Genomic DNA, 566,063 nt, shown 5'->3' with positions numbered 1-566,063 from the left:
GTAGGGAGTTGCCTGGTAGTGAGTCAGGCGGCCGTCAGGCCATCTAGCGGAGTGTTGGTTGGGCGCCTTCTGCATACCAAGCAGATGCTCTTCCGTGGAGCGGCGGCCTCCTTCCCGAGGCCCCTTACCAAACTGTTTCTACTGCTACATCACATCTCTTTGGTGCCAGCGTCCTGTGCTAGGTACGTTATGAAACCATCCTGCATTGTGAACGCCACATGCACCCTATGCAGGAGTGCCTGTGCTGAGCCAATGGCCCTGGAGCCTCTGCAGGGCCCCTTTCCCAGAAGGCCCCAGGTTCTTCTTTCCCTGGCAGCATCTCCAGGGACTTCTACTGTGACAGCAGGAAATACGGGGAGGCTTTACCACGAACTCGAAGTTGTCCCCCAAAACCGCTGCAAAGAGTGGATTTGTTTACCCTGGATATAAATCGGACTACACACTAACGTGCAGTGAAAAACCCAAATTGTGTGTGAACTGCGCCCCAGTAACTTGCAGGGAGTTCGGGGTAAATCTAGCCCATATGTGAACGCACCCCCTCCATGTGAATGAAAGGGCTTCAAAAGCCCCGTGTGAAAAGCTTCCTGGTAGGCTTGGGGAGATTCCTGCTTGAAGCCTCGGAAAAGCGGTGCTGGTCAGTATAGGTCAGGGGTGCACAGCCTTGGCCCTCCAGCTGTTGTGGGACTCCCACAGTGTCCAGTAGGGATGATGGGAGTTGTAGTCCAACAACAGCTGGAGCTGGCTCCAAGTTGTCACCTATATTGTGTTGGCAATATGGCGCTAGAAGGGCTAATGGTCTGATTCAGTATAAGGCAGTTTCCTCTGTGGTCTTCAACAACAGATGGGCAAGAATTATTTTGTGGGTAGTGCAGATTTGGCAGAGAGAGTTGGCTAGCAGAGAGGAGCAGTTAAAGTGGGGGTGGTTTGGTTCTTCGTCTTAGAAACAGACTGCCCCATAGAGTTGAGAAAAGACTAGAGTGATAAGAAGTCCCGAACCTTTGACGTGCAATTGCACACCACTGTTTGTGGATCAGGAGCACAACATGGAAGGAGAAGCCATTCTTTCTCCCCCATCTCGTCTTTGGTGCTCTACCCAGCGATTCCCAACTTGGGTTGCCCCAATATTGTTGGCATACAACTGCCACCACTCCTGCCACAATGGCCTGCTGGATTTTGGAACCCCCATGGTCTTACTCAGTTAGCCCTGTAATGTCTCTTACCACCCCCTGCACACACCCCACAGTTCTTGCAAATGGGAGGAGGTGTTTGGGTGGCACAGCTGCAGTTAACAGCTGTCGGGAGTTACGCTTTGTCCTCTGGACTTCCCGTGTTTCATAACTTATTTTGCAGCTTCTGTTTCTCCCCAAGCAAGCACAAGCAGTTGGTAGGCAAGGCATAATCCGCCGTCTCTAGCCCCTCCTATCCTAGCTGTGAAAGCAGTCTGATTGGGCCAGTAGCCAGCGTGTCTTGAATGGCTGTGTGGCATCCTGCTTAGGCTGATTGACAGACCTGAGGGACAACGGGGTGAGCTTGCTTACCTCACGCCATTCTTGTCTCTTTGATGTCCTGGGTTCTTTCCTTTAGGAGTGAAAGTTCACTGGGATTCTGCATGGCTGCTGCCCCCCTGGGCTGGGGTCTCATAAGGACCACTAGCCCTTGTATTAGATTTGGGGATGATCAAAATATTTTATTTTATTTTATTGGTCTGAGAATGCTTGCTAGCCTGTATTAAAGGAATTTATGCACCATCACTGTGCAGGGTACATTACAGAGAAGCATGAGCGAATCACATCGTTTGGTCCCCTCTGTGTGTGTGTGTGTGTGTAAATAGCAGGTGCAAGGGGGCCATTTCAGGACTGCAGCATGGGAACCCTGGTGCCATTGTCCAGATTGGGGCTGCCCCATGGATCCTGTTTTATTATTTTATTTATTTATTTTATTAACATATTTGCATACCGCCCCAAACTCACGTCTCTGGGCGGTTTACAGCAAGTTTGCTCTGGGAGAACAAGCGTCTCATGTTGTACACTGCCCAGAGCCTTTGGATGAGGCAGTACAGAAATGCAAGAAATAAACAAACTTGTGCCAGTGGAAGTTAAGCCCAAGACTTCAAGGAAATACTGTCTTTACCTGAAGCCAAGTCTAGTTCCTCCCCCCACCCTGCCCCAAGTTCATTGTTGATAGAAATCGGGGGTCATCTTAAATCCAGCGTCGTCTTCCTTTCAGGTAGATACTGTATAACCTGTATTTTTAAGGGCGGGGATCACCTTAAATTCAGAGTTGTCCTAGTAAATCAGAGTTGTCCCAGTATACCTGGAAACACAGGTATGTGTGTTTGGCAGTGGGGACTGGAGGAGAGACAGAGTTAGAACATAGATAGAACATAGGAAGCTGCCATATACTGAGTCAGACGATTGCTCTGTCTAGCTCAGTATTGTCTACACAAACCAGCAGTGGCTTCTCCAAGGTGGCAGGTAGACAGGAGTTTCTCTCAGCCCACTCTTGGAGATGCTGCCAGGGAGGGAACTTGGAACCTAGATGCTCTTCCCAGAGCGGCTCCATCCCCTTAAGGGGGAATCTTTTCCAGTGCTCACACATGTAGTCTCCCATTCATATGCAGCCAGGGTGGACCCTGCTTAGCTAAGGGGACAAGTCATGCTTGCTCCCACCAGACCAGCTCTCCTCTCCTCACAGTTGCAGCTGTGCTGGGGGAGAGGACCGGGTGGGGTTGGGACAGTGCTGCATACTAGAGAGGTAAAGGTAAGGTCAAAGAGTTTGCGCTGAACGTAGAAGGAATGGGAAGCCAACTCTTTTATCCCTGGGATCTGCTTTTAATTCTGACCTCGAGAGACTGGCTGGTGACAGAGAATTGTTTTGAAAGGGGTTTGAGAGAGGCAAGACATGCAGCCTCTTTATGCTCACTCCTTTTGTCCCACTCTTGCCTCTGGTCCAGCCGGTTTCATCTGGCTGTGAAGATCAGAGCAAAATTTCTGAAAACCCATGCGGTTGCAAAAGTGATATTCCATAATGGTTTTCAATCAGGAATTTGTTTTTTGCATTCTTTTCTAATGATATGGCCCACTGCCAAAGCAATAATAAACCGAAATTTGAATTTTCACCCCCCGCAAAAAAAAAATATTGAGTGGAGGTAATGGTAGGATGTTACTATCACAAGTAACAGCCCCTCTTCAAAACAACGTGTGTGTGTGTGTGTGTGTGTGTGTGTGTGTGTGTGTGTGTGTGTTGCCTGTCCCAGCCTGCATCTCTTGTCCTAAAAGCCCAGAATGTCCTTTATTCTTGAAAATTCCATCTGTCAGCCCTACTATGATTTATCATTTTTTTCCTTCTGTATAAACTGACCTTAATTCTTTCATGCCTGGAAATGACTGCATTAAATCCTCCAGACAAGCTTTCCCTGACCTCTAGCCTTACTGCTAGAGGGAACGGGAAGAAGCCATTGAAAAGCCTTTATGTTTTCATAGGAGTGATGGAGTATTGGACAAATTGATCTACCTGCTGCACATTTAGCATAGCCTTCTTTTTGAAGGGACAGAGGACATCTTCTCTGTCAATTTCACCATCTGCAACGTGCATAATAATCCAGAAATTTATCGGCTACACTGATCAATGGTCCATCACAAATGTATTTCAGTGAAAATATGTGGTGCATGGCTTCTCAGTTTGCACCTTTCCCCAGAAGTGCTAATGGAATAATAATCCTTTTGCATAGTACAGGGGTTCTCGGATTGGGTCCCCAGATTATATTGGACTACAATTCCCATCATCCCCAGCTACAATGGCCTATGGGAGCTGTAGCCCAACATCATCTGGGGACCCAGGTTTGCGAATCCCTGTACTAGATGATGTTGAGCAAGCCACTGTTTCTCAGCTTCTGCCCATCTATAATAGGAAAATATTGACCTACTTTATAGGGTTATTGTAAGGATTACTGAGTTTCTGCAGCTGGGCGGAGCTGAACTGGTTGTTTTTGCTTCATCCTCTCCTCGGGTACCTTCTGTGCCTAGCAAAATTCATAATTTACAGAAGGGCGGCTTCTTCGTGTGTTAGGTTCAATATTATGCCATCTGAGTTTCTTGAAGGCTGAGTTTCTTGAAGGTATTACAGTGTCCCAGAAGGTTCTGTCCATGGGGTCTGGGTGAGACTTGGGATTTGGGTTCATATTCTGTTTTTTTGTTTGTTTCTTTTGTTTTGCTAACTTGGCAAAGAGGCAGCTTTTTGACATGGTGATTCTCTTTATTTAGCAGGGGGAGAGTAACTGGCTCTGTCCATCCCCAGCACAGTGCAACAGTGACTGTTGCTGGTGTCTGTCTTATGTTTCTTCTTAGATTGTGTGTGAGCCCTTTGGGGACAGGGAGCCATCTTTATTTATTTATTTATTTATTTATTTATTTATTTTATTTATTTATTATTTCTCTATGTAAACTGCTTTGGAAACTTTTGTTGAAAAGCGGTATATAAATATTTGTAATTGTTGTTGTTTAAATTGTAGGTTTTATTTAGGTGCAAGGGAGAATGTGATGTTGCCATTGATTAGCGCATTGCCTGGGAGATTTGATGAATGTTTACCTGCTTTCTGTATAAATGCGGCTGACTCTTCTGTTAAACTGTCAGTGGCAATGTTTTTAAAATCTTGTGCTCAGCACTGGTCATCTACTAGTGTGAGCTGACTAATATCTGTTCTAGGACCGTGGTTTATTGGACTGTGGATGTGAACAGTGGATGAATAAAATCTGATGACTGACTGGTTACTGCACTAATTTGGATGAAGAGGTTTGAAATCCCCAAAGTGCTGTATAGACAGATATTGTCACTACTTCTATTAATACACCTTTTAGTTTTGAACTCTTCTTTGCATTGGTTTTTGGAGATGAGGTGCAGGATTGAAATTACTAATAGTGTAATATTTATATAACATTTTCTCTTACTATCAATGAACATGCTACTTTACAGAGTGACATAAAAATAAAGATCTCTGCCCTGAGGTGCTTACAATCTAAATTTGACCAAGGGGAGGGGAGGAAAAGGCAGCAAAGGATTAACATGAGCAAGTGCATTTGTACGAACTTAGGAGGCTTCATTTCCGTTACATGCTCTTAGGGTTTGCTGTGGAACTTCAATGGTGATGGGATAGACAAGCTTCATGATATATAAACACTAGTAGAGTCTCCACTTCCTTATGTATTCAGGGATGGCCCAAAATAGTGTGGCACTTGAGGGTATGCACTGAATGCTGCCTTGTCCCAAAACCCTGGTGGGGCCCAGCTCCCTTTCAAAAAACCAGCCTTTGCAAGCTTTTTGCAAGTGGTGTGGAGGGACAGGTTGCCAGTAGCCTCTCCTTCTCTCCTTGTGCTTCCAAGTTTTGTGAGGGCTGGGGAAATGACTTGATTATCAAGCCAGAGGTTGCTGGTTCAAATCCCTGTGGGTATGTTTCCCAGACTATGGGAAACACCTATATCGTGGAGTCACCTTAAGTGGAGCAGCAGGGAAATGCCTGACTAACAAACAGAAGGATGCCGTTCGAATCGAATCCTCGCTGGTACTATGTTGGGCAGCAGTGATATAGGAAGATGCAGAAAGGCATCATCTCATACTGCGCGGGAGGAGGCAATGGTCAACCCCTCCTGTATTCTACCAAAGACAATCATAGGGCTCTGTGGGTGCCAGCAGTTGAAACTGACTCCATGGCACACTTTACCTTTTACCTATGATGAGAGATGCTTCTTTGAAAAGCTTGTAAGGGTTGGTTTGGTCCGAAATAGGGTTGCCATATTCAAGCTTCCCAAATCCAGGTGGCCTAATCTGCATATTATGCAAATTATGCAGGGACTAATTTGCATTTTTATTTGACAGATTTGTATACTCCCCCTCCTTCTCTGCCCTCCCATGTGATCGGATCCAGAGTAAAATCAGGGCAGCGCATTTGAAATCCATGTAAATCTGGGTGGAATTTAGCAGCCAGGTGGAGGAGGCAAAATCTGGGGGCTACCCTAAATTCTGGGGGATATGGCAACCCTAGTCCGAAAGAGCGCTCCAGTATTGGCAGGGGGGCCTTTCCATCACCCTGCCGGTGGGGCCCCACTAATTTGTTGCCGGAGGGCTGCTCCTATATGTATTTATATCAATAAAAGGTTGGAAAGTTGGCCCTGGCCAAGGCAAACAGATCAGATAAAGGGTCAGAAGTTCAGGATAACTTCCTCAAGCTTTACATACAATAAGAGAGGGTTTTTTTTTTTACTTACATACAAAGGGGTGAGTGTGTGGTTTCTCTTTCCTTTCTTCTGTCCTCTTCCTTTAGCTTCCTTCTTGTTCTTTCTCTCTATTTCTCCTTTTTCTCTCTCACTTCTGCCCAGCCGGCATGGGTGGGGGGGAGCGAGAAGGCAGGTTTGGGATGGGGAGGGCTGGCAGGAAGGCTTACCGGGTGGTGGTGGAATGGAATGGCCCTGTTGTAAATCTCCTAATGTCTTGCAATAAAAACAGTGAACAAACATAGAGAAAATAAATTAAAGTTTGTAACTCATCTTTCAACTAAAATGCTCTACAGCAGCTAACAAAACATACCAATTTTTTTACTTAAGTGGTGCAGTGGGGAAATGCTTGACTGACAAGCAGAAAGTTGCTGGTTCAAATCCCCACTGGTACTAAATCGGGTAGCAGCAATGTAGGAAGATGCTGAAAGGCATCATCTCATACTGCACAGGAGGAGGCCATGGTCAACCCCTCCTGTATTCGACCCAAGACAACCACAGGGCTCTGTGGGCGCCGTGAGTCCTTGTCTGGCCATTCAGAGCTGCCTTCCGCAGTTGCTGGTCCCTTGCACGTCTAAAGACCTCCTGGAATCTCTCTCGGAGATTCTGGTCAACTGCCAAGTGCTTTATTTTTTACCCTTGCCTGGCAACTGGCTTCCTGAAGCTGCAACATGGCCCAGCTGAATTCTTTATACTATCAGCGTCCTGGACAAATGTTCCCTTTGTCCAATATATGGGCATGCCCTGTATACTTAAAGGGGGAAATTGGCTAAATTTAAGCTAAGTGTGCTGTTGAATTGTGTGGATTGATTTCTGTGACTAGCTCAAATCTATATTTTAAGAGCATCGCTTAGAGGTCTCCAAAGTTCTGACTTTGACAATATCTATAAATCCCTGGCAAACGCTGCTTATAGACCGGGCAGCTTATTGATTTTTAAGAGTGATTATAAATAAAAGGGCAGTATGGGCAGCAATTTAATGCAATTCTATTTCATAGCTATTGAGATTTCCCAGTGTTGCTGTGTCTCCCCCACCCCGCCCCCCGCTTTGGAAAATTAATCCTGGAGCGTCTGATAGGAGTAATAGCTTCGGCTCATAAAACTGAGTCAGTGAGATGCTCCCTGGATTGCTGTTTTGAGTGGAAGTGAATAGATTTTATAGCTGAGGTGCCGCTTAGACAGCGCAGGGGGGCTTCTGTGTGTGCTCACATGTTTCTGTCTGCATGTGACAATTTTTCCAGAGCACTTATGTTTCTGGACAACTCACCAGGGGTGCAGACCCCCCCAATAACTATCTTAGGAGTTCCCCCCATTTTACTGAATTCCTCCCTGCTAAACTTAAAGGCCCGTATCTTCCTGCAAAATATCTTTCCTCCTTGCTCCTCCTCCTCCTCTTAAAAAAATAAATAAATCTGTGAGTTGCTTCTTAAACCTTTCTTCTGACTGCCTCCTTGCAACCCGCTGGTTTCACTAAGTGAATAGTTGTTATATTGTTAGATGGGCCTATATAGATGCGTACGGAAACCACAAACCCCTTTGCCTAAGAAAAGGGTGACTCTCTGATCCGTGTGGATAACATTGCAGCAGTTATGGAACTGAAAAGGGAAAAGGAAGCTGCCATCTGCTGAGTCAGATCATTGGTCCATCTAGCTCAGGGCTGTCTATTTGGACTGGCAGCAACTCTCAGACAGGAATCTTTCTCAGCTCTACCTGTAGATGCTGGAAAATTGAACCTGAGACTGCATACTAAGCAGATACTCTACGGCTGTGTGCAGTGCTACAGCCCCGTCCCCCAAATTAAGTACAACAAAGTCTACTAAAAAGTGCATGTGGCTGTCTAGTTTTGCATATGAGCCACCTAATGGTGCAGCGGGGAAGTAACTTGCCTAGGGAGCAAGAGGTTGCTGGTTCGAATCCCCACTGGTCTGTTTCTCAGACTATAGGAAACATCTCTATCAGGCAGCAGCGATATAGGAAGGTGCTGAAAGGCATCATCTCATCCTGCGCAGGAGATGGCAAAGGTGGGTGAGCTAAAGGTAAAGTCTGCCATCGAGTCGATGTCAACTCCTGGTGACCACAGAGCCCGGTGGTTCTTTGCTAGAATACGGGAGGGGTTTAAACCCCTCCTGTATTCCGTGGTCGCCAGGAGTCGACACCGACTCCACGGCACACTTGCATATATTCAAGGGACCACCTTTGCTTCCCCCTCCACTGAGATCTGAAATGGCACTGCAGTTTTAAAGTTTAAACTTGCTGCCCTAGAGACATATGTAGTATATCATTCTAACTCACAGGAAGCCGTGCTTTAACACATTTTAGGTTTATGCCACTATTGCAACTAATCAGCCACTGTGGAACTATTACAGTCTAATAGTAATTATACTATTACTAAAAGTCCAAGGTTTGTGGAACTAGTACAAGTGACTGAGAGGTTGGTTCCCTACCCTGTAGGGAGAAGCGTAACCATTTGGTTGGGTTTACTCTTTCATTACATTACATCTTCCTCTATACGGCTCCAGCTCCGTTATGCCACTGGGCAGTTCAGACTTCTAAACAAGATTCATTTTTCAAGAAATAATCTCTATGACTGCAATAGTTGGGTTTATTTATGTGAGTGCCTAATTAAACTTAGTGAAATGCAGTAAGCATTTGTACCTAGTAATAAATTTAGAAACTGGGAGATAGAAGACCCTTTGACTGCATGAGAGTAACTTAAAAACTCTTTGGTTATTTTACTTGCAGAAATGTGTCGGGTGGGATGGGGATAATCTTATATTTCCTTTGATTTTTTCAATGTGCTGCTTTCATTTTGCCTAAAAATTAAAAAATCAACCCTGGCATTGAGGACATAGGGACACATAGGAAGCTGCCATATACTGAGTCAGACCATTGGTCCATCTAGCTCAGCATTGTCGTCTTAGACTGGCAGCGGCTTCTCCAAGATTGTAGTCCATAAATTTGAATAGCTCTATATGGAATAAATTGGTTGCTACCCACACCCTCTCCTCCTAAATTAGGCCTTCCCAAACTTGGGTTCCCAGCTGTTGGTGGATTATAACTCCCATCATCCCAACCACAAGGGACTTTGGCCACTGTGGGGATGATGGGAGTTGTAGTTCACCAACAGCTGAAGGGCCAAGTTGGCCCAGCCCTGTCCTAAATAGTGGTGGGAAAAGGGAAACCTTTACCAAACTTGAACCCCTTAGCCTTGTTGGCCAGAAATGCCAAGTCGTACAGAGTTTATTCATTTTTTTAAAAGTATTTGTGTACGCCCTTCTCACCAGGTAAAGATGAGAGACTTCTTCCCCTTACAAGGAAATAATTGGGACAAGAAGCTCTGATTCTAAGAGCTTCTGCCTAAAAACCTCTAAACCAGGGTGTCCAGCAGCTGTTGTACTACAACTCCCATCATCCCCAACCTCAATAAATGGGTAGCCACAGCAGAGTTATGATGTGCTGTTCTTAGTGGCCTTTCTGTGATGTTTTTGTCGAAGCCCTGACAGGCATTCAGGAGCCAGCATGGCGTAGTGGTTAGAGGGTTGGATTAGGACCGGGAAGACCCGAGTTCAAATCCCCATTCAGCCATGAAGTTCACTGGGTGACTCTGGGCCAGTCATGTCTCTCTCAGCCTAGCCTACCTCACAGGGTGTTTGTGAGGATAAACATAACCATGTTGAGCCATTTTTGGAAGGGCAGCATAGAAATCAAATAAATAAACAATAATCATAATGTATACCAAGAGTGAGAAATAAATAAAATAAAATAAAATAAAATGGTTAGGAACATAGGAAGCTGCCTGCTACTGAGTCAGACCATTGGTCTATCTAGCTCAGTATTGTCTTCACAGACCGGCAGCGGCTTCTTCAAGGTTGCAGGCAGGGATCTCTCTCAGCCCGATCTTGGAGATGCTGCCAGGGAGGGAACTGGGAACCTTCTGCTCTTCCCGGAGTGGCTCCATTCCCTGAGGGGAAGATCTTACACTGCTGCTCACACTTCTTGTCTCCCATTCAAATGCAAACCAGGGTAGACCCTGCTTAGCTAAAGGGGCGAGTCATGCCTGCTCCCACCAGACCCGCTCTCCTCTCTGGTTGGAGAGCCTTGGGTTCCACACCCCTGCCCCAAACTTTATGAGGTAAATGAACAGGAGGTCCCTGGACTTAGGTTCATGGGCTATTCCTCAATCCTCTTTGGAGTTAGAGTGGACAAGTGTGTTTTAAGAGCCTTTAAGTACTTTGAAGCAAACAAGTGTATTCTCACACAGTGGAGTGGGGGGGACACATGCATTCCCCATCCCCCCCCCCCCCGCCGCAAAGATCCTTCCGAATTTCCCTCAGAACCTGCCATGGAGGCCTCCGGGCTTCCTGACTGGCTTGGGCGAGGGCACCTGTAAGAGGAGGCTGGCCATGGCCGTCCTCCCCAGAGCGTCGTGTGGCTGTCAGGGCTCAGCTGTGGCAGGGCCCAAACCTGAGGTGAGCCCCGAGGAAAAAATGCTCCTTTGCGCAGGTGCAAAGTCCATTCCCCTCACCCCTGAGTAACACTTAGGGTTGCCAGCTTGGACTGAAGCAGAGGAGGAGAGCTGGTCTCCATTGCCCCCTCTGCTCAGCAGGGTTTGCCCTGGTTTGCATTTGCACGGGAGACTCAAGTTCCCTCCCTGGCGGCTTCTCCCGGCAGGTAGATGAGGTTTGTTTACCAGTCTGGGCAGACAATCCTGAGCTGGATGGACCAAGGGTCTGCCTCGGTGGGAGGCAGCTTCCTCGGTTCCTATTCTGGGAGATTTGCTTGGTTTTGGTTTTGTTTTTATTTATATTTAACACATTTGTATACTGCCCCAAAATGCAAGTCTCTGGGCTGTTTCCCCTCACGGGTTTCCCCTCATACTTGCCCCAATATTTTTCACAGGACTGAGTCGTTCACCTCTCCAGGGTTCCTTTCCAAAGTCAGGCGCGCAGGCAGAGAGAGAGAGAGAGACAATGAGGAGCAACCCCCCCCCCCGCTTGGTTTGTTTTCTGGAGGGAGAGGAGCATGGCAGGCAGCTGTGCATTGGGAGGCTAGGGAGCAGGAGGCTGTGGGTTCGAATCCCCACTGGTGTGTTTCCCAGACTATGGGAGGCTCCTATATCAGGCAGCCGCGATGGAGGAAGGTGCTGGAAGGCATCACCTCATGCTGCGCGGGAGGAGGCCATGGCAAACCCCTCCTGTATTCTACCAGAGACAACCACAGGGCTCTGGGGGCGCCAGGACTCGAAACTGACGTCACACTTTACCTTTCGTCTTTCATGGGCAGAAGGCTGTGCGCTCATTCCCTGGTAGCTCAAAGGCAGAGCAAGGCACCCTCTCTGAAACCCTGGAGAGCTCTTGCTAGTTGATTTTATTTATTTGTTTATTTATTATGTTTTATATCCCGCTCTTCCTCCAAGGAGCCCAGAGCGGTGTAATACAGACTTAAGTTTCTCCTCACAAGTAGGTTAGGCTGAGGGAGAAGTGACTGGCCCAGAGTCACCCAGCTAGTCTCATGGCTGAATGGGGGTTTGAACTCGGGTCTCCCCGGTCCTAGGCCAGCACTCTCACCACTACACCACGCTGGCTTGATGTCAGCAACAGACCCGTGATGGGACTCTGAATATGGCACCTTCCTGTGTTTAGGTGTCTCTCATGCAGAATAATAGCAAACTCTTTTGCTTGCAGCACAACTTTCTAGAAAGATAACCGAGGGGGGAAACGTTGCATTCTTTTAATCTGCTTTACTTGTGGGTTTTTAAAGGTTTTAAGAAATTAAACAGAAAAATACAGCATTTAAGCCTACAATGAAAAGCTGAGTGCCTGATGACTGAACAACTTATTTTGAACTAGCCGTTAGGGGTCGTGCTGGTGGTGGGGTGTGTGTGTGTGTTTGCGCGCACACACATGCAGACACACAGCTCAGTTCTGCTTTGGATTCAGAGCAACCAAAATACTTTTGGTTCAGGTTCAATATGAGTTTCCTGGAAAGTGGCTCTGAACTGATCGCTGGGTTCATTTTGGTTTCATTCTGTGGTGTTGAGACATTGGGGAAGGGGCTTCCCAATCAGAGGGTAGTATGTCCTGGACATAAGAACAGCCTTGCTGCTGGATCAGGCCCACGGAGGCCCATCTAAGTCCAGCATCCTGTTTCCCACAGTGGCCCACCAGATGCCTTTGAGAAGCCCACAGGAGGCCAGAGGGGAGGGCAGGCCCTCCTCTCTCCTGCTGCCGCCCCCCTGCAACTGGTACTCAGAGGCATCTTGCCTCTGAGGCTGGAGGTGGCTTGTAGCCACCAGACTAGTAGACAAACCTGAACCTTGAAGAAATATTATGCATTAGGAGTTAGTCATATAATCCCCAGTTATATGACTGGATTACAGCCAGTTTTAATTCTGTTAATGTTTTAATTTGTTGTGTTTTTAGATTGTGAACCATCCAGGGACTTGCATGTGGGGTGTAGAATCCAAGGGAAAGCGTTGCAGTGAGCAAGAGCAAGGCAGTGGAGTGGAATCGGGAATATGCCGAGTGCTTTTCAGGGCTCTTGCTGCGGTCTGTGTGTTAGGCCCGGCTCTACTCCAGGACTGGAATTGATTGATTAAGTGCTGTCAGACCACATAGAGAGATCGATTCTCTCCAGGATGATCTGTCTTCCACTTGGCCTTGAAGGTCTCTCAGTGGTACTTTGCTGCTGGTCGCCCTCTTCTCTTTCCTTCAACTTTCCCCAGCGTTATGGACTTCTCAAGGGAGCTGGGTCTTCGCATTTTGGACTTTGCATACGGCTTTGCATTTAGTGCTTTTACATGCAAATTGATGGCTCTGGCAAGCTCTTCAGGTACCTGGCTGCTAAACAGAGCTAGAAAGCGTTTCAAGGTTAGCAGAAGAGCGGCTAAAAGGCTGCAGGGGAAGCTGGTGGTTGGTGCTCCTCCGCAGCTGTCCCTCCAAACACAACACCAGCAGTACCAGAGATCTGGGGCACCCTTACACGCAGCCAGACCATTGGTCCATTCCGTCTAGCTCAGTATCCTCTACGCTGACTGGCAGCATTTCTCCAAGCTTTCAGGCCAGAGTCTTTCCCAGTCTTACCTAGAAATGCTTCCAGCCTGGGAGCGAACCTGGGACCTCCTGCATGCAAAGAAGGTGCTCTTCCGCTGAGCCACAGACCCATCCCCTCAGGGGAATCTCTTACAGCAGCCACCCATCCATATGCAGCCCTTAGAAAAGGATTCATGCCTGCAAGACCAGTTCTCCTCCCCAACAGATGTTGGGTTCTCAGAGCTCTGCAGCAAATTGCTTGTCTAGTGTATCATATGCTATCAGATTTTCTTGCATTCATAGTAAGACAAATGCAAGCAAATCTAATAACACATGTTTCAGGGTTTCATTTCGGGTGCAAGGACAAATACATGATTTTTAAAGCATTTGCTGTGGTATCTTTAATCAATAGCCTTATAAATGTTTGGGGAAGAAAAGCAAGGGAAAGATAAGCCACAGGCTCTATGGTAAAGACGGCTTTTGAAGAGGGATTTGTAGGCAGAGAGAGGTGGTGATACGTAAGTGAAGGCCAGACTGGGGGCGGGTGGAGGGGAAAGGAAAGATTGTGTCGTCTGTTGCTGTCGACTGCAGAAAAGCCTGGACGTCTTTGGTAGAATGCAGGAGGGATTGATCATTGCCATCTCCCACGCAGTATGAGATGATGCTTTTCAGCACCTTCCTATATCGCTGCTGCCTGATATAGGTGTTCCCCATATTCTGGGAAACACACCAGCTGGATTCAAACCAACAGCCTCCTGCTTCCTAGGCAGGTTGCTTCAGTAGAGAAACCCTATCAGTATAATCTATGCAAAATTACTTTGCCTTGTCAATGACAGGCCTTGCCTAATAGTAAAAAATAAAAATAAGATGGTTTCTTGTCCCAAAGGGCTCACAGTCTAAAAAGAATCATAAACAGCCACCAGAGAGATGCTGTGCTTGGGTTGGACAGGGTCTGTCCAACCCACAGAAGAGAATCACCACTTTAAAACTGGGCTAACTGGGCAAAGAGGCACCTCTTTAATGTGGTGGTTCTCTTTATTGAGCAGGGAGAGAGTAACTGGCCCTATCCACCCCCAGCACAGGACCTCCAGTGACTGTTGCTGGTGCTTATGTTTCTTTTTAGACTGTGAGCCCTTTGGGGACAGGGAGCCATCTTATTTATTTATTATTTCTCTATGTAAACGGCTTTGGAACCTTTTGCTGAAAAGCGGTATATACATATTTGTTGTTGTTAAAAGGCACCTCTTTACACAGTTAGTAGGGGTGAATTAAAACAAGACTTAATTAAAACAAACTAGATCTATTTCTGATTACGTTGCCGTTCATTTGCAGACTATATTACTGCCTATTTCTAGAATCTGAATCAGTAATGGGTGTGTGTGTGTGTGTGTGTGTGTGTGTGTGTGTGTGTTTTAAAGGGCATATCTGAGGAAACAATGACATTGACGCTCCCTGCTAAAATAAGAGCTTCCCCATCCCTGACAACTTTTAAAAAGTTTCTAAAGACACCATTTATTCACCCAAGCTTTTTAACTGCATTGTGGTTTTAAATTGTGTTAAGGTTTTTAATTTTAATCTCTTTTATGTTGCTGTAAACTGCCCAGAGACAGAGGTTTGGGGCAATGTACATACAAATATAATAAATAACTAAATAATGACTTTGGGTTTTAATTTTCTTTTCTTTTCTTTCTTTCTTTTTAAATCCTCCTTTGTTTATGCAGCACCTGGAACAAGAGAAACATGAACTCAGGAGAAGGTTTGAGAACAAAGAAGGGGAGTGGGAAGGAAGAGTATCTGAGCTGGAGAGTGACGTGAAACAGCTCCAGGATGAACTGGAGAAGCAACAGGTTCACCTCCGGGAAGCAGATCGAGAGAAGACGCGGGCAGTCCAGGAATTATCTGAACAGAACCAAAGACTCTTGGATCAGCTCAGCAGGGTGAGTTCTTGTGGTACACGGGGGGGTGGGGGTGGGGAGAACCAGGTGGTGGTCCAAACAGTCCCTAAGCCCTCTGAGTTTCCTCTGACACCTTTGCCCTTCTGTCTGGTGCCACATCTCTTGCTTCAGCTCAGCCGGCAACAGGGCTTAACGCTGTAAGACTGTCCTCCCAAATGTGCCCTGCTTAAACTTCGCAGAAGCCAGATCGCAGAGCTCAGTTTGGAGTTCTTCTTCACAGTACCCTGGAGGTTTTCTCTAGGCTGGGAAGGTGGCCTGTGAACACAAGAAGGTCTTGCCGATGATGACCTAGTCGTGCCTCTGAACAGAGCTGCCCGTCTGGACAAACGGCCCAAACCGGTTTGGCCTGGCAAATCCTCCTAGTGGTCTGTCTCTGCTGTCTTGTGAGGTGTTGCAGAGGGACTGAGTGTGTGGCTTGGTTTTCATAGGGCCCACTGCTGTCAGGGGAACTGAAAAGGGAGAGAGGTTGGTACTTCAATGGCCTCTTACAACTGCAGCGATCTCTAAAAGCTACATGCCACTGAAATGCCTTCTCGTTCTGTTCAGACATGATGTGGTACACAGGGACACAGATGTGAATCGCTGTATAGGGGAGGCAGGCACTGAGGCAAGCTGGTTCCCAGGCTGTTAAGGGCATTAAAGGTTAATGCTAGGACTTGGAATTGAGCTTGGAAACAAGTCGATGAAGGACCAGAGAGTAATACACTCCAGTCGTCACATACCAGCATAATGCTTCTTTCTTAGGCTTATTGCTTGCTTATATTGCTCTTATCGCCTTAAGTGGCGCAGCAGGGAAATGCTTGACTAACAAGCAGAAGGTTGACGGTTCGAATCCCCACTAGTACGATATTGGGTAGCAGCGATATAGGAAGAGGCTGAAAGGCATCATCATCTCATATTGCATGTGAGGAGGCCATGGTCAACCCCTCCTGTATTCTACCAAAGACAATCACAGGGCTCTGTGGGAGCCAGGAGATGACACCAACCTGACAGCACACTTTACTTTATTTTGCTCTTGCCTTGGACATTTTTGTTCCCCAATCTGTGCAGGCATATGTTGTATGTTGTGAGTGTTATGTACAGATGAGCCTGTTCTGTATTCCTTGCGGCATGCTGAAATAGTCTCTCATTCCTGATTTGTTATATTAAACCCTCAGCTGTACATGTACAGGAGATAATCATCTCCCCCCCCCATGTGATGCTAAAACGCAGAGGTGTCCAGCCTTTGTTCCCCAGATGCTGCTGGGCTACAACTTCCATCATCCCCATGGCCTTGACCATTGCGGCTGGGGATGATGGGAGTTGTAGTCTAGCAGCATCTGCTAGACTGCCAGAAATGGGTTTTTAGCCCTTGCTGCAGCTGTGACCTCGAGCACTTTACTCCTTCCCCATAGGGACAAATGGCAACCAAGCACACATAGAGGAGAAAGTAAATGGTGCACTAAGAAAGTAGATGAGAAAGTAGCTAATGTAACTCTGATTTTCAAAAAGGGATCCAGGAGGAATCCGGGAAACAGCGTCTGTGCTGGGTAAATTGATGAAAAGCATACTTAAAGACAAAATTGTTAAACATATAGAACAGGCTCTTGTCTTGAGTAAGCTTAGCCGTCATGGGATAAGGGGACAGGTTCATGTGCAGATTCGTAACTGGTTGAGGGACAGGAAACGGAGGGTAGGAATGAAGTGGCAGTTTCCACAATGGAGGGAAGTAAGTGGGGTCTCCCAGGGATCTGTACTGGGACCATTACTCTTTAACTTATTCATAAATGATCTAGAATTTGGGGTAAGCAGCGAAGTGGCCAAATTCGCCGATGACACTAAACTATGTAGGTTAATGGAATCCAGAACTGATTGTGAGGAGCTCCAAAAGGATCTCTCTAAACTGGGGGAGTGGGCAACAAAATGGCAAATGAGGTTCAGTGTTAGCAAGTGTAAAGTAATGCATATTGGGGCAAAAACCCTAACTTCACGTATACACTGATGGGGTTTGAACTGTCAGTGACTGCCCAGGAGAGGGATCTTGGGGTTGTGGTAGACAGCTATTCAATGCATGGCAGGTGTGAAAAAGGCAAATTCAATGCTAGGCATCATAAGGAAGGGAATTGAAAATAAAAATGCTGATATTATAATGCCCTTATACAAAACTACCACCATTAAGAAAGCAGCAGCGATGGCGGGCAGGGGAAGAAAATGGCAGCAGCAGGCGGTGAGGGAAAGAAAATGGCGGCGGTTGGGTAGGAAGGAGGGGGAGAATGGTTTGCGCCCGGCCCAGCTAGTTGTTTTTAATTCAGAAAGGAGAGTGACTTGGGGCCAGAATAGATAGGTTGTTAAAATTCACAATAAAAGACAATGACCAAGCCAGCCCTTCAAAACCAACAATGCATCACCAATCGCAACGGAAAACAACACACAGCAGACACAAAGTAAGACCGTGACTATATCCAGTTAAAAAAGCTAAGTGGTTCCGCCTGGCTTCCTCTGATGCGAAATGTGTTGGCACTGTCTGTGTTGACTTGCTGATAGACATTCTGAACACCTACAGAAAGACGACTTGGCTTTTGGAACTGTGTTCTTGACTAAATGGTGGCATTAGACATAAGAGCTGCCTGTCTGAATCTGACCAGGGCCCATCAAGTCCAGCATTTTCTTTTTAACCACATGCCTCAGGACCTCCCACTCTCCCAGCATCCTTGATACCTGAAGGGGTGAGATCGCTGTCTCGGCTAACAGAGAGCTGGCCAGACCATTTCTCCTCCTCGAATGTGTCTCTGCCGTTTTAGAAGCTAGGCGTCCGTGCCACAGCCTGTGATTGGCTCCCTGGGGCAAAGATCGTTTGATCGGCTGGGGATTGATCCTGCGTGTAGAGCTTGTGTTCTGCCACCGCCCCTTTAGCTGCTGAAAACAGACCATCACTTTTAAAAAGAGATCTGGGACTGCGCCATGATATGTGACTGTAATTTGTGCTCATGCTGCCTACTATTGCTGCATATCTGCTCATTCTAGTTATTTTTAATTTTTATTTATTTATTACATTTATATCGCGTTCTACCTCCAAGGAGCCCAGAGCGGTGTAGATTGTTATGTTTGTCCTCACAACAACCCTGTGAGGTCGGTGAGGCTGAGAGATATGCGACTGGCCCAGAGTCACCCCGTGAGTTTCATGGCTGAATGGTGTAGTAGTTAGAGTGCTGGACTAGGACCGGGGAGATCCGAGTTCAAATCCCTGTTCAGCCATGTTGTGAGGAGAAACTGAAGTATGTAGTACACCGCTCTGGGCTCCTTGGAGGAAGAGCGGGATATAAAATGTAAGTAAGTAAGTAAATAAATAAAATTAAAAATTGAACTTGGGTCTCCCCCGTCCTATTCCAACACTCTTAACCACTGGCTGGCTCCAAAATGCTCTGCTGATGTTCAGAGACATCTCTGCAGTGACATCCAGCAAATCTCATCAGGTTCACAGAGACCTAGACAAGGGCAATGAGTTTGCATGAGGCTTTGGTGAGGCGAGGCAGGTTATCGGGGACGCTAGCAAAGCAGCAAGATGCTCTCTGCTGCCACCTTTGAAGCAGCTCTCGGGGACTGACCTGACCCTGGCTGGCCTTGCAAGGAACGCGCGTAGCAAAACTTGTCAGGAGCCCAAGGAAAGACGAGGAGACTGCTGGCCACCAGCCCTCTTCATTGCCCCCAGTATGGGCCTCTGCCACAGCTTGCAAGGGTCCGTTTTGAAAGCAGTGCCACAGTTTCCAGGGGCATGGAAGAGGAGGGGGGGGGGGGGAAAGGTGCCATTGGGCACTTGGCCTCAGGCAGGGCTCTGTTGTGCTAAGCAGCCCCGCCTGGAAATGGGCTTGCTTGCAGTATCCGGCTCTGGGATTCTAGGGAAACCTGGCCTGGTCACTTGACTCTTCGCCTGGCCAGTCACCTTTTACAACGGCTAGCCTCGTACCCTGCTTGCATGCCTTGAATCTCTGGACGGCACAAGTGTTGTTTTGGAACAGAACGCCCTTATGCAGGATTCGCTCTCCCCTTTGAAATCAATGAGTTCTAGAAACACCGCCCAGCAATGTCCTCCAGTTGGGGCAGAGTAGAGTTTGGTTGCTTGTTGATCGGAATCCGGTGGTTTCCATCCGGTTGGCTCTTCCTCCCTGCTCTCGCCCGTGCCCCTTGGGGGCAGGGATGACGTACATGCTTTCCCTCACTGCCGCTGTTGTGCCAGAACTGTCAGGATGGTGCACTCAGCACAGCCGCCGCCACCACCGCTCTCCCCGTCCTTTGCCTCGGGATGATCAATCTCAAGCAGCATTGCTTATTTGCAATTTCCAGAGTGGCCGGGAGCTCCGTCACCAGTTGCTAGACTACACAGAATATTACAGTGTCCCAGTCGGCTGATGTTGCCATAGTGATAAGTTGGTGGTTCCAGGGTGGTGTTTTTGCTTTGGTTTTGTGTGTGTGTGTGTGTGTGTGTGTGTGTGTGTGTGTTCAGCTGCATTACAGTGAGGCTGCAGATACTGTGGAAGACACAGCAGTGACGTCAGAATGGTCATTTGGGGGTTATCTGATGCTCTTTTTAATGCAAAGAGTTGCACGGCAGTAAGGAAGTTATTCTCTCTCTCTCCCTCCCCCCCCCATTTTTAAAAACCATTTCATAACAAAAGCAATATACTACTATTAGGGCCTATTGCAAAGCTATCATTATCTAATATTAGTCAAACAACGATGCTGATCTAGGAACAGGCACAAACACCCAGAGCACACATGCTGGAAGAAATTCTTCACTGCTGCAACATTGAAGTAGTCACTACACAAGACACTAGCTTAAGCCAGTTATTACTGGATTACAATTCGCCTCATCCATTCCCCAGCCTTCTGCCATTGTGGATGGAGACCATGGGTTGTCCATCAGCTGCTGGGGACTCAGGTTGGAGACACACACACACACACACACACACACACACACACACACACACACACACACACACACACTGCCCTGAAGTGTGCCTCCTTCTCCCCATCTCGGTCAGATAAAGTGCAACGCCTGGCTCGTGTTCCCTCTAAGGTGTGTCCACATGCATGCCAGTTTTTGATGTCCACTCAATCCATTTTAGCTCCCGCTCCAGTTGAATCAGGGAGGCCCCACTCCGAATGCATTTGTGTGCACGCACTGCCTTGGTGCTGTTGCCCAGAACAAAACTCGTTCTGCACACAGATGAGAGAAGTTAGAGGGCCCACTGGCCAGAGCGCTGGCTCCTCATTTGGTGGTGGGACAACTAAGACTGGACCGGGGGTGGGGATGTGATATTAAAGGCTTTCCTCGGCTCTCTTGCGTCCCTGTTGCCACTGCGGCTGTCCTGTAGAGCGTGTGGCGAGCCCCAGCCAATGGCCTCATCCAGAAGTGTGCCATCATCCGGCAACACCAGCTGTGAGATCCTACCCTCCACCTGTGATGGGACTTCTGTGCCAGCCAAAGGGAAGCTGCCGTTTACTGAGTCAGACCCTTGGTCCATGTAGCTTAGTATTGCCTACTCTGCACTGACTGGCAGCAGCCCAGTATTTCAGGCATGGATCTTGCCCAGCCTTCCCAGGAGAAGGACTGAATCTGGGACCTTCTACATGGAAAGCATTGGCTCGACCCTGAGCTGCCTGTGACCCCTGCCTCGGTGGATCGCAGCTCCTGAATTCCTTGTTGGTGGGGGGACAGGTAATGGAGATGCAGGGAGTCGGTGGTGTTCTGTTCAGGTCTCTCCCCAGCTCTCTGCTGTTCCTGTCCTTTCAAATCACTGGAATCTCACTTTCACATGTGTATTAGGCTCTGATGTGTCCCTTAATCGTGCTTTGCCACAGCCCTGTTAGAATGCGATCTGAACCTCTACAGAGGCGGGGATTCTGCTCGTCCTCGCCCCCTGAACATTCAGATCACGTTTGAGCGTGACTAAGATTTGACATCACGTAATGGGCAATGCGTGAGATTTCCCAACTAATTATTGCTAGCAGGAAAAAGAAAAAAAAGTGTTTCCCATACAAGCATTCATAATGAGAGTGTCTTTATTTTAAGTGTGTGGTTCTCCTCCACTCTCTCCTTCTAAAATTATGATCAGTAGTTATGACAGGCACAAAATACATGGTTAGAATGGGCTATTCTTGGAAAATGGAACTGACACCTTAAAATAACATCTGCATGCAGTTTTCATCCCTATGCCTGTTAAAACAGGGAAGGAGAGAAGCAGATAAGCCATACCAGCAGGGAGGTGCGAATGTAACATGTGAGTAGGCAGACAGTTAAGGTGCCTCCTAGTTCCAGAAGCGATTCAGGGTTTTTCTAGGGTTGGGGTGGATGCTTGAGAACCCAAACAGGACTGCTACAGTCCAGGGTTTTAGCAGAAAACTTTATTGCAACTGTCCTTCCACGTGCGTAGCAGAAGCTGCTCATCTAGTCCTCATGCAAGGAGAGAACATGTGGGCAACCCCCTTGTCTCCACTTGACGTTTCCGTAGTGGGAGGACACTCCCAATGCCTGAAGAATTAGATTATTCACGAGTGTCTCATCCCTACCCACATGGGAGCTGGTGGGTTGCAGGCGTGCAAACGAGAGAGGAGAGCTGTCCAGCTAGGAGGAAAGACCAGCACTAGAGTCAGGATGTGATGGCTGAGGCAGCAGGGGGGCTCTCGGCAGGGGAGTCCATCATGCTGCGAAGAGTTGAAGGCAAGAGAAGAAGAGGACGGCCAGCAGCAAGGTGGATGGACTCGATAAGGACAGCCATGACTGCACCACGGAGAGGCCTTCAAGGCCAAGTGGAAGACAGATCAGCCTGGAGAGAATCGATCTCTCTAGGTGGTCGCTAAGAGTCAACACTGACTTGATGGCACTTAATCCATCAGTTAATCAGTGGAGGTGGTCGGGGTGGTGTAGCACTAGCCAGGCAGCAATGGAAGATTTTTATGGCAGGTCTTGCAAGAGAACATTTCCTGGTACAGGCGTGAAGGCTGGGTGCAGTGCAAACCTTAATCCGGCCAGTCCGGGTCTTAGACTGGAGCAATGGAGTCCTTGTGCTGCCAGGCGAGTGCCTTGCCTTCTCATGGGAGTTATTCACACATGGCTTCATGCTGCCGGGTAAAACAAAGCTACTTCGAGATAAACTCGAGGCATTGAGGGAAGCAGCCCCTCCCTTCTGGTTTTGTTTTGAGGCAGGTTCGCATGGCATGCCTCTGTGTTTTCCTTCTAGCCAAAAGAGGGGGAGAGAGATTACTAAAGAGCTACATCTGCATTTCTAAAGAGAGCATGCCTCTTATCATGCTAATGATTCTACATCAGTGCCTTTCCCATTTTCTCCGGAGTTTTCAGGGAAAGTAGCTTAAAGCCAGCATTTTTAAAACTTGGAAATACCTTGAGAAAAGCTAGAATTCTCAAGACAAAGCCCGACTTGTGTGTGGAGTGGGTCCTAGGATCTCGAAGGGACTTCGGGGTAAGTTTGGCTGGTGTGTGAACGCGCACACTCTCTCCCGAAGGAGATTCGGGGTAGAAGCCCTATCTGTCAAGCCTCCCTGGTGGCGTGGCTTCCATCCAGTTCTGCTGCTTGGAGTCCAGGGGCTGATTGTTTGTGGGGCATCCCATTCATGGAGTATCCCTGGATTCAGCAAGGTCCCAAAGATAAAGTGTCCTTCAAATTGGCTGCCCGAAACCAGCTGCTCCTCCTGATCCCAGCATGTGCTTGAATCTGTGCTTGGAACGCCTTTTCCTCTTTAAAGGGGGTTCTATTCTGGTTGGTCCTGACAGGAAGCTGAAAAGTTCTTTTGATTTTGTCGACTGAGAGGGATTTCTTCACTTGTGTTTGTCCTCCAGGTGATATCAAATTACGTAAACTAGGAGTTCTCAGGGAACTTTGGGTCCCCAGATGATGATGGACTAAAAGTGTGTCCCAAGTTGCGAATCATACTTTCCTGCTTGGTGTAAAATATGTCAGGGAACTTATTGGACAAGCCTGATATCCATGGTGTCAGAAGTGGTACTAGTAGCAACATACATATCAAGGCAGTATTTCAGTTATTTCTTGAATTTTTGGAGGGTGGGTTAAAGAGGGGAACTTTCTTCTGTCCAGTGCATTGTTTAGGATGTATAACAGTTCTGAGGGTTTTTGTGTATCTGATCTGTAAATGGTATTGAAAATCTTGCATGGTGAACTATAATGGAAAAATCTATATTGGAATGACAGCCTTCCTTCCCATAGAAATGCAAGCTTGTTTCTACATCTTGAGTTCTTGGAGTAGGCTTGAGCGGAGAGGGGCTATCAGTCATCCTTCTGTTGCAAGACAGTGCCTTTCCATTCCTCACGGAGAAGGGAAAGTTGGCTGCAGAATGCAGTCCATTTGACAGATTGTTTTGGCTTTGCTTTCACTCTGTTTGCCCTAATGTAATCAGTCAATCAATCTTTAACAAGGTCTGAGACCAGCACAGAGTACGAGGCATAAAAGGCGTGAAATGGAAAAAGTGGCAGAAACATAAAATGGCATAAAGAGCATGAATAAGAAATTAAAAGCATATTAAAAGGATATTACAATTCCTTGGTCCGGGTGTCTAAAAAGCTATAAAGCTGTAGAACTTTAAAATGTTGTAAAAAACACGGCTGTTAATGTTAAGAGATGCGCTGCAGCTGAACTATGGAGTGAAATGTCTGTTTGGCCTAATTAGGTCTTGAGACCTGTCAGGACCCAGCAGACGTTTCATGCTGCTGCGCAAAACTTGGCCACATTATGTGTGATGGCAGGCTTTGAGTCGGAGAGCAGAAGGCGGGTGTGAAATTGGTTTGAGCATCCTGGGAACTGGAGGAGTAGCAGACAGATTTGGGTGGTACAGAAGTGTCTGTAGAACGGGCAGTAGAGGAGAATGCGTGGTGTTGTTTCAACTTGGCCAGAGTCACAGGGGCACAGGCACTCCGAGAGTGGGGTCTTTCTGTATCTCCCTTCTAGCATTGCTGATGGGAGGGTGTGGCACAGGACCAGGGTTGCCCTAATATAGCTGAAGTCCCCGTTTAAAACTCTCCACAAGAGCCAGAGTCATTCAGCAGGATTCTTTGGCTTCTGAAGTAAAATCTGCCCTTTGGTTTACCATGGTGGCTTCCAGGTAGCTTGAGGGGCGTTCATATAGCAATAGCAATAGCAATAGCACTTACATTTATATACCGCTCTATAGCCGGAGCTCTCTAAGCGGTTTACAATGATTTAGCATATTGCCCCCCAACATTCTGGGTACTCATTTTACCGACCTCGGAAGGATGGAAGGCTGAGTCAACCTTGAGCCCCTGGTCAGGATCGAACTTGCAACCTTCTGGTTACAGGGCGGCAGTTTTACCACTGCGCCACCAGGGGCTCTTGGTGATCTGGGTTTGGACACCACCTTGCATAAGGTGCTGTTTGCACAGCATCAGATCATGTCTTGAGGTTCCAGGCTTGCAACGTTGTAAGCCATATGAAAAAGTAGCTGGTTTTCTGAGGATTGAGAACAGTTTGCCTGTGTGCCTGCCACCTAATGGTGCAGCGGGGAAATGACTTGATTAGCAAGCCAGAGGTTGCCGGTGGTTTGAATCCCCACTGGTATGTTTCCCAGACTATGGGAAACACCTCTATCGGGCAGCAGCGATAGAGAAAGAGGCTGAAAGGCCTCATCTCATACTGCGCAGGAGGAGGCAATGGTCAACCCCTCCTGTATTCTGCCAAAGACAACCACAAGCTCTGTGAGTGCCAGGAGTCTCCTTAAGGTTATCTTTACCTGCCTGACACAAAAGCAGGTATGCAGAAAACCCATTTACATATGAATCCCCCCTTATCCCTTCACCTCTAGAGGTGAGACTAACTTTTTACATCCTCCCTCCTCCTTTCTGCTTTCTCCCCTCAAAGCCTCAGTGGTGACATGGCTAACTCAAACTGGCTTCAAAACATTAGGGTTAACCGTAGGATTCTACACCACCTCCTCCAGCGCAGTCTGGAAAGCACCCATGTTCCAGTTTAAATGTGAATGACACATGAATGAAATGTGTCTCTTTCAAACTTAATGTTTTGCCAAAAAGGCTTGCTTCAGATAGCAGGAAATGCCTTCAGCCATCTTGGGGCATTATTGAAACCTTTCGTTTTATATGACCTATGGCCAACACAAGATTATCCATAGCACCGTAAACATTTTATCTATAAGGCACATTGCAGGTAGCTTATAAACTGTCAGCTGTCTGCCATTACCTCCTGCAATGCACATGTGGAGGTGAAATATTTCTGTACTAAAGCTCTTGCTCCAATGCAGGAATCAAAATACAACTTGTGTGTGTGTGGGCACGGGGGGTTGTGTATGTGGCCATTGCATAAGCAGTTCTTGTGGGGTTTTTTTGTATTTGTGCCATAACAGCAACCATCTTGTGCCAAAGTAACCCAAATTCTGACCTGAATAAACACATTGTGAATTGTCCTATATTTCCCCATATTTGCATAACGAAGGTTGCAATCCTATAAGCACTTACCTGGGAGTAAAGCCAATCGAATTTCATGGGACTTGCTCCTGAGTAGACAGACTTAGGACTGTGCTGAAAATTTTCTGCTTCTGGGGGTGGAGAGGCTAGAGGAGAGAGAGCTGGACTTGTGGTAGCAAGCATGACTTGTCCCCTTAGCTAAGCAGGGTCTGCCCTGGTTGCATATGACTGGGAGACTACATGGGTGAGCACTGTAAGATATTCCCCTCAGGGGATGGAGCCGCTCTGGGAAGAGCAGAAGGTTCCCTCCCTGGCAGCATCTCCAAGATAGGGCTGAGAGAGACTCAGAAATTTTATTGATGCCTGCAACTTTGGAGAAGCCGCTGCCAGTCTGTGAAGACAGTACTAAGCTAGATAGACCAATGGTCTGACTCAGTATATGGCAGCTTCCTATGTTCCTAGGGGAAAAGAATGGTATACAGAATGGAGGTACCCTTTCTGCCCCTCCTCAGGATATCCTGCTTGATGTCATCTGGAGATGTCACCAGACATTCTCCACATGTGTTCAGTCTACCATCCTAATCATAAGGGCTAGAAATGTGTATTTTTAAAATGAAAGCTGGGACTCTTCATTCTGTACCCAATTCCATGCTTCTGCAGTGCAACCTCAGAAGCACGGAATATACACTGTGCTTTTAGCGCTTATTTCATCTGGGTGATAGAAAATTAATTGAAACAACTGAATAGTAAATCACCGTTGATTAAAAGAAATGAGTAATTACTATGAACCAGAGTGCAGCTCTTGAACTGAAGCGAAAAATTAATATGGTCCACTTGAACCATCATCCGATCTGCTCCGAGCGTCTAGAATGCCTTCCACATTCTCAGCAGTTGCAGGAGGCCCTGATGATAAAGAGCTGCTCAATGAACAGCTTACATGAAAAGTAATCCTGTTTAAAAATAGCTTTAATACACAGTAGGGGGGTTATTAGAGAACTGGGAGGCTCCCCTCCCCCCACCATGTGGACTTGGTTAAACTGGGGCACGTTGGCTCTGCTAATAACTCGGATGCGGTTGGCCAACCTGCAGCATGGATGTCGCAAGTAGCACAGTGGGATTCAGGAGGGATTGTGGGCTGTGATTTGTGTGCTGCTGGGTCTCCATATGCCAAGTCACTGCTGCCTGCACCCTGGCTCAGGACACTCAAGGCAATCTTACAGCAAGGCACAGTGGAGAAAGAGGCTTCTGTACTGCAGCACACCTCTTAGGAAGATGGCACCCTTTCCTGCTTTGGACGACACGTGATCTGCTTGCCGACAGGACCATTGCCAAGTACTTAAAAGATCCAAGCTCCAGGCCCACAGCCCCCTTTTGGAAAACTCAGTCATACTCCCTCCCCAACTACAGTGATGTGTCTCTTTTTAAAGTCTCTGGTCTCTTCGCCTGTATGGAGGTGAAACCTGGATCATCAAGCAGGGGCGTAGCTAGGGGAGAAGGGGCCCATGTTCACCCCTCTCCTCAGCGGCCCCTTGGAGTGAGGGAGATAATAAAGAAAAGCTGGGGGCCCCTGGTTCTTTGAACCCATCCGCTCAATTATAGCTACACTCCTGCCATCAAGGAAGAAGCACATAAGGAACTGAAAGCCTTTGGGATGTGGTGTCTCAGAAGAAAACTCAAGATCAAGTAGACCAGCAGAACAACAAATGAAGAAGTACTTCAAAAAGCAAAAACAAAACACATAAATGATTGATTGATTGATTGATTGACTGATTGATAAAGTGCTGTCGAGTTGGTGTCGACTCTTAGCAACCACATAGAGAGATTCTCTCCAGGATGGCCTGTCTTCAAACGAATAATACGGACAATCAAAAGACACAAACTGGCGTCTTGTGGACATATCCTCAGAGTAGCAAATGATCAAAAACCATGCTAGAAGAAAGCTAGCAGGGAAAAGATCCAAGAGGGAGGGAGAAGAGATGGAAATGGATGACCTGAAGGGAATGGCAAGAATTGGACACAGAAGATGTCCTCCACGATTCTAGGGACCACGATCTATGGCTTTTGCTGGCTGCCAACCCCACCATCGGAGAAGGCACATAGAGGGGGAGGACATTATCATGCAGCCCCTATAAAGGTGCAAGCACCAGCAAGCTAGGCAGGGCTAGGAGTTCCCATCCCATGCTCGGTGCAGGTGCCCCCACCTCACTGCACTTCCTTTCTGGAAGAGGTCATGGAGGAGCTGGGTGGCTGATGGGGCTCTGAGCCATTCATTGGGGGTCTGTGCCACCCTCGAATACCATGGCTGCTTGCCAAAATAGATGGGCCACCCTGAAGTTAGAATGCTTCAAGCAAGGCCAAGGAGGTGCAGTCATTCCTCAAACTAGTTCCTGTTGTATTCTGCTTGCCTTCGTAACTTGTGTTTGGAGTTGCAGCTCTTCTATGTTAGTCTTATCAAAAGGAGAACATCAGAAGAGCCCTGCTGGATCAGGCCCAAGGGAGCCCGTCTAGTCCAGCATCCTGTTTCCCACTGTGGCCCACCAGATGCCGCTGGAAGCCCACAGGCAAGAGGTGAGGGCAGGCCCTCTCTCCTGCTTACTCCCCTGCAACTGGTACTCGGAGGCATCCTGCCTTTGAGGCTGGAGGTGGCCCACAGCCCTCCGACTAGTAGCCATTGATAGACCTCTCCTCCATGAAGTCATCCAAACTCCTCTTCAAGCCCTCCAGGTTGTTGGCTGTCACCACATCTCGTGGCAGAGAATCCCACAAGTTGATTATGCATTGTTGGTCTAACTTGGGGTTTCCCAACCTGATGGACTACAACTCTCATCATCCCCTGCCATAAAGACCTGGACTTAATCGGAGGCAGGGGGATTGGTGGCAATTCAAAAGAATGGTTGGTGACTAAGCAAAAGCCAAAACTGTTGGGCTGTTGGCCGATTCCAGTAATAAATCAGATACAATATCTTATAGGGAGTCACCTTATAGGGAAGAGCTGACCTGTCTCCCCCCCCCATACATTCTGGGAAGGGGTTTCTAGAAGGCATCCATCTGTCTCCAAGCTTCATGGAAATGGGGATAGAGATTCTTCTTTAAGGTGTCTGCACAGATGGTAGGCAGCTTAGCAGCCCTGGTATCAGGACTATAATCTTATTACCTCTGAATATCCTCAGGCATGCACACTGGCGTGCCATTTTTTCCACTACTGCTTGGTGCAAGGATGGGAGAAGCAGACGGCCATTGATCCCACCATCCTGGCACTCTCTCCCCTCCACCTGCCTGCGTTACAATGGACCCAGCAGCCTCTGAGTTCGTGCACATAAGCCACTCAGAAGCTCCCTTCCCGCCTGTCCCTGCACCCACCCTCCATGCCAGCCCTCCAACTGCCAGCGAAGCATCTTGGTGCCAGCAGGGGGAGCGCCGTCTGCCCACTCCGGAGGAGCGAAGTCCGTGCGGGTCCTTCTGATCTACACCAGGAAGGGCCAGCCATTGACCTGAGGCTCTCTGGCTGTTGTGGACTACAACTCCCATCATCTCCAGTCAAAGCTTGTTGTGGCTGGGCGTGATGGGAGCTTAGCCTAACCACTGGAGAGCCTCGGGGTGCCCCACCCTGTTCTACCCCAAGATACACCTGTGGTTGGGGAGTGGGGACTCGAGCACAGCAGTGTTATGCTAACGGAGGCCATGAGGAGCCCTTGCAGACCAGTGACTGCAGGGGATTTGGTGCTGGATTAGTGCTCGTGATGGGCAGGGATATCTAGGGTTGCCAGCATGCCATTGTCGGACTAAGGGGTGACCAGGGGCCTGAGTAGCACTGCTGTGTTTTTCTTCTTCTTACATTAATATCCCGCTCTTCCTCCAAGGAGCCAAGAGTGGTGTATAGAGTTCAGTTCCTCCTCACAACAACAACCCTGTGAAGTAGGTTAGGCTGAGAGAGAAGGGACTGGCCCAGAGTCACCCAGCAAGTCTCATGGCTGAATGGGGATTGGAACTCGGGTCTCCCCAGTTAGCCAAGTTGTTGTTAGCCAGAAATGAGAGGTTTCATACATGAGCACTATCTAGTAATCCTCATTTGCATGATTTTATTATTATTTCTTGTTTACACAGTCAGGCAGGTGTTATTGACTGGTTTGTTTTATCCAGACATCGAGTCCTTCCCAAGGACCTGGGATGGCTGAATTTTATTGTCAGTTGTTATAGATATCGTCACAGAATATAGGCTGTTCCCAGTAAAGTTTCTTTTTGTAATTGGTTGATGGTGGTTTCTGTGGCCCCGATGGTGTTGAGGTGCTCTTCAAGGTCTTTTGGAACTTTTTGGAACTTCAAGGTCTTTTGGAACTGCACCCAGGGTGCCAATTACCACTGGGATTATTTTGGTCTTCTTCTGCCACAGCCTTTCAATTTCAATCTGTAGATCTTTGTATTTTGGGATTTTTTCTATTTCTTTTTCTTCTATTCTGCTATCCCCTCAGGTATTGCTATGTCGGTTATTTTGACTTGTTTTTCTTTCTTCTCGACTACAGTTATATCTGGTGTATTGTGTGACTGTTTGTAGTCAGAAGTCCCATAATATTTTTGCATTATTATTATTTTTGTTTACACAGTCAGACAGTTGTTATTGACTGGTTTGTTTTATCCAGACATCAAGTCCTTCCCAAGGACCTGGGATGGCTGAATTTTATTATCATTGTTGTTGCTATAGATATTGTTGCATAATATAGGCTGTTCCCAGTAAAGTTGCTTTTTGTAATTGGCTGATGGTGATTTCTGTGCCCCTATGGTGTTGTGGTGCTCTTCAAGTTGTTTGGGGATTGCACCCAGGGCGCCAATTACCACTGGGATTATTTTGGTCTTCTTCTGCCACAGCCTTTCAATTTCATTTTGTAGATCTTTGTATTTTGTGATTTTTTTCTATTTCTTTCTTCTATTCTGCTATCCCCTGGTATTGCTATGTTGATTATTTTGTTTTTCTTTTTTCATAATGTTTTTGCATTGTTGTTGTTGTTATTAATAATAATAAGAATAATACAATCACTGCGAACAAATGTTATAAAAGCAAAAATTGATAAGACCCAGAAAGACAGTAAGTGTTGATTAATGCAAGGAAGCGGATGAGACGGTTGAGCGCTTTGTATGTTGTAAGAAAATCACGCAGATTGATTACAAGGAAAGGTACAACAAAGTTGCTGCAATGATCCACTGGACCACTAGAATTGGTGGAATCATCTGATTGAGAAGGTCACAGAAAATGAAGAGGCAAAACTCCTTTGGGATTCTCGAATACAAACTGAGAGGCATTTAGCGCACAATTGGCTCTGGAAGAAGAAAACAATAGTGGTGCCCATAGCTGTGGGTGCCCTTGGTGCAGTACCAAAAGAACTTGAACACCATCTCGACACTTTGGACATCAATAAAATTACAACACATCCACTGCAGAAGGCCGCACTACTCAGGACAGCACGAATACTACAACGAAATCATCTTTAATTTTTCTTTAGTTCTCCTAGACCCTTGGAAAGGGCCCGATAATTAAAGTACCAAATCCAGTCAATAACACCTGGTAGACTGGGTGTAAATAGCATAAACTTTATTTGTTAGACGCCGCATAACAAATTGTTCTTTGGGTGGCTTACAAAACAGTAAAACATGAGATAAAAACACACATTAAATCATAACAGACCCACCCTCCCAAAAAAGGTGGGGGATACAAAAGAGCATCTGCCTGCTTGCATGCAGAAGGTTCCGAGTTCCCTCCCTGGCAGCATCTCCAAAAGAGGGCTGAGAGAGACTCCTGCCTGCAACTTGGGAGAAGCCGCTGCTAGTCTGGGTAGACAATACTGAGCCAGATGGACCAAGGGTCTGACTCAGTATATGGCAGCTGCCTATGCTATGTTCCTAGTCTAACCTCCTGCTGCCCTCAGTGCAGGAAGAAGAATAAGAAGGGGGTTCGAAATGGCTTGGCTCTTCCGAGAGTGGCCCCATCCCTTAAGGGGAAGATCTTCCAGTGCTCACACTTTCTAGTCTCCCATCCATATGCAACCAGGGCGGAGCCTGCTTAGCGAAGGGGACCAGTCATGCTTGCGACCACAAGACCAGCTCTCCTCCCTTGGTGGGATGGTGGGAGTTGTAGTCAGAAAACATCTGGGGACCCAAGTTTGAGCACCCCTGTTCTAAGGAGTGTCTGAAGCTCCTTTTTGAGTTGCACAACCCTCATTGACAGTCACTGGCAGATGATGCCTTTGGCGCTAAGCAGAATCTATTTTTACACGTTGCAAAGCGGAGCTGTGATTATTTCCTAGGGGAGGATCCCAGGACATGTTACAAATAACTGGAACCAATATCTGGTCTTGCTTTTTGTGTCCTAAACATAACAAAATACCTGTAGTAAACTGTTGGATTTACTACATTGGTCTAATAATTCCTCAAATGTCATTTCCCCCCTTTTTGAGAAGAGAGTTGGTGGGTGGGGCACTAATCTCTCTGTGGGTGTTGGAGGAGTGTGTGGGTGTTAAATTGTGCAATACAGTGAATTCTAGGTGTGTCTAACATCCTCCTGAAAACTATGTGGCTTAAATGTTGTAGCTTTCAGTCAGGAAGAATGAATGATTTAATATGGATTAGATGTTCTGCTTCCAGATTGCACGCCAAGGATGCCATCCACCAGTATGTTCTTCACAGCAGTAAGGGAGCATGTTCCCCCTTGTGTCCTAAAACAATTTAGAGTTGATTATGTACAGTGGGAAAAGACAGTAGGCTTGTTCTCTCTCTCTCTCTCTCACACACACACACAACTGTTAACTGGATAGGAGAAATGTCCTTCTCAGCTTTGGGAGCTGTGCTCGCTCCTGTCCTGATCATCGGTTGTGTGCAAGTAGTAAGCAAAGTGGGAGGCAGCGAGTGTGATCACCTGCTCCACCTCAGCTGGGTAGGGCGGTTTTTCGTCCTACCCTGTTCAAAAGCTGGGCATGCAGTCTACATAGGGTGTGCCCATCCTACCCAGCTGACGCGTAGCAGACTGCCTGCCTTACTTCTTACTCGCACATGCCCGGAGCAGTGTTTGCTCTTACAGGGACTCCTAGATGTTGTTGACTACAATCCCCAGAATCCCCAGCTGCAACAGCTTTTGTTTGGGGATTGTGGGAGTTGTAATCAACAACATCTGGGAACACTGGCCTGGAGATCGGGAGCAGGCACAGCTCCTGAAACTGGATGGGACATTTGCCCTAAGCAGGGTGAACACGCCTCCTCTTTCCAACACCCATGTTAATAGCTGGCAAGACAGCAATCCTTTTGAACTAAATGAATCTAAGTATTCGTAATTTAATGCACATGACCTAATGCAGAAATGTGCTTTGGATAGCTAAGCTTCCTATCCATTATATTTCTGCTTGAGGAAAAAATGTATTGCTTTTATGCCTGCCACCCACATTTCCTCAGGAATTTAGGAAAATTAGAGAATGTTGGATCTTTAATGATACACTGGAGACCAGATGGCTGCTCTCTTCCTGCAGGGATGCCGTTCCAGATGGGAATGTATGCGTGAGAGAGTCTTAGCAAAGTTCCAAGGCCTGCTCTTTGCGATGATTACCATTTACTCTTCAAAATATTCATAGCAGGAGTTCTCAAGTTGGGGTCTCCAGAGTTTTATGGACTACAACTCCCATCGTCCTTGGCCAAAATGGCCTCCAGGGCTGAGGGAGGTGTAGTCCAGAAAAAAAAAGAGAAAAAAAAAGACAAGAGAGTTTTGCTTTTGGCATGCACTCCTAGCTCTTTGTAGACCCATTTTGCTGTTCGGGACAATAGTCACACTGTGTGTGGAATACGTGAAGTGACCAGAGAACGTCTTTCCTGAGAACGGCTTTCTTCTGGTTTGAAATGTGGTGTGGTCTGGTGGTAGCCAGCATGACTTGTCGCCTTAGCTAAGCAGGGTCTGCCCTGGTTGCATCTGCAAGGGAGACTTGATGGGTGAGCACCATCAGAACTTCCCCTCACGGGATGCAGTATGCGGGAGCTTTGAGAAAGAGGAGAGCTGGTTTCTACCTGCTCTCTGCCGCCTTATTCAGCTTCCTGCTGGGGTGGCGCTTGGCCCAAGTACCCCTGCACAGTGCCAGCGTGCATATGGCATCCGTGCACATGGTCAGCCTGGTGTTGCTGGCCAAGTGAATGGTGCCCACTGGTGCCATGCAGGTAAGGGCCTGCTCTCCTCTTTCTCAAAGCTCCCCCATGCTGCTCCCCAAAGGTGCTTGCACTGTGGTTTGGGCACATTCCTAATTTAGAGGCATCGTGCCTCTGAGGCTGGAGGTGGCCTATAGCCCTCAAACTAGTAGCCATGGATAGACCTGTCCTGCATGAATGTATCTAGGCCCTTTTTAAAGGCATCCAGGCTGGTGGCTGTCACCACATCTTGTGGCAGAGAATTCCATAAGTTTAGTTATATGCTGTGTGAAAAAGCATTTCCTTTTGTCAGTCCTAAATTTCTAGGCAATCGGTTTCATATTATTCTAGGCAATTTCTTGGCAATCCGTTTGTTTGTTTGTTTTGGTTCTAGTGTTACGAGAGAAGGAGAAAAAAATTTCCCTCTCCACACCTTGCATAATTTTATAGACCCCTATCATATCTCTGCTCAGTCGCCTCTTTTTCAAACTAAAAAGCCCCAAGTGTTGTAGCCTTGCCTTGTAAGCAAGGTGCTCTAGGCCCCAGATCATCTTGGTCGTCCTCTTCTGCATTTGCATTCTGAAATAAGAGGCACCTGATTGCGGGGGGAGTTCCCAATTTTTAGTTCCCAGATGTAGACTACAACTCCCATGATCCACAGCCACACTGGCCAAAGGTGGTTGTGTATGGATGATGGAAGTTGTAGTCCAGCAATGACTAATTGGGGGACCAGAGACTGAAAAATTGTGTTTTAAAGAGATTGATATGGTTGAAAGAGAAACCAATTGCTCTCTGATACTTTTCAGGTATTAACTTTGTGGCACCACCTTCTTCTTTGCAGGCATCGGAGGTGGAAAGACAGCTCTCCACGCAGGTTCATGTCCTCCAAGAGGACTTCAGGGAGAAGAAGTCATCTACCAACCAGCACATCGTACGACTTGAAAGTCTTCAAGCTGAGGTGAGTCCTTCACTCCCGGTGTGATCTACTAGAGTCCATTTCAAAAAAGGATCTGGAAATGAAAAGGCCACCATTGCAACTCTGGGCCAGCCTAAACGTTCTGCAGAATCCTAGTCCAGCTCTTCCAGGACTGGACCACTTCAGACTGCGGGTGGAGGATGCTTCCAGACACACAGTAGAATAGCCTGGCTGGCGCAAACAAGGCTAGGCTGGCCCTTTCTCCTTGACATGCTGGTTTGGTGTGTGCAAAGATGGTTTTAGATGGGGGAGAGTGTTCAGACATGCAGGCCCCCGCCTGAACTGGTACACTCTAGGAAAGACTGTGCTACTTGCTTCGGCTGCTTAAGCTGGGCTCTCAGAACATGGTTTTCTGGCGTCTGAGTCTGGAATTAGAATTGGAATTCTTGTCCCTTTGACACGATTCTCAAGCTATTCACTTTGGTTTATGTTTCTTTTGATCAGTGGCCTTATGATCATTGGGAAAAGATTGCCCGTAAAGGTGGTATCAAAACAACCAAACTAAAAGCTGGGTGGGTGTCCAGTGGGAATGGAAACTTCTCGACTTCCTGCTCCTGAGGGCCTGCTGATTTCCCTGGATTCTCCTGTTCTCCCAGCGTCTCCTGCTGTGTCTCCCCCTTCTGTGCCCCCTCTCCCTTCCCTTTGAGTCTTGCTGAATTTTTTTGTGAAAATCTTTGTGAACCACCTAGAGCCTTTGGGGTCAGGTGCTTAATATTAATTAATTAATTTTATTAATTAATTAATGGTTCCAAACCTTCTAGTTTTGCACCCAGGATAAACAATGTAGAGAAATAATGGATATAGTCTGCATATTTTATGCCACTTATTCTGACAACCTGGTTGGAGTTTTGCCCTTTCTGGCACAGCACTCTGTCCTCAGCATGCTCTGCTGAGGCCCATTTGGGCTGGCGAAGTACTTTGAGCTGGCCCTGTCTGCAGAGCCTTAAGGGCCAAGACAAACATCAGCCAAAAAGAAACTCAAAGCTTGGTGAATCTATTAATTTATTAAAATTCTCTTATATACCACCTCCACCAAAGACTCTAGGCAGTGAACAACAATACCAAAAACAATTAATTAAAATATTATGATAATAATTAAAGGGCAAATGCCTGGCAAAACAGGTGGGCCTTAAAAGCAGCCAGGGAGGGGGCTGAACAAATCCGGAGGGCAAGAGTGTTCCAGAGAAGAGGGGTGGCCCCAGAGAATGCTCTTTGAGGAGGTGCTGTCCCTGAAATGTCCATGGCTCGCACCAGGGTTGTGGGGCACGTTAGCATTCGGCAGCTCATCTCCGGGGCCGCAATGCCTCGGGCCACTCCTGGGTCCCAGATTCTATTTCTGGCACCTCCCCTCTGAAGGATCATGTGGATAGCAGGCCTGAGAGACCACCTGAGACCTTAAGAGGGCCACTGTCAACTGGAGGGTAGAGACTGGACTATGTAGACCAATTGTCTGACCCCATAGAAGACACTCCCATATATTTATGCAGGTCTTGCCCAGTTTTGCTTGGGTCTAGGAGCTACCCAAACATTTAGGAGCCTGGCAGTGGGCGTGTGGCAACATTTCCAGACTTAGTGATGGACACTGGGGAGGGTAAACGGGCTTCTCTGTCTCTCCTTTACAAGTAACCAACTTAGAGCAGAAGCAGGGTTGCCCGGGACCAAGGGAGACTGTATTAAATAACTCTACCTCTGAATATCCTAGTCTTGGCACCATGGTTGAATCTCCGGGTGCCATGGTTCCCTGGTATGGGGTCCAGCCCTGATTTTCTGTCAACCCCGCCTAGCACTGGTTTACAGACGGCTCTTTTGGAAAGATAACTTTCCACGGCCTGATGGGGAAAGTTCCATGGAGTTGGAGGGCTGAACCTTTCCTTGTGTTTTCGGGTTACAGAAGGTATCTCTCCATAATCCTGTCAATTTCATGTGTCCCTCCTCAACCCTGACTTCTCCCATTTTTTTCCTTCCCTGTCCCCATCTTACTCGGCTGTGGAGCAGCAAATCCTTGAAGTAAGTACAGAAGGGTTCATGGGGTCTGAAATGCATGTTGGCCATCAGCCTCCATTCTGCATGTCGTGCTTGTTCTGCTCTTCTTCATCATGCCTCTGGGTCACTGACTTCCTCGTGTGCTTTGGTCTTCTCTGCGGGTCGAAAGCGATTCATTTACCAAGTGTGCGGTGGGTTTTGATGCGTGCTGTGTTAAAAATGGAGCCTCAGTGTGAATGGCTTTGATTCTCTCTAGTAGTGTATCTTATGCTGTGCTTGGTCAGGCCAGTGACTGAGTCAACTCAGCATCCTGCCTTTTGACACTGGTCAGCTGGATGCTTCGGGATATTCCCATCATGCTCTGCTGGTGATGGCCTCCGGCATCTGGCCATCAGAGTTGTATTCCCATATCAAGCCATAGATTTCTATGACATATTGGTGGGAGTGGGCAATCCTCCTTAAATCTCAGATGACTGAAAACTAGTTTCTTTTTGGCGTATTTATGTTTAAAAAAAAAAAAAAAAGCCTCATGGGCATTTCTGATCTCAGCAGTCCACATAACTCCAATTCTTCATATGTAGCATATTGTGGAGAGGGGGTAGAACCTAAGTCCAGCCAACTGGCACACATAACACATCCCAGCACATTTCAGGTGCTGGGATAACTTTCCATGGGAGAGAACAATACGCTCATAATGGGAGAATATCGGTTCTCTAGTTACTATAAAGTAAAGTTCTCTAGTTACTATAAAGTAAAGTGTGCCGTCGAGTCGGTGTCGACTCATGGTGACCACAGAACCCTGTGGTTGTCCTTGGCAGAATACAGGAGGGGTTGACCATTGCCTCCTCCCACGCAGTATGAGATGATGCCTTTCAGCATCTTCCTAGATCACTGCTGCCTGACAGAGGTGTTTTCCATAGTCTGGGGAACATACCAGCAGGGATTTGAACTGGCAACCTCTGGCTTGCTAGTCAAGTCATTTCCCCACTGCACCATTAGATGGCTTCTCTAGTTACTATAGACTTAGTTTATATATAGGCAGGAGAACCAGTGAAGAGACTCTTGAACTCTTAGTGTTCAACGCATTTCACGTACATCATTATCTCAACAAACCAGGGTTCCCAAATTTAGGTCCTCAGATGTTGGACTACTGCTCACATCATGGAGTGTGGCCACTGTGAATGATGGGATGTATAGTCCAACAATACCTGGGGACTCAAGCATGAGAACCCCTGCCATAATCCATACAGCCCTGTAAGGCAGAGATTCAGAACAAAGGGGCACCTTTTAAAGTGACGATTCTCTTATATTTAGCAGGGAGAGAGCAACTGGCCCTATCTAGCCCCGGCACAGCATCTCTCCAGTGGCTGTTGTTGGTGTCTTTCTTATGTTTCTTTGTTAGAACGTGAGCCCTTTGGGGACAGGCAGCTATTTAATTAATGAATTAATTTCTGTATGTAAACCGTTTAGGGAACTTAAGTTGAAAAGCAGTATATAAATACTCATCGCATTTGTAAGTAGATTTAAAAGCTCAGGTGAATAAATGTGTCTTTAGAGACATTTAAAAAGTTGTCAGAGATGGGGAGGCTCTTATTTCAGCAGGGAGCGCGTTCCAGAGTCTTGGGGCAGCAGCCGAGAAGGCCTGTCCCCGAGTAGCCACCAGACAAGTCGGTGGCAACTGCAGACGGACATCTCCGGATGATCTCAATGGGTGGTGGGGCTCATCGTAAAGAAGAAGCTCTCTTAAATACCCAGGGCCTAAGCCGTTTTAGGCTTTATAGGTTATAACCAGCATGTATTTTGCCTGGAAACTTATTGGTAGCCAGTGAAATTCTTTTAATATAGGAGTAATATGGTCTCTCTAAGATGATCCAGAGACCAGCCTCAGAGTTCTTCACACAGCAGGCTTTACTGAAAGTTTTTTCTGCAAGGCCTTTCTGTGAACTCGAATTTGTCCCCAAAAATGATGCAAAAAGTGGATTTGTTTTTACCCCAGGTATAAATTGGGCTACCATCTAATGCACAGTGAAAAACCCAAATTGTGTGTGAAGCACTCCCTGATAGCTTGCAGGGACTTTGGGGTAAATCTGCCCGATACGTGAATGCACACCATCCATCCCGGAGGAGATGCAAGATAAAGGGCTTTAAAAGCCCTTTGTGAAAAATGCTCATGCTGCCGCGTTCGGAACCAACTGAAGTTTCCGAACTATGTACAAAGGCAACCCGACATAGAGTGCATTGCAGTAAAGTCTGGAGGTGACCAGCAGATGTACTACTGTTCTGAGGTTCTTTATCTCAAGAAACAAAACTGATAGAAAGCACCTCTGGTCATCACCTCAACCTGAGATACCAGGGAAAGGTTTGGATCCAGAGGTACTCCCAGATGGCATACCTGTTCCCTCTGGGGAAGTGTGACCCCATCCAGAACTGGCAGGTCAAAACTGTTTGAGTTCCAACCCCACAAAATGAATACCAAAGACAACCACAGGGCTCTGGGGTCGCCAGGAGTCGACACCGACTCGATGGCACACTTTACTTTTGCCTTTAATAATGGAAGCAGGTGGAACTCGCTGTTACAAGATGAGTTCCATGAATTAAAATCCAGGGAGGACAGCTTGTCTTGTGGTAGTGAGCATGAACCCTTTGCTAAGCAGGGTCTACCCTGATTTGCATTTGGATGGGAGACTACATGTGAGTACTGTAAGAGATTGCCCTTAAGGGATGGCACCACAGCTCTGTGGAAGAGCATCCAATGCTTGAATACAGAAGGTCCCAGGTTCAATCCCTAGTAGCATCTCTAGGTAGGCCTGGGAGAGACTCCTGCCTGAAACCTTGGAGAAGCTGCTGCCAGTTAGTGTAGACAATACTGAGCTAGATGGACCAAGGGTCTGACTCAGTATAAGGTAGCTTCCTATGTTTCTAAGATGTGGTAACAGCCACTAGCTTATGCAGTGGCATTAAAAAAAACCCCAAACCACCAGAATTTGATAAATACATGAAGGATAGTTCGCTTATTTGGGGATTATATTCTCTCTTCTCATTTTCCCTTATCAAACTCTGCAAGGTGGCTTACAATACTCTAATAGTTATTGAAAATAATAATAATAATATTTGTTAGCCACCTCATAACAAATTGTTCTCTTGGTGGCTCACAACAGGAGCAAAATCGCAGCATACCAAAAAGAAAACAAAAAAACAAAATACAAAGTACAATACAAAACAATTTGAAATCATCATAATAAACCTAGCTAGTTATTATGCTATAAAATAAAACTACGTCATTAAAAATTAAACTTACAAAATTAGATTTTAAAATAGTTAAAATGGATAGTTAGCTCAATGACTCTGAGTCATGATAGTAAAATGGAGCTTCCATGTACAGACGCAGCATAACTCTGAAGACTCCAGCGGGTGGCCGCCACCTTCAGCGCCTTATCCTGAGCTTCTAGAGAGAACTTTCTTGCTCTTACTGGAAACAGGATTAGGTGTACCTTATCCAGCAAGGGAATTACTATGTCCTTGTGTACACACACACACACACACACACACACACACACACACACACACACACACACACAGAGTTAAGCTGGGTTTTCCAGTCACCAGGGCCTGGAAGACCATCTTGGGAATCCCCCACATCTGCCTAAAAGAATCCTCCTGGGTGGGTTGCATAATAACCCCTTTCCCTGCGAGTGTGTGGCAACTGAGGCAGGGTGCTCCTTCAGCAGCCTGGAAGTGGGGCGGCCTTTCTTGGCTTATCTCTGGGGAATTTCAAAGCGCACAGCAGCCGCCTGGCTTTGCTCCTTCTCTGCCTCTCCTTTGCCTGGCAACACACATTCCAGCTCTCTAGAGTTTCCTCCCACGGCAAGTTCCCGAAGGGGGGAAGGACTTATCTCCTGCTCTCTGCGGCTGCACTCCAAGCGGTGCCAGCCTCTCTCTCTGCTACAGGTGCCTCTTTCTGCCTCTTTCTTCCTACTTGGAGCCTTGTCCTCTTCCGCCTGAGGACTCTCGCTTATTTGGGGTTCCTTTCTCCCCTCCCCGCTTTTCAGATTAAGATGCTTACAGATAGGAAGCAGGAGCTGGAGCGCCGCCTCAGTGCCATGATGGAGGAAAATAATCTCCTTCAGGGAACCGTGGAGGAGCTTCAAGACCGAGTGCTAATTCTGGAGCGGCAAAGCCACGAGAAAGACATGCAGGTGAGGAGAGCAGGAGCTGGGGAGTGGAGCCAGGCGCTTGCAGGGAAAGCAAGGAAGGGGCTGGGACAGATCGCCATTCCGGAAAGGAGAGGCCACAGGGAGCGTCCGGCATCTCCCTGATGGGGTGGTTCTGTGGAGTTGCACTGCCCCTTCCCGAGCTCTCTTCACCCATGATGGGCTTTTAGGCACAAACCTAAAAATGTGCCTGTGAAGATGAGAAATGTGTGTGCAGACCTCAGCATCATACAGGCACACTGGCTGTGGAGCTGGGCTGAGCCATACTTGCTGCTGAGTGTGAGTGCAGTGGTAAGTCCGGATTTCCTGCCACATGGTGTGTGAAATGGCCCTCCTTCAGTGGCGTGTGCTCAAGGACCAGTTGGAGTTCCTCCATGAGGTGGAGATGGGTTTCCCCGAATGACAGCTTCCCAACGGCCTCCCCTCTGACATGTGGCTGAGGGCATCCTAAGGATGTGGCCAGGATCAGGGTCCTTACAATAGGAGAGGTGGCAAGAGCACTGCACATCATGAGCAGGGCCCTAAGGGTGGCCCACCCACCCACTGAATCTTGCCTCATCAGCTGTGGGGCCGGCCTGTGCATAAAAGGAAACTGTGATGGGCCAGTTCGGTTTTCAGATATTGGCAGTTATTCTTGGCTGGAAGTCATGAGAGAGAGAGAGAGAGAGAGAGCTTAGCTGCATGCATATACTGCTCTCTTTCGCACAGCTATATACTGCTCTCTTCTGCACTGTCTGCATTTTTCCTGCACATTTCCACAGCCATAGGAACTTGTTAAAAAAATAATAATAAAGCTGAGATTCCAGGGAATGCATCTTTATTCACAATTTGGGTTGCATTTTCCAGAATAAGACTCTCAAGGAGGCATTTTCAGACAACAGGCTTTACCATGAGTTTACTGCGAGTTCAAAGTTGCCCAAAAAACCTGGTGCAAAAAGTGGATTTTTTTTTAACCCCAGATATAAATCGGGCGAGACTCTAACACACCATGAAAAACCCGAATTGTGTGTGAGGTGCTCCCCGAGAGCTCACAGGGACTTTGGGGTAAATCTGCCAATATGTGAACGCAGCCCCTCCATTCCGGAGGAGACGCGAGCTAAAAGCCGGGTGTGAAAAACTCAAGGGCTCTGCAGTCAGTAGGCCGCCTTCAGCCATGACTTCCGAAGAACTTTTAAAAAGCCACCCACCCACTCCACAGTCTCTCTTATGCTGGTGTCTAAGCTGTGGGCAGAAGCCAGTGGTTTCCATCTGCCACCAGCTGATACTCTGACTAAATTACTCAGCGGAAATCTCTTTGAAATTAATCATGACTAACTTGACCTATTAATTTCAGTGGGACTTCTATTGAGTAATTTAGTCAGCCAGCAATTGCAAAAAGCTTCTGCATCGCTCAAGCAATCCAAATTCTGTGCCAAGACTAAGCTCTTTTTGAATTATGCAAATTGCATACTTTTTCTCATTTGCATAGTTCTGCCACCCTTATTCCTAGTCCTCTCTGGCTCCTGAGATTTCATCCCTTTCAAGCATAATACTTGCAATCATAAAGATTTGCTAATTTGAAAACCAAAAACTGAGCTCCTCAGAGAGCTGGATTCTCAGAGGGAGGACGTTCTGCTTCTTTCCTGCACTTCCACTCCCTCAGAAGCAAGGCCTATCCCCAGCCCTGGTTTTGAGCTAATCCCTCCTTAAACACTTTGAACCTCAATTTTTCATTTTTCATCAAGCCATGTTTGGCAGCGTCTCCGGGTAGGGCTGGGAAAGACCCCTGTCTGAAACCGCGGAGAGCCGCTGCCAGTCAGAGCAGACTATGGGCTCAGAAGCCTAAATGGAGTAGGAGGGGCATTCAGGTGATTGTGTGAACAGAAAGCTCAAAGTAGGAGCAGGGGAGAGTGATTGTGTGGGAGCCAGCAACTAGGCAGGACAACTTTGTGTCCCCTCTGGATAAAATGCTGGGGTAAGCATGTGGTTTGGCCTACCCATCATGGGATTGTTATAGACTTATCTTGCTTCCAGGAAAGCATTTGACAAAGTCCCCCGTGACGTCCAATGATGAGATGGTAAAATGTGGGCTAGACCAGGGATTCTCAGTGTTGGGTCCCCAGATGTTATCGGACTTCAACTCCCATAATCCCCAGCCCCATTGGCCTTTGGTTGGGAATTATGGAAGTTGAAGTCCAATAACATCTAGAGACCCAGCGTTGAGAATCCCTGGGCTAGACGATGCTGCTGTTAGGGGGATTCACAGCTGGTTGAACAACCAAATCCAACGGGCTCATTAATGGCTCCGTGTCAGGCTGGAGGGAGGTATGGAGTGGAGTGCTGTAAGCCTCTGTTCCTGGCCCTGTGCTGTGCTACATTTTCATAAGTGGCTTGGAGCAGGGAATGGAGGGGATCCTTGTATCAGAGCTGCAGAGGACCTGAAGCTGGGGTGCAGCTAACGCTATAAAACAGAGTCAAGATTCAATCTGACCTGGATGGGCTCAAAACGATGAATGTAAACTGACAAAATCTTGCATTTAAGTTTGATTAAGTGCCGTCAAGTTGGTGTCGACCACATAGATAGATTCTCTCCAGGGTGATGTGTCTTCAACTTGGCCTTGAAGGTCTCTCAGTGGTGCATTCACTGCTGTCATAATTGAGTCCATCTACGTTGCTGCTGGCCATCCTCTTCTTCTCTTGCCTTCAACTTTCCGCAGCATTATGGACTTCTCAAGGGAGCTGGATCTTCGCATCATGTGTCCCAAGTAGGATAGTTTGAGCCTGGTCATTTGTGCCTTGAGTGAAAATTCTGGATTGATTTGTTCTACGATCCATTGTTTGTTTTCCTGGCTGTCCATGGTCTCCTCAAAAGTCTTCTCCAGCACCAAAGTTCAAAAGCGTCAATGCTTTTTATATCTTGCTTCTTCAAAGTCTAGCTTTTGCATCCATAGAATGTCAAGGGGAAAACCATTGTCCAAAAGATTCTAACCTTTGTAGATATAGACACGTCACAGCATCTCAATATCCTTTCCAAGCCCTTCATTGCAGCCCTACCAAGTGCTAGTCAATTTCTTGGCTGCTAGATCCTTTACTGTTGATGGTCGATCCTAAAAGGCAGAGGCGATACAACGCTTCAACGTCTTCATTGTCAATTCTGAGGCTGGTTGCTGTACCTGTTGTCATCAGTTTAGTTTTCTTTACATTTGGTCGTAGTCCCATTTTCTCACTGTGCTCCTTGACTTTCATTACTAGAGCTTGCAGATCATCTTCGTTCTCAGCTATCAGAGTGGTGACATCAGCATAGCACAGGTTATGGATGTTTCTTCCTCCAACTTTAAAGCCACGCTCGCATTTAGGTTGTGGGTAGGGGGAATCAAGTGCACAAGTGTTGTTTGCCGGGGACTTAGCTTGGTAGCAGTAGACGTGAAAAGGATCTGGACATCTTAGTGGACCTCAAGTTGAATATGAACAACGAGCTGGATGCAGCCGCCGAGAATGGCTCGTGCAGATCTAGGCTGCATTAACAGAGGCCTAGTGTCCAGGTCAGGGGAAGTAATCCTTTTACTCTATTCCACACTAGTCGGAACTTACTTGGAACTTACATTGCATTTTAAGCAGGGCGTTAATGAACTGAATTGGGTTCAGAGGCAGGCAGCAAAGATGGTGAGGGGGTCTGGAAATCCAATCCAGTGAGGAAGGGTTGAGAGAACTTGATACGTTTAGCCTGGAGCAGAGAAGAATAAGGGAAGATATGACAGCCGCCATTGCGTGCAGGATATCTCTCCGGTCTTCAAATAACTGAAGAGCTGCCACATAGAATGGGAGCGGACTTGTTCTCTGCTCCCGCGGGCAGGACTCGAAACAGTGAGTGGAAATTACAAGGAAGGCTAGGAGGAACTTCCTAACTGCAAGAACGGTTGAGCAGCAGAGTCTGCCTTTGCTGGAGAGTTTCAAATAGAGGCTGCGTGGCTATTTGTCAGGTGTGTCCCCTGCAAACTGAGCAGAGGCGTCTTTTTAAAAGTGATGGCTCTCTTGTATTGAGCAGGGGGAGAGCAACTGGCCCTTTCCGTTCCCAGCACAGCATCCCTCCCATGGCAGTCGCTGGTGTCTCTCTTACGTTTCTTTTTGAGATTGTGAGCCCTTTGGGGACAGGGGGCCATTTTATTTATATCTATGTAAACTGCTTTGGGAAAGCGGTATATAAATATTCATCGTATTCGTATATCGTATCTTCCACTGAGCAAAGGAGATCTCCAAAGTCCCTTCCAACTCTAAGCTTCTCTGATCGGTGAAACGCTGGAAGATATGGTCCCAACCCTTCCAAAAGCAAAGTAGTGACCAAGGCAGAGAGCAGGTGCTCCTGGACACAGGCCTTTCCCTCAACGCTGGGTAGCCACAACCTCTCACCTGTGTCTCGTGGGTCATAAGGCCGGCCTGCAGCCCTGTGACTTTTGCTAACTTGCTCTCTCTCCTCTTTGGCTTGTCTGATTTCCTGTGGCAGTTGCATCAGAGCCAGCTGGAACTTCAGGAGGTGAGACTCTCTTACCGGCAGCTGCAGCTAAAAGTGGAAGAGCTCAGCGAGGAAAGAAGCCTCCAGAATTTCAACTCAGCAAGCACGTCCCTGTTGTCGGAGATAGAGCAGAGCATGGAGGCCGAGGAGCTGGAGCAAGAGAGAGAACAGGTATCGGAACTCTTGGCGGTGGGGAGATGCAGGCAGGTGCAAGACAGACCGGAGTGTGTGTGGGTGTGTGGGTGTGATAGGTAGGAAATGGATCTATACTCCCAAATTCTCCTCTGCAAATGTGCCTGTTGGATATTCTCAGAGTGCTCCAGAATTTGCCAAATACTTGATATCTGTATTTGACATGTGATGATATCTGATTTCATTTACTGGTATCCAGAGCAAAGTGTATGCATGTGGAATGTGCTAAAGTAAGTAAAGTGTGCCCTCAAGTCGGTGTCGACTTGTGGCGACCACAGAAAAGCCCTGTGATTCTCTTTGGTAGAATACAGGAGGGGTTGACCATTGCCATCTCCCACGCAGTATGAGATGATGCCTTTCAGCATCTTCCTATATCACGGCTGCCCGATATCGATGTACCAGCAGAGATTTGAACTGGCAACCTTCTGCTTGCTAGTCAAGCCTTTCCCCGCTGTGCCACTTAAAGTGGATGGAGTGTGCTATCACAAGATAATTTCCCAGGGATTTGTACAAGAGCACAGCTGTGCTGTAGCACTCTTTGCAACGGTTCCCACTAACACAAATGAGGTGTGCCACAGCTGCAAGCAGGCTTTTGTTGTGCGACACTAGCCTGAAAGGCAACCTCCAGACATAGTGTAACGGAATTAGCTAGCACAAGAGCTTTGTGTGGATGTAACCTCCTCCTGCATGCAATACGCGGCTCTGGATGTCGGTTATGTCCTGTGTTTGGTTAGGCAACAATATTTAATATTCATAATTGATGTAGCTTAGTATTTAACATTTCTGACAGCTGACATGTAATGGAATGTAGAATTGACAGAGGCATGCAATGGTATGTAGGATTTGGCAGTATTTATCAAGCCGAGATTCCAAATTTACATTTAATCTTCGACACCTGCAGACAGGGTTAAGACAAGTCGACTGGGTCTGGGCCCAGCAGCCCCTTTGGGTGCCTCTGTTTGCAATCAGTGTGCTTTGGATGTGTCCAGAGAACAGCCTGGATCCCTCTCTTTGCAGCTGAGACTCCAGCTCTGGGAGGCCTATTGCCAGGTCAGGTACTTGTGCACTCACCTCAGAGGGAACGACAGCGCAGATTCTGCAGTCTCCACCGACTCTTCCATGGACGAGTCTTCAGAAACCTCGTCGGCCAAAGATGTGCCCGCCGGTAGCCTGCGAACTGCTCTCAGTGAGCTGAAGAGGCTGATTCAAAGTGCTATCGACAGCACCGACTCCTCGGTAAGTTCCGTGTCGTGTTACCAGATCTTGACTTCCCCATCAGACTTGAGTCACGTTGGTCATTGTGGCAGTGTGTGATGATGCCTGGCTTTCCGTCAATACTGCATACTAGCAGAGTCCAGTTATGCCTGCTTGTACCAGGGATTCTCAAATTTGGGTTTCCAGACATGGTTGGACTGCAACTTTGGCTTAGGGCCTTTGGCCATTGTGGCTGCGGATGATGGGAGTTGTAGTCCCAGGACATCTAGGGGCCCAAGTTGGAGAACACTTGGTTTAGATTTGGTGTAGCATCCCTACCTCTCTTCATGGACTTCTGGCTGAGAAATCAGCTGCCCAGAATCTCTTGCTGTCCTTAAAAACCTAACTCTTTCCTACAAAACCTGCATAGTATCACCACCACCTCTCCCCCACCCTTTCAAGGCCCACCTTTTCCATGAAGACTTTCGCTTAACCCCTTAATCCTCTTTCCATTTTGAAATTGAGCCCAAGTAAACATTAACTCCCTTGTTGACTTTGCTTGTTTCTTCCCTTCCCTTCCCTTCCCTTCCCTTCCCTTCCCTTCCCTTCCTTGACTCTCTCATTGTTGAATTTTAGACTGCCAGCTTCTTCAGGAAGGCTTCTCCCTCTTTCCGCCCTGCCATGTTACTCTGTGATGTGTATGGTGATGGTACCCAATAAATGGTGTCTTTTTAGACAATGAGCCCTTTGGGGACCGGGACCCATTTGCAACCTACTTTCCAAAGGCTTATGTGTGTCCCCCTCTGATAACTTTTGCATTTTGCAATCCGATAAGCAACTCTGCAGCACACGGGAGGGACTCCTAAAGATCCTAATGAGGGGTTTGTTTATTTTTTGTGTGATCCACCATTTTGTTTCAAGATGGCAACTGCTCAAATACAGGCAACACCCCTTTGTGAATCATGCTGATAGTTGGATACATACCCAATTCACATCACATGTTACGTGGCCCTAGGGGACTCTGACAGGTATTCTTTTTTTCCGATCCAGAAAGACACATGTTCTGACAGCTGGGATACAAACCAAACTGCATGTTGGAAGGGTTCCTAGCGTGATGATAAAAGGGGTGCGAAGTCGACTCGATTCATCCTGCTTAGAACTACTGGTTCATTTCTCTGCTTTGTGAACTACTTGTTAAAAGGCAATACATGGATATGCTAAATAAAGTAACCTATGCTACCGTTAAAAGGGAGGGGGGATACAAAAATAAGGCCCCCACATTTTGTCCCATGCACCCCAAGCGGAGGCTGAACAAGATGTTTCTGTCCTCCTTCCAGAGCTCTCGGAGAAGTGACGACGATGCCTTAGAAGAACAGATCAAGCAGACGAGTGAGGATTCAAGAGCCCTGAGGGAGCTGATGGAAGGGGAAAGGGGGAAACTGAGGCAAAGCCTGGAGGAGCTACAGCAACTCCACAGCCAGGTGAGCAAGTTCGGCATTTGTTTGGTCAAATCGGAAAGACAGAACTCCGTCGGGTCCGTGCACAAAGACACCGTTTGGATGCCTGCTTCCTCCTTGATGCACTAGAACATGGCCCCATGCAGGACTACATTGGCTAAGAAATATGATCGTTTTCCTGTAAGAAACCTGGGAGAGAGAAGCAGGCAGGCAGACAGGCAGAGGTCCCACCTACATATCTACTCCTGAATTTGCTCAGAGTTCTCTCTTCTGCCACCAGTGTTCAGATGAACTGATTGTTCTCGGTGTGTGGGAAGGCTCTTTTGTTGAATTCAGTTTTATTTTTAAACTGTTCTTCTACCTGTTCCCCTCTACCCACCCCCGGAGATCTTCTCTCTTCCTGAATCCATGTATGTGGTCTATTTTAATTATGAGACGTGAGCCTTCAAGGTATGGGAGGATAGAAGTCCTAAAGAATTAAAAACAGGTTGCAAAAAGCAAGCAAGGTGATGCAATTCTCAGAGCCGCATGATCACTTAAGGGTTCTCCAGAAACATGTGAGTGACGATGTGTAATCTGAAAAGGTTGAATGTTGGTCCCCACATCCTGTCATTCTGACATGGCCTCAAGCTAGCTGTTGTCAGCATGAACTTCATCCGGGTGATCTGAAGTGTCCAAAAACTACCTTGCGGTTCTTTCAGTTGATGGGAGAGGCTGAATGGCCCACCTGTCAGGGATGTATCAGCAGATTTCTGCACTGAGCTGGGGGTTGGACTGGATGCCCTCCAAGGTACCTTCCAAATCTAAAATTCTATGAAATATAAATATTCTAAACAGAGAAGAGCTGGTCTTGTGGTAGCAAGCATGACATGTCCCCTTAGCTAAGCAGGATCTACCCTGGTTGCATATGAATGGGAGACTAGAAGTGTGAGCATTGGAAGAGATTCCCCCGTCAGGGGCTGGAGCTGCTCTGGTTTCAAATTCCCTCCTTGGCTTCTCCAAGAGAGGGCTGAAAGAGATTCCTGCCTGCAACCTTGGAGAAGCCGCTGCCAGTCTGTGAAGATAACACTGAGCTAACTAGACCAATGGTCTGACTCAGTATATGGCAGCTTCCTATGTTCCTATGTAACTGTGAATTTGAAAATGGTAAATTTAAGGCCTGGCTTTTCATTGCCTCCTGGTGTATAATGCTTTACGAATTCATGATTTGAAGTTTCTTCTTCCTACCATGAGGGTTGGCTGCTGGTTCTGCTGCCCAGAACAAAACTCATTCTGCACAGAGATGAAAAATATTAGAGGGACCACTGGTGGGATATGTTGTGTGTTGAAATGTTTCTGCTGATGCATATTTGCAAAAATATACCTTTGTTTATATTCTTACATTCTTGTGAGTTCAGTTGAACTCACATGTTAAAAATACTGTGCGTGTGTGTGCGTGTGTGTGTGTATGTATGTATGTATGTAGAGGGGGATGATTCTTAACTTGTGGTGGTGCTCCGCTTTCCAGATTACACCCTGCAACGTGATCAGGACGTATCTTGGAAGTGTGCTTCCACACTTCTTGTGTTGTGACACTGCAGTCCCTATGCAGACAGCAGGATGCCGTTCACATTTCTGATGCCTTGCTGCAAATTTAATCGCTGCAATATAGAGCCTAGGACCTTGTATATCCGGCGTAAGACAGTTGCTGTTTTTTCAGGTTGTTAGTTGCTGCGAGACTGCTCCCCCTGCTGTTAATGCAACTTGCCTGAACGGAAGCAGTTTGCTGCTGTTGAGCAGCTAGGCTGGAAAGCGCCTGGCAGAGACTGCTGCTTCTTGCCAGGATTTTTTCTTTTGTAGTACCTTCTGAGTGGTCTGCATGTACCTCCTTACTGGTTCTAAACTAGTACTCATCGAACTGACTCTCCACTAATTTTTATCTTCTTTTTGGTTCTTGCCAGGTGACATTGCTGAGTGTAGAAATGACTTCCCTGAAAGAGGAAAGGGACCGACTCAGAGGAACTGTTGACGATAAAGAAACGAGTGAACAGCTCTTGAAGGCCATCAGGGATCGGGATGAAGCAATCTCCAAGTAAGCCGTGTTGCCTTCAAGGCCGGGAGGGAAGTGGGGGGGAAAGGCTGCATTGCAATAGGCGTGTGTGGAAGGGTAGCAGAAGCCCCTTTCGACTCTATGCCTGCCGCCAGAAACGGTAAGGTGGGGAAAGCCAAGCCGAGAGAGGAGGTGTTCTTGTGAACCAGTGCATGTGGTCTGGGACGTTGCTCAGAACAAATACGCTTTTGGTGTTGACAGAGTTAAAATGTCAGTACCTGAGTGCTTGGCAAATCATCTCCATGTCTTCGCACTCAGAGAGCGGAGCACTGCAAACTAGGAGCGATATAGGAAGATGAGGAAAGGCATCATGTCATACTGCACAGGAGGAGGCCATGGTCAGCCCCTCCTGTATTCTACCAAAGCAAAACCACAGGGCTCTGTGCACACCAGGAGTCAAAATCGACTGGACAGCACACTGTACCTTTTACTTTTCTGCCTGCATGCTTTTCTTTGTGCTTATGTAAGTAAAGGGGCTGGAGATTTTCACCTTTCACTTGAAACTTCAGCATGGGCAGGGACCTGGGAAACGCCTGAGGGGCGTGGGCAGAAGCAGTCTTGGATGCCCAGGGCACCTACTTGGAGGCGGCCCCAAGCTGAGCTTGCAGAAGCCGGATAACTTGGCAACGGTGATAAACTATCATGGGATTTAGGGGCCAGAGGCACTCCTAGGAACATTCGAAGCTGCCATATACTGAGTCAGACCCTTGGTCCACCTAGCTCAGGATTGTCTACCCAGACTGGCAGTGGCTTCTCCAAGCAGGCAGGAGTCTCTCCTAGCCCTATTCTGGAGATGCTGCCAGGAACTGAGCAGATGCTCTTCCACTGGTCTATGGCCACCCTTCTTGCCCTATTTATCCTAGGGCTGACCCTGGGGAGATACTTCCTAATCATTGTTGTCGTCAGAAATTCACAACAAAGATATATATAGGTAGCGACTACTTAAGGTGCACCTGTTGAATCCGTTGATGCAGATAAGAGATGAGCGCTAAGGTAGAAACTCCGTAAGAGCAGCCCTGCTGGGTCAGGCGCAAGAAGGCCCATCTAGTCCAGCATCCTGTTTCACACAGTGGCCCCCACCAGATGCCTCTGGGGAGCCCACAGGCAAGAGGTCTGTGCATGGGTGACTCTGAGCCAGTCATGTATCTCTCAGCCTAACCTACCTCACAGGGTTGTTGTGAGGATAAAAATAAGTCTGGACACCTCCCTGAGCTCCTCGGAGGAAGAGCGGGATATAAATGTAATAAATAAATAAATAAAGTAGTGGGTTACAGGGCGCAGTAGAAGTTGGAGAGACGGCCCTTTGGGGGCCTTCTGGGAGGCAGTTCCAGGCACAGGGAGCGGGAAGGGAGAACTGACCTCTCCTGTTTAGGAAGGCCCTGCTCCACGTGATCCTGGACTCTCCGCTGTGCCCCGTCCTCATTGCCAGCTTCAGGGTTCAGAGGAGGGCCCCCCAAGAGGGTGAGGGGGTCTGGAAACCAAGTCCTATGAAGGGTGGTTGTAGGGGCTGGGTTTGTTTGGCCTGGAGAAGAGACGACGCAGGGGGATATGGCAGCCGCCTTGGAATATCTGAAGGGCCGCCGTGCCGAGGAGGGGTGGGCTTGATCTCTGTGGCTCCCGAGGGCGGGACTCGAACCAAGGGGTTGAAAGGACAAGGAAGCAGATTTCGGCTAGGCCAGGGTTTCTTAACCCCAGATGTTGTTGGACTACAACTCCCATCATCCTCAGCCGCAAAGGCCGTGTCTGGGGATGATGGGAGTTGTAGTCCCACAACATCTGGGGGGCCCAAGGTTAAGAAACCCTGGGCCGGGCATTTGGAGGAAGTTCCTAACTATGAGCACTGTTGGACAGAAGAACTGTCTGCCTCATGAAGTGGTGGCCCCTGCTTCTCTAGAGGCTTTCAAGGAGAGGCTGGACCACCATCTCTCAGGGACGCTGTAGCCAATCCCTGCCCTGAGCCAGGGGCTGGACTATAGAAGACCTCAGAGGTCTCCTCCAACTCTGACATCTTAGGACATCTGAGCAGTGTTCCCTCTAACAGGGATCCCCAGATGTGGTTGACTACAACTCCCATAATCCCCAAGCAAAAGCCATTGCAGCTGGGGATGCTGGGGTTTGTCGTCAGCCACCTCTGGGAATCCCTATTAGAAGGGACACTGGTTCTGAGCCGTTTCTTCCTCTTGCTGTGCACAGGGACAGGGCGGAATTTTTATGGAGGAAGCGATGCAACCACTCCCGCCTTGTTGTTTTCAAGGACTTGGCCATCATCTCTCAAGGGGCCCTTTCCGTGCACAGGGGAAGAATGCCGAGCAGAGCTCCTGCAAACCGCTGTTGCGGTAGTGCCATCTCCTGGCTGCAGGGGGGAACCGGCTAGCAGCTGTGTTTCCATGCAAAAGGCTGCTTCTGACATTGTAGAATGTGTGTGGGTTACTGGTTCTCCTCGTATCTATGGAAACCAGATACCTTTCTGGGGATGCAAGCATCCCAATGTTTAATATTCATTTGGTGGCAGGGAATTTTTCTTGGTACAGAAATATTTGGAGGCCCTTGATATGGCGGTCTTTCCTTAGCATCTGATACAGGATCTTTCCTGGAAACTCCATTCATGATTAGTGCCTCTATATACGAATGCACATATGAACCAAGTTCCTACAGTTTGTCGCATCCGAGGGCCCCACCATGAAACAGACCCTGAGTAGGGCTATGCATGTCAATTGGCTGGATCGGTTCTTGCTCGTCGAATTCTATGGGTCAGAATTAAACTGCTGCTAACTAAGGCCCAGTTTTGACTTGCAGCAAAGGCAGACAGGCAGATTCAGTTCCCATCCCCACGATGTCCCTGATGCAAAGCTTTGCTTTCTCCGGAATGGAGGAAGGGTTGCTGTTCAACCATATTGCGGGTGTGCGTGAAGCTTTTCACTTATGGATAACACTGCAGTGAGTGGGTGGCCATCCTCCACCAAACAGAAACGGAGCGGGGAATATTTCTTCCAGTCTGGGAGGAACCCTGCAATGAGCTTTGTGGAAAGGAACCCCAGTTCAATGGTAGAGAGAACACAATTTGCATGCAGGGAGGTCCCAGGCATCTTCCGTTACCTTGAGTAGCGGATCTGACCTGTACAAGGATTGAAGCTATTTCAGGAACTACTAGAAAAGACCTCGTAGGGACATAGGAGGCTGCCGCCATCGGCCGAGTCAGACCCTTGGTCCGCCTAGCTCAGTATCGTCCACACTGACTGGCAGCAGCAACTCGCTTTGCTTCCAGGCAGGAGTCTTTCCCAGCCCTACCTGGAGATGCTGCTGGGGCTTGAGCCTGAGGCCTTTTGCATACAATGCAGATGCTCTTCCGCTGAGCCAATTCAGCCCCATCCCTGAATTGGAGGTTCAGGATGTAATCCAGCAACATCTGGTTGAGAACCCTGGATTTAGGACATCCCATAATCTCTAAATAACTGCTGCCAGTACACAGATACAGTTATTCACATGGTATGTTTGGCACCGTGTCCGGTAACGCTTGCATTTCATGGCCGTTTGGTTCCAGCGTTTGTCATTTTGCGCTCGCTGTCGCTGTGTGCATTTTATCTGCCAGTTGAGGATATCTGCAGCTCTAGCCCAGGACAGCTTCTCCTACCATCGATGCTAATCCTGAAAGTGCCGCAGGACTCTTGGTATGGTTTGCTGCAAAGAGGTGGACATGGCTTACCCCCACCCCCGGAAGCAACTCCAGCCATCCTAAGACCTTAATGCTCGACGCTTCCAGCAGACTCTCACCAGGCTTGGCCATCACTCTTAAGGAGAGGAGGGCCAGGCAGCTTAGCCTGGTCTGTGAAAGGCTGAGGGTCAAGCGGTTTAGCTTGAGGAGGTTGGACTCATGTGGGTTGTGAGCAGCTCCAGGGGCAACGGAGCCGAGCAGGCACCCAGGCAGAGAGTTCCCTGTGCCGTGGCAAAGGACTCTGGGACTCTCACTGGCGGGTAAGGAGCTTGGTCAACTGGCTGCCTCTCATCTGGCAGGTCCCCCTGTGATGTGGCAGGCAAGATGGGGCAGCCACCCTGAACCTAGCCCCGCCGGCCCCTGAAAAGAGCCACCATGTGGAGCCATAATCAGCCCTTTCTAAAAACCTTTCTGTTCATGCGAGGATTAAGCATGTTGTAAACCACCCAGAGAACTTGCGTTTGGGGCGGTATAAAAGTGTGCTAAATAAATAAGCAGTTGTGGGGAAGAAAGGATTGCCTCCATAGTATAATTATGCATTGTATTTTTAAAACTTCGGTGTGATAGCTTGTCATTAAACTTTGTGGAGATCCTCTTCTATTTAGTTATCACTCTCTTTGATGCTTGGATTGATTATTTATCCAAAAAAAGAACAACAATCCATGCAGCCGTTGCCCAGGAGGTGAAATGATACAAGCAGACCATCTTTGCTTTGCTTTCCAGGAAGAATGCCGTCGAAATGGAACTAGCAAAGTGCAAGATTGATATGATGTCTTTGAATAGTCAGCTCTTGGATGCTATTCAGCAGAAGCTTAATCTTTCGCAGCAGCTTGAGGCCTGGCAGGTAAGAGAGAGCCAAAGGCTTGTTGCGGGCGCGTGCAGTCCCTTTTGCTCTTCTTTTCCATGCTCTTGTGAACTTGAAATGCCCCTTTGCCTGCCTTGGTTTAGCGCCCAGGAGAGCAAATCCTTCCTTGGGGGAAAATCTACCTGGAGCACCTGTTAGCCAGAGTATTCCTTAAAGCCAGGAGTTCTCCAACTTGAGTCCCCAGATGTTGTTGGACTACAAACCCCAACGTCCCTATCCACAAGGGCCTTTGGCTATTTATTTAATAGACTTTGGCCATTGCGGATGTCAAAGATGAGAGTGGCTATCCAACATCCGGTGTCCCAAGTTGGAGAACCCATGCCTTTAAAGCCAAGTTAAATAAAATGACAAGCCACCTGATGGCGCCGTGGGGAAATGACTTGACTAGCAAGCCACAGGTTTGCCGGTTTGAATCCCCGCTGGTATATTTCCCATGGGAAAGTATGGGAAACGCCTATGTCGGGCAGCAGCAATATAGGAAGATGCAGAAAGGCATCATCTCATCCTGTGCAGGAGGAGGCCATGGTCAACCCCTCCTGTATTCTTCCAAAGACAACCACTGACATCCACTCGGTGTCGAGACGGTGCCAGGAGTCCACACCGACTCAGTGACACACTTTACATTACTAAGTAAAATGAAAGGACTTCTATTTGCTATTAATTTGTTTGTTATAAGATTAAATCAGATCAGCAAAGGTGAAATATTTGGCCCTGACATCATCGTGACATTTAAGGGCAAATGGCAATGCCATTTCTTCTTAATTTCTGCTATTCTTAATTATTGTAATTCTGCCTATTTCCTGTGACCTGGAGGCAGCTTATATTAAAATTGTCAAAACAAAACAATAATAAAACTGACACAGCACAGACATCTGCTAAGTAGCAGAAGACGATGGCAGACAAAATGTAACTTAGATCTTACAGATCTACAGTGGAGATCTGTAATAATAAGGAACACTGCAACTTTTGTATTTTTGAATATGAGTAATGGGGCATTCAGCACAGGAAATGATCAATTTTTCATGTGAATGAAAAGCTCTAGAAATGAATTTGAATGATCATGTGGGCGTGAATTGGACCGGAGATAGCAGGGAGAACCTTGCTAGCCATTTTAAAGCTCGTTTTCAAATCTCCAATTCTCAGAACTTCTAACCATTAAACTGTTTTAAAAATGGTTTTGAGTTTGAAGTGGAGAGAATATGATCTTCTCCTTTTGCTTTTCCAAATCCAGCTTCTGTTATTAGCTGACTCAGTTGCATGTGGTTTGTGGGCCACTGGTTCTGAAACTTGCACCCAAACCAGCTTTAAAAGTGGTGCATAAACCCCCAGCTCCTGAAGTTCCTAGCTGGGGGAAATTGTGATGGGAAGAAGGTATGTCTGTCCGCCCGCCCCCAAGAGGCAAAGCTGTGGAATACATAAATAATATTTGCAACAACATAGCATTTTTTGCGGGTGCAAAGTATTTCATATATATTATCTTGATGTTAATTCTTACAATGCCCCTGTAAGGTAAGCAAGAACGGTTCTCCTTCTTTTGCAGCTGAGGTGCACGGGTGCCTTGCCCAAGGCAACCTAGTGAGTGGACCCAGGGGTTCTCCGATGTGGGTCTCCCAATGTGCTGGGACGACAAGTCCAATCATTCCTAAGCCACAGTGGCCAAGGCTGGAGACGCATGTTTGAGACCCCCTGAGTTACTGGTAGAGAGAATATTAGGTGATCCTTTGAACTTTCGGTCTTTGAACTGCTGCACTATACTTCTACCAGTTCTGACATTGCTGGGTACATAACCTGTAAAATCCTGGCCGTTGCTGACGGACTGCATGGCACTTTCCCAAAATGTATGGCACTTTTAATCGCATCCTCCTTCAAGGAGCTCAGATCAGCATGCATTTTCCTCACACTCCCTGCCCCCCCCAACAATCTTATCCTCACAACAACCCTGTGAGGTAGTCTATGTTGAGAGATGGTGTGACAGCCCAGGCTCGCTCTGCAAGCTGCTTCAAAAGTAGGGATTTGAACCCAGGACTCCCTGGTGGAAGCCCGACACTCCAAGCACTATATCATACTGGGCCTGGTTCTACTCCTCCTATACAAATATTTATGGACCGCTTTTCAAGAAAGTGGCTTGAGACAGCAAGATAAATAAATAAGATGGCTCCCTGTCCCTGAAATGCACACAGTCTAAAAGGAAAAACTAGGTTGATTTCAGCAACAGCCCCTGGAGGGATGCTGTGCTGGGGTTGGAGAGGGCCAGTTGCTCTCCCCCTGCTAAATATCAGAGTGCCACCACTTTGGAAGCTGCCCTTTTGCTCAGGTAGCCGGTTCTCACACACAAGCAGGCCACTTGATTTCTCTGCCCTCGAAGGCCGGCAGCTGAATGTGTGAATGGACTCCACGGGGAAAAGCCACGCGTTTGAGGTGATCTGAAAATCCGATTGGTGGCGTTAGATCTGTGCTGGCCTGTTTGCAAACACGCCTGGCACTGCAGTCGCCGAGTGTAAACACGTATGTGTGTGAACTGGGTCTGGTTTCCCCCACCCCACCCACCCCCCTGCTCCCCAGATTAATCCGCAGACACCTCTCCCTGGTTTCCCTTTTCTCCTGTTCTCAACTTCTCCGTCTTCTCCTCTCTCTCTCTCTCTCCTGTGCTTACAGTTTGCTTCCTCAGGGCTTTTTACTATATGGCTCCTTTGGTTTCTGATCTAGTGGCCTTGCTCAGTTCCCGTAACAGCTTTAGTCGTACACCCCTCCTGCCTTTAAGGTGAGCTCCCACCCTCATGCCTTGCCCGCCTCATCTGTTCCCGTCATCTCTCCCCATTGAGTGTCACTTCATCCTCTGGGGGGAAGGAATCCCACACATCCGTCTCTTTGGGGCTCCTGGTGTCCATCTCTCTAACCATCTTCCACAGCCATGGAACTGCTGAAAAGGTGCCTTTCTGAATTGGCCGCACCTGTGCACCCCTCCCGGGCACATCTTCCTCTCCCAGGTGTGCACGTAGCCGTTTCACCTCTGTTAAGATCGTCTCCAGGGACAGAGACACTGCTCTGCCCCATGGCTCTGGTGTGGGGCCAGCTTACTGTGCCTTGCAAGCTTTGACGGGAGGGGAGGTTGCCAGCCCCCACCTCCTTTTGGAGAGGGGGCAAGAAGCCCGAGGAGAGGCGTGTGAAGAGAAGGACTCCTTGCAAATCCTGCAAGGGTCAGATCAGTCCTGAAGAGCTGGTCCTGTGGAGATGTGGGAGGGGCATTTTTCCACCCTGCCAGAGCCCCCCAAAATCTACCACCTGAGGTGACCACCTCGCCTCACCAAAGGGCTGCCTCTGAGCTTGCAGGTAGCAGGGCCAGGAAAGATCTCTGCCTCGGGCCCCAGACTGCTGCTGATCAAGAGTGTTGTGACACCATAAGGTTGGCCCATGGTGGCAAGAGCTTTGTGGAGCCCACTTCCTCAGATGCACGGAGTGTTTTCCTTTGTGGGTGCAGATGTGCACCTCTGGCTGAGGATCACGCTTCGTGCATTTGCCCAAGAGGATTTTAATCCATGATGATATCTTATGCCACGATAGATCTGTAGCCATTGTGACTGGGGACGATGGGAGCTGTAATCCAGCAACATCTGGGGGTCCATGTTTGAGAACCCCTGGTTGGGAGCAGTAGTCACTCCAGATGTGGACCCACTGGCCAACACCCAGAGCGAGGACGCGCCCAGGCAGTGAGAGGAGTGCACCAATGGCTCTTCCAACTGTGCAGCCCTCGGGGACATATTTTCAGGTGGGAGGTGATCAGAAATTGCCCCCCCGCCCCCATCGATGCACTGATGGAGTTACTCTAGAAGTGATGCTGGTCTTCTCCTTTTATTTCACCGGTGCTTCCTTGCTGTGGATGTCAGCCACTGAGTTAGGCAGGTGGAGCGGAGGTGCTTTTGAAGAACGACTACATCATGTCTGGAAAACAGATAGCCCCCCCACCCTCCCTAAATGGTGCCTCTGTTTCCCCTGAGTTCTGGCCTGCAGAAGGTGGCTTGGCTTGCTTTCTGGAGCCGTTCGCCCTGCATGTGCGGGTGTGCCAGCTGCCTCCCGGTCGATTGGGCTGCGTAGGTTTGGTCAGTGGGAGTGCTGGGGTGTGGACGGCCTTGCCCTCTGGCAGGGAGGGGCCCAGTATGGCCTCCTGACCTCCCACCCAGTGATTCTGTGACTGGGTAAGCGAAGAGCATCTTCTTGCTTCTTGAGCATAGGTGGCTCCATCACCTCCTCAGCCCTGGGGGTGTGGTGCTGCTGTGCACAGGAGCCATTCCAGGAACACTTTGTGGAAAGGGTCTCCATCTAGGTGCTTTTCTCCTACTGCAAAAGCAGGCCTGTCGGCTGTGCTTTGAAAGCTCCTCTGGGAACTATTTGTGAGTGGGCTGGTTCACGTGTCCATCAATGTGCAAGTTCTCTGTATGCTGTGGGGGGCTTGAGCCTGTGTGTGTGTGTGCGCACACGCCTAGCTCCAATATGCATAAAAGCTAAAGCATGAATTAGGCAGGGGGCGGACCACCAGATTTTAGTGGGGCGTTTTCAAGGCGTGTGAACGACACTCAGCCAGCTGCCAAGGCCCACCCACTGTGTAACTGGCCTCCTTGGCCAGGGCCCGTTGAGGAATACAGGAGGTTGCCTTCTGCTCTCTGCTTTTAGCCAAGCCTCAGCACTAGGCTATGAGCCATTGTTGGTTTTGTGTGTGTGTGTGTATACAGGCAAGCAAGAGCTGTGGGGATGACTCTGCACATCCCTGCAGGAAAGGCAAGGCCAGGGAGGTCCAAGCCACTGCCCGGCCTGAGATGTAAGGCAGTAGGAGCCCCCTCTTTGCGGAGGCACCAGCGGCCGCAACCCACAATGCTATCAGACTGTGCCTCAAGCCGGGGTACCTCCAGGCTCAGAGGCAAGACGCCTCTCCTTGCCAGTTGCAGGAGAGGGGGCCTGCCCTCCCCTCTGGCCTGTGTACTCCCCAGAGGCGAGGGGAGGAGAGGAGAGCTGGCCTTATGGTAGCAAGCAGGACTTGTCCCCTTAGCTAAGCAGGGTTCACCCTGGTTGCCTCCCTCAGGGGATGAAGCCGCTCTGGGAAGAGCATCTAGGTTCCAAGTTCCCTCCCTGGCAGCATCTCCAGGATAGGGCTGAGAGAGACTCCTGCCTGCCACCTTGGAGAAGCTGCTGCCAGTCTGTGAAGACAATACTGAGCTAGATAGACCAATGGTCTGACTCCGTATGTGGCAGCTTCCTATGTTCCTATGTAGTCTGAAGCAAAAGAGACCAGTTAGCTCTCATCTCTGTGCTCCCCTTCCCACAAACGGCGCCTTCTGTCACTAGGTCCCAGGGGAAGTTTCTCTCTCTCTCACCACGAGCCTGAACTTGGCCTCTTGCATTGCTCGCTTCAGCTACCCCAATTCTCAGCACTCTGAAAGAGAACCTTCCTTCCTGACATGTTTGGGGAAGCTCGGCAGCATCCCAATTGGGGGTGGGTGGGTTTAGCAGCCTGTTGTGCCTGGGAGTTGGGCCCCCAAGACTGAGTCACTGACAGTGTCTGTTGGGAGATGGTTCCAGCGCCATGTTAGAAGTAGGGTGTCTCTGTGTGTGCGCACACACACCTGCCTCATCTCTGTCCATGTGCATTTGATGCTCGTTCCTAGCAACCAGGCACTTGCTGTGATAATCTGTGTGTGGGCTGCTGAAATTCTTGTTTGTTCCCCTTCGCTTCACCAATTTCTAGTTAAGACTGAACATTTTTTACTCCCGAGTCTGCTTGTCTTGCAATGCACTTGTCATGTTACAGAATGTCCAAGGACGCAAGAAGCTTAGGTAGTTGCACGAAAACTCTTTCACCAGCTCTCTCCCATTTGATATCTAAGGCACCGGGAAACCTCAGAGCCTATTAGAATGCTACCAAAATGTCCAGCAGAATGATGGGCCTGTAGGTTGCACATACCAGGGTGTGCATGTATGATGTGCAGCTCTGAACTCTGCATCTAGAGGCAGATGGCACCATTTTGTAGGGGAAGCTCAGTAGGTGACATTTTGGAGATGTGCTGTGCCTTGTAGAGATGCATCAGGGAGGAATTCACCAGGTGCATCTCTACCAAGTGATTGGGGAAGCTCTCCTGGTTGAATTTCTGCCTGGCTGCATCCCTCCCTTGCCCAGTATAGAGCTGAAAGTGTGGATGCACAGAGTCTAATTTATAAAGCCCCCAAAGCACATGAGACTGCCCCCAAACCTTGACTGTTCAAGTGATGTGCAAGTTGGTGGCTTTCTTAACACTGCAGTAGAATGAAAATTCACAAGTCCCTTCGGTCCTCAGGTGGTGTTTGACTACAGCTCCCATCATTCTTAGCCACAATGGCTTTTGGCCATTGTGGCTGTGGATGATGGCAATTGTAGTCCAGCAAATGCCTGCCTTAACGATAAGTTTAAACCAACCTTATTTGATATTTTAATATCTTAGGAGGCGAGTGGATTTCCCGGCAGCCGTTCACGTGGGTACAGAAAGCAAAGGGGTATCCTCGGGACTCCACTGTGGGAGCTAAACGTTTCCTTCAGTGATCCCAAAGTCTGCAGTAGGGTCAGATTTTGTTCCTGAATTGTTTTGGATTTCAGCTCAGTGACATCCATAGTATGAGGGCCTCGGAAGAAGCCACTGGGTACATGGATCAAAAGTTGGGTAAGGTCTGAGTTAACCAATGGTTAGAAGAGGCCAGAGGGAACCATGATAAGGGGGTGAAGATTGCCACATGGAAGGCGAAAGGCTTTGCAAGGTCAGGCGTGATGCCAAATCCTGACCCCTAACCCTAATTAATGGCTAGTACTCTATTTACCCGAATCCAAGACTAGTCCCTGTCCCCATGTTCTTTGATGTTAGAAATCAAGGGGTTGTCTTAAATGCAGAATCCTCTTCCTTTCAGCTAAGTAGAGGTTACATATAGTAACACCTGTATTTTGCTAAAAGGAAGCTGTATTAAGGAAATGCAGGTATTACTGTATTGAATCGCTTTTTCTTTTTGATGGGATCATCTTAAATTTGGAGTCCTCCTCTATTCAGGGGAAATTTATTATTATCTATTCATTTATTCAGTTTTTATACCGCCCTTCCAAATAGCTCAAATAGTTCCAAATACAGTAGCAATAATCCCACTTGGCGTTTTGGTATAGCGCCTTTTGAGAGGGCAAAGCGCTATGTTGGTGTAATTCTTCCACCCACTTTTAAAGTATCATCTCCATATTGCAGATGAGGTGGGTGGGTGGAGACCGAAAGAGAGGGGCCAGCCTAAGGACATTTGGTGAGCTCAGGGCCGAGGCAAGAGTTGAGCCAGAGAAGCAGTGATCGCCATCCAGGAAGTCGCTCCAGCACTCTGCTGCCTCAGCTCTTGTCTTGCATCCACCAACATTTCCATCTGTCTGTAAGCTTCAGTGTAATCTTTTGAAAATCCATGCACATTTATTTCTGCATTGTAAGCATAAGGGTGAAAGGCTTGACATATCTGATTTGTAATTTTTATTTCATAGTTAATGATGATGCTGTTTTTCAGTTTCTTTGACATACTTCCTGTTTTTTTCTTCTTCTGCATGTTGATGCTTGTTAAGATCATTTAAACGTGGATTATTCACATGTGTTTATATCACATTTGGGGGTCTTGGGCATCTCCCCCCCTGCCCCTGACTTCCACCCCTGTTGCCAACTTTGTCTCTTGTGACCATCTTCTGACTTCATGCTCTCTGTTTTGGTTTAATTCTTTTCTGCCACATCGGTTCCACTCTTAGAATGTATATATTTATTTTTGAAAAGCAGGACTGTTGTATCTTTCTTCCTCTTGACCGCCATCCCTAATTTTATGAAGTTGATGTGGACTAACTATTGGACGCTTCCCCTCAGAACACTGGGCTTTGTCTGTTTTGAAATATTGTATTAGCTTCCTTCCTTCTCCCCACCACTAATAGTTTGGTGACCACTTAATGTTCTTTGTCCCCCCACCCCACCCTACAGATCTCTGCAATGGGCCTCCTTACTATATCAGCCCCCAACTTAGATTCCCCTTTCTGCTGCTTGGCTGGGTTTCCCCTCTCTTTGTCCATGAGCCTGGCCCACAAATCTTGGCCATTGGTACCATCTTGGGGGGCAAATGTTTGTTGTGATTTTTGGCAATGTTTAAACCCCAAGAGACGAGAAACAGTGCTAGTGATGATGTTGCACTTACGATGAATGCAACAAATATTTATATACTGCTTCCCCACAAACGTTCCCAAAGCACTTACAGCTTTCAGAAACAACTTACAACTTGCAGAAACAAAAGAGTTCTGCTGGGGCTGAGCAACAGTCTGTCTAACCCTGCTTGCTGGAGTGGCCCGGCAGATGCTTCTGGGATGTGTACACATGGACGTACGTATGTACACCCACCCGCTTAGCAACTCGTCCTGCCTCTATATAGGAAGTCAGTGTTTGGGAAGTGCAGATAATGGACTCTCTCCCTCCTGTCTGTAGATGAATATGCCCCAAACGCCCTGCACAGCCAAGGTTGCCTGTCCCTGCCCTAAGGGGAATATCGAACAGTGCTCACGTGGAGGGGGGGGGGTCTCCCATCCCACTGCAAGCCAAGGTGGACAACGCATGCTCGTCATCACCCACAAGGCCAGCTCTCCTCCCACCCCAAACTCCTCCTTTTGGTCCCTCCTATTAACAGCCCTCCTTCTTCTTCTAGGATGACATGCAGAGGGTCATTGACCAGCAGCTAATGGACAAACACCCCAAGGAATGGAGCCAGCCCACGTACTCCTTCTCCAGCGGCCACGGAGCCAAGCGGCGCCCCAGACCCTCCCCCTTGCTGAGGCCAGAGCAACAGGGGCCGGATCCCGTCGGGCCAGAAGGGAGTCGCCTCTTTTCCTTCTTCAAGAAAAATTAATTTGGACCGAGCAGCCCTGCTCCCGTTACGCCTCTTTATTTTATTGGGCAGGGAGGTGAAGAGAGCCGGCTTGTAGAGGAAGGCCCCCAGTTCCGATCACCGAAGAAATCCACCAAGGGCAAAGGAGATAACCGTTGTGAACCCTGCACGGCTTGCAACCCGTGTGGTCTGAACTCAATGTTTACATGCGTTGATAGTCAAATGGCTGGTCTCCAGCACGGTACCAGTGGAAAGGACTCTTCCTATACCTTAAGCAACGCAAAAAGAAAATGCAAAAACCTTCAGGGTCTCTGGTTGGGTCTGCTCTGTTACTGCTGTGAGTAACCCAGATATCTTAAGGTCCATCTCCTCTGCCAAAGAGGGAAATTTAAAGGAGGAGCCCCAGGGGTAGGCAAGGGCGGCGGGGTGTGTGTGTGTGTGATGATGGAAGAGCTCATGAGGTGGAGGGTGTGGGTGGAAGGTGCCCACAGGAAGAGGCCCCACATCCCTAACCCAGTGGGATTGTGTTGGCACTGGGTCCCATCTGTCTGTGCCCCCCATTTCGCAGATCTGTGGCCAACGTCCTGTTTAAAGACACAGGAACTTTAAATTGGCCCTGTCACGGCACGGAGCAGAGGCAGTGGTTTAACATGCGCCTTTGCCTCCAGATGCGCCGTAAGAGGCCACACGTGTCTCTTGGAGTCACTTGCGCATGATTAAGAGGGAAATAGAGTCGTCAGGCCAGGGGTGGGGTGGTTGGTCCAAGCATGCACCTGGAGGACAGCCCAGCTAGTGCTGCACATCCCGGTCAGCTCGACTGCAGCTTCAGGAGGTTCTGCACAACCCGCAGCAGCTGGACCTGGGGAACCGCCTGCAGGCAGAAGCCGCGGCCATAGTAACCGCTTCTCACACTGCTGGGTGAGTTCCCGCAGGCGCAAGTGAGCGCAAGGCCGGGAATGAGTCCTGGGGGCAGCTCAAAGCTTGGGGGAGTCTCTGGGAATCTGAGTGGGGCTGGGTTGCTCCTGCCCAAAAGCACACCTCGGCCTCCCTCCCGATCCGCTCCTGGCTGCTGTCCTGGGCTTTGCAGGAGGGTCGGCTGGGGGGTCGTGGAAGCCAAGTTAGAGGAGCGTGACGTTTTCAGCGGGGGAGGGCTACTGCCTGGCTGTAGCACAACAGTTGCATAAATGTGTGCGACAAAAGAATGGACCGGTTTCCATTGTTGTGCAACTTATGCAACTTGTGCAAATGTGCATTCCTGGGCTTGACAGACTCTTGGGCAGTAGCTCAGCCTTGGGCATCGTGTCCAGCTGGGGCCAGACAGAAGCAGCCAGCATCCCTGGCTGCCTCACCTGTAGCTGCGTGGGTGTGACACTGCACTGGGAGGGAAAGGCAGTGCTTTGCTGTTGCTCATGGATGTGCAAGGAAGGAAGGTCTCCTTTCTTAAGAGCCAGGCTCTTTGGCTGGGGGGTTCCCAGACTGGGCACAGCTGTTCTTGCCTTTCTGTTGAGGCTGCGAATGATGGGAGTTGTAGCCTGGAACCCCTTGGTAGCCATGTTTGGGAGCCCCTGGCCCCAGCTACACACTGCCTCAAGAGCACTCTCTGGTGCCTCTTGCTCTGGGGTCCATTTTCAAGCCGGTTTTTCCTCCTCTTGGCCAGCTGCAAGCCTTCGCCAAGTCAGAGCTGATGGAGAACCAGTCTGGCACCCGGCCCTTCCACCCACATCTAGCAAACAGTGAGCGACAGAAAGGGGAAACCCCCCACACACACACACCCCACACACACCCCACCCCACAGTTGCAACCCAAGGAAGAGCTTCTGGCCACTAGTGGAAGGCACCTTGCTCCTGTGGCTAATCACGAGGCCTTGGCCACTTTTTAAGTGGGGCTCGGTTTTCTGGGCCAAGCAAGCAAAGCTGTGCACATCTCTCCATGATTCCCCAGCCACAGTTCTCTCTCCGCCACCCCCACTGCAGGAAGGGTGGACGTTGGGTCATTTAGCCTCCCTACAGGCAGGAGGGTGCCGCTAAGAGCAGGCTGCTGGCCTGTACTGTACAGCCGCATGGCAGCTGTAAACACAAGAGCAGGCCCTTCCATTGCTAAAGGTTGCCGTTAGAAGGGATTGTGCATTCGTGCCCCAGGGCCCTGCACTGGCTATGGCAGCGGGCATGCTGAAAGGGGAGAGGGGAGGCCACACAGCGGCCTTCTTGGCGTGCAGTGCTGTCGAAGCTCTCTGGCAGAGGACAAAGCTTTTGGCTGAGTGGGCTGGCCATCGGAAGAGCTAGCGTAGGATGCCTCGGTTTGGGTCCCCGGATGTTGCTGGTCTACAGCTCTGACCATCCCCAGTCATAAGGGACGCAGTAGTGGTAGCCCAGTACCAGCATCCGGGGGTCCAAGCAGGGGACCCGCTGAGGCCACGGTTTATCCTGAGCCCGAAGCCCACACTGGCTGAAGATGAAATCACAGCCCCTGCTGTTTGAGGGGGTAAGCTGGAGATAGAAGGCACTGTGCGAGTAGTACTGAGGCTGCACAGTGGCTACTCCTTACATTCACCCCAGGAACGTTGATCCAGTGGCCCATTAAATTCGCCAGGTGAGTTGGGCTCGCCCTGAGACCAGTGCCTCCCTCCCACCCCTTTAAAGTAAGAGAGCGTACGACACACTTAAAAAATAAATAAATCCCCACAATTGTTATTGCATTGAGCAGCCGCCTAACTCAACGGGGTGAGGAGCAAAGCAAAGTTGTGTAAAGGGTTTGGATACAGCCTACATTGGGACTTCCTGTGGAAGTTTGAGGCCAACCACAGGGGGGGTCACTGAGGTGGGGACTCCCAGGCTAGAGCCAAGCTGTTGTGCCCAGGTCAATAACCGTCCGAGAACAGATAAAAGCAGGAAGGAACATTCCCCTGTAATGCAAGCTGGAATTGGATGGGTGCTTTCTTTGGGGGAAGCCCCCCTGAGCAGTGCAAGGTTTACTTTTAAGTAAACATGTGTGAAATGTTGAGTACCATCCATGAGAGGGAGTGGTGAAAATGTACCCTGTCATTTTACCCACCTGCTGCAGGGTTAGCCATTGCACATTGCCGTGGGAAGCAATGCAACGGAAGCAATAAAAAAAGAGAGAAATGGTCCCCCTGAGTGATCCAGAGTTCTCTCTGGCTTGCACTTTGACACCTTCTCCGGGCATTACAAGCCCCCTGCACTTGTGGCCAAGCCCTAGTGATGTCCTTGCTCCATCAACCTAGCCTTTGGGGCAGGAATCTAGCAAGCCCCACTCTCAAACTGCAGTGGCACTACAGAACCACACCCAGGCGTGCTGTTTCTGGCCTCCACTATACATTCGGGAGGAGCTGGGCTGTGAGAGCTGAGACTAAGTGTTCTAGGTCAGCCCTTTCACCCTTTAGGCAGGAGTTCTCCCGTTTGGGTCACCAGATGTTGTCGGACCACAACTTCCAGCATCACTCTGTCTAACAGGGATTCCCAGATGTTGACTACACCTCCCAGTATCCCCAGCTGCAATGGCTTTGGCTTGGGGATTATGGAAGTTGTAGTCAACAACATCTGGGAACCCCTGTTAGAGGGAACGCTGATCCCCAGCCCCAGTGATGCTGGGAGTTGTAGTCCAACATCTGGGGACCCAGGTTTGAGAACTCCTGCCTAAAGGATTTGTTGAGAAGGGAAGCAACTGCAGTGAGATCATGGGCCACTTTTCAGCAGGGGTTCCTAACTTGTGGTCCTCCAGATCTTGCTGAACTACAACTTCCATCATCCTCAGCCACAATAAATTGTAGCTGTTGATGATAGTTGTCGTTCCACAACATCTAACGCGCCACAGGTGGGAAACCTCTGAGCTAAGTGATTGCACAAAGAGGCAGTCAAATTTGTGTGTTTCTAAAAAAAAAGTTCATGATTTGCACTTAAATAGACATTGTCATGTCACCTCTCTTTATCCAAATCTGGTTCCATGTTTCAGACCATTTGAAAAGTGGCCCATGACACCTAACCAGATTTCAATCCTGAAACTTTCAAGTTCTACCTGCTAGGCATTCTGAGGTGGGCAGAGAAAGAAAGCTATAATGCTGTTGTTGGCCGCTGCTGAGTGGCAAATTGTCCCGAGGAGTTGGATCTGGAAGGAACAGCTCCTTTTCGGGTTAGGGTTAGAACAGAAGCAGAGCTAAGTAGTGAAGGGAGAACGGTTCATGCTTCCCTGGGTCTCCCCTCAACCCCTCCCTATCAGCAACTAATAGTCTCAGTTCTTAGCAGGGGGAGCTACAAGTAGCTACTTTTCAAAGGCCATTAGGACAGCGGCTGATGGGAGTTGTAGTCCAGCACCTGTGGGGGACTCAAGAAGGCTGCTGGGTGATCCGGCTCATAGACCGAAACGAGATCGGGTGGGAAGCTGCCGGTGGCAAACGTCATCTTCAGAAGATGGGAGGGCGTCAGGGCCTGTTGTACCAGTTCAGCATCTCCAACCCCTCGCCCTCAGGGGTTCTCAGATCCTTAGATGTGACTGGATTACAACTCCCATTCCCAAAGCAAGATGGGCTGCGGAGCTGTGACAAGAGGGCCCTTTGGGGGGGACAGCAAAAAAGGGGGGGAAAGCACACAGCAGGGCTGAACAGACAGAATGTATCTCTATAGGTATGTATATACCACACAGTGCAGTAATTTTTGTATGTAGCAGTCATGTAAATAAGTGTATGTTTTTTATAAGATTCTATAAAGGCATATTTTAGTAGAAAACCCCACTCTACGGCTTCTTTTGTAAATAGATCTCCTCTGAATAAAATGGGTCCATTTCTACAGGTAACGTCTTTGTGAATTGCTCGCTCCCGGGATGGTTGGCCTCACTGCTTTGCCAGCTCCGTGGAAGTTCAACTGGGACAGCTTTCCCTTGCTCGGTTTCAAACTGGTGCTAGATGTACTGTCACAGGACAAATGAGATCAACGTGGGGATGAGATTCACCCAAATCGAGAAAGGACACCAAATATAAGGGGCTGTGTGAAGTTTGCACACAGAACATCTTAATGCACATTCAGGAAACCTGTATTGCTGCTTTGTTTTTCATGGTTCCACTGATCACCACACAGGGGAAAGAGCTGTTTCCCCTCATGCAGTGGCCAGCCAGGTCATTTAACTATGCATCAAATAAAGAAGTGCTTCCTCTTACCTGTCCTGAATCTCCAATAACATCTGGGGATCCAAGGTTGGGAAGGAACCCATGTGTTAGTCAAAACTATAGAACTACTAGCTTGATCTTACCAGCAGCCTGGAAGTGTGTGTGTGTGTGGGGCGGTGGGGGGGGGGGATAGCTTTCTGCAGGCTGGTCAGCCCAAGTTCCGCCCTGCACCAGTTGGCATTATGGCTGGAATACAGGCTTTCCTTAGGGCATAATAAGACATGTCTTAAGGAGAGTCTTGTTTTGCCAAACATTGTTCTTAGGACTCCGAATTTTGTTTATTAAATTTCTATACCACCTCTCCTTAAAGCAATTTCAAGGTGGTTCACACAAAAATTAACAAGACTATAAAATTTACACAATTAAAATTATTAAGCCAGAATATAAAAATCCTGATCTTGTTTAAGATTTCACTGCATGAGGCTGGATGTTGGACTAGATCAGTGTTCTAATTTTTCCTCATCTATGTGCAGAATTAGATTTGTTCTGGGTGGCAGGATCAAGGCAGCGTGGACCCAGCAGGGCTTTTCTCATGCGCTTAGGACTACAACCCCCATCCCCTTATGGCTGTGGATGGCAGGAGTTGCAGTACACCAAGACAATCCAAGGTTCGGAAGCCTTGGCCTAATATGCAAGTGAACTGAGAGCACTCTGGTCTGATGAAGGCAGCTCAACTTGTGACACAAGATGGACTCCTAACTGAGTTGCATGCTTGGCCAGCAGCAATGCCGTCTCAATGCCTGGGGAAACAAGATTGAAATATGCCATGTCCCATTATCATCATCATCCATCACAGTCCATCTTCCTTCAGTACTTGGATGAAAGTCTCCTCACATGGCCAATTCCCTTGGCCGGCTGTATAAGTTTCCATTGGCTCTTATTCTCTTTGTAACTTGCTCTTTAAAACCCTCTTTTCCCGGCTCAGTTATACCTGCTACCCCTCCTTGGCCTATGGATCCCACCCCTCCCAATCTCTTTGGCTCGACCCCACGAGTCACATACGGCCAGTTCCACTTCCCAGTTCTCTCTTTAGGACCCCCATTTTCCAACTGTCTCCTCCAGCCCTTTCCTCTTGAATGTCCTGCTTCCCAAGCCACTGAAAAGCTGCTCTTTTTCCTGTCCTGGAGCCACCCAGCCTCTGGGCCCGTCTTCTTCAGACGCCTCTTCCGCCTCTCCTCCACAGCAGGAAGCTTAAGGCCCAGGCGGCTTCCTCGGGGCCTCCTCTCGGATCAGATGCTGGTACCATGAAAAGATGGTATAAGAACTGTGCTGATAGGCAGCACAAAACTGTAAAGTGACAATCGCCAAGGAAGGCTTTTGGGGAGGAGACAGACGCCAGGAAAGAGAAAAGGGAGGCTCTTTGAGCAGAGAGAACGGCACTGCTGCCATATGGGAAGCAGGGGATGAAGGGAGCGAGGAGAAACACGCCAAGGCGCTCAGGTGTCCGAACTCTCAGCAAGCCCCTTTGTGAGCCAGAGGCTCTTTCCGCACACCGGACATTCCCCTGGAGGCAGCCAAGGCAGAACGGTCGCACCTGGTGGCGGGGGCAGTGAAGACAAGAGGCCTCCGAGGGAGATTTGGCAGCTTGGCACCTTTATTTTTAGTTTTTTAAAATTATTTAAAAAGCATAATTAGAAAGTTTCAATATACAGAAATAATCCTAGCAAACCAGTTAGACATTCCACCGCTGGACATCAGCACCACTAGAGATGCGACCCCTCCTCCCCGCAACCGTCTTGCTTTCAAACGGTCTGCCACAAGGGCCCCCCCCACCAGGCAGCCCCTCCTTTTACAAGCAGAGGTGCTGCTGCAGGAGCAGCAGCAGCAGCGCCCAGGCACAAGGCCCGGGAAAGGCTACCCAAGGCAGCCCGGAAGAAGCACCCCACACTCCAAAACCAGACACTGGACTGGCAGAGCTCACACCCGGGATCCCCCTTCCCCCCAGAGACCACTGCACTGCGAGAGCAACCCCCACCCTGCCGCGAGGACCCACCGCCAGTTCCACACCAAGACATCACTATATATCACCACCACCACCAGCACAACTGCACACGAGCCGGTCCTTCCAAACGGGATGGCTCAGCGGACATCCCCGCTCCGGGATTAGTGAAAGTAACTTACACGAGATGCACAGAGAAGTGGGAGGCGTGAGATGTGCAGCCCACGGGGGTGGTTTCCCCAGCACTCCCTGGCTGAAGCCCATCCAGCTGACTGTATGGGCAGCCCCACAGGCACTGCCAGGCGACCTCGGATGCGACTGCACAGTCAGGGCTTGGGCAGGAGACCACAACTTGTGGGTGTGACTAAAAAGGCAAGCCAAAAATAAATAAGGGTTTTCCAATGAGCCCTTCTTGCATGATTCCAAGTCCAAAGGGTCGTTGGTGTCCAAAGAGCCTCCTGTTAACATGAGGCAGCTCCATCTTCAGGCCCCCACCGGGGGAGAGAGAGAGTTGTGTGGGGCTGAAGGGACTGTGCTCCTCCGCAGCCCAGCCATACACTGCTCCCCGCCACTGTCCTGCCCCCAATATGCTAGGAGAGGCGCTTGCTTTTGAAAAATGCTGAGGAGCAGAGCCCTGGTTCTTTCCCCACTCAAGCCCACGAGGAATCCTGCCCTCTTTTCAGCCTGGTCAAGGAGGCCATTCACCATGGCCCAACCCTCTGCTGCTCGATACCCCAAAGGCTGGCTTCCATTCTAAGGGAAGGAAGTGAGAAACAGCTGGCACCATTGAGAAGGCCTCCTACACATCTCTGCTCTTAATGCACAGGAGGACTCCCCCACCGCCTGCTGCTTCAGAAAGGTTCCTCTGAGTCCACATCTTGGAAGTGGGCAAGAGTGATGAGGCCAGAGGGGCAGCGTGGCTTTTTGGCAGATGGACGCATCTGGAGCTCCTCTAGATGTCACAGGAGAGTCATGCCATTAGGGCAGGGGTTCTCAGACTGCGTCCCCCAGCTGTTGACTACAACTCCCATCATCCACGGCCATTGCGGCTGAGGATGATGGGAGTCATCGCCCAACAGCAGTCTGGGAAAGCACAAACTTTAATCTTAACATGTATCATCCCTGATGGTTTCACTTTAAATAATCAAGAGAAATGTAATCTGGGGCACAAAGGAGCATTTCTAGTGCCCTACCAGATCATAGAGAGCAGCTGTTATGAAGCTCCAGCAAGACTGACTATTCTGGAGTCTAGGGAAGAATCTCAGAAGGCTCCCGACGCAGAGTTTAAAAGGCAGTGAAGAGCAACTCCTAGCTCGGAGGCTAACCAAGGCCGGAGAGCAGGGGACGCCAAAGGCTGCTCCATTTAAGGACATTGTCCTGCATCTTTGGAGGGTGGGGGGGGGGGGGGAGATGAATTCATGATTGTTGATATTAAGAAGGCAGAAGCCAAAGCAACATGAGGGAGGCGCAGCTGGTCAAAGCAAATATACATTATGTACAAACTCTTAGACTCAAAAGTCCACTTGGTAGGCAAAGTCATTTTTGTCTACAAGATGCTCTTGAAAGAGCAGGGAGGAGAGAGGGGTAGAACCATCCCCACCTCAGACTTGCTTGGCACTGCTGTGGGAAGGTGCCTCCTGACCGGAAACGTGGAGAGGACGACTCGTTTAAATAACGGCACAAATGGAGGAGGAGGAGGAGGAGGAGCAGGAGAGGCCTCCCACGGCCGAGCCCAGTGGAATCGCCCGAGTCTGGCTGGAAGGCTGAGCTGGCTGAGCGCGCAGTCTCTGGCACCGGGGGAAGGAGGGAAGGAAGGACACTAGCAGCAGCGCTTCTTCCGTTTGCTGTTCTTTGTGAGCTTCACCACATCATTCTGTTGCTGCTGCTGCTGCTTTGCCAAGTTGTCCTTTTTTGCTCGCAGAACCAGCTCCGTGATGCAGTTGAACATCTGCAAGAGAAAAGGCAGGAGGAGAAGGGTCAACAGCCGACTCTCCCTAGGCACCAAGAGGTGCCAGTGGAGGCAGAATGTCAGCCAACCCCTCTGCAGCGATCGCTTGGCATCACAGGTCTCTTCCCTACCCCCAACCCCTCCTCTCTCTTTACCCTCAGCTCTGCATTACGTCTGAACTTCATTCCCTGCAAACCCTAGTCCAGATGCACTTTGGAAACTAGACTGCAGAACTGCCGAGGACGAGGCACACGTTCCTGGGGAAAGGCCCAGAATAAGGGCCAGGCTGCTCCGGGTTCTAGAATCAGCTTCCGAATACAGCCTGCGTGGGTGTCAGGAGCTGGGCAGCAGTCAGGGCAATAAGGAATGCCTTGCTGAGTGGAACGTGCAGCTAGAATAGGACCGAGGAGACCCGAGTTCAAACCCCCATTCAGCCATGAGACTTGCTGGGTGACTCTGGGCCAGTCACTTCTCTCTCAGGCTCACCTACTTCGCAGGGTTGCTGTGAGAAAGAAACCTAAGTACCGTATGTAGTACACCGCTCTGGGCTCCTTGGAGGAAGAGCGGGATATAAAATGTAATCAATAAATAAAAATAAAAGAATGATCTTGCAGCTGGAGTGGGGTGGGGGGAGGTTTGGCCATAAGCAGCCACGCAAGGCCTTTGATGGTGCCCAGATCTTCTGCAGCGGCCCAACTGTGTCAATGGAAGTCAAGACGGCAGGCGGGGCAGGTTATGGCAGAGCCGGTTAAAAGGCCTCTCTGGCCCCCACCCGCAGAGGTCAAAGGAGGACAAGCGGCACAGATTGAAGGCTGGTTGTCTGCTGGAGGGATTTCAGCCCCCGGCTCCAGATTTTGATCACCTCGGCCCTAATTGAGCTGGAAGGTTGAGCTCCCTTCCCCCTGCTGCTCCTCACAGTTTCCTCCAGACCCTTTTACACCTCCACATTTTGTGTTCCTGAATCCCTGGGCTGCGTTCCGTCCAGGCTGCACCCCGCTCCCTTCTGCTCTGGCGATTCCCCTCCGGAAGCTCCAGCCCAGGCCTGCCCACCCTGCCATGGTGGGCGGTGGCTTGCCAGGCTGGCCCCGCTGCTGCCAGTAAGAACCTGCTTCGCCCGGAGACCAGCTCCACCAAGGCCGTCCCATCAGGCTTCCTGCTGCACCCCACTGGGGGCTGCCCACCACCACCACCACCACGGGCTCCTTCCCAGCCTCCCGGAGCAGCTCTGCTTCTCTTGGCCACAGGGGCCTAGGCAGCCCTGTCATCCCTGGTCCACAGCCCGGAATGCGGAGGAGTAGGCCGGGGCAGCAGCACTTCCGCCGGCCAGCAGCTGCCCCTCCAGGGGAAGAGCAGCCTCCCTGCCTCCCGCCCCCCCCAGGGGTGTCTCACCTCCTCCACATTCAGGTTCTCTTTAGCGCTGGTCTCAAACAGCTGGATGCCCATCTGCCCAGCAAACTTGTAGGCATCCTCCGTCTCCACCACTTTGCGCTCCGGATCATCATTCTTGTTGCCCACTGCAAGGGACCATTAGAAGATCAGCACAGCCCCCGAGGGGGCTCAGCACCAAGTGACCCAAGGGGGGCAGGGTGTCAAGTTGGGGATGGCTGGGCAAGGTTGGCTTAGCAGGAGAGCTAGGCTCGGAGGCCGAGCTGTGAAGCAGGATGTGCCCCTGGTTCGAATCTCGCTTCTGCCTGAGCTCCTCAGGCGATCTTGCGCACAAGCTGCTCTGCCACGGCCGAGGGGGAATCAGACTTCCGTGCAACAACCCTCGCCGGCAAGTATTGCACCAAGCAGATGCAGGCAGAGCACTTGAAGCGCTCAGAAACGTGCCTGACGGACGCTCAGCATTGCGGCCGCCTGTCCGCAAAGAGGCAGTCCGCAGCTTGAAGCCGCAGCTGACCATCAGAGCGGAAGCGGAAGAGACGGAGGAAAGAAGATGGCGGCCGTTCTGGGAGGGCAGGAGCCCAGCGGGCCCTTGCTGCCACACCCCTCCTGCTAGGGCAGCCAGGCGGGACAGCCGCACTTCTGGGAGGGGAGGGGCGCCATGGCAAGGTCCGCGGGATCTGAACTGGGCCCCCCACCTGGGGGGCTCAGAGCTCAGCTTCGGCCCCCACTGGGTCAGCACAGAAGGCTCCTCCTCGCCGCCGGCAGCTTACCCAATATCCGGCAGACATCGTCACAGTTCTGGTTTATTTCATGCAGCCACCGCTTGACGTTCACGAAGGATTCGGCACTCGTGACATCGTAGACCACAATCACTCCGTGTGTCCCTCGGTAATACCTGAGGGGAGAAAGAGGGTCACAGTTCCAACTCGAGGACCAAAGCGGCCGAAGAAGCTGCCTCCTCCTGAGCCAGCTCCAGCTAGCCAAGTCCTGTCTCCACTGACTGGCAGCAGCTGATGCAAGGTGCCAGGCAGGAGTCTTCCCCCAGCCCGACCTGGAGACGCTGCCAGGGAGTGAACCAGGGACCTTCTGCATGCAAGCAGGCAGGCGCTCTTCTCCTCAGCTACGGCCCCAGCGCTAAGGCTAAGACTCTGCTGGGCCACTTCCCCCCACCGGTGCTCTCCCAAAAAGCCTGGGTGCAGGGCTGCAGCATTCCTCCTTGCAGCCCCGAGCACTGGTGGGGGGGAAAGCAGTGGGGCAGGAACGGGCAGGTAGGAGGCACCCTCCCTGTCCCTTGAAGGAAACCGCTCCCCTGCCCTGGTTTCCAGATCGGCTCGAAGACCAGCATTTCAAGCCGATTCGGCACTCCAGAAAAGTAGCACCGAACCGGTTCTGTGCACGTCCCTACTTGCTACTACAAGACCAGCTCTCCACTGCCTCCTTTTGTAAATGCACTTGCACAGCCTCTTGGAAATTGGTTTCCAAGTCGATTCGTGCATGTTGCTCTTTCCTCCAAGGAGCTCGAGGAGACACAAGCTCTTAAATCCTGGCCCCAGGCCAGCAAGGGGGGCGAGGCCAAGAGGGCCTGGCTGGCCCAGTGAGCTTCAGATTTGAAGCTAGTCTTCCCAGGCCTAGACCAGCGCTCTCGACCTTGGCTCCCCACATCTGGAGGCACAGATCTTTGCCTGCCACCTGCCTTGCTACCTCATGGCCCTCAAAGCAGCTTATGGAAAGACAAGACAGACAGACGATGAAGCATTATCCACCAATTCCACTTAAAAGCCACAGGAGACAGAAGTGAGAGGAGCAGCAGCAATTTAGAAGTCCTACTTGGGAGGGACGCAGAGGCACTTTACATTCTTGCTTTGGTGAAATATGGATGGGCCCGCAGGGCTTCCTCCAAAATGGCTCCGGAGGGTATGCATGAGATAATGCCCCCCCCCCTGCCCTTTATCTTCACAATCACCCTACATAAGAACAGCCTTGCTGCTGGATCAGGCCCACGGAGGCCCATCTAGTCCAGCATCCTGTTTCCCACAGTGGCCCACCAGATGCCTCTGAGAAGCCCACAGGAGGCCAGAGGGGAGGGCATGCCCTCCTCTCTCCTGCTGCTGCCCCCCTGCAACTGGCATTTAGAAGCACCTTGCCTCTGCAACTGGAGGTGGCCTATAGCCAACAGACTAGCAGCCATGGATAGACCTGATCTCCATGAATTTGTCTAAGCCCCTTTTAAAGCCATCCAAGCTGGTGGCCATCACTGCATCCTGCGGCAGAGAATTCCATAGATTAATTATGGTCCTAGATTTCCCAACTTTGAGTTTCGTGCGGTGACCTCTGGTTCTAGTGCTGTGAGGGAGGGATAAAAATTTCTCTGCCCACTCTCTCCACTCCATGCCTGTTTTTATAGAACTTGATCAAGTTTCCAAAGCTGTAGACAAGAAGCAATTTAAAATGAACCACCACCCACAAATCTAACCCAATAGTAGAACCAGAATGTAGGACTTGGGAAAATAAAAAGGTCTTCACCACCTGGTGCCTGAAACTTAACCAGAGAGGTGGGTGGACCTCTCAGGAAGGGCATTCCACGAACAGGCTACCACCCCCCAAAAGGCCCTGGTCACCACTAGCTTGACCTCTGGAGTTGGGGTGCACCAAAGGGAGATCTCTGGAGAAGACCTGAAGGCCTGAGCAGACTCAGAAGGGAGAGGAGGCCTTCAAAGACCAAGGTCTCAACTTGGCCTCGAGGGCCCCGGAACGCACAGAGCTGCCCTTTGGCACTCCAAGGGGATGTATCTGAATTCGGGTAGAGGCTGAAGGGGAACAACTGGAGTATCTGGATTTGGAGGGGGGGGCAGGCTGCCTGCTCTTCCTTCTGCATTTTAGCCCTGCGGAGAAGCGCATAATGCAGGAAGTGGAGACGGGTCTGTGGGATGCAGCATTGGCAGGAAACAGCAGCAACACACATCAGATTGCCATGGAGAGGACTCTCTGAGCCTGGGGTGGCTTGTCACCACCAGCTTGAAGCAGATTAGAAATTCAGGACAGAAAGATTAATGTCATAAGGGAAAGACATTGCAGGAGGAGGGACTCTTGATTCCATAGCAGCACAGCCAGGAACCCTACAGCACAGAAATCCACAGGCAAAGTCAGCACAAAGCGCGCGCTCTCTCTCTTTCTCTGGTTAGCCTGATTGTAAACTGTTGATTGCAAGCTCCTTGGGGCTGGGACCTGGTATATTAGGAACATAGGGAGCTGCCATATACTGAGTCAGACCATTGGTCTACCTAGCTCAGTACTGTCTGCACAGACTGGCAATTTCTTTTTTTAGCTCTCATGGATCACGGTGATGAGGAAGGAACACTGGGTGTTTTTGCAATGGCTGTCAGAGACCGCTGAGCAAGTGGCAGGGTGAGTGACTCCGAAGGGACCGGTTTGGGGTGGGGAGGGTCTACTGCCCAAAAGACGATCTAGCTCTGGAAGGTTCCGAGAGGTTGCCCGCGCCGGCATCCCAGTGTGACTGGACAATTGGACCACCCCGCAGAACCAACAGAATTGCACACAACACCCCGAATGGTTTTGTATTTTTTCAGCCGTGTCCTTTAAAGGGTGTTTAGAAATGCAGCACCAGTCAGAGAGCAGCTTGTGCACATCAGCCCGTGGGAGCCAGGGCTTTTGCACACTAATGAGCTTATCAGGCATTAATCACCATCTGAACTAGTCACCTGAATGTGTCTCCGTTCCACTTAATCAGCATTTCCAGACACAAGCTTCCATCCTTCAAGAGGACGACCACACCTGTGTAATTCACCCCCCTCGCATGGCAGAAGCTCGAGAGTCCAACCGGGCAGATCCCGGAGTTCCCCTCCTCCCTAGGATGCTGAGGGCAGGGAGGAGAATGTAGACCCTCCCCAAACCCTACGCCAATGCAACAAGGTTAACGGCATAAACGGGATGATTTCTAGATTGGGGGGATGTATCCCTTGCCTGTCCGTTACAAAAAGGCTTGTGAGACTTCCCATCCCGGCAGAACACACAGAAATGTGGGAGGGAGCAAAATCACCAGGCAAAAAAGAGAGACAAAAGGAAGGGCAAATGTGTGCCTGAATACCAATTCCTGTGGGCAGCAGCAACCTGTCAAGTGGGGGTGGGGGAGACAGCTTGCACCCAGGTACCTCATTTCCTCCAACCTTGCATCATGTCATTAGGGTGTGCTAGCCATGGCGAAGGGCCAAATGGCCGCACAGGAGGCTCAAGCCCCGCTCTCGGACCTGGCCAAATCTTACTCCACAATACCCCTGGCTTCTGCAACATCGCCAGGCATTGCTCAAGCACCTCCCCACACCCAGGCGAGAGAAGCAGAATCAAAAAAGAGAGACTCTCAGGAAGCCCAGCTACCACTCGGGGGTGGCTTCTCTGCCATGGGCGTCACCCTCGATGTGCAAGGCGGGGCAGAGACGTCCTGCCGCTTATCCTGTTTGCATCAGAGGTCTTTGCTCTGGGTGTTCCCCACAGGCGACTGCTTTTCGTGCCAACGGGACCTGACGTCACCGGCACCGGAAGAGCTCTGCTGACACAGACACAGGCTGCAGCTCACCCACAGTCCCCGTCCGCAAAGCGCTCCGCTGGGCCTGACTCTCTCACCCTCATCACTGCTTCCTGCCTAAAGCGGGCCGATGCAGCGCAGCCCAGCTCTAAGAGGATATGCCTCCGGGGGACCCTCAGGAAGTCAGGGGCTGGTTCAAGCCGTGTGCTCCCGGTCTGCTTCCTGCATCCGCAGAGCAACACCAGAGCAGAGGAGGCCCAGAGCTCACACCCGGCTCCCTCCTGCTGCTGCTGCCACCACGGCCAACTGGCCAACCCTTTCCATCGGCTTTTGTGCTAGGGAGATTTTGCCTCCCCACCCCGCCCAATACGTATCTAGTAAGACTCAGCTTGGTCAAATATTTTTCATTTGTGCCCTTTCTGTAGCTTGAACCTTATCAGCAAAGCCCATTTGTAATCTAATTAACAAGCCTGCATTAACTTCTTTCTCCTGAAAGGCAGCAGGCTATGGGATCAGCCTAAAAGTGCAAAGCTGTTTGGGTTTGTTGTTTTTTTAAAAACCTCTTTTTGCTGGTGTGCTGTAGCTCCAAACACCTCATGGGTTCCGTGAGTGCCAAAGCCTTCGCCCAACATTTTAAACACCAGTCAATCTGGGGCTCCCTTGCATACATCTGAAAAGGTCATGCATTAAGGCATGATTTACACTGCCAACCTCTTTGGGGTTAGCAGGCATGGCTTCCCTCCAAGAATCTTGAGCAATGTAGTTTGGGGAAGGGACTAAGAATCCCATCCGCGAGGGCTAGGCCCTCCACTCACACCCTCTCCAGGATTCTCCTGGAGAGCAGGAAGGACGACTAAACCAGTCCATGTCTGCAGTGTGGATGTGCTCTCCCTCTCGGTCTAGGGAACGACTCACACTGGCCAATGGCCAAGGGGAGAAAACAGAAGCACTGGAACTGGCAGGCCAGTCATCTCGTGGGGGTGGGGGGGGGAGAGAAGAAAAGGAAAAAGAGCTGCAATTCGAGTCACCCAAATGGCTCTCCTTTTCCCTTCCCCTTTTCAAAAGGCCACCGAGGTGCCAGATGCCTCTCTGTTCTTCCTGAACAGGCTCTGCCAGGCAGCTCTAGGGATGGCAACATCCTCCAGGAGAGGACAAGCGCTCCACAGAGATCTTCACTGCCCCCCAGTGTGGAGCTGCTGCACCAGGACCATGGGTGGCCCTGGCACCTGTGGGCTTCTCCGAGACTGGACTAGAGGGGGGCCTTCTTGGGCAGGATCCAGCGGGGCTGCTCCTCTTAAGACCAGCAGAAAAGTGACCATCCCGCTAGGCCTTGGTCCAGCCAGCACTGGACACCCCAGGACACCTTTCCAGGTTATTAAGTTAAACACACTCCCGCATAACATCTGGCGCAAGTATAGCTACCTGTTGGCCAGCTCACAACGTACCATCACGCCACTGTGACTAAGCCACAGCACCAGGCCCAGGGTGTAGGGAAGAGAGGCCAGGCTGATATGGGGCAGCAGGGGGTGGGGGAGGCTCAGTTCTCAAGGCCTTCCATGGAGTCCCCCGAGATGAGGGAAATGGGTCGCCATCTCAGGCACAGTTACAAAGGAGCAGCCAGCCCCGGTCATGGGGCAAGTTGAAGCCCCATCCCAGCCTTTGCTTCCCCCCACAGATATCAAGGGTTGCCGCTCACTCCTGTGGGGAAAGTGCTGTGGCCGAGGGTAATGCTGCACTCCTACAACCCCTCACCCCGCCCACCACAACCAGCCTGCTAGTCACTAATGGAGTGAGTGTTGACTCTCTCAGCATACAATTGAGAACCCAGCTTCTCCACCCTCTCTCCAATGCTGCCCGTTCTGAAGTGAACCCCCCTTTCCCGTGTGGAACTTGGTCCTGTCTCCCCTCGTCAGCTTTGCGAGACGTGACTTGGTCACATCTCTTAAATCCAACGTCACTGAAAAAGCAGACAGGCCGACAGAATCGGAGGGCTTCCAGGAGAGCAGGGATCTGATGAAGGCAGAACAGTCACCAGCTGCATTAGAAGCCTTAGCAGTTAAGCGATGTTGCTCCAGGTGCACTCAAGCCAGAACTAAGAGGTGGCACAAAGAGGGTACCCCTCCCCACAGCTGTCAGCACAATGCAAGATGAAGTACAGTCAGACTAGGAACAGTATTTAAAGTAAAGTTGTGTCCTCGAGTCGGTGTCGACTCCTGGCACCCACAGAGCCCTGTGGTTTTCCTTTTGTAGAATACAGGAGGGGTTGACCATTGCCTCCTCCCGCACAGGATGAGATGATGCCTTTCAGGATCTTCTTATATCGCAGCTGCTTGATATAGGTGTTTCCCATAGTCTGGGAAACACACCAGCGGGGATTCGAACTGGCAACCTCTGGCTTGCTAATCAAGTCATTTCCCCGCTGCACCATTAGGTAGCCTTGGAACAGTATTTACTCTCTGCTAAGAAGAGTTAAGAACTTTCTACAAGAAGGTGCCTCAAATTCAACACCAAGAGCAGCTGGATCATGCAAACTTCATACAGTTGGTCTCCAGAAGGAGCACTGGTCTTGTGGAAGCAAGCATGAATTGCCCCCTTCACTAAGGCAGGGTCAAAGAGTAGCTGAATAAACTAAAACTTGCCCGAGGCCAATTTTAATAGGTGGTTCTGAGATTTAAGGACACACGTATTGCTTTCTCGAGGTTATTTTGGTCCTGAAGGGCGAGCATAAGATTGAATGAGAAAGAGCATTTGAGATACCCTTTTTAATAATGAGAAATTGTGTTTGGTTTTTGGATGTACCATATTACACTTCCCTCTGTATCTCAGAAAAGCACTTCTCTTCAGGTTTGGGAAATACGCAGATTGACTTAATCAAGCAATAGGCTAGAAGGCAGGTGAGCTCTGCTCTTGGCCCTCTTGCCTGAGGGCCCCATTTTGCAAACTCACGTTGAGGTGATGGTGCGGAAGCGCTCTTGCCCAGCAGTATCCCAGATCTGTAGCTTCACCTTTTCTCCATTGATCTCCACCGTCCGGATTTTGAAGTCTACCCCGATGGTGGTGATGTAGCTGCCTGGAGAGGGAAAAAGCACACGCAAGGAGGCAAACTCTAAGCTGTGCAGCCCACATGGAACCTCACACTCCCCCGAGACTGTGGAATGCGCTCCCTGCTGAGACACAGTCCTCTCCATCTCTGGCAGTTTTTTTTAAAAAAACACCCGGAAACCCATCTTTTCGCCCAAGCTTTAGCAGCATTTTGGAATTTTTTAGGTTTTAATCTCTGGCTTATTTTTAAATTGTTAAATTGTTTTAAGTTTTTTTGTATGTGTTTTTAACTTGTTTTGTGCTATTGTTAACTGCCCAGAGACAAAAGTCTGGGGCGGTGCACAAATTTGATAAACAAACAAACAAACATTAACCTCCAACCTAAAAAGAGCTCACGGCGGATTATTCAGTTCTGAAATATTCTGTTCAGGACTGTATAGAAAGACTTCCTGTGCATGCTGCTTTAGCAGACAGGAATGATTCAAAACCTATCACTGCTCACTTGTGTTTCCTCACCAACAAAACCCCCTGACTTTTTAAAAAGCCAAAAGCCAACGATGAGAATAAGTTCTAATAATTTCAGATGGAAGGATCATACACACACACACACACACGCACACACGCTTGAGAGGGAGGGAAGAACCGTCTCCAGCTAGTAAATATTCCTGATGATTCTCAGAGCAAGTCTATTTTATGAATGCTTCCCCACGGATAGGACATGGGAGAAACTGGAGGATTCACAATAAAATAAACGAAATGACATACCAGTGAATTCTCAGAGACCTGCAACAATTTACAAAGTGGAGGAGGCAGTGTGGTGCTTAAAATACCGTCTCCTCTACACATACATTTCACCGCAAACACAGGGGACATGCCTGTTTCTCAGTTTTCCCCACATACACCTCACTACCCACAAGTACCGCATGTGAGTTTCAAGGGGGAAAGCGTGGGTCTGCAACCAGAAAGCCCCTGTCGTTTGACAAGAGACCTATTTACTCCACAGAGCTCTATGAGAGAAAGAGCTTGGGTGGGTGGGAGGCAACCTCTTGCCCCACACGATTCTGCTGCTCCCAAGGTCTAGGGAGATGGGCAAGGGCTTTCTCCCCCACCCCACACACACTTTTCTTTGCTTGCAGACCCTTTCTCATCTCCTGGGCAACTTAAAGCAATAGCACTTACATTTATATACCGCTTTATAGCCGGAGCTCTCTAAGCGGTTTACAATGATTTAGCATATTGCCCCCAACATTCTGGGTACTCATTTTACCGACCTCGGAAGGATGGAAGGCTGAGTCAACCTTGAGCCCCTGGTCAGGATCGAACTTGCAACCTTCTGGTTACAGGGCGGCAGTTTTACCACTGCGCCACCAGGGGCCCATAAAGGAGCTTGTTTGTAGATGAGGAGAAGCTGTCTGGAGCTCCTAGGAGGAAGGTTCTACTGAAAGACCCACTGGATCCGCCGTTGGTTACTTTACCTGAGAAAGTGTTGTCTGCAAAACGTAACAGCAAACTGCTCTTGCCAACACCTGAAAGAGAAAGGGGGGGAAATGCTAAGATCCAAAATGAAGTGGAGTAGCAAAGTGTGGCACTGCATTCTTAATGGCAACCACTTTGGGACTCATGTGTGAGATGAAACACGGATGCCATCACACACGTGCACGTTGCGGGCAGCTGCACACAGCAGGCAGGGTGTCCACAAGTCAGCTTACCCGAGGCAGGTACCCTGATCTACGAGTAAACAGGATGTCCAGCTGCTCACAGATCCCTTATCTACAGTTTCATCTGTGCTGCGGTTTGGAGAAGGTAAGCGGCAAGGCACTTAAAGTCAGGACAAAGTAGTATACAACTGATTTCATTTCTATGTGACTTCTTATTTTGCATATTTATATCCTAGGCGGTATACACAATCAAATTTACAATATAAAAACACACACAATAAAAACGCTTCCACAAAACAAAAACTCAAAACAATTTGCAGAGTGAAACAAAATAATTTCACAGGATAAAAACAATTAGTTTAAAATTAATTTTAATTAAAAGCATGAGTGTCCTACTGGTCTTTTGAAAAGCAATCAGACAGGGAGTGAATTCCAAAAGCCTGGGGTAGCCACAGAGAAGGCCTGGCCTCAAGTCACCCCCAGACTAGTTAGTGGCAATTGAATATGTGGAATTGATCATAAAGAATCACAGGAGGAATTAGATAAGAACATAAGAAGAGCCCTGCTGGATCAGGCTCAAGAAGGTCCATCTAGTCCAGCATCCTGTTTCCCACAGTGGCCCACCAGATCCCCCTGGGAAACCCACAGGCAAGAGGGGAGGGGATGCCCTCTCTCCCGCTGTTGCTCCCCTGCCACTGGTATTCAGAGGCCTCTGAGGCTGGAAGTGCCTTTCAATACCAGTTGCAGGGGAGCAATGAGGCTGGAGGTGGCTTTAAGAGGCCTGAGCCATCAGGACTAGTAGTCATTGATAGACCTATTAGTGTAGTGAAAAGAACTGAGCAAAGAGCGACAGTTTATGCAAATCAATACTGAAAAGGTGTGCAAGTCAAATGGGCCACTGATGAAGGCCAGCAGGGTTGAAATGCGTCTGGCCACTCTATCACTAAAGGTAAAGTGTGTCCTTGAGTCTGGCGCCCACAGAGCCCTGTGGTTGTCTTGGTAGCATACAAGAGGGGTTGACCATGGCCTCCTCCCATGAAGTAGGCGATGATGCCTTCCAGCCTCTTCCTATATCACTGCTGCCCAATATCGATGTTTCCCACAGTCTGGGAAACATACTAGGGAGGATTCGAACCGGCAACCTCTGGCTTGCTTGTGAAGTCATTTCCCCACTACGCCATTAGGTGGCTTATCTACCTGATGTTTTATCTGTATTCTGCTTTTGAACTGTCTTCTCTGTGTTACAAGCAATCTTCAGGTCTCTGGGTACATACTGTGAAGATTACTTACTGGATGTTTCATTTTCATGTCTTCTTAATTAACTTGCTGCCTTGGTTTTTGCTAGTAACTTGTTATCCCGTGCTAACTTGGCAAAGAGGCGCCTTTTTAACATGGTGATTCTCTTTATTGGGCAGGAGGAGAGTAACTGGCCCTATCCACCCCCAGCACAGGACCTCCAGTGACTGTTGCTGGGGTCTATCTGATGTTTCTTTTTAGATTGTGAGCTCTTCGGGGACAGGGATCCATCTTATTTATTTATTATTTGTCTGTGTAAACTGCTTTGGAAACTTTTGTTGAAAAGCAGTATATAAATATTTGTTGATGATGGTGAAATTTTACTTTGTTTTATTGGTCTTAAATGTTTTACTAAATTACAACTTGAATAAATATGATTGTATATATTATTGATTTAGTTAACATATTTATATACCACCCAAAACTTATGTGTCTGGGCAGTTTATAATAAAATACAAATTAAAACATTAAAATAATAACATGTAAACACAATGTTAAAAACTGTAGTCTAATTAAAAGCCTGGGTGAACAAATGTGTCTTAATTGCCTTTTAAAAAGTTGTCAGAGTTAACATATATAAAAAATTCCATATATTATTTTGTCCTGGCTTTCAGTACTTGGTTTGTCATATTGTGCTGGGCTTATTGTGTTGTTGTTTCTGGTTTGGAGAAGAGACAGCCAAGGTTGCTTCCAAGCACCAAGACAGACTCCTGATGTTCCTTACCTTCTCCAAACCCTAGTGTCTCCCACAGTCCTCTATTTTTATTTTTATTTTTCATTTCTATATCATTTCTATGTATAACACAAGATATGGGACAAGAAGGGAGGGAATTAGTGGCAATCCCAAATAATGACTAGCTTGTAAGGCAATCAAACCCAACATGTGTTGACTAGGGTTGTGCACGAAATGGACTCTGCATTCTGTTTTGAGCTTGAAACAAAAATGCAAAATGGCTAAAACATTTAATCAAAACAGCAGCTGAGCCAGCTGTTTTGACAGAACAAACTCGAAATATTTTGAGGGTTTCAGCCATAGGGAACAATGGGGAAACTCAGAACACCCCATTGTTCCCCATGGGTAGCTCCTAGGTACCTACAAAGTAGGTTGGGTGGTAGGGCATGATGGGTGCTACCTACCACCCAGCCCACAAAAGCAATGGGCAAGCGGGCGATTTGACAAATTTGTAACCTTGCCCCAAAAGCCCATGTGTTTTGGACCCCTCCTATAGGGATTTTGGGAAAGGTTACAAATTTGGTAAAAATTGCCCGCGTGCCCATTGCTCTTGTGAGTTGGGTGGCAGGTAGCACCCATCATGCCCTACGCACTGTGGTGTCCCTAGGAATTACCCATGGGGAACAATGGGGTGTTTCGAGTTTCCCCATTGTTCCCTATGGCCGGAACAAGCTGCTCTCACAGAAACTTTGCACACAAGTTTCACATTGCAATTTGCAATGCATTTTCCTACCCTGCCTTGAAAAACACTGTAGAAGCACTCAGGACAAGATAATCTGTCCCTCCCAACACAGAACATACAGATCAAACACTGTCTAAAAATGGCCAAAAAAGAATCACTGACCCAGAATCTATTGCCAGCCACAGTGCCTGAGCTGCAGTAACATCATCAGCACAAGTTGCTCTCTCACACAGAGTTAGGACTCCTTACATTTCTAGTATTGCAACAGCTGCCACAGCAATACTCTTAGCAGCAAGCAGAGCCATACGCTCAACTAGAGCAACTTCAGCCACATTTTTTGACTGAATACACCTTGCAATGCAGATTGCAGAGCAGACTGTGAAGCACAAGTTAGTCTCAAGGCCAGACATGGAGCTCATCACAGCAATCACCAAGAAATATTACACCACACACAACTGCCACTGTCCATTTCTCGCCACAACACTATCTCACAGACAAAAACCACAACACAAGCAAGGCAGGCTTGGGTGTTCCGCCTCTGTCAATTTGAGATCCAGCAAAACCAGATAGTTATAGCAACAATAGCACAGCACATTCTACTCAGTGTTGAGGAAAGAAAACCACAAAAATCAAACGTCCCTCCCTTCTGTCCTGTCCGGATGTATCCTCTTCAAGAGAGGCACAGTATAAGGGCTCTCTCTGTCTCCTAGCCCCTTTGAATATATTTTGAATTTGAAATTCCCTCCTTCGGTGTTCCCTACCTTCTCCCAGCCAATGGGGGCACAGTTGCCCATGACAACACTTGATTTGTATAATAACAAGCCAACCAAGCAGCAACGGAATCACAAACCAATCGCAAGCCAGTGCCAGAAAACTATTTAGCGAGGGTAAAACAAGTCTCCAATATGGTGCTCGAAACGTCGTAACGTTTTGAACGAAACAGGGTTGTTCTGCTCCAAGCTCAAAACAGGCCCTTTTAAAAGAAGGAGCCCTGTTTCAAGCTCAAAAGGACCAGTTTCAAGTTGAAACGTTCCGCAGTCGAAATGTTCTGTACATCCCTAGTGTGGACCCTTGAAAGGAGGTTTTTATTTATTTAATAATTTGTAGACTGCCCACTACTGAAGTCTCTAGGCGGTTTACAGCATAAAACAAACCAAGAATAAAATAAACCAAGAACTTAAAACATATAAAAACCAGATTCAAATATCCATAAAAAGACTAGAGATGTGAAGGCCTGGGGAACACACATTCTCCCTCCCCCACCCCCCCAGAAAAAAATAAAATAAAATAAGCCTTTAAATAAGTTTCCCCCACTTATTTCCAGGCCTCCAGATCTCTAGTTAAGACACCTGCCTAGTGCACCAGTGAATAGCAGGCCTGCTTGTCACTGCAAACAAAAGCACCGGAGGGAAAAGGGACACGGTCTCCTCCTTTGCACATCAGAAGATGCATTATGTTCAAGATCAAGCATAGCAACAAGTCCCACCCTGGCTTAACCAAGGCCACTAAAACTAGGCCTTGGCACGACTTCATTTCATTTAAAAAAGCAGCACCTCGGAAGGTGCTCAGCTTGGACCTCAGAGACTTGGCGGTAAAAAGAAAAACTCCGGAGAGCATTCAACAGACGTTCAAGGCATGGTGCCTTTGGCCCCCGTTATGGGGGGTGGGGGTGCGGTGCAAGAGGAGGAGGAGGAGGAATAACCTTCAGGCAGGAGCCACAAACCAGCCTCTATTCTTCCGTGGGGCATTCTGCACATTGGCTTTCCTAGATGCAGGGAACTCAATTCACTGGGTAGCTTTGGACAAGCCATCCTCCTTATAGGACTGAAGCAAGAAGAGAATTCTAAAGGATCCTGTGGCCAAGGACAAGAAACAGGTAAATATGTGCCCCTGCCTTCATACAAGACATTTCCCACACCAACTGGGATAAAACACAATTTCTGATGAGGGCACCAAGTTAATATAGGAGGCCAGTTACAAAATGGTAGCTTACAACGGTCTCTACGTAAACAGCGCGTCTGTACTGAACTGTAGGATGGTGAGGACAGTCTCACCACTACTCTGGATTTTTGATCAGGTGCAAAAGCGGAGGGGGTGGGGGTAAGATCCCCACCACCACCATTTCGCAGAATACAGATGACCCGTTTGCCAAGTGGTTACTTGCACACCATGTTAAGTTACATTCAGTAACTGGTCATCTCTATATGCTCATTTAAAAGTCATTTCGGGACTAAAAGTGGGTTCAAGATGATTATATCATGAGTTGGGGAAGGAAGTTCCAAGGTGGAGCCAAGGGAGCAGACAAAAATTTACAGAAATTTACACTTCATAATTTATGTCTGTCTTACATGGATAGTATCTCCAAGTAGGAAAGAGTTCTACAAAGCATTTACGTAGCGCTCTCTCAGGAATCCTTATGAGAGCCCTGCAATGCAGGCCAGTGGTATTGCCTCCATATTGCAGCCGAGGCAACCAGTGGCTTGCCCAAGACCATCTTGCGAGTGGATGGGTGAAACGGGATTTGAACCAAAGGTTGCTTGGCTCAGCCTCAGCCAGTACACCAGCGCAAGGTCCTCATTTATGCTTTCTAGAGGCCTTTGTAAGTGATGCCTCCTCAGGTTTACAATCCAAGTAAGGCTAGACACTTCTAGGGACTGTGAAGCAGCTCTTCCAAGGATCACCTTGGAGGACTATTTAACAGAGGAACACTGAACTACTTTCCTGAACTCTTGTAGGACGATCTGCGCAGCTTGACACTTGCACTGCCTCTCCTCAACCACATCCTCTTGCCACCCTTAATCCTCCAACATGTGCCATTACTTAACACTACAAGCTCTATGCCAAGGCTGAGCCACTCTGGCTTTCAATTTCTTATTTACAGGACTCCCTTCCATGGAGGATCAACGTTCTAGCTGGGACACAGTTCAAAGGCAGCTCAGGACTGTCCCATTTCTCACACCAGAAGCGGCTGGAGTGCTCAGATCCCCTTACAGCTCCGAAGCCCCCTGGGCAAGCCTTTGTGTTTCAGCCCATGGAGAAACGAGGCCTAGACTTCTTGGGTTTCAGTGGATAAGCTCCTGTATTGTATCATGTATTAACGTTCCCAAACCTCTTGCAAGGAAGCCCTGATAAATGAATTGTGTTATATTATTATATTCATACAAACTCTGCAGTGTTGTAAATAGGATTTCTGTGTTGGCAAATCCCTGTGCATGGAAAAGGATGGAAGTGTGAAATGTTCATCATTCTTGGTCTTCTGTAGTTTCACTTTCGGTTTAGCATTTTGACAGTTGATTTTTGGAGGGAAAGGAGATTTCAAGAAATTGAGGGAATTTTTGTTTGTTCTAATTGGATGGCTTAAAAAACTGTTGGGCCAGAGTAACTATATATTAGGAGAGAGTCAGCTGAACAGATTCTTGGAAGTTAGAGGCAAGGCAAATCTGCTGGAGGCTGCAGAAGAAGGAATAGAAGCTGGAAGTCTGCTAGAGTGAATCCATGCAGAGAGTGAGCAGCCAGCAAGAAGAAGAGAAGCCTTCTAGCTGAAATCCCTGGAAGAAAAAGAAGAGCCCGGCTGGATTGAGCCCCAGACCTGGGCTGTAATTAGAACCACCCAGCAAGCCAGAAGACGGAAAGAAAGCACAGAGGACTTTGAGTAGGGACCAGAATAGAGCCAGGTAGAAGAAATGTTTTTCCAGTTTTTATTTTCCCTGACCTGCTCTGTTAAGAACTGTTTTGAATTTGTTCATTTTCCCTCCCAAAAGTAAGGTTTTAATTGAACCGATTAAAAAAATATATATTAAAAAAATTAGAAGCTTGTTGATTGTCTCTACCTCATGCCTATGAGCCTATCCACACTACAGAGGGTTGTGGGGGTTTTTTTGGTTTTTTTTATGAAGAGCTGTTGTTGTGGACCCAGCCATACCCAAAGTCCACTTGGTGGCATTGGTAAAAAGGTTAGGAGGAACAGAGGGCTGTTCCTCCACACATGGTGGTAGCGGCGGGATCTGTCACGCATGGTAGTGTGGTGGGATAGCTGTTCCTCCACACAGCCTATGAAGCACCTTGAGTCCCTTGAAAGGAAGGGGTGAAGGGGAAACAAGACCAAATCCAGTGATCTGTAACTGAAATGGAAGCCCAAGTACCATGGACTGCACTGCTCAGTCACTCTCACTGCTTTGCCTGTCTTCCTCCACTAAAAGGTTTGGACCACAAGCTGCCTGGGGCAAGGACCTGTCCTCAGTTATGGCACTTTACAGAGTGATACATATATTATTGCCACATACATTAATGGTGCTACAGAAACACCACCAAGTTCCTAATATTTGGATATGCATTTGACAGCCATGGAGATCAGGGGAAGGATATTTAAAACTGACTTGTTCTTTTATGTTATTTCTCAGCAACAGAAGAGGGCTTTTCAGTCTCTCCATCCATGATTAGTCATCTGAGTCATGTCCTGCCCTTTTCCTAGAGAGCTCAGGGTACCATACGTAAGAATCTCTACTCATCATATCCTCACAGCTCTGCACAGTATGTTGAGAAGGTGAACGAGTGTGACTGGCCCAAAGTACCCAGTGGATGGATTCAAACTCCTCTGTCTGTTTCAGCACTCTAGTCCCTATACCCACCCATACTCTCAGGTTACGCCTATTTAACTGCTTTGGAAACTTTTGTTGACAAGTGGTATATAAATATTTGTTGTTAACAGGGATGACTCTTGCTTGGCAATACCCAGCTCTGGTAAAACACTGTCCATGTTTTGCCTCTCCCAGGATGCCCTTTAGGGTCCAGGACGCCTCTTTTTGAACATCAGAGTTCATTAGGTTTCAGGCACCATCTGCTTAGTGCAGGGCGCAACAATTCCCAGGTGACAGCAGCACACCATGGCACCCGAACCAGGTGATGGACAGGCACAACCGGGGGCGGGGAGAAGGGAGCGATCCACCCTGACCTTGCTTGCTCACTCCTGGCTGTCCCGGTCCATTGCCTGCCTAAGCTAAACAGACAGAACCAGAAAGTGGAAAAAGGAACCTGCTTCCACCTTGCTTGCCAACTCTTCTTCGTGGTCACACCTGCCAACTGCCTGCCGGCCAAATAAACAGACAAGACCAGAAGGGCTCCTAAATTGGGGGGCTAGTTCCTAGATACAAAGAAAATGTGTGGGGGCCTGCCTTAGTTTCTGATTAAATTTCAAAAGTGGGGAGCAAATGAACCCCTGCACAGAAACATGCACACACAGAGACAAGATGCCAATGTGCTTCTGCCCTTTCTCCCCCAGCTACCAATTTTGATAGTTTGAGTTGCAAGATATACAATACTGTGAGAAATACTGTGGCTTGGCAGCCCTATTTCCATCTGTGAAACATGGGAGATCATCCAGAATGCTGGTCCAGCATGATGGATACATGATTAAGCTGTGAATCAGGAAGTCCTTCGTTCAGATCTCTCCTCCTCCATGAACCCAAAATACGATCTTTGGCAAACCTCGCTCTCTACAATATGCAGATTATAATACTGACCTACCTTACAAGGCTGTTGCAAGGATTGCAAAAAAGGATAATGCACATGGAACATTCTCCAAGTGCTGAATGCATGCCAACACTAACAGTATTTAAGACGCTAAAACAGTACTTATGACATCACTATATCACCAGGCATCTAGAAATCCAATTGCCAGGTCACCAGTGTTGAGTGCAGTGTGTTCCCTCTAAGGTGTGCACATGTGCATGGGCTCACAAGTTTTTTGGTGTCCACTCAGTAAATTTTAGATCCTGCTCAGGCTGAATCAGGAAGGCCCCACTCTGAATGCACATGGTCCACACACATTGCCTTGATACTGCCGCCCAGAACAAATCTGAGGATCTGAGGGAAGAGAGGGAATTGGCAGAGACCACAAATAATAGCCAGCTAGTGAGCAGCACCTAAGTTTGTGGATCCCTGTAGATCATGTCTTACTCCTCTACAAACTGACCATGACCCCACTTGTACCTCACCTCCAGCAAGACAAGGCAGCCCATCAGCCCCAGAAATCAATACAGGTTTCCAGAGGAATCGTGTTAGGTCTGCAGTAGTAAACACAACCTGCATCTCAGCCTCCAGCCATTGTGGCGGAGGATGATGGGAACTGTAGTCCTGGGGACCCAAGTCTGAGGACCCCTGGACCAACGAATCTATGGCAGCAGAAGCTTCAGCAACAATGGCACCTCGAAGGCCAACAAGCTCCTCGTAGCCAAAGCTTCCACTTCTGCAACAACATTTCTTCGCCTTGAAGGTGCCAGTGGACTCTTCTTCTTTTGCTGGCCATGGTAAGGAGATGCCCATTTGTGTGGGGTGCAGGGCGGGGGGGGGGAGAGAGACCGGCTCCCAGGCCTCCGTCCTCTCCTTGGCCAGATCCTCTCCCCTCTCAGCAGCTCCCAAGGAGGGGTGGCACTGGGGGTGGGAGAGATTGGAGGGGGGAACACAAAGAAGGGGCAACGTGCATTTATGGGTGGGCAAGCTGTGCCCCACATATTAGATTCCTCAGGCAGATGTAGGGCAGCAGTGGAGGGTGTGTATGCAAGCCCCTGAGTTGGGGGGGCAAGCCCCTGAGTGGGAGTGGATGGGGGGAGGGGGAGGGGGGGCAAGCCCTTGAGTGGGAGTGGATGGGTGGGGGGGGGAAGGGGGGCAGATCCCTATGCGGGAGTGGGAGGGAGACAAGGCCTTGCGTGGGAGTGGGCGCTTGCCCACCCATGCCCCCGTCTGCAGCCACCCCCTTGCACCCCCCTCGGCCCCCCCACGCCTCCCCGGGCACCTGCTGCGCCCCTCCCCGGGGGGGCCTCCTCTTCCTCCCTCCCCCCTCCCCCCGGCGGCCCCTCACCGCTGTCGCCGATGATGAGGAGCTTGAAGAGGTGGTCGTAGTCCCGGGCCATGGCCGGAGAGGCGGCGGGGGAGGAGGGGGCGCTCCTCGGAGGCTTCGCGACCAGCAGCCGGAACTGACAGCGGCGGCGGCGAAGCGGGCGGCGGCAGCGCTCCCCCCCTCCGTAGGGCGCATGCGCTCCGCGCCGCCCCGGCAGCTGGAAAAACCGCCAGCTGCTGGGCCTGCCACACTGCGCCTGCGCGGCTCCGCCCTCTCAGCCAATCAGGCCGCGGCGCTGGCTTCCTCCCCCCCCTCCCCGCTTCGAGAGGCGAGCGACGCGCTCCCTGGCCTTCCTCTTCCCCGTCGCCTCCCTTGCAGAGGCAAGAAGGTACCAGAGCCGCGCTTCTCCTGTGGGTTGCGCCCTTCCGGGGCATTCCGGGGCGTTGCTTTTTGTCTTCTAGCGGGAGACAGGCGTACCTGCCGCCGCCAGAAGTCCCACAAGGAGGGCTGGGCTCGCCGCTGTTCACGCTCCTGGGTATGTTGCCCCTTGTAATAAAGAACAGCCGTGCCAACCTGTCGAAGTGACAGAAGCCGCCTTGGGCTTAACGAAAGGCGGTATATAAATTTAACAACGAAATAAACCCAAAGCACGCTCCGTCCCGCAGTGCCAGGAGGCCGTCTCAAATGCCACCCGCCTTCGTGCAGCCAGGGAGGCTCAGCTCAGAGCGGGAGCCTCGTGCGGGGATCCCTCTCAGCTGCTGCTGAGTCGCTCCTGCACAGCGGGTGTTAATTTATTAGCTGCTTGAACGAGGCGGACAGAAGTCCAGGAAAGCTTCTGCTACAGCACAGTTATGTTACACCTCCAGGTCACGGGCGTAGCTGGGGGAGAGGGGCCCGTGTTCACCCCTCCCTCTGGCGGCCCCCCAGAGAGAGGGAGATAATGCAGAAAATAGGGGTGGGGGTGGAGCTGGAGGGCCCTCAGGAGCGGGGGGCCCGCCGTGTTCTTTGAGCCCTTTCGCTCAATTATAGCGACGCCCCTGCTCCAGGTGCTGCCACAGAACAAGACAGCGTTGTCCTTGGCTGCAGCCGAGGGGGTGCATTTGTGGGTCTGTTTCCCAGCGCCTGGAGGAAGTGAAGCAGCCCATAGAAATCCAGAGAGAAACCCATCACCGCGCCGTGCCGGGGCAGCAGCAGCAGCAGCAGCAGCGCGCCTCCCTAAACCCCAAAGGTAAAACAAAAGGCCAAGAAAGACAGAAGAGTCCCTGCTATTTCTAGCGAAGGCGGCCTTCTGTCCTGTGTGAAGCAAAAGTGAGCCTTAGTTAGTTCCATAGAGAATTGTGTCCGGTGTCTAGCCTTTTTCTATCTCTATGCACACGCGGCTTTTCTTTCTCCTCTGCCCTGCCGAAAGTGCGCGTGCGCGGAGAGAGGGCGGGGGGAAGGTCAAAGCGAAGTTAAGCATTGGAGGGGGCGTTGTGCCAGCAATGCGCATGCGCTGTCTGATTTTTTTTTAAAAGGAGGCGTTCGTACACACCTGGCAGGTTTCCCTGGGAAGGGCTGGACGTGTTTCCAGCTCCATTTGTCGCACCTGAGCGTGTGGTGGCGAGAGCAGTTGGCCCCAGTCAGCTTCCTGTGTCCCTAATGTAATATATCAAAAGCCACCCCCGCCTAGGAAGACTGGGAGTCTTAATATTAGGAACAGTTAATGTTACAGTATTACTAAGTTAACCTGAAGGATTTTGATACTAGGACCAATCACGGCGGTGCAATGTTGTGGGGAATGGAAGCTACCTTGTGCAGAGTCAGACCCCGGGTCCATCTAGCTTAGTATTGTCTGCACTGACCGGCAGTGGCTTCTGCAGGCAAGAGGAGTCCCTCCCAGATCTGCTTGGAGACACTGCCGGAGACTGAACCTAGGTAGGGTTGTGGCGCAGCAGGGAAATGCTTGACCGTTGAGCAAGAGGTTGCCAGTTCAAATCCTCACTGGTGCACCTCTGTCGGGCAGCAGCGATAGAGGAAGGTGCTGAAAGGCATCATCATCTCATGCTGTGCAGGAGGAGGCAATGGCCAACCTCTCCTGTATTCTACCAAAGACAACCACAGGGGTCTGTGGGCACCAGGAGTCAAAATCTCCTCAACAGCACACTTGACCTTTAGGGTTGCCCTGTTCTAGCTTTCCAAATCCAGGTGCCTCATTTGAATACCATGTAAATTGGCTTGAAAGTAATTTTTGAGCAGAATAGAGACTGCATGTTTTGCTCCATAACTACGCTTCCACAAAGGCTGGAGCTTAGCTTTAAATAAATAAATAAATAATAGGGGCAGAGCTGCCATTGGGCAAACGGGTTCAAAGAACCGGGGCCATGCCCAATCAGGGGAAACGCCACGCGGCCCCGACACGCACCCCCGCGTCTGACGTCAGACACGGGGGTGCTGGTTTAAATGGCCACTGCATTTGTGGCAGCCTCTTCCCTGCCTTAAAGGTGCAAATGCAGCACCTGCCTAGGTAGCTCTTGAAGGGGCTGTGCAGCCCCTTCGGGAGCTAAATGAAGTTGCAGCGTGGCCAGGAGTGGCTCTTCCCAGGGAAGAGCAGCCCCTTTGGGAGTTGGACTCCATTTGCTGCCGAACGGAGTCCTGCGGCTCCGTTTGGGAGCCAGACCACGCGTGGCTAGCCCCGGGTCTGATGTCAGACATGGGGGGGAGGAGTGAGCGGGACCGCCACCGCGGCTGCACACAGGCCGCCGGTGGTCACACTCCGCCACTGATAATAATAAAAATAAAAGCTGAAATCTGGGCAAATCTGGGTGGGCTAAGCAATCTGGGTGAAATGCTTAAAATCCAGGTGAAACCCAATATTCCGGGGAGGGGGAGGGGTGGCAACTCTAAACCTGGGGCCTCCTGCATGCTGATGTGGTACTCAGCCGCTGAACTGCAACACCTGACTTTTAAAACGGTGGTGCACTTCCGGTGCCTCTTACTCCGAGGTCAGCCCTGCCGCTTTGCAAGCAGCTGACTCCCAGGTAACCCGGCACACATAGGGACAGAGGAAGCTGCCTTCTACTGAGTCAGAAGGCATCTGACTCAGATGCCTTGGTCCTGACCCGGGTCTTGACCCTGACCCTTGGTCCACCTAGCTCAGTATTGTCTTCACGGACTGGCAGCGGCTTCTCCCAGGTTGCAGGCAGGAGTCTCTCTCCCAGCCCTATCTCGTTGGAGATGCTGCCAGGGAGGGAACTGGGAACCTCAGATGCTCTTGCCAGAGCGGCTCCATCCCCCCAGGGGAAGATCTTCCAGTGCTCACACCTGTAGTCTCCCATTCACATGCAACCAGGGCAGATCCTGCTTAGTAAAGGGGAGAGTTCATGCTTGCTGCCAGCAGACCAGCTCTCCTCCTCCTCCTCCTCCCCGGATTGCAGCAAGAGCAGAGCAAGGGAGAGGTCGAAAGTCGATGCGTGCACGGGCGTGAGGCATCCTGCCCTGTGACAGTTGCAAGCAAGCGCGGATCAAGCGCAGCCTCTCTGCCCACCTGGACCATTGTCGCCGCCTCCATGCTCACTTTTGTCTGCATTGCAAGCGAGGGGAATGACGTTGTTGTTAATTAACATAAGGCACCCAGGATCCTTTGCGGCGGCGCGCTGGAGCTGAAGGGGGTTGGAAGGGGGGGCCGCCGGCCTCCCCCTGATTGCAAACCGGGGCCCCGGTGCAGGGGGGCTGCAAGGCGCGTGGCGCTCTGGCCCTGGCCGCCCGCCCCCCCGGGCGCTCGCCGTCGCCTCACTGGACATTGGCCGGTTGGGGGCAGGAGGGCCGCGGAGCAGCGAGTCAGCTTTGCGCAGTGGCAGTATCGTAGCCAATGAGGTTAATCCGAGGCGCGATTATTGCTAATTGAAAACTTTTCCCAATACCCCGCCATGACGACTTGAAATATAGTCGGCATTGGCAATTTTTGACAGTCTCTACGGAGACTGAGCTTGGTGGTTGAAAAACAGATTAAGAAACTCCAGGGGGCTACGAAATGGTGCTTCTTGATTTTGGGGGGTTATTCCGGGGTACGTGCAGGTTTTTCATCAACGGGGCTGCTTTGTTCTTTCGTTGCGTTTTGCAATGCGGACTTGTAAGTTTCTTGTGGCAAACGCTGGAGACTGCGGAACCTTCAGTTGAGGTGGGGGTGGGAGGGTCCCAATCCCAGTCTCACACTGCAGTGACCCCCCAGATGTTGGACTGCAACACCCATCATCCCCACCCCCAAGGCCATTGTGGCTGGGGGTGATGGGATTTCTAGTCCCAGCAGGTCTGGGGACCCAAGTTTGAAAACTTCTGAATTCAGTCTTGGAGGGCTGCTGGAAGATCATTGGTTAGCAATCACTTCCAGTGAGGTCGCATTCGACTCAGCAGCACCCACCCACTCACTCACCCACCCACCCCTCAAATAGTCCCAAGGTCTCTGTTCTGGATTGCACCACTCCTTGGAACTGGCAAGTTGTGTTCGTGTCTTGCAGGGCTGCAGAACCTTGACCCTCCAGTGGTGCCTGGACTACAACTCCCATCATCCCCAGCCACAATGGCCAATAGTTGGGGGTGATGGGCTCTGTAGTCCAACAGCAGCCAGATGGTCACAGTTCTGCAGCCCTGTAAGACTTAATTTAAGGTCTCAGTGTGTTTGCTACACGTAAGCCATAGGGCTGCATTCTAAAATGTTTAATTAAAAGACATGTAAGGAAACTACCAAGATTCCCACAGTCCCCTGCCACAGTGGCCAGTAAGGATGATGGGAGCTGTAGTCCAACACCAGCTGGAGGGGCCAAATTGTGCAGCCCTGAATTAAGATATTTGTTCTAGAACCAGCTTGCTTGGACTAGAGCCTATCTTCTGCTGTCCTTGGTTGACGCATACCTCCTCCTGAGTACCCATAGAATTGTGGTGTTATTTTCTAAGGGCCAAGAACTGCAAGAAATGTGATCATTCTGTGTAAAGCTTGACTGTATCCAGCTTAATGACTGTGACCATGTCGCCCTCTCTGTCCATCAGATTTAAAATAATAAATAGAGAAAGGAAGAAGGTCCAGATAGGAAGTCATAATTTGGGTGGCTGCATTCAGTGAAACAGGGCCATTACGTTGTTATCTTTGCTGAGTCATCTACAGTCTTGCAAAATAGGGAGCTGTATGTATATAACACCCTGGGGGTGGGGGGAGAGGGGTGTGCCAGCTCAGCCAGGACCCTATTGATTTATATACTGCCCCTCCAAAATGGCTCAGGACGGGTTACAACAAATAAAAAACAACTAAAATCAAAACTAAATCAAGTAAATAATTAAAATCATTTAAACATTAAAAATGTTAACATTGCAATAGTTTAAAACCAGCATTAAAAATTTAAAGCATACAACTAATTAAAAGCCCCTGGGTGATATGCCTTATCCAAGCGGACCTTTAACTCCTCTGGTTCTTCTGAACTGGGGTCAGGCCAAGGATTGTCCAGACAGGGAAATACAGGTGAAACTCGAAAAATTAGAATATCGTGCAAAAGTTCATTAATTTCAGTAATGCAGATTAAAAGGTGAAACTGATATATGAGATAGACGCATTACATGCAAAGCGAGATGTCAAGCCTTAATTTGTTATAATTGTGATTATCATGGCGTACAGCTCATGAGAACCCCAAATCCACAATCCCAGAAAATTAGAATATTACATGAAACCAATAAAACAAGGATTGTAGAATAGAACAATATCGGACCTCTGAAAAGTATAAGCATGCATATGTATTCAGTACTTGGTTTGGGCCCCTTTTGCAGCAATTACTGCCTCAATCCTTTGCAGGTGTTATGGATTGATTAGCTGATTGGAGTGGGACACCTGGAGCCTAGACTGTTGACCCTTTTCACAGTATTCTAATTTTCTGGGATTGTGGATTTGGGGTTCTCATGAGCTGTACGCCATGATCATCACAATTATAACACATTAAGGCTTGACTTATCTCGCTTTGCATGTAATGCGTCTGTCTCATAGATCAGTTTCACCTTTTAATTTGCATGACTGAAATTAATGGACTTTTGCACGATATTCTAATTTGTCGAGTTTCGCCTGTAAACCGTGATTGAAACCCATTCAGAGAACGGCAGAATTAAAAGCCCTCCAGAACCACCGCAGGTTTGGGAGAAAGAGAGGAAGCTGCAGAGAGAGCTGCAGCCGGGTGGGGAAAGAGAGGAAGGGGAGCCCCTCGTCGCCCAGCTGCTTCCGTGCAGCAGGAATGCGCCAGCCCTCCAGGAGGGCTTGGACCTGGGGGGCCCACCAGATGCTGCCACGCATTACGGCACGGGGGGGGGATGATGGGAGTGGTAGTCCCCGTGCAGCTGAAGAGAGCCTCGGGCGGGCTCTGGCCACCCCGGCGGTGCAGACAGACTTCAGAGGCGGGAGGGCAGGCAGGCAGGCAGCGAACCAACAGGTGCTGCTGCGCTAGTTTGCCGGAGGGAGCGGGCAGACAGGCAGGCAGGCAGGCAGCGAACCAACAGGTGCTGCGCTAGTTTGCCGGAGGGAGCGGGCAGGCAGGCAGGCAGGCAGGCAGCGAACCAACAGGTGCTGCTGCGCTAGTTTGCCGGAGGGAGCGGGCAGACAGGCAGGCAGGCAGGCAGCGAACCAACAGGTGCTGCGCTAGTTTGCCGGAGGGAGCGGGCAGGCAGGCAGGCTGGCTGGCGCTGCTGCTGCTGCTGCTGCTGGGGAAGCGGGCTGGGGCGTCCCGTCCAGGCGCCGGCACCTGCCGAGGGCTGCCGCTAGGGGGCGGTGGCGGCGCCGCCCGCCCTCTCGCGCCCCCTCCCCTCGCGCGCGGCCGGGGCGGGCGGGCTTCTCCGGGCCAAGCCGAGCCCAGCAGCAGCCGCAGCCGCAGCCGCAGCAGCAGCGCCGCCCGGGGGGCCCGGAGGGGGGGCGAGGCGGCAGCCAGCAGCAGCAGCAGCAGCAGCGCACGGCGGCCCGGCCGGGGCGAGCGGCCCCAGCACCAGCACCAGCACCATGGACGACCTGGGTGAGCTCGCCAAGGGGGCGCGGGCGCCAGGGGGGAGGGCTGGGGGGGGTCGTGGTCTCCCTCCTCCCCCTCCTCCTCCTCCCCCTCCCCCCCGCTGCATGCACGCACGCCCCCTCCCCGCCTAGCCCCCTCCCCCCACAGCTGCCCCCTCCCCGCTTTTCCTTGGGGTGGGGGGAGGGCTGGAGGTCTGCCGGGCGCCCCCCGCCGCATTCAGCCAACTTCCCCTGCAACTTGTTAGCCGCCGGCCACGAGAAGAAGCCCCTCGCTCCGCCCGGCCCTGTCCCAGACCCACTGGGTGGCCATGATGCATTTCCGCTCTTTTTGCAGAGTCCCGGACCCTTCCCAGGGAGCAACTCTGCTGGACCCCAGACCCAAATTCTCTCCCCCACCCCCGGTCTTCCTACCTGAGCCTTGCTTGGTCCCTTTGCCCTGTGGCGGCTGCACACACTCCCCCCCCCCCCGCCCGCCGTGCTGCCTGCTCTCTGCTCCTGAGATGCCCCCTCCCCAACTTCTCCCCCCTCTCCTCCCTGTAATGGCTTGTCTTCTCTCCCTGACCCCCCCACTCCCAAGACACCCTACTGAGTCCAGGAGTTCCCAGGGCTCCAGGCATCTTGAGAGCCCCCCTCCCCCCGCCTTATAAAAGGTCCTTGGGAGGGTGGGATCCAGAGAGTTGGGCTTTCAGTGGCTCAGACACATTTCTGGAGGCCTGGCTGTGTCCGGCTTCTAGACAGACACATTGCACAGGTAGCCATCTGGGGTCATGAGAGAGCGAGAGGGAAGCAAGGAAGTTGGGGAACGGCCACAAACCAACCGGAGAAGTTGCCTCAAAAGTTGCACAAGACCTTTGACCAGCATCCGCGTTGCAAAGTCGTGGACAGACTCCGCAGAGAAATGTGGACGTTTTGTAGACGCTTCAGTCTGAAGAAGAGCTCTGGGGAGCTCCCAAAGGTGTGCCACGACTCTCTGACGGTTCCCTTGGCCTTCATAAAGGCATTACCCTTGTGCCTGCTTTTGCATCGAGCATATCTAGAGTCTCAACTCCCTTTGTGTACAGGGACCAAAAAGTCAAGCCAGTTGAAAACGAAACAAAAAAGTGCAAAATCTTTGTGGACAGGACGCCAAAAGTAAGGCTGAGGGAAGGTGTTAAGGCTGCACCCCCAAGCACAGTTGCTAGCGCATTAAAAATATGTTTGAAATACTGTCTTTGGGAGGGTGTGGGCCCCTCCAAATGCCTTTAGGCCCAGGATTACCTCGGTGCGCCAACAGTAAGTTCTGTGGGACTCAGTGGAACTTACTTCTGAGTAAATGTGGCAATGCCAGAACTCAGTGTTTTACAGGTCGTGTTTATACCTAAATGCTGCTTCTCGTTACTAATCTGTGGGAGTTTTTTTTGGGGGGGAGCATATATATGCTGCGTCTTGTTTTGTGGGTTCCTTCGTTTTGTATATCCCGCTACAGTACTTCTTTGGGAACGCTGGTTTAATTTCCAGACTTTAAAAATTCAGCGAATCAAAGGTATCGATTTTAAAAGGCAAGCTCCCTCGGTTCACCCCTCAGCTTTTCTCTAGGTCCCTGACCCAGAGCAGATTCACATTTCACCTCGACTCCCTTGAGAATGTCTTCATCTATTCCTAGACTGCACATGGCCTTGGTTAGCTTCTCCACCACACTTCCTTCGGTCAATTCCTAACTCCTTGGAGCGGGGGGGTCGGGGTCGGGTCCCTTCACTTGATGTGAAGGTCAAAGACCCGCCCCCCCATCCGTACCCCCCCAATCTTGGTCGGGATAACTGAAAATCTTGAAGTGCCCTGAATGCCCACTTCCTGGAAATCCCAATTAGCTTCCTGGAAACCTTTTGTGGTTTGTGCCAGCACTTAATTTATAGACCAAATTATGTGTGTGTAATTATATCCTCTATGCTCAGAGTGGTTAATAGGGTAGAAGTGTCTGATACAGTTCCCCACCCCACAGACACATCCCTCCCTCCCTCCCTCCCTCATCCTCTTTCAGCCTGCAGGTACATTTGTCATAATGCAGTTCAAAGAAAATAATCAACTACCAGACACTTTCTCTTCTTGGTGCTACTGTACTTATGGATGTTCCGTCTCCCCAACACAAAAACCCGCTTCTGACATTATGTTGGGCATTTAGACAAGTGTCTAAACTGATGCACACGTTTTTGCATGCACGACTGTACATGCCTTCACTTTAAATGTGGCAACCTACGTTCAGACCCCTTCAAATACAGGTTGCAGACAGGCAGTGTTCTCTGCTGTGGTGCACTGAACGTAATGTGTGAATAGCTGTACAGATCTGTACCTGCATGCACGGATTGTATGTCTGTTGAACATAATATATGACTAGGGCTAAAAAATTACTCTTGATTGAGCTTCCGCCCTACCTATCCTATCCCCCTCTGTTCCTGATACTAATTGCCCTATATTGGGGTTTCTCACTTGGGCCCCCAGATGTTGGACTACAACTCCCATCATCCCCAGCCACAATGGTCAAAGGCTATTGTGGCTGAGGATGATGGGAATTGTAGTCCAGCACCATCTGCAGACCAGCGTTTGCAAACCTCTGCCTTATATTGATTCTTATCTAGTAGTAGTAATAAACTTTTTTAGCTTTCCCATAACAAATTGTTCTCTGGGTGGCCTACAATAACACAACAGTAAAAAAGAATAGCAACAAACAATGAAAACACACAAAACAAGACAAACAGATTACAATATGAAATAGAAAATACAAAACATTTTAAACACTTTTAAAAAAAGTTTTGAGAAGCCTGAGTAAACAGAAAGACCTTCACTTGGCGAATAAATGGAAAAAGTAATGACGCCAGGCAAGCCTCCCTGGGAGATGGGCTGCCACCACCGAAAAGGCCCTCTTCCTAGTAGCCTCACTTTATTTGTCAAGGGCACTTGGAGCAGGGCCTCCGAAGAAGATCTAGTATTATCTAGTTCTGCTGTGGTTGAAGGCTAGCCCCACTGAATGTAACCTAACAATAATCAGACATCTGCCACTTTTATGATGGTATATATACTTGCTACCGTGTTTCCCCGAAAATAAGACGGTGTCTTATATTAATTTTAGCTCCCAAAAATGCACTAGGGGAATTAGCGGTACATCAGAAACTACTGCTAGGTCTTACTTTCGGGGAAACAGGGTACCTAATGGCGCAGCGGGGAAATGACTTGCCTAGCAAGCATGAGGTTGCTGGTTCGAATCCCCGCTGGTCTGTTTCCCAGACTGTGGGAAACACCTATATTGGGCAGCAGCGATCTAGGAAGGTGCTGAAAGGCATCATCATCTCATACTGCACGGGAGGAGGCCATGGTCAACCCCTCCTGCATTCTACTAAAGACAACTACAGGGCTCTGTGAGCTCCAGGAGTCGACACTGACTTGACGGCACACTTTATCTTTACCTTTATATACCTGCCAAGAGAAGCCCACTTATTCCCCGCTTTCCGCATGGAGTCTTGGATGTCTCATTGTTTGGAAATGGGTGTGAGCTTGTGCCACCGCTGTTGGTGTTCCAGCAGGCACCCTTTTGCTGGTGGCAGGACAGTCCTCTAGAGCAGGGATTCTCAACCTTGGGTCCCCAGGTGTTGTTGGACTTCAGCTCCCATAATCCCCAACTAAAGGCCATTGGGGCTGGGGATTGTGGGAGTTGAAGTCCAATAACATCTGGAGGCCCAAGGTTGAGAATCCCTGCTCTAGAGCCTGGTGAAGGATGCATACAGTTTAATTCTTTTTTAAAAAAAATATTATTATTATTAATTCGATTTCTATACCGCCCTTCCAAAAATGGCTCAGGGTGGTTTACACAGAGAAATAATAAATAAATAAGATGGCTCCCTGTCCCCAAAGGGCTCACAGCCTAAAAACAATGTCTTGCTTTCTGTCCCTGATTGACTAAGCTTTTGTGTTTCAATAGTGTAATACAGTGTAAAATCTACAGAACTCAGAAAGATATCACATGGGTGTGTCCCACACCACCGTCTCTCTTCTGTGGCACAAAATTCGGAACCTTTTATGCCAGGTGCTGACAAAATGTTCTCTGGAGCCAGCCAAAAATTTACCGACCAGACAGTAGACCCATGACAGAACTGCCAGACTTCACGAGGGGCATTGTGGAGGGGAAGGGTAAATGAGCTTCTCTTTATCCCCTGTACACGTTACATACTTGGAACAGAGATGGGGCTGCCTGGGACAAACCAGATCAGACTTAATAACTCTGCCTCTGAATATCCTAGTCTAGGTGCCACGGTTAAATTTCTAGGTGCCATGGCTCCCTGGCGCCTGGGATTTGGCAAGGCCTATTCTGAATGTGGTTATTTCGAAGTGGAGCGGGAAGAGCTGACTAGTCCTCGGTGGCAGCTGCTGAGGATGGTGTGTGGGGGCAGGGCGGCTAGATGTAACTTTAGAACGTCATTACCGGCGATACCGCTGGCACCTGGAAGCCGCCATGGGGAGCAGCCGTGCCCTGCATGGTGGCTTCCCTGTCCACAGCACTCACCTGGCCTCTGCACGTGCACAGAGGGCATTTGCGTGGTCAGCATGGGGTTGCTGACCATGCAAATGTCCTCTGCGCATGTGCAGAGAGGCCAGGTGCGTGCCGTGGGTGGGGAAGCTGCCACGGTACCGGCAGTGATGACTTTTAAAGGCAGCTCTCATCACCCCCTCCCAGTGCTGCCCTCCCTGGCTGCCGCTCCTAGAACATCTCTTGAGTCCATTAGAACACCCCCACGGCCCCAATTTACTCTCCTTCCCACATCTGGCTCCAGGCCTGCCACTCGATTGGCACGGTGAGACTTCTAGGCATAGACGCAGGCCGCCTATCTCTTGGCATCGGCTTCCGTTTTTAGTCTCGGTCTTGTACGTTTTGCATGGGGAAAAGGATCTCACTGAAGGCGAAACCACCACCCATCGCATTTTGCTGCCCTGCTGATGTCCAAGGCGCCGGCCTCGTTGCATCCTTCCTTCTCTGCCTATGGATTCTCGCGCTTCCGTGAGCTGCCTGCCCAGCCTCAGGCCTTGTCCCCCAAAGCAGGGGGGTCTTTGCTGAGAGGTTCTTGGAAGCGCCTCCCCCCCCCCGTTTCGCAGGAAGAACCTTCCTCACAAGTAATCCAAGATCCAGGGTGGCGTCTGCAGCGTTCCCCTAATAGCAACGAAACGTTCCGTTCAGATGTGCTTCAGAAAAGCCCCCCTTTTATTGCCAGACCTAGAGGATTCAATTACTGTGCTGATTTAGAATTGGCAAGAACGCCGACAGAAGAGGAAGTCTAAACAGAGCCTGGGATAAATGCAGCGGGGCGCTGTGTGTCTGTCAGCCGGCTGGCTACCAGAGGCCTTGCTCCGCACTCCTCCCATTTACGGGGAGTTGTAGCCCCTGCGTGACAACAGGGCGGGCTGAATGGCCCTGGCTGTGGGTCGGGGTTCCGTGGTGAGCAGGCCAGGTGTCCAGATAAATCCTTATTGGAGGAGGCTGGTGGTCTCTTTTCTCCTTCCCTTTCCAAGACGTTGTTAAAGTATATCTTAGAGCAGTGATCTTCACGGATTTCCAAGCGGGCGCCCCAAACCTTCAGCCTACGAGCTGCTCTTCCCTGTGCTGACCTCCACACAGTCGGGTGCTTTTCTCAGTGCTGGGAGGGCCCTTTAAGGGAGAGGGAGCCCTCTCTTCAGTGGACACCCCTTCCAGGATGGTGCCGGGGCCCAAGGGGGCTCCGTTTCCCCTAAAAGAGGGGGGGCCCCCCAGTACCGGGCAAAGCCCAGCACCACACGGTGAGGATGGTCATCTCTGCTTGGTGCCAGGGGGATTGCACCAGGGGGGATTCAGCTTTGGGTGAAGCTTCACACAGGCCCAGTACAGTTAGGGGGCTGCATGTGGGGTGGATGGGGGGGCCACCACTGACCCCCGGGGCTTGCAATGAAGAACACCGCCTTGGCGCATGGGGCTCTGTCTGAAGTGTCCTTGGCTGTAATTCTGGGCTCCAAATGGTTTCCCACTCTTGTGTTCCACTTAAGTGAAGCGTGTTCAGAGTCCCAAGGGGGGCCCTCCAGCAAAGCGACACCCTCCGATGACGTTTCTGAGACAGCCAGAGCAACCTTCCAGTATGCTCCGAGACCATGGGTGTCAAAACAGACAAGCTACAGCTGTTGCATTCCATACATTCACTGGCGTATTTGTGACTCTGCCATCTGGTCAGATGACGCCCGGCTCCACCAGTAGCTTTGCTGCGTCGTGGAGGGCTGGCTGAGCTGGGCTGGCTGAGCTTTTGTGGGGGGCTTTGTCATGTGCATTGTTAACTTGGGACATTGGAAAGGGTTTCCAGTTCTCTCTGGTTTTATTAGGAAGTTTGGCTTGGGTGGGTGAAGGCGCTTTCTGGGGGATAAATCGAAACCCAGAGAGGACTGTGGAATTATCCTCTCTTCGTCCTGTTAATTGCCCATGGGATTGTGTTGGTCTCTGAACTTCTGCAGTAAAAAAAAAAAAGTCTACAGTTCACAACGAGCGTTGTGCCTATTCGCAGGATGGCCTTTAGCGAGCTTCCCCGTTTCACTTTCCCATTTGTAAAATGGGATTTACAGAGATGGCAATTCAGGAGACTGTTGGGAGGATGGCGGATACCTGGACATGTAAAGCATTTTCCACACTCAAAGTAGGCAACGTTACATGTGAGCAAAGACAATGAAAAACCAAGAGCTAGACTTTCTGTCTCAAGAGGACACCATAATTCTGACTTTCCACTCGTCCTTGGTAATATTCAGGTACAGAGAATCTGAGTATCGGACGGCATACTCTCTAATTTTTTACATCTGTGTGCTGAATGAGTTTTGTTTTGGGCGGCAGTATCAATGTGCACATGTGCGTTTATAGTGGGGCCTTCCTGATTCAACCTGAGCGGGATCTAAAATGAACTGAGCGGACTTTAAAAATGTGTGTGGTGTCAGAATCATAAGCAGGAGCGAGTCTTGAAATTGACCTTGACTACGTGGCATCAATGCACTCCTGGGACATTGGGCTAATCTGCAACGGATTGTTTTGTTTTGTTTTGTTTGTTGTGTCTTGGGTACACCCGTTCAGCACACCCGTTCCCCGCAAGCCACACGACATCCACGCTAAGCCTGTGCTGGTTCGCAGTCTGTCCACACAGCAGCCGCAGTGAATCATAGGCTTTGTAGCCCGTATGGGGGAAAGTGGTGTAGGATGGGAAGAAGCACCCCGTGCTTTGACCTTTTGTTCTCATGTGAATCTAGAATGCAATGGAGCATCAAAAGCCGGGGCTGCTCCCGTGAGAAGAAACCCCCAGTGGGACGCTTCGTTAGCTGGCAAGAGAGGTCAAGAAATGTATAGATATATATTGAACTTTGAAACATGCTTACTTTTGTGGGTGTTTCTCTTCCTCTGAAGCCTCAATACTGACTGCAGGTGGAGGACATGGAAAGAAGGGTGTTGTCGACGGAGGCAAAGCACAAAGAATATTTGACCTAATTCTAAAGGAATGCTGTCTCCTGCGGGAGCTTGTCTGCTCTGCCGGATTGTCTGGGGAGGCCCCTCTGCATGTCCTGGAGCCGTCTGAAGTTGGGTCCTGTGTGTCCTCCTGCATTTAGAGCGGGGAATGCCCTGTCCTCCTGGGAGGGAACACGCCGCCCCCCCCTCCCTTGAGAAGGTTAAGATGTATTTGTACCAGTTGTGGGTCTGCAGGTCAGCAACAGAACATGAACCTGGCTGCAGCTTGTGGTCCTCTTCGGCAGGGCCTGCTGTTTCATATTATTTTTAATGGGGGTGTCGTAAGCTCCCAGAGGGGCCCTGCTTTGGGGTGAACAGGTAGAACACAAAGGTTTTGAATAATGATTCTGTGGGGGTCTGCAGGACCTTTTCCAGGGGTGGAGGGCAAAGCCGGCAATCCTTTACCCCACTCTCTGGGAGTATGGCCCATTGAATTCAATGGAAATTGGCTCAATCCTGCGGGGGCAGGGGCTGGTTCAATCTAGGGGGGCAACTGCCCCTTCTGGGCCCCCCACCCACCCTGGGCACCTATGGTGGGATCCTCCTTTGTACATGACATGGATGGTCAACCACTCAAGATGCTGGGCGTTAAGAAGACGAGCAGCGCTTCAGGCGTCTGTCAATGGCTGCCTTGTTTTACAGCTGCGTTTCAACTTTGCGACGCTTGCTGTGGGTGCGAGGGGAGGCTCCGCTGGACGGCTGTGGGTGCATGGGCTGGAGGAGGCGGTGGCGGTGGCTGCGGCAGCGGTTCAGGCTCCTGTTGCCATTGAGACGGGCAGCCCTGAGGGCATCTTGAGGCTGCGGAGGTCTTGGCGGTCTCTCCCTTCCAAGCGGGTCCCTTTGCTGCTTCCAGGGCTGCTGCTCCAACTCCTCCCTCTCTTCCAGCAGGGCTGCCGGGAGCTGGGAACTGGGGCAATCTGCCCCAGCAGCAGCAGCCCCCCCAAATCAGAGGGCCCCTGCCTCAGCCCCCCCCCCACCAGCCTTGCCAATGGAATTTTGTTGAAAGTTTCCTTAAGAATTTCCGCAGATGCCTCCCCAACTTTGCACACACAGGCATGAGTCCTCCTAGAGGGGCCCCAATGTCACACCCGCCTGCCCCAGGCCCCATAAACCCTCCGGGCAGTCCTGTCCTCCAGACTCCGTTGTTGGGCTGCCGAGGGAGAGAGCCTGGCCCATTCCCAGCCTCCGAGCCGGGCCGCTTCCTGCCTCCCCGCCTCCCTTTCCCGTCCAACGGTTCCTCCGAAGGAGAAGCAGGCTGCTCAGAGGCCTCCCCTTCCTTCCAGGAGGGCCCTGGGAAGGAAGAGGGGTGGGTGGGTGGGGGGTCCAGAGTGGGCAGCTTCAGCTTCCCCAACTGGCAACCAGCTTTGGCAGCAGCAGGAAAAAAGATGGGGTGTCCAGCGGCCTCCATTCACGAACCAAGCCCCCATGTTTAATATGGTTTGCTAGGAGAAAATGGGTCCTGAGTTCAGGTGTTTGGTCTTGGACACGGTTCTCAGGAACCAGCGGTGTCATATTACCAGCGGTTTTCACGAGGACACTGTTCTCGGTAATAGACCCCTCAGCATATTTATTAGAGTTTGTTATCTGTATTGAAACTGGAAAACTGCTTCTTGTGCCTAGCAGGAAACCCGGTACGGATTTTGGGGGAAATATTTAAACTTTTATTACTACTATATATTGCTTTTCAACAAAAGTTTGCAAAGCTGTCAACATAGAAAAAGAAGAGGAGAAAGATGGTTTTAGATGCCAGGATGAAGTTTTTAGAAGCCCCAGGACCCTAGGATTTTTCCATATCAACTAGGGGGGATGATGGGGGTTGTAGTCCAACAACATCTAGGGTCCTAAGTTTGAGAACCGGTAAAGTAAGCAAAGATCGCCAGTTGCTAAACAGAAGTCACTAAACTGCTCAGCCTTTTTGTCCCAGGGTAGGTATAATAAAACAATATTGTTGGCGTGAACTTGTCATATTGGCTTCTACTCAGATTCGTGAAACAGCACCAGAATGTGTTCTGACTTTGAGTGTCTCAGAGTTAATGGACTGTCTGAATCCAGAAAGTTGCTGTGCCTTGGGGCAGAGAGTGCTGGGCAGTATTTTGTTGACAAACTTAAGTGTGTGCAGGTCAGCGAAAACCTGGCTGTTTTTCTCCACCATTGAAGAAATATTTTATCTTAGTCTCTTCAGATCTGGTTTCCTCCTTTATACAGAACACAGGGTGTGCTGAACGAGTGTATCCAAGACACAACAAATAAAACAAAACAATCTGTTGCAGACGTGTCCTAAGACTGCATTGATGCCATGTATTCAGGGTCAATTTCAAGATTCGCTTCTGCTTAGATTCTGACCCTCAGATTTTCTGCACCTGAATATTACCATGGGTAGGGTGGCCCTATTCTGGCTTTCCAAATCTGGGTGCCTAGTTTGCATATTCTGTAAATTGGCTTGAAAATGATTTTTGAGCAGAATAGTGACTGCACGTTTTGCTCCATAACTCCACTTCTACAAGGGCTAGAGCTTAGCTTTAAAGAAAGAAAGAAAGAAAGAAATCTGGGTGGGTTAAGCAATCTGAGTGAGATGCTTAGAATCCAGGTGAAACCCAGAATTTCGGCGGGCATGGCAACTCTAACCATGGAAGAGTGAAGAATTAGAATTATTGTGTCCTCTTGAGATATAAAGTATAGCTGATAGAGCTCTTGGTTTTTCGTTGTCTTTGCTCACACATAATATCGCCTAATTTGAGTGAGGGAAATGCTTTACATGCTGTGGTACATGTGGTATCCACCATCCTCCCAACAATCTCTTGAATTGCCACCTTTATAAATCCCATTTTATAAATGGGAAACTGACCACCCAGTGAAAGAGTGCACGGGCACAAGCCACAGGACTATTAGTGTTAGGCCTTTTAAAAAAAGCAAACCGTAGTAGTTGACAATTTTAACTTAACTCAGCTCCAGTGTGGAATGAACAGGGAAAGAGGATCTGGCTATAAAGCGGGTACCTGCACCGTCCTCTTTTCTTGAGCAAAACCCGGAGTCTGGCTTGCACCTGTGAAGCCGTCCTCCGTGGCTGTTTCCTCTGTGTGTGTGAGAGCGGACCCTATCCCTGTGTGGGATTCATGACTGGAGATGCAGTGCAGCACTCGAGTGGTGAGCGAGGGCTGGACTTGTCTGACTGACGATTGTCAAAATACCTCCCTGTGGGCTACCCCGAGGAGGTCGCCTTTTGGCTGGGGGGGATCTGGGTCTCTTTGCTTTCTCCAGTTCCTGGGAGCAAGTTCCCCTTGCTTGGGCATGCACAAAGGTTGTGAATGGGGGGTGGGCTTCAACCCTGCCGTCATGAGACATGATACTCTTCCACTCCTGCCTTTCTAAAGTGTTCCAGTCCCCTAGCAAAACAGGGGTGTGATTGTCTTGCAGGATTTGGACAGAATTCTGGGCCTCAAGCAGTGCTATGCAAAGCCCTCTTTCTCCCCCACTCCCCTCCCCTCTTCTCTCTCTCTCTGCTGCATTTCCATGGAAAGTTTGGACTCTGCAGATACTTTAACTCCTTCGTGTCTCACTGGGAGAGGTCAAGGCCTGCTATCCCTACGGCTGAGGCTCAAGCCACGCTCTTCCCACTAGAAAGTCAGTCGGATAAAAGGATTCTGCTTGTTTCCCGATTCCTGATTTGCTTTCTCCACGTCCCTCCAGCTTTCCGAGGATACTCCTCTCCGTCACGCTAGGCAGAATAACCGCCCGCCGCTGGGTTCTCCTGTGGCCATTTCTGTCGCTGAGTCCGTGGACTCCCCCAGTGTTTATTATATGCCTTCTTTTCTTGCTTCAGAATATTTTTCATTCCCATCATCGCATGCTTTCACCTGTGTGTTTTTGTAGCATTGCCACTTTTTGCAAAGCTACCTTGTGCTTACAAGGTGGGATAAACATCCCTTAAACGTCCCATCCGCCCACAGATGCAAGTTTTGGGTGGTATGGAAATATTTTAAATGAATAATAAATAAATAAATTTATAAATATCTCAATATGAAATTCTTACACAATTGTGTTTTTGGAGGGCTTCTTGTTCCATTCATCCATTCTTGGTGATTTTTCTAGAGCTGTGTGGTTTGCTCTAGAGGTCTTCATTTCCAGGGGCTAGGAGTTAATCTGACCTCAAAGTACTGTAGAGCCTGAACGAAGCCTGCTGTCCTGGAAACCCTTTTCTTTTCAGAATCTCGCTTTGTCTGCTCACCTCGGTGATGTTTGTCTGCTCACCTCGGTGATGTCTGCTCACAGCGGTGATGTTCGTACCTTGGTTCTCAGTTAGGGGTTCATAATGTTGGGTCCCCAGATGTTATTGGACTACATCTCTCATCATCCCTAGCTACAGTGGATGATGGGAGCTGTAGTCCAGTGGCATTTGGGGACCCAAGGTTAAGAACCCCCCTGTTCTTAGTGTGTCCACGTAACCATGTTAATCCCACCACCCATGGAATCTCATGGATTTGGCATGCCAGAGGCCATTTTCACAGCTTTCTCTTGCTGGGATAGTTTACAGGACCTCAGTGCAGGCGCTCTGTCTGGATCACCGCTGCTGCGCTAGCAGGCATGAATTGATCCCTTTGCTAAGCTGGGTCTGCCTTGGTTTGCACTTGGATGGGAGGCTACATGTCTGTGCCTAATTTGTCCCTCTTAGGGGATGGGACCTCAGTGGAAGAGTATCTGTTTTGCTTGCATGGGAGCCAGCATAGAGTAGTGGTTAGAGTGTTGGACTAGGACCAGGAAGACCTGGGTTCAAATCCCCATTCAACCAAGAAACTCCTTGGGTGACTCTGGGCCAGCCGTGGATCTCTCGGCCTCACCTACCTCACAGGATAAAATAGGATAAAAATAACCATGCATCTGCTTCAGGCTCGCTTCTCCCCAGCCTGGCTCACTTCGACTATTAGAGCTGGACTGCAATAAAAATGCTTCAAGCAACATAGGGATGCAGAACATGCTTTATACCAAACTTGACCCTTGGTTCATCTAGTTCAATGTCGTCTGCTCTGACTGGCAGCCACTCTCCAAGGTTTCAAGCAGGAGTCTCTCAGCCCTACCTGGAAATGCTGCCAGGGACTGGACCTTAGGAGGAGAGCTGGTCTGGGGGTCGCAAGCATGACTTGCCCCCTTAGCTAAGCAGGGTCTGCCCTGGTTGCATTTGGATGGGAGACTTGATGAGTGAGCACTGGAAGAGATTCCCCTCCGCAGGGGATGGAGCCGCTCTGGGAAGAGCAGAAGGTTCCAGGTTCCCTCCCTGGCAGCATCTCCAACGAGATAGGGCTGGGAGAGAGACTCCTGCCTGCAACCTTGGAGAAGCAGCTGCCAGTCTGTGAAGACAATACTGAGCTAGGTGGACCAAGCGTCTGACTCCGTATATGGCAGCTTCCTCTATTCCCGAAGATCTTTCCTGGCTCTGTACTTGAGGTCTTTTTAGGAGAGGAGAGCTGGTCTGGTGGTAGCCAGCATGCCTTGTCCCCCTAGCTAAGCAGGGTCCACCCTGGTTGCATATGAAAGGGAGACTAGAAGTGTGAGCACTGGAAGAGATTCCCCTTAGTAGGGGATGGGGCTGCTCTGAGAAGAACATCAAGGCTCCAAGTTCCTTCCCTGGCAGCATCTCCAACGAGATAGGGCTGGCAGAGAGGCTCCTGCCTGCAACCTTGGAGAAGCCGCTGCCAGTCTGTGTAGACAGTCTTGAGCTAGATGGACCAAGGGTCTGCTTCGGTAGAAGGTAGCTTCCTACATTCAAAGGTGCTGGCTTCTTGCATTTCAAGCCTTGGCATCTCCAGCCCTGTTAAGTTCTGGCTCAGATTAAAGCCTGGTTAGGCTCGTCAGCTGAGCCTTCCTTCGAGAAAGCACACTGGGCCCCATCATCTTTCCCAGAAGGCCCTAAGGATATTCACTGGACCCCTCCTAGTGCTATGGCTCATTTCAGATCTAGCTGCCACTTCCCGTCCCATTTCATAACATCCTTCATTTAAAGGGGCGGGGGGGGGGAGGATGTTGCACAGCAGAAGCCGCTGACTCAGGGCCTTGTTTGCACGAGGAGTTGTTTTGCAGCAATAACCTGGAGCCCCGACTGGTGTGTGTTTTCCAAGGGGGACTCTGAGGTTGACCCGAGCAGGAAAGAGCCCCCCCCCCTTCCAAGGGGACCAGGGAATCCAGCTCACACCCTCCTTCATGCTGAGATCCCAGGGAGAGACAATTATACGGGCTAACAGCTCAACTCGTGTTTTCCTAGGGAAAGGCAGTGACCCAGAGGAGAGGCAGCCCAGTCAGCAGAAGGTGATGGATGAAGCCCGATGAGAGGAGATGGGCTGCCGGGTGCATTTGCACATTTTGTTGAGGGGTGGTGGTGTCCTTTACATAAAAAGGAGCAGACAGGTGTAAAGGCATCTCGTCTCCCCAACTCATTGAAGAGGAGAGCTGGTCTTGCAGGCGCTTGTCCCTGTTGCTAAGCAAGGTTTGCTCTGGTTTGCATTTGGATGGGTGCCTAAGCATGAGCACTTCCTGCTGTATGATATTCCCTGGAGGATAGGGCCATAGCTCAGAGGCAGAGAGGAAGCTGCTGTATACTGAGTCAGACCCTTGGTCCGTCTAGCTCAGGATTGTCTACACAGACTGGCAGCGGCTTCTCCAAGGTTGCAGGCAGGGGTCTCTTTCAGTCCTGCCTGGAGATGCTGTCAAGGATTGAACCTGGGTCCTTCTGCATGCCAGCAGGCAGATGTTTTACCCTTGAGTAATGACTCCATCCTGCCCCCCCAACTCTGCCAAAGCCTCTTTATTTTTATTAGATTTATATCCCACCTTTCTTCCATCATAGAACTCAAAGCAGCAGCATGTGTTTGCAGAGTAACTATTTTATAACTTCTCATAGATTTTAGTGTTATGCTCACCATCTCTAACTTCTTCATGTCTATGCATTTACTTGAGCATGTTTTAATTAACTTTATAACACTATTTTAGTTCAACACAGCAATAAGACTTGAGCTTTAACTTTACAGTTACTGTCTCCACAGGCATAGACTGTTTTTAACGCCACTGTTGCTATGTTTTATCTTATGCTGGTCAGAGACTGAAATAAAGATATTGACGGAAATAGTTTTAAGGTTTTAATTTTTGTTTTGATGTGTTTTAAAACTAAGTGTGCCATCAAGTCGATTTCGACTCCTGGCATCCCAGAGCCCTGTGGTTTTCTTTGGCAGAATACAGGAGGGGTTTACCATTGCCTCCTCCCTCGCAATTTGAGATGATGCCTTTCAGCATCTTCCTATATCGCTGCTGCCCGATATAAAGGCAGCGGGGAGTTGAACTGGCAACCTTCTGCTGGTTAGTCAAGCATTTCCCCGCTGTGCCACTTAAGGTGGACTTATGTTGCTGTAAACCACCCAGAGATGGAAGTTTGGAGTGGTGTACAGATACAAGAAATAAACAGTATAAACTAGCTGGGCTGGGTGCAGAGCATTTACACCTCTAGTTCTCCCACTGTTGCCATTTTCTTTCCCTGGCTACGCGCCACTGTTGTTTTCTTCGCCTGCCCCCACCCCACTTTCTCCCCCCCACATTTTCCCCACCTTGCCTGCAAGCCTGTTTGCTGTCACTACTGCTTTCCTCTCCCCCTGCCAGAGGCTCACTCGTGAACACTCTCTCTCTCTCTCTCTCTCTCTGCCACGCATGGGATTAGCGACGGGTACACCTTAGAGAAATATAGATGGATAGATAGATGAAGCATCTCCTGTCAACCCCGGCTTTGTGCCCGTGGGTGAGCAGCGTATCCAAAGACAAATAGGTTTTGCTCTCGTAAAATGTAAAGCGACCGATTCCATCAGTTAGACTGGTAGCAAAGTAGTTCTTGTCCGATCTGTTTAATCTAGACTCTGACCTGGGCCATTGTGGCTGGGGGGGTGATGGGGGTTGTAGTCCAGCAACATCTGGAGACCCAAGTTTGAGAACCCTTTGGATCAATGCAAAGATTTGATGTGCTCTTTAGTGGCAGCGCACCGTTTCTTCAGGGAGGGCCTCTCGGAGGGCTTTAGGAGTCGACACGTCCAGTGAGATGCCTGCCACCACAACCCCATGATCCTTTTCCTGGTCAGTGTGTCTGAATGGCTTATCTAGATGTGAGTTCACACGTATGTGCAGAAAGCAAGACTGCGTGGCCGTTGGGCAGAGCAAGGGCTTTTCCACACTCCCTGATTCCTGCCTGCGGTGCAGAAAGCTTTGTCCACAGTGGCCCACAGTCTAGATGGCGAGGGATTTGTAGGGAATCTCCCCAAGGTCAGGGCACAGGAGCATCCCCACCTCCCCTGCAAGGTCCGAACTGCCTTCAAGGGCAGGCCCCACCTTCCACGTGTTACAGCAGTCACAGCAGCGGTGCAGGAAGGAAGCGTCGTCCGGTCAGGCATACTGGCCTTCTCTAGCTTGGTGGTTTTGCATCTGTCCTGCAAGTGACCCTTCGGGGGCTTTGCTGGGTGTCCTTCAGCCTGGTTTCCGTGGAGTGGTGAGCACAGCTTGTGTGTAGTCCAGAGATAGTGCTGGAAAGCGGTAGGAAGTCTGTGGGTGGAGGCGGAGGAAAGGGGCTGGGGTGTTGCAGAGAGGAAGTTTTATGTAATTCTTGGCTGCCTCGCTGGTAATTGTTTTAATCCAATGGAATGTAGCATAGTCTAATACTTGCTTGGCAGAAAGAGTCACTTAAAAAAAAAATCAGATGTTGGATCTGGGTGAGTTCTCGGTTACTTTCCAAGTGGTGTGATTTGGATGTATATCAGGGAAGGGAGTGTGTGGTGGGGGGAATAATTTTTATTCTGTATTGGAGGACAGCTTAAGAAATCACCTCTGATGCAGAATCCCAAGGATTTACCTTTTCATGTTTTAAAAAATAGCAAGTGGCTAGCTCTTAAGTTTGTGGGGAAATGCAGGCCATGTTGGGGAAAAGGGTTTTCTATTCAAGGGCAGAACTCCTTGGGTCTTGTACAGTTCCTGACCCCTCCAGCCATTTTCCTCTTCACTTAACCCTCCGGCTGCCGGTTACACACACCCATGCTTCTCTCTCGTTCCCCCAACACTCCACCCTTAAAATAATTTGTAATTCCATAAAAGCATTCATCAAGCATTATGATTGATAAACATATATGTTGTATTTCACGGCTGGTTTTGACCACAGAATTTGAATACAGTTCTTGCTTTTCCCAGGGTTTTTGTGCATGGTTCGCGGGGACCCGTATCTCATTCAGATCTGTGCTAATGTATTATGTGCAAAGCAAAATGTAGGGGTAACTCAAGGGTAGTGCCAAGGGGTAGTGGGCACTCCACCCCCAATATTTCCTGATGCCCCAGTTGCTCCCCCATCCAGCAGACAGGGACTTCACGGCAAAGTGGCAGACAACAGAGTCACAGTATATTATGGTCCTATTGCTTGAATTAATTATTTTAAAAGGCCTCTGTTGTTTAAAGAAGCCCCATTCACAGATTCCTCTGCCCCAGAACAAGCAGCAGAAGCCAGTGCAGCCAACGAGGTAGGTAGGAGACACCTCCAGCTTCCCAGGAGGAACGACAACCCCTTCGCTTCCTTCCTGGCCATGCATTTGCTGGATGAGACCCTGTGTGCTGGGTCATCGCTGCTGCAGGTTTCAGCTGACCTGGTACTGACCTCTCTCCCTGCTATCCATAGTCTTGGACAGGAAAAAGAAACTAGCCTGGAAAGTTTGACCTAATGGAAAAATATAGTATTTAGAGGCATCTGGCCCACTTTCTGAATAAGTTTGAGAACGTCAAACAAAGCTACATTAAGGTAAATAAACTAACATGAGTTACCGTACCTCTGTAAGTATTTGGTGTACTGTCATCCCTTGCCAGTCACGGTTTTGAGTAGCCGCGTCTGGGAAATTGTGACAAGTCTCGCCAACTGCAACCCGAATATCCGCAGTTTGGCAAGACGTTTTGTGATGAGGGGGTTTCCATGATTTTTTAGGGTTCTGGGGTGATTTGTTGTGGGGGGGGTTCTGGGGTGATGGGGGTCCCCCTCTTGCTGACTTGGTGATTTCAAGGGACTCCAGGTGATTTGGGGGGGCCTTTTTCTTTATTTTTCGGTCTTTTCGCAACTGTGATTCTCCCCCCCCCCATTTCCAGCGCTCTTCAATGGCTCTCGAGCTACAAGGTTTCCCCAGAACGGAAACCTTGTGGTTGGCTATAGCAAAATCATTGCCCCCCCCAATAGTGGTCTTTGCTCCCCCAAACTAGTTGCTTTAGAGTCACCTCTGGATTAACTTCGCCTAGAGACTGGATGCTGAGAAGTGTGGATTTAATGTTTGGATCGCAGAGATGGCGCCTGACCTTCAGGTTGGTGTGGATGGTGGAGCTTGCTTTTGACCCCTTTCTGGAACTGGGATCACAAGAACGTATCCCGATTTCCGCCACACTCTGCTGGTTTATGGGAGCGAGATGGCCTTGCTGCTTCCAGGCTCCTTTGTACTGACTTTTGCTGGCACGGATTTCAGTGGCTGCAGTCTCACAATTCGTCACTCTTCAGAAGGATCGCTTCTAATGGCTCATGGAATCGTAGAGCATTAGAGTTCTTAAAAACAGCATCCATCTTCCTTAAGCAGCACCAATTCATTACCAGATTATTCTTTCCGCATTTTTATCTAACCTACTTCTTGAATAGCTTCCCACGTCTGTCTCCCTTGTAATTTTTTCCATTGCTTAACAACTCCAGCAGTTGTTAAATTGTTTTCTCTCCAAGTTTGTTTGTTGTTAGTTGGACTTCTTAGAGTACACTTTCCAATGTTCTCTGGATGTTCAGGCCATTCTGCTGGAAAGATTGTTATAAAAACATCCTAAGGGGAGAAACACGGACTTTAATTCCTTTTTAAACAAAACCAAAATCCTACCAATTGGTGTGTTAAGCAAAATCAAGCAGTGTACCTTTCTGGAACATGGATTCCTGTGTGTTGTGACTGGAACGTAACCTGTATGGCGGTTTTCCTCTTTGGTTCTGTGCTCTTCCTCTGTAATCTGGCTGGTCAATATCACTAAGTGACATTGATACTGCTTCCAAAATGATAGACCATGAATACTGTTGTCATTTGAATGGAGGTGAGTGGGTTGCATTCTTGCTGAGGAGTACTGCACTAACAGTCCCCTTTTGATTTTTCTGGAGGTTCTTTGCTAATGAACTCTGTCTGGATCTCTCTGGATGTTTGTGTGGATCAACCTATGATTTGGCTGTTTAGTATATTACCTTAGCCCTATTGCTGACCGTCTGATCTCTGAAAGCAATAGATGCTTTCTGTGTCCATATATAGATATAGATACACACACACACACACACACACACACACACACACACACACACTCCATCTTTATTTATTTATTTATTTATTTATTTATTTCTCTATGTAAAGAGAAACAAATGTTGGGCACTTTTGTTAAAAAGCAGTATATAAATATTTGTTGTTGTTGGATTTCAGTAAGTAAATATCTTATTAAGACTTCCAGTGGATTTTGGTTTAATTGATTATTTTATGCATTTATACTCTCTTTTCCCATGGTTGAGTACAAAGATAAATATAAATTAAAAATACGATCAATTTAAAACAGGAATAAATTAGATTAACATAAACATAAATCATGGCTCGATAAAATCATTTTAATTTATTTTATTTTATATATTTTTACACTTATATCCTGCTCTTCCTCCAAGGAGCTCAGAGCAGTAAACATGGTTATTTTTATCCTTACAACAACCCTGTGAAGTAGGTTAGGCTGAGATATGTGTGAATGGCCCGGAGTCACTCAGTGAGTTTCTTGGTTGAATGGGGATTCGAACTCAGGTCTCCCCAGTCCTAGTCCAGCACTCTAACCACTAAGCCACGCTGGTGCTCTTAGGGATTTCCATCTCTCTTGTTGGTGGCCTTCTGCTATGGCCAGGGGCAAACTTCGATGCTTTTTAAAATTCTCCCCATCGGTTTCTCCCCAAAAGTTAGCTCAAACTGTCCCTTCATCAAAGAAACAACACTGAAGTTTTCTTCATGTAGCATAAGTCTAATTCAGGTTTTATACTGTGCAATGTCGTGTGACATGACGAATGTGCTAATATCCCCATGCACCTTTTATCCTAACAGCATTTGAATTACATCAGGGGGTTCTCAAGCTTGGGTCCCCAGATGACGTTGGACTACAAAACCCATCACCCTCACCTGGCCATTGTGGCGGAGGATGATGGGAGTTGTAGTCCAACACCATCTGGGGACCCAAGCTTGAGAACCCCGCTGAGTTACGTCATTGCTCCCCATACTCAAGGTTAGATGCTGAGAGAATCTTCCTAAGACAAACTTGCCCAAACATAATGGAGCTATGGCCCCTATCCAAAAGGGGCCCCGAGGCTTGAGGTATCGCAACCCTAGAATGGTGAGGTGGGTTGGTTCTGCTTTAATTAGGGCTTGTTCCGAAAGTGTGACTTGAAGAACCCACCATGGAAAGTGACTTTGGGAGCTTGGAAAAGAGTGAATTCCTGGCTGAGCTGGGTTTTGCGTCCAGTCCTCTCTCAGGCTCACTGGCTTTCCCTGGGTGGGGAATTGTATTGCTCGGTTTTGTTGCAGCTTTTTGCTTGTGAGCAGCATTACATCTTCCTTTTTAATTTTATCTTTTTTGGCCACTCACCGAGTACAGCACGTGGCCCAACTTTGCCCCTAAACCTTGGCTTTTTTTGTTCTAAGGTCACCGGGCCGGTTTCTTGTGTTTGCGGAAACAAGGTCCCTTCCTTGCCTGGGGGATTGTTTTTGCTGGCTATGAAATGGCCGCGCCGTGGACATGCTGCTGAGAGAGCAACTTGGTCTGCCCAGACGTTGCGCTTTCAGGATATGACTTCGTGAACTCGGTTCCCAGGTCTGAACTCAGTGCCGCTTCTGAAGATGCAGTTCTGTGGATGTCGTCTTGACACATCTGGGGCAGCTACGTCGTCTTATATTTTGCTCATGGCGTAAGCTGAGGATTGGTGGGGAGCGCTTCCCTTTTGCCTTAGTGAGCACTGGTGGAAAGGCAAGCCTGCATGAGAGATGAGGAAGTGAGGCCTTTTGCTGGGACGCTTTCCCCTTTCTTGGCTCTCTGCACCCTGGCCTCGATTAGATCTGTATGCCTGTTTAAGGTTCACCTATTACATTGCGGTCATTTAAGAAATGGAAATGCACTTGTCTTTGCTCTTAGCCACAGGCAGCTTGCAAGTGGTTATCTGCTGCAGGCCTTGATGCATTCTCTTTGGGTCTACGAGAAAGCTCCAGAATTTAAGAGCCCGACTGGATTCAGAGGCACCAAGATGCCTCTCAGTACCAGTGGCAGGGGAGCAGCAGCAGGAGAGAGGGCCTGCCCTCCCCTCTCGCCGGTGGGCTTCTCAGGGGCATCTGGTGGGCCCCAGTGAGAAACAGGATGCTGGACTAGATAGGCCTTCTTGGGCCTGATCCAGCAGGGCTCTTATGTAAGAGCAGATTTCCAGTCAGAGAAACCAGAGGAGAGGAAATGCCCAACCATTAAAGCAGCGTGGCTCACGCTTTTTCAATGGAGCCCCCCCACTTTCTATCCTTTTGCCCCCACTAACTTGGCCCGAGCTACCTGTTCTGCAGGTGGGTGTGTGGAAATCCCTTGTATGGGGTACGATGCTGCACGGGAGAGCAGGAGCACAACGTTGGTGCTGAGAGATCTGGAACGGGACTTGCTGGCCCTTTGAGAGGGAGCCGTCATTCGGGCATTGCTGGCCAAGTCCTTTCTTTCCAAAGCAGAGAGGGTTGATGGGGCAGGGAAGGAGCAGTCACACCCACCAAGCGCATGTGGTTCAGGAGGAAGCTGCCATAGACCGAGTCAGACCCTTGGTCCATCTAGCTGAGTGTTGTCTACCCAGACTGGCAGCGGCTTCTCCAAGGTTGCAGCCAGGAGTCTCTCTCTCGGCCCGATTTTGGAGATGCTGCCAGGGAGGGAACTTGTAACATGCAGAAGGTCCCCATCCTGAGGGGAATAACTTACAGTCCTCACTTGGCTCCCATTCACATGCAAACCAGGGTAGACCCTGCTTAGCAAAGGGGAAGATCTCCTCCCATCCAGCTCTCCCTGGATGACGGTGGGGGAGGCAAGGACCCACTTGCTTCAGGGTCCTCTCCCTCCTTGGGTCTTGTCCATTGTTTAGGGCAGTGGTTCCCGAGCTGGGTTCCTCCAGATGTTGCTAGACTACAACTCCCATCAACCCCTGCCAGAATGGCCTTTGGTTATTGGATTATGGGAGTTGAAGTCCATCAACATCTGGGGACCACTGTGACAATCACCTACCTGTTAGGATTGGAAACCTCATAAAATAACCTTGCACACTGGCTTATTGGCGGGTAGGTGGGGGAACCTTACCCAAAGTTGACTTGTTGCTTGTAGCAGGCGTGAGGGGTGTTGGGAAAGACAAAATTCAATCAATCAGTCAGTCAATCAATTCCTTTATTACAGTCCCAGACCAGCACATTTTACAAACTGAAGCCCAACAAAAAGAAATCCTACGTAACCTACAGGGTTATGATACCCTAATGAAGCACATAGTTAAGCATAAAGATCAGTTAACAATGATTCTTAACAAACTCCCTGCAAATTTTACTGGCTATTAAACTTAGCCACATTGTAAGATTTCAAGTCGTTCTGGTCAAGGAAAGACAAAATTAGAAAGGTGGTTGTCCTTGTATTGGCTTGGTTTCTGATGGCGTTGGAATAGGTCTGCTTTCAGCTGAGATAGATCTCTTTTAGTAGGAATGGAAGCTGTCATCCTTGGCTATATTAAAAACTGGTTACATATGCGTAATGGTCTAAATTCAGGGGCCCCCTGCACACCCCACCACCAGTTCCATCCCAGCATGACACACGGCTTCATAATAACCCGAGAAGTCAGGCTTCTGTTATCTTCTTGCACAACTTTTCTTCACCTTATCTGAGCACAGATAGGTTTGAGATACACCGTTCAAAGTGGAACTGTCCCGCTAAAAGGATCTGGCGCAGAGAACGCGGCCTTCCTGTTGTTGAATGGTTTTTTCTGTGTCAAGTCTCTGCGGTGAGCTCTGTGAACTTTTATATCCTCTTGGTCACATCGCATCCATGTAACACATCCCGCTGAGAATGAAACTACATCTCCTGTTCCGGTTATTTCAGTGCAAGGTGGCAGAGAGGAACAGAGCAGCTAACCCGAGGAAGGAGGCGCACCGAATCGGTCCTGAGGCGCACCGAATCGGTCTCCCTGTTTGCCTGCATTTAGAAGACTGAAGACATTTGTAGCTGCTTTAATCTACTGCAAAGCTCATTTATGAGGGTTTTTATCTCAGTGATAGTGGTGGTTACTGTAGTTCAGGGGTTTCCAACCTTGGGTCCCCAGTTGATGTACTACAGTGCCTATCATCCACTCCCATGGGGATGATGGGGTTTGTAGTCCAGCAGCCCTTCTGATCTGCGCGTGTTATATTGTTTTACAACTTTGTGAGCTGCAGGGGAGGAGAGCTGGTCTGGTGGTAGCAAGCATGACTTGTCCCCTTAGCTAAGCAGGGTCTGCCCTGGCTGCATATGAAAGGGAGACTAGAAGTGTGAGCTCTGGAAGAGATTCCCCCGTCAGGGGATGGAGCCGCTCTGGGAAGGGCAGAAGGTTCTCTCCAAGAGAGGGCTGAGAGAGATTCCTGGCTGCAACCTTGGAGAAGCCGCTGCCAGTCTGTGAAGACAACACTGAGCTAGATGGACCAAGGGTCTGACTCAGTATATGGCAGCTTCCTAGGTTCCTATGCTTTTAAATTCGCTGATTGAAAAGCAGGATGTAAATCTAGGAATGAACAAATATATGTAGTATAAGTCATTCTCCGAGCCTGCCATTCAGTTAGCAGACTGGCCCCTGCTGTCTGAACCAAGAGGTGCCTTTTTAAAGTGGCGATTCTCTTGATTGAGCAGGGGGAGAGCAACTGGCCCTCTCCATCCCCGGCACAGCATCCCTCCAGTGGCTGTGGCTGGTATCTCTCTTATGTTTATTTTTTAGACTGTGAGCCCTTTGGGGACGGGGAGCCCTTTTTATTTATTTATATCTATGTAAACCGCTTTGGGAGCTTTTTGTTGAAAAGCAGTATATAAATATTCGTCGTCGTCATTTTTGTGCCTCTGGCTTTTGTAGCACTGAGGAAAGCTGGTACCAAATAAAGATGCTCACATTGTTGTGACCATCCAGCCTGCCTGCTGCTGCTGCTGCTGCTGCTTTCACAAGTCCCAGAACTGCTGACCTTGCTTGAGACGCCTGCTGCCTTGAGCCGGTTCCAAGAAAACTTTTGAAATATTTTCCACACCATCGATGAGAGTGTTGCACATTTAGTGTATAGCGTGTCATTTCCTCCTGGAAACTACGAAATAACACTGCTACTATTTGGGATTTAAGTCGCTCTCTTAAATGGCAAAGCGCCTAGAGTCTGCTCCGAATTTCTTCTGGTATTCTATTTTCGAAAAGAAAGCAGCCTTTGCTCCTCTGTGTCCCAGTTGCACTAGATGGGATCTGTTTTGTGCCTTGTATGGTCTAAACCAGGAATCCCCAACAGTGAGTACTGCTACCCCTAGGAGTGCTGGAAGGGGCTGCAGCCGTGCTCTTTGTTCCCCATCTGAGGACTGCCAGCTTGAAGCCAACACAGGCATCTTCAGCGATGTGTCTGCTGCAGAAGGGGAGGGAGGAAGCGGAGGACCCTTTTGCTCTGCTCCAGATCAGCTGGCTACCTGCTGAAGCTCTCTCCTCCTGACTGACAGGCTTCAGAAAATTAGCACTGAGGATTCCCACTGAAATGAGGAGAAATCAGCTTGTCCCTAAGTTCAGTAAGGCTGCTTATGAGCAATTCAGCATGGGTCTATGAACCAGTAATTGCAGTAGCCCATATCAAAATGGTATAATTTAAATCTGAGTGATATTGACAAATATTTTAACCTACAGTTATTTTAACGCTGTCTTATCTCCATGTAGTTTCAAGTTTGTTTACTACTACTGCTACAACAAGGATGACGAAGACAAATATTTATATACTGTTTTTCAACAAAAGTTCCCAAAGCGGTTTACAGAGGGAAATAGGGGAAGAATAAATAAATAAATATAGACACCAGGAACAGATAGACACCTCTGGAGGGATGCTGTGCTGGGGATGGAGAGGGCCAGTTGCTCTCCCCATGCTCAAGAAGGAGAATCACCCCTTTCAAAGAGGTGCCTTTTTACTCAGTTAGCAGGGGTTACTTAGTGTGGTGTTCATCTTTTAGTTCCTGTAATGCTGCTTTTGTAATTACCAATGCTCGTGGAATAAAGATGTAACCAAAACTAAATTTGTGTGTGTGAGCATGCGTGCGCACGCACACACACACATATTTACACGCATACCCCAAATCTCCATGGGGTACCTGAGCTGAAGATTTGTGACAGAAGCAGTGCCCTTATTAAAAATGGTTGGAAATCCCTGCGATAACCTAATTATATATGAGAGGGTAAAACCCCTCTTGCAGTCGCTGCACTGGTTACCCATTCGCTTCCGAATTTAATTTAAAGTCCTGGGGCTTACCATCAAAGCCTTGTGGGGCTTGGCGCCTGTCTACCTACAGAATCGCCTCTCCCATCCAGTTACATCCCGTCCTGTTAGATCATCTCAGATGGCCCTTTTGTCGGTCCCTGATTTTCGAGAGGTTCGGAGTTCTAGGACCCGCAAAAGGGCCTTTTCGGTTGCTGCCCCACTTCTTTGGAATTCTCTTCCCCTTCAGATTTGTCCGGCTCCCTCTTTGCTGGTCTTTAAATCCTTACTGAAGACCTTTCTTTTGTGCCAGGCCTTTTCCCTGTAGTAGTTTACTTTATTTCTTTTCCATTATCTATTTTAGTTTGCAATTTTTAATGTAATTTCGGAGTCTTGGGAGTGGGCGGTATATTAAATGCTTCTAATAAAAATAAATAAATATTTCCGTGATGCCTCTTGCATTCCATCCTGAGACTGCTAGAGGGCTATAATCTGCAGATCTGGAGCTTTTTATGAATAAAGCTCTGGTATGTTTTCTCTTTTCTCTACATCCCCCCCTCCACCCCCACACTTTTCCCTTTCTTTTTAAACTTGGTTTGTCACACCGACCATCAGCCTGAAGGAGATTTCTAGGGAACTTGAAAGCTTCGGAACTACTTCATGATATTTTAGTTTGTCCCAATAGAAAATATTGACTTTCTTCTCCTTGTGAAACCTCAGCCCCCGCAAGACCAAGTTAGCTGTGCAGTTAAAATCTTGGTGTAGGTCCTTGCAACCAACCGTGGGGCGGATCTTTCTTATTCTACGGATGAGGAACCGATGCTTAGTCCTTGACTTATTTCTTGTGGTCCGGCTGGTTTTCCTGTTTCTTCAGCCGCCTTCTGCCTTGATTTTTTAATTGCTCTCTGCTCTATGATTGTCATCACTTTCCCTTCCCAGATCAAGTTATTGATTTTTAAGTCTCTTCCTGTTCTCCGCTCAGCGAACTATCCTCTGCTTTCTCTCCTTCCCTCTCCTTGCTAGGTTTGCTCCTTGGCTATCTCCAAGCCATGCCATTTCACAGTTTTGTGCTTTTTAATCTTTCTCTCTTCCCCGATATTCACATGGCCCTGGCGACCAGTGGGATGGTTTGATCCATTTTTTGGAAGGTGCCTCCCTGCTGAGGTCACTGCCATGGGCCGTGTTCCCTCTAAGAGGGGTTCCCAGGTGTTGTGGACTACAACTCCCAGCACCCCCAAAGCAAAAGCCATTGCAGCTGGGGATTCTGGGAGTTGTAGTCAACAACATCTGGGGATCCCTGTCAAAGGGACCACTGGCCGTGGGTGTTGCCATGCCCTGGGTAGAAGGTGCATTTTGATAAAGATCAGCAGCAGGGGAGAGGGACAGAGCTCTCTGGCAGGCTTTCTCAGACTTGGGTCCCCAGAGGCTTCTGGACTACACCTCCCATCATCTGCTGCTGCCAGGATGGCCTTTGGCATCTGGGGTCCAAGACTGAGAAACTCAGCTCCGTGGAGATTTGCTTCTGTGCACGTAGCCTGCCAGTTGGAAGGGACAGATTGCAGCCTTTCTCTGTCTATTCTGTATTTCTTGGCCCTTTTTGCATGGGTTGGCTGCAGCCGAAGTGGGCGGCATCCTTTCGGCTCTGCTTGGCTGGGCCACGCAGCCCCAGTTTGGGCAAGCAGCCACGCTGACTGCAGCTGCAGTGAGACAGCCGGTCCTCTGAACGGTCCCCCACAATGCCCTCAGTTGTGTCCAGAAGTGAACGAGGGAGCCTCGGATGCTGACCAACAGCGCGGCCCAGCTCTGGCCTCGCCGGAGGTGGGGGAATAGGCTGAATTCAGGGGTTGGGGACTTTTAAAGTGACCTCATTCAATTAGTCTTATCCTGAGTTTCTTCTAGGCATGAAAAAATCTCCCTAGGTTGAGAGGCATGTTAATTCTCCGTTAGGTAAAGGCAAAGTGTGCTCAGTTTCATCATTTCAGTTTTTAAAGTGATGGGAGGACCGTCTTCTTATTGCTTTTCTTTTTCTTCCGTAACCAGAAGAAGAGGTTCCTCTCTTTACCGCTGCTCATGGCTAAGGAAGCAGCAGGTGTATTTTATAATGGCTTCCCTTCTAAACATGAAGCAGTCTTATGCTATTTTAACCAAAACTTCATTCAGAAACTACTCCATTTCCTCATTTTTCCTTTCTCTCCCTTTTTCTTTCTGGCCACTCTCTCTACAGGATCCCCACTGGGACAAACCTCCCAACAACAAAACACAAGAGACAACTAGAGAGAATACCACAAGGTGCACTTTCTCACTAGGGGCGTGTTAAATTTACTCTCTTAAGCTATAATCTGCCCTTGAAAAGTGTCCGGAAATATCAGCTAGTACAAATGCGACCGCCAGACTGTGATCTTGGATTCACTGGATGGAGGCTGTAACTTGGGTCTGCACTGGTTGCTTGTTGGTTTCTGGGCTAAATTCGAGGTGCTGATTTTTACCTTTAAAGCCCTAAAATGCTTGGGCCTGCCTTGAGGATGGCCTTCTCTTGCATGGATCAGTTCGATATCTCATCCCTTGCTCCGGTTTCCTTGCTGACTGAGGTTGAGTGTGGGTGGGCACAAGCAGTGAGGCCTTTTCTGTTGTGTTGCTGGAATCTCCAAATGGCCCCATCCAGGGGCCCCTCTAATTTTTTCCCATCTCTGTGCGGAATGTGTTTTATTCTGGGCAGCAGTATCAAGGCAATGTGTGTGCACCATGTGCATTAAGAGTGGGGCCTTCCTGATTCAGCCTGAGCGGGATCTAAAATGAACGGAGCGGACATCAGAAAACCTGTGAGCGTGCGAACGTGCGCATTCCGTTTCTTGGTCAGGGTTGCTTGCACTAAAATAGGGAGGGATGTTGGGTGGATGGGACTGAGTGTTGGCAGCTGGCTTTTTAAAATGTAAAGGTAAAGTTGTGCCATGGAGTCTGTGTCGACTCCTAGTGACCACAGAGCCCTGCGGTTGTCTTTCGTAGAATGCAGGAGGGGTTCCCCATGGCCTCCTCCCGCGCAGTATGAGATGATGCCTTTCAGCACCTTCTTTGATCGCTGCTGCCCGATATAGGAGTTTCCCATACTCTGGGAAACACACCAGCGGGGATTTGAACCGGCAACCTCCAGCTGTGCCATTAGGTGGTTTTAAATGTAGGTAGCTCTGTCTTGCATTTGGTGGCTTGCTTAGTTCCCCGCCCTCAAGTGAATCACGGGGCCCAGGTGAGTAGAGGCGGCTGTTGCTGCGGGTGCAGGATGCCTCTTGCATTTCTGTCCCCGGAGAGCTGGGCCCGTTTCCCTGCTGCAGGAGCCCCTTTCTGTCTTTGGAGAACTTCTCCTTTGTGGAATGAACTGCGGGAGGCAGGAAGTGTGCAGGGACTAGGCGGATTCTTGTGGTTTACTGCTGGTGCTTGGCGAAGCCAGCTCTCTCTGCATGGGGAAGGAAATGTGTGTGTGTGTGTTTGGGGGGGGAGGGGGCTGCAGACCAGATTTTCTCTGAGCTGGGAAGGAAGGGCAGGCTGCTGTGAAACTGGGCCGAGAGAGAAGCAGGCTGCGGAAGCTTCTCACCGGCCAGGCTGCTGGTGCTTGCAGACCAGGGCACATGCCCAGCTGTTGGGGCATGTATGGGTTGCAAGCCCTGCGGCTCAGGCAGAGCTTTTGTTTTTATTTATTTGTTTATTGTTAAACTTCTCTACCGCCCTTCATTAAAAACAATCCCAAGGCGGTTTACAAAAGTTAAAAAAACATATAATAAAATATAAGATCTTCTTCCTGGAGAAGCTGTCTGGCTTGCTGATTGGCTAGGGTCCCTGGCTCTGTTTTGGTGCATAGGCAGGGCGGGAGGAAAGGTGCGCACCCATCATGTTGCTCTGCGGGGCGGGTGAGGAGCATCATTTTCTCCCCAAGGGTGCCGCTTGTCAGGAACTGTCCTTGGATCCAGGGATTCTCAACGTTGGGTCCCCAGATGGTATTGGACTTCAACTCCCCTAATCCCCAACTAAAGGCCACTGGGGCTGGGGATTATGGGAGTTGAAGTCCAATAACATCTGGGGACCCAACGTTGAGAATCCCTGCTTTAATCCATGACCACCTTGGTTGCTTCTTCCAAAACCAGAGTGGGGGCTGGCAGGGGGAGAGGAGGCATTGCTTCTCAAGTACATGCCCTTCCTTCTCCTGGGGGAATTGCCCCCCCCTCCCCAGCCAGGTCCTGGATTGAGAGAGAGAGAGAGAGACTGTGCCTCCAGAACACGATGCGCCTTCTACCTCTGGCTTCTCCATCTTTGGGAGAATGTAAGGGCACGATAAAGAGAGAACGTGCTCCCATCTGCTGCAATGGAGGGCAGATTTAAGAAAAGGCCTCATTGTGAAAGATTCTGCCCTTGTGGAAGTAATGAGATGGAAAAAATAGGACATCGTGTGTTGTTATCGTGTAGGTTTTATCAGGATTGGTGGGCTTCTTTGCTGGTACTATATCGGGCAGCAGCGATATCGGAAGGAAGATGCTGAAAGGCATCATCTCAGACTGTGCGGGAGATGGCCATGGTCAACCCCTCCTGTATTCTACCAGAAGGCAACCACCGGGCTTTTCTGTGGGCGCCAGGAGTCAAAATCGACTGGATGGCACACGTTACCTTTACCTTGATCTTTCCACTTCTAAACAAGCTGTCTGGTTTCATCCTGGGGATGAAACATGTATTTTATATTTATTGTCTGTCCAGTCATTTAACCTCACGTGTAATGTAGCTAAGCTTTGCTTTGCTGCCATGCGAACCTATCAGCAAATGTTGATTAACTACTCATTAGAGAATTAATTTGGGATGGGGTTAAATACTAATGTGTAGCTACTGGTTAGGTCTGTTTACTGTGACGGTGCATGGTTTGTGGAGTATTGTGTAGAATGCATACTGGGTTAAACTGGTCAAGGACTGTAATAAAGGGATTGATGGATAAAGAGAGACCAGGTTTGGAACTGGCCACTGTACACGGAGATGCCAGAGACTCCTTTTCCAGGCAGGAACCAGGATTTATTTATCTTTATCCATTAGAAACGTTTAATATACCGCCCACTCCGAAGACTCCGGGCGGTGCACAAAAACATGCAAACAAGGCAACATAAGAAATTACATTCTAAATTAAAACTAAAGTAACTAACAAAAAACAAATAGGTAAACTACAGGGCAAAAGCCTGGCGAAAAGGAAAAGTCTTCCATAGAGATTTGAAGACCAGTAAGGAAGGGGCTAGACGAATCTGGAGGGGAAGAGAGTTCCAAAGAAGTGGGGCAGCAACCGAAAAGGCCCTTTCGCGGGTCCGAGAGCCCCGAACCTCTCCGAAATCAGGGACCGACAAAAGGGCCATCTGAGATGATCTAACTGGATGGGATGTAACTGGATGAGAGAGGTGGGTCTGTAGGTAGACAGCAGGATGGTCAGGGCAAGGACTGATGGATCTGCTGAATCTCCTCTTGGTTTTCTGTATCTCCTGAGGTTCCCGTCCACGTTCTGATCTGAGTAAACCTGCCTGGGCAGCCCTCCTCCTCCCAGGTAGGGGCAGCTCCATCGGTGCTTGCCATGCCCATTCTGCTGATACTTATGGAAGAGGCGGCGGCCACCAGTGTGCTTCCTGAACGAAGGCTGTGCGGGATAAATATACCCGTCCCCATGCTCCCCATTCCTCGGCCGTTACTCACCATGTAAAACTAGCCTGCCAGGGATTAGGTTACTGCCTGGGATTGTTCCCGTCTTAAACGAGAGCGCATCGTCAGAGCTAGGGAGGCCCACCACACTTTCAGCTCAAGGGCTGGGGCGGAGTAGGGAGGATGATGGACTCAGCCTTTCTTTAATGTGAGGGTCTATTTCGGTCTGAGGTCCTCTGCCGCTTGCATTCACAAGGACGCTGCAAAACCAATCTTCATGCAAAGTGCCCTGAGAATCGCCCCCAGACGGATCTGAATCACACTTCTGCACGGGTGTGTCTGAGCTCATTTCATATGAACTTATCGCAGGAAATTGTGTGTCCCTCCTGGAAGTTTTTCACATGGGGCTTTTAAAGCCCTTTAATGGGTGTCTCCTCCGGAACGGAAGGGGTATGTTTACATATGGCCAGATTTACCTTGAAGTCCCTGTGAGTTATCGGGAAGCGGTTCACACAGAATTCAGGTTTTTCACTGCATGTTAAGAGTGTCACCCGATTTGTATCTGGGGTAAAAAAAATCCACCATCAGTTTTTTGGTGACCTTGTAATGGATCTGCATTGCAAATGGCCAAATGTAGTTGCTTTTGGGGAGCTGCGGCTTTTGTCTTCTGTAATTAAATGCATATGTTCATCTTTCGATGCTACAGACAAGCTGGCAGAACAGGGAAGACTGTTCTGGCCACAAAGGCCATAGTGGCTGGGGATGATGGGAGTTGTAGTCCAACCACATCTGGGGACCCAAGTTTGAGAAGCCCTGATATAGGTCAAACAGCATGTCAGATTAGATCACTGCCTATTTAGTTAATTGCATATGCAATTTATTTTAAAGATGTAATATACCACCCAATCCACAGACTTAGGGCAGTGGACAAGGCAAGAGGAGCATCCAAGATTTAAAAAGAAGAGAGAGAGAGAAAGAGAGATTTAAAGGGCAAACGCCTGGCAGAAAAGAAACGTCTTCAATAAGGTTAAAAGGCTGAAAGGGAGGAGGCAGACTGAATCTGGCGGTGCGGGGGTGGGAGAATTTCAAAGTGAAGGGGCGGCAACAGAGAAATCCCTTCTACGGGCCCTAGTACTACGGACCTCTCTGAGACCAGGGACCGAAAGGAGGGCAATCTGAGAAGATCTCTCAGGACCGGACAGGGCTGGCCAGGAGAGGTGGTCCTGAAGGTAAACAGGCGCTAAGCCCGGAAGGGTTTCAAAGGTGAGAACCAGCACTTTGAATTGGACCTGGTAATTCTCGGTGCAGGTATCACCTCCCCCCTGCCCTGGCTCATAGGAACTAGGAAGCTGCCACATACTGAGTCAGACCCTTGGCCTATCTAGCTCAGTATTGTCTTCACAGACTGGCAGCAGCTTCTCCAAGGTTGCAGGCGAGAATCTCTCTCAGCCCGATCTTGAAGGGCAGAGATGAACGATATATGTGAAGCGTTCAGCCTCCATCCACGTGGTCTGCTTTCCTCTTGGTTGGGATTTGGCCTCCTCCTCCTCCTCCTCCTCCTTCCCTTCCCTCCCCAGCTGTATGCCATCTTGCATTCACCAAAGTCTTCTTGGATTGCATTGAGTTGACAGCTCGGCCTGCACCCTCCCAGAAGCCTCTCCTCTTATCAGTCGCTGTAAGATGTAGGAAGGGATGGGAGGAGGAACATGATTAGCTTGGAAGGGCAAAAATTGCATGCATTTTTGTGCGAATGGACAAAGGAGTTATGTTATGAGTCAGCTGGGTGGCTCGTAGGAGGCAAAGAGACCCTTGTCTGTGCTGGCGGAGCCTGTACCGGGCTTCGTTCTGCTTCCTCCACTGCGCTGGTATTCTCCTTTCAGCCAGGACATTCCAAGGATGCATAGCAGGCTTTTGCTGAGGGGCAGGGGTTAAAGGGCAGCCCCCCCCCACCCCGAAGGTGGAGTGAGCACAAAGGTAAATGGCCTCTTTTGCAGGCACGTGATTTCCGTTGGCCCCATGGAGGGAAACCTTTCTTGCCGGTTAAGGGTTTGGCCATAAAATACGTCGTGCATCAAGGCAGGGGACGGGGCAGCTAAATTGGGACAAATGGGCCGTGTTCGCTCCCATTTTTTTCACCTGTGTGCAGAATGAGTTTTGTTCTGGTGGGGGGAGTATCAAGGCAGTGTGCATGCACCATGTGCATTCGGAGTGGGGCCTTCCTGATCCAGCCTGAGCAGGATCTGAAATTAACTGAGCATGCTCACCCATGCACACGCCATAGAGGGAACAGTGCAAATGAGCAATTGGACAATGGCTGAAACAAGGCAAAATATGTGACCAGAAGAGTCTGGGTAAAAGGCCTGAAAAAGGGAATGATTCAAAGGGCAGTTGGGCAGAATTTGGGAAATCGCTCTTCAAGGTGGTTAGTTATTACACTAAGTACTTAGTTACCATAGTAGTTAGCTGTGCATTCACCCGTTCCACCATCCATCTGAACTTTAAGCAAGACTTTTGGGGAAGGCGGTTCCCTTCTTAAAGTCTGTTAACTCTGAGATGCGTGCAAAGAACGAGCTAAGCTAAGTCAACACCTAGCATTATTTTGTGGCATCGTCGCCCGCGGATGATCATTTGGGGATTTCTGTGTCTATGGCAGGGGATGTGCTCACAGTTGTTGTAAGACTGGCATATTCTCTGGATCCCGTTTGTGCAGTCTGTACAATTGTGCTTTATTCCTCTCTGTACCTGGGGAAGAAAAGACAAGGGAAAGATCAGCCGATTTTCTTGGCTGGTCAGGGACTGTAATAAAGGATGGGCCGCTGGTTTTCTTGTATTTGTAAATGAAAATCTTTACAACTGAGGAGAAAGGGGAGTCAGTAGGAACATAGGAAGCTGCTTTATACCGAGTCAGACCCTTGGTCCACCTGGCTCAATAATTTCTACACTGGCTGACAGGGTTGCAGGCAGGAGACTCTCCCAGTCCTCTCTCGAAGACGCCACAAGGGAACTTGGAACCTTCAGCATGCAACTGCTCTTCCTGGAGCGGCCCCACCCCCTAAGAGGAATATCTATCTATCTGTCTATCTATCTATCTATCTATCTATCTATCTATCTATCTATCTATCTATCTATCTATCTATCTATTAATCTATTACCATACAAGAAGCAGCAGCAAAAGAAACAATCATATAAAAGCCTGGGTAAAAAGCCAAGATTCCACAGGCTTTCTAAAAGCTGTGATGGAGACCGAGGAGCGAATAGCCACCGGGAGAGCATTCCAGAGTCTGGGGGCAGCCACAGAGAAGGCCCTGTCTTGCGTGCATGACAACCGAGCCTCCCTCATTGTCGGCACCCGGAGCAGAGCCCTCTCCCTCCTATGACCTCATCTAGTGCAGAGCTTGGGGGAACCCAGAGCCACCTCCGAGACCCACACCGTCAGCTCATGTAGGGAGACTGAAGTGCAGCGGGGTGGTCTTGCATGATCTGGGAACCTGGAGGACAGAGCTGAGAGAGGCCAACCCTACCCAGCTCATCCAACCAGGTCTCCGTCACACAGACCAGGTCAGCCTGCTCATCCGCCATCAAATCGTGGATGAGGGATGTTTTAGCATTGACCGACCTGGCATTCAGCAGCAACATCCTAATCTTCGAGGGAGTGTTTGCAGAGCTCCCTGGGGCGGCAGGGTTGGGAGAAGAGCTGGTGGCTGGGCCTTCCCGCCCTCGGTAACGGCCTGCCGAACGCCCACCGCCGTACCTCCCTCTGCCCGCTGCCTGTGATACCGCTGCCAGGATGGACTGTAGCTGATCCAGATTTGATCCCTAAGGGCCATTCTCTTTCTCTCTTTGAACCCCTTTGGTTCTCCCTTTTCCTCCTGACACACACCAGCTCCTCTACAGAGGCAGAAGGCTGCACCCTGACACCAGAGATGTTGGGCTGAAAATTCCCCCAATACTTTTATTTTCTGTGGACAGTTTTTCATTTTTTTAAAAATCATGGTTCCGCAAAATACATTCGAAGAGCAATGCGTGGGTGCCAATGCAGTATGACGCAGGCCTGGCCCTTTCCAAGTTGCAATTGATGTTTTCCAGGTGACTATCGTTAGGAGGAATGTGAGAGAGGATACACGTTTTGGAGGACAATATGGTGGGGTTTTAAGAACGAAATACGTAGGTTAAATATGCGAAATTGAATCTCGATGTATTCAAGGCAAAAATTTGCATAATAAAGTTTTCCGGGGGGGGAGTTTATGCAAATGAGAAAAATGTTCATGGGAATTTCCCCCATGAAAAAATAAATAAATCTGGAAATGTTTCCAGAAAACTTTCCAATGCAGTTCTCTCCCCACCCCCCCCCCACCCCGGAAAACGCACACCTCTGGCTAAGGCATGTCCCCCTAGCATGCAGTCCTGGGTCACTCCGTGGAGAAGATGGAGATGGACGTGATGTGAAGGGATGGGATGGAGCCTTAAAATCTCTGCTGGAAGGGGTGGGTGGTTGTTCTTCAGTGACTAGTGTTTTCTCTGTTTGGCTTTATTTGCTTGTATTGGCAGAATCTGGGGAATGCAGGGGAAATGCCGTTCTCTAAGGGCTCTTTCTGCCGAGAGAGTCGGCACTCGAAGGCAGCAAGTACCAACGTGCCGAGACTGGGGAAGAGCCCGCAGCAAAGTCCCTGGAATGGATGTACTCTCCCCCCCCCCGTCTGATCGGAGGAGGTGTGTACAGCAGGAGAGGAGGCCTGTGCGCTGGATCATTTGGGCTGCGTTGTGGAGAGATCCCTGCGTGCCTCGCTAGACGGATCCCACCTCAGCTGAAGTTTGTTTCACAGTTATCTGTAGCCCAGCCCCTCTTTCCTCAGTAAGGGGAGGCGTTCTGTTGGATTCTGCACCTCCTTGCACACAGCCAGGTGTGTCCTCCCAAAGGCTGCCGTGGAGTCTGCTTCGTGGCGTGAGACGTGCGGCTCCAAATCTCTTGCCCAAGTCTCACCTGGATAGCCTCCGGAGGGAACGCGGTCCCAGACAGGTGCTGATGATGGTGCAGATAAAGTACTGAGGCTTTGGGAGAGCTGGTGACCCCCCAGCTCTGGGTGGCTTGGGTTGGCCTTAGCCCCTGTCCTTCTGCAGAAAGACTTCTTTTTAGACAGACTTCTCAGAATGAATGTGCAGGCTTATGAGCTACCTGGAACTGGCGCTCCTAAGTAAATATTTCTGCAATTTCTCACCAGTGTTGTCAAAACTCATGCTGAACCTGTTGCTCGTCAACTGGAAGAAGCGACATCATGTTTTCATTACTGCACGAGTGAATGCATTACTGCAGTACCACTGCTCGTTACTGCGCATAAGCGGATTGGAGGTTGCTTGGAAGGCTTTAGCACCGGGAATTATCCATCCCAAGGGGCAAGGGGCCTTTTCCATGTCAGCTTGTCTACCTGTTCTGCCAGGTGGTTGTCCGCAGTATGATGATGTCGTTTTTGAGGCCTCATTTCAAAGGAGCTTATATAGTTCCTGTTCCTTAGTAACCCCTGCTAACTGAGCAAGAGGCACCTTTGAAAAGTGGTGATTCTCTTGATTGAGCAGGGGGAGAGCAACTGGCCCTCTCCGTCCCCAGCACAGCATCCCTCCAGGGGCTGTTGCTGGTGTCTGTCTTATGTTTCTTTTTAGATTGTGAGCCTTGTGGGATAGGGAGCCATCTGGATTAATTGACTGACTGATTGATTCTCTATATAAACCACTTTGGAAACATTTGTTGAAAAGTGGCATATAAATTAACAACAATAACAATGCTGCTGCCACCGCTGAGTCAATTTCGACTCCTGGCGCCCACAGAGCCCTGTGGTTTTCTTGGGTAGCATCCAGGAGGGGTGGACCATTGTTGCCATCTCTGGCGCAGTCTGAGATGATGATGCCTTTCAGCATCTTCCTGTATGGCTGCTGCCCAGTATAGGAGTTTCCCATCGTCTGGAAAACATTCCAGCGGGGATTTGAACCGGCAACCTCTTGCTCCCTAGGCAAGTTACTTCCCCGCTGCGCCATTAGGTGTGCAAACGGTATATTCAGACAGGGGTGGTCCAGGGATTGGGTCTGCCCCTTCAGTGCTTCTGATCCCTGTAATTTAGCTCGGAGTGGGGCAGTTTCAGTTTATGGCGCATCACCCCCACCCTTCCATAGTAGTTGTGTTTCTCCATTAAAGCAGGGGCTCTCAACCTCGGGCCCCCAGAAGTTGTTGGACTACTGCTTCCATCATCCCCTGCCACAATGGCCTTTGTCCATTGTGGCTGGAGATGAGGGAAGCAGTAGTCCAAAAACCACCACTCCCCGCCAAACCTTCATTAGGATGATGCCTTTATTAGAACCAATGGACATGTCCCAAAGCAATGAGCAAGCTTTTGAGTTCCCCAGAGCTCTTCCTCAGGCTGGCTGGTGAAGGGCTCTGTGGGCTCTTGCTGTGCAGATGGCCAAGTTGGCTTCCCACAGTGAGGGTGGGAGTGTCTGGGGAGGAGGAGGCACCTGATTTCCCCCAGGGTGCTTCTCACATTCTCAGTGGTGTGCTGTCGCACCCAGGCAAGAATCTGCTTTCCAGACATGCCCAAAGAAATATGGGTGTCTGTCGAGAGAGCCAGATTCGCTTCTGGGGGAGCCGAGATCTCATCATTCCGGGAGTTTCCTCTTGCTTCGTGTTTAGTCCTGGGATAGCGCCTGTAGTGAGCCCAAGTGGGGCTTCCTCTCCCGTGGATGCATCATCTCTCCCCTGGGCATTTGTTTCAGATGACGTGGGTGAGGTGTGCCTCTTGCATGGAAATCCTCCTCCTTCCCCTCGTAAATGCAGACCTCCTCAGGTGTGTCTTACGAGGCCCTGAAATGTAATCACTGGCAATGCTGGAACATTATTTGTCATCCGTCTCTCTGATCCAGCTGGATGTGAGCAATCGCCTCCCAGCTTCTTCGGCTTTGTTTCCTCTTCCTCAACTGCTGTGTGTTTGGCTAAACTCAGGGAGAGACAGGATGTCGGGTGGAGGAAGTTAATGAGTAAACTCCTTTTGCCACTTAACTGTTTCATAGGCTGGGTTCTCTGCACACACACACACACACACACACACACACACACACACAGACACACACGTCTAGTCTTCTCGGTGGCTCACTAGGGATCTCTCTGACCCAAGTTATTTCACTCTGGGGTAGGGGTGCGATATTCTGGCTCTCCAAATCCAGGTGCCTACTTGGCATATTGTGCAAATTGGCTTGAGAATAATTCTTGAGCAGAAGAGTGACGGCACGTTTTGCTCCATAACTCCATAGCTTAGCTCCCCCCCCCCCTTAAAATGAAAGCTGAAATCCAGGCAGATCTGGGTGGGCTAAGCAATCTGGGTGAGATGCTTAACATCCAGGTGAAACCCAGAATTCCGGGGAGCCATGGCGGCTTTCTTCTGGGGTCCCGGAGTGCCCGTACGGAAGGTAAGATGTCCGGGCTCAGGATACGGGGTCCATCGTAATCAGTGCTTCCTGGAAAAGAGTGTGTGTGTGTGTGTGTGTGTGTGTGTGTTTTCACCAGGCGTTTGCCCATAATTATTATTATGGTGGGCTTTCCAAACCCTGATACCTTGAAATGCCTGGTAGCTGGAACCCCAGAACCCTGGGGTCCTGGAAGAAGGAGGGTGGCAGTAGGTCTTAAGAATTAAGTGAATGGAAACACAGGGACGGGCTGCTTGAAACGGAGCCTAGCATGTGGTGCAAGAGAGGAGAGCGGGTCTGGTGGGAGCCAGCATGACTTGTCCCCTTAGCTAAGCAGGGTCCGCCCTGGTTGCAGATGAAAGGGAGACTTGAAGTGTGAGCACTGGAAGATATTTGCACTTGGCTTATTTGCACTTCGGAGAAGCATGTGCTCTTTAAGAAGGGAGACGGTGCGTGGCCAGGTGAAAGGTGTGCCTGGGAGGGGAGTGACTCCAGGTTGCTCTGCACAGGGACGTGGGGAGGGCAGATCATTTCCCCTGTAGCCCTGGGCTGCTTGCTTGTAAACAGCGGCGTGTGTGTGTGTGTGTGTGTGTGTGTGTGTGTGGTGTGGGAGGGAGCATGATCTGATAGTCATCTCATGGGGGAAAGTGTGTCATTCATTCGAAACCACACCTTCTCTGATGGGCCGTGGACTGCGGGCGCCGTCAAAAGAGCTGTCGAGCTTGGAGCAGCCCTGGCCGGCCCCTTCCTCTGAGGGATGTCTTTGCGCCTCCCGGACCCTTGCCAGGTACTGCAATCCTTCCAAACAAGCTCTCTTTCTAGGCGCTGGTTCAGTTGCGTGCCCTAGGGAGGCGCTTCAGGTTTTGTAGAATACCTTGGTGTGCTTCTAAATGGCTTGAGGAGCTCCCTTCAGCTCAGGTGATGTTCCGAGGCCGCCTGATTCTAGCCCATTTTCCTTAAGGAAAGTTACGTTTAGGAGGCCACCTGGCATTGTGTGTGTGTGTGTGTCAACTTCCTGGACCGATAGGAACCAAATTGGCGGCAGCTGGAGAGACACACAGGGACACCTAAGTGGCGTAGTTGGTTGTGTTGTCATCCACCTCAATTCAAAATGGTGGACATGTGACTGTTTGAGGTGGAAGTGGGCTAACTTGTGAACTACCTAACTGATTTTGGACCAAACTGAGTCCAGTGGTAGGGATGGTGAAAGGAAAGCAGGCAGATTAGATCTTTCCAGAATGACTTATTTTTACATAGGAAGCTGCCATCTACTAAGTCAGACCCTTGGTCCAACTAGCTCAGGATTGTCGACCCAGACTGGCAGCGGCTTCTCCAAGGTTTCAGGCAAGTGCCTCTCTCTGCCCTTTCTGGAGATGCTGCCAGGGAGGGAACCCGGGACGTTCTGCATGACAGCAGGCAGGGGCTCTGCCAGTGAGTGCAGCAGAATCCCAAGACCGTGTTCTTCACTGCAAGGCCTGGGGGCTGGTGGTGGCCCCCATCAACCCTAACTGTGGCCCCCTGACTAACTGGGCCTGTGTGAAGCTTGGATTGCCGCTGAATACTCTGTGCCGTCTCCCTGGCACCATGCAGAGAGGAGCCTTCTCACCGCGCAGTGCCCACGTTAATGGAGTAATGTAACGATCAGTGATCAGTGCATCACGGAGGCCTCGTGAGCCCCTGAACCTCCTTGGAAGGCACTTATTTAGTGCTGGGACAGGGGCGTATCTATAGGAGGGGCAGGGGGGGCACATGCCCCGGGTGCCACTTGAAGAGGGGGTGCAATTTCTTAAAATTAAATAATTTTAAAAAATGGCCACCAAAAACAAAATGGCCACTGGGCATTCTCAAATGGTGCGGCGGGGGGGCGCAATTTCAGTGCTTGCCCTGGGCGCCGTTTTCCCTAGTTACGCCACTGTGCTGGGAAGTGTACCCCACCCCCGGGCTTCCCTCCTAGAGCTCTGAAGAAAGGGCTCCGTCTCTCTTAAAGGGCCCTCCCAGCCCCGAGGAAAGCGCAGGACTGGGGGATGGCTCCCCCATGGAAGGATTTTGCCAAAGTGGCCCCCGCTCGAAAAATAATGAAGATCGCTGTCCTAAGAGCTCCGCATTTAGAGCAATGCCCGCCTAATAAGGCCAGTTCCATTTTCTTCCCCTGTATACACCACTGCTCTGGAGGTCCTAAAGGATGCTCTGTTCACAACACATTAACTTGTTGTAAACCACCCAGAGACGTAAGCTTTGAGCGGTATAAAAATCAGTTAAATAAATAATTAAATGAATTACCTGAATGAGCGCGAACTCCTCAGCAGGAAATCGCCAATGTCCACCCTCGCATGGGATGCCTCTGGAAACTGGCTGCCAATGTATCACAGACGGATGCTAACGGAGCAAAGAGTTCCATTTTAAAATGGTGGTTCTCTTGATTGAGCAGGGGGAGAGCAACTGGCCCTCTCCAACCCCGGCACAGCATCCCTCCCGTGGCTGTGGCTGGCATCTTTCTTATGTTTCTTTTTTAGACTGTGAGCCCTTTGGGGACAGTGAGCTGTTTAATTAATTAATTAATTAATTAATTAATTAATTTCTGTATGTAGCCACTTTGGGAACTTGAGTTGAAAAGCGGTATATAAATACTCGCCATATTCGTATTTGTATGCGCAGTTCCCAAGAGTGTCATAGTGCCCTGGCCGGGTATGTGTGATTTCCTATGAAGAAGCTAAATCCAAATAGGTGATTGTATCATGTCGGAAATCTGGCCACCCAGCCACAAGTTGTGTGTCCATCTGAACGAGTCTCTTTGCATGTTAGTCTCTCTCTCTCTCTCTCTCTCTTGGGTGGTATGGGTAACGTATGAAGTAGCAATGACAATAATAAATAGTGCCTGGAAGCTCAGTGCCGTGAAAGAGAAAGCAGGCTCTGCTCTCTGTCGGGCAAATTCTGCCTGGTTTGCACAGCACCTGCTCACGGACTTCCTTTCTTTGTTCTGCCAGGTCATGCGCTGGTTAGGTAAACATCACTCCAGCAAGGGGCTGAACACCACTCTGGCTGGCAGAAGGGTTCTGCGTAACTCCCAGATGTGCTTCTGCTGTTTGTGGGGGCGTAACAGCAGGAGAGAGGGCTTGCTCACCGCTCCTGCCTGTGGGCTTAGGAGCATAGGAAGCTGCCGTGTGCTGAATCAGACCATTGGTCTGTCTTGCTCAGTATTGTCTTCACAGACTGGCAGCGGCTTCTCCAAGGCTGCAGGCAGGAATCTCTCTCAGTCCTGTCTTGGAGAAGTTAGAGAGGGAATTTGGAGCCTTCTGCTCTTCCCAGAGTGGCGGCTTCATCCCCTACTAAGGGGTATTTCTTACAGCGCTCACCCATCTAGTCTCCCATTCAGATGCAACCAGGGCAGACCCTGCTTAGCTAAGGGGGCAAGTCATGCTGGCTACCCCAAGACCAGCTCTCCTCTCAAAAACGTCTCTCGTCATCACCTGAAGGTAATGTTTGATTGCAAACATTGAGGCGGAGGAAGTTGCCATATACTGCGTCAGGCCATCGGTCCATCTTCCCAGCAGCATCCAGTGGGCCACTGGGTGAAACAGGAGGCTGGACTTGATGGCCCTCCTTGGGCCTGATCCAGCGGGGCTGTTCTTATGGTCTTACATAAACCTGAGCTGGCCCAGTAAAAGTAAATCTTCCCCCTGGCTCGGTTTCTTTTCCTGTGCCCATGGAAATGCTAGAAGTGGTTCTCTTTTTTCCCCCTCCTCTGAAAGCAGGTCTCCTGTTCTTTCCTTGAAGTGTCTCTTTGTTGCTTGGCCTGTCATGTTCCAGGCCGTGCATTGTGCAGTTTTCAGCCTTGCCCTTCTCTCTCTCTCATGAGCAAAGACAGGCAGAGCGGGGGGGCCTTCAGCATCCCGACTTCTGTCTCCCCCCTGCCACCCCCGCCCCGCTGTGCTTATCTGAAGGTATGTGTGTGCATTCTTCTCTGGGAGAGGTTTGTCCTCTCCTTCAGGGATTTGCCGATCTGACCTGGCCCGTTGAGAGCTCTTTGCCGGAGGCGAAATCCCATCTACCTGTTCACGCTTTGCACCTGGGATGCCGCTGTGTGGGGCTGCCTTGGTGGAGTGGTGATCCTTTCCTGAGTTCCTCCGGGATGGGAGGGAGGGAGGGAGGAAGGCTGCCTCCGAGATCTCCGTCCTGCAGGAAGGCAGCACTTGGCAGCCACGTTTGGAATGACTTCATGGCACAGAACTAGCAATTAGTCCCTTCCAGACTCTGGCCGGTTCCTCTCTGAGACGGGCCTGTTGGAGTTCCTCTTTGGCCAGGCTGCAGGGGTGCCCCGGTGGGGGCTGCCGGGCCTTTCTTCTAGTTGCTTGAGAGCCTCTCTTTTCAAAATGTTTTTTGCTGTAAAGAGAAGAGAGCATTTATTCCCCCCGTTGGTGCTGGGCTGGAGCAGACAGGAGCTCTTTGCAAACCACACCGCTCATCGGAGAAGTGGGGAGAACTGACCCTCCCGGAATAACCCGGCTCTCTCCTCCCTCCTGTGCAGATGCCTTGCTAGCAGACCTGGAATCCACGACCTCCCACATCTCCAAGCGGCCAGTCTTCCTGGCAGAGGAGACGTCTTACTCGTATCCAACTGGGAACCACACATACCAGGAGATCACGGTCCCCCCTCCGGTGCCGCCCCCTCCCTCCACCGAGGCCTTGAATGGGACCGTGAGTGACCCTTTGGAGCGCTGGCCGCCCGGCCTCTCCAGGAATACTCCCCAGCAGGTAAGCTGCCGCCGCCGCTGTGTCCATGCCTGGTCGGTCTCCCTTCAGCCGGCTTCCTGACACTCGGGGTGTGTCGCAGGGGGGTGACTCTGGCCGTTCGCTCTGCCTGGGGTGGGCTATATAGCAAGGTGGATGACGATGAATAGTTGTCAGTTACTTTTCAACGAACGTTCTCCGAGTAGTTCACACAGAAAACACACACACACTCAGTAAGACGGCCCCCTGTCCCCAAAAGGATTCACAGTCCAAAAAGGAACACAAGGTAGGCACCAGCAACAGCCACTGGAGGGATGCTGTGCTGGGGTTGGGGAGGGCCAGTTGCTCCCTCGCTGTGCTAAATATAAGCAGATCGCCACTTGAAAAGCTGCCTCTTAGCTAGTGGAGAGGGGGGATTCTCTCCACGGGACTTTCCCAGGGCTGTGCTGTGGGCTTTGCTCTGTCCTGGCCACTCAACTCCCTTTCTCCCTTGGCCTCAGGGAACTGGGGAGGGCATCTGAATGGGGATGGAATGGCCCTTGAGTCTGCCTGTCCCATTCATCTTCCCCAGCCCTCCACATCTTCACTGGCGACCATCATTAGGGTTAGGGTTAGGGTGGGGGCTATTGTTACTATTATTATCATCACCCCTGCTAACTGAGTAAAGAGGCATCTTTCAAAGTGGCGATTCTCTTATATTTGGCAGGGGGAGAGCAACTGGCCCTATCCAACCCCAGTATAGCATCTCTCCAGTGGTTGTTGCTGGGTCTGCCTTATGTGTCTTTTTAGACTGTGAGCCCTTTGGGGACAGGGAGTCATCTTATTTATGTATTGTTTATTTTTCTATGTAAACCGCTTTGAGAACTTTGGTTGACAAATGGTATATAAATATTATAGTAGTAGTAGCTCTATTATTTATATACCACTTTTCAACAGAAAGTTCTCAAAGTGGTTTACATAGAAAAATAATAATTAGAAAGACATTTTTGGAAAGGCGACCTATACATCAAATGAATGGATGAATGAATACATAAATGGTTCCTTGTCCGCAATGGGCTCACAGTCGAAAGAGAAACACAAGGTAGACCCCAGCAACAGCCACTGGAGGGATGCTGTGCTGGGGATGGATAGGGCAGGTTGCTCTCCCTAATATAAAGAGGCTCAGCACTTTGAAAGGTGCTTCTTTTCTTACTTAGCAGGGCTGGGATGGATAATGCTGACCTCCTGCCGTTTCCCCCTTCAAAATATTTTCCTCTCAAATTAAACCTGATGGAGGAAAAGATGCAAGGGTTTTTCTCTTTTAAGAACATAAGCCCTTTTTAAGAACAACAGCCCTGCTGGATCAGGCCCAAGAACATAAGCACATAAGAACAGCCCTGCTGGATCAGGCACAAGGCCCATCTAGTCCAGCATCCTGTTTTGCACAATGGCCCACCAGATGCCTCTGGAAGCCACAGACAGGAGTTGAGGGTGTGCCCTCTCTCCTGCCATTACTCCCCTGCAACTGGTACTCAGAGGCATCCTGCCCTTGAGGCTGGAGGTGGCCCACAGCCCTCCGACTAGTAGCCATAGATGGACCTCTTCTCCATGGTTATCCAAGCCCCTCTTAAAGCCATCCAGGCTGTTGGCTGTCACCACATCTTGTGGCAGAGATTCCATAAGTTGGTGATGTGTTGTGTGAAAAATTACTTCCGTTTGCTGGTCCTTTTCTCTTGAAGAGGGAAAAGCAGCTGAGGAGTGACTACTTTGAGATGACCAAAAAAAGAAAGAAAAGGGGGAAAAAGGCCAGCAGGGAAATGAATAAGCATCCATCTGCTCCTTTGTGGCTTCTGATTTTCAGCCCTCAATGGTTGCTTTTTGTGTTAAAGCAAAAAGGTCTGGAGAAGGTTGCATAACTCCACTGTCTGTGCACTTGCTAGGAAGCCTTGTGTGAGGCGCTGCTTTAAAAAGACTTTGCACGTGGACCAGGAAGGCTTGTCTGGCCCCAGCTCTGAATAACAGGCCTCTTAGGAATGTGTTAGTTTTAAATCAGAGGTTTTATCGGGTGTGCTTGTCGCCCCCCCCGCCCCCCTTATTTTATTGCATTACTGTTTTACTGATGTTTAATGTTTTCATGAGCCTCTTTGGAAGGCTGCAAATCTGAAAAGTGATAAATAAATAAATCACTGTTGTTATTAGGCGAAGGTTTGGTGTCCCTTTATCCTTTGAACTACGGTAATCTCCTGGACTGCAAGGCACGTTTGCAGCAGAGAGGGCTTGATTTACGTTTAAATAAGCATGCAAATCTGTTGTCCACAGGGTCAGTCCCAACCTCTGGGGTACAGCGCCAGCCCTTCTGTTTCCAGAGAGTGTGTGGCCTCTCCTCCATGTGCTAGTGAAGAGGAGCACGTCTACAGGTATCCTCCTCGTCTTCTCACCTGCCCTCACCAGAGCTGACCTTTTATGCCAGGGCCGGAAGAGGCGTCTGCCGCTGAAACCGGAAAGAAACTGGGCACCCATATTGACACTGTGCCTGGCCCACTTCAGTGCTGGTTCTTGAGGGATCTTTTCCTATTGCATGAATGTTCCCAGAATAAAATGCATCCATAGGCTTTTGAGGTGGGGGAACTCAATTTATTCAGCATAGCAGGAAAATGACAGTAGATCAGGGTTTTATTTTGTGGTCAGCCAGTCAGTTTATTTAGCATGTTCTATTTAATTTAATTTAGAATATTTATATACTGCCTGTAACTCACATCTCTGTGTGGTTTCCACAGATTCTAAATTTAATGCTTAGATTAAATTAAAACAAACAAAAAAGCGGGAGGAGAGCTGGTCTGGTGGTGGCAAGCATGAACTGTCCCCTTTGTTAAGCAGGGTCTGCCCTGGTTTGCATTTGAACGAGAGGCTAGATGTGAGCACTGTAAGATCCCTACCACTCAGGGGACGGGGCTGCTCTGGGAAGAAGACCTACCTGTTTGCATGCAGAAGGTTCCAGGTCCCCTCCCTGGCAGCATCTCCAAGATAGGGCTGTGAGAGAGACTCCTGCCTGAAGTCTTGGAGAAGCTGCCGCCAGTCTGTGTAGGCACTACTACACTAGCTGGACCAATGGTCTGACTCAGTAGAAGGCAGCTTCCTATGTTCCTAAGTTATTTTAAAACAATGATAGATTCTGTACATCTAATTAAAAGCCTGGATGAACAAATGCCTCTTAATAACCCTTTAAAAAGCTGTCAGAGATGGAACAGCTCTTATTTCAGCAGGGACCGCATTCTACACTTTTGGGGTGCAGTGGAGAAGGCCCATCCCTGAGTAGCCACCAGATGAGCTGGTGGCAACTGCAGACGGACCTCCCCAGATGATTTCAATAGGCGGTGGGGCCTGTAATGCAGGAGGTGTTTGGGTCTACAGTCCATGGCCTGTGAGCTATGCCTCTGTATCCCTAGCTGTAAATTGGGTGTTTTGGTAGCTTCATAAGAACAGCCCTGCTGGATCAGGCCCAAGAAGGTCCATCTAGTCCAGCATCCTGTTTCACACAGTGGCCCGCCAGATGCCACTGGAAGCCACAGGCAGGTGTTGAGGGCATGCTCTCTCTCCTGCTGTTACTCCCCTGCAACTGGTACTCAGAGGCAGGCAAGAGGTGGCCTGTAGCCCTCCGACTAGTAGCCGATGATAGACCTCTCCTCCATTAAGGTATCCAAACCCCTCTTCAAGCCCTCCAGATTGTTGGCTGTCACCACATCTTGTGGCAGAGAATTCCACAAGTTGATTATGCGTTGTGTGGAAAAAGTACCTCCTTTTGTCAGTCCTAGATTTCCCGGCAATCAATTTCATGGGATGACCCCTGGTTCTAGTGTTATGTGAGAGGGAGAAGAATTCCTCTGTATTCTTCTGTATAAACTTATTCTAAGACCTACGAGGCCAAAAATAGATCTAAAGCCATTCAGGGTACACTCTGTTTTGAAAGGGAAAGGGGCCGCTGCGTATCACCTAATGTGCAGCTTCTCATTGGGGCCGTCTCTGATCCCACAAAGGAATTGGGGTGAGGAGCGTGGATTTGCCTCGCTGTACATTTCCATGCTAATTGGGCCCATGTAGCTTGGGGAAGCGGACCACGGTGCAGGAATAAGGGGCAGAAAGAGGCCCGTTCTGTGTGGATGGCCACAGTTCAGGGGCATTGCTTTACATATGCAAAGACCCCTGTCCCTTGCCCTGTTCGCGCAGGATGTTCAACACTGAGTGTACACAATATACAGGTCAGTTTTCTCGGGTAAGCTACTGCTAGGGAAACTATTGTGTGTCTGTCTTCAGCTCTTGTTTAGTCTCTCTGAAGGGGAGAGTGCAGGAGACTTCATTGATCAGTGTTGTTCTGGGCATCCTCGGGGTTCACCTACTGGGACTGCTGCTCTGCGTATGTCTCTGCTGCTTTTCCACCCTTCTCAAAGCAGTTTACATGCCGTCGTCATCAATGAGATGGCTCCCTGCCTCCAAAGAGCTCACCATCTCAAAAGAAACACAAGACAGACACCAGCAGCAGCTAGTGGAGGGACAGGGGCGTATCTAGGGTGGGGCAGGCAGGGCACGTGCCCTGGGCGCCACTTGAAGGGGGGGCCATTTTTTTAAAAAAATATTTTTTTAAAAAATGGCCACCAAAAACAAAATGGCCACCGTGCATGCTCAAATGGCCTCTGTGAGGCCCTAGGCCATGCCAGGCCTCACAGAGGCCATTTGAGCATACATGGCGGGGGCCATTTTGTTTTCAGCAGCCATTTTTAAAATACAAAATTTATTTTTAAAAATGGCCACCGCACATGCTCAAATGGTCCCTGTAAGGCCCTAGAGACCAGTGGGGGGGGGAGGGGGGACCTTTGCAGACCACCCCACAGCCTTTAGGAAGCCCCCCAAAGAGGCTACAGGTAAATTTTTTAATTTAATATAAGTCACTGTACACATATTCATTTTGGCACTATGTACAGAGAATCAGGTCTTGTGAATACTGAGCTGAAGCTTATGAGCTAGGATTGTATTCATTTGCTCTTACTTTGCTTCTTGTGATAAGTGAGTTAAACGTGATGTCTTAATAATATGGCTATTAATGGTGAGTTTGTCTTTGAATCAGTGTGAAATGCTTAGTAATAAGGCCCACTGGGAGTTTCTTGCTCTCCTTCTCTCATTTTAACTGTCTTTCTGAAAGATTAGAATATATTCCAAGCAGTGACACAGTTTACTCTGCATATCCTTTAATTATTTTCAGAGTATCTGGGAAAAGTCAAATTCTCCATTTATTTTTAAAACTTATGTAATAGTGATGCTACAATGCGTAGTAGAGAATTAGACAGGCACTTCTGTTTAGTTTTCCAAGTACACTTCCAAATAGTAATTGGGTATTGCATGAGCCCCAGCAGACTGAAATTTGTAGTTTCCCAGCATTTTTTGGTCTGGCTACGTCCACTGCTAAATAGTTTTTGAAAGACTAAAAGATTAATGAGCTTGACTTGTATTTTTGCACTGATATTATGGTAAAGTTATCTGAAAGATGCGTGTCAGATGTTTGGACAGGGGGCGCAATTTCAGTGCTTGCCCTAGGTGCTATTTCCCCTAGATACGCCTCTGGGGACGGAGAGGGCCCGCCATTTTGAAAAGTGCCTGTTTGACAAGTTAGCAGTGGTTCCGTTCAGGTTAAACGCTATAAATTGAAGCAGCGATACGTGTTTATAAGGGTCCTCAAGGCAGGGCCTTTTCGGTGTTTTACACACCTACCAAAAAGGGTTCATGCAAATAACCTTGTGACGAGAGCATCTGTGGCGAGATGCATGACCAGATTGCCATGCTTCCCCCCCGCCCCCCCTCCAGTTTCCCCAACAAGCAGAAGTCTGCAGAGCCGTCTCCCACGCTGATGAGTTCCTCCCTAGGAAACAACCTGTCAGAACTGGACCGACTGCTCCTGGAGCTGAATGCCGTTCAACACAACCCTCCTAGTGGCTACCCAGCAGGTACGACCCAGGGCTCTGGCAGCTTCGAGCAGGGGCTCCCAACCGTGGGCCCTCGGGGGTTGCTGGACTAAAACTCCCATCATCCCCAGCCACAGTGGCCTCTGGCTGGGAACCCCTGGCAGAGAGCAATAATTGGATACATTGGACTCTGAAACGTCCCGTGCCCTCGCTACACGTCTACCCAGTGGCAATGTGATGGCCGAGATTGGGATGCCTGCAGCCTCCTCTGAAGGAGGAGAGCTGATCTTGCAGTAATGAGCATGAATGGTCTTTGCTAAGCAGGGTCCATCCTGGTTTGCATTTGGATGGGAGGCCACATGTGGGCACTCTTAGGGAGCAGGACCTTAGCTACTGAGCTAAGGAAGAGCATCAGCTTGCCTTCAGAAGGTCGCAGGTTCCCTCCCTGGCAGCATCTCTGGGTAGGGCTGGGAGAGACTCCTGCCTGTAGCCTTAGAGAGTTGCTGCCAGTCAGTGTAGACAATCCGAGCTAGACGGACAAAAGTTCTGACTCGGTATGAAGAAAATGAAAAGGGTAGATACTGAATGCAGATATAGATCTAACACAAAACAAAGTATCTAATAAATAGAGACGTCTATTTCGATAAGAAAAGATAACAGAATGTATAATAGATTCCTGAATAATATAGAAAACAATTAGTAATTTCTATAATTTCTATAAAGAAAGAGGATATACAGATGACTAATAAGGGAGTATCAGGATATAGGGATGTACAAATGAAGACACGCAGAGCTATTACGAAATTTCGGATACTTCTTCAGTTCACTCTTCAAATAATTTCAGTTAGGATCTTAAAAGTGAAAATACAAAATGATATAACAACTAAAATCCTAAAAAAAAATCTTGAGAAAGCAAAAATCAAGAGAAAGCAACGTAAGGATTTTTTTGGCTTTCTCTGCATTTCCATTTGTCTCTATTTATTAGGTACTTGGTTTTGTGTTCTGTCTATATCTGACGTGGTTGTAAGGCAGCTTCCCATGTTCCCATGGGGAGCAGCATGGAAAGTTGTGAGGCCAATGGGATGGGAGAAGAGGTGGACTTGTTGCGATCCCAGGTGTTCCTTTTCCTTTGGGGATAGAGGTTTTGGAAGCATGCCCTGCCTTGGGTATGAGCAGGAGAGAATACGCCACCCCAAATCCTTGTTTTTCTCTCCCCAGCCCACTTTCTCCTCCCGTCTTCTTTTTCTTGCTGCTGCTTCTTTTGTTGTGGAAGATGCGTCACTAACTGCCTGTGTTCCTTCCCTTGAAAGACGAAGCCACCAGGAACCCCTCTCTGGCCAGTGGGACTAGCTCTCACTATGGCCTCTCGGAGGACACTACCTCTTTGAACGCGAAGCCGACACCCCTTGTGAAAGAGAAGCCCAAGCGGAACGGAGGGCCCGCCGTGGAGGATGTGTGTCCCAGCGTGGAGAGCCTCTTGGACGAACTGGAGAGCTCCGTGCCCAGCCCAGTGTGAGTAGCCACTTCTCACCGAAGCTCAGGGAGGAATGGCCTCTCCTCCATTAGAGAACACAATACTTGCTAGTTCCTGCTTCTTCAACAGTGAAAACGTGCCAAGGAATAGATGGGAAATGAGGGCATTAGGTGGCAGCTTTTAAAGCTGTGAATACTTCCATGCCTTTAATAGGGATGATTAAAGTTTTATCTATCTATCTATCTATCTATCTATCTATCTATCTATCTATCTATCTATCTATCAAATTTGTATGCCGCCCAAAACACAAGTCTCTTGCAGTTAGACAGGAATGCAACCAGAGAAATTTACATCACCTTAAAAATCTGTGCTTGTTTGGCAAGAGAAGAGGCAATTGAGATAACGAGCTTTTAAAAAACGGGGGTGCGGGGGGTGGGGAGAACCCACAGTAACATACAACACAAGTCACAGTGTAGTTTACCTCCCAAAAGTTTGGATGCGAGGAGAGAAGGGAGTAGATGGAGGAAGGAGATGGGTTTGAGAGGACCAGAGCAGAGAGAGGAGAGTTTAACAAGGACTTAAACACAGCACCGTCATGGCAAAGAGCTCTAGTGATAATCAGCAAGAGAGGGTTAGGGTGCTGTTGGAGAGCGAGGGGATGCAATTCTTCACTTGGAGAGGAGGAGGGAAGAGAGAAGGAAGACGTAGGTTTGTTTAGCCAGAGCCCTAACAAAGAGATTTGATTCAAAAATTCACTAGTTAAAACAGTGACGTAAAAACAATGCGCAAGACGCACAAAACAGAAGCATTGGCTCCGAATAATTCGGAACCATTAGGCAGATTGTACTGGCTTGCCACGTACTTTGCTGGCAGAAACAAAAACGCTAACTGTTTTTCTTGTGACATGGGACCTGGTATCAGCTAATTTTTAAAAATGCCTAGCACCCCAAACACGGGCTACAAACCTGTGCTTCTAACTGGAAGTGCCACTCTCTATCTTCATCAAAAACAGGCCCTGGCGGGGTTGGGCAGTTCACTCTCTGCTTGCATCCTGTTTTCTGCCAAAGAGCCCTCCGCCTGCATACACAGCCGTGTTCTCTGCATTGGGGCAAATTGCAGCTTCAGGGGGTCAGTTTTCAGTGGGAAGAAGGGGTCAGGGTGAAAGAATGAACCTCCCTACTACTACAAATATGTATATACCACTTTTCAACAAAAGTTATCAAAGTAGTTTACATATGAAAATAGTAATAACTATTCGCTCCCTGTCCCCAAAGAGCTCACAGTCTAAACCTGCCCCTGCCCACTTCTGTGCCCTGATCCTGACCAGGTTCACACCCCTACCATGGTTGTTTTATAACACAAAAAACCAAAGGTGTGTCTGGGTGGAGGCAAGGATCTGTCGTATATGTTTGCGTGCATGTGTAGTTGGGTCTTTAGAAGGCCATCATTTGTTTCTTTGTTTGTTAAAATTTTCTTATATACCACCTCCTCCAAAGACTCTAGGCGATGGACAACAACAATACCATGAAGGTTTTAAAAAATTAATTTAGGAAAGTTGGAACGAGTGCAGAGAAAACAAACAGAGAGAGAAAACGACTTGATTGTAATAGGGAATGGAATGGGTTAACACAGCTGGTGAATTCAAGACAGCAAAAGAGGTTTGAAAAGATAAGGTCTGAGCTCAGAAAGTGTGAGAATTGGTTGTGGGAGGAGGTAACAGCCCAGTGGCAGATATTCACAGCTCCAGCTTTGCATGATCTGTCATGGCAGTTTCCAGTGATGGGTTACATTTGGGTTCTGCGCTTCAGGCAAATGGGTTGGGTCCAGGGGTTCTCACCTTTGGGGCCCCAGATGCTGTTGGTCTACAGTTCCCACCCTCCCCAGCCACCACAATGGACAGCCTTTATATTTTTACAGCTTCCTAACTCCAGTCTAGCATTTGGGGTTTTGTAGTTCTTTACCTTATGCCTTTTATGCCTCTTACGTTTTTTGCAAGCCTCCTTGAAATCATCCTCTCCTTGTCCTGTATGCTGGCCTATAACCGTAATAAAGATTTGAGTGATTGGTGGGAGATGTCGTCCAGTGACATCTGGGGCCCCAAGTTTGCGAACCCCTGGGCTAATTATTCCCGGATGGCAAACTGTTATCATGAGATCTGAGAGCGAGAGAGAGAGAGAGAGAGAGAGAGAGAGAGAGAGAGAGAGAGAGCAATGCATTCGTTATGGCTGTCTACGTGCTTCTTTCTAACCACATAGCTGCCACCACGGTCTGTTGCCTCCAAGAAAATGAGGAGCATTTCATAATGTGCAGGAGTATGTTGTCCTGCTCGTGCATGCCTCATCGGAAGGATGCTTCTGTCTCACAAGCCATCTCTCGTGCTTTGGGGGCACTCTGAATAGCAATGGGTTGTATCCCGTCCTGTGAGGTCTTTTCAGCTGGCCCTCCCGGGCCCTGGTGTAGTGTGTGGTTCCTGGGCTTGTAGGAGGGCCTTCTCTGTGGCCGCCCCTCTTCTTTGGAACACTCCCCCCTCCCGATTCATTCATCTCCCTCTTTAATTGCCTTTAAGGCCCTTTTCAAGACCTACCTGTTCCGCCAGGCATTTGCCCTTTAATTTTTAAAAAAATTGTTATTGGTATTGTTGTTGTTCACCGCTTAGAGTCTTTAAAGGCGGCGGCATATAAGGAATTTCTAATCAATCAATCAATCTGAGCAGGGGTGTGTGGATCAGGTGCTGTGGTTGCAGGGAGGAAAGCTGGGCGTCTTGTTCTTGGGGAGGCGGGGAGGCTGCTCCTCCTCCTCCTCCTCCTCCTCCTCCTCCTCCTCCTCGGCAGCGTGCGAGAGCGTCTCCTGTCTCTTTTCTCCCCAGCCCAGCCATCACTGTGAATCAGGGCGAGATGAGCAGCCCCCAGCGGGCCACCTCCAGCCAGCAGCAGACGCGGATCTCTGCCTCGTCAGCCACAAGAGAACTGGACGAGCTGATGGCTTCGCTTTCCGACTTCAAGGTGTCCAGTTGCTGCCCTTCCAAGCTCTGTCTGTGTGTCCCGTTCGTGACCGAACCTCCCCGCCCCCCCGCTCCGTGGAGCTCCCTCCCTTTGCTTCCCTCCAGGGGGGATGCTCCTCTTGTGCTGTCTTGTGGGTTGGGTTCCTTGCGGTGGGGCCCCATCTCCGCCTTTGTGCCGCGTGCTCTGTGAACCTTGTGTGTTGTACCCTAGGAATGGGACGCAATGACCTTCTGAGCTGCCTTCTCAAGAGTCTCTCTGTGGGTGGGATCCTTGGGTCATGAAAGGGTGCTGGTGAACAGGCACCTATCTCATACCTTGCTGAGTAAGTGAAGGGGGGTACCCCCCACCCCACGATGGGGGTAGAACTTGAACAGAGGTTTCTAGAGAGACTGGCATGTGCAAAACCAGAAGAAAAAAATACAGAGAAAGGCAGTAGCTAATAACAGCACTGATAACCTCTCTCTTTCAGGGCAAAGGGCAGCGAACAGCTGTCATATGCACCTAATGCCTGTAAAGCCCAAGGAATAGGACACCTTGTTTATGCAGGTGTGGGAGGAGTCAGGGTTCTATGACTAGCCCTGAACAACCTCATCTATAGAAAATCAAGGCCCTCCTGTCCTAATTATCTGACATTTGGCAGGAAGTATCTACCTACTGAATGCTTTAAGCAGATCAGACGTCAGAAAAATCCACTACGAGGTTATTAAGATACGCCAGTTTAAAGATTTCCCCTTGAAGTGCAGTTTTTCTTTGTCTTCAACTCTTTTTTAGGCACACCCCTATCATAGCTCCAAGTTTTTCCTTTTCTTCGTTAACGATTCATCAAAAAAACAACAACCCAGAAAATTTCAAAGCTTCTCTTGTTGCCGGTTTCAGTTCTCTTGCTGCCCTTCCTAGTTTGAAAACTGGTTGTACAACCTTATGAGGTGTTAAATCCCCCTTTTAATCAGCGATGATTCAAGGGGGGCAAATATCGCCACGTGTGTCGTATCGGAAGCCTCGAGCTGGAATGTCCTCCCAAAAGGAAAGGTTGGGAGAAATTAAGCAAGAATTTTGCCTGCCAAGCCCCATGCGGAAGCAGCAGAGACCTGTTGGTTGGGGCTCTGGGGGGTCCAGAGGGGCAGAGCAGCCTGTTTGTGAGAGAGCAGGGGGCTCTGAGGACTTGACCTGTTGAATGTGATGGGCAAAGAAGCCCCCATTACTGGTCCGCTGTGCCCTCGGGGATGCCGGGCGTGTATGTGTTGGTGGCCAAACCTGCATGGCAAACCCCTTTTGCGTTTACGATACGTGGCTGGTGCGGAGACACAAGCAAATACCCCTTTTGTGTTGGCTGCCTCTGGTTAACCTGAAACAAATGAAATGCAGAGTGGAAACCAGACTGGAAACCACACTTCCACCCTGAGCGGTGAAAAATCCAGGTCCTTGATTTGCCCCAGTGGGCTAACCAACAAGAGGATGTGTGGCGAGAAAAACACCCTCCAACTCGCAGAATACTAACTCGCTCGTTTTACTGAAAAATATAAAGGTGGTTTATTCAGGCATTAAGTGTTTTGTGGAGAAATTAAGCAAGAATTAAACAAAGACACTTGGATGCATGTATGGAAAAGAAACACAAAAACAATTTCAACACTACATGATAAGCTTCATAGAAAAGGAAAGGGTGGTGAGAGAGCCTCTCAAAGCAGCTTTTATTTATTTTTATTGATTGTTAATTTTATACACTGCCTTTCATTAAAACAATCCCAAGGCAGAAGCTTCTCTTCATCCTGAGAAACTATTAGTCAAACAAAAGCCAAAAGGCCCTAAAAAGAAATCCTCCATATACCAGGCCTCCAACCTGGATTCCTCAGCCAAATTGCCCCAACTTTGCAGGCTGGCAGGCTTCTGGCCTCCTGGATTTGCGTTGTCTGCTGCTGGTTCTTGTATAGACTGACCGCTTTCTTTCTTCTTCTGCTGCTTGTTTTTATTTTATTTTATTTGTTGCCTCTTTGGTATTGGGCAGGATCCAGAATCTGTCCCACTGAAAATAATGCAATGCAAAGTTAGTCATAACTAACTTGTTTCACTTAGCAGTGCTAAGTCGTGACTAACTTTGTCTGGATTCTGTCCACTGTTATTTACAAAGGTGTTTGAGGTTTTTATAAGTTGCATTGGGTGTGTGTGTTTGAAAATTGAAAGGTGGGCCATAAATGCTTTGAATGTATGAATGAACATGCACTATTCCTTGGCTCTCTAGGGTTCACCCCAGGCATAGGTACACCTTGAAATCCCCCCCACTGCCCCCCACCCCCCCAGTTCTTTTCTGGCACAAAATTGGTGAATCTGCCAGTAATGGTTTTGCTTATGTGCCCAGCTGTTCATACCCTGCACTTAAAAAACAAAAACAAAATCCTACTCTAAAATAAACAAATTATCTGGCAAGCAAAGCTGGATTATGCAAACGAAACAAACTTGCATCACTTGTTGTTGTTGTTGCAGAAGTCTGCTTTTGCCAGTTATTTTATTGTTACATTTGTTATTGTTATGAGGATGGGCAAGCCCCACAGCCTGGCCAAGGAAAATCTCATGCACAATCTTTCTGGCTTCCGAAAGTTCATTAGGCATGACAGCAATACTTTCAAGCATACCTTGGCAACCAGAGGATCTAGAAATCTGCATCATCATCATCATCATCATCATCATCATCATCATCATCATCATCAAAAATAAAGCCAAGATTCTCAAAAAGTGGAATTAGACTCCTAAAGCCTTTTCCTGCCCTTTTGCAGAATGCATGGCCTACACAAAGCTCTAGTAATGGGAAAGTGCTATCCAGATGTCCTTCCCTGCCTAAATGGAAGGCATTTAATGGTTCTCTCCTCACTTAAGAGGTGTGTGTGTGTGTGTGTGTGTGTGTGTGTGTGTGTGTGTGTGTGTGTGTGTGTGTGGCTGGACATGTGAGCTTCCCTGGTTCAGAGCAGGTTCAGTCTCTGGCCTAGAATATTTCTCTTGGTTTCAGTTGCATGAGACTGAGTGAAGAACTGCCCTTACGTTCCCTGAACCTTCTTCTGTTTATTTTAGATTTTTGTTTTTTAAGTGCAGGGTCTGAACAGCTGGTTCATGGAGACCTTCCTTTCCTTGCTTGCTGAATGAGCAGAGCAGGAGGTGGGGTGGGGACCATGTGAGCAAACTAGTAGTGCCTTAAATGCCGCACTCACGTCAAGCGACTCTTGGGTTCTGTGCTGGTTTCAGGCGACCTCGTTCTGCAAAGAGAGACCCCAACCGACTGACCCTCTGGACTTGGGTCGTGCCCATTGCAGATTTCAGCTTGCTTCCTTACGATTCTTCCGACTTGGGCCGCTTTGGTTTAGAGCAAGGGTGCGCAACCTTGGCTCTCCAGCTCTTAGGGGGGACTACAACTCCCATCATCCCCAGCTGGGCGGGCGGTTTGCCGCTGATGGGAGTTATAGTCCAGCAAGGTTGCCTGAGCCTGGTTTAGAGCCGATTTCCTTTTCGGTGGCTGCTCCCGCCTGGCGTTTTCTCTCCCTTCAATCCCATTTCCCCTCTCCCCTCCCGCGTTCCTCTTTTCACAGACCAGTTCTACCATCTCACTGACCTCTGAGCCCTCCCTGGAGCTGCTCGCTGGCCCCCTCAGCCTGGACTCCGTGGATGTGCTTCCTAGCGCGCCTCTCCTGCCTCCCTCAAAGCAACCAGCTGCAGGCCCCGGCGGGGATGCCTCGGGCCCCCTGACCCCTCTCCCATTAGAGGTCCTCCATATTGAAGAGGAAGGGAGCAGCCCAGCTGGTGCTGGCAGCCCAGAGCCCTCCCTCCCCACTCCCCACCAGCCTTCTGGATCCTGGACTGAACCTTCTCCTCCTGTGGGGGCTTCTGCCTCTCACGTGAGCTCAGGTGGGCTCAGGAGCCGAGTGTCCCGGGCGCCGGCTCCGTCCGTCCATTCTGACGCCGGGTCTGGGGACCGGGGACTTCCAGAGCCAAAAGGACTTGAGAGGAGATATGAAACCAAGGTGGCCACCCTCTGCGTTTCAAGCTCCTGCATAAGCGGCAGGGTGAAGCCGCCCCTGCCCAAGGAGCGAGATCAAGTTGCTGTGGCTCTCAAGGAGGGCGAGGCCAGCCAAGCAGCTCCAAATGCGCGGAGCAATTCAGAAGGGTCTCCGTCCGCACCCAGTGCACGTCCATCGCTGTACAAGCCCGCTCCTTGGACGGTCGGTCACTGGGAGAGCTTCCCAGGCGCCCCCAACCGGCTGGGCCCCACGGCGCACCGAGATGCTGCTGTACCCAGAGAGGCCCCCAGGACCAACAGCTGTCCTGATGTGGCCGAGAAGCGGCACGACCCGGAGAAGGCTCCCCGGAAAAACAGTCTTCCGAACCCTCCAGCAGACCCGTGGGGAAAGCCGCCCTTGAGCTTGGCCGCTGCTGCAGGGAATGCCTGGAAGGAGGAACTGGATCTGCTCCCTGCTTGCAGGATTCCCGTGGAGAGGATTTCCACGTCAGGCCAGGCAGGCGTCCCCGTGAACGGAGTGGGGAGTGAGCGAGTGTCTAGCGAGTGTCTAGCTTCTGATGATGCATCTGGCTTGCCTGTGCATGGTGTCGGTGACTTTGGACCTTCTCTGTCGTGGTGTGGTAGCCCGAAATAAGCTTGCCTGCATGTTTCGCTGAAGTGGACGTCCCAGCAGCTGCATGAGGCTGTGATCTGGGCAGTGGCTGCTCCCGATAGGTCTCGTGGCAGCCCCTTGCAGATTGGCCTGCGCTTGGCTCTGAATGAACGCCGCTTGTGTGTTGCTTAGTAGTGGGAGAGGAACCAGAAGCAGGCCTTGGAAGCACCGACTGGGTCCAAGGTGGCCCAGAAGGACGTCTTCCCAATTCCCACTCAGTGGATTGCTCTGCTAACTCGGGATGTGGCCCTGAGGCTCCTAGTTCCAGGATTGTTCTGTGCCGCTGATAGAGTGGCTGTTGGCCACAAAAACCTGTATTGCAAAAAATGCTCACCGGGCATTTGGGCGACTCCAGTTGGAACATATGAGCAGCTGCTGAAGCTCAGCGTTGTCTAGGCTGAATGGTAGCAGGCAGGATATTTCCAGCCCCGCTACTCGCAATGTGGAGAGGAGAGGAGAGCTGGTCTGGTGGTCGCAAGCATGACTTGTCCCCTTAGCTAAGCAGGGTCTGCCCTGGCTGCATATGAAAGGGAGACTAGAAGTGTGAGCAGCACTGGAAGAGATTCCCCTCAGGGGATGGAGCCGCTCTGGGGAGGGCAGAAGGTTCCAAGTTCCCTCCCCGGCAGCATCTCCAAGACAGGGCTGAGAGAGATTCCTGCTGCCTGCAACCTTGGAGAAGCCGCTGCCAGTCTGTGAAGACAATCCTGAGCTGGGTGGACCAAGGGTCTGACTCAGTATATGGCAGCTTGCTCTGTTCCTAAATATTTTGGGGTGCGGATGGGAACAGTTGAATTCTGGGACTTCGGGCATGCAACAGCTGTGCTCGAGAATGTGATGGTTCTAAGGTTTGTCTAATCCCGGGTTGTTGGCTTCTGTTGGATTTGGCAACCTGCAGCATTTTTGCAGTGCAGTGTGTTTGGCTGACAGGACTGGCCATGGACGGCTTTTCTAAAGTGCGATTCACTGCCTGGGCTGTGCCAGAAGTGTTGCTCGTTTCTGCCCTTGAAGAGGGAGTGGCTTCTTCTGTGTCTTCTGCTCGTGGCCACTAACCCTTTTCCGTTCGGAGGCTGTGCATCCCTGCCGTGTCCGGTTATCGCTGCAGTTCTTCCATTGAAATGGTCACTTCCCCTCCCCCCCCTCAAGATAAAATCTGTCATCAAGCAAACCAAAGAGACCTCGAACGTGCACCCCATGTGCCGGGACCTCTCGCCGCGACGCAAGCTGGGCCCCGCCATCTTCCACAAGACGGTCTCCCAAGACCGCTTGATTGAAGAGCTGCAGGACAGGCTGGGGATCAGCAAGCCGGAGCAAGAGGAGTGGCGAAGCCAGGACCACTGGCTGACCGAGGGGGTCATCATCACCTCCAGGCCACAGAAGAAAGAGCAGGACGGTGGCCAGCAGGTTGAAAAGGTAGTGAGTCGCACCCGGGTGTGTCTTCTCTCTGCACCACGGAAGAGCCCAGGGCGAGGTGGTGTGTGTGTGTGTGTGTGTGTCTCCTTTTTGTGATCATGAAAAGGGCTCAGGGCGCATCTGTTTGGCACCAGCCCCTGCTCAAGTTTGGAGAGGTGATGCACACTCTGGGAAGCACAGTGGGTCAGCCACACAGCCGCCTGCCATCCCTCCAGAAAAGAGTATACAGACACCGTGGGGAGGAGAGCTGGCCTTGTGGTAGCAAGCATGAATGGTCCCCTTTGCTAAGCAGGGTCTGCCCTGGCTTGAATTGGGATGGGTGACTACATGTGAGTGCTGTAAGGGATTCCACTTAGAGGAATGGGCTATAGCTCAGTGGAACAGCGCATGCCTGCTTGCATGCCGAAGGTCTCCAGGTTCACTCCCTGGCAGCATCTCCAGGTAGGGCTGAGAGAGACTCCTCCTTGACACCTTGGAGGAGCTGCTGCCAGTCAGGGTAGACAATCCTGAGCTAGGTGGACCAAGGGTCTGACTCTGTATAAGGCAGCTTCCTGTGTTCCTAACATAATGTCCTTTTAATCCTCAGGAGTAATAGCTCTTGAAGGCTCCCTTTATGCTAGAGCTCCTCTGGCCAAACGTGCTGTTTTTCCATGTTGGTCCCAACTCTGCTCCCTCTGGGGAAAAGGGGCACTTCTAGGAACTGGGTTTTTCCAGTCCTCTAGGAATGGTGTGCCTGTAGAACCAGGACCCTGATTTCTCCAGTTGTTCCTAAACCAAGCATGGTTTGTTCAGTGTTTCCTTTGCCTCTTGGATTTCTTCCAGTGAGAGCCCATGAAGACACTGTCCTGGCCACTCTCTCTCTCTCTCTTTTTTTTTTTTTAAAAATCCGCTTTCCAGTTGATTCTTCTTGACCATTGTATTGCCGTCTTTGCTTCTGCTTGCTTTGAGGGGAACAGGAGGCGGAGTCCTAAGCAGAGCGGGGGGGTGCCTGTTGTCCCTTGTCCCACGCGGACACGAAATGTGCAGCATCAGCTGGTGCCTTTGGCCTCGCTCATGTCTCTCCCTGCTTTCCTCCTAGGTCATCATTCCTGCAGAATCGCCCCTCCCTCTGCGAAGGACGGTCTCTGTCCCGCCCTCTCCCCCGCTGCCGTATCCTAACGATGTCGCACAGGCGGCTTCTGCCCAAGCCACCGGCTCCCCTTCGCCCCTCTCTCACCCTCCGCCACCGCCTCCTCCTTTGCCGCCGCCGCCTCCTCCGCCCCCATCGCCTTACGCTCCTCAGTTGCGCTGTGTGCCCTCCGCCCTCCCTCCCCAGCCTCTGCTCCAATGGGAAATGCTCTTGGAGGAATGTTCTTCTCCCCAAGCACAGATGCTCACCCAGCCCGTTGGAACGGCCTCTCGTGCGCCCAGGACGGTGGTGTCGGTTGGCTGCCAGACGGATGAGGAGGACGCCTTCTCCCCACAAGAGCAGGCATGGCTCTCCCCACCTTTCTTTTGAATAGACTGGTCGCAGTTTATGGGCACAGCTCTAGACCCAGTTCCCAAGCTTTCCCTTTATTTGGGCCATCGCCACAGAAAGCTTTTGCAGACCACCATGTAAGCGAGTCATTTTAAACATTTCTGGCATAGCCTTTGCTGATGGAATCCATCTTGCATATCAAGGGGTATTAAAAATGCAGCTATTTCCAATTAATTAGGTCCACTCCCAAACACATTGCTTTGTTGGCAGTATATTTATCTGCAGCAGGCCTACCAGTGAAGTGCAGGTCAGAATAAACCAAGATTGGTTGGTTTCTTCGTCTGTTCTAACCTGAGTCAGAAGGAACTTTCAGAGCAAGCCGTGCAGTGCATCTACCAGCAGCAGGCTTGCCTGTTGTTGTTATATTATCTCCCCCGCCCCACCCATGAGGTGGTCCATGGACCACCTGCAGGACCCTTGTGGGCCATGGGTTGGGAACCACTGATCTAGTCATAAACTCAGCAACTAGGGTCCGCTTGTCTGTTTAGCCCAAGCCTGCTCAACTTCGGCCCTCCTGCAGATGTTAGCCTACAACTCCCATAATCCCTGGCTATTGGCCACTGTGGCTGGGGATTATTTTTATTTTATTTTATTACATTTCTATACCGCCCCATCCAAACGGCAGCGGGCGGTGCACGGCAGCAAAAACAAAACCCGCGTCCCAGTCAATACGAAACAGTTTTTAAAACAGTTTAAACCCAGTAACAATTAAAACATTTTAAAACAGTTTAAAAACCCTGGCAGGGCAGGCCAAACAGGTAGGTTTTAAGGGCTCTCTTGAAAGACAGTAATGAACTCAAGCTACGGATTTCTGCCGGGAGTGCATTCCACAGCCCAGGAGCAGCTACAGAGAAGGCCTGCCTCTGAGTCACCACCAGACAAGCTGGTGATAACTGGAGACAGACCTCCTCAGATGACCTTAACTTGTAGTCGGGATCATGCAGAAGAATGGCTTAGGTCCGGATTACCTTAGAGAGCACCTTCTTCTGCATGATCCCGACTACACGTTAAGGTCATCTGAGGAGGTCTGTCTCCAGTTATCACCAGCATGTCTGGTGGTGACTCAGAGGCGAACAAGGAGGCAAACTTGGAGGGCAGAGTTTCTACTGAGCCTAAGGGCCCCAATTCACACAGCGTGGCTTTTGCAAGCCCATTCTTGGACCCACACCCAGTTCCTGATGTGCAGTAGTCAACAGATGGGACCTTTGGTTGCAGTTGCACTGGCTGCCGATATGTTTCTGGGCAAAATACAGAGTGCTGTATTTTGCCCAGAAACATATCGGCAGCCAGTGCAACTGTTTCAAAACAGGCATAATATGGTCTCTCCGGGTTAGCCCAGAGACCAGTCTGGCTGCCGCATTTTGAACTAACTGAAGTTTCTGAACTACGTACAAAGCCCCACATAGAGTGCATTGCAGTAGTCAAGCCTGGCGGTTACGAATTCTTTAGAATTCTTTTTCGGATTGGACTACACTAAGGGGAAAGGGGTAGATAAAGTTGGGCATGATGGAAAGCTCCAAAATCTTGACAGCTTACTCACGGGTTTGTGACATTTTAGTAGGCCCAAATAAAGGCATTGCCCTGCTTTCCATGTCCTAAGAGGGCCAACACACCTACCCATGACTTTTGTGTGTCTCGCCCAAAGGTCCCATCTGTTGACTACTGCACAGCAGGAACTGGGTGTGGGTCCAAGAATGGGCTTGCAAAAGCCACGCTGTGTGAATTGGGGCCCTTAGGCTCAGTAAAAACTCTGCCCTCCAAGTTTGCCTCCTTGTTCTCATGGAGAACTACCGGGCTTGAGTGCCTTGCATTCAGAGTCGTCACCCTTAGGTTGCAGAGAGTATCCTGTTGAGCCTCGTACTCCACGGTTTTATACCGTATATTGGAAAAATGCTGCAGCAGAATCCGTACCTGAGTGTTCAACCTTTCTCCTCTCTCAGTGTGGAAATAGAAGAGAAGCTTCTGCAGCCATCCCAGTTCAGAGTAGAAAAGGCAGAGGTCATTTGATACGGGGAGGCCCTCTTTTGTGGCTAAAATAAGCCTTTCCTTCTCTTACCATCGTAAGTTGTCAATGGACCGCCCTTGTTCCCATTATTCCGGATGGGTTGTTGGTTGAGGGTCAGTGAGTGGTTTGGACTGATCTCTGTGGTTAAATTAGGATTGGAACCCAGGACTTGCCCTGCATCTCTGCCCAGGGCTCTTCCCACTGGACCTCGCTGTCTCTCTCAAGCCGATGCAGCACTGGCATGCTGGCACTCATTGTGAACTGTGCTTTCCAGGTCCTCTTCACCCCCCCTCTGGACCACCGGGGCGCTCGTGTTCTCGCTGCTCGCCCGCCCACCCCTGAGAAGGCAGGACACTCTTGCTTCCCTCCCGTGTGGCATGTGGGAAACGCTCCCCTTGGCGTGCAGGCAGTTCTGGCATGGGCAAAGCTGTGCGCTGGCCACCGAAATGCAGCCATGGCGGCTTTTCTTAGGCATGGCCTGCGCCGTTCTGGCATGTGTGTGGAAGCTTAGAAGCCGCTGGAGGCTTCCTGAAGCTGGCATGGTTTGGGAGAGCTTGTGACATGACCTCTTTCGAGGCTTGAGCTTGGTGCCTTTTGCATGGGAGAGGAGGCCACACACATTCAAGCCACTGGATGGGTAAACCAAGTGTGTTTCCAGCTGCTGTGGCTTCTGGGTCTGGGGCCTGACCTCTGAAGAGCCCCCCTCCAGCCTTGGCTGGCTGGCTTAGATGCCTGCCGTCAAGCCTTGCATTCTTGGGCTTCCTGCCCCACCTCCCTCATCATTTTTCAGTTGTCTCGGGGGCAAGCCCCATGGCAACCCGGCCATATGATTCCTCCCATGGTTCTGCCAACCTCTTCTGTTGTTGGTGGGGGGCGTGGCGGCTTTTCTGCCCGCAGCCTCTGTTCCAAGTAAGTGGCTGCTGTGTTGGATGTTGGGGGCAGGACCTTGGGCCCCCAGAAGCTAATATTGGGCTTGCCCCCCCCCCAGCACAGAAGGAAGCTAGCAGAGACTAACATAAACACCTTAACTGAGGACTCAAATGATAATATACATTTAACATTCCCAATGAGTGTACAGGTGAAACTCGGAAAATTAGAATATCGTGCAAAAGTCCATTAATTTCAGTAATGCAAATTAAAAGGTGAAACTGATATATGATACAGACGCATTACATGCAAAGCGAGATAAGTCAAGCCTTAATTTGTTATAATTGTGATGATCATGGCATACAGCTCATGAAAACCCCAAATCCACAATCCCAGAAAATTAGAACATTACATGGAACCAATAAGACAAGGATTGAAGAATAGAACAGTATCGGACCTCTGAAAGGTATAAGCATGCATATGTATTCAGTACTTGGTTTGGGCCCCTTTTGCAGCAATTACTGCCTCAATCCTTTGCAGGTGTTATGGATTGATTAGCTGATTGGAGTGGGACACCTGGAGCCTAGACTGTTGAACCTTTTCACAATATTCTAATTTTCTGGGATTGTGAATTTGGGTTCTCATGAGCTGTACGCCATGATCATCACAATTATAACAAATTAAGGCTTGACTTATCTCGCTTTGCATGTAATGCGTCTGTCTCATATATCAGTTTCACCTTTTAATTTGCATTACTGAAATTAATGAACTTTTGCATGATATTCTAATTTTTCGAGTTTCACCTGTATATGCTTGAGACATGTTAGGATTTGTTTTTTCTGCTCGGGTTAGGTTGCTTTCTGCTGCCTGACGTCTGTGCCAAAGGACTGGAAAGTAGCCAAAGAAACATCGTTTTTTTAAAAAGGGATCAGTGGGGGGATCAAGGACGTTACAGTATAGGCTGTTTCGCTTAACTCCAGTTCTGAGTAAATTGGTGGAAAGCATAATTAAAGATAAAATCATTAAATGTCTAGAAGAACAAGCCTTGCTGAAGGAGAATCGGCGTGGCTTCTGCAAAAGCACGTCTGGCTTTTCTGATCTTTTAGAGTGCCGATGGGCATGTGAGTAGAGGGGATCCAGAGAGGATACTGTATGCTTGAACTTTCAAAACGCTTTTGACGAAGTCCCTCATCACAGACTCTTGTGTAAACTTATCAGTCATGGAGTTAAAGGGGCAGGTCTTTCTATGATTTGGTAACTGGTTAAAGGGATAGGAAAGGGCCGGGGGCGGGGTGGGGGCAGTTAGGAATAAATGGACAGTTTCCACAATGGAGACATTTAAAAATCGGGGTCCCTGAGTGGTTTGTATTGGTAAAAGTAAAGTTGTGCCCTCGAGTCAGTGTCGACTCCTGGCGCCCACAGAGCCCTGTGGTTGTCTTTGGTAGAATACAGGAGGGGTTGACCATGGCCTCCTCCCGCGCAGGATGAGATGATGCCTTTCAGCATCTATTGGTACCAGTGCTTTTTAATTGGTTCATAAGTGGTCTAGAAATTGTGGGCAGTGAGATATGGGAGTCTGTACCTGGCACTTTCAGTTCTGTCTTTCAGGTGCCAGGCGGACTCCTTTAGAGAGGGAATGCCATGGCAGAAAGGGCCCTCTCTCTTGGAGCCACTTTCTGATATTTATTTTATTTTATTTATTATATTTTACACTGCCTCAAACTTCCATCTCTTGGCAGTTTACAGCAAAATAAAACAAAACAGAAATTAAAACCTTAAAACAATTTAGAACCACAAGCCTAGTTAAAAAGCTTGGGTGAATAAATGTTTCTTCTCTGTCCATGAACCTGGAGAACCACTGTGAGTCAGTGTAAATAGTACTGATCTGGATGGTCTGACTCCGTACAAGATAGTGTAATAGGACCTTGGTGCAAAGTTTAGATTAGTTTAGCACATAATTCAATGTTTTAAGCACACCCACAGCCCTGCAAGTTATATCGCCTTTGCTGTGTGACCACAAAGATGCCATGCCAAAGGTTTCCTTGGTGTAGAATTTAATTCGCCCCCCACCAAAAAGACTTAATATGAACCTTTCTGAGGAGTAGAAGGCAAAAGACTCATTTTATTTCCACAAATCTGAAGGCCAAAACAACTACATAGGTAAATTCATGTGCTAACCTTAGAAGTTTGTAGAAATGTATGTGTGCTCATTCACCTACTGAAGATGCCCATAAATGTCAAGTGGGGCTTTTAGAATGTGTAGACTCCTCCCTAGGTTTCTCACTCCCCTCCAGTCATATCTTCCCCATGCCTTTATTGGAACAGAAGCTTCTTATCCCAGTAGGTTGGCAACATGGTTATACACAATTCAACACCTCAGACTGTTATATATTACTTGGGTTTGTGTTGGACCAACTGGTGGTCATTGTGTGAATTTCTTGCTTATTGTTGGCAGTGTCCCCTCTCAGAGGGATTCCCAGATGTTGTTGACTATAACTCCCAGAATCCCCAAACAAAAGCCTTTGCAGCTGGGCATTCTGGGACTTGTAGTCAACAACATCTGGGAATCCCTGTTAGAGGGAATGCTGATGGTTGGCATTGTCTGCTTAGTAAGTCATTTATTTTGGAAATGTGTGTGTGCGTGTGGTGGTTACCTGTGCTCTTTGGGAAACGTGAATGCATGCCATGAGTTTCGTGAAACTTTCTCTTTCCCTTTTATCTGCCAGGGGCATGTCTTTCCTGGGGGATGCTCGGACCTTTGACTCCAGTGATCAAGTCTCTTGGCCTGGGGAGATTCGCTTCGATTAAGCCTTTGTCCTGGCTCTTGCCCTGACATTGCTGCCTTCAGTGTTGATTGCTGGAGTAGTGCTCAGAGGCAACAGAGCCCTTGGGGGCTCCTGTGGGGAGAAGGGCTTCCGCATGGCTCTTGCCTGATAGGAGGGCTTCTCAAACTTGGGTCCCTGGATGTTGTTGGACTTCAACTCCCACGGTCCCCAGCCTTTGGCCATTGGGACTGGGGATTGTGGGAGCTGAAGTCCAGCAACGTCCAGGGACCAAGGCTGGAGAAGCCCTGCCTTACTGTCTCTGCTTTGGTGCTCTCTCTCTTGCAGTTCATGTCCCAGGGGAAAACTGGGAGTAACTACCCATCGTTGGCAGCTCCGAAGCCTGGCAGCCAGTTGGACAGCATGCTCGGGAGCCTTCAGTCCGACTTGAACAAGCTTGGGGTAGCCACGGTTGCCAAAGGTGTATGTGGAGCCTGCAAGAAGCCCATTGCCGGGCAGGTGAGTCCAAGGGGCCGGCCCTCTGGGGGGAGAGTCTTGAGCGACACCTGGGGGGCCCTTTTCAGACATATGGACCAGAGGCCTGGCGATGCTGGAGAAACGAAAGTTCAGTGTTTATCCACTGGCCAGGTTGTCTGTAAGCTCCTCCAGTGACCTTCTCTACCCTGCTCCTGAGAAGATAGGTAATTCAATGCTCATACTCCCCCAGCCCAGGGAACCCCACCCAGTTAGCAGCAGAGTCCCCTCTCACAGGGGTTCCCAGATGTTGTGAACTACAACTCCCAGCATCCCCAGCTGCAATGGCTTTTGCGTGGGGATTCTGGGAGTTGTAGTCAAGTGTCATGGGCATCCTGGAAGACTCCGAGGAGGAGTTGGAGGCGGAGAAAGAGCTGATAGCAGAGGAGGGTGGGGCAAGGACCAGAAGTTGCAAAGGAGAGTGGGTCTGACGCACAGGGAGTCGAAGATGAGTTAGAGCCGGATGAGGCAGCTCTTGTGGAGGAGGCGTGACCAGTCTCAGCTGTGGAGAGGCGTTGGTCCAAGAGACAGCAAGAGTTAAGGAACCGCACGCGTAGAACAACAGGCAAAGCTGCTGACTCAGGAACTCTTAATTAACAGCACTAGGGGTCAGCCTATTTAAGACGCCTGTAATATAGCTACCCTGCTGACAGCAACATCGATTTCCTGTGAGCTAATTGGCTGTGTTAATGTTTTACCTTGATCGTGTTTGGACCCTGGACTGTGTTGACCTTGCTTGTGGATTTTACTTTGGACTCTGTTAGATTTATTGGATTGACTCGGACTGGACCTGGTTTGGAGAATTTATTCATGTTAGACTTTACTGTTCTGCTTCTGCCTCTGTTACACTTTGTTTGGCTAGCCTGACAGATTTACGACATCAACAACACCCGGGAATCCCTGTGAGAGGGGACCCTGGTCAGCAGCACTGTCTCTCCCCCCTTTGCGCCAACCTCTGCCCGCACTATTGCCAGGTGAGAGGCCCCCACCAGCTGGGTGGTGCACCCGCTGCAGCCAGCTCTCTCCTTTCCCCCCAGGTGGTGACGGCGATGGGGAAGACGTGGCACCCCGAGCACTTCGTTTGCACCCACTGCCAAGAGGAGATCGGCTCGCGGAACTTCTTTGAGCGCGACGGGCAGCCCTACTGCGAGAAGGACTATCACAACCTCTTCTCCCCGCGCTGCTACTACTGCAACGGCCCGATCCTGGATGTGAGTCTCTGGCGCACCAAAGCCTCTTGGGCTCAGGGCTTCTGTTGGCGGCCTGCGGGAGCCACCTTTTGGCCTACTCAGTCTCTGGGTCCAAAGTATAAGTTTGAGGCTGGTCATTTGAAATCTTTTCATTTGAAAAGGCTTCATTCCTTTTCATTTCAGGTTTCATTTGAAACCTGGTCATTTGAGCCTGAGAAAACCAGTTAATCTCTGAAAAGGTCTCAGTGCTTTTGCTGCTGAAAACTAATATGGCTGATCAGTATTGAGTGACCTCAATAGCCAACCAAGAGAGATAAACTGTAAATACGCCTTCATGAAGTTCCGGGTTCAAATCCCCATTCAGCCATGAGACTTGCTGGGTGACTCTGGGCCAGTCGCTTCTCTCTCAGCCTAAACAACTTCACAGGGTTGTTGTGAGGAGGAACTTAAGTATGTAATACACCGCTCTGGGCTCCTTGGAGGAAGAGCGCGGTATAAAATGTTAAGAAAGAAAGAAAGAAAGAAAGAAAGAAAGAAAGAAAGAAAGACGTTCTGGGCTTAATTCTTAAAACTGTAGTACTGGAAAATTCCAGAAAGCCATTAGTCCATTCTCCTGGCCCCACGGGATTCTCTGTTCACCCACCCCCTTCACTCCCATCTGAAAGGCTTTAGCGGCTCTCCCTATTCCACCCCACCTCACATGTTCCTGTGTCATTAAATTCAGGCTATTAATTTGTTCCTGATGCTTCTTTCCTATCAGAAAGTGGTGACGGCGCTGGATAGGACATGGCACCCGGAACACTTCTTCTGTGCACAGTGTGGAGCGTTCTTTGGCCCGGAAGGTATGGTCACCGAGAGCTGATGCGCAGATGGCCGCACCATGCGCATGAATGATGCTCTCTAACAGATACCATGCTCAAGGGTGTATCATGTGTGGGTTGCTTAGACTCCCAAACGCACCTTTCTCTTCACCTCCCACACACTTAAGGGTTTAGAAAATTCAGACCTGACATACCCGCTCACAGAAAGCAGCCCTTCGAGAGTTTAATGATCTCTAATTCTACTTAAAATGAGTGGCATTTTTTTCGGTGCAGGACTGGGCCTCTGGAAAGTCAAGCACACAGGAAGAGTGCTACCCCACAGAATCTGGCTTAACTGAAGCAATTCAAGTGGCAGAAAATAAAGCCCCCTTGGGAATTACTAGCTAGCTCAGGGGGCTTTCAAACTTTTAAAACAAGTGTACCCGTTTTATTTCAAAGCTTCTGCTAAGGTAGCCTCTATATAGCCAAAATGTGTGATCTCTTTCTTGTGAGCCGAGTAAATCTTGCCAAAGTTGGTGGGAAATATAATACAAGCCGATGAACCTGCCCTGGAATCCCGCAAAAGATCCATCTCGCCCTCCCAGCTCTGTGCTTTGGCTTCCTTCTTTCTTCCACACTCTGAGTCATTTTTTCCCCAAACTGAAAAGCCCCAGATGATATAGTCTTGCTTTTAAGGTGATACATGCCTATTGTGGAGTTGGCAGTCCTGGTGCTTGCCACCTGCAATTTTGATAGGTACTTGTACTACAAACAGTTTAAGAACATATTATCTGCTGCCTGACTAATCAGGGACAACTTTTTAGTCAATTAAAATAAGGTTTGATTGATCAATTAATGTTGCAGCCCACTTAATTTGGAAATAGCTTTGGCTTTTTTGTTACCATGATTCATTTGGGAGGATTATGGTTGCACATGTTCTTTAAAAAAACAAAAACAAAACTTGCTTCCGAAAAAATGTTCTATATGCCATTTTGCTTCTTGAAAAAGCGGTTTTTACAAATTCTTAGCGTAATATTCAGGCCAGGCTGGGGCTGATGTTCTTTGCTTTGTCTCTTATCTCTGTGGCAGGCTTTCATGAGAAGGATGGGAAGGCCTATTGTCGCAAGGATTACTTTGACATGTTTGCCCCGAAGTGTGGAGGCTGCGCCCGGGCCATCTTGGAAAACTATATCTCAGCCTTGAATACTCTCTGGCACCCGGAGTGTTTTGTCTGTCGGGTAAGGACCCCTGGAGATTCCTCTTTCCCCCTCGTTCTGTTGGGGCCAGACGTCCTCCCACCACTGTGGTCCCAGACTCAATGAGGCCCTGGTGGGAAAAGGAGGCATGCCGCAGCTAAGCATGCTGTAACGGTCAGTTTGGCTAGGGCAAACACCTATCACATCTGTGTGTGAGGGTGGGGTGCAAGCTGAGAGAAGAAACTACTCTTGAAGGGCTGCTCTCAAAGTCCCTGGATTGGTGCCACTAGCACTGTGCTTTTTTGGGTGTGCTACTAGCACTGTGCTCTGTGTGTGTGCGTGCGCGCCACTAGCGCTGTGCTTGTGTGTGTGTGTGCGTGTGTGCCACTAGCGCTGTGCGTGTGTGTGCCACTAGCGCTGTGCTTTTTGTGTGTGTGCCACTAGCACTGTGCTTTTTAAAATGCTGACTGCAGTTTTGCTTTCTCCCCCCCCCCCCCAAGGAATGTTTCACTCCGTTCATCAATGGCAGCTTCTTCGAACACGACGGGCAGCCCTACTGCGAGGTGCATTACCACGAGCGGCGGGGCTCGCTGTGCTCGGGCTGCCAGAAGCCAATCACTGGGCGCTGCATCACCGCCATGGCCAAGAAATTCCACCCGGAACACTTTGTCTGTGCCTTCTGCCTCAAGCAGCTCAACAAAGGAACCTTCAAGGAGCAGAACGACAAACCTTACTGTCAGAACTGCTTCTTGAAACTCTTCTGCTAGGCCCCCAGGCAGCCTCCTCGCCTGGCTGGCCCGCCTCTGTGGACATTGCCACGACCAGGCAACCAGTGGCCTTTGCGAGGGGAGGAGGGTGGGAGGGTGGGAGGGTGGGTGTGTCTGAACAGCGGGGCGGGATGGGGCGGGGTGCTCACTGCTGCTCTGGAAATGGGGTCGGTCCAGAGAAAGCTGCACAATGGGCCATGCAGCGAGAAGCTGTATTTTAGCAGGGAGATGCTGCCACACGTGCACCAACCAGCTGGACAGCTGAGCCAAGCCAAGGGGCTTCCAGTGGGAGGATGCTGGAAGACCACCTCAGCTGGCGGCGTTGCGCATTCTCGACAGGAAGGGTGCAGACAGCCAAACAGCAACCTAGTATTCGCTTGTGGGTAGGGGGTGAGAACACGGCTGCCCCAATGAACAGAGGACAGGACCCCTCCTGTACTTTTAAGGGTAGCACAGAAGAGGGTGGTTGTTGGTTGGTTTTTAGCAGGTGCAGCCTGTCAGGCAGGGGGAAGGAAATTCCCTCTTCTGTGTGTCTCCCAGAGGTACAGGAGGAAACCTGTCCTCTTGTCTAGATGGTGGACCTGCCCTGGATGGCCAGGAGAGCTGAGAGCACCAAAATGAATGAAGCTTGGGGACAAGGGCTGTGAGTTCTGTTCTCCCAAGAACATGGCAGGGGCTTAGGAGAGCTGAGAGGACAAGTTCTGGGGCAACACAACAAGAGCGCCGTCAGAAGGTGTTTTGTGGGGAGAATACTGCTCTGTGCAAGATGCGTTGTGAAGGTTGCAATGGTCTGGTCAGCCCTTGGGGCCCTCTTCCCTGTCTGTGTGTTAGTCATGCAGAGGGCCAAGGCAGAAGCGTTAAGGGAGGGTTGCTGGGTGCTCTTCTGTCATTACAGGGACCTGTGGGCTGGGTTGTTGACCCTGTGTGCGTCTCCTGCCTTGCTCAATAGGATGCCTTCCTGTTCTGGAATTCTAAGCGAGCCACTGTTGCCACCATTTGATCCCAAGAAGGCCTCAAATCCAGGACGGAACCGGTTTCCTGACTCCCCCTGAATGGCAAGAGAAACTTAAGCTGTCAGCATTGACTTTTTCTTCTTGTCTGTTTCCTCTCAACAAGCTTATCTCTTGCTCTTGTTAAACATGCCTACAGAGACAGACCTCTGAGCAATAATTCTTTTTCTACTGACTTTACTAGGTTAACCGATTCCTCAGTGTCCTCTCTCTGTTGTGGTTTTGTGTGAGAGAGACTGACTTTTGCTATCAAACCGAATACTGTGCATTGGGGCGGGTGGGGTGTTGATTTCTACACTTGAGTCTTGAATTAATAGCAGAACAGCTTTTAAATCTCTTGTATGGAAATTTTAGTTTTTTGAAATGATTTTCAACAGGTGGCTTTTCTGGGCAGGACCCCAGTCGTGTTGGTTCCTGCGTCTATTGCCCTTGATGCTTTGTTAAACTCAACTCTTAACATTATATAAATATTGTCTTTTTAAAACTGGGAGGGGGCGGGAGGGGGGGATGTGCAAGGAGTGTGTGTGGTTTTTTGTTGTGGCTTCTTAAGTAGCTTTTCTATTGATCAGAACTCAACTGGAACTGATTTACTGATTATTGTTTTTTTAAAATTTAGGTTGTAAACTGCTGTATTTGGAATTACTTGCCTTTCTCCCAAGCCCAGTGCTCCAGGATTTTAAAGCGAGTCTTAATTTACTTCTGCAGGGAGAAAGAGCTCAGATATTAATCTGTTCGATGACAAGCTTCATTCTCTGTTTCTGAAGTTGATGGCCATCCATCCGTACTATAATGTTAGCATGGTGGTGCCCACCAACTCTTTTGACCAGTGTGCCATAACTTGACTCTGCCGTGAGAGACTCTGCTTCTCTAGTCTGCAGGACAGTATGGATGTGTGTATGTGTGTATGCACACATACACACACACACACCCCTCAGTGCCTTTGTGTACTTTTGTCTCTCATCTACTGAGCCAGGGAACAGGACGGCACAGAAGGCCAGGCCTGTCTCTGCATCACAGCCAGCCCCGCCGGGCTTCATGCCACAGTCCAGGCCTGCCCCGAACCGCCTGTTGTCCCCACCTCCTGCTGCAAGTTAACCACTTGGGTATTTGCACCTACAGGCTGCCTGCAAAGATCCAACCTGCAACCAGGTGCAGGAGGCACTCCCTTCTCCACTGACGGGGCCTACCCACCTGTCTTGGCTAGGGAGCAGAACGAGGTCGTCTGCAGCAGGGTTTTTCAATAGGGGGCCCTCCAGCTGTTGACAGAGGTGCACCTAGGTCATTTTGGAGCCTGGACCTCAAGGCCTCTGGAGACCCCTCCTCCCTTGCAAATTAAGCATCCCCGTGCTTGGCCGGGTGACCACACCACCGGGGACGGACTAAAAAAGATTTGGGGGCCCCCAGGAGCTGTGGAGGCCCTGGAATTCGGCTCCGAGGGTAAGAGCGCCTCTGGCTGTTTATGAACTACAACTCCCATCACCCCCAGCTTCAGTTTGTTGTGGCTGGGGATGATGGGAGTTGTAGTTCATCAACAGCTGGAGTACTACCTGTTGAAAAACCCTGCTCTAAAGCAGTGCTCTGGGCGATCGGGGGCACTAGTTCCTTCCTCCTCTTCGTCTCAGTCCCCCTGAGCTCCTGCTTTCGTACTGTACTGAAGGCTATGGAGGGGCCATGACTTTGCTGAAGTGGAGGGAGGGTAGGATTGTGGGTGCCCTTCAGGGCTCCCCACACCTTCTTTCTCCCCCATAACCTGATCATTGGGGCAAAGAACGAGCTGCTTGGTAGCCCCCGACCCCGCCACTTCCGACATGTTGACCTCTTGTCTGTGCCATATGCTGCCTTGCGCCACGCCCCTGGTGGGGGCCAGCCCCCTTCCAGAACCAGCCTTTGCAAGCTTGGGAAGCGGCCCTGGGGACAGCGAGGAGGGGAGGTGGCCGGCAGCTGCCTCTTTCCTCCTCCTGCTTCTTGCGAGCTTTGCTAGGAGTGTGAGGAGAGGCTCTGCTTGCAAAGTGTGATGGGGCTATTCCTGAAGAGCTGCTCTGGTGGGGGCAGGGGGCGGGGAGGACTGGCAGCACTGCTGCCGCTCAGTGATCCCCCCCCCCCGAGGCTACCGCTTCACCTTGCCTCATGCAAGGGAGCGCCCCTGCTGGCTGGCCCTGTAACTGATCTGTCCCTGATGGTTCTGTCGGGTGGGGAGTTGCATCCCCAGCCTGTCTTCTCACATGTGGTGGGGAATAATGCAAGCCAGTATTGCACCAAAGTGCTGCCAGGTTTGAAAGACTTTTAAGTTGCACCTTGCAATGAAGGCGCAAAGCCTGCCTTGTGCTTGCAGGCGCTGGGTGTGTCTCCCAGGGGCTGGAACCGGGGCTCTTGGAAGTTCAGCGTGTTTCTACCCAGCCCTTAACGGGAGGAGGCCGGCCCCAGAACTGCAGGAAGTGACCTGGTCGGCACTCGGATGGGTGCCTGATGAAACGTGCCATTCTCACTCTCAAACCATGATTTCCCCTTTTCTCGGCCAGGGGCTCCCCAGAAGTGTTTGGGCTACAGCCCCCAGCTATAATGGTGGGAAGCCCTTTTCTAGGCCACCATGACTTTTAAGTTTTAGGCCTGTGTGCGCTGAATTTTATTGGTTTTTTGTTGGTTGAACTCTTGCAATGCATCTGGATGAATTGGGTCTCCAAGCATCTTCCGGGAAGAGGAGTGGGGGAGATTCTCCTGTGGAATAATGGATGTATTTTTCTCCCTCCTTCCACTTTCCCCTTGTAAACGTCTAATTACGCTCTTTTTTTCCTTTTTAAAATTCCAATGATGATGATTCTAATAAAAACTTACCATGATTTTCAGTTTCATTGGTTGTGGCTTTCTTTATATCTAGTGTCTGTGAGCCGCTATTGTGACCCTAATATTTGATGAAACCTCATTGCAGAAAAGGTCACTGCAGCGTAGCACTTCCAGGTGCTTCAGGGCTGGAGGCGGAACTCCCAGGTGTGCTTTGGGAAACTGTGAACATTGGAACAGAGGAAGCTGCCATTTACTGAGTCAGACCCTTGGTCCATCTAGCTCAGTATTGTCTGCACACACTGGCAGCAGCTTTTCCAAGGTTGCAGGCAGCTACCCCGTGGTGGGGCCATTGTCACCAAAGGGCAGAGAGGGAGCCTCAGCTTTGCCCCGCAAGCAGCATCCCCTCGGAACAGGGAATCTCAGATGGTGATGTTGACTACAACTCCCAGCATCCCCGCAGGCTTTGGAACTTGGGAATGATGGGAGTTGTAGTCAACAAACATTTGGGATTCCTTCTCTGGCGAGCAAGCCGCCGCGGAACTACAACTCCCAGACTCCTCAGCCCCAAGCCATTGCCCGGCAGAACAAACCCTCCCGCCAATGGGAGCCCGGGGCCGCCCTCCTCCCCTTCCTCTGTCGTCATCCGGCGGCCGCCCAATCTGCCGCGAGGAACGACTTGCGGCGCGCTGATTGGCTGCGGCGGCTCTGAGGCTATAAAAGCGTTGGCCGGAGGCGGGGCCGGCCTTTTGGTGCCGCGGAGGCTCGCGAGGTAGGTGGGTACGGCGGGAAGGTGCGTCTGGGCCGGGCCGCGGGTGGCAGTGGAGGCCAGGCCTCTCACCGGGCGCGCCGCTTCCTCTCTTTGTCTTCCTCCGGCAGGTGACACCGGAGTCTTTAAACCGCCGCTACAGCTGCGCGATCCTTGGGTCACCGCGATGCCCAGGGAAGACCGAGCCACGTGGAAGTCCAACTACTTCCTCAAGATCATCGTGAGTAGCCGGTCGCCTGGACCTCCTCCCCAGGCTTCCCTTGAGCATGTGCAGAGCGCCCCTTTTCTTCTTCGGGACCCAGATGGGGTAGAGTGCTTGGGAGGGAGGAGGGCTGGGCTGGTGGCAGCAAGCACGACTTGCCCCCTTTGCTAAGCAGGGTTTTGCTAAGCAGGTTGCATAGGAATGGGAGACCAGAAGTGTGAGCACTGCAAGATATTTCCTTTAGGGGATGGAGCCGCTCTTGGAAGAGCTGAAGGTTCCCAGTTCCCTCCCTGGAATCATCTCCAAGACAGGGCTGAGAGAGATTCCTGCCTGCAACCTTAGAGAAGCCACTGCCAGTTTGGGTAGACAATACTGAGCTAGGTGGACCAAGGGTCTGATTCAGTATACGGCAGTTTCCTAAGTAACTGATCAGGGTGAGCCAAGATGCAGGCTCAGCTCCCCATCCGGGCCTGAAGCTCACTGGTTGGCCTTGGGCGAGTTGCTTTTGTCCTGATTGATCCCACGGGGTTTCAGGAAGGACAGAATTGGAGATGGGGAACTGTGGATGAGGCTCTGAGCTCTGTGGAGGAAGGGCGGGATGTATTTAGCAAATTATGTTAATACCTTTATGTAAATTTCTGGGCAGTTTGCAGTTTTAATGCACAACCAGCCAATTGCAACAGTTAAAAATATGAGAATTTTAAAACGTGTATATATTGTTACCACTACTAGTATACACTAGTAGTATATAAAAGCACTACTAGAAATTTATAGTACTACTGCTATAAATTGCTACGTCTACCATAAAAGCACACGGGGTGGGGGGAGGCATGGGGAGAGTAGGGTGGCAGTCATTGGGTGGGACCCTGGAAGTTGTCCTCCCTGGCTACAGAGATGATGTAAGTTGTGAATCTGTCAATCCACTGAGTTCTCACTGCTGACAGCAACTCACTGCTGATCTGTGTCAAGGAGAGGAGGTGGGGGTGAAGTCAGGGCTCAAGCTCCTGTCCATTCTGTGTCTTCGATGCAAAATGGTAGCTAGGCAAAAGAGAGGGCTGCTTCCAATTTTCCCATGGCATGGATGAAATGGGTGACTCTGGGCCGGTCGTGTATCCCTTTGCCTAACCTATCTCACAGGGTTGGTGTGAGGAGGAAAATAAGCTTGTACACCATTCCAAGCTCCTTGGAGGACGAGTGGGATATAAATGTAAACTGGGATGTTAGAATTTACTCCTCAAAGGGGAAAAGAGTCTAGAAGTCTGGGTACTTTGCCTTTTGCCTGACTGGTTTTGCTCCTCCAAGACCCATGAAAACATTGCCATAGAAAAATGCCCTTCCTGTGGTCCAAACATGTGACTTACAGGAAATACCTAAGAGCTTTATATTTGCAAATTCTGATGGGAATTGGCATCTCTTGCAAATGTGCAATGGAAGGGTAAGGTAGAGATCAATGTTTTGTTTTTCTTTAATTGTCTGTTTTTTAAAATAGAGTGGACAATGAACGTGAGTTGTGGGGCACGAATCCATTTGGAGTGTCTTGGCACAAGCTTGCATTCTTGGTAACTGCAGCAAGGGGGCCTGCTGTTGGCAGGGTTGTCATGAATGCACGCCCCACTTTCGAAGCCCCAGACAGGACATTTTGGGAGGGAGGGCAACCAAGTGTCAACCTTCTTTTGACATTCTCCATGGGATTTCTTGTCTTTTCACAGCAACTCCTGGATGACTATCCAAAATGTTTCATTGTGGGAGCAGACAACGTTGGCTCCAAGCAGATGCAGCAGATCCGCATGTCTCTGAGGGGGAAGGCTGTCGTTCTGATGGGGAAGAATACCATGATGCGTAAGGCGATCCGGGGACATCTGGAAAACAATCCTGCCCTGGAGAAGTAAGTGGTGCAAGCTTTCCCTGTGTTTATTGGCTCTCTTGTGTTGAGAAGAATTTATTTATTGGTTTAAATCTGCCACATGGGGGTCCTACTTTAAAAGTATTGGGGGTGGTTGTAGAGTTTATCAAGATAGTATGTGTGAAATGTTTGTGCACTCTGTAGTTATGTGGCAGAGTTAATCACTGAGTTCCTTGTCTTTAAAGAAAAGCTGAGCTCTAGATAAGAGAATGTTAAGTGGCACGCTTTGTATTTTCTTTAGGCTTCTGCCTCACATCCGTGGCAACGTGGGCTTTGTGTTCACCAAGGAGGATCTGACTGAAATCAGGGATATGTTACTGGCCAACAAGGTAAAGGAGACCATACATTTAAGACAGGCCTGCTCAACTTCGGCCCTCCTGCAGATGTTGGCCTACAACTCCCATAATCCCTGGCTATTGGCCCCTGTGGCTGGGGCTTATGGGAGTAGTAGTCCAAAAACAGCTGGGGGGCCTAAATTGAGCAGGCCTGATTTAAGAGGAAGTTATCCAGTGTGTCTCGCTTGAGCAGCACACAGCAGATTGGGCAGCGTGGTGAGTTAGGGTGTAAGAGACCCCCTTCAAGTTGCTGTTCTGGCAGGGAGGGTCATTGAGTGTCTTTGTGCAAACTCCTGCTTCTCCTAGGTCACCCAAGTGGTCCAGGGAATAAGATAAACTGGAAGCCCTTTGTACGCTGAAAAGTGTGATAAAAATTATATTAACATTACATGCCATGTATAAAATGCCTTCTCAGCTGCTGTGTGAGTACATCTCCTGGGTTATCATCCTATGCTCACTCCAGGGCAGGACATATGCAAATTAGCAAAGCTATAAAAGGAGCTGGATGGTAACCCCACCCAGTTCTTTCAGCTAAGGTCTTCCCGCCTTTTAAGACGCTTGTCTGAGGTCATCCAGTGAGTTTTGTGGCTTAGGGTTTAAGGTCTCACAGTTGTACACTATGCCGACTCTCTCTGAATGATTTGTTATCAGATGACATTGTTGCATGGTGGAATTTATTGTATTGTAAAATTGTAAGCCTCCTTGAAGGCTGTATGGTGTCAAGCTGTTACGGCATACATTTCAAAAGGGAAACTTGAGGTTCCAGCCTAGGAGTCCAACCCCTGGGTTGTAGAGTTCCTAGAGCTGCCGTCTTGGCTGACCCACAAGTGCAGTGCCCCCGTTTGCTCAGAGGTTCTGCAAAGAAGAAGCTGTGCCTTTTGTGGTGCCACCAGAATGACGACTGGAGGGGTGGGTCTTTTGTGTGTTCCTTTAGGTGCCTGCTGCTGCTCGTGCCGGCGCCATTGCCCCCTGTGATGTGACTGTGCCAGCTCAGAACACAGGGCTGGGCCCCGAGAAGACCTCCTTCTTCCAGGCTTTGGGCATTACCACCAAGATCTCCAGAGGCACCATTGAAATCCTGGTGAGTGGCCAGTAGAATCCCAGTGGGCCTCCCGCGTTCCACTTCTCATCAGTTTTTGAGCCATCCACCATGCAGGCTGTTTGGTGCATAATCTTGCTCTCCTCTGCTGGTCAGTACTGGTTTCCGAGCATTATCACGGAGTGATTTCCTGGGCTACTTGAGTTTCTAAACTTTTATTTCATCAGGGTAGGTCTGAATGCCATACCTGTATGATTTCTTGAGACCACATCTGTACTGTGGTGGTAAGAGACTTTTTATCATAATAACTGCAGAGAAAACTGCCTTGGCCGCAAATGCCTCATGTGTCCTTAGCTTGTTAAAGGGTAGAGATGCAGCTGCTGCAACAAAGTTGTTGGACTACTGCAGTGGTTTTCTAACTTCAGAAGACACACACACACACACCTTGATGGCTATAGAACTTCTGTATATGGTGCGGGATTCCGAGGCATGTTCTAGGGTACACACAGTTCACTGGGCAGGCCCTTTGAGTATCACTGTTATAAGCTGAGAGCAAGAATATGACTCTGTAGACCAGGGGCAGTGTTTCCTCCAACAGGGATTCCCAGATGTTGTTGACTACAACTCCCAGAATCCCCAGCTGCCATGGCTTTTGCTTGGGGATTATGGGAGTTGTAGTCAACATCTGGGAATCCCTGTTGGAAGGAATACTGATCAAGAGCCTCAAACTATGTGCCTCCAGCTGTTGGACTACAACTCCCATCATCTCCATTCACAGTGGCCAGGGATGATGGGAGTTGTAAGCCAACAAGAGCTGCAGGCCCATAACAGCCCTGCTGGATCAGGCCCAAGGAGGCATCTCTAGCCCAGCATCCTCTTTCACACAGTGGCCCACCAGATGCCTCTGGGGAGCCCACAGGTATCAGTAGGCTTCCCAGGTTGATTGTGGAAATCTCTTATTCCTCTCCATGCTCAAGACAGTCTCTTTCTGGGTGATCAGATTTGGGTTATTTTCTGACTCTTTTTCCTCTCCCTGTTCCTCAGAGTGATGTGCAGCTGATCAAGACTGGAGACAAAGTGGGTGCCAGTGAAGCCACCTTGCTGAACATGCTGAACATCTCCCCATTCTCCTTTGGGCTCATTATCCAGCAGGTGTTTGATAACGGCAGCATTTACAATCCTGAAGTTCTGGACATCACCGAGGAGGCCCTGCACGGGCGCTTCCTGGAAGTAAGAGATGCCAGCTTGGTGGTGGTGGGGGGAGGGCGGTTGTCCTTGTGAGCTGTGGTCTTTGTGTGTGCAAGATGGGGGCATAATGGTGCATGGATGGCTTTGGTGAGCCACAATTCAGTGGTAAAGTGCACTTGCTTTGCATTTGTGAGGGTCCACGTTCAATTCCTAAACTTGCTGGTTTGGAGGGGCCTTGGGTAACCAGTCTGGGAAAGTCCCATATTTTTGGAGAACCTCTTGGCTAGGTGGAACCGTGCAAGGCAGTTCTCTCTGTAACTGAAGGTTCTAGGATGCTTGCAGATTTTAGAGTGCTGTGTGTCAGAAAATGTAAATTGGGCAAGTAAGATGCTGGCAACTGACTACAGAAAGACTGTACAGCAACTGTTCTTGGAAAGCAAACGTGTCCCTTCAATGGGGGGTCATGAATATTGGGTGGTGGGGTGAACCATCCTGTTGGAATTGGCATTGTGGAACTTGGGACTTAATGCTTTTTGTCTTTCCCAGGGTGTCCGTAATGTTGCCAGCATTTGCTTGCAAATTGGCTACCCGACGGTTGCTTCTGTGCCTCACTCCATCATCAATGGGTACAAACGAGTCCTGGCTGTCGCTGTGGAGACCGACTACACTTTCCCATTGGCTGAAAAGGTAAAAAAAAGGTTTGCCTGATGAAGTGATTCCAGTGCCTACAGGCATAGTGGAGACAGATTTCCAGCGGACTAGCTAGGCCTTTAACCTTTGGATCTGAGGCAGAGGACTGTCAGTTTTAGACACGAGGAGAGCTATGTATATTCTTGTTTAAAACCAAAAAAGTAAAAGTGACCCAAATTCTGCAGTAAGGGAAATGTATATATTATACAAATTAGCAGAGTCTTCATTTTGCACAATTCTGTCACTTTTACCATTTTTTCATAATTCTGCTCCGGGGAAAGGGAGTGATTTGTTACATGGGGAACTGGGGAAAACAAAGCAGTTTCTTAAGCTGGCTCTAGGCATGACAGCATTTTGTGGATGCGAGACTCATGATGTTCAGAACTTGTTTCTGTCCAGTTTTGAATGCAACAACCCTTTTACCTTGTGATCATTTGAGATATCCTTTAGGCAGTCTTACCCTGGAGAAACCCAATAGATTTCCAGAAAACCCCAGGCTTTTAGGTGACACACACTTTGTCTCTGGATCATTCAGAAATCTCAGGGCACTGCTTCATTTTGATTGAAAACTACTCTCTCCCCCCACCCCCCCTTTACAGGTCAAAGCCTTCCTGGCTGATCCTTCAGCTTTCACAGCTGCTGTCCCCGTGGCAGCCGAAGCTGCTGCTGCTCCAGCCGCCCCAGCTCCAGCCAAGGAAGAAGCGAAGGAAGAATCTGAAGAGTCTGATGAAGACATGGGATTTGGTCTTTTTGACTAATAGCCAATTCTTATCACCTACCAGCTAGAGTCAAATGACATTAAAAAAAGATTACTTCTTGACACACCTTTGTGTTGTGGTTATTGGATAGGCTCAGCCCACATTGATTGATTGATTTGATTGCTGTTCCACTCTTTCCCACGAGTTTACAACATTTCCCCCAAACATGTAACATGCCTATTCCCAAGAGGCTTGCAGTTCAAAACTGCCAGGGAGAAAGTTTAACTTCTCTCTTGGGAAAGTTAGTAGAGGTGGTTTTGCCCACGCTTAACGTTCTAACCTCACTTTCCTAGGTATGGATCTGGGATGAGTCATTTGTAAAAGGTGGATCTCAGAGTTGGTTCTCCCTGTCGCGTCTGCTGCAGGATGCAAATATTTTGCCTGGTAATGAAAGGGGGAGGGAATGAGCAGTGATGAGCTCTCCTCAACCAGACATGACCCTTACCACTTACCACCGTATTGGGTTCCATTGTTAGCTGCTGTCTTGTTCCTGGTCTTAAGTTGTATGCTGCTTTAGATGTTTTACCATGTAAAAGTGGCATAAAGATCGTGTTAAAGAGAGATGGTTGTGAAAAAGGGAGGGTGAGAGAAAGTGGGCACCAACCTCACTCATTCACCTGCTGCTACAGTAGCCGGAGAGAACCAAGCTCTGTTCACAAGGGTGAGCAGTTCTTGGCGTCTCCACTTTAGCTTCTTGAAGCCCAGCCTCCAGAGCAAAAGTGCAAATTAACCCCATGCTGGAACGGGTCCCCAATGGTTGCTGGACTTCCAACTCCACTAATGACACCCAGCTACAAGGGCTGGCCTCCCAGTTACGGGAGCTGAAGCCTAGCTATATCTGGGGACCAGTGTTCCCCCAACAGGGATCCCCAGACATTAATTACAACTCCCAGAATCCCCAGCTGCCATGGCCGTTGGCTGGGCATTCTGGGAGTTGTAGTCCACACCACCTGGGAATCTGCATTCAAGGGAACACTACTTGGGGACCTGGGTTGGAGAGCCTCAGGTTTCCCTCGGAGCAAGTCTGCTTCGGCTAGGCTCGTGGGAGGGCAACCCTACGCCCCCCTGGCTGGGAAGGAAATCTCCCTGTGCTCAGTGGGCACTGGTCTTTGGAATCTAAAAACCACATCTTTTCAGCCTGGCTTTTAGGGATTTTTTTATAAACGCTTTTAAACGGCGTCCACTTTAATAGTCACCCATGGATCGTTTGCATTTTGTTTTGGTCCATTTCGCTTACGTGGACCGCTGGCTTGGAAGGAAGCCTGCATGGTCTCAACTAATCTAGTAGGTCGCGCCCTCGTCCCCCAGCAATGGCAAGGGGCGCTGGGCGCAGGCGCAGCCTCGGCTCGGGGGCTTTCCTGCTCCTCCTCCCGCTTTGGCTGCGTGACACGGACACACTGCGGCCAGCGCGCCGGATGTGACGTGTCAGCGTTTCCGGGTCGGAGCCGGCAACATGGCGGCCGTCACGCAGGTGAGTGCTGCCTGGAGATCTAGTGGCGCGAGGGAAGGAACGAGCCTGTGCCGCGGAAGGCGGTCCGCCCCCCACCCCGCCCCACCCCGCGAGGGGGCTGAAGCCGGGGCCGCCTCTCTCCCCTCCTCGGCCTGCCCGAGCGGGGCGGCCGTGGGAGCGGGGCTGTGTCTGGAGCCCGCTCGGTCCCGGCGTCGGCGCCTCCGTGGGGGGTGGGGGTGCGTGGGTAGGGCCTCGCCCCCCCCGCGGCGCCCCCCCCCATACCCACCAAGGAAAAAGGTTCCTCCTCCTGTTAGATGTGCTCCCTTCTATGGACACGCCGTCTATTTCAGTCCCCTCTCGATTTGTGGCCTCTTCTTCATTACGGGAGGCGAGCGGGGCTGGCCGAGCATGGCTTGCCCCCTTCACTGAGCAGGGGCCGCCCTGGTCTGCATGCGAAGGGGAGGCTTGATGTGTGAGCCCTGGAAGAGCTTCCCCTTAGGGGATGGGGCTGTAGCTCAGAGGAAGAGCGCCTGCTGGCATGCAAGACCTTCCAAGTTCCCTCCCTGGAGGCAAATGAGATACCAAAGGCTTCATGGAAACATTAAATAGTAATGGCACCAATGTGCAGCCTTGCCTAACACTCTTCCATGTAGGAATGTAAGACGCCCTTGTGTGCTGCAATGAATTGTCAAACAGGAATTTTAATAAAGTTAGTACAATAAAAGTAATAGGTGCCTAGGGCATGTCTGATGTGGTTGGGGCGGCTGTGTCAGTAGTGGCAGGAATAGAGGGTCAGGCTTTGGCAGGCCGGCAGGCCATTACAGGGGGAAGGGAGTCCAGTATTTTAATTACTGTTTTCCCTTCCAGCTGCCCTGTCAACTCTCAGGCCTTGTGGAGTAGTTCCAACTCCCCACTGAACCTAACCATGCTCTTTTGTAATGACAGGTTGGTTCAAAATAAAAGTGAAATCATCCATGATTTGATCATGGTTGAAGTTGCTGACCTGGTTCGTAGAACTGAGACCTGGTTGGGAGAGGCTAGTAGTCCTGTCTGAGCCCAACCTTAGGAACATAGGAAGCTGTCATATACTGAGTCAGACCATTGGTCTATCTATTGGTCCATTTCTCTCCATCAAGGGAGGAGAGCTGGTCTAAGGGAGGAGAGCTGGTCTTGTGGTAACAAGCATGACTTGTCCCCTTAGCTAAGCAGGGTCCACCCTGGTTGCATATGAATGGGAGACTTGGTGTGTGAGCACTATAAGATATTCCTCTTCGGGGATGGAGCTGCTCTGGGAAGAGCATCTAGGTTCCAAGTTTCCTCCCTGGCATCTCCAAGAGAGGGCTGAGAGAGACACTCCTGCCTGTAACCTTGGAGAAGCCGCTGCCGGTCTGTGAAGACAATACTGAGCTAGATGGACCAATGGTCTGACTCAGTATATGGCAGCTTTCTATGTTCCTAGCTCAGTATTGTCTACAGAGACTGGCAGTGGCTTCTCCAAGGTTGCAGGCAGGAATCTCGCTCAGCCCTGTCTTGGAGATGCTGCCAGGGAGGGAACTTGGAACCTTCTGCTCTTCCCAGAGCAGCTCCATCCTCTCAAGAGAATATCTCACAGTGCTCACACATCAAGTCTCCCATTCATATGCAACCAGGGCAGACCCTGCTTAGCTAAGGGGACAAATCATGCTTGCTGCCACAGGACCAGCTCTCCTCTCAACCTTCCCACCACCCCACCCCCAGGGTACTTTGTTGCTGAGCAGGTATGAGAAAATGGGTGGGGAATGGAGTGGCTGTGGTCCATAAGTGGCCCATCTCCCTTACCATGATCCCTGTAAGAGAACTGACTTACATTGGTTAGGATAGATTGGAGATCGTGTTGATGTACTGCCCACGCCACTGCTGACTTAGCTGGTAGCTGAGCTGGTCTTGGAGTCGCCCAGGTGCTGGGTGAGTTCAACGCCCACTTTGGGACTGGCTTGTGTAGTGTTGCTCAGGAGTTCATAGCAGCCATGACAACTATAGGCCTATCCCAGTTAGTCCTGGGACCTACACATGTTGCTGGTCACACACTGGTTTTTTGCTCAAATAAGAGGGGGGGGTGCTCCATGGGTGGAACACCATTGTCATAGACGGACCACTTCCTGGTTAAGGTTGGTTTCACGGTCATGCCTAACCCCTGCAGGGCTGGTGGACCTATTAGAATGGTCCACTCGAGAAGGCTGTTGGATCCAGTAGGATTCCAAAGAGCATTGGAGGATTTTGGAGATTATTCTGTCGGTGATTCTGTTGATGCTCTCATGAATACTTGGAACAGAGAACTTACCAGAGTAGTAGACACAGTTGCTCCTAAGCGTCCTCTCCGACCTGCTTCAAAATTAGCTTCATAGTATAAGGAAGAGCTACGGGAGCTGAAGCAGCAAGGTGGTTGACAAACTCCGAGTGCAAATGAAGGAATTCATTTGCTTTGAATTCAATAAGACACAGCATAGAGCCCATCTGAAGGCATATGCTGTGGCAATACGTGCAGCAAGGAAGATATTCTGTGTGTATTGCATCCACAAGTTCTCATCCAGCAGAACTGTTCTGAATTGTTAGGGGTTTAACACAAATCCCTTCTATCCCAAATCTGTTTCCGGAAACAGTGTCTCACTGTGACCCATTCATTGAGTTGTTTGCAGATAAATCTTCTCGCATTCGGGCTGATCTGGACTCCAGTATTTCTGCAAGGCCAGTTAGGGCGGTGTCCAGCAATCCCTCTTGTGAGATTAGATTGTATCAGTTTCAGTTTGTGACTCCTGAGGATGTGGACAAGCTGCTTGTAGTGGTACGGCCTATGCTGTTCTTTGAATCCTTGCCCAACATGGCTGATTTCATCTTGCAGGGAGGTTGTTGGAGCTGGCCTAGTTGAGTTCATTAATACTTCACTGAGGGGAGGGCAGGCTGCCATCTTGTTTGAAAGAGGCGGTGGTTGGACCCCTTCTTAAGAAGCCCACTTTGGATCCCCTGATGATAGATAATTATAGGCCAGTCTCCAACCTCCCATGGTTGGGTAAGATGATTGAGAGGGTGGTGGCTGACCAGCTCCAAACAGTCTTGGAGGAAACTGATTATCTAGACCCATTTCAACCTGGCCTTAGAGCGGGCTATGGGGTTGAAATGGACTTGGTCGGCCTGTTAGATTACCTTCACCAGGGAATTGACAGAGTGAGTGTGACTCTGCTAGTTCTTTTGGATCTCTCAGTAGCTTTCAGTACCATCGACCATGGTATCCTCCTGGATTGCCTGAGGGATTTTGGAATAGGGGGCACTGTTTTACAGTGGTTCTGCTCCTATGTCTTGGGTAGATTTCAGATGGTGGAGCTTGGTGACAGTTGCAGAAGCTACTATATGGAGTCCCTCAGAGCTCCATTCTGTCACCAATGCTTTTTAACATCTACGTGAAATTGCTGGGTGAGGTCATCAGGGGATTTGGTGCAGGATGTTATCAATATGGTGATGACACCCACATCTATTTCTTGTCATCAATGTCAGGAAATGGCGTTAGCCCCTTAAATGCCTTTCTACAGGCAGTAATGGGCTGTATGAGGGATAATAAGCTGCTGCTGAATCCAAGCAAGACATAGGTACTAATTGTTGAAGGTCATAAACTGCAAGATGGGATAGGGCTTCCTGTTCTGGATGAGGTTACACTCCCCGCAGATGCACAGGTCCATAGCTTGGGAGTGCTCTTGGACCTGGATCTCACCCTGACGCCTCAGGTTGAGGCTGTGGCCAGGAGCACTTTTTACCAGCTGTGACTGATTCGACAACTCCACCCATTCCTTGAGGAAAATGACCTGAAAACAGTGGTACACCAGCTGATAACCTCTAGATTCGACTACTGCAATGTGCTGTACGTCGGGCTGCCTTTGCACGTAGTTCGGAAACTTTAGTTAGTCCAAAACGAGGCAGCCAGATTGGGCTTTGGCATGTCCTGGAGAGACCACATTATGCCTGTTCTTAAACAGTTGCACTGGCTGCTGAGTGCTTTTCTCTACAGTATCCCCACCCCTTTGGGGAGAGGGAGCCATCTTGTTTGTTTGTTATTTCTCCATGTAAACTGCTTTGGAAACTTCTGTTGAAAAGTGGTACCTGTATATAAATATTTGTTGTTGTTGTTTGTTAGGAAGGCCAATATATAAATTGAATTAATAATAACTAGCTGAATCCACACAGAGCATCTGTGTGCTAGGACTTCATTGCTCTCCTTGACCCCACCACAGCCCCTGCTTTATTGCTCAGTGTCAGCCACCCCCTCCCCGCCGCCCAGCCCCTACCTGCTCCTCATCCCTATCTGCATATGGAACCCCCACTGCCCAATCACCACGGTGCTTCTTCTCTGTTACCTCCGATTGGTAAAGCACTGAGTGGGCATGGCTTGCCATGTATATCCTTAGCGCGCGCGTGTGTGTATAAATATAAATATGTATGGAGAAATTCTTAGGTTTGCACCTCAGCTTAGCTCTAGAAATTGGATCAAATGCAAACCTAAAGCCGATAAAGGCAGCATACAGTGCAGAACCAGAATTAGCCCCCCCACCAAAGGCTTGGTCTAATGGGATGTGACCTGCTTATTTATTTATTTATTTATTTATTTATTATTTATTGTTACATTTCTATACTGCTTTTCGTTAAAAATCTCAAGGCAGTTCACACGAAAGTTAAAACAAGACTATAAAAATTACACAATTAAAATCTTAAGACAGAATATAAAAATACAGATCTGATTACAAAATTAAAAAACAAGCACAATATAGCCATAAAAGATACAAATATAAACAATAATATAAAAGCCAAGATTTCACATGCTTTCTGAAAACTGGGATGGAGTCTGAGAAGCGGATGGACCCCAGGAGAGCATTCCAGAGTCTGGGGGCAACAACTGAGAAGGCCCTAAAGCTCTAAAGCCAGCCTGTTCTTCCATCAAAATATGTTGAGACTCAAGCCAGTGTTAACTCTAATTTTTTTTTTGTCTGTGTGTGGAATGAGATACCGGGCGGCAGTATCAACAGTGTGAGTGCACATGCATTCAAAGTGGGACCTTCCTGATTAAATCTGAGTGGGGTCTAAAATTAACTGAGCAGACATTTAAAAAAGTGTGAGCGCACGCCTTAGAGCAGGCCTGCTCAACTTAGGCCCCCCAGGTGTTTTTGGACTACAACTCCCATAATCCCCAACCACAGTAACCAATAGCCAGGGATTATGGGAATTGTAGGCCGACATCTGCAGGAGGGCCAGAGCTGAGCAGGCCTGCCTTAGAGGGAACTGACTCAAGCCTGTCCAAAATTATTTATTTATTTATTTATTAACTTTCTGTACTGCCCAAACTTTTGTCTCTGGGCGGTTAACATAAAACAATTAAAACACATATAAAAAGTTAAAACAATGCAAGAATTTAAAAACAGCCATAAATTTAAGAGAGACACTTTTTAAAAGCTGGGAAAGCTTGGGTGAAAAGATGGGTTTTCAGATGTTTTTAAAAAATTGCCAGAGATGGGAAGGATCGTATCTCAGCAGGGAGCGCATTCCACAATCTTGGGGCAGCAACCGAGAAGGCCCGTCCCTGTGTAGCCACCAAACGAGTTGGCGGTAACTGGAGACAGCCCTCCTCAGATGAGCTCAATGGGCGGTGGGGCTCATAATGAAGAAGACGCTCTCTTAGGTACCCAGGGCCTAAGCCGTTTAGGGCTTTGTAAGTTATAACTAGCACTTTGTATTTTGTCCTGAAACCTATTGGCAGCCAGTGAAGCTCCATCAGCAGAGGAGTATGTGGGCTCTCGTTTCATTAGGTGTTCAGCATACAACTTGCTGATTATACTTAAGAGACTGATGGAGTGGTGAATGGCAGGGATATTCCTTTTGCCTGTTTAATATAGGGATTATTATAGCTACGCCCCAGACCAACGCAGGACCAATGCAGTATGAAGGTGAAAGGGAGTCTAAACCTGGAACCCCTCACTCCAACTTACTGCATATAGCTCTGGGGCAGATGTACCTTTTGCTTGTTGACTGTATCTGGAGGACAGCTGAAGCAAGAAACAGACTTTTTTCTCCTTTCCCAAATTGTCAGCTTCAGGTTTCTGAGACACTGAAGAGGTTTGCAGTGAAAGTGACTACATCCAGCGTAAAGGAACGGAGAGAGATCCTTAATGAACTTGGAAGATGCATCACAGGGAAAGGTATTTACAATCCACCCCTGGGTCAGTGGCGGGAACCAAGTGCACCCCTGCCCCCACCACCTTGGAAATGTGTAAGGAGAGAGGTGTGAGTGTGGATGGGAGCTGAAAAGGGACGTCAGGGCTGGGAGCCCATGAAGGGATTGTTGAATTCTGCCCCCCCCGCCCCTTATGATTTATTTATTAGATTTATAAACTGCCTGAAACAGATCATCTCCAGGCTTTTACATCACTCTGATAGTAATCAGCTATTCTGTAGCCGCATAAGACTGTCCTAAACAGTTGCTTATCATAGGCTAGCTGCCTTTTAGCTCTGATTCATACCTGACCCTGGGATATCGCTTGTTTCAGATCTGCCAGAAGGCACAGTGAAAGGCCTCTGTAAGCTGTTCTGCCTCACTCTGCATCGATACAGGTGAGGATGTGGGGTGGGAGAGCCCGCCTCCCTGTCCCAGTTGAATTTATCTGGGGTTGAGTTTGGAAATGAGCAGATTCTATAGAGAGATGGATGATAATAGAATCTGTTTTTTATTTATTTTTTGGTGGGGAGGGGGCAAACCTAAGAATGAAAATTCACCCACTTGGAATAGAAATCTATTAATATTTTTGCTGCCAAAGTGCCTATAGGAGACTTAAGAGAAGGCAGACAAAAAGTGGAATTTAAAAGAATGCTGGTTTCATTTAATTTGGTAATTGAAGTGAGGTTGAAAGCTTTATTTAGTAGACGAATCAGTTAAATCTTTCACTGATTAATCAGTGATGGCCAGTTTAATTGGTGGGTAGGGATGTGCACAAAACCTGTTTGTTCGGTTCAAATTCGAACCAGGTTTGAACCAGGAGGGGGTGCTTCGGTTTTGGTTTTGCTCGAACCTCCCCCTGGTTCGGTTCGAACCAGTTCAGACACCCAAAAATTGGTAGGATGGTAGCTGGCACCAGCGGTACCTGCCATCCAAACCCCAAAGCAATCGGACACTCGTATGATTTTATATGAATTTTTGAAAATTAGCAACCCATGGAGGTGGTTGGCACCCTCGCTCTGGGCCACCCCAGCACCCACCAAGTGCAGTTATGGGGCTGCTGAAACCTCCATTCTTCCCTATGGAGAAAAACCTTAAAGCCACTTGGGTGCTGGGGTGGCACCAGAGTGAGTGGTGGTCTAGTGCAAAGAGTGTGCCAACCACCCACATGGGTTGCTAACCCATGGGGTACTGGGTTTTGTTGTTTCTGAAGTGTTCTGACTGTAGATTCTTTGGTAGCATATAAGATTTTCAGTGACAAACCATAAATCCGCTCTCATTGCTAACCTTAAAGACACATAAACTTCAAAAATCACTTTAAAATCAGCCCTTTGCCCAATTCCTTTCAAATAATTCTGATAGCTTCCTTGCCCACCCTAGGAACTACCACCCACCACACTCCACTCTACGACACCCCTTTCCCCCCGACGTGAAGCTATACATTTGCTGCAATCCTAATTATTCCCTATGAGGAATTCAAAAATACTTTAACAATTCACCAGTAATTAGAGGAGTGTCCAATTGCCTTGGGATTTTGTGGGTGGTAGGCACCCCTGTCTGTCTAACACCCTTCCCGCTTTTGTGCCTCTAGGTCCTCCACAATAGGGGATATGGACTGGTTCTGGTCCCATTATACTCTATGAGAAAAATAATTGAAAATATTTCAAATATTCATAAAAAATCGTAGTCCTGTCTGATTGCTTCAGGGTTTGGGTGTTTGTTAGCACCCATGGATGCTCCACAATAAGGTATAATGGGCTGGTTGGAGTCCCATTATATCCTATGAGAAAAAAATAAAAACAATTTTCAAAAATTCATTAAAAATCGTACGAGTATCCGATTGCTTTGGGGTTTGGGTGGCAGGTACCCCTGGGTGCCAGCTACCATCCTACCAATTTTTGGATGTCCAAACCGGTTCGAACCAGTTTGAATCGAACCATCCCCTGGTTCGGTTCGAATTCGAACCTGCAGCTCAAACCTGATGGCTGGTTAGGTTCGAATTCGAACCTTCGAACCACCCTGGTTCAAATTCGAACCGGTTCGCACATCCCTATTGGTGGGTCTGGACATTATGAACGCCCACTCATGTTTAGAGGCTATTTTGTTTCCAACATGTTACAGAAGAGAGAGAGAAATATTTAAAATGGTCTTTATAACAATGAGTGGTGGGTTTTGTTGACTGAATTGTAAAGTTACCTTACCCATTCTCCACTATCTCAAAAAACCACCAGACACACGTTGGTAATATGCAGATGTATTTAAAATGAATTGGTTAACAGGTTGATCAGTTCAGATGCAGGTGATGAAAGGACTAGATTAGTGAAAAGGTGCATGGAGTCAAAACTTTATGCGCTGCTGATTTCTACCACCCCTTGGATTTTGATCCCCCTACCAGAGATGCAGCATCCCTCAGAGCCCTCCAGTCGGCCCTGCAGCAGCTTGTCGAATGCCAGCCAGAAGCCACTGCTAAGAACCTCCTGCAGTCGCTGCAGTCTTCAGGAATCAGTAGCAAGGCTGGAGGACCCAGGTGAGAGCTGAATGATGTGCCGTGGCTGCTGCGTACATAGGAACCTAGGAGGAAGCTGTCTTCTACTGAGTCAGACCCTTGCTCCATCTAGTTCAGTATTGTCTCCCCAGACTGGCAGTGGCTTCTCCCAGGTTGCAGGCAGGAGTCTCTCCCAGCCCTATCTTGGAGATGCTGCCGGGGAGGGAACCTGAGACCTTTTACATGCAAAGCAGATGCTCTAGGGAATGTAATTAAAAATGAATGACGGGAATGCCCACTGAAAAGCCCTGGTTCCTTCCAAAAGGCCATGGAATGCATGGAATTTCCAAATGGACAAGCCATTTGGAAATTCCATGCATGGCCCTTTTGAAGGAGGAACTTGGGAAGCTGCCTTCTACAGGGTCAGACCATTGGTCTGTCTAACTCAGTATTGTCCACACTGACTGGCAGTAGCTTCTCTAAGGTTGCAGGCAGGAGTCTCTCCCAGCCCTATCTGGAGGTGCTAGGGAGCAAGCATGCATCTACCCTTCCCAGGGTGGCCGCATCCCTGAAGGGCAGACCGTAGGGAGCCATTCCCTGAAAGGTTGTCTGTTTGCTTCTCTTTGTCCTTGTGAGAAAGGCTTTTTCTTTCCTCTGGCTAGTTTTTCTAGAACAGGGAAGGGCCGTTCAGCAGCAGAGCTAGAGTTTTCTCCTGAGCGTTGCTTCTGCTGTAGAAGGGGAGGGTTCAGGATGAGAATCTTTGCTAAAGTCCATGGAATAGTACGCTTATCTGCTGCCTAGAGCCGAGGCCATCTCTGAGTGGGTTATCCTTCCCACATGCTCCCAGGCAGGACTAAACTGAAAATGTTACAATGCCTTAAGAGCCCGGTTGGGATAACCCCGCCCAGTCCTTTTAGTCCTGCTTTGCTCCTAGGCAGTCAGCCTTCACGGTAAGTGAGCCAATGCTCCTTTCTCCCATCCTGCCCTTGGGAATATAGGGAGCTGCCTTTGACCGAGCCAAGCCATCAGTCCATCTAGCTCAGGATTGTCTACACTGACTCACAGTGGCTCCTCCAAGGTTTCAGGCAGGAGTTTTTCCCAGCCCTACCTGGAGATGCTGCCAGGGATTGAGCCGGGGACTTTCTGCATAGAGAGCGGATGCTCTTCCACTGACCAGCAGCCTTCTCTTGTGTGAATTAGGTATTAGGCCTGACTACAGCACCCGGTCTGATTAAGGACACCTCCTAAACAGTTCCAGATTTGGAGCCCTGTAGGAATGCTTTTGGTCAGACCAACACCAAACGGTGCTCGTATGGGTTGAGTGTGTGTGTTTGTGTGAGTGAGAGAGAGAGAGAGAGAAAGGGGAGGTATTGGGAGTGGGTGAGGAATGTGATCGGTTCCCTAACACATGGGCGTAGGAGGGCTGTGGCGGAGGGGATGAGGAAAGAAGAGAAGAGATATGAATATGGGGAAATGAGAGGAGAAATGGAGGGAGCCTGGCGAATTCGGTGGGTGGCGGCTTGTAGCTGTGAGTGTGTCGGGGGCCCCTAAGCTCATTCCTGGCTTGCCTTTCTCTGACAGTAAGAGCAATGGGTCTGCAGCCTTGCTGGCTCTCTCTTGGACTTGCCTGCTGGTCCGCATCGTCTTTGCCACACATGACAAGAGACAAGGAGAAACATGGGAGAAGCTGGTAAGGATCCTTGAACCCCAGACGCGCCACTTTCTGTAGTCACTAGCAGGGATGCACAAGGCTGACCTTCCGGCTGTTCTTGGATGACAATTCCCATCATCCCCAGCCAAGACCGATCGTTGGGGATCATGGGCATTGTAGTCCTGCCACTGCCAGAGGGCCAAAGTTGTGTAGCCCTGGTCAGTAGGTGGGATTTTTTGCCTTTGCTTTTGCCTTCGTAATGGACTGTGTGGGACTTCCAGCCCTCGAGGGGAGGAACGTCTCATAGTGGCGGCTGCATTGATGACACCGTTGTGAAGGTTTCACTGCATCTCGTCCAAAGCTGTGGGGTGTTCCTGCATGTGAGGGAGGCGGAGTCATGCTTCCCTGACCACGAAGTAGATTCTGTGCATGTTTATGGGCTTGTGCAAAGTGGACGTGATTACTTACAAGATAACATGCTGTTTCCAGGCTGTTGGATGTATTGTGGATATAGGAGAACGTTTGTGAGGCCTCCAGCTGTCCTGGCCAGCCCCCTCTCTTAGGCCTAGACTTACCCCATGGCCTCAGAGTCCCTTATAGCACCTTGTCCCCCTTCTCCCAGCTGGTCCTTGCCTTCAGACAGGCAGCCTCCGTGTTGCCCCTTTCTGGAGCTAGCCCTCATCATCGGCCAGGTGGCCCCTAAACGTCTTGGGGCATGCCACACACCCCTCCCACGGGCTGGCCACTTGCCAGGAGTGCCATGGGTTCTTCCATGGCCATCCATCCACGAGGCCAGATCTGAGAGCTGCTGCTGGTCAAGACAGGTGTGTGTCTATCAACCAGGAACGCTGGGAGACATAATTGCCTGGCTGGTTCCTGGGGTAAGTCTGGCTGCCCCCTGATCCTTCGTTTCCTGGCAGCGTTATATGGCAGTGTAAGAGGCCGGGTGTGGCTGTCGTGTTTCTCCCTTCGTATGGCAGCATTTAATTTTGCTGTTTGTTGGTTCTCTGGACCTTATTCCTGTTGTGCTTATATGCTGTCTGATAAGGGCTGTGGCTCTTAGTGCTCAAGTGAGGCATAGATCTGGATCCTTGTCTCACCTTCAGTACCAGCTCCCATGAGAAACTAGCCCTCTTTCAAACTCACTTCAACCTCTGATTCACCCTCATCATTCAAAAATGATGTCCAAAAAGCCTGATTGGGTTACCGGTGTAGTTTGCGCATGTTAGACACTATAATATTTAAGCGGTTTGTAAATAATATTTTTTTTTACAAAGGAGATGTTCTCTTGTCAGAGGCTATATATAATATAAACTTGAACATTTGCTTATGGCTGAGATATGTTTTGGTGGTGGTGTTGAGGATAAGTTTTCTTTCTTTCTTTCTTTCTTTCTTTCTTTCTTTCTTTCTTTCTTTCTTTCTCTCTCTCTCTCTCTCTCTCAGGTGGAGGTTCAGTGTTTGCTTCTGCTGGAGGTTCTGGGTGGCTCTCGTAAGCCTGCGGTGGACGGGGCTGTGAAGAAACTGAACAGAATGTGGAAAGAGGTGAAGTGCCATACCTGGCAGGGTGCACAGGATTTGGACGGGAGGGCATCCTGCATTCACTTCATGGTGTGCTGCTTGACTCTTCTCCTCAGAACCCTGGGCTGGCGGATCAGTACCTCTCCGTCATTCTGGGCCTTGAGGCCAGCCAAGGCTACGCAGCCATGCTGGGCCTGCTGGTGCAGTTCTGTACCAGCCAGAAAGAGCTTGGCGTCATCAACCGGCACAAGGCAAGTAGGGGAGGTGTCAGCCACAGGTTGCCAGCAGCCGTGTGGGCTGGCTCTTCGTCCAGCAGCTGGGAGGGCTGGGTGGGGCCCGAATGGGGAGTCTGCACAGCCCTGGGGAACGGCCTTACCAAAGGCTCGAGTGCTTGGCTCTGTGGGCCGTGTGGAAGTAACGGGAGTTTCCCTGCTTGTTCAGAGTGCCCTCCTTGGTTTTTACATCAAGACCATTCTGATGAGCAAGACCAAGCCTCAGAAGCATCTTCTGGTGAGTGAGCGACCGAGACCCTGGGACATGTCGGACTCTGCCTTTGGTTTTTGAGACAGTTTTTCTTCAGCTATATTGGACACAAAGGGGATGCCCAGGGGGAAAAAAAAAAAGGCCTTCTGATGTTGCTGGGAACCATTGTGGGCCTTAATAGGAAGGGGGGGTGTTGGTTGCCCCCAGCTGCCTCAGTCCTGGAGCTGCTTGGGCAGAGGGAAAGGGGCGGATGGGAGTTGCATGCTGTGGCCTCTTGCTTTGCCCATTTGCCCAACCACGTGTATGTCAAGAACTTGGGCTCCTTGCTACATCTCAGCCCCCAACGGCTATTGCTCTGCCCTCTCCTGTCCCCCCCCCGCCGCCCCGAGCCTGGCTCTGCGAGAAGCACCTCCCACCCCACTCCTTGCAAAACTTGCAGAACGCATGGGGAGAGAAGAGGGGGCCCGCTGGCAACCCGCCCTCCTCCTCCCTGTCGCCTTTGCACAGTCAAAGCTTGTGTGGGGGGGTGCCCCCCGGTGTCATCGTGGGGCAAGACGGCACCCGGCACCCCATTCCCTTGGGCCACCCCCTGCCTCTGTGCCCAGCTGGTGCGTGTCCCGAGGCATGGGGCTGGAAGAGAAGGCGTGGACCAGGCGAGCCTTTGGGCAGCCCATCTGTGCTGGGGTGAGCACCTCTGGGCTGGCTGGAATGTCCTCGTGAGGCTGGGTTGCTTTTGGACCCTGAAGCAATGCGTGGCGCTTTCCCTGTTACGAGCGGTGGGTTTCCTGCAGGACAACTGTGCCCCTCTCCTCCGGTACGTGTCTCATGCCGAATTCAAGGACCTCATCTTGCCAGCCTTGCAAAAATCTCTCCTGCGGAGCCCCGAGAACGCCATTGAAAGTGAGTGGCCAGTGGGAGCATGTGGGGCGGAGGGCGGCTGCTCGGAGAGGGGTCGGCAGAATCGAGGCCGGGGGCTAGAAGCTCTTCCTGGTGTGAGCTCTGGCGGACTTGTGGAGGGGGCCTTTGGCCCTTGGCGCTTGCCTGGGGACGGGTGAGTGAGCTGGGCTCGAGTCTGGTGAGTTGCAGCCCGTAGGGGCTTGGGCATCTCTACCCGACAGGAAATGGCATCTATGTAACACTGCTATAACTATCCTGGCTTCCCCCAAACAGTCCTAGGAATTGTAATTTGGCAATAGCAGTGAGAATTCCCTTCCTTAACACACCCCACCCAAGAAATTTGAAACCTGTGTGAGTGGAGGAGGAGATTCGATTACAGAAATCAAATAAATAATGAACAATAATAGTAATAATAATATCCTGCACCAGTTACTCCTTCCCCTCATTCTGGAGGGAGAGCTGTACAAATTCGTTCCTGTGACTTCTTATCTCTTCTGGGGCCCCCAGGTGAAAATATGACGACTAGTGTTTGAAACTTGTTGCATAGGATGCCCTTCATTTTTCTGGCCCAGGAGGCTGATCTCCATCCCCCGTAGGGGAAAGTGGACAGAACAAATAGGCTGTGGAATTGTGTGCCCCACTGGCTCACCTTAACATAGGGTGGGGGTTCCCAACTGTGGGTCCTCGGATGTTGTTGGACTACAACCCCCATCATGTCATCTTGATGCAAGTAGATGGGATTCCAGGGGCTTGCAGTTTCAGGTTTGTAGGTCTGGGGGCAGGGGAGGAGGGGCTGGAGGTGAGCTCAGGGAGGCGAAACCGGGAGCCGGACCATTTGCAGTCCAGCCTAGAGCAACCATCCCTCCCCTCGTCCAAGCAGAATTAACAGGTTCTGAGAAAGAGCCCCTTTAGCTCTTGGTCCCTTCTCCATTAGCAGCAGCACCTCCACCGTTCCTTGATATTGTGTCTCTTGTGCTTCATTCCTGAGTGGGATGGTGGTTGCTTTGTTCTTGGCTGTCTCCAAGGCTTGTTTCTCTTCCGTCCTCAGCAATTTCCTGTTTGTTGGCATCTGTAACCCTGGACCTCAGCCAGTATGCTCTGGACATCACAAAAGGGCTGGCCAGTAAGTTCCTTTGCTTGCCTACTGGTCCATTTTATGGTTTCTAAAATGGTTTTGAATGATTTCCCCCTGTAAGCTGCCTTAATGGCTGTTTAAACTCAAAAAGTATATGTTTCTAAGAATAATCTTCCAGGAAGAGTAAGTGGTAAATCTCCCCTCTTCCCCCAAAGCCTCTCTCCCTCCATCCCTGTTTCAAGTGGTTGTGCCTGGTGGATCTGGCATTGTTGTAACAATGTATAGCAGATACTTACTACTGTTTTCACTTTAAAAAAACACACACACCTCAAAACCAGCATCTAAATGAAACAGAATAACGAAAGCAGCAAGTATCTAAAACCAGGAGCAAAAATAATTCCGATAATATATCTAGCAGGCCAAATGCCAGATCTTAGGGCGATCCCCTGAAAAATGATCAGGGAGAGGGCTGAAGCGAGTTTCCTTGGGCAGGGCATTCCATGGGTTTGGTGTGGCCACAGGGACTTTTCTGCCTCATGGTCCCACCGACCATTCCTCACAAGGTAATGGGACATGTAGCAGGGCCTCTCCAGCTGATTTGAGCAGGCTGGTGGGCTCAGGTGAAAGGACGGGACCCTTTGTGTATCCTGATTCCAAGCTGCTTGGGGGGCTTTAAAGGTAAGGTGGGCCCGCTTTGCATTGGGCCCCGAAATGGACTGGAAACTGGTAAATGGCTCTCTCTGTGTGTGTCCGTGTCATAGGGTCCTGAAACCCAACTCGGGGTAGGTGCTGAGGGCTTCTTTTGGTGGTGATGTTACTGAGGTGGGGCTAGGGCGTGTGAATAAAAAAAAGTCTTCCCTGATGCCGAAAAGTTAACACAGTGATACCAGGCAAACTCTCCAGAAGATACTTTATCATATGGCCACAACTGAGAAAGACTTGCTCATATACACACATTTAAATTGAGTTGATCGATCAATCAGTGAAGAAGCAAATGTTTGCTCAGTGAACAGTTCTTTAATTGATCCGACCGTCCCAAGTCAACATAAAAAAAACAAACCTTGTATTTTTCAACAGCTTTCCAACAGGTTTTATTGGTGTCTTTCTTTCCTTTCTTTCCACTTCTACAAAAGAAATCTGTGAATATCCTGCAACTACAAAAATCTCAGTTTCTGCCATTTGATTTTAGGCCAGTTGAAGTCCAACAGTTCTCAGCTGATGGACGAGGCCATCGTGGCTTTGAAGAACCTGTCTCGGCAGTGCAGCGACCCATCCACAGTGGAGTCTCTGGGGAAACATCTGTTTACCATCTTGGGCGGTGAGCAGCTCTTTCTTGGGGGGAAAGGGCTTTATTGCTGCCTCCCTGTTGACGTGTCCGCTCTTCCTGCCTCTCTTCTGCCCCCTGCTTAACAAAGAGGCCCGTTTATGCTTGCTGCCACAAGGCTGGCTCTCCACACGGCCTGCATCCCTTCTCATCAGCTGCCCCTGCTCCTCCTGGGAATGTCCTGTCCTTGTTCCCACTGCATCTGTTGTTGTCGCCAGCAGTGATGGTTCAGGCTCTTTGCCTACAAAGCCTTGCCTGTGTGATCTGCTTCCTTTACTGCTATCCCCTTCCTGGTCCCTCGCCTTGTGGGTGGTGTATTGTCTTAGGTTTGAAGCCCACGGCACTAGGTGTCCCTGCAGTAGGCGCTTCTGTCACTTTTTCATACTCCTGGAGGGCTTTGAGGACCCTTTTGGTGGTGCTTCCAACTCTGGAGGCTATGATTGTCTCACACTTCTTGTTGCTAGGTGCGGAGGGGAAGCTGACAGTTGTGGCACAGAAGATAAGTGTCCTCTCAGGTAAGGAGGCTGGAAGAGAACGTCGGATTGTTTTATAGTTGGAGGCGATAGGTGTCCTGTGGAGCAGACTCTAGAATGCTGGATTTTGTTTTACTAGTGCATTTTTAGTCATGGGGGGGGTGCGAGCATGCAAAGAATGAACATGCTGAATCAGGCCCCCCAAGGATGCCGATCCAGTCCAGCATCCTGTTTCCCACAGTGGCCCACCAGATGCCTTTGGGGAGCCCACAGGCAAGAGACGAAGGCATGCCCCATCTCTCCTGCTTTTGCGCCCCTGCAACTGGGATTCAGAGGCCTTCTGCCTCCGAGCCTGGAGGTAGACTGTAGTCAACAGGACTAGTAGCCACTGATAGACCTGTCCTTCTTGAATTTATCCAAACCCTTTTTCAGGCCGTCCAAGCTGGTGGCCGTAACCACATCCTGTGGCAGAGAATTCCATAGATTAATGATGCACCATATGAAAAATCCATTTATCAGTCCTAAATGTGCTGGCTATCAGTTTCATGGGATGACCCTGGTTCTAGTGTTGTAAGAAAGGGAGAAATTAATGTTCTCCAAAACATGCATAGTTTTGTAGGCCTCTATCATGTCTCCCTCCCCTTAGTCACCTTTTTTTCTAAACTAAAAAGCCCCAGGTGTTGTTGTTGGTGGTGGTAGTAGTAATAGGAATAAAAATCAACTTTATTTGTTAGCTGCCCTGTAGCAAATTGTCTTCTAGGGGGCTCAAAATAACACAGTGGTGTAAAACATGTTGTAGCCTTGTCTCATATGGAAGGTGCTCTAAGCTCCTGATCCTCTTGGGTTGCCTTGTTAAAAATATGGAGACTGGACTTTCATGGTCTAGTTTTTAAGTAGTGTTGTTTTTATTCAAATGCAAATTAATTGACTAAATCTCATATCAATCAGGGTTTTTTTTAATTGAAAAAGTCTGGCGATAGCCCCTGCTTCCATCCCTTAATTCTGAATGAGCCAGGATTTGCAGGGCCAGGCCAATAGGTGACCCTCTCTGTGTGCTTGAGGGTTCCCTGTCGGGTTACGTTGATAGAAATCCTCAAGACGTAACTGAGAAGCAAGGAAGACTTCAATAGGATCACTAGTGTGGTAAAATGTGTTGTTGCAAAGGAAACATATTTTCTTTTGAATGCAAAGAGAGATGGAACCCTAAACTGGATGTTTGGCCTCTCTTAGGGATTGGCAGTTGTAGCCACCATGCAGTTTCTGGCCCCTCCAATCAAGCTCTCAGTGGAACCATTGCAGAACTTTTCATCCCTTTCCTACAGCAGGAAGGTAAGCCCTTTTCTGTATTAAAGCGTGTAGCCCACCTTCCTACTGAAAACCCGAGCTCAGGGTGGCTCGGAATGCATCAAAACCTTTCAACTGCTGCTGCCAGGCTGGTCTCCAGGATGGCCACATTATTCCTGTTTGAACCCCACCGCCTATTAAGATCATCAGCAGGGGAGGTTTGCCTTGGTAGCCGCCAGCCTTCTCTGTAGTTGCCCTCCCAGGGTTGTGGAGTGCACTTTCGATTGAAACTAGAGTTGCCCCATCGTTCATCCAGGCTGTTAATTGCACTTTTATCGATTTATTGTTTTAAATATTTGCTTTTCACTGTTTTGGTTGCTTTATCTAATTGTGAACTTACCTACTGTTTCCACTTCATGTAGAAATACGACCACCAGTGTTCCCTCTAACAGGGATTTCCAGATGTTGTTGACTACAACTCCCATAATCCCCAAGCAAAAGCCATTGCAGCTGGGGATTCTGGGAATTGTAGTCAAGAACATCTGGGAATCCCTGTTATACCACCCTTCTAACACTGACCACCACCTACTGTTGTAGGTGGTGTATAAATGTGTTAAATAAGAAAACAAGGAATTCTGGTGAAAAAACCCCAACCCATTCCATATGTAATGACAACACTCACAGCAGCAGAAAGATAGTGCAGCAATAATCCAAGACGAGGCTTATGTGCTGAAAAAGAGTGTTGACTGCTGAAGATGAGGAGGGATGAACACAGGCACCTTCTAAGGCACAGCTAGCCCAGACAGGACAGAGCTTTCTGTTGGAAGGCCGGTGGTGCCCTTGCAAACCCCTCTGCCGTGCTGTTATTGATGGGGTGGAGTGCACTGGGAAGGCCTTTCCGGGGGTGGGGTGTGAGTGTGCCTGCTTAGGCATCGACAGCACCCTTCTCTGTGTCCCTGCTCTGGCACCATAGTGATGATGCTAGGCAGTCTTTTCAGCGGTGGCGCTCAGGTTGTGGAACCTGCTCCCCAGGGAGGCTGGCCATGCTCCTTTTCTGTTAGCTTTCAGATACTGGATGAAGACTGTTCTATTTCAGGGTCCATTTGGGGGCCATCGAGTTATTAAACCATGTTAAGGAGTAAGGCAGCCTAGCGGGGTGGAATTGCTGTATTGAGGACAGAAATAATGATATTTGTGATCTTGCATCTGTGCAGAGTGTTGGGATGATGTCTGTTGGGTAGTTGGCAGCTGGGTACCTTTCTGAGAGCTGGAATCATCTCTGTGAAGCTGGAAAGAAAGCTAGGATCTAAAAGGCCTCAAATCGTGTGTGTGTGTGTGTGAGAGAGAGAGAGAGAGAGAGAGAGAGAGAGAGAGAGAGAGAGAGAGAGAGAGACTCATACGCAGTGGCACTGTACAACTAAGGCTGACAGTAGGTACCGAAACATGTAAGAGAGAAGAGGGGATGTGACCAGTACCAAAGAAAACCCAAAAATATCCCCATAAGAAAGATACCCTAATGTAGGGTCTCCAGGCTTGGGTCCCCAGATGTTGTTGGACTACATATTCCATCATCCACAGCCACAAGGGCATGCCCTAGTGCGTGCGTGCATGCTTACTTGCTTGTTATTTACACAATTTCTGTGCCACCCATTGCTCTGGAGGCAGCCCACAAGTTTGTTTATTTTTTACTTAAATACCCGCTTTAGTTGAAAATAGCCTCAAGGCATTTGTAAAACAACCTGAAATGAAAGCAGATAATTGATCACTGAACTGTGTTACCCTCATCTCCTTACTGAACAACCATCTTGTTCTTAGCACAACAGCTGATCATTCTTCGCTACAGTGATGACATGATTGTGGAGGATTCAGCTTGAGAATGCCTGCCTGGCCCACTGATTTTTTAAAATTTATTTTTTTGCTCCAGTCTCTTCGGAGCTGATCTTCGGAGCTGATCTTTTGTCATCACCGTTTCTTTCCTTCTCTCTCAGTCCATGAAGGGACCCTGGTGCATGCCATCTCTGTCCTTGCTCTCTGGTGCAACCGGTTCACCACTGAAGTGCCCAAGAAGCTGATCGAGTGGTTCAAGAAAGCCTTCAGCCTTAAAACGTGCACTTCTGCTGTCAGGCATGCATATCTCCAGTGCATGCTGGCATCCTTCAAAGGTAAGTGTTGCCATTCCTTATTCGCTGGAGGTATCCATAGTGAAGAAGAGCAGTTCAGCAATCGTCACATCTCAGCAGTTAAGAAACTATTTGGCTTTACTGCTGGGTGTGGATTCTGGTCCCTCTCCGTGACCCAGCTTGGATGGATGGTTGGTTTAGTGTCAGCGCTTCAAAGGTGGAATCCAGGAAGATTAGCACCCCCAGATGGTCTTCATACTCTTGCTAGGGTTTGCTCATGTGGTTACCCTCCTAACTGGGAGCAAAGGCACTTTTTAAAGTGGCAGCGCTCTTCTGTTCAGCAGAGGGAGAGCAACGCTCTCTGTCCCACCCCAGTGCAGCATCCCTCCTGCTGTGGTTGTTGCCTTGTGTGTTGTCTTTGATGGCTCCCTGTGCTGCTCTGGGGCAGGGAGCCACTTTCCTCTTTTTATTCCCTTTGAGTGTCTGAGCCAGACCCACCTATTTTGGCCACCAGTACCATCCCAGGGGGAGGAATGGTCGTGATGGTTTCTGGCAATGGCTGTCCCTCTAGGGATGGAGAAGAGGTGGTAGGATTGTTGCACTGTCAGCTTTCTCTGTGTGCTCACCCCTTCTTTATCCCTACCCAAAAACGATTCAGGTAAAATCAGCCCCACCGCCTATTGAGATCATCTGGGGAGGTCTGGTTGCGGCTGCAACCCCAAAGGGCTCACCATCTAAAAAAGAAAAACCGCCCCTGGAGGGCTGCTGTGCTGGGCTTGGATCGGGCCAGTTGCTCTCCACCTGCTCAGTGCAGAGAATTGCCACTTTAAAAAGCTGCCTCTTGGCTCAGGGAGCTGAGTCAGGCCCTTGATCCATCTAGCTCAGGATTGTCTGCATTGACTGGCAGCGGCTCTCCCAGGGTTCAGGCAGGAGCCTCCCCCAGCTGTGCCTGGAGATGCTGCCAGAGAGAGAAACGGGGACCCTCTGCATGCAAAGCAGATGCTCTTCCACTGAGCTCTAGTCCTTCTCCAAAGCTCCTGCCCTCTTTCAGTGCAATCATCTGGGAAAGGCCTCCGTGACTTGGCTTCTCCTTTCTCTTTCCGTCCCTGCAGGCAATGTACTTCTGCAGGGGGTAGAGCTGATGCCGTTGCTGCTCCAGACGGTGGAGAAAGCAGGGGCCCAGAGCACCCAGGTGCCCCTGGTCACGGAGGGCGTGGCGGCAGCTCTGCTGATCTGCAGGCTCTCCGTGGCCGATATTCAGATAGGTAAGATCTCAAGAACCGGCAGGATCCCAGGAGAGCAGAAGTGATGTTTTTCGTTGTCGGCTTCCTTTTGAGTAGGACTGAATTGTTGTCAAGAACCAGAGGCCCGTAACTTTGCCTTTCTCTTTGACTCCTCTCTCTGCTTTGGCCCCTTGATTCAGTCTGTGGTGAAATCCTGTCGCTTCTCCCTTTATTGGGAAAATGTGGCCCTCTCTGTCCACCCTGCTCTGGTCATCTCTTGTCCCGATTCCTGAAGCCGCCTCCTCCTCCTCCTCCTCCTCTGGTCCCTTTGCCTGTCTCCAGCCCTTGACTGCCACCATCCTCCTCCTCCTCCTCCTCCTCCTCCTCCTCTGGTCCCTTTGCCTGTCTCCAGCCCTTGACTGCCACCATCCTCCTCCTCCTCCTCTCAGCATTCTCATCCTGCGACTCCCCTCCTTTCATTCCTACACAGTTCTCCTGACTGCTTCCAGGCCCAGCATCAGCGTCTCACCTTCAGATCCCTTCATGGCTCTCCTTTGTATCCTGATACCTCCCTGCTGATGGCCTTGCTTCTCCAGCTCCACCAGACAACTCTGCCCTTCTCTGCCCCTTAAGCCTGGAATCCTCTCCCAGACCGGATTTCTGATGCCGCCTCCTCCCTTTCCCCCTTTAAATCTCTCCTCCCAGAATCCCCATATTAGACTTAATTACCGTATAAGTGTGCTGGAAGAATGACCCTTTTCTCCTCTAGTCTTTCCCTGCTTCCGCTGTTGTCTCCCTTTGCGTCTCTTTTGGACTGCAAGCCCTTCTCATTCCATGTACGTGCACATGGATGGCATTAGTAACAACAGGTAGAGATGGACGTATTTCACAGTTGCAAAATGACATCATTCAGAAGTCTCTCTTCTCCCTGTCCTTCATGAAATAATTACTGTCCTTGGAAAACAGCCGCGTTCATTGTATCAGCACGCAACACGGCTCTGGATGCAGAAGGTTCCAGGTGAAATCCCTGGCAGCATCTCCAGGTACAGCTGGGGAAAATCCTTGGGAAAGAGCTGCTGCCAGTCAGTGAAGACCGCACTGAGCTAGATGGATCAATGGTTGAGCTGTCTTCACTAACCGGCAGCAGCTCTCCAGGATTTCCAGACAGGGGTCTTTCCCAGCCCTACCTGGAGATGCTGCTGCCAGGGGATGAGACCTGGGGTGTTCTGCATACGTAGCCATGGGCAGGGGATTAAGAATGGCTTCAGGACTTCACGCCCCCTCCTCTTGCTGGCATGTACCTGTATGCTATATAAGAGGCTCTTGAAAGGTACGTCCTGTGTGTATTTGGGTTTTTAAAATTGCATGCATTTCAGAATCTCCTTTGCGTTGCAGAGAACAAACTGAACAGCTTCTGGCAGCTGATTCTAGATGAGAAAAAGCAGGTTTTCACTTCTGAGAAGTTTCTGCAATCTGCGTCGGAGGAAGGTGAGTTGGAAAGTGAAGTCAGACAACTTCAGCCTATGTGTTGGGTGTGGGGTGCTACATTTGCTGCTCTTCTGGGTGGAGGGAGCTGAGTCTGTCGGACAGTGCTCTAGGCCAGGCATTCTCAAGCTTAGGTCCCCAGACGTTGCTGGACTACAACTCCCATCATCCCTCACTACAGTGGCCTTTGGAAGGCTCGGCTAAGGGAGCTGTCGAACCAGCAACTGATCTCTGGGCTGCAGTGCTTAAATAGCAGCCAGCACATCTCCACCCTTCTTCTGGCTTCTCACTGCCTTATCTGATGCACCTAGACCTGTCTCTGTGTCTTCCTCTTGAAGAGATCTTCCTTCCTTGCAAGTAGCCCTTTGTGAGACGAGGCGGCTGGTTGCTGGAGGCCCACCCCTCGCTGGTTGCTGCCACTCAGCCTGAGCTCAGCGTCGGTGCTGCTCCCAGCGGTCTGCCAGGGAGGGAGGCGACTCCCCTCCAGGAGCTGAATCCGCAGCCTGCACACTGCCACTCCTCCCATGGGCTGCGAACTCGCGTGGGTCCATTGAGGAGCCTGGGGTGACATGGTGCTCCACCAAGGTCACTGGCTCAGGGTCTGCAGCGGCGCTGGCTGCAGGTTCCCTGTCGGCAGCCATCTCTCTGTCTCTGTGGAGTGTTCCTCATTCAAGGCTTTCTTTTCCTCGCTTGTCAGAGGTCTTTGTGGGGTCCCGGTTGGGGGGGATCTCCAACTAGGATGGCCGCAGTCTCAGGCTGCTGCTCTGGAGCCTCTCCAAGGCGCATGCCACTGAAAAGAACCAAGGCACTCTTGGAAGGAGCAACCAGCTGTGTCATATTTCCATTGTTCTTGGTCTGTGCTGTGTGTATTCTGGATTTGAACATCCGGTTTGCAAACCTGGATCAATAGTGCAAGTGAGGCAGATTGCGAATGATCGCTCATACTTGACTTTCCTGCAGTTTTACTTTTCCATATGAATTTGGTTTAGTAATTGACAGGGAGGAAACTCTGCACTTCCTCCTCCACCACCAGCTGCCAGTGGTGACCTCTGGGACTGCGCCAGACATGGCTCTCACACTTTCAAACTTATGTTTGCACTAATAAGGGCTAGCAACCTGTGTGCTCCCCTTTTTAAAACAAGCAAAAAAGCCGTGGTTCTCAGGAAAGCTGGTTTCTGTGATGCTGTGGGAGTGCCTGTGTACACAGGGCTGGCGATGGTGAGCCAGTGAGACTGACTCCCACTTTCTCCTCCTGCAGCCATGTGCACAGTTCTGCAGCTGACCGAGCGTCTCCTCTTGGACCACGAGCATCAACTACCTGGTGCCAAACTCCAGTAAGTGCAGCTCAGTCTGATTAAAGTCTGGTCCCTTACGGCATGGATTCTCACACTTAGATCCCCAGATGATGTTGGACTACAGCTCCCATCACTCACAGCCATAGTGGCCAAAGTCCATTATGACTGAGGAGGATGGGAGTTGTAGTCCAACATCATCTGGGGATCCAAGTGTGAGAATCCTTGCTTTAAGCTTTCAGGGTGAGGGAATCCCCAAAAGCCTGAGGTTTTTTTTTTTTTTGGTCCCCTTGCTTGATTCCTCCATTAGCTATCTTGCCTCTTCCTCACTTACTTGGCTTTCTTCTCTCAGGCAGTATCACAAAGCCCTGGCTGCAGTGCTTCTCAGCCGGTCATGGTGTGTCCGAAGGCTCGCTCAGCAGACTGTGAGAAAGCTCTTGTCTTTGCCCAGAGGGTTCGAGCTGGCTTACGGGCTCTTAGAAGAGTTGAAAGTGGTTCTCAGTTCTCATAAGGTAAAGACCCATGTAACTTGGGGGCAAGATTCCGTTGCTCTCAACACTGCTAGAATTTGCAAGATGGGCCTGTTCTCTGGAAGGAAGAATGTAATGTTGATAGGGTTGCTAAGTCATTTACTGTAGTTTTTAATCAGCAGTGTTCTCTCCTCAGGTGCTTCCCGTGGAGGCATTGGTAACTGAGTCTGGAGAACTGTCGGAACAAGGGAAAATGTACACGCCCCCTCGTGTTCTTCAGGAAATGTTGTGTGTGATCTCGTGTGTGGCAGGACTGGAGGGGGATCCAGAGGAGAAGGAAAAGCTGGCCTTGGAGATGCTACTCGTGAGCAGTCATCCGTCTCTAGGTTAGTAAAGGGGAGGTTGCTGTTGGGGTCGGGCTGGGCCAGCTTTCTTAATGTTCTGGAGAGCATCCATCAGACCTCTTGTGAATCTCTGTCTGTTTCTCCCTTTCAGTAGTGGGGCATTCTGGTCTTTGGCCAGCCCTCATGACAAAGATGAAGCTTGACCCTGTAGACTTCATCACCAAATACCTGGAGAAAGTTTTTGACCGAATTATCACCCAAAGCCCCATGACTAAGGTAAGGACATGAAGAAATGGGTTCAGTGGTGGGTACTTCTAGCTCAGTATACTTTACTCTGAGTGGCTTCAGCTTTCCAGGGTCTCAGGGAATGGTTAGAAGTGGCCGGAAGTACCGCGCGCACATGCGTGCCCACACATCCGACATGCGTGCACGACGTGCTTCCAGCCACTTCTGGCTGAAAATGAGGGCAGGGGCAACAGGGAGGTACACTGCCACCCCAAGAGGTTTTTTCAAAAAGGAGCACTGGTGGGGGGAAAGCGGCAGGAGGGGTAAGTGCACCCCCCCGCCCATAAAGGAAACCCCCCCACCCCCAGTGCTGAACCTTTGAACTGCGCCACATTTGAACCGGTTCGGAGGCCTCTGCAATGGCCTCCGGACCTGTTTGTGCACATCCCTAGCGGTATCCTGAGACTTGACGCTGCCGGTGTCCCCTTGCCCCCTCCCCCTTCTTTTGCAGTCATCGCTGAACGCAGTGGGTGTGCTCTCCACCCTCTCCCCTGGCAGAGTCCTTCCTCAGGTGATCAGCACCATCTCCACCTCTCTGGAAAACCCCGCACTGTGTCATGTGACCCAGGAGGAGTTTGCTATCATGAAAACGCCCGAAGGAGAGCTCTATGACAAATCCATTTTGCACAGGTGAGAATGAGCACTTGGCCCTTGGGCCAGAAGGCTTGGACCTTTCAGAGCCAGGAACCACAGGAGTTGGGGCAGCAGCCCAGGTGAGGAAGCCCACCCCCACAGAGGCTGAAAGCAGCTGTCCTGGTAGCCTAGGTTAGGGGAAGTGGTGCTGGTTGCCTGTGGCTGTCACTGTGGACCCGGTGAAGTGGTAACACCCACAGGGGCAGCGGGAAAGAGTCCCTCAGGTCTTCCTATCCCCCCCTCCCCAGTTTGCCTCTCTCCCACCCCAGTTTGCCTTTTTTGGTGGAGCCTTAAGGGATGGGGGCCTGTGAGACCATCCACCCAGAGTAGCAGTGGTTGCAGGGACACCTGCTGGACCACAGAGAGGACTCTGAAGAACATCTGCCTTCCACGTTTCCCCTCCTTGGCTGCCGCCACCACCACCACCACCTTTCAGGAGATTGATTGTTCCCATCAGCAGCACCCTGGTATCCCAGATCTGTTGTTCTATGGGCCAGATCATTCACCTACAGATATAGCTTCATTATTGGGAACCGCTTTGGAAACCATCATAACTGAAAAGTAATATATAACTATTGTGAAATGAATGCTAGAGGCTCTACCAAGTGCTTTTAGACCTGTTTTTGTGACTGGCTGTCATTGACTCCCTTCTCTGGGGTTACCTTGACGGTCCTGATGTCCCCTTTCTTTTCTGCCCCAGTGCCCAGCAAGACAGCCTGAAGAAGGCCAACATGAAGAGGGAGAACAAAGCTTACTCTTTCAAGGAGCAGATCATTGAGCTGGAACTGAAGGAGGTGAGGGTTTAACGGAGAGCCAGCTGTGTGGTGGTAGGCAGTCTGTGGCACTCGGATCAAGGAAGAGCCGAGTTCAAATCCTCACTCAGCTCTCTGGTTAGCCCCAGGTCAGTCCCCACATCTGAGCCTGACCTCTTTGCAGGGGGTACCATGGGAAGAATCAGGCCAGGGGTCCCCAGATGTTGCTGGACTACAACTCCCGTCATCCCTATGGCCTTTGAGCATTGTGGCTGGGGATGATGGGAATTGTAATCCAACATCTGGGGACCCAAGGTTGAGAACCCTTGGCCTAGAGCCAATATTTTGCTGCGGTCTTAGCCTTGTCTGCTTATAAACACACCTTTCGGTTAATGCTTCTTCTTCTTCTTCTTCTTCTTTTGCACTGTGTTATTCACAAACCTTGAATTGCTCAAGCTGTTTCCTCTTGAGGTAATAGCGTGCACACACACCCATTTCACAAGCAGAAGCAGCACCTGGGCCAGTGCTCAGCCTGTGAGGAGGATTGGGGCAGCCCTTCTGGTTTGACTTTGTGGTGCTGCCTCATTTTCTCACCTCTCTCCTCTCACAGCCCCTCTTCCACCTTCCCAGGGGTACTGAAAGACCACTCTGCCCTGGGAGGAAGGCAGAAGAGGCGTCCAGGCCAGGGCACTCTGGCCCCACTCGCAGCCTGAAATCGCACTGCTTTTAGATGTTCTGTAATGTGTTTATTTTCCAGCCTTGTCAACTGCCTTGGGTGGCCGTTGGTATTATTAGAAGAGGCAGATCAAGGCCGAAAGGTGGTATAGAAACACAACCAATAATTAATGAAACAAATGGCTGTCTTCTGCAGGAGATTAAGAAGAAGAAAGGAATCAAGGAAGAGATCCAGCTAACCAGCAAACAGAAGGAGATGCTGAATGCCCAGCTGGAAAAGGAGTCTCAGACCAGGAAGCAACTGCAAGAGGCAAGTTTGCATTGGGCGTTAGCCCGCCTGGACCTCGTTTCCTGGTACAGAGTACTACCCAAAGGGGCACCCTTGCGAGAAGCAGGGGTCACGTAGAAGAAGAGAGGCTTCTGCATTGCAAGGACCCTGGGTGGGGAGGGTTGTGGGGGGCGCCTGGGGCTTCCCTGCACACATGGCATCTCAGGAACACAGGCCGCTGCTGATACCAAGTCTGACCCTTGGTCCATCTAGCTCAGTCTTGTCTACCCAGACTGGCAGCGGCTTCTCCAAGGCTGCAGGCAGGAATCTCTCTCTGCCTCATCTTGGAGATGCTGCCAGGGAGGGAACTTACAACCTAGATGCTCTTCCTAGAGCGGCTCCATCCCCTGAGGGGAATAGCTGGGAGGCCATTGGATCCAATAGGATTCCAAGAAACCTTGGAGGGCTTTAATGTTGGCTCTGCCGGTAATCGTTTTGACACCCTGGTGGAAAATTGGAATGATGAGCTCACTAGGGTGATAGACTCGATCGCTCCTAAGCGTCCTCTCTGATCCGCTTCTATATTAGCCTCATGGTATATGGGAGAACCACGGGAGACAAGTCCTGGAGAAGGACTTGTCTTGATTCCGACAGTTTACAGCACAGAGCACAATTGAAGACCTATGCTCTGGCAATACGTGTGGCAAAGAAGCAATTTTTTGCTGTGGTATTGAGTCCGCAGGTTTGCCTCCAGCGGAATGGTCGAGGGTGGTGAGTGAGGCCCCTTCTGCTCTGGCTTTTGAACCATCAGTTAGTCGCTGTGAAGATTTTAATGAGTGTTTTGTGGACAAAATTTCTTGTATTCGAGCCGACCTGGATTCCATTGTTGGTGCAGAGTCTTTAGCAGGGGTAACCAGTAACTCTTCCTGTGGGACCAATAAACCCAATGTGGAGATGTGGTGGAGGGAGTGTCAAATTGCTTTAGAGGTGTCAAAAGCAGCCCTCAGTAAGAGGGAAATGGAGAATTATATTTATCTGTGTGTTGTAGTCCCAAATGTGCTTATTTTCCTATTTTGGTTACTTTTTGAAGATAACCACTGCTGTGTTCTTTTGCAGCTTGACAATGAACTGGAGTCTATGCTGGGTCTTTTGGATGCTGTTCTAAAGAGGAACCCTCCAGGACTCTCCCAGTATATCCCTTCTCTTGTAGACTCCTTCCTGCCTCTCTTAAAATCTCCACTGGCTGCTCCAAGGATTAAGGACCCCTTCCTTTCTTTGGCATCTTGCGTGATGCCTCCTTGGCTGAAGACGTTCGGTTAGTGCTTTTTGTGTTGGCCTGATATATTACATTTTTGTGTGACTTTATCCAAGAGGCTTACAGCGGCTTTCTTTCTTTATAACTCATAAAATTCATAATAAAAAGCAGCATGTATTTCTGACAGTAACAGAATAGATGGGCTCATCTTGTGTACAAATGTTCTGTTCAAAGAAGAAATGATTATGCAGAGCCCTGGTTGGCAGTTAACTTTTAACAGGCGGCGTATTGATTTAGATTATTTATATACCACTTTTCAACAAAGAAAAAAATTCTCAAGGCAGTTTAAAGGAACGCCGTGTTGGATTGAACAGGGGCCGTTGTTCTTCCCCTGATAACTCTGAGCTGGCAAGGCAGAGTGTTCTTGAGCCTCCTCCTTCGTGAGTCTCAGCAACAGGACTGGCATCTTCTTGGTGTCAGTCTAGGGCACATTACAGGCAATAACCGATTCATGTTTAGTATGAGTCTTGTTTAGTTATTGTTCATTCTTTTCTTGTAACAATATCTGGGGGTCTTTCTCTCCAGTGCTTTATTTTAGCCCTTTTTAAAAAAAACTGTTGTTTCAAGAAATCTCCAGTAAACAAAATATCTTTTTACAAAGACATTCGGGATCATTGTCTGCTGCCATTTTTAAAAGACTTTCCAAGATGGTCAGATGACTTTCATGTAAAATGCCTTTTATCGGATTTGAATGATATGTATGTCTAAATGTCACCAAATTTTGCTTAATAACGAGCAAAGTCCAACAGAACATCTCTGTTTTACCAGAATAGATATAGAATAAAATGGGAGTGGATTTTAATCTGCTGCAAATGTTATTTTGCTTGTAGTGTTTGTTGATTGGTATGGAAATATTGATTAACATTTTCCAGCTTAACTGGACAAAAAGGCACCTTTTAAACAAGGCGATTCTCTTTTTATTTAGCAGAGGGAGAGTAACTGGCCCTATCCTCCCCACCAGCACAGGGCCTCCAGTGACTGTTGCTGGTGTCTCTCTTTATGTTTCTTTTTAGAGTATGAGCCCTTTGGGGACAGGGAACCATGTTCTTATATTTATTTATTATTTCACTATGTAAACAGCTTTGGAAACTTTTGTTGAAAAGCGGTATATACATATTTGTTGTTGTTCTTATGCTTCTGATCAGTGATTCATTCATTCAAAATGCTTAAAAAACAAAACGAGATTTGTGAACATCAATTTTTGCACAACATTGTGCAATTACTCTGTTTCGTGTTCTTATTATGTCCAGTCACCACCATGCAGCCTTTTGGACCTCCTCTTCTTTTAGGGATGCTTGCCCACTCAAGTTAATTCTGGCAATTGCCTTGGCAACTAACCCCCTCCCAAAACATGTTCATTTCCCTCTCAGGTACCTTAGTGAGTCATGTGACTTTGCGGAAAATGAAACCAGAATGTGACTTGGACGAATCTTGGTGCCAAGAAGACCTGCCCACTGCTGTGAACAGAGTTATTAACCTGCTGCATGCGCACACCGTCCCTGGCCGGACGAGCAAAGGAGAGGCAGGTGAGGAACCTCTCAGCCTCCTCCCTGGAATAGTTTTGCTCTGGGCCCCTCTGCCTCTCACCTCCTGGGAGTCAGTAGATGCTTCCTGAGGCTTGCTTCACACAATTTCTTTCAGGCAGACTATAAGACATCCCACATTTGCTAGCAAAGCCCTTAGACTGATTCTGTAAATAACTGGCCTGGGTTGTTGTTGTTGTTGCTGCTGCTGCTGCTGCTGCAGCAGCAGCAGCAGCAGCAGCAGTAATAATAGTAATAAAAATAATGAATCTTATTTCTAAGCCACCCCATAACAAATTGTTCTATGGGCGGCTCAAAACAAAACATTAAGACCTCCAAGAAAATACATCCACAACACACACACACACAACACACACAAAATACAGTACAAAAACAGTTTAAAGGCTTGTTTTTTAAAGTCAACTTTTGTTGCTCTCCCTTCTGCAGGTCCTTTGCCGTTATCAGCCCCGGCATTTTCCTTGGTCTTCCCGCTCCTCAAGATGGTGCTGCTTGAGACTCCCAATGACAGTGAAGAGAAGGAAGAACTCCTGGTCAAGGCTCTGCAGACCATCATGGTTCATGCCCAGCTGAGGTCCAGCAACCAGAATCTCCTGGTGGACGAGGTCAGTGTGTGTGTGTGTGCCATCATTCTGGTTTCTAAACAGAAGAGCGGTTTCCACCTGTTTTTATAAAGCCTGCCCTTTCCCAGAGGCTCTGAGTGGCTCGCATTAATAAACACGCCAGAAGCCCAAATTAAAAATAAGCCAGAAAATTGGTGGGTCTGCAAGGCAGCTTAAAAATCTGTGTAAAAATAAATAAATAACATTACAATACATCAAAGGAGTTGTGAAGGAACAGCAGAGACCAGAAGAAGCAATCCCCCAACTAGCCCATTAGGGGGCCCCCAAAGTTCTCTGAAAGGGAGCAGCCTTAACCGGACCACGTGCCAAGGAGCAGAAGGAGCCCCGCCCGGGCCTGCTCACCACCCACCCTCCTCCCTTCAGCAGAGGAACCTGGAGTCAGGCAGACACCCAAGAGCCACATGAAATGCCCTCCTGCCAATGGAGCTCTCTTGCCTCATGCCCGGAGAGTGCTCCCTCCCGGTGTTCACATTTCCTTCCTTCCCCAACCCCTGCCTTTGGAGAGGGTGCAGAAAGTGGCAGCCGGGGCTCCTTTTTGCAGAGCCCTCTGCTTCAGGGCATGTTTCTAAGCTGCTCCAAATGCTGCTTATTGCCTTCTAAAAGCCCTCCGTAGTTTGGATCCAGGTACTAAAAGACAGCCTGCTCCCCCGTGATTGTTCCCGCCCTCTGAGATGGGTCAGGGGAGGCCCCGCACGGCATCCTTCCTCCACCAGAGAAGCGCTTTCTGGGGCTGCAGAACAGGAGCGCCTTCTTCATGGGGCCACTCTCCCTCTGCAGACCCTTCCAGCTCCTTCAACCTTTGGTGGGTTGCTGGAGAGTGCCTTGTCCAGGTGGGCTCTTGGTTTAACTCGTGGCCCTGATTGCGGGTTTTTATCCGGTTCTGTTCCAGATCTGAGTTTTTATATTGTATTTTTGTTTGTTGGTATTGTTCTGTATTTCCCTGAATCTAAGACTGGCTTTTCCCCAAGTTCCTTGATGTTAGACATCAGGGGGTCATCTTAAATCCAGAGTCCTCTTCCTTTCAGGTACCTTCAGTACAACCTGTGTTTTTTAAGGGGGGTCATTTTAAATTTAGAGTCGTCTTCTATTCGAGTAAATACGGGTATTGTTATACTGGAATTCTGTTTGGGGGTCTTTAGCCAAAGCAGGGGGGAAGAGAGAGAGAGCTGTGTATTTTTAAAAGCGAAAATCCCAGATCCCTCGGCACTTTAGCGCTTGGTTTTGGCTGTACAGTTATTATTCCCCATGGATTGTACAAGACTTCCCTGTTCACCAAAACAAGCATTTTTGCTTTCTCTTCCTTGCCTGTCTCTGGCCCCCTCCCAGAATGGTCCTGAGCTTCTGCCTCGCACAGAGATGCTGCTGCTTCTCACCAAAGTGATTGGAACTGGCTCTCCACGGTTACAGGTCAGTGGGCAGCTCACCCTCCTGATTAAGAGGTGGTCAAGCGGGGACCCGTGTGTCAGTGCAGCCCCTGCAGCCGTTCTCGTCTGGTCTCAGATGATGCCCCGATGAAAAATGCTTCCCCAGGAATAGAAATCCCACTCTTTCCGGTGACAGCACTGTCTTGGAATCCCGGCCTAGTGTCAACATGTCCCTATCTGCATGGGATGCCGTGCCGTCGGTGCCCGGCTAGTTCCCAGAGTGGGGCAGAGTTGCATCTAAGGGGAGATGTGATGGCCATCTTCAAATATTCGCTGTCACTCAGGAGGAGGAGCAGCAGATTTGTCCTCTGTTGCTCTGGAAGGCAGGATTAGAATCGATGCATTGGAGCGACATGGAAGCAGATCCAGGCTAGACAGGAGGGAGGATTTCCAAACTGTAATCGCTGTTTGACCGTGGGTGGCCAATTCGGCTTTTAAAAAGCCAAATTCTCAATGTGGACATTGTGAAGGAACTTTTTTTCATATGTGGTGGTCTTGCGGGAAGGCAAAGGCCTTTTGGGATATGATATATAATGAGTTGAAGAAAATTTTTAAAATGACATTTCCTAAGAGGCCAGAATCCTTCCTGCTGGGAATAACGCAAGGAGAGTTTTCCAGAAGAAACTTAACATTCTTTATGTATGCAACCACAGTGGCCAGAATAGTATATGCGCAGAAATGGAAGGACAATGAAATGCCCTCAAAAGAAGATTGGTTGATAAAAATTTTGGAATATGCTGAGATGGCAAAACTTACAGTATTGATAAGGGATGAAAACTTGGAATGTTTTAAAGAAGATTGGAAACCATTCTTACTATACTTAAAGAACTATTTTTCTAATATCGACTTTTCAATAGGGTTTGAAATTTAGTAATAATAGCAGGTTGGGTAGAGTAAAATCGAGTTTGCAATGTGTAGGATATATGTTTTGAATTACTATAGCAATGGTTGACTTGTATAGTTAATGAATCGTGCAGATTGGTGAGCGAGAAGTCAATATTTACTTAATTAGATGTAATGGGATTGTTAAGATATTATAAAAACCAATAAAAATTTTAAAAAGCAAAAAGAAAAAAGAAAAAAGAAAAGCCAAATTCTGGCTTACGGCCCTTTTGACCCATGAGTATACCCCTTAGGTTCTGGCAACTAAAAATTGCCTCATGCAGTGGTGGGTTCTCCTACTCTGAAGGTGTTCGGCCAAGGATGCTGTATCCATTTCCTGCACTGAGCAGGAGAAGACCTCTGGAAGACCTCCCTTCCGACACCAAGACTAGCTCAGGGTGGGAGAACCGCATGCCCAGCATCTCCTGGAAGCAGGGCTGGGAAACGTCTGCATGAGAATCAGTAGTGGCTTGTCCGGGGGGCGGGGGAGCAGCTGCCTCTGCTTCCCGGCAGCAGCTGGGGCAGGGGGGCTCCTCTCTCTCCTGCGCTGCCCACAGGCTAGCCATTGGGCAGGTAGAGCTGCACAGTTAACCGTTCAGCTCTACCAGGTGAATGGCCGGCCTGCAGGCAGCATGGCTCTTGGGCAGGAGAGAGACGAGCTGCCTGGAAGCAGATGCAGCTGTGCTTCCTCTGGCGTCCCCCTGGCTCTTTGGGATGAGCTGATGAGAATTTGGGTCTGCTTAGAGCAGGCAGCACTTGGCCCTTTGCAAGCTTTGGGAGCAGCTCATGATCCACTGCTTTGGATTTCCTTGATCCAGGGATCCCTGTGGGCTGCTTCCGAATCCCATGGGTTTGGGGGAGGAATTCATGTCAGCTCTCCTGCGAGTGGGGAGAGTAGACGGGTTTCCCCTGGCCAAAAAGAACCTGGAAGGCGAAGCCTTGAGCTAGGAGTTCGCCAGCCGGGTGCTTTGAGGCTCACCTCTTGAAGCCCTCTGCTGTTCCTCAGGTTTTGGCTTCCAATGCACTGTCCGCCTTGTGTGCAAGCAGCAGCGGAGAAGACGGCTGTGCCTATGCGGAGCAGGAGGAGATAGACGTCTTACTCCAGGCCCTTCAGTCTCCCTGCATGAATGTCCGGGATGCAGCTCTCCGGGTCAGTTGGCACTGGTTTCTCGCTCGGATGGAGGAGGAGGAGGAGGAGGAGATCCAGTGATGGGTGCCCCCAGTGGAGGCAGGAGCTGGGAGAGCTGGGGCAGGCAGATGGCAGAGCAGGATCTCCCGGGAGATTTCTGGATGGTTCACAGTAGACTGGCAAGGGCTTCCAGTCCCGAGCTGTGCATCGATAGAACTTTGCTCCGGAATTAGGGTGATGAAATGAAGAGACGTGGAGGGAAAACCAGGAGTGGATTTTTGTGTGCGAGGATTGTGAACTCAATTCTGCTACTAAAAACCAATGCATGGGCTGCCCATGTGCTCAGAGGCGCTCTGTTCCACTCCCTGCTCCTATTTTGCACCTGGCTCTGGTTGAACCTTGAGGGTTCAGGGGTGGGGGGAGGAAAGTAGATCCTGCTAGCTTGAAGTCTGCCCACGCCTGGTGTCGAGGCTTCAGGCCTCCGCCCGCGGGAGTTGCCCTTCTAGCGTTGCCTGCAAAGAGGCTGGGCTGCTGACGGGCCCCCGGAGGGTTTCTGTTCTCCTCTGTTCCCTGCCCTGCGGGTTTAGCCAATCAGGCTGAAGGGTGGGGTGGGGAGGCTGAATGGAGGCGCCGCCCTGACCCCCCTGCTTGATGTTCAGGGCTTGATGGAGCTGCAGCTGGTGCTGCCAACCCCGGACAGCGACGAGAAGAACGGGCTGAACCTCCTGCGCCGCCTCTGGGTGGTGAAGTTTGACAGGGACGAGGAAATCCGGATGTTGGCAGAGAGGTGAGAACTGCAGTTGGGCAGTAATAATAATAATAATAAGAAGAAGAAGATTTCTATACCGCCCTTCCAAAAATGGCTCAGGGCGGTTTACACAGAGAAATAACAAACAAATAAAACAAATTATAATAACAAACAAATAAAATAAAAATAAACAAATGAAACAAAATAACAAACAAATGAAACAAAGTAGCACCACAACCCTGTTCTTCCAAAGGAAGGCGCTCTTCTTAAAATTCTAGTGGCAGACAGCTCAAATGCCGGGCGCTGCATCCCAGGACGTGTCCTGAGACATGCCCATATGCAGCTGCCATCTGCTGGGTCAGGCCATGGGGCTCTCCAGCCCTGTTCCAAAGTCTCCGGCCTGCCTGGCGGAGCCTTTCCTCCCGCCTGGGCTGCCAGGACTGCAGCAAAGACTTTCTGCTTGCAAAGAATTGTACTCGTATTCCTGAGCGATTGCTCTCGTCTCCTTCACCCTGGGGAGAGAAAGTGAGGGTCTTGGGAAACCCCTTGCAATGCATGCCCAGCTTTTCCGCTCAGCTTCCCTTCCCTATTCCTATTGCAGAAGATTTGCAGTGCAGGTTATATTTCCCCTGGCACATACATGGACGGCTCATGCATCATCCTTTAATGCTCGCTAAAAAGGCAAAGCCTCTCCCAGATTCCAGACTGCCTTGTGTTGTCATTGTCTGATAAGATGCCGGGGGGACTCTTTGGTATTTGGAGGGCGACCTTTCTGCTCCCGTTCTCCCTTGCAGGCTGTGGGAGACAATGGGTTTGGAGCTGCAGCCGGATATCTGTGCAGTCCTCATCAAAGACGTCATCCACTATGAGGAAGCCGTGCGCCAGGCGGGCGCGGAGGCACTTTCCGAAGGCGTGGAACAATATAGAAGCCAGACGAAGGATGTCATGACCAAGCTGATGGAGATTTATCAGGAGAAGCTCTATGTAAGCATTTTCTGATGGGGAATGGTGGGAATAAGGCGTACGCCGAGTGTGAAGAGGCAGACATAAACGTGAGGGTTTAATGCCCAGTGTTCGTATTTCTGATCCTGTTGTCCAGACGTGTGGGGGGGCTTCAGTGTGTGAGGATCCTCTGCTGTTTTGTGTCATTTGCTGCTTTGTTGTTGTGGCTGGTTGTTCCAGAACAAGCAAAAGACAAGTCAGGCCCCTGCCTTGAGGAGCTTACAATCTCAATAGAAACACAGAGAGGATGAAAACAGGAAACCAAAGGCATGGATGCCAATGCACCCACTTGTTTTTAATGTGCACACCAGTTTTAAAGCAACCAGACTGGCTCCTGGTCTGTTTGGAGCACATTTCAAAGTGCTAGTTATGACCTTGAAAGACGCGGATTGCTTAGGATCCTGCACTGGCCTGCTTGTGCTTTAAGCTCTGCCTGTGAAAGTCTTCTTTTCCGGGCTCCCCTGCCTTTGGAGGGGAGGCAGGAGCAGAACAGAGGCAGGGCCTTCTCGGTGGTGACCCTGCACTGGAGGCAGCGTCTTCTCTGTGCTTGCATCCCAGCTCTGGCATTCCCTCTCTAGGGAGGTTTGCCTGGTGCACAGTTCGTGTTTAATGAAAATAAATAATTTTTATTTTTCTCAAGCTTTTTGGTTTTGTGGTTTGAACTTGCTTTTAGTAATTTAGCTGTTGTGTTTTGTCTGTTGATTGTAATGTGATTGACTGATGGTTGATTGATTAAGTGCCATCAAGTCGGCGTCAATTCTTAGCCACCACATGGATAGATCCTCTCCAGGATAATCTGTCTTCAACTTGGCTTTGAAGGTCTCCCAGTGGTGCTTTCATAATCGAGTCCATCTACCTTGCTGCTGGTCATCCTCTTCTCTTTCCTTCCACTTCCCCCAGCATGATGGACTTCTCAAGGGAGCTGGGTCTTCTTTGCATAATGTGTCCGAAGTAGGATAGTTTGAGCCTGGTCATTTGTGCCTCGAGTGGAAATTCTGGATCGATTTGTTCTAGGATCCATTTGTTTGTTTTCCTGGCTGCCCATGGTCTCCTCAAAAGTCTTCTCCAGCACCAACGTTCAAAAGCATCAGTGCGTACTGATTTTAAATGGTGCTGTAAGGCACACTGGGAAGTCCAAGGTTGAAGAGCAGGGCATTCCGTGTTTAAAACCATGATCTAGGCTTAGCTTCAGCTGGGGTAGTACTGAGAGGCAAAGCTCAGGGCTTCATGGAAGACGTGGGTCTGAAGGAACTGAGGGAGGTGGCTCCCCACTGGTTTTCCGGGGGGAGATGCAGGCAAAGTGGGCAGGAAGGCAGAACTGCTGAGAAAGGGCAACAGACCCTTGAGAGACTCCGGATGGCAGCCTGGGAGGAGAGGAGATGGTGGGCGAGGAGAGCAGCCGGCCGAGGGGCTGCGCTTGCTGCGGATGGTCCCCCGCAAGAGGGTCCTTGGTTGCTGACGTGTTGCTTTGGCTCCTGGCTTGGGACATGGGGAGGTGCCTTCTGGGGGCATCTGTAGGATGCTGTGGTGCTTCCCTGGCCTGTTCCAGCCCAAGATGCCAGCTGTGGGCATGGCAGGTGTAGACAAGGCAGTCTGGCTCCGTCCCCCTTAGGGGTCTTGCCTCGTCAACTATTGGTGGAAGTTTCTTTAGAAAACGAATCCCTTTTTCTTGTACTCAGACGCTGCCACGAGTTGTTCGTAAGTTCTAAATAATACCTCCCCTTGACAGAACTGGTTCTTCATCTCTGTCTCCCTGCTCGCCCAGTTGCCAAGCAAAGCGTTCCTCTCCCAGGTCTTCTCGGCTGTCTTCAGCCACAGACAGAGAGTGGGAGGCGGCTGTGATCGCAGCATCCCCCCTCCACCCCCTCCTCCTCCTCCGGCTTGTCTCAAAGTCTGTTCTTTGTTGTGTCTCCTCAGCTTTGACCTTCTCTCTCTTTCTTGCCTCTTTCTCGATCTTGACCCTTCGTCCCTCCAGGATAATGGCAAAGAAAGGTGCCTGCATTTCCCAGCCATGGCACGGCATGCTGTGCTCTTTGTGCGGGTGGGAGGCCCGAGAGAAGAATGTAGGGCAGACAAGAGAGTCTTGTGACACTTTTAATAAATAAGTAATAAAATAATAATCGGTTGCCATGTCTTTCTCTTCGTCAGAGGCCGCCTCCAGTTCTGGACGCTCTGGGACGTGTGATCTCTGAATCTCCCCCTGACCAGTGGGAAGCCAGGTATCCTCCCCTTTAAATTCCAGTGCCCTTAATCTTTTCAGTGAGGTGCTTTGGGCTGTTGCCATGACAGGACAAGGCATCACATGCTGATAGGCGGCTTCCTTTGCAGGTGTGGCATTGCCTTGGCCTTGAACAAACTCTCTCAGCACCTGGATAGTTCAGAAGTGAAGCCCCTTTTCCAGTTCTTTGTACCGGATGCCCTTAACGATCGCAATCCTGAGGTCCGGAAGTGTATGTTGGATGCAGCCCTCTCGGCACTTAACACCCATGGCAAGGTAGGTTAGCATTCAGCACGTCATATTGGCAAGTCCTAAATTAGACAATGGACAAAATGCATTATTATTAGAGCCTCATTGCTGTCCTCATTGTTTTTATGTGTATATTCTGGTGAGCCACCTCATGGCGCAGCGGGGAAATGACTTGACTAGCAAGCCAGAGGTTGCTGGTTCAAATCCCTGCTGGTATTTATTTATCTATTTTATTTCACATATTTTTATACTGCCCAAAATGCAAGTTCTCTGACTATGGGAAACACCTCTAACAGGCATCATCTCATACTGCACGGGAGATGGCAACGGTAAACCCCTGCTATATTCTACCAAAGAAAAACCACAGGGCTCTGTGGCCACCAGGAGTCAACACCGACTCCACAGAACACTTTACCTTTACCTTTACAGTTGACAAGCTGATTGATTACAAAGTGAAATGCTTGAGAATGTTCCATTTTTGTTCCTGTCTACCTGATGTAACTTGAAAATGCTGGTTGATTTTAAAATATTTTTTCTTTTGAAAATAAAAAGTAAAAAGTAATAATTCAATGTTGCTTTATGGTCCGGAATGAATGTTGAGAAGGGAGTGAGGTAATGTTGAAACCTGGGCTAGGAACGGTGATTGGACATGTTCATGGTGTGGTGGGTCATCTCGCAGCATCGTGGCGAAGACTTGAGTTCTCCTGCTTAGTTCCCCAGATGTTGCTGGACTACAGATTCCATCATCCTTTGACCAAACGTCCAACAGCATTTGGAGGGCCCTCAGGCGAAGAGAGTGTGAGGATGCTCCCAGGATGCTCCCACTTCAGAGCTTGTCTCGTCTGTTAACTTGATAGGGGGCCTTAAGCACACCCTTTGGGCCTTGCCTCTTCCCCCATCTAATAATCCTGGGATCCACATCCCGTTTTCAGGACAGTGTTAACTCCCTGCTGCCGGTGTTTGAGGAATTCTTGAAGAATGCCCCCAACGACGCCAGTTACGATGCCGTCAGGCAGAGCGTGGTGATCCTGATGGGCTCCCTTGCCAAGCACTTGGACAAGAACGACCCCAAAGTGAAACCCATTGTTGCCAAGCTGATAGCTGCGCTCTCCACGCCTTCCCAGCAGGTAAGAGGCCGCTCCCCCACCTATGGTGGAGTAAATTTGACACTCGTTCTGGCCAGAGCTGCCCCATGTGTGAGCTCCTGCTTCATGTGAAACGCAGGAGCCGAGAGACGTGGGAAACGGGCTTCCTCGCCCACCCACCCCCCGTTTGCCTTCTCATGGAGCGTCCAAAGTGGCCTTCGATTCTGTTGCTTGAGCAGTCCAAATCCAACTGACAGAACCCTTTGTGGAATCTGTGATTGCATTTGTTTGTTTGTTTGTTTGTTGGGAGTTACGATGCCTGCCTGCCTGTCAGTGATCTGCTGCCTGCCCTTTTCCTGCCTGTCCCATTAAAGGCAGCTAGCAAGTTATTTAAGACCATCTTGCAATGGTGACAAAACAAGGACACCAGCAGAGCATTCTTGCAAGTAAAGGAAATCGCCACAAGCGCAAGCAGCTCCTGCTGCTGGTCTGTTGAACCAGAGCAGGCACTTAGTTCAAAAACAAGCAGAAAATGCCCCCCAAAAGCCCAGGTAGAGAGGCCAGCTTTTGCCTCAGTTGGGTGGAGAATCCCCCCTTTGGTCCTTGGTATCAATCTCTCGCCCCACCCTTCCTTTAAGGAGCTCTGAGTGTGGCGTGCATGGTTCGCTTCCTCTCCTGCTCACAGCAACCCTATGAGGGAGGTTAGGTTGAAAAGTGGTGACTGGCCTGGGGTCATCCAGTGACCTCCAGGACTGGGGAGGATTTGAATCCAGATCTCGCTCCCCAGTCCCAGCCACTACACCATGCTGGCATTCGATGAAGCAGTCCAGATGCCAGGGATTGCAGTGAGGGACCCAAATGGCCGCAGCATTTTAAGCAGAGTGGTGTAATCTCAAGTATGCTACTCAGTGTTGCATTCATTTATGGCTCCAGAAGATCTTAAATTGAAGCAAAAAGAGCAAAATTCTGAGACCAAGTCGGTATTGGTGGGGCCAGGGTCTTCCAGCCATCTCTGTGTGGAGCTAAATTAAGTTGGAGCAATTATCACATCGTCTACTTTTCTTGCTTCTGACTAGTAAAGCGCTCCTTACAAATGTACTGGGGTTAATTCAGAAAGAGAAGTGCCAGTGGGTGGAAGCTGAGGAGGAGGTGGGTTCAGGGCGTCTTTGTGAGGCTGCCGGTGGTGGTTCCCGCAGGTCCAGGAGTCTGTGGCCAGCTGCCTCCCGCCTCTGGTGCCTGCAGTCAAAGAGGACACCGGAGGAATGATACAGAAGCTGCTGCAGCTGCTGCTGGAGTCGGATAAGTACGCCGAACGGAAAGGGGCCGCCTATGGCCTTGCTGGCTTGGTGAAGGGCCTGGGCATCCTCTCCCTCAAGCAGCAGGAAATGATGGCCACGCTGACCGATGCCATCCAGGACAAGAAGAACTTCCGGCGGCGAGAAGGTGAATGGAGGGCAGGGGGGAGCGTGAATTGTCCCCTTGGCTGAGCAGGGCCTGTCTCGCTTTGCATCCGGAGGGGAGATTCTATGTGAGCGCGGTCAGATATTCCTGTAGGGGATGATGGAGCCGCAGCTCTGTGGAAGAGCATCTGCTTGGCCTGCAGGCAGGAGGTCCCCGGTTCACTCCCTGGCAGCATCTCCAGGTAGGTTTGGGAGAGACTCCTGCCTGAAATCTCGGAGAGCTGCTGCCAGTCAGGGTAGACAACACTGAGCTAGATGGACCCTTGGTCTGACTCAGGATACGGCAGCTTCCTATGTCCCTGTGTTTGCTGCTGTTGCTCTTCCCTCCAGGGATGTGCACGAACCGGTTACGGAAGGACTGGCGGTTCGGCCAGTGCAGCGGGGGAGGGTTACCTTTAAGGAGCAGGGAGGGTACTCTTACCCCTCCCACCGCATTTCCCCTGCTGGTGGTGTTTTTAAAAATGGCCCTGCGGGGAGGCAGCTTATACCTCCTTGCCGCCCCGGGCACTTCTGGTCCGACATGCACTGAGGCGGCAAGGCGGTGCGCTGCCGCCCTTCGGGGCCGTTTTTAAAGACAGCGCCGGCAGGGCAAATGGGCCGTGGGGTGCGGGGAAGAGCACCCTCCCTACTCCTTAAAGGGAACCTCTTAAGGGGACCGCCGGTGGTTCCGTGCACATCCCTAGTTCCTTCTTGAAGGTTTTCATCCCTGACATGGTTGTGACCAAGGAGTCCTGGACCCAGTGCATGTTGACTCTCGCTTCTGGCACTCAGTTGAAAGCGCCCACTCTTGTGGGGCATCCAGGACTTGCCCCCTAAAGTTGTGGGTGTCGTGCAATTTCAGTTGCATGCTTGCCACCCCAAAATGGCATTCTGGACACAGCCCAATTTCAGAACAATTAGGCTTTAAAAAAAAATGTGTTCAGGATGTACTTCCGCCCTTGAGAAATCTAGTCAGGCTTAGGGGCAGCTCCGTTGCCCTGATCTTCTGCCGCTTTGGGTTTCCCAGTGCTTCAGGACCGGCACAGGCAGTGGCCCTGGCTCCACTGGGTTCCGCCATTGCCTGCAAACGGGCTGGTTTTCCGTCCCAAGTCCCCAGGCTGGGTGGCGAGGAAGTGGCTGAAGCAGAGCCCCGTCCCCTCGGCCCAGATCGGTTCCAGCGAGGCGTTTCCCCTCCTGCCCTGACCGCCCCTCCCTGCCTCCCCAGGGGCCCTCCTTGCCTTTGAGATGCTCTGCACCATGCTCGGGAAGCTCTTTGAGCCCTACGTGGTCCACGTGTTGCCCCACCTGCTGCTGTGCTTCGGAGACGGGAATCAGTACGTCCGGGAGGTAAGGGGCCCCTGGCACTCGCAGGTGGCAGCCTGGTTTCAACGGGGTGTGTGTGTGTGTCCACCTTGCCGCCTTCCCCATTTTACAAGTGGGAAAACCACACACACATTGGGGCTGCTTCTGCAGGTAGGGGGTTCTGGGTGGGGGTGGGGAGATGGCATTGCTCAGTGGTACAGCACATGCCTGCACCCAGAAGGTCCTCCATTCACTCCCAGGGACCTGCAGAGGGGCCCCCTGGGAAAGATGCCTGCCAGGAGATCTGGGGAGTCTCTGCTAGTTTACGTTTTCCTTCCACGGCTCCCCCCTCGAGGTAGGCAGGCGATCTGGACTGGGATTCTCCACCTCCCTTCGGCTCGAAGATGCCAGAGCTCCTCCTGGAAGCAGGGGTCCTGCTTCCTGCTGTCCAGGGCCAGCCTCTTCCCCCAGGGCCCACCTCCTGTGCCCGAGGGGTGTGGAACAGACACACACTCATTCACTCGTACATATATATGTACACTCTGTTGTGTTCTTGGTTCGCCTAGTTGTTGGTTTCGACACTTGTGGCCTTGCTTGGCTACTGATTTCTGGTGGGGGGTCCAGAACTGTGGCTGTCGGCATCCATTTTTGAGGGTGGCTCTTAACGGATGCAGTTGTGAGGGTCAGGGCCCTTAATCCGAAGCTTCAGGGAAGAAGGCAGGCCAAGAAGGGCTCATCCCTCCTGATCTGCACTGCTTTTGTGCAAGAGAGCTTGAACCCAAGCTCAGTCCAGCTCTACGGCCCAGAGGCTCCTGCAGATCCCATCAGAACCAGGGAGGGCTCCACGGAGCCGTGGGATGGAGCAGGGTCAAGCCAGCCATGAGGAGTGTGCCCACCTTAAGCCCCAGGGAAGCCAGGCTGGGTGCTGGGAGGGTCTCATGGTTGTGTGCTGGAAGCCCCCTGCCCCACACACCCAGCATCTGCTACGGTGTGGTCCCAAAACAGGCAGTGAGCTCTCCTGTGAATATAGTGTCTTCAAATGTCAAATGTTTGTTTTGAGCATTTGTAACCCGCTTTTCAATTGGAATGATATTCCTCAAGCGGTAGCAATAAAACCATATTTTAAAGCAAAATACACCCAGACAATTGAGCTGGGCCTTGCCTCCTGAAGGCAGAACCTCCCGGTCCAGGCTGCCTTGTTACTCCAGAGGAGAATGACAGTTCCTGCTTAGGACTAGCTTGGCTATCCCTTGGTGTGCCCCTCCCATACACCCTGCCCTTGATAGGCTTGGACTCCAAATCAAAGCTGTGCTTGACCGTTAGCACTTGGAGGAAGTCAAGAGAGATGCATCAGTGGGGTGTTTTTCTCTCTTTGAGGCTGCCGACGACTGTGCCAAGGCAGTGATGAGCAACCTGAGTGCCCATGGCGTGAAGCTGGTGCTGCCCTCGCTGCTGGCTGCGCTCGAGGAAGAGTCCTGGAGAACCAAGGCTGGTAAGAACATTCCTGGACTCTAGAAAGCGATCCCAACATCTTATATGTCAGGCCTCATCCAGGAAATGCTTTCATTCTGGAGGTGAAAGCTACAGCAGGCTGGAACTGGATATTCTCTGTTTTGTTTTTAAAAATAACGTTTCTCGGTTCTTGTTGCCAGGGACATCTCATGGGTTATCCCTCCCCACTAGCTCCGACACAGGACAGAAATCTGATTGGAAGAAACAGATAACACACGCCCACTCGGTGCTGAGGGGGATAACCCCGCCCCAGTTCTTTCTGTCCTCACCTTAGCTCCGGCAGCAGATTCTTACTTCTCCGTGTATTTCTCAATTCTTGTTTTTCGGTCGTGTCCACACTCTTTCTCTTCAACCTCTTTTCACTATATATATATATTTTTTAAAGTTAAATAACTCACAGCTTTATCTGTTGTCCTTTCTCCCGCCTCCCCCCCCCTTTCCCCTCCTCCTTCTTCGTGTTGCATGGAGTGGGGGCATAGAGGGAGAACAGTTTTAGTGCCCAGAGGAGCAAAACAAGCCCGCTTCGGACCGGGGTGTTCCAAAGCCCTTGGAACTTCAGCCCCGCCACGAGCCGCTTCTTTGGAAGCAGGCCCGGATGCCAACGTGACGATCTCCAACGCCCCGCTCCCAATAGCGGCCCCTGAACAGCCACCTGCTGCCGCGACAGTGACGGCTGCCTTAGAGCCGCCTGCGCCGCTCGCTCCCGGGTCCGCGCTGAGTCTCCTGCCTTTGGGCCGCGAGACCCGTTCGTCAGCGGCCTGGCATGCAGCCGATAGGAGTGCGGGTCCGCCCCACTCCCAGGAGATTGTTTTTTCGCGGCTACCGTTCACCAATCCGCCTCCCTACTCGGGTGAGATTAGGGCCATAGCGGAGACCCAGGACCGAATCAGACGCAAGATGGCGGCAGGCATGGTTTAAAAATGCAGGCAACCACCTGACCGGCAGGCATGGTTTAAAAATGCCATCATAGATACCATCTATCAAGTCAGGCCGATTAAGAGAGACAAAAAGCCCCATAAAAGGAGGAAGAGGGAACCATCCCCCTCTGACAGTGTGTCCTCTAGTGACTCCACTCCCCCCACCCTAAAAAGGCCAAGGCCAAAACAAAACATCTCAGAGTTGAAAAGACCGACCATCATAAGGGTGGGCCACATTCCTCGGATATATCTGACCAGGATTCTGGGGACCCTAAGCCACTTAATCCCAGGCCTATAGGAAAACCTGGCGGGAATCCCTTACAACCCCCGTTATCTGACGGGAAGGATGCCGGGGCTGGAATGGGCTCTTTACCACAAGACCCAGAGCTTCCAGACAGGGAAGATGGAGACTGGTCAGGGGGAGAGGATAATGACAATGCTTCTGTATCCCAAAGGCTGTTTATGGCTGAGGATTTCAATCCTCTCATGTCCAGAATTATAAAGACTATAGGGCTGCAACAGAGTACAAACCCTGAACCCGCAACCGAAAAAGGGGACTGGGTTTTTCCAAGAACAAAGCCAAAAGACATTCTTTTGCCCTTACCAGAATTATTTGCAGAGGTGGTGAAACAGGAGTCGCAGCTTCCCGCAGCAAATAGGAAGCCCCTGGCGATATCTAACCATTTTTATTCCTTTCAGGAAACAGCTGCAGAATTATTTAAGACACCCTGTACAGATGCTCTAATCGTGCAGTTGGTATCAAATTCCCTTGTGCCACCGGATGGCGAGGTAACCCTCAAAGACCCGGCTGACAAAAAAGCTGAGTCGGCTTTTAAGCGCACACATGATAATTCAGCTCAGGCGACCAGAGCGGCGGCAGCAGCCTCTATGGCCGCAAGGGCCTCCTTACTCTGGCTAGACGGCTTATTAAATGACCCACCGTCTGACAGTATTAGGTTGAGACAGCAGCTGGTTACGCTGCAAAAAGCCCAGGCTTTTATAGCCGATGCCACCCTGGACTCCATCAGGTATTGGCTTCCGACTTAGGGAGGCGCCATTTGTGGCTTAAAAATTGGACAGTGGACAACACTTTCAAGGGTAACCTTACAGCTGTCCCCTATGGTGAAGTCATATGGCGAAGCTGTCCCCTTCGCTCTTTGACGAAGAAGCATTAAAAGATGTACTGGTTGAGTCGAGCGATAAGCACAAGACCATGCTCTCAGCAGTACGCAAGCAGGAGAGACCCCCCTTTTAAGAAAAGTTTTCAGCAATTTCAGCCCTTTCGGGGTTTCCGGCCCTTTAGGGGCTGGAACAGAGATCTTGGACAACAAAGAGGGTCTTGGGGTCGCCAGCGTTTCCCTTACAGGGGCACAGGAAATTTCAGACAGCAGTCGACCCAGGCTAAACAGAAGCCCCAGCAATGACTGCCAAACAGTGCAGCTGGGAGGACATCTAACAAAATTTCTTCCTGCCTGGGAATCTTCCATAACAGATTCCTGGGTTCTGACAGTGTTACAGGCCGGCTACAGAATAGAGTTGGACACCCCTTCTCCCCGCCGGTTCCTTCCCAACCCGCGATCTCGGTCATGGCAGAAACATGCCGAGATGATGCAAGCCATCCATCATCTGCTGGAAATCGGGGCGGTGGAGCCAGTCCCTTCCCATCAGGGGGGAGGCAGCGTCTATTCTATTCTATTCACCGTCCCCAAAGAGGATGGATCAAAAAGGGCTGTCCTGGACTTAAAATTCCTGAACAAGTCGGTCAGAAGAGAGCGTTTCCGCATGGAGACATTAAGGTCAATTTCAGAAGCCCTACATCACCTGGACTTCCTATCATCCATCGACCTGAAGGAGGCGTACTTGCATGTGCCCATACACCCCGAAAGCAGGAAGCTACTTCGCTTCAAGTACACAGGGCGCCATTTTCAGTACGCAGCACTGCCCTTCGGTTTGTCCGCCGTGCCCAGGGTGTTCACAAAGGTCTTGGCGCCTCTGGTGGCGCATCTTTGGCTACACGGAGTTCGTCTTTTTGCATATCTGGACGATTTGCTTGTGCAATCGCACACTCTACAGGAAGCGCAACAAGACCTAGCGTTAACAGTGGCAGAGCTGGAATGTCATGGTTTCATCAAACCACCAGAAAAGTCAACTGAAACCGAGCCACCATCTTCGTCATCTGGGCATGGTGATAAATACAGTCGAGGATCGTCTTTTTCTTCCATGGGATCACTTCACAAGTATCACACAGGAAATAAGGGCCATCCAGACACCGCCATCAGTCCTCCTCACGTCCCTAACAAGGCTGTTGGGTCTTATGGTGGCGGCGATAGAAGTAGTCCCTTGAGCACGATTACACCTGTGCCTGCTCCAGTGGTTTCTGCTCCCACATCAGCAGAGCATAGCGAAGAAGAAAAAATTGTGGCTATTCCTTCCACCTCCGCTTCGGAAATCACTTCATTGGTGGTTGAACCCGGGCAATCTCTTTCAGGGGAGGGAGTTCCTGGACCCCCCCCCCAAGATGTTAGTAACCACGGATGCAAGAGACGAGCTGGGGGGCGCACTGCCTTCAACTTTCTGCACAAGGACGAAAACGAAAGGTGGCAACAGTATAAATTGGAGAGAGCTCAGGGCCATTCGCTTGGCACTGGAGGCTTTTCAACCCACAGTGCAGAACCAGCACGTCCTAATAAGAACAGACAATGTCACGGCAAAGGCCCATGTGAACCGTCAAGGGGGGACTCGGTCCCGGTCCCTACATCAGGAGACGATTCTACTTCTCTCTTGGGCAGAGACGAACATCAAGTCTCTATCAGTGCATCATCTCAAAGGAGAACTAAATCAGGTGGCAGATTGGCTCAGCAGAGAAGACCTCCACCCAGCAGAATGGGGCCTCAGTCCGGCGATATTCCAACAAATCACAAGACGCATGGGCGTCCCGATAATGGACTTATTTGCGACACCAAAGAACGCACAGCTAGAAAAGGTCATGTCCAGATTCCCCTGCAAGGGGGCAGCAGCAGTGGACATTCTCTCAAGTCCATGGCCAAAAGGTCTGCTGTTCGCATACCCACCGATGCCCCTGCTGGCCAGGGTACTAAGGAGAATACAACTGTTGCGGCCCCAAGTAATTCTCATAGCACCGTTTTGGCCCCGGCAGCCATGGTTTGCAGAATTGTTACATCTCGCCACAGATCCTCCGTGGGAACTTCTAGTCAGCAACGATCTCCTGTCTCAAGGGCCCGTTTTTCACCCCAACCCGAGTTGGTTAAGGCTGACCGCATGGAGACTGACTGCTGAGCCAGTTCGGATACTCACCAGGAGTTCTACGGACGATGTTAGCGTCGCATAGACTGTCAACCAACCGGATATATCAGAGTACCTGGCAGGCTTTCCTATGTTGGTCCTTCCATCACTCCGTTCCTAGAGGTACTGCTACCCTAAAACACTTACTACAGTTTCTGCAGGAGGGATTGGAGAAGGGCCTGAGACCAAACACTTTGAAGCGCCAAGTGGCCTCTCTAATAGGTCTCGTATCCGGAGTCTCACACTCTTCCCTCCAGTCGGATCCTCACCTAAGAAGATTTCTCAGAGGGGTCACCTTGATATCCCCTCCGGTCGTACACAGGTTTCCGTCATGGAATTTGCATGTAGTTTTGAGAGCCCTCCAACACCCTCCCTTCGAGCCAATTTCTACTATTCCACTGAAAAGTTTGTCTTATAAACTGGCTTTCTTGGTCGCAGTAACCTTGGCTAGATGAATTTCGGAGATAAGGGCTCTATCAATTGGTAAGTACTTCTGCATTTTTCAAAAAGAGGTGGTGCGGCTTGTTCTTGACCCCTTCGTACATCCGAAGGTATTGTCTGTTTTTCATCAGTCTCAAGACGTATTCCTGCCCTCCTTTTGTCCACATCCAGTGCATGAAGCTCTGGCACAAACTGGACGTGTGTAGGTGCTTAAAGACTTACATTCGCAGGACTGCATCTTTTCGGAAGACAGACGCGATGTTCGTGTCCTTCAATCTACGGTCTATGGGCTCTGCCGTGACTTCCTCTACGATCGCTCATTGGATTCGGTCATGTATTATGATGGCCTATGATGCTCAACGCATGACACCTCCGTCTCACGTTACAGCACATTCCACCAGGGTGGCAGCCGCTACGGCGGCCTTTTCTTCCAATGCTCCAGTGCAGGACATTTGCAGGGCTGCTACCTGGTCAACACCATCGACATTCACCAGGCACTATAAGATCGATCCACGTGCCACCATCCAGTCGGCTTTTGGCAGGAGGGTCCTTCAGCGGGTCCTTCCACAGGAATAGGTGGGGCGTCCCCGCCCAAGTTGGCCAAGCTGTGGTATGTCCCATGAGATGTCCCTGGCAACAAGAACCGAGAAAGGAGCGTTGGTTTCACTTACCGTGAAGGCTTCTTCTGGTTCTTGTTGCCAGGGTCATCTCGACCCACACAGGTGGCGCCTTCTGCCTGTTCCTGCCTAGTTGGTTCAGTTTTCTTCTGGTGCGGGTGTTATTCACAAGTACTGTTAGGAGGAGATGTGCGCAAGTACTGTTAGGAACGTTTTCAACCTTCACTGGTCTTCTATTTTATGCTATTGTTCCTCCTGTTTTTTCTGTTATCTCAAGTTCTATGGTGGATTGCTGTTATTATATATGTGTATTTGTCTCACTCACGGGTTGGGTCGGCCGAAATAACTGGAGCGGGGTTATCCCCCTCAGCACCGAGTGGGCGTGTGTTATCTGTTTCTTCCAATCAGATTTCTGTCCTGTGTCGGAGCTAGTGGGGAGGGATAACCCATGAGATGTCCCTGGCAACAAGAACCAGAAGAAGCCTTCACGGTAAGTGAAACCAACGCTCCTTTCTAGTCCTCATGGGTATGTGCAATTCAGATGTTGCAGGTGCAGTTCAAAATGCCTGTACAAGTGTCCAGAAGAGTGTGGCTGAACCTCTGCTCTGCACAGTTGAGGATTAGCTCCCTTTGCTGTTTTCCTTTGCAAATGATTCTGCATAACTCCGAACCTTGCACCACATGGCACTTAGCTTCATCAAAAGTACTTGCCCACTTAAATGTTTTAGTAGCCTGCTTTCCTCTCTCCCCCCCCCCCACCTCTGTGCCCCCAAATGGAAAAAAGAGCCAAGGATTGTAAAGATTCGCTGTCTGGTTCCTAGAGGGGATTCTTGCTCACTACCGGCAGCCAGACAAGTTGCTGTTTATTAAAAAGATATTTATTTATAATCTGCTTTCCTCCAAAACTGTACTCAAGGTGGCTCACAACATGCTTTAAGAACAAATAGCCTAGCATGTCTACATTTACAAGGCCGTTCTTTTATATCCGGATACCGATCCATGGCTCTTGCCTTGCCTGTTTAGCTTTTGTGAAGAAAAGTCAGCAGGCTTTGGTGTCCCTGGGACACCTAGTTTTTGGACTAGGACTCTTTTCCTCTTGGGTGCCGTCGGTGAATTGCTTAGGAAGCCTCAGAGAAGTGCAGACGGCTGTATTAGTCCTTGCATTGTAAAGGCCACACTCCAGCCACATTACGCATGCATTATTGTTAAGAACATACAAACAGCCCTGCTGGATCAGGCCCAAGAAGGCCTACCTCGTCCAGCATCCTGTTTCACACAGTGGCCCACCAGATGCCTCTGGGAAGCCCACAGGCAAGAGGTCCTCACCAAGCATGCCCTCTCTCCTGCTGCTGTTGCTCCCCTGCAAATGGGATTGAGAGGCATCATGCCCACAGCCTAGTCGCCATTGACAGAGCTGTCCTCCAGGAATTTATCTAAAGCCCTTATACCTTAGTAGCCATTCACTACAAGACTTGAGGACTGTCTCCAGAAGGCTTTCCTCCCATCCTGGAGGCTTCCCAACTGCATTGAACTCCGTATAAGATATTTTATCTCCATACCATAGCTTTTTTAAAAAAGCAGAATGGTCGTAGTCTGTTGGTGATTGCTTAGAAGCTCTGCTTGACTCTGCCTCGATCATATCTCTCCCCCCACCCACACACACGCTTTTGAGACGGTTTGCATGACTGAACTGACCTTGACTTCTGCCTGCGTGCGTCTCTTGCTCACTTCCGCCCTGCTTGTGCCAGGGTCTGTGGAACTGCTGGGCGCCATGGCCTACTGCGCCCCCAAGCAACTCTCTTCCTGCTTGCCAAACATTGTGCCGAAACTCACGGAGGTGCTCACCGACTCCCATGTGAAGGTCCAGAAGGCTGGGCAGCAGGCGCTCCGTCAGATTGGGTCTGTGATCAGGAACCCGGAGATCTTAGGTAGGTAAGAGGGCTTCCTCTGGGATCCTCCCTGACGCCATCCTCACCTGTGGCACGAATGCAGAATGATCTGGGCCTCGGGCTTGTCTGTGCAAGGAATCCTCTTGTATGGTAAAAAGAATTCTCCACGATGAATCGCAAGCATCACCGTGGGGCCCTAGGTTGGGGCAAATACCCGCAGGCTCTCTCAGACTGCAGGTGGGAATGGACAGGGGTGAGGGATGTGGGCATGCCCCCAGGCAGCCGTCGTGGGGGCAGAGCCCAGCTGGTGAGCCGTCTGTGTGCTGCCTCTGCCTCCGTGGGAAAGGAGGGCGTCCTGAGACCCGTCTTTCCTCCCTGTTCTTCTTCACGCCATATCAGCACTTGCAGCCTTCTCTGGGAGCAGGGCGCCACCCCCTTCTGGCCTCTCTGCTCAGCAGAAACCGGCTATGTTTGTTTTTCCTTGTGGGGATCCTGCGCCTCCTCCTCCCCCCAACCCAGGGCTTTCTACACCTTCCCCCCCTTTGAGAGTCAGGGTAGGGAGGGGTCTCCACTGTTTTCGTACCGGCCATCCTGAATTACCTGATGATTTATCTTGGGTTTCCTTTGGCCATTTGGCTTAGAGCTGGAGCCAAGTGGGGCTGCTGGTGCATTCTGTTCCCCACCCTTCCGTGGACTCTTCTTGCCGGGGGGATGCTGGTAAAGTGGCTTCTTTGATTGCTGTTGATGTTAGCAGGAGGTCTCAGGCTGGTCAAAGGAAGTGCTTCTTTGCTCTGTGCATCATCACCTTATGGCAGGGGGCCTCTATCCGGGGTCCCCAGCTGTTGTTGGACTACAACTCCCACCACCCCCAGCCACAGTGGCCTTTGGGGATGATGGGAGTTGTAGTCCAGCAAGAGCTGGATACCCAAGGTTGAGAACCCGCGATTTAGGGAATCCATTACCCAAAGATGTGATAGTGCTCACTTAGCTGAGAATGCCATAGGAAGGGGATTAGACAACATAGGAAACTGCCTTAAACTGAGTCAGACCCTTAGTCCATCTAACTCAGTATTGTCTACACAGACAGGCAGCAGCTTCTCCTAAGTTGCAGGCAGGAGTGCCTCCCAGCCCTGAAGATGCTGCCAGGGAGAGAACTTGGAACCTTCTGCATGCAAGCATGCAGAGGCTCTTTCCAGAGCGGCCCCATCCCCTAAGGGATCTTAAACAGTGCTCACATATAGTCTCCCATTGAAATGCAAACCAGGGCAGACCCTGCTTAGCAAAGGGGACAATTCGGGCTTCTAGATATGATGGTGAAATGGAGCCTCACATCTCTGGAGCAGAAGGAAGGCGAGATGGGATGGAAGCCTGGCCTGGCCCAGCAAAGTCGTTCTGGTGGGAGGGTGCCCCACACGGAGATTCACTCTTGCCCTTGGCTCAGCTGTGTCCTCTTTCCTCACCCAGCCATCGCTCCCGTTCTGTTGGATGCTCTGACGGACCCATCCAGGAAGACCCAGAAGTGCCTGCAGACCCTGCTGGACACCAAGTTTGTCCATTTCATTGACGCCCCCTCCCTGGCCCTCATCATGCCCATCGTCCAGAGAGCTTTCCAGGATCGTTCCACTGACACCAGGAAAATGGCAGCCCAGATCATTGGGAATATGTATTCCCTGACGGATCAGAAGGTAGGCTGCCAAACGGTGCTGCTGCTGAGGGTGCTTTGCTGCGGAGCAGGAGGGTGGACTGGCCCAGTGCAGGCAGGGCTGCTCAACACTTGTGTCCTCTGATGTGGGGGTGCCCCGATTCCCACTGCCCACCGCCCTTGGCCGTTGCCGTCATCTGAGGGGCCAAGCTTGAGAACCCCTGCATCAAGGCGGCCAGGACATGTGCTGGGCTGCCTGTGGAGGCAGACCGTAGGGACCTCGTAGCTGTAATGATTAAAGGTAAAGTTGCGCCGCCCAGTCGGTGTCGACTCCTGGCGCCCACAGAGAAGCCCTGCGGTTGTCTTGGGTAGAATACAGGAGGGGTTGACCATGGCCCTCTCCCATGCAGGATGAGATGATGATGCCTTTCAGCACCCTCCTATATCGCTGCTGCCCGACAGAGGTGTTTCCCACAGTCTGGGGAACAGACCAGCCTGCTTTATTTGTGTATTTGATGGGTGACTTCTCTTTAGCAAGGGGAGAGCAGCTGGCCTTACCCAACCCCAACACACCATTTTTCCAGTGGCTATTGCTGGTATCTACCTTATACTTCTTTTTAGATTGACCCCTGCTAACTCGGCAAAGAGGCACCTTTTTAACATGGTGATTCTCTTTTATTTAGCAGGGGGAGAGTAACTGGCCCTCTCCGCCCCCAGCACAGCATCCCTCCAGTGGCTGTGGCTGGTATCTATCTTACGTTTCTTTTTAGATGGTGAGCCCTTTGGGGACAGGGAGCCATCTTATTGATTTGTTTGTTATTTCTCTATGTAGACAGCTTTGGAAACTTCTGTTGAAAAGCAGTATATACATCGTGGTGCTAGTAGCACTTAGCAATAGCAATAGCAATAGCACTTACATTTATATACCGCTCTATAGCCGGAGCTCTCTAAGCGGTTTACAATGATTTAGCATATTGCCCCCCAACATTCTGGGTACTCATTTTACTGACCTCGGAAGGATGGAAGGCTGAGTCAGCCTTGAGCCCCTGGTCAGGATCGAACTTGTAACCTTCTGGTTACAGGGCGGCAGTTTTACCACTGCGCCACCAGGGGCTCAGTAGTAGTAGCAGCAGCAGCACTGCGTGGAATTACCCCCCTTCCCCCACAGCCTTGTTGTCCTCCCTCTCCAGCATCCCTTACCTCCCCCGAGGAGTTGCCACGGCTGCCTTCTCCGTAGTGTGCACAGCCCCTCTGCAGGGCCAGTCAGAGGCGGGAGCCAGGGGGCCCTTTGGCTTCAGCCTCCAGCTCAGAGGGGGCCTCAGATTCATACCCTTGTTGGTTTTGTGACATCTGATAAGTTTTTGAAAGTTGTTGTTATGCACTGCCCCGTCAGAACAAAATGTGACACACACATTCGTGGCTTGTTTTATATCATCAGCTGATCCGAGAGGACACGTTCATCACGGTCTGATCTTGTGCCATCAAGACTTATGCACGTTTTAAACTCTTGAGTAGGACAGCATCTAGATCAGTTAAAACATTGTGTGCTTTTTACCAAATCGCATATCTTCTTTGCTTAAATTTGAAACCACCTTTTGATGTGGTCAGGAATCTCTTGGTCTCTCCCTCCACTCCCCAGGCGGGGTTGGTGCTACTCGCCCCTTCTTCCTCGGAGGGCTGCCTGCTGGGCTTGTGCCGCCTCTGATTGCTCCCCTGCCCCATTGGAGAGTCTCTGGCATTTGGGGCCCGATCTTCAGCACCCCCACAATCTGGGGGACTGGGGTGCGTCTGCGGGACTTTCACATTCGGGAGGATTTGGCCTCCTTCGATTCCTTGCATGCTTCGGTAGTGGTGGCCCCACTGACGTCCAAGCCGCCTTGTCGTGTTCCATCTCCCTTTATTCCCTGCTCTGGAGCAAGATGGGGCAAAAAACTGGAGGCCGAGGGGGTAGACCCTCCCACGTGGCCACAGCAAGCCTCTCTGATTGGCCCCGTCTCAGAACAGGTGGGAGGAGCAACCCAGCCAGGATACTCTCCCAGCCACTGAGGGAGAATTCCTCATTATCATCTTCACGTGGTAGCTAAAAGAAGTGACTGGTTGGTTGGCTGGTGGAGCTCTCCCTTGGGAGCCTGGCCGTCATCCTAGGCTTTTGTAGACTGTGGAACTTCCCAGATTCCCACTGCTACCACCACATGTGGAGAAACTGCCCCTCTGTTTCTCCTAAGCTTTTTACCGGCTGCTACCAAGTGGACTTTGGGTACGGCCGGGTCCGCTACAACAGCCCTTCCAAAAATTACCACCATCCAAAACTCTAGTAGTGTGGAAAGGCTTTGTAGGCGTGGGGTGGAGACAAATCAACAAGCCTCAAACAACATTTTTTTAAAAAAATATAACCCAAAAGTTTACTTTTAGGAAAGAATTGGTACAATTAAAACATTTCTTTTACAGAAAAGAAAAAAGAAAAAACAAACTCAAAACAGTGGCTTGCAGAGCAGGGCAGGGAAAAATAAAAACAGGAGAAACACCAACCCTCCCTGACTCTCTGCTGGTCCCCACTGAGAGTCCTCTGTGCTTTCTTTCTGGCTTCTGGTTTGCTGAGGAGTCTCTTGTTGTGATTCCAGCCCAGGTCTGGGGCTCCGTCCAGCCGGGCTCTTCCTTTTCTTCCAGGGGTTTCAGTCCGGCTTCTCTTCTTCTTGCTGGCTGCTCACTCTCGGCTCTCCTGGACTCCCTCCAACAGCCTTCCAGACTCTCTTCCTTCTTCTGCAGCCTCCAGCTCTGACTGCCTAAACTCTCTCCTGATCTAGATTTCTCTGGCCCAACCGTTCCGCAGCCCAGCCAATCAGAACAAACAAAAATCCCCTCCATGTAAAAAAATAACACCCCCCCCCCAAAAAAAAACACCCCCAACTGTCAAAATGCAAAACCAAAAGTGTAACTAGAATGAACTCATGACCCTGCCAGCCTTCTCCATGCACAGGGATTTGCAGGCACAGAAATCCTATTTCCATTAATGCAGAGGTTTTAGGAATATAATATAATATACACTTCATTTTATCAGGGCTTATTTACAAGAAGAGGTTTGGGAATATTAATATACAATACAATTCAGAGATTTATTTACAGAAACCCCAGAGGGGAGTGTGGGGAGGAAGTCATTCAGGCTCACATGCACTCCGGAGAGTCCTCCTGAGCTTGGAACTGGGAAGGGGGGTGCGGGTGGGGTCATCATCACTCATCTTGTGTGCGTTGGACTAGGGGGCAGGCTTTGACCGCCAGTCATTTGGGCCAGCCGAAATGTGTGGCGCCCTTGCAATTGCCCAGTGTCCCTTTCAAGGGACAACTGCAGCCGTTCCAAATCTGATTTGTGCAAGACAACTCCTCCAACTTGCCTGCTGTCACCTTTGTTTCAGGACCTTGCTCCGTACCTGCCGAGTGTGACACCTGGCCTGAAAACCTCTCTGCTGGACCCGGTGCCTGAGGTACGTCTTCCTCCAGTTCTGTTTTAGCTCCTCGTTCTCCTCCTGCCCTTGATCTGCTCACCACGATGCCCGTCTTTGACCCCCAGGTACGCACCGTCTCGGCAAAGGCGCTGGGGGCCATGGTGAAGGGGATGGGGGAGTCCTGCTTTGAGGACCTGCTGCCCTGGCTGATGGAGACCCTGACCTACGAGCAGAGTTCGGTGGACCGGTCCGGAGCCGCACAAGGCAAGAGCAGCAGGCGCTCCGTACAGCTGGGGTGGTCTGTCTTCTCTTTCCTCTCCCTTTCCACCTCCTCACGTTCCGTGTCGGGTCCAAGGAACTGGCGGTGATTTGGGTGCCATATTTGCAGAATCCTAGATCTGGGGGTCGGAGAGCTCAGTGCCGGGCCCTGCTCAGTTCGCAAGCCTGCCCGGAGGCCTTGGGCAGGGAGTCCTCAGCATTCCGCTAGAAGTGGCTCTCCGGAGCTTTGGGCAAGTTGTCCGTAGCACTTCGGCTGCAAGAACGCAGCCTCGAGCTGGCCTTGTGGGAAAGGAAAGGAAAGGAAAGGAAAGGAAAGGAACGGTCGTGCCGTTGAGTCAGTGTCGACTCCTGGCGACCACAGAGCCATGTGGTTTCCTTGGCAGAACAGAGGAGGGGTTTGCCGTTGCTTTCCTCCCGAGCAATATGAGATGATGCCTATGCCGTTCATCCGCCTCCAGCACCTTCCTATATTGCTACTGCCCGATATAGGTGACTACAAATATATATTTACTAGGCAGTGGGCAGGAATTGTCCCTTTGCTAAGCAGGGTCTGCCTTGGTTTGCATTTGGATGGGAGACTACATGTAAGTGCGGTAAGGCCCCTTCCCTTAGGGGGTTGGGGCCGCAGCTCAGTGGAAGAACACCTGCATATAGAAGGTCCCCGGCTCAATCCCTGGCGGCATCTCCAGGTATTGTCTACATGGACTGGCAGAGGCTTCTCCAAGGCTGCAGGCAGGAGTCTTTCCCTGGAGACGCTGCCAGGGATTGAATGTGGGACCTTCTGCGTGCAAACCGATGCTCTTCCACTGAGCTGCAGCCTCGCAGCAGGGAGACGGCCCTGAGTGTGGGGAGTGAGACCTGCTTGATCACACCCTGGTTTTCCTTTCAGGTCTGGCTGAAGTCATGGCTGGTTTGGGGGTCGAAAAGCTGGAGAAGCTGATGCCAGAAATTGTGGCCACAGCCAGCAAAGTGGACATTGCCCCCCACGTCCGGGATGGCTACATCATGATGTTCAACTACCTCCCAATCACCTTTGGGGAGAAGTTCATCCCTTACGTTGGGCCCATCATCCCCTGCATCCTGAAGGTGGGACCTTGGGAGCAAAGGAGAGGGAGGCTGGTTGGCCTCCACTTTGGGGTTTTCTTCTGGGGATCTCCTCCGTGCTTGTCAGAAGCCACCAGCCAGGCGCCATTTGTCTCCCCGTAGGCACTGGCAGACGAGAATGAGTTTGTGCGGGACACTGCCCTGCGCGCCGGGCAGAGAATCATCAGCATGTATGCGGAGACGGCCATCGCCCTCCTCCTGCCGCAGCTGGAACAAGGGCTTTTCGATGACCTCTGGCGGATCAGGTGAGGCGCGTCTCAGGTGGCCTGCGGGGACAGGGGAGTGTCGGGGAACAGCCAGGGGGCCAGAGGGAGCCGGGTTCAGATCCCCACTCGGCCAGTCACCTCCTTGCAGACTAGCCTACCTGACAAAGTTTGCTGTGTTGGGGTAGAATATGGGTGGGCAGGGAGAACCCTCGAGGGCTGCCTTCAGAGCAAGGGGTCTTAAACTTGGGTCCCCAGATGTGGTGGGATTACAACTCCCATCAGCCACAGCCACAATGGCCAAAGCTTGAGAACTCTTGCTCTGTGTGTGTGTGTGAGTGTGTGTGTGTGTGTGTGTGTGTACTCTTCCTCCAAGGAGCCCAGAGCGGTGTACATGGATATATTTTATCCGCACAACAACCCTGCGATGTAGGTTAGGCTGAGAGATACATGACTGGCCCAGAGTCACCCAGTGAGTTTCATGGTTGAATGGAGATTTGAGTTCAGGTCTTCCCGGTCCTAGTCCAACACTCTAACCACTATGCCACGCTGGCTCACATTTTCTGTATCTATTTTTATAGAGGGATAAATGTGCGTGCACACAAATACCCCCTGGGATCTCTTCAAGTAACCCCTTTGGGGGACCCTTGCAGTAGGAAGAGAACGCTGTTGGCAGATGGCCCAGCACTGAACGAGCAGCAAGGCCATTCTCTGGAGGGAGACGCCACCAGCTCCGTGAGGGGTCTGGCTACAGCCCTTCCCTGTAATGATGGGCAGCTTCCTGTGCGGGCAACTTAGCCACACAGTAGATCTCAAAAGTTTTGGCAGAGCAGTATATATATATATATATTCCAGAAGTCAGGCTGTAAGGTGATAAGTAATCTTGAATTTAGGGCATTATTTTACTTTATTGCCCATTTTATAACGATCTTAGCGGTCCTTAATTACTCCCTTATTAGTAAGTTTTCTGGGACATTCAGACAAATTTTATTTAATTTGGCTCCTTTCTGATGAACATCCAGGAGCTGCATATAGTGTAGAATTCTGTGCTGCAGTCTGCCAAAGATGATGTGAGTTAATTAAGGATAAAGAATGATTGTATTGGATAAAGACTGTATGCTCTTCATTGTGTTTGGAATTTGACTGGTTTTGGTGTGCGTAAGGCTGTGACGCCCCTGTGGCTGCCCCGCTGGCTCCCTCCAGTGGCAGTGAGTTTTCTGTGGGTCCCTTCTGGGGTTGCCTTGTATAGGCACACATCTTAATCACCATGTCCCAAGCTGCCTGCAGCCCCACTAGAGAATGGCGAGAGGTCGACCTACAGAGAAAAGAGCTCCAGAACCTGTCTGCCCAGACAGGAAGTCTGTGTGTTTAAGAGTCAAGTCTTGGGTTGATCTTGTTTTCCTTTTGTGTGTCATGCTTGCCTTTGTTTCTTGTTATTAGATTCAGCTCCGTTCAGCTCCTGGGAGACCTCCTGTTCCACATTTCAGGAGTCACAGGGAAGATGACCACAGAGACCGCCTCTGAAGACGACAACTTTGGAACTGCCCAGTCCAACAAAGTGAGGGCTCCGGCCACTTCCGGGTGGGGTGGGGTGGCGGGTGCAGGGGGCCCACAGGAGGAGAGGGCAGGTTCCTGGGTAGTGAACTGTTAGGGCTAAACTGGTTGAGCTCTGGGAGTGGATCTCCCCTCTCTACTTTAAAAAAGGAAAAACTAGTCCCCGATAGGTGGCAGTCAGAGGGAAGGACTATTGCAACTGCTGTTGAGAGACATCCAGCCTCTGAGGCTGGAGGTGGCCCACAGCCACCAGACGAGCAGCCTTTGATAGACCTCTCCTCCGTGAATTTGCCTCAGGCATGTCCTCCTCTGATGCCTCTTCCCAGCAGGGACCTCCACCCCCCAGTTCTGAGAGGTTTAGGAGAGCTCCCTCCCCTTCCTTCTGACGGGGACGTTGGGGAGATGCTTGTCTGGTGCCTCTCGCATTCCTCTGTCATTAACTTCCTCCTTCGTATCCTTCCATTTCCCCAGGCAATCATCAATGCCCTTGGCGTAGAGCGGAGGAATCGGGTCCTGGCGGGGCTGTACATGGGCCGCTCAGATACCCAGCTGGTCGTCCGCCAGGCATCCTTGCACGTCTGGAAGATTGTGGTTTCGAACACACCGCGCACGCTCCGTGAGATTTTGCCAACCCTCTTTGGCCTCCTGTTGGGGTTCCTGGCCAGCACTTGTGCGGACAAGAGAACAGTTAAGTCCTTGGGCCCGTCCTCACTGGGAAGGCTGATCTGGCTCATAAGCTGGTTCTCGCGCTTTGCTCTAAGGCTCTGCAGCACAGAGCTCATTTTGCAAAGCCCGCTTTCAACTGCCCAGAACTCCTGCCATCTGAACCAACAACACAGCGTCCTTGGGTCGTCCAGAGACCAGTGTTTCTCTGGGAAGCTGTGAACTCTACCTGGGACGAGAGAGAGCGCAGCTGTGCAGTTGCCTTTTCCCCAAATGAAAGGGAAAGGAGATGAGGGGCTGAGCGACCCAGCCATGCTAACTGCTGTAGCTGCTTCCCGTCTCTGACCTTGACTATGCCAAACAACGAAGGATGTCCCGGGTTGCTATCCCAAGGTCCTGTGAACAAACGGAAGAAGAGGGCTCAGTCAGTGGGGGCAGAACTAAGGTTTCAGATGAGACTTTGGCACAGTAATTGGATGGATAGAACTGCTTTGTGCATGTTCTGTGGTAGCAGTCTCTGTTCCGAGGAACCCTGACGTCCTGTCCATATTGACGCTGCTTGGCATAGGGTAGAGCTGATTGCGTGGACAATATGTTGAAATTGGAGCATGAAGCCCAACGCACATAGGCTGGTCCTTGGGTCTTCAAGGAGGAGAGGTTATCTCTATGTTGGACTTTCAGTATAGCTTGTACGCTTCCTAGTATGATGGGGGTACTAGCATAGGAAGATGCTAGCATCCTGGTATGATGTGCTACAGTGTGGGCAGGGGAGGAGAGAGACCAAACTGGTCTTTTGTCTTCGGTTGGCTCTGTATAGGTAGAGCCATGTGTGATCAGGGCTCTTAATTCTCCCCCAGTGACCCTCACCTCCATCTTCCTGTTGAATCTTCAGAGACCTCTGGCTGTTGCTTTATGGAGCTCGGTGGACATTAGTGGTGCTAAGAACATAAGAACAGCCCTGCTGGATCAGACCCTTACTGGCCTATCTAATCCATCCAAGCTGGTGGCCATCACCCTGTCCATAGATTAATGATGTACTGTGTGGAAAAGTACTTCCTTTTGTTGGTCCTAAATTTCCTGGCCTTCGGTTTCATGGGATGATTTTAGTGCTGTGAGAGAGGGAGAGAAATTTCCCTCTGCCCACTCTCTCTGCTCCATGCATTATTTTATACACCTCAATCATGTCTCCCCATTTTTTCCAAACTATATAAATAGTGGTGAGAGTGGAAATTCTCATTTCCGTTAGATGTTCTCCAGTGTCATTTTTGGAGCTGTTCAGGTGGGCTCACTGGGTGTTTTTGGTGGCAGATTGCTGCACGGACGTTGGGGGACCTTGTCCGCAAGCTGGGCGAAAAGATCCTTCCGGAAATCATCCCCATTTTGGAAGAAGGCCTGAGGTCTGAGAAGAGCGACAAGCGGCAAGGCGTCTGCATTGGCCTGAGCGAGATCATGAAATCCACAAGCAGGGATGCTGTAAGTTCCTTTCCGCAGCAGCCGTGCCTGGAGGTCTGCTGGTGGGGTGAGAGCCTCTTCAGAACCGGCTCATTCCAGCAGGTCTCTGGGGACTGCCCCTTAAATTGGGGCTTGGTGCTGAAAGGCACCTTTTCCAGTGTGTTGTTTCTTCTCATCGTGAATTCCTGAAGAGAATCAAGCTTCCTGCAATCCTTTCTTTTGAGGATCTACAGAGTTATTCTGAGAGAAACCTCCATGCTGTCTTCGACCATGAGGGGGCAAAACTCTAGCCTTTCCGCACGCACTACTCTCCAACAAAGACTGCCCTTCTTGTTCCCAGAATTCCCTGCAACTGCTCTCTAGGTCTCACCCACCTGATGTACTGATTGGCTGCCCTGGAGTTCGCCAGCATGTCAGTCAAGATAAGGGTTCACTCCCTGTTAACTCTTTAGGGGAGGGGAGTCTGATCACTACAGCCTTGGATTGGCAACTATATGTGAGCATGGTCTGCTGTAAGATCTTCCCCTTAAAGAATGGGGCTGCAGCAGAAGCTCCCAGCTTCAGTCCCTGGCAGCGTCTCCAGGTAAGGCTGGGAAAGACTCCTGCCTGAAATCTCAGAGACATGCTACCAGTCAGTGTAGATAATACTGAGCTTGATGGACCAATGGTCTGACTCAGTTTCCTGTGTTCATGGTGAATGTTTTGCTCCAAGTAAAGAACATTTGATTCCCCCACCCTTTACAAGTCTGGGTTCCCCAAATGCTGCCAAGAGTGACAGCGAGGTGCCCTGCAGTGACCTCTGTCTGTGTTTCCAGGTGCTGTGTTTCTCTGAGTCCCTTGTCCCAACCGTGAGAAAAGCTCTGTGTGACCCTCTGGAAGAAGTCCGAGAAGCCGCCGCCAAAACCTTTGAGCAACTGCACTCGACCATCGGCTTTCAGGCTCTGGAAGACATCCTGCCCTTCTTGCTGAAGCAGCTGGTAGGTGGCTGAGCGGTTGCAGGTCAAAGCATTTTGCAGGCTCTTGTTGAAGGGCGGCTTGTAAGATTCCCAACACCAGCTGGAGAAGAATCTGGAGGCCTGGGCTGGTAGGAGCCAGGCAGTGGCCCCCAGGGAAATGTCGGCGCAACTCTAGAGGGTCCTGATGTCTATTCCATCCTTCCACTAGGAGTGCGAAGAGACTTCAGCGTTTGCTTTAGACGGCCTGAAGCAAGTGATGGCGGTGAAGAGCCGGGTGGTGCTGCCTTACCTGGTGCCAAAGGTAGGTGGCGGGACTCTTCTTCAAGCTCACGTCTCGGCTCGGCTCAGGGGCTTGCATTTCCAGCCCCGTCACAAGTTGTGTTTTCTGTAGGGTTGCAACTGGCTTTTAAGCCTACACCTCAATATGTCAAAGTTTTTGAAAACAGAGGCCTCACCACCGAGCCAGGATTGGCTGCATTTCAGTGCTGAGCACAGACTCCGTGACAGGGCCATGTGTTTGGCTCTGGGGGGTGCCCTTTGGGCCGGCCACGTTGGCTGGGGATGATGGGAGTTGTAGTTCAGCAGTAGCTGGGAGCTAAGTTTGGTTAGGTTACATCTTTCTTTCATGCCCATTGGTCAGGACAAAAGAACAGCATTACAGGAACTAAAAAAATGGAGAAAACACTAAACAAATGCAAAACCACATCAGAGTAAAATAGGGTTAAGATAACTGCAAACAGAAATATGTATCTGTCATTGTCAAATGGCCAAGAAAGTTTTCTTCACCTTTTCTTTCACCAGTTCTTCTGGTAGCTACTCAGGGGCGGGCGGGCCTTCTCCATTGCCGCCCCGAGGCTCTGGAATGCGCTCCCTGCCGAAAGAAGAGCTTCCCCATCTCTGACAGCTTTTAAAAAGCCTCTCAAGACACATTTATTCACTCGAGCTTTTTTACTAGAATTGTGGTTTTACACTGTTTTCAGTTGTTTTATGTTTGTAAACTGCCCAGAGGTGTGAGTGGGGCATGTATAAATACTGTATGCTAAATTAAATAAATATATTTTTAGCAGCATAAACAGATGCAGCTACCTGGGTAACTTTAAAAATATCATCACCCAGCAACAGACACAGTAATCTGCTAAGATCATTCTGAAACACATGGACATGTGTCCCTGTATTCGGACAAAAACTGGCAATTTAAAAGATAATGCAACTTCTCTTCCTTCTGAGAGTTAACACCCCGACATATAGTGGATTCCTCTTCCATGCTAATTCTGAGCCTCTTCAGATGCATTTTAGAGCAAACTACAGGCATTCTCGGCTTGGCATAGGCTGTTCTTAAATGAGTTAGAAAATACACCTGTAAATAAGCAGTAGAACCAATAAAGCCCTTGGAATCTGCACAGTGCACAGCATTTTAAGGAGGTTAGCTTTCTTGAATTATATGGATGCTCCCTTGGTGCCTCATTCCAAATAGTGATCTTTTACCATGATTTTTAGCCACATCCCTGGTTACTGAGAGTAGACCTTCTGGGGACTGAAGGAGCTCCTCCGGGCAAGTTTGTACAAGGGTCTCCCAGGGATTAGAGCAGGGAAATCTTTGAATTTCTTCCCAAGTTGGACCCAGTAATGAAGCATCATCTACGCTATTATACTTCAACCAGTACAGAATGGGTGTCTTTTGAACATCATGCAAGACAGAAATAGAACCAGTTTCTGCACTGAATATGCTGGAGATGCAAGGTTGCCTACTCCTGCCTTAAGGTCTAGTCTACCATTAGAAACTGGAGTCACAGTTCAGGCTTGGGGTTGGTTGTTCTGATGGCCAGAAACCGATGCTAACGTAGGTTGGGGCTGTAGAGCCAAGAGAGTTCCAATAGAATGCAACCCACTTGCTTCTCCTTGTCTCTCGTAGCTGATTTCTCCTCCTGTCAACACCCGAGTCCTGGCATTCCTCTCCTCGGTGGCTGGCGACGCTCTGACGCGGCATCTTGGCGTCATTTTGCCTGCCATGATGTCGGCACTCAAGGAGAAGCTGGGGACGAGTGAAGAGCAGCAGGTAAGTCTGTTTAGAGGGAGGCGAGACCCTTCTGGCCTTGGAACTGGGGGCCTGAGCCAGAGATTGGACGCGGGGATTTAGCCGTCCTCCGAATGACGTGTGGCCCGCAGCCTTCCCTGTCCTTGCCCCCACCCCACCCCCGAGTGAGGTCTTTGCTCCCTCTCCTCTCTCCAGCTTCCTGCAGCAATCCTTCCTTGGTTTCCCCTCAAGTCAAACTAATGTCATACTCTGCTTTCCCATAACTGAGGCTCATGAAACGGCTCGTGGTGTCAATGCCACTTGAAATTCTCCCGTGCCCTTCCGTGTGGCAAGACTTGTGTGCCCAGCTCTCAGACTCTGCACTGTGGCCAAGCGTGGCATGAACAGCACAGTGGCAATGAAGCCGGCTGACAAGTGCACAGAGTGCTTGCCAAGCAAAGAGTCTCCTTGGAGCCGAGAGCTGCTGGGAGCCGCTCTTAGGCCTTGTTGCCTATTTCCACTACGAAGGGAAAGGGAACCACCCAGGCCCTGACACAAGCCTCGGACGCCATCTCCCATTTCCTGGCCTCAGGAAAAGCAGAGAGCGACTCTCTTGCACCCCTTTTGGTCTGGCCAGCTCAGTTTCCCAAGGAAAACTCCTTGGCAGCAGCTCTGGGCAGGTCAAATCAACATCCCAAGTGAACTCTGAGGTCGCCTCTCGTTTTCTTCTCGGAGAGGCACCTGCTGGGTGAGAAGCAGCACCGGGGGAGCTGCAGGAAGGGAGGGGTGTTTGCCACCCCCAAAGTTCCCATCTGAGTCCTCCTCTAACACATTGCAAGGTGGGTAAATCCTACCTGCTGGAGGAGGACATGGCTGTTTAGGCAAATAGTGGGAGCTAATAGTGGAAGCCCTTCAGCCAGGAGGAAGGATAAAATCATGGCTGGGAATGAACCAGGGAACTGGCTGTGCTTCTTTCAGGAGATGTTGAACTGCCAGGCTGTCATTCTGTCTGTGGAGGATGAGGCCGGGCAGCGGATCATCATTGAGGACCTCCTGGAAGCGACGCGCAGCCCTCAGGTGGGGCTACGGCAGGCGGCCGCGGTCATCTTGAACATCTACTGCTCCAAGTCCAAGGCGGACTACACGGCCCACCTGCGGAACCTGGTCTCAGGCCTGATCCGACTCTTCAACGACAACAACTCTGTGGTTCTGAATGAAAGCTGGGATGCCCTCAATGCCATCACCAAGGTAGGCGTTCGAGAAGCGCTTCCGAAAAGGGCAGGCTGCATTGCCCAGCACTCTTCCTGCTTGTCACCATCCAGTGGTCCAGATGTAAGAGGCATTCCCTGAGAGAGAGTGGGGGGAATGCCTCTCCCATGCTGATGCTTGCTGCTTGTGTGCCTTCTCTAAAAACAAAACTCATCTCTTTCCGTAGGGCTGTTGTGTTTTGTCATATATTTGCACATATGAAGATTTAATTGGTTGATTACTCAACATTTGGTGGACTTTCATTGGGTGACAAATCTTACTTATAATGGCAGGCTTTGCAGTGTGTTTAACCCAATTCACATTTGCCATTCCAAGTCACACATTCTGTAACTGGAGTTTATTAAGCTGAGGAAGATTTGGCATAGATTTCCTCCTTGCTAACTGGGCAAAGTGGTACCTTTTAAAAGTGGTGATTCTCTTTATTGAGTAGGGGGAGAGCAACCGGCCCTCTCCATCCCCAGCACACCACCCCTCCAGTGCTTCTGCTGGTGTCTTATCTTTCTTTTTTGGATTGTGAGCCCTTTGTGGACAGGGAGCCATCTTATTTATTTACTTATATCTATGTAAACCGCTCTGGGGACTTTTGTTGAAAAGCGGTGTATAAATATTTGTGCTGGTGGTTGATTACAAAATGCTTGCTCTATTGGCAAAGTTTAGAATGTCCTGGTAGGGACCAAAGATGAGAAACGCCTTGGATCGCTGGTGACTGCCAAGGGCATCCATCTGTCATGACCGCCCACCCTGGAGGCACCCGGACCCTTCGGTCAACCGTAGCAGCCAGGAGGCCTGGCCAGCAAAGGGCTTAAGTGGCGCTTGAGCTTCCTGGTCAGTCAAGGCTCTCTTGGCTTTGCGTCTTTAGCAGGAGCTTCTTGTAAACGTGAGGACTGGAAGCTAAGCTTGCTCCGATTCTGACGGAACCTCTTTTCTCTCCAGGGCTAGCCTGGAGGTCTCCGGTTTATCCCCAGCATCAGGGATTTCTTCACCTGTATCTATCTATACCTAAGTTCCAGAAAGCAGTTTCCTTAGGGCAGGGGCTCTCAAATGTGGGTCCCCAGACTACCATCATCCCCTGCCACAGCGGCCAAAGGTGATGGGGATTGTAGTCTGACAACGTCTGGGGGCCCACGTTGGAGACCCCCTCCCGTAGGGCCACGTGCAAGCGCTGGGAGTCGAGTCCCCCACTGGAGGCTGTGGTTGCACTTTCAACGCGAGTCCAGAGGGCTGCTGTGGTCTGTGGGTGCTCAGGCCATGGGTCTCTGCTTCCTTCTCCAGAAACTCGATGCTGGGAACCAGCTAGCTCTCATCGAGGATCTGCACAGAGACATCCGCGTGGTGGGGAGTGAGGCCAGCGGAGGGCACGTGCCGGGGTTCTGCATTCCCAAGAAGGTAACAGCTGAGGGCAAGATCTGACAGCCGCCCTTTTTATACAGGATTTGGGCCAATGAGTAGCCCCCGATTTTTTTTTTTTTTAAGCTGTGTGTTTTTGTTTTAGCAGTTTGTGTGTGTTGAAGTTTTATTATTACTGTTTTTACCTTCTGGTCAACCGCCCTGGGGTCTTCAGATGAAGGGTGGCACAAAAATATAAATAAATGATAAGGCTGCTGGAAGGGAAACAATTCCTCTCTGGAAGAGGGAACATCTTTGTGGCCCTACCCGGCGGGGCGGGGGAAGACTTAAGCTGTGGCTGCCTGAGCAGAGAGAGGGACTTTGCCAGCGCCCCCATCTCCCCTTCTCCTTCCTGCCTGATGCCTTTTGCAGGGCGTGACCTCCATCCTGCCCGTCCTTCGGGAAGGAGTCCTGACCGGCAGCTCGGAGCAGAAGGAGGAAGCCGCCAAGGCCCTGGGGCTGGTGATCAAACTGACCTCTGCAGAGGCCCTGAAGCCTTCGGTCGTCAGCATCACGGGGCCTCTCATCCGCATCCTGGGAGACCGGTTCAGCTGGAACGTCAAGGTGGCTCTGCTGGAAACCTTGAGCCTTTTGCTGGCCAAGGTGAGCAGAAGCATGCTGGGGGCTGGGGCGGGGGGTCTGGACTTCTTGGGATACAAGCTGTGGGTCTGTGTCGGCTTATCATGCTGCCTAATGTCTCCCAGACACAAGAAGATGGAGACATTTGAGCCGATCAGATTTTGTGCGCTCCTGTGCGTGTCTAAAGTGCCCCGAGACCCAGGAAATGACTTCAGCCATGATCAGTCGTCATTGCAGCAGGGAAGACAGGCAGGCGAGGAGGAGTTTCCCTGTCTGCATCGATTAATCCCGACACCTCTATTAATCAGGCAGGCCAGGTGTGGAAGGTACAGGAAGGGCTCACCTGTTTGTCAGGTTTTGGTGAAATGGAGCCTTACAGCTGGGAAAAGGGGCAGGGTTTAAGGGGGATCCTTTTCTCCACGCTTTCATGTTACGCTGGAGATCTTAGCCGTGGAAGGTTCTGGTTACAGCACCAGTTCTCAGAATGTGTTCAGTGCAAAAGTACCTTGTGGACCCACAAAAGCCACAGGTGCCTTTTAGACTTGGGTTGCACATATTTCACTTAGCTGTATATGCCATTGTCATGAATGTGGCAGATGCCGAACTGTGGCTAGTGATCCCTTTCTGCTTGGCCAGCACTTCTGAAATGGGAATGGTCAAGAGCAAGAAACCTCAGTCTGAAAAACATCAGTATAGAAGCTGTGGACTGGAAAATCTAGTAACCTGGAGGGAAAACATTGAAAGCTGGGATTTTCTGGATTCCAAGAGGAATCCAGAGGCTGCATAAAGATTCCTTGGGGTTGGCATTCTTCTGTAGTTTGGGCATTTCTGTCCAGGAATTCCTTGCTGTGCTTGAACCAGACAGCAGAGCTTTGATGGGCAGCTGTCAGGGAGGGCTGCACATTCTGCCCTGCTGGCCTCACTCTGCTCCTGTTCTTGACGTGGCCAGGTGGGCATTGCCTTGAAGCCGTTCTTGCCTCAGCTGCAAACCACCTTCACAAAAGCACTGCAAGATCCCAACCGTGTGGTCCGCCTAAAAGCCGCAGACGCGCTGGGGAAACTGATCGCCATCCACGCCAAGGTTGACCCACTCTTCACTGAACTGTTGAATGGTGTCCGCACCAGCGAGGATTCTGGCATCAGGCAAGTGAGGCAGTCAGAGCGGGAGGAGGATAGGCTGCCAGAGTGCTGGTGGTGGGACGTGCCTCTTGCCCATTCGAGGCAGACAGTTCTGGAAGGCGGTTTCTCCCTCAGGGGTCATCAGTAACTGGTAGCTCTTTCTGCCCGTACCCAGAAGCTTCTAGCACTTTGACTGAGAGAAGCTCCTTCCCAGATTTGTCCTGCTCTGCTCCCCTGTGAAGAAGACAGCCTGCTGTGCTCTGAAGCACAGGGTTCTTTAAAAACATTCCTCTCTCCATCTTACTTGGGTTCAGGTAGTTGAGAATGTTTAGTTTTCTCACATATGAAGTTAGTGCTGACCCCAAATGGCAAGGAGCAGATGAAAAAGAATTAAAATGGTCATCAGAATAAAAAACAAAACAAAAAAACCCAATTCTCCCTGGCAGCTTTTCAAATATCAATAGAAAAGAGCTGAGAAATTCTAAAGAGTAATCCCTGACTGGCTGGGACCACCCCTCTGATCAGTGTGGGATGCGTTGTCCCCGGTGCCACGAGCTTCATTTGTCTGCTGTGACTGTAGCACGTAGCAGGCCATCCTAGTCACACATTATGTTCAACGCTCATACAGTTGGTCTCATACAGTTGGAGTACAGTGAATGCACATGCACATGTGCAGTTACTTACACATTGTGTTCATGACACACACAGCAATGTTGTTTGTTTGTTTAACATATTTTTATACTGCCCAAAATGTATGTCTCTGGGCAGCAACAAAACAAAGTAAATGACAACAGAAAAATTAAAACATTCGTTTAAAAAAATGACAGCAAAAATGTTAAAACATTACAACAATTTAAAATTTTTAAACAATGTTTTAAAGCAATGTTAAGACTATTAACTCTTACACTTCCTATCATATCAAATTCTTTATTGCAGTCACAGACTAGTGCAGTAGTGATACACACACACAGGGGCCCAACAGAGTAAACCGTAGAAGTTGTAATATAACATTAACAAGTTAAACCTCAGAGCAGAACGGTGAAATTGAATCCATAATGTGCTCCAGGCGAGTTTATCTGTACCCTGCAGTTGAGGGAGCCTGTACCCAGGTTTCCTTTTTAAATGCATGCATGCACCGTTATTCACCCCAACACATGTGCGCATGTGAAACTCAGTGCCTGAACAGGGCTTAAATCTGCTTAGTATGGTAACGTGTCCAGTCCATGATCCTGACTGCTTGGAATCCCTCTAGATGGAATGAAAGAGGAGGGGGGATGGCTATCAGAGTAGCAGTGGAGCGGGAACAGCCCACCAGTTGCTTATTCTCCTGGGCCTGGAGCAGGAGGCTTTCCACTCTCCTGCTTGGGTGGCACCCCAGCTCCACTCCCGAGGTGGCTGTGCCTCTGGCCGGGCCTGGCTCTGCTCCAGCTCCTTTTCCTTGCAAACCCCCTGACTGACTGGACTCGTGCTTCTGCTGCTGCTTTCCAGAGACACGATGCTGCAGGCGCTGCGGTTCGTCACTCAGGGCGCTGGTGCCAAAGTGGATGCTGCCATTCGGAAGAACATGCTCACGGTCCTGCTCAGCATGCTGGGACACGACGAGGTACTGCTTCCCGTGGGAGGCCAGCCCGATCTCTGTTCGCGGGGGGTTGGGGAGATGGCATTGAGCACTCACTTTACACGCAGAGGCCTCAACCCTGTCTTTCCCAGGAATCTTGGGCTGCGGAGTTGGGAAAAGACTCCTGCCCTCCTCTTTAGAGAGCCTACTGCTGTTCAGAGTAGGCTGTGTGGATCAGTGACATCAGACCATAAGAACAGCCCTGCTGGGTCAGGCCCAAGGAAGCCCGTCCATCCAGGCCAGCATCTTCTTCCCCACCGCGGCCCACCAGAGGCCTCTGAGAAGCCCATCCACAGGAGATGAGGGCATGCCCTCCTCTCTCTTGCGGTGGCTCCCCTGCAACTGGCATTGAGAGGCACCCTGCCTCTGGAGTGGCCTGTAGCCACCAGACTGATAGCCACTGGTATGACCTGAGCCGGCATAAGGCAGCCGCTTGCTGCTAACCCATCTTTCCCTCCAAGTTGCTCAGAGCAGCCTCTGTGGCCTCCCTCCCCACTCCCATCGTATTGTTACAACAACCCTGTGAGGCTGTGGCCCCAATTCACCCCTTGGGTGGGAAGCTGAGCCCATGGTTCCCTGAGCCCTGGGGTGGCCCTCCACCATGTTTCAGTGCATGTCCCAAATGTCACGGGTTTGTGTGTCAATCCCCACTCCCCCAGTCTTCATGCCGTGCTGAGGACGGCCACTTGCATGCTCACCCAAGAGCCAAATTTGCAGCCACGTCCCAAACTTCTCCAGGAGTGATTGAATCCTTCCTTAAACACCCTTTTACTGTCACCACTGCCCTTTACAGTAGGACGAGACCTAAACCCCCAAAGTAAGTGTGGGGCACTCAGCCACTTGACCAGGAGCCTCCAAAACTCTCTAAATAGCATTCATCTTAGCAGTGAGTAGGTAGTAATAAGGATAAAACCAAGCACTGTCTAGTTGCTCTATAGAAAATGTTCTCCCTCACTCACAGCACTAAAACCAGGGGCTACTCCTTGCAACATTGCCAGGAAATTTAGCACCAACAAAAGGAAGTACTTTTTCACACAATGCATAATTAACCTATGGAACTCTCGGCCATGGGAATGGCCACCAGCGTGGATGGCTTTAAGAGGGGCTTAGACCGATTCATGGAGGCCAGGTCTGTTCGTGGCTGTAGAAGAGAGTTATAGGCCACCTGCAGCCTGAAGCTAGAAACTCTCATGAGCCCTTCCTCACTGGGAAGGAACTTTTGACTCCCACCACTGTATGGAGTGAACTGAAGTTAAGCAGCGGCATGGGCTTATACTCAAAACATGGAGGGGGGAGACCTTTGCATATGAGATGATCTCATCCTGATAATTGCTCCCCTCTAAGGACAGACAGGTGTGATGATATATACATGTTTAAAAGAGTGACCTGAAACCAAGGAACTAGTTCACTCCTCCGTCTGCAAGACCTCAAGTGAAGGTCTTGCCCGCGCCCTGTGCCTTCTGGGAGGCTGGGCTGTCCGTTAAAGTGCCACTTTCCCCCTGCTAGGATGCCACACGCATGGCCTCGGCGGGCTGCCTGGCGGAGCTGTGTGCGTTCATGGCGGAAGAAGAACTCGGCAGCGTGCTCCACAACCATCTGCTAGGTAATCTTTGGCAGCCACGAGGGGGAAACCTCAGCATGAAGGAGGGTGTTCTGTGTGTCCTCAGCAGACCTGTCAAATTGGCCAGCAGGCTGGGCTGGGTTTGCTGCGAGTCTTCTGAAGTGTGTGTTTGGCTTCTTCCTCTTAACCAGCTTTGCACCAGACAAAATAGGCTGCTGCCCATGAAAGTTTCAGTTGCATTTTAAAATGATGATGTTCCTTTGAGGGTAGAAAGGTTGTTTTCTTCAAATAATAATTACCCAGCAACAACAACAACAACAAGCATCCTGAAACAGAAAAGCCCACACAGGGGTGGGGGTGGGGAAGTGATATGAACCTCTGTGAGATCGGGGAGACCGAGGGGCTTAGTTAGGAACTTGCTCTCCCTTCTCTTTTGCAGCGGATGTCTCGGGCATTGACTGGATGGTGAGGCACGGGCGCAGCCTGGCCCTCTCGGTGGTGGTCAGTGTGGCCCCTGGCCGAGTGTGCGCCCCCAAGTACTTGAACAGTGTCCATGAGATGATCTTCACCAACGCCACTGCTGACCGGGTGAGCCTCAGAGCATCCCTTAGAGACGGTTTCTTGGGCCGGCCTTGTGTCCGAGCTGCCCAATAAGCAGAATCGCCCTCTGAGCCTGGGCCACTTCAGAAGGCAGGTGGGCGGATTGCCCTCACACCTTAAAAGCCTCCTCTCTGAATCCCCTGCTCAGGGACAGGCCTTCTCCGTGGCTGCCCCGAGGCTTTGGAACACACTTGCTGCTGAAATACGAGCCTCCCCATCTCTTGCCACTTTTTAAAAGGCAGTCAAGACACTTTTGTTCACCCGGGCTTTCAATTAGATATTGTTTTAATTGTTTAAAACTATTGTTTATAGTTTTAACCTTTTACTTTTTAAATTGTTGTAATGCGTTAAACTTTTTGTTTGTTGTTTTTATTGTTTTGTTGTAAACCGCCCACAGACTTGCATTTTATTTAATACAAATGCATTAAATAAAATAAATAAACAAAACTGGCGCATCATGGGGAGCGCAAGTTGGTTTAGAGTCCTTCTCCTGCTCTGCTAGTTTTTAACATGCAGGGAGCTTTTTTATCTGCATTGAAACTACATGTATAATAATAATAATATGAATATCTTTATGGCCTGATTTTCAATGACGTAAAAAGGTTTCAGTTGTTGACATAGAAAAAGGAGTAAGATGGTTCCCTGTCCCACAAGGGCTCCCAGCCTAGCAAGAAACATGAGGTGGGCCTCAGGAACAGCCCCTGAAAAGGGCCACGCATGAAAAGTGATCCCTGGCCTGCATTCAGAGCGGCGTAGTCCTGGGATAAGGCCTCACGTGATTCTTCTGCCTGTGTGGACGGATGCTCAGATTTTGCCCAGGTGGAGGAACCGCCCTCTATTCCTCCTAACCCTTTTACCTCTGCCACCAAGTGGACTTTAGTATGGCTGGGTCCACTACAACAGCCCTTAAAAATAAAAAACACCCCTCAGTAGCGCGGAAAGGCTTATAGGCGTGAGGTGGAGACAAATCAACAAGCTTCTAATTTTTATATAACCAGAAAGTTTACTTTTAGAAAAATTGGTTGCATTAAAACATTACTTTTGCAGCAAAAAAGACCAATTCAAAACCGCTATTGGCAGGGCAGGGCAAAATAAAAACGGGAGAAACACCAACCCTCCCTGACTCTGCTGGTCCCCACCCAGAGTCCTCTGTACTTTCTTTCCGGCTTCTGGCTTGCTGAGGAGTCTCTTGTTGTGATTCCAGCCCAGGTCTGGGGCTCCATCCAGCCGGGCTCTTCCTTTTCTTCCAGGGGTTTCAGTCCGGCTTCTCTTCTTCTTGCTGGCTGCTCACTCTCGGCTCTCCTGGACTCCCTCCAGCAGCCTTCCAGACTCTCTTCCTTCTTCTGCAGCCTCCAGCTCTGACTGCCTAAACTCTCTCCAACTCTCTCCTGATAATAGATTTCTCTGGCTCAACCGTTCCGCAGCCCAGCCAATCAGAACAAACAAAAATCCCCTCCATTTTTAAATATATCCCCTTCCCTGCAAAAGCTACTGTCAAAATGCTAACCCAAATATGAAACAAGAAAGAACTTTTGACCCCACACAGAGACCAGCCAACATTCTGTACATCTTTACAATGGAGAAGAGATTTGTGCCTCATCCCTTCACAGCTGATAGCAAACAAGGCAACATTCCTCAGGGGATGACAGTACTTGTGAAAGTGAAAGCTCTCCACCATATTTGCCCCCAGCAGCAAGAGAGAGGCCTCTCCCTCACTCTGCGAGGACTCAGAGAGGCTTGGAGAGCAACAGTTCATGCACAGCCTTGGCATATTCGAGGAGTAGCCTTTCTCCAGCCCAGGGAATCACTGCCCATCCGACTAGAAGTGAAGCCCCCTCAACGGCCCTTTTCACCCTGGCACCCCAGGTGTATATCTGTTGGGCAGCCACCTGGACTTCTTTGTCTACATTCATAAGACACTACAAGATTGTAGTGACCTCCGTTGATACATTGACCTCCGCCAATGCTTCCTTGGGGAGGCGAGTGTTGTAACAGGAGGTTCCTCAATGAAGACCGGACTCCTTCCCTCCCTGTGAGACCTTAGGGGCTTTGGTAGGTCCCAGCCTAGATACACTCCCCCACTGGAGGAGAATGAATCTGAATGGACACCTCACCTGCATGGACATGGAGAGGAGAGCTGGTCTTGTGGTAGCAAGCAGGACTTGTCCCCTTAGCTAAGCAGGGTCTGCCCTGGTTGCATATGAATGGGAGACTAGAAGTGTGAGCACTGGAAGAGATTCCCCCTGAGGGGATGGAGCCGCTCTGGGTAGAGCATCTAGGTTCCCAGTTCCCTCCCTGGCAGCATCTCCAAGATAGGGCTGAGAGAGATTCCTGCCTGCAGCCTTGGAGAAGCTGCTATCAGTCTGTGAAGACAATACTGAGCTAGGTGGACCAAGGGTCTGACTCAGTCTATGGCAGCTTCCTATGACATTCTCCTCAGTGGCTGGGAGTGTATCCACCCTGCCTCTGTGTTGTCCAGTCTCCTTTTTCCACCTTTCTCTCTTTTACCGTTAGGTAGTTTCCCTCCGGGGTGGTCCATTCTCCCTGGAGTTTTGCATTAGTGATCAGAAATAGTTCGTGGGGTTTGTTCCTCCCGAGTGGTGTTGTGTGTTCTCCGTGATCCATCATTGGTGGTTAAATTTTACTTGGGTTGTCTTCTGCTGGAGCATCATTCAGGGGCCAAGTAACTGGAGGCCAAGGGGGTAGCCCCTCCCACGTGGCCGCAGCAAATCTTTCTGATTGGCCCTTTCTTGGATCAGGTGGGAGGAGCAACCCAGCCTGGAAGTGCTCCCAGCCACTGAGAATGACCTTTCAGGTGTGTGCCAACTATTTAAGTCCTGCACATGTGAATGAGCCATCCCAGGTCTGCCGCCGCAGATGGGGCTTGCAGATCATCCACTGCCTCAAGAACGTTGTTGAGCAGAGGAAGCTTGAGCACGTTCTGAGCATGCTTGTTCTGGCAGAGTCTGTTGCAAAAGCCCTGCAGTGAATGTTGTGTTGTGTTCTTGTGTGCAGATCCCAATTGCCATGAGTGGCATCCGAGGGATGGGCTTTCTGATGAAGCACCACATAGAGGCCAACGGAGGGAACTTGCCTCCCAAGCTCTCCAGCCTCTTTGTTAAGGTGAGTTTGCAGGGTGAAGCTGCTTGAGTGTAGCGCAGGTGTGTAGCCAGAGGGTGGCTCTGGCTTGCGCATGCGTCTTCCACTCCTGGGGCACATCCATTCAGTAGCTTCTTACCTCTTCATTGGAGAGCAAGAGGAAGTGCGGGCTGTCTCCAAGATGGGCAACTCTTCCCAGCTGCCAGTGGAGGCAAGGCTTTATAGAGAAGAAAGACTTCCACTGAGGGGGTTGAGTGGGCTGGTAGAGAACGGACATCTCGCAGCTCATGTGCACCCATAGAGATCCCTGAAGTAGAACCATGGATGAGACCTGAGGAGGTGGGATGTGTTTCCCTCTTACTTTATACTGCGCTCTGCAGCCTTCACATACAGCAGGCATTTTCAGACCTGGAGCCTGAGATATGGTGTTGGACTGTCACTCCCATCATCTCCTGCCACAGTGGCCGTATAATGGGAGTTGTAGTCCACCCTCATCATCTGGGAACCCAAGACTGGGATCGCCTGCGTTTGGGCATCTTACGGTGAAGGCCATTGTTGCTGGGAACGAAGGGCGTTGTGGTCCGACAACATCCGGGTCCCAAATTTGAGAGCCCCCGATGGATGGGTTGCGTTCATGCCTTCCTCTGTGGGCACCCTTGACTGGTTCTCAACAGAGAGAGCAGAGTTCATGTCATCCCTGGACATGTGCCCCTCTGAGTCCCAGGGAGGGAGGGGTAGGAATATAGTGGTCAGTAATAAATACCATTTATTTTACAAATTAAGGAGGATTAATTTTTTTAAAAAAAGAATATTCCAGATTTAGATTACAGGTTCATATTTGAGAGATTTCTTTTCTAAAGGAAGATGCCTTGTAGATCCTACTACTCTGGGCCATTCAGTTAAATTGAATGGGCATGCTCTGTTGACCATCCGAGCTATTTCAGCCCCTCCCTCCCCTCTTAAATGCCAGAGTTGCCCCTCCTGGCTCAGAACTGAAGTGCCTCTGTGTTCCTTGCAGTGTCTCCAGAATCCCTCCAGTGACATCAAATTAGTTGCAGAAAAAATGATCTGGTGGGCCAATAAAAGCCCCCTCCCTCCCCTGGACCCCCAGACCGTGAAGCCCATCCTGAAGGCTCTTCTGGACAATACAAAAGACAAGAACACCAGCGTGAGAGCCTACAGTGACCAGGCCATTGTCAATCTCCTGAAGATGAGAGACGGCGAGGAAGTGCTTCAGGTATCGACCACTTGGGTGGGTGGGTGGGTGTGCTGTGGTTTTGGGTTGGGGGGGAGAGGCCATGCTGTAGGTGTTGCCGGCTGAGTGGGTGGTCTTCAGTTAGGAGACCTTCGGGGGGGCGGCTGAAGGTGGGTAGAATTGGAGAAGCACAAGTCCCAGGTCGGAGTGGGACAGGTCATGGTGGCTTCCTCTCCTTAGCTCTGCCATGCTAGGGATTTGGGCTGCGATGTTGCATGCCCAGAATGAGAGAGAGATGGTCTCGCACGATCCATCCATGGCGGGGTGGACCTTGCCCAGCTGCCTGGCCTGTTAGCTCTCCAAACCTTACAGGATCGGAACCTTACGGAATTGGAGGAATCGGTCTGACGGATCCAGACGACCTCCTCCTCCAGCGCTCCTTCTCGTGGTGCTCTTTCTTGCAGTCTGTCTCCAGGATCCTGGATGCTGCCAGTTTGGACCTGCTGAACGAGAGCTGCCGGCGATCCCTGAAGAAACTTGCGAGTCAAGCTGACTCTGTCGAACAGGTTGACGACACAATCCTCACATGATTTAGGAGATGCGGAAGACACGTTGGCCCTTGGACCTGTCACTGCCTCACCATCACAACTCGACACCAACAGAAATGTTTTCATTTTTGAAAATGCGAAATCTGGGAGCTTATGAAAAGGGCTTCCGGAGTATTTTAATACAAGAAATATACCAGAATAGCCTTAATTAGAGTTCCACTAGCTTAAAAATCTATATAGAAAGAATTTGGCCCCCTTTTTGGGAAGACAGAGTATCCAGCAAAGAGTCTGGCAACAAGTAATTGGTGGTTGGTTCTGTGGTTCTCTTCCCTGCTGTCAAAGGAGCAGTTGCCACTCAGTGTACGTGGAAGTAGAATTATGTGAGCGTCGAGTGTTTTACTTTAATGTACTGCTGACGGTTTGCAATTCTGAAGGCTGCAAATTCTGTAAATCAAACTGTTTAAAGAGCCTTGGAGGCAAAAGGGGGGTGAAAAGCAGCTGTTTAAATGACCATTTAATAAAAAGCTTTGAACTGAATCTTGGTGCTAAAGCATTTTCCCCTCTGCCGAGCGACACAAACTGAGGCAACTAATTAGAAACTGGAATTCCTGCTTCTAGAATCCCAGACCTTAAGGGGCCCACATTGCCAGGAGTGTGGAACCCTATTCAGTAGGCCTGTGCAGTCAGGGAGTCCTGACATCTCTATATAAGCAATTCCCGTAGACGGGAAGGTGGAGATGCGTGCCAGAACCCTTGCAAGAGTAGCGGCACCACTCGTGAGAGTGCCAGGCTTTGGGCGAGGGGTGGACCCTGGGTGCAAAGGAGGTGACCAGGCGGCAGGCAAAGCCTCTGCCGGCTTGAGGGAGGTGACCGGTCAGCAGGCAGAGCCCCTGCTGGCCTGGGGGAGGCGACCGGTCAGTGGGCAACCCCCCCGCCTGCCTGCCAGCCAGAGGGAGGCGACTGGTCAGCAGGCAAAGCCCCTGCGGGCCTGGGGGAGGCAACTGGTCGGCAGGCGCGACCGGTCAGCAGGACGAAGTGGTGGAGAACTAGGGGTGCAGATGCTCTGTGCCCAGTCAACTAGTAGGAACCAATTCTGCAAATGTCAGGAGGGAGACCGGGCAGCCGGAAATCCGGCTGAGTTTTATCCTGTCATTTTGGAATTCTACCCAGTTCCAGCAGGCCTACTGGCACTTTGAGGGCCCAGCCAACTCTCAGCTGGGAGTCAGATGCGGCATGTTTTTAAATATTATGGTGACAGCTTAGGTGGCCCTGACCCACCCACCCTGTCAAGAAAGCAAGCTGTCACAATCCCCCCCCCACGCCTTTGAACTTGAAGACCACAACCTGAACTCTTGAACCTGTGAACTTGAACGGCAAGTACCAACGCTCACGTCTGAGGTCAAGGTTGTGATCAGTTCAGGTTGTGATCTTCAAGTTCAAAGGGGGGGATTTTGCCAGCTTCCTTTCTTTGGGGGCTTTCACAATGCTTCTGTTATGTTCCGTGGTGGTGGCTGATGCTTGTAGTAGTCTGGAGGTATCAAATCAATCACCTTGAGGAATGTTCAGTGATTGCCGTTTTACCCTTTCTTTAAGAACAAGGCCTCCTTGGGAAGAAAACCAATTGGCACTTCCTTAGAGAAGACTGCACCTGAATTCAAGAGACTTTTCCAATCAAGGCCGCAGAATGACAGAAAGAAGCCACCCAGAGGAAGAGAAGGCTCCAGAGCTTAGTCACTAAGATGTTCCACGTGGCTTCTCGGGGGGGGGGGGGCGGGAGGCGTCCTGCCGCCACTTGCCTGCCCATTTCAAAAAAAGCAAGCTCTCTAAATGGCCTCATCCATCTTCTATGCAGGCCAGGGAAGGACTTTCAACTCCGACGGCATGTTGGAAAATGATCAGATTCCCCTCCAGTCTGACTGGTCCAGCAGGCTTGCTTTGTTCTTGATGTGACTGACAGGTGATTGTGTCCCCCAGGGGAAGCCACACGAGACTTCTTGGGGCTAAAGCTCTGGAGCTCTGTCTTCCTCTGGGTGGCTTCTTTCTGCCATTCTGTGGCCTTGACTGGAAAAGAAAAACCCCTTGAATCCAGGTGCAGTCTCCTCTAAAGAAGGGCAAACTGATTTTCCTCCCAAGTTGTTTCCTCCTTGTTCTCAAAGGATCAAATGGCAATCACTGAACGTTGCTCAACTCAACTGAGTCTCTCCAGGCTACTCTAAGCATCTCACACCACCACGATCATATAAACACGATGTGAGGCAATGTAATAACCACCCTAACATGCCGACCAGGTCCCCTCTCTCAGCAGATGGAGCACCCTCCATTTGCCCACCTGGCCTCTTCCTTCCCAAGAGCCTGAAGAACACCCGCCTCATCTGGCAACACGGCCCAGCAGGTCCTCCAGTGGCTGCAGCGGCTCTTCCTAAGGAGCCTGGGGGTGGCCCCAGGAGGAACAGCTGCCTCGGCTTCCCAGAAGCTGCCTGAGTGCCTCCTCCCGTTCTCTCCTCCTGCCCCACCCAAGAGCCGCGTGGCCTGCAGGCTGGCCATTTGTCAGGTAGAGCTGTGCAATGAAGCACACAGCTCTACCAGATGAACAGCCAGCCTGCGGGCAGCAGGGGAGAGAGGGGCACAACCCAAGCGGACTCCCTTGGCAGCCCCCTGGCTTGTTAAGACAAGCAGCTCGTCTTCAACGGGACTCTCTTCAAAAAATGCCAGACAGTACATGATGCAAGGGGCAAACTCACAGATCGCGGGGTGGCAGCAGCTCATCTGATACTGAGCGGACTTCTAAAAAGCCTCCACAAAGGCATGGAATGCGAACAGTTTAATGAATCCAATTCAAACCCAACAACACAGAAATGCAAACAGACCATGCCAGAACTTCCGCTGGAGGGAGCCAAGCGATGCAAGCCAACGGATGGCTGGGCCAGGCAGAGGAGGCCAGGAGACCTTCCCCTCCTCCCCTCTCCTGGCTTAACGGCATCAACACAAAACCAAACAGAACTTCTCAACGTTCAAGGCAGAAGGTCCCTGTGAAGTTCCAAAGGGCTGTTCAATTCTCACTGGTGGTTTTGAAGCTGCACAAGGCAGTTCTAGACCAGCCTTGGAGAATGAGCAGTTTCGGTGCTCCGAGGCACTTCTTGGGCACACTGGCCGGGAGTCCCGGGTGGGCAGGCTGGGCCTTCCAGCTGCTGCTGAACTACAACTCCCATCATGCCCAGCCACAATTGGGGCTGGGCATGATGGGAGTTGCAGTTTAACAGCAGCTGGAGGGCCAGGTCCCGTCCCCCGGACCCACACGAGTCTCTAGGTCATCTCCCTAGAGGGTGGCCCATCCCAGCCGCTCTTCAAAGATCCAGCGCTCCGTTCACAAGCGTGCCATCTATTCCAAGAACGGGGCCGTCCTTCGGGGGCTGTGATGGATGGCTCAGTACAGTGGTGGGGCGCTGCGTGCCCGTTTAGGGATCGGCACCCGGGCCTGAAGCCACTCTCTGTAGTCCTCTTCGGGCATCTGCACAATATGTTCCCGCACAAACTGTGGAAGAGGGGGGAAGGGAAGTTGACAGGAGGCGGGCCTGCCGACAGGAAGCGCCGCTTTCAAAAAGGCCCCCGCTCTCAAACTTTGCCAGAACTGTCTCTACCACGCTGCCTGCGGTGGGGGGGGGGAGGGATGTCTTAAGGCTCCCCCTCATTGAAAAAGAAAGCCCCACACGCCCACAGGTGACGCAGAGAAATGCAGACGGGCGAGAGAGGCGTCGGCACTGCCGTGAGGCTCTCTCAAGCACATCCGCTTGGCGTGATCTGCAGGGCTCGGGCAACGGAAGGAGGGCTGTGACACCCCCCGGGAACAGGTACCAGCAGGAAGGACTTCAGGAGGGAGGGCAGAAAGATGTGACAATCGCTCCCCTCTCCCGCTTCGTGCCCAGTCCGCTGTGCGCACACATGCCGGAAGCTTCTTGCAGATCTGCAGCCCTCCTTCCATTCCCTGAAGACTGCGGGTCATGTCAGCCCCTGGAAGTGCAGCACAGTTGCGATTGCCCAGCACTTCGCAGGCCTCTGCAGCAGCACGGGCACTTCTCTGGCCCGTCGGTATTTCCCTGTGCAGCACGTGAGCAGCAGAAAACTAGAGCAAAGGACATAGGTCCTCAGCCTGATCCTGCAGGCTCTCACTGTGCCAGCGCCCTGCTCTTCCAACGAGGAAAGTCAGATGCTTCTAGGCAGCTCACAAACTGTGCCTGAAGGCAACAGCCCTCCTCGGCCTCTTGCCCCCTTGCAAAAAATTCAGAGAGCCTCTGCAGGTGGAAATTCTCCCTACTTGTTGCCTTCAGTGGTCCAATCCTCTGGGGGACTCCAGTCCGTTCACTGGGATGCCGGCTAGGAAGTGCCTCTCACTGGCTCTGAGAGCTGGCCTCGTTCCTGCCTCCTCTGACCGGATGCAGGTTCACAGCCTGGCCCGACCCTCCGAGACCCTTTGCGGTCCTGGAGGGAGCCTACTCCCTCCCTTTAAAAAGGAGTCACCAAGAAGACTCATTGACTCAGGCTGGCAGGTGACCCTCGTTTGATGCTCCACGAAGAGAGGCAGACCTGCTCTTCCAACAGGCAGAGAGGAACATCCTTTCTCTGAAGGCGCTTCACAGCAAGAGGGAGTGGAGGAGTCTCCTTGGCCACGGCAAGGAACCTGCCTCCTAGAGAAGGGACTGGAGAACACCCCGGCTATGCTGGACCATCTTATTTAAGCATTGCCTGTTTTTGAGAACTTTGGTTGAAAAACGGTATATAAATATTTGGAGGAGGAGGAGGACCACCACTGTCAGGCAAAGGAGGAGGAGGAGAATTCACAGGCAAGGAAGTTCTCCGCTTCATCTGGCTGTCATGGCTAATAGTAGCCGCTAACCTCCACAAATCTGTCTGGCCACCACCACATGCTGCGAGAATGAATTCCGTCAGTTGACCAGCCATGGTGTGCAACAATGATCATCTCTCTGGCACATGCTGGAGGCCCTGCTGATCGGCAGCAGAGGCCTCCCCTTCGCCTTGCACACACAAACATCCCGCCACCTGCCAGCACTGTTTGCCGTGTGGGGACATACAGGCAGGTGTGCTGGCCAAACTGCAGTCCGCAAACGCCACAGTATTCTGGCCAAAGCCCCACAAAGTCCCACCCTTCAAAGATCCTGACGCTGGATCCCAACACATTTTCTTTATTATGGAGCTAAAGGCATCACGTTCTGCTTGGGTCCCCTGACACCCATTTCTTTACGCTGCCCTCACCTGCACAGCAGCGCAGATGTCCGGTGAGCAGAGCTCCCAGGTGCGAAGCTCCCCCAGTATCTTCAGGAAGGTGGGCGGCCGGATCCGCAGGTCTGGATTCCTGGCAAATCTCTCCAGTTTTTTAAGGACTTTCTGGGTACGGTGGTCTCTCCTGATATCATCGGGAATCCTGGCCAGCAGAGTGGAAAACCTGGAGCAGGTGCAAGGATGGAGAAGGGATAACGGCACTGCTCTTGCGGCCGGAGACAGGCGCCCTGGGCCACCTTCCACATGCCAGGGCAGCTGCTCCTTGGAAGGACCCCACCACGGGGGCCGTCCAAAGCTCCTCTTCCATCTTGAGTGCCCCAAATCCAAGGAATATGGACGTCAGGCGACACTCCACAGATCTCTTACAAAATGGGACCACCTCTCTCTTTTGCAAAGCAAAATAGTTACGTTTAAGAAGCCCTTTTTAAAAAAAGGAACAAGTGATTTCAAATCAACAGCAGATTCAGAGGAATAAAATGTTGAGAATTCTTCAGCAATTCACTTGGTCATCAACTTCAATTGTACTCCCCAGTTAATGAAAACGTAAAAGAAACAAGGATCACAATAAGGCTCGAATAATCATGTATATTGCCCATTGTCTGATTTATTACTTGTCAATATAATTTATAAATATCAGATACCTTCTCACCAGAGGAGTACTGAACTGAATCTTTCAGCCATTGACTATGGGAGACTATTTCTATCTATGAAATCAAGGAAGAAATTTCTCTCAAGAGAATGGTCTCTTTCTATACACGGAGTTCACGGAACTTCTAATACGTGATATCTTCTCCATCAGAATATGAGCTCCCATATTCTGTCACCAGTCTTTAATGAAGGGCTGCCTCTCCCTTTTCCATGTTTTAGATATTTCAAATTTTGCTGCCATTAAAAGTAAACCAATTAATTCTCCATGAATAGCTGGTCATTGACATGAAATACAACCTCCCAAAGGATGATTACCGGATCTGGTTGTATTAATGTCCCAATTATAATTTTGATATATTGGATGTAAGCAAAACTTCAAAATCTGGGGGTATTCCCAAGTATTTATTATATTATTTATCATCATCACCATCATCAAATATTTATACCCCACCCTTTCAGTGCACTACTGCTCAGAGTGGCTTACATTAACAAAATAGATACAATATAAGATGAAAAATTAATAAAGGTTAAAAGGTTTTTAAAAAACAGGCTAAAACCCACAATTAAAACAAATTTTAAAACTGAAATTAAAAGTAATCAGTAAAAAGGTTAAAAGCTAAACACTAAGAAACATACCCGATAAAAGCAGAGGATAAGCTATTTAAAAACCTCACTAAAAAGACACGTCTTCAGTTGTTTCTTAAAAACACTGAGTTCACTGAGCGAGCATGGTGAAGCTCTTCTAGGAGGGTGCTCCAAAGTCAAGGAGCCACCACTGAAAAGGCCCTGTCCCTAATCCCCACCAACTGGATCTCTGTTAGTGGCGGGGTCATGAGCAGGGCCTGAGATGATGAGCGGAGGGCCCTGGCAGGTTCAAACCGCCCTGAGCCATTTTTGGAAGGGCGGTATAGAAATCGCATTGTTGTTGTTGTTGTTGGCAGTATAGAAATCGCATTATTGTTGTTGTTGTTATATGGGCGAATGTGGTCCAACAGGTACCCCTGCCCCAAGCCGTGTAGGGCTGGGCTGCTGGCCGGCAGATCAAATGCGGCCCATGGAGCTCGGCAGTCCGGACCCCAACAAGCCACTGCCGCCATGTTTCGCCTCCTGCCACTGCACTTCTCCCTTCTACGGCAGCAGCGGCGCTCCTAACCTCAGCCACGGCCCTCTGCACCCGCCCCTCCTCGCCGCACTTCTTCCTGCCGTGGCACTCGCTCCCCCCGCCCACCTTTGCCACGGTGCTCCTGACCACACCCCCAACGCACTCCAGAGTGGCGGCAGTCTGAGGCCTGGGCCACTCAGAAGGCGAAGCAGAGGCTGGCTTCGTTCTTCATTAGGGCTAGCAGAGGCGGTGGGGAGGGAGAGCTGATGAGCTGGCTGGCCCGGAACTGCTTAAAAAAAAAATCCCACCAACCTTTCCCTGAGCATATTCTGATGTAAAAAGAAGAGGAGGGGGGAGGAGGAAAACAGACAGCACGGAGGGGGGGGGGAAGAAGGCAGTGCAAGGTGGGTGTGGCCCCCTGGAGATGGATTGGAATCCAATGTGGCCACCAGGCGATTGGAGTTTGACACCCCTGGTGAAGGGCTTTGAAGGTTGAGCCCAGCCCCTTGAATCGAGCCCGGAAGTGGACTGGTAGCCAATGAAGCTGCCGCAGGATGGGGGTGACACTCATGGAGCGGTTTGAGCCCACGAGCATCCTTGCAGCAGCGTACTGGACGGGACATATGAGGAGAGGACCCCGTCGATCCATCCAGCGGAGGCACCGTGCAACTCTAACTGCCACCATCCCCAGACACATTTCATTGCAGCTGGGGAAGAAGGGTGTTGGCGTTTGGCCACATCTGCAGAGCCCGGCTTCAGACCAAAGTCCCTCCAGCCCCAGGTGGGGGGGGAGCAATTAGAAGCAATTAGTCATTCCATAGAGTGGCTCCATCTCTCAAAAACTGCCCATCTGCACTGAGCTCTGAGAGGACTCATCTGCATCCCACGGAAATGCTTCTGCCATGGAGAAAGGCAAACGCCACAACCTGTCGCAATTCTGCCCATCCAGCACATTCGCAGCCTTTCTCTGGATTTGGGATCATTGGTTTGGGGGCTGCTAGGCCAGGGGAGCAGGGAAACCGGGGGCACGATCTGGCCAACTGTCCCTGCACCTGGCCATGCCCACCCCCACGCCAGCGTTGATGGGATCCGGCCTCTCAGTGGAGGGCCGGCTAGTGGAGACGGTGTGGCTTGCAGAGCCCCTGCTACGGGCATGGGGGGGTGGGGGCTGCCAGAGTTACTGCACTCCCCCCCACCACATTCATGGGAACACGGGAAGCTGCCCTATGCCAAGGCCCACAACTGGTCCATCTCGCTCAGTACTGCCCATACAGATCGGCATCAGCTCTCCAGGGCCCCAGGCAAGAGTCTCTCCCTGGAGGTGCCCAAGATTGAGCCCGTGGGGCTTCCTGCGGGCAGCTCCCTCGAGAGGAAGCTTGCCTCCTCCCCAGACAGATCCGCTGCTCCACCCAGTAGTGTCTACTACCGTGACGCAGAGAGGCTGCCAGGGTGTGACTTGAAGCGGGGCCCTTCTGCAGGCAAGCGGATGCTCTTCCACGGAGCTCCAAGAGCCCCCCTGTCCAGGGGCGTAGCTATAACTGAGCGAAAGGGTTCAAAGAACACGGGCCGCCAGCTCCTGAGGGCCCTCCAGCTCCACCCCTCCCTATTTTCTTCGTTATCTCCCTCACTCTGGGGGGGCCGCCCGAGAGAGGGATGAACACGGGCCCCCTCTCCCCTAGCTACGCCCCTGCCCCTGTCCCTGAAGGGGGAGATCCGACAGCGCTCACATGTGCTCACCCAGCCAGAGGCAGGCCAGGGCAGGGCAAAATCCTGCTGAGCCCAAGGGACCAGCCCTGCTTGCTACTGCAAGACCAGCTCTCCTCCCCTCCATGTGCGGCAATGGGAGGAATACGGGGGCACTGGCTGGGCTGCTGCGACAGCTCTGCCCACGGCTCCGTCTCCTTCGCACCACGTCAGCCGATGATTCTATTCTTAAGGAAAACGGAGGGTCAAAGTAGATGTTGGGGGCAAGAGCCGGTTGGTCCAACATGCGCTTGTCCTGCCTGCCTCTAAGTGGGGGAGGGTCTCCTTTTTACCACCCCCCACCCCCACTTCTGGCCCTGCTGCACAGCCCTTGGCGGCTGTCAGCAGCTCCCCCTCGGCCCCGATCCAGCTCGGCGCCCCTCCTCACCAGTTTTCCGACTCGGCATCCTGTTCCGGTTCAGTCCCCAGGACCGACTGCCTCATCCTCTCGAGGTCTCTTCGGTACCTTGTGAGGCGCTTCAGGGACATATACTTCTGCACACTCTTTTCTTCTCGCCTCCTACCAAGTTGGTGGGCAATTAATTAATTCATTCATTAATTAAAAGTCGGGTTTCCAGAAGGGGTGTTGCTCCTCGCATCCATTCCGCTCGCCTTGCAGGGAAGCGGCCCGTGCACCTGGACGGCAGGACGTGCTGCTTGGATGGAGAGCCGACAGAAGGGGCTAGAGCAGTGGTGGTGGGTGCCGAGGGCAGCAGAAGGAAGCGGGCGGGTGGGGGGAGGCAAGGAGGAGTCGCGCAGGCCGGGTCCACACCACAGGCGCCTCTGGAGGGACCCAATCCGAAGGCGTCCGAACAGGCCGGAGCTGCTGCCTCTTGGTCTGTCTCCAGCAACAGAGCTCAAGGGCTTGGCTAATCCGGCCGGTTCCCATCTCCGACATCTTCACAGGGAGGCCCGACCGCATGGTCTACCCCCGGGATTCCTGGGAAGCTGGCTTTGGCGGCAGTTCTGCACAGACCCCCCGGCTGCCTTGCACATGCCGGCGCCCCCTTTGTGGCTGCGGGCAGCAGACCCCGACGGGGGCGGTGGGGGTGGAGTGCGGTGCGGCCACCAACGAGCAGAAGATCCCCAGGACTGCCTTGCGGTGGGGCCCGCTGGCTGAGCCCCTGGGGGCGTCGGGGGCTGGAGGGGCGGCCGCGCCACATACCGCTCCATGATGTCCAGCTGATCGTGCAGCCGGAAGGCCGACTCCTGGGCAATGTCGTAGAAGATCTCCCTCGTCTCATTGCACATCTTCTGCTTCTGTGTGATGAAACTGCTGGAGAAGGAAGCCCCACCGGAGCCCACACTCAGGCACAAGCTGCGTATGCGCCGGGGGCGGGCGGCAGGGAAGAGAAGCCCCACCTCGGCCCCGGATGCCCACCCCCAAGCAGGGCAAGCGGTGGGGAGAAGCAGGCCTGGGGCTGGTCCTCCCAAGAGAGACGGGGGCAGACTGCAGAGGAGACCCACCCACTTGCCTCTCCACGGGGCCACGGCTTGGCCCTCTGCACCCCGCCTCAGTCCAGAAAGCCCACCTCCCCTCCCCAGTGCAGACACGGAACCCCCCCCCCCCCACCCTTCCCCCAAGAGCCTGCCCCGCCCTGGGAAGATGGCAAAGGAGAGGAGCCAAGCGCTGGGCCGGGCCAAAGAGGAGTCCTGACTGCCCCCAGGCTGTGATGTCCAGACCTCGGGTGAGGGGGGGAGCCCAGAGGATGCAGGTCTGAGGAGCCTTTGAAGGAGGGGGGCAGCTTGAGCCTGGAGAAGAGGAAGAGCTCGGGGGGGGGGGGAGACGAGAGCGACCGGAAGGGCTGCCATGGAGGCAGTGGCGGCAGCAGTGGCAGCAGCGGCAGCATGGACCTGTTCTCTGTGGCTCCGGAAGGCAGGCAGGAGGAGAACCCGTGGGAGGGAAGTGCAAGGGGACAGAGTCCGGCCAGACCCCGGGAGGAGGAGCATCCTGACGGCAAGGACCGTTGGGCAGCGGAGAGGCCGGCCTCCTGCCTTGCTGGGCTCCCCTTCCCCGGAGTCTCCTCTGGGCAGCCCTCCCCCCCCCGCCCCCCCCCCACACACACAGAGACTAGACGGGGCTGGATTAGGCCACCCCTCCTGCCACCTCCTGCTGAGGTCCCTGGGGGGGGGGGAGGAGCAGAGCCCCTTGCCTATTGGCTCTGGAAGAATCCCGGAGACTCCAGGACTGGCCCAGAGGCCCCTCCCGCCTGGGGCTCCACCCACTTACAGGGTGGGCTTGCGTGAGCCCCCCCCCGCGCCACCCCAGGCAGGCACCCTTCCCAGACCTCTGGGGCTGGCCGAACTGGGCGGTGCTTTCTTCGTCCTTGTACGTTGCTGTGGTCGTCTTGTCTTCCCGCAGCGTCACGGCCAGCGGACTGCGAGAGAACAGAAGAGAGAGAGAGAGAATCAGAACCGGGAGAGACTCAGCAGCACAGTCTTCAAGGGACGCTCCACAAGACGAGGAGGCCCTGCTGCCTCCTGGCCGAGACTGAGCTGACCATCAGAGGGCTGCCGCCGCCGCCTCGTAATTCTAACTTACCCTGTCAGATTGGCTTCCCCTGAGCTACTGAGCATGCTCCACTGCAGCGGAGAATGCGCAGGAGAGCCGGAGGAAGTGGCTTGCCTTGTCTGCCCACCACTCCTGTCAGACTGGACTACCTGCTTCAAAAGGGGAACAAGACCCATCGAGATTCTGCAGAAAAGCGGCAGATCTTGTGGCTTGTCTTATTCGGCACCCAAATAACTCTGAAGGACAAAGAGGGAAAGGCTGCAGTGGTGTTTGTTAAGCCCAGTTTGGAGTGGTGTGGAATGCCTGTCATGTCCTTTGTAGCCAGGGCCTTTGCCCTGAAGACGCAGCTGTCAGAAAACCTGACCCTGGCTTGCCTGCCACCACAGTTTTGAACTCCAAGCTGCATCTGTCACATTCCTGTCTGTGCAAGCGAGGAACTGCGGCAGTGTCAGATAACAGCCAAGGGAGTCGTTTATGAACCTGCAGGTCTTGAGTTCAAGTCCTGCCTTGGCAGGAAGCTGGACCTCGGCACTGGAATCTAACAGGGTCATGAGAAATTATGGTCCAGTCCAGTGTTCCCTCTAAGGCGTGCGCATGTGTACACGCCCACAAGTTTTTGGATGTCTGCTCAGTTAATTTCAGATCTTGCTCAGGCTGAATCAGGAAGGCCCCATTCTGAGTGCATGTGTGCGCGCACTGCTTTGATACTGCCGCCCAGAACAAAACTCATTCTGCACACAGATGGGGAAAAAAATAAGACGACTGGTCCAGCCAAGCATCCAACATTCACCTTGGTAGTGAAATCTAATAGGGTAAAGGAAAATTACATTCTTGACCACCAGAAAACATTACCGGGAAAGTAACTCTGACAAAGGGAAAATCACACCACACCAACTCACTGCTGGTGAGGGTGGGGGCGGGAGGGGGGGGCTCGTTTACCCGTCCAAGGATTCCAGTGTGTCAGTTCGGGCCTCTTAGTGGGATGAAAGAGTCCTTGATGACTTGGGCAGAGCATCCCAGAGGACTTTTGCTGGGTCTGTTTGCAACACTGAGCCTGCCTTCCGGTCCAGCCATGACCCCGTGCTCCCCCCTCCCGCTTTCTGTTGGCTTTTTCAGGTCACCAAATACCCGCCGCAAGTTATCGTCAAGGGGAGAGGCTTGGGGGCAGAACACGGGCTTGGCCTGCAGATGGTCCCGGGGCCCAGTGGCAGCATCTCCTGTCCAGGGGGGGTCTGGGGAGGGGGCAGACCCTGCCCGAGAGCCCGGAGAGCCGCCTGGTCCAGCGCTGGGCTCCTCTCCCACCCCAGCGCTTCCGGAGCCCCTCTCCTCTCTAGCGAAACGGTGGCAGCAGCCCCTCTGCAGCCCCCCCCCCCCACTTGAGTGCCTACGTCTTGGGCTTCTGCTCCACTGGGGTGTCTTCCCGCATGGCCCCCGTGCTGGTTCTGTCGTCCTTGGAAGAGGAGGCCGAGCTGAAAAGCAAGAGTCATTTTGCAGGGACGGAGGCAGCAGAGGCTCTCTGAAGCACCCCCACCGCCCCGCTCTGAGCCAAGGCAAGACAGGCAGCTGCAAAGGGGACAGGCAGGCACAAATGGTGGAGGGGCTGGCAGGGGTGGGCGGGGGTGGAAGCAGAGGCTGCCGGGTGGGCAGTGCTGGCAGCAAACGGGACCGGACGGGCCGCGGAGCCCCACCGGAATATTCAGAGCGTCCCTGTGTCTTCTTCCCCCGCCTTGGTGGCTGCCCCTGCCCTGGTTCTCCCACTCCGCCCAGTTATGTGGGAAGAGGGTCAGCCCAGCCATCTCGCAACCTCCCGCTCTCCCATGTGTGGGTCCCAGAGGGGCTGGCCAGCCCCCAACCAGCTGAGTTGCCTCCTCCTCCTCCTCCTCCAAGGGCTTGTCCTCAGGACCACCATTACAAGGGGCTGCCTTGCCAGTATCATGCCCCCCCCCCTTTGGAGCCCCACAGAATGGCGCTTGCGGGGGCACAGAGGCTCACAAAGGGCTCTCGCCTGGAGAGGATCGACACGCAGCCACGCCTCGTGTGCCCCCCTTCAGACACAGCCCTGGTGCTGCTCAGGCAGCCTCGTCTCTCGGGCCCCGCGGAGGCCCCTCGTCGGCTCTTCTGGAGAGTCCCTACCTTTTGCCTTTGTGCCCAAACGAAACGTCACTGTCAGGGTCAGACCTCGTGGACAGGGAGTGAGAACTGCAAGGCAAGGGGAGGCCAGACAAACGTGAAGAATGCCGCACCCGGCTGGAGCTCAGGGTCCAAAGCGAAGGGGCCGTGAGACCCTGCACGGTGATCTTCCTACGACTGCTCATAGGGGAAGAGACGCATTCACCCGACTGGTATCATTTTGAACGGTTGTCTAATCAGGAAGCCCCTTGGGTGGAAAATGACGGTTTGGGCCCGGGATACCTGAGGGACCGCCTGCTCCCAAGGGTTGCTGCCCACTTAACAAGGTCCTCTGAAGGGGCTCTGCTCCAGGTGCCGACAATGAGGGAGGCTCGGTTGTCATGCACGCAAGACAGGGCCTTCTCTGTGGCTGCCCCCAGACTCTGGAATGCTCTCCCGGTGGCTATTCGCTCCTCCGTCTCCATCACAGCTTTTAGAAAGCGTGTGAAATCTTGGCTTTTTAAACAATTAATTAATTAATTAATTAATTAAATTTAATGGGGGAGGAGAGAAGACCCCGGGAGGAGCACACACCCTGGTTGCAGATTGGCAAGTGGACTGACCAGCATCCATTCCTTCAAAATAATTCCTTCAGCAGCCAAAGAGCAAAGGGAACCATTCTGACATTACATCATCATCTTTGTTAATATTTATATCCCACTTTTCTACCCCCCCCAAAAAGTTTTCAAAGCGGTTTGCATAGCAAAAGGGATGAGAAGATGGCTTCATGTCCCAAAGGTCACAGTCACAGCTCAGCACCCACCCACACGCAGGAAACCCCAGCAACCTTCTCTGGAAGGGACATCCTGCTGGGCTGGACAGAGACAATTGCTGCCCCTCAGGATGAGAGAGAGAGAGAGAGAGAGTCACTACTCCAAAGCCAGCCCGGCACCCAGTGAGTGGGGGAATCACGCCAGAGAGTTGAGCCAACCACAGAAATCCCCCTGGAGCTGCCTGAGCACTTGGCTGAAGCTTCGGCGGGAGCAAAGGGCCATGTCAAAGGAAGGAAGCCAGCGCTTGGGGGACACAGGGGCGCTCCGGTACTGCTGGGAACGTGAAAGGTCATCTAGCTCCTGCAGTGGAAGGAGGATGCTCTCCAGTTCCCCTGGAAACCAGCTAGGGGACGTACTAGGTAGGCTTTGTGCTCCAAAACATATTTTCTTTGCTGAAATTCTTTGCTACGTCTTCGTGGATCATCTGAAGCAAGGTCTGCAAGTCTGAAGACAAACAAGAGAAGAGAGGGAGACTTACCTCCCAGCTCGCTCTCCTGCATCCCCTCAACTCCCGGCTCCTTCACCGGCTGCTATGCGAAGCAGAGCCAAGCTGGTCTTGTAGCAACGCCCCCCCCCCACTACCTGTCAACAGCACCCCCTTTTACCTGCATGATAAAAAGGCAGGGGTTCTCAAAGCTTGGGTCCTCAGATGCTGCAGGACTACCATTCCCTTCGTCCCCAGCAGAGAGGCTGGGGAGGAGAGCCATGGCAGCTGGTGATGATGGGCGTTGTAGTCCAACAACCTCTGGGGGCCCAAGTTTCAGAGCTCCTGCCACGCCTGCCTGTCAAAACACAGCCCAGCGAGGACGACGCCAGCTCAGCAGCCCCCAAGAGCCACAGAAGGCTGGAAATGGCCACTGAGGGGGTAACAGCAAAACAGGGAACCGAGGAGAAAGGGAGGGAAGCCGGCCGCTTGAGGGGGTGGGGTGCAAGATTGTCCCTGGTCCCTCCAAGGACCAGTCCAGGGGGTCAGGGGCCCAGCAGCTTGGACGCAAAACAAGGGCCACCCACCAGTAAGGGAATGGCTTCTACGTGCCGGGAGGACTCCCTAGGTATGTAGAAGACACGTGTGTAAACTGAAAGAAAAAAGGAACACACATTATATCCCACCACAATGGACCTTCTCTTTCCTGCTACCTTCTGTTCAGGGAAAATGGACAGAACGGTTGATTTGGAGTCTTTGGTTCGGGGCACTTGAAATTACATGTCGGTGTGTCAGTTAACAGCCAGTTTTAAATGGGGATTTAAAGTCCATGGCCCAAATGTGAAACAAGCTGGCCTCCAGCTGGCGGGGGGTGTTGGGCTTGGGGGTCGCTGCAGCCAGGGGGCTCACGCCAGGACTCACAGTAGCTGAGGGGCTCCTCCTCTTCCTTGGTCTCCCGGGTCTGCCTGCTGTGCAGGGACTCCATCTCTTCGGCGTCCTTGGCACTGTCTGAAGGGGGCTGGGCCTCATCCGAGCCGGGGGTCAGGGAGCTGGTGCTGGCCAGCGTGGTCTTGCTGTGGGGGGAGGACAGCCCGCTCGTCCTGGATTCGCTCACGGCAGAGGGCTTCTTGGGCATCTTCCGGCTGCTGGGGCCGCGGAATGACTTCGGGGTGTATCTTCGGCCCTGAAAGGAGCACCACAGAAAGCCCAGGGCGGCATCGGGCGGTGAGGACGGTCCAGGTCACGGGACCCTTTTCACCCGTGAGAGCTGGGAGACCCAGACTTGGCTCCGCCAGGAATCCCACACACACCCCGGGGGCTCCAGCCGGTCATTCTCCTCCCTGCCTGAGTCCCCACCTCTTGCAAAACGGGATCATCATGCCGACTGACTTTCATTTTGTGGCTAACAGTAGCCCTGGCCATAAGAAGGGGGAACACTTTCCCCAAGAGCCACTCCGGAGCCCCCAGGCAGGCGTGCTCAGAGGTTCTGTCCCTGCCCTTTCTGCCCACCGTTCCAGCATTTGTCTGCCAAGACCAACGCTGTCCTCGTGGACGTGATCAGAACCCCAGCAGAACACCATCATTCCGGTCACGGGAACCCGCGGTCCACAAGAACAGGGTGTCTCTCTGTGTGACAGGCACACACTGCCACTGTGGACAGCGGAGGCGGCAGGTCTGAGCACGTCTGCACAGGAGGAGCAGGGATTCCCAGCAGCCTCTCGGTGACCTTGTACACAAGTGCAGGGTCTCCACTTTTTAGAACCTCTGGACAGGGCACCCTTGAGCCGTCAATTGGCACATCCCCAGTTCACATCTCACCTCCGTGGTCCCCTGGCTAAGCTGCTATTTTCTGAGGCTCAGACCCAAACTTGAAAGTTTCAGTTAGTACAAAATGCACCAGCTCCAGGAACACCAATTGCTGGTCCAGTCTGTGGAGTGTTCTGAATTATTATTCTGAGTCAATGCTTGTTTTTGAGTGTCCTGCAGTTTTTTAGTGTCACTGTTTTAACGACTTGTGGTAGCAAGCACAACTTGTCTCCTTAGCTAAGCAGGGTGCACCCTGGTTGCATATGAATGGGAGACTAGAACTGTGAGCCCTGTAAGATATTCCCCTTCAGGAATGGAGCCGCTCTGGGAAGAGCATCTATGTTCCAAGTTCCTTCCCTGGCAGCATCTCCAAGACAGGGCGGAGAGAGATTCCTGCCTGCAACCTTGGAGAAGCCGCTGCCAGTCTGCGAAGGCAATACTCAGCTAGATAGACCAATGGTCTGACTCAGTATATGGCAGCTTCCTACGTTAACAACAAATATCTTTGTCATGGTTATGGCTAAACAAATAGCCTAACTGACTGGAAAGTGGTATATATACATATTTTAGCAACAACATCTGATGGATTCAAATGGCTGGAAATGAAATCCAAGTATTGTCTGGGACTTCTTCAGTGGGGTTCTTCAGAATTTTTCAGCCCAAGCATCGCCCTCCAAATACTGAGATCTAACCTCAAGCAGCACCTCCCTACCTCTCTTCACTTGGGCAGATGACGCAGAGGCCTGCCTCCCCAGCAAGCCTCCTGTCAGTTCTGTGCCAGTTTAACGGTCATGGCTTAACCCCAGACCTTAGGAGCAGAGAACTCTCCGCTCAGGTGCCCTCTTCCTCCTCACAGTAGGACAGTTCCCAGAAGTCTCTGGGGAGAGGGATCAGCGATTCACCCAGTTGTGCCTCCCTAGTGTGGGTGCCCTGGAAGCCCCAGGTCTCCAAAGCAACTGGGAATGAAAAACCAAGGGGAAACAGGCCAGCCGTGCAAAGCGCTTTCAGGGTAAACCAGATCACCTTGGTGTGCAGGAGGAAGTGTTCCCACCGCGTCTTCACTGTCCTCTCTCTGTTAACCACTTTCATGGAGCTCCTTCCACCACCATAGTCCCTACATTTAAAAACAAAACCAAACCACAAGCCAATGAGTTCCCCATTTCCAGAGACCTGGCTTTTAGGACAAGTCCCATTTAGTACCGTAAGGGTGCATTTTACCCCTGAGGGGATTTTAAATGGATCTCAATTCAACAGCAGGGCTCAGCGGTGGAATACGAGAAGTTATGCCTCCGAGCAGGAGCTCCTCTGAGCACCTGCAGAGCGCCTTTCCTATCAGTGGCCAACATCTTGACTACTGTTGCAGAAGTGGTCCATGCAAGGTGGCTGCACCGCATTGAGGAATTCAGAGGTTGCGGGCAGGGGGGGTGATTTTAGCAATGCTCCCCCCCTTCCTGAGGAAGAACACTGTGCCACCCAGAAATGTGTCCCCGAGGGCATATTTTTGGGTGGTACAGAGCACATCCGGGGAAGGGGAGATTGGCACAAATTGCCAATTATCTGGCCATTTTTGATCCCTGCCAATTTTGTATTATGATATGGAGAACATACTTATCAGGGAGAGGAAAACATGGTTTCAAGCTGTAAGAGGGACATCACCGTTAATGTTAATGTTAATTTTGTAAACAAAGCTGAATCTATGGGGGCCGGGGGGCCCTGCTTTACACATGCAGCAGAATGAGGAGGGGACGAGACGGTCGCCTGATTTATACAGGCTGCACAACGGAACTTGTCGTTCACTCATTCTGGCCACTGGCCCCATCTCAGGGGACGGATGGATCATCGTGATCTTTGGCCACGCTCACCCCCTAGAGATGGAAAACAGATCCTCGCCTGGTTGCACTTCCAGCTCTCTCTGGGGTCTCACCCCTTCTGTGTCCCTACCCCCTCCCAAATGATATGGGGGGACTGCAGTCATTTTTGTACAGAGGAAAGCATTAGGGTCACAACGAACAAATGGTTGCACCCTCTCCACGGAGTCATCTTTGGAGGACGTTTCTGCCCGTTTCCGTTTCCATTCCTCTGACAACTTCGATAACATTTTATAGTCGTTTTGAGTGTTTCAAGCCCGAATGGTCAGGGCAACAAAAGCATGATCGCACCCTGACTGCCACACCATCGCCTCTTTTCCATCTTTAGGAATGCAGAGCTTGTCAAAGAGACAAGAGGTTACAGAAAGCGATGAAGCCCGCCCCCCCCTTGCCGGTGACCCCTCCCGTGAGATTCCTCCCACTGCCAACCACTTCCTCAGCCTCCCCCCCCGCACGTGCACACACACACACACACACAACACACACACACACACGTTACTCTGCTTACTTGGCACTCCAGCAGGTTATCACCGGCTTCATGCTGCTGCTGGGCTCAAGCGTCAAGGCCTCCAGGAGCCAATGGAGGGCACAGAGCTGCCGAAAGAGGGATTCACTGTTTTGAAAAAAGGAAACGGAAGATGGCTTGGGTGGCAGAAGAGAGGGGCACCAAGCCAGGCTCCTGCATTCAGGAGTCCAGCGGACAGGAGTCCTCCTCCTCCTCTTGGCTGGTCTGAAGCCAGAAGTTGGCCTCCCATTGGGGGAAGGGCGCTCTTCCATGGATTACGCCTTTCTCCAATGGGCAGACACCAAGGATCATGAGGCAGGGAGTCTCCTGGTCAGGTCTCCCTTCCGGCTGGTATGGCGAGGGGGTGGTTTGCCATGCTGTGGAACATACAAGTGTCCTTCGGGGTGCTTTGGGGCTGGCAGTCCATTGTGGACAGGTGTGAACGGCCGGACAATCTTCTTCTTCTTCTTCTTCTCCGTCTCTCTCATAAGGGGACATTCTGTTAGAAAGAAGCTGAAGGAAGAGGCAGAGAGACAAGGATCAGAAGCACGGCCCTGATAGTCTGCCACGGCTGATTTGGTTTCTGTCTGCTCTCCCACTCTCCATCTTTTCTGAAGGGCATCCTGACCTAAAGAAGCGAGGGGGGAGGATGGGGACCAAACTCATGGGCACTCATGTCGTTACAACAGCCTCCTGGGGCAGGCAGGCCATTAGAAGGAGGCGGAGGCGGCCGCCTGTTTGGCCTTCCACATGTACTTGATCACTAAAGATCTTTCTTGAAGAGGCACAGATGGCCAGAAGATACTTGCTTCCATGACCATGAATGGCAGGATGTTGCAGAATTACAACTCTCATCATACACTGACACATGGCAGTGGATGACGGAAGCTGTAGTCCAACGGCCTCTGGGGACTGGAGAATCCCTGGTGTGTGGCTTTTGACAATTGGGGGCTCCCAGCTCTTGGAGAAACCCCTCCTGCTTCGGTGGAACCAGGGGAGGAGCCTGGCCGTTGGCTCTGCGCAGGAGAAAGGGGTCCTTGACAGCTTTGCTGTCTGGCCTGGCCATGCCAGCTGGAGTTCCTGGCACGGCCATTGCTCCTGGGCAACAGAACTCAAGACATGCAGGCCCCATCTCCCACCCTCCCCAGCTCCACCAAAAGCCACCAAGTGGGTTGAGGAACAGCTGGCCTATTCAGGCAGTGGAACGAGGTGGTGAAGCAGACCGTACCACTTCAGGCTGCGTGCAGGTGGGGGGTGCCTGTTTTGAATGCTCCCCCATGTGGAAAGCTCCCTGCAGATCAACACAGGAAGAAAGGCACGAGGCCAAGCTCACTTCCACGTGTGCTACTTTTCCACTTGCAGGGAACTTTCATCTAGAGTCCAAAGTGGGAGCATTCATTCTGCCATCTCAGGAGACCACCACCTGCTGCACTGCAACTTCCTTCCGTGCAGACCAGGCCTTGTCAGACCAACGCGGGAGATGGTGCTGGGGTCTGGTCTGACCCCACCCCAAACCGGATGAGTCTAGCTATGGGCTACTACATGAAGCTGGTCATTGGCCATAATAAAGATGTGGTTTGATCTGAGCTACGGTCTCCATTTGGAAAAGGAAGGCTCCGTTAAGAAGCACTGGCTGAGCTCTTCCCAGCGTGCTTGCGGAAGGGCAACCCCTGGGCGCCACATACTTGCTTAGGTCTTCGTCGGAGGAGTCTTCGTCGGAGGACGACGACGACGGATATGTCGGGGGCTGGAACTCCGTCTTCTCCCTCTGCTCCTCTTTCCACTGCTCCAGCCTGAGTGCATGCTCCCTCTCCAAGGTTTCTCGTTGCAGCATGTGGAAATAGCCACGCCCAATCTTCACTGAGTGGATCAAGTGCCTGTTGAGAGAGACAGGAAGGGATGACAACGCCGCTGCGCACGGGAGCGATACGGGAGCGAGGGGCCTCAGGCACTGCACGCGCCCAGCACAAGACGGAGAGAGGCGTGTGGGTTCTCTGGCCACAGGTCACCCCCATCTAGGCCAGTTGGTTTGCAAGCACAGTTCCTGTACAGGTGGGCCCCACTATCCGCAGATTCGCTATCTGCGGTTGGGTGACTGACACTCAACTTCGGCATACACCAGAAAAACCTGGGAAGAAACAAGGGGTTAATTTCACTTACCTGTGCATTGAGATTGGCCAGAAATGAACTTGGAGGTCGTTTCTGGCAGCCATTTTAAGAAGAGGAGCCATCTTGTGGCTCCTCTGTTTATTAAAAAAACAAAAACAAAAAAACCCCACAATTTTTCATGGAAATTGGCTTAATGGTCAGCTTTGGGGGGCATTGCTGGGCACATGGGGACCTGCAGAGCATGGTATGATGCTGACTCTGTGTTATTTTGGCTGGTCCAAGAACCTAACCCCCCAATCTCCATAACCCTAATGACTCGTTACTCGAGAAACGGCGGTGAGAAACAGAACCCCCCGTGGGGGCTCATGAGGTGGTCGCCTGTATAAACTTTGGGCCAAGCTACAACTTACCTGCCACCTTACGTGACGCAGCGGGGAAATGCTTGACTAACAAGCAGAAGGTTGCCGGTTCAAATCCCCGCTGGTACTATATCGGGCAGCAGCGATATAGGAAGATGCTGAAAGGCATCATCTCCTACTGCGCGGGAGGAGGCAATGGTCAATCCCTCCTATATTCTACCAAAGACAACCACAGGGCTCTCTGGTCACCACAAGTTGACACCAACTCAAGGGCACACTTTACCTGGCTTCTGCAACCATGTTAATAATGGCATTCAAATAAATTAAGTAACATCCCATGGTGTCTGGAAAAAGGAGCAGATCATGGAAAGATCACTGGATGTGGAAGCTTCCTGGCTAGCTCTCTTAATTACCCAATGTCCCTGGATTAAGCTCCCAGCATGAGCTCCTTTCCCACATGCAAACATACTATACCGGCCAGGTAAAGTAAGGAGAGGACCTTCTCTCTAGGCTGTTGTACATCTAATAAGGTATTGGAGCCCTCAGAGTTAGCTTACTACAGATCCATTTCCAATCTTCCATGGTTGGGCAAGGTGATGGAGTGAGTGGTGGCCTCTCAGCTCCAGGCAGTTTGGGAAGATGCAGAGTATCTAGACCCGTTTCAAACCAGCTTTTGAGTGTGCTATGGGGTGGAGACTGCCTTGGTTGGCCTGATGGATGATCTCCAACTGGCTATCGACAGAGGGAGTGTGACTCTGCTGATCCTTTTGGATCTCGTGGCAGCTTTCGATACCATCGACCATGGTATTCTTCTGGACCATCTGAGAGGGGTGGGATTGGGTGGCCCTGTCTTACAGGGGTTCTGTAGCCTCTCTAAGGGCTCATGTGCGCGCGCAGAGGCCCGTTCCAGGCTGCAGCTGGCCGGACTATCATTTGGGAGGCAGGCAAGGTGGTTGGAGGAGCCCCCACTGCCACCTCCCAAGTTTACACCGCCGCAGCGGCCACCCCCACCACCAGTGGGGCTTCGTTGTAAAAGGTAAAATCCATCTCCCCCCACTGCTTTAAAATTATAGGGAAGACTTTTAAGGCTAGGAAATCCCCTGTACTTCAGTAGTATCTATTATCAAGTCAATTGGTCAACATGGTTTTAAGGGGATGAAATTGCTGCCTGGGTAATTTTATTTCAAATATGGGAAGGTATTGTTGGGTTGGATATGGTTCTACAGGTTATATGGATATACAGACTCTTAGGGCATGATTTTATTGTAGACCATCTACATCTACAACAAATTGAAGTCTTCATAATGCGCCACTGAGAAAGGACCCGCCAGGAGGGTCGGATTGTGTATAGCTGACAGGCACCACAAAAGAATTGGCATCTGCAAACCAGAATTGTACACAATCTTCTCCTCTACATAAGGGGACTACACCACACAATTGTCTTGTACCTTGAACAAATTGTTTTGGATCATTAGACCTCTATAAGAATTGTGAAAGACTTATAAGGTTGCATTTTATATGTTGAAGAAGAGAATTTATATGAGGAACATCTGTTAGATGCTATTTTAGAACTTCACTGTGTTATATTTTAGGACAATGATTCTTTATTGAAGTTACATGCGAATTTCTTCATCTATTTGGTTCTCTAGTGTAGGCAGGGGTTTCTGTTTGGGTACAGCTGGGATTGGGTGAATGGACGCTTCTAGTTTGTGCTTCTTGGCACAACAACAAAGAAGGCACTATTGCCAGGAATTCTCAAACCTGCCCCCTCTCAAATGTTGCCAGACTACAGCTCCCAAAGGCCACTGTGGCAGAGGATGATGGGAACTGTGGGAACCAGGTTTGAGTATAAGAACGTAAGAACTGCCCTGCTGGATCAGGCCCAAGGACGGAGGCCCATCTAGTCCAGCATCCGGTTCCCCACAGAGGCCCACCAGGTGCCCGCGGGCAAGAGATGAAGGCCTGCTGCCCCCTCTCCTGCTGTTGCTCCCCTGCCCCTGGGATTCAGAGGCATCAAGACTAGTGAGGACTCTGAGAACTCCCGCAGTACACAAATACATAAATATAAGGGGAATGGTGGGGGCTGACATCCGCACATTGGCTTGAAGCAGCCCTTGGGTTTCAGTTGTATCTCCTCAGCAGGAGGACTTTTATTTATTTTTTAATAAAGAGAGCCTTTTGCGGGATGACAGGAGAGGCAGACGAATGATGGCGCGCTACGGCAGCCAAATGGGTCCATCACTTTGGAAGAGTCTGCTCAGCAGCCTGGCTGTCAAAGGGGTGTGTGTGTGTGCGTGTAAAGGGTGTCACTCCCATTGGAGCCAGACAAGGGCATCCATTTGGTGGCACGCAACACGCCTCCGAAAGTAATGGCGGTGCCAGGTTCAAGCGACCTCCTGGCGCCCCGGTGATGAATGGCAAGACACTTAACAAATGGCACGGACACCTGGAGCTCAAGGTGAACCCCGAGCTCACCCGCCTGCGCAGTGTCCACTCCAGACTATTTATTGGCGTTTCAAGCTGAGAAATGGCAAGGCTCCGTCTCTGCTCCCCGCCTTGTCCTGGAAGAGGGGTTAATCCATCTCCTTGTTGGTTTTGTAGCCTGCTCTATCCTGTGGCCTCAAGCGCAGCTGCTGGCTCCCCTCCCCATAAAGAGTGGATGGTTTGGGGGATACAAGAGGCCAGATGGAATTAAAACGACCTTTTGTAGAAGTTAAAACCCATTTCTTTAAAAAACGGAGCATCCCTGCAGCCGTCTGCTTAACTGTTCAAAACAGGCTGCAGAGGGGTCATGTCTGGGCAGGGACCAGAGTCGGCTCCTCTTTCTGCTGCTGGCGGTGCTGGTGTCTCTGGAGCTCGGGCGGCTACGCGGAGGTTGTTGGACTACAACTCCCATCATCCTCAGCGCCAACTGAGGCGGAGGCTGATGGGACTCATAGTGGGGAGCCTCAGTCTGGCCGCCCCTGCTTTGGAACAGCAGCGACGAGCTCAGTGGAACGAGGCGGAGAGACGCAGTCAGGGGCTTGAATCTGGAGCCTCCTGTTCTCCAGCCGGCACACGCTGTTTAGCCAGCACCCTCCGACTGGGTGTGCTGAGGCCTCAGAGCCCTCCTCAAGCACAGGAGGGAGGGAGGCGATGTGGCCATGGAAGCGCCTGCAACGGGCAGCCTGCCAACTGCAGGGGGCTGCAGCAATTGCCAGGGGCAGGCCGGATGAAGCCTCTGGACCGGCCAAGCCTGGTACACGCACTCGGAATGCAGCCTGCTGCCCATGCCCGGCCAGCAGTCCGATGCCTTCTGCCCGCTGCCCTCCAGTCGCCAACCAAAGACAGGACTCCAGGCCCGGCGCTCAGGTCCCCTGGGTGGAAGGCGCACACTCCCGGTCAGGACTGCCCAACAGCCTGGCCCTGGTGCCCCCCCCCCCCCAATAAAGATCAAGCTTGGATCAAGCCTTGTGCTGATGCAAGGGCCTGGATGCCGAATCCCCACAATCACACCAAGCAGCATTGGGCCCCTGCACGTTACGGGGGGGGGGGCGGGGGGAACGCTGCAGGTGCACCTGCTCAACAGATTTCCACCACCACTGAAGAGGTGCCAACGGCAGATCTGCTTGACAATCGCCGTGTGTTTTTATTTACAACATTTATATACACAGCTCTGCAGCAAACACATTCTCTTAAGTTTTTATAGCAGGTGCTGGCTATTTTAATACATTTCTATCCTGCCTCTTACTCTCGTTCCCAAGATGACTTATAACAATATTTTAAAATCCACACAAGAAAGAAAACCAATAAAAAACAACAGTCGCCATCCAGCCCAGCAGTGCCTGACATCCTGACTGACTGACGCTGCACCAGCGCAAGAAACCGAGTTGTGCACACACACACACACACACACAAAACCAACAACTCCCTTACGCCGGATATACGCCGCCTTAGCTCTGTATCGTAGCGATTGAATTGGAGACAAGGCATTGGCAAAGTGAACGGCACCCTGCTGTCTGCGTAGGGACTGCGGTGTCACAATCCGCAGGAAGTGTGGAAGCCACTTCCGAGATCCGCCGTGACCCCGTTGCAGGGTCTAATCGGGAAAGCGCCCCTAGTCCTAGGCCACCTCCAGCCTCAGAGACAATATACCAGTTGCAAGGGAGCTTTGTGGGAAACAGGATGCTCAACGAGACAGGCCTTGGGCCTGATCCAGCAGGGCGGCTCTTATGTTCAACACTGGTCTGGAATGCAAGCTCCCAAGTTGCTTGGGGGTGGGCGGGTTTTTGTTTTTGTTTTTGAAACCCTCTTGCACACGTCTGCTGGCCTGGCTTCATACACTGCAGGCACAAGAGGAGTCAGACTATTTGACCACATCCCGCAGCAGGCAGGGCAGCACAGTCGTCTCCCCCTGGCAGGTCCCCTTTTGCGCCTAATGAACCAATTTGGGAGGGTTTCAAGTCGTTCAGGCCTGCCCTAAGCCCTCCCACCATGAATAAAACAACCCCCCCCAACTTCTTTAGAGGAGCACCTTCTCTGGCCAGGGGCAAAGCAAATACTTTTGCACGGAGAATTCCAGCCTCAGAGATGGGTCTCATTTATATAGCCACTTAATAAAATTAGCCCATGCTGCTGCCAACTTGACGAGGAGGTAAGAGCCATTCATTAAAATGCAAATGCTTTGGAGATGAACTTTGCAACACGCTGACGGCAGTAATTGAGCTCCAGCCGACTGTAAGTCACAACACAGCTTTGCCACCACCTCACGGGCAAAGGGCATGTCTTCCTTGTAAACTAATATCTTTGTCAGTGGGAAAATTAAGGGAGCTTTTGGAGGGCTAATAATCTGCAGCGCAGTACTCCAGCTGCTTTATAAGATTAAATTAATACAGATAAAGGTCAGCTTCATGTCTAGCCAAAACAAAAAATGTCCTGGCAGCAAAAAAGGTATACCGCAAGTTGACGGCAAGCACACAGTTAAGCGCTTAGTGTCATGTCATCTGCATTTGATTATTCCTTAAGCCCTTTACACTCCCCTGAGCTATTCTTTAATTGTAACACAGAATAACGTAGCATTTTAACTCCAAAATTAGAGTCCAGGGACAATGCTTTGTAGCAGAAGTAAATTGTGGGCAAGCCCTACAGAAAATGATGGGTCGAGGAAACGTGTATGGGGAGGGGGCTGTAGCTGGGAGAGGGTCCCCAGTTCAATCCCTGGCAGCATCTCCAGGTAGGGCTGGGAGAGATCCCCAGGTCTGAAACCGTGGAGAGCTGCTGCCAGTCAGTGTACACAATACTGCGTTCCTCTGAAGAGGAAGTATGCACAGCCCAGTGTGGCAGAGCATCTGTTTGCATGAAGGAGGTTCTGGGTTCAATTTGGGGCAGCATCTCCAGAGAGCACTGAGAAAGACTCCTGCCTGAAACCTTGAAGAACTGCTGCCGATTGGTGGCTTACATTCTGAGCAATGCCCCACTGACTGTCCCCTAAGCTAAGCAGGGTCCGCCCTGGTTGCATCTGAATGGGAGACTAGAAGTGTGAGCACTGGAAGATATTCCCCATTAGCGGGATGGAGCCGCTCTGGGAAGAGCAGAAGGTTCCCAGTTCCCTCCCTGACAGCATCTCCAAGAGAGGGCTGAGAGAGATTCCTGCCTGCAACCTTGGAGAAGCCGCTGCCAGTCTGGGTAGACCATACTGAGCTAGACAGACCAATGGTCTGACTCAGGATATGGCAGCTTCCTATGAAGGACAACCCAATAAGAAGGTCTCCTAAGCACTGTTAGGATAATACTGAAAGGCTGTCACAGATATGCTAGAAGCCTAATATTAGATGGAGTCAGCTGAACGTGTTACTCATAAGATCGTTGCAATCATCCCATGTAAACTTATCTTCTACCAGGGGATAATATTTGCATTTTTCAGAAGCAAGGGAAATCAGCAAAAAGCAAGTTCATTTACTGTATTTGCCTGAATCGAAGACTAGACTTTTTTCAAGTTCTTTGCTGTTAGAAATTGGGTGGTCATCTTAAATCCACGGTACTCTTTTTTTCAGGTAAATATAGGTATAAACTGTATTTAAACCCTATTTTTAAAAGAAGGATGTCTTAAATTCAGATTTGTCTTCTATTTGGGTAAATGCAGTCTAACAAATTTATAGTCACATGAATGGGCTCTTAAGAGGTCCAATGAATTGGTTCAGCATAAAACCAAGTTCACCTGCAGAGAGAAGAGTGAGACCTGTGGACATCTCTCCACACTTGGCTGGTTTAGACAGCCACTCCCTCTTCCAAAGGAACTCTAGGAATTGTGGTTTGGGGCAAGCATCTCCCATTGAGTAGCAGCCCCATTCTCAATTGCCTACAACAGTAGAAAACAGAGCGGTTAAGCAATACATTTCTTTCTGTCAGCCAAATTACAAGAGAATAGACGGAACAACAGGTTGCTTACCTGTAACTGAGGTTCTTCTAGTGGCCATCTGTTCATACACACAAGGGTTTCTGCACATGCACAGGACCCAGCCTCCAGAACCTTCCAAGCTCTTTCCCACAGATAGATCATTCGCGGTAGCTCTTCCCCTTCTCCAGTCTCGCTCTGAAACAGACTGCAGCAGGGAAGGAACAGTGGGAATGCGAACGAACAGATGGCCACTGGAAGAACCTCAGTTACAGGTAAGTAACCTGCTGTTCTTCCGTGTGGTCTCTGTTGGTCACACATGGGCACATCACAAGCTTACCTGGAAAGGAGGTGGGAGGCACTCACTGGAAAAACGACTTCAGCCTCGTCCTGCCAAAGACAGCGTCTTTGTGTGTGTGTGCTCGCACATCCAACGCGCAATGAAGTGGGTTGGAGATGGTTTCATCCAAGAGTCTTGAGTAATCTCCAATAAGGACTTAAACATGGGTAAGGCCACCAACACATTGGGATCACTGTGTCAATGACCACAAAGACTAGGTCCTCTTCGGGCTTAGCAGGTTGTTTAACTTTAAGGTCCAATGAAGTGGCCATGCTTAGAGTACTCTCTGAATGGGAGTGCAGGTCTTCCGATGGCGACTCCGGTTTAGGATCAGGCATATTGTTCAGTGGAGAAGAGTGAACGCTTGGAAGAGATCGATCTGAATCAGCATCAGATTCTGGGTCCGAGTCTGCATCAGGCAGCGGTGATTGTGGAGGCGCTGCAGGCTCAGAGCGCTTTGGTGCCGGTTGGGCTGGAACTGTCCCCTCCAGGATTGGGACCGAAAGGGTCGGTTCCAAGAGCTTCACGTTGTCCTCCTTGAAGTAGTCCTTCTTGGCCAAGTCGTCAGGAACCGAGCATTTTGGTTGCCTTGGACATGGGGATCGATGGGGGGACCTAGATCTTGGCCTCAAATGGTCCCTTGATTGGGTCTGAGAGTGCCTGGGGTGGTCACAGCAGTGGTGGTATGATGGGCTTTGACCCCAAGGTGGGCTTTGACCCCCAGGTCTATATGAGGGTGAACCCACCTGGTACCGATGGTAGTGACATTGCCTGTATGGGTCTTTAGAAGGAGATCTGCGATACGGCGAGCATCAATCCTTATACTCCCAGTCTCGGGAGCTATAATGACGTTGATGGTACTCCACGTATGTATCCCATTGGTTGAGCCCTCTCTTGCCATATCTATCTAGGGGGTAGTGGTAGCAGTCGTAGTCTGGTGTGAGTCTGGGAAGGTACCAGGCATCAGACTGTGGGCCATCATCCGCAATAGCTGGGTCATCTATGGGGCTCAACGGTTCGGGATCGAGAGGCATGTCAGGATCGACAGATTCCGGGTCCATGTTTATCGGTTCTCTTGAGAGCATTGGCTCCAGGGGTGTCTCCAGCTGCTTTTTCTTTTGTATTATTTATTTGACATATTTGTATACCACCCCAGACTTACATCTCAAACTTACAACCACCATTTGTTGTGGTTTACAACAAAATAATACAAAATAAAACAAAATAAAAAGGTTAAAACATTAACATTGTTTCAAATTATTGTAAAAACTATTAAAACAGTATCTAATTAAAAGCCTGGGTGAATAAATGTGTCTTGACTGCCTTTTAAAAAAGTTGTCAGAGATGGGGAGGCTCTTCTTTCAGCAGGGAGTGCATTCCAAAGCCTCAGGGCAGCAACAGAGAAGGCCCATCCCTGAGTAGCCACCAGACCAGCCAGGGGTATCTTGTGAAAGCTCCTACCTGCCAGTAGGGGAGGCCTGTTTGGCTTCTGAAGGACACAACCTTCTTCTTTCTCTTCTTCTTTGCAGGTTCCGTATCAGCGTCTGCAGGCCATTTAGGTGGCTTGATCTTTCGTGTGGTTATCTGAGACGAACTCTGGATAGCCAGGGTTGGGTGAAAAATTTGAGTAGATGTTGGAACCAAGGTTGTTGGTACTGGAGGTGGAAGAGCTGGGACCGAAGTACCCGTGGCCTTGAGGTTGGGCCCAGGGTCCCCAAAGGTAGAAGGATCCCTATCAGTAGGGCAAGCCTTGTGAGAAACTGTTGGGCTTGATGCCATGGATGGAGTCAGCACCCTTTCCCAAAGGAGAGATCATAGCCGGAGAGTCCTATTTTTCCGTGTCTGCTTAGTAAATCTGAAGCAGTGGGCACACGAATCAACCTTGTGAGATTCACCTGAGCAGAGCAGGCAACGAGAATACCCCTCCGCTGGCAGGATCTTAGTGCAACAGAACGTGCAGTGCTTAAAAGTTACTTTGCTGGCCATCCAGAGAGTTTGGGGAGAAGGCGGATGGGGCCTTAATCCTCTTTTTCTCTCAATTCAGCAAAGAGCAAGGAATGATCCAGAAGGCTGCAAGTCTTTCAGCGGATGATGAAGAACTGAGCAGGAAATTGAGAGCGAGGCTGGAGAAGGGGAGGAGCTACCACCAAAAATCTGAGCGAAAGAGGTTGGAAGGGTCCAGAGGCTGGGTCCCACACACGCACAGAAGCCCATGTGTGCACAACAGAGACAACGTAGAAGAACTTCCTTTTATTATTAGAACAGAAGGACATCTTTAATGCCACCACCACCCCCTTCCCTAAAGCTTGCAGGTCTACTGCAGCACCAAGAAAATGTGAATTCATTCTCACCTTTGCAGAAGACCACCCCCGGAACCAAAGGAGTCTCAAAATATAAATTTGCCCTTAACGTGCAACCAGCCCCACCTGTTATGGAACAGCCTCCCCAGTGAGGTTCGCTAGGCATCACCACTCGGTTCTTCTAGACACCAAGTCAAGACCTTTTGGTTCACTCGGGCCTTTTAAATTTGATTTTTAAAACTGACTTTTAAAAAGTTTTAAAATTGTTTTGTTCTGTATTTCGTGTTTGTTTCTGAGGTGTTGTGGTTCCATCCATAGAACAATTTGTTATAGGGCAGCTAACAAATAAAGTGTATTAATTTTTTATGACTACTACGACTACTTCTACTAAAACCTGTCCCCTTCAATAAGCTTTAGTTGCTTCATCTGCCTGTTAAATTGATTCAAGCTTTCAGACCTTGTTTTTAAAAAAATTGTGAGCATCTTCAGACACCGACTTCAAGGAGAAGACGCGTCAATCACCGTGTTACCCTCCACAGGATACTCGGGAGTCATGTTTACACAGACAGCAAAATCCAATAAGCAACAACCGGTGCCTAGATACAGAATGGCAACACAGATCTGCCACAGGAAGACGCATAAATTGTGTTCTGAGTGAAGAACTGGGGGGAAGCAGGGCTGCTGACAGGGACCTAAAAGAGCGGATCCCTTCCATGACTGATGATGGCCGTGCTAATGTTCCATCCATCCAGACACTCCGATCGCTGTCTGTGGTCTAATTAAGGTGAGCTGTCATTCACCGAGAAAGAAACTTTTCCTGCTTCTTGTGGAAAGGAATTTTGCAAACCTCCAACCGTGACTGTGTGGAACGCCTGCCAATTAAAGCCTCGGCTGCCGAGCGGCACAGGAGGCATCGGAGCACTTCTTGTTTCCAGGCAACTGGCAGGGCGGCCGTGCATGGGCCACAACAGGAACCCACCTGGGCAGATGATGCCCGCTCCGCCAGCAGCCGCCGGGCCTCCTTGCCTTCCCGCACTCCAGTCCTGACCCACTTCCATGGCCACCACCCAAGAGACCGATGATTCACGGGGCTGAGGATGTGCTTGAACTGAGGAGCAGGGCAGGGAAGAGCACTGGAGGGGGGTGGGCTTGGCAGCAAAGAAGACACAAAGGCAGTGGAAGGCCAAGGGGGCAGACTCCTTCCCACAGCCACTTTTCCCCCGCCGCCCCCAAGAGAGCAAAAACAGATCGATTCCGGCAGGGCAGACGGGCTGCAGTTCAACTGACCTGACATGGTAAAGCCGTCAGCAATGTGCCAGCCCAGCAATCAGGAGAGGGGGGCAGCCACAAGCATCAGGCAGAGTCTGTGCTCTGCAATGTGACTGAAGGGCTGAAGACTTCACCACGGCATCGTCTCTATGCTGTCATAGCCACTGGGTGCTCACTGCAGTGGCTGCTGGAGGGGAAATGAGGGCCTCTCCCTGCAGACCCACTCAATTGGAGGAGCCCTCCATCTGGGAAAGAGAAACACCTTCTATTTATTTATTGAACAGATTTTGATGCTGCCCCAACATCTGTGTCTCTGGGAAGTTTACAATAAAGCCAATACAAATTAAGACCTTAAGACGCTTTAAAATTTAACACCATGTTCAAAACCGTAAATCTGATTAAAATCGGATTGGTTCCTGGGTGAACAAATGTGTCTTAACTGCCTTTTTAGAAGTTGTCAGAGATGGGGAGGCTCTTCTTTCAGCAGGGAGCACATTGCAGAGTCTCGGGGCAGCAACAGAGAAGGTCCGTCCTTGCATAGCCACTAGATAAGCCAGTGGCAACTGCAGACGGACCTCTCCAGATGATCTCAAAAGCAGTGGTGAGGGCTCATGGCAAAGACATTCTCTTCAGTTCCCAGGGCCTAAGCCGTTTAGGGCTTTATGGGTTATAACCAGCACCTTGTATTTTACCTGGAAACTTATCGGCAGCCAGTGTAGCTCTTCCAACACAGGAGTAATATGGTCTCTCCGAGATGACCCAGAGACCTACCTAGCTGTTGCATTCTGTACCAACAGCAGTTTCTGGGCGACATACAAAGGCAGCCCCACATAGAGCACATAGTCAAGTCTTGAGGTTACCAGCACGTGTGCCTGAGTTCCTTGGAGGACGGGCATTACAATGACAACTGATGTCAAGTGGAGCAGTCGAGTCACTGAAATCAGTCTCTACTACCTGTGGCCTAAATGTCCCATTAATGGTCACCTATAGAAGAGAAGCCAGATAGGAGACGGTGAGAAAGGGTGACTGGCCTGTCTTCCGCTTCTCCCTGGAACAGATCAGCCCAGTTGTTACAGCCTGGCAGGACACTTTGCTTAGAAACGCCGTGTGCAGGGAGTTCACACTCTTGGTGTCAGCAACCTAGGAAGTCGAGCTGGAAGCTCTGGGCACGGATCCAATAAATGAATCAGGTAGCAGGGCGCAAAGCTGCTGGCAGATGGCTGGATTTCATCATGATGACAGCGAGGACGACGACGACGACAAACCTTTCACGTGTTGACAGAGGGCATGGGTGGACCCATGTCGCACCCTGGGACCCTTCTATACCCTGCCAATAGGGCACGTTCTTGGAGATGGGAGATCTTCACAGTCCACTGCTTATGGACAGGGACACACAGAGGGTGCCTGTGTTCCCTCTAAGGTGCACCTCCCAACTTCCAGACCCCTGCGCAGACCCCTGCCACTGCTGCCCAACTGCCTGGCACCTGGTCCCCAGCACCCCGTTTCCCCCCTCCCCGGCCGGGATGCATTACCGCACTTTCCCCCTTTCCCTGGCCAGGTTGATGCCACGCCGCCTCCTTGCTAAGCTAGGTCAGGGGTTGCCAGCCTTGGGCCCATAGATGTGGTTGGACTATCATCCCACCATCCCCAGCCACAATGGCCGAAAGCCACACCTGAGCTGGTCAAAGCTGGGGTGGGAGGGTGGGGACACCTTCTCTCAATTTGCAGGATTTGTGTATCCCATTTTTGTGTGTACTCCGGTTCACCAACTAATTTCAAGTTTTAAAACTTGGTCTACCTGATGATTTTCTGTCATTTGCAGTGTTTTAGAGGTCAAATGTAATGCATCCTGCCTTAGGCATGATCACAGGCTATGATTTTTTTCACATCTGGGAGCCCAAGGCTGAGAACCCCTGCTGTAGATTAACAGGCCTCCAGCCTGCAAACCACCAGAGATCCTGAAGTTTCAACATTTCCTCCCTGTCAGAATCAGGCCTGAGACGAAGTAGAACCATGGCTTATGAATCCAACTCAGAGGATGAAGGGCAGCCCTTCTGTCAATGGAGGGCAACAAAAGCACTGTCATATAGGAATCAACCTTCAGTCCCCGCAAAGAAGACCAGAAACAGTGCCCAGTTCTGCAACAGAGGAGTTGTCCCCACCAAGATCTGATCCCACTGCAGCTCCCCAGAAGGCCACTGCCAATGGGCCCAGTCAGAAGTGGCTCAGAGACAGACCCCCACAGGGTTCTGCCTCTTTAGGAAAGCATATCCTCCTCTGAGGTTTTGCAAGACCCGAGGCCTTTTCTTCTTTCCTTTCTTCCAAAGCTCTCATCTGAGCTCGTTGGGAACCAGCAGTTGCTGGCACAAGAAGTCTCTCAGCACAGCTACCAAGACCTTCTGCAAGGCTCCAGTCATCCAGCTGTTTCCCAGGTAGAGTTGCCACACACCCCAGAATTTCACGTCTCACCCGGATTTTAAGCATCTCACCCAGATTGCTTAGCCTACCGAGATTTGCCTGGATTTCAGCTTTCATTAAAACCGAAACCAAAAAAAGCTGAGCTCTAGCCCTTGTAGAAGTGGAGTAATGGAGCAAAACGTGCAGTCACTCAAATACTCAAAGATTATTTTCAAGCCAGTTTACATCATATACCAATTAGGCACCCGGATTTGGAAAGCGAGAATAGGGCCACCCTATTCCCAGCGCATCTTGCTTCAGAAGAATGGGCTGTTCTGTTCCTGCCCTCACTGCTTGCCCAGCATACAGACACACATCCGCCCAACCCAGCACATGCTGAGCAAAACGAATGCAAGGAGACCCCAACTGGCCAGCCCGAAGAGTTCAGCGGAGACGTCTGAGCAGCCCAAAGATCCCACTTTTCCTAAGATTAAGTAGCCCTTTCTTGTCGTTTCCCTCGGCTCTTCTCTGCTGAATGCCTTTACGCCCAGGGCTATAGATGGAAACACTTGAGATGTAATGTGCGCCCTTCGATGGTGGGTAATTTGTCAGCGTTTGTTTACAGGAGGCCGAGACGAAACACTGCCAGGAGCAAATCTTGATGTCTGTACTGGCGTTTGAGGCCTGTGCTGCGAAAGTGCTAGTCTGGTATTCAAATCAAGGAGCGAACAAGCACCAAAAGAGCCGTCCCATGCAAGAAGCCTAGAGATGGAGCTTCACGTCAGCTCCAGCTCTCTCTGCTTGACTAGCCAATTTCATCTCTGGAGCCTACTTGATACGTGGCGTTTTTTCCTAATACCAACATACCACTGGAGGAAATGAATGTTTACAAGAGTCATGTGAGAATGCAGGTGGCCGACTTTGCCATGCAGTCTGCATGTACTTAAAATGCCCCCAGGCCAATTCCCAGCATTGCCACCCGAAGCATCTCCGGTGGCCAGGCTGGGAAAGAACTCGGCCTGAAAAGTGGGTGAAGGGGGCTCCAAGATCCACTGCCTGGCCAGGCTAGGAGCAGCTTTGGTCTAATCCAGGACAAAGCAATCTACTCTAAAGCAGTTCCCCATATTGCCCTGGCAAGAGCAGCCAAGCCTCAGGAGACTCAAGAGTTGAGTCTACAAGAGAAGGAAGCTCAGGGGCTCCAGGGCTCCCCTGGAGAGCAAATGAGCTTTGCGAATAATGTCTGCTTACTTTGGGGAACTGGGCTAAGAAGTCTAAAAGTCCTAATTCCCCTGATCTGAAGGGTGAATACAGTTAGCCACTTTACCACACAGTCCGGTTTTCTACCATGTGGCTGGATCATTTTAATCCAGGGTTTCCAAGCTTGGAATCCCAGATGTCGTTGGACTGGAAAAGGTGCAGCAGAGGGCAACCCAGGTGATCAGGGTCTTGGAGCGCCTTCCTTAGGAGGCCAGGCTACAACATCTGGGGCTTTTTAGTTTGGAAAAGAGGCGACTAAGGGGAGACATGATCGAGGTGTATAAAATTGTGCATGGAGTGGAGAGAGTGGACAGAGAGAAATCCCCCCCCCACAACACTAGAACCAGGGGTCACCCCATGAAACTGAAGGTTGGGAAATTTAGGACCGACAAGAGGAAGGACTTTTTCACACAGCACATAATTATCCATGGCTGCTAGTCTAGTGGCTATAGGCCACCTCCATCCTCAGAGGCATGATGCCTCTCAATCCCAGTTGCAGGGGAGCAACAGCAGGAGAGAGGGCATGCACAGACCTCTTGCCTGTGGGCTCCCCAGAGGCATCTGGTGGGCCACTGTGTGAAGCTGGACCAGATGGGCTTTGGGCCTGACCCTGCAGTGCTGTTCTTATGCAGAACGCCCATCAACTCCAGCCACAACAGTCAGAGTCTACTGTGGCTGAGGAGGATGAGAGTTGTATTCCAGCAACATCCGGGGAGGGACTCAGGGTTGGAATTAATCTTTGGCAAAGGCTGAGGGCCTTAAGAAGTGAGATGGCTTCCCCACATTGTCCACCTGGTAAAAGGGTCACCTGTATTAGTCACCCATGGCAGATGATGTGGAGTGGGGAAGAACCCGCCCCTGCTGTGGAGTTTCGTGGCTAGAGCAGTCCTTTAAGGAATCATTGCACTTCCCGGCTCCCTCCCCCACCCACAGTTTCCAGATCTTAAATTCAGAACTCTATCCCAAATATTGTTTGTATAGCTTTAGGTATTTAAACATTTGCACTTATGAGGCTTAAAAACAACAACACTCACTTAAGTGTTGTTCTGCTTGAGGGGCTTGATTTGTTTAGTGAGAGAACAAAGTTGTTCCTCTAAAGTTAAGTGTTTTGTATTCATGGTGTGCCTATATATAGGATTACGGTCAATTTCAAGGTGTAAAGTGAATGTTATTTTAGAGGGGCGTTGCCTTGATTTTCACTATAATTGCAAGCTGCACATGTGCGTACATGCACACATTACTATGGAAAAACTTAAAGCAATGCCCGTTCCCCCGTAAGAGGACAGTCACTTTACACCTCAAAGATCAGGAGAGAGTTTTTCAGACCTGGCATTCTGACTGACATCATGTTTGTGCAAGAAAGTTGTGCACATGCAAGAAAATGGCATCGCTGGGCAAAATCCTGACATTACACTCTTGCCCTCTAGTTCCATGCAACGCTCATGGTTGGAGGCAGTGGCTGGGAACCCAGCACAGGTGGTGCACCTTGTGGCACACGCTCAGGCACCACACTAGTCTGGAACCCAATGTGCTCCAGACTTCGTGCCAGCGGCTAGCACATAGAGATGCCATGCCCCCTGGAATTTCGGGTTTCACCCAGATTTAAAGAATCTCACCCAGATTGCTTAGCCCACCCGGATTTCAGCTTTCATTTTTTTAAAAAAGCTAAGCTCTAGTCCTTGTAGAAGCTGGGTTATGGAGCAAAACGTGCAGTCCCTCTTCGGCTCAAAAGTTATTTTCAAGGCAATCTACATAATATGCAAACTAGGCACCCGGATTTGGAAAGCCAGGATATGGCAAACCTACTAGCACAGCAGCCTTGTGCACACGCAGTACGTCTGCACAGACGCTTCATCAGTCGGGATGTCAACCGTTCTCTCTCTTTCTTTTTTTTACACAGAAATGAGAAAAGATTAAGCCTCTACTTCCTGAAATAAAGAACTAACTAGGGGCAATTTAAAACAACAACACCACTGAAGCAAAGCTAAGACTAGTCTTCCTCCCAGAGCAACAGGAACACTAGCAGGTAAGTCAGGGTGGACAACCACCACAGTGGCCCAGAGAATCGACAGAGACCAGCTACGGGGCTGCAGCAATGCAGCAGCATCTAGTGAGAAGTGGGCTGACTCGCCCACATGTCTTGCCTGGCAAGCTGCTCATCCGTCCTCTGCCTAAGAAGACGTATCTTCTTTGTGGAGTCTGCTTTGACTCTTCTCTGCAGAATGCCTTTTAGAAGCTTCACACAGCAAGCGCTGCAGAGGAGGCTGCCTACATTAGGAGGCCTGGCCCTCTATGCCTGGCAGAAGCCATTGGTCAGCGTTTGTTTGCAGCCGGCCATCATCAATGGGCAACACCCCAGAACAGCAAGACGGCGCCCACCCTGGTATTACACTCTATCGCCACATCACACCGCAAACACGGATGGTGGGCTAGCAGATGAAGGAGTGGGGCTGCAGTTAGGGGCCGGCTCCATTTTCTGTCCCGTCCCCCCCCCCCGCTGCACTGAGTTCTTTGGGACCAAGAAAAGGGGCTGCAACAGGAGATTCTGCTGCGAAGAGGCCAAATCCCGAGATAATTGGGGACCCAGCAGGCACTTGAAGGATGGCCTGTTCCTATGTGTGGCTTCCTGGGCATGGTGGCCCCAACTTCCTCCTCCAGGTGGCCCCAACTTCAGGGGTGAGGCAGGTAGAACCCTCTCCTCGGGGAGAGATTTCTCCTCCTTTTCATTCTCCTAGGCATTTTAAGAACAATGGCGCTTAATGCTGCTCTAACCACCATTTTGATCTGCTGTGGCAAATCACGCTGGATTTGTTATCGTCAATATTTGTATTACTTCGTTGAAAGCCACTTTGAGTAGGTTTTTAAAAACAGGAAAGTGGCTTTTAAAACTAAATTAAAAAGTTACTACAGACATCAGGGTGACTGCACTTGAGAAGGTAAGTGCAGGGGAACGTCTGCAACGTGAAAGGGCTGAGCGAGAACTTGCATCATAAAATCGGATCGTGTCAGTCTCTCTTTGAAGAAAGAGTATGGGTCTTATGCCCATATTAGAGACACACGTAGCTGGTAATCTCTCTCCTTTGCTACCTAGTGTGCATAAAGCCATTATAAATGTCTCTTGAAATGCAGATAGAATGTTTGCCACCAGCTGCTGGCACTGATTAGCCTTCACTCTGCATCTGAAGAAGGGGGTTATTATAACCCAAGGAAGCGTCCGCATCAACACATCAGTGAGTCTAGAAGGTGCTGCCTTGTTCTTTCTTTTTTGGTCCTAAAAAAGAGTCACACCGCATCCTGGCCACTGGAGCCACCCACCAAGGTCAGCAGCCAGGTTTAGGGGCGGAATCGCCAGCAGCACACGAGCTGCATGAAGGGGAGGGAACAGCAGCCGCCAAAGCATGCGACTCGGAAGGATTATTGCAAGGCCTTCGTTTCACCTCAGAGCTGCTAGGCCTCAGCGCTTTCACCACCCTCCAACCTTGTATGGGGAAGGAGCGACCGACTTCCTTGTAAGGGCCAGAGAGTCCATAACAGTTGCATGACAGGCAGACATTCAACGGGTGCAACTCTGCCTAGCATATGGATGCTAGGTAAGATGCCTCTAAATACCAGTTGCAGGGGAGGAACAAGTATCTCTTGCCTGTGGGCTTCCCAGAGGCATCTAGTAGGCCACTGTGCAAAACAGGATGCTGGACTAGATAGGCCTTGGGCCTGATCCAACAGGGGTGTTTTTATGTTCTCTATACCAGAGGTGGACAAACCTGCCCCACCCCAGCTGTTAGGAACATAGGAAGCTGCCATACGCCAAGTCAGACCATGGGTCCATCACACTCAGTATTGTCTACACAGACTGGCAGCAGCTTCTCCAAGGTTGCAGGCAGGAATCTCTTTCAGTCCTCTCTTGGAGATACTGCCAGGGAGGGAACCTGGAACGTTAGATGCTCTTCCCAGAGCGGCCCCATTATCCCCTAAGGGGAATATCTTAGAGTGCTCACAGATAGTCTCCCATTCAAACAAAAACCAGGGCAGATGCTGCTTAGCAAAGGGGCCGATTCATGTGTGCTACCACAAGACCAGCTCTCCTCCTGCTGTTGAACTACAGTTCCCATCATTCCCAGCCTCAATAAACTGGCTCCCAATACATGATGGGAGTTGTAGGTCGACACCAGCTAGAGGGCAGAGATCAGATCCTCTTACAAAAGAGGACCTGTTCCCCCAAGAGTGGATAAAGTGCTTCCCTTTGAGATAACGATGCATGGGGACAAACCTCCACCGCTACCCCTGCAGACGACGGCAGGTTAGGCCCCCACCGCATGGGTCCCCTGGGGGTGGAGAAGCTACCATGCGCTTCTGCATACAGAGTGCAGCGATGGAACCCTCTCGCAGGAGCAGCTCTCCCTTGTCAGAATGATCGGCTCGTTCCCCATCCTGGGCTGCAGACTCAGAAGAATAGGGGAGCCCACTGTCATTCCTAACCACGTCTATCCTTGCAGGTGGAGACAACCATTTCCCCCTCTCTGGATGTTACCATCTGATGTGGCATCACCACCTCCCTCACCTTGTGTGTGCAAGGTCTCTGTGGAGGGTCTTCAGGTCCTTTTCCAAGTGCCGAAGAGGCAGGGGCTTCTTCTCCGGTTCCTGCAGAGAAACAGAAGTCATCAGATAACAGGAACTCTTTGTGCAGGAGAATAATTTCTCGGACAAATGGAGCAAATTAAATCTTCCTGAACGGTTTTCACTTTACTAACGTGCTAATACAAATCTTTGTTTTAAGCCAGAGGTGGCCTATCCATGTCTGAGGCCCCACAAGCAGAGTCCTTGCATTTCATGCAGTGCTCCCTCTAATTTTTTTCATCTCTGTGCAGAATGAGTTTTGTTCTGGGCGGCAATATCAAGGCAGTGTGTGTGCACCTGCATTCAGAGTGGGGCCTTCCTGATTCAACCTGAGCGGGATCTAAAATGAACGGAGCGGACATCCAAAAACTTGTGAGCGCACGCACATGCACACACCTTAGAGGGAACAGTGCTTTCATGGCATCTGCAATCCCAACAGCACAGCACAGTGGTTAGAGTGTTAGACTAGGACCGGGAAGACCCAAGTTCAAATCCCCATTCAACCATGAAACTCACGGGGTGACTCTGGGCCAGTCACGTATCTCTCAGCCTGACATACCTCACAGGGTTGTTGTAAGGATAAACATAACCATGTACTCTGAGCTCCTTGGAAGAAAAGCGGGATATAAATGTAAAACAAACAAACAAACAAACAGCAATGGTTCAAAGCCCCACCACGATGCCCCCTTTTGCATGAAGCCCCATTCTACCCTTCCCTTCGCAGAGGGCAGGGCTGGCCAAGCTGGGGTTTCAACGGAGGAGGCAGGGATCTGGATGGAGGCAAACGCCCAGGAGGAATCTCCACTTCAGACGGCAAGGCTCAGTCAAGGAGGCGAGGACCTTGGACAGCTCCACGCAGGGGAGGGTGAGCTGCATCTAGCTCCAGAGTTGTCCTTGTTCCAGCAAATGTGTGGCACAGGGCTGCACAACTTTGGCCCCCCAGCTGCTTTCGGACAACTCCCCTCATGACGGTCAGGGATGGTGGGAGTTGTAGGCCAACCTCTGCAGGAGGGCCCGGGTTGTGCAGCCCTGGTCCGGAGGTCACTACAAGCTTATGGAGATGGCTGGCTAGTCAGAATCCTTGGCCCCAACTCTCTCAGGAGAGGTTTAAAGGGACCTTGTCCCATTTCTCAGGTGCCGACACTGCTGGCAATGGGCGGGGGGCTCATCTTCACTGTTGAGTCTTCAGGGGAAGTTGGAGGATGAAAGCAAAGCCATATCCTTGGGCCAGGCTGAAACTGGCCCCCTGGTTCTTCTGGTGCTTGGGGCTCCAGAGGAGTGGAGACGTCTCCCTGCAACACATCCACTGAGTGTTCTACCTCATCTCCACACTGGGGGTGTATGTTGACTTTGGCAACACGACACATTCCCACGTGGCTATGGTATCATTATAAGACTGCATGCAATAAGCAAAGCTTGGCATCCGACCCCTTCTTGAGCTGGACTACTACTGACAAGCAGGCCGATTCCTCTGAGCAAGTTGCCAGATGGACCTTCTTCACCATGGAAGTAGCCAAGGCTAAAGGCCAAACACAACTGGGTAGCTGAGGATGGGGCCATAAGACAGTGGTAGAGCTTATGCTTCAACTGCAAAAGGTACCAGACTTAAACCCCAGCAGTGCCGGTCAAAGGGCAGAGCTGGGAAAGGTCTCTTGCTGCCGAAGCTTTTGGAGAGCCATCACTAAGTTGGAGCAGACAGTCATGGGCTAGATGGATCCAGGGTCTGCTGCTCAACTATGCGCGTACATATCTTTAGGTTGAGTTGCCACAGAAATGCAAGGTCAGTCAGAGAGTTCTTCTCAGAGAAAACGTCCAAGACGTGTTGAGTGAAGCCAGAAGCATTTCAGAATGCTTTCTCAGGGACATTCTGCACGTTCGCCACCAGTTTTTGCCCTAAAGTGAAACTCAGAGTGGATGTGGGGATTCCTCTTGAGAAGAAACATCTAAAGTAGTTTGAGGAACCAACAGAGCTTAGATAAAACACATAGAGGAGTTTCTCACACCCCTACTTTTAGGCCTACTTGTTGCTCTTCTCACCACTACATATATTAAAAAGGGTATCTTCAAACATTTTTCTCTCAGAATTTGTCCAAAATGGGGGGAAAGCTGAAATTCCAAAACGTAAACCTTTAATAAGCACTGGACTTACACCAATTTAATCAGTTACCTCTATCAATACATTGCAGGGCAAGTGGAAAATGTCTCCAATGCCTGGAATTCAAATTTAAAACATTAACTATTAAAACATTAAATATATAAAATATTGTGATGCGGTGAGCATGATACAATACTTTAGAACTTGAAGAGGCAAAAGCCTCCCACAGAAACCAGCAGGAGGGGGGCTTCTTTGGGAAGAGGACAGAGCAGGGCAGACCTTGGACTCGCCTCTGCCTCCATCAAGGGCTGGGTGGGGTCTGGGGTAGGGTGGGGAGTCCTAACACAGGGCAGAGCCTCAGCTCCCCATTGGTAAAATCATCACAGTGAAGTTCCAAGGTCGGGGTGGGCTCACTAAGGGTTCCATATTGCCTTGCAGATATTAAAAGCACAGATAATATAGATGGCAAATAATGGAGCTGTTCTCACAGTTATTGTAAGGGTAGAGGACGCCTCCTACCCTCCTTTGGGAGCTGTGCGCACCCCCGATATTTGTGTGCGAGATCAAAGTGAGGTTGGTGGCTGGGAGCTTCCTCGTCTGCCAAGCCCCAGTTGAGTAGCAGGAGCAGGCCCTGCTCAGATTCTGTCCCCCCAGCTTCAGAACAGTGGGGCAGGGCGGTGGGGGGTGGGGTGGGGCCTCCTACCCAGCTGGTGCTTGGCAGATGAGCACACTCCCTGTCACCGACCTCACTTTTACTTAACGCACACACAATCAAGTACTGGGAGTGCACACAACTCCTGGGTGGCTTCTCCTGCCCGAGCTCCAATCATGAGGACAGCCCTAATAATGATTTCGGTCTGAGCTTCTTGAGCTCTACGGGATTCACTATCCAACTATTCAACATGAAGCTGCTGAACAGTAGCGATGTCAGCCGATATTCACACACACACAGGAGGAACACAGGATGCCTCTGAGTCCCAGTTGCAGGGGAGTAACAGCAGGAGAGACGGCAGGCCCCTTTCAACTCCTGCCTGTGGGCTTCCAGCAGCATCTGGTGGGCCACGGTGTGAAACGGGATGCTGGACTAGATGGGCCTGATCCAGCAGGGCTATTCTTATATAATATATGTATCATATATATATATATATATATATATATATATATATATATATATATATGTCATGTTGAAAGCTTATTTAGATAAAAGCATCCAAGAAATGTATACAGGAATACATAATAAACCAAAACACCCGGGGGCCATGGGGAAATTGCCTTTTCTGGACTCAAAAGTAACTGTGTCCATTAGGGCCTATTTCACAAAGATGCAAACCCCAGTTGGCCGATGAAAGCGATTCAAAAGGGAGCTGCAACCTGTCACGGCTCCTTGATGAATGAGCCTCTGTGATCTGCCTCTACGACAGACGTTTGTTGCATTAGGCCTAGGCCTAAAAACTGTGATGTGAATGTGAAAACTGAAGAGTGTGTATGTGTGTGTAAGTAAAACCTGCAAGAAAGTCAGTCTAAGCAATGCATCAAAGAAACCCAAATCCTGCACTTTGCAGTTGAGCATCCTTGCCAAAGTTCACCGAGGCACCCTTAGAGAACTGCTCACTTCTATCCAGTGCGCATTAAGTCGTACATAGCAGATGGGTGTGCCACCTTTACCTTTTGCTTTGGTGGAGTCTTCCGTGCACTCACGGTTTCCACTTGCTCCACTACTTCTTCCACAACAGGTACATCCTCTCTGGTGACTTCCTGTAAAATGGGGCAGAAGAACATGTAATCAGTACTGCTGCTGCTGCTGCTGGAAGAAAAACCTCTGGGATTGGAGGTGCTAATCTCGAAATATCTGCCCTGTGATGTGTTCAGGGATTCTCTGGTTGCAAGGAAGCGTTGCCACACCAGTGCCCCTTGGCTGAGCTGGGGTGATGCCTGGGAATGTTTATGGACATTCCATCTTCCTGAAGGAAGTTGACAGCACTCCACAGCAGAATATTTGCATCGCTCCACTTTTGTAAGTTGATGGCAATTTTTGACCTCGCCATCAGTCTGCAGTCATGAGGGAGGAGTCCGTGACGCGGTTCAGCTCCATCTCAGTGTCATCAGAAACCGGAGCACCAATGACAAGGGAAGGAGCTGCAGGGTGGACTCCTCCCACATTACTTCTGAGGCTGCCAAAGGGCAAAGGAGGACAAGAAGAAGAAGAAGAAGAAGAAGAAGAAGAAGAAGAAGAAGAAGAAATGGCTGCTCCCCTGTCCAAAAGCCAGTGTCAAAGGAGTCCAGAGATAAAAGGTCAGAGGGTCAAAGCAGAAGTTACTTGAATCGCAACACTGGTATGCTTGCTTCCCCCAACCTCCACCCCATAAAAACAGCACACATGGTGAGACGAAACATGGAGAGGCTGGGGCTGGGGCAGAAGCTTGCAGAGCAGGACTTCCCAGCCTGAGGGGGAAGCCCAACTGTTGGACCCGGACTCCTATCATGCCCAGCCCCAGTTACCAAAGGCCTGCCCTAGAGGGCCCAAGGACAGCAGAGGCTGGGGTGGCTGGAGGGGGCAGGGTGGACAGGCAGGGGAAGCTGGAATGCCCTGCGCAGGCAGTCAAGCAGGAATAGCTTGGCTGGGCCCACCCACAGAAAGGCTCCTGTAGCTTCATGGAAGGGGAGATTTTGCTCGTGGTATGCATCTTTGGAAGTCCTTCCCCAGGAAGATTTGCAAGGCACCAACATGGAGGCATTCCCATCACTCTCAGCCAGAATGGCCAAACCACTGAGGCTGGGGATGATAGGAGTTGTAGTCCAGAGACATCTGGTGACCCAAGGTGGAGAACTCTCCATTCTCTTTCTAGTATTTCATGAATTCAGACCAAAAGAGCCACTAGCAGCCAGCCCAACTACAGTCAATCCCCACACGGAGAGCTATTCTGGAGAGAACAGGCACTAGGTGGAGCCTGAAGCCGCCTAATCATCCGCCTCTCTCCTCCTGGGCTGCAGACAGGGAAATGAGCCCTCCACAGGAGGCTGCAGTTGTGAGCTGCTGGGGGGTGGACCTGGCAGGGCAGCAGCCTGGTCAAAACGAGCTCTTCCTCCTCTGATCAAGGAATTGAATGAAGTCCCTGGAAGGCCACTTGCCTTTGGCAGCCCCATCACTCGTCTTGCCGGATTGCGTCTGAAAAGCTGTTTTTTGTAGGCAGCATTGAGATGAAACTCCAGAGCGGTCCGTGACTTTTATGCTTGCCTTTCTGTTCCCCATCACACACACACACACCCAAGTAATTGCTTAAGGACTATAGTCCTCCCTGGGATGAACAAGGTAAAAACAGGAAAGAGGATCTGCATGCCTGCCCATCAAAGCAAACACTCTAATAAGATGGCAAAGAATAGGGTCCGTGGTACTTCGTGCCGGTGTTTTAATGAGCAGAAAACACTCGTGCACATTGAAAACCCAAGACCTCAACTTTATGGGCATATTTAAGGTGCTTCCCAGGGGTGTAGCAAGATCGGAGTGGGCCGATCTGGGACAAGAAGTGAAGAGGCACCACCACCACCCGCCCTGTGACTCTGCTGCAGGAGAATGCCAAGGACATGGTGAAGAATGCAGCATTCTTGGCAAGCCCTTTCTCACACTCTAATACAAATAACATCACACAAACATTGCCTCTCACACACAATTTCCTTGGCTCAAAACATTTTTGGAACATATATACGCAATAACCTCCTACGTCAACGTCAACAGTGAAGAGCAAAGAGCAAGCTGTCCCCCTAAGCCCCTGGTGGCGCTCCCAAGATTATCTTGCCTCTGGCAAGGCTCATCCATGGAGCCACAGGTCTGAGGGATAACACCCCCGGCTTCCACTGGCCCAGGTGCAGGAGGTGGGGTGGTGGTCTGTGTTCATATCCTGCCTCTCTCCTGCTGGACCACCCCAGGCAGCACGCACCGCACAAAGCCCTACACAAAGCCCTTGGGACAAAGCAGTACACATCTGGAGCAAACACAAGGGTTGATAGGTGCAAAGAGATTCTATGTGGGAAATTGGAGAGCTGGATTGGGCTCTGTGATGCTCTCTCTCTCCCCTTCTGTCTGTACATGTCCTATGGCCACGGTTGCCAAATGTTCTGCCTTCACAGAGCCTTTTGCAACCTCCATTTCTCCACCAAGAAAACTGCAGAGGATGCTGGGGAGGGTTAGGAACATAGGAACATAAGAAACTGCCATATACTGAGTCAGACCATTGGTCTATCTAGCTCAGTATTGTCTTCACAGACTGGCAGCGGCTTCTCCAAGGTTGCAGGCAGGAATCTCTCTCAGCCCTTTCTTGGAAATGATTCCAGGGAGGGAACTGGGAACCTAGATGCTCTTCCCAGAGCGGCTTCATCCCCTGAGGGGAATATCTTGCAGTGCTCACACATCAAGTCTCCCATTCAAATGCAACCAGGAAAGACTCTGCTTAGCTAAGGAGACAAGTCATGCTTGCTGCCACAAGGCCAGCTCTCCTCTCCTCCAGCACAGTTCTCCGTGCTGTTCATGCAGGACGCTGATCTCGGCTGCAGTACCTCATCGTGACCCCTCACAAACCGAGACTGTCACTAGAAGGACACACCCACCACAACTCCACTGCACCGTATATTGCAGAGGAAGAGCACGCCACGCAACTCGGGGCGCAAAACAGAGCAGCCAGACTACTGACAATAACTTCGTGTTCATCTTGAGGGCTCAGAGCGGGGTAAACTGGGCAGGGTAGTTGATCACCAGGGTTAAAGCACCCGGCTTCCTAGTTGATTCTGGGTACAATTCAAAGGGCTGGTTTGACATTCAAAGCTCTGCATCAGTGATCTTGACTATTTTTTGAGCAGAGGCCACTTGGCGGGGGTGGGGGGACCTTCCATGGGAGTGCTGAGCTACACACAGCCCTGTGCTTTTCTCCGTGCCGGGACAGAGCCTGCTCAAGAGCTCTTTGGGGAAAGCGCTGGGAAGGGCTACACTTCCCAGCACTCTGGGGACACCTTCCACCTTTCTCCTTAAAGGAGCAACCCTCCAAGCGCTGGGCAAAGCACAGAGAACTGCACAGAGAGAACGGTTGTCTGGTGCCGGGGGAACATAGGAAGCTGCCTTATACCAAGTCCGGCCCTTGGTCCATCTGGCTCAGGATTGTCTACCCAGACTGGCAGCAGCTTCTCCAAGGTTGCAGGCAGGAGCCTCTCTCAGCCCTGTCCTGGAGAGGCTGCCAGGGAGGAACTTGGTTGCGTTTGCATGCAAGCAGGCAGGTGCTCTTCCCAGAGTGGCCGCTCATCCTCTAAGGGGAATCTCGTCCAGGGATTCCCAAGTGTTGTTGACTACAACTCCCAGAATCCCCAAGCAAAAGCCATTGCGGCTGGGGAGTCTGGGGATTGTAGTCAACAGCATCTGGGAATCCCTGTTAGAGGGAACACTGTTTTTCTATGTTAACCGCTCAGAGATCTTTTGTTGATAAGCAGTATATAAATTGCTGCAGTAGCCAGTTAGACAAACATTAAAAAGTCAAAATGGGAATGGCAAATATGATTCAGACAGCCCCAGGGTGGGCCGGCTAAGCACCAGCAGCTTGGTCCCAGGGACCTAAACTCTTGCATCCCACCTCCTTTCAGGAAGTCCTTTCCCCCAGATGTCGATGGACCCCAACTCCCAACACCCCCAGCCACAGGGGCCACAGGGCATTGCACCCCATCAATATCTGGGGGCCCGCGTTTGAGAACCCCTGCCGTAATGACTAGACACTTACTTGTTTTAAGAAGCAAAAACAGGAAGTTCAATGCTACCGCAGAGACCAATTTCATGTACAGCCTTGTTAACTGGGGGGGGCGGGGAGAGTCTTTATATTTTCCCTGTTTTAGCAAGAGGGTTTTAAGCGTAGTGCATTTTCCCAAGAGGGTTTTAATGTATGCATTATTAATGTAAACTGCTAAGGTTTCACTCCTCTCCCCCTCTGCTTGCACTTTTAACTAAACTTTTCAGCTCTGTAGAAATAAACTTTAGTTAAACTCTCGACATGTCTACACCTACAAAGATTAGAATCAATCGGACAATGGTTTTTCCCGTGACACTCTGTGGATGCGAAAGCTGGACTTGAGAAGAAGAGGACGGCCAGCAGCCAGGTGGATGGACTCGACTGTGACAGCAATGAATGCACCCCTGAGAGACCTTCAAGGCCAAGTGGAAAACAGATCATCCTGGAGAGAATCGATCTCTCTATGTGGTCGCTAAGAGTCGACACCGAATTGATGGCACTTAATCAATCAATCAAACTCTTGATCCAGTGGGAGCAAAATGAATTGGAGAACCTTGAAAAATCTGACATGTCAGGGCACGATCCAGTCAGTGTTCTTAGGCTGCAAACCGACACACACTTACTACTGACTTGGACACACTGGAACTTACTCCTGAGTAAGCACAGGATGAGGACTAGAAACCATGGATTTCACCTGTGCAACCATGTTTTGCTCAACTTCCTCAAGGAAACCACTGTTAAGTCCTAGCTGTGGTTAACTGGATTCTACCCACCATTTCTTCTATCACACGGCTCCTTTTTGGGTCTCTGTTTTCCAAACATTGACATTTCAGGAACCTGAAGGGGGGGGGGGGACTCCAGACCAACACTTCCATTATATCCTTGCTCCATCCTTGTCTCCTAAGAACATGTTACATGTCATCTTTGGCTGTAAATCCGTGACCCACCTTCTTCCAGAGCTGTCCGGGTGCATTTAACGAGACTGCTCTGCAGTAAAATTAGTTCTGGGTTGCTAACTTGTAGAACTGAAGTGCAAAATCCGTCCCCGACGTGAACCCAATTAATGCCTCTCTCCAGTCTGAACGCAGAACCCCTGTCTTGTTTCCGTCAGCGTCTTCCCAGGCAGGTCCTGTTTCCCCAGTGGCAGTCACATGAGCCAAGGCTTGCTTTGTTTTTCTCACACGGCATCTCTGTTTCTGCTTCTCAGATTGCTTTTTTGCGGTGTTTGTTTTATTTCCATGGTGGTTAGGAGGCCTGCCAAAAAAGCCTTTCGCTTCCTACAGCCCCAGTCTTCTGTTTGTTGCACGTTGCCAATGCAACTCTTCCTTTCCTTGGCTGAAGCTCTTTATCTAGTCTGGGCAGTGTTTTCCATCCATCCCCCATTCCTGAGTGGATGGGAGATTTCCTCTGCACAATCTGTTTTAGGAAGCAGCCACCCCTTGACACTGGGCTGTCAGGGGAAAAGCAGCTCCACGGGGTCAGGCATCTGTGCATGGAGTCAGTTTTGGCACCAGAATGAACCCTTGCAAGGGCTTCCTTCCAACCAGTGGTGAGCAGGGCATGGAAAACCATCTGCTTTCCCCATTATTACCCACCAATAATAATGGGGCCCAGTGGGCAGGCTGGGTGCGCCTGGTGCTGCAGCACTGCTGAAGTCCAACAGGTGTGGACTGGACTGGAACATCTGAGCGCTCAACACAGTTCACATACATCATCTCAAAAAAGTAGGAGGAGATCAGCCCTTGTCCGGCTGCAGGCACCACAGCAACACCTCACTTTACAGGGCTGTTTAGGCAACGCCCCTGCAAAGGGGTGGTCAAGGTTTGACCATTTTGATTTTTCACAGGCTGGAGGCTGGGAAGGCGGCTTGCTTAAAATGAAGTGAGATTTGAACTCGTTCATGGCCCACCTTCTCAGCCACTACACCAGCACGTTACACTGGGGTGTAGTCTTGGAACTTGGTTTAAGAGAGCAGCTCTCTTTTAAAAAGCCAAAGGGACAAACACACGGCAGCTGCACGCTGAGTCACCATCCTCTCCCCACACACATCTGCTCAACATCTTGTGTGAACAGGCCATCCCAGAACTGAAGAGCTGGAAGGGACCTTGGAGGCCTTGAGCCCAAACCCCTGCTCAGTGCTAGAATCCGGTACAGCCTCCCTGACAGATGGCCACCCAGCCTCCGACAGGGATTCCCAGATGTTGACGACTACAACTCTCATAATCCCTAGACAAAGGCCACTGCAGCTGGGGATGCTGGGAGCTGCAGTGAACAACATCTGGGAATCCCTGTTCGAGGGAACAGTGCCTCCAAAAGCCTCCTAGAGAAGGACAGCCCACCACTGCATGAGGCGGACTGTTCCACTGTCCAACAGTTCTGATAGTCAGGAAATTCTTCCCAGTATCTAGCCTAAACCTGCTTCCTTGTCATTCCAACCCATCGGTTCTAGTCCTGTCCGTGGGAGCAAGTTGGACAACAAATCCGCTCCTCTACGAGACAGGTCTTCATGCATTTGAAGATGGCAATCGGAGCTCCTCTAGTCTTCTCTCCTCCTCCAAGGTCAAATATACCCAGCAGCTCCCTCAACCTTTCCCTGTCCAATTTCCGAGAGAGTCCCCTGCTGTAGCTCTCCAGCCTGGTTCCCTTCCTGCCTCGGAATCCAGCTGCACTGCAGAGAGCAGCCAGCCAGCTGGGACCATGCAGCAGGGCCGCATGTCCAGAGGCTCCTCAGGGCCAGAATGCTGCTGCTCCACTCCCGCCTGCACCAGGGGCACAAGGAAACCCTCCTGGGCCAGCAGGGAAGGAGGGAACGCCTCCCTAAATCATCATCATCATGAGGACAGGAGGAGAGCGCTGCTGGTGGACCAGGCCAGAAACCCGCCTAGCCCAGCATCCTGTGCCCCGCCGTGGCCAGCCAGATGCCTCCAGGAAAGCCCAGAAGCAGCACACAAAGGCAAGAGGCTCCCCCCTCTGGCGACTGGCATTTGTCTGTCATTTCCACCCAATGTGCCACCTTTCATCTCACAACCTCAAGGCGGTTTGCAGATACACAATCCCATCGGATTGCCAGCATACCATCCTCAGTTCCTTGGAGGCAGGTTCGGGAATCAGGTTACAGACATGTTCTGTGATCATTTCGAGACCCGACTGCAGCAAAGGGAGGGCAGACAGACAGCACAGCCCACGCCACCATTGCCATGGCTGGAGGAGCATCCGCTGTTAGGCCGATTCCCTCCCTCCGTGGTCTCCTGGGGGGCCCATCCCACCTGGCCATTATGTAACTGGAGCATCCGAATGGCTGGTTTTCCTCTCCCCCTCCTCTTTCCCTTTGGTATCCTGCCTGTGAAGACTGTCAGCCTGCAGCCAGGGCTCGTGGTGTTGTGGACTGGGTTCAAGCTCAGCACCCAGGGCCATTGGAGCGTGCTTTAGAAATGACGAGGGCATCACCTGATCAAGGCGAAGGCCCCGGAGCTCAACAGGTTGGGGACTCCGCCCTCGCCGAGGCCTCGCTCACATTAAGCCTTTGCTGAGCGAGTTTCAAAAAGCTCTAATGAGCAAAGCGTCAGTGCAGCAGCAGCGGCCACCTTCCGCCCTACGGGGGCTTGTGCAAGGCTGTCAGAACTGAGAAGCCCCACCCTCCGCCTGGCGTCTAGCGCAGGAAATAAACACACCGTGCAACTTGACAACATGAAAAATGCCGCCTGACAGGCCTCTTGGCACCACCGACTCCTCGCACAGGAGCTGGCCCAGCCTCAGAAGAACAAAGGCATTGGCGGCGTCTCCTGGATGCTTAAAAAATGCCACATAAGCAGCCAGATCATGGCAGTTGCTTTGTGCTCATTTGCAAGTGGGCACAGGCAGGGGGACGAGAACAGCGGGAAATGTTTGGGAAACAAGCAGCCGACACTTGCCCGACGACGGGGCCGGGCTCTGGACGAGGTCCAAGAGACAGCGACTGACGGGTTTGGTGTTGTTGTTTCTAAACTCCTTTTTGGGGAGAAAAACTAATACGAAAGGAACGCATAACCAATGCAGAGCGATGAACAGACTGCTGGGCAGAAAATACAAGGAATTTAACACAGCCGAGTGGGAAGCTGGAAAGAGAAGCCAAAGGCAAGTCATGAACCAGCTAGGTGAGGGGTGCACAGCCTTGAGTTACAACTCCCGCCATATCTGGGGACCCAGGGCTGAGCACCCCCGAGGGAGGCTGAAACACTCCCGAGAAGCACCCACACACTTTGGAGCTCGGGCAATAGCCACCAACTTGAGGGACTTCCAAAAAAGCATGACGATTCGACACATTCATGGAAGGGGAGTCTATCAGCCATGACAGCTAAATGTACAGAAGCAGGATATTTCTGAAGATCAGGTGCTGGAGACAGACAGAGGCCTCTGGCTGGCTGTTGCTAACAGCTGGCTTTGGTTCAAGGAACTTCTTCTTATGCTCTTACGATGGCCAGATGTGAAATGGCCGTCTCGTCTAACTCTTACAGACACCTGAAGTTCTCCCCAGCTGACCCCTTGGATTGCCTCCACCCCCCAACCAGCAGTGCTAATGGAGTAGTCCGTCTCTCCCTGTCATCACCCCCTCCGACCCCAGAATGGGATGGCCAAAGACTCTAGCCCTGCATGCTACATGACCAAATGTCCACACGGATGAGAGTCATCAAATGCCCATGAGGCTGGCAGAGGTACCTGGCTGCAGCTATGTTCGAAACTGGAAACCAAGCGCCCTTTCTGTAGCCCAGGACAGGGACTATAGTGCCGATATAACCCTGGATCCAAAGTGGAGTCACGTTGGTACGTGACTAATGTGCTCGGCTTCTGCATGAAGGCGAAGGATCTTCTCCTTCAGAGGAGCTGCAAGGGACATGGGCGCAGAGACTTCCAGCCTCTGGATGGGAGATCGGCTGCAGCCCTTCAAAGCCTGCCAGCTGGGGAAGGCTCCCTTTCAAGCAGCACTGAGCAAGGAAGTCATGGGTGGGGGGAGACGATCCCTCCCCTGCTGTGCTAAGCTCAGGATGTGTGGATTACTGATGGGGTTGGGTGGAGAATGCCAAGAAGAACACAAGAAAAGCCCTGCTGGATGAGGCCAAAGGCCCACCCAGCCTGGCCAACCGAGTGCATCTGGGAAGCCCGCAAGAGGGGGACCGCCCGCCTCCCGTTGCTGTTCCCTAGCGCCTGGTCTATAGGGGCTTGCCCCGCTCTGATCCTAATGGAAGTACACAGCTACCAAGGCTAGTAGCCATTGAGAGCCCTTTCCTCCAGGAATTCCTCTAATCCCCTTTTAAACCCATCTACACTGGTGCCCAGCAGGAGCGAATTCCAGGGCCGAACTACCCACTGTGTAAAGGGCTTCCTTTTGCCTGTCTTGAATCTCCCAGCACTTCGCATCAACAGATGACCCCAGGTTCTAAAATTATGACCAGCGGTGGTGGTGGTGGGGGACTTCTCTTGATCCCCACTGTGCATAAATTTTATAAACAGCCCTATCATGCCCCCCCCTGCTGTGGGGCAGGAGGGCAATATCCATTTTGGTGCCCTCCACCTCTCTCCATAAAGTAAAGCTGAGCCATCGAGTTGGTGCCGACTCCTGGCGACCGCAGAGCCCTGCGGTTTTCTCACACCCTACGGTTTAAGATGGCCCACTGCGAGGCTCACCCTCAGACTCCAGAGTCCTCCTGGTGCTGGTCCGGGAAACGTGGCATCTGAAGGGCACAAACGACCCAGAACCCGTTCCGAAATGCGGCCCACGCTGTCTAGAACCTGGAGAGGCCCTGCCGGCCCGCACAGAGGAGGGTCTTTCTAAACGGTCCAAGTGCAAAGCGGCAGAGGCACACGCCTGTTCCCCGCCGTGCGTGGCCCAGTGGTATGGCTGACTATCATCCCAGCAGTGTCCTCGCCATTGTTATTTGACCTTCCGAGAGAACTAATCGCTGCTGACATTTTGCAAGTGCTCTGACGGCTGCAGGCAGAGACTGGCTCTTAATTGCTGGCTAGAAGCCTTCCACATCCCCTCCGCTTTGATTCTGAGGTTTTGTTCCATTAGGCCCAGAGCTTTCATGTCATGCAGCCATTAAATCATTGTTTCCAGTGACAGTGTCATTTTTAGCTAACCCTGCAAAAGGAGGGGCAGGGGGGATGACACAATTTCTGAAAATTCACAGCGAGGAGGGCAATTGGCCGTTCTCAGGAGGGATGCTTGAAAAAAGCACCACTCCTAGGTTGGCCCTGGGGAGTGGGCAGCTCCCCCCCCACACCCACACCCACACTCCCCATGGGCCAGAGAGTGACAAGCCAAGCCCCTGAAGGAAGACGGTTGTTTAGGAAGCCCCTGGAGAAGACACCGCCCGGCAGCTGCCCTGCTGGGTTGCCAGGGAAACCAGCCCCATCAGGGATGGAGGGAGAGAGGGAGGCTGGTCAGGCAACCGGAGGAGCCAGGGGAGTCCAGTGCCTGCTCCACTCTCCATCTCAATGGGCAGCTCTGGGCAGGTTGTGTCAGCCTAGGCAACCACAGGGGGCCGTTTGGAGGCCAATGCAAAATGGGGCAGAGCCACATTCTGAGCATCTTGGAGCAAGGGGCCGGGTGAGGGATACCCACGGGGAACACACAAAAAACCCCTTCCGTTTAAGACGAGAGTGGAGGTGCCTGGAGTCGTCACTTGGGCTCTGCGCACGGAAATGTCAAATTCAGGTAGTCCCCTCAGTTTCTTGGCATATCATGCCGGCTTGACGAGTTAGGCTGCATGCATGCACATTTTGTCTTGGTCTTTCAGCTCAACGTTGGGCTGGGGAAGGATGGAATCAGGCCGAACATCAACACGTGCAGTACCCCCCCCCCATCATCTTCTAGAAATGAGCCTAATGGCTCTGGGGAGGACAGCTGAGATTGTGGCGGCAAGCATTTGAATGGGAGACTGCAGGTAAGCACGATAAGATATTCCCTTTAGAGGATGGGGCCACTGCTCAATGGAAGAGCATCTGCATGTAGAAGGTCCCAGGTTCACTCCCTGGCAGCATCTCCGGGTAGGGCTGGGAGAGACTCCTGCCTGACACCTTCGAAAGATGCTGCTAGTCAGTGTAGATAATACAAAGCTAGATGGACCAATGGCCTGACTCAGTATAAAGCAGCTTCCCATGTTCCTAGAAAACAGGAACGATAATCTTCTAAATGACTAGCCTTGCAGCACAAACACAACACCTTCTCATAAGATGATGGCAAGGACACTGCTGGATCAGGCCCATCTAGTCCAGCATCTCTCCTGTTTCCCACAGTGGCCCACCAGATGCCTCTAGGAAGCCCACAGGCAAGAGATGAAGGCATGTCCCCTCTCCTGCAAGTGAATGAATTTGCATGAATTGGCCTAATCTGCTTTTTAAAAAGTCATTGGAGCTGGTGGCCATCACCACATCCAGTGGCACAGAGTTCCATAGATTAATGATGCACTGTGTGAAAGAGTGTCACTTTTGTCAGTCCAAGCTGCTTCTCAGACAGAATTTCAGGAGTTTTAGTTACAGACCAAGAAGAGAGAATGCCACAGAATCCCTTTGGAAGTCCAACTGGGCTATGCAGCTCGCTTTGGCTGAGGCTACCCACCTCCTGCCAGAGAGCCAGTGGAGTAACTTTGGCTGCAGAACGTGGCCAGCAACAGTGAAATGGCTCCAGCTTGCCAGGCTGTGTGTGCCTGGCATAGTGGACCTCGAGTCTTTTGTATCAGGGCAAGTTTGCAGGCACGCCAAGCTGGCAGAAATACAACAAAATGAGAAACACACTTTTCCTTCTTCAGCTGCTCTAATGTGTTGCTAAGCGGCTATACAGAAAGGGATCATTTTTGCTGGTTCACTAGGCAATCATGCTGGCCCCTACGACACAAGTCAGCCAATGGTCAAACGGCAGAACACACTGCAGAGTTGTTGAAAACAGTCAGGAAAAATAAAACAGGCGCGGGCTTTGTGAACTTGGACAAGGAGACCCCAATTTCTCATTTTTCATGGATAATGGTCATTGCTAATGGCTGTGGCTTGCTGCTTGATGACACCAGAGGACAAAGCCATCCACTAGAAACAGCTCTGGTGATGGTTTAAAAATGAGCTCATTTTCCCAGCCCACTTCGAAGCTTCACACACAGACATGAGCAGCCTTTAATCACACTGAGCAAATGACCAGACGTGTCAGAGCAGCGACCGCCAATTCCACCAAGCTCAATTGCAGAGAGCAATTGGAAGAGCCCTGATCCGGCAGAAGGTTCAGCTGCCACCAACTCCAGACAGTACTCTCCACGCATCACATCCTACAGTCCAAGAGACAGCACAACAAGCTACCCCAACAGATATTGAAATCCATGGGACTAATGGTTCTGCAGGTGAAAAATCTCCTATCCCTCTGAATTAGGGTTCAATAGTGCTAGAGACCAAGCCCTCTTTGCACTACAAACATCATGAGCTGGTTTCATTTCATAATCATCTTCTTTCTCCACCCCAAAGAACTGAAATTCTGGGTGGGGGGGGGTCTTTTCTAGGCACCTTCACCAAACTACTGTTCCTGGGTTCTCTGCAAGCAGTTCTGGCAGGCAACTCAGTCTTGCAAACAAATCCACAGAAGTCACCAGCCTGCATATATCACCATCTTTGACTAGGCTGGCCTCCCAGTGTATAGCTGTGTTAACAAGCAAGAAAGAAGGCACCCAGGCCAGGGAGCTCTTGTCTTCAGCTCCGGAAAAGACCAACAGCCTGAGACGACGTTTTATTAATCTTCTGTTATTTTCTTCTTTTAATATTGCAAACCGCTTTGGGTGCCTTTGTCAAGGCAGAAAGGCGGTATAAAAATTAGTAAATAAATAATAAATAACCACCCGAGGTACATTGGTGGCCGGACCTGAAAGAAGAACTGCAAATTACAAGAACATGCCCCCTTGATCACCTGGAGGTCATTCTTACTCGTCATAGGCGAGTGGCTATTTGCAAGCCTGAGCCAAACTGGTATAAATCCAAACTGACCCAAGTTGGTCACCCTTTGACTCTGCACCAGCCATATTTCCCACAGTACTATGACAAGAGCCAAGGATCACAAAAGCATACTTCCACATGAATCACACGTCTTCCCCTCTGCATGCATCAAGGTGCTTTACAATTCTTATTTTATTAAACTACACAAGAACCATGTGAGCGGACACATTTCTTTCCTCCTAAGAGATGCGGCACTGAGCCCAAGGAAGACTCACCCAAGCCAACTGAGGAGTTCACGGCCAAGACAGATTCTAAAGCCTTAAGTTACGGGTGAAATCCATATCCTGTTATTGAAACAGCCAAGGCGTGCAGCGCATTCCATCCCAAGGACTCTGGGTGGGCACTATAGATCTGAAAAGAGAGGTCTCCCTCTCTTGAAGGTTCACCAAGGAGAGGCGAAGGCAGAAATCCTACCTAGCTCAGTTTCTTCCTCCCAACCAACCCATCAGCACGAGCATCAATCCCAAAGTCTAAATAAGTGAGCCCACTCAATAAATCCCACTGAACATTTGAGCCACTTTCCCCCATATAAGCCGAGATGGAAGCAAAGGACTTTTGGATTCCCTGGTGATTCCACAGCAACAGAGGTGTTGGCAGAGCCCTCCATATTCTACACCGCAGCTGTGCACTGCCCTGTGGCCGAAAAGACACAGGCAGTTCAAGGGGGCCTCTGTGGAGGAGGAGGAGGAGGCGGCTAAGGAGCCCTTTGCCCTTTCCTGAGTGGGTGGGCTGAGCGTAGGCGGCCCCTCGACCCTGGATCAAAGTAAAGTGACAAGCTTCAAAGTGACCCACCAGCTTGCTGGCCAGGGCAGGGGGTCTAGAGTGAGGGGTCTGTGTGCAACCCAGAAGAGCAGGCTGAGCAGGGGTTCTCAAATTGGAGTCCCCAGATGCTGGACTACATCATCCCCAGCCAGGACCCAGGTTTGAGAGCCCCCAAACTACACCAACAGCAGTCCTGCAATCTGTCAGGAGAAATGCCTCCGTTTGCTGCTTCTGTTGCTCTCTGGATGGATTCACACACGCCGTCTTTATGCAAAGCACATGCTGCCCCAGTGGACGCTTGTTACAAGAACAGGGCAAGGCCATCCATGATGCTATTAACTGGAAAGAACAGGATTGTTTTGAGTGTGTCCAAAAAAGTCACCTCTTTTTATTTTAAAAAGTCAACAAGCCGTCCTGTGGGGGTTTTGCCAATGAATTGGCCACGGCAATTAACTCCCTGAGCAAATAAAAGAGGGACTAATATCCACCGGTGTTGGCTCACTAAGGAATCAGACCAGACCTTTTAACGCAGAGCTCGGAACACACAGGTAATCAAAAAGGCTGTCTGGGGAGCCACATTCCTTGATTTCCAATGAATCGGAGCCGCCTGCGCAGCACGTGCTCGTCTCTGGAGAGAAGGAGCTGGGATGTTAGAAGCAAACCGGGTCATTTCACAGCTCCGAAATGAATGCTAAGAGGGCCCAGCTGGGCCATCCAGAGGCAGGAAGCCGCTGCTCCAAAGAGCCCGGCAAGAGAGGGCTGGAGGAGACTTTGCTCCACTCGAAAAGCGCCCAGGCTGCTTCGTTGAGGCAAAGTGGCAAAGGGAGTTTGAGAGCCAGGCTGCGGGACAGGGGATGGCCAGAGCCCACTTCACTTTCACCCCTGGAGATGGGTGCGTTCCCCCCCCACACACACACACACCCAGGATGCCGTGGGCCTCAAGCAGACCCCCCTGCTCTCTCAAGCAGCCAAGAGCAGGTCGCTGCAGGCAGGCACGGGCCGGTTCGCGCCACCGCCTGCTGGCACACGCAGCAAGGACAGAGACGTGCCAAGAGCGCGCCCACCCCGACAGCACTGCAGGACGTCCCGACACCACGTCCTTTAATCCCGTGAGGGGGTGCTAATCTGAATCGCCCCTCTCCACATGCACTCCAAAGCCCTATTTAAACGCAGGGACATCCTCAACGCTATCCGGGTGGGCGCCCTCTTGGCGTGTCCTCTCCTCGATTGCACGTGCTGCTGGCCGGTCGTCCGAGCCAGCCCGATGCGAATTCACTGTGTACAGTCCAGCCTTCCCCACAACCTTTTTCCTTGGCCTAGGCTGCACACCTTGGGCCCTCCAGCTGTTGTGGAACTACAGCTCCCATCATCCCTGACTGTTGGCCACTGGCTGTAGATTATGGGCGTTGCAGTCCCACAAGAGCTGGAGGACCCAAGTTGTGCAGCCCTAGCCTAAGGGAACAAAGACACCATTTGTTTGTTTGGTTGGTTTGCTTGTTTGATTTCTATACCGCCCTTCCAAAAATGGCTCAGGGTGGTTTATACAGAGAAATAATAAACAAACAAAAGGGCTCACAATCTAAAAAAGGAACGTAAGATAGACCCCTGGAGGGATGCTGTGCGGGGGGTGGAGAGGGCCAGTTGCTCTCCCCCTGCTCAAAAAGGAGAATCACCACGTTAAAAAGGTCCTGCCTCTTTGCCCAGTTAGCAGGGGTTTGACAGTTCACCAGGCTAGGCCCCAGCTTAGACCAGCAGGTCTTTTGCTGCAGCCCTGGATCTCCAAGGGGTGGTTGGGTGGAGCTCTGGTTCAGGCAGTGGGATGTGGAGAAGGTGGGAAAGGTGCCTGCATGCAATTCTCCGACCTCCTAAACCTCTCCACGAATGTAACAGGCTCAGCAGTGCAGGGAAGCTGTCATACTACACAGAACTGGAGGAGTCACCTTCTGGGCAGTACAGTGAGAGCCTGCTTTGTGGTCCCAAACATGAATGGCCCCCTTTGCTAAGCACAGTCCTGCCCTGAGTTGCATTTGGATGGGAGACAGTCCCTTCTCTCTCAGCCTAGCCTACTTCGCAGGGTTGTTGTGAGGAGAAACTTAAGTATGCAGTACACTGCTCTGGGCTCCTTGGAGGAAGAGCGGGATCTAAAATGTAAAAATAATAAAATAAATAAATAATGCATGTGAGTGCTGCCGGTTATTCCCCTTAGGGGATGAGGTCGTAGCTCAGTGGAAGAGCCCCTGCCTGCCGGCATGCAAAAGGTCCCGGAGTCCCTCCCTGGCAGCCTCTCCAGGTCCGGCTGGGAGTGACTCCTGCCTGCCACCTGGGAGAAGCCGCTGCCAGTCAGTGCATTGCAGACAATCCTGAGCGAGATGGACCAAGGGCCGGACTCGGTATGAAGCTAGGCAGCCTCCTATGCTCCTATTGCAGCCCCAGTTCTCTCTCTCTCTCTCTTTCAAAACAAAACAAAACAAGCAAACACCACCTGTGGCTTCACAGAGAAAGTGACCACTACGCTTAATTAGGTCCGATATCTATGCCCAACGGAAGGAACCCCGCAATAACTGGGCAAAGAGGCACCTTTTAATGTGGTGATTCTCTTTATTTAGCAGGGGGAGTGTAACTGGCCCAATCCACCCCCAGCACAGGACCTCCAGTGACTGTTGCTGGGGTCTTTCTGATGCTGCTTTTTAGATTATGAGCCCTTCGGGGTCCAGGGTCCATCTTATTTCTTTGTTATTTCTCCATGTAAACTACCCTGAGCCATTTTTGGGAGGGCGGTATAGAAATCGAATAAATCAATAATAAATAACATAAAATAAACCGAGAGCGCGCGGCTGCACGTACCGGGGGCAGCTGTCCCAGACCGAAAAGAGTCACTTTCTTGGGCTCCAGGTAAAGAGGGTCTGCAAAATCCTGGTAGGGTTTGCAGCCGGGCGTGAAGTAGCCCTGCTGGGTGAGCTGCCTGGTCCTCCGGCGATAGTTCTGCAGGAAGACCTGCTGCCGGGTGCTGTCCCAGCAGTTGTAGACGGTGCTGCAGCGGGCCTGGACCTTCCGGCCCTGCTGGGTGGGGATGGGCAGGGGCTGGATGACCACAAAGTAGCGGGGGTCCGTCTTCGGGTTGACGGGCATCTTGGCACGGCTGCCCTGCCACTCCGTCCCCCCGCCGGGCAACGCTGCGACCACCACCGTCCCTGCGGGGAGGCCGCCTCCCCCCCCCGGCAGCTAGCCCGCCCTGGGCAGCAGGTGCCAGGGGCTAGTACGGAGTGGCTCCTCTCCTCTGGGGCAGGGGGGGGGGCTGAGTGAGGTGTGCCAAGCCTCCTCCTCCTCCTCCTCCGGCTCCCTGGCCGAGGAAGGAAGCGGGGAAGGCGAGCTTGCCCAGGTGAGAAGCAGCCTGCAAGGAACAAGAAGGGCGCCTGCAAGGAGCCAAGGACTAGTTGGAGCTGCTGCACCACAGGCGGGCGGGCACCAGGCTCCCAAATTACGGGGGCCCCTGGCTCAGCAGGAGGAGGAGGAGGCCTCCCCCCTGGCCCCTGAGTGGGGCTGCCCCACAGACAGACTCTCAGCCCCCCAGGGGGAGCACCTGCCCCCTCCTCCTCCAGGGGAGAGAGTGGAGCCCAGCCCAGTGGGGGGGGGGGGCTGGTGGGGGCTTCCCTGCGGGGATGCTCGCTCGCCTCCGGGGGGGGGGGCGTGTCTCTCTCCGCTGCCCCCCAGGCGCCTCTCTCCCCCTTGCTGCGCGCTGCCCCTTCGCGCAGCTCGCTCTGCCCGCGAAGAACTCCCGCAGCTCAAAGGGCGCCGCTGGTTGCTCCGGCAACCCCCGCAGCAGCACGCGCACGACGCCCCAGCTGTGGCGCGGAGGGAGGGCAGGCGGGGGGGGGAGAATGTCGCCGGGCGCTTTCCGTAGCTGCTGAAGCCGCTTCCGCCCTTAGCCTTTTGCCCTCAGTGGAGGGGAGGGGTGAATCATTCATTGAGCAATGCAACACCCCCCCCCCCCGCGGAGGAATCGAGGCCAAGGCTGGATCCTAGAGACCACCAGGGGATCTCAGCCTCGGGTCCCCAGATGTGGCTGGACTACCATTCCCATCATCCCTGCCTTTGGCCACTGTGGTTGAGGGTGATGGGGATGGTAGTCCAAAAACACCTCGGGACCCCAGGCTAGAGACTGTCTTGGCTCCTTTGGCTCAGCAAGAGGCTCGCTCTCCAGCAGCGGTGGTTGGACTACAACACCCATCATCCCCTGCCTGCCCCATTGTGGTGGCTGCAGTCCCACAAGAACGGAGGAGCCACTTGCATGTGGGTCACGCAGCACGCAGGGGTTGTCAGACTTGTAGTCCAGCAACATCAGGGGACCACCAGTGTCCCCTCAGATAGGGATTCCCAGAGGTGGTTGACTACAACTCCCAGAATCCCCAGCCAAAGGCCGCTGCAGCGGGGGATGCTGGGAGTTGTAGTCAACAACATCTGGGGAGGGAATCCCTGTTAGAGAGAGGACAGGGAGTGATCCCCAGCCACAATTACCTTTGGCCCTCCTTGTGGCTGGGGATGATGGGAGCTGTAGTCCAAGTTAACATAAGTTTCGCACAGTGGCCTATCAGATGCTGCTGGAAGCCACAGACAAGAGTTGACGGCATGCCCTCTCTCCTGCTGTTACTCCGAGACATCCTGCCTTTGAGGTTGGAGGTGGCCCACAGCTCTCCGACTAGTAGCCGCTGATAGACCTCTCCTCCATGAAGTGATCCAAATCCCTCTTAAAGCCCTCCAGGTTGTTGACTGTCGCCACATCTTGTGGCAGAGAATTCCACAAGTCAATTATGCATTGTGTGAAAAAGTACTTCCGTTTGCTGGTCCTAGATTTCCTGGCAATCAATTTCATGGGATGACCCCTGGTTCTAGTGTTATGTGTGAGAGAGAATTCCTCTCTAGCCACTTTCTCCACTCCATTCATGATTTCATAGACCTCTATCATGTCTCCCCGCAGTCGTCTTTTTTCTAAACTAAGAAGCCCCAGGTGTTGTAGCCTTGCCTCATCGGGCAACCCATGTCTTACAAGAAAGACTGATTTATTGATTCGACTGACTTGTGCAGATTTCCCCTCCCCATCCTTTATAGCCCGATTTGCTGGTTATTATTTTTCAGCACCTCTTGGGTAAGACCCACTTCTGAAGTTCAGTGGGATTTATTTTCCGAGGAAGCGTGTGTTTAGGATTTAATTGAAACAGCAGCAAGCAACACATGATCTTTATTAGGACCATCCTGAAGGTGCACAACAGCAAGCTCCTTTTTGAGTGCCACAGAATTCTTTCTCAAGTGGGGAAGACAAAGCAGAGGGCAGGGAAAGAAGGGGATTTTTAAAAGGCTGACAGCGGCCTATATATCGTTTTTCCAACAACAGCCAAAAAACTTTCTGAAAGTGGTTTGCATTGCAAACTGGCGGAGAAGCCAGTTGCCTGTCCCAAAGGGGCCCACAGAGTCTAAGAAGCAAACACAAGGGAGGCAGCACCAGAAATAGCCAGGGTCATGTTTGGCTGTGTTTTTGCACAGGGCTGCCGCTGTAGTGGAGAAAATCAGTAAGACTGCTGCTGAGCCGCTTAACTGGGATGATCTGAATTAAAGCACGTTTCCCAACAGAATGTACCAGCAAATCCAAGACAGAAGCTGATGCCAATACAATAGCATACCAGAGGCATGATATTGTATGTTGACATACAGATCATGTCTCGTGTGTGATGCAGGTTTCTTCTTCCAAGGGCAATTTGAGCAGCTGTCCAATGGGAGAGCTGGTCTGGCGGTAGCAGGCATGAATCGCCCTTTGCTAAGCAGGGTCTGCCCTGGTTTGCATTTGAGTGGGAGACCATGCATGAGCATGGTAAGATATTCCTCAGGGGATGGGGCTGCTTGGGGAAGAGCATCCATATGCTTGCATGCGGAAGGTTCCGCGTTCCCTCCTGAGTCCCTGGCGTCTCCATAGAGGGCCGAGAGAGACCCCTGCCTGTAACCTTGGAGAAGCCACAGCCCATCGGTCAGAGGCGCTCCTAGCCCAGGGCTTCCACACCCCCTGGGGAAGCCCCCCAACCCTCTTCCGTCTTGTCCTGGGTGGTGTGGTTTGTGCCCTCCAGAACCTCCGTGTTAATAAATGACGCCTGATTTGCGGCGGGGGCCCTCCAAAGGCCTTTAGGGGCTCCAGGCTCCCAGATCACCGCAGGTGGCCATCCTGAGCGAGAAGGACCAAGGCTCCGGCTGAGGAGGTGGCAGCTTCCTCGGTCTCTGTGCATTCAGACGCAGGGCAGCAAATGTCTGCTGAAACTGGGTGAGCCAGCTGAGTTTCCAACACGGTCATGTTTGTGCCGCTGTCTCCATGACAGCGGAGAGGCGGCTGCTGCTGGAAAAGGAGGGAGGGCTCGGCTGGTGGCCTCCGGCTGAGCCACACAGCCATTTACTTCCCGAAAGGGCTCCGTGAATCGGCGGCGGCGGCGGCGGCTTGGAGATGGGCCTTCGGCAGTCTGGCTGCCCAAAACCCGTTCTTGGCACCTCAAGGTGGACCCCACAGACATCCCTCCTCCTGCATCCATCTCTCCTCTTCTCTGCCCCTCTTAGAAGGACTCCGTGGCTTTGTTGACTGGCGCGGAGGAGGACCCGTTGCCATAGCAGACTCCCGTCCTTGAGGGCAGGCCTGGTTTAAGAGAGGGCATCTCTGCCGTCACATGGAACTGCTGCCTACTGAGCCCAGCACTTGGTCCATCTGGCTTGGTATGGTTTACTCTGGCTAGCAGCCGCTCTTGGGAGGGTAAGGCAGAGGACTGCCTTTGCCCTGCAGCTTGGCACCCTTGCGAGTGGAGATTGATCCTCCCTGGTTGCACATGCGCAAAGCTGATGTGCTCCTGAACATAGGATCCTACCTTCACATGGTGCACCTACCAGGGTCTTCCTGGGAACAAGGAGATCAGAGCATGTGATGCAGATCTGAAATCAACGCCACAACTTAGGAATTTAGTTCCAGGCTCAGTTCTTCAAGGTGCTGGCGGAGAGGGAGATCGGAAGCTCCTCCAATCTCCCATTAAAGGTTTCCCATTAGAGAGGAGAGAGCTGGTCTGGTGGTAGCAAGCAGGACTTGTCCCCTTAGCTAAGCAGGGTCTGCCCTGGTTGCCTGTGAATGGGAGACTACATGGGTGAGCACTGGAAGTTATTCCCCTCAGGGGATGATGGAGCCGCTCTGGGAAGAGCAGGAGGTTCCCAGTTCCCTCCCAGGTTTCTCCAGGATAGGGCTGAGAGAGACTCCTGCCTGCAACCTTGGAGAAGCCGCTGCAATACGGAGCTAGATAGACCAAGGGTCTGACTCAGTCTATGGCAGCTTCCCATGTCCCTGCTGAACCCCTAGAGGGGAGGGAGTGGAAGTACTGGACTGCCTCTCGGGCCCTCCCTGCCTCTGGTGAGGGTTGATTTTCAATACCCCACAGTGAGGGAGCTGTTCTGCTGTCGTGTACAAAACCCTGGCACAGACCTTCCATTCCAGCCCCACACGCTGTTGTCTGAGCACAGCGGTGTCTGCACTGTACATGTGTACCTGTCTCTGTGACCCGGTTCAGATATGTGACTTTGTCTGTGCATAGAGGTGTCTTTACCCACGTACAGACTTTTTGTGTGAATGACTGTAAAGTGTGCCGTCGACTCCTGGCGCCCCCCGAGAAGCCCCGTGGTTGTCTTGGGTAGAATCCAGGAGGGGTTGACCATGGCCACCTCCCGCGCAGTCGGAGATGATGATGCCTTTCAGCACCTTCCTACACCGCTGCTCTGGGCTCTGTGGGCACCAGGAGTCAACACCGACTGGAAGGCACAACTTTACTTTTACTTTTTGCCAGGAGGAGTAGGGCCGAGAGGTACTGAGGGGCCGCAGAGATGCAGTGCTGGTATCCCCCGCCCCCCAGCATCTCAGCAAAGCCCTTTGCTTTCTAGCTGGGAATTATAGGCTGCTCTTGCTATTCCAACAATTTGTTCCATAACTGAATATTGGATTACAACTGATCTTGATCGCCATTCTTCTTCCTGCCTTCTGTTACAAGGCGTCTCCTCCACCCTTTGTGGCTGGCAACCCAGACCACTCTTCCAAGTGAATAACTACACGAGCTTCAAGCTCCGCAAGACCAGAAAAGGGTCCTTGACTTCTTGTAACAGAACCCACCCCCAGATTATTGCATTGGGGATGGTGTGGGCCATTGGGAAGGCCTCGACCATGCTAAAGGGCTCTGGTGTGGAAGCAACCCAAGTTTGCATTTCTGACAAGGAAGAGGGGAACACGGTCTTGCTCGATGACTTTCATTGCCCGAGCAGCTGCATCCCTACTTGCAATCCACCTGCTCAAGATGCAGAATTAAAGTGACATGACAGCAGTATGGTAAAGCTCCAGTATCTTTATCTTACATTGTGATCAACCCTGTACAGCTCCCTTAGCAACACAGGAAGCTTCCTTCTACCGAGTCAGACCCTTGGTCCATCTAGCTCAGTATTGTCTTCACAGACTGGCAGCGGCTTCTCCAAGGTTGCAGGCAGGAGTCTCTCCCAGCCCTGCCTTGAAATCTAGGGATTGAACCGGAGACCTTTTGCATGCAAAGCAGATGCTCTACCCCTGAGCTTTGGCCCCATCCCCAAAGGTGTCCTAGACGGGTCTCCCCTCCACACACTGACCACACCAAGACCTGCTTAGCATCCATGCAACTGTCCATGTGTACAGCTTTGTCCGCTATGTGAGGGCAGTGTTGGTCTGGATGCCAGCCTCTAAGGGTATGCGGAAACAAACTGACAAATAAAAAGGATGTTTGCAATTGTGAGATGAAATTGAGATTTCAGTCATGTCTCTCCAGAGTTTGCACTGATTTCCCAAAGATTGCAGCATACCTACTTCTCGATGGAAATGAAAAACAAATGGCATTCTGAAACGTGGCTAATCATGCTGTTAAGGAGAGGTTAATCCTCATGGGTTAATGAAATTGCATGCATAAGAGAAGGGGAAGGGGGTGGACAAGGGAGGAAAGACGAGAGCGAAATGGGGTTTGCTTCGTTCTAAACATAGCTTTTATAACTGCTTCCCTTGTAAACACCAAGAAATATTAAGCTGGCTTAAAGAAAGGTAAGATTGTGCCGTTGGGTCAGTGTCTACTCCTGGCGACCACAGAGCCCTGTGGTTTTCTTGGTAGAATACAGGAGTGGTTTACCATTGCCTCCTCCCGTGCAGTGTGAGATGATGCCTTGACTTAACAAAGGCTTTCTTCGGAAGCAACTCCATCTTCACTCTTTCCCCTCCCTTCCCTTTCTGACTCTCACGCTCACTACAGGACAAACAACCAAACAACAAAGCACAAAAGATAACTAGTCAGCATCCAACGAGCACATGGTCTCTGGTGACACTTGGGGGGATCTTTTTGTCTGAGAAGGATCTGCTTCTTCTTGCCCAGACTGAGCCCAGGTTGGGATTTGGGAAGAGGCCAAGTGGTTGCTGGAACATGGAACGCGGATGGTTTACAGTCATCATGAAAACACCATTCGGCACAGAATATTCAACACTGTAAACAATTTCAACAGAACGGGGTGGGGGTGGGGGTGGGGGAGACACCCCCTCCCAAATATTGAATACCTCCCAATCTTGGCGGGATTGTATAAAGCATAACCTTGCTTCACAAAAGCCAGGCGAAGCAGCCATCTGCTGAGATGAGGAAGCTCCCCACAGTCTGGAGAGCCGTCAGGGGTTTGGCGGGCAGAGCGAGTCCAGCCTGTGCGTGAGTGGCTAGCCCGCCCTGGGGGGCTGGAATGGCTGCCCACACAATTGCCAGTTCCAACACGGAGACATGAGAGGGATCAGGGGGCACTTGACCCGCGGAAATCCCAGCATGCCCCGCACAAGTGGGCGAGGAGGCCTTCTGGGGAGCCCCCGTGCCCGGAGACTCCTGGGCGGGAGTCTCCTCGTGCGTCACTGCGGCACAGAGCTGCGCTGCGGTGACCCCTGACCAGGCAAACGGGGGCATTTATGGAGGTTTGTTGCGGGGAGCCGCATTGCAGCACACCAGCAGCTGTGTGTCACACAGCCTGAGCAGGCCCACCGTAATACTCTCGACCCACAAACTCGAACACTCCCATCAATGTGTGTGTCTTTCTGATGCCACAAGGCTCTTGATTGCTTCTGATGTATGTGAGAGTTCATTGGGGCCTTGGCAGAGTTGGGCGATGCTCCCATTTCCAAAGGTCTTGGAGAATTTCGAGGCCAGAAATCTCAGTGTTGGGCTACAAAGGCCATTGCAGCTGAGGGTGATGGGAGTTGTAGTCCAAGAACAACCGGGGAGCCGAGGCGGAGAATCCTGATGCAGAGAAATTGCACCGTTGGGGGTTCTTCAGATGCAAAGTCACTCCCGGGAATGTTCTGCTGCTTCCTCCTTGTTGGAGGGGAGTGACAGGTTGCGAGAGCAGAGTTGCCTGGATGACCGTCAGGGGCAACGGCCCGCCGCCATTGCCATGCCCTCCCCACCTCCATTATGTCGAGACCCACTTCCCCTTCCAAGCGGGAGCAGCTCTGCTCGTTAACATTCTGAGCATCAGCACCTCCGTATTAAAGCAGATATTAAGCCATAAAGCGTAATATGTTATGACACCATAAAATGCAGCATAATTGCGACGAAACCATAAAATGTAATGTAGTTGGCTCAGTGGCCATTATCTCCTCTCCTCTTACGGCTCTAACAGCTGGAAAGTGTTATCGAGCGGCCCAGGCGAGGGCAAACAGAACATTGCGGGAGAGTCTCTCTGTGCTCCCCCTCTCCCCAGACGGCACGCTGCGCCTTGACCTCGTATGCCCTCCTTCTGCTCCTGGAGGAGTTGACTCCGCATGCCCCAGACAGTCAAATCAAAGGTTAACAGCTGCCACTGCATATTACACATCTAGACGAATAGATCTACATCAAAATCGACGGCGGTTACCTGCAACACTCTCCCCTTCGGATCAAGCCATTGACAAGTGACGGTGCTGTCACAGAGTGACAATTAGTGCTAGGGCTGGATTGCGATATGCCAAGGCCCTACGCTGCGCCAAACCTACAAGGCCCCGTAGCACTACAAAATGTGTCGGACGACCCACCCCAGGGTGTCACTCACCCCCCTCACCGCACTGCTCACGGGTACAGCCACACTCATCGGAAGCCTCTCACTACCTGGAACTGTGATGGTCTAAACCAGGCCCTGCTCTAATCTGTATAACTTAAGAGTTATTTCTGCACAGCTTTATTTATTTTTTGTTTAACATTGATATCCCGCTGTTCCTCCGAGGAGCTCAGAAATAAGTACATGCTTATTTTTATCCTCACAACAACCCTGTGAGGTAGGTTAGGCTGAGAGAGAGAGATGGCTGGCCCAGAGTCACCCAGGGAGCTTATAAACTCAGTATTTGTCAAAGTATAGCCCAATCCAGATATTATGCTGTACGAGTGTGCAGATGTCTGTACACTGGGACCCGTGTTAGTGCCCCTGTGTTCTTTTTAAAAGTGAACCTGGATACAGGCCTTTCCAAGACATGGTGCAGGCAGGAAGTCCACCTCTGTACCTGTGTCCAGCACAACGTGTGGATGACTGTACCTGTGTACAATGCACACTCATGCGACGAGTGTTGGACATAATGTGTGAATGGGCCATATATTTTTGTCTCATCAGAATGAGCATGGCTGCTTTAGAGTCTTTCCTTTCTTTCTCCTTTACTTTTCAACCAGTTACATCAAACATGAAACTCCGTCCTTTCTTGGTCTTCCGAGACCCCTCATCACGTGAGTTCCTCATCTGCAGCTGACTTCGCTTGGGCCTGAATCTGGCAGTGATCAGTGCTCTTGGAGGCATCGTCTAGGGGTGAGGAAACTATTCCATGCAGGGCCTTGAGAAAAGAGGGAGCACCGGAGGCGTCAGGCTGTCTTGATTCGAGATGATTATGATAAGTGGGACACCTCCATAGGTTCCTGCTCTGAAGCCATCACAGATAAAACACCCCTGCAGGATGGCCACCCTACCTGGACCCAGTCCGCTCCATCTGCCAGTCACAGCAACAACTGGTATTTAGCCATGTGTTGCAGGCACAGAACCAAAAACGCAGGAAGAACTCCCAGTGCAGAGTGCAAGAAAATGGTGGCTGAAAAGGCCATTGTGCCAGGGCATGGTGGGAGGGCAGTCCGACAACATCTGAGGGCCCTGCTATAAATCTCCTGGGAAGCAGCAAAGACTTATCTGTCTGTAGTAATTGTAGTGTTACTGTCAGGCCACCGGGACACTTTCCAGACTCAGCAGCAGCAAAATGCCTCCGTTCAGGCAAGTCGCATTCAAAACGTAAACAGCAGGGGGAGCAGCAGTCTCGCAGCAACTAACAACCCGGGAAAACAGCAACTTTTTCACGCCGGATACACGACGTCCTTGCTCTATATCGCAGCAATTAAATTCGGCACTGGAAGTGTGAAGACTGCGGTGTCACAATGTAGGAAGTGTGGAAGCACACTTCCAAGATATGTCCTGACCCCGTTGTAGAGTCTCGTCTGGAAAGCGCCTGGGCTCATGGGAACCACGTGGAGCTTTTAGGAACATCAACCTTGAATTGTTGGCAAGCATGTAGCAACAGGAGCTGTGTTGGCTCCTGGACAGTGTTCTGTACGAGCCCGAAAGAAAAGGATGGCTGATTCTCTGAGACACTACGTTTGGGGGCAAATTAGGGCCATTAGCTTTCCTGCCTCAGCCACACTTCCAGAGGACAGGCTGCTTCCTTACAGAGTAAATCTATCATGGGTCACAGCTTTAAATCAAGGTGCCTGTTGTTGGCTGGGAGATGCAACTACAAGAACGGCTGACAGAATGCCCTTCTAATCCAGTCCTCTTTGTTTCCAATAGCAGCCAACTAGATTACTTAGGAAGGCTCAGGGGGCTGAGGATGAATGCAACCCACCCCCCGGCATCCGCTAACAGTTCACTGCTTCTGTGAATCAGTCTGTTTATCCATCTTGGATAACAGCATTGCCCAATCTATCCTCTGTGAATTTCTCTTTTCCTCAGCCATCCAAGATGCTCTCCCCTTCCTCAGAAAGCCTCTGTGCCAGAGATGTGTTCCCGAGAGCTGTGCAACCCTCAGGGACATATTTTTCAGGTGGCACACAGGACTTCCTGGGGAAGGGGAGGGTGTCCAAAATTGCTGCTTCCCCCCTGCACTTAGTTGGGAAGTTCTGTTAGGCTGTTCTCACGCCGCACCAGGGCATCCTTGTGCTGAATGTCAGCCAGATGAGCGGATCTGCCTCCTTGTAGGCGCTCAGCTCCACTTGTGCTCTACGAGTATGTTTGCAAATAAGACAAATACTGCCAAGACATGATTGTTCTCCAGGATTCTCTCCTCCAAAGAGAACACAACAGGGTCGCACTGCTGCCCCTAGAGCTGTTCACAGCTCAGGAAGTGAGGAATGGGCAGTAAAAGATGCACAGACACACACACACACAAATAGCTAAAAACGTCAGCTTCGGTTTATTCTCAAAATAAAAGCAAAAATCTTGTTTGGAAAACAAGAAGGAAGGGAGACAGGTCGAAACAGCTGCAGGTGTTGCATGTTTTACTATGCCTGGTTTGTCGGTGGTTTGTCGATCTACTACCACGTACTTTTCTTTTCATGGGAAGCTCACACTTTATAAGAAGCAGGAGAGTTTTGGTTTTGAAACTGGAACAGCAAAACAGAGGCTGGGACTATGGGAACTATTTCCTACCATACGACTTTCACAAAGACCAGTAGGATTGATACGCGCAATATACAGATAAACAACACGGGAGCCTGTAAGACCTTGATGAAGCCGTGGGCTGTTTAGGGTGTTGATTTGTGTGGGAGTGTGTTTATATAACGGTGGTGGGTGTTGCAATTCAAGTTTCTATAAGACTAAGCAGGCTCATCCACCGCTGCTGACGACAGCACGCCTCTTGTGGCTGGGAAGAACACCGTGACGGGGAGAGAGCTGATTGTCAAGGACCAAGAATTCTGCTGCTCTCCCGGATAAAGAGGCTCTCGTTCTTTTCCAGTGGCTCAACACCGAAGCTCCAGAAGCATTTGTAAACTTGGATGAGCTACTGCAGGGCAGCAAAACCATTCTAGTGCAAAAGCAGTCATCGGCTGGCCGGCCTTCTGGGGAGCCATCCATGGGCCGTGATCCATTCCACGCGGCTGGAAGGAAGCAGCAGGCCTCTGGAGAATCGGATTCCTGGTACTGTGTGGACTTGGAGGCATTCTATTTGCCTGCTACCGCCATTTCCCCGAACGGATTTCCCCTTCTAGGCCAGGGTTGTTTCCTAAGGACAGGACCAGGTTCCTCCTGCTGGGCACATCAGGCGAGGAGGAGCCCCCGAATGCCAGGGCCAGGAGCTGAAGTGCCAAACCAGGCAGGAGAAGCAACAGGCAAAAGGAAGAGGCGAGACGAGCCCAAGGGTTTAGGGAGGAACTCAGTATAAGCTGCCTTAGACTGAGTCAGACCCTTGGAGCACCTAGCTCAGGATTGTCTACCCAGACTGGCAGCGGCTTCTCCACGGTTTCAGGCAGCAGTCTCTCCCAGCCCCATCTGGAGAGGCTGCCAGGGACTGAACCTGGGAACTTCTGCATGCAAGCAGCTGCTCTTCCACTGAGTTGCGGCCCCATCCTCTAAGGGGAATATCTTGGTGGCACTCACATGTCGTCACCCATTCAAATGCAAACCAATGCAGACCCTGCTGAGCCAAGGTGACAATTCATGCTTGCTACTGCAAAGCCAGCTCTCCTCCCAACAAGGCACTGGGCGGGGTGGGGCGGGGTGGGGGGCAAAGCAACGAGATATCAGAGTCTGCCACCAGCAATGTAACCACAGGAACACCCGCCATGACACTGAATGGCAGCACTGGCCTCTCCAGGCCAAAGGCCAGCGGTGAGGATTGCTGCAGGATGCTCTGTCAACGAAGGCTAGATCTCAAATGCAGCCTCAGAGGCCCCGATAGAGAATCCTTGACAGGACGAGGGAGCTCCTGTGGTCGCACCCCTGCCTGCGGCATCTTTCGGAGTTCCATGAATTTCAAGGCCGTTGAAAGGGAGTTCAAAGTGGTATTCCCACCATGGATGTAAAAATCTGAAAGAACGGCTTTGTTCTGGGGCTCCATTGGACATGACTGATGCATGTCTATTCCAGTCCACTCATAGGAACGTAGGAAGCTGCCATATACGGAGTCAGACCCTTGGTCCATCTAGCTCAGGATCGTCTACACAGACTGGCAGCAGCTTCTCCGAGGTTGCAGGCAGGAATCTCTCCCAGCCCTCTCTTGGAGAGGCTGCCAGGGAGGGAACTGGGAACCTTTTTGCATGCAGAAAATTGGGATCCTTTGTCTTACAGCAGCCAGCACTCACATGTAGCCACCCATCCAAATGCAAACCAGGGCAGACCCTGCTTAGCAAAGGTGACAATTCATGCTTTCAGTCTGAGGCTCTCCAGCTATTATTGGACTACAGCTCCCATCATCATCATCATCAAAAAAAAAAAAAAATCTAGCAGGAGATGATGGGAGTTGTTGGCCAACCATAGCGGGGTCATGCCTGGCTTAGAGTGTTTGCGGGTGGCTGCAGAAGGGTTTCCAGGCCTCTCGTCTTACAGGTGTGGCTCACTGGCCCCAGGCTCAGGAACTAGCCATGTGTCTTCCTCCTCCTCCTCCTCGTCTTCCAGGAGTTTCTCCTTCGTATCTGTCTCGGGGGTCTGCAAGCCTTCCTGGACGTCATCCCTGATCTGGCTCAAGGTCACAGCTGGAGGGTCCTGGGGCTATGAATACATACGTGAGCAGACATGAGATCATGATGGCGGCTGGCCACCCCTCTTATGGCCACACGGAGCGGACTAGAAGATTGGGAAGCAGCAGGAGAAGACATGGAGGGGCTCTACGGAGACCATGTGCAGCATCTGGTGGGTGGGCCTTTGCTGGATGCGATCACCGCTGGAGAGCAGAGAGGGGGTGGAGTGGGTGGGGGAGGGAAGGGGCGGCAAGGAGAGCTTCAGGCACAAGTGGCTTCTTGGTTGCCCATTGGCAGTTCATTGCCATAGCTACTGTCTCCGTATTGGTAGTAGGGGGGTATCTGAGGCGCTTCGATGATCAGCAGGCCCTCGGGTGATAAGGACGCGAATACTGTGCTGGGGTCCACCTCCCCTGGAAGTCTAGAAAAAGACAGGAAATGGGACATTTTGTGAGTCGCCTTTAGTGCCATGCCATGCGTCTCTCTTCCCCCTGCCCCCGCCCCACCCCGTCCAACCTATCTTCTGGAGAGACCATTGATAGTTGCAGAAGGCATCGTTGTGATGCTTGCTGGAAAACTAGACTTATTTATTTATTGCATTTAAACCATCTTGGGCACATTCCCCACAAAGAGGCCTCTGCACCCATTTCTGGCTGACCTCCAGACGAACCAAGCAAGGTTGTGCTGCGTGGCGAGTTGTGCTGCGTGGCGAGTTGCATTCCCGACCAGAGTTGCACTAGCACAAAGATCTTCGTGCCAACCTCTTGGGAAACCTCTTCCGCTGCCCAAGGGGACATCTGCACAAGGGCTCAAGGACACCACTTGGAAATCTGACGCAGGGACGTGGTTTTCCCTGCCCCGTGTACAAATTGGCTGTGCAAGTGCGTTGTCAGTCTGGAGGCCAGCCACCGTTTCCCCAGAGCGGACCAAAACGGTTTTCAGTGTACCCCTAGAGAGGGAGATGGCCAACACGGGGAACACATGCGTAACCCAGATGCAGGCACTGAGAACTGGGACTGGCCGTGGCCCCCCATCGAGCTGCAAACCTCCATTTGCTGCCATGAAATATGTGAAACATCAGTACAGTGAGCCAATGCCTTGGCAAGACAGGTGGCTGCACCTGAAGAATCTCCCATAATCCCGGAATTTTCTGTTTTATTGGCCAATATTCTGTGCAGAGAGATGCCCATCAGAGAGGCAATATATTAGTTTAAAAAACTAAGAGGTCTCTGGGCCTTTTACTTATGGAAATGCAGGAGGACCTTGATATCTGCTGATTCGTTATCTGCGGATACGTGTATCCACGGTTGGGTAAGAGACGAGCCTCAAAATGGCTCCATAAGAAAGAAAGAAAAGACGATTTTCGGCCAACGGGGGGGCATTCTGGAGCACAGTGCAGGATCAGCTAAGTACGGTAGGCAGCTTCCCTCTGCATTTCCCCTGCAAAAATCGATAGTTTTTTTTTAATGTTTTCCCCTGACGGGGAACCTAACCCCCAATTCCCCATTGCCGCAATGCCTCAATATCCATGGTTTCCATATCCACTGCTGTACCGTGGAATGGAACTCCCGTGAATATCAAAGTCCTCCTTGTATAACAAAAAGCATGCAGGCAGTACAATTAGTCTCTCATGCTGTTTCGTTGCCTCTAACACACATCTGTTTGTTTGGGTTGAAAGAGCCCTTTGGCTTGTATGCAAAGTTCTTCCTTTGCTAGCTCCTTCCTTGATCTCTTGCAGCAGTGGTTATGATGATGTAAGTTCTTATGTGCTGGAATGTTTATTTGTATTTTGATCGTGGTTTCAAAGTGTGTACCATGACTGGTTCAGTTTCAGACTAAAGACTAACAGGGCACACTGAGTTCTCTCTACAACATTAACATAAGTCAAACAGATCTCTACCTTTCTATACAAAGAACACTTAATAAAGAATATATAACCAGCACTAATCATGTGAAAGAAGAGTAACAAAATACACCTTGTATGACTATGCAGAATTACACAGAGCTAGCAATACATTCAGCATAAGAGAAGTTTCAGATTAGGCAGGCAGGACAAAATTGTGCTTCAGTCAAGGAATAAATAAAAATTCACCCAGTGGTTCAACTAGACAGGAATTCCTGACCCTGGGTCCCCAGATGTTGTTGGACTACATGTCCCATCACCCCCAGGTTACTGTGGCTGGGGATGATGGGAGTTGCAATGCAATTACATCTGGGACCCACATTTGAGAACCCCTGCTCTAAAGCAACCGGGAGTCAGAAACTGGAGGCCACTGTGGCTGGAGATCATGGGACTTGTAGTCCAATATCTGGGAACCCAAGGTTGAGAACTGGAGCAAACCTGCTCCCATTCTTAATGAAAGAGGATTTGGGTGGTGGGGTCCTGGGCAGGACGCAGGCTTCTTGCTGTGAGTCAAGGCCAGCCTCCTTGTCTGGTAATGCCAGCTTTGCTACAGCAAGGTCTTTGCATAAATCTGTGCAAATGCCTTGGCAGGCTCTTCTGGTTTGATGCAGCTTAAGCACACGTAAATCTCGCGCTGAAGACACATAGCCACATAAGGAGCTCTTCAGGCAGCTCTGGAAAGCCAGAGGCGCTCAGCCTGGGTGAGGGTGGGCTGTACCACTTTAGATTGCAGCTGGGGGTGTGTGTGCGTGCAAATGACGGGATGCTCCTTTCTACCAAAAAAGCAGCACTTCAGGAAGGAGGGCCCTGAAGGACTGGTCTTCTCCCTGACAGGCAAGCCTCCTATGTGCTGGGACGTTGTCTTGTATGGAAGAAGAGTCTGCAGATCTGCAGTCTGAGAAAGTACAGTTCAGACTTCTACCCCCCAACTCAGCACATCTTCGGCCAACTGTTGTTGGATTACAAATCCCATCATCCCCAGCCACAGTGGCCAATAGTAAGGGGTGATGGAAGTTGTAGTCCAAAATCTGCAGGGCGTTTCTCACACAGCAGGCTTTATCGCGAGTTTATTGTGAGGCTTTACTGCGAGTTTGAAGTTGCCCCCAAAAGACCAATGCAAAAAGTGGATCAACCCAACACCCCGGATATAAATCGGGCTGCACTCTTAACGCAGGATGAAAAACCCGAATCGTGTTTGAGGTGCTCCCCAATAGCTCGCAGGGACTTGGGGGTAAATCTGGCCAATATGTGAATACTCCCGCTCTATTCCAGGGGAGATGCGAGCTAAAAGCCCTGTGTGGAAAACGCCCAGGAGGGTAGAGGTTGTGTAGGCCTGCCATAAACACTGTAGAATTGCAGCTATCTTGTTTGCTCAGCAGTTAAAGGATATGCATGAATTCTTAGCACCATCAGGTCTGTTGTCTGGGCCTAGCCCAGAAACCAGTTTAACCAGAATACTTCAGTTTAAGCCAGTTTATCCTCTGTATTCTCACTGCAATGACGCTGAAACGCCACTCTTGTAAACCTTGCTTCTACCTTACCATTACGTGGGATTGTTTGGTGAATTTAAACAAAAAATGCTTTTATTTGCTTCATGTTGGAAGCCACAGGTGCGCACAGTGGTATTTTGGACAGGAGCCTTGACAGGGTATCCCTTTCTTGTCCTTTCTTTTTGTTTTGCTATCCTCCTGAGTTGAGTTCTCCTCTTTAGATAACCTTTGCAGCTGGATCACACCCAATGCAATGAGGATTATGATGGGGACAAAAGGGCTTCTGTTCTTGCCTCCATTGCGAAAGACCGTTTTCACTCACGGTCAGGGAACACAGGTTTTTTTTAAACATTGGGTCCGCTTCTGTTGATATAGGGGAGTGTTAAGTCGAGTGTGTGCTGCAGCCAGTTCTAGTGCAGTGGCATAAGGCAGGGTCCTCAAACCTGGGTCCCCAGATGTTGGCCATTGTGGCTGGGGATGACGAGAGTCATAGTCCCCCCAACATCTGGAGGCCCAGGTTTGAGAAGCATATGGCTAAACAACAGGACACAAGTTCAGAGAAAGCGTGAAGCTGCTCTAGATGGTCCACGTAGCCCAGTGGAAGCTACTTTTTAAAACTGATTAATTGCGGTTCTCCTGCTGTCTTCTATTGTAACGTGCTTTGAAATCCATGTAAGGATATGAAGCTAATATGCACATCAATGATCATTTATAGAGGGTATAATATAAATCAATGGTGATAATCAAACAAGATTCTGTCTAATCAACACTCTCAGATAATCTGCATGCTGTCTTTTCCCATGGAATATTGCAAATATTAGCTAATCGCTATATGTTTTCACTTGTGAGGCGATACTATCACGCCGGCAGATTTCATTCCTAACGTTATGACCAGGTAGAGAGCTGAATTTTTGCAATGACATTATTACCCTAGGTGTTGCAAAAAAGCCAACCTTCTGGTTGCAAAAAAGAGGCCTGGTCCACACAATGGTTGGGATCTAGGTTTAAAGTCAGTAACTGACAGAGTGATCATGTGAACTCATGCTCACTCTAATGTCAGTTACTGACTTTAAACCTAGATTCCAAACGTTGTGTGGACCAGATTCACCTCAGGACACAAACCAACATGGGTTATCTTGATGTGAGCTGTGTTGCATTAGGTTTTATTCAGCTGCTAGTCACCCGGGCGGTCCATTTTTCCAGGTCAGAAAACGAAAAACAAACAAACCTGGGCCAGGGCACCTTGGAGAGGGAAGCTGGAGGTTGGCCTGACTCTGTGCTTTAGCAAACTTCGATCCTGCTCTTCTGCTCAGGGGAGTCTCTCTCTCTCTCTCTCTCTCTCTCTCTCTCTCTCACACACACACACACACACACACCTCTCCCCCCCCCCCCCCGCCCCACGCTCTCTCTCTCTTCCACTTTTGAAGCCCTGTGATCTCCAGGATTTTTAAAAAGGCAGGGGATGTTCTGGAGTATGACTTATCACTTAAAAGAAAACAATGACCGCTCAAGAGCGTGAGACGTAAGTTCCAAAATAGACGCCAACAGGTGCGCTAATGAGTCACTTTCCCGGGTGACTCCAGGCCTCAGTACCACGTCAGCACTTTGGGGCCAGCTGCAGAGACAAAATTGCCTGTTTCCAGATTCCTAGTCATCATTTGTCACCTACCTGGAGAGTGGCCCATTTAGCCCACATTAATAGCATTTGATAAAACAAAACCCTCTCTGGTGATAGGCCTGAGCCAGCATGACTCAGTGTAGACAATGCGCCCGTTCCTTGCATTCACCCGTGTCCACATGTTCCTTTTGTGTGCGTGACGGGCCTCACCACACACACAGATGAGCATGTCAAGGGGTTAACTGCAGAGATACACACCACGACACAGGAGACCTCTAGGTTGCCAGATATGGTCGACTACAACTCCCATGGCAGATTGCCATTGTGGCAGGGGACAATGGGAGTTGTAGTCCAACATCTGGGGACCCAAGTTTGAGAAGCCCTGCTCTAGAACAAAGCTTTAAAAACAGATAATACTTACTGGATTTTCTTGGTAAAGTTCTTGGAGACGATTCCTCCTTCCTCCTGCTGCTCTTCATGCTTACCTGCCAGGAAAAGAGTAAGAGGGGATGAGACGCTGGCCCGATTTCGTCCCATCGTGAGAACCACCAGGCTCGGTTGAGAGCCCGGTGGTTCTTAAGCGGGTCACCCACTTATGTAGCCCAGCACTTAAACCAGGTTTGTGGCGCAAGCACTCTGCAAACCTGGTTTTCCTGCTCGTGAGTTGCTGCAGCGCGGCTCCGCAGCTACTCATGAGGAGACCCCCAGCCGGGAGGCTGAAGAGCAGCCTCTCAGCTCGGGGTGTGTGTGTGTGTGTGTGTGTGTGTCTCCAGCATGCCCTGTGTGCTCACGCAGGGCATGCTGGAGCTTCTGGGGGCTGCGCGCCCCCCGAACTCCCCAGCCCCGGTCGGATCCGTGACGGAGCCAGCAGTTGTGTGGGCGGCTGTTGCGGCCGCCCAGAACACTGTCTGCTCGTCTGTGGGGAGAGTGGGCCAAGCCCGCTCTCCCCGCAAAACTTCCCCAGGCGGCTCCCACTGATCGTGGGAACCGCCTTATGGCCTTGTTTCACCAACTTCCTTTTTTTCCTCAGGTGGGTGGGAGGAGAGGTTAATCTCAGGTCATTTGGGGGTCATCACTGGGTCCCACCACTTTACTGTTGGGCTCTGCTCGGATACCAGATTTTCATTCCCAGTTTTCAAGGGTTGGCACCTGTGTGGCATCAACTCAATTGCCCAATTTAGTGTGAGCTCATCTACTGAGGTCATTCAGACAATCAAAAACTGTGTTCCACCTGGGTTTGGGAGCTGTGTATACTCCCAGTTTTTGGTTGTGTGGAAGCAAGGAGGAAAACCTGAGTAGAAGTGACACACTTCTACCCAGGTTTTCCTCTTAGCTTGCTTCCACACAACCAAAAATTGGGAGCACACACAGCTCCCAAACCCAGGTAGAACAGTTTCTGATTGTCTGAATGACCCCATTATCTCTCAGTTTATCCTACCTCATAGGGCGGTGGCAAGAACAAAATGGGATAAGGCGCTACTGCCGCCATGAAGAAAGGGTGGAACACAAAGGGGAAACCAAAGTACCTCCTGATTCTGAGAGGTGCTATTGACTGGCCTTTCACTTCCTCTGTTTATTTGGGGAAGGCACATGTTTATCAAATCAAACCCTGCCTGATTTTGTTGCCTTGAATATCAAATGTCAGATAGAAAGGGAGGCTACATATCCTTTTAGTCAACCCACAGCCACTCTGAATGTCTCTTTGGGCCAAGCCGCTGAACGCAGCCCAGCGTCTGTTGTGTGTGCCTTGCAAAAGGGGTTCCTGTCCCGCAGACTGAGGCTCGAGGAACAGCTGCTATCCGCCGCGGCATGATCAACACCCAGAAAATCTGCACGGAATGGCATTCCGCAGCAAGAAGAGACTCACAGCAGACAGGCAGGTCCCCTGTCGCTCCCCGCCAGCTGCTGGCAGCAAGCAAGAACGGAGGCCTTCCAGATATGGCTCTGGAGAAACAGCTGAAGGAACGCCTGTTCGTGTGGAGGATTGTGGGCGCAAACCTTTCGGGCGGCGCTCCGGCGGGCTATGGAGAAGACAGGCCATCGGCTTCTCTGAGAGGAGGGGCCCCAAGCAGCTTTGGGTCTAGGGCGACATGTGGGCCAGGCCTCGAGCCTTAGAGCCGGTTTTCAGGGCTCTCGGGCAAAGGTTCTTCGGCCACTGGCCACTGTGTGATGGGCATTGTAGTCCAACAACATCTTGGTACCCATGCTTGAGGACCCCCGCCTTAGTGGTTTACTTCCAGTTTGGGGGAGCTTTGCACGTATTTGTGCGGTCACACAAATGGCCCGTGCACAGGTCTCTCAATGGTCTCCACGCCTGCACAGAGGCCTGAAACGGGCAGGAGAAGGCCCGGACTGGACCGCAGCCAGCCCTGGAGACTCAGGGGGAGGCCAGTGGGGTTGGGCTGAGCTGCCACCACCCTCCCACCCACGGCTACCATGAGTCGCAAGTACTTTTTGCTCTTCCCTCCACTTAGGGGAGCTCCCCACCCCTTCACAGGGAAAGTGGAATCCTCACCGGTAGGGCATCGAGCCGGTCCGAACCAGCCAAGCCCGGTTCAGTTTGAGCTCAAACCGAACCGCGTCCCGTTTGGCTCGAGGTCGAGTCTTTGAACCGAACCGGCTCAACTTCGGACCGGCTTGATTACGAGCCGGTTCACACATCCCTACCTAGATTTCAAAAACCTACTCTCCAGCACTTCCTTTCCTAGCAACTGACCCTGCCTCTTGAGCATTTCCCTCCTGGGGGGGGGGGGGGCGGCATGGCCAGTTCCCTTTTACTGTCCTAACTCATCTGTTATTGTTGCTCTCTTCTTCCCCTGTGGTTTCTGGCATCCGCTCTGAGTTGTTTCCCCCATACTGTGGTTTTACTGCCAGTTACAAAACTGTCTTTCTAACGTTTTGCTGGAACAAGGCCTATGGCTGTCTTCAGAGACAAACTAGTCAGACCTTGGTCTATCTAGCTCAGTAACTCTCCAAGGTTTAAAGCAGGAGTCTCTCCCAGTCCTGCCTGAGAGTTATTCACACGTGGCTTCATGCTGCGGGGTAAATGGTGAGCGAAGCCACTTCAAATTACACTCGAGGCATTGAGGGAAGCAGCCCCTCCTCTCTGCTCTCAGGTTTTGTTTTGATGCAAGTTCACATGGCATGCCTCTGTGTTTTCCTTCTAGTCAATGGGGGTGGGAGCTTTCTAAAGAGCTACAACTGCATTTCTAAAGAGAGTATCCCTCTTCTCATGCTAATGATTCTACGTCATCATTTTCAGAAAAAGTAGCTTAAAACCAGCATTTTAAAAATCTGGAAATATGTTGAGATAAGCTAGAATTTGCATCATAAAGCCCGGTTTGTGTGTGGAGTGGGTCCAAGGATCTTGAAGGGACTTCGGGGTCAGTTAGGCTGGTGTGTGAACACAAACACTCTCTTCTGAAGGAGATTCAGGTTACTAGAAGCCCTCTGAGGAGTGACGCTGGGGTCTTCTTCATGCCAAGAAGTACTCTACCACTGAGCGAAGGCCCCATCCCCATCCTCGAACATCAGAGGATGTTACGTGGATGTTATGTTGCTGCATGCATCTTGATCCCTTAAGAAAGGGATCCTGGAAGCTGATCCCCTGGCATAGTTCTGCAGGGTGCATCTGGCAGAACTGCAGGCTAACCAGCAAACTCAGTAAGAAGATGCTGAAAACACGTGTGCTCACCCAAGCGCTTCACTAGATTTTAAGTTGAATGTGTTTTTAAACTGTTTTAATGTTTTAATTGTTGTTGTTGTTTTTATGTTGTGTTTGCTGTAAACTGCCCAGAGATACAAATTTGGGGGCAGTAGACAAATATATGAAACAGAAATACGAAATATACCCTCTTGCGGCTCTGGAAGTACGGCTGGCATTATCAGACAGGCTGAGCAAAGAGAAGGTCACCAGATTTCACAGCAGGCCCAGTCAGACTCCAAATAGGCGAGGAGCACTTATTTAAAGAAAAAGCACTTCGCCTATGCTCAGGTGCACTGGGCCTTGCCTTTTTTCTTTCTTAAAAAAAAAAAAAGATTTCCTGCACATGCTCACAGTATTTTGCCAAATTTACTTCAGCCATGCTGCTTAGGCATAACTAGCAGTCTGGATCCTGCCTTGGAATTGTTGCCCCTGAAAAGCAGCCACTCCATTAGAAAGTGAGCCTGATGCAACCCAGTGAAACAGCCGCACACGGCTAATCCAGCAGCGACAAGGTTAAGCCGACGCTTGCATACGATACACGGCTGGAGTGGAGCAAAAGGCCTCGCCCAAAGATTAAATCTCTTAAGTGTAGTGTGTCACCATTTGCAGATGCCTCTAAGAGCAGCTGAGGCCAATCCACCCTGCTGAAAAATGGCTGCCGTCCCAGGCCCCAAAATATGGGGCTTAGCAAACCTGGAGAGAATCTGCGGCAACCATGATTCTGTAGCAGAATTCTCACAGAAACCAGGCTGGTGGGACTCCATGGGATGTTACTCTAAACCAGGCCTGCATAACGTAAGATCTGGCCCGCGGGGACTTTTTTCCTGGCCCCAGGGATGGCCCAAAGTTTTGTGAGGTGCAAAATGTTGCTTTGCCCCATGGTCCTGGTGAGGGTGAGCCCCCTTCAAAGTTAACCTTTGCAAGCTTTGAAAGTGGCCAAAAGGCTGGAAGGAAGGAGGATCGCTTGCAGCCTCCTCTTCTCACATGCTGCGGGTAACCAGTAATTCTGTGCATTCGTATTTTCAAGGCTTTGCTTTATATTTAATGATTAATGTCAATGTAATCATGAATGTGCTGAACGTTGACCTTGCCCCACCCCCCCACACTAAGCCACGGGGGGTTCCGGCCTACTGGGTTATTTGGGTTGTGCTCCCCGGCTCTAAACGCATGATTGGGCTTATTTTTTTAATGCCTTAAACAGGAGCCAGATCGTGGGACTGACTGGGCCATGGGGGAGGTTAACTCTTTGCTCTCCTTTCCCTGGTACTGGTCAGATTGCAACTCCCCTCCCCACCTGCCCCTTGTTACTTGCCCTGGGAAAGAAAGCTCCCACTGAAGCAGATGGCAGGGGTCCATGCCCCCCCCAGGCTAACAACAGCCACAGGAGAGGCACGTTCTGATCCACATGCAGCTCAGTTTGGATGCTTTTTATGGACGACAAAAAGAGTTTGGGGCATAACCGCCCTACCCCCAGATACCCCAACTGCAAGATTCCTAGTCTTGGTTCTCCAGATATTGTTGGGCCACCATCACATCCAGCCCTAAGGGCTTAAGACTGGGGATCATGGGAACTGTAGTCCAAGAACATTTGGGGAACCCTGGCTACGAACCCCAATCCTATTAAGCCAAAATCAATGTATCTTCCTTTGCTGTCACCATTCTGTCTATTTCTAGATTGTAAGCCCATTGGGGCAGGGACCTATACTCCCCCCACCCTTGGGTAAAGTTCCATGTTCATAGCTGGCATGATGCTACTAATATCCAGCTTTAATGTTTTGCCTTTTTGCGGGGGTGGAGCTGCCAGGGATTTCAGTGGCTATCCTCATCTCCCACATGCGGGAGGCGTTTTTATTTTATTGGGGTTTTGGTGCTGGTCTGTTTTTCAGCCCATCTCGCCCAGGACTCTCAGGGATGCAGAACTTAATCCCAGATGCAAAGCTTGCTGGGCCCTACTGCTGCTTCTGCATCCTCCCCTGCCTGGAGGATGGGCAGATCAGAGACAAATGTGTTTTACAACCACCTCAAATGAGAAACTGAGAAACAGGAGCCAGCCTCCGCCTCAGGCAAAGCAGGGAGAAGAACAGGAATGGTGGTCCGGGATCTTGTTTTAATATTCCTGATAGCCGTGGTATCATCTGGATGCTTGCTTAAGACAGAGAAAGAGGATGGGGCCATTTGACAGCACTTGGTGGTCATCACTGCTCTGCCTTCAAAAAGAGGAAGAACTTCCCCAGATCCAAATGGACTAGGATCCAAATTTGCCATGAATGATCATTATTCAATAAAATGAATGTCTGAGGTTTTCAAACTCTTCTTTGACTTCCCTTCTGCAAACACATTAAACTATCCTATGACGCATTTCATTTGTTAGAATTCCCTGTGCCTGTGATGCCTTTGCCCGGTCAATGATGGGCCTCCCCTCCTCGTATATTTTTATATAGACATAAGAGCAGGCTTTGGCATGGCATGCAACTGGCCTCCTCAGCATCACCCTGGCATGGCACCCCCGGATTTCCCGCCACTCACCCGACACTTCTACATAGCCATCCTTGGTCTTCACCATCAGTTCCTCGGGCTTGAAGCTCTGGACGTTGACACACACTTTCCAGGGCTCTCCGGAGAAAGACGAAGGGCCCCCCGCAAAGGGCCCCCCTTCCATGTACCCCCCAAACCTGGAGTCGTATCCTGGTGGGGAAAGGCCAGCGGAGCGGGCCGCCCCCGACCTCAGCGGGCCTGGCCACCCCGTGGTCAGCCGAGAGCGGGCCCAATCCGGCCAGTCTGCAGTGAGGTCTCCGGAAAAGGGGGACATCCCAAAGTCATCGTCCAAAAGGCGAGAAGACAAGGTGGACTCTCGGAAAGGGTCGCGGAGGCTGCGGTAGCGGCCAGGGAAATGGCACGTAAAGGGGACCTGGCTGTCTGCCATTTTCTTCCGAGAACTGGAGCCGGCGGCAAAATCTGAAGAAGACAGAAAACAGAGCCAGCCAGCTGCTGTCTCCAATGGCCCTGTAAGTCTTCCAAGCAGCCTTTCCTAGACCCGTCTCTAAAAAGGCCACTCAGAGAATGCTCAGGAGCGACTTGTCCACTTCACCACAAACGCTCCGCGAGCAACACCCCAGAAGCAGGAGCGCGCCAGAGCAAGGTCCAGCTCCCCAATGAGCACTGCTTCTCTCCTCCTCCTGCAGACCGCAAAGTCCCTCGATTGTTTCTCCGATCTGAATCAATAAAGCACAGCTTGAAAGTTCAGTCTGCAGGCGGGGGAAACCCCAGCCAAACCCCCTAAAAGAAGAAATCAGCCGGAGTAGACAGGAGAGCTCTTGACGGCTTGGATTCCAGGGAGGAGAGGAAGAAACTTCTGCTGCGGCGGCCAGATGAAAAATGCACCTGACGGCTCCTCTCGCCTCCCTGATCCCAAGCGGGAGCCTAGATAAACTTTCCTGCTCAGAGCCGAGAAAGTTCTCCGGAGTTCCCGGCAGCTGCCTGCCCCTTATATGTGTGTGTGTGAGGTCTGGGGGTGTTGCAATCCTGTTCTGCAAGCCGTATTTTTGGAGAGGATGAGACACCCTTGGAGAATCCGGGCTACAGCAGCTGACCTCATCCCAGCGGTATAGGCATGCCCAGAGAGCGAGCCAAGTTTAGGCAGCCTGACCCTCCCTTCCCCCTCCCTGCCTCAGGCAAGCGGGCTATTATTAGGAGAGGGTGTCAGGCCCGCCTCTCCCTGTGCAAGCCGGGGGGGGGGGCCCTCTGAATAGCACAGAAGGAGGACAAAGAACCCAGAAGGCGGGCGGTGGCAGAAGCGTGAGGTGGCCAGCTTTCCCCCGAGGCCCCGCTCCTGCGTCCTACACCGCTCTGCATAGCTTCCTACGGATGAAAACCAGGATCCCTGTTTGCGCCTCTCCACCCCCAGGATCACTGCCTGCCGCTCACCCCCAGCCTCATGACACAGGGCGGCCCTTCCATGTGGCAGGGGAGGTGGTTGCCTCTGGCCTGGGCACAGCAAGCGCCTGCTGGGGCGCCCTGCTCCGCAGGCAGCAGTTCCCAGATGGAAGCGGCCAGGATGGAGCCCTCCCCTCCCTCTCAGCAACTCCCTGGTTGTGGGTGGGCCTGGCGTCCAAGCTCAGTTAGGTGTGGGAGGGGGGAGTGAGGGGAAGGGGAGGGAGCCCCGCGACCCCACCCTTCTCTGTTTCCAAGTGGGCTGCTTGTTGAAGACAGTTAACCGGGGAAAGGGAAAGTGGTGCCGTGGAGTCGGTGTCGGCCCCTGGCACCCCCAGAGAAGCCCTGTGCTTGTCTTTGGTAGAGTGCAGGAGGGGTGGACCATGGCCTCCTCCCGCACAGTGTGAGATGATGATGCCTTTCAGCACCTTCCTGTATCGCTGCTGCCCGATAGAGGGGTTTCCCCTAGTCTGGGAAACAGACCAGCAGGGATTCGAACTGGCAACCTCTGGCTCGCTAGGCAAGTCATTTCCCCGCTGCGCCATGAGGTGGCTCACAGTTAACCAGAGCTCAGGTTTGTTCAACAAAGGTAGAGGGAAAGAGGGGAGGGAACTGTGTGATTTTAGGGTTAATCTTTAACCCACACAGCAGAAGGAGGTGAGTGTCCAAGCATGTTCACGGTTCTCCCAGCCTTCCTCTTTCTCCCCCTCTGCCCTTGACTGGGCCCTCGGTGAGCCTTGGGCTGGACTCTCTCTCTGCTCCACTCTTCTCTGGACTGGATCCTGCTCACTCCTCCGGCCCCATCGGCTCCTTGCTGGTCCGCCCTCTTCTCGCGGGCCCCTCCCTCTCCAATCGCTCTCCTGGGCCCCCAGGCCAAGCAACCGGCATCTTTGCCTTCCATGAAGGGGCTGCACTCACAAGGTGACACCTCTAGGCTCCTTCCCATCTCCCCAGGGGAGAGGCAGTCACCTCAAGCGTGGGCACAAGGAGGGGGGCTGGGGGCAGGGGGCAGCAGGACAGGCACAGGTCACAACCACACTTAGGGGGTGAGGCCATAGCTCCTTGGAACAGGATCTGCCTCCTTGCATGCAGAAGGTTCCCAGTTCCCTCCCTGGCAGCATCTCCAAGACAGGCCTGCCTGCAACCCCAGAGAAGCCGCTGTCAGTCTGGGTAGACAAGACTGAGCTAGAGCATGGACCAAGGGTCTGGCTCGGTGGAAGGCAGCTTCCTGTGTTTCTATGGAAGGTGGGGATTCCTAGGCAGCCATCATGGCAAACAGCCGTTGATAAACTGATCTTCCATAAACGTAGCTAATGTCGCCTTGCAATGCATTTAGGTCAGTATCCATCACCACATGCTGTAGCAGAGAGTTCCAGAAGCTAATTATACAGGGCATGGAAAAGACTCCATTTGTGTGAGGTGCCAGGGATGCCTATCTTGGGTTACAGCCAGCCCAAGGCACAGGGCAGGCATCATCAAAGATGATGTAATGCAGCAACAGTTATTAAAATGTGGTTAAATTACACCATGTTTGCTATCCAGTGCAGGATAATTAAGCAGGTTTTCAAGATGGGCAGGTTTTAGCTTACTCGCCGGCTAAGTGAGGGTGGCAGATCATGCAGAGGGCCAGAGCGGCAGCTTCTCCTGGGCTCTGTGCCACTGAAAATTGACTTTGGCCCCAGCATACATTGTCATGGTTGTTTCTGGTCCACATTTGAGCTGTGCACTCCTGCTCTAGAGGCAACTCACCCACCCAGGCAGCTTTGGATGATGCAGAGTATCTAGACCCATTTCAAACCAGCGTTCAAGCAGTCTATGGGGGTTGAGATTGCCTTAGTCGGCCTGATGGATGATCTCCAATGGGCTATCAACAGAGGGAGTGTGACTCTGCTGATCCTTTTGGATCACTCGGCGGCTTTAGATACCATCAACCATGTTATCCTTCTGGGCAGTGTTCTCGCTAATTTTTTTCTGCTATGTGCAGAATGAGTTTTGTTCTGGCCGGCAGTATCAAAGCAGTGTGTGCACATCATGTGCATTCGGAGTGGGGCCTTCCTGATTCAACTGGAGCGGGATCTAAAATTAACTGAGCGGACGTCCAAAAACTCGTGAGCGCACACACGTGTACACGCCTTAGAGGGAACACTGCTTCTTGGCCGCCTGAAGCAGGTGGGATTGGGTGGCACAGTCTTGCAGTGGTTCTGTTCCTACCTCTCTTGCAGATTCCAGACGGTGTTGCTTGGAGACTGCTGCCTTGCAAAACGAGAATTAAAGTATGGAGTTCCACAAGGCTCCATACTGTCGCCAATGCTCTTTAACATCTACATGATAGAAACCGCTGGGAGAGATCATCAGGAGATTTGGTGCAGGGTGTCATTAATATGCTGATGCCCTATGGAGATCTATTTCTCCATACCAACCTCATCAGGAAATGGCATGACTTCCCTAAATGCCTGACTGGAGGTGGTAATGGGCTGGATGTGGGATAACAAACCAAAGTTGAATCCAAATAAGATGGAGGTACTGATGGGGGGGAGGGGTCAGGACCCAAGTGGCTTGGATGCAATAACATTTTATTCCGTGAAATTGTGTTATTTTAAACTCTGTTTTATATCCGTTGTGTTTTAAATTGTGTACAACACCTAGAGATGTACATATCAGGTGGTATATAAATATGAGAAATAAATAATAATTTTTCTAGCATAGAGTGCTCTCTGTCTCTGTCTCACACACACAAACACACACACACACACACCCATGTGAGGGAATTTAGGCAGAGGAAGCTCCTTCCTGGTTCTGCTTTTTTGCCTCTCTAGCTCAGTGCAGAGAGGCAAAACAATCAAATGGATCATAGAACAAATCAGTCCAGAATTTTCACTCGAGGCACAAATGACCAGGCTCAAACTATCCTACTTTCGGACACATTATACGAAGACCCAGCTCCCTTGAGAAGTCCGTTATGCTGGGAAAAGTTGAAGGAAAGAGAAGAAGAGGATGACCAGCAGCAAGGTGGATGGACTCAATTATGATAGCCATGAATGCAGCACTGAGAGACCTTCAAGGCCAAGTTGGAGACAGATCATCCTGGAGAGAATCGATCTCTCTATGTGGTCGCTAAGAGTCGACACCGACTTGACGACACTTAATCAATCAATCAGCTCAGTGCAGACAGTGCAGTCAACAAATAGCTCTGCTTGGTGTCCCCTTCAGGTGGGTGTCCTGGGTGACTCCCCGGCTCACCCACCGCAAAGACAGGGCCTGCTTGCTGGGACTTGCCTCTGATAGACAGCTTGCTCTGTGCTTCTTTGGGGAGATCTCACGGATGCTTCCTGAGATCTTTGTTAGTGTGAGGGTCCCACCTGTTTGGGTTTCAGCCTTTCTGCCAGGCCTCTAGAACCCAAACCTGCAGACTGGCGTGCAGTTTGTCTCTTCGGCCCGTGTCTGCCCATCCTCATCCCTACACACGAGAGCCTTGTGTGCAGTGCTCAGCCTTAACAGAACCAGCAAGCCCTTCTCTTGGCTTCCAAATCAGCACCACGGCTGGGGAAATGGATACAGCTGAGATCCTGGTGGGGAAAGCCACCATGGGCTCCATGAGGCACACAAGCCTCTCACACTCACGTCCTGGCGTGGTCTACTACCCTGGGTAGAGAGGAGGCTGACCAGCTGGGATGACTCAGCCGGCGGCTCTCCTTTGCAAGGTGTCTGCACTTTCCTGCTGCTCAGTCGCTAGCAAGTCGGCCCTGATCCAAAGCAGGCCTGAGGCGCTTTGCGAGGCATCCTGGATCTTTCCTCCCAAATCGTGCTCCAGCCAGGACTTCCCTTAACCGCCATCTTGCCACACAGTTTTGCCGTGCCGAGGAAAGACTGTGCCTGTATAGCAGGGCTGGCCAAACTGAGGGTCTCCAGCCCGTGCTGGACTACAACTCCCATCATCCGGAGCTGCAACTGATTTTGGCCGGGGATGATGGGAGTTGTCATTCAGCACTAGCTGCAGAGCCTCAACTGGGCCACCCCTGTGGTGCAGGGGAGACACACCCACCCCGGTCCTTCGGGCAGGAGCAGAGCAAGAACTGGTTCAGCCCAGCCTTGGTAGGTGCCAGGCTGGCTGAGACACACGCGCCCCCCCCCCCACCCAACCAGTCCTCAAAGAAACCCCAGCTGAGCACATATACATATCTGAAGGAATTACTCACAGCCTTGGATGGTGAAAGGGAACGCATGTGAAAGATGGGGACAGCTGGAGCTGGCTGTAATTGATCAGTAGTGTGGGGGAAGCACTCTGAGCATGCTCAGAAGGGGGCTTTTCTTGCGGGATGGGGCCCGCAGCTCAGTGGGAGGGCATCTGCGTGCTTGCATGCAGAAGGCCCCAGGTCCAGCCCTAGGGCTGGGAGAGACCCCCATGGGGAGACGCTGCTGCTGCTGCTACGTAGGGTGCCAGCCATGCTCCCGGGCCTTTCCCCAGAATCCTCCAACCTGGAGGGGGTGGCAGAGATTGGACCGAGCACCTTATACATTTAAAGCATCTCCCACTGGACTTACTATAACCATCTCATTTCATTTCAAGTAGAAGTTGTGCTCAGAGTTACAGAAAAGATTTTTTAAAAGTAAAAGTAAAAGTAGTGCTTAAAGTAAAGTAGTTGTGCTGTCGAGTCGGTGTCGACTCCTGGCGCCCACAGAAAAGCCCTGTGGTTGTCTTTGGCAGCATACAGGAGGGGCTGACCATGGCCTCCTCCCGCGCAGTATGAGACGATGACGCCTTTCAGCATCTTCCTAGATCGCTGCCACCCGACAGAGGTGCTTCCCACAGTCTGGGAAACATACCAGCGGGGATTTGAACCGGCAAGCTCTTGCTCGCTAGGCAAGTTACTTCCCTGCTGCGCCCTGAGGTGGCTTATCGTTTCGTCAAATGGATGGGGATCAAGGAGGGTTGGTTTCCCTGCCCCAATAACCGCAAGAGGTCGGTGGTCTTTATACCAGCAAAGGCCTCGCCTGCTGCTGATCACCGTAGAAGCAGCAACGTTTTTTCAGTGCTGGGAGCGCAGCACCGACAAGGTATCCGGTGAACTGCACAAAGGACACAAAGATTGCCAGCAAGACTGCCAGCAAGGCGGGGGGGGGGCCTGCATAGAGCTAAGCGGGGGGGGGCTCCTCCTGTGCAGAATGGCCTCCCTCATCGTGATCCTTCCCTTACACCACGCTAGTGGCTCTCACGGGGCTCTCACGGTGGGGACCTTCGGGGCAGCTTGGGCAACAGACGTGCATCTGGCGCGAAGCGTGGAGAGAGGCCATTCCAGTCTCCCAGGAGGCCGAGGCTCGGCTTGGCAACTCCAGCCTCCAGCTTTTGCTGCATCATCCTGGCCTGGCTGCTTCTCCTGGAACGAGCGAGCGGCTCTCACCGGCCCGGTGAGGGAGAATGAGCCGGCCAGGAAGCCCACCCCCTCCCCACCTGGGGTGGGCACGTCAGCCATCTCTTACCCACAATGCAGGAGGGTTCAGAGGATGTCCAGCCAGCAAAGGGCACCGCAGGGCATTTGCTTCCAACCCAGGGATGGTGGGTGGCGGCGGCAGCAGCAGCAGCGCTCGCAGAGTCAGGCGGGCAGAGAGTCCTGCTTCTCCGGCCGCTCAGCAGTGCAAAGAGGGAGCTGTTCCCAGCAGGGTCCTCCTTGGCGTTCCCCGGCAGCCAGCCAGCCAGCGAGAGCAGCCGTGTTCTCAGTGGGCAGGGGTGGAGCAAGGCAAGGAGCCAGCAGGGGCCGAGGCCACCAGCCTCCGGGAGATGCTGCGGCTGAAGCCCTGCTCTCTCCAAAGGCCTGCGGCTCACCCACAGCTGATGGTGACCCAGGGAACTGCACGGGCCCCCCTGAGGCTGCAGCAGGGATGGCCTGAGGGATGCTGCTAGCAGGGCCGGCCAGCACCAGACAACAAAACCAGCCCAAGGAAAGGAAAGAGCCTGGAGGCGGGCAAGGGGGGGGGGGCGGTTTCCCTCTGAGCCAGTTGCCAAAAACCACAACAGAGCCATGGTGTCCCCCCCCCCCCACTTGGCTGCTGTAGTGGCTGGTTCTTAAAAAGCAGAGCATCTTAGATGAATGGGCTTTCGCTTACTATTATCTATCCGGACCTTATTGCAGTGGTCATCTTCTTCTGCTTCTCCTTCTCCCTTCCTTCTTCTTCACTAGTATTTTCCAAGCAGGGGCCACTCTGGCAAAATACCTTGCAGGCAGGGGTGTCGCTATAATTGAGCAGATGGGTCCAAAGAACCCGGGGGGGCTGCTCCTGAGGGGCCCCCCCAGTTCCATCCCTCTCTATTTCCTTCATTCTCTCCTGGAGGGTCTGCTGGGGAGAGGGGCAAACAGGGGCCCCCTCTCCCCTAGCTATGCCCGTGGACGCTGGCCACTGTGCTGACCTCCGCCCAGTCCTGCACTTCCCTCCGGGCTGGGAGCCCTCTCTTAAGCACTCAGTGGGGAAAACCCTGGGAAAGGCTCCAGAGGGCGCCCCCCCCCCCAGTGTGACACTGGGCACAGCACAGCACTGCCTAATGGGCACGGTTGTCTGCACGGTGCCAGGGAGACTGTGCAGAGGACTCCGCTGTGGCTGAAGCTTGGCCCAAGCCACAGGAGCACAGCAAGGTTGGAGTGGGCCCAGCGACGAGGTTTTAAAAAGGGCCCCCAGCCCCTCCAAGTCCAGGGCCTCCACACACCCCAAGGATTTAAGTCGGAGATTTCAAAACAAGCATGCTGCCTGGAAACACATTTCCCTGACGACACACACGCACACTCCACAAGACAGAGTGAGAGACACGGACTGCTCTCTATCTGTGCCACGTTTCATGCCTCGCACCCGCTAGAAACACTCATGAGGAAACCGGGCCCCTCGCTGCTGCAGAGGAGCCCAGGAGACTGTCAGCCCTGCAGGGCGAGCCTTGTCGGTCCTCTCAGGATCCTGAACCACTTCAGTCAAGCTGGATTCCAGGCGGTTTGTCACAGGGGGGGCTCTGAGAGCCCTTCGAGACACCTCTCCTCCTCGGGAATTGTGGAGGTGCTGCATGCACAGGGGGGCCAGGCGGACCCTGACGTCGCCCCTGTGAGTTATTGGGGGGGAGCAGCAGTTCATGCACAAGAACAATAAGATAAAATCCAATCAAAGCACCACACACAGGCTTGGCTTCACAGTCCTCACTCAGACCCTTCTGGGTTGCAGAACAACTTGAACAGAAGTGCATTTATCAATCAATGCAGGCATGAATGAATAAATAAATATAATATTTAATAATAATAATAATAATAATAATAATAATAATAATAATGCTCTGCACCCCCGCAGTGATGTAGATAGGCTACACCTCCCTTGCAGCTCAGGTGGAAGAGGAATGCTGCAAGTCCATCAAACAGTAGGAGGAGGAGAAAAGAGGCCTTGAAGAATATATCAAAGACAGTGAAGAAGATGCGCTTCAAATGGTCAAGAACGAGAAACTATTCAACACCAATGAAAGAAAGCAGGCCTACAAGAAAGAACAAGTCAAGAACCAAGCAGAAAAATGGAGAAATAAGCCCCTGCATGGTCAATATTTACACAATATAAGTGGAAAATCAGACATCACCAAGACCTGGCAATGGCTTAAGAATGGCAACTTAAAGAAAGAAACAGAGGGTTTGATACTGGCTGCACAAGAACAGGCACTAAGAACAAATGCAATAAGAGCAAAAGTCAAAAAGTCAACAACAAACAGCAAATGCCACCTTTGTAAAGAAGCAGGTGAAACCGTGGACCACCTAATCAGCTGTTGTAAAAAGATCGCACAGACTGACTACAAACAAAAGCATGACAAGGTAGCAGGGATGATACACTGGAACATCTGCAAAAAATACAAGCTACCTGTGATGTGTTTTAGAAAACCAAAGTAACTCCATTTTACTTAGAAAACCTCAGTTTGACTTAAAGTAACCCCAGCCCAGCTCAGGGACATCACAGCCTCACATGATTAACGTCATTATCTCTCTCTACTAAATTGTATCTATGAAACTTGGTTCTCACAGGATTCTCATTGTTCTTTTGCTGACAGTTAAGAAAACAGGATGTAACCAAATAAGGGGTGATCACCAGATGAACAATGAATCATTCGCATGCGTACTAGATACTTAGTCCACCATTTTGTTGCCACGTATACTATGTCTAGGGTATCAGCATCATTCAGATTGTTTGTATAAATGTAAGATGCACCTATAACCAATTTGTAATCAGTTAGAGAGCATAAAGCCCTCTGACTACCTGTTGCAACTGCAGTGCAATAAAATGCCTCTAATTGATTCCCACTGAGTCTGTTTGATTGGCAAAAGGTGGACCCTGGACGAAGCAGAATTCACATCACCTGTAGCCAAAAATTGGTGGGACCATAAAATTGAAAAAGTGGTAGAAAATGAAGATGCAAAAATATTATGGGACTTCCGACTACAAACAGACAAACATCTGCCACACAATACACCTGATATAACTGTAGTCAAGAAGAAAGAAAAACAAGTCAAAATAATCGACACAGCAATACCAGGGGATAGCAGAATAGAAGAAAAAGAAATAGAAAAAAATCACAAAACACAAAGATCTACAAATTGTAATTGAAAGGCTGTGGCAGAAAAAGACCCAAATAATCCCAGTGGTCATTGGCGCCCTGGGTGCAGTTCCCAAAGACCTTGAAGAGCACCTCAGCACCATCGGGGCCACAGAAATCACCATCAGGCAATTACAAAAAGCAGCTTTACTGGGAACAGCCCATATTTTGCGACGATATCTATAATAACCAACAGTATTGACGATAAAATCCAGCCATCCCAGGTCCTTGGGAAGGACTCGATGTCTGGGTAAAACAAACCAGCCAATAACACCTGCCTGACTGTGTAAACAAGAAATAATAATAATAATAAAAGTGCATAATATTGTTTGTTCCAGAAGTTTCTGTCATGTTCAGCCAGGAAATGAGCCACTTATAGGGCCTCTTTAGACAGTTGCGTTGCTGTTTAAAGGCAGCCCGTTTTCCAAGCGGCTTTAAATGAAATATCCAGAGACTTCTCAGTCTCCCCCCCCCCCCCAAAGCCCCATGGCAAGCAGGGCCCTATATATCTGGGGGGGAGGGGGAGAACCCAAAGGGAGGAATCCACGTCCTACCTGGCAAGGGCTGGGCTGGTGCTGCAGGGGCCTGGGGGGCCACTCTGGCTGCCTCTTCCTCCTTCCTTCCAGGCTGGCTTGGGGCCGGCCGGCCTACTCGAGCTCAGGCTTCAGTGAGGCCTACTCCTGGAAGCCCCACGCACCCACCCACCCACCAATCAGCTGAGGGGTGGGGAGAGGAGGAGCTCCTAGCTGCTGATTGGCTGCTTAGCCTGCCAGCCAGGAGGACAAGCAGGAGAAAGGGCAAATAGGGCAAGGGACTGAGGGGTCTTGGGGCAGGGCAGGGGGCAATGATGGGGAGTCATGTGGGGCGTCTCGGGGGGGGGGGCCTCCAGGCCGTGGGGCCCCCAGTCAACTGCCTCCCCTTGCCTCGTCCTAATTCCGCCCATGCCAAGCCCAGTAAACAGTTCGTCACCTGGGAGCCCCACTTGGGGTCAATGGAGACCTCTGCGGGCTCCCAGGTCTTGCAGTGATGCAGCCCACGTCGGCCTCGATCCCTCCAGATGTGCAGATCCCTTTCTGATGGCATGCGCAATGGGGGGCACTGCCAGGAAGAGGCCCCTTTTGTGGTGGTTGGCTTCTTTATAGGGGTTTTGCAAGCGGAAGTGCAGGCCGGGCGGCCTGTCCATCTTCTGCCCCCCCCCCCCGGCATTGCTCGGGAGACTCTCATGGTGCTCAGCACGGAGGAAACTGCCAGGACGCCGCCTTCCCTGGTTGCTTGTTGTGTGGCCCTGGGGAATCCAGCACAGCGTCCCTCCTGGGGGGCTCCTGCCTCCCCCCAAAGAGAGGAAGGTTCCCAGGCTGCTCAGGGGCAGGCGGGGGGGGAGGGAGCAGCGCCAGTGGGGGCCGCAATCTTGGGCGTGGCAGGAAGTGAGACTGGGAGGGGGCGGGGCTTTATTAAGCCCTGCCCACTCTGCACTAGGGCATTTAAATGGGCAGCCGATGATGATGATGATGATGATGATGATTTACATTTTATATCCCGTTCTTCCTCCAAGGAGCCCAGAGCGGTGTACTACACACTTAAGTTCCTCCTCACAACAACCCTGTGATGTAGGTGAGGCTGAGAGAGAAGCGACTGGCCCAGAGTCACATCCAGCAAGTCTCATGGCCGAATGGGGATTTGAACTCGAGTCTCCCCGGTCCTAGTCCAGCACTCTAACCACTACACCACACCGTTCCCATGAACGGAAGAACCAGCTGGATGCAGCAAGCTAGGAGGAGGGCCGTGGTGATGAAGTAACCTCCTCCCCACGCTTAACTTGTCTGCTCCCGTCCTGTAATTCTGGGTTCATGAAAGGCCAGGAACTCCCCGCCTCCCCCTTGGGGTCTTACAGAAACCGTGTTTGGTGTAGTTTTATGTCTCTCCTGGCTCTCTCTGGACATTAGGAACATAGGAAGCTGCCATTACTGAGTCAGACTCTTGGTCCATCTAGCTCAGTATTGTCTACCCAGACTGGTAGCGGCTTCTCCGAGGTGGCAGGCAGGAGTCTCTCTCAGCCCGAGCTTGGAGATGCTGCCAGAGAGGAAACTTGGAACCTAGATGCTCTCTTCCCAGAGTGGCTCCATCCCCTACTAAGGGGAATCTCTTCCATTGCTCACACTTCTAGTCTCCCATTCAAATGCAACCAGGGCAGACCCTGCTTAGCTCAGGGGACAAGGCATGCTGGCTCCCACCAGACCAGCTCTCCTTCCTGTGTCCATGGCTGTCTCCACCCGTGTCTCGTACCTGCAGAGCCTCCTCAGTTCAAGCACCCCCCACCCCCAGTTAAAGGATCTCAAGTAGCAGAGTTGGAGAAGATCTATGCATCAGGCGAATGGCACGGAGCCCATGGGAAGCTGCCGCATGATCTGCCATGGTCTGCCACCCTCATTTAGCTGGCGAGTAAGCTAAAACCTGCCCATCTTGAAAACCTGCTTAATTATCCTGCACTGGAAAGAAAACATGGTGTAATTTAACCACATTTTAATAACTGTTGCTGCATTACATCAGCTTTGATGATGCCTGCCTTGTGCCTTGGGCTGGCTGTAACCCAAGATAGGCATCCCTGGCACCTCACACAAATGGAGTCTTTTCCATGCCATGTATAATTAGCTTCTGGAACTCTCTGCTACAGCATGTGGTGATGGATACTGACCTAGATGCATTGCAAGGCGACATTAGCTACGTTTATGGAAGATCAGTTTATTAACGGCTGTTTGCCATGATGGCTGCCTAGGAATCCCCACCTTCCATAGAAACACAGGACTTCTACCGAGTCCGACTCTTGGTCCATCTAGCTCAGTATTGTCTACACACAGACCGGCAGCAGCTTCTCCAAGGTTGAAGGCAGGAGTCTCTCCCAGCCCTATCTGGAGATGCTGTCAGGGAGGGAACGTGGGACCTTCTGCATGCACGCAGGGAGGTGCTCTTCCCAGAGCAGCTCCACCCCCTAAAGGGAACATCTTGCAGTGCTCACACATCATGTTGTCATCCATTCAAATGCAAACCAGAATAGACCTTCCTTAGCAAAGGGGCAATTCATGCTTGCTGATCGCTTAATCCCTTTCTGAAATCCCACAGAATTGTTCCCTTTTCCTCTGGCATAGCCACTCTCCTTCAATGTCTTGGCTGCACGCCCCTGCACACTTTCGGGGTGGGGGGAGGTGAGTGTCCACTTAGTGGGCTTACTTCTGAGACAACATGCATCTCTTCTGCCAGTGGAAAGGCCACATATAATCCAGCAGTATAATGCAAGTCCTATTTGGGCCAGACTCTACATTCAGACCAATCAAGTAGCTCTTTCTTGGGATGGACCATGAGGAGAAGAACCTCCTTAGTTAGTTAATCAGGGAGATGCTTAGGCTGTTTTCTGTGTGGAGGGTGGTTTACTACTTGCACACAGAGGAAAAGCTAGCTGTCTCCCTTGACCTGCTGTTTTTCTCTGTGCAGGGAAGAGCTTTTGTTGAGAATCTGTAATATATTTGAAGAGTTTGTGCAAATATAGTCATAAAACAACAGCTACTATTTATATACCGCTTTTCAACAAAAGTTTCCAGAGTGGTTTACATAGAGAGATAATATAGAAGTAAGGATGGCTCCCTGTCCCCAAAGGGCTCCTCACAATCCAAAAAGAAACATAAGACAGACACCAGCCACAGCCACTGGAGGGATGCTGTGCTGGGGGTGGAGAGGGCCAGTTGTTCTCCCCCTGCAAAATACAAGAGAATCACCACGTTAAAGAGGTGCCTCTTTGCCCAGCTAGCAGGGGTTATCTCCCAATTACCTACAATTACCAAGCTTTGCATGAACAATCCTGCCACTGAAATTAGCTGAGTGCACTACGTTTTATACCAGATTATGCTGGGTGAAAGTTCTTTTTATTTCCTGTTGAAGTTCTGAATATAATAATATTTTAACTGTTATTGTTCTTAACAGATTTCTAACACTTAATAATCAGGTCAATAATTCAGAAATGACATTTGAATCCCCTGGTAACTGAACAAAGAGGCACTTTTAAAAGTGGCGATTCTCTTTCTTGAGCAAGGGGAGAGCAACTGGCACTCTCCAGCCCCAGCACACCACCCCTCCAGCGGCTGTGGCCGGCATCTCTACCTTATGTTTCTTTTTGGATTGTGAGCCCTTTGGGGACAGGGAGCCATTTTATTTATTAATATCTATTCAGGCCTTTTGGGGAACTTTTGTTGAAAAGAGGTATATATATGTCATATTTGTATTTGCCTCATGCCCAAGAGAAGCAGAAGATCTTTCTCAGAGTCAAAAGTACTATTATTCAAATTTACTATGTATAGTAATTATTCAATAAAACATTTGAAATTGAAATCCTACAAATTTCGAACGGTTCTTTTACTTCCCTTTTGCGAGCACAATAATGAAAAATTCTATGATGTATGTTTAATTCCCTGAGTTTTCCTATCAGTGTAATCTACACAGAATGACTTTGTTTGGTCAACGACGGCTTCACCTCCTGGTCTATACAGTCTCTTTTCCCCACAGCACGAAGTAATGCAGTCTAGGAAGAACTCCTCCAAACTGGCCCGACAGAGTCAGCAGGACGAGTGTGGAAGATCAGCCCACCAGGAGGGGGTGAATTTAATGGGAGACCTTTAAGGCACAAGATTCTTGGGGGGGGGGTATTTTCGGTTACCCCTCTGGATTATGTTTATGACATACCAGTTTGAAAGCCTCATTTTGTGTGGAATGGGGGAGGCAGGATGCCAAATACATTATAATGAAATCTCCAAAGTGAAGCCACACCAGCACTCTCTGATTTATTGATGACGTTGTTTTGCTCATAGATCTGACAGGTTTCAAAAGGGATTTTGGAACAAAAGCAGACGCCAGTCAGGAGAATGAAACACTACAAGAACTTTTATTTGTTCATTTGTGTGTGGTGTATGTTAAAATTCCTCAGGAAGACTAAAGAATACAGACAGATTAAAGGTAGTTTTTTTCATTCCCACACCCCCCCCCCCCAGTTCAGTATTTCTGAGTAGTTTGGAAGCCACAGGGCAGGATGGGAGAAACAAGGAAGGGGCACGTCTTCCCCTGCCTCTTCTTCATGTCTGATTTTCTTCTACGCAGGGGTTCTACCTTGGACCCCCAGATGCTGTTGGACTACAACTCCCATCATCCCCACCACGATGGCTGGGGATGATGAGAGATGTAGCCCAGCAACATCTGGGTACTCAAGTTGGGAACTCCTGTTCTAAAGCATGTTGGTTGTCATAAGCAGTTGCCAGCCACAGGGGTTCTTGCAAGACAAAATAATCATATGCCGTTACTCTTCGTGTCAGGATACCTGGGAATTTGCTGGCAGTTGGGCCTGATTGCTTGCCTCACACCCACATGGCCACTTCAGGCACAAAGGGTCTTTTCCAGCATGCTGAGTTCAGATGATAAGCTTCTCTCTTTGCCTTGTAATCAGGGATCTTGTAAAAGGTCCTGCGTCCAATCCCTGTCATGTTCAGGGGTGGCTGGGAGGACCCTTGTCATCTGAAACCCTGCAGAGCCACTGGTCAAACAGGACAGGCAACACTGACCAAGGGTCTGATTTGATATGACACAGAACACGCCATGTATTCTGTGGTGTTTTCCCAAGGCCAGAAGGTTGCCCCATGCACCTTCCTTCCCGAGAACCTTGAAAATGAGGATGTGGATAGTGCTGAAAGAGAGTCCCTTCCCAGCACAGACACCCATTGTATGGGTCCTGCCTTGCTCCTGTTGAAGTCTTTCCTCCCTCCCCACTTCCCAGGGACATCTCAATATGCTTTAATCCTCTACTTGCCTTTGCTGCAGATGGCAGCCACACCAATTGGATGGAGTCAGCAAAAACCCCAGTAGCAGAACCATTATAATATTTGAATGCAATGTCCAATAAATAAAAGAAAGAAATAATAAATAAGCAACAACTTATTTGTCTCTTGACATACATACATACAACACATATCACAAATAAATAAATAATAAATAACAATAAATAATAGTGATGATAATAATACCGATTATTCTGGAGGCAGAAATGAAGCGGTGTAACTTGAAATGAAGGACAGATATTTAACAATTGCAGGTGGGAGGGGGGAGAGAGAGAACTCTAAAGGGAAAAGGCTCGGAACCACAAGCCTAGCCCCACTGAGCTCACTGGAGCTTACTTCTGAGTAAACATGTTTAAAATTGAGCTGCTAAAAGACCAGAACTTTTCTTGGGATGAAGGCAGCCCAGCCGCTATTTGGGGGACAGGGCCAGCCACTTCCTGTGAGTATCTTTGCTCATTTCTGGAGGGCGTGGAATGGGGAAATTAGCACTAACGAGGCAAAACAAGAACATGATAAGGGCATAATGGGGTAATTTAGGAGATTGTCCACACACTGGCCAGATTCTGCATGATCTTTAGCCATAACAGCTGATTGTATAAATTGAGGGAGGCTGTGGAATGTCCCAATCCTGCTCATTCATACTTTGTCGCCAAAGTGGATTCCATTCAGTAGTGTCCTCCACCCGCATTTGTGTGTTCAGTGACATGGACACAGTAAACCAGGGGCGGGCAGATTCTTCAGCTGCAAAGGGGGTCTGTATCCTTCCCTGGCTAATTTGCTTGGTACCTGGACCATCCGTGACGGTGTCACTGGTGAGCCCCCAGACACTAAGCACTGCTGCTTCTGACCAAGCAGTTGGTCCTCACAAAGGGACACACCATCCCAGAAGCCTTTGCATTACCCCAGAGCCCTTGGGGGCAGCCTTTCATCTTGTGCTGGGCGGGGCACTGGTCCCATCAGGATGCTGAGCCACTGCTTCCTAGGTGAGGCCAGCAGCCTTCAGACTAAGACAGGGGTGGAGAGCTCTAACCTGCAGGCCTTCTGCTGCCCATCCCTCCATTAAACGAGAGAGAAACAAAACCACACCTCAAAATAGCATGCAAAAAGGAGGTAAGGGACCAATAACAAGAGAAAGGCATTCACACCCACCTTGATGCAGAATTCCAAGGATAATAAATAATAATTACAGTAATTCATAAACAACCAATGAAACAACCAATTGCACACACCCTGATGGAGGACATGGAAAGAGTTTGAGCTGCCATGGAGTCACGGGGCTGTGAAAGCTCCTGATAACTAAGCAAAGAGGCAACTTTTTCAAAGTGGTGATTCTCTTCTGTTTAGCAGGGGGAGAGCAACTGGCCCTAGCCAACCCCAGCACAGCATCCCTCCAGGGGCTGTTGCTGGTATCTGCCTTACATTTCTTTTTAGATTGTGAGCCCTTTGGGGACAGGGGACCATCTTCTTGATGTGTTATTTAATTTTCTATGTAAACCGCTTTGAGAATTTTGTTGATGAGCAGTATATAAATATTGGAGGAGGACGAGGAGGTGGTGGTGGGTCCATCCAGCTATGGTCGTCAGAGCCACATTTCCCTGGTTCGCACACTTTATGTGGCCTGCTGTGTGTGCAATGTGCAGTTTTCGTTTTGAGATTCCCCCCCACTGCATGCAATAAAGCAAACAAAATCAAGCTCTTTGCTCCCATTTACACTACGAAGTCCCTTCCTTCTACCCCAAAGTCCCCCAAGGCTCTTGCCCCATGGACAGTAGCAGGTGTTCCAAACAGGGGGGGCTCAAAACCCCTCTGTGCCTGGGACAAGGCACCAAGGCTGCCCCCCTGCAAGCACCCCCCCACACACACCTTTTTTGCTTGGCTCTTCAATTGAGAGCCAGGAAGGCATTTGGCCACCTTGCTGGCGCCCCAAGCATCTGCCTACTGAGGTGACTGCCTTGCCGTGCCTCCTGAGGGAGCCGCCCCTGCTTCCAAAGCCCATGCCAAGGGGCTGATGCTGCTAGTGGTGCCCTGAAGCCTTGGCCCAGCCCACCAGCAGTTCACTGCAGCAGAAGCGAAGGAATACGACGGGAATGCAAACGGTTTCCCCAGGAGAGCAAAGCATCTGTTGACGGCCTGCTCACGGCCGAAGTGTCAGGGGCTCAGGCGGCTCCTTCCCACCTACGGCTCTTGCGTTTCTCCTTCCCATCCTGCAACCCCAAGCTACACCTCCCCGCAAATCACGTGCCTCGTGACTTGGTCAGATTTTTGAAATCCCTCATAGATCCTACTCTGGGGAGCCTAGGTGCTCTTGGCAATCATACCAAAGCTGTTTAGCTCATTGTGGATGGTCATCTAAGGGGCAAAACGGAGGAGACATAAGAGCTGTAACCGTGGTTCAGTTTTGGCTTAGAACAGCCATGGATTGGCCTGGGGCAGGGGCATAGTGGCAGCGGGGGACCAATGTCCCTGGGCCCCCAAAGGAGAGGGGCTCACCAGCTGAGCGTTAGCTTGCTCTCCCTTCTTCCCTGCCTACCTCTCCGAAGAAGAAGGGGAAGGGGGCCCATCTTCACTTTTGGTCCCAGGGCCCATGCCAACCTTGCTACTTCCCTAGACAGCGGTGTGTGAGTGTGTGTGTGTGTGTGTGTGGGGCTCATTCCCCTGTGCTGTGCCTCCTAAAGCTGCTATTGTATTATCTCTGCAGGGGGAATCTGGGTTCCCAGAGTAAACACAACAGCCCACAAAAGGGCCCAGCTCCTCCTCTCTCTGTGCCATCTCCCTGCTTAAGTTTCCAACAAGAAATGTTCATAGATAGATGAATTTGCTGCTTCACAGTCTCATTGCTTAGGGGGGTGGGTTCAAGCGTTTTAGTTATCTTTGCTGCGACTTCTCTGTTATTTTTTAAATTGTACACTCTTCGCATTGTAGTTGTCCAATTTTATTGTATGTCGCTTTAAGGACACGTGCAGAAAAGTGATGAATAAATTATATTTTACACATACTCATCCACGTGTGCGTGCGTGCGTGCGTGCACACACACACACACACACACAAATAAATAGATAATTGTGAAGCTCCTGTTCACTGCAGTGAGGCTTGCTCAGGAGGACACTTCTTGGTGGATCGGGCCCGCATGGAGCAGGTCTGTGTTTCCCCCGCCATCCAGCCATCTTTAGTTGCATCCAGAAACCTGACCCCCACAGCAACCTTCTCCTGAGACCTCAGAAGAGTGACCCATGGATTCTCTAGTCTACCTCTAGTGTGAGGATACCCATTTTTGTATTGCAACTTCATTGAAACTTATCAGGGGAAGCTATTTTGTAGGCCAGATAGCTCTCCTTCGAAATCCTCTCCTGCTCTGAAACATCCACCTTGAGGCGTGACACCCAAAACCAAACGAGGAGTTCTGAACAACCTCTCACCACAACCGAACAGAACAGTAGCATTGCTTCCTGAGTCTTGGGTACTACGAGTCTTTTGGGAGAACGCAAACTGGTCCATAATCAGGCCCCTGGGATGCTTGAGTGGGTGAAGGTTTGGGGGCGGGAGAATTGTGTTTCCGTCTGGTGTGTGGAGTGGCTGGCATCTGACGCTTTCATGGACCTACGAAGAGCTAGGCTGTTGGGGGTCCTAGGAAGCCACCCGCCATTTTGCCATCACAACTCTGGGATTTGTCAGAAAGGGATATTCTGGGCCTGGTTGGCCGGCCAAGGAAGATCAAGAGGAGAAGATGGCTGCAGATGAACCAGGCGCAGGGAAGAGTGCCATAGCAGGTGAGACCCCAAACTCCACCTCCGTGGTTGGGGAGCTTCATGAGCCAGCGATAGGACCTCCTGAGCAAAGGAGAGGGACTGGGCCGCACCCACCGTCTTGGCAGGAACAGGGGCAGGCCCGGCTGTCTCTGGTGGTAAGGACTGGATGGGGCTCCTTTAGCATTTCCAATCCCTGCGGTTGAAGTGTGCCAATCCTGCTTCCCCGGGTGGCCCAGCATCCGCACTGCCAGGGACTAGCTGCATGGGGGGAAGTGACATTTTGCTGTCCCCAGGTGGATGCCTCCCCTGCTCCGGGCTTGGGGGTGGCCTTGTTTGCATCTGGTCGGGATGGAAACAGCCGCCTGGACTCCGCCGTGGAGAAAGGTACAGTATCCCATTGCCGGAGGTGGGGGGCAGCAGGGAGAGGCCAGGGGGGCAAGCCCACCCCACGGGGGCTGCTGCAGGCCGACTGCTAATGCCGCAGGCTGTCAAAGCTGGACTTGGAGCTCCGGCTGTTCCTCGCCGCCCCGGAGCTGCGGCTCTGGCTGCCGTCACTGCTGTGGCTGCTGCGGCTGCTGCTCCAGCTCTTGCTGCTGCGGCTGCTGCTTCTGCGGCTGCTGCGACTGCGGCTGAAGCTGCTGGACCAGGAGGAGGAGCTGCTGAGGCTGCTGCGGGAGGAGGAGGAAGGGCTGGGCCGGTAGTAGGGGATGGGGCGCTTCCGGGCACTGCAGCGGGGGACAAGAAGAAGAAGCAGCCCCGTTGGTCCCCACCGTCACTCTCAGCTGTGGAGGCTTTAGGCCTCATTGGCACCACAGTGGAGGACGGCATCAGATACGCATGCATGGAGAGAGAGAGAGAGAGGTTCACAGGAGCCTAGGAAGCTGCCTTCTACTGAGTCAGGCCCTTGGTCCGTCTAGCTCAGTCTTGTCTACACTGACTGGCAGCGGTGTCTCCAAGGTCTCCAGCAGGCGTCTCCCCCAGCCCTACCTGGAGATGCTGCCAGGGACTGAACCTTGGGCATGCAAGGCCTATGGTGGACTACCTTCAGGAGGTCCTACAATGAATGACAGGGAATGATGGGAATGCCCACTGGCAAGTCCCTCGCTTTTGTCCTACGACCTCAGGGACGACTGGGCAGAGGTGCTCTTACCCCTGGACTTTGGGGAGGAAGTCCAGGGCCTCCACAGCCCTGGCGCCCCCCCCCCATCCTCTTTAGTATGTCCTGGGCAGTGTGGTCGCCCGGTGGAGCATGAGGATGCTTAATTGGCAGGGGAGGGGGTCCCTCCAAAGGCCTTGAGGTCCAGGCTCCAAAGTGACCGAGGTGCCCCTCTGTAGCTGGGTAGCAGCAGCATCTCACCTTGTTATGCGCCGTGCCTCCAGGTGGCTGGGGGAGTCTCTCCTGCGCTTCCTCATGGGGGAATACGATTGTTTGCGGCGCCGACCGTCATGGTGCTTGTGGGACGTCTTCCCACTGGAGCCATACTTGTGATCACGGTCCCTGAGAAAAGACCATTCCAGAAAGGGTCAGTGTCGCTCGTCTTAGTGCAGCTTCTCCCACTTGTATGGGCTCTCTTTAGACTTGTCAGGATACAGTTGTCCTCAGCGGGCAGGTCCCCAGAGCCACATCCCCCAATCTGAAGGTGAGGCAGAAGGCTCAGGGGATGAGTCAGAGGGGAAGCCCCCCGTGGCCCCAATGCTGGAAGCCCCTCTTTGCCAAAACCCTGTGCACCAGAGGAACCGGATTCCAGTACCCGCTCACAGCCCAAGGACTGGGTGGGCTCTGCTATAAAAGTCTGTTAAGACAGAGAAGCTTCTCCTGGAAAAGACCCACCATCTAACTAGCCAGCAGCTGACATAAACCAGACTTTTGCTGGAACAACCTCTTACATACTCTGGTGTTACTCTCCAGCTCAGCCACCCCTGTTTGAAGCTGGCTCTTGCTCTCCCCTGGAGATGATGCTCAAGGTCTAAACCCCTCCGAGTTGTCCAGGATCTGAATCCCTCTTAGGATTGTTGCCTCCACCCAGACCCCTGCCTTAATTGAAACTCCAGCTTGGCTAATGGCCTGCTGGGAACAGGATATCTACCGTCTTTCTCTTTGCAAATTGTACACAAACCCTTAATGGTGGGCAGGCCCCTCTAGCCCCTGTCTGTGGGTTGTATTCGACCGTACAGTTATCCTGAAGACACAGCCCCAATGCTGGAGTCCAGCCGTTTTAAGTCCAGGGAGCCTTACCTGTTAGGGCTGTATCGGGAGTAGCTGGGGCTTCGCCATGGTCTGGAGCTTCTGCTTCCGGGACTTCTCTTGCATGATTTGGATGAATAGCTAGAGGACCGTGAATAGGATCTGGAAATAGGGAAGGACCATAAGTCAGAGAAAGAGCAGGTCCTGGGTACAGGATTAAAACTCAAACCCAAATGAAGTCCTGGGAAATGGGCCTTAGACAGATCCATGGAAGTGATTGTCTTTCTGCGGCTGGTTGACCTCGGCGAAATGGCAGACTTGTATTAACTAGGAAGGGGCACAAACTGGTTCGTGCTCTCCTGGGAGGTGGGGGGACCTTTAAGGGGCAGGGAGGGTGCCAGTTAAGGGCCATTTTTTCAACAGGGAGGTTCTTGAGGGCACAAACCACACCACCCAGGACAGACTAAAGAGGATTGGGGGGGGGCAGGGGGTGTGGAGGCCCTGGACTCTTGCCCCAAAGTCCAGGGGAAAGAGCACCTCTGCCACCCAAAACTTACATCTCTGGGTGGTTTACAACAAAACAAATAAAAGACAGCCAAAATGTTAAGCCGTTAAGTTAACAAAATAAATGACAACCCCCAAAATTAAAACAGTTAAAATAAGTGACAGCAGAAAAAGTTAAAACATTACAACAATTAAAAAATTAAAAACAATGTTTTAATGCAATGTTAAAACTATTAAAACTGTATTTAATTAAAGGCCTGGGTGAACAGATGCATCTTTAATTTTTTTTTTTTTTTAATGTCAGAGATGGGGAGGCTCTTATTTCAGCAGGGAGCGCATTCCAAAACTTTGTGGCAGCAATGGAGAAGGCTTGTCTCTGAGTAGACACCAGACAAGCCGGTAGCAACGGCAGACGGACCTCTCCTGATGATCTCAATGGGCAGTGGGATTCATGGCGAATAAGAGTCCCTCTTGGATACCCAGGGCCCAGGCTGTTTAGTTCTGAGCTGTTTAAAATTTGTTTTCATATTGTTTTAAGCCATTTGTTTTAAATGTTGCTTGTTTTTGTTTTTACCTGCTGTGCACCACCCAGAGTCTTTGGATGGGGCAGTATGTGTCTGTGTATACACACAAACACACACATATCCCTATATATAAATTTATTTATTTATTTATTTATTTATTGTTAAATTTCTATACCGCCTTTCATTAGAACAATCTCAAGGCGGTTCACACAAAAGTTAAACACAAAACAACAAAAATTACACAATTAAAATACCAGCTAGAATATAAACAGATCTGATTAAAAGATTAAAAACAATTCAGAGTTGTGACTGAGCCATGGACGAAGGAAATGTTGGGCAGCAGATTCAGGACAGAGAAAAGAACATGCTCCACAGAAGGCAGGGGTCCCCAGATGTTGTTGCACTACAACTCCCATCATCCACAGCCACCGTGGGGATGATGGGAGTTGTAGTTCAATAACATCCAGAGACCCACGTTTGAGGAGCGCATCTCTTAACTGAATTATGGACCTGGACATTCATGCAGAGGGGTGCATTTGGGGCTCTCTTGTCCTTTCTTCCTGACCAGCCTAGAGAAAGATGTGCCTTTGGGAAGCAGGACCTGCTATGCTCACCTCGTCCCTGAGGAGCAGGATCTGCTTTGCGAGGACCTGGGCCCAGCCTTGGGGTGTGAGTCACGGGAATGACCTGACTCTGGCGATGACCTGCTGGTGGAGGACTCATGCCGGAAACAAGGCCTGATGGAGGAGTTGGAGAAAAGGGGTGGGGTGAGGCGGTGGTTCTTGAGTGTCCGCCACAGTGAGATGGCAACCACCGTTCTCTGGAAAGAGACCATTCCCACCCAGCCTGGGATGCTATCCTAGCCTTAGAAGACCCAGCAGCAGCAGCTGCCCAAAAGCACTCCAGATGTCCTCCAGCAGAGATCCTTCTGCCTCTGCACTGATGCAACCTTTGCACAGAGAGCAGGGGTGTCCATAGGGGTTTTTCCAGGGGAGGGCAAAATCCAGCCACGAACCTCTGAGGACACCCAAAGCAAACTCTGGTGACATTTGAGTCCCATTGTTATGTGGTTCGCCCATCCCTTCCAGACAACCCATCGAAGGGCCCCATCCCCAGTGAAGCTTATCTGCATCATTACAACAGGCATTTAATGCCATTATTCATTTCTTTTAGCAATATTGTGCTACAGCACCATCAGCTTTCCAACCAACCGTGCTTACTCTCAAAGACTGACTAATAGGATCCTACATAAAGCCATTTCCCCTTCTTTCCCCCCTCTTTCTGAAAGGAAAGACCCTCCCCCTTCACCTGCAATAAAGAAGCAAGTTCATAAAACAGAGGCTTTCCAAATTTCTCCCTCTCAGTTCCGGAGCAATCTGCTTCTTGCTGGGCTGCAACCTCCAGAAGATTCTAACTCCTCCTCCTCCTGCTGCTATTTATATACCGCTTTACACAGACAAAATTATCTCTCCACCAGTCACGGAAGAGAGTGTTATCTGGTTTGAAGTATTTAACAGCTGGGAACAGAAGAGGCCCTTTTCTATGCACGTTTGCTTAGCTGATGATGTACGCTGAAACGTTTTTATTGGGGAGTATCAACTTTTGTTTTTGTGCAATAAAGGATCTTTTGAAGAGGACAGAAGTGTTAATAGGCTCATTGCATCGCCGATGCGTCAACTTATACATAGAGAAATAATAAATAAACAAATACGATCTAAACAATCGAAAGGACCTTCTGAGCACCTCCACTACCAATTAAGAGAGGAGCTTCTATTGTTAACCCACACCAAAAGCTAACGATAATACCGGTAGTAAAGTAATCCCTCCACCCCGCTATTAAAGGTAAAGTTGTGCCGTTGAGTTGATTTCGACTCCTGGTGCCCACAGAGCCCTGTGGTTGTCTACGGTAGGAGAGGCTGAGCATGGCCGCCTCCCACGCAGCATGAGATGATGCCTTTCAGCATCTTCCTAGATCGCTGCTGCCTGATAGAGGTGTTTGGGAAACATACCAGCGGGGATCTGAACCGGCAACTTCTGGCTTGCTAGTCAAATCATTTCCCCGCTGTGCCATTAGGTGGGACCCCCACCCCACCCCCTTTACTACCAGTATTATTGATAGCTTATGGTGTAGATTAACAATAGCACCAGGCAAACCTCCTTAGGAAAGGAGTTCCAAACCTGGGGCATCTGAATTGAAAAGACCCCACCTGGAATCACCATCTGCCTTTCCTCTGTTGGCAGGAGGGCCCCAGAGGGCCATTTCTGGACAAGAGCAGAGGACCGGGGTGGGGGAGGTTCTTTGGAAGGAGGGAACCTTGCAATCCCCTCTCCTTCCACCCCGTAGGGTACCTGTAACCAGCAGAACTGATCGGCTTGTGTATCATGAGCAGGGTAATAATGTAGAGGTTCCCAAGCACCTCATGGCGCAGTGGGAAATGACTTGACTGGCAAGCCAGAGGTTGCCCGTTCGAATCCCCGCTGGTGTGTTTCCTAGACTATGGGAAACTCCTATATTGGGCAGCAGTGATACAGGAAGATGCTGAAAGGTATCATCTCCTCCTGCATGGGAAATGGCCATGGTGAACCCCTCCTGTATTCTACCAAAGGCAACCCCGGGGCTCTGTGGGCACCCAGAGTCGACACCGACTTGACGGCACACTTCAACTTTAATAAACATCTCAAGCAGGGGTTTCCAGATGCTGTTGGATTACAATGCCCATCCTCGCAATGGTCTTTGGCGGGGTTGCAGTCCCGCCACATTTGGGGAGCCCAAATGAGTTTGAGAGCCCCTGGTGTGACGCAGGATCCACTTGACGGCCATTGCTCACCTGTGCTCCTTGGCTCGAAGACATGGAGAGGGAGTTGTGTTGGCCAGACTTGCTCCCTTTGAGTGGGAGACGCAGCTGGTGAAGGAGTTTCCAGAGTCCGAGCTGCTGTCACTGCTGGTCTTCCCGGAGGAGAAGGCATGGCGGCCCACACCCTCATGGCCTTGGCCGTTGGCTTCCTGGCTGCCCTTTGACCTGGATGAGCTCGTCTGAGTGGACGGAGGGGAAGAAGTATCATTTCCTGAGTCGTATTCATGCGGCTCTCCGTTCTGTTTGGCTACCCTGCGGGAGTGACTCTCTGCTTTTTTAAAGAGGTCAGCAGAAGACCCAGACTCTGAAATCTGCAAGCAAAAGAGCCATTTGCCAGTGTTTATATGGATTTTCAGCAGAAGGGAACATCTTAGCATTGTCTGACATTATCAGCAGCAGCATCATTTTTCAAATTAACCAGTTTTTTTTTTCTTTTAACCATCATGATGCACAGTCTGTAATCAAAGAAAAGAAAGAAAGGAGGAAAGAAAGAAAGAAAGAAAGAAAGGAAACAAAGAAGGAATTCAGAACTAAAAGCACATCTCCCTGAAAGAAAAATCACAGAAAGAAGAAATGTTCTTTCCCCCCCACTGGATATAACTGGAAGATTTTAAGGCATCATGCAAAGAGTACTAAGCATGCGGTCCATGTTGAATGAAAAGATTTTTTTTTTAAAAGAAGATAAAAACAGACTGAAAACAAATCCTTTTGTAAAGAAATAAATAGAACAGAAAATAAATGTGTTGCATTTTTAGGTTTAAAAAAGGGGGGACATATGCCTTAGAAATCAAACAAAATGGAACAAAATCCTATGAGCACGATCCAGCCACAGTTAAGTACCCTGAGACTAGCATTGCCACATACACACACTGGAATTCTGGGTATCAGCTGGATTTTAAGCATTTCACTCGGATTTGCCCAGATTTCAGCTTTCTTTCTTTCTTTCTTTTTTTAAAAGCTAAGCTCTAGCCCTTGTAGAAGCAGAGTTATGGAGCAAAACGTGCCGCCCTCTTCTGCTCAACCGCTGGGCTTGGATTAAGAGAGAAGAGCACAGGAGGTGAGCTGGGAGGGTTCCACTTTCACAAGTACAGTAACCCCCTAAGGAATGTTGCCTTGTTTGTTATTAGCAGGGGATCTCTTTTGGACAGTTGAGAGGATAGCTTGCTTTTGATGTGAATCACTGCCTGCCTACCAGGCTGTGTATTGTAATGTTTAAGGACTGCCTTGGCTTTACCTTCAATGCATGCCTACTTAGAAGTAAGCACCATTGGTTTCAATCAGATTGTCTCTCAAATAAGTGTGTACAGAATTGCAGCCTTAATTAAAAAGCTGTACTTTTTTTGGTGTGTGTTCTATTGCTGCTGTTAATGTGTCAAGGAAAATGGCCAGGCAAAGATATCTTCCCCAACTACTGTTGGTAGATATCCAGAGCAAATACAAGTCAACCGGAAAGTGCAGCTGCTAATGTGCATATGCAAGATTATTTGCAAGTCAATTTACATAATATGCAAATTAGCCACCCAGATTTTGAGAGCCAGAATATGGCAACCCTACCTGAGACCCCATTGACTGCAATGAGGGAGTTTTAGACAAGTGCTTAAGTTCTCCTCTATGGACATATATAACTTAAGGCTGAAGTCTAAAGCAACTGAATGGCAAAACTGGATGTGATCATTTGACCCTGAGCAGGTTAAAAAACAAATAAACTAGCAGCTGTGGAATCCACAAGAGGACCACAGTGGGGGAAGAGTGCTAAATTTCCCTTCCCCTGACACTGTGGTCTGGATCTTCATCAGATCCGCCCATGGATATTTACCAACAAAGCTGATGGGCCAAATGACGAACTAGATGTTAATCTAGTTATTGGCAATATCTAGTTTGGCCTTCAGGGTATCATCCAACGCATGCTTACTTGGGAGTAAGCCCCAGTGAACACAGCGGTGGACATCCTGACTAACAAAGCACTTGCACAACAAAGTTGTGCTAATGCAAGAAGATCACATAGCCACCCTAGAAATGGTGATTTGAGAAACGGCACGCTTGTGTGATCACACTCTTGTGCAAAGAGTCTCTCAACAGAACCTGCACCTTGGGGAGACCCTTCTTCTGCAGGATTCCACTGCATATTAAGGTCACCAGGAAGGGTTTCGCTCCCGGCTTTGAGCTCGCATCTCCTCCGGAATGGAAGTGTGCATTCCTATCGGCCAGATTTACCCTGAGGTCATTGCAAATTATCAGGGAGCACTTCACACACCATTCGGGTTATTGTGTAGCATGACTTATATTCGAGATTAAAAAATCAAATTTTTGTATTGTTTTTTGGGGGGGCAACTTCGAACTCGCAGCAGCAAAGCCTCACAGAAAACCCACGGTAAAGCTTGCTGTCTGGCGAAGCTCCTGGAGAAGTCCACCTCCAGCTGCTGCCACCGATCCGTCTGGTGGCGACTGCGACCAGGCCTTTTCTGCAGCTGCTCCTGGGCTAGGAAATGCCTCCTCCCCACAGAAATCTGAGGCTTAACAAGATTACTGGCCTTCAAGAGAGCCTTTGAGTCTCACCCTTTTGGTTTGGCCTTCCGGGGTGTTTAAATTGTTTTAAACTGTTTCATATTGTTTTGGTTTCGGACTGTTTTGTTGGTTTTAATTGACTGTGTCTCTGCTTTGTGAACTACCAGAGCGGGGGCGGTATAGAAAGATAATAAATGAATAAAACCTATGAAGCATGCCATCAGTTGCGCAACTGTTGTGCATGTGCAAAGGCATTTGGAACACAAATTTATGGCTCCAGAAGTAGCACAAGTAACTGGCACCACAGCCTTGCTCGAGGGCAACATCCTTCCAACGCCAGCTGGGGCTGACTTCCGAGTAAACAGGCATAGGTCTAAGTTGCATAAGGGCTTAACTTTGGCTAGATTGTACCCTATATGATGTGCTCCATCTAAAAAAAAAATTCTAATAAAGAGATGGGGTAATGATTATAACGTTAAAATCAAATCTTAGGAACAAAGTAAAGAAAAACTGGCAAACAACCTTTAATGCTTGGAAATAAGAACTAACTAAAGAACAAAAGGAGAAAATTAAGGAAAACCTAAAAAACCAAAACCAAAGGAAAACTCCTTCTGGAAAAAAAGGTAGACACATATTGCTCTGTGTGTTTTTCCCCCTCGTAGAAGGTATAGCTAATACTTTCGAGTGACCTCTAATAAATGTCCTAGCATCTTGCGGTTAGCATCCACTTACCAATCAAGAACTCCTCCTTTAGTAGGGTAAGGTGTAAGAAAAAGGGAAGAGCGGGGAACGTAAGTCCATCATTAGAGTCTCACATTACAAGAGTAAAAAAAACCCATAAACCGCCTCTCTTCAATCCACAGTGCCAATCAACTGTTTCCTTTTTTAAAAAAAATCCGCTTTGCTATTGCTTTAAAATAATCGCCTGAAGTCAACGCCTTTAGGCCGGTTGAGTATCTGGGAGTACAAGGCAACCAATTCAAATCATCATGTTTCGATCTTATGCTGGCCCCAAGAGAACGCAAAAATTAAAAAATCATTCAAAGGAGAGAGAAGATTTGGGAAAGAAAAGTTTCTCGTTTTTTGCATTCCAGCAAAGTCTATAGGGAAACTCTGGATTTTGGTCTTAAGGTGCAAATACAACCCCAGTGCAATCAGATCTATGTAGAAAGAGCAGTCATGGTCCTGGATTATAGGGGGTCTCAAGCTTGCTTTCTTCCCACCACCCCTGATTGGAGCCCCCCAATACTCCAGATTCCACAGACACTGTTGGCTCACACCTATCTGGAAGCCGCACCCTCCAAGCTTTCCTCATCCCTGGGGATCAGTACTCAGTGTTGAGGGAAAACACTCTGCACATGCTTAGTGGTGCTCTTGTTTGCCAGGATGATCCCAGACACCCAAACATGCCAGGTCTGTGCTAAACTCAGATGGAGACTTACTTGAGTGCCATTATACTCTAAGGTTTCTTCTACAGATGTCTGCTAACTAGGCAAAGAGGCACCTTTTACCGTGGTGATTCTCTTTATTTAGCAGGGGGAGAGTAACTGGCCCGATCCACCCCCAGCACAGTTCTTCCAGTGACTGGTGCTGGTGTGTGTCTTATGTTTCTTTTTAGAATGTGAGCCCTTTGGGGACAGGGAGCCATCTTATTTGTTTGTTATCCGCCCTGAGCCATTTTTGGAAGGGCGGTATAGAAATTGAATTATTATTATTATTATTATTATTATTATTATTATTATTGAGGTTTTTTCTCGTGACCTAGATCAGGGCTTCTCAAACTTGGGTCCCCCGATCTCGTTGGACTACTACTCCCATGGAAGTTGTAGCCCAATAACATCCGGGGAGCCCAGGCTGGCCACCTCTGACCTAGACGGCCAGGAGCTCAGAGAGTCCAGTACTGTGCAAGGTCAGGGTAGGACACTCTGGCAAAATCCAGCAAGAAGTCGCCGTGGTGCATCCTAAATTGCAGCTCTCTCTGTCTCGTTCCATCGCTTTCAATGGGATATTGTCCCAAGCACGGGAGGGCCGTGCCCTCTGCAGCACCCTAAATGGGGCTGTCTGCATTTCTGCAATTCAGTGCACACACAGAAAAACAGGGCGACAGGTCCTGGGTGCCGAACTATTATTTTATTTACAAGGGGATGCACAGACACCAACCCAACATTTAGCAGTCACAGGGGTGTGAGTGGTGGGGGGGGATATGTCTGGATAAAGTGCATCTTGAACCCCCAGCCTGCCCTTCCTCCAAGGAGCTGAGGGCAGCTCACAGAAGCCTTTCTCGGGCACATCTGTGTTCCTTACAACAACCCTGAGAGCAAGATGAGGCGGCGAACTAGCAACTAGCCTGACTGACGTCAAACCGTGTGTTTTATGGCTGAGCTGGGATTTGAACCCCGATATCTTCGGTCCCCCATAGCCCACCGGCTAGAAGGGAGTGTGATCAGCTTTCCAGAGGTTGGACCTTCAGGGGGGCCCTCCCCCAATTAGCAAACACAGATTGCATTATGCACAATAAATATGCAAATATGCTCAACCTAGGTTCTTCACTTGGGCCATGGAATCTTGCTTTTAGGGCACAAAGGAAGGACAAGCTCCCTCAGCCTTGAGTCCCCAGATGTTCTTGGACTACAACTCCCATCACCCCCCACTGTCAGCCATGGTGGCTGAGGATGATGGGAGCTGTAGTGCAAGAACATCTCTGGAGGCAATTTTGAGCACCCCTGCATTAGAAATATGCCATTCAGTCAGCTTCTGTTCTGTTTTTTTCACAGCAGTGCCCAAAAAGAATGTACAAATAAAAAAAGACCAGCTAAAAATACAAATAATTTTTTTAAATGGAATAAAAACAGATCAAGACAACTAAACAGGTATGACAGCAGTGGTCAAACAACAAATTAAAACATTCAGCCTCCTAAAGACCTCGGCAGGGAGAAAAAAAAGCCTGCCTGAACAGGAAAGCCTTGGATGGAGGCCACAGGAGGGGATATGCTTTATCTCCAGTGGGAGGGAGTCCCACCATTAGGTGACACCACCCGAAAGGCCCTGTCCCTTTCTCTAGGGAGCACAGGGAAGTGTGTGATTTATTTCACACCCTCACAACAATCCTGCAAGGTAGACAGTTGAGAAGAGAGTGACTTGCACAAGGTCACTAAAGAAACTTGGTGGCGGAGCACGAGTCCCTGCCCTAAGTCCAGCTCTCTGCCCAGGACACCACCACGGCTCTCAACAAGGCCTTTCTCAGGACTTCATAGCAGTGGAGCAATGACCTTGACGAGGGCACAGCTTGCCTTAAGCAGCTGCAACTCCCACCACCTCCAGCCCTAGTGACCAATAGTCAGGGATGATGGGAGTTGTAGTCCAACATCTGAAGGAGGGCCGAAGTTGTGCCGCCCTGAATCTAATGCCTTTATCTTGAAATGTGCAACTGCAGTTCACCAAGTGCCCAAGGCTGTCCACAGCACAACATAAAAATACAATACAAAATCAACACAATCAGTGAGATACAAAACCAAGTTATGCGATGCAATACAAAACAGAACAATTGTTTTTGCAAAACAATGCAAAAACAAGTTGATCATATGAAACAAACCAAAAACAGCCAATGCAACCAATAGCTGAAATGGGAGAGAAACCCACAGGCACCTCCACAGCACCATTAAGCCAAGGGTCTCGCTAGACGGCAATTCATTGCAATGTGAACGCCAATTCCGACGGGAGATTGTACAGGGCATCTACATGGCATTTCAACCAATCTGTGCAGACAATACTGAGCTAGATAGACCAATGGTCTGACTCAATATATGGCAGCTTCCTATGTTCCTACGCAGCTTCCTTTCTTAACACCATCAGATGACGTTCTGTGAAAAACGTGTGCTTTTTCAATCCTCCTTTTATGCTGACATGAAAAAAGGGACAGGTTTTTCAGGGATGGTCAACAGATGGCCAGTAGATGGCACTAAGAAAGGACGCTGCGTGTTTAAATGCCGTGTAGATGCCCTATAAAACCTCCCGTCGGAATTTCTGTTTGTGCTGAAATGAATCGCTGTCTCGCTTGCCTGGGGTGGGCAAACGTGAGCATCCAGTAGCTGTTGAACTACAACTCCCATCATCCCCAGGGATGATGGGAGTTGTAGTTCAACCGCAGCTGGAGGGCCGAGTTTGCCCACCCCTGAGCTGGGCCCTTGGCTTAATGGTTCTGTGAAGGTCACCTTTTGGTTCTATCCCCTTTTCAGCTATTGCTTGCATCAGCTTTCTGGGTTTATTTGATCTAATTATTGCCTCAGGCCAAAGGCGCTCTTTGCTCTCTTTCTGACAGCGTGGATCCTTTTAGGCAGCTGTCCTGCTGCTCCAGACCTGATTTTGCAGTGGAGCTGGGGGCTTCCAGCATGGCCAGGAGGAGGAAAACGGCACTTTTAAACACTGCCCCCAGCCTCCTTATGTTCCACATCAGGACTCCCGCCAACATGTTATTTACCCTAGGGGGAAACAGCTTCCATTGGCCCGAATGAAAATCCCGTGGCCCCACCACCACCCTCAGGGCAAACAGCATAACCTAACTACAGTAAAAAGTTAAAAAACAACTGACAACAAGGATTAAAGTTACCTCTATGCTGACATAACTTTACATGATTGTGTGGGAGCCAGGAGCTAGGGGGAGTCTGGGCATGGCCAACCCACAATCAGTCCTCCTGGTGATATCAAGGGTGGATGAAAGGCTGCCCTACCAGCTCCCACATCTCCCCTCTCCCTACCTTGATCTTGGGATTCCCGTGTCTAACGGTCAGGAACGCGTACAGCCCTCTTACCCTGATTAGGATCGTGTGGATGAGCCCACCATCTCACACATGCTCCCACCACGTGCTCCGCTCGCGTGTGATGTACACCCACCTGCTTACATGCCCCACGGCACATGCCCATCTAACTGCTGAGCAGTGCTGGCACTTCGGCCCACAGCTGTCCCTTCACCTACAAATTCTGAGCAGTTGCAGTGTTCCTGAACATCCCATGGCACCTCAGAGCTGAGCCCATTGCCAGCAAGGGCCCTTTTCCATGCACAGAGCAGCCCCATTTGGAACAGTTAGGGGTTGAACATGACCACCTGAGCACCACTAGAACTGGATTGGGACCATGAGTAAAAAGCAAGATGGCTACCCAGATGCAGAGTAATGCATTTAAAAGATTCAGGAACCGTAACATTTTAAAATAACTCATCTTTGTCCCTAACCTCTAAATGCTTTCTCACGCTAAAAGGTGTTGCGTAACATTTGCAGAACGCCCACATTTTGACTAGCCTCAGAAGGATAATGGATCCAGAGCTGAGAAGCGACCACTGTGCCATATTTGTGGGCAAAGTAATCCATTATAGTAATCCATTAGGTAAATACTACGCAATGCAAGAAAAACCACTGAGAGTGCCTCTTCCTGAAGGATTCGCTGTACACAAGGTATGCTTAAGAGGTATACTCCTGGGTGATCTTAAAGCCCTCATCAGCAATTAATTGTTTAATCTTGAATTGAGTATGGGCCAGCACTGCTGGATCCAGCCACGGGCTCACTCCCACCCACATGGGGCAGGACCTAGGCCATGGGGGGCTCTTTAACCCCTCCCTCCCCGGTGTGAGCAATAGTCACTCCCAAGGCCTCTTTTCTGTGTCAGCGTTCTTCTGTTCCCATCTCTGCGGGGTGGCCCGCTAATGAGGCAAGGTGATGGCCTCAGGTGGCACCTGTGCCCAGGGGTGGTGAATGTGGGCATCCACCCCCCAACACACCCCACACCCCACAGCCATTGCCTCACTCTGCTTGCCCTCAGTTTGCCTGCCTGGTGAGTGACACCCGGCCCAGCTGCTTGTGTTTCTGTTGGCCTTGTCCCTCCCCTGGGTCTTCCGATGTTAATCTCTGAGCAGGGCAAGATGGATCTCTTGCCCTGTGTGGGCACATGCACCTCAATGCGCACGGATGCGCACTAAGGCACCCCCTAAAGCCCACCATTTCACAAGATGCAGCCGACATCGTTCATCTGAACAGCCAAGCAAAGGAAATGATGGAGGACCACGGTGTTTTCCTAGCTTGTCTGCAGCCCAAAGAACAAACCTCCTCTTTGTTTTTGGAGCCACACGGGACCAACTATGGTGTAGGAAATGAAGGCAGGCTTCTTCAGAAGAGAGCACAGAGCCTCCAGCAGCAACGTGGCAGCAGGTGTGTGCGGAGGCCGAGCTCCTTTGGGTATGAGCAGGGGTTATGAGCATCCGAAGGTGTCCCTGTTTTCACCTGCTAAATCAGTGCTGCACAATGCCAGCCCTCCATCCATTAGTGGACTACAACGCCTATCATCCCCAGTCTCAGTGGCCAATAGTCAGGAATGATGGGAGTTGGAGTCCATCCTCTGCAGGAGGGCCAGCATTGTGCAGCCCTGTGATCTATGTTAGAAAACATCAGGGGTGGCCCCAGGAGTGGTGTGGGCCCAATGCTACCTTGCTCCAAGGCACCGGTGGGGGTCAGCCCTCTTTCAAAGGTTTTGGGAGTGTTGCTGGGTGAGGGGGATGTGAAGGAGGAGGAGGAGGAGGGTGGTTGCCAGGAGTCTCCTCTTGTGCTTCTTGCAAGCTCTGAAGGAGTGCGAGGAGAGGGGCAGGGGCGCAGCCAACATTGAGCGGACGGGTTCAAAGAACCCGGGCCGCCAATGAAAAGGGCCGCTGGAGCCCCTGCTGCGCGTGACGTAATGTGCAACGGGGGCATGTCCCAATTGTCCGAAGGCCCGCCCTAGTCCTCCTCCTCCCATTTCCAGGCAGCGCTGAGATGGGGAGAGCTCACTGGGGTCTCTACGGAGCCCGAGACATGCCCCTGTGCACATGTCACGTGCACGGGACATCACTGGCAGGGCCGCCAGGCGGGGCTGAACACCACCAATTGGCTGTCCCCGCCCCTGGAGAGGAGGGCCGCCTTCTCTTCTCCCCATGCTCCTTGAACAGCTTGCAAGGGCCCGCTTGTTCCGGCAGAGCTGCTCTGGTGGTGGCAAGCGGGGGGCATCTAATCTTGCCTCCCTGCTGGCGCCCTGAACTCGCACCACCTGAGGCAGCTGCCACATTCTGCCTTGGGGGAAGGACCAACCCTTGGAGAATAGGCACCTTTCCCTCTCGCCTCCACCATTTGGAGTCCAAGACGATGGCGGTTTCCCTTACTTGCCAGCACAGGCGGATGGGTTTCCTAAAGGAAAGAGGAGAGCTGGTCTTGTGGTAGCAAGCATGACTTGTCCCCTTAGCTAAGCAAGATCTGCCCTGGTTGCAGATGAATGGGAGACTTCATGTGTGAGCACTGTAAGATATTCCCTTTAGGGGATGGAGCCACTCTGGGAAGAGCATCCAGGTTCCCAGTCCCCTCCCTGGCAGCATCTCCAAGTTAGGGCTGAGAGAGACTCCTGCCTGCAACCTGGGAGAAGCCGCTGCCAGTCTGTGCAGACAATACTGAGCTAGATAGACCAGTGGTCTGACTCAGTATATGGCAATTTCTTATGTTTCTTCCTATGTTCCTATGCAAAGCACCCGCCTGTGCGGCCTGACGGGAGGTGAGCAGTGGCTGAAGCTCCCTCCCTCTGGCTTGGCACGGCCGAAGGGGCAGGGGCCATCTTTGGAATGCAGCAGGCGCCATCTTCTCCAGGCAGGCCTCCGGGGTGAGCAAACCCTGCCTGGAGCCGACAGTGCACGCTGGTCCCCACACTGGCTTTATTTCTCTGCGCACAAGAGGAGAATGCCCTCCGGGCTCCACCGTGCATTTTCTCCTTGGATGCTCCCACAGCTTCTATTAGCGTCCATGGGAGCAACAAATGTGCTAGTCAGTAAACATCCCTCCACCTACAAGCATCCTCTCCTCGCCACCACCCCACTAGATGTAAATGTTTCCTTTGATGGGTTTAATCTTCCGTGCCTCCGAGGACTGGGTGCAGAGGGCCGCTGGGAAGGAGCCAGAGAAGCAACGCCACCACACAGACCCATCCCTGTGAAATGTCACTGCCTCAGGCCACTGGCTTGGCAAATGTCTCCTTTCTATTATTCATGGGCCAGAGCTGAAGCCATCGCTCCCCTCTCCTCGGCCTGCCTGCTTGCCAATGCAGGGGGGTCGGGGAGGGCTTTCCATACGCCAGCGAGTCGCGCCATTAATAATGGATACGACTTTAAACCAACTTATTCTAACACGGCTGTAATTGAGTCATAAAAATTTCATACCGACGCTTTGGGACAAAAACGGAGCAAGGAAGCCGATGGGGGGGGGGGTAATACTTACGCCTCCTGTGGCCGCGAGGAAGCTGCCGTGCTGGGGGGCGTGGCGAAGGGGAGGGGTGGCCGTCACCTCGGGGGCACTGCCCGGCTTTCTGGCACTCTTTGGCGAGCGCCGGGAGCGTTTCCATCGGGCTTTGTGGGCGTTCTCCCGGGGCCTGGCTCTAGGCCTAGGGAGGAAGAGCACAGCGGCAAGCATTCACAGTGCAGCCCGCTTCCCTTTTCCCAAGGCAGCTGCTCACACAGCTAGGCTGAATGGCAAAGGATTTCCAGAAAGTAGAAGCCAGCGGTGGAATGTAATAGACCATTATTGACTCTGCAAACTTTCTCCTGTGAGAGAGCTTCCCCAGAGCACACCCCTCTGCTCCCCAGAAGAAGCACGGAAGAACAGCAGCGCCGTCACTGTCTTTCTCTGACATCATCGGCCAGTGTACCAATCCCCACCTTCTTCTCAAGCCTATTTGCATGCCTAGCAAAGGGCATTGCCATGCTTATAGATTTCTTTCAGCGGCTGGGCATTTTTCTCATGTATATATTTATGTCGTCACTCAGACTTTGGGTTTACATTCTCCGTAAATATATTGACTGGCACAAGCAATAGGTTTTCACAGGTAATCTTGTGCAGAAAGGAAGAAATGCCTTCTCCACGCGCTGTTTCACTAGCTGATACCAGGTGCCAGACCCTAACCGCGCCTTGAGGTGTGCTCACCTGTTTTCACCGCTTTCTGGGAGAGAACTGGAGCCAGAGCGGCAGTGGTGATGGCGCTGGGATTTCCGTGGCTGACTGTGAAAGAAAGAGAAAAGGCGGGTGGGGACAGGCTGTAACATTAATCTCCCAAGAAAAGGTGTCTCAACATCCAGAGTTTGAGGGGGCAAGTAGCTAAAACATCCAGTTGGCAAACTGTCCCACAGCGAAGAGCAACTGGTATTTCACACAGGCTGGCAAAAGCCGTGTCCAATCCATGAGGGCCTGAAGTCAAGATTTGAGGCACCTGGTCTGTGTGACTCTGAGGCACTTCCTCTAGAGTTAGTCATGAACATAAGAACATCAGAACAGCCCTGCTGGATCAGGCCCAAGAAGGCCCATCCAGTCCAGCATCCTGTTTCACACGGTGGCCCACCAGATGCTCCCGAGAAGCTCACAGGCAAGAGGTATGTGCATGCCCTCTCTCCTGCTCTGTTGCTCCCCCTACAACTGGGATTGAGAGGCATCGTGCCTCTGAGGCTGGAGGTGGCCCACTGCCACCAAACTAGTAGCCATTGATAGACCTGTCCTCCATGAATTTGTCTAAGCCCCCTTTAAAGCCATCCAAGCTGGTGGCCATCACCACATCCCACGGCAAGGAATTCCAAAGATTAATTATGCACTGTGTGAAAATATACTTCCACTTGTCGGTCCTAAATTTCCCGACCTTCCGTTTCATGGGGGGGCCCTGGTTCTAGTGTTGTGTGTGTGTGAGAGAGAAATGTCTCTGGCAGCATGCATAACCTCTCCACTCCATGCATAATTTCATACACCTCGATCATGTCTCCCCTTAGTTGCCTCTTTTCCAAGGTAAATTAACCGCATTCATTAATTTAAATTAATTGGACTTAGTCATGACTAGCGTGACATAACTAAGTTAGTTTGGCTTGTGCATTGACCTGCAGTTTATTATTTGCACCCCACCTCTCTTCAAAGTGAACCCAGGATCTCTTTAAAAAACCCCAAAACAGAACGCAATGCCAGGGATGGAACCCTTCTACACGCTCAGCCAGTGATCTGCCTCTGAGCTATGGACCCATCCTGCGCGGATCTCTGTTTTCATGAGAAAGTCAGGCCCATTTTTCTCACTCTTGTGACTGTGCAGGCCTGGTTGGAAGTGTTTAGGGCCAGGCCTGCGGAAACTCAGAGGCAGAAAGGCTGCGAAAGGAGTCTCCCTCCCTAGGTCGCAAACAAGGGAACCTTCAAAACTCTGCAAAAGAATGAAAACGATATCAATGTGCTACATTTGCATAATCGAAGTGTTGTGGCACTGGAGGGAAGGAGCCTGAAGAACAGAAGAACAGCCCTGCTGGATCAGGCCCAAGGAAGCCCATCCAGTCCAGCATCCTTTTTCACACACTGGCCCACCAGATGCTGCTGGAAGCCAACAGGCAGGAGTTGAAAGGGACAGGCCCTCTCTCCTGCTGTTGTTCTCCTGTAACTGGTACTCAGAGGCATCCTGCCTTTGAGGCTGGAGGTGGCCCACAGCCCTCCGACTAGTAGCCATTGATAGACCTCTCCTCCATGAAGTTATCCAAACCCTTCTTAAAGCCATCCAGGTTGTTGGCTGTCACCATATCTTGTGGCATATGGTGCATAATCAATCCACAGGTTGATTATGTGTTGCATGAAAAAGTACTTCCATTTGCTGGTCCTAGATTTCCTGGCAATCAATTTCATGGGATGACCCCTGGTTCTAGTGTTACATGAGAGGGAGAAGAACTTTTTCTCTATCCACTTTCTCCACAGCATGCCTGATTTTATAGGCCTCTATCGTGTCTCCCCACATTTGTCTTTTTTCTAAACTAAAAAGGCCCCAGGTGTTGTAGCCTTGCCTCATAAGGAAGGTGCTCTAGGCCCCTGATCTTGCCCTACACTTCTGGTGGGGGGCCAGCCCCCTTTCAAAACCCACCCTTGCAAACTTTGCAAGGGCATGGGGAGCAGACAGGAGGGGAGGTTGCCGGCAGCCCCCTCTTTCTTCTCTCTTCCGCCTTCCTGCAAGTTCTGCTGCAAGTGTTTGAGAAGAGGAACGCCTTGCAAAGCTCCAAAGAGCCGCTCTGATGGCAGAGGCAGCAGCAGGGGGCGGGGGGGGGGACCATCTTGGCACCCCAGGAATCCACCCCTGGAGGCAACTGCCTCACCTGGCCTCACAAAAGGGCCGCCCCTGACACTGGGCACCCCAGACTGGGAGCGGCTGCTCTATACTTTTAATTGTCATTTTTATGATATGTTTTAAAACTTTTGTAAACCACCTTGGGGTGGTTTTTAATGAAAGGCGGTATATAAATTTGACAAAAAATAAAATAAATACATAAAAACAGAGGATTCCGAGCCCTTCACTCGCAACTGCTTGTTGTAACCCACCACACAGCCGGGTAAACTAGACTGGCATTCTCTCCACCGTGCAGGGCGGGCCGGAGAGAGAATGGCCGTGCCGAGCAAGCTGTTATTTAGATCCCACCTTCCTGTGAAGATGCTCAAAGCAACAATGAACTAACATAGTGTGTGGCGGTGGCGGGCGGGGGGAGAGGTGAATAGGAGAACTAAATGAGGGCAGATTTCAGTTCAGGGATGTCCTGATATGTAGCCCCATCTTAGCCACAACAACACAACATACACAACAGCTCCTTCACCAGCACTTGCATTTACGCATTTACGCGAAGAGGTATCCACATAGTGTTCTCACATCTTCTGTCATGGCCGAAACACATGGGAGCACGGCTTTTGGGGAGTGGTGGTGGTGGTGGTTTGCATGCGTGTCTCCAACAGCCCAGTGCTGCTGTCAGCGCCACACAAGCAACACAGCAGCAGCCCCTCGGAGCCCCCCCGCCCCACAGAGCACCCAGACCTCTCCACACCGTCCAGCCAAGGGGTGCCCACTTCTCCTTGCACAGACTTACTTTTTCTTGTGCTTCTTCCCATCCTTCCGTCTGCTTTTTGGGCTCGAGGAACTAAACGAGAAAGAGGCCATGAATGTCTAGGTGATCACTTCCACTCAGAGAGTCAATGCAAGGCGGAATGTTTGGCAGGGACGGACATGCAGACCTGTGGGTCACGCTTAGCACGCTCGGCGGCATGCGCCACAGTCATCCGGCTGGCCGGCCCTTCAGACGGGCTGTTCAGCAAGGGTGGCGGCAGGGGGGATGCGGGGAAGTGGATGGAAGGGATGCTGGGGTGGAGCTAGAATTGAGCGGCTGGGTTCAAAGAACCCGGGGCCCCCCAGTGCCTGAGGGCCCCCTAGCTCCACCCCTCCCTATTTTCTTCATTATCTCCCTCACTCCTAGGGGCTGCTGGGGAGAGGGGTGAACACGGGCCCCTTCTTCCCTAGCTACGCCCCTGAAAGGATGGGAAGATTTTGGATCATTGCTCCTGGACTGGGGAGACCCAGGTTCAAATCCTCCACTCAGCCATGAGACTTGCTGGATGTGACTCTGGGCCAGTCCCTTCTCTCTCAGCCTAACCGACTTCACAGGGTTGTTGTGAGGAGAAACCTAAGTATGTAGTACACCGCTCTGGGCTCCTTGGAGGAAGAGCGGGATATAAAATGTAATAAATATTTATTTATTTGATTTTATTTATCCGATTAAATAAATTTTAAAAAAATAAAATAAAATGCCAGGTTCAGGGCCAGTTCGAAGTAGCAAGAATGATGGGAAGGCCACTGTGGCACCGTGGCGCCATCAAATCATGAGGGAAGTCTTAAGATGGGGTTCAGGGGGCCCGAGACCAGGGGTTGTCAAACTTGGGTCCCCAGATGCTGTTGGATGATAATTCTCATCAATGGCCTCTGGCCATTGTGGCTGGGGATGATGGGAGTTGTAGTCCAACAGCACCGTTTGACCACCTCTGCCCTCGACCAGATCTGGCCTGACAAAGACCGACAGCCCACCACTGACTGATCACTGAAGGGCTGGTTCAGCATGAGTCCAAACTGCTTAGGAAAGTATCAGAGCATCCCTACCTGCGTCTTCTCTTCTTTGAAGATAGCCTGCAAAATGAACAAATAAATGTATGAATAATCCACACACCAGGAAGCTCACAAGGCTGAAGGCATCACTGGGTACAGAATGAGAAAGTGTCTCTGGGTTAAAACATGTTTTCTGGGCTATAGGAAAATAATAGGAAGGTGGAATCCTTTCCAGGGTGCTTTCCAGCTTAGGTGCTCAACGGCAGCAAAATGCTTCCGTTCAGGCAAAGCGCATGCGAAACGTAAACAGCAGCAGGAGGCGTCTTGCAGAAACTAAAAACCCGGAAAAAACAGCAACCTTTTTACACCGGATACACGACATCATAGCACTATACTGCAGCGATTAAATTTGAAACAAGGCATCGGAAATGTGAACGGCACCTTGCTGTCCGTGCATGGCAACTGCGGTGTCACAACCCAGGAAGTGTGGAAGCACACTTCTGAGATCCGCCGTGACCCCTTTGCAGGGTGCAATCGGGAAAGCGCCCAGTAGAGGCTAGATTTCAGGAGTTATTTGGATTCCACTGAGATATCTTATTTGGAGGAAGGCACTTCTGGTTTCAGAAACAGAGACTGACTTGCAGTCAAACAGGGATAGTATCATCGGCAGAGGTGCACCTAGGTAATCTTGGCGCTTGGACCTAAAGGCCTTTGAAGCCCAACCCTCCGCTGCAAGTTAAGCATCATTTTTTAACATGTAGGTTCTTGAGGGCACAAACCACACCACCCAGGGCAGACTAAAGAGGATTTGGGGGCCCCCAGGGGGTGTGGAGGCCCTGGACCTCGGCCCTGAAGTCCAGGGGTAAGAACGCCTCCGGTTATCGGTCCTACTTGAAAGCTTTAGCAGTTGTGGTTTCCCCTCTGAAATTCCTGACCTCTGTGCCCTTAAACATCCCCCCCCCAAATTCCTGTCCCCCAGTCCAGTCCCACAGAAACTGTGAAATTGACTAGAGAAGAGCAGGAAGCAACTTTGGGTCAGTCAATTTCACTCCTAAGTGGAAAAACAAACAAAAGAAATGTGGGGAAATATTCTTGAAAAGGCAGGGCACTGCGATGGTATATCTTTGGGTATGTAAACCACTCTGAGCACATTCTGCTGCAAAGTGGTATTTAAATATTTTAAATAATAATTAATGATTATCTTTCACTGAACAGATGTTAAGACGTGAACAAATCCCTTTATGTATGAAAGACAGGGGGGGAAATGAAATGGGTTCATAATTGCAGTGAGCATGGTGTGTGTGCTGATTCAAAGTAAAGATCGCATACTACTGCTGTAGACTGAAATGGCTATAACTCTTTTCAGAATGACAGACTAGTTTCCTGGAAGTGGGGCAGGGGGTCTGTTTCCCTGGGGCTTGTCCTGGGCCTCTAAGGACAGTAGCAAGAGGGCCATCATCAGAGAGAAGAGGCTTTGATATGATGTCCCTCAGGGTCTCTCTTAGATGCCCTACCATTATGATGTTGAGCATAATCTACTATAAGCCAGCTTGTGCGTTTTTAGGATCAAAAGGTGGGGTATGCATCTTTGAAATAAAGAGATCAAGGTTTTCGGAGGGCTGAACTGTATGAGAGCCAGCAAAGTGTAGTGGTTAGAGTGTTGGTCTAGGACCGGGAAGACCTGAGATCGAATCCCCATTCAACCATGAAACTCACTGGGTGACTCTGGGCCCGTCATAAATGAAATGAAATAAATAAGTAAAATAAATGTAGAGCTCTCTAAAATGATGCATGGTGTGGAGAGAGTGGAGAGAGAGAGAGAGATAACATGTCCTCCACCACCTCTCACAACACTGGAACCATGAAACTGATGGCCGGGAAATCTAGGAACGACAAAATGAAGGTACATGAATCAAAAGACATTCCCTGCCAGGGGGTGTGGTGGTGGCCACCAGACTGAATGGATTTAAAAGGGGCTTAGACAAATGCATGGGCTGTCAAGGGCTACTAGGAGAAGGGCTATGGGCCACCTCCAGCCTCAGAGGCAGCAGGACACCTCTCCATCCCAGTGGCAGGGGAGCAAGAGCAGCAGCAGGAGAGACAGGGGCAGGCACAGACCTCTTGCCTGGGGGCTCCCCAGAGGCAGCATCTGGTGGGGGCCACTGTGTGGGAAACAGGAGGCTGGACTAGATGAGCTGTTCGTATTTCTTATGTTATGAGACAATCTGTGATGGAATCTTTTTTTTAAAAAAAGGGTTGTGAGAGTAAAGGAAGGGGAGGTCAACCTTCACTCCTTTCCCCCATTTAAATCACCCCCCTCTGGGAACTTCTTTTGACAGTAGGGAAAGAGAGAAGTATTTGTATTGCACCTTGAGCAGTTTGGGACTTCAGAAGCAGGGAAGGGTTATCACTTTCCCCCACGGATGCCTGACTTAAAGGGGAAACGCTGCAAGGGGAGATCGAATAACTCCCCTCCGCTCCCCCACACCACGCCCAACTATCCTCCCCCATTCCCTAGGAGGACCCCTGCTGGGGAGGAACACGTGTCTTGAGGAGGGAAGTAGACCCACAGAAAGGTTAAGCCCCCCTCTCCCCACCACCATGCCCCGAGCCCCTCTCCAAATGGCCCCTCTCTAGGGTGGCCCTAGTCTGGCTTTCCAAATCCGGGTGCCTAATTTGCATATTATGTAAATTGGCTTGAAAATAATTTCTGAGCAGAAGAGTGACTGCACGTTTTGCTCCATGACTCTGCTTCTACAAGGGCTGGAGCTCAGCTTTTTTATTTTTATTTTTTTAATGAAAGCTGAAATCCGGGTGCATCTGGGTAGGCTAAGCAAGCCAGGAGGAGATACTTAAACTCCAGATGAAACCCAAAATTCCAGGGGGCGGGGGAGGATGGCAACTCTACCCCTCCCGCAATGCTTAGATGTCCAGCTCAGACTCTGAATCCCAGACCTGGAACCCTTCCGGTGCCTGCAGTCCTCCCACTGGGTAAGTGCCACCCCATGCAGATCTATTAAGCCCCACTGTGTGTTTCCATGAGGCTTCCCACTGCAGCCCGGGGAAGGAAGTGGGCCCTTCGAAGCAGCAGCCAAGTTGCAGCCCCCCCAGAGAAGCCTACCTGCTTCTTTTCCTTTTCTTGGAATTCTTCTTTTTCTTTTTCTTCTTCTTCTTCTTCACAGGGGAGGGGCTATAAGACGGAGACCTGGGGAGAAGCCATGAGGCAGCACGTTTTTTGGTGAATCTGCTTGCAGCATTCACACTGCTGTCAACGTGGCTTTCCACTTGAGGGCGTAGCAATCAGTGGCGGCATGTTTCTTACACAGATCCCACTTCCATGCTGGTGGGCGTGACATAGGGTTGCCATATTCTGGGTCTCCAAAAATGGGTGCCTAATTTGCATGTGGCTTGCAAATAATTTGAATATGCAAATTAGCAGCTGCACTTTCCAGTTTTATTTGCTCTGGATATCTACCAACATAGTTGAGGAAGACATTTTTGCCTGACCATTTCCCCTGACAGCTTTTTAATTAAGCAGCAATAGAACAAAAAAAACGCACAGCTTTTTAATGAAGGCTGCAGTTCTGAGCACATTTATTTGAGAGATGATCTGATTGAAACCAACAGTGCTTGCTTCTAAGTAGGCATGCATTGAACATAAAGCTCTTAAACATTACAATACACAGCCTGGTAGGCAGGTAGTGATTCACATTAAAAGCAAGCCAAGCTATTCTCTCAAGTGCCCAATAGAGATCCCCTGCTGATAACAAACAAGGCAACAGTCCTCAGAGGATTACTGTACTTGTGGAACGAGCCTCCTGTGCTCTTCCTCTCTTAATCCAAGTCCAGCGGTTGAGCAGAAGAGTGATTGCACCGTTTTGCTCCATAACTCTGCTTCTACAAGGGCTAGAGCTTAGGGGTTTTTTTGTTTTTTGTTTTTAATGAAAGCTGAAATCTGGGCAAATCCAGGTGGGCTAAGCAATCTGGGTGAAATGCTTAAAATCCGGCTGATACCTGGAATTCTGGGGGCATGGCAACGCTAGTGTGACATAACCGAGTGGGAGGCAATTTTTCCCCAAATCAAACATTTACAAATGTTTAACTCATTTCTTTGACACGCATGAACATGTGTTTTTAATTGGGGTGGTACTACATTGTGGCTTGGGATAACTGTTTAAAAGCTTGCAAAAGCCAGTGTGCAAAAAAACCATTTCCTTAATTTGTGTGCTGAAGCTCTTTTTCCTCCGAGCACTATCACACAGATATTTTAATAGATGTTTTCAGAAAATACAGATGAAGAGCAGCTTAAGCGCAAGTTAAAAGTGTAAAGATGACACTGGAAAAATGTCACGGCCAACTGGAAATGAGATAGCAAAGGTGTGTCACACTACAGGGGCTTGTGATAGGCTCTCCTCCCTCTCTGATATGGCACTGAAGGGTACTGTGTGTGTACAGGGAATAAGACCAGGAGTGGCATTTGCACAAGAACTTTGACTATCGCACAGGTTCCTGATGTCTGGAAGTGGCCTGGCACGCCCTCTGGTGTGCGTGTCCCAGATGGGAGCCTCTGCATGCAAAAGCTGCACCAAGTGTGGTGTCCAAGAAGAAGCTGGCTGCTTCATTCAGAGTCAGAACACTGGTCCATCTCCTTCAGCTTTGTGGAGTCTGATGGGCAGTTGCTCTCTAAGGAGATGCCAGGGTTGGACCTGGATCCTTCTGCCTGGCAAACATGTGCTCTCCCACTGAGGTTGCCCTCAGCATAATGAGTGCCAAGCAAACCTACAGTCTCTCACTCACCTCCGTCTCTTCTTCCGCGCAGATTTCTTCTTCTTCTTCTTTCCCCTGGCAGGAGGTGGTGGAAAGTCCTCATCACAGGATGGGCTTCAGGAGATGGAGAGAGAGAGAAAGAGAAAGATGACAAGTCCTCTGCAGGTGCCAATCACGGGCCGCTCGTCAATGTCTTGACAGCCCCAATGCCTGAACTGCAGCTATACGGGAAGGGTCGCCTTTTCCAACAGATCCATAACACAAAGTGGATGTTTAATTGCCACGTTCTGGGTAATTTAGTCATGCTTGAAATTAACTGTCTCCTCAAAGGATTTAATGCAGATATAATGAGAGTTACTGTATGTTAGCGCACTCAGCACCAAGTTATTTAAGACATATTTATTGAGGTTAACAACTCCATAATGGGTTTATACATTTGACTTCCCTTCGATAAATATGTTTTAAAATAAATTAATCAGAGTTTAATTTGCATAGGATAATGATTGCAATGTAGAGGCACCTACTTAATTTCTTTTAAAAAGGGAATGGATGCCTCCATGGCTAAGATCACAGGCCCCAGAGCGGTGTACTACATACTTAAGTTTCTCCTGACAACAACCCTGTGAGGTTGGTTAGGCTGAGAGAGAAGGGACTGGCCCCGAGTCACCCAGCAAGTCTCAAGGCTGAATGGGGATTGGAACTCGGGTCTCCCTGGTCCTAGTCCAACACTCTAACCACTATGCCACACCAGCTCTTATGAATTTTAATACAGCATCTGGTCTATATCCACACCCAATATTTAGTTTTTCTTGAGTATGAGTTTGATTAATTCATTGTTCTTCGTTCTCTGCAATATCTGATGTGAGAGGGAGAGTTGGCAAGGGAGGGAAGTTGAATCTTGGATTGTTACTTATCATTTTTGGATTGTTACTTATCATTTCTGGAAGTCCAAGAGGTGTACACATGCTATTCTTATTTTTTAATAAACAAAAATAATTATTAAAAAAGAGAGAATGGGTGTATATTAAATAGCAAGAGATTATTTAACGAGTGAATTAAACAGCAATTGACCAACAGGACTGCCATGACAGTTTATTGAACAGGAGGTGGTTTTGGAGGGTGGGGCAGGTGGAAAAGCTCCGGCACTGAGACAAACTTACTTATTTATTTAGATGTTGATCTTGTTTATGAGGGAAAGGGCAGCTCACAATTTGGAAGCAAAACCCCAAGCTCTGCCATCCTAAAATAATCCCAAAGCATGGTCTAAAGGCATCCAGGGCAGAAACCTCACTGAAGCTAAGCCTGTCTGGGTCTGTGCAAGAAAAACGAGCCGGGGGGGGGAGTCAAAATGGAGAGAAAGGGGGAGCCAGGGGGGCAAACGCCACCAACCAGGCATGGAGCTAACCGTTAGGCAGGTGGTGCTGATGCCCAGGGGCTGCCGGGCCGCCTGCCTGCCTGCCACCGCACCCTCCCACCCTCCTTCATTGGGCCCCCATTCTTTTTATTAATTTTTATTTTATTCATTTGATTTCTATACCGCCCTTCCAGAAATGGCTCAGGGCAGTTTACACAGAGAAATAGATAAATAAGATGGCTCCCTGTCCCCAAAGGGCTCCTCACAATCTGAAAAGAAACACAAGGTAGAAACCAGCAACAGCCACTGGAGGGATGCTGTGCTGGGGGTGGACAGGGCCAGTTGCTCTCCCCCTGCTTGGTAAAGAGAATCACCACGTTCAAAAGGTGCCTCTTGGCCCAGTGAGCAGGGGTTTTAGACTGGATCCAACATCCATTAGACTGGATGTTGGCTCCACAAGAGGTAAAAGGGGGAAGGTTTGTCACACTATTTTTTAAAAAAATTGTTAAATTGTTTTTAAGTTTTTGTATATGTTTTTAACTGGTTTTATGTTATTATAAACTGCCCAGAGACGAATGTTTGGGGTGGTGTACAAATTTGATTGATAAACAAACAAACAAATAAATAAACATACCATCTTCCTCTTTGCTAAACAACCTTTTGCTAAACACCGACATGATGCCAGTGTGGAAACAGCTCTTGTAGTTCTGCTTGCAACTCCAAGCAGAAAAGCAACAACTGGGGAGAAAAGAGCTGGTCTTGGGGCCGCAGGCGTGAATTGCCCCCTCTGCTAAGCAGGGTCTGCCTTGGTTTGCATTTGGATGGTGGACTGCAGGTGAGTGCTGTAAGGTATTTCCCTCAAGGGATGGGATGCGCATCTCAGGGGAAGCGCATCTAAACGCTTGCATGCAGAAGGTCCCATCCCTGGCAGCATCTCCAGAATAGGGCTGGGAGAGACGCCTGCCTGCAACCACGGAGAAGCCGCTGCCAGTCAGTGCAGACAAGCCTGAGTTAGATCGACCGAGGGTCTGACTCGGTAGAAGGCAGCTCCCTATGCTCCTTCGAGGTTGTGCTCCAGATGTGCGCTGCAAGAAGCACACCTCTGGAAGCGCCCCAGGAACACGTTCATGTCCTTGTCTGGGCTTCCGGCATCCACCCACCCACCACTTCTCCATCCACTCCTGCAAACCACCCCCCAGCATGGGCGGAATTAGGGTTAGGCATGGGGAGGCAGTTGCCTGGGGGCCCCACTGCCTGGAGGCCCTCCCCCCACAGAGACTCCCCATCATTGCCCCCAGCCCAGCCCCAAGAGGACCCCTCCGCCCCCTGGCCCTCCTCCCTCCTGCTTGTCCTCCTGGCTGGCAAGCTAAGCAGCCAATCAGTGGCTCGGAGCTCCTTCTCTCCCCGCCCTTCTGCTGATAGGTGGGTGGGCGGGGCTTCCAGGAGTAGGCCTCACTGAAGCCTGAGCTCGAGTAGGCCGGCTGGCCTCCAGCCAGCCGGCCAGGAAGGAGGAGGCAGCCAGAGTGGGGCCCCCAGCCCTCCGCAGCAGCACCAGCCCAGCCCAGCCTTCGCCAGGTAGGACGTGGATGCCTCCCTTTGGGGGTCACCCCCCCAGATATATAGGGACCTGCTTGCCATGGGGCTTTGAGGGGGGGCGGGGGGGGAGACTGAGAAGTCTCTGGATACCTGTATTATTAATTCTCCTGGGTGTGCCTTAGAATGTCTGTCCCGGTGCCCAGCGGATTGGCTGGGCGGCGGAGGCGCCTGATTGGCTGAGGCGCACCCAGGAAGCAAGTGGTGAGTTGGGCGGGGGGCGGGGGGCGGGGGGAGGGGGCAAGAGAGCGGGGCAGGGAGGGAGGGAAGAACAGCCGGCCCCAGAGAGCGCACAGATGCTCTGTGCGGGTCGGCTAGTTTAATTTAAACCAGATTGGAACATTTGCTGGCTTTGAAAACAAAACCTATCTAAAAAGTCCTGTAAGTGGCTTGTTTCATGGCAGAAAATGACAAAAGCTTCTGGAACAAACAATATTGTGCATATTATTATTATTATTATTATTATTATTATTAATAATAAATATTATATTTATTTGCTCATTCATGCCTGCATTGATTGATAAATGCACTTCTGTTCAAGTTGTTCTGCAACCCAGAAGGGTCTGAGTGAGGACTGTGAAGCCAAGCCTGTGTGTGGTGCTTTGATTGGACTTTATCTTATTGTTCTTGTGTGTGAACTGCTGCTCCCCCCAAATAACTCGCAGGGGCGACGTCAGGGTCCGCCTGGCCCCCCTGTGCATGCAGCACCTCCACAATTCCCGAGGAGGAGAGGTGTCTCGAAGGGCTCTCAGAGCCCCCCCTGTGAAAAACCGCCTGGAATCCAGCTTGACTGAAGTGGTTCAGGATCCTGAGAGGACCGACAAGGCCCGCCCTGCAGGGCTGACAGTCTCCTGGGCTCATCTGCAGCAGCGAGGGGCCCGGTTTCCTCATGAGTGTTTCTAGCGGGTGCGAGGCATGAAACGTGGCACAGATAGAGAGCAGTCCATGTCTCTCACTCTGTCTTGTGGAGTGTGCGTGTGTGTCGTCAGGGAAATGTGTTTCCAGGCAGCATGCTTGTTTTGAAGTCTCCGACTTAAATCCTTGGGGTGTGCGGAGGCCCTGGACTTGGAGGGGCTGGGGGCCCGTTTTAAAACCTCGTCCCTGGGCCCGCTCCAGCCTTGCTACACGCCTGCCACCCAGTCACCTCGTGCTTTGATGTCCGCTTGCCTTACCTGTGTGATTTGTTCCTGGGGTGCTGCTCCTGGCTGCCTTTCAGCTTGGAACAACCATTCGTTCTGGAGGTCTCTTGGGCAGGCTGTGTCTCCTCCGGGTGTTTCTCAGCTGCTGGGAGTGAGGGGTGGCTGCTGGGTGTTTCGGTGCTGCAAGAGAAAGCACCTCCCGTGAAACTTGCCCGCTGCACAGAGTCCCAACGTCTCTATCAGCAGTGTCACCTATTGAAGGCTCCCTGGGGCAGAGAACTCTCAGGATTGAGAATGGAAGGTCAGAGGGGCACCGGCGGCAGCCAAGGCACTGCCTGGACCTAGCGCTACTGCAGCATCCCAAGGGGGCCACCGTGACCACAATAAGGGTGCGCCGGCAGGCTCTCCAAAGCCACACTGGTTTTATACCACTTTACTGGTTGTGGCAGTTCCCAGAATTCCTTGGCAAGAGGTCAGGAGGACTCCCCAACCCCTTTCAGCCTGCAGGACAGACACATCCCCATCCTTGGGGGGCAGTTTTTCATTTGGGCACTACTGAAAGGCAGCCAGAGGTTTGAGGCGAGTGGTAGCCAAGAGAGGACCCCAATAGTCCATCCTTAGGCATCAGAATCATGGGGAGCATGGCGGCCACAATGTTGAAGCAAATGATTGATTGATTGATTTAATACATTTCTCTATGGCCCAAAACGCAAGTTCTCTGGGCGGTTTACAAAACAATAAAAACAGCCAATAAAAGATTAAAACATTTCAACAATTAAAATTAAAACGTTAAAACTGTTAAAACGCAATTAAAACAGTATCTAATTAAAAGCCTGGGTGAACAAATGCGTCTTGACTGCCCTTTTAAAAGTTGTAAGAGATGGGGAGGCTCTTATTTCAGCAGAAAGCACATTACAAAGCCTCAGGGCAGCAGAGGAGAAGTCCCGTCCCGAAGTAGCCACCAGTCAAGCCGGTGGCAACTGCAGACAAACCTCTCCAGATGATCTCAATGGGCGGTGGGGTTCATCGCGAAGAAGGCGTTCTCTTCCATACCCAGGGCCCAAGCTTTATAGGTGATAACCAAAACCTTGGGAAGCAAATGTTTCCCAACACACCAGATGGCCACAAAGCAAATGCATGGGACCCTACTTTCTTGGTTTTCTGAAGTAAGACTAGAGGCACACAACCCACTCTGACACCCAAGAAAACAGGCATTTGTGAGGGAGTAAGAATGCCCCCCCCCCTTCTGCATTTTCTAGTCACTAATACAATCACATTATCATTTGATTATTCATTTCGAAAGAGTGAAGTAATCTTCCCAGTGGAAACAATCCTTTAACCTCCTACATGCACTCGGTCTACTCTGCCCTTTGATTAAATGTCACTTCTGGCTTCAAAGCCTGGGGCAGAGGGGTGTGTGTGTGTGTGTGTGTGTGAGAGAGAGAGAGAGCGAGCTCACACGGATGCTTCCTGACCTTGCATTCTCCCTGGAAGAGTTGCTTTCTGCAGTTGGGATGGGAAGCCACCAAGCCAAATCCATCCATCCATCCATTAAGATATCTGGACTGGCGGCGGGGGTGGGGGTGGGGGGGAGGAGGGGTCCGCACAGCGGCCCCCCTCCAGGTTGACTGGGAGTTCAGAGAGGCAGGAAGCGCTCTCCGCTGTGCACAGGCCAACGGAGGTGTCAGGATGCATTTCGCCAGCCACCCATCCTTGTGTGTTGTGATCCGGCGAGAGCCTGTTGGGCGGGCCAGGCAGCCCAAAGGAAGCCGGGCTCGGTGGAGGCAGCTCAGCGTGGGTGGGGAGGGCAGCCGAGCCTGGAGGCAGGTACGGGGGTGAGAGAAGCCGGGAGCAGCAGCCATCCTGAGCTCCGCATCAGGATCTTGGGGGCTGCTGCTCTGTGGACCGTGCCGGGTGGGCGGGCAGGCAGGCTCTGAGCATTTCTGCCGGGCAGGGCAGGCAGAACTATCCCTCAGAACAGGGGCCGGCCACCTTCCAGAAATGGGTGGCCCAGCGGAACGCCAAACAGCAGTGCTCCGTTCCACATCACATGTGCCCATCACTGGGTCCCACCCACAGCTGCCCACATTCCTTAGTTCCACACTGTCTGGAGCCCTCCCTGCCCAGAGTGCTGTGGGGAGCAATCCGCCTGGGCTGGCTGATACGATCTCAGCGAGGGAAGCCGACAGTGTGGCCCTCATGGGAACAGAGGAAGCTGCCATATACGGAGTCAGACCCTTGGTCCATCTAGCTCAGGATTGTCTACCCAGACTGGCAGCGGCTTCTCCAAGGTTGCAGGCAGGAATCTCTCTCAGCCCTATCTTGGAGATGCCTCCAGGGAGGGAACTTGGAACCTTCTGCTCTTCCTAGAGCAGCTCCATCCCTGAAGCAGAATCTCTTCCAGTGCTCACATTTCTAGTCTCCCCTTCATACTCAACCAGGATGGACCCTGCTTAGCTAAGGGGACAAGCCATGTCTGCTCCCACAAGAGCAGCTCTCCTCCCCCTGCCCGGCTGCCTCCCAGCTGATTGGGGGAAGGCAGGGGGGAGGCCATGCCCGAGGCCAGAGTGGACCACTCTCCCCGGGGCCAGGGAGGCATGCCGAGACAGTGTGTGGGTGCCACTCAACATGCCTTGGCATGCCAGCTGTGGCACACCTGCTGTAGGCTGCTGGCCCCTTCACAGTGGGTGGCTACAGACCATGTCCCATGCAGATGAAATATTGGAGGAAAAGTGGGTTATAAATGTAAATAAATAAATAAAAATAAACCAACCAACCCGGGGAGTCTGAGACCTGTAGAGTGGCTGCCAATCAGAGTAGAAGGTACTAAGCTAAGAAGGTACTAAGGTACTAACCCGTGATCCGGCTCCATACTTACAGGCCATTCTAGAAGTCCAGCGTCCCATTTGGTGAATCCAGGGCTGCACACCTAGCATGCAAAACCTTGTGCAAAGTGCCAGGGCCCCGATTTCCCATCAAAGGGCTTCTGCCTCCTGCCGTACCTGAGCAGGCTTGGCATCGGGCATTTCTCCTTGATTACATTCCCTGCAGGGAGCGTTGTGATAAGCCTTTCCTTTCAGATTAGAACAATCATTCATCTGAAATTGCAAATGCTTTTCCATTGCAAACATGAAAGTCTGCAAGGGGGGAAACACACAGGCAGCCACCCCACCGACACCCCCAGAGCCCAATCCAAGGGGATTACTCGTATTCTAGACCTCTGGGGAGTGCCTGTGTGCAGTGCGGGGGGGGGGGGAGAGGCAGCCTTTGAAGGGATTGGAGAACAATTATTTCCATCAATAATTGCTTTCAGCCCTGGGGAAATAGTTCAGAGAGCTTGTTCCAGCTCTTTCTTGTCTCCAGGCCAAGTATGAACTAGCTCTGGAAACAAATCAAAACCAAAATATTACTCAACGAGTGTAAACAGGAGTAACAGAAAGTGAGGGGGCCAAAACGTGCCCACATCAACACTTACTCACACACGTCTCTGCTTGTGTTCCATAGAAAACATCCCAACAGGGGCAGCAAAACAGTTCTTTGATTAGGGCCAGCCATAATTCGCCGTGTAACGCAAGCAAGCTTTCAAGTGGCACAGAAGCCTTCCTCAGACTGGAAGCTGAACAGAACAGGGTGGGTGGGAAGGGTATTTCTGTCTTAAGAAGACGGGAAGAAGCCCCCCAAAGCAGCTTCTGTCAGGCTTAAGATGGTGGCTGGCTTCCTACTTAAAGGGAAGGCACTAATCTGGTATGGTCAGGCAGAAGTTCTTACTTCCAAGTAAACATGCCCACATTGTTCTGTTGAGACTACTATTTTCTCCTTTAAAAAAGAAAAGAAAAGAAGATAAATGGCAGCTCTTGTGGTATTTTGATTACTGCTGGGCGGTGGGAGAGCGGTGATCTAGCACAAGATCATAGTAGTGCTAAAATGATTCCTTAGGCTATAATGAGATAACATTAAAATGTCTATAATTTTTTATTTCTTGACAGAATGGGATGAAAATTGCAGGTATAGCCTTCTGAAGGCATTATAGCACCTGCAAATTTGCAGGCAGGGGGATTTCTGAAAAGGAGATCCTTAACATTGGCCATCTCATAACTTAGTTTATTTCTTCTCAGAACTGGACAAACGCTGCAAATCCTGCTGGTTCCTTGGGAGGGCATTATGCCACTAAGCTGCAGGCAGATGAGTGGGGGGGGGGCTTCCATGGAAACACACACACACTTTAAAACCTGGTTCCAAGGAACAGGTTCCAAGGAGTTCCTGGGGAATGCATGTTCCCAGTAGGCATGTTGTCCAAACCCACCAATTTCCAGCTCCCAAGCCTTCCACCTGACATTCACCTGACATCTGAATGTTGGTTACAGATATTGGGCAGAAGTTGGGTGGAAGTCAGGAAGTTAAGCTGAGAACTGGAGGCTGGTGAGTTTGCACAGCATGCCCTGGAGGTTCCTGGGAACCAGACTGTGTGCTGATCTTGTGCAGCTGCTGCACTATGTCACGACAATCTCGCACCCCCTCACCAAAAACTGCCACCCCACCCCACCCAAATACTGTGAAGCAATTTAGGGTAGGGAAATCCACAACGGATTGTGAGGAGCTCCGAAAAGGTCTCTCCAAACTGGGTGAGTGGGCAACAAAATGGCAAATGCGGTTCAGTTTTGGCAAGTGTAAAGTGAGGCATATAAATAAATAAATAAATAAATAAATAAATAAATAAATAATAGGGGCATATTGGGGCAAGAAACCCCAACTTCACGTATATGCTGAGGGGGTCTGATATGTCGGAGACTAACCAGGAGAGAGATCTTGGGGTCGTGGTGGACAGCTCGTTGAGAGGCATGATGCCTCTCAATCCCAGTTGCAGGGGAGCAGGAGCAGCAGGAGAGGGGGCATGCACATATCTCTTGCCTGTGGGCTCCCCGTGTGGCCAGAACCTAAGGGGTATACTCGTGAGTCAAATGGGCCGTAACCCAAAATTTGGCCCAGAGGCATCTGGTGGGCCACTGTGGGAAACTGGATGCTGGACTCGATGGTGTCATGGCCCAGACCTCTGAGTCAGAAGAGTCAGAGGAGAAGGGGGAGGACTTGGTTGGGAGAGCAGGCTCAGAAGCACAGCAGGAGGATTTGGCTGTGAGAACAGACTCTAGAGCTGAGGTGAGGCAGCAGCAGACAGGGGAATCTGAACAGCTGGCAGAGATGAGGGCTGACGAGACTGATCAGGAGGAAGCTGGAATTTCACCTGTGTTAAGAAGAAGTCTCAAGAGAAAGGCTCAGTGGGAGGCATGCAGGTGCAAGATCTCACAGGAGAGGCAATAGAAATGCTGAGTCAGGAAAGCCTGATTGGTTGCCGGTTATCTCGAGCCCTATATCAAGCAGATGCTGTTCCTGAGACAGGACTGTCAGCAGCGTTGCCTACTGCAGACAGTGTTCCTGGTGCTTATAATTGTTCACCGTTTCAGCCTGTCCTTGTTCTGTTCCTTCCTTGCGCCTTTGTTTCAGTTATTGTTCAGATATTGTAGAGGGGGGTACCTAGTTTAGTTTCAAGGGACTTTATTTTGCTTATACTACTTTATCTTGGATAGTCCTTCTTTGCTTTCATCCGTGCAACTAAGCTGCTACTCTTATCTACCAAATTTTGATCTTGACTCACAGAAGTGGAGCTGGAGGGTTCATAAATCCTGAGGGGTCAGCCGTGCCAACAGATCGACGGCAGATGGGCCTTCTTGGGCCTGACCCAGCAGGGCTCTCCTTATGTTCTTACTTGAACCCATGCCTGCTAGAATGAAAAACTCTTCCTCTCCTCCCTGCCCCTTCCTCAGTGTAGAAAGCAGCATGAAGAACTTTGAGCAGAAACCAATTTCGTTTGCAAGAGAGGCAGGAAGCTGAAAGAGGCCACAAGCGAGCCGGGCATCTCCCCTGTGCCGGCTGTGTCACAATGCGTTCCACTGCCCTCCAGTACATCACAGCCCTTAACAAGCCTCCCCAGAGACCCCCGGGGACTCTTGTCTCTCGCAGGCTCAGAGCAATATTCTCCTCCTGATTAGCCACAAGTCACTCAAGCCAGAGAGATGGACTCAGCGGTCCTGCATGCTGCCACTTCCCATTGCTTTGTCTTCGTGGTGACCAGCTATCCCACCGGGGACTCCAGTTCCTTCCCCATCTCTAGCGAGGGCTGGGACATTGGGCCCTGCAACTGAAAGCCAGTCCTGGTGGTCTCTGGTCGGACTAAACATGACTCCCTGCCAGGCAGTTTCATCCACCCCCAGTTTCTGTTAAGAGTATAAGCAAATCCCAATGGGCCAAGGCCTGTCGAGCCCAGCGTCCTGTTGCCCAGAGCAGCCAATCAGATGCCCCCGGGAAGCCCACAAGCAGGAGATGGAGCCCCCCCACACTACTACTTTCTTGCAACTGGTCTTCAGTGGAATACAGCCTCTGAATTGGGGGGTGGGGTGGCCCGTAGCCATCAAGACGACTTGCCATTGACAGACTTGTCCTCCGTGAATTTTATTATTTATTATTACTATTATTTTTTACATTTATATTCCGCTCTTCCTCCAAGGAGCCCAGAGAAACTTAAATTTCTCCTCAAACAACAACCCTGTGAAGTAGGTTAGACTGAGAGAGAAGTGACTGGCCCAGAGTTACGCAGCAAGTATCATGGCTGAATGGGGATTTGAACTCGGGTCTCCCCGGTCCTAGTCCAGCCCTCTAACCACTATACCTTCTCAAGTTCGGGTCCCTAGATGATGCTGGACCGCAACTCCTGCCCTCTAGGCTGGGGAAATAGATGCACATGTGAGCGAGAGCCAGCCAGCCAACAGCAAAAGAAACTGGATGAGTCCTGGATGAGAAGGCGGGGAAAGTATGTAGGCAGGACGGGGCAGCAAGGAAGGAGAGGCAGCAGCAGTAGCAGCCGCCCGGTGAGGTGATGCCTCGAGGGATGGTGGCAGGGAAAGGGCTCCGCACTCCCCACCCTGGGGCCCAGTTGTGGTCGTCCCTGGGCAGGGCAGGTGTGTCAGGATCAGGAAGCACAGCCCTGGGGCAAGCCAAGCTGAAGGCAATGGGGCCACCATGAGCAGGGGGTCGAAGGCGGGGCCTCCAAGAGAGCAGAGGACTAGAGCACACCCAGAAAGCGCGTTTGGCCTTCGCGACTGCCGCGTCCCTGCGCGCCCTCTGTGTCAGCCTCAAATACTCTGGGGTCAGGCTTGGGGTTCATGGCGATTGCCGCCACTCGCCTCATGACAGAGCCCTCCTCCGGTGAGAGCAAGTATGGGGAAGAGGAAGGGCTCGGCCTTGTAGGGAGCTCAGCGTTGGGTCCCCAGGTGTTGCTGGGCTCTGTGGCGGAGGGTGGTGGATGCTGCAGCCCAACCCCACATCTGGCAAGCCCACGTTGAGCACCCCGGCAGGTTGTCGTTCCTATCACGGGCTCTTCATCAGTGGGCTAGGAACAGGGGTGCTCTGGAGACACCACCCCGGGCTTCTGCGGGCTCCCTGCTGGCCCCACCCCAAGGAGGCGCTTGGCGACTGCACCCAAGGAAAACAGTCCTAGCCAAGTGGACGCGCCTTCTCCGCTCACAGCCCGGGGCCCTTTTGGCGGAGCCAGATTGATTGAATTGGGGAAGAAACCAATTAAATGTAAAAAGGGGGGGAGGGAGATGAGAAATCAGGCACAGCGCTCTCTTAATTACAGCACCTAATCACTGGCTTTAGGAAAATAAGTCGGGCTCATTTCCTTTCTGAGATGCATGTATTGGGAAGCTGGTTGTGAGATGCCACTCAAGGAGCAGTTCTCACCAGGGGGGCCCCCGTTGGATTCATCTGCGGCACAAGAAGCGCGGGGGTGTGATGGCTCAGGCATTGGGGTGCTGCTGCTTCTCCTCCCCACCTAAAAGGAGCCCCGCGGAAGAACTTTGTTGCTCCTTGTTTCCCTCTGGATTGTGGGTTGATTGTGCAGAGATAGGAGCGGGTGGGGAAAGTTTATGGACAAAATGTGATGAAATGCCTCATCTAGCCATCTTTGCAGGCTTTAGAATGAGGTTCCTGCAGGCATATAAAACTCCAAAGAAAATAGCTGGAATTGCAATCAGTGTCCATTTGCTCAAGATATAAATGGCTCTGAATGGGAACCTCCTCTTCTGAAATTGTTCTCTCTTCCTGCCCAGTGTCGCTCCCCACCAATAGGCAACGGCGAAAGGGCAGACTGTAAGCCATCTGCACTACAGAATACAAAGAGAATACCATTCAGACACACACACACACCCCGCCCCCCCCCCCCCAGAGACTTCCACTCAAGTGGAAGGCAAGGAAGAGGCCATCACGATGCAAAACAAGTTCAACTGGGGTTTTAATATCTGCTGGGCCAGTTCTGATTGTATGCTTGCAAATCTATGGTGCGGCCACGTTTAGAATACAGGACTGTGTACAGTTCTGGTCACCAGATCTCAAAAAGGGTATGGTAGAACTGGGGAAAGTGCAGCAGAGGGTAACCACGATGACTGGGGGCCTGGAGCCCCTTCCTTCTGGGGCAAGGCTACAACACCTGGGGCCTTTTAGTTTAGAGACAAGTGACTTAGGAGAGACCTGATAAAGGATGATGAACTTATGCATAGTGTGGAGAATGTGGGGAGGGAGACGTTCCTCCCCCCTGCTCTTCCATAACACTAGATTAACTAGGGAGCATCCCATGAGACTGATTTTCAGGAAATTCAGGACCGACAAAAGGAAATACTTTTTCACACAGAGCGTCATTAATCTGTGGAACTCTCTGCCAAGGGATGTGTGATGGCAACCAGCCTGTATGGCTTTAAGTGGGGTTTAGCCCAATTCATGGAGAACAGGGCTACCAGTGGGCTACTAATCCTGATGGCTACAGGCTACCTCCGGGCTCAGAGGCAGGATGCCTCTGAATCCCAGTTGCAGGGGAGCAATAGCAGGAGAGGGGGCATGCCCTGTGGGCTTCTCCGGGGCATCTGGTGGGCCACTGCGGGAAACAGGGTGCTGGACGAGACGGGCCTCCTTGGGCCTGATCCTGCAGGACTGTTCTTACGTCCTTATGTGCTGTTGTTTCTTTTCAACCAGACAGCAGCTGGACTGGGGCCCCCTCAAAAATGGGGACTGTAGCGGGAGAGGTGAGTGGGGCTTTAATCCTGGCGCTGCCATGGCCTGGATCCAGACTGCCCCACCCCACCTGCTACTTGCTATTGGGGTGGGGGGAGTGTGGCAAAAAGGGTGTGTGTGTCTCTCTCTGTGTGTGTGTGTGAGATCCAGCTCCTGGGCATTTTAGAGGGAACCAGCCCTGCCTTAAACACACGCTGAACATCACCTTTAATTTGACCCTGGAACTTTCAGGCCGAGAGCCCAGCTAGACATCATGGTGGCAAGCCAGAGTGCAGAGTTCCACCTGCTCCCCTAGGAGCGCAGGAAGCTGCCTGCTACTGAGTCCCACCCTTGGCCCATCTCGCTCAGTATTGCCCACCACACAAATTGCCAGGGGGTCTCCAAGGTCCCCGGCAGGAGCCCTTTGCAGCCCTACCTGGAGATGCGACCCGGGCTTGAACCGGGGACCTTCTGCACGGAAGAAGCAGCTTTCCCACTGAGCTGCAGCTGGGTGTCTGACAGCGCTCACATCCATTCAAACACAAACCCAGACAGACCCTGCTTAGCAAAGGGGACAATTCATACGCGCCACCTAACGGCGCAGCGGGGAAATGACTTGACTAGGAAGCCCGAGGTTGCCGGTTTGAATCCCCGCTGGTATATCTCCCAGACCACCTCGGTCGGGCAGCAGCGATCTAGGAAGGTGCTGAAAGGCATCATCATGTCATGCTGCGCGGGAGGAGGCCATGGTCAACCCCTCCTGTATTCTGCCAAAGACAACCACAGGGCTTTTCTGTGGTCGCCAGGGATGGCACACCTTACCTTTTCACCACAAGACCAGCTCTCCCCTGCCTATCAGCTCCTATAAAGCAGTACTCTGGGGACATATTTAAAGGGCAGGAGGGAGCAGCTAAGCCCCCCCCTTCACTTCACCCTCTGCCCAGAACTGCTTTTCCAATGCTACTTTATCCCACCCTGAGAAGTAATCCATGTCTAAAGCCGTGTCCGGCTGGAGAAAAGAAGTGTTCTTTGGGGAAGCTCTTTTGGGGTCATATCAGGGGCTGGGCATGGGGGGGCAGAGGCCGCTTAGGGGGCAGAAGACTAGAGCCAGGCCTGGGAGGGCAAGGGAGACGCCAGACTGACTGCTGGCTAGCGGGCCCAGTGCCAGGGGGTCAGGGATGGGGCTTCAACCCCCGTGCCTCGGTCTCTCGCTTCCTCTCTGTAGAAATAAGCCGAAGCTGGCCGAGGGGACTTGGGCAGGCCCACCGGTAGCGCACGAGCGGCACAGAGCATGGACAGCCAGCCGCTCTGTTCGGTTCCTTCCGTCTGTGGGTAAACCGCTCTGGTGTAATGGGTTGATTAATCTCCTTATCACACAAAGCCCATCAGTGTAATTACATCAGAGACGACGGCGGATCCCTGAGCAGGGTATTGGTCACGTGGTCACAGACTGCCTCCCTCTCCTAGCCCAGATGCTGCAAAATAAGAGAAGCCGTCCACGTCCCCTTTGCATCTTGGAACAGGCGGCGGCGGCAGCGGATATTTATTGATTATTTATTATTATTAGTTTGATTTCTATACCGCCCTTCCAAAAATGGCTCAGGGCGCTTTACACAGAGAAATAATATATAAAGAAGAGGGCTCCCTGTCCCCAAAGGGCTCACAATCTAAAAAGAAACATAAGATAGAGACCAGCAAGAGTCACTGGAGGGATGCTGTGCTGGGGGTGGAGAGGGCCAGTTGCTCTCCCCCTGCTAAATAAAAGAGAACCACCACGTTAAAAGGTGCCTCTTTGCCAAGTTAGCAGGGGTGACTCTGGCCAAAGAGACTGGTTCACTGAGGGCGTGATTGTGAGGGTCCTTCTAGAGGAGTTTCAAGCTGCGTATCGTTTCCGAGGCTGTGCCAGGCCCTTCTGCTCGTGCTACAATCCAAGACTGCCTTTGCGTTTGATAGGAATCTGCCACTGTTCCGCACACTTGATTACTGGCTGATAGCAGTCTGCCAGTGAGGAGCTTACGGGACGGTGGGAACTGGTTTTTGCATTCACAGTCGCCAAATTCACACTGAAAATTCGCACACTGTGGATGTGGCCATGTCAACATGAATATTAGATATTCTCCACGCAAAACTGAAAGGCAGGCGGTGTGGAGTACGGGTCAGGATGTGAACCCACGGAAAAAACAGTGGTTGGCATTCTAAGTGTGCACTTGCACAACTAAGTTGCACTCACGCAAAAAGGTTGCACATCTGCATGTGCTTGTGGTACTCTGTGAAGCTGCACCTTCGCTCGTGGAGGTCAGTAGCGGCTTGTCCAAGTGAGCCGGGGGCGGGGGGCTCCAAAGGAGGCACGGTGGCTTGAGTTGCTCCTGTCTCCCCCACCCTGCCCGAGAACCACACTGTGTGCAGGCTGGCCATTCATCAGGTAGGGCTGCACCGTTAAGAGCTCTACCTGACCAATAGCAGCCTGCAGGCAGTTCGGGCAGGGCGGGGGAGAGAGAGGAGCAACCTGAGCTGCCTCTTTGGGTGCCCGCCGGCTTGTTCAGACAAGCCCCTGCTGCTGAGAAGCCTTATCCAGGCCATGTGCTTCAAGGGTGTGCTGTGGTGGATGCTGTGCTATACAATGGGTGCTGTGCATCATGCGCAACGATTCTGCAAGGGGAGGGCGACACAACAGTGGCTGAGCCAGGCCTGCTGTGCAACTCGCCAGCGTCTCCTCCTTGTGCAAAGCTCGTCCTGAGTGGCCATTTCTTCCTCGGCTCCAAGTCCTTGTGCCAGTCCCGAAGCGAGGCCAACACCACTCCGGGATGCTCCTGATGTTGCGGAACTTGCCTGCGCACTGTCCTTCTGCAAGTGCACCGTTACCCAGGATGCTGGCTTTGTGTGGGGGTGTGTGGGGGGGTGGGACAGGAGGCGGGATCCACTCACGCCCTCCAATTAACCGGAATGCATGAAAGAAGGCCCCGATGAGCACGCCAGTGACATGGGTGGGCTTTTGCTTCGGCAATTGTATTCCGGGCGCAACCCGCCTTCCAAGCTCCTTTCTCCTTTCAGGATCAATTAACTTTTAACAAGCCCCTTTTTATCGCACTGCTTTTGAAAACCATCCGTGGTTCCTGTGCGCACGGCTGTGCGTTGCCACAGCGGTTGGGGCCGCCTCTCCTGGGGAGCCCTGATATCAAGGCATGGGGGGAGATCAGACGCTCCCGTGTGGGGATTATGGCAGGGGAAGCTGGCAGGAAGGAAGAGATAAACAGCGGAGATTGGGTAGGGGGTGGGGGGTAGGGGGGGCGATGTGGGGGGGAGGCAGCCGCCAGTCAAGGTTACATTGCAGGGTGTGTGTGTTTGGAACGATAGATGGGAGGGGAACTGGAGCGGCCTCTGGATCTGAAAGGGCCGCTTCGGACTTCTTCACACAACACATTTTATGGCGCATGCTGGTGGACTTGAATCCACAGGGGCAGCCGGGACTTTGGGGCACCCGAGGTGAAGTGCCAAATCCTGCCTTGCCTCCTGTCCCTGGAGCGGCAGCCCCCTTTCCAAACCAGTCCTTGTAGGCTTTGGAAGTGCATGGGGGGGGCAGGGAGGAGGGCAGGTGCCAACAGCCTCCTCTTCTCTCTCCTCGTGCTTCTAGCAAGGGTTGCCAGCAGTGGGAGGAGAGGCACTCCTGGGCGTTTTCTGCATTACATGCTGCAACAAATTCGCAACGTGTCCGCGATGTGCCCCTCCATATTGCCCATGCTGCGGCATCGCTGTCAGCCTGGTGCCGTCCATATTTACGATGCCTTTTGTTTCGGATTTTATTGATGTGTTGTAGTCCTATAACGTTGTATATGCATTGCAGGAAAGTAGCTGTATTTTTCCGTTGTAGGAGGCTTGTCCCGTTGTGTATGCGTTGCAGTGTGGTATGGTGTGGACGGTCGAAATCGCGGTGCAACAATTTGTTGATTTTTACAGACCCTTTCTGTCCCGTTCATGAAATTATCTTTTAGTGAAATGAATTTTTTTTAAAAATTCCACCTGGGTTTTTGCACAGAGGTGCAACCCGATTTTCATCTGCTTTCGGCTTTTGATTTCGATTGCATTTGCTTTTGTTTTTCATCAGACTCATTTTACGGACGCGTTCATGTTTCCTCCTTTTGTGTGTGTGCACTGTGGATTGGCTGGCTTATTTGGCAGATTGAGGATCTGTTTATATGTAAAGCTAGTATATATACATGTGTGTGTGTGTAATCACTCTGTTTCTTGCACAAGGGTCAGCTTTCAGCCCTAGCTGTGCTCCCCACTGCTGGCGGCTTTGTGCAAAAGCACCAAGATTTTTTTTAAAAAGAGTTTGTCGTGCGAGCGATTTCCCGCCCCCTCTGCAACCTCCATTAGCCCAAAATGGAGGAGGAAGAGGGAGCAGGGAATGCAATTCCGGTGGAATATGGACACCCACTGCCCAGGAAACCCACTGCAATGGTGGGCAATATGAACGGCCAAAACCCTGTCACAATGCATTAAAAACCGCATCGAGAAATGCTGTAGTCGCAGTTTTAAGCCACTGCCTCATACTGTTGCACTTTGCAGCACTTTAACCGGCACAAATCTGGTAGTCCGGAGAACACACTGACAACGTTTGCAAGGGTCAGATCTATCCTAAAGAGCTTCTTTGATGGCCACAGCAGGAGGTAGGGGTGTGCACAGAACCAGATTTGGCATTTCGGTCCGAATTCAAACCGAATTTGAACCAAACCACAGGTCCGTGAGCTGGTGCAGTCAAACTGGCCAGCAGTCCAGTACGAACAGTTGAACCCGGGTCAAACTGGTTCAGCCCGGTTTGAGGGCTATGCCTGTATAGGGGAATCCAGTGTGAGGATTCTGCTGGCCCCCCTCAGCAGCCTCGGCCAGTGGCAGCCCAGTTCCAGCCTCCACGCAGCTGGGGAGGCCAGGACCAGGCCACTGCTGCAGAGGAGTGCAGATGGGGCTTAGAGGAGCCATCACCACTGCCCCCACCCCGCCGCCGCCGCCACCACCAAAGCCAGTAAGGTGCCCTCTTGCCGCCCCCCCCAAACACCCTTAGAACACTTTTATCCTCACCAGATTCCCCTTCACAAGCATAGCCCTCGAATCAGGTCAACCCTGGTCAAACTAGTCCATCTCGGACCAGGCTCGGTCCAGCTTGAACTTGGACTGGCTGCCTTTTTTGGTTAGGCCAGTCTGGTTCAAGTTTGAGCCGGTCGAAACAGACTGGTTCAAATGGAACCCAGATTGATTCGAACCGGTTCGGCACACCCTTAGCAGGAGGCATCTTGCTGCCTCGTTGGCACCTCAAAAATCTGCTGCTTGAGGTGATTGCCTCTCCTTGTCTCATTAAAGGCCCTCCTTTCCCCCGAAATATCCCTTTTCTTTCTCCTGTTTTCCAGCTGAGTTCTAGAGGACGCAAAAGCTTCCTTGCAATTTCATGATGCTTTGGCCTCGTTTACACTTTTAAACACCCGTTGAAATCCCATGTTTGGCATTCCCAATGCATTGAACTGAACCAAAAGCAGTTGTGAAGGACCCAGTCCAGACTGGGATGATGGTGCCAGGAGTTGGGGCCCAGAGGTGTTCTTACCCCTGGACTTCCAGGGGGACATCCAGGGCCGCCACACCCCTTAGGGGCCCCCAAGTCCTGTTTAGTCTGTCCCAGAGTGTGTGGTCACCGTGCTGGTGGTGTGTGTTGAAATGTTTCTGCTCATGCCTATTTGCACAAATATACCTGTTTTATATTCTTACATTATTGGGAGTTCCTTGGCTGTTTGTGTCCTCAAGAACCCACGTGTTAAAAATACTGTGTGTGTCATGGTTGTGTGTGTGTGTGTGTGTGTAGGGCAGGCCTGCGCAACTTAGGCCCTCCCAACTGTTTTTGAACTACAACTCCCATAGAATCCCTAGCCACAGTGGCCATTAGCCAGGGATGAAGAAGAAGAGGAGGAGGAGGAGGAGGAGAATAATTCGATTTCTATATTTCTATTCGATTTTGGGAGTTGTAGGCCAGCAGAGGGCCAAAGTTGAGCACCCCTGGTGTAGGGGGTGATGCTTTGCTTCCGGGGGTGGTGGTGGTGGTGCTCCAAAGGCCTCTAGGTCCAGGTTCCCAAACGACCTAGGGGCACTTCTGTCTGCCCCTGAACTATAGCCCATTAGCTGCCATCCGACTGGTCTCTACACCCCCCTCACGATCTTCGTCACCCCTCCCTGAACTCATTCTGGCTGTGATTTGATCCAATGCATCCGGAATCTCAAACAAAGACGACATTCCAAGAGGAGTTTCGAGAGGAGAGCTGCTCTGGTGGTCGCAAGCAGGCTGTGTCCCCTTAGCTAAGCAGGGTCTGCCCTGGTTGCCTATGAATGGGAGACTAGAAGTGTGAGCCCTGGAAGAGATTCCCTTGAGGGGATGGAGCCGCTCTGGGAAGAACATCAGAAGGTTCCCAGTTCCCTCCCTGGCAGCATCTCCAAGACAGGGCTGAGAGAGAGACTCCTGCCTGCAACCTTGGAGAAGCCGCTGCCAGTCTGTGAAGACAATCCTGAGCTGGCTAGACCAATGGTCTGACTCAGTATATGGCAGCTGCCTCTGTTCCCTTGTGTCTGATTTGGCCCTTCTCTGGCCCTAATGAAAAGAATCCGCCTGCCATTGCTTTGGGGGTGTTTGTGCTAATGCACCAACCCAGCGCTCTTCCCCCCTGCCCCCTCCCGCTGCTGCGCCTACAGAGCACACCCCATTTGCTAAGCACCCCCGCAGGGGAGAGAGTCCTTAGCGCTCCGCTTTGTGCACGTGCAGCAAAGCTGGCAATTTGAGAGTCGACAACTTTCCAGCTATACTGAAGCAGCACTTTGCGAAGGCCCCCGGGGGCGGAAGGCTTTGTTGTGTGCGGATGCCTGCCTGCCACAGCTGCGGGGTCTTCATGGCTCTGTGAGTTCTCTGAGTGGCTGGCTGCGGAGGACAACAGATGGGAGAATGATGCAGCCCCCCCCCGCTCCCCCCCCATGCTCTAATGACTCCAGACCAGCTTGAATGGAAGCATCCCCTTCGTTTTGCAGGGGTGGGGGTGGGGGCAGGGGAGACCAGTTCTTTGGAGCCAACCTCAGACATCAGCTGAAAAGAAGAGCTTTGCTGGGGGAAAGTGAAAAACAGTGAGATTGCTTTTCTGGTGAAAGGAACCTCCGTTGATTAATCAAATGCATTGCAATGGATTGATCAATTTCATTGGCATAAATCTGCATACAATTAAAATGACAGTTTGAAGGAAAAGGCTCAGGGGCTCTCGTGTTTGGGTTCACCAGGGCCAGGGTCCAGCCGCTCCATAGCTGGTGCCACTGAATTCTGCAACCCCATTGGCAATTAAATTCTGAATTCTCCAACCCAATTGGCAATTCTGCAACTGAATTCTGCAACCCCATTGGCAATTAAATGTGTAGCAATGTCTTTGGAGCCAGAGGCCAGTGTTTCTCAACTTTTTCATCCCAATGCACACTTATGTTCAAAAAATTGGGGGCATGTGGCCCCCAACATATGCACTTTTTAAAGAAGTGCAAATTTGCTGCACAATTTATTTATTTTTTCATTTATTTTGGCTTTTCTTCCCCTGGCCCTGCAGCAGCATCTGGGCTGATGGTCTAGCGTTGGTCTTGTGGTAGCAAGCATGACATGTCCTCTTAGCTAAATAGGGTCCACCCTGGTTGCATACAAAAGAGAGACTAGAAGTGTGAGCACTGTAAGATTTTCCCCTTAGGGGATAATGGGGCTCCTCTGGGAAGAGCATCTAGGTTCCAAGTTCCCTCCCTGGCAGCATCTCCAAGGTAGGGCTGGGAGAGAGACTCCTGCCTGCAACCTCGGAGAAGCCAATGCCAGTCTGTGCTGACAAGACTGAGCTGGATGGACCGAGGGTCTGACTCAGTCAGTATATGGCAGCTTCCTCTCTTCCTATCCGTTGCTGTTGAGCATAAATAGCACAACACTCTCCTTAGATCTCAATCATTGGGGATAGCAACTTCTGACCCACATTGGCAATGAGGTGACCCCGGGGCAAATCTGATCCATCGACCATGGCAAAGTAATCTACTCTTTTTGGAGAGACGTACCTGTGAGAATTAACTTTATACTTCAGCAAAACCTCAAATTACCAGACACTTTGATCACTCTTCTTGGTTTGTCTCTCCCCCACCCCCTGCCCCATTCTGACCTCTCAGAAGGCCAGAAACAATGGATTATTAGAGTTTTGTTAATAGCAAAAATCCTCATTCTTCAGTCGTGGAAATTTACTGCAGCCCCAGATACAGAAGAGTGGATGAGTGAGTGAGGGGCAAAGTTAGGCAACCCGGCCCTAGGACAAAAGGGTCTCCAGGTCAGGTTTTGTCCTGAAGTATCTTTATTGTACACACACACACACACACACACACACCGCCCACCCTCCCAGCTCGAACAACAGATAAAATCTCTTTCAGGCTCAAGGTCTGTCAAACGACTGATAAGCTGGGCTTACTAGTTTAGAGTGCTGGACTAGGACCGGGGAGACCCGGGTTCAACTCCCCATTCGGCCATGAGACTTGCTGGATGTGACTCTGGGCCAGTCCCTTCTCTCTCAGCCTAACCTACTTTGCAGGGTTGTTGTGAGGAGAAGCCTAAGTATGTAGTACACTGCTCTGGGCTCCTTGGAGGAAGGGCGGGATATAAAATATAAAAAATAATAAAAATAAATAAATAAATAGTCCCCTCCCTGTGGGGGGTGGACTAGAGGGCCTCTGGGTGCTCCTTCCATTACGATTCTCCAATCTGCTCTCTACAGATTACTGTTCTTCTGGGAAAGGAGAGGTAAAAGGTGCAACCGTTTTTTAAGCACCACATGCTCCTTCTCTCCCCATCTCACACATTTAATTATTTTTCTTTATAAAAAACAATTAGTCTCAATCACGACAGAAGCTCCTCAGAATTACAGCTCATTAGCCGCTCTTCCATTTTCCAGTTGCTATAAAAAAGTCAGCCGGCGCTGATGAAAATTAGATCCTTGGAATCGGCTTTCCGTACAGACCGCGTTAGCTTCCTATTACGGTCATCAGCATCCGTTTAGCATGGGTAATTGCCGCTGGAGAGAAAGGCAAGGAAGGATTCTGGTTTGCACTGACAGGCAGTGGAAGTTGCAAGGAAGAAGGCCAGGCCTCTGCCTCCTGAGCCGCCCAGGGGCAGACAAAGCGCTGAGCTTCAGTGGCCTCCCTCCAGAGGTAGACGGGGGGGGGGGGGGGCTCACTGCATTCTGGCCTCTGGGAGGCAAGATCTGCCCTTGTATGAATCCTTGCAGAATCCCGTAACACTAGTGCAAACTTGGGTCTCACTACTAGCCTCAAACCTGGGCCCTCAGGTGTGATTGCACTACAACCACTCAGAGGAGAGCTGGTCTGGTGGCATGCAGCATGACTTGTCCCCTTAGCTAAGCAGGGTCCATCCTGGTTGCATTTGAATGGGAGACTAGAAGTGTGAGCACTGCAAGATTCTCCCCTTAGGGGATAATGGGGCTCCTCTGGGAATAGCAAGAAGGTTCCAAGTTCCCTCTCTGGCAGCATCTCCAAGATCAGGCTGAGAGAGATTCCTGCCTGCAACCTTGGAGAAGCTGCTTCCAGCCTGTGAGGACAATCCTGAGCGAGATGGACCAAGGGTCTGACTCAGTAAATGGCAGCTTCCTGTGTCCCTATGTCCCTACAACTCCCATCATCCCCAGTCACAATGGCCAAAGGCCGAGAACCCCTGGATTAATCCATATAGTTTCAACAAAGCAGGCACACAGTCATTCGAATGCCGGGTTATTGTGGGTTACCAACATCTGTGCGATTTTTGAACTCATGCCAAGGCGAGCCTCTCAGATTCCTCTTGGGTTCACACAGTAATGCAAATATTGCTAACCCATTTTAAACCTAGATTCAAATGGTTGTGTGAACCAGACCAGTGTATCATCACACTCCTAATTCCAGACACAGGGGTGAAGCAGGGCTTGACCAGCAATGAGAGGATCTCTGCACATCCCCAGAAGATATTTCCTGTATGACATCATTATTTATAGCTCATGTTCCAAAGCTGACCTCTTAAAGATCCTCTCAGGTCTTGGTTCTGGGGAAACCCTAGCTCCTTTTCACCACCGCTGCCCTCTCCGCTTGCACAGCTGAAACGAGAAGGCAAAGTTTGGCGGTCCTGACTGCCAAATAGAGCGGAGTCACGCAGCCTCCTGAGCTGAGTCATGCGTCCTGTCTCCTGAGCTGATGCAGCCTGTCTCCTGAGCTGAGTCATGCAGCCTGTCTCCTGAGCTGATGCAGCCTGTCTCCTGAGCTGAGTCATGCAGCCTGTCTCCTTCTCCCAGCCGGTCTGGGGAGGAGGAGTGAGGGGCGGGGAGGAGGAGGAGAGGGCCAGTTTAGTGGAGCAACAGGCACAGTGGATGTTCATGGAGCTCCGCAGCAGCAGGAGGAGGAGGAGGGAGGCTTCCCACTGGCAGGGGCTCCCTGCTGTCTTGGCCGAACTGTATCCGACGACACCCAATGGACTGGAGACCATGTCTGCCAGACCGACAAGCTAGCACTGCCCTCATGCAAACCATGGTTGGGCATTTATGCTGGCATGCAGCCACAGTGTGCATGGGCTTCCATGGGGCTTTTTCTGGCGTGGGGGAGGGGAGGCCAAAGCCCCAAATCCAATACACCCCCCTCCCTGGGAGTATGCCCCATCGAAGTCAACAAGAACTGGCTCAGTCCGGAGGGGCAACTTCTCCCTCTTGCCCCACCCCCGGGATGCCCATGACCGCATGATGGCACTGTGAATGTCCTGTGATGCGTGTCGGCACATCCGAGGCATCGGTTGACTGTGTGCAGGCCAAGTGATGGGCATGGATGCCTGGGCCAGACCGAAGGGCTCTGCTCTGACAGGTGCCGGCAGCTCGGCTCAACCTCACCTCAACCACAGCAGCCAGCTCCTCGATAACTGGCCGGCTGGCTGTCACCCCTCGTCTGCAGCCTTCCACTCAGGCCTCGGCTCTCTGGCTGCGGGCTGGGGCTGCGCATTATGCAACCGACTCCGAAAGGGCACATTTCAAGCCAGCCTCTTCTCTCTGGTTCACGGGAGCGGAGAGGCTGCTCCAGAGGCAGGAAAGAGCACAGGAGAGAGACATTTGCCTGCAGGGCTGCCCTGAGACCACTCCAGGACATCCCTGTCACTCTGCATCACTCAGACTTTGGGCTTCTGCCTCCAGCACCACCACACAGGCCCGAAGCAACACAACCAAGTGCATCTCCTCGTTTCCTCCTGTATTGGCTGGCTGCAAAGCCCGGCTGCTCTTTCAGGGACTGGAGCAGGGAGCCTGCCTCATCTCCCTCCGTTAATCTCCGGCCACCTCCCACCTTGACCACCACGGCAACCTCTCCCGCTCTGGCCAAAACTCTGCTGTGAAGACCCACTGGGGACGGGCATCATGCAAGGAGAAAAGGACACGTTTTGTTCCTCTGTTGGGTTCCATCATTCAACCCAACAACGACAACACAATATTTATGTTCTGCTTTTCAACCAAAGTTCCCCAAACGGTTCACATAGATATAAACAAACAAATAAAAAGGACTCCGTGTCCCCAAAGGGCTCACCGTCTAAAAAAGAAACCTAAGAGAGACACCAGCCACAGCCGCTGCAGGGATGCTGTGCTGGGGGCGGAGAGGGCCAGTTGCTCTCCCCCTGCTCAAGAAAGAGAATCGCCTCGTTCAAAAGGTGCCTCTTGGCCCAGTTTGCAGGGGGTAACCCCCCCCCCCGTTGGTTTGCCGATTCCTCTGCCAAATCCCACTCATTTGGCTTCTGTGGCTTCTGTTTTCCTCACTCTCATTGATTCCTCCCCCCACCCTCCGCCACCCCAGTTAGCTGCAAAAGGAGAGCAAGCTGCTTTTACAATGTGGCATGCAGGGAAATGGCTCGCGGCCAAAAGAAGCAGCCCAGCAGCACTGAAGACCAAGTGCTCAAGGTCTGGGGGGGTGGGGGCTAATGCAGCTGCCGCCCCCCCACCCCTGTTACCCAGTGGTAGGCTAAATGCACAGAGCCACACTGCTGCTGCTGCTGCTGCTCCGCCTCCCACTACCCCTGGATTTTAAAAAAGGAAGAAGGAGCCAGTGTGGGGGGGGGGGAGGAGGAAGTGCAGCCGTCTCTGCTTCCCAGCCGCAGTTCAGGTGGCACCTCTCTCTCTCTCTCTCTCTCTCTCTCTCTCTCTCCCTCCCACCCTGCCATGCCCAAGAGCTTGGCTGCCTGCAGGCTGGCTATTCACCTGGTGCTGCTGTGCAGCTCCACCTGATGAATGGCCAGCCTGTAGGCAGCCTGGCTCTTGGGCAGGGCGGGAGAAAGAGGAGCCACCCCCAAGCTGCCTCCTAGGGTACCCCCCCCCGGCCCCCAGCCCCGGCTCTTTAGGATGAGTGGCCGCTACGCTACTGAAGACAGAAACAGGGTGGGAGAGGAGAGGAGAGGAGGCCTAGTCCCAGCAGGGGCCCGTCTCTCGTCCTCCCCACTTCTCCCCTCTTCTGCCCCATCCCATCGCCCGCTGCTGCTCCTGGGCTCCAGCTCTCTCTCTTTCACATTCTCCTTGCAGAGTTCCTTCCCCTTCTGCCCACACAGCGCCACCTCGTGGCCCTGACCTAGACCCATCGATCGCCACAGAATGCAGCCCCCACTCCCCACGCATCTCTCCGAGCCTGGGCGCTTTCCAGATGGCGAGCCTTTCCCCCCGCAAAAAGCGGCGTGAGCTTCAGCGTTTTGTGGCGCCGAATTCAAACCGCATTAGAGAGCCATTGTAAGCGGGCAAGCCTCCTACAGCGGGCAAACACAGCTATTGATTTATTTATTGCAATGGGCTTGCAATGTTGTTGCACTATGACGCAAAGATAAAATCCGAAAGGAAGGCGTCGGAAAGATGAACGGCACCTTCCTGACAAGGCAAGAACATAACCTGGTCCACCGCTCTGGGCTCCTTGGAGGGAGAGTGGGAGATAAATGTGGAAATGAATCAAGAACATGGACGGAGGTCAGGCAGGGAGAACAGGAGCGCTGGGTGTCAGAATGCCCCGGTTTAGTCTTGGGAATGTGTGTGTGGGGAGGGGGGGCGTCAGGGCGTCAGCAACCAATGTGTGGCTCTGTGTGCTTTTGCCTGGGAAAGAGAACAGCCTCATAGGCTCTCTAGCCTGGGCTAGGCTGCATGTGAGAACTTTAGGGATCGGGCCCGATCCCGGTGGGGCAGTGCTGCCTAACCCCACTTTGAAAACTGGCTCTTAGCCAGAGTTAAGGGCTGGAGCGAGCCTTTAAACTGGGCTCTGCGATGGTGTGTTTGCTGGGGCTGTGTTCAGCCTTGTTCAGTCCCAGTGGACTCAGAGATGGGTGCCTAGAGCACCCATCTCCTGGGGGAATCCTCCAAAGCATTGTGCATGTTGCGCGGTGCATTGTGGGATATCTGGAGGCCGGGACGCACCATCCCTGCCTCCGGAGCTCCCACAGTCTGCGCTTCCTTACAGCTTCTCGCCAAATGCAAATGCATTTCTCTAGCGGAGCACTAGCTGAGCTGACATCAAGGGAACGGTGTTACTGAGAGTCACTCAGATCTACAGAAGTCAACAAGAATCCAGTTCTGGGCTGAGGAGGGGGCTGCTTTGGCTCCTGGGTGCTCCCCTCTGCCTCTCCTCCCTGCACTCCCCGCAGCAGTGATGCCACTGCTGGTTAGTTTGTGTGAGCAGGAAGCCCCCCCCCCAACACAATCAGTTGGCAAGCAAATGGCCTGGGGGAACCTTTGCAGCCACTGATGGCTGAGTGCTGGGGTGGGGTGGGGGGGCTCCTGTTCCCACTCTGCAGAGATGGGGGAGGGGGAGCTGCATGCCTCTGAAAGCCTGCTCCCAGCTGAGCTCAGTCTGCCCCTTAACCCTGTAAACTGTCTCCGTCGGCAGGCAGCTGCTGCAGCTGGCATCCGGAGACGGGAAGAGGCTGCTGAGGGAGACAGAGATAAGAGAGACGGGGCGGGCAGGAGTGGGGATCCAGCGGAACAGACTCTTGGCCATTCCAGGCATGTGGCACAAGCCATCCCAGAAAGAAAGGCGGAGACTCCACCGGGAGAATAAAGGCTGCACAGCATCCTCCTTCCTGGCCAGCTCGGCGCCCACCTAATGACTGACTGTTCTTGTAATCTATGAAAGAAGCCTCTGCACTAGGTGTGTATGCCCAAAGCCAAATCCTTGGGCTTAGACGCAAGCTAGCCAGTGACAATGTTGTTAACATTGCGGCTGTGGTTATTATGAGACAGAACAAGATGCATGTCCCGTAGAATAATAGCTCTTTAGACTTGGAAGGGTCCTGAGAGGCCCTCTAGACCAACCCCTCTGCTCAGTGCCGGCGACTGCTCCAGCCGCATTCTGTCTGACCTCTGCTTGGAAAACTCCCGTCCAGGAGAGCCGCTTCCATCGCACGAGGCAGGCTGTTCTGCGGCCAAATAACTCTTACAGTTAGGACATTCTTCCTCCTGTCTAGCCTGGATCGTCTTCCTTGTCATTTCAGCCCATCATCAGTCCTAGTCTCGTCCCCGGGAGCCACAGAGAACAAGTCGTCCGCACTTCCTTCTGTGTGACAACCCTTCAGAGAGTTGAAGAGGGCTCTCATCTCTCTCCGTCTTCTTCTCTCCAGGCGAAACAGACCCAGCCTTTTCAAGCATTCCTCATCGTGAAAGAGATGTGTTGTTGCTATAGGGATAGTTCGCCCTGAGCTTGGCCTTGACTCAGTGGGGAGCGTCACCCTCAGAAGAAGATAGATTCTAAGTTTTAGGCATCGATTGCCTTAATAGTCTCAGGCAGAGACCAGATCTTACTCAAGAACAAGTCTTTATTTCAGAATTCACCACAATTCAAGCGGAAAGCCACGAGAACAGTTTATCTCACCCTGTATGAGGGACCAGACACACTTCTGTACAAAGATCTGGGAAAGGACCCCGTACCATTTAGTACAATTATTTTTATAATTTTAATGAGGATAATTGCTGACTGCTTTCCGATTGGATCGTTACATGGTTATGCACATTACATGGTCAGTCACACAAGAATGTATGTGTCACATCAATGTATCAGACATTTGCAATCACTTGTTTACTGCCTTAGGAAGCTGCCATATACTGAGTAAGACCCTGGGTCCATCTAGCTCAGTATTGTCTTCACAGACTGGCAGCGGCTTCTCCAAGGTTGCAGGCAAGAGTCTCTCTCAGCCCTGTCTTGGAGATGCTGCCAGGGACTCAACTGGGAACCTTCTGCTCTTCCCAGAGCAGCTCCATCATCCCCTGAGGGGAATCTCTTGCAGGGCTCACACTTTTAGTCTCCCTTTCATATGCAACCAGGGTGGACCCTGCTTAGCTAAGGGGGACAAGTCATGCTGGTTGCCACAAGACCAGCTCTCTTCCTCTTTCCTTTTTGTCTCCATGTTGAAATATTCCATGACCCAACTACCTGTTTTTCAGTTATCAGCTCCAAACCTCAAAACATTTCTGGGCAGAAGCAGAAAAACATGGCCTACCATCTTATAGATCAGGCCTGTGCTAAAGTTTAGTCAAGCTAGAAACTCTTACTTTTCAATAGCTATTGCCAAAATGCTTTCTAATAATCCGAATTGTTGCACACTGAACGTCCAGCCATAGGGCTTGGTTTTTAGACACCTCTTCCCCCCTGCCATCTTTGTAGCCCTCCTCTAAACTAGGGATGTTCCTTAGGGAAGTGCGGAATCGGTTCGGGCACCAGCATTCGAACCAATTAAACGGGGTGGGGGGCAGTTCCTTTAAAAAGCAGGTAAGCAGGACCTTGCCTCCTCCGCCTCCCCACCGCTTCTCTGGGCGTGGTGCTCGCTTGCTGTTCGAAAGGCCATGTGTGGCTCCAGTGCTTATCCCAGCAGCCTGGGTGCAGCGTCAACATGCACATTCCTGCTGAGCATGCGCCATGCGCGGGAGCAGCACTACAGTGGTGTGCAGCCTTTTGAACAGCGAGTACCGCTCCTGGAAAAGCGCCCCCCCTACTCATTAAAAAATAATAACTTTTTATTTCCATTCTTTTAAGTAAGGATTAACAACATGGGAAATCCTGTTATGTGAAAGCCCTTCCTAAACCCACCACACTCATGAAAAGGAAGCCCATGGAACTCGGGGGGATTTGCTTCTGAGTACACACGCAGAGAACCAGGCAGGGATGTGCAGGGATGGCTCAGGCAGCCGGTGGCAGGGCAGGGGGCGGTTTCCTTAAAAAGCGGGGAAGGAGCTCCGTCCCTGCTAGTGCACGGCTGAGACACTGTTCCCTGCAGCCCCCATGCGGTGTGGGCACGGAAAGGGAGGAGAGCTGGTCTTGTGGTCAAGGGAAAGGGTGCCCTCGAGTGGGTGTCGACTCCTGGCGCCCACAGAGCTCTGTGGTTGTCTTTGGCAGAATACAGGAGGGGTTTGCCATGGCCTCCTCCCGCACAGTCTGAGATGATGATGCCTTTCAGCATCTTCCTCTATCGCTGCTGCCCGATAGAGGTGTACCAGCGGGGATTCGAACCGATAATCTCTCGCTTGATAACCAAGCATTTCTCCGCTGAGCCATTAGGTGGCCTTGTGGTAGCAAGCATGAATTGTCCCCTTTGCTTAGCAGGGTTGGGAGACTACATGCGTCAGCACTGCAAGATATTCCCATCCCATGAAAACTGAAGGTTGGGAAATTTAGGACCGACAAGCGGAAGGACTTTTTCACCCAGCACATAATTAATCTATGGGATTCCTTGCCATGGGATGTGGTGATGGCCACCAGCTTGGATGGCTTTAAACGGGGCTTAGACGCTCACAAGTTTTTGGATGTCTGCTCAGTTCATTTTAGATCCTGCTCATGTCGAATCAGGAAGCTCCCACTCTGAATGCACATGGTGCGTGCACCCTGCCTTGGTACTCCCGCCCAGAACAAATCTCATTCTGCACACAGAAGGGAAAAAAAACGAGAGAGAACACTGACAGAGTCCCTGCCCTTTTGAAAAACAGTATCTGCCTGTCTGCATCTGCATTCCTGCAAGGGCCATTTCTTCTCTGCTACTGAAAAACACCAGCTTCTCAGTTGAGACCCCACAGCTCAGATGCCTAAACAGGATAACTCAGAAGGTGCCAATGCGTAGTATACCAACACCACTGGTGGATCTAATACAGGGAGGGCAGGTGCAAAGAGTCTGGTGTCCTCCTCGCCAAATTCTGGGGATTATATATTCCGCACCCAGCGCAGCAACTAGTACACGTGGTCAGCAAACAGGCCTGGTAGCTGCAACGCGGTCCAGCTGGTGGGCATGCAGACAGACCAGAAAGCCGTTCAGAGACCCAGCAATCTGGGGCTTTCAGCCAAGCAAAGCTCTAGAGAGCCCCCAAGGCTCAATGGAAGATTAGGAGAAGCTTTCCCACATCTGATTATGTGCTTTCTGCTGACCTTGGGGGAGGATCTCACACCTGCCGGTGTGAAAAGGATCCGCTCCCCTTCCTTATATGCTCACTTTCAGTTTCACTTTGCTCTGGTCTCCTTTGAGCAGCTGGGGAAATAGGCATATGCGGATGAGGAAGCCTCCCTCTTGCTTTATTCACCCGTCTGCCCACATCTTACCCAAGCCAGCCACTTGTGGTGTGGCTGCATGCTGAAAAGTGAAGAAGGAAGAGCTCTTTCCTCATTAAAACTCTGCCTCCTCCAGATTAAACCCTACAGCAGCGTCACGACGGATCTGCTCAGTGTGCTTCTGTCCTTCCTGTGCTGTGACACCACAGTCCCTGTGCTGACAGCAGGGTGCTGTTGACATTTCTGATACCTTGTTTGGGGTTTTACCTTTGTGTAGTGCTGCTACAAGCCACCTAATCATAGCAGGAGGCTGTTGGTTCAAATCCCCGCTGGTGTGTTCCCCAGACTATGGGAAACTCCTATATCGGGCAGCAGTGATAGAGGGAGGTGCTGAAAGGCACCATCTCATGCTGTGCGGGAGGAGGCAATGGTCAGCCCCTCCTGTATTCTACCAAGAAAACCACAGGACTCTGTGGTCGCCAGGAGTCGACACCGATTCCATGGCACAACCTTTCCTTTTATAGTGCTACAACGCTGCATGTGTGTTGCAAAAAAAGTCGATGCATTTTCCCGCCGTAGGAGTTTGAGATTCTGGGGGCCGTTTTCAATACGATCCTGCCAAGCCGAAGCCTTTGACCCTGTTGTAGCGTGTAATCCGGAAAGCCTAAAGGGGCTCCTCTCTGGCTCCAGGCGCTTGGCTGCGTGCGCCTCTGCCTTTTTGCACTGCCCTCCACCTTCGGCTCTGGGGGTTGCCTCTCTGATTTCCAGCCATCTTGGCCACCTGGGACTTCCACCACCGCCTGCCCAGGAGAGGCAGCCGTGTGGCCTTCCCAGCACCTCTCGGCATCCAGCTGACAGCCGAAAGGGCCGCCGCTGCTGCTGGCAGGTACAGCGACACCCTGCAGGTTTTTGCTCCCCAGCGTGGCTGAGGCCGGCTAGAACGGCAGATGGGCCGCCCTGCCATGGGGGAGTCCCGCTCCTCTCCGGGGATAGGCAGGGCTTATGGGGAGCCAGGCTGCAGGAGCCATGGGCTGGCCACATGCCACGCTGCAGCCCCTCACAGCGCTCGGAGCGGAGGCTGCTTCTGCACGTGGCCGGGGAGAGCAGGCACCTTTCCCTGGAGCAAATCTCAGGGGTGGCGGTGGGGGTGGCGGAAGCCGCCGAAGTTCAGGGCAGCACAGAGGCTGGAAGACCTGCGGGTGGCGGGGGGGGGAGGCTACAAATGGCCCGCAGGACCAACCTGACCATCAGGCAGGCTGAGACGGTCACTTCAGGCTGTGATGGGGGTGGGGGCAGGCAGGCAGAGGCCTCCTCCTCCTCCACCGCCATTGAAAAGGAAGAGGAGAGAGCAGAAGAGAGAGCGTGGAGGAGCAGGAGGAGAGTGAGGCACTAGCCCTCTCTTCCACGCCACCCCCTCGTCCTTTTTAAATCTCGGGGGTGTGGGGGGTTGAGCGGCAGCTCTGGGCACCACGGAGTACCCCGGGATAAAGGCAGGGGCACCCCAAGGCCCTGCAGGGCTGCCTTGCCCAATGGCTCTGGTGGGGCCCCCTGTTCTAAGCCAGCCTTTGCCAGCTGTGAAAGGGGGAGGGCAGGGAGGGTGCCAGCAGCCGCCTCCTCCTTCCCTCTCCTGGTGCAAGTGTGGCAAAGCGTGTAAGGTTCGACCTGCCCGAAGAGCTGCTCTGATGGCAACTGCAGTGAGGGGCCTTTTGCTGCCCCCCCCACTCTGCCGCCTGAGGCGATGGCCTCACCTTGCCTCATGGAAGGGCGGCCCCTGACCTGAAATGGACGTTGTCCCTTCTGTACTCCCAGCGATGTTTTTTCTGGTGCTGCCACTATTGGGGGTGGGGGGCATGGGCTGGTCCAGATGGGACTGTAGCACATAGGAACCCAGCTGCCTTTTACCGAGTCAGACCCTCGGTCCATCTAGCTCAGGGTTGCCTACCCAGACTGGCAGCGACTTCTCTGAGGTTGCAGGCAGGAGTCTCTCCCAGCCCTACTTGGAGATGCTTCAAGGGAGGGAACTGGGAACTTCCTGCATGCTTGCAGATGATCTTCCACTCAGCTACGGCCCTGTCTCCTAATCTTACAGCGCTCACATGTAGTCCCCCATTCAAATGCAAACCAGGGTGGGCTCTGCTTAGCAAAGAGGGCAATTTGGCTACCTAATGGCACAGCAGGGAAGTAACTTGCCTAGGGAGCAAGAAGTTGCCAGTTCGAATCCCCACTGGTATGTTGTTTCCCAGACTATGGGATACTCCTATATCGGGCAGCAGTGATATAGGAAGGTGCAGAAAGGCAACATCTCATACTGCGCGGGAGAAGGCAATGGTCAACCCCTCCTGCATTCTGCCAAAGACAACCACAGGGCTCTGTGGGCGCCAGGAGTTGACACCGATTCGACGGCACACGTTTACCACAAGATCAGCCGTCCTTCCTCACATATTGAGAGGGGTATTTTTAACCCATCCTCCCTGCACGTTTTTCATACTGAAAACCATCCCATCCCAACCTGCCATTTGTTGTGATTAGTTGTTTGGGGCCAAACAGCAGCTGTGGTGGGGGTGGAGGTGGGTAGGAGGAGGGCACAGAGGCCAAGGACGAAGACAGACCCAGCCTGGACCAGCCGGCAGCTGCTTTTTGCTAACCAGGAGACATTTCTGGACTCAAGCAGGTCTCTTAATGATGCCCTGATCATCACCTGCTGTTTGGCTCTGAGGAAACATGTCTTGCTGCAGCTGTAAATCAGCAAAGCATCATGCATCATTTCCTAAAATTAGGAAGGAGTCTTTGGACTGTAAACCTGCAGGCAGAGCCCTGCGATTTTAATTACGGTGGCACGATCCAACACCACCTCGTATCTGAAAGAGGGATGATGAAAATGTTGCTGTATAGTTAAGGGATGTATTGTCACCGAGTATCCTCCAAGGTAGTTTTCTGTTCCATCAAGGTTCTGTTGGGTTGTAAACAAACATATTTTCACAGTTGTATCCGGCAGCAATTAGTACTGCACTCTTGTTTAGGAAGCAGATCCAGCAGCATGCAGATGGAAAATTTGATTCAAATTAGCCTTTTCCTTGGTGATGGGAAGCCCCCCCATCCTGCTTCTTAGAGTCCAAGCTAATTCGGTTTCTGGAAGGGCTGCTGGGTTCATATCCACCCGCCACCCCCCAGCCATCATGAAGACTTGGGCCAGTTGTTTTTAGCCTAACCTGCCTCACCAGATTGTGTGAATAAAATAACTCCAGCCTCAGAGGCAAGATGCCTCTGGATCCCAGTGGAAGCAAGAACTGGAGGGAGGCCAGTGTGCCCTCACCTCTTGCCTGTGGGCTTCTCAGAGGCATCTGGGATCGGGTGGTGTTTGTGAAACAGGATGCTGGGCTGGATGGAACTTGGGCCTGATCCAGCAGGGCAGTTCTTATGTTCTCATAAGGAAGGGTGAAGTAAACATGAAATAAAACCCAGCCTCGAAACACTTTCCCCATCACTGGCATCCATGCTGGGTAAACTTCACCTGCTGAACTTCTGCTTGTCAGGCACTATTTCAGTGCACAGACAGGAATCTTGTTAGGAAGACATGTTGGTAACTCTCTAAGTGTTGAGCCAGGGGCGTAGCTAGGAGAGCGGGTGCCTGTGTTCATCCTTCTCCCCAGCAGCCCCTCGGAATAAGGGAGATAATGAAGAAAATAGAGAGGGGTGGAGCTGGGGGCCCCGTGTTCTTCGGACCCATCCGCTCAATAATAGCTACACCCCTGTGTTGAACAGCCCAGGAGTTTCCCCCCTTTGGGGCAGTGTTGCCAAGCAGTGAGACGTGAATGCTCGGTCTCTTCTTGGAAGATGGGAGACTATGCATGCTACAGCACAAAAGAGGAGGTTTCGTGTTTCTCTTTGGCTCCAGTGTCTGCGTCCCTTTACCGGCTGATTAATGATTCATGACGGCTAGCCGGTGGAGAGAAGAAGGCCTTAGAGCCTGAAAGGCAGTTTTGGATGACACAGGTTATCACCCAGACCCATTCCAAACTGGCTTTCAGATGGGCTACGGGGTGGAGACTGCCTTGGTCAGCCTGGTGGATGATCTCCAGTTGGCTATCGACAGAGGGAGTGTGACTCTGCTGATTCTTTTGGATCTCTTGGCGGCTTTCGATACTGTCACCCATGGGATCCTGCTGGGTCGCTTGAAGCAGGTGGGATTGGGTGGCACTGTTCTACAGGGGTTCCGTTCCTACTTCTCCGGCAGATTCCAGATGGTGTCTCTTGGAGACTGTTAATCTGCAAAGCATGAGCTAAAGTGTGGAGTCCAAAAGGCCCCATACTATCTCCAATATTTTTAAACATCTACATGAAACCGCTGGGAGAGATCGTCAGGACTTATGGTCTAGGGCAGGCCTGCTCAACTCCCCCCCCCAGCTGTTTTTGGACTACAACTCCCATAATCCCCAGCCACAGTGGCCAATAGCCAGGGACTGTGGGAGCTGTAAGTCAACATCTGCAGGAGGGCCAAAGTTGAGCAGGCCTGGTCTAGGGTGTTATCAATATGCTGATGACACCCAGTTCTATTTCTCCATACCAACTTCACCAGAAGCTGGCATGGCCCCCCCTAAATGCTTAATAAAATGCCTCCGCTAATCTCATCCCTTGCTCAGGTTATGCTATCGTCACACCCTTTCAATTCCCTTCAACCCAAATTCTCAAACTGGACTCACTCTAGTTAAAAGAAGGACCAATCCACTCCCACCTCTTCCATAATGGGTTTTTCTTGGGTGGGTGGCCTGATGGGGAGATGTAGTGACACTAGGCCTCCTACCTAGCTCCATTTGGCTAGTGGCTGCCATTTTGTTCTTCACAGAACATCCCCTTCTGAGGGACAGTTTCAAAGAGGGGCAGGCCCCACTGGTGGTCGCCATTTTTTGTGGTACCTACACTTGTTTGCCTGGTTGCTCCTTTGGATGAGGGATTCTGGGCAAAACAAAATGGCAGTCATCAGCCGATCAGAGTTGTGAGGAAGTCTGGCAAATTCTGCCTCTGGAAATCATGCACTCCCATCCCCAAAAGTCATTGAAATACCCTCTCCCACAATTTTGTGGCTCTTTCAGCCAGTCCAGGTTCACACTACTATAGATGTGAAGAACTCCACAGTTAGTCAATTCTCTTAGAAGGCTACATCCATCTTGACCACAGGGAGAAGAAAGCTGGTCTTGTGGTCGCAAGCATGACTTGTCCCCTTTGCTAAGCAGGGTCCACCCTGGCTGCATATGAATGGGAGACTAGAAGTGTGAGCATTGGAAGAGATTCCCCTCAGGGGATGGGGCCACTCTGGGAAGAGCATCTTGCAGAAGGTTCCCAGTTCCCTCCCTGGCAGCAAGAGAGGGCTGAGAGAAGATTCCTGCCTGCAACCTTGGCGAAGCCGCTGCCAGTCTGTGAAGACAGTACTGAGCTAGATGGACCAATGGTTTGACTCAGTATATGGCAGCTTCCAAGGTTCCTATGATCCGAGCGACAATCTACAGTCCGGCTATTCTGCAACTGCTCCCCCGGTGGCATCACCACATCTACTTTGGAGCAAGTGGTTCTGGGCTGCAGCTGCTGCATGTCCCCCTCCCTCTCCCGTCCCTCCAGCCATGGGGAGCAGGAACTGTCCCACAAGCCTTGCCCTACACCATCTGCTCTGACCAACATTGGCAGAAGTCCTTCTGCCAGCAGATGCCTAATGAGACGGAGAGGCTCATTGCGCTCTCGTTATGTGCTCTGATGCTCTTCGGCGCACTCATGGCAGGTGCTGCTGGGACGGAGGAGGCTGCACACTTTCTGAGCCATTAGAACCAAAGCAATTAAGCAGGATGTGGGTCCAAGAGGGCCGCCCTCCACTGCCTGCCTGTGTAAATGAAGAGTGCCTCTCTCTACCTGACTTGAGTCATGATTACAGGGGTGGAGGCCTGGAAAAACCCAAGCCAAAAAACCATCCCCTCCCCAGAAAAAACGGATAAAGCCTGGGGTGTCCCTCCACCGTATATCCCCCCCCGCCCGGCTTCCACGTCTCTAGTCATGTTTCAAGGAGGCCTATGCAGTGAGCACCACCCCAGGGAATGGAAGGATCTTGACGCACCAGTGAGGACTTTGAGAGCCAGCGTGGTGTAGTGGTTAGAGTGCCGGACTAGGACCAGGGAGACCCGAGTTCAAATCCCCCTTCAGCCGTGAGACTTGCTGGGTGACTCTGGGCCAGTCACTTCTCTCCCAGCCTAACCTACTTCACAGGGTTGTTGTGAAAGAGAAACTCAAGTATATAGTATGCTCTGGGCTCCTTGGAGGAAGAGCGGGAGATAAAAACAAAAACCTTTTACTCCCCAGCAAGGAAAAAACTCCCCACTCCTCCCATTCATTTCAATATCCTCAAGACTCCATCCCCCCCACCCACGCCCAACGATGACAAGGAAGCCAGAGGGGCTCACAGGCTTGGGTGGCAGGCCTTTCCTCACTTCCTGAGGGCCTCCTGGTCCTGGCGGCTACTTACTGGCAACCACGGGCTACCCAGCAACCACAAGCCCCGGGGCTTGTCCTGTCCCAGGCTGGGGGCCTCAGGGGTGCCACCAGGGTCTGGCAAAGATGCCAAAGTAGGAATCCCAGCAGGAATCCTGGGAGGGGGACAGGACCAGAGGAAGCTCATTGGACAGGAACGGAGCCCTGGGCTGGAGGGAGGCCAGGCATCCCCCCCCCCCCGGCGGCCACAGCGAGGCTTTTGCTCTGGCAGTGATCTGGACCTGATGCCTTCAGTGGCGTCTGCAGCTCCGTCCCCTCTCTTGGGGCTTAAAGGGGCCAAGGAAAGCCGGGGCTCCATCACAGAGCTATCCACACGGGGTGCCTGCCCACGCCTTCCCCAAGGTGGCTTGCCAGTCCCGGGCGGGGCGGGGCAGGGGTCCTCATCCTTGGGTCCCAAGATGTGCTTGGACTACAACTCCCATCATCCCCAGTCACAGTGACCTTTGATGGGCTTTGCAGTCCAGCGGTGTCTTGGGACCTAAGGCTGAGAACTCTGAGAACCCTTCGGGTGCCGAGCTTTTTCAGAAGGCCTGTGGGCTAAACGGAGTCTGATTTCATTCTGCTCCGATCTGGACTTTTCTGGGTTTTTAAAAATTTATTTTTGGCTTCTGCTGGCTGTTTGAATTTCATGTACAGCTCTGCAATTTCCTGTGGTACTCATTGTGCTGCTATTTCTGTCTCTTGTCTGGTAGTTCTGAGTTCTGTTGATTGCATTTTAAATGACTTTTTTGGTGAGCCGTTTTGGGCCGTCTCCCCAGCATGAATAATATGAATAATGGGAGACGTATTTTGCTTTAAATCAATAAAAATAAAACAGAATAAATATATATGCAGCTGCCATAGATACAAAGATACAGAAGGAGCAGGCAGGCTGGCAGATCTGGCTCTGGAGCAGAGGGCCTCTCAGCGCGACCCGCCTAAACACAGACACTGAGTCTAGGGCCTTGAAGGGCTGTTCTCACCATGGGCCTATGGGGCTGTGCCTGCTCCCGATTGGCCAGCACGGGAATTCCGCAAGCAAGGGAAGATGCTCGTCTGCATGTTGGGTACAGAGGCCCAGAACTCGCACCCAGCTCCAGAGAGAGGGCGGGAGGGAAGCAATCCCCGTGCCTCCCACCTCCATCCCACCCAGCTTGCCGACGAGACAAGCATCTCCCCACCCAACTCCGACCTTCTTGCTGGTAGCATTCTCAGCCTGGAACATTCGGCTCCCGAAAGCCAATGGTGAGCAGAGCCCTGGAGTATGTGAACCCCTACAAAGAGGCACCTTTTAAATAGGTGAGGCTCTTGTTGATGAAGCAGGTGGAGAGCAGCTGGCACCCTCCTGCCCAGTAGAACCTCTGCCTTGTTGAGGCTAGAAGTGTGAGCACGGTCAGATCTTCCCTTCAGGGGATGGAGCCTCTCTGGGAAGAGCATCTGAGGTTCCCAGTTCCCTCCCTGGCAGCATCTCCAAGACGGGGCTGGCAGAGAGACTCCTGCCTGCAACCTTGGAGAAGCCGCTGCCAGTCTGGGAAGACAATCCTGAGCTAGATGGACCAAGGGCCTGACTCAGTATATGGCAGCTGCCCTATGTTCCTATGTTTCCTCTTTAGATTGTGAGTCCTGGTGCAAGGATGTTGGCACTAGTGTAACACTAGACTAGCACGCAAGCTCCCGATGTAGCTCAATTAATACATTAATGAATTCATTATTACTGTAATAAATAAATAATAATTAGCTAGGGCTCGCACAGCACAAGCCAACCCCTTCTCTCAGGAGCTCCAGAGGATACTTTTGGTCCTCCTCCCCTTTGATCTTCACAACAACCCTGTGAGGTAGGTTGGACTGGGAGAGGGTCAATGGTTCAAGAGCTCTTCAAGGCAAAGTAGAGATCTGAGGCGAAGCCCTACATGCTCGCTGCTGCACTACACCAGCTCTCAGCAGGAGCCTTCGGCAATGCTCTGGTGAATCCAGGCACCATTCCTTCCAGAAAGGAAACGCTGCTTGGGACAAGCTGTGGTCCACGTCTGTGGCTGCCTGCCAAAGCCCAGCATGGAGCAGAAGACTCCCCTGGCCGCCTTGACAGACCAGGCAGGTCACCCCGGTGGGAGCAACCTCTTCACACAGCTGTCCTCAAACGGAAACCAAACACAAAGTGCTGAGCTCTCCTCTCCTCCCACTCCTTTCCCGTCTCTCACCAGCCGGTTGGGTTCCTGCTTCCTTCCACTCCATTTCTCCGAGCATCCAGGCTTGCTTTCCCACCCTCTCCGAGTCGGGTTAGGGGCTGTCTCCTGCCTGCTGCTGGCCCACCAGTGGATTCCACATCCCTTGGCCCTCCTTCCTGCCACTGACCAAGTCAGGGGGAGGAGAGCTGGCCTTGTGGTAACACGCATGGATTGGGCCCATTGCTACACAGAACCAGCCTTGGCTTGCATTTGGATGGGGGACGTGTGAGTGCTGTCGGATCTTCCCCCGAAGGGATGGGGCCAGAGCTTAGCGAAGGAGCCTCGGTTTTGCCTGCAGAAGGTCCCCGGTTCCCTCCCTGGCAGCATCTGGGAGGTCACACTGCTCGTGGATAGCGGGTGGGAGGCTCTACCTGAGTTTGGATCTGGTGGATGGCAGCCCAGTGGCCTCTTCAAGGCCGCAAGCAAAGTGGGCAGGAGCAGCCATCGCTCAGAGGTAGAGTCATGGTCCCTTTGGGTAGAAGAAGCCAGATCCAATCTCTGGCATACCCCCCCCCTCAAAAAAAAATAGGCTGTCTGTCTGTCTGTCTGTCTGTCTGTCTATCTATCTATCTATCTATCTATCTATCTATCTATCTATCTATCTATCTATCTAATGTGTAGATCACCCTACACATGGGCAAGGTGGGGTGGTTTAAAGTAAAGTGTGCTGTCAAGTCGATTCCGACTCCTGCCCCCCCCCCGAGCCCTGTGGTTGTCTTTGGTAGAATACGGGGGGGGGGGTTACCATTACCTCCTCCCACACAGTGTGAGATGATACCTTTCAGCATTACAGCAACACAAAACTGATTAAAAATGAAAACCTTAAAACAATTTAAAACCACAGTCCAGTTAAAAAGTCTTCTTGAAAAATAAGTCTTTAGTGACTTTTAAAAAGTTGTCAGAGATGCGGAGGCTCAAATTCCAGTCATCCCAGCCTCTAAAACAGGGCCCCCCAATTTTGGGGTCCCAGATGTTTGGGGACTACAACTCTCATCATCCGCACCCTCAACGGCTGGGAACCCAAGGCTGGGAACCTCTGCTCTAAAAAGTAGGCTCACCCACGCTGCAAAGATCAATTGTTCCAAACCTCTGACGGACTTCTTTCTTAGGCAATATAGGAGGGGAGCAAGAGGCTATCAAGACCGCCTGGCAGCCTCTTGCTGAAAATTACTCTTCCCAATTGACTTGTTCCCCCAGGTGAAACACTGGTTGCTTTTTTAAAAATATGCCATTAGAAAGGTAACATTATGAGGCATGGTGGGGGCCCCAATTAATAGGAAACTGCTTTACTGCTTTAAATGAGCTCCTTTGTCAGGAGGTGGTTTTCCATGCCTGCAAAACATGTTGCCACTTGCTCCTTCTGGGCCATTAAAAGCAGCATTTCCAGCTTCCTCGGCAACCTGTGACCTGCTGACATTTCTAACAGTGTTCTCAAGGTGCTCCTAACACTCCCCCAGATGAACCATTGCTCAGAAGATAAGTCAGAAATGTCTAGTAATTCAGTCTGGATGCCAAAACAATTAGTCCCCCAATCGATGTATTATCATCATCATCATCATCATCATTTATCGTTATTAAAGTTTCTGGATGGCGAGAATAATTCAAGAGAGATCTATACATTGGGTGAAAAAGCCAAGCGGATTGCTAAAAACTGCTCCACAGTCTGTGGAACCAAAATAGCAAACTGCACCTGCGATCGGGTGGTATAATAAAGAAGCCCTCCCTGCTCTCTAAAAGGAGCTCAGGAAAGCCCTGCTGACTTTTGCATGCTTAAAAGGTCCATGGATTTCAGTGGCTTGAAATGCACCTCATGCTGTGCTGAAGGTCAACTGATCTTCCAGGCATAGAATCAGAGGATGTCAGAGCTGGAGATGCCAGAGCAAAGCTTCCAAAAAACCACACAGCGACACATTCCACGGCATGCCTAGTTTTGTCCTCAGACTCACTCCGGGCAGGGCCTTTTCTGTGGATGCCCCTTCCCTTTCAGACTTCCCCCTTCGAGATGCCTGGCCAGGCATCTGACTGGGATGCTGTATCCGATTCCTGCACTGAGCAGGGGGGGTTGGACTAGAAGAGAGCTGGTCTTATGGTAGCAAGCAGGACTGGTCCCCTTAGCTAAGCAGGGCCCACCTTGGTTCCATATGAATGGGAGACTAGAAATGTGAGCAGCACTGTGAGGTATTCCCCTTAAGTGTTGGAGCCGCTCTGGGAAGAGCAGAAGGTTCCCAGTGCCCTCCCTGGCAGCATCTCCAAATTAGGGCTGAGAGAGACTCCTGCCTGCAACCTCGGAGAAGCTGCTGCCAGTCCGTGAAGACAATATTGAGCTAGGTGGACCAAGGGTCTGACTCAGTCTATGGCAGCTTCTTCTGTTCCTCCCCTTCCAACGCGAACATCGTGTGGTTCTATAAGTTTTTGTGGGAAAGCTCCCTTGCCGAGATTTGCAATCCAGCTCCTGCCTCTCAGGCTGGTCTAGGTCAGGTCCTGGCTTTTGCTGCTCAGACCCAGAGGTGCACCTCGGTCATTTTGGAGCCTGGACCTTTGGAGGCCCCTCCTCCTCTGCGAGCTCAGTATCATCATGCTCCGCCTGGCAACCACACCACCCGCCACAGACTCAAGAGGATATGGGGGCCCCCGGGGGCTGTGGAGGCCTTGGACTTTGGCCCCGAAGTCCTGGGGTAAGAGCGCCTCTGCCCAGACTTCCTTGGGCAGATCCCTGGTTGATGTGGGCACCTTCTCCCCAATCCCCACTCCTGCGGATGGTGTCCTCCTGCACTGCTCAGAGCTGGCAGAAATGGAGAGGCAGCTGCCAGGAGTAGTGCCCACTCACCCTGCCCAAGAGACATCAGGTCTCCTCTCAGTCATATTTTCCCCCAAACTAAAAACCCCCAGATGCTGTAGCCTGGCCTCATCAGGAAGGTGCTCCAGGCCCCTGGTCATCTTGGCTGCCCTCTTCTTTACCTTCTCCGGTTCTACAATGTCCTCTTTAAGATATGGTGACCAGAACTGTACACAATACTCCAAATGTGGCCACACCTTCGATTTGTATCAGGGCATTATAATATTAGCATTTTTAATGTTCAATCCCCTTCCTAATGATCCCGAGCAGGGAATGGCCTTTTTCACAGCTGCGACGCACTGAGCAGAGGCAGAGCCACAATTGGGCAAACGGGTTCAAAGAAACCAGGCCGCCACCAATCAGGGTCCGCAAGCACGGCCCCAGAGACACACCCCACGTCGGACGTCAGGTTCGGGAGTGTTACTTCGGTGCCAAACGGAGCGGAAATCGGCCCGCGCGGTGTTGGACAGGGAGAGTCACTCTGGCTCACGCTGCCCAACGCAGCGTGGGCTGGTCTCCCTTCCAAATGGGGCCACGCGGCCCCGTTTGGGAGGAATACTATGTCCCTCGTGTCTGATGTCAGACGCGGGGGCGTGGCTAGCTAGGCCCCTGCTTCTGACATCAGCCGCACACGGGCCGCCACCAGCCTCCTTACGTTCATGGCACTGAGTCAACATTTTCCATGAACTGTCCACCAGGACCCCAAGCTCCCTTTCCCGGTTAGTCCCCGACAGTTCAGCCCCCAACTGGTAGCTACAATTTTCCCCGAAACCCCCTCCAGATGACATTACATCACAACGCAGCATCATTCAAAGGCATGGGTTCTCAATCTCGGGTCCCTACATGTCGTTGGACTACAACTCCCATCATCCAAAGGCCATTGTGGCTGGGAATGAAGGGAGGTCTCAAAATCTGGGGATTCAAGCTTGAGAAGCTCTTTTTAAGGCTTCTTGCAAGGTGGGCGAGTAGCACGAGGTCAGGAGGAGGAGGAGGACCTCTCCTGCTGGCAAAGTCGCCCTTTTGCACCAGAATGGTCCCTCCACTTTTGCCACCCATCCAAAGAATGGCCACCTGGCATACTTCAAAGTGATCTGTTGTTAGAGTATTACTGTTATGTATACGCTGCTTTTCAGTGCAAAGATGCTCAAAGCGGTTTACATGGCAAAAGATGATGGTTCCCTGCCCCAAGGGCCTCACAATTAAAAACAAACAGCAACAACGCAGGGGAGACCCCACTTGCAGCCACCCCTTCACTGTGTCCCTCCTCATTTCATCGTCACAACAGCCTGAGCCCCGGGGGGGGGGGCTGTCTCATCATGCCTGAGCAGGGACTTGAACCCGGCTCTTTCCAGCTTAATCCCCGCACTCCAGCCACTACACTGCCCCACCCTTGCCCACACAAAGCAGCCGCCTTCTGTGTGATGAGGCGAGCCAAGCGACACAGGCTGGCGTGGCTCTTGTTTCTCAGGACGGCCGAGCAGCCAGCGAGGGAGGCAGATGGTCCTCGTGAGCGGAGCGTTGCGAGAGGCTTCTCTTGCCCCGAGCCCAGCAGCGCCTTCGCCCCGGGGCCTGTGCGGTGGGTGCCCTCTGCTCTCCCCCCCCCCCGCTTAATCCCAGCACCACCCCTGCCCCCTCCCTCTGGGGCCGCCCGCCTTGCCTTGGGGCCTGGTAATTAGAGATCTGGATCCCTGACAGGAGCCCCCCCCCCGCCGGAGAGCGGCTGTACAGCTGGAGCCGGAGGAGGTCAAGGAGCAGACAAAAGCCCGGCTCTTAATTGCACCGACAAGCTCCCCTCGGCCTCTTCCCTCCCCCTCGGTCGCTGCTGGGTGGAGAAGGCGAAGGTGGAGGCGGCCCGGCTCATTACGGATTCTGCTGCTCGCTGGGAGCCCGAGGAGGCTGGGAAGGAGCAGATGGCGGGCAGGCGGGCAAGGGCCCGGCCTCCTCCTCCTCCTCCTCCTCTCGCTGAGCAGATGCCCACGACACAAGAGAGCCGGATTAAAGGCAGCTCTGTCTCAATTAGCATCAAGGGTCAGCGAGGGGGAGAGGGAGAGAGGCTCCATCCATGCGCGGGGCAGCAGCAAGGGGCGGCCACAGCTGCCACTGCCGCAGAGCTGGGGAAGGGGCCCTGCTAGTGGCCCAGGGCCCGGTCAGGGGCCGCAGGCATGGCGTCGGCAGCAGGGCTGAGCTGCAGGGCTGGCGCTGGGCTCCAGAGGCACCGGACGCTGGGGGCGGCATGGGGCGGGGGCAGGCCTGGCCCACCCGCGAGGCAGGCCTAGGCAGCCACTTTGGCCACCACTTCCTGGGTGGGGGGAGGACCTCAGCGGGGCCGGAGTGCCACCTCTCTGCCCATTGTCCTTCCTCTCCCTCTTGCCTCACCCCCCTGAAGCCGTGATGCCAGAATGCTGCGATCCTGACCCCCGGCTCCCCAGAAGGCACAGCCGCCTGGGCTCATGGCACCTCAGCCCCCACCCACCCACCCACCCCCCACAGCCGGTCTCTTAAGCTGCTGCGCCCCCTCTTGCGAAGACCGACTGCCCGCCTCGGCATTCCTTTCCAGAAAGAAATGGCGCTCTCAGGCTGGGTTTGCAGATTGACGCTGGCTGGTCCTGGCAAATGAGCTGCTCGAGTGGTCCAAGTTAAAGCTTGGGTCCCTGCACTTCTCAGCGGGGAGGGGGGTGGCAGGGCCCAAGTCCAACCTTTGCCAAGCCCCCTAGGGGCCAGCCCTGGATGGGCCCCACACAGGCCCCCCAGCAGTTTAAGAACGTATTAGCTTCCCTCCAAAGAGCTCGGGGAATCTCGCCTTCATTCTGCGCCCCACCCTTTCAAACTCCCAAGAGCCAAATGAAGCGGATGGCTGAGTGGGGGCTTGAGTCCAGCTCTCCCTGCTCCTAGGCTGTGTTCACACAGCCACAAGGATCCTGGTTCAAAGGTTAATCAGGATTAGTGAGCTCAGTAGAGCCGATGGTGAGAACCCAGGATCTCAGGGCAACCCTGGCCAAAACTGCTCCAGTTAGCCAGCATTTAACCAGCACAGACAGTCTCCTGTCTGTCCTGGTTAAGAGAGGAGAGCTGGCCATGTGCTAGCAAGCATGGATTGTCTCCTTTGCTAAGCAGGGTCTGCCCTGGTTGCATTTGAATGGGAGACCACATGTGTGAACACTGGAAGATCTTCCCCTCAGGGGATGGGGCCGCTCTGGGAAGAGCATCTGGGTTCCCAGTCCCCTCCCTGGCAGCATCTCCAAGAGAGGGCTGAGAGAGAGATTCCTGCCTGCAACCTGGGAGAAGCCGCTGCCCTACTGAGCTAGATGGACCAAGGGTCTGACTCAGTATATGGCAGCTTCCCATGTTCCTGGTTGACTAGCCTAGTTAAATGCTGGTCAGCTGGAGCTGTTCTGAATATGCTGCCCTGTGAAAACTAACTATGTTAGAATAGAAGTCAATGCTGAAATGGATCATTTCAAAGTTGGAAACATTTGCTGATCATAAGCAAAATAAGGCAGACACATCCACTGATGGAGCACATTTATTTAGTATGCTGCAGGCCCGATATTGGTTTTTAAATATTGCTGTGTCTTTTTTTGTATGGGAAACAGATATGATTTGTTTGCTTCTCGTGATAGTTTACCCCACTTTCCTACACAAAGGGCCCAAGCGAGCGGAAAATAATAATATTTCCTGCCTGCCAAAATAAAAACAAACAGAAATGAAATCTCATAGGCTACCATGTACTAAAAACACCACTGCATCTCAGCTGTCCAATGCTATCAAATATCTACTGTCAATTACTGAAGTTAAACATTGTGCAGAATACAGATATTAAACAGTAAATGAATATCTAGCAAAAACTGAAATTTTCAGGGATTTGGAGAATGCTGCATTCATATGCATGAACTGAAAATAAACTAGGGTTCCGTCCTAGAACATTTGAAAACATGCCACTGAGCAGTCCAGACGGCAGCCCTGAATAAAATGTAGGGAAGGAGAGCTGGTCTGGTGGTCATGAGTGTGAATTGTCCCCTTTGCTAAGCAGGATGTGCCTTGGTTTGCATTTGGATGGGATGTGGTTTCTGTAACATATTTCCCTTAGGGGAAGGGCTTTGAAACTTGGGTCCCTAAATGCCTGGAATTTTGGCTTGACTTGTTATAAGGCTGCTTCCAGGGTTCCTGAATACAATGGCCGCATTCCCATGTAACCCAGAACCGCAGGTCCAATGGAGCCGCGGTTCTGCTCCCCACCCACCCTGCTCTCCTGTCCTAATTCAGACATAACGGAGAGCAGGCTCTTTGCAGTCAGGGAGACTGCAGAGAGGAGGAGGGGGATCTGGCTGCCCAGGCTTCCTTCTTGCATGAAGGACAGCCCGCCCAGCCAATCATGGCCTGAGAGAGGGAGGAGCTTCCTCTCTCAACTCCGGGTACAGTGAATGCAGCCTCCAATTCTGTCTTCGCATGTCACGCTGGAGAACCGAAACCTCGGGCTGGAGCGGGGGAACTCGCTACAACCCAAGGGTTCAAATTGGAATTTGGAGAGCGAAACCTTGGGTCACTCTCCGCACGGAACATTCAGGTGTGCAGGTTGCAGAAGGGTGCCGCCTCTGGCCCCTTGAACTCCAGTTTATGTGAAAATGGGGACAATATGTCCCAAGCTGGGCTTTCCGGGAACTTTGGGATTCCAGGAAGGTTTCAGTATCTTCAGCTTAATTTATCAGAAACGTACTACTGCTAACTGCTGAGTCTTTTGCCATGACACTTTGCTGACTCACCTGTTGAGCCCAAGCTCCAACTCCCACCCTCCTAGCTTTTTAATTATAATTTCAGAAAGGAAGTCCGCACGAGCAGTTTGCATGAGGCATAATGGGCATGATGCACGGCATTTCTGCAGCCACTTTGCTGAGGCCAGAGCGGATCCAGCCTAATGTTTCTGGTGCCACCCCCAGCCTCCAGGCCATCCAGCCCAGAGATTAATCACCATCCCCACAAATCCCCCTTTTAATCCCTCCTGATCCAGCAGTAGCCTCTCTCTTCCCTCACAGCGAACCCCTGTACAATATCTGCTGGGAGACGGAGGGTTAAGTGCCAGCCTCCCCAGAGACCTAGCCTCAAGTGACTCCCTGAAAGAGGCCATCTGCCAGGGGGCTGCTCCTCGTCCGTCCGGAGGGGGAGGAGAGGGCACACGGAAGGCCTCCAGTGCTGGCCAGCATCCTCTGATTTCCCAAGGGGCACCAGCAGGTGGTACTGCTCGGAGCTCAATCCTTCCCAAATCACAGAAAGTTTAGGGAAACATCTCGAGGCTCAGCTGGTTTCCTTTGGAGGACAAGGCACTGGAAACATAACGGGCGACTTCGTGAGGCTTCTCTGTTTTACAAAGGGACTCCATCCCTCTTCCAAAGAGATAAAGGTAGCATGCAAGCTCCTCACTTCTTTGATCCTCACAACAACCCTGTGGGGTGGGTTAAGATTGATAGTGGCTCATCCTAATGGGCCAGGGGGCACCGAAGGAGGCACAGCTGTCTCGGGTTCCCAGGATGGTTCTCCCACCCCGCCACTGCCCCACTCATTAAGGACAAGCTGGTGATGGTTATTTTAAGACATAGTTGTGATCCGTGGTTACCGCATGAGCTTCATGGACGAGTAGGGATTTGAACCCAGAATTCCCCAGTATCAATTTAACATCTTAACCACTACACCACACTGCCTCTCTAATAAGCTGCACAGGTATTATGCAGCAATTAAGTAATTTCCATCACAGCAAAAGTATGCAGAATTATAAAATAGTTCTAGATACTGCTGGGAGCAGTAGCATGTTCTTATATTTATACACTGCCTTTAATCAAATATCTCAAGGCAGTTTACAGCTGAAATATGAAGACCATAATAAAGTCAATAACAATGAAAAGACAGAACAATCAAGCCATAAAATAGAACTCAGAAAGCAGTACCAATTAAACAAAAAAACAAAAAAACAACCCAGCACCCTCTAGAGGACAAAGGCCTGACATAAGACCTAGGTCTGTAGTGGCTTCCAAAAGGGAGCTAGGAAGGCTGAGAAGCGGTTGGGTTGTCCATTCCAAAGGCTAGAGGCAACAACCAAGAAGGCCCCGTCCTGCATGCAGAATGACTGAGCCTCTCTCAATATCAGCACATGGAGCAGAGCCCTCTCGGGATGGTCTGCTCAAGAGGGCAGGAGCCTTTGGGAGCTGGCCGTCCTTCAGGTATTCAGGGGCCAAACCATGAATGGCTTTCAAGGTGATAACCAGCACCTTGAATCAGATCTGGAGACAAATCAGCAGCATGCACATGAATTCTGCAGTCTATTTTAGCCGAACTACATGCACATTTATTTTGCATAATTTATCCTGCCGTTTTGCTATTTTGCATAATTTGCTCTGCTCCTTTTCATAGTAGTGAAGAGCAAGGCGGTATATACTGGTACTGATGCCTCGCCTTCTGCAGTTTATGCAGCTGCATACTCTGGCCTTTAAGATTGTGCTCAGCATTCCCATATATTTCGAAGCACATCTCTTTAACCATAAGGGCTACACACTTTTGTCTTTTTAATTTATTATTTATTCATTCAATTTATATACCGCCCTTCCTAAAGCAACTCAGGGCAGTTTACATTGAAATAAAAACACATAACAAAACAATTAAAAACACATTTAAACCAGATTAAAATTAAAACTAAAACTGGATATCATTAAAAGCCAGGCTGAAAACGAAAGCCAAGCCTGCGTTTAGGGACCAATACCACTTTCTGTGGCTTTTCTGTAGTTTCATAGAATTGTGGCAAACACACAGCCTGGCCTCATCTGCATGAGTAAATCCTCCGTGCTGAGTGCTTCTGTGAATATGCTTCTCTCTCTGCCTTTCCCTTTCATGACTCCTCCCTCCTCCATGCACTGAGCCCTTAAAAAAGGGCCACTACCTATAGATATTTTGGGAGGGACGTGCCTCCTTCTTGGGGTCAAGAAGACAACGGCCCAGGACTGGTACTCTCCGCTATCAGGAGAAATGCTGGTGGCATGGCAGACGACAACGACAAACTATGGTGCGGCCACCCCCGGAGCACTGGGTTCAATTCTGGTCACCACATCTCAAAAAGGACATTGTTGAACTGGAGAAGGTGCGGAAGAGGGCAACCAAGATGATCAGGGGCCTAGAGCACCTTCCTTAGGAGGCAAGGCTACAACTCCTGGGGCTTTTTAGTTTAGAAAAAAGACGACTGCGGGGAGACATGATAGAGGTCTATAAAATCATGCATGCGGTGGAGAAAGTGGAGAGAGAGAAATTCTTTTCCCTCTCCCATAACACTAGAACCAGGGGTCATCCCATGAAATTGATTGCCAGGAAATCTAAGACCAACAAACGGCAATACTTTTTCAGACAACACATCATCAACTTGCCACGAGATGTGGTGACAGCCAACAACCTGGACAGCTTTAAGAAGGGTTTGGATAACTTCATGGAGGAGAGGTCTATCAAGGGCTACTAGTCGGAGGGCTGTGGGCCACCTCCAGCCTCCCAGGCAGGATGCCTCTGAGTACCAGTTGCAGGAGAGCAACAGCAGGAGGGAGGGCAGGCCCCTTTCAGCTTCTGCCTGTGGGCTTCCGGCGGCAACTAGTGGGCCACTGTGTGAAACAGGATGCTGGACTAGACAGGCTCCCTTGGGCCTGATCCAGCAGGGCTGTTCTCCTGTTCTGATGACGGTGGCTGGGTGCAGGAACCGTGGCTAGGAAGAGCTGCCAATCATGTCAGCAGGCACTCCCTTTGGGTGGGAGCCACGAGAGCCTCCTGTGAGATGCAGGAATGTTCCGTGTGGAGGGCTTCCTAGTTTGACCCGCTCGGTCTCAGGAGGTGGCCCCACCTTGCTGGCTGCCTCTGAGGATGACTCCTGGGAAGCTTCTGCAATGCCAAGGAGCACCCCTCCAACAGGACTGCCACCTAGACAAGAGGAGAGGTCTCCTCCTGTGCCTTTAAGCAGTGCACAGAAGAGGAGATGCCAGCAGCTACCCCTTGTCATGCAGTGGGGAGAAAAGCCACCCCTGATGACTTCCCCTCTTCTGTGCATCTCTTAAAGGTACCGGAGGAGACCTCTCCTCTTGCCCAGGCGGCAGGCCTGTAATACTGCACCAAATCCAAAAGCAGCAAGAGACCTCCCAACCTGGCCACCAGAGCCAGCTCCTGAAGAATAGGGCACTGCTCCTTCAACTCCCCACAGTTTTCCTCAGAGAGAATGGCGTGCAAGTGGGCAGGGGGGCGGCTTAAGCTGTATCAGATCCCTCCTGGAGCAGCCTTTGGGAGGGGCATTGGATCCCGCTTAACTCTGGACCCAGGGAGGGTGCCTAAGCAGAGTCCTCTGGCCACGGTGTGCTGACCATGGTCCTGATCTCCTTTGAACTCCCACTGAACACCTCGAGGATGCCCCTGCAGACTGACAGATGCTCTCAGGCCAAAGAATGGGATCCCTGGACATGTCAAGTGGGCATCCCTTCATGCTGACCTCTACACCCCTGCGGGTACCAGCCAGGACATTGGAGTAGCCAACCTATAATTACCTTTAATAACAATGGTCATCGTGAAGGCTCAAATCATACCTCAGAGGTGAGCAGACTTCAGGCTTTAAATTTTAGTAGGACCTCCAAGGTCAACCAACCAGAACCAAGTGCAAAATAGGAACCTAGGAAGCTACCATATTCTGAGTCAGACCCTTGGTCCACCTAGCTCAGTGTTGTCTTCACAGACTGGCAGCGGCTTCTCCAAGGTTGCAGGCAGGAATCTCTCTCAGCCCTGTATGCTTTGGTAGTTTGTTGGTTCAATAAAAAAATCTTGTCCTATTAAAAAAAATAATAATCTTGTCCTATCTTGGGGATGCTGCCAGGTAGGGAACTTGGAATCTAGATGCTACATCCCCTGAAGGGAATCTCTTCTAGTGCTCACACTTCTAGTCTCCTTTTCGTAGCAACCAGGGTGGACCCTTCTTAGCCAAGGGGACAAGTCATGCTTGCTACCACAAGACCAGCTCTCCTCTCCTTTTAAATGTACACACAGAATACCTTGCAACTGCTATTTAGAGGCATCTTGTGTCTGAGGCTAGAGGTGGCCACCAGCCACCAGACCAGTAGCCACTGATAGACCTGTCCTCCATGAATTTGTCTAAACTCCCTTTAAAACTATCCAAGCTAGTGGCCATTGCCACATTGCCACATTGCCACGTTAATTTTGTGCAGTGTGAAAAAGTCCTTCGTCTTGTCGGTCCTGAATTTCCCGGCCATCGGTTTCATGGGATGACCCCTGGATCCAGTGCGGGCAGAGACGGAGGGAGGGAGGTCCTTCTTCTTCTGCATTCCTGTCTCTTGGATGTGCTCAGCTCATTCAAGCACACTCGAAAAAGAGGGGCTGGCCTCCCTCTTTCTGAAGCAAGGTGCAAAAGGCAACCTTGCCCCCCTCCCCGCCCCTACGTAAGGATGTAAAGGGGGTGCCCAGTGGGGAGAGGAGAGGGCTTGTCTCTTCTGCCGTTCTCTAGATCCATTCCGATGGGGCTTCAGGCCTGGTTTGGGAATGGAAACCTCTTTGGCCACCTTGTGGGGTGAGGCCAGTGACAGGAGAAGAGCAACCCTGCTGGCCCTCTTGGACCTCTCCAAACCAGCCGCCAGGATCCCCCTCTGGGGAGGCTGCCCAGGAGTCAGACCCCTGGTCCCTCTGGCTCAGCACTGCCGGTACTGCCTGGCAGCAGGTTTCAGGCCGGGGTCTTCCCCAGTCTTGGTTCTGGAGGATGCTGCCAGGGATGGGGCCTGGGGCAAGAGCTGCACCACGGAGTGACAGCCCAACCTCGTGCCGCAGTTCCGGCTAAGAGGGGCAGTTGGGTGCCCTTTGTGGGGACAGAGGGAGTGTGAGGGCTGCTTAGGGTGGGGAGGGGGCCACTCCAGTTATAAAGGCCAGCTGAGATCAATGGGGACGGGGAGTGGGTGGATTTGCCATCCCTCCTCGGAATTAGGGAGGCTGATCTAGGCCAAGTTGCCACAAGCAACGTTCAAAAACCCAACACGATGCCACGTTGCACAGGGGAGATCTGGAGCACGTGGCAGGCCCTGCTCTGACTGGTCCTGCTCCATGCACAGGCTTCAGAGCCACACCTGGCGCTGACAAGCTCCGGGAAAGGTTAATTGAAAGGAGGCCTTTCTCCTGATCATCTGATTTATTCCGCCACGCTGCAGGCAGCTCAGCGACCCAACCGACCCAACCGCTGAGACCTCGTGGTTCCAGCCACACTGTGGAACCAAAGCCCCCAACTCCCCACCCCCCAGACCAACACCGAAACATTCACAACAATCTAGAGGAGGGAGGCAAGTGGGGGGCGGTCTGCATTTCCTCTCTTGTTTTGGAATAAGAAAAGACAGGCAGGGGATGTTTCAATTCAGTTCCAGCCTCTTGGAGGGTTCAGCCAAGTGAGTGGCAAATACGCCGTATACTGCAGGGGAATGAGAGGGGGAAGCAGGGGGCGGGGGCTGCACACAGACTTGTCTCCCTGTTTGCTCCCTGTTTGGGGGGAAATGGCTCCCTCTACTACTTTCCCCTTGAATGGATGCCTTATTGAAATAGTCTCGCCAGCCTGGTCACTCTCCAGGGTTCAGCTCTCCTCCCCAGGGTCTCTAAGCGCTTCGTTTGCTCCTTGGTCTTCAGCCTGACCTTTAAAAACCCCTCCCTGCATGCAGAAATCTAGCACAGCAAAGAGAAACCTGATGAGCTTCTTTGGTTTGCAGGGACTTTTGCCTGGGTGGAGCTTTCAAGATGGCATTTCTCACCTGCCAATCCCCGTGATTACTTGATTACTACCACCTCATTTTGCTACATGCACGGTTGAGAAGAAGGTCAGGACGAAAACAGGATGAGTTGATAGTTATTTCTGAGAGCCAGACTGCCCACCTCCACTACGGCCCTTCAGGTGATTGACTACTGGGCGCTTTCCAGACTAGACCCTGCAATGAGGTTGTGTCATATCTTGGAAGTGGCTTCCACACCTCCTGCGTCATGACACCACAGCCCCTACACAGACAGCAGGGGGGCCGTTCACATTTCCAAATTCACCTTGTTGCGGATTTAATCACTGCGATATAGAGCAAGGACGTCGTATATCCGGCATGAAAAAGTTGCTGTTTTCCCGGGTTGTTCGTTTCCGCGAGACAGCTCCCCCTGCTGTTTACGTTTTGACTGCGACTTGCCTGAACGGAGGCATTTTGCTGCTGTTGAGCAGCTAGGCTGGAAAGTGCCCTGGCCTGAAATATACATGCCTTCAGCCTGTTTTATCGTGGGCAAAGTCGTGATGAGCTGGGGACATCCAAAGCCCCCCGGTGTCACCTCCTGCAGGGCAGCGACAAGCCAGCTGCCTGGAGATGCTACAAACCTGGCCTCCTTCCCAGAGGAATGAGCTGTTGTGTGATCCAGGCCAGATGCCTGTCTGGAGGAGGAAGGCAATGGAAAGACCCGGCTGCCGACGTGTCCCACCTTCCCCATTGACTGGATCCCTCCAGACACAAGGGGCCTGGTGCATTAGTGCAGACGTCTTGTGCAAGGCTGTGGCACTGGCCAGCCCTGCTGTGTCAGGAGCTTGTGCTCCAGAGGAGGGTTGTACCAGTACAGCTACCCTTGTGCAACAAGACACACAACGTGCGGCACGCCGGCTGCTGTGGAACCTTCTCCTCAGCCTGTAGATGTTGCAGAGCACAGGAGGGCGACTTCAAGCACCCGGAGGCAAGCAAACGCTTTTTAAACCACCGGAAACACTGCTGCATGCACGGATGGTGCTGGCTGTCGCTGTCCTGTTATCAATCTGCTTGGGCCTCACTGACTGACGGGCCGACATGGAGCTCCCAGACCAGAACACAAACAGTACAGATGTGCTGTTTTTGCACGTAGGTTCCAGACCTTGCCCAGACCCGAGAAAAACACCCCAAACCCCATCAAAATGCATTAATGTCCCAGAAAATGAGGGGAAACTCTCCCATTGGGAGAGCATGGGGAATGAGACCTCATAGAGCTAGGAAGAGACTAGAGTCACAGCGAGATAAGACGTTAATATGCTTGCAGACTGCCAGCTGTTTTACTAGTAAATTAATAAAAACGAGCTGGCCCGGGTGCTGAGCATCTGCACCTCTACTTCTCCCTCAAGAAGGAGAGGCATGCCCCTTTCAACTCCTGCTGTAGGCTCCCAGTGGCATCCGGTGGGCCACTGTGTGAAACAGGATGCTGGACTAGATGGGCCTGCTTGGGCCCGATCCAGCAGGGCTGTTCTTGTGTTCCCTCATTCTCGGCCCCTCGATCTCAGCCCTCCCCACTCCAATGTTTTTTCTCTCTGGCCAGCTGCTTTTTCCAGCTGCCCGCCACTTTCGGCCACTGCCCCCCGCTCTTTCTCTACCCTCCCCACTGCCACCGCCGCTTTCTCTCACCCCCCCCCCGGCCGCCTTCTCCCCCTGCCAACCACCGCTGCTTTCTCTCCCCGCCTGCCCGCCTTCCTGCCCATTTGCTGGCCTATCCGTTGGCCTTATGTTCCCCACCACCACCGCTTTCCTCTCCCCCTCCCCTCGCTCACGAACTCTCGCGAGAGCTGCCATGTGTGAGATTAGCGACGGGTACGTCTAAGAGAATTATATAGATAGATAAGAGGCAATAACACTGTTAGATGGGCAGAAATATAAATCCATGATGGTCCTTGGCACGTTGCCCTCCCTTCCCTGATGGATCCAGATTTAGAACCCACTACATGGACGGGGCGGAAGGAAAAGAGCCCGGCACTGGGACTAGTCAAGCGCCAGAGCCTCCCATCTGAGCAGCCCCGCAAAGAGTCCAGGGAGTTTGCCAAATGTATACCTGGAACATACTCTGGCAGGCCTCCCTTCAGTCCCACAAAACACTCTGGTGCCCTTCGTGTGGAACAGGCATGCTTGTTTTCCATCTGTCAAAAACTGGAGGGTCTGCATCCTTCAGAGCTGGATTTCGGCCGGACAGTCCCCCAGCCCATGTCAAAACCTTCCACGCCACTGCACGGATGGTCCCTCCTGCCCACTGGAGCGTCCACGTGCTCTGCCAAACGAACGAACGAACGAACGAACTCTCCCATCTCAAACCTGCTCCCTCCCGGCTGAGTCTGAAATAACCACATCCTGCTGCTTCTCAGTAGATTGCTGGAATCTTTACCCCTGCAGAGAGAGCAGCCCAAAACATCTGAAGGGCTGAGCTCATGCTGGATCTCACAGAGACCGAGCTGACAGTCTCCACTTCAAATCTTGGCTTTGCCCTGAGCCCAATGAACTGCATGTGACAAGAAGCCACTGCTGACAACGACAATATAGGGACAGAGGAAGCTGCCATATACAGAGTCAGGCCCTTGGTCCATCATGCTCAGGATTGTCTACCCAGACTGGCAGCGGCTTCTCCAAGGTTGCAGGCAGGAGCCTCTCTCAGCCCTCTCTGGGAGATGCTGCCGGATGCTCTGAGCCTCAGCCTTGCCACTCCCCAGCCCCTAGAATATGGGGCTAATAATCCTGGTCTGTCGTACAGGGGCTGTTTATCTGCTTCGGGTCTTTGTAGCCCTCCTTTTCAGTTTTTACACAATTTCCGATAGGAACACGTGTCTTATACTGAGTCAGGCCCTTGGTCCATCTAGCTCAGGATCGCCTACCCAGACTGGCAGCGGCTTCTCCCAGGTTTCAGGCAGGAGCCTTTCTCAGCCCTACCTGGAGGTGCTGCCAGGGGACAGCGATCAAACAACGTTTACCTGGACAAAAAAAAAAAAAAGAACTTGCAAAGGGCAATATCTGAACATCATAGAAGCAACTGGATAACACCAAAGACAGCCGACCAGCCCAGATAATGATGATGGATTCTAACCATTCACTTGTCACCCAGTCCGTCACTGTTCAATAAAAGCCATCCTTAAAATTCCTGGACAAGCAGAAACGTTTCCCCCTAAAACTGAATAATGGAGGAGAGCTGGTCTTGTGGTAGCAGGCATGACTTGTCCCCATAGCTAAGCAGGGTCTGCCCTGGTTGCATATGAATGGGAGACTAGAAGTGTGGGCACTGGAAGATATTGCCCATTAGCAGGATGGAGCCGCTCTGGGAAGAGCAGAAGGTTTCCAGTTCCCTCCCTGGCAGCAACTCCAAGACAGGGCTGAGAGAGATTCCTGCTGCCTGCAACCTTGGAGAAGCCGCTGCCAGTCTATGAAGACAATACTGAGCTTGATAGACCAAGGGTCTGACACAGTATATGGCAGTTTCCTATGTTCCTATGTGGCACCAGAGGAGAGTTTCTGGGAAGAGCGTCCCGTAACCAGGTGTCTCCACTGGACTTAGGAAGCCAACTCCTCCAGGGACAGACTCCTGGTCCATTGTGCTCAGTGTGGTCTACTCAGAATGGCCGGGGCTCTCCAGAGTCCTTACTTGCCAGGGATTGAACCCGAGGCCTTCCGCAGGCTCTGCCCTGGAACTATGGCCTCTCACGGAAAAGGCCTTCTCCATCATCCCCAGGGGCAGCCGGAGCATGCAGAGAAGGGTCTCACACTCAGGTCTCAATTCTCAGGCAGGTGCACAGGCGAGAAACGGGCCCTTCCTAGTGCCGACAACTGCTTGGGGAACGTGCTTTACAGCCGATACAGAACGCTATAGAAATGCTCCTTCTTCCAGTGACTATTTTTATTCTCTCCACTGTCAGAATTAATCAGTGCGTCATATCATTTAGGTGCCAGAGGATCATCTCTGGACTGAAAGGAATGGCTCCTGAGCAACTATTACTTATTTATTTATTTACTTCATAGTTTTTAATACCACCCACTACCGAAGTCTCTAGGCGGTGTACAGTTTAAAACAAACTAAGAATAAAACAAAGCAAGAATTTAACAGTTAAAACATATTAAAATCTGATGTAAAATATCCATAAAAACAGCAACTAACTCAAAAGCTTGGCTGAATTGATGTGTCTTTAGCTGTTTCCTAAAAGTGAACAGGGATGGAGCAGCTCAAATCTCCGCAGGAAGAGCGTTCCACAGCCCGGGGGCAACTACAGAGAAGGCTCTTGCCTTTGAGTCACCACCAGGGGAGCTGCCGGCGTCACCCTCAGACGAACCTCCCCTGAAGATCTTAATCGGCAGCGGGGTTCATAATGAAGAAGGCGTTCTCTTAAATATTGTGGGCCCAAGCCATTAAGGGCTTTATAGGTAATAAGCAGCACTTTGCATTTTGCCCGGAAACCTGTTGGTAGCCATCAATAGTCCTCTCCTCCATGAATCTGTCTAAGCCCCTTTTAAAGCCACCCAAGCTGGTGGCCATCACCTCATCCCATGGCAAGGAATCCCATAGATTAATGATGGAAAAGTACTTCGTCGTGTCAGTCCTAAATTCCCCAACCTTCAGTTTCATGAGATGACAGCAGCAACGATACAGGAAGATGCTGAAAGGCATCATCTCATACTGTGCGGGAGATGGCAGTGGTCAGCCCCTCCTGTATTCTACCAGAGACAACCACAGGGCTCTTTGGTCACCAGGAGTCGACATTGACTTGATGGCACAACTTTACCTCTACCCCCATTGAAAAACTTTCTAATGTCCTCATGTAGAACAAATGTGTGGACGGGGTGGGGGGGGGGCATGGTTTCACGCTCACTGCCACAACCCCACCCTCCCTGTCTCCTCTGACCCTGCCTCCAACTGTTATGGATTCAGTTCTAGGGGAGAAGGGGTCCGACAAGCATATGACTGTATGTGCAGGGCCTGTCGCCATGAGTGGGAAGGCGGAACCATAAGGACTCCACATGCAAATAGTTGTCTATGCAGAGAGTCTCAGCTTACGGTACAAAGTTATCCTGGAGGTGGAAGCAGGGGTGTGTGTGTATGTGTGCGAGTGGGGAGGATGGCAACCCTGCAGAGCCAACGTTGACATCAATTACTCCTCCGAGCAAGACAGACATGAGTTCCCCGACCACCCATTATGGAGCTCTTGAGAGGACCAAGCGGTGGTAACCACAGGCTGTCAAGAGGGAGAAAGCCGAGGGAGGGAGGAGGTCTGTGCAAGATGGGCTGCCCCACCCGCTCTGCATGCATTCCAGGCAAATGGAACTTAGAATTGCAAGCAGAAGTTTGGGCATTAAGTCACGGAATGTGATTGAACCAAATGGGTAGAGAGCCATTCTCTCGCTCTGCCGAAATGACAGCTACTTTCTTCTTCGAAATGACAACAATGACGGTTGCCTCTAAATTGCTTCTCCTGCTTCTCCTTCTCCTTCTACCCGCAGTGGATAGAGCTGAGGGTTGCACAGCTAACATCAGAATTGGGGGCGGGGGGGGGGAAGCGAGAGCTGGATTTTGTTTTACCAGAATGGGTGCAATTTATCCACAGAGTTGCCGTTTGGGGACCTTTTTGTGTTTTCATCAAGTCGGATCAGGAGCTGATGAAGGGAAAGTGGCTCTGAGATTGCCTGGCCAAATAACAGGGCTGTCTGGGCTCTCTCCCACCCAATCAAGGGAAGGATGCCACGGAAAGAATTCTGCCACGGGCGAATGGCTGACACTCTGCGCAGTCGAATCCTGGCGTTAGGAAGCCGCGAGGGGAGGGCTGGGGCTCAGGGCAAAGGCAGGCCGAGGAGTCTGTTGCGAACCTCCTTAGAACAGCGTGTGGGCGCCTACTCCCTGCCAGCCCCTTTGGAAACAATGGAAGACGCACAGAACAGATGTCCTAACATCAAGAGGACGCCAGCCAGTGTGACTCGTAAGGCTGGGCCCCGAGAGCAGCCACCCCACCCACACGTCACTTGCAGACTCCACAGTGGGGGACACTTGGGCAATTTTCTGGGTGGGGGCGCAGTTTTCAGGAGGGGATGCTCTAGCTCTCTCTTCTTCAGCTTCTTGGAGTTGGTGGCTGACCCCCACCCACATCCAGGTGAATGACCCAAACAATGCTTCGCTCTGATGTTGCCCTGTAGTGGGGCATTCTGGGGGGAATGGTAGCCACCAGCTAAAGAAAGTTGGGAGAAGCACCCGTGAATTGTGAAACATGAAAGAGAGGAGGAGATTTTGGCCCCCTCTTTTGCCCTGCCCTGACCCCCTTGCAAACGCTGTAGTTTTTAACAATCCTTTGTAGTATTTGGTTTATTTACACACATGCCAGTTGTGCATCAGAGGGAGTTGGTTACGACTCATCTTAAGACAGAGTGCAGGACTGATAATTTAATGTAGATTAAATTAAAATACTTGGAAGTAAGTCCAGCTATATCCAGTGCGACTTACTCCCAGGAAAGCATGCATACAATTGCAGCCGTAATCAGATTTGACCATTGCAGGTTCAACAGGGTGCACTGAGCGAGGGAGGCAGAAACAACAGTGGATGTTCCCTTGTGAGGTTTCTTTGGAAAATATAAAATCTGGCTTTGCCTGCAGCATTACGTGGAGGAGCAGGTGAGTTCCTTGAGAGGCAGAGAAGAGGAAAGCTGGAGGTGCATTTGGGGTGTTGCAGAGGGCAAGTTGTCAGGAGTCAACCCAAGCCAGACAGAATGTTGCAGGATGCCAGAGAGTGGGGATGAGCTGGAGCTGTGTGTCCCTTCCATGCCCTATGGCAGAACTGGGGGGGCTGCTGCCACATGGTGTGTGGAACAGCTTCTGTGGCTTAATCAGCGCCACGGGTAAAGCTTTTGCCAGTGCAACTCTACATTGTTTCCTAGAGTTTATCATGCCATTTGGAAGAACTACAGAAAGAGGCAACTTGTGTCGAGCAGCAGAGGGTGTGTGTGTGTGTGTGTGTTTCCAGAAGATAGCAGTGGGTAAAGGCTGCCTGCCGGCTGGCTCCGTAATAAAGAGAATGGTTCTGGAATTAACTGTGTGGCAGTAAATTTCCAGGATAATATAAAACCCAATCTACAAAAGCATTTGCCTCTGGCTGGAAACGGCAGTCAACTAGCAGGATTCCTCAGGCATCCGAGGATGAAATTAATGGCAGCCACCCAAGGCAACGAGGAGGCAAGGAACTGCAGCGACCCCCTCCTGACTCCCGCTTAGGAACGGAGCTGTTTCTAGGGGTGGGGGGGATGCCGGTCTGGGCTCCTCCTCCTCCTCCTCCTCCTCGGCCCCACACCTCCCACCGCTGCCCTCTCCCTCCTCCACCTTCAGAACATGGGAGGTGCTTCACTTCTGGAGCAGAGCTGAAGCCAAGGTGGGGTTACAGGCCCCCCCTGCCCCCCTGGAATGGGGTTTCACCCCACCTAAGACGTGTTCAAAACACTCCGTGGCAGCTGCTGTTGTTGCTGACCCACACAGTAGTTGTGTTCAGTGGTGGAGCGAGAGGAAGAAGGCCCCGTGTCTGCCCACATCCCCAGCATGGCAGAGTCCTTGAAGGGGGCGAGAGCAGGGCCAGTTCTGCGCATGGGGGGGGCATTAAGCAGCCCTCTGTGGGCCCCTCCCTACCAGAGGGGACCCCAAGAGAGCTTCTCCTCCACCGCCACCACCACCACGCAAAGGCTCTGGGCACAAAGGTGGTCTTGGGAGCAGCAACAGGCCCTTCCAGGGGCCCCGGGGCCTCCTCAGCTGCCCACGATGCTGATGCTTGACACCAGTCCTGGGCAAGAGAATAACTTACAGAAGTTATCCTTTATTTAAGGGGCAATTATAAGCTGGCCACATCTTCTCAGCTTAAAAATCATGGTTTCCATGCACCACATTTGGCTCATGCCAACCCTTTATTAACTCTTCACAGACACCCAAAGAGACCAAGGGTTCTTCTCCATCTTGGGTGGCCCAGATGCTGCTGCACTGCAACCCCCATCATCTCCAGTTACAGTGGCCGTTGGCCACCATGACCCTCCTCGGGGCTGTATTTTTGGAAGGCACAGAGCACTTCCGGGGCCAGGGAAGGTCAGTGAAATCCCCACCGTGTGCGCTGAGCAGTGAGGAAGCCTCCAGCTGCGTCAAGAGCGGCCTCGGGATCAGGATCATGTCCGCCATGATTTTTAGCAGCAGCAACAAAAGCAGCCAGCCAGCCTTGCTTCTGTGCTTGCCCTTAAAGGCAGCCCTGGATTCCCGACCACGCCTCCCACAGACCACCCACCTTTGGTTTGCGTGGTCCTCCTCGCTGGTTCTGCCTGCAGCATGACTCTTGCTGCCTTGCAAGGGGGTGGTTCTCAAACATGGGTGTCCAGATGTTGTTGAACTACAACTCCCATCACCCCCTGCCACAATGGCTGAGGGCCATCTGAGCGGGGGAGCCACGCTTGACCCCTGCTCACTGGGCCAAGAGGCACCTTTTAACATGGCGAATCTCTTTACTGAGAAGGGGAGAGTAACTGGCCCTCTCCACCCCCAGCACAGGACTGCCAGTGACTGTTGCTGGTGTCTGTCTTATGTTTCTTTTAGATTGTGAGCCCTTTGGGGACAGGGAAACATCTTATTTATTTGTTGTTTCTCCATGTAAACCGCCCTGAGCCATTTTTGGAAGGGTGGTATAGAAATCAGATAGATGATGATGATGATGATGCAGCCAGTTTGGTCTCCGGGTCATCTCGGAGAGACCATGTTACTCCTATACGAAAAGAGCTCTGTTGGCTCCCAATAGGTTTCCGGCTATGCAGGGACGGGGCCTTCTCTGTTGCGGCCTTGAGACTCTGGAATGTGTCCCCTGTTGAAATAAGAGCCTCCCCATCTCTGGCAACTTTTAAGAAGTCCCTCAAGACTTATTTTTTCACCCGAGCTTTTTAACTGGGCTGTGGTTTTAAATTGTTTTAAGGTCTTCATTTATAATCTGTTTGATGTTGTTGTAAACCACTCAGAGACAGAGGTTTGGGGTGGTCTTCAAATTTAGAAAATAAAATAAATAATAAAATAAACATCGCCTGGGGAATCAAGGTTGGGGGAACCCCTGCCCGGAAGTGCTTTGCACCCCTTCTGCTCAGCCCCCTTGAATCATCCTGACCAGGCTGGCTCACCAGTCCAGATGCCACAAGCCCCTTTCAAGCCGCCCACTCCAAAGGTAGGTTCCGCTTCAGAGAGGCCAAGCTGGATGAGCCAGCCGGGGATGGAGAGCAGGCCTCTCTGCTGCTGCTTCTGTCCGTATCCATGAGTATGTCTTCAAAATGAGGGGGGGCATTCACTCAACACACACACACCCTTTCCCATCGCTTGTGTTTATGGAGCCATGCAGGAGGTTCCCAGTTCCCTCCCTGGCAGCATCTCCAAGAGAGGGCTGAGAGAGACTCCTGCCTGCAACCTTGGAGAAGCCGCTGCCAGTCTGGGTAGACCATCCTGAGCTAGATAGACCCAGGGTCTGACTCGGTAGAAGGCAGCTGCCTCTGTTCCTATGCTTGAAATAAGCTCAGTTGCTTCTCAGGTTAATCAACACCTGTCTGAGTCGATCTCACTCCCCGTCTCTCCCCGGCCCCCACGCTTTCTCTCTTAGGATTTTCCAGTATCACAAGCAATTAAATGTAAGTGCAGATGATTTCAAAACACATCTCCGTTTGCAAAAATCTTCAAAGAAGGTCACAAACACCTTCCTCTTCTAACCAGGAAGACCACGTTTTTTTAAAATAAAAGAATAGCCAAGAAACAAATTAAAAGGGGAAACTAGAGAACAAAGGAGAAGCAAAGCAGCCTGACAAGAACAGAGGAGCTCGGAAGGCGGACACACACAGAGAGAACAGTCCACGGGACATTCCACCGAGAGAAGAATAGGAACCAAACAACTAAGGACGCCGCAGGAGTCGGTTCTCGTAGGGCTTCCATTTGGGATGATCTTTCACTCACTATGAAAAGATCCCCGGATTTTTTAAAAAACCCATTTTCATCGGTGGTGCCTTCTTGCTTTTCATATGGCTGCCGCTTGAACTTTAGCTGCATTGAGGAGGAATGACTTAACAAATGTGAAACGTGGCAGAGGAGGGAGGAGTTCATGTAATGCATCCCAGGCCAGGATCGGGGCCTTAAGCCGGCTGTGTTTAGAACCCATCGCTTCAGGCTACTTTATTGTGGGTTTTGTTTTTAGTTATGTACTATAATGGTGGCTAATGGTTGCAATCCAAGCTGCTTCTAAAGCCTAGTAAGAGATCCATTTTCAAAAACACAAGGAATAAACAACAAATAAACCCCCACCATCCCAATCAAGGCACCTTTGACAGCAGACTCCCCTGGCTCTGAGGAACATACAGACATAAGAGCCAGAGGCTGCCGGTCTGAATCCCCTCTGGTGTGTTCCCCAGACTATGGGAAACACCTATATTGGGCAGCAACGATAGAGGAAGATGCTGAAAGGCATCATCTCATACTGCGCGGGAGGAGATGGCCATGGTCGACCCCTCCTGTACCAAAGACAACCTAGCAAAGACAACCACAGGGCTCTGTGGTTGCCAGGAGTCAACACTGACTTGACGGCACACTTTGCCATAAGACCAACTCTCCACCCCAGATGCAACAATATAGCATATGTTTGACAAGTTTTAAAGCATTCCTCAGTTGCTCTTAAAAAACAATCCTGCCTCCCTCCCTCCCAACCCTGAAGAGTAGACTTTATTGAGCTAAAATAATGTTGCTCTTGGGTAGAGATATCCAACACCTGCATTTTCAGGGCTTCTTAGACAGAGCCAGCATGCATAGTGGTTAGAGTATGATGCTAGGACTACGGAGACCCAGGTTCAAATCCTCACTCAGTTGTGAAGGTTACTCTCTCTGAGCCTAACCTACCACACAGGGCTGTTGTGAGGATGTGTCACCCACCCCAATTCAAGATGGATGCACAAACATTTGAGGCACAAGTGGGCTAACTTGTGAACTGCCTAACCAATTTGAACCAAATTGGCTACAGTTGTAGGGAGGGACACATAGGGACGGCTCAAGGATGTAGTTTGTAATGAGGTCATCCACCATGATTCAAGATGGCGGATGCATGAATGTTTGAGGTGCAAGGGGGCCAACTTGTGGACCGCCTAACTGGTTTGAACCAAATTTGGTACCGTTGTAGTGTGAGTAACGCATCGGGACACCTCAATGGCATAGTTTGTGATGATACCACACACCCCAATTCAAGATGGTGGATGCGTAAACGTTTGAGGCACAAGTGGGCCAACTTGTGAACCGTCTAACTGCATTGAACCAAATTTGCTACAGGTATAGGGACACCTCAATGGTTGAGAGAGCCAGCGTGGTGTAGCGGTTAGAGTGCTGGACTAGGACTGGGGAGGCCCGAGTTCAAATCCCCATTCAGCCATGATACTAGCTGGGTGACTCTGGGCCAGTCACATCTCTCTCAGCCTAACCTACTTCACAGGGTTGTTGTGAAAGAGAAACTCAAGTATGTAGCACACTGCTCTGGACTCCTTGGAGGAAGAGCAGGATATAAATGTAATAATAATAATAATAATAATAATAAATAAATAAATAAATAATAGTTTGTGATGAAGAGGGAGGTTACACTGCACAGCCCAGTAACTTGAGTGGCTCACCCTTAATGCGCTTTGGGTGTGCCAAAGAAGGCAGCCCGAGTCGCTCCTCCCCTGCCCCACGCTGCCTGACAGCTGGCTGTTCTTCAGGTAGAGCTGTGTGGTTAACTGCTCAGCTCTGCCTTGTGAGTGGTCAGCCTGCAATGGCCCTTGGGCAGGGCAAGTGAGAGAGGAGCAACCCAAGCAAGCCGGGCACTCATTAGGATAAGCCACTACAGCCCAGTAGCCTGCACGGCCCCAGGTGATGGGAACCGATCTCTCCCCAATTCTACACCGTAACCTCCTCCTCCCCACACTGGGTCACACGCTGCTGTCTAGGAGAGTTGTGTATGGTCTCCGCAGCAGCACTGGAGGCCATCAAAGCAGAATCCAAGTGAGCAGAATGGTGGCTCTTATCCCCAGAGCAAAGGGGCATCTGTCTCCATGGGGATTTGGTCGGCGGGCAACTCAATCCTGCCAGCTACCACAAGCTGCCTCGCAAGAGTCCAGAGCTCCTCTTAGAGGACAGCCCGGAGAAATCCTGGGTGCTGCTGTCTCCCCAAAGCCCTCAGCCCCTTAGAAGTCCCGGACCTCCGTCCGGTCTACAAGAAGTGATTCTGGTATCTGGTTCAGCACAAAAGCTTAGAATCAGCCAGGCAGGAGTTTCCAGTCTAGCCAGGTCTTCTGGCGGGGTGGCCAAGCGAGGGAGCCCAGATGTGGTCAGGCTACAACACCCACCCCATTGTGGCTGGCGGTGATGGGAGTTGTAGTCCAGCATCTGGGGGGCAAAGCTGGGAAGTGAGAACCCTGGCCTGAAGGTGAGAGGCTTAGAGAAACAAGAAGAGAGAAGGGGGGAAAGTGGATCCTCTCCACTTCCGTATCCTAGACTTGGCAGGATCATTGATATATCAGCAGTCCCATTGCACTTTTTCAACATTCAGTGGTTCACACATGACGGTGGCTAAAAAGTGATAAAAGGTCAGATTCCCATTCCCCTCCCCACTCCTGTTCCGTCTCCAGTCTGCGCTCAGAGGGGGCAGCCTGAATCCGTGTCACGGCTCACACAGCCAGGACAGAGAGGAGAGCTGGTCTTGTGGTAGCAAGGATGACTGGTCCCCTTAGCTAAGCAGGGTCCACCCTGGTTGCATTTGAATGGGCGACTACATGTGAGCACAGTAAGAGATTCCCCTCAGGGGATGGAGCCGCTCTGGGGAGAGCAGGAGGTTCCCAGTTCCCTCCCTGGCAGCATCTCCAACGAGACAGGGCTGGGAGAGACTCCTGTCTGCAACCTTGGAGAAGCTGCTGCCAGTTTGTGTGGACAATACTGAGCTAAATGGACCAATAGTCTGACTCAGTATACGGCAGCTCCCTATGTTCCTGTGACACATCAGTGCTCCTAGATGTGGTTATTTCAGTGTTCAGCCAACTCTATCCTGAATGCCTTTGGGAGGTAACGAGAAATTAAAAACTGGTTTTAAATGCCATCCAAACGGAAATCTGGAGCAACTGGTCCACACACGCACCACCAAGGCTCAGTGTCCAGCACTCCGTCCTTGTCCCCCACCCCCCACCCCGCCCCGCCAGCAAAGGGTTGCCAGAAGAAGAAACGGAGTAACCATGATCACCACCGCAGCAGCAGCAGCAGCAGCAGCAGCAGCAGACTCTCCCCTCTGGAAGCCCAGCGAAAAGTTGCCCGCCATCCTGCCCCCTGCGCTTTTCCGCTCAAGACCACCCCCGACCTTGCCCTCAGGCTCTGGGGCGGGGCCTGGCTGTGGCCAAGCCCTCCACTTCACCCACCCCGCTGCCCCCGTGTGAACCCCAGGGGAGCTCTCCTGGGGAAGAAATGGCGCGGGGGGGGGCGCAGAAGGGGCCCGGTGCATTTCCGGGCGCCCCATACACTGGAGATCTGAAAGGGGAGCGGAGGGTCGGCTAACTGCGCGCGGCGGGGGGCACTTGCCCGCTCCTCTTACCTGGGCCGTGGCAGTGGCTTGCGGCGGGCAGTGATGCTGGCCACGATGACGCTGCCGGGCCTCGGGGTGGCCACGGCTTTGAAGGTGCCTCGCCAGAACTTCTCGAAGAGCTGCTTCTCGCCCTGCTGCACGCTGGCCATGGCCGGCGCCCGGCGCTCTCCAGGGTGCTGAAGGGTCCCGGCGGCAAGCGGCGCGGGAGGCGGCGGGGAGGGTGGCTGGCCGGCCGGCTGGCTGGGCGAGCGGAGCGGGCGGGCGCCAGGCGCTGGCCGGGACTGTGGCTGCGCGCCGGGCGGGCGGGCTCGGTTTTGTCTCCTCCGCCACGTGACGGGCGGCGGGCGGGGCAGGCGGCGAAGGCGCTCGGGAGGGCTCGCCCGCCCCGCCGCGCTCCTCTCTGGCGCGCACAAAAGGCAGCCCGCCGCCCGAGCAGCCGCGCTCACAAAGGGCGCCTCTGGGCTGAGGCTGCTGCAAGTGGCGGGGCCGCCGTGGCTGCTGCTGGGCGCCGGCCTGGGAGGGGCCACTGGGGGCGGGGGGACCCGGGCGAGCAGGGCGCGCGGACTCAGGCGGGGGGGGGCGGCTGGGGAGGAACACTCCAACTCGCCTGCATCACCCCTCCCACTCTGGAAAGCGGCGCGGCGGGGGGGGGCAAAGAACAGGCTCTCCCACCTGCAGGCAGGCAGGAGGCTGCGTCTGTCTCGCTGCTCAGATCTCACTTTCCGAGGAAGCTGGGCCCCCCCGCCCCGCCCCCCTTTCTCCCCACGCCCCTCTCCACCATCTGCCGGCGCCCAGCATCACCCCCCCCCCCGCGCACTCCGGCTGCGAACTCGAAACTTCCTCGCCCCGGCCCGGGCAGGAGGAAAGCAGCACCCCCCCCCCCTTGCCAAAGCAGCACGTGGCGGGGAGGGCCAGAGGGGCTCACGGAAAAGCCGCCCCCCCACCCCACCCCGCAGAAATCGTTGGCACGGCGGGGCTCCTCTGGCTAGCTATGCGGCAGGCCTTTGCCCAGGAAGGCGCACGCCGTCCCTCTCCTGACGGGGAAACAAAGACCGCGGAGCCGCTGGTTGTGGGGAATGCCGCCCGCCTCCATCACGGCCCGCTTCTGGTGGTTGTGATCAGAAGCCTTGGGATGCTGCTTTTCCACCGAAAGCGTCTTCCAAGCAGTTTTCCTAGCAAAAGAAATGAGCCCCAAAGAAAAGGTTCTCTGCCCCAAAGGAGCTCACAATATCAAAAAAAAGGAGGAGCCCGCAGCAGCCCCCCAGCCCCCCTGGGGAGACACTCTTCTGTGGTGGTGGGATCGGGGCTATGGCTCTGCCGCTGCTAAGCAGAAGAGAGAGCCCCCCCCCTTTAAAGGGGGTCTGCTGGCCTATCGTGCAGGAGTAATAATGCCTAAACTGTGTGCCTTAAGAGGGTCTGAGAACAGTTCACTGCCCAGAAGGTCTCTCAGTCTAAAAAGCACAAAGGAGACACCAGCAGCCACCACTGGAGGGGTGCTGTGCTGGGGCTGGAGAGGGCCAGGTGCTCCCCCCCCCCACACACTCAATAGAAGAGAAGTGAGCCCCACCTTCAAAAGGTGTCTCTTTGTCCAGTTATTAGGGCTGAGTGTGGCAGGGAATGCCTCTCCTAAAAGGGTGTTTGCTTTGTCACCACCACTCATCATGGTGTTTGTGAGTTCCTGCATTAAAGTAATCCATCATATTCATTTTAATTGCTCCATTGATGGAATCTGCACATATTTGCACATTAATAAAGCAGCAGTGTGGAAGGAGAAAAGCCCAGTGGCTCTCTTTTAGATCACCTGTGCAGGCAACTTCAAGGAGGACCCCCCCCACACACGTCTCATCTAAGAGGGCACCCAGAACTCTGCTTTCGTAAATTCTGGCATTAAAATAACTGTTTAATTGCTGGCCAACTAATCAAGGACACACCTTTTCGACAGATCAAAAAGCTTTTGATGAGTTAATTTAAGCAATTAATCAATGCAGTTCAGCTCTAGCTAAGGGAGGTGTAGATGGGATGCCTGTAAATAACCTCTCCAGCCTTATCAGCACTTAAAGCCTGCCAGGTGGTGGGAGATTAGTTGATAGTACAAAGAGGCACTCAAGAGGTGCTCAGAGGCACTCATGGTTTCTCTGCGCCTCCCTGTGCTATGGATGAGCCCCCAGACATCATTGTGTGCAGTGAGGCTGCAGTCTAAATTAAGCCCCAGATACAGTAGATCCTTCCTGAGCACTATCTTGGTTTGTTTGTGACACAGGGGTTCTCAAACAGCCCAAAGGCCGTCGTGGCAGGGGGTGATGGGAGTTGTAGTCCAACAACATGAGATGCGAAATAATAAAGGAATAATGAGCGGGGGTCAGAGCCAAGGCAGAAGTGTAAGACAAGGGGGCCAGGAATGGGGAGCAAGCGAGGCGGAGGGCTCGGGCTGGTGGCCAAGGCAGAGGCCCAGGCAGAGGCCAAATTGAATTGCAATTTGGTTTTGATCCCGGAGCGCCCCTTGGGGGAGAGAGCAGGGGGAACTCCGGAGGCCTGACTGCCGACTGGAGCTCAGCGAGGCCTGGATCCCCCGCAGCAAGTGGCCAAGCTCCTCTCCCCTCCCTCCTGGTCTCCCTCCCTCCTGAGTAGGCCCATTGCACAAGGGTGAGGTGGTCGCAGGGACTGTCCCACTTCAGACCATTTTGGAACGCTCCTTAAACCAAATCCGCCCAGCAAATACAGCACAGCCATAACCAGCAGGCAGGCAGGCAGGCAGGCAGGCAGGGTGGGTCTCCCTCCTAGGCTGGGCCCTTTCCCCTTTGGGCTGGCTTTCGCTTGGGAGGGTTTAAAACAAAACGAAATGGGGGGGGGCAAGCCCAAGTGGTCTCCCGCCGCCCTCCCCCCGCCTGCAGCCCTAAGTGGTACAGTCCATCCCACCAGCACCTCCTTTCCCTCCTGCATGTGGCGACCACAACTGAGGACAAAGCCAGTGATGCCGGCAAGGCAGCTGCATGGATGCCAGGCCTGGATCCCCCGCAGCAAGTGCAAAGCAAACGGGAAGCACAATCAGAGGCAGCAGCAGCCGTCTGGAAGGGGGCAGCCGCGGGGGGGGGCACCAGATGCTCTTAACCCTTTCCTTGCCTGCCATTTCTCACTTCTCAGATGCTAGAGGGGGAAGGGGCCTCGGGGGTCTTCTAGACCAACCCCCAGCTCCACGCAGGAAGCTGCTGCTGCACCATCTCTGGCGGAGGAGGACCTCCAGTGGCAGCACCAGGAGAGGAAGAAACCTGCTGGGGGGGGGGCCCACAAATGGGTGGGCAAGCTGTGTCCCAAATATTAGATTTCTGAGACAGAAATGGAGAGGGCAGTGGTCCGATGGGGGCGCTTATCTATGATAAAGACCCTGCCCACCGCTCATGGCATGAGGAGTAGGAACATAGGAAGCTGCCATATACTGAGTCACACCCTTGGTCCATCTAGCTCAGTACTGTCTTCACAGACTGGCAGCGGCTTCTCCAAGGCTGCAGGCAGGAGTCTCTCTCAGCCCTGTCCTGGAGATGCTGCCAGGTAGGGAAATGGGAACCTCCAGCTCTTCCCAGAGCAGCTCCATCCCCTAAGGGGGAATATCTTCCAGTGCTCACACTTCTAGTCTCCCTTTCATATGCAACCAGGGCAGACCCTGCTTAGCTAAGGGGACAAGTCCTGCTTGCTGCCACCCCTGGCAGACAGTTCCACTGTCAAACTCCTTGCTCAAGAGGTTTTAATTGGCAGCACTTGTTAAAAATCAGTGGCATGTGGGCTTTGAGGGGGTTGAATTGCAATTGATCCTGCGTTTTCTGTCTTGAGGGATTTTTTAAAAATAGAACGTGGGGTGTAGGTGTTGCTAATTTATCAATTAATCCATAATTAATATGCCTCCCAGGTGCTTGGTCCTGTAGGGGAGAAGCATAGTTGGGAACATGATTTTGTGTATAGGGTTTCTTTCTTTCTTTCCCAAACCTTGCCTCCCCAATGCTGTTAGACTTTAACTCCCATCACCCCCAGTCACAAAGGCCACTGTGGTTGGGAATGATGGGAGTTGTAGTCCAGCTCCAACAGCATCTGGGGCCCCAAGGTTTGCAAACCCTGGTGTACACAAATGACAAGAGAGGGAAGGGTGAAAAAGCCCCTCGGCTGCTGGCTGTTCCCTGCAGAATCTGCCTTTTCAGTTGTGTTGTGTTTTAAATCCGGAAATTGTTCCTGCATCTCTCTGCACTGTCTGCTTTATCCCTAAGTGCTTTGGGCATTGAGCAAATGCATTTTATAACTACTGGATAAATTGCCTTTTTTAAAAAGTTAGAAAGAAATTTTGATCATTTCCTCCCCTCTCCCATCCTCCACACACTGACAGAGGAAGAGCGGGGAAAGAGACCAAAATTTTAGAGCTTTGCAACTGGCCTTAAGTGGTGACGGGTGGAGAGCTGCATCTGCAGATTATCTCAGTAATGCTTACTACAACAACCCTGTAAGGTAGGCCAGCAGGATTGCCTTCGAAGGCAGAGGGGTAGGCAACCTTGGCCCTCCAGATGTTGTTGAACTACAACTCCCAACGTACCCAGCTGCAATAAACGGTGGCTGCTGGGGATGATGGGAGTTGTAGTTCAACAACATCTGGAGGTCCAAGGTTGCCTCCCCTGGCCTAACGCCACCATGTAAGTCTCCGGAAGAAGCAGGATTCTAACTGGATGTTTCCAGATTCACAGCTGAGCAGACTCCATCCTGAGTGGACCTGATCCCAGCAGCTACGGCATGCTGGGTATGCATAGGTGGGTGCAGAACACCAAGGAAGTCAACTGACCCACAGTAAACTTGTAGGATGTCTTCCTCTAGCCCTGCCTGGCCAGGCATGTATTTTCCCCACCCAACTACATGCATGCAAGCCGCTGAAGCACAATTGGTGGGGCCATGTGCCTGTTTGCATGCAGAAGGCCCCAGGCTCACTCCCTGGCAACATCTCCAGGTAAGGTTGGGAAAGACTCCTCCTTCCTGAAACCTTGGAGAGCTGCTGCCAGTCAGTGTTGACAACACTGAGCTCGATGGACCAAGGGTCTGACTGGCAGCTTCCTATCGGGCAAATCTGCCGGGCTCTTCTTGCAGTCATGTTCTGCCCATCTTGTGCACCCCCTCCCAGAGGGTGGGCACTACAGAATCTGGGCAAAGACTCTTGCCCATCAGAGCAGTCAGAAGTTCGGAGAGCAGAGAAAGCAGGGCCAAGGGTGCCCTCTGGTGGATGCTTGGAGCGCTGCCAAGGAGGGCGCTTTCCAGCCCGGGGTCATCGTGTGGCGCCTTCTCCCAGGCGCTGTAGCGGCCTCCGTGTCGTAAACCTGATTTAACCTCTCCTTCTGGCCACTTCCTAGCTTTGCTTTGGGGCTGTGTGCACGTGCATTCTCCTCCTTATTCTAGAAAAAATAAAAATGGGAAAGTTGATTTTTTTTAGCCCATCCTTCCTTTGACAAAGCTCAGGATGGCATGCGTTCCCCCCCCTCTGCCCCATTCCCCCCTCATACCGAGCCTGAGAGGGAGGTCAGCCTGGGTTATGGCGAATGGCACGAGGAGGATTCGAACTCCGGGTTACGTCCGACACTCTACCCCACTCACCACGCCTCCTTCTAGAGAGAGCAGCTTTCTAAGAGAGGGACCAGTCAGGGGATCACCAGGGCTGAGCTGAAGTTACTTGTTGCAGGATTGGGTTGCCAGGCATCGCCCCTCTTGCCTGGGGGGCAAAGGCAGCCCCCCCTGCAAGCAGCAGCTCAGACTCCTCCTTGCTCAGGGAACAAGCCGGCCCTGGAACAGTTGGGCACGTCGGTGCTTGCCATCAAGGCAAGCACACACACAGGCACTGGATTGCTTTCCATGATCTCCAGTGTGAGCTGTAAGCCTCTCTGGGAGCCTCTCTCTGGGATCAAGACTGAGTGGGGCGAACAAGACTGGAACCAAGCCAACCACGACCTGGGCAGGGCTGCCCAGCGGCTCTGTGGTTCTGCCTGCTGCCCTCCCCTCTCTGAACTCACCCGCCCTGGGGGGGGGTGTTGTTGTACGCACAGGGTGAGGAGATGGACTTCCAGTGCATGGACCTTCTGCACCAACTGTCCTAATGACCACGAGGGGCATTGATTGGGAGTAGAGACAGTGAGTCAGGGTCTCCCTCTCGGTCCCTGCTCTATGACCCCTGGACTGACTCTGCAGCACTTCCTGTGTGGAGTCACAATCCTTCCTTTCCTCCTAGAGAGCAGATCATGGAAACATCTCTCTCTCTCTCTCCTCACCTAGCCACTATGTAGTCCTTTAGATTAGAGGTAGGTCTTTCCTGTCTAAGTGTATTTAACCAATAAATGTCTAGTGTTTAGTCACACAAGGATCTCCATGTGTTTTCTCTAAACAGCTGCAATATCCAACCCATCCTCTGCTACCTACTCTGCAACTGGAGTGTGTGCTCATTCCTTAGTGCTCGGCTGTTTTACCTATTGTGGGTAAAAATCAGCACCCTCTAACAGGAGGAGCCTCCCACGTTCCTTCCTTAGGCGGGTGGGGAAGAAGAGGCAGATACGGACAGGCCCACGGGGGCCGCTTGGGTGCGGGCTTGGCTGGACTTGGCTCACGTGTCCCTGGCTGCCTGCAAGCCATCCCTTGAAGCCTGTGTGCGTGCAGAGTCCACACCGGCTCTTTTCGTGGTGCATTTTTGCAAAGCTAGCAACTAAGCTTTGTGATGAAGCGCTCTGAATCGATAGCTGAGAATGTGCACAAAGCCAAAAAATGACACACCACAGAGTAGGAGGGGGAAATCAAAATAAACAGCACCTAAGCTACAATTTTAAAAGCCAATCCACCCAACATCAGGGTATACTTCTAAAGGAGCATGTGTAAATATGAAAGTAGAGCCAGCTCCTCCCCCTTCCCCACTGTGAATTTCAGTCATCACCTTTTAAAGCCTCTGGCAACCAACACAGCCTGTGGCAGAGGGTTCCACATGTTCATCCTGCCATGGGTGAAGAAGACCTTCCCTTCCTGGCCTCAGTCTCCTGCCCATCACTCTCACTGGATGGCTCCATAAGACAGGGGTTCTCACACTTGGGTCCCTAGACGTTGCTGGACTACAAGGCCCATCATCCCCTGCCATGGTGGCCAAGCCATCACATCAGGGGATGACAAGAGTTGTAGTCCAACATCTGGGGACCCAGGTTTGAGAGCCCCACTGCAACGTGCACGCCAATTTCCCATGCCAGGACAAAAAGGTACATTCCATGGCAGGAGATTTTAGGGAAAGATTGAAAACGTCGTCAGCTTCTTTTCAAACTAAACAATGCCACTTTGATTTATCTCTAAATTGCTGCTTTGGAATTCCGGCTGTTTCTGTTTTTATTGCTCTGCTTTACAGCTTGCCCATTACACATTTATTTGCAGGAGTAAAAGCTTTCTGTTTGTGGCTGTTCTTTAAAAAACAAAAAACAAAAAAACCCACAACCCACAAAAAAACATCAAAATAGGTCAGAACTAGGGCTGAGCCAGAGGTCCCCCCCCACACACACAATGTGGCTTCCCCATTTACAGGGGGTGAAAGTAGTCCTCATGCCCCTGCTAACTGGGCAAAGAGGCACCTTTCAAAGTGGTGGTTTTCTTTACATATAGCAAGGGGAGAGCAACTGGCCCTCTCCAGCCCCAGCACAGCATCCCTCCAGTGGCTATACCTGATGCAGCAGGCCTTGGGTTCCTTTTTTAGGCTGTGAGCCCTTTGGGGACCATCATCCTGAAAGGCCACCCCCACCCCACCCCACCCCTGCCAGTAAGAGATCCTCCAAGCCCACACATGGGGCTGCTTTTGTATGTCGTTTGGAAACTGCAGCTGGTGCAGAATATGGCAGCCAGGCTGGTCTCCGGGGCCACCTGTAGAGAGCACATGGACTCCTGTTCGGAAAGAACTAGGCTGGCTACTACCAATCGGTTTCTGGGCAAAATCCAAGCTGCTGGTACTGCCGAGAAAGCCCTGCATGGCTTGGGCCCAGGGGACTTAAGAGAGTGCCACCTTCTTCAGGAACCCCGCCACCGCCCATGAAGATCATCGGGGGAGGTCTGGTTGCGGCTTCCACCAACTCACTTGGTGGTGGCCCCAAAGTGGGCCTTCTCTAGGGTTGCCCCATTGAGGCTCTGGAACACACGGACATCCGAATCTCCCCATCTCTGGCTGTTTTTAAACCACTTTTGAAAACTCCCCTGTTTTCAATCAGGCTTTTAGTGCAGGATGTTGTAAAGTTTTAGGTTGCTGGTTCAAATCCCTGCTGGTCTGTTTCCCAGACTATGGGGGGAAAAACCCTCTATTGGGCAGCAGGGATATAGGAAAGTGCTGAAAGGCATCGTCTCATACAGCGCAGGAGATGGCCATGGCCAACCCCTCCTGTACTCTGCCAAAGACAACCTCGGGGCTCTGTGGCCGCCAGGAGTCGACACCAACTCCACCAGTTCCCAGTTCCCTCCCTGGCAGCATCTCCAAGATCGGGCTGAGAGAGATTCCTGCCTGCAGCCTTGGAGAAGCCGCTGCCAGTCTGGGCAGACAATACTGAGCAAGATAGACCAAGGGTCTGACTCGGTCTATGGCAGCTTCCTATGTCCCTGTGTGGATGGCGTGGAGGGTGGAGGTCAGCCTCGTGGTCTGTTTGCACCTGCAGCTCTGGCTGCCTGGAAGCCACGGCCAGCATTGGGATGGGAAGCACGTCGTCCTCTGGGACTCTGAGGGGCACCTCTGGAAACAGCTCCAGATTTGATTACCGTCTTCAAGTCTAATGGCTGCTGCTAAAAGCTGTCATTTCCTCGCTGTGGATCAATGGCTGCTGAAGAGCTGCCCACGGTGCTTGCCTGCCGCAGGAGGCCTTGGATCTGGCGGCGTCATTACCCAGGAGGCTCTTTTCTCCAGCAGGAACCCAGCTGGCCACGGAAGAGGGCCCTGGGCCAGGGAGCTGGCCGGCTGGCCGCCGTTTCTCCTTTAGCCCTCCTCCTAGCCAGGAAGTTGGCAGGAGCTGTGATTTCAGGGACAAGGGAAGGGGAAACCTGAGCCTTTAGAACATGGATAGGCAGCAGCCTTGGGTGGCCACAATTTATTGTGGTGGTGGGTGATGGGAGTTCAGCAAGAGCTGGAGACCCCAGGTTGCCTACTGTGCTCTAGGAAAATGAAGAATTTCCTTTAAAACAATAATGATGATGATGAAGTATCGGGGGCGGGTGGGTGTTGGAGGTGGATTTCTTTCCTTTGGCTTGTAGTCTCCTGCAGATGTTGTTGGACTACAACTCCCATCACCCCCAGGGTCAGTGGCCTTTGGCCTTAGGTGGAGACCAAGACTTCTAGATGCAGAGAGCACGTGCTCTATAGCTGAGCGATGCATCTTCTGTGTGTGTAGTTGAAAGGAAACTCGGTCGTGCTTAGGATCATGGAGGATTAGAGTGGGAAGGGACCCCTCGAAGTCTTCTAATCCAGCCCTCGGCTGAGGGCAGGATTCTGCTTCAGCATCCCCGAGAGACGGCAGTCTCTGTGACTGAAGCCTCCAGCTACGGAGAGGCACCACTGTCCATCCAACAGCTCTTCTTATTGTGGGGAAATCCCTCCTGATGTCTGGCCTGAATTTTCTTCCTTTGAGTTCTCGCCCTGCCCTCGGGAGCCATGGAGAACATCTCCTCCTCCTCCTCCTCCTCCTCCTCCTCCTCCTCCTCCTCCTCCTCCTCCTCCTCTGTGACAGCCCTTCAGATAGTTGAAGAGGGCTGTCAGGTCTCCTCTTCGTTGCCTTCTCTTCTCCAGGCGAACCTACCCAGCTCCTTTCTCGTGGGACTTGGTTGGTTGCCAGCTCCCTTTGCCATCTTGGATGCCCTCCTCTGAACCAGCCCCAGTTGACTGATGCCCTCCTTCAAAGGCAGCTCCCAGACCTGGACATGGTCTTCCAAGTGGGGTCTGGCCGGCCACTGCAGAATAGAATGGGATGGTTTGTTTCTTCACGTGATCTGGCTGGAACAGAGCCCAGGTCCCAGCCTCTGACCGCAGGCAGGAACCTCCAGGAACGCGGAATCCAGACCTGGCTGAGCCTCAGATGCTGGGGAAACACTCGGGCAGAGGAGAGCTCTTGTCTTCCTGGAGGGGTTGGGGGGGTTTGGGGGTGGCGTCACAGTGAGGAGCTGAGTGGAGCCTTTGCTCCTGTGCTGGAAATAAAAGCCACTGCAGTTTCCTAGCAGAACAAGCTGCTAGAAGAGAGAGACACCAGCCGCAGAGCTGTCACCATCCTTGCCGAGACTATCCTGGGAGTCTTGGCGCACTGTGTTCATCCTTCCATAGAGAGTTCATCTCGGGCTGATCCGTGCAACACAACTGCATTGTGCATGCTGCAAAAAAGCTCCACGGATTACTCCCAAGAAACACACACCATGCCTCTTTGTGCATTCAGTGCCCTTGCTCGGTGTCTGTAGCAGCAGTGTCAACAAGGGGTTACAAAATTGCAGTGACCTGGCAAACGCTTTGGATGATCTGGCTGCCGTGTGCCAGATGTAACCGGAGCCGGGGAATGGATGCTGGTTGGGTCTGCACAGTTGGGTGCCGTGGCTGCATCGCAGGGCTGTCCTCACCATCAGCATCAGGGTAGTGGGTAGTAGGCTTCTCCTGCCCTCATGCGCGTGCCCGACCGGTCACTGTCCAAATTCCACGAGCAAGGGAGGAGGGGGAAATGCTGGTCTGTGAGCTGGATGTGGAGGCAGGCAGTAGGGGCAGGACCAGCACGTGTCCCCAGCTCCATTGTGGTGTGGGGTGTGTGTGTGTGGGGGGAGCAGCACTCCCCGTGTGCCCCCGGCCTCGTCCCCAGCTCACAGATGAGCTCTCCCCTCCCCTCTCCTCCTCCTACCTTGCTTGGGGAATTCTCAAGATGGCCAGTCAAGAACGTGGACAGCTGCTCAGTTAGGATTAGGAGAGGAGAGCTGGTCTTGTGGAAGCAAGCATGACTTGTCCCCATAGCTCAGCAGGGTCTCTCTCTCTCTCTCTCTCTCTCCAAGGGGCCACCGGGGAGAGGAGCAAACACAGGCTATGCCCCCAGTGCTCTCCTTGGGTAGCTGATGGGGGCCTTGGCCTACTGCAGTGAGGTGACTGGGAGAAGAACACCCACAGGCGGATGGAGGGCCAGTCGGTGGCTGAGCACCTCAGCCAGATGGATCCGGTTGGGCATCTCTGCCATAGTGGGAGGGCATCTACTGGACTGCCTTATGTTCAGAGAGGGCACACTAGTTGAAGGTGGGTCTGAGTTTATGGCAGGATTATTGTGTAATCTGGGAAACGGGGCTCATAGCTCAGTGGCAGAGCATCTGAGTTGCAGGCAGGAGGTCCTGGGTTCCATCCTTGGCAGCATCTCCAGGTAGGGCTGGGAGAGACTCCTGCCTGGAACCTGAGAGAGCCTCTGCCAGCCAGTGTAGGCCAGGGCTTCCCAACCTGTGGTGCTCCAACTCCCACCACCCCCAGCAACAATTTATTGTGGCCGGGGAACCCCTGATGTCAACAAGGCTGAACTAGGTGGATCAAGGGTCTGACTGAGTATAAGACACCTTCCTGCGTACCTAGGACACCCTATAAACATGGTCATGGCTGGAGAGCCCTCCTCTCCTCTGGCTCGTGAAAGGCTGAGGCTGCTCCTGGAAGTTTCTTCGGCTGTTGTTCCAACCCAGGAAGTAGCCATGACAAAAACAGGCAAAAGAAAGAAGGAAGAGATGCCAAGAAGCACAACCAAATCATTCGCTCTCGCCCTGTTTCCTAAGCACAACACAGCTTTCCCATCTGCTGTGTTTCCTCTTTAATTAGATCCATGCCGTGCAGAATAGGTGGGATATCTGACTTGCTTTAAATACGAGCTGTCACTCAGGGAGGGAGGGAAGGAAGGAAGGGGACCTTGGACACTCTCTCCTGCTGATAGGCTGGATTACTGCCATGCATGATATGGTGTGTTCTGCACCAAAATACAGTCAACAGTGTCAGAAGAAGGAAAATATCTCAAGGTGGCAACATACAAAGTGATATTGAGTGTTCAAGGCTAGGGCTAGAGAGGGAGGCTGTGATTCCAGGTCCCACTTACGCATGAAGCTTACAGGGTCACACTCCATCACCCTCTCTCACCCTAACTGCCCCACAGGGTTGCTGGGAGGATAAGGTGGGGCAGGGGAAAGAAGACATACATGGGCGTTCTTACTCCCTCTGAAGAACGTGGCTCATATCGGGCCCCTGATTTTGAAGGTTCTCTGGCTGGGGTGTCATCTTGAGGGGAGGAGTCCCTGGTCCTGGTCCGTGCTGATGGCCATGGGGGCTTCTCCGCTGATGGCATCTCAGTGGATTCTGGCTCTGGGCGCTGCAAGCATCCCAGATGAGGTTCTGATGCCTGTGGGGTCTGGGCTGAGAAGATTCGGTTTGCAAGAAGCTGGTGGGAGGTCATATGTTGGAGTGTGACTGTGCGTGGTGGGGGTGGGGGGGTGACCTCGAGGGATTCTCCTTTGGCTACTACTGGGCAAAGCCACAGGAACTGCACCACTACCATGTTTACAGCCACAGCACTGTAATAGCCCATAGAAGTCAATGGGAGCAACTGCTGTGGCCACCTTAAATAAAAAGAGCCTTGGTGGATCAGGCCCAAGGCTTCTCTTGCCCAGCATCCTGTTTCCCAGATTGACCTTCCAGATGCCTCTGGGGAAACCACAGCCAGGAGATGAAGGCATGCCCTCTCTCTCCTGCCATTGGCCCCTCCGAGGCCCATTAAAGATCCTCGGTGGACCGGTCTGAGGAATCCTGGACCCCAGGCAACCAGAGCCTGGCCCAGAAGACCCCACTGAGGCTCTCGCACCCCATCCTGAATGTCCTGGATGTGGAGCAGGAGCCTTACAGGCGGCTGCAGGCCGAGGAGGACGAGTGGGAGTGTCCTGGTGGAGATGCTGGGATTTTGGCCCTGGCAGGGAGTGCACAGTGTCGGAGCATCTGGCCGGCCACCCGCTCCAGCTCCTGCTCCTCAGCACCGCCCCCTGCCACAAAATGGCCATGAGCACGAAGACAAGCTGGCCCCTTGAAGTCTCCCAGCTCTCTGAGCCCTCTTCCGGAGGATCGGGCACCCCAGCAGGCTCTGGGTCAGGGCCCGGCTGATGCGCCAAGGCGTGGGCTGGCAGGGCAGCTCCGATGCTCTCACTGGCTGGTGCAACACCCCTGTGGCCCAGTTCCTTGGCGGGAGACTCCTCCTCCGGTTACCAGGCTGGAGAGCAACCCGGATGCACCCGCAACTGGGCCCTGAAACCCGACGCCTTGCTGTGTGTGCTGGACAGCTCCCCTGCCTCCGAGGCCGGCTTGCAGCTCTAGGACTGAGGGGAACGGGACGGATTCCCACCCTTCGGGATGGAGTGGTTTCTCCTCCTGTCCTTGTCCGCCTAGCTAATTGACAGCGTCTTGCCGGGGCTCCTCTGGAGAGAACCAAGAGCGAAGCCAAGGGCTCCTTTTGTTTGGGTGTGGGGTGGGCTCTCTCCAGTCCCAGTTAAGACCCATCACCAGACAAAGGCAGGCGCGTCCCCCCTCCCGGCGGCCTCCTTGCTCCGGAACAGGAGGGTGTGCGCTGATTGTGTTCTCCTTTTTCAAAGGCAGTGGAGCGTGCTGTGTTGTGACTGAGGCTTGCCTTGTATCTGCCTTGCAAATGGAAAACAAACACACGCTGGAAGAGAAAGCCAAAGGGAGGGAGGAACGACTGAGCGCATCATAACTGGGGAGTAGTCAATAAGGCGCTGGTGGGGAAGGGAGGCGGCGGAGACAGGCAAGGTGGGCAGGAAGGAGCCTCCCCGGCTCCAGGGACGAGCAGCCGGACTCCAACTTCGAGTCAGGTTTCTGGCAAGCCTGGCCCGGAAAGTCAGCCGAGAGGAGGATTGAAGAGGCCTGCCGCTTCTGCCCACCAAAGGCACCTTAAAACATCTCATCTCCTTGTCCGGCAAGGCCTGCGTCACACAACACTCGTTTCAGCCTAAAGCGGGCTCCAAAGGTGGCTTATTGGAATCAGCAGCCACCTTTAATTGTTAGCCGCCCCCTAACAAGTTGTTCACTGGGCAGCTCACAAGAACACAACAGTTTTAAAAAAGATCCAACAAAAATACATAAAACAAGATGAACAAATTACAATATAATATACAGAATACAGAACATTAAAAAAAATTTAAAAGCCTGCATGAACAGAAAGGCCTTCATCTGGAGTCTAAAAGAACAGAGTGACGCCGGGCAAGCCTCACTGGGGGGCGCTATTCCACAGACGGGGTGTTGCCACCAAAAAGGCCCTCTCCCTAGCAGCCACCAGCCTCACCTCATTTGACAGGGGCCTCGTTGCTCCTGGGCATCCGAAGACGGTCTTAAAGCCTGAGTGGGGGCATATGCCTTAGTAACGTCATGGCTGGATTACTGTAATGAGCTCTACGTGGGGCTGCCCTTGAAGAATATCCGGAAACTGCAGCTAGTGCAAAATGCGGCAGTGAGGGTTTTACCTGGAGCTGCCCGGTGGGAGCACATCACACCCATTCCGAAAGAGCTGCACTGGCTACCAGTTTGTTTTAATAAAAGGCGGTGTATAAATTTAACAATAAATAAAAATAAATATGGGGAAAGGTAAACATAAGAACATCAGAACATCAGAACAGCCCTGCTGGATCAGGCTCAAAGAGGCCCATCTAGTCCAGCATCCTGTTCCACACGGCGGCCAACCAGATGCCTCTGGGGAGCCCACTGGCCAGACTTGGCCATCTTTGCCAGACGGCTCCTCTCCTGCCCCCCAACCAGTGGTGTTCTCCGTGGCCGGGGACGTGGTGAGCCCCCATCGCTCACGCTTGGATGCTGGCTTGGTGGAGCAGCTGGTCTTCCTGAAGGCCAACCTCCCCCTGCTGGGCCATCCCAAGCTGGATGCGGAGAGGTGAGTGACTCCTGGCCACCCCCACCGGCTGCAACACTAGCTCACCTGGCCAACCCGAATGCATCACCGTCTGCCCGTTTGTGCTGCTGACACACACAGACACACATGCACACCACTGCCAGGCTGGTGAGGATGGACTGGGGCCCTGGGCCAGCACCCGTCAGAGGCTGTGGCAGAGCACAGGTGGTTTTTTGGCTGGCAGTGGCTTCAAAATGTTGTTGGTTGTTTGCTCCTGCAGCACAGCCAGACATCCACGCCTGCGCCTACACACACACACACACACACACACAGGCCCACGATGAGTCTAAACTGGCTCCCTGATGCCTGTCAGCCTGCGGGCTGACAGCCAGGACCCGGCCCAACCTGCACTGCAGACACGAAAAGAAGGAAGACAACTTCTCACCAAGCATGTGGCTTTCTTTCCGCTCTCTCCGCAGGCACACACACTTCAGTCTGCTTGCTGTGGCTGGCTCTCAGATGGGCAAAGGCAGAAGAACTCAGTCGCCTTGCCAGGTGCCTGTCTGCCTGCTGGCCCGCCCTTCCTGAGCCCGGAGGTTTGGTCTGGTGTGGCAGTGAAATCTCTCTGTGGTTGGTTCCTAGTGTGAGATTTGCTCCCGGACACGTGCCTGTCTGTCCTCACCGCACACTGTGGACGGTGGTCTGGTGGTCTGACTTGGTGCATCCTGCATTCTAGATGATGTACACTCAGAGTCAGGGGTGGGCCCTGGTGGGCCCCCCCCCGGGCAAAACAGAGGCCACCTTGGGCCTGTTCTTATGTTATTTTGTCAAGAGGGGGCTGCTGCTGCTGCTGCTGCTATGGAATAATTGTGTGTGTCTGGAGAGCAATTTGTGGTGGCAGTGATGTGTTGGCAGGCACTGGGTGGCTGGCACAGAATCTGATGCTTTTTTGGGTCTGCTTTGTGCCGTGTTCTGCCAGAGAATCCCTTTTTAAAAAGTGTGTGTGTTTGAATTTGCAGTGCTGTTTGGTTCTGCCATGGAGAATAATGGGAATTCGAACCAGCTATTATCGAACCTATCTACCACCCAACTCAGATTGCTTTGTGGGTTGAGTAGTAGGCAGCACCTCTCATGACGTACCACCTAACCTGTTTTGCTGTCCTTAGGCACTACCTATAGGGAATGACAGGCCGATTCGAATTCCCATTATTCACTGTGGCAGAACCACTTCGAAGCAGTTTGACCCCCAGTTTGAATTTGAACCAGACCAGTGGCCAGTTCCATGGAACCAGTACTCGAACCATCCCACCCACCCCCAGTTCAAGATGGGCCTCCTGGTTTGTGTACAGAGATGGGTCCCCTGGTTCGATGGGACCCCCAGTTCGAGTCTGATTTGAACTTGAACCAAACCGCAAAATCCAGTTTTGTGCACAGACCTACTCCCATGGGCCTGACACGCCACTGAGTGTGCTTGCCGGGGCAGGAAACAGACCTGGCAAGAAATCGTGGCAAGGGAAAGGAGTGCCCAGCTCCAGCCCAGGGGGTGGCCCCTTCAGAAATCTGCACTTCTCAACCAGGAGGTGGAACTCGGGAAGGGCAGCCAGACCCACTTGGGAGGGGGAACCATTTGGGAGATCCACAGACAGTATTAAAGGGCTCAGTTGAGACGGAGCTTCTGTCCGAGCACAAGTTCTCCCTGTGATCTCTCCAGGGTCCTGAGAGGCCTGCATCCCGCCAGCTTTGCTCCTGACCTTGGACGGTGTTCTGCCTGCCCTCACCTACGCTGGGGCTGGACACTGCGAGACACCTCCTCCTTGGCACTCTGGTAGGACTGCCAGGTATGCACTAGCAGCGGAAATGCAGCCCTGACTTTGCCTCCCAGCTTGTTCCTGCAGTGTCACGGGGTGCAGGATCTGTCCTCGATACCCTCATGGCAAGAGGAATCCAAAGGAGGCACAGCTGCCTCTGCTTCCCAGCAGCAGCTCAGGTCATTCCTTTCTCTCCCACCCGGCCCAAGAGCCACGCTGCAGGCAGGCCATTTGTCAGGTTAGCAGTGCAGCTCTGCCCGATCAAGGGAGATTGGGCCAGCCTGTAGGCAGTGCAGGAGCGAGAGGAGCAGCCCGACTGCCTCTTGGGTGCCCCCCGCCCGGCTATTTAGGATGAGCCTCCACTGCCGCATGGCCCCACTGAAGATGGGTCCAACTCTAATGAAAGGGAACTAAACTCAGGTCCCCCACAGTGGCTGTTAACAGCCATGGGGGGTGGTGGTTCACTGCCCTCTTTGCAGAGCAGCTACTGTGAATGCGACAGAATGAAACCGCTGTCAAAAGATGGTTTGAGCTTAGCACTATTTGAGCCACATTATCTCCTATTTGCAACAGTGCAAAGCAGGAGAAAGAAAGGAGAGAGTATCTGGGGAGGGGAGGAAAGCCGGCAGAAGACTCATATTTCACCACCGAAATTGGATTTGATCTTGAACGCAAAATCACCAGCAACTCAGGAATCTTATCTTTCTGTTAAAAAAAAATGTTTAGACAGCAAAGCTCTGAGAATTAATCGGCTGAGAGAGATAAAACGATCTCCTTGCGCCATCGGATAAGTTGCCATGGCAAGCCTGTGTGCCAGACATCTCTCGGAGCGAGAGGCTTTGTCTGGCTACCTTGGGAGCCACTTGCTGGATCTCTGCCACCCGCCTGCACAAGTTAACCACGAATGCATGCATTAATTACACCTCTTTGTAATGTATTGGCAGCACAAGGGCACAAAGCCGCCCAGCCTGCCTCGGACGAGAGCTGGAAGGGAACAGACACAGTTCAGAGAGCCGCATCAGGACCACGGAGAGCTCCCTCTGCCTCCTTGGACATTCAGCAAAGAACATTCCTAAGAGCACGTGGACATATGAAGCTGGGACAAAGGAAGCTGCCTTCTATTGAGTCTGGCCCTTCATCCATCTATAACAGAAGGCCCAGAGGCTGGATCAGCCCCGTAGGCCCCCCAGGTATCCTGCAGCACCACAAGAGCTGGAAACTGCCGTATAGCATGATCCTATGCATGTTTTCTTAGAAATATGTCCCATGGTGTACCCAGTGAGTCTTACTCCCATGTAAGCATGCCTAGTACTGCAGCCTGAAAGCAATGACAATTTAGGGAGAGGAGAGGAGTTGAGTTGGCATTTGTTTGGGGCTGGCAGGCACTTTGGGGCTGGCAGGGGCCCCACTGATTGAGCAGGGACAGGACCTATTTTCTGGCCACTATCTTTGGTTGAAACTACGGGTCCATAGACAGGGGGAATAGATCCACAAGTAACTAATCATATTTTTAATTGTAAAGTAATGTGCTAAAAACTGACCTCAGCCCCTGCATGCCAAGCTGTGGATGGTTCCGGCCCACCAGGGCATTTGAGTTGTGCCGCCCGGTATTACTTTCTGCACAAGGTTTGGGGCCCAGGGTGCACCCTGCCCTTCCTGCACACATCCATGGACATGCCTTGCAGAGGACACACCGGTCTCCTTGAGGGAGCATTTCCCCTTCCCTCGCCAGGGGAAGCAGAAATTCATTCTCTCAAAGCCAGAGAGGGCCTGCCTTCTCTCTCTCTCTGTCCTGCTCTTCCTGCTAATCCTGTTTGCCTTGAAACCGCTTAAAAAGTTATCAGTTGGCGGCTGCAGCTACCAGATGACTATCTTTGGAAGGCAGCAAAATGTTATTGGATGCATCGCTGCACCGCTGCCCAAGCAAAGAATCCCACCCAAAGCAGCTCCCACCACATGCATAAACCTCGCGCCAGTTATTAACAACCCAACCTGGCGGGTGATGTGTGCTCGCTATTTTTAGAAAGCCTATTTAGGAGCTGCGGGATCCAGGGGGGTCCCAAGGTCACACACCAATTCCTCGAGTGTTGGACGCTCTAATCCCAACTCTGAGCTCTCGACAGCTCAGGAGTTTGGGCCTGGCTTCCCTTTGTTTTCTGCTGTATTCTAGGAAAAGGCCTTAATAACGCCTCTCTGTGTGCACTTGCAAAACCAGTACCAATGGACCAAGAGCTCTGCCCAAATGTGCATGTTTCCGTGCCAGAAGCCTTTGCAGAAATTCTGCAGGTCAAAACAGAATTCCAGAAGTGTCGAACGCAGGATTTGCCAAGGTTGTCCAGAGCCTACAGGCAGTCAACCCTAGTGGTTAGAGTGTCAAACTAAGGGCTGGAGAGAACCAGCTTCAAATCCCTGCTTGGCCATGAAGCCCGCTGGCTGACCGTGGGCCAGTTGCACTCCCTCAGCCGAACCGAGCCCACTGGGGTGTGGTGAGGATTCCAGTGAGGGGGAGGTTGCTGCCCTGAGCTCCCTGGGGGAAGGATGGGGAAATCAGGCCACGCCGTCAGGGCTGTGCCTGTGTCATGGTCCCCTGTGTCAGCAGCTCCCAGGCATAGGCCTGGCCAATACCTCGGGACCGTTGAAGCCACCAGCTGTCTGGCTTCCCAGCTCTCTGCTGAGACGTGGCCATGGGGGTGGGGTGGGGGCAGAGCCAGCAAGCTCCATGCAGCAGTGAGGCGCCCCCCAAAGAGAGGAGCTGCAGCTGGGAGGGGGCCGGAGCCCAGTGGGAGAACATCCATGCAACCTTGGAGAAGCCGCTGCCAGTCTGTGAAGACAATACTGAGCTAGGTGGACCAAGGGTCTGACTCAGAATATGGTAGCTTCCTAGGTTCCTATGCTGTTCCTATGTGGTGAAGAATCCCCTCCCTTTGAGCCCCGGAAGGGGGGCCATTGGGAGGATGCGCTCACTGACACCCTGCAGGAAAGCGGCAGAGTCCAATCTCTCACAAAGACTTCCGCTTCCAAAGACTCTCCGCTTGATTTCTGGTTTTTTTGTGTTTTTAAGTCACTGGCTCTCATTGTGCAGTAATGCTTGAAAGGGTGCTACTGACAGAGTGTGTGTGGGGGGGCATCAGTGCCCACTCTCTCTCCTCCCTCCCATCTCTGATAGCAAAAGCAAATCAGTAAACATTGCGGGGGGGGGGATGTAAAACAGGAGAAGTCACGTGACGTTGCTTCGTGTCCCTTAAAAAAAAAGCACAGAGTGCCCCCCCCCCGTGCATGCACACCATCTTGACCTCTCTTTCTGCTCTCGATTTGCTTGAATGGCTGCTCAGAAAAGGAAGCCCCCCCCCGCCCCACTCTTCTCTCAGCTGTGCCAACGGAGACCCGGAGGCAGAAATGATCTAGCTCAGCCCAGGGGCGTAGCAAGGTTGGAGGGGGCCCAGAGACAAGATTTTAAAATGGGCCCTTCACTGATATACGCACACAAACACACTTCACAATAGATTGTGCACTCACACTCCCATCCCCATTATGAATACGGTGAATATCTAGTTCACATTGAATCTAGTTTTTTTACTCTCTGCTCCTGCTGATCTCCAAGAGACTCAACATAATTCATAGGGGGTGCAACATGGGCGGGTGGGGAGTCATGTGATGTGCCTCTGGGGGGGCCCTCGAGGCAGTGGGGCCCCAAGACGACTGCCTCCCCTTGCCTAATGGTAGTTACGCCCCTGGCTCAGCCATTGCGTGGCCTTTGGCTAGGCTGACCAGGCTGCCGGGGGCTGGGCCACACAGCCCTCCCACTTGCCCCAGCCCAGTTCCCCTGGCCCCTCTGCATTCGGGTCTGCAGAAAACCACCAGAGGCACAGGAGGTGAGTCCAGCTTCGAGGGAGGTTTGCTGCCTATTTTATTTTTCCAGCAAACATCTTCTACAAGAAAAGAGAGAAAAGGGTTTGCCACTGGGAGCAGAACACAGGAAAGCAAACACGATAAGAGCACCCCCAGATCCAGAGCCGGCTTCCATGCGCAGCCTCCTGTTTGCGCCTCTCCCTCCCCCCCCCCGCTGCCTTGGCCCCGGCTTCCCCCCTTCTTAATCATCCCCGAACTATATTCCGAGCACACAGAATAGCTGGTGCAGGGTGGCATTTGCCAGCACCTCCCAGTGCCCAGGCCAAACAGACTTGCCCAGTCTTGATTTTCCACCTAGGGATGAAGCGTCTCTCCAGAAACATGAAGGGGCAGGGCAGGACTTTCCCTTTAGAGATCAGGGATTACCTGAAGAGCCCCTGGCCAGAAGGGATGGTGATGAAATGGAACAAGTGCAGCAGAGGGTGGCCACAAAGAGAGTGAGAAGCTGCTCGGGCATCCCATCCTGTGAGGAGCAAGGAAAGGAGCTGGGTGTGTTGAGTTAGAAGAGGAGGAGGCTACAGGGAGATCCAATAGCCCTCCCCAAATATAGGTGGGGCAGAGGGCCATAGGAAGCTGCCATATACTGAGTCAGACCTGAGCTCAGTCAGACCCTAGCTTAACAGACTGGCAGCAGCGGCTTCTCCCAGGTTGCAGGCAGGAGTCTCTCTCAGCCCGATCTTGGAGATGCTGCCAGGCTTCCTGCGTTCCTGTCCCAACTCTGCTTGTGCACCCTGCTCCATATGGCCACCTTGCTGGAGCCCCAAGGCTCTGCTGCCTCCCCCCACAGCAGGGCCACGTCCCCCCCCCCCCGTGCATGGGTGGTGGGGTTGCTGCTGCCTGAGAAGCTGCAGCCTTGGGCCCTCCCTCGGCACCCTGGAGGAGACGCTGCTCAGCACCTTGGACAGCTCCTGCGCCTCGGCGATGAATCCGCAGCAACAGCTGAGCAGAGGCGAGCAAAGAGAGGAGAGGCATGTCGTTGACCAAGCAGACAAAAGGCACAGCTGCCCCCCGTCTCCCCCCCCCCCGTGGAGTGCTTGGTCTCTTCCAAGGAGCACCCAGACTGGCCTTGCCCCAGCATCACCCAGAGAGCAGCTCGTCTCATGCAAAATGCAGTGAGGATTTAGGACGAAGTACTGCCTGCCAGTGTTGGGAACGGCAGGCGGGCTCCTCCGTTTGCAACCCTGAGGCCAGCCGCCAGGATCCCACCATCTTGTCAGGCTGGATTCCGTTCCCCCGAGCCATCAGACAGGGATAGTTTGGCCTGTGAATTTCAAGGCGAATAAAAGCCAGGTCCTCGCTCCATCCCACTCGACGCAGAATTGGGTTGGAAAGGTGTGTTTCCATTAACCTGGGAAAGGGTCCCAGAAGGACTAGTGGTCTGCTTGTGCGGCTGGGCTCGAAGGATGGCAGGGAGAGAAATCTCCGTTGGCCCAACGGCACAGGCCAGCTAGGCCACCGGCTAGGGTGCCCACGTGCCAGAGGTGCCCGGCTCAGCCGTGGGGATGCCTGGGAGGCTCTGCCGGCACTTTGGGAAGAGGTGCACACTCTGTGCAATCTTCTTTTAGAGCCTCCATCACCACCAAGCGTCTTCTGGCAGCAAATCCCACAAATGACATTTTTCTGTCCTGGATTGACTCCTCAATAATTTAATTGGAAGACCCCCAAGTTCAAGTTTTGTGGGAGAGGGGTGTGTGTGTGTGTGTGTGTGTGTGTGTGTGTGTGTGTGTCCTTTTCTACTCTCTCCATGCTATGCATTCCAACCATTATGCCCATCACAACAATCATGTGCCATAAATAAGGTAAAATCGAAAGCACGTTCTTAGCAAGAGTTGTTTCTTTTTAAGCCAGCAGCCCTTCTTAGGCACTCCCAGTTTCCAAATGGTGAGAAGTTCCGCTGAATGAGAGGGTGGTGGAGACGTCTCGTGTTTCCTAGTATTTGCTTTAATGGCAAATTTTGAGGAAGAGCATGTGTGGACTCCCGAAGGCACTCCTGCTTCAGCCAGAGGAAGGGAGGGCCCCTTGGGCTCTCCACGCCGCCAGAGGCAAAGGGAAGAAGACTTACCACCAGGTCACCATATCTGTGGTCAACCCGTATGTGCCCGAGTTCATCTGCAAGGGGGTGGATCACAGTGGACCCGGCCAGCAGAGTCTGCACAGGCACAGCAGGAGGAAAGGGCAGGGAGCAGCACGCCCTCTCTGCTGCTGCTGCTGCTGCTGCTCCCCTGCAACTGCTACTGAGAGGCCTCCTGCCTCTGAGGCTGGAGGTGGCCTATCGCTAGCCATCAGGACTAGCAGCCACTGATAGCCCTATCCACCAGGCATCGGTCTGAGCCCCTTTTAAAGCTGGTAGTCATCACCACATCCCGAGGCAGGGAATTCCATTGATTAAAGATGCACTGTGTGAAGAAGAACTTCCCTTTGTTGGTCCTGAATTTCTGGGCCATCCGTTTCAGTTCCCACATCCACCAGCAGTCCATATTTGACGATAGTTCTGCTATACTTCACTTGCCTGTGGAATACAAAATGCCTGCAGCTGCTATTATTTATAAATAAATAATTTAGGTGTCAATTGAAGATAATTATTCTCCCATGGTTTTTTAGACGTTGGACAAAAATAAGTTTTAGAAATCCTTTGTTCTTGGGGGTGCGGCTGTTTTTTAAAAATCTGTGGTTTCATCTCAGGGCTCTGCTGCCACTGATTCATTGAACAATGTCCAAAAGATGCACTTGTGAAAAGAAGTTGCAGAAGTGCAAGAAGGTGGCAGAGCCACGACCTAAATCCGGGGGATTTTCAAACACGCGCTCTTGTGCTCTGGGGCAAAAGGTCTCCGCCAAGCATACGAGGTCAGGCACAAACTCAGCTCGGTTTGCACTAGTACAAGGCTAATCTGGAACTCGAGCTCCAGATTCAGTGCAAGCCGGCTGGTGCAAGGTCTGCACACAAGGGCATCGGCATCAGCCAGGACATCCTGTCTTATTGCTTAACGCAGACCTGCCCAACTTAAAGTCCAGCGGCCAGCTCTGGCCCACAGCAGGACTTTTTTCTGGCCCACAGAGCAACATCAGAGCCCCATCAAGGCAACTGGCTGCTTGAGACCAGATGCCCCCTGACCCCGACCCTCTTTCCCCTGCCTTTCCTCTGATTCCAAGTTCCCTCTGCCCCCTCGCTTTCATTAATCATTTAACCATCTTAATATAATGATTAATGTGCTGGAAATGGATGTCAGCCCCTGCACGCTGCATCACGGTTGGTTCTGGCCCACCAGGGCCTTTGAGTCATGCACCCCGGCTTAATGTGTTGTGTTAGCATTGTAACCCACCTTGAACAGAGGCTCCGGAGAACTGGGACAGGTTGCTGTTAAATAATAACTTACTCCGCCCTCAGATTTAGACAAGGTAGATTAGAATCGCCTCCCTACAATTCACCAATTTATCCTCCACAAATGTTGCGCTCAACCTTTAAGCAGCCGCCACAAACCTGGGTAGCTCTGTTTGCAATGCATTTATTTTGATCAGACAATAAAAACCCGCTTTCAGCTTGGCCATTGGGGTTGGGCCTTATCAGGTTCAGAATAAAGTATCTCCCACAGTTTAGAATGTAAAGAACAATCAAGTAAACAGAGGCTGAACTTCTACTGTGAAGGCGCAGAAAATACACAAAAACTGTTCCACCCCAATTTTTCTGAAAAGATTCCCTCTGGGAACAGTAACTTGAAATCGGAATGTCAAAAAATCCTTACCAAAAGGGGCAGCTGTCAGCCCTTAGAGATAATTCTCTAGACTGTGGGATACTTTTAGAAAGCAGAAATGTGGGGGAAATGATGAGTTCAAAATAATCTCCAAGTCGTGTTGGAAATATACACCCCACAATTTATTGCTAAGATGTCTGAAGATGATCAGACTCCCACATGCTTAATACTTCTGGGATTGACTCTAATTCTAGAATTTGCTGTCACAAATGGATCTCCAAGTGTTCTGATTACAGGACTGCATCTGTTCAAAAAATGTTTTCCGGCATTCCCGTTTTCTTGCCTTGGTTTTAAATTTTTTTAAAAAAATAGTACAAAAAATACAGCCATTAAGATACGAAATAGCACCGGCATTACCCCAACTTCCACTCTGATCCTGACCAGTGGAATACACAAGCAGCACTGTGCCAAGATGGAATTTGAAAGGTTATGGATGGTGTTTACCTGACGGGCACATAAGGAGTGTGTGTGTGTGTGTGTGTGTGTGTGTGTGTGTGTGTGTGTGTGTGTGTGTGTGTGACATTGAGAGCGCTTGGTAACTCATCAGTCTGCCCCAGCAGAGTGCTGCTCAGTGAGAACTGCCTCCAAGCAACTCAAGATATTTCAAAATATGATCACGCAAGATCTCGGCTTTATTCCCCATTAACTTATTTCCCCTTAAAAACATATCTGCTGGTTTTTTGTGTTTTTTAAAAATCCTTTGCAGCTGCAGGCCTTTTGTATTCCACAGGCAAGTGAAGTACTGGCAGAACTGTAATCTAATATAGGATGCTGGTGTTGGATTTGGGGGATCTTGATCTTCCAGGGGGACACTGACGTGAGCTAGCTGACCAAAAATCATAGAATTGGGGATCTGGGAGGGACCTTGTAGTCGGAGTCGAACCCCACCCCTCAGGGCTGGAAGTAATGGCTACGGCGGCATCCCTGACCAAGGAGTCTGAGAGCCATCTTACCAGATCCCTTGAAGGTTTTGGAAATGTGTGCTGGCAGTCTGAGAAGTCAGTCAACACTATTGTTTCCATTTAAAGGGCTAGCAAAGGTGAAAGTGGAGACCGGGCATAAGAGTCCTGGGCAGAAAGCGGACTCATCAAAAGGATCTCTGAAGGGCAGGCACAGGGCACAGGGAAGGCACAAAGCTGCAGGAAGATGCGACCTTCTCCAGGGCAAGCAAGGCAGATGTGACATGCAGAGCATCCACTTTGGAAGCAGCGCCCACCACTGCATTCAGTTCTTCCAAAATGTACCTTTTTTTTTTTTTGCACAGCTGAGCTCCAGAACAGGAAACCGTGCAACAGGTTTGCGGCAACCACTGACTATGCACAGTGCTCATTGGCTAGTGCCAATATCATCATGATATTAGTACAAGGTGGCTGACAAACTAATGCTGTACAGGTGTGGGGGGTGTGTGGTGGTGGGGGGAGTGGCAGCATGATTTTGTTGGTCTCCTTCTCTCTGAAACCCACGGAGCTGAAATATGCTCTTGAGGACTGTGCAACCTTCAGGGACATAGCTTCAGCGGTAGGAACGGTGAGCTTCGGAGGGGAGAGACCACAGAGAATAGTCTCTCTCCACTCGCACCAGCACTATGTTAGTCTGGATCTCAGCAATAAGCAACAATAAAGTGAAAGATGAAGAGAAACAACTGAACCGCTCAGAGGTGAAGAAAGCCATGCCTGGGGAGGGTAGACTGTACCTTGGACGTGCTGACTAGCTGTGGGGAGAAGCTTCAAGGGGCAGAGCGGGGTTAACCCTATGGGAGCCCCAGCTGACTTGTAAATAACGTTGCAGTATCAGACTGTGAGTTCTGCTGGTTTCAGTAGGACATACACTCAGGGAAGTGTGCCTGGGATTTTGTGGTAACACAGGGCTTCTCAACCTTGGGTCTCCAGATGTTTTGGGACTACAACATCCATCAGCCCCTCTGGGCATTGTGGATGGGTGATGGGAGCTGTAGTCATAGGGACATAGGAAGCTACCATATATTGAGTCAGACTCTTGGTCCATCTAGCTCAATATTGTCTTCACAGACTGGCAGTGCCTTCTCCAAGGTTGCAGGCAGGAGTGTCTCTCAGCCCTATCCTGGAGAAGCCAGGGAGGGAACTGGGAACCTTCAGCTCTTCCCAGAGTGGCTCCATCCCCTACTAAGGGGGGTCTCTTCCAGTGCTCTCACTTCTAGTCTCCCTTTCGTATGCAACCAGGGTGGACCCTGCTTAGCTAAGGGGGCAAGTCCTGCTTGCTACCACCAGACCAGCTCTCTTCCTTAAAGTCTACCATCTGAGGACCCACGTCTGAGAGTAAGAACCCCTGCAACAGCAAATTCCTGCACGGAGAAGAGGGTGGACTAGAGTACCTCTAAGGCCCCTTCCCGTGCGAAAATCCTAAAGACTGCTGCCTTACGCTCACACGTGGTCATTCCCACACACTACAGAGAAAGCGTGGAGCAGCCTGTCTTGCCAACGAAGTCTCTCTGCCTGACATGGAATCCTATTGACTCCCTCTTGGGCGAAGGGGAGGCGTTGATGAGCTCCGGCATTTCCCTGTGCGGGCATGACCAGACTTGGACAGGGGCCGAACTCTGCTCCTCTACCAGTGGAAATGCCGCCTGTCTGCTGACTACACGACACATACGCCTTGATTAAGCCTGGCATTTAACCTGCCTGGTTATGCGTCCTGTCAACAGAAGAACAATGCCTTTGTCACCTTGAGTGCCATGCCCTCGCGTGAGCTTGTGTGGAGGTGCTGCCTCCCCCCTGCCCCCCACCCCACTCCCACCCCCCACCCCACTTGCTCAGTCAAGACCTTTGATTGCTGGCAGGAGGGTTGTTGTGTGTTGGAGGCTCCTGGAGTTCACAGCCTCCCCAAAGGCAAAGGACTGTTTCGCTTGGCCCATTACAAGCTAGCTGGGATCAGGGCAGACCCTCTGGGGCCTGGATATGGGAAGCCCCACCTCTGCTGCCCCTATGAACCTCCCCACCCACTGTGGCCTTCAGCGGAGATGGATCTGAGGTGGGAGAAGCTGGGGCTGGGTGGAGCCCTCAGAGGATACAGGAGGCCCAACGGTTAGCCGATCCCTTCGCTGCAGCCGGTAGCCCAGACTGGGAATCCCTCGGAGCAGGGAAGGACAGAAGGGCTGTTCAATCAGGCAGGTGTGGGAGGCAGGCAGGGGCATCGTTAGGGGATGGGGCTCCATGGCCCCCCCCCAACCTCGCCGGCCACCTCCCTCCTCCATGACCACTTCTAGAAAGTGGGAGGCACCTGCACAGAGCAGGGGAGAGAGTTCCTGGGAGGAGAGGAGAGGGCTGAGAGAGACCCCTGCCTGCAACCTGGGAGAAGCCGCTGCCAGTCTGGGTAGACAAGACTGAGCGAGATGGACCAAGGGTCGGACTCAGTATGTGACAGCTTCCCATGTTCCTATGCTCTCTGCTGCTCCCACCTTAATCCAAAAGTGGATTATAATAGGCATTATTATATTACAGACTTTAAAACACAGTTTTTTGAGAGAGAGAGAGAGAGAGAGAGAGAGAGAGAGAGAGAGAGAGAGAGAGAGAGAGGACACCTCCCCACATTGCAGAGTCAGGACATTGGTCCATCTAGCTCAGAATTGTCTGCTCGAACTGGCAGCAGCTCTCCACGGTTTCAGGTGGGAGTCTTCCCAGGCCTTCCTGGAGATGCTGCCAGGGATGGAATCTGGGACCTTCTCCATGCCAAGCAGATGCTCTACCCCTGAGCTCTACCCATCCCCACAGCCCCTATCACAGAGCTTGCCCCTCTTGCAGACCCCCCACCCAAGGAGGCCAAAACCCCAGGAGATCCAGCACTGCTGTCTCGACTCCGGCCCCAGATCCAGGCCCCCTCCGTCACCTCCAAGAGGACTCAAGGACAGCAGGCTGAGGCTGAAGTCCAGACCCCACCACGAAGCACCCGTTTGGCTGCCCACGGCCTGCCTTTCCGTAGATCTACTCAGGAGGAGAGTTCAGGTGCATGTTCTGGATCGCAACCCAACGAAGATCAAACCCTCTCCTCTGATACTGCGGGTTCTGAATCCTGGGCCATGATCGTTCCATGCAGTTGGGTCAATATGGGGAAGAGCCAGCATAGCCTAGTGGTTAGAATGTTGGACTAGGATCAGGAAGACCCGAGTTCAAATCCCCCTTCAGCCCCATGAAACTCACTGAGCGACTCTGGGCCAGTCATGTCTCTCTCAGCCTAACCTACCTCACAGGGTGGTTGTGAGGATAAAAATAACCATGCTCCTCAGAGGAAGAGCGGGATACAAGTGTAAATAAATAAACAAAGGCTTTGCTTGAAGATAGGACATTTGGAAGACATTGGTGTACTCCCTGGCCAAAGAGCTATTGCAGGCTGCCACACACCTCTTTTACCAAAGGCCTTAGTGGGGTGACTACACCCATTCAAGCAACGATGTCTCTCCCACGTTCTGGGCAAAAGCTGGTCTGATTCCCGCCTCCGAGAGCGCTGTGGCTTCTTCTCCCGCTTCTCATCAGCTGGGAGTGGTGGAAAGGAAAACGACGACGAGCGGAAGCTGACAGCTGCAAGACAGGGAAAACATTTCCGCAGGACTAGTGGATGTTCCTGGATGTCAGTGAAGGATGAGTTCGTAGCAGGAGTCTCTGGGCTGTCTGTAGTGAGTGGCCTCAAGGACACATGCCAGGAAGAGGGGGAAGGTTGTTGAGGCTTCTCAGCCGGCCTGTCGATCAATAAGTGACAGGCATCATGTTCGGAAGTGCAGCCTTCCATGAAGATTGCAGGTCTCCGCACATATATCACCAGCCAAAAAGCACCCCTATCCATCAAAGCTTCAGCAGCAACGTTGCAGGATTTGACTTCATCAGCCTGTGTAGGCATGGAAGCCGGAGGGAGGGACCAGGGTCCGTGTCCAAGGCCCAGGAGAGTGGTGGGGACAAGGTCAGTGGGGTGGGGGCTCAAGGTCAGTGGGTGACTCCAGAAAATATTGTTGGTCTTCTTGGATCAAGAGCCAAGCTGCCCAGGGGACAGCATAGCACTTTGCAAGACAGCTCAGCTCCTTTTCAAGTAAGCCTTGCAGAACCTGAGCTGCTAGAGCGGATATGTGCAGCATCTCAGCTCTTGGGCACATCCCCACTTTGCCAAACGTGGTTTCAGAGAGAGCGGAGGGCTGGATCGTATGGGGCTGTTTCCTCTACAGAAATTAAGTCCTCCTCCTTTCTGTTCATCTCTAATAATTAACAGAAGGTGAGAGAGCCAGGAGAGAAGGTTCTAGTGGGGGGGGGAGGAGGAGGAGGAGGAGGAATGTTTATAGACTGCTCTTCAACTGAGGAAATCTCCAAGTGGTTTCCATTAGAGAGAGAGAGAGAGAGAGAGCTTTCTGCTTCCATGGCACTTTGTTTGTTTGTCTGCTTGATTGATTTCTAGACCTCCCTTACAGAATAGCTCAGGGCGGTTCACAGATATCACGAAACAGTTAAAATCAGTCAATGCGTTTGCCAGTGCAGCTTGTGAAGCTGAGCGGAGGGCTCCTTCCCACTAAAGAGAAGATCCTCACACTCATCAGAAGAACATCAGAACAGCCCTGCTGCTGGATCAGGCCCAAGGAAGCCCATCTAGTCCAGCCTCCTGTTTCCCAGAGAGCTCCACCAGAAGCCTCGTAGAAGCCCGCAGACCAAAGGGCAGGGCAGGTGCCCTCCTCTCTCTTGCTGTTGCTCCCCACTCCCTGTAACTGCTCTTTGGAGGCCTCTTCTTGCCTCTGGGGCTGGAGGCGGCCTATAGCCACCAGGCTAGAAGGCACAGAGCCTTCACAGAGCATGATGCTGGTGGGGGTTCAAGTGCCATGGAAGCAGTGGCCACTTCTGCTGTCCCGGAGCTGTGTGGTGATGGAATTCCTCCCTAAGGTTTGATTTTTCCACCCAAGCCATAAATCTCGGAACACTTTAGCATTTCCTAGCACTATTGAAAGTGCTCCAACCCTCCCGGGCTGCCTTTGCCTGCCCCTCTCCTGCTGCACAACATCCTCTTTGAGATGGAGCTCAGTCTGTGTGACGGTGTGTGTGTGTGTGTGTGTGTGTCCCGCTTCCTGTTTGGAAAAGAGGAACCGTTGAGTCAAAGACCTGAAAGTGGGGGGAGTCGAGTGTTCCCCCCCGATCAGCTGACCTTCTCTCTCCCCCGCACCTGCAAACGTGGGGTGGCCAGCCTGCCACCACAATTCGCACTTCCTGGGATGGCCATGAGATGAAAACTCCTGGAGACCCTTTAAGGTGATGCTTTAATGTGAACCGACTGGCCGCCTTGGAGAGTGGAAGAAGGTGCAAACAAACACTCTCCCCCCCCCCGCCTCGCCTCGCCTCGCCTCGCCTCACAGGCTGCGATGTAAGAAGCGGGGATGGGAAGGGATGTAGATCAAAATGTAATTTCCCCTTACAAGTTGCAGGAGAGCACAGGCCAGGTAGGAGCCGGCTCCGGGGGCCTCTGAGCAATAACTGGCAACCCTTCCTTTGACCAAAGTGGTGCTTATTAAAGGTCAAACGCACCTGCAGGGGCCAAGGCCGGCTGATGGATGCTGGGAAGAAGCAGGAAGCCTCTCCTGCAGCAGTGGAACGAGCAAGCCGGCGCGGCGGAGGCTGCGACACGGGGGCTGGTTTCCCCCGAGACCCTGCAAGTCCTGCTCAGGCCGAAGGGTCGATGCTGGTTCTTGTCAGCGGCTGCAGCTCTGGAAGACCCTCCGCAAGAGTCAACTGGGCAGGAATCACGGGGAATCACGGGCGCGCCGTTGACGGGATCAGGGCCAAATCCTCACTCACAGGGGAAGGGGCGGCAGAGCTCTTGCTGTTTCGCCTGGACATCGGGATGGTGACCGGGGGGGGGCCCAAACAGCAGCAGGGGGGCACCTCCAGCTCAGGGGACTCCAGCTGGTGCTTTCCGCCTGTTTCTCAGTCCAGATCCATGAGCCCCCTGGACTCCTCCTTTGAAGCTCTGGAGTGAGTCATGCCATGATTCAGCATTGCGGTTTCTGAGCTGGGTCATGATCCCAGGTCCAGGACTGCCACCCCCCTCAGGGGATGAGACGGCGGGAGTGACTTAGGAGCCAACCCCACCAACTGGGTGACTCCATGCCACTAGGACTCCCCACACTAGGAGAACTGGGGGACCAGGGCCAGTGCCCCCCACCACCACCCCAGAGACACAGGCCTGCCTTTGCTCTTCAGGGTGTGCTTGCTGCGGAAAGCACCAGGCCGATGCGGCCCCCACCTCCTCTTCCAGCTCCTCCACTGCGAATGTCAAGGGAAACAAGCCTGCCGGGTGTGGCCTCGTTGTCATCCCTTTCTGAGCTTCGTGGTCCCTGCTACGCTTTGTCAACTGCTGCTTGTGGGAGGTCAAGGAAGCACAAAAATGCCAGCTCATGACTACTACTTCTTCTTCTTCTTCTTCTTCTTCTTCTTCTTCTTCTTCTTCTTCTTCTTCTTCTTCTTCTTCTTCTTCTTCTTCTTCTTCTTCTTCTTCTTCTTCTTGCGCAACCCTCCTACAACCGGAAAATGCAGCTCTGTTTTTGCGATGCACATGCAACGCTGTAGGACTAAAACGCAAGGATGAAATCCGAAAGGAGGCATCAGAAATGTGAACGGCACCTTGCAGACAGCACAGGGACTTTGGTGTCGAAATACGGGCAGTACTTAATGGACAGCAGTGACACTGTTGTAAGTGTGTCATCTGGAAAGCACCTGCACCAGAGAGGAGGTGCTGGTGCTGGGGGCTGTTTTCAGCGGCAGCCCCACAGATCCAATGAGGTGCGTTTCCAGCTGGAAATGGCTACCTGGGTTCTCAAACTTGGGTCTCCAGATGTTGTTAGACTGTAATTCCCAAACACATCGGCCTTGGGCTGGATCATCATTTGCTCTTATCTGTCCTTCCTACTGCCTAAGTCGCTGCCTAGAGATGTACATATCAGGCGTTATAAAAATATGATAGATAGATAGATAGATAGATAGATAGATAGATAGATAGATAGATAGATAGATAGATAAGTTGGGGTCCCCCACTCTATTTTTGAGCAGCTTTTCTTCAGCTTCATTTCATCTTCATTTCTCCCCTTACAGAGCAATCCTTCCCATTTCAGACATAAGTCCTCAGTTTAAGGGGACTCCCTTCCCCTTGGCATGGTTAGGGCGCAGCCTTAGGGCCAGGATTCCCAGCCTTGAGTCTCCAGACCCATCAGAACTGGCCACAATTTCCAAAGGCTGGCAATGGTGGGAATTGTAGTAGTCCAACATCTGGGAACCCAAGGTTGAGAATTCGTGACCTTCTGAAAAGAGAGGAGAGAGGGAGAGGGAGAGAGACTGGCTATTGGCTTCTATCCATTTTCTGTTTTGAGCAGGGATTTGTCACAGGAGCCACAAACTGACTCTTCAGATCATGTCAGCTCCTGACCAGTGTGGAGTCTGGCAGATGCTGCCGGCTGTTCCAGCCACACTCTCCAGAATCTGTAAAAGAAAATGGTCTTTTGAGAGCAGCAGAGCTCCTGGCCTGACTGCCCTGAAAGATGACCTGGGTGCAGGGTTGGTTGGGGGGTGCAGTTGGTGGTGCTGGGCCTGGGCGTTCTACTGCATGGATTTCTCCTGCCGAGTAGGCAAGCCTGCCGAATCCACCCCAAGGGGCACTCACAGCTCCCCTAAGTGGGACCCAAATTGATACCCAGTCGGTGGGCCCCTCTCCCTCGGAAGCATGGGGACATTCCCCCCCACACACTTGTTCAGTTGCAGCTACACTCCAGGGGTGTAGCTAGAACTGAGTGGCTGGGTTCAAAGAGCCTGCCCCCCTGTGCCACCCCTCCCTATCTTCTTCATTATCTCCCTCACTCCAAGGATCCGCCAGAGAGAGGGGTGTACACGCCCCCCCCTCTAGCTACACCCCTGACTAGGTAGGAAGAGGAGGGGGGATGATTGTGTGGGGGCCAAGGGTTGGGTAGGATGGCTTTTCCTCCCCCCCCCACCATCATAGGTTGAATGGTGCCATCCTACCCAGTGTGAGGCTCCCACACAGTCACTGTCCCCTTCTTCTACCTCAGTTTTTGAAAAGTGACCTTGTGGGAGCTTCACATTGGGTAGGACCCAGCCTACGCTTGGGGGTGGAGGGAAAGCCAGCCGACCCCCCTGACCCCCCTCACCCTTCCTCCAGTTTTGGACTGGAAACCAAGACTGCAGGCCGAGGTGAACAAAAAGGTCTTTACCTGGCATCTAAAAGAACAAAGTGATGAAGCCAGGCGGACCTCACTGGGGAGGCTAGTCCATAAATGGGTGCAACCACCAAAAAGGCCCTTCAGATCCCTGAGGAAATCATACTGGCCCCACCACTCACACAGGGACCTGCTGCAAAACGGTATCCCCCCCCCAGTTCTCTCACATGGCCACTCCCACACTGAAGCCCTCTGACTGTCTGGACTCTGCATCAGTCCTGCCAGAACAGGAGCTGGCACCGTCCCTCTCCCACTGGCTGATTCTCACCAACCAGCTGCACAAGCTCGCCTTTGCCGGTGAGGTCTCGGCTGCCAGGCCCTCTCTGCAGCTGGGGCACATCCGGAAGCGAGGGGCCACCAGCCACCTCCTTGCCCTCAGCGAAGCACTAGCCGAGTTCAAGGCAGAAAACTGGGAGCGCCTCCTGCACCCAACTCCGGCAGCCCCGGCTCCTGGCGTGATTTGATTGCCATTTAGTTGGGTTTAATGGGTGTTTAAATTAGCCACAAATGGAAGTGCAGCTCCAAAAGCATGCAAACATATATACAATTATGGCCTAGTAAAACATTTTCACATTTCATTAGTGTCTCTTAATGGGAAGTGTCTGCTCTCGCAAGCCTCTCTTTGTTCCGAAGTGCCATAAAAGTTCCCCCATTTGCAGCGGCACACATGGCTGGCAAGGCCTGAGCCGTTCACCCCCAGCAACCTCGCCGGTTCTTTCCTGGATTGCTGGCAGCCGGATGGAGAAGGCAGAGAGATCCTGGCTGGGAGGGCGTCTAATGAACTGGGGCGCTGGGAGAGGCCGTGGTGCCTCCGCCTTAGGAACTCAGGAAGCAGCCTTCTCCTGAGTCAGACCCTTGGTCCATCTAGCTGAGTACTACTACACACTGACTGGCAGCAGCTCTCTGAGGTTCCAGGCAGGAGTCTGTCCCAACCCTACCTGGAGATGCTGCCAGGGGAGTGAACCAGGGACCTTCTGCGTGCAAGCAGGCAGGCGCTCTTCTGCTGAGCTACAGCCCCATCCCCTGGGGGTGGGTGGGTGGGGAATCCCTGACAGTGCTCACACGTGGGCACCCATCCAAAAGCAAACCAAGGCAGGGCCTGCTTAGCAAAGGGGGCGATTCATGCTCGCAGCCACAAGGCCGCCTCTCCTCACGGCTCAGAGCCCCTCAAAAAAGAGATTCGCAGCATTTGGGAGCCGGAACAGGACCTTGGAGAGCTTCTGGTCTAGCGCCCTACTCAGAACAGAGATCTGCCACAGATGGGTGGAGTTCTCAGGCTCGGGTCCCCAGCCACAATCTTGCTCCCTGTCCCGGGAAGGATGGGAAGCGCCAAACGGCTCAGCCTGCCGCGTCTCTCTGCGTGGCTCCGTCTGCAGAGCCTCTTCCGCACGCCCCCCCCGCAGAAGTCCAATTGTGCTGTCCTTTTGTGCCTTCTCCTTTGTCCTCTTGAAAGGCACTCTCCTCCTCCACACAATCTGTCTGGAGCTCACAACAGACCATCCCTGCAGCCTGTCAATGTGGGGCTGTCAAAGGAAGAGAAAGGCTGCAGCTGTAAATAGGAACGTCTTGTCAGCCGCCACATTCTGGCTCCAAAGAGGCTTTGTGGGAGAGATGATTGCCTACTGCTGCCCAGCAGCCTCCAAAGACTGGATTTATTTGGGAGAGGAGAAATGGGCGTGTCTTCTTCCCTTTCTAGGAGGACATGATGGTGGGGCGGCGGCAGCAGCAGCAGCAGCAGCAGCGGGGAGTCCAGCGTTGGCACCATGCTGGCGGTTGGACTCGTGTTCTGTCCACAGGCCCACCAAACTGGATCTCGCAGCAAAGTGCAGGGCGGGCAGAGCGGGGAGGGGGACTCCAGATGCCCTAACCCTCTGTGGATCAAGGGACCTCTGCCCAGGAGAGAGAGACCAGAGTCACGAGCCCAAACCTGCAAGCCCGAGGACCCAAGTCCAGGCAGGGAGGTCTCACCCTGGAGGGTCAACGGAGTTGGAGAGAAGGGATTCTTGAGAAGGAAGAAAGGAAGTCCATTTGGTACTAGCACTAAGTGGGAGGCAAGTATCTGGCCATACTGGCAATGGCAAGAGCGCAGGGCCGGATTGAGCTAGTGCGGGGCCTGTAGCAGATGTTCTAAAGGGGCCCTAAATTTAAAAAAAATGCACATAAATATTAAAACATAAATTATTCACTTGCATAGTAAAGTAATTCAGTTTTTTCATTTGCTATATTTTGGAGTATGGGAGACCAAGCCACAAACTCACACTTACTACAACAGTGAACATTTATATACCGTTTTTCAATCAAAATTCTCAAAGTGCTTTACATAGAAAAATAAAGGGTGGAGAGATTATTCTCTGTCTCCAAAGGGCTCACACTCTAAAAAGAAAAATGTGGTCGGCACCAACAACAGCCACTGGACAGATGCTGTGCTGGGCAATCTCTTAAAAGGCACATTTAGAAGAAAAGGGATATTTTATTTAACATGGACCAAATAAAACAGGTACAGTTTTAACTTTAATTCTCAGTTGGAAGCCAGGCGTGCGGGGCCCTCGAAAACATGGGGCCTCGTCACCCGTGCAACACCCTTGCCTTTGTGCAACATGTTTGTGCAAGGGCTTCATGAGGCTGGATGTCAAATCCGAGGGTCCAGCTTGCCTTGTTTACAAGGTGTGGCCTGTTACTTTCTGGCCCCTGGTCAAATCACTGCCCCCTACTTTACCCCCCTCAGGGGATGGAGCCACTCTGGGAAGAGCAGAAGGTTCCCAGTTCCTTCCCTGGCAGCATCTCCAAGATAGGGCTGAGAGAGATTCCTGCCTGCAACCCCGGAGAAGCCGCTGCCAGTCTGGGTAGACAATACTGAGCCAGATGGACCAAGGGCTTGACTCAGTATATGTCCCTACCCCTTTCTGAGAATGCCTTCTTAGAATGGATTGCAGCCAGTTCGTTGAGGTGCCACCTTCCAGGCCTCAGCTCCCTCCCCAGGGTCTCTAGAGCCAGGTCCCAACCTTGGGTCCCCAAATCCTGGACTACAGTTCCCATCATCCCCAGCCTCAATGGCCATGTTGGCTGTGGATGGTGGGAGTTGTAGTCCAACATCAGGGGCCCCAGGGTTGAGCACCCCGGCTCTAGAAGTTTCCAAGCTGGGGCGTGTTGATGACGACACCTCTCTTGTCCCCAATAACTAAGCAAATAGACAAAGAGGCAACCTTTAAAGTGGCAATCCTCTTACATTCCGCGGAGGAGAGCAACTGGCCCTATCCGGCCCCAGCATGGAATCCCTCCAGCGGCTGTGGCTGGTTTCTGCCTTGTGTTCCTTTTAGACAGTGAGCGCTTTTGGGGTGGTGGTGGGGAAGCTTAGATATATTTTTCCAAGTAAACCACTTTGAGAACTTTTGTTGATAAGTGGTGTATAAATACGAACAGTGGTACCACTTGCCTCTTGGCATGTAAGCCAAGAGGTGATTAAAAGTGGTGATTCTCTTATATTTCGGGGGCGGGGGAGGACCTGGGGGAGCTTTAGGGTTAGGGTTAGGAGGAGCAGCTTCCGGAGCTTTGAATGCTGCTGCCGCCACTGTGATGGCAGCAGCAACAGGGGGGGGAGAGGCAGAAGTGGTGGCGGTGATGATGAGGAGGAGGAGGAGGAGAGAGGTGAGCTGGCGGCTAGGGGACCAAGGTGGTGGGGGAGAAAGGGGGCTAGTGGTGTGGCTGTGATGGCAGCCACGTTTAGGACACAGGCCGCCACCACCATTGCCACACCACTGAGTCCGACTCCTACGTTCCTACGTTCCTTAGACACAACCCGCCAATTTGAAGGGCTGAGAACAGCTTGTAGGGCGATTCTGTGTATCCGGCACATCTTTAACCCACCCGGGCAGGACGGCCTTTTGCGATTCTCTCCTTGGGAATCCTGGGCAGTGTAGTTCCAGGCCAGGGATCGAGTGGTAACTGAGATTTCCCAGTATCCTTGCCAAATTATGGTTCCCGGGAATCTCGGGGTGTGGGGTGTGTGTGTGTGGGGGGGGGCTGGCAGTTGAACTGGCCAAAAAAACCCAAACCCCTTTGTACTCAAAGAGTGATCGCCTAATTGTTCCCTTGCGGTTTGGTCCAGCTCCTTTCCATTCCTCCCCATTCCTCTCCTAATAAGCAGCTTTGAAAAGGGGACTGCGTTCCTCTCTTCTGGTGGATGAATTAGCCTCACGCTGCCAAAAATAGAGGTGACGGACTTGACAGTGTCCTGCGCCTCTATTACTTGGTTCTATTATGTAGAACAATGAGGCAGAAGGCAATTTGCTGAGATGCTCTTAAATCCGTTCCCTCTTCTCCCCAATCATTTCTTGGAGGGGGTGGCGGTGGAATTGATACCAGAGGAAGAAAACAAGATGCACACTGGAACTCGCAGAGTGTTTGTGCTCCTCTACGTTTTGCAGACTGCAGGATGTGGTTGACCACCCCCCACCACCACCTTCTTGAAACACAAACCATTTCTTAGAGGCTCCCCCCCCCCGCAATTATCTTTGAAATGCTCTCTCTGTTATATATACACACACCTTACCGCAGGGCAGCATCGCAATGAAGGAGAGACCTACAGACTGTCAGATTTGCCCCTGTGCATTCTGGGGAAAACATTTGATATTAAAGGAAGGAAGGAAGGAAATGGAAAATCCCCACTGGCTTAGGAACAGAGGAGGCGGCGAGGAAGAAATGTAACTAACACACAATGGAAGTAGAAGGAAAGAAGCAAGGGCGTCATTTCTCCTACCACCCCGTTTCAGATTAATAGAACAATTCCTCTGTGCCTTGATCAGCCTCCTGTTTTTCATGTTTAATTCCAAGCCAGGGCCAACTTCAGGCTCGCATGGCCTATTAGTACCAGAGTATCTGTAGCCCACTGGCAGGTGTTCAAACTTAGGAAGCAAGCAAGGGGAGGGGACCTGCTCGGGATCTCTGCTGAACTGTGGGCGCAAAAGGAATCGACTCCTGCTAACTGGGCGAAGAGGCACCTTTTAAAGTGGGGGCTCTCTCACCTTTAGCAGGGGGAGAGCAACTGGCCCTATTCAGCCCCAGCACAACATCCCTCCAGTGCAGGGGTGGCTGGCTGGGGCTGGTGGGGAAGAGGGCAGGGGTTATCACGGCAGGGCTCAGTGGAAAGCAACGCCCACCTTGTTAAATCTTTATGCTTTTCTCCTCTTTGGAATGCTCTTCTCCTCTTTGGAATGAACCAGTCCTCAATGGCCCTGGCCCAACCGAGGCACCAGAAACAGCCCTTGCTAGCATCCCAGGCCGTGTTGCTGCACCTGCCTCCAGCTGAGTGTCTGTGAACACGCGCGCGCACACACACACACACACCCATCTGCCCCTGCAGTGCATGAGCCTCTCCTGCTCCAGTGGCTGTGGCTCCTGTCTCCCTTGCGTTTCTTTTTAGATGGTGAGATCCTTTGCGACAGGGAACTATCTTGTTTCTTCTTCTGTGTAAACCACATTGAAAACCCTTTTGTTGAAAAGTGGTCTATAAATATCTGTCAATTCCTAGATGGGAAATCTTCTTCTTCCCTAGATAGGAACTTTGGCTGAAGAATAGCAAGACTGCCTTTGCAGCCCTTCTAGCACAGGGGTTCCCAGCGGTGGGTCCCTAGATGTGGCTGGACTACAACTCCCATCATCCCCAGAAGCACTCCCAGACTGTGGGCCGGCTCCTTCTGAGTGTCCCCCTGTCGTGCCTTCACTAGGCTTGCAGGGTCTGGCTGGTCCCCCACGGAGGAGCAGCGGTGGCTCAAGCTGGACTGCCGGTCTGGTCCAGGACACGCGTGGGCTCCGTTGGAGGGCTTCGGGGGCAGCGTCTGCAGGGCCCCGAGGGGCTCTGGGTGCAGAGCAGGGCAGGGCGGTCCAAAGGCTCCAGGGGGTGGTTCAGCTGGGAACTGGGTTCTGCACGGCCGGGACCGAGGAACTCAAAGAACCCACCAGCAAAGCTGCGTGTTGAGAGGCAGCTCGGGTGGGTGGCAGGTTGCTAGCCAGAGACCCTTCGCCCTTTATCAACTGCCACAGCTGGAGCCTTCTGCGGGTCTGCCAGGGGTGTGTGGGGAGAGCCCAGGAGGTTGGTGATGGCATTGTGTGCAGGGGTGTCCCTGCCAAAGCCACACCAGGCCCTGTGTGGGGGGCCTTCTTGGCCGACACCGTATCGGGGTTCTTCTGCCCATCTGAGGACCCCTTGGGGGCCATGCTGGGGTGGATCCTGACACCCCATCCGGCGCAGGGATGTGAGGATGCAGCAGGCTGGTACCCTGCTGCTTCTGGGCCTGTCTCCAGCAGGAGAAAGGGAAATAACTCCAGCATCACCAGCCAGTGGTGGGCTCTTTGTCAGTCCATAAACCGCCATGTCTGACCCTGCTGAATGCTGATGCCAGACCTGACTCTGCTTGGCTAATCTGATTATCTATTTTGAAGAGTTGTTTGTGACTGTGAGTGTAAAGTAAAGTTGTGCCATCGAATCGGTGTCGACTCCTGGTGACCACAGAGCCACGTGGTTTTATCTGGTAGAATACAGGAAGGGTTTACCATTGCCATCTCCCACACAGTATGAGATGGTGAGTGTGCTTGTGAGAAATAAAGCCACACTTCCGAAATACCTATAGAGACCAAATTTTGCAAACATGATCCTGCCACTTAAATTAGAGGAATGCACTATTTTTTACACCAGAATGTGCTAGGGAACAGTTCTATATATATATATATATATATTGCACTTTTAGAAATTATGCATAATCATCGTATTTCAACTGTTATTGTTCTCAACAGATTTCTAACACTCAATAACCAGATCAGCATTTCCAAAATGATATCATGACCAAGAGAAGCAGAAGGTCTTTCTCAGATTCAAATTTACTATGATTCAAATTTACCTTATATAGTAATTATCCCATAAAAATGAAGTTGAGCTCGTACAAATTTCAAACTGTTCTTTCCCTTCCCTTTTGCAAGCACATTAATAAAAATTATATTTAATTTCTTGAACTTTCCTATAAGTGTAATCTTCGTGAAAGTGGTGGACCTCACCTACTAGTAAGCAAATATTTCCCACCAAGCAGTGACCCAGGAGCAGGCTCAGATATCATGGCTTCAGAGGAGGAGAGAAGTTCCAGCCCACCCAAGAGGCTCTCTCCATCCTCCTCCACCAACCACAGCAGGATCTAGGAAGAAAGGGACGTTCAAGCATCCTTTGTCTGTCTCACTATAGTTTATCAAGAAGGACTAGCTAGGCATTTCAAGGGGATTCTGGTTTGGCTGTAATTATCTATGAAGCACGGCTTAAAAGCATAAAGATTTAACTGCAGATGAAGCACTGAGAGCAGAAGCACCACAAGTGAAGTTTTTCAAACAAATGGGGGGGGCGTTTCTGTGACTCCTTTTGATAAAGATCAGAGGGTGTATTGGATGCCTGCAGAAGCAACTGAAGCTTCAGCTCTGAAGTGTTGCCCTATCAGCAATCAGGCAGGGCTCCCCACTCCCACCCCAGAAGAGTCGCTAAGAGCCCCCAAGATCTACTGATAATGAAAGTGACACAACAAAAAAGAGGATGCTTAAAGCTCAGCAAACGACAATGCAAAGACAGATGAAATGAAGGGGGTGAAATGAAGAGCAGTGAAAGAAAAACAGCTCAAAAAATGGAGCCGCGGTGGGGGAACCCAACCAGGCAGAAGAGCTTTTAGGCACAGCCGATGAGAGTCACAGCAGGGAGGGATACTACTTAAAATGTCAGGGATTCTCAAACTTGGGTCCCCAGATGATGTTGGAGGACAACTCCCACCATGCACAACTTTGGGGGTGATGGGAGTTGAGGACCCCACAACATCTGAGGGTCCAGATTTGAGAACCCCTTTCCTAATCTCTGGAGAAGTCGTAAATTCTCAAAACTCTGCAGTGGCCTTGCACTCTTCTCCTTTGGATCATGATCCTGGCCATGTGTTTGTTCCGCAGCCCACAGGCAGCGGGCTTAGGGTTGTAACTCGAGAAACGTTCTGCAGGTGGTTCTCCACTGGGGTTATTCTATTACATTTGTGTTCTCCAGCCTTTTGAGATTTCTGGTGATCTTCTCTCTCTATATTTCAGGGCTTTCTCAAATGCACAACCAGACACAAAATGTGGGAACTCTCCCCCCCACACAAAAAAACCCTGCAGTTCCAAGAGAACATTTGTGCAGTTCAAAAATCCAGCTCATGCAAAAGTTAGATGATGTAAAAAGGGGCTGGTGACAAATGAGAAAAGTCCAGGCTCCTCTAGAACCCAGACCCTGATCAAGCACATCCCCATTTCGCCGCCCCCCCCCCCACCAAAGATGCTTCCACTAGACTCCCCTGCTACTCCCCACAGAGAAGAACACAACACTCTTCCTCAGCCGTGCAGTCAGATTCCTGGGTCTGAGGATTGGCTCCCACTCTGGATAGGTTTCTTGGTGTTGTGGAATGTGGCTGTAGGCACCAGAATCTGTGTGCACAGACAAGGAAAATGAACCGGGGTGGTGTGTTGTAGCCATGCATGCCACACACACAAGCCATCCTAGCATACCATTGCACAGCTCCAGATTCTGCTTGAAAATGTCCCTAATGTATAGCTGTTTACAGGGACATTCCATGACATAAGCGACTTTAGAAATGTTGCATGTGGTGAAACACTGGTGCTTATATTTTTTTTATTCATTCATTCATTCAATACATTTCTATACCACCCAAAATGCAAGTGCTCTGGGGCAGTTTACAAAAAAATAAAAACAGCCAATAAAAGATTAAAACATTTCAACAATTAAAATTAAAAAGTTAAAACACAATTAAAACAGTCTCGAATTAAAAGCCTGGGTGAACAAATGTGTCTTGACTGCCCTTTTAAAAGTGGTAAGAGATGGGGAGGCTCTTGTTTCACCAGGGAGCGCATTCCAAAGCCTCAGGGCAGCAGCGGAGAAGTCCCGTCCCGAAGTAGCCACCAGACAAGCCGGTGGCAACTGCAGACGAACCTCTCCAAATGATCTCAATGGGCGGTGGGTTTCATAGCGAAGAAGGCGTTCTCTTCCATACCCAGGGCCCCAGCTGTTTTGATTCTGATCCAAGAGATTGCTGGAAGGGGAATTTAAATGGTGTCTGGGGGTGGTGGGAGGTGTAACTCAAGCCCCAGCTGGAGGGCCAAGATTGCCTAGCCCAATCTACACTGACTGGCAGCAGTTCCCCTTTCTCAGCCCTACCTGCCTGCAACCTTGGATATCGCATGGCTGCACGGCAAACCAAGGTTGGCTGGATACCAGTTTATCAGGCAGAGCTGGGAGAGATTCCTGCCTGCACCCTCGGAGAAGCCGCTGCCAGTCTGGGTAGATAATACTGAGCTAGATGGGCCAAGGGTCTGACTCAGTAGAAGGCGGCTTCCTCTGTTCCTATGAGATGCTGCCAGGGACAGGAGCCTGGCACTATCGGCATGCAATGCAGATGCTCCTCCAGGGCATCACCTCTGGCTCTGTCCATCCCAGTCGTCCCGTAAGGACCTCTTGCACGCGCTCTTCTCCGACTGAGCTCCCCATCGCTAAGCCCACCCTTCCTTTCAGACTCATTTACTGCCTCCCCCAGTACTTACTTCCCATGATAAATAACATGCAGCCAGGTGATAAAAGCAATAGATTAAGACAGACGAGGATGGGAGTGAAAGAATGTTTGCTTTGAGGCTCTTTTTAAAGAGTGGAATGCAGATTATTGGTACAATTAATTGTTCAAACTGCCATGAAAAGTGCAGGGAATAAACAGATGCTGATCATGATTCAATACTCATTAAGGCAGAGAAAGGATTCATTTCCTATGCATGATTAACTCCTGCCAGCCAATGTTTTGCAAAGCAGATGATCAGAAGGGAATTAATTATTGCACAAAGAGTCGCTCTGATCTCTTGCCAGTTGGGCTCTCCCCTTGGGAAAGTGAGCCCAAGAACCTGCTGGCCCTCTGTTCTGTTGGCTGGCTTCGGATGGTGAGACTTTTCCATGGAGGAATTACAGGTGAGCGGATAGGCTTCCTTGAAGCGTTGGACAAGGCTGCCTACACTTGCCAACTTTGGGGGCTCCAACAGAGCCTGGACTGCAAACTAACTGACTCGGTAGAAAGCAGCCGCCTGAGTCCACTTTTAGATGTACCTGCTACTGAACGATGTTCCTTGCTCAGCATAAAGCCAAGAACATCAGAACAGGTGCTCTAATGTTGCTGTCCCTGAGATCCTATGGCTAACTGCCAAAGGGCACCACCCACCAGGAAGTTCTCCTGTGCAAACTCCCAGGGCCTCGTGGACACTTGCTGGGTTTTTGACACAGAGGAACAAAACCACACAAACACAGGGCAGTAATGGGGACAGTGGGACAGGCCTCACTGCACTGGGAAGGGACTGAGGGAAGTGGGGGAAGCGAGAGTGGCTGAGGGGAGGGAGGTGTCCACAGCTCTGGGAGTAAGCACATGCTTTGGGCATCCAAGGTCCCTGGTTCCGTCCCCAGGATCCGGGGTGGCTCCCCCATGAGGCAAGGTGACGCGATGGCCTCTGACAGCAAGTGTGCCAAGGGGTGGTGAGTGCAGGCACCTTGCTCCTGCTGCAGCTGCTGCCCCAGCCTCCTCCCTGCCCTCTGTGTTGTTCCCCGCCCCCTGCCATGCCCAGTGCTGGCACTGACATCACCCCACCCTCCTCACCAGCAGCCCCACCCAGCCAGCGCTGCCACCAGCCACTCACTGCCCCTCTTCCCCCTGCGCTGCCACCAGCCACTCACCGCCCCTCTTCCCCCTGCACTGCTGCCGGGCTCCAGCAGTTCCCTTCGCTGCCGCTGTCCACACCAAAGGTGCTGAAAGGCTGGAGGGAGGCGGTCGCCAGGCCCGCCAGTGGGGAGAAGAGCTGGTGGGGATTGGGCGAGGCGGAGGAGGTGTGAGGGCAGCAGCTCTGACTCCAGGCAGGGCCAGCCGGGGAGGTGGCCTGCTGGCCGGCCCACAGCAGCTCACTGCCAGCCGCAGCCAGAGGGGACCGTGCAGTGGAGCTCAAGAGAGGAGGAGCCCGGCCGGACTTGTTGCTGCCTGCCTGGGGGCCTTCGCAGCCGGCTGGCAACTGCCTCTTCGGTGCAGAGAAAGTGCCCCCGCCCCCGAGCCCGGAGAGCCAGCAGGGCCTCTGCCTCCCCCCACCCCACCCGCAGTGCTCCTCCCTGGCTGCCCCAATGACCATGCTGCCAGCAGCAGGGACCCCGCTGCCCCCCTCCCCCACAGACACGGGGCTGACCTACTTAGTCGTGAGCGAGCAGGCTGGGCCTGGCTTCCCATGGGGGGCGGGGGCAGGGAGGGGGCTGCGGCACAGGCGGAGGGCAGCTCCTCTTTCCGGCCGGATGGAAGGACAGAGCCGGCATCTCTCTGGGGTCAGAGAAGAGTCAGAGAGCAGCCAGCATTATCTGCCCCCCCCCCTGCCCTGCGCTTTTGCATGCCAGCTGGGTAGGAGAGAGACATGTCCAGCAGGCTGCCGCCAGTAGCCAGTCATCATCCCAACAAGCCAGGGGGGTGCCAAAGGGGGCTCCTCTCACTTTCCTGCCCCACCCGAGAGCTGCACTGCCTGCAGGCTGGCCATCCGTCAGGTAGAACTGCTCAGCTCTACCTGGTGAATGGCCAGCCTGCAGGCTGCGTGAGAGAGAGAGAGAGGAGCAACCCCAGCTGCTGCCTGGAAGCAGAGGCAACTGAGCCTCCGTGGGCGCCCCCCTGGCTCACAAGCCCCTCCTGCCTGCCCTACACACTCTGAGGCTGTGTGGGGCACACCAAGCACCGGCTTCCTGGCCTGTTCAGCCCAGCCACAGTCAGCTGCCCTAGACGCTTCGACCAGAGGGGGGGCACTCATCACCAGGGTGCCCTAGAGCGCAAGTGCTTTGAGGGCAAGCAAACCCCACTGCAGAATGGGGCATCACCCTATCTTGCATTGGGACTCTGCACTGAAATGTCACCAGGAGGGCCCAAACCGACGGGAGCTGTTTTGGTTTGACACAATCGCGATGTCACGACTAGCTTCTCGGGGCAGGGGGTGTGTCCAGCCCCCCCCCCCGCAAGCCTGGGGGGGCCTCCAAATGCTGAGCATCCTGCTAATTTAAGTAGCAGGAATGTCCATACAAAATGTGATATCTCTCTGCAAATCATTGGGAAGTATCTTATTCAAAATCTCTTCCAAAAATAAAAATAGTTTCCAGCTTTCCCTGAGCATGTTCTGGTGTGACAAATAATAGTGCATTGCAGTTTATCGGGCAGCAGTGGCAGGCAAAAGGCCTTTAGAGCCAGGCTCCGAAATTACCTAAGTGCCTCTCTGGGGCGGCTGGTGCTCTTGTGAGCGCTTCCTCCAAAGATCTCCCAATGAATGGATGGATGATATGCACTTCTTTGCTAGTGTCAGTGGGTGGGATGGATCATAATGGCTTCCATTCTGTGCAGAGAGAGTTGTGCACCCAAGCAGGCTGCAGGCAGGCTGCTTGCCTGCGGGGCTCGTCAGGCCACTGACGCGGCAGGTCAGAACAGCCGCGCCTGACTCCCGTTGGGAACTCTGAGCATCCGGAGCTGCTGCCCGGAGGCACCTTGGCGTTTGCACGGAGCCTCCTCTGGCTGGGCTAGCAGCGGTGGTGGACTGGGGAGTCCCTCCGAAGCAGCAAACCCCACAGGCTCAGCTCACTGTGTGGGACCCAAGCCGCCATTCGGAAGGCCGTTGGCAGGCAGGCAGGGTTGGAGTGTTTCCAAAGGTGACGACAGCTTCCTGCCTTTATCACACTCTGCTTATTTCAAATTGTGAGGGAGTAAGAGCTTTCTCCATTCAGCACACATTGCAATCAACGAGACTGTCGTCATTATCTGTAGGATGGCATCTTCTGAGAGACACACCTTTTGATGGTGGTCTCCTCTTCTGAATCTGCTGCCAGGAAAAGTAGGAAAAGGGAGATGTAACTTTTAAAAGAGCCCGAATAAAGGAAAAATGGGGCAATACCTTTACTGTGACCTACTAAAAAGTCTCAAAACCATACGCAGGCTTTCAAGTTCTACAGAACTCTTCCTCAGGCAACACATTAAAATGAGAGATGGGGGAGGAGGGCTGGATTTGGGCTCGAAATAGAAGAACTTCTGTCTTCATCTGGCACGATGATGATAAGCCAGCAAGGAATGCACGGACGCGTCTAAACTTGGTATTTCTTTATATTAGCTAATGAAGCATGAAAAAGAGGATCCCATTTGCGGGAATTCTATACTTTGCTAGGGAAAACAATAGCATATCTTTGTATACATGAAAACATATTTATTTAATGCTGCCTGGTGTATGTATCTCTAGGTGGAGTACACAGTTGAAAACAACAAATATAAAACAGAATTAAAACAATTAAAACAATTTCACAGAAATGTTAAAACAATTTCATAGGATAAAAACAAACAGTTTTAAATTAATTGCAGTTAAAAGCCTGGGAAAACAGGTACATCTTGAGGGTCTTCCTAAAAGCAACCAGAGATGGAAATGCTCTTATTTCAACAGGGTAAGGTAAAGTGTGCTGTCAAGTTGAGTTCGACTCGTGGCGCACAGTGGTTTTCTTTGGTAGAATACAGGAGGGGTTGACCATTGCCATCTCCCGCGCCATGTGAGATGGATGATGCCTTTCAGCATCTTCCAAGATTGCTGCTGCCCAATATAGTACCAGTGGGGGATTCGAACTGGCAACCTTCTGCTTGTTAGTCAAGCATTTCCCTGCTGCTTGTTCCAAAGCCCTGGAGCAGCCACAGAGAAGGCGCGGCCACGAGTCACCACCAAACGAGCCGGCAGCAACCGTAGCCGGAGTTCCCCAGATGATCTTCATAGATGGCAGGGTTCATGTCAAAGAAGGGGCTCTCTTAAGAACCTGGAATTGAACCCAGGACCTGTTGCGCTCCATGTGGGAATCGCACACCTTGCCCAGCAGCCTGAAACTGGAGGGGATCTGTGCCAAGGTCTGGGTGAACACAGCCTGCTATCGAGTTAAACCCCCCCCCCCGGGGCCAGCTAGCCCAGCATGGCCTCCTACTGTGGCTGGCAGGGGTGCTCAGGGCTGGCCTGAGGGTTTTCGGTGCCCTGGGCAGAGTTTGGTTTTGGTGCCCCTGAGCGGAGAAGTGCACAATTGGCAGTGTGTGTGCCCCCACCCCAAGAACTGCTGCCCGAGGCAACCACCTAGGTGTGCCTAGTGGGCAGGGTGGTCCTTGTTGGCGCTCTCCAGGGTCTCCAGCTGGGAGAGACCATTTCCATGCTAACTGAGCAAAGAGACACCTTTTCAAGCGGTGATTCTCTTATATTTAGCAGGTGGAGAGCAACTGGCCGTATCCAACCCCAGCACAGCATCCCTGCAGTGTCTGTTGCTGGTGTCTGCCTTATTTTTCTTTGGGCCCTTTGGGGAGAGGCAACCAGCTGGTTTATGTATTAATTATTTGGTTGAGCTTTGGTTGAAGAGCAGTATATAACTATCCGTAGTAGCACTAGCAGCTCCCAGGAGCTGGAGCGGGGCCCTTCTGCATGGACAGCGAAGCATGCAGTCTCCCCCCTCCAAAGGGATGCCTCTCTCTGACTGCTGAATACCGCCTCCATGCACGGGATGAAGAGGACCACAAAAGCCTCGGCGGCCCCAATAATTCTATTCACCTTGAAGAAGCTGCCACAAGATGCTTTTCGATGCTAGTCTCCATTATGGCGCGTTGATGCTACTTCTCGAAGAAGAGAGTGGAGCAGCCACAACCCCAACCACAATTTATATACTGCTTTTCAACAAAAAAGTTTCCAAAGCGGTTTACACAGAGAAATAATAAATAAATAAGAGGGCTCCCTGTGCCCAAAGGGCTCACGATCTAAAAAGAAACATAAGGCAGACACCAGCAACAGCCACTGGAAGTTCTGTGCTGGGGGTGGAGAGGGCCAGTTGCTCTCCCCCTGCTAAATACAAGAGGATCACCACGTTAAAAGGTGCCTCTTGGCCCAGTGAGCAGGGGTGCCCAGGTACAACGCTGGCGATCACCGCATGCCTCCCTCCCTCCCTCCCCTGCCTGGCTCCCAGGGCCAGGCCGGCTGGCTTGTTTTCCTCGCCGCTGCTCAACATCCTGCTGACATTTGCAACAGACTGAGGAGACACCGGCAAAGGCCTACAGAGCTAATTGGGACTCAAGCCGGAGGTGACAGGGAGACGGGGTCTTGCTTGGGGAGGCGGAAGGTCCGGCGTTGGCAAGCTGTGGGCCACGTCCGCCAACTCCGGCTGCCCCCAAGCCCCGCGCTCTAGCTGGGGAGGGGTGACTTGTTTCAAAGCGGCTCCCACCCAGGCCGAAATGCCGCTTCCCTTGCGCACAGTGAATTGCAGAGCTCCTGACTGTCGCTTCTTCCTTTGGACGGACATCCTGTCTCAGGAACTGCGGGCAGAGCTCCAGTTCTACCTAAGCCAAGGGAACGGCTTCCTGACCTTCTGCACCATAAAGGGGCAGTTTCAGGCACAACACTGATATCGCATCGCTGCACGGCAAACCAGTGTTGGCTATGTACCAGTTTATCAGGCAGAGCTGGGAGAGATTCCTGCCTGTAACCTTGGAGAAGCCGCTGCCAGTCTGGCTAGACAATCCTAAGCTAGATGGACCAAGGGTCTGACTCAGTATATGGCAGCTTCCTCTTTCCATAATAAGCCTTGGAAGGCACCAGGGCTTTTCAGGGGGCTTTCTCTGCCGTTCGCATTTGATCCTTCCCTTCCAGCATCTGAAGGGCTGGGAGAGAGACTCCTGCCTGAAGCCGTGGAGCAGTTGCTGCCAGTCTGGGTAGACAATACTGAACTAGATGGACCAAAGGTCTGACTCCATATATGGCAGCTTCCTCTGTTCCTTTCCCCAAAGAATCTTAGGAATTGCCATTTTGGTGTTGCGGGGTGGGTGGGGGCTGAGCATGCCCTATTACAGAGAGCCTCCACACACAGTCCCCTGCTAACTGAGCAAAGTGGCACATTTCAAAAGTGGCGATTCTTTTTATTTAGCAGGTGGAGAGCAACTGGCCCTATCCAGCCTCAGTACAGCATCCCTCCAGTGGCTGTGGCTAGTGTCTACCTCATGTTTCTTTTTTAGATGGTGAGCCCTTTGGGGACAGGCAGGGAGCCCTTTTTATTTTATTTTATTTTTTCATTTGTTTGTTTGTTTGTTTGTTTGCTTCTATGATCCGAAACTTTCCTTAGAATCAGTTTCAGTGAAATCTGAAGATGCTGAAAAGTTTGGGGATGAATGGGCCGGGCCGGGCCGGGCCGGGCTGCTGGTGGACATGGCCGCTCTTGGCCAGAGAGCCTGAAGAGCACCTGTCAATCCGAGTAGACCAGGGGTCCTCCAGCTTGGGAGATTTGGCTGGACGACAACAACCACTCGCACCCTCCCCAGCCACTGTGACCTTCTGGCATTGCAGCTGAGGGTGATGGGAGCTTTGTGACCCCTTTGTGACTTCATCCTCTCTGTGGCATCATCACCACCAACTGTCCTCTCACCTGTCAGCTGCTCAGAGGCTTCTTGAGGGAGCAAAGAGGGTTGGTTGATGGCTTCCTCCTCTGCTGTTTCTGGAGCAGTCGCTTCTCTCACGGGGGGGGGGAGTGTTGGCGGGGGGGGGGGAGGATCTGGTGGAGCAACTGCTTCCCAAACGTCTCTGCTGATTCTCCAGTGCTGGTTAAAAGCTTCGAGGACACCAGCTGGCCTTTCCCTTTTGGGCGCCTTCCGCATCCTGCCAGGTGAGCCGTGATGATCACAAGGGGGCTTCTCTTCTCTTCTGTGCTGGGACCTGCTTCACCCAGTGGTGGTGAGTTCTGAGGGCAGCCCTGCCTTCCTTCTGTTCCCTGTGGAGGGGGGTTCTGTAACAGTCCCTTTATCTGCTTCTAGCTGGGCCCTTGCTAAGAGGGCCAAAAAGTACCTTGGAAAGTGGGGGCTCTTCTGTGGAGCAGGGGGAGAGGAATGGCCAGTTGCTCTCCCACTGCTAAAGCCAGTGTAGTGTAGTGGTTAGAATGCTGGACTAGGACCAGGGAGACCCGAGTTCAAATCCCCATTCAGCCATGAGACTTGCTGGGTGACTCTGGGCCAGTCACTTCTCTCTCAGCCTAACCTACTTCACAGGTTTGTTGTGAGGAGAAACTGAACTGTGTACACCACTCCTTGGAGAAAGAGCAGAATACAAATATAAAAAAATAAATCATGAAATGAATAGAAGAGAGCCCCCACTTGAAAAGGTGCCCTTTGGCCAAGTTAGTAGGGAGAAGTTGGCCCTTGGCGCTGATCCAACCGGGCTCCTCTCTCTCTCTCTCTCTCTCTCTCTCTCTCTCTCTCTCTCTCTCTCTCTCTCTCTCAATCTTCCATTCCCTTTGTGACCTCATCCTTTGTGGCATCACCAACTGTCCACCAAATTGTCAGATGCTCAGAGGCATCTTGAGTGAGCAAAGCAGGGTTGATGGCTTCCTCTGCTGTTCTCTCTCTCTCTCTCTCTCTCGGCTGCATCCTTCTGTCCTCTGCTTCTCTCTTCCAGGGTTAGCAGGAAGGTGATTCTCCAGGACACCAGCAACCAGCAGCCTCCTGGGCGCCTCCTGCCAGGTAAGGTGAGATGACCTTAAGGGGCTTCTCTTCAGTGCTGGGACCTCCTTCATCAAGAGGTAAGGCATTCCCTTTGGGGGTTTCTTTAACGTTTCCGCTTCTAGCTGGACCCCTCTTAAGTGGGCCCGGATGGAGGCACCTTGGAAAGTGGGGGCTCTTCTGTGGAGCAGGGGGAGAGGAATGGCCCCTACCCCTGCCCCCAGCACAGACCCCCCCCTCCCAGGATCTCCCTTGTGTCTTTTCTTGATCACGCGGCCCTTGGGAAGAGGGAACCATTTCAGGGTCCTCTTGTGCAGCACAGTTTGGGAATCCCCCCTGCCAACTGGGCCAAGAGGCCCCTTTCAAAGTGGAGCTTCTCTTCTCCTCTGCAGGGGGAGCAACTGTCCCTGTCCAGCCCAGCATCGCATCCCTCCCCTTAGCGGTTGCTGAGGTCTTTTCGTGCATGCACGTGCAGGAGATGCGTGAGCTGTTTTGTGACCGGGAACCATCTTCAAGCCGCCTCGTGGCACACACAGTTTGGGCTCCATCCCTGCTGCTTCATAAAGTAGAGGCTCTCTTCTATTCATCGGGCGAGGGAGGGGGAGCAACTGTCCCCTAAGCAACCCAGCCTGGCAGCCTTCTGGGGCTGCTGCTGCTCCGTTCTCTCTCCAGAGAGGCTTCGATCTTCTCATGCCTTTTGCAGTGCAGACCACTTGGCTGGAAAGCGGCATATCATCATCAGTGCTCGTCAGACCAGCTTTGTGGGGCTGTGAGGGTGCCTGGAAAATGTGACGAGGCCGCTGGGTCCCCCCTTGCCGCTGGTGTGTGCTGGGCTGGGAGGAAGGCGTCCGGTCTCAATGAGGTCTGTGGAGACGGTGCTGCTCAGGGGTCAGAGCATCACAGGGAGGGGCCTTTTCAAGCAACCAGAGGGGCACCTTCGGTTTCAGGGAAGCTGGCTTGAATGAGTGCTGAAGAATGCCAGGGAGGATCCTGCAGCTAGAAGCCCTAAAGGGAAAAGGAGTTGGAGAGGGTTCAGAAAAGCGAGAGACTGAAGGCCCAGTGGCAAGCCGTTCCCATGAGAAGGAAAGATGGGCGGCGTCTCCAGAAGCCTGTGTGGGTGCAGAGAAGAGGGCTCTCTGAGCCGCTGAGAAGCAAAAAGGACAGGAGGACCCTCGAACCCAGGAGCAAGAATCCAAATGAGGGCCTGGACCGGGAGGGATGGTGGAAAGGGCTTCTGCAGATACCAGCAGACTGCAAACCCCAGCACTGCTCTGCAGGAAGGCCGGAGCGACATCCCCCTCGGGGGCAATCCTACCCCTCTGGCTCTGGCCGTGGGCCTGACCTGATGCCCCCCCCCCCGGGAGTTAACTGTCCAGGCTCAGAAGCATCCCTGGAGGAGGAGGGGTGGTGGCAGCGCCCAGCCCCAGCAAGCCCCTCTCAACTGGGCTAAGTGATGAACAGGGCCCAGTCCCCGCCCCCCCCGATGCAGCTGCAGCTCCTCCTCTTACTCTGGGCCTGGAATCCTCTTCTGTCTCTTTCTTCACATGATCGCTGCATTCCTGGGCTTGCCTAATCCAAATAGATGCCTTACAAGCTGCTGGATTCAACTGCCGGATGGTTTGGGTTGTGTTCCGTTGTGGACGGATCAGTTCTGTGTGATAGAGGCATGCCCTTGTGGTCCTTCACTGCCGGAATGTGGCTTCTCTCCCAGGGACATCCGAGACTAGACAGGATGGCAGAAGCGAAAACAACCCGTGAGAAGAACACCTGAAGAGCCCCAGGGTTGAACTGAAGGCCTATAGACTGGAGGGGAACTGGCATGTTCTGTATTTGGGCAATAGGCGAGGCTATGGCATGGTCCGTGTCCGTCTGCCACCCCCCCGTCCGCATCTGTCCGTCTGTCTGCCCCCCTGTCTGTGTCTGCCCCCCCCCGTCCATCTGTCCGCCCCCATCGGTCCATCGGTCCACCACCCCCATCCGCCCCCCCATCAGCCTGCGGATGATGCCGCCATCCAAATCCCTGGCCGACCTCACTCTTTGGTTTAGAAGCAGGTGGGTCCCTTTGGGAGGAGGAGGAAGGCGCTGCTCGTCGCTCTTCAGAGCCAGTGTCCAAGTCCAAGGGGTCTCTCTCCAAAGAGGCCCAGGAGAATCCTTTGGCCACGGAGGAGGATTCACGGCATCCCCGGAGCCTTGGGGTGGTCCAAGCTCAGGGCCAAAAGGCTGCCAGCCCCAGAGCTCCCCCCCTGCTTCTCCCCATGGCTCTGAGAGCCTCCAGGGCTCAGTTTCCCGGAGGGTCTGAAAGGAGGCCTCCACGAGACCAGCTCTGCCTGGGAACCAGCCGTCGGCCAGGGAGGTGCTTGTGGGGCTCATCGGGGCCAGGATGTGCAACCCCTCCCTGGGAAGGAGTCTCCCAGTGGTGGTGGGAGGAGACCCTCCCTAGCCCCATGGCAGCTTGAGGATTGGCTGTCGGTAAAACAGCCCTGCAGGCTGGCTTACAAATACTAATTCCCAAGACTACTCACACTGCTAATGCTATTACAAGTCATCCCTGATAATACCACGATACTAAAATTAATAATACGGATAATACCACCCAACATTCTCAGCGGGGGGCCCTCATCCATGCTGCTCCCTTTCTCCCTCCATGGAGACCTTTTCCTGGAAAGGAGGCGATTTCTCCATCCTCCCCAAGAGGCTGGATGATGGATCCCCGTTGCTGGTGCAAGAGAAGGTGAGGGTGAGTGGAATCCTGCAACCCCCCAGGAGGAAGATCGAAGGGGGCAACTCCAGAGCGGAGTCACTCGGAAACGCGGAAGGTCTTAATGCTCCCTCTGCCAAGGACCTGCCGAGCTGCTGAACCTGGGTAAGCTGCAGTCTTCGTTCGTTCCAGGTCTCGCATTTTTGTCTTCGAATTCCCGAATGTCCTTGGATCTTCATTGATTTGTCTTCTAGATTTTCTGTTTCTAAACTACGCGTGCCTCTTATTTTTCTATATATTGTCCTTATTTCAATTGATCATTCCTTCTAGATTTTCTCTCTCCAAACCACCGTTCGTTAAAGCACCCCAGGAATACAGCTTGTTGGTCTCTCCCCGCTTCTGCCCTGGTCTCTCCCAGTCTCAGCAGAGATCTCCGGAGATCTTCTTCTCACTGGCCAAACCTCCTATTGCTGCCTGAAAGACCCCCTGAGCAGCCTCCTCCTTCCTATAGTGCCTTTGCAAGGTTCTGGCCTACTGCTGGGCCCACCGTTGCCAGGATCCTGACCTCTGCCTCTGCCTCGCTCTCCTGGTCTTTATTCTCTCTCTCCATCCTCCCAGCCAAGAAGAGACTCCCTCTGAGCGCACCACAAAGGAAGGACCCCATCTGGCACCAGCCTCTCCCGAGGAGGGGGGCCTCAGCCAGGTAACCCCCCAGCCAGACTAGGACCCATCCATCATCTCCCTTGCTGGGTGGCTGCTGGAACTGGGTGCCCCGTTCAGGGCAGGAAGAGCCTAGAGAGTAGGGATGTGCATTTCGTTTCGGGCACAGATTGTTCTGTGCCCGAAACAACGAATTTCGGGTGATTCGGAGCCGATCCGAATCACCCATGAGGACCTCCGAAATGTTCTGTGCCCGATCCGAATCACCCCAATTTCGTGGAAAAAAATTCGGGTGATTCGGACCTCCGTGGGCATGTCTGCAGCCTCCATTTTGTGGCTGCAGAATTGCCTTCTTCTTTTCCCTCCATTTTCATTCTGACAGCTCTTTGAATTTCCCGCCTTTTTTTCTCCATTGACTTCAATGCAAAAAAATTTTCCCATTCACCTCCATTGAAAATAAAAGTTCCTACCTGCAGAGGAAAATGACCAAATAAGGTTTGGATAGTAAATCACACCCTCCCATTGGCCAGGTACAGGTGGAGGTAGGGTCAAGGGTGGGGGTGATTTTTGGAGGGCTTTGCAGGAGGGTATTTAAGGGGCCACCAGTAGCCATTTTCTTCCTTTCTGCTGCCTTGCGTGGGAGAAGAGACACAAGAGAGAGATCTGCTGCCTTGCTTAGTAAGTCTTGCCTCCATTTTGATTTTGGATTTTTGTGGGTGCTGTTTTTCTGCATTTACGCCAGTGCTCTGCCTTGTTGGTTGGTTTTCTGCGTTATTTAAGCAATTTTTAAAATAAAGAGAGAAGAGGGTGGAATTTTTTTTTAAAGAAACCTCTGCCTTGCAGAGGTTTCCCACTGCTCATTTTTAAATCCTTGTTGGGGCTAGAAGAGGGGGAGAATTTTTTTTTTTTTTAAAGGAAACCTCTTCCTTTCAGGGGCAAACCACTTTTCAATTTTTAATCCATTTTTGGATTAAAAGAGGGTGAGATTTTTTTTTTTTTAAAAAGAAACCTCTGCCTTGCAGAGGCAAACCCTCTGCTCATTTTTTAATCCTTGTTGGGGCTAGAAGAGGGGGAGAATTTTTTTAAGGAAAGGAAACCTCTTCCTTGCAGAGCAAACCTCTTCCCATTTTTTAAAATCCTTTTTTGGATTAAAAGAGGGTGAGATTTTTTTAAAAAAAGAAACCTCTGCCTTGCAGAGGCAAACCCTCTGCTCATTTTTTAATCATTGTTGGGGCTAGAAGAGGGGGAGATTTTTTTAAAGGAAAGGATTGGAAACCTCTTCCTTGCAGAGCAAACCTCCTCTTCCCATTTTTTTAAATCCTTTTTTGTGAAGAGAAGAGGAATAGATTTTAGATTTTTAAAAAAAACATCTGACTGCCTGCAAGCATTGCCAGCCTGCAGCCCTTGGTGGGAAAGGAGGGGTTTTTTTTCTCCTTTTGAATCCCCCCACCCTATTTTTTGCCAAACCACTTTTTTGGGCAATTTTTTTCTGCGGAGAGTCACTGCTGCCTGTGCCTGCCTGCCTGCCTGCCTGCCTGCACTCCAGGCCCGCCTGTGTGACCAGCCACCAGACCAGACCCTCAGAGGTGGACGCCAGAGACCCTGCGTTGGAGAAGCCTACACCTGAGTGAGATTGGCCCAGCCATTTATATTTTACACACGCACACAACACACAGACACACGCACGTCACACACGGCGTTCTAATCTGTAGTGTTCCGTTCTTTAACTGTGCGTTTGGGGTTTATTAATTTTTCCCTGTTTTTAGGTTTTGGGGGTTTTCACTTTTCTCTATAAGTGTTGTGTGATAGTTGTAAGATTGGGTTTTAAATAAATAGTGTTTTAAATAAATAGGGTTTTAAATAACTAGGGTTTGTGTGTAACCTTCCCCGGTAGCTAGCTATTAGGAGGAGGTTCAACTGTAGAGTAGCAGTAGACTGTAAGAGTGGCCTGGCCTAGTAGTGCTGCAACTTTATATTTCTGTTGCTGCTTTTGTGTATTTTGCAGAAATATTTTTTAAGGGCCTAGTCTGCCCACAGTTACTTTTCCATCTTGTTTGCCTGTGTAATTGACACAGAGATAATTTTTTGAAACATTTTTGTAACTGTGTGTTACTTTCAGACCACAGAGAGAGTAACTTTCCCCTGTGGTGGAGTGCGTTCGATACATTAGTAACAACAGCACAAGTTACTTGCAACAAATAAATTCTCCAGTCTATTCCATTCAAAGTGACCAACAGTCAGAGAAAGATAATACAACTAAACTTACTTTCACTTCTACTGACTAAGTGCACTGCACACTGTGTGCGCAAGGCTCCAGCCTTAAATAACTCCTCCTGCACCTGTGCACAGCACAGCAGCTGAGCTAGTATCTTAATTTTTAATTTTTATATTTTTTTGTTGCACATCCTGCTTCTGTTGTATCGCGCATCAAGTAACTCCCACTGTCTCCCAGTCCCTCTGTGACTGACTGACTGTGTCGTGTGATACACATTCATTGCACGGCGTAAGCAACTTCTGACTGGGATCTTGCAGCAACAGCATTTGTGCCAACAACAACAAGCCTTAAGCAAGGAGGCATTGTAAAGTCACCGGCACCGCAGCACATCCACTGTTTTTCTGGCCCTCTAGTATACCTGCTGCCCCCTGAGACAACTACCTCTTCTTCACATTTTGAAATTTTTAAAAAAGATTTAAAAAGCAATGGTTGGGAGGACAGCAGGAAAAGGGAGGGCACAAGTAAGTGGGAGGCTTGTCTTCCCTACAGCTGGTCGTGGCAGGGGGCGGCAAGAGGGGCCTACTCCCCAAGTCACCCCCGGCCCTGCTTCGGCGCGCAGGCTTGACTTCTTCTCGGGTCAGCCTGGCCCTATGCCAGGGCCTGCGGCCAGGCAGGATTTAGGGGGGGGGGGCCTCCCAGATTGCCAGGGAAGAAGATCTTCCTGTGGCAGCTGAGGAGGTGGTGCTAGTGGAGGAGGTTGGGTTAGGGTTGGCAGTCCAGCCAGATCCACCTTGCGGACCCCCCAAACGGTCACTATGGGGGTTGGTGGGGGGCTCAGTCTGGCATCTGAGGGGGCTCAGGAGGAGGGAAGATCTTCTCCTGCCCCTGGGCCTTCCCATGCCAGCGCTGAGGGCATCGGTGGTGGTATGCCCGAGAAGGAACCAGCAAAAGTTCCACCAACAAAGCGACCTCGTGTCGCTGGGGAGTCTGGCAGTGTGGTCTGGGATCACTTTGAGCTTAGCTGTGTGCACCCACTGCAAGGCACTGGTCAGCAGAGGCAAGGACCCTATGCACTTCACAACCTCGGGGCTGTGGTCGCACATGCGTCAGCGCGCGGCACCCAGGTGTGGAGACCTCTTCTGGCACTGGCAGTAGGCCCGGTGCCTCACCTGGTAGCAGAAGCAGTAGTAGTGGCGGCAGCAGCAGCAGCAAGCGGCCAGCGGCTCCTGCCCACAGGCAGGAAAAGCTGACCGATCATCAGTGGGTGCAATCTCTTGGGAAGCGGTCTGATCGTCCAAAGCCTCATCTCGTGACTCGGGCCATTGGTGAGATGATCGCTCTTGATGACCAGCCGTTCTCCATTGTCGACAATGTCGGCTTCCGGCGTCTGCTCCAGCTGCTTTCTCCGGAGTACAAGATCCCCTCAAGGACCACTTTCAGCAGGAGGGTGGTCCCCTCCCTGTACCGTGCGTGCAGCTGGGCCAAACACCAGTGTGCATTTCACTGCAGATATCTGGACTAGCCGCAGTGGGCTGCACACTGCCTTCATGTCCCTGACAGCCCATTGGTGGGGGCATGGGGGTGAGGGGACATCTGGCGCTGCTGGTGCTGTATCCAGCTCCTCCCATGCATGCACGCCTTCTTGGGCAGTGTTGCATGTGGAGGCGATGGACACAGACAACACTTCAGATGAGTTGGCTGCCGTCATGGAGCGGCAGGTGGGGGCGTGGCTGGCCGGGGAGCCAACCCTCCGCCGGGGCTTCATGGTGACGGACAACGCAGCCAACATCACCAAGGCTGCTAGGCGGGTTTACGGTGTGAACATCGCTTGCGCTGCGCACACCTTGAACCTCGTAGTGAAGGGTGTGCTTGGCCTCAAGGAGGCGCCGAAGAAGGCCAAGGAGCACCAGCGTGTTCGGGGCTCTTCTAGTAGTTTAGGTCAGGATCCTGCTGCTCCCGTGGCCGCCCTGGTGGAGCGTTGCCGCCAGGTAGCGGGCCACTTCCACCGGAGTGAAAAGGCAAGGCGCCAGCTCAAGGCCAGACAGATCGAGCTGGGCCTGCCCGAACACCAAATCCCCCAGGATGTTCCTACCCGGTGGAACTCCACCTTTCTCTTGCTCCGGCGCATGCATGAGCAAGAGGGAGCACTCAACAGCCTGGGGACGCGTGGTTGCTTGGATCTGTGCAAGTCTCTCTATGATGACTGGCCGGTGATCCGCGAGCTGGTCTTAGTACTAGAGCCATTCTATTCTGCTACGAACGACTTGTGTACTCAGACCGCCACGCTGAGCCTGGCTTTGCCCACTGCTATTCTCCTGGAGAAGGCAATGAGCAATCTCCAGACCACTCTGACCACTGGGGTTGCGATTGCCCTGGCAGGTCGGTTGAGGACTGGGGTAGTTGAGCGGCTCAAGACACCATGGGCCGCATCTGCATGGCATGTCCTGGCATGCATTTGTGACCCAAGGATGAAGGGCAGCGCTGTGCCTCCTGGCGAGCTGCCCAGGTGGAGGGGCCTCCTGGTTGAACACGTGAAGCGTGAAGAGGAAAGGAGGCTAGGGATAGGATTGATTCATTCCCATACTCGTCATAGTAATAAAGGAGAGAGTGAGAGAAAAGTGAGAGTGTTAGGGTCATTTAGAGTTGAGAGTACTATATGTTGCATGAATGAATGAATCAATCTAGCACTCTGCTGCACCCAAGAAAACCCTCAGAAATTCACAAAAAATCAGCCCTTTGTCTGATCCCCCTGAAATTGGGGTGGCAGCCTACACCCATTAGGCACTACCACCCCACCCCACTCTTTTGGGGCAGATACACTTTCTGCCCCCCCATCTGCCCCAAAGACACAAAAACTTCAAAAAAATCACAAAAAATCAGCCCTTTGTCCCATCCCCCTGAAATTTGGGTGGTAGCCTACACCCATTAGGCACTACCACCCCACCCCACTCTTTTGGCTCCAGGGTCCTTTTTGCTGATCCGAATCGATTCGGATTCGGATTAAATCCGAATCCGAAACGAATCGGGGGTGATTCGGGTCAGCAAAATTCGGATACAGAACAGAACAAAGGTGATTCGGCTCAGGTCCCGAGCCGAATCACCAAAAACCCGAAATGCACACCCCTACTAGAGAGGGCAACCCCCAGCGGACCCCCATCTCCTTTCCAGAGCCTCAAGGAAAGGGTGGGGAAGAAAGGATAGTGGCAAACGCCTCCTGGGTTCAAGGCAGGGCCCCAATCCGGTGGCAGGGAGCAGGTGGGACTTGAGCCTGAGTTTGGAGCCGGGGGTGCTGCTGCTGCTGCTGCTGCTGCTGCCCCAAAGAAGGGGAGGCATTGCCCCACCGTGAACAACTGCATCACCCCAGGAGTGGAAGCCACACCGTGACCCACATCGATGGGGGTCCCAGTGAGGCAGCCAGAGCTCCATTAAAACTAGCTTCCGAAGCTGCAGCCCAAGGCTTCCCCCATTTCCTCTTGGTCCTGAGACTGGGCCCAAAACTGCTCCTTTAGTGGTGGGGCTGTGTCTACTCCCAGGAGGGTGCAAGGAACCCTCTTGGGCCCCACAGTGGACCGTGGGCTGCATCCTCAGCCCGTAGGGCCAACCAGGGGGGCAGAGAGCACGCCAATAAGAGCGCCCCCCCCGGTTGGCCTCCCGCAGGGACACCTCGGCATCCGCTGACCCGCCCAGGCGACAGTGTGGGATCAGCCGGCCGCCATTCGGGGCCGAGTAGGAATTTTTCCCGTCCACCCCGATTGGCCGGGAGGTGGATGGTTTTTCGCCTACTCTGCACTGTCCCACTGGGAGGGACTTTTGGCCGGGCCCGGCTTAGGAGCGGTGCCACTAAATAGTGTAGCCCCTTGGTCACCATGGCAGGTAGGGGCGGTGGTTGGGGGGGGTCCAGTCTCTTGCCCCCCCCAGCCAGGGGTGGCAGCTGCACGGAGGCTTTGCCCCAGTGCAGGCCTCTGCTCAAGTGCATTAATAAAGTTGTGGCCCTAGTTGGAACCCACTTCCGGTGTCCTGTCTCTTATTTCTGGGTGTGGGGCAAAGGAACATCCTGTCTGAACTCTGGCAAGGTCTACTCGAGTGGCATTGGGTGCAAACTAGAGCAGAGAAGCTGTGCAGATGATGGTGGTGGTGCCTGCAGAGAATGTCCGGGATGGTGTCGCACAGGGCTGCACAACGTCTGGCTTCCAGCTCTGGTGGTTGGAATTCCACTCCCATCATCCCAGCATATGGACTACTGTGTCTGGGGCTGATGGGCATTGTAATCCAGTAACAGCAGGCAGGCCGGAGTTGTTCAGCCCTGGTGTGGCCGATTCCTGCTCTGAGCGGGGTGGTGGACTAGAAGGCCTCCAAGGACCCTTGCAGCTAGAAATCTATTAATGCAGCAAGAACTCTTGGGAGGGGGGGTCCTGGTTCATAAAACAGAGGGAGGTCTGACCCCCACGGTATTTTAAAAAACCTTGCCATGGCCCTCCTGGAGCCAGGAACCGGTTCCCCTCCATGGCCTGGCCTGGCAGCGCCAGGGTATCAGAGGGAGTCTTTCCCAGGCCTGCCTGGAGATGCTGCCAGGGACGGAACCTGCCAAGCAGATGCTCTGCCACTGGCCTGTAGTCCTTCCTCGGTCACCGGACGATGGGGGGTCCCATTGAGGCAGCCAGAGGCCTTAAAAACAGGGCAAGAGGGGAGGAGGGTGCATGCAAGGGGGGCTGCAGGATGGTGCCCATGGGGCACAGAGACTTTAGTTTCCAAATTCATTTTTTATTAATTTTAACAATAGCAATATTGTCATTCATTACAAATACACACATAAAAGATGGCCTTCCCGCTCACATTTCTTCGTGAATCATCAACTATAAAATTTACCCTTGCTATAATAATAATTCAAAACATAAGTTCAAGCCCTTACAAACATAATTAAACTAACCAACCTGCGATTTATACTAAATTTCAAACCCTGCTGTCAAGTCCATAGTAGGGAAGTAATTTTTTAAATACAACAAAAATGGTTTCCAATCTTCTTTAAAACATTCCAAGTTTTGATCTCTTAATAGTGCTGTAAGTTTTGCCATCTCCGCATATTCCAAAATTTTTAGGGGCACAGAGACTTTGAGCCACCATGGTCCCCACCCCTGCCTCTCCATGCCATGAAAAGCTGCACCTGCTGAATGTCTGCCTCCTTCCGCTGTCCAAGGCACAGATCCTCAGGGAGGGAACCGACGGGGTCAGCCCTGTCAGAATTGCGGCCTCAGCAGCCCAAGGCGCCTTGCTTTCTATACCAGGATGTCTCCTTTGTGCTGACTGTCAACAACTTATTGGATCCACAAGATACACTTGCCAGAAGCTGCCTAAAACGAGACGGGGGTAGGTGGGGGGGGGAGCCTCCCTGTTAATTGAGACATTTGCTTTAAAGCCGCCCAGGGCCGCCAGTGTTTGCTGGCATTATGATTAGTGCTTGTTATCTCCTCTGCTTGGCCCGTCTCCTCCTCGTCCTTCCATTAGTGGAGCTCATTTCCTCCGTCAAGGAGGAAAAGCAAACCCCGGGGCTACACAGCACTGTTGGCTTCAAACTGGGGTGGTGGTGGTGGGGGCAACCTATTGTCTCCAGTTTGGACTTTTAGGTCAAATTTAAGAAGGATGAAATATTCCGTGGCAAAAATGTCTTGACTGTAGCAATAGTCACATTTTCTTCCTGCCCTGTTGGGTGTTATTGCTTTGCTTGGCACCATTTCACCACCCCTGGCTGCTTCCCCTTTCTGCTTCACGGATGGGCTGGGATCACTCATACGATACTATACGATACGACACGACACGACACGACACGGTGAATACTTACCTGATGGGCTGGGATCACTCATGTGGCAAGAGAGGGATCACCGAATGAAACGGGTGACGTCATGACACTTGGCAGGTTCTCACACTCCTAAATAGGGTAGGACAAACATCCTGCCTGCCGGGGGTCAGGACCAGTGGTCCCTCTGATTTCCCCCCCATCTCAGTGTGGAATGAATTTTGTTTCGGGCCGCAGGATCGAGGCAGTGTGTGCGCACCACGTGCATTCAGAGTGGGGCCCTCCTGATTCAACGGGAGCGGGATCTAAAATCAACTAGGCAGACATCCAAAAACTTGTGAGCGCACACACATGCACACGCCTTAGAGCAGGGGTGGGGAACCTTGGCCCTCCAACTGTTTTTGTACTACAACTCCCATAATCCCCAGCCACAGAGGCCAATAGCTAGGGATTATGGGAACTGTAGGCCAACATCTGCAGGAGGGCCAAGGTTCCCCACCCCTGCCTTAGAGGGAGCAGTGTTCAGGACCTGTGCACACGCCCAATATTTGATCCTGTGTGAAGAGGGACAACCTTGTCAGGAGGAGGAGGAGGAGGAAGTGATCCTGGGGAATGCCCAATCTGGGCAGGGGGGGAGGGGCTTTACCTGCGGCCTCATTCAACAGCTAGCTCCAAATGCCGGGTAGGGCAGTGCCCCCCTATCCAGCACAAGCCTCCCAAACCATCACGTCCACTGCCTCTTTCCTTGGGTTTCACTCACACACTGTCCAATATGGGAAGTGTGCCCTCTTGGGCAGGGGGAGTGTGATGCTGCTTCAGGACACGAGAAGCTGCCTGCCTAGGAGGTGGCAGAGGTTTCTTCCCATGACAATAACATCCCCTGAGGCTGGAGGCCAGAGCTCCCTGGACCAGTCACCGGAAGGATCCCACGCTGCCAGGGATCACGCGGTGGTGGGATGGCGCTACAAAGCCCGTCCGATTTGGAAGGCAATCAGAAGTGAGCGCACTGCAAAGGGATAGCCAAAGATATTTTGCAAGGAATGAGAAACCATCATCATCCCCAAAGGGGAAATGTTTTTAAGGCCACTGAAAGGGTTAGCAAAACGGGGATGAGGATGAGGATAAAATAACAAAATATAAAGATTTTCAAATCGAAATTGAAAGGTTGTGGCAGAAGAAGACCAAAATTATCCCAGTAGTAATTGGCGCCCTGGGTGCAATTCCAAAACACCCTGAAGAGCACCTCAGTACCATAGGGGTCATGGAAATTACCATCGGTCAATTACAAAAAGCAGCTTTAATGGGAACAGCTTACATTTTGTGAAGATATTTGTAGCAACAACAACAATATTGACCATAAAATTCTGGCATCCCAGGTCCTTGGGAAGGACTCGATGTCTGGATAAAACAAACCAGTCAATAACACCTGCCTGACTGTGTAAACAAGAAATAATCCTCATAATTCAGCCTAACCTACTGGACAGGCTACCCTACCATCCTTACCTGAACTGCTTCACACTTTATAAGCAGCAGCAACACACACACATGCATCATCTCTTCATTCGGCTCCATCCTGGAGAGCACAAGAGAGATGGGACAGGGCCTGGTCCGGTGGTCCCCTGAGGTGAGTGGCTGGGACAAGGTGAGTGCCAAAGGCCAGGTATTTGTAGGTGGCTTGGCCCATCCACAGGGGCGTAGCAAGGTTGGAGGGGGCCCAGAGACAAGATTTTAAAACGGGCCCTTCACTGATATACGCACACAAACACACTTCACAATATGTATAGTGCACTCACACCCCCATCCCCATTATGAATACGGTGAATATCTAGTTCACATTGAATCTAGTTTTTCCCCTCTCTGCTCCTGCCGATCTCCAAGAGACTCAACATAATTCATAGGGGGTGCAACATGGGCGGGCGGGGAGTCATGTGACGTGCCTCTGGGAGGGCCCTCGAGGCAGTGGGGCCCCGAGACGAGTTATGCCCCTGTCCGTCCAGGGGTTTGGGTAAAGTTGTGCCCTCGAGTGGGGGTCGACTCCTGGCTCCCACAGGGCCCCGTGGTTGTCTTTGGTAGAACGCAGGAGGGGTTTCCCATGGCCGCCTCCCGCACAGTCTGAGATGATGATGCCTTTCAGCCTCTTCCCATATCACCACTGCTGCCGCCTGATAGAGGTGTTTTCCCTCGTCTGGGGAACATATCAGTGGGGATTCGAACGGGCAACCTCTTGCTCACGAGGCAAGTCATTTCCTGCTGTGCCATTAGGCGGCTTGTAGAGGCTTTGGACTGCCCGCCTGCCAACTCTTCTCGGGCTTTCAGAGAGTCTCTCTCCTGCCTGCGCTAGCAAAAGGGTCAGGAGGAGCTGTGCTGCTGGCTGGCGACCAGACAGGACGACAGGATTACGGAGGAGGTGAGGTGAGCCTCTGATGGGCAGTCAAGATGTCGTTGCGACAGCCGCGCTTTCATCTCTCCAGCCTGAGGAGCAGCTTGATTTCATCTCATCGGTGTTTTCCTCTGCTCGGGAGCAGGAAGAAGCCGGTGGCCAGGTTGGCTTATTTGACAGGTAATCACCACCTGCAATGCCTCTCAACAAGCCCCGCTCCAGATAAAAGCACCAAGCGGGAACCGATGTACCTGCTGGATCCTGACAGCCAGCCTGTTCAGAGAGAGGCACACAGGCTTGAAAACGCCATGGCCATGATCCTGCACTGTTAGGCCCACTTATGCCCGTTGATTTCCCACTGGAAGCATCCAGGCATGATGGGAATTGTGGCGTTCCAGCCCCATCTGGGGAGTCAAGGTTGAGGCCCCCCCCGGGCTAAGATGTGTGAGAAACGAGGGGCACCTGCAGTTTGACAGGGCCTCTTATAAACCCCCAAGTGTCCTCCCCAGGTTGGGAACTGTGAGCGCACTCCCAGTTCCCGGCTCTATGTGGGTGCAAACCACTTGGTAGGAGGAGGGAGGTGAGCGGGACGGGACGGGGCAGGGTTTCCTCCTCCCTTGGTCAAATGCTGGGTAGGAAAGCTGGGTAGGCCAGGGCTGCCTGCCCAGCAAATGCCTCCCGCGCAATCACTTCTCCCTCCTCCTCCTCCCCCGGGGCGGGTTCAGCCTTTTGCTGCCCATCGGCGGCCAAGGATTTGCCTCCCCAACCACCGCAGCGAGGGTGGGGGTGGCTCCCCGCTTTTTTTCTGAAAACCAGCAGGAGAGGGGCAGTGAAGGCCTCACAGCGGCAGCGGCAGGAAGGCGGGGGAAAGGAAAGTTCCCCCTTTGGCTTGAAAACCCTGCTGCACAGAGCGACGGGACAGCAGCAGCTGCAGCCGGGAGGCTGGTGGTCGGGTGAGGGGAACGTCCCCCCTCTTACCTTTAAAGCAACGCCGCGGTGAGGCGTACATTTTGGGATGGGCTGCAGAGGGGGCTGTGCCGTCATTTGGGAGGGAGGAGGCGAGCTGGAAGGAGCTCCCCCCCCACCATGCAGTGGCCTTGCTGCAAAGTTAAAGGGGGGGGGCTTCCCCTCCCCCCCCAGTCCTGGTCCAGTACTTTAACCACTATGCCCGCCATGCTGGCTCTCCTTCTCTGCTTGCCAGGCACCTTCTCCAGGGCTGCTCTTTGGCTTTAAACCTGCACTTGATCATGCTTTGGGGGAGGGCAGCACTGAGTGCTCCATGGGGGGGGGGGCAATATCCTGGGACTACTAGGGCTGCTGGCATTGCAGACCGTCTGCACCCACCAGGTGCCAATGGGCCAGCCCCAGGCCTGCTCGGCATGAGGAAGGGTAGTGGGTTCGATCCGGGTGGGGTCCCCAGCCTTGAGTCCCCAGATGGTGCTGGGATACAGCAGCTCCCATTGCGGCTGGCTGGCTGGCTGGTGGTGCTGGGAGCTGGATTCTGGGGGCCCCCCGGACGAGATGGTCTCGCCATCAACATCGGGCTGAGAAGCCCAGCTGCCTCTGCCAAGAACTTCTCAGCTCACTGCATCGCTGGTAGCAGACCTCAGGCTTGGCCCCCCCTCCCTCCCCCCCATTCCCCACAGCTCTCCCCGTTGCCTGGTTACTGCCCCCCTCCCCGACAGGCAACCTGGACGCACCAGCAGCTCTGGTCTGGACAGGTTTGCGTGCCTCCATTCGCCAGCAGCCTCTTACTCACACCGTTTTCGAGTCTCCTCATATTAGCAAGGCGGCTTCTCCCCCAGCCCCAGCAGTTTTGCTGAGCACTGCCTGGCCTTCCAGCACAAGAGGCTTTTGTGCGGCTCCTGCTAGGCGATTGACTCATCCTCCCAAGGACACGTGTGGCGTGGAGGCTCAGGGAGGCAGGGAGGGGGAGCGGCAGGGTGGGGGTGCTTGCTGCCCCAGTGGGCAGCCGTGCTCTGCCCCCCCCCGAAGCAGAGGCCTTTGGGATTCCCCCTCTTCCAAGAAGGCCTTGCCTGAAGAAGTGTCACCACGGAGCAGGTCCACAGAGGAGCAGGGCGGCTGCTGGAGAGACAGTTGCACCTGAATGACGGGACCCAGAGAGGTTCCCTCGACACCTTCCTTGCTGCCTCTTAGGGAGCGAGTGGAGTCTCTCGTGGCCGTCGTTCTCTCGTCCTTTTTATGACCTTGGAGCCCTTGGAAGTCGACTGGCTGCTTTTTCACAAGTCCGGATGGTGTCAACATTTTGGGCTCAGGTGCATGGCGTTTGCTCTCCCGTGGCTTCAGCATGATCCTTTGACTGAGTTGCTTGTGCTTTTATACTGCAGGAGGGTGTTTTCACCAGCTGCCTTGAGGCTATTACACAAGGCAGGGTATTTAGAGACCCAAACAGGGAAAGTAAAGGTAAAGTTGTGCCCGTCGAGTCCGTGTCGACTCCTGGCGCCCACAGAGCCCTGCGGCTGTCTTTGGTAGAATACAGGAGGGGTGGACCACTGTTGCCTCCTCCCACACCGTGTGAGATGATGATGCCTTTCGGAGTCTTCCTAGGTCGCTGCTGCCTGATAGAGGTGTTTGCCATCGTCTGAGAAACATACCAGCAGGGCTTCAAACCAGCAACCTTTGGCTTGCTAGCCAAGTCATTTCCCTGCTGTGCTGTTAGGTGGCTACCAAAACAGACAGACAAAGAAATGAATGGTGTATGTATGTCAGTTCACTTGTAGCAAGCACAGAAAGGGGATCACAACTGGGAAAACCCTCACGTTCCTCCCAAGCCCCTGTTGTCCCCAAAGTCTGGGGTGGGCGTACAAGAAGATTTGAGGGGGAAGGCAGACAAGCCCCTCGCTCCAGCCCTGCAGCCTAGCTGACCTTGGACCAAGGCTGGAGCTGCTACAAGCGACCTTTCCAACCATCTCAAGGATCAGCCTTTGCCTTCGTGATTCCTCTAACATGCAGATGAGCTTAACAGGCCATACATTCACAAAGCCCAGCCCATTGTCTCTGCAAGGCATGTATTGATTGCAAGTTTCTCAATTAAAACTCGCCTTCCCAATGGCTACAGCCTCTCTAGCCCCAGCCAGGTATCTCTAGTTTACTGCCTTGTCTGGGATCAAAAGGTTAATTAGCTGGAGATTAGATCAATGCAAGCCAGAGCATCTTGAAAAGGGCTCCCAGCAATCCCGAACTTTTCACAAAATTGTGGAGTTTGATTTTGACCTCTCATTCTGTCTTGGGATCTATCCCCACCTGTAAGAGGGGAGTCTGCAAAAAACAACCAACTAACCATCCAAACAACAACCATGAATTCAGCAACAATAAAAGCAGACAAAAGCATCGTGCATTCCCATGAAACCGGGGAAGGACAGCATGTTAGACGGTGCTAGCTGACGGACAATTCTAAGGTCAAGTACTCATTTCAGCGGAGACCACCAAGACAGAAAGCAGGGACCCCTCCACACACACACAGTTTCCCCTCAGGTCATTCATTATCCCAAACCACACCACACTGCGTAGATTCTCAGGCTGCAATGCTGTGCATGGTTTCTTGGGAGTAAGTCTTAGTAAATGCAGTGAAATGCATTTCTGAGAAACATCCCATAGGATTGTGCTTTTCTCTACTTGTTCTATTCTGTGCATAACAGAAAGCCACCTTCTACTGGGCCAACCTTGGTTCATCTGGCTTGGCATCGTCTGGCAGCGGCTTCTCCAAGGTTGCAGGCAGGAATCTCTCCAAGCCCTTCCTGGGGATGTTGCCAGAGAGGGAACCTGGGGTCTTGCGCATGCAAGCTGGCACCAGCTCTTCCACTGAGCTATGGCCCTGCCCCCGGCCGAGGGAGAGGGATTCTTCATGTTTGTTTATTTCCCATCTCTCTGTGGGGTACTCAAGGTGGTTAACAATCATGAAGTCTTTAAAGGTAAAGGCAAAGTGTGCCGTTGAGTCGGTGTCGACTCCTGGAGCTCACAGAGCCCTGTGGTTTTCTTTTGGTAGAATACAGGGCGGGGGGGGGGGGTTGACCACGGCCATTTCCCCCGCAGTACGAGATGATGCCTTTCAGCATCTTCCTATATCATTGCTGCTGCCCGATATAGTACCAGTGGGGATTCGAACCAGCAACCTTCTGCTTGTTAGTCAAGCATTTCCCTGCTGCACCACTTAAGGTGACTATCAAGTCTTTAGAAGAACACATTTTCTAACCACAGTATTAGAGGAATAAAAATACATCCACACCGTATCCCAGCGACATGAAGCTTCAATAACCGGACAGCAGCAATAATGGTGTTAGACCTGATTAAAACACAGATCTGGAATAAACGGAATAAACAGAGGAAACGGGAAGGGCAAGGGGGGCTCAGCACCCCACTTCTGCCTGTGGTTTCCCTAACTCCCCGCTTGGGCGGCCTCCTTCCCTACCTCCAGCAAGCAAAGGGCTGGCAATCCCGCCTTTGCTCCTGAATGTCGTTCCACTCTGAGAAAAGAAGATTTGAGAGCATGTAGAAGCTCTCAAAGTGCAAATGCATGACATAAAGAAGAGACTATCAAAACGACTAAAGCATAAAGTGGATTAGAGGATGGCATACAAAACAGAATTAGAGTCAAGACAAATATAATGCAAATTCCAAACAATGAAAAAATAACTGCAAGGTGGATCTCTAAAGGAGCACACCCAAGCAAGCCAAAAGGATGTGGAAGGCACAAGCCTTGCTGAGCAAATCTAAGCAAGCTTGCTGAGAAAGAAGAAAACCCTTCTACATCTAAGGGGGACTTTGTTACTCGTGGGGTTCGGATGCAGCCTCAGTGCCAGGATTTCCAACCTTAGGTCCCCAGATGTTGTTGGATTACAAGGCCCATTACCAGTAGCCACAGTGGCCTTTGGTAATTGTGGCTGGGATGATGGTGGTTGTAGTCCAACAGTTTCTGAGGCCCCAAGTTTGGCAACCCTTGCCTCAGTGGATTAGAAAGCCAGACCAGTAAGATCCAGTGTGGTGCCAGGGTCAGAGAGTTGCGCAGGGCTAGCCAGGCCCTGAAGCGGGGTGAAGGGGGCCACTTTGGTGCCCGAGGAAGGAAGGAAGGAAGGAAGGAAGGAAGGAAGGAAGGAAGGAAGGAAGGAAGGAAGGAAGGAAGGAAGGAAGGAAGGAAGGAAGGAAGGCATCATTTGCTGTTCAGGCAGGAAAATGCCTGACCCCAGTGCTGGACCAGGAAGAGCCAGGCTCTAAGAAGAACCTCAGAATAGAAGATCAGCCTTGCTGGATCAGGCTCACGGCCCTTCTAGTCCAGCCTGCTGTTCCCCACAGTGACCCCCCCAGATGCCTCCGGGAAGCCTTGCACAAGCAAGAGAGGAGGGCCTGCCCTCTCGTCTTCTGCCGTTGCTGACCTGAAATTGGGATTCGGAGGCATCTTGCCTCTGAGCCTGGAGGTGGCCTATAGCCATCAGGAGGCTGTATGCACATGGCTTTTAGTTTGCATCTCCTCCACAATGGCATGTGCCAGTCCACATATTAGCTGCATTTACCCCAAAGTCACTGCGGGCTATCAGGGGCCAGTACAGACAGGACTCTGCTTTTCTCTGAATTACTGCTGCACATTCTAGCTTGGCTCAAATTATGTCCGGGGTTTTAAAAAATCCTCTATTTGTGGCAGCTTTTTGGGGGGGAAACCGAGCTTTCTGGTATGCCGCGGGGCTTCTCCCAAGATGTGTGGAGTGGCCACTGCCAGTAATTGGGCATTTTCCTAAACTCAATGAAGGGGAGTTTGAAGGGAGCTGTGTTGGGTATGGTCTGCTCTGAGTGACTTGCCGTTGCAAGCGCTGGGGCAGGTTGGGGTTGTTGCATATTGGTGATGCTCTTTGGAGGGAGTCCAGAAGGGGAGGGGGAGGGAGAAATTCCTGAGTTAAACTCAAGCACAAACTGCAACATTTGGGTCTTAGCCTAGGCTTTGAATATGCAGAACGGCGACTACAGGGTCCGATGTAACCTGAGCCCTTTGTGTCTGAGCTGACTGAAGTTGCATTTTTCTTCATGACAGAGAGAAAGCCATGGTTTTTACTTTAAACTTCCCTGCCTCTTAAACGGTCTGGTGTGTGTGGGGGGTGTGTGTGGGTGGAACATGAGGTGATGAAGGCAGTCACTCACAAAGGCAGGGTTAGGGTTGTGCGTTCTGTTGTTTGATCCGGTTGCTTGACAACTTGTGATGTGGGTTTTCTGTATCAAACTAACTGTCAAACTAACAAAAAAGAAACCAAAAAAGCTCCCTCTCCTCCTCCTCTGGGGTGGGATTGGTTGGATAAAAAACCTGGAACAATCGGTGGGAACGTGCACAGGGAAAAGATCTGCAGGGATTGCGGAGAGCAGCTGACCCTCTGTGAACTCTCCATTTAATCCCCCCAATGAAACATTTTGAGAATCTGCTGAGAAGCAGAATCACTCTTCAGCTACCCCGCGGCATGAAGCCATGTGGGCAGCTGGAGTGAAATGTACACGTGGTGCACACTGAAGGTATTCTATGCTTTTTCTCACTCTTGGTGGGAGGGTGGTTTTAAAATGTCACGCTTTTCTGAGCCTCTGAGACGTGGGGCATACAAATCAAAACCAGCAAACAGTAAACGTGCCTAACTGCGCCTAACAGATCTCTACTGGAAAGGAACAGCACAGAGAGCTGTGAATCCCCCCACTGCTAAAATACTGCAACAGGAACTGGTAGCACACACATCTTGGTGAGTCCGCGACATTCTGGAAAGGGCTTCTGATGAAGAAGCATCGCTTCTTCCAAGTGGCAGATTGTGAGCCGACCCTCAAAGCACAAGATGCCCGCTCCGCTCTTAATTCTGTCGTTACAGAACGCCCACACCTAATTTCCACGTTTCCTTCCAAGCGGAATCGAAGCGGCACAGAGCGTCTCGCTCATGACGGCACGACTCCCAAAGTGGCTTAATCGTATTTGAAGCAACAATATGTTTTCCTGGGGACTTGAGCAGTGGCCCACGAGTGTGTGCTGAAGGGCAGCGCTGATGAAAAAGCTGTTGCAGCAGGCAGTGGGGAAGTCGACAGCCATCTGCTGGTACCAAGCAGCCTCCCAAATGCTTCCGATCTGATAGCACGACTGAGAACACCACTTGATCTTAGCCAGAGGGGATCGCAGAGGGCCGGGTGCTCTTGGAGAAGTGAGAGAGATTACCCTTGCTGGGAACATTGGTTGAAGCCATTCTGTGGAGGGGAAACGGGGGGGACGGCGGTTTGTTCCCTTGCAATACTCCCTTGAAAGTTGGGCTTTGGAAGCTGGGCAGTGGGGTGCATTCTCCTCAGGCGTTTATCGCTTGCAGACTAAAGAGACGACTGCACAGAACTCCAGAAATGATTCGGTCTCAAATACAGCAATGAGACTGGGATGTGGGAAAGGCCATTGCAATGTTCCGGGTCCAGGTCTCCCCTCCAGGAGAGATGCAAAGAGCAGGTCCTTGTAAGCGGAGGCCCCCAGAGACCTGCCAAGTAGCTGCGGAGGGCAAGGAAGGTGAAGGAACAGAAGTCGTTGTTCAGAGGAGGAGGGCGACCACGATGGGGAGGGGTCGCCAAAGCAAGGTCTGTGAGGAATCATTGAAGGAATAGTTCAGCCTGGAGAAGAGGAGACTGAGGGGGGATACGATAGCCTTCCTCATCTTAGGGCCTGGAGTTTTCTCCGGGCAGAAGAGCGCTCTTGAGCTCTGGGATTACTCCAGCCACTCAGGCAGCTCATTGGCTCCCAGCAGGGCCGTCGCTAGGGGAGAAGGGGCCCATGTTCAGATAATGAAGAAACTAGGGGGGGTGGAGCTGGAGGGCCCTCAGGAGCTGGGGGCCCGGGTTCTCTGGACCCTTTCGCTCAGTTATAGCTACGCCCAAGGCTCCCAACCTGGAAGGACTAGAAAGGTTCCCCATCCAGGCTGAGACTTTGTCTGGGCCACAGCGGCACCCATCCCACCTGACCTGGGACTCCTGCTTCTCACTCAATGGGTGCCTCTGAAGCCTGTGTGCATGCTGGAAATCCTCAGATCCAATCATGGACATGTCTGTCGGGCCGACATGACCGGGCAGCCCTACTGCCTGTGATCTCCACCCCCGGCACACACCGAAGCAGGCACAGAAGCAGGCAAATAGGAAGGAAGGGTCTGAGTCATACTTCCAAGCAGAACAAAGTAGTCAAGCTTGTAGCTCTTCAGGCTGTGGTCCCAAAGAATCTTGGCCATGAAGAAGGGCATCACTAGATATCGCTCTGAATATCTAGTCCATAGCTATGTGTGGAACCTCGATTTTACCTTCCGCTATGAAAAGGCTCTATGGAAGGCACCCCGATGAAATATTCAACTCAGCCCAGTGGCCTTTGGCTGGGGATTATGGGAGCTGAAGTCCAATAACATCTGGGGACCCAGCGTTGAGAATCCTTGCTTTAGAGAGTCCAGGTTCGAGAATGTCGTCCGTGTCGATTTCTAGCCACATGCAAGTATCTGCAGCAATGCCATTTTTGTGGGTCAGAAAAGGTGTCTCCCCCCCTGCCTCCCCATCATTTTGCTAGAAGAAATATTGCATGGGAAGATCCCAAGTCCTCCTCCTTCCCCCTCTGGGGCCAATATAAATGCCATAACATGTGGTGTTGGTCATAAAGTTTTAATGCAGAAATCACTGCTCTCCTGCTCCTTCCCTGTGAAAGTCAGGCGTGTTGAAAAGGCCCTGCCAGTAATTGTGTCTTGGATTAAAACAAGGAGCCCTTTTCGCTTCTTTATGGGGAGAAATAAATCAGCCAGGAGGAGCATGCTCCTGTGCTCACGCGCCTCCTCTCTCTCTGGCCAGGATCCTCTCTGCTCTCGGCTCTTTCTCTTTCCTGCCCGTCTGATGTAGACTAGAGTCCATCCACGCTACTACGGCTTTCATCTCCACACAGGACCAGACCCTTGTTGGGTGGGTGGCTGTTCGCATTTCCCCCTGGAATACAAATGTAGATTTATCGCTGGCTTTGCAGCAAGCCGTCATTCTGGGTCTCTAAGTCCTTCTGCAAAAAAGGAGGGGGGAGAAGGAAACCATCTGATTGGTTTAGTTTGACATCTACAAAGCAGCAGCAACACATGCAGCAAGTTAGCAGCAAAGGAGTCTGAGCTCCGAGGATGCGGGCAGGACAAGCCAAGCCCTGAGCCTCTTGGACCTCAGCCATGGGGAGGGGGCTGTGGGCACCACTTGAGAGACCAGGGGTGGGGAAAGCTAAGGCTTCCCAGAGCGCTCCTCTTTTTTGCCAGAACCTTGGGAACGACCCGCACCAAGGGATGGCTGTGGGAGGCCAGTCACAGAACAGCAGCTTGTGCAGACATCTGTCCATCTGATGTGGAGAGAACACCAAAACGACTGGATTCCAGAGGACGTTGCTGTAGGGCAGGAGGCCAGGGAGAGAGGCAGATTCGAGGGGGTGGACAGATTTCTCTGTGGACAGAAATTGACGGGAGGGGAAGCAAGAGCAGCCCTGAGGAGCAGCGCCCAAAGAAAGAGAGGTGTAGAAGGGCCGTGATGTCCCCAGGAGAGTAGCCTCTCAGGTTTGCAGCCCTCCTGGCTGGAAGAAGAGGCACTCTTCGCCCTGGACCTCCGGCCGGACGTCCAGGGCCTCCACCCCCCCCCAATCTCTTTGGTCTCTCCCAGGCGGAGTGGTGACGGTGCTGTGCCAGCTGGCCGAGCGAGCGTGAACTCTGCTTTAGAGACACGGTGGGTGGGGTGGGGAAAGAAAGAAGGGGGCGAGGTGTAGCAGAAACAAATGTGCTAAGTTGCACCTGGAAAGGTTTCTGCTCATGGATCTTTGCATAAAGATACCTGTTTGTTATAGACCTTCTTATTCTACCTCCTTACATTCTTGTGAGTTCTCTTGCTGTTTGCAGAGGCGCTCTTACCTCCAGACCTTGGGACCCTGGCCCATGTCCTTCAAGGCCCGGGGGACCTCCCGAGGCCCGGGGTGGGGGCTCCTGCCAGCGCCGTTGTTGGAAATTCTCTTGTGGTGAGAGAATCCCTTTCTCATTCTAGCAGAGTCCACAGAGGCACAACACAGCGGATTTAGTTAGGCATGCGTGTATCCTGAGAGTAAAGTAACTTGGAGCCAATTCATAGTTTCAAATCAATATATAAGGCATTTATTAAGGAACTCCATTCTAGATAGGAAAGTGAGGAGTTGGGATCTCTAATCTATCTATCTAGCTGGATGCAGATGGATTCTGCATCCTCTCTGCACATATGGTGCAGGGAGAGAGGCTTGCCGTGTTGCAAGGTAGGAGGCCAGGTAGGAAGAGAGAGAGAGAGAGGAAGGAAGTTTGAATCCCCAAAGAGTAGCAATCTACATTTCAAAGGGATAGCATCAGAGCAATGGAGAAGTGATGACCAGTGTCTTGACCCTCTAGCCCTCTGACTCACTAGTCTGTCCTCCACTGTCTGAGGCAAAGAGACAGCGCAAAGTCCTTTAACTTTCCAACAGCCGTGAGCCCTCGCGGCCACGGCCACCATCAGCCATCCTCCAGTGTGCCTGCACAGTTAGAATAGAGTGTCGCAAGCCTGCAACGTCACGGTGTCATGGTCTGTGTGTGCATGTGTAGGGAGATGATGCTTAACTTGCAGTGGGGGGGGGGCTCCAAAGGCCTTGAGGTCTGGGCTCCAAAGTTACCGAGGTGCACCTCTGGCTGGAAGGGAGAAGCAAGTCCAAAAGCAAGCGGGGCGGAAGAGGAGAGGGGGCAGGAAGTGATCGTGTGGGAGGCATGTGCAAGCTCCAATGGAGGGCGTCCTCTTCCCCAGCACTTCCACCCGGCATATTACCAACGTGGCCGGAGCCTGTACTCGCCTCCCAGACAATCACTTCCGACTTCCCCCTCTCCTACCTCGCTTTTAACTCGCACACGGCCGAAAACCAGAAGCGCACAGTTCTTGGAGCTTGGTAGGATGCCTATCCTACCAAGGCCACTTAACCGCCATTTGAGCAAGCCGACTGTTTGCGCGCTGTTGTGCTCAGTGCAAGAATTGCACAAACACAACAGCATTTGGGGAAGAACAGCCATCAACCGCGTGGCTGCATTTGCGCTGTTCTCTCACTTAGCGCAACAGTGCAAAGGTTTCACTGCAATGGGCATGTAACATTGCACAGAATATCAGAGCCAGGAGGGGCTTGTAGGCCAAGCCCCTGCTCAGAGCAGGGATCTCCTATGATAACAACAACCCAGACTCTGCAGAGAAGAAAAACCCAGCTCTGCATGAGGCAGACTGTTCCACTGTCCATCAGCTCTTACAGTTAGAAAACTCCTCGTGATGTCTAACCTAAATCTAACCCACCCACCCAAAGACACAATTCTATACCCAAATTTCCCATGAGAACCTCCATCTCAGCTCTCCTTTTTCACATTCGAGCTGACAAACTGAGGAGGGGCTGGGATTCGCGGCTTGTGTGATGTTTTTAAATGGTTGGCACCCAGCCCAGGACCTTGGGCAGGGGTGGGATGGAAATGGAGGCAACCAAACTCTTGCCTTTTCTCTGACGATGGCTGCCTGCATCACCCTGCCTGCCCTTGCTGTGTCTTTGGCCTGGAGCTCCGTAATGGGTGAAGCCGCTGGAGTCTTTTGCAGAGCCCACAAGTCCTTTGGAAGGAGCCCTTGACTCCACACACAACACACACACACACCCCTGTCCGCTGCTCTTCTCCTTCTTGGCAATCTTTAACAATCAGGGACACGCTGCATTTATTTAACGGTTCTGTTAAGCACGCTCTGCTGGTCTGAAATATGGCGCCTACCCTGCTGAGGCCAGTAACCAGTAATCCTGGAGTTTTATTAGGCAGGGACTGCAATGCATGGTTGCTGCCACCGCCGCTCTTCACCGGACTCCACAGATCACTGGGCAAAAATCTCCTCTCTGGGCCCTTGAGGAAGGCGGCCTGGGTCTCCAGATGGAGGTGCGACCTTAAGCCCCTGTCGGCCTTGGGAGGGTCTGCCCAGCCTTCTGGGGCCGTCTGATCCCAAGAGGCACAAACAGGGCTGTGTCTGTGCTGAGACGCTGCTGGAGGAGCTGCAGGAGGCCGTGCCAAGCCCAGAATCCTGCTTCCTAAGAACCGCAGCCTTTATTTTGAAAAGTTAGACGAGAGTTTCTAGTGCTTGAAAGTGGGTGGACCAATGCCTGCCGAAATAACAGAGTCACAGGCTGCTGGAGCTGGGAGGGGCCTTGTGGGGGTGGGGTGGGGGTCTTCTAGTCCAGGGATTCTCAGCGTTGGGTCCCCAGATGTTATTGGACTTCAACTCCCACAATCCCCAACCAAAGGCCACTGGGGCTGGGGATTATGGGAGTTGAAGTCCAATAACATCTGGAGACCCAACGTTGAGAATCCCTGGTCTAGGCCAACCCCCTGTGCACTGCAGGAAGCGGCCGCAACACCCCCCAAGCCCTTCCAACAATAACGTTCTATGATTCTGCTATTTCAGGGGTGGTCAAGGGGCCAAGCTCCTCCTGAGACCCTCATCGCTCCCTGCTCCACCTCCCCCCCCCCCGGGGATAGCAGGAGGAGAAGGAATGCTTTGGAATAGTAAACGCTGAAGAATAAATGTGTGCAGAATAAATCTATCCTGGTTGCATAATTCAGCTTCTTTTAAGCTTCTTTTTAGAAATGAGCACTGCTTACACACCGCCTTGGCCGTACAGCCGAAGAAACACACATTGCAAATCGCTATTGATGGGACTATTGATCCAGTATGCTAAGCATGCTCAAGATTTTTGAAGCAAATCATGAAGACGGTCTGTAGGAGGAACACACTGGGGCCTCATGCCCAGTTGGTTGGCTGCCAATCTTGCACCTGCAAGCTTTCTGGACTCCCAAACACCTCTCTTTCTTCCCAGGCTCGGCCCTTCCGATAGCCAGACCTAGGCAGTCGCCCAGGGCACCAGTTCTTGGAGGGGTACCAGGCTGACCTCTCAATGGCGTGGCTGACAGATTGTTAAAGGGGGGGGAATCTGATAATTACCTTCCTTACAACACCCCCCACCCCCCGCCCCAGCCAGAGCCGAGAGTTGAGGGGCCGATGAAGCTGACGTGGGCTTCAGACAACATGATCAGTGTCGGCTTATCGACTCGCCCTCACGGGAATTCGGGCTCACCGACCAACTCCCAGAATCAGAGATTCGGCCTTTTCCATGTTGTGTCAAAACCCGATTGAATACTAAGTGGAGCTCAACAACTTTTGAGATATTTGCTGGCTCCAAAAGCAGCCACGGGGGTGGGGGTTTGGATCATGGAAAGTGAGAGGAGGAAGGAGACCTTTGAGATCTTTGAGTCCCACCCTCTGCCCGGGGCAGGAATCTGCTCCAGCATCCCTGATGGTATCCCAGACGCCCAACCTCTGTCTGAAAACGCCCCCAGTGAAAGAGAGCCCACGAGGCAGGCTGTTCTGCTGCCTGACCACTCTTACAGTCCGGACATTCCTCCTAATAGCTAGGCTGATGAACCTATTTCAGGGGTGCAGCAGACAGAGGGAAAGCTTGAGCAAATCTTCACTTCACTTTTTTGCGGGGGGAGGGGAGTGGGGAGAGAGATGCATCATAAGGTTTGGCGGGGGGGAGTTCAGTAAAATCAGGGGAGCACTCATGCAATGCTTGTGTGTGCGTGTGTGTGTGTGTGTGTGTGCAGGGGTGGAAGGAAGCCGCACCTCTCTTATCTGCTTCCGTGTAACTTTAGCCCAAGAGTTCTAGCCCTGTCCTCAGAGAACCAGCCCGCTCCACTCCTCCTCGTGTTCAGCAGTCCTTTGGATACTTGGAATGACTCTCCCGTCATAAACAGCTGAAGGGTCATCTTTTGGCCCCAGTTAAACTGCACCCTCAAGTTTCTAGAGGCCACAGAAGAAGGGAAGAAACAGGGCAAAATGCAAACTATGCCCGAGCAGCAGTTCTCCAGTGCAGGGGAGGGAGGAAGACTCCTTCCCCCCCCCCGGTGTCTCCCCCCACCCCACCCAGCCCCGGGGGACACCTTCCTGCAGCTGCTTTTTGGTGTCTAAGGGGGCTGTGGAAGTCTCCCCAGCAGTCCTAATGGCCTAATAACTCTTCCCTGCTGAGCCTCAGGAAAGGCAGCCCTTTTAATGAGGGCTAATAGCATGCAGGATTTACATGTACTTTGCCATTGTCTCATTATTAAAATGCCCCCCCGGAAGAAAAAAAACAGCACGTAGGAAAAGGAAGGCGCCTTTGACAGGCTCAGGTTTCCTTGGGCTGGCATGGGGGGGTGGGGGGTGTTCAGTGGCCAAGGAGCCCTTCCACGCCAGTTCTAGCCAGAGGCAACCTCGACTTCTAGCCCAAATCAGGAATCGTGGGCCTTTGGGGGTCTCCACGCTGCTGCCGATCAATGTTGGAGTTTAGCACAGCCAGGTGACCTCCTTGTGCAAGCAGCCCTTTGCTTGCCACACAAGCGGTGGGCTGGCCAGGATGTCAGGCAGCCGCCTCGGCCTACCAGGCGGGCAGAGGGAGGCAGGGCAGGCGCAGTGGGCTCTGCTGTGTCCGGCGCTCCCCAGAGGCATCAGGTCGGCCACTGCTGGGCCCGTTGGGCCGTTCTAGGAGAGGCTGCTAGTGCATGTTCCGTCAAAGTCCTGGCAATCATTCCCAGAGGCGTAACGAGGGAAAATGGCGCCCAGGGCAAGCACTGAAATTGCGCCCCTGTCCAAAGAGGAATGCTGGGACTTGTAGTCAACAATATCTGGAAATCCCTGTTAAAAGGAACACTGTACCATCTAGACAAGGTTGTTGATCAAAACCTGAAAACATGAGCCATCTCCGTAAAAGACCTAGAACAACAGTCAGGAGTGATGCGAGGATTCCAAGTGTCGTCTTCTCTGTCTCCTCTCATTCTTTTTTAAAAACATGACTGTGTCCTAAAGGATCACCTGCCCAAATAGCCACTAGCAAAACAGGGGAAGAAGAAGGTGGTGGTGGTGGTGGTGGGCGGGTGTCTATAAACCAGTGAATGATTCCGGCCAGCCTTTGTCTTATGATGGCTCATGATGGGGTATATGTGCATTCACTATTCACATGATGGGGTATATGTGCATTCATATGTGCACACTAGTGCTTACTTTGACACCAAGAGGGCGGAGGATACATTAGTTTGCCACACTAGACAGAGGCATTTGCAACAGGAGCAGACAGCCAAGTTCTGCCAGGGCCAAAACCAGCCCCTGCCAGACTAAGAAATCATTGTAATTTGCCCCTTCCTGTCACAAGCAGTGTGCTGTTTAAACTATTACATGTTTTCAAAAGCACCTTGTTCTCAACTTCTAAAAAATAAGGCCTGCAAACACATTTGTTTGTTTGTTATTTCTTCAATTTATATACCGCCCTTCCAAAAATGGCTCAGGGAGGTTACAACAGAATAAAAACAATTGAAAGCAGTTAACAATTAAAATCAAAACTATAAAAACAGAATAAAACCAATTAAACATTCAGACAGTTAAAAACCCTGGAAAACCAGGGCAAACATTTAAAAGAATTTAATACAGTTTACAGCAGTTTAAAAACCCTGGCAGGCCAGGCCAAACAGGTAGGTTTTAAGGGCTCTCTTGAAAGACAGTAATGAACTCAAATTATGGATTTCTGCCGGGAGCGCATTCCACAGCCCAGGAGCAGCTACAGAGAAGGCCCGCCTCTGAGTCGCCACCAGACCAACCAGTGGTAACTGGAGACAGACCTCTTCAGATGACCTTAATGTGCAGTGGGGATCATGCAGAAGAAGGCACTCTCTAAGGTAACCTGGACCTAAGCCGTTCAGGGCTTTAAAGGTAATAACCAGCATTTTGTATTTTGCCCAGAAATATATCGGCAGCCAGTGTAACTGTTTCAAGAGAGGCATACTATGGTTGCCCCAGAGCAGCCAATCTGGCTGCTGCATTTTGAACTAACTGAAGTTTCCGAACTATGTACAAAGGGAGCCCCACATAGAACGCATTAAGCCTGGAGGTTACCATTAAGCCTGGAGGTTACCAGCTGATGCACCACTGTTTTGAGGTTGTCCTCTTCAAGGAATGGACGCAGCTGTCAAATCAGCCAGAGCTGATAGGAATCACTCCTGGCCTTTTGCCTATTAATTTACATTGCTTTCTTGCTGTTGCTCTCAACTGGCTTCATTTGCCATCAGCAACATAGCCAAATTTGATTGGCTACATCCGATTCACCAAATAATTCCTGATGGGCTAGGATGTAGCCACAGTAGGTGGCTGATCTAGAAAGCATGCCCTCACTCTCAATTGACTTTAATTTGCTTTGACTGAAGTCTTCACATAGCCATATCTAATTGGCTATGTAGCATGGCATCCTGTTTACTGCTTCATCTGTGGTTGGCTGGGGATTGACCATGTGGCTAATCCAGAAAGAAGAGAGATGCAGTAACCAGGAGGAAATAATGATGCAGAAACAGCAGCAGCAGTAGGAGGTGAGAAAAATGTTTAAGAGCTTAATGGTCTTACAATGAAACAGTTGTTAGCACCTATTTCTACCCCACCCCTGAAATCACTCTGACTTTTTTGCATAGACTATGCCTGCAAAGTACATGAAGAAGATAAATTGATTACCAGTCAAGTTGTCAAATGGCTTTCTCTTCCTGCTTTCTGTATCCCATTAACAACATTTACAGGTGATAGATCCCAGACAAAGGGGTCATCTTTGCATTATTTCCTTCATTCCAGAAGTGGCTACTGAGATCCATCCCGCCCAAATTTATGCCTCCTTCCTCACTGGCTACAGAGGACTGCAGACAAAGCTGGAAGGCCATGAATTAAGAAAAGACACAGGCATTTAAATCACTGTCTCACCTCGTTATGGTGCTGCTGGGAACAATGTTCCTTTTTGCATTTGTAATTAAAGGAGGGAGGCAGATGGTGGCTGCCATAACCAAAAGTGATGAGTCTATTAAAATAATACTTAGCCCCTCTCCTGTTGTTTTGTGATTGTAAGAGCTCTTTGTCACTCACAAGGAGTGATAAACGGCATTACACCCTGATTCAGATCGCACATGTTTTATTTACAAGGAACAAATGCACTCTTGGCATCCTTTGGCAGAGGGGGGAGCAAAGGTGGGCAACGGACTCCGGTGAGGGGTCCTCTCCAGGTTTTCCTCCCAAATCACCCACAGCCATGCATGTGAGCACCACCAGGGAACATCGAGAAGACTGCACCCCCAGATGCTTAGAAGCTGCTTCCATTGTTCATGAAAAGATATGGTACAGTCCTTCCTGAAAGGTGTCACTCAAGCCTAGTGCTAGCAATTGCTCTGATAGAGCATCTGGTGCAGCCCATGGCCCAGAAGCAAAGCCATCCAAACTGGAAGCAGTCAAGGATGGGCCAAGGTCAGGTACTGGACCAGAGCAACAAGGAACAGATGTGAAAGGCATGTTGAGGACCAGCCAGAGCCAGGTATCAAGTGAGGCAGGCAAAGCAGATGGTCAGAGGCAGGAGATGGGCTGTTGGGCAGTTCCAGGAGAGGCATAGCAAAGCCCCCTGAGCAAGCCAGTGGACTTCTTGTCCCAGCCCATCCCACGGACAAGAAACCACCAGGTCCAGTTGGGGGCTGCAGGACCCTGGAGAGTTCTAGGTGAGCCACTTGCTCCAACGGCTGGAACTGGGCGAGACCCTCCATGCCTCCTTGCAGAGCTGCAGAGGGAGGTGTTCCTTCCATCTCCAGCTCCTCATTGCTTGGCAATGGTTCCAGGAAGCCAGTGAACACTGGGTGCCACGTGGGATGGGAGAGATCCCATTCTGCTCCCTCCCTGTTCAGCCATGAGGCTCGTGGGGTGGCCATAGGCCACAGAGTCATTCTCAGCCTGGAAAGATAACAGCGTCTGTAGCACAGCTTCACTAACAACCTGCACTGGGGGTTTCTGTGCTACCCAGGCCTGGAAAATGTCCCTCCTCCTCTCCGGGGCTTCTGGTGGTCACTGGACCACCAACGTGTCCTCGACATTCTGCCTTAGACACAGTTAGGTGGCTGCTCTGGCCACGAGATGCAATTAAGTATAGAACTCCTTTCAAACAGCCTCCTCTGTTCAGAAGATACCCCATTACGATCCAACTTGCAAGTGAAATGTTAAAACTTGCCTAATGAATTTACGCTGATGATTATTATGGCTCTTTCCAAGTCTGCGATTCCCAGCGGAGTCACCTTGAGCCTCGACGTCGGCCCACCCCAAGAGGGGAGAGGCGGGGAACGGCAGACTCGCTGATTGCTGCATCTGATTAGCAATTAGATCCAGGGCTCTTCAGAGGGGAGCGTTGTCACCGTCAGGCAGAGAGGAGGCTGGTGGCAGATTGCAGGGTCCCTTGGGAGTGGCTCAGGGGGGCCGCTGGTGGAGTCGAGTGCGATTTGCATGTGGATGTGCAGATGATGGCACTGCTGCCACAAATGTGCTCAGGCCTCAGCTGGAGTCCGGAGAGAGGGGGCAATGATGGTCCAAAAGAGGGAGGGGTCTTTTCCAGGGCAGCAAAGAAGGACGCGGGGCTGGAAGCAGCAGGGCCCCGGCAGGCAGAGTTCCAAAGCAGTGACCAGGGAAAGGAAGCCGCAGGAGCACATGCACTTGCCTCCCTCCATTTCCAGGCTGAGGAGGAAGCTCACACTGATTTGAGACTGGTGGCCTGGGATTGGCCTTTGGGGGTCAGCTGAGCAGTCATGGCGCTGGAGCCAGGCGCTTGGAGCCTGACTCCTGAGAGTCCCGATCTGAGGCTCCCCTGGCGCCTTACAGGACAAAAAGCGAAGTATCTGGGCCCCTCGACAATCACAGGGTCCAGGTTAAATGGGAAGACTACATTAGAATCCCATTGTCGGGAGTGGCAGTTGAGAATGCCACTCATAACCATAGAAGGTTATTTCTCTTATGCCCATATGCCCTGCCATTGGCCGAGCCGCTGTGATGTCATGGAATGCCCAGACACACCCTGGTTGCAGATTTAGAATGCAGGTTTAAAGGGAAGCACCCTCCAGCCTCTGTCATGGGCCAGAGGGCTATGGGCTGCTGAGCTGGGCAGGCTGTGTATGTTTTAAACTTGTTTTTATGTTATTGTTAACCATCCAGAGATGAAAGTTTGGGGTGGTGTAAAAATCTGATGGATAAATCAATAATAAATGTGTATACAGTATGTCTGGGGCTTAAAACAAGTTGTTATCCCTGTGACTCACTGCAGGACCACCTTGAGGACCATTTAGTCAAAAGGTGGGGCGCAGAGACCCCCCAAATCAACAAACAAGGCTTTCCACTGTTGACTCTACCCCGATCCGCCGGTCCTGACCAGGGTTTCTTTCTCATCACCAGCCGGCAAACGTGGCTGGCTGCCTCTGCCCCTTTCGTTGCCCCCCCCACCCTTGGTTTAACATCCAAACAACTTGCAAGATCAGATCACAGCTGTGATGTCCCACCACTGCTTTCCCCCAGCCTGGGTCTCAGCAGGGACACAAAGCCCTTGACTTCCTACTGGGAATAAGATTCTGCTCCTGCTACTCCAACCTTCTATTACCGTTTATTATGTAATAAACCATTTATTACGGTGGAAACCTCCTGTCTTAGGAGCATAGGAAGCTGCCTTCCACCAAGTCAGACCCTTGGTCCATCTCGCTCAGTACTGTCTACACTGACTGGCAACTGCTCTCCGTGGTTTCAGGCAAGAGTCCTTCTCAGTCCTTCCTGGAGATGCTGCCATTGACGAACCTGCGACTGTCAGCATGCAAGTCCAACGGCGGACTAGTGTCAGGACATCCTAAAACGACTGACGGGAAGTCCCACTGAAGCGCAATGGCCCCTTCGAAATGGCCATGGAATGCATCAAATTGGGCCATTCAGAAATTCCATGCATAGGAATGCATGGAATTTCCGAATGGCCAAATTCGATGCAGTCCGATGGCCCCTTGGAAGGAACCAGGGCATTTCAGTGGGCCTTCCCTGTCCTTCATTCTAGTATGTACCCTAGAATCTAGACGGTCCTGTCTAAGTGAGGAGTGTGGCCATTGGGATGGGCTTGGCTGTCAGGGTGGGTGTCTATGGGGGGTGTCTATGGGGGGTGTACGGAGAGAGCCTGCAGGCCTGCCTTTGCAGCTACATCATTGGGTGGCAAGGCAAGGCAGAAAACACATCCGCACTCACTTCCTGCTTGTGGCCTTCCTAGGCATCAGCAGGATGCCTTGTAATCCAGCAGAGGTCATCAATGCTCCGTGGGCTGGTGTGTGGGTGCGCTTTCCCCAGCCTCCAAGGATAATTATCTTCTCATACAACCTAACTCAACAGACCGTGTTCAGAGGCATTTATGAGTTGTGTTTTTAATACTCAGCCAGAATATTTGCCCAATAAATTATCAGAAACAAAATTATGGACAGACTATTACAGGTAGTTAATAAATCCATTATGGGTGTGTTTTTAAAATCCATCCATTTCTTGAGGTTCCTTGCAAGACATATTGAAAAGCTGGCAAGAGATAGATACGGGGGTCATGGGGAGAGGCCCCTGGCATGACAGCTGAGGTTGTGGGGGTGGTATAGTAAAAGGCCCCTTGAAATGACGATGCATCAGAGCCCTTACAGTTCTGAAGAGCCAGAAGCATCCCATCCCATGGGAGTGAATACGACTGCGCTTACATGCACTAGTCCAGGGTGCCCAGTCTTACCCCCACCACACACACACCCCACTCTTGTTAGACTACAACTCCCATCACCTCCAGTCACCAAATCCATCATCCATGGCAGCCGGGGGTTATGGGAGCAACATCCGGGGACCCACGAGGAAGTCAGAATTGGTTTCCAATTACCCAGCTCATCGCTGTGGCACAGGCCAACTAGTCTGGTGTTACTTTGCACAAAACAAAGCCAAGTCCTAAATTATGATTTAATCAATCAATCAATCAAATCTCCTAGTTAAGCCAAAATTCAGGAGGTGTGGACGGGGAAAAGCGAAGGCACAGATCAATGAAGGACGAGCACAATTAAAGGCTTTTCATTCCCAGAAGCAGGATCCAGCCATGCCTCATAGCTAGTTGTCTTTGTCAGATTTGGGGTGTATCAATATCACATCTGTTTGCATGGTTGTTGCTTTTTTGTTTTTTGTTTTTAATCTGAATTATCTTGAAATGCATTTTTTCAAAAAGCCACAAGAGGCTGAAGAGGAACGGAAACAAAAAGAGGAAACTGGCAACATGAAAAACGCAATATTTTCTCAGGCGTTCAAGATCCCCATCAGTGCTAGCTGGAGGTGATCGATTAAGCTTCTTGTTTATTAAATAAGAGGAAGAATATAATTTAGATGTCAGAGTCAAAGCAAGCCTGCCCCAGCAGTGGAGCTGAGTCTTGGTGCAGACGTCGGCGGGATGGGCCCAGCCACTTCTGATCATTAAAGGCAAAGTTGATTATATTTGGCATCTCTTTGCAACTCCACGTGATGGCAAGATGCATTTTATATCCCCCTTGCTTCCTAACATGTGCAAGCATCTCTGTAGAAACAAGCCAAATTTTCAGATTGTGGCAGGGAATTTTCACTCTGGCAGCCCTAGGCTCAGAGAAGAAGAGAGATGTGAGAGATCCAGAAGTGGGTCTGAAGGAGCTGGGCCTGACCCATAAGCTTCTCCTCAGCTTTTGCAGGGTCCCTCAGATCCAGGCAGTAGCTGCTGAATGCCATCTGGCTGACCAGCAGAGTTTTTCTGATGTTCTGTGCCAGAGTTTTAGCTCCAGTCAGGAGATCAGCTCTGTTCTGTCTCCAGCCACGACAACAGTTCTCACCCGAGTTGTGTTGGAAGTTAAAGGGTGTTTGCGCTGTCTCTTGTCTCAGACAGTGGAGGACAGACTAGTGAGTCAGAGGGCTAGAGGGTCAAGACATGGGTCAGCCCTTCTCCACTGCTCCGACACTATCCCTTTGGATATGTAGATTGCTAATTTCAGGGATTAACTTCCTTCCTCTCTCTCTTCCCTACCTGCCCTTCTACCTTGCAACAAGGCAAGCCTCTCTCCCTGCACCCTGCGTGCAGAGAAGATGCAGAATCCATCTGCATCCAGCTAGATAGATAGATAGGAGATCCTAACTCCTCCCTTTCCTATCTAGAATGGAGTTCCTTAATAAATGCCTTATATATTGATTGGAAACTATGAACTGGCTCCAAGTTACTTTACTCTCAGCACACACGCATGCCTAACTAAATCCGCTGTGTTGTGCCTCTGTGCACTCTGCTATAATGAGAAAGGGATTCTCTCACCACAGAGAATTTCCAACAAGTTGTTTGTTTTCTGCCCTACAAGGTGGTCGTGTAGTGCAGCTGGCCGTGATGGAGCAAAGGAGGTGCTAGAGTTTGTATTCACTAAAAACATGGGGGGGGGGGAGGCGGCAGCCAATTTGGTGTCTTTGTCCTGAAATCAGCCACTAACATCTTGTGAGGCTAATCGAATTAAGTGTGTGTGACTTCTCTTCCACTCCGTTTCGCGTAGACTGTTAAACTGAAGACATTTGGGCTCCTGCAATACTGTGTAGCCAGGCCAGGCGCCTGAATTAGGAACTGATGTTTGTGATTTCTGTTCTGGACTTGTTTCTCAAATCCACAGATTTCTCTAAGCCACACTTGGCATTGCTGTTTTAAAATTGGCAAGATAAAAATATGTCTTAAACTTTATTTCAGAGCTCGTGTTTCATCTCCCTTTCAGTGGGCAGTGACTTTGCACAGATCCTGCAACCCCCTGAGCAGTATGTCAGCCATTATTATTACAACTGTTACTATCATCATCATCGTTGTTGTTATTAATTATTAATTATTTTTATAATTTATCCACACGGTCAGACAGGTGCCACCAACTTGTCTGTTTCATCCAGACATCGAGTCCTTCCCAAGGACCTGGGATGGCTGAATTTTATTGTCAATGTTGTTGCTGTTGTTATAGATATTGTCGCAGAATATAGGCTGTTCCGAGTAAAGTTGCTTTTTGTAATTGGCTGGTGGTGGTTTCTGTGGCCCCGATGGTGTTGAGGTGCTCTTCAAGGTGTTTTGGAATTGCACCCAGGGCGCCAATTACCACTGGGATTATTTTGGTCTTTTTCTGCCACAGCCTTTCAATTTCAATTTGTTATTTCAATAATTATTGTTGTTTCAATTTCAATAAATGTCTTCCTCTTCCTCTTCCTCTTCCTCTTCTTCTGCGGTCCCTTCCTGGGGAAAAGCACTACCAATGCCTTCCTTTCTGAACAGCCCAGCGGAATGCTCCACTTCTCCGCCAGCGACCGAATCTGATGTGTCAGTTGCTCTAGTAAGCAGAACTAATCTGGACAGATTAGGTGCCTTTTTCATAAGTCACGCTGAGCTGCACTCTTTGGGCCAATTAGGCCAAAGGAAACCTCAGGAGGGGCTGGGTCTGGCAGGGCTGAGCAGAGGTGGCGGCTGCTTGTTGGGAAAGGAGAACGGGGTGGAAATGGTGGGCGTTCCCAGAGCAGCCCTTTCCGGTTTATTTCATTTCATTTATTTCTGTATTTATTCCATTTCCCACCCTTCCAAAAATGGCTCAGGGCGGTTTACATTAAAACAAAACTATTAAAATCAATTAACAGTTAAAAACAGACTATAAAGCACCCTAAACAATGGATAGGCAAATGGGCTGTGTCCAGCCTCTAGTAGCCACCAGCCATCAACGCCCGCTGAAGCAGCCAGCACCTCCTGGTCACCTGTACACATCTAGGAAGCCTCTTTAGCAAGCAGAGCCTCAAGAAAAGCGGGTATCTTCTTTCCCCATCACACCGAGATGGGTGAAGGTCTCGGCAAATCCTTGCATCTCACTCAAGCTGCCTCTCTTCACAGCCCATGCAGAATATTCTTGACACTGTCTGTGTTTCAAGGGAGGCCAGAACATGCACGGAAAACCCCAAAGCAGGACAGCCTAATCTTCGTGGCGCGTCCTGTCTGTCACTCAGCACTTCCAGATCTCGTTTCTTGTGGGCAGCTGCATCCCATCTCTGGGAGATGCTAACCACGAAAACAAACAAATAGATCGCACACAGCAAGCACGCTGCGCCGGGGACTTGGATTTCATATAATGCACCATTTATTTTCAATTATCCTGGCATTTTCCCTCCCCCCCGCCCCCCGCCCCTTCCCTCCAACACACTTGGCAGCGCCACACTGGAAAGTTTGCAGAGTTGCAGAACAGCCGTGGTGAGAGCCCCCTCCCTCCCTCCCTCCCTCTCCATGCGATGCGCTGAAGGGCAAAGCCGGGGGAGCAGTCGAGATCTCCGTGTGGCGATTATTGAAATGTCACCCAGAGAGGCGGCGACAGGCCTGCTGGCATCATGAGGCAGCTCTCACTGGGGCCTCAGCACCGTGGCGGAGCCAGGGGACGGAGACACGGGCTCTGTCCCATCCCCAGCGGCCTTGCCAAGCGGGATACCCCTTGCGCATGACATCACGTGCACATGGGCGTGGCCCGATCCTGGGCGAGCCCTCCGGAGGGAATTCACTGGAGGGAGAGGAAGGGAAATAAATGCAGCCAGCCAGCCAGCCAATGCTGGCTGGAATTCACTCCGGAGGGCTCGCCTGGACGTTCATTCCGTGGCTCATGGCCCGGTTCTTTGAACCCGTCCGCTCAATGGTGGCTCCACCCTGCCTCAGTGCCTTTCCACTGCACCCTCTGGCCTGCCTTGGATCGGCAGCGGCGGCAGGCAGGAGCGCCTGCTGCAAGACACAAGGTGCTCCTCTGGAGCACAAAGCACCAGGCCACCCCTTTCGCCTCCGGGAGGGTCACACGAGGACGCACGAGCGGCTGTGGCACCCTCACCGGCTGCTCTCACAGGGCAGGGGGGCTGCTGGTGGAGCATAGCCTGCCTGGCAGCTCCCAGTTCAGTGACCCAGGGTCACCGCACTTTTGTGCTGGGAGGGGTCTAGTCCAAAGGGCCTCTCCGCTGTGGCCCCCCAGCTGTTTGTGGACTACAACTCCCATAATCCCCATCCACAGTGGTTGGCAGTCAGGGAGGATGGGAGTTGCCGGCCAACATCTGCAGGAGAGCTGAAGCGGAGCAGCCAGGCTCTAGTCCAGCCGGAAAAGGCCACCGAAGCAGCAGGGTGAAACTGAGTGTGTGTTGCGCAAGGAGTGGGGCGATCCGGGCTCAGGTCCGTGGTGCGCCATGCAGCTCGCTGGGTGGCCTTGAACCAGTCACTCTCTCTCAGCCTAACCTTCCTCATAGGAGCCGAGGAAGCTGCCTTCAACCGAGTCGGACCCTTGGTCCATCTAGCCAGTATAGTCTACACTGGCGGCCCTTCCACGAGGCGGGGTGAGGCGGTTGCCTCAGGTGGCAGAATATTGGGATGCCAACGGGGTGGCAAAATGCTCTCCTGCCCCCTTACTTTGAAAAAAGGAGGGGAAGAAGAAGGCGCACACAAATGAGGTGGGCATTTGACACCCTGCCTGGATCCCACAGAGGCCCCTGCTCTGCCCCAACCTGCTTACAGCAAAATCCAGAGCCACAAAGGGTGCCAGGGCACTGAGTCCACCACCGGCGTGCCTAGACACTGACTTCAAGAGTCTGCAGTATCGGCAGGCATGAAGTCAGGTGGGGGGGGGACGTTTAAGGATGCCGACAAACCTCAGCGAGTCCTAATTATTTTTGGCATTATCTGCACCGACAGATAAGGATTTCATTTAATAAACTTGAGGGTGGGAACCTTCAGTGCCAAGCGAGATCTGCAAATTAACAAAGACAAGCAGCAAGCAGCAGCTGGGCGGAGGACACAATGAGGGGCTGGGCGAGTGGCAGTGGCAGCAGCAACCACGGCGTGGATGTTGGAGGAGCTAATTAGCACTGCTGCTGCTGCTGCTCCCTCCTGAATGGCCTCGTAATTCTTGACATATTAGAAATGCAGTTATTTCGTGCACGAGCCTCCTCCTCCTCCTCCTCTAAAAGAAGCCTATCTTTACATTCTTAATTGGAAAGAGATAAACCAGGGAGTACAAGGAATTTGGGTGAGGGAAGGCACAGATCTCATTGAGGGCTGCAACAACAGCAAAGGCACCTGCAGCAGAGAATTCCCTTTATGTAGCCGCCAGCGTTCCAGAGAGGAAAACAGGACATGCTTGTGACACCCCTATTCTCAGGCCTGTACTTTTCCAGGTGGGGTGGTTGGCCAAGCTGGGGTTTCAGTTGGGGGGTGATTATGGGAAGAGGGAAATGCCCCAGGAGAGTTCTGACCCAGAACACTTCCAAGGCAGAGCATGAATCAGAGAGCTCCAAGTAGGAGAGGTTGAGCTGGAGGAGGAGAGTAACACCAGAACAGAGAAGATGTTGTTCCAGCAAAGGTCTGGAGCCAGAGCAGGTGGATGTGTTGCCGGTTAATGCGGGTGGGTAGCCCTCCTTCCCCCAAGGAAGTTGCTGTAGCTTAAAGGGGCATCACTCAATTTTGCAGGTAGGGGTCCTTCCTAACAACAATGGAGGGCCACTGCTCCACCTGTCAGATCCTCACAGGAGTCCTCTGAGTTGGAGGAAGAGAGCAGGATCACGTCTTTGGGACAAGGACGGGGCGATGGAGCTGCCCCCCCGCTCCCTGGATGCAGGAGGTTCCAGTGGAGTGGGGGCAATTGCAGGCTAGGACATGGGGGTTTCCCCCTCCATCCTCCTCTGAGTCTTCTGCCTCATCTCCAAGTGTGTGTGTGTGTGTGTGTGTGTGTTCATGACACTCCCAAGGATTGTACTGCTCAAGTCACCCCAATTGCAGATTGCTGAAGTCTCAACTCCCTCTGCTGTTTCCTGGACGCAGTTGCTCTGCAGTGGCCTATCACTGCATGGATAGGTTAAAGATGCACCAGGGAAACACAGGACTGCCCTATGTTGGCTATGAGCAACCATTCGGAATCAGCCTTGGTAGCCTGTGGAACAGCAGCAGGCTGTGCCCCACGACTAGATGCTGGTGTCTTCAAGTCCAGAGTTGTGTGTGCATTAGAGATGATGCATCATCCACCCCCATGAGAGATGTAGCCATTCGCAGACAGGAGGAACCGATGCTTCTGATTCTCTGCGTTCAGATTGCACCCAGGATTTGGGATTTTCAAAATATCTGACCTTTTTTCTCAGATGGAGTCCATGTGCTAGAGGAGGGCTGGTCTGGTGGTAGCCAGCATGACTTGTCCCCTTAGCTAAGCAGGTTCTGCCCTGGCTGCATATGAATGGGAGACTAGAAGCGTGAGCACTGCGAGATATTCCCCTGAGGGGAAGATGGGGCTGCTCTGGGAAGAGCAGAAGGTTCCCAGTTCCCTCCCTGGCAGCATCTCCAAGATCCGGCTGAGAGAGACTCCTGCCTGCAACCTTGGAGAAGCTGCTGTCAGTCTGTGAAGATAATACTGAGCTAGATAGACCAATGGTCTGACTCAGTAGATGGCAGCTTCCTGTGTTCCTCTGTCCATTCCTTCAGTTCCTGTGTGCCTTTTATTCCTGCTCGCTGTTACCATGCTGCCCCTGTTAAGTAGGCAAGGAGGCACTTTTCAAAGGGTGATTCTCTTGTATTTAGCAGGGGGAGAGCAACTGGCCCTATCCTTCCCCAGCATGGCATCCCTCCAGTGTCTCTTGCTGGTATCCACCTTATATTTCCTTTTAGGTTATGAGCCATCTTCTTTTATTATTCCTCTTCTATGAAAACTGCTTTGAGAACATTTTTGTTGAAAAGCAGATAATAGTAGTAAGTAAGTATACCACCCTTCCAAAAATGGCTCAGGGCGGTTTACACAGAGATAACAAACAAGTAAGATGGCTGCCTGTCCCCAAAGGGCTCACAATCTCAAAAGCAACAAAAGACAGATACCAGCCACAGTCACTGGAGGGATGCTGTGCTGGGGGTGGAGAAGGCCAGTTGCTCTCCCCCTGCTCAATAATCACCACTTTGAAAAGGTGCATCCAGGATGTGTGGCAATTGCAAGGACTGCACCTGACTCCAGCCGGCAACAAAGCTGGAGAACAAAGCCTAACCACTCCAAAGAGATGACAAGGAAGCAGCCGGGAAAGCCAACCAGGTGTTAATGAAAACACTGACACCCTATTAAAACAAAGTGGCGGTTCTTAGTTGCCTTCCTTTTCGTCTTGGCCCCTGCTTCCTCCCCGCACTTCAAGCCTCTCTGCCCCCAACCCCGCCTGACACCCTGACCTGGCCACCAGAATCCTTCAGTGAATGCATACTCACTAGGGCTGTGAGATGGTGAAACAACTGTGAAAGAGATTAATCATCTGCCGCTTGTATGATTAATACAATACATTTAAGTAAACTTGCCTATCAACCAAGAACACGGATCATACCAGCCAGAGACAAACCAATCTTCAAACACCGAGATCTTGGGCAGCACCGAAGTTGCTCTGCATTTCTTATTCAGACTGCAGGTACTTGCATAAACCAATCATAGTATTTGAAGGGTCCGCTCAGCAACAGCAACGATGCTTCGGTTCATTTGGCAAACTCCAGATTAGTACTACTCTTTTTTTCAGGACCTTGGACAGAGCCTCCACAGATACATCGGTCCTCTTTAGACCTAATGTGGAACTGCGGGTTCAATGGACCTGCGTTACTTTCTGTGCACCCCCACTCTGGAGAGGCAGGGGAGCTGGCTGGGTGGGCTTCCTTCTTCCATGACGGACGGCCTGCACAGCCAATAGCAGCTGGAGTGAGGGAGGAGGGGAAAGGCTAACTGTAGGGTCAGTGTTCAGACATAATGCTGGCACCGCTAGACTGGAGGTTCAGGCAGTGAAACCTTATGCAGACCGAAGATACAATTCTCTGTTCAGGGAGGGGAACCGTGGGTCCATTTTTTCTGCAGTTGCCCGCATTCGGATGTGCTGTTTGTGAAACCGGAGATGAAGGGACCTCCTGTTTCGTGTCATGTGAGAATGCGGCCATAGAGGAGAGGTTCTCAATCTTGGTTCCCTAGATGTTGTTGGACTACAACTCTCATCACCCCCAGCCACAAGTTGTAATCTAACAACATCTGAGGACCCCAGGTTGAGAACCTTGACACAAAGCCCTATCCACATGTAATGTTCAACACACACAAAAACTGAGTTCTTCCTACATGATGTTGAACACATGTCCAGTAGTGCATGATGCACATCCATTTGGTGGGGCTTCTTCCTAGGTTCACTTTTTAAATTGGTGCATGAATAGTCATTCACACAAAAGCATATACCTGTGTGCAGGACATCTCTATGGCTCTATGCAGACATTATGCATATAGGTGCCTGTACACAGGTGTGACTCACTCTATGTGCATCTGTTTAAACAGTGAACCTGCAGACAGGACCCATCAAACAGAGGGCACAGGTAGGGAGTGCACTACTGCACATGTGCTGGACACAGCACATGAATAACTGGCTGTGCATACGCTGTAAGCAGATTGCAGGCACACTGAATGTCACACAGGAACAGGGCTTTCGGTTAGGGTCTGTGTCTGGGTTTCTCAACCCTGGGTCCTGATGCTTCAGATCTCTTGGATCCCATGAGCTTTCCAGACCCATATCCTCCTGGCTAATACCTGGTCACTGGGTTTCGGATAAGAGAGCATATTCCTTTGAGTCAGTAGGGTATTGGTTGGGTCATGACACCCGGCCAGAGAGATCAGGCAATAGAAACAGGCTCAGGAAATACCCTGCAATCATTAATGAATTTATTGTGCTCAGCTACGTATGGAAAACATCCTAGTTTTATGAACGCTGGACCCTTCGTAAGAAGGAGGTATTGATCACAGCGGGATTGGGATGAGGGTCAGCCTGGGCTCTGTACCAGAGTGTCAAGGCAGAGCCGAGGGAACCGCTCTCTACTGAGGCAGGTCTTTGCAGAGGCAAAGAGTCTGGCCAAAGGGAGCTGCTGGACCAACAAGGGGTAGGGAGCCCTCGACAGAAGGCAGCGCGTAAGCAAACTGGAGAGCAGACAGGGGGTTAACAGGCCGAGGTCTTTCACCAGAGGGTAGGGCACACATAGAGAAGACTAGAGTCTGGCTGCTGCTAAGCCAAGGACTGTGTTTACAGTCAGGCCAGCTCAGAAGGAAGCAGCCGTCTGGTGGGGTGGAGCCTTGGTGGGACCTGGGCAGCTCACCCAGCGCAGAATCAGAAGTCCATTGGGCAAGGAAAGGTTTGTGGAGAAGCTGAGCCAGCAGGTCTAGGAAGGAGAGCTGGTCTTGCAGTGGCAAGCAAGAATTGCCCCCTTTGCTAAGCAGATGCACTCTGGTTTGCATTTGAATGGGTGCCTACATGTCTGAACACTGTAAGGTCTTCCCCTTAGGGGATGGAGTCATCACTCAGTGGTGGAGAGGAGAGGATTGGAGAGCTGGTTTTGTGGCAGCAAGCATGACTTGTCCTCTTAGCTAAGCAGGGTCCATCCTGGTTGCATTTGAAGGGGAGACTTGATGTGTGAGCCCTGGAAGATATTCCCCTCAGGAGATGGAGCTGCTCTGGGAAGAGCCCCTGCACACTTGCATGCAGAAGGTTCCAAGTTCCCTCCCTGGCAGCATCTCCATGATAGGCCTGCCTGCAACCTTGAAGAAGCTGCTGCCAGTCTGGGTAGACCATACTGAGCTAGGGGGAGCAAGGGTCTGGCTCAGTAGAAGGCAGCTTCCCATGTTCCCTATGAGTTGAAAAACCTTGGATGTTTCCAAGCAGCCAAGTTGCTCCAATGAATTCTGGCCATGCCAGCCCAGCAACCACACCCAAGAGGCAAGACGGACGCAGCAGGAAGCCCAGAAGCCCAATATCAATTTCTCAAGCAAACGTGCGGGGAGCTAAAAGTCACCTGCTTAGTTGCCATTAGCTCCAAAGCTATGAAAAATGTGCACAGATGGTGAATGTTTCTTGGGAGAGAGTGGGGGTGGGGGGTGGAATTAGTGTATGAGCCATGAGAAAGCAAGCAGGATCCATCATAACTAATTATTTGTTCTTAATTGTCAGGGAAAAAGGTGGATTGATGAAAGGCAGCTGCGTGATAAGTTGAGCTTTTCAAAGCAGAGAACTCTGGTAGATGGAAAGTTTTGCCTTTTCATAATCCATGGGCCGTTAATTATCTAAACACGGATCCCTCAGAGCTGCCTGAGTGAAGATTAATTAGTTTCTGGAATAATAGCTAAATTGATGCCAGAACGGGGTTTGGGCTTCAAAATAATGGCTAAAAATTAGCCAGCCTGTTTCTTCATTTCTCTTTGTGGGGTTCCAGTTGAGATTTGTCTCTGCTCCTCTGGCAGAGCAAAGCCATTAATCACACAGGCAGATGGTCCTTCCCCAAGTCTGTAAGGCTGCAGCGAGGATGGCAGCATCTTCCTTCCACATAAAAGGGAAGGGCGGGGGGACGCGGCAGCCAACTCCGTTCCACAGAGCTGCTCCCTTTTGCGTGTGGGTGGTGCGAGACAGAGACCCATTCTCCAGGAGCGGCTTGTCCTTCAACCAAAGTTCTCAAAGCGGTTTACATAGAAAAATAAATAATACATCAAGAAGATGGTTCCCTGTCCCCAAAGGGCTCACCATCTAAAAAAGAAACACAAGGCAGATACCAGCCACAGCCCCTGGAGGGATGCTGTGCTGGGGTTGGCTAGGGCCAGTTGCTCTCCCCCTGCTAAACAGAAGAGTAGCACCATTTTAACAGGTGTCTCTTTGCTCAGTTAGCAAAGGTGCTTTGGGATCCTGAGCAACTGCCTCAAGCTACTCTGTGATGGGCTCAGCCTTTACTGCTCATGCCAGCACTGTTATCCTTGGGGTGAGCGTCCAACGCCTCGCCTCCCACAGGGACAGAACCACGAATGGTGCCTGCTCTCCGGAATGCGACTGCATGGATGCTGGGTGTGCCATCTAGCAACAGCTTGCTTATCTGAACAAACGTCTGTCTCTGATTCACCACCCCAGAGCAGGAAAAGAATCATAATAAATATTGAGTAGCATCCAGACTAAGTTTGCGACAACTGACACATGAATGGGACTCAGTTTAGTCATGGCATAAGTTAGTCTTGATTTCAATGGTGCGCCGTCGTTTACTAATTGGTCTGGAGGCTACTGAAGAATGTTGACAAGGATGTGTGGAGCATTCCCAGGTCTCAGAGAACAGGTCCCTCCCTGTCCTGAGCCCAACAGATAACCCCAAAGAGACACCGGAGAAGCGCACCGGGTGGAGAAAGCTGCGCATTTACTCCAGTGACATGCACTTAGGCTGAGTTAGAAGAAGGCAGGGATCATCTTGGCTTGCCGCTTCCCAAGGAACAACTTTCCTACATGCAGCTGGGAGTCGCAAAGAGGCTTGCATATGCATGTATGATCCAGCCCCAAGGGGACAGCACCCGTGACGCCAACTCCCCCAGCCGGCAGCCACCACCTGAGCCCACGCCGTTCTCACCGTCTCTTGCTTTGGCTGCAGAAAAGGAACAGGGCACCGTGCAATGTTGCTGGGTCAGCTCGGAGAAATGCATTGCCGTGGAGTTGGGCTGCCATGGAAAGGGGTCTCACTTGGCTAATGTACCCTTGCTAGATTAATGGCTCTCTCTCGCTCTCTGTACAGGGAAAGCGGAGTGGCTGCCATTGCCACCAGGTTTTTTGGGATTTTCTATCGTTTGCTGGCTGAGGATAAAAAATGGCTGGAGCGAGGACCATGACAGAGGAAGCCTCGCTGCCTGCCTGCACGTAGAGCCACCCGCACACGCACTGCCCCACTCAGACCTTGCCGTGACACAGTAACAGAGGCCCATCACTCACCTTGTGCAGCACGGGGGCCCAGCGCTTCTGCCCACAGTGGGCTCTAAAAAGGACCAGTCTTCTGCGGGAGGGAAGGGTCCTGGGACAAGGAAGAGGAGTGTCTCCCTCAGCCAGGAGCATCCCTTGCTGGAGTTAAGACGGAGTTTGTGCCCAATCCTGGCCCCGGCTCATTTTAACGTCCTGGCATATTTGTGGCTCAGGCCAGCTTGCATGAGTGAGCCGAGCCTGATTGTGGAGCTGGCAGCAGGCGAGGGGCGAAGGGCTCAGAGGCAGTGGATGTGCTTGAGACAGGCAGTGGCCAAGAGCTAGACCAGGTACAGGCTGGACGAGGCAAGGCTGCTGCTCCGACAGAGGCGCTGAGCCCAGAGCCAATGTCATGCAGGGCCAATGAGGCCCTGATTGATTTCTCAGTTCACCTGAGTTGCTGCAGTACTAGTTCCGGCCATTATAGGGGTGGCGCTGCAGAGCAGCAGCAGAGAGCTGGCTGAGAGTGCTGGTGGTGGTACAGGGCGTAAGGTGCCTTACCTTAATTCCTCAATCTAGACCCCCAGCACTTTACACATACACACACACACCCCTCACCTTCTGAACAAGCTCTACATCTGTAGCATGAGGATCGGGAGCCACAGCATCAGGACTGGCTCTCACCCTGACCAGCAGCAAAGCACAAGGCTGGTCCTTCTAGGTTAGTCCTGCCTATACCAGAGGGAGCTCACCTTTGGCACGCTAGCTGTGGTTGGGGGTGACGGGCGTTCCTCTCCAGCAATAGCTGCAGCTGGGTCCCAGAGCATGGTCTAAGGACACCTGATGCAGCCACCTTGCTGAAGCGAAGCAGGTCTTGGTGTGGCCAATGCCTGGATGGGAGACCCAGGGCTGCCACCACCTCCTCTGCAGGGTGGGGCCATGGCTCAGTGGGAGAGCATCTTCTGCTCTGCATGAGGAGCGCCCCAGGTTCTGTCCCTGGCAGCATCGCCAGCTAAGCCTGGGGGGCGGCTCTTTCTGACACTCAGTCAGTGCAGACAGTACTGGGCTGGACAGGCCAAGGGATCTGTCTCCATACAAGGCAGCTTTCCGTTTGGGGAGGGAACTGTAGCTCAGCGGAAGAGCATCTGCTGGCATGGAGGAGGTCCCAGGTTCCCTCCCTGGCTGGCGGCATCTCCAAGCTAGGCCTGGGGGGGGCTCCTGCCTGCCCCCTTGGAGGAGCCGCTGCCAGGCTGTGTCCACACTACCGAGCGAGAGGGACCAAGGGTCTGGCTCCCTATCAGGCAGCTGCTTCTGTCCCTAACCGACTAGGCGCAGCTCTCTGGGGCTTCAGGCAGGGAGGCTCTTCCGGAAAACCGCTGGCAGCCCCATGGATCCTGGCAGTGCCAAGCCCTGCGCTTGTCTCGGCTCTTAGCAAAGGTGAAGGGTGCCCTGGAGCCCTCAAGGTGGCGGCTGCCGGGGATCATGTCTCCGCGCAGCTCACCCCGACACAGAGACGGGAGCCCAGAGCACCTGTCCCCTGGACGTGCTTGTTCCCAGCGGCGAGTCCCGTCCTCAGAGCGAACCACCCCGCTCGGGACTGCAGGGAGCAGGGCTGGCCGCTCTGTGCTCCCACCAACCCCAAAATGATCCTCCGCGGGGGGGAGGCAAGGTTTGCAGAGCCCCCCCACACCTACCCGCCCCGGCCACACCCCGGTAGCTCATGGGAGTGGCCCCTGAGTCTTCCCCCACACTCCCTGGAGGCCCCCCGGGGCTGAACTTGGGCCTTCTGCGGAGCTCTCTGCATTCTTACTGGGGACTCTCTACCAAAGTCAATGGCGGGGCTCGGTGGTCGCCAGGAGCCGACACCGACTTGGCGGCACAACTTTCCCTTTGCAGTGTGTTCAGCCAGTGATGGCCCCGAAAAAATGGCCTCCTCAGTCCGCAAAGGAGCAGCACCCTTGAGATGTCCTCAGACCGCCTTCCAGGAGGATGCCCACAACCGTGCGCCTGGGAGAGGGGGGGCAGGAGTTGGGCAGCAGGCGGGCGGAGGAGGAGGAGGAGACTGAGGAGGAGAGGGCAGCGCTGGCTGCCATCGAGGAGCTGCCAACTCACACCGGCCCCACCACGCCTTGCACTGGGTGCTGCACACAGGCTGCCTTTTTCTCCTCAGAGGCCGGCAGGCAGTGAGGGGCTGGGGGTGGAGAGGCCCGCCAGGAATCAGCCGCCTCCTGTGGCTGGCAGATCCTGTCTCTGTCCATCCTTGGCGGGGACTTGAAGGGGAGCCAGTTAAGGAGGGAGGGAGGTAATCAGACTCTCCTTTGCCCCGTCAGAAGATGGGGGGGGGCGGGGGGAGGCAGCTCTGCAAGCAGCAAAGGAAGGTTGTTGGGCTGACAAAGGTAGCTAAGCTGGGCGGGGCGGGGGGGGGGATCTTGGGGCTCAGAATGACTGTCTAGGGTAGGGCAGGACGTGCTGGCCAGGCCTGCTGGGAACGGAAGGTTGTCTTCAGGATGGGATCCAAGCGTTGCACTCACAGGCGTGGGGCTGACCCTGGGGGCGGGAGGGGGGTCCCAGGAGGCGCTTCCTCCCATTAGCAGCCAGATCCAACAGCAGCAATGGGTGGGCTCTCTGCGCCCCCCCCCCATTGTGAGGACGTGCCCCACCCAGGTGTGGGTCCCTCCCTATAATGTGTGAGGTGACTCAGAGCAGCATCACGGCCCAGGGCTGATGGCTGCACCTCTCAGCCAACCAAGGGGTTCAGGCACCTGCAGGAAGCATCACCCCCAAACCCTGCAGCCGGCAATGGTGCCCCTGCAAGCTAGAGAAAGCCCCCCCCCCAATCAGCACTCCCCCCTGCTGCCAAGCCCCCAGGCACGGACCGAGGACTCCTCCTCCTCCTCCTGCCTTAGGGTGCTCAGCAATGCACTCTCTTCCATCCCCCAAACTACCACACCCCGTACCTGCAGTTCTGACCAGGAAAGGAATCTAACTGCAGAGAAGGCATCACCTGCCAGTTGGATGGGGGAGGCCAGAAATATCGCCCCCCCATCTATTTGCTATGTGCTGAGTGGCAATTCAGATGAATGCTGCTCACATGCAACGTGGTAGCACTATAACACAACGATAAAACCCGAAAGAAGGCGCCAGCAATGTGGACGGCCCTGTGCTCTCAGCGCAGGGACTGCAGTGTCACGAGACAGGCAAGACGGAAGCACACTTGGCAGGTCCGTCGTGACGCTGTCGGAGCGTTCAATCTGGAAAATGCCCAGCACTACGCGGCCCATCTGGGTCCCCTTTGAGAGGCAGAGAGCAGAAGAGAAGCAACCGGGCAGCCTGTACATTCGCAGAGCTGGGCAGATAAACCTGCACATATCAGAACCTCCCGAGCAACCTTCCCCCTCCTTTCAGCACTGCACTGCTTTCAGCAGCGAGTCTGGGAAGGCCTCTTCTGCAGGGCCTGGTGGCCGAGAGGACATGAAAAGCTGCCCCCAGCTTGGGCGAGAGGCTTCATCTTAAAAGTGCTCCTTGCAACTGCCGTTTCCTGCTGCTTTGTTCTTCAAAAGGCCTCTGAACATCTCGCGGGGGGGGGGCAGTGTCTGGAACACCCTGACGACAGGCCACCTGGCACCTCCCGGCTCCCCCAATCCTGTCGCTAGCATGCAAGCACTTTCATCTTCTGGAACCATTTCTGTCTGGAGAAGGAGAGGCCCCAAAGGAAATTTCACTCGGTTCATGCAAAATGCGAAGCGCTACTTGATGCGACTTTGGGAAATCCATGAGCAGATCGCCAGGCCGGCCTTTTTGAGGTTTCACAGGAGCTGCAGGGCAAGGGGAGAGTCCAATCAGAATGCGGCACTGCGGGTGTGTGTGTGTGTGTGTGTGCGCGCAGGAGGATTAACCCTTGCGGCGCCTGCAGGTTTTGAGGAGGGGAGAAGGAAAGGCTCCAGATGCCAGGAAGGAAGGACCAGAGAGGGTGGGGGTGCCAGGCGCCGAGGAGGAGGAGGAGGCCTCTTTCTTGCACAGCGGGCTCCGGGTCTCAGGAGGAGGACTCTTCGCCAGGGGTGGCGACTCTAGTTCTGCTCTTGTAAGGAGAGGCCTGGGCCGGGCTTCCCAGCCTTGGGTCTTGGCATGCTGGAGGACAACGCCCTCCCAGAGGAGACCCAGAAGCGCCACCTTCCCAAACCTGAAGAGCAGCAGACTTGCTGCCGAGCAACTGGCCTCGCGCAGGGAGGTCCTGCCAGGGATGTGGGGGGAGATGCCAGCCCGGAGCAGGGGGCTGGAGGCACACAGGGTGGGGAGTGCTGGATCCCAGGGGCCAGGTGTGCTGTTGGGGGCGGATGCATTCCTTGATCCAGGACAGCCTGCGAATGGAGCCTTAGTTCCTCCCCCTCCCTCCGGTTAAAAATCTGTCTGCCCCCACCCCTGAAAAGGGGCCCCATTTCCGCCTGCAAACAGGCAAGGGAGAACGGGCGGAGTCTTTCGAGGAGAGCAAGCGTGGAACTGGAGAAGCAGCACAGGGAGGGGCAGAGGCAGCGTCCTCACCGCGCCCCAGACAAAGGGGGCATGAGCTCAGAGACAGGCCAGGGAGCAGAGAGGTGGCCGGGGCCCTGACCCTGCTCGAGAGGGGGCCTTGTCCATTTCGCTTTCCAGCCCAGTAAGACGAATGAGTCGGCTGCGCTCATTAGAGTTACTCAGAGGTTAATCGGCTCAAGCTAATCTCTCATTGTAAGGTTACTTCCAGTGAACCTCATCGGGAAGGGGGGAGGAAGTGAGCACTGAGCCGAGAGACGCTCTCTAGCAGCAAGCCAGCCCATCGGGAAGGAAGGGCAGACCGACAGTCCTGCTGGATCAGGCCCAAGGCCCTCCCAAGGCCCACAGTGGCCCACAGGCAAGAAGGCAGCCCCCCCCCCCGCTGCTGTAGCCAGAACGAATCTTGCCCCTGGCCCTGGAGGTGGCCTATAGCCATCAAAGCGAGTAGCCATTGAGGGGTTTGACTTCCATGAAGGGGGCTGGTATGTTCTAAGTATAACAACCTACAAAGAGCCCTGCGGATCAGGCCCAAGGAGGCCCATCTAGTCCAGCATCCTCTTGTTCCCCACAGTGACCCACCAGATGCCTCGGAGAAGCCCACAGGAGGCCAGAGGGGAGGGATGCCCTCTTTCCTGCTGTGCTTGCTCCCCAGCAACTGGGATTGGGAGGCATCATGCCTCTGAGGCTGGAGGGGGCCTATAGCCATCAAGACTAGTAGCCATGGATAGCCCTGTCCTCCAGGAATGTGTCTAAGCTGACACTGAAGCCATCCAAGCTGGTGGCCATCACCACCTCCTGTGGCAGAAAATCCCATAGATTAAGGATGTGCTGCTTGGAAAAGTATTTCCTTTTGGCGGCCCTAAACCGCGGACATATGAGGCTTCTTGTGCTTCCAACGGCACCTGGAGGGGAGAAGGAGAGCTCAGTGGGGGTCAGAACCCCAAAGAGCAAGGGAAGACTAGGGGGAGGTGACTAGCTCAGGGGGTCCCCAGATGTTGCTGGACAAAGGCCATTGGGGCTGGGGGTGATGGGAATTGTAGTCCAGCAACATCAGGGGAGCCAAGTTGGAGAACCCTTGGTCGAGCTCGTACACACAGGATCCTCCTGGCCTTACGATATGGGTTGACTTCCACGTAAGCCCACCTCGGGATCGGGCTGGTAGGCACTGGCTTCTGGGCTGAATAGCCACAGCAAGAGCTTGTTTGCAGCCCCAGGCCAGCCATGCCTCCTAGGAGAAGTGGCCGGGCACGTCAGCCCCACCAGCCCCCCAACCATTGGCCCCTGGAGAATAAATCAACATTTCCCAATTGCTCCACAGTGGTAGGATTTGTGAGAATATTGCACCGATTAAATCATCAAGCGCTATAATCCTTCCAAACAAGGCTGCAAGAGGGATGTGGGGATACAGATAACAGCGGCTAAGGACGCAGCAGGCGCAGGGTGAGAGAAAAGGCAGCTCCCAAAGGCATCAGCGGCTGCTGAAATGACTGACTGACACACACACACACACACACACACACACACACACACACACACACCTCTCTCTCACTGAGGGAAGAAGATGATGCTGCTCTCACACCCAGGATCATCGTCTGAATGCCCACTTCCCCAATTTACATTTCGGACACAGGTCATGGGCTAAAGCTTAAGCAGGCCTGGGGGTGGCCAGTGCCTGGATGGGAGGCCACCTGGCGTATCAGCACTTGGTTTGAGGCTGCTGGGTGCCCCTGTTCCAGATGGCAGCGTCGACCAAGCTAGCTGAGATGGGGGTCTGGACGAAGGTCAGGGTCCCAGGAGAATTAAGACCCAGGAAGCTCCGAGGAAGAGCAAGCTTCAGGCAAATGGGGGTCAGAACCATGGACAGCGCCAAGCAGCACGTGCACAGGAAGCTGCCTTCTACTGAGTGAGACCCTCGGTCCATCTAGCTCAGGACTGCCTACCCAGACTGGCAGCAGCTTCTCCAAGGATGCAGGCGGGAGTCTCCCTCAGCCCTCCCTTGGAGATGCTGCCAGGGATTGCGCCTGGGCCCTTCTGCCCCATCCCTTAAAGGGAATATCTTACAGCAGACAACACTTGCATGTAGCCACACGTCCCAATGCAAGACCTGCTCTCCTGCCCTCACAAACCTAGGAAGCCCCCTTAAACAGAGCCAGATCCTTGGTCCCTCTAGCTCACTATTGTCAGCACTGACTGGCAGCAGCTCACCCAGGTTTCAGGCACGGGTCTGAGATGGAGACGCTGCCAGGGAGTGAAGCTGGGCCCTTTTGCATGCAAACAGAGGCTCCACCCTGGAGTTGTGGCCCCATCCCTGCGGTGACACCGGCACGCAGAATCCAGAAACAAAGGAAGCAGACACTTTCCCCCTTTTTAACTATTGTACCCTCCCAGCCAATATCACCATCTATACAGATATAAGGAGGGATGAGCCGTTGATTCATCGGCCAAGGTTCTTCTCTCTGAGCTGCGAAGGAGCCTTTTCTGCACTGGCTCGAAAGCAACGAAGGTTTGGGCTCTGTGGCCGGAATCAAATATTATTGAATCCAGAATTGCCCAGTAACAGGCTGTCACCATGATTCAAAACGAACTGGGCCAGCCAGAACCCATGGACTGAGAGACCGCTGGGCTCCAAGGGCTTCACTCAACGGCAGCGACCTTACAGGGCCGCCGGTCGTACGGATTGCGGAGTGGTGGCATGTGAAGCATCTTGCAAAGATTCCTGAGGGAACGTCTGGGGACCTTTGAAGACCAGGAAGCATCCCCAGCACTGCACAGACGGGCTCCATGTCCTCTTCCAGGAGTGGCGGCCACGGACAGGGATCCCGGGCGCTTTCCAGAGGAAACCTGGCAACAGGGTCACTACGGATGTGCTGAGTGGGCTTCCGTACTGCCTGTGTTTCGACATCACCGTCCCTGCGCTGACAGCAAGGGGCTGTTCACATTTCCGATGCCTTACTTCGGATTTTATCTTTGCGATCTAGTGCCGCAACATTGCAAGTCCGTTGCAGAAAAATAGCTGTATTTTCCCATTGTAGGGTGTTTTCCAGATCACTCCCTGCAACAGGTTCGCAACGTGTCCACCAAGGGCCGTTCCATATTGCCCATGTTGTGACATCATGGTCGCTGCGCTGCTAGCAGGGGGCCCTCCGTATTTCTGATGCATTGCGTCAAATTTTATTGATGCGTTTCAGCCCTATAACGTGGTAAATGTGTTGCAGGAAAGTAGCTGTTTTTCTGTTTTTATGAGTCTGTATTGCAACGTAGTGTAGTGTAGACCGTGGAGGGAGGGAGCGGGCAGGGATGGAAGGAAGGGAGGAGGAAAGCTTGGGGCGGAGGGGAGCTCTGGAAGGGGGCAGTGCTCAGCCTCTGGAAAGAGCCTCTCGGCGGGCTGCTCCCCGCTCACTCGCTCTCTCACCATCCCAGCCCGGCTTTTGCTTCCTTTTGTGTTCTGCTTTTGGGGCAAGTGCAGATCTGGCCACTTACTTAAGAGAAAGCCCACTAAACTGGACCATGGAAGGAAGGCAGAGTGTACCCTGAGAAGTGGGGCGAGAAGCGGGGCAGTCAGCTCTGGCCCAGGTGGGGAGGGTGTTGGCCAGGCCAGGCGGCTTCTGCAGCCTCCCTCAGGTGCCCGGATGCCAGGTGGCAGGGGGAGGAGATGAGGGGTGGCCACGCAGACGGCACCCTGGGGGCTGGCTGGCTGGCTTCTCTTCAGGCACATGGGCTCCCCAATGGGCTCTAAGGGGCCGCTGCTCTCTGCTCACAATCCATGAGGCTCTCCTCCTCTCAGGTCCAAAACAGATACCCCCCACTCAACAACAACAACAACAACAAAAAGTGCCGTTAGGAGGAGGCCGGAGTCCCATCACGACAGAGGGGCTGAGGAGCCAGGGGCTTCACTCTGCCCCCTGCCCCGTCCCCATAGCTGAAACTCCCTCTAGTTGTCTTGCAGTGCAAAATGTGCAGCCCTCCACATATGGCCGGGATGCTCAAACTCGGGTCCCCAGACGTTGTTGACTCCCATCATCCCCAGCTACAATGGTCCAAGGATTTGGCAACTTCTTTCCAAAGGCCATCATAGCTGGGGATGATGGGAGTTGTAGTCCAACCTCATCTGGGGGGCCCAAGTTTGAGCACCCCGACCGTAAGGCAGACACACCCACTGCCTCTAGGGCCATGGTTGCCATCAAGGCTTTTTATTTCACTCAGCAGCAGCAGCGGGAGTTTTGAATCCCAGGGGTCCTGTGTCCTGTTTAGTGGCTTCCAGCTCCGTTGTTGACCCACCTGGGGGGCTGCAGGCTGCACTGATCTGGTTCTGGTGCCTGTCCGGTGCTTTTGGTCCACGACACACTTGTGCTCACCCTCAGAGAAATGTTGTCCGAGAAAGGGAAGTTTGATGAAGGGGATGTGAAGGTGCACTTTTCGTGGAAGCAGCGGGTCCACCTTCTCCCACCAGCCATACGATGGGCAACTCCTGTGCAGCCCCCACGCGCCCTGTGCTGGGTCTGGTTCATCTTCTTTCAAATTCAGCACGAGGGCAGGCAGCTCTCGACCTGGCCATCTGGGTGAAGGCAGATGCACAACGTCAAGGGCAGCCATCACGACTTCTTTGCCCACAGGGTGAGCTCAACTTCACAGCGTGCAGGGCTGCTGTACCTCCCAGCAAATCAAAAGCTGGAGCTGCTGTCAGAGGAAAGCCTCCTTTTTATGTTTTTGGAAAGCAGCACTCAGCCTTGCGCTGTATGCATCCAGTATTATTGCTCCAGAGACCGGGAGCTGGGTGTTGGTAAAGTCACAGGTGCTAGCCAATAGGCATCCCCACAGGAGGCTTTTCCTTAGTTCAAACTGACTGTGCTGGAAACCTGAAGAATCTCCCACCCCACCCTGAGCTCACCCTGCGAGAGAAATGTTTGCACTGAATGTTGTAGCAAGTGCTCTCCAGCTCCCCCCACACACACCGCAGCTCTAAAAGGGTTACATCGCCCTCCACCCTTCCACAGCCGATCAATGGTGTGTTTGCTACCCCGCCAGTCATGGCAACTCAAGTGCCACACACTGGCATCTCCCTTCTCCTCACTCAGCACGGCACCTGCTTAGTGTTACCCACAGGACTCAGGAAATCATTACAATGACTAATTCAATTTCATGCCAACCCTCTCTGCCCTCTGGATGACATTGCAGAGACAGAATCACCTATTTGCATTCCCAGCACGGGGGGGGGGCAGGAAAGGGGTGGCCACCAGCTGGGTTTCAGCACATGGATGGCGCATGTCTATTGCCAGCCCCCCACCCACCCCGTGCCAACTGATCAGTTTGGCTTGGCACAGGTGGCAAAACGCGGTTACACAAGTGAAACGTCTTCTTGCCTGTTCCACGACAAGCTTGAAGACCTGAGGACCACCCCGTAGCTGCTTCCCTCCCAAGGCAACCTGTTCAGAGGTAGCCGAGGAAATTGCTGAACAGGTGAGACATCTCCCTCCCCTCCCCTCTTTTCTGTTCCAAAGAAACCCCGTCTCAGCTGCATGAAATCACAGCAAACCCTCCTAATTTTGTTTTAAGCCCTCAGCAAAACCTTTCCTCTTTTCCTGCTTGCCAAGAACAAATTTCACAACTGGGGGTGTGGGTGTGCCCATCCATCTTGAGTTATTTCATAGCAGGAAAGAGGCTGGCCTGCCATCCTATGAGCAGGATCAAAGGGGCAAAATGTCCAAATACAGACCTCAGCTCAGGGGTCCCCAACCTTGGGGCACCAGATATTGTTGGCTGGTTGCAGACGGAATCATGGGGGCGCCTGCATTTCTGTGACCTGCTTGGCCAACAGTCTGCAAACCAGCGCCGTCATGGGGTTAGCTGGCGGCAGCAGCGACTCAGAAGAGGCCATTGCAGGCAGCTGCGGATCGCCTCCTCCCAGCTCTGTACACCTCCATGCGCTTGCTTGCTTGCTTGTTCACCCACCCAGCAAAGGTTTATGCTCCCTTTGCCCAATAGCTACTCTAGGAAGGTGCTTTAGGAAGATGTGCCACAGCCGGGAAAGGCCACCTGGCTCTCCAGATGTTGAACTACAATTCCCATCACCCCCAGATCATGCCTGGTTCAGCCACAGCTGGAGAGACAAGCTTCCCTACCCCTGAGCTATAACAGAGTCACTTAAAAGGGGGAAATGGACAACCTCCTAGACCTGCATGCTTCTGGGTGGATGGCCCTCCAAGCGCTGGGTGCAGGCAGTACACCACAGCCGGGCCTGCGAACCACGGCTGAGAATCCACCTGCTGGCTTGAGCTTCCAGATGTACAACTGGTTTAGAGCGGCTGGCCGGCTTTTGCTTCTCACCAGCTCAGGACTCGGCTTCCGTTGCCATGGTACAGAAGCTCCCAGAGGCACAGCCAGCACCGGCAGATTGTCAACACCAAGGGTGGTTTGCAAACCATGAGTCAAGATCTTGGTTTCTTGACCCCCAAACCAGCCACAGCTTATGGGCAGGCTCAGATTCAGCCGTAAGACAAAGCCCATCTTGCACTACCATTTTGCCTTGTCTGAACGCAGGTAGTCCAGATCTTCAGCAGACAAAATGAACAGGAGGAGGACAGCCCTGCTGGATCAGGCCCAAGGCCTATCTAGTCCAGCAGCCTGTTTCACACAGTGCCCTTTTAA

At 51.4% G+C, this 566,063-nt stretch overlaps 9 protein-coding genes and 1 non-coding gene across 15 annotated transcripts in view; 6 read left to right on the top strand and 4 right to left on the bottom strand.

Moving 5' to 3' along the window:
* Window positions 1–68,711, top strand: part of BICDL1 (BICD family like cargo adaptor 1) — a 69,806-nt gene extending 1,095 nt beyond the window's left edge. Inside the window, exons 2-11 of one of the 3 annotated variants that reach the window (XR_008312481.1) lie at window positions 15,018–15,233; window positions 34,689–34,805; window positions 40,856–41,002; window positions 45,498–45,677; window positions 46,716–46,934; window positions 48,230–48,373; window positions 50,290–50,420; window positions 54,874–54,994; window positions 57,671–57,776; window positions 63,731–63,866. Coding sequence is in view for 2 of the 3 variants with exons in the window: in XM_053279712.1 (XP_053135687.1) it covers window positions 10,669–10,734; window positions 15,018–15,233; window positions 34,689–34,805; window positions 40,856–41,002; window positions 45,498–45,677; window positions 46,716–46,934; window positions 48,230–48,373; window positions 50,290–50,420; window positions 54,874–54,994; window positions 63,731–63,931 (1,542 nt within the window). In the remaining variant the exon portion in view is untranslated. Of the gene's footprint in view, window positions 1–10,433; window positions 10,735–15,017; window positions 15,234–34,688; window positions 34,806–40,855; window positions 41,003–45,497; window positions 45,678–46,715; window positions 46,935–48,229; window positions 48,374–50,289; window positions 50,421–54,873; window positions 54,995–57,670; window positions 57,777–63,730 lie in introns of those variants that run through there. The other 2 variants (XM_053279712.1, XM_053279711.1) reach the window with 2 other exon arrangements.
* A 1,947-nt stretch (window positions 68,712–70,658) lies between these two features.
* Window positions 70,659–93,448, bottom strand: RAB35 (RAB35, member RAS oncogene family). The gene is made up of 6 exons (XM_053279944.1): window positions 93,167–93,448; window positions 83,417–83,467; window positions 81,846–81,969; window positions 75,130–75,254; window positions 74,363–74,487; window positions 70,659–72,973 (listed from the first exon to the last, which is right to left on the bottom strand). Exons 1-6 carry the CDS (start codon window positions 93,216–93,218, stop codon window positions 72,845–72,847), a joined length of 606 nt encoding a protein of 201 aa, XP_053135919.1. The 5' UTR covers window positions 93,219–93,448; the 3' UTR covers window positions 70,659–72,844.
* Window positions 93,449–93,662: 214 nt separating this feature from the next.
* PXN (paxillin) lies at window positions 93,663–171,221 on the top strand. Of its 2 annotated transcripts, none has more exons than XM_053279943.1 (11): window positions 93,663–93,680; window positions 142,834–143,060; window positions 145,335–145,432; window positions 148,869–149,008; window positions 150,277–150,478; window positions 153,307–153,442; window positions 167,006–167,176; window positions 168,229–168,402; window positions 169,142–169,223; window positions 170,271–170,419; window positions 170,878–171,221. In XM_053279943.1, exons 4-11 carry the CDS (start codon window positions 148,912–148,914, stop codon window positions 171,142–171,144), a joined length of 1,278 nt encoding a protein of 425 aa, XP_053135918.1. In that variant the 5' UTR covers window positions 93,663–93,680; window positions 142,834–143,060; window positions 145,335–145,432; window positions 148,869–148,911; the 3' UTR covers window positions 171,145–171,221. The 2 variants fall into 2 exon arrangements, with proteins under 2 accessions (XP_053135918.1, XP_053135917.1); XM_053279942.1 differs by lacking the exon at window positions 93,663–93,680 and adding an exon at window positions 99,932–100,158.
* Window positions 96,964–97,104, top strand: LOC128338281 (U4 spliceosomal RNA). The gene has a single exon (XR_008312568.1). It is a non-coding gene; the product is annotated as a U4 spliceosomal RNA (small nuclear RNA).
* A 4,357-nt stretch (window positions 171,222–175,578) lies between the features above and the next one.
* On the top strand, window positions 175,579–181,880 carry RPLP0 (ribosomal protein lateral stalk subunit P0). Its single transcript, XM_053280375.1, has 8 exons — window positions 175,579–175,704; window positions 175,812–175,921; window positions 177,613–177,788; window positions 178,048–178,135; window positions 179,076–179,222; window positions 180,225–180,410; window positions 180,915–181,055; window positions 181,658–181,880. Exons 2-8 carry the CDS (start codon window positions 175,868–175,870, stop codon window positions 181,814–181,816), a joined length of 951 nt encoding a protein of 316 aa, XP_053136350.1. The 5' UTR covers window positions 175,579–175,704; window positions 175,812–175,867; the 3' UTR covers window positions 181,817–181,880.
* A 1,337-nt stretch (window positions 181,881–183,217) lies between these two features.
* Window positions 183,218–260,686, top strand: GCN1 (GCN1 activator of EIF2AK4). The gene is made up of 58 exons (XM_053279184.1): window positions 183,218–183,287; window positions 189,373–189,481; window positions 189,830–189,893; window positions 191,891–192,022; window positions 193,562–193,670; window positions 195,075–195,173; window positions 195,266–195,400; window positions 195,591–195,659; window positions 196,424–196,532; window positions 197,578–197,652; window positions 198,794–198,922; window positions 199,393–199,443; window positions 200,632–200,730; window positions 202,674–202,847; window positions 203,918–204,070; window positions 205,424–205,516; window positions 206,772–206,847; window positions 207,158–207,317; window positions 207,472–207,661; window positions 207,771–207,895; window positions 208,356–208,534; window positions 209,238–209,331; window positions 210,161–210,274; window positions 211,349–211,547; window positions 212,918–213,073; window positions 213,518–213,693; window positions 215,038–215,118; window positions 217,024–217,167; window positions 217,806–217,933; window positions 218,689–218,878; window positions 221,045–221,115; window positions 221,225–221,390; window positions 222,296–222,490; window positions 223,645–223,891; window positions 225,113–225,234; window positions 226,567–226,681; window positions 233,728–233,907; window positions 235,333–235,553; window positions 238,921–238,989; window positions 239,076–239,214; window positions 240,119–240,315; window positions 240,436–240,578; window positions 241,977–242,094; window positions 242,562–242,777; window positions 244,062–244,226; window positions 245,021–245,182; window positions 245,370–245,462; window positions 247,074–247,217; window positions 248,154–248,423; window positions 249,717–249,830; window positions 250,203–250,433; window positions 251,359–251,552; window positions 253,017–253,131; window positions 254,653–254,749; window positions 255,147–255,295; window positions 258,323–258,430; window positions 259,425–259,643; window positions 260,066–260,686. Exons 1-58 carry the CDS (start codon window positions 183,270–183,272, stop codon window positions 260,189–260,191), a joined length of 8,016 nt encoding a protein of 2,671 aa, XP_053135159.1. The 5' UTR covers window positions 183,218–183,269; the 3' UTR covers window positions 260,192–260,686.
* A 2,269-nt stretch (window positions 260,687–262,955) lies between these two features.
* On the bottom strand, window positions 262,956–321,476 carry CCDC60 (coiled-coil domain containing 60). 2 transcript variants are annotated; one of them, XM_053279186.1, is made up of 16 exons: window positions 320,482–321,476; window positions 303,773–303,862; window positions 299,957–300,036; window positions 280,680–280,871; window positions 279,385–279,507; window positions 278,998–279,102; window positions 277,645–277,735; window positions 275,737–275,998; window positions 274,748–274,835; window positions 273,583–273,648; window positions 272,838–272,918; window positions 271,226–271,315; window positions 270,103–270,210; window positions 269,326–269,457; window positions 265,418–265,607; window positions 262,956–263,681 (listed from the first exon to the last, which is right to left on the bottom strand). In XM_053279186.1, the coding sequence occupies exons 1-16, from the start codon at window positions 320,764–320,766 to the stop codon at window positions 263,574–263,576; spliced, it is 2,091 nt and encodes a 696-aa protein (XP_053135161.1). In that variant the 5' UTR covers window positions 320,767–321,476; the 3' UTR covers window positions 262,956–263,573. The 2 variants fall into 2 exon arrangements, with proteins under 2 accessions (XP_053135161.1, XP_053135160.1); XM_053279185.1 differs by having other exon boundaries at window positions 270,103–270,213; window positions 320,482–321,475.
* A 9,658-nt stretch (window positions 321,477–331,134) lies between these two features.
* Window positions 331,135–355,291, bottom strand: HSPB8 (heat shock protein family B (small) member 8). Its single transcript, XM_053279187.1, has 4 exons — window positions 355,220–355,291; window positions 344,660–345,345; window positions 338,849–338,912; window positions 331,135–333,837 (listed from the first exon to the last, which is right to left on the bottom strand). The coding sequence occupies exons 2-4, from the start codon at window positions 345,054–345,056 to the stop codon at window positions 333,678–333,680; spliced, it is 621 nt and encodes a 206-aa protein (XP_053135162.1). The 5' UTR covers window positions 345,057–345,345; window positions 355,220–355,291; the 3' UTR covers window positions 331,135–333,677.
* A 4,384-nt stretch (window positions 355,292–359,675) lies between these two features.
* On the bottom strand, window positions 359,676–480,017 carry SRRM4 (serine/arginine repetitive matrix 4). The gene is made up of 18 exons (XM_053279873.1): window positions 479,971–480,017; window positions 478,781–478,847; window positions 478,275–478,371; window positions 470,188–470,323; window positions 458,328–458,460; window positions 457,298–457,914; window positions 394,663–394,809; window positions 390,574–390,657; window positions 388,898–388,981; window positions 385,831–385,857; window positions 384,770–384,820; window positions 381,834–381,908; window positions 381,132–381,294; window positions 370,323–370,660; window positions 368,109–368,231; window positions 366,518–366,628; window positions 365,639–365,779; window positions 359,676–365,006 (listed from the first exon to the last, which is right to left on the bottom strand). The coding sequence occupies exons 1-18, from the start codon at window positions 480,015–480,017 to the stop codon at window positions 364,754–364,756; spliced, it is 2,694 nt and encodes an 897-aa protein (XP_053135848.1). The 3' UTR covers window positions 359,676–364,753.
* A 27,497-nt stretch (window positions 480,018–507,514) lies between these two features.
* On the top strand, window positions 507,515–518,047 carry LOC128338240 (zinc finger BED domain-containing protein 4-like). 2 transcript variants are annotated; one of them, XM_053280430.1, is made up of 2 exons: window positions 507,515–507,639; window positions 508,425–518,047. In XM_053280430.1, the coding sequence occupies exon 2, from the start codon at window positions 515,385–515,387 to the stop codon at window positions 516,714–516,716; it is 1,332 nt and encodes a 443-aa protein (XP_053136405.1). In that variant the 5' UTR covers window positions 507,515–507,639; window positions 508,425–515,384; the 3' UTR covers window positions 516,717–518,047. The 2 variants fall into 2 exon arrangements, with proteins under 2 accessions (XP_053136405.1, XP_053136406.1); XM_053280431.1 differs by having other exon boundaries at window positions 507,530–507,707.
* The last annotated feature ends 48,016 nt before the right edge of the window (window positions 518,048–566,063 follow it).

Source organism: Hemicordylus capensis, chromosome 15, assembly GCF_027244095.1.
Source record: "Hemicordylus capensis ecotype Gifberg chromosome 15, rHemCap1.1.pri, whole genome shotgun sequence".
In the NCBI taxonomy this organism is placed as follows: domain Eukaryota; kingdom Metazoa; phylum Chordata; class Lepidosauria; order Squamata; family Cordylidae; genus Hemicordylus; species Hemicordylus capensis.
The sequence above is the reverse complement of the archived record's forward strand: the minus strand, read 5'-3'. Positions and strand labels throughout refer to the sequence as shown.

Excerpts from the sequence above, each read along its gene's own strand:
- RAB35 (XM_053279944.1), bottom strand. The coding sequence starts at position 93,218 with ATGGCCCGGGACTACGACCACCTCTTCAAGCTCCTCATCATCGGCGAC. Across the intron at positions 75,255-81,845 it reads TTCCGCACCATCACCTCAAC|GTATTACCGAGGGACACACG; the intron begins GTGAGTTTGCAA and ends TTCTCCCCTCAG. Across the intron at positions 72,974-74,362 it reads AGAACCTGAATGTGGAGGAG|ATGTTCAACTGCATCACGGA; the intron begins GTGAGACACCCC and ends TTTCTCTTGCAG.
- PXN (XM_053279942.1), top strand. Across the intron at positions 150,479-153,306 it reads AGCTCCGTGCCCAGCCCAGT|CCCAGCCATCACTGTGAATC; the intron begins GTGAGTAGCCAC and ends TTTTCTCCCCAG. Across the intron at positions 168,403-169,141 it reads GCAACGGCCCGATCCTGGAT|AAAGTGGTGACGGCGCTGGA; the intron begins GTGAGTCTCTGG and ends CTTTCCTATCAG.
- RPLP0 (XM_053280375.1), top strand. The coding sequence starts at position 175,868 with ATGCCCAGGGAAGACCGAGCCACGTGGAAGTCCAACTACTTCCTCAAG. Across the intron at positions 177,789-178,047 it reads AACAATCCTGCCCTGGAGAA|GCTTCTGCCTCACATCCGTG; the intron begins GTAAGTGGTGCA and ends TATTTTCTTTAG. Across the intron at positions 180,411-180,914 it reads TGCACGGGCGCTTCCTGGAA|GGTGTCCGTAATGTTGCCAG; the intron begins GTAAGAGATGCC and ends TGTCTTTCCCAG.
- GCN1 (XM_053279184.1), top strand. Across the intron at positions 221,116-221,224 it reads CCTGACCAGTGGGAAGCCAG|GTGTGGCATTGCCTTGGCCT; the intron begins GTATCCTCCCCT and ends CTTCCTTTGCAG. Across the intron at positions 254,750-255,146 it reads GCTCCACAACCATCTGCTAG|CGGATGTCTCGGGCATTGAC; the intron begins GTAATCTTTGGC and ends TCTCTTTTGCAG.
- CCDC60 (XM_053279185.1), bottom strand. The coding sequence starts at position 320,766 with ATGCCCGTCAACCCGAAGACGGACCCCCGCTACTTTGTGGTCATCCAG. Across the intron at positions 280,872-299,956 it reads AGAGACCTTGCACACACAAG|GCACTTGATCCACTCAGTGA; the intron begins GTGAGGGAGGTG and ends CTCTCTCAACAG. Across the intron at positions 272,919-273,582 it reads TTTGGGCACAAAGGCAAAAG|CTCGGCCTCCTCTTCCAAGG; the intron begins GTAGGGACTCTC and ends CTTGCTTTTCAG.
- HSPB8 (XM_053279187.1), bottom strand. The coding sequence starts at position 345,056 with ATGGCAGACAGCCAGGTCCCCTTTACGTGCCATTTCCCTGGCCGCTAC. Across the intron at positions 338,913-344,659 it reads TGGCTATGTAGAAGTGTCGG|GTAAGCATGAAGAGCAGCAG; the intron begins GTGAGTGGCGGG and ends TTTTCCTGGCAG. Across the intron at positions 333,838-338,848 it reads AACTTTACCAAGAAAATCCA|ACTTCCAGGGGAGGTGGACC; the intron begins GTAAGTATTATC and ends GTCTTTTTCTAG.
- SRRM4 (XM_053279873.1), bottom strand. The coding sequence starts at position 480,017 with ATGAACTCGGGCACATACGGGTTGACCACAGATATGGTGACCTGGTG. Across the intron at positions 385,858-388,897 it reads AAGAAAAGGAAAAGAAGCAG|GCTATCTTCAAAGAAGAGAA; the intron begins GTAGGCTTCTCT and ends TTCATTTTGCAG. Across the intron at positions 370,661-381,131 it reads TCCTCGCGGCCACAGGAGGC|ATTTCAGAGTCTGGGTCTTC; the intron begins GTAAGTATTACC and ends TTTTGCTTGCAG.
- LOC128338240 (XM_053280430.1), top strand. The coding sequence starts at position 515,385 with ATGACCAGCCGTTCTCCATTGTCGACAATGTCGGCTTCCGGCGTCTGC.